The sequence below is a fragment of the Copidosoma floridanum genome, unplaced genomic scaffold (genome assembly GCF_036245765.1).
Source record: "Copidosoma floridanum isolate Cflo_tuat_1 unplaced genomic scaffold, Cflo_Japanese_pri ptg000020l, whole genome shotgun sequence".
Lineage (NCBI taxonomy): Eukaryota > Metazoa > Arthropoda > Insecta > Hymenoptera > Encyrtidae > Copidosoma > Copidosoma floridanum.
The window spans coordinates 18,893,051-19,413,280 of NW_028321897.1; the positions used below are offsets into that span (position 1 = coordinate 18,893,051).

Here is a 520,230-nt window from a genome sequence, read left to right on the forward strand (position 1 = left end):
ATAACTTTGAGGTACTGTGTCTTTCACAATTTTATTTTGTTGGAAAAAAAATGTATCAGCTATTTTTCAAAACTACAAGACGTACCAACTAGGATAAAAAATTTTTTTTCATGCACAATCTCAATTGCCGAACATTGTAATTTAACAATACTTACGTCAACTACGACCCATTTAATATATTAACTTCGTTACCAGTAAACTTTAAACGTACGGAGTTTTTGCGTGCGTACAATACGTATAATGCATACCTTTATATATAATAAACCTAAGCACCTGTGTATACACATGTGAAATACATATAAAACCACATACGTTCAAGGCTTACTGGGTATAAATCAGATGTTAATGTATTATAACAATTACTTTAAATAATTGATTATTATAAAACCTTCTAACTAGAAATAAAATTATCTTAAAAAAATTATTAAGTTCAGTGCAGTAGCTACAATAGGTACTTTGAAAAATATAATTATTAAAAGATAATGAATACTATTACTCAGAATAAAGGTACTTTCATAAAAAATAAATAAAATTTTCGCATTCTTACACATACACTGCGACTAGTCTTATATCTACACATATTATGTGAGCTGCGTGTCTTATGCTGAAATTACATGGGGCAGAATAGAACGAGCAGCATTGCGCTGTTTTCTATTTCGCTGCGTCAGGGGACTTATGTTCACATGGAGCGCAATAAAGCGAGCAGGATACATAAGCCGCCGTGAAAGTGAAAGAGAGGTGCGCAGATAACACCTCTCTCTCACTCTCAGTGGCTTATGTATCCTGCTCGCTCTATTAAGCACCGTGTGAACATAAGCCTCCTGACCCAGTGAAATAGTCTGCAGTGACAGTTTCTTCGTCTGCTGGAAGTAGTTTGGTAGTGAAACTTTTCCCAGGATGATTCATGTAAATAATGTTATTTACGTTACTTATTATACATGCAATCGTATTTTTATTGTATTTTCTACGAAAAACATGTGGTTAAAGAATCGAAAACTATTCAAAATCGACTCTGGTGGTGTTGCAGCAGATCCACTCCGGATGTGAGCTGATATTTTTTTTCGCTCTATTATAAGAATCCCATAAATTCTTCCAACGTTTTTAAATAACTTTAACTTCAAATTAATCTGCAACATGCCAGGTTATTCATTTTTTTGAATACATTCAATGTTTACTACCATACTACCTTCAAGATCTCTCTTTACCACCAACCAAACTTCTTTAACTATTATAGCACTTCGCTCTTTGACAGGGATTAAGTAATTTCACAAACACGGTTCGCCACACACAGAATCAATCAGTAGTTCATCATAATTGGCCCAGATCTTGTCTTCTTTATTTCTTTGCTAGCGTTTATTGAGATCTTGATCTTCTGTATCGAATTCAGACAAACAGCTTCTCAACATCTTTGTCCAAGTCAGCAAAACAAGAATAATTTTTGTAATAATAATCGTTTTTAGGCAATATAGAAAAGCAGTTCTTACATTGATAATGCTATAAAAATGTACACTATTTCTCATTCATTTGCAATTAATATAATAATTATAAATTGATAAACGTTTTGTATAAAAATACTTACAGAGCTCGTATCGGTTATACTTTTAACTTTACTCATCTTGATGCGTTTTTTTTACTTTTTCTGTTACGCGGCACTCTTGGCAACAGCATACAGAAACACAAACAGTGGGGAGCAGTGCAACAGCTCTCGTTGGCTGTTTCTATGCTGCTGGTTCTATTGCATCGGTCTGTTATGCCCCATGCGATTTCAGCCTTAATAAGATTTTATATTACCACTGTTTACATTTCTAATAGACTTGATAATTTCTTGTTTGTGTACGTTTTACGTTTCAAAGTTATCGAGCTACCCACTCGCTCGTCTGTATCTTTTATCTTTTATACTAGCACTCGTATCACATATTTTCATGTAGAAGTTAAACTGAAAATTAAATTTAATTTGTATATTTTATGTTTTTATATTTATATATGTTACTGTCTGTATCAGAATATCATGACGTACTAAATCCATCGTGTCACCATCTTGTCTGCTATTCTTTTTCAAAGTATTGTAGTGTTTCTATACAGAATTTAGTATGTTGAGTCAATGCGCTGAATATTTACGTACGATCGTGAATTTGAAGTGGCATGCTCGTTATGCAATAATGTTTCCCATAAAAGCTGTATCGTGGGGTATGCTTCCACGTGAGCCAATACATTTTCATGCTGCTCGCGTATTTTTCGTTGTGGATTTGTTAAGCTGACTTCAGTCCCACTGGGGCCCCTTGAGCGTCTTTCGACGCTGCCGTCTTTTGTTGACACTCTGCGTGGTGTTACTTCTGTTACGCATAGTCCTAATGCGAATTTTGTTATGGATTTATCGGAATCCATGGGTTGTGTCGCAGGAGGTGGGTCTTCAGTCATGCATGGCAATCATTCTTGGAGGATCCGCACTATGAACCGCTCTGTCGCTTAGCATATGGTGTATCAAGTCAGGTTGCAGGTCTGGGCGCTCGCCTGAATGCTGTTGAGTTCCGTATTGAGGAGGTGGCGGCGGAGACTTCACCTCTACTCTGAGGGGAGAGGTTGACGAATTTAGAGGCCATGATCCTCTCAACCCACCCACACCCACTGCTGAGCTAAGAGTAACTGGTTTTCTTCTTCTGCTGATCAGTCTTTCTAGCATGTTTATATAAAAATATTAACGATTTTAGGTCTCCTGAAATTCAATGACGACGTAATTGAGTTCCGTGATTTCCCGTCGAAAGCTAAAATTGTCCACTCTGTTTGGAAATAGTGGTAATGACATTCAGGTTCGTCTATATGAGTACCTCCCACAGGTTGTGCATAATCTACTTCTACTAGCCAACGATAGTGGCCGTAAGTGTGTTTATAAGAATGTTTGGTCTGCGTATCGCCCTCGCATTATTTTCATGTATGTGGGCCTCATGAGCTTCGAAGTTTTCTTCCTGTCGCACACCTGAATGCAAATTCGATTGGAGGACATTCCAATGATCTTATCTGGCCTGGATAAATATAATATTAATATTCTTTCGATTGCAGAATTCTGGCTCACCCCCGATTATGACTCAGGTGTCCATAACATCCCATCATACAGTTTTTTCGAAATTATTGAGCACTTAGGGCCACTGCTAGAGGACGCAAATACACGCCTGTTATGTACGGGACTCCCTCGAGAGTCGGGTCCCCAAGACGCCCTGGATAGTGTAGTTCGGGGAGACTAAGATGATGTTTTTGGAGGTGATTTCCAGCTCTGGTGGAAAGTTGCTTTTTGCTTCTGTTTATCGTCACTCGAAGGGTGAATCTCTGACTCGTTTTTTGAATCTCTTTGTTATTACGTGCCTCTTTATTAAGGCTCCATTATTGCAGGAGACCTTAATTCTAATCTTTTAGCCGATGCTCAAATATGAACCTTCATGTTTCTTAGTGCCCTTCAGCCCTATGTATCACATAGATAATATCGATACCTGATTGAATGTGATTCTGGTTGACTCCAGGGATAAAGTTCTATTTTCCGAGCAATAGCTGGTCCCTTTTATAGGTGGGCATGATTACTTAATACAAGACTTTAAATTCGAAGTCCCTGCTGTGCTATTGCTCACCGGCTCGTGACTTTAGTCAATTCTCTCCTGAAATTTTCTCATCGAAATATTGTGACGCGATAGCTAATGATTCCGACATGTTCGGTGATGGCGTCAACATCTCACTTGGAAGCTTTAAAAGCATTGCTTTACGGATACTGGACGAGTGTGTTCTCTTTGTGGCTTGGAAGCCCTGGAGAATTATGGCACCTTGATTCACAGAGAAACTGAAAAGAAGCTGCAAACAATGGGATCAACTTTATAAGAAATCGAAGCAGAACGGTGATTTGCAGCTGTTGATAGTTTTTAGAGGAACGCGTGTTGAGATTAAGCACAATGTTTGGTCTGCTCGAGACACATATACTTTGCGCTCATTAGAAGGAGTGACTGATTGCTTAAAATTCTGGCACGTGCTGCGTAAGTATCACCTTGTTTCTTCTGGCTTGAAGTCACGCCTACATTGACTTGAATACTGGAATTCTATCGAGGTAGATAAAAGTTTGCACTTTTAGACGTATTTTTCAACTTCTACACATGCGCAGGAGTTAAAAATACGTCTAAAAGTGCAAACTTTCATGTACCTCAATAGAACCCCTGCAAACAGGCACTATATCAGTGATAACTCCTTAGTGCCTCTGCACGATCAATGGCTCATGGTTAGGATCCATCCTGGTGCTAGGTTTTATGTTAAACACGTAACACCAGCTGACATAACGGAGGCAGCTTTATTAACTTGCTCTAATGCGACAGGCTCAGATAAAATTCTTTTGAATTACTTTAAGAACTTCATTGACTTGTTAATGCTTGCTCTATTAAATATTTTTGGTATGTCTTTACAGTCATGAAAATTTTCTGAGCCCTGGAAAAGTGCTGTAGTAAGGCCACTTCCAAAGGAGTCTGCTGTTAAGGAGCTCAAGTATCTTCATCCTATTAATGTAATGTCTACCCTTGAGAAAATAATTGAGTACATGAACTACAAAAAATTCGTTGAATTTATTAACAAACGCAATCTTTTGTCTAAATATCAATCTGGCTTCAGAATGGATCATAGTACTTCATCGGCTCTTGTTGGTATTGTTGATGAGATTTGAGCACATGCTAATAAAAAAGAGATCACTCATCTAGTTTCAATTGATATGGTCAGGATATTTGATAGTGTCAATATCAATTTTCTCTCCAAATAGCTTGCTACACTTAGACTCTTGGACTCAGCCTGCACAAGGATACGATCTTACTTAACTGATATCAGATAGTTGTAAATAGACACCAAACTTCATGCCCATTAAGAAGAACAAGTGGTATCCTTCAGGGCTCTATTCTGAAGCCATTGCTTACTTCTTTGTTTATTAATGACCTATCTAACATTAGCTATTGGCTTCACCACTTATACGCAGATAAATATTGCTTTTACATTCGTGATCCCATCCATGATTTACCATACATCATCAGTACTGCAAATTCTATTCTTTGCAAAATCAAAGAATGGGCAATAAAAAACGGCCTAGCTATTTATGATGCACAGACTATGGCAATCTAGTTTGACACTTGAGGCTTTCAGGCAAAGCTTGAAGAACTAAATGTGCCTAATATCGTGCTTAATGACACCGTCATTATGCTTCTAAGTCCCTTAATCGGCTTAGTATAATACTCGATTCGAATTTAACGTTTGGACGTCAGACTACTGAAGTAGAAAAAAATGTTTTAAGAGTCTGGCTTGCATGCGCAATAACGCACACTTTCTATAAAAAAAGCAATAAACCAATGTAAGAGAAAGCTCTTGTATTATCTTATCTGGATTATTGTGCTTCTCTTCACCTGGAAATTTTTCATGAGCCTTTTATTGCACCTGGGTCGATGCAGAAATGCTGCATTAACATTTGTTAATGATCCGAGGAAGTTTTAACACTTATCACCTACATATTACAGATACAAACTCAAGCCGTTTAAGCCAAGGTATGTACATTCGACCTTTGGAGGTTGTTACGTTCTGTATTCTAATACTTTTACTTGACTAGAATGACTGGCCGTGGTAAGGGAGGAAAGGGATTGGGAAAATGAGGTACCAAGCACCGTGGCAAAGTTCTTCGCGATAACATCAAGGTTATTACTAAGTCTGCCATCCGCCGTTTAGCTCGTCGTGGAGGTGTCAAGCGTATTTCTGATTTAATCTACGAAGAGACTCGTGGTGTCCCAAGGTATTTCTTGAGAACGTCATCCGTGACGCCGTCACTTATACTGAACACGCTAAAAGAAAGAACGTCACTGCCATTGAACGCATTGAAGAGACAAGGATCTCTATGATTTCAGAGGTTAATCAGGCTTAAAAAGTCAAAAAATTTACTGTTAGGTATCTTCCAGTGCGTTTTCTGGTATCTATTCTGAAATCGAATATGCCTTAATACTTAGCTAGCTTTTCGTCATTTATTGAACCTACTAATCGAGCAGCAAAATGGTGTACTCTTGACTTAATTCTGAAACCAACAAGACTAGATTTTATGTCTGTGTATTTAGAATAGAAGCAGCGAAGATCTGGAACTAAATTCTGGCCACTATTCAAGCTTATTTCTAAAACTCATCCTTCAAAAATCCTCTTTACAAAGACCTCTTTGAGTGCCCAGAAATAGTGGATTAGTTTATATATACTACTTTTTGTTGGTAAAGTGCAATACTTGCATCATTTGACTAATTTATTTACATACTTTATTATAACTTTAAACTAGTTATTAATGCATTCAAAACTTAATTTTATTCATACCACTCGAATTGTTATCTAAAAAGTTGGTTATTAGAAGGCTAACCTTGGATAAAATTCCTTACAGTATCTCACATGGTTTATTCGACGTATTTGGTAATAAGAAACATATCTTCGAAAAAGCGCCTATTTAAAATGCGAGCACAATTTTTTTATTAACAATTTTATCGATTTTATGAAAAAAAGTGTTAAAAAAACAATTTTGCAACTAGAACTATTCAACTGATTTATGATTGTTTGAAATAATCGTTTTCCAAAAACCGTTACGAAAAAAAAATTCCAGCTTCTACTAGAATACACCAATGTTATGCCAAGATGTCAATTTGTTAATGAGATATCCCCAAAAAACAATCAGCAAGAGAGTCGCTTCGATAAAAGACCATTTTTTTGATAATAAATTGCAAATATCGATATGCTGTCAATCAATTCATAAACTAATTTTACAATGAAAAAATTAGCTTCCGCTGAGCCCTCTCAGACGACGGCTGCCAGATTAGATTAAATAGAACATTTGATACCTTCTTAATGAATAAGTGTATTTTCTCAAAAAGTTAAAAATTTTTTGGTACGTAAGATTTTGGGTAGATTCATGCCTATGTAAGACACATTTTTACTAAGTTTTAGAGCTGTTACATGTTTTTGACAATGTTAAAGCACAATAAAATTTTTTAATTTATTAAGTGTTATACAACAATTATTTTAAACAATTAAAAATCGATTTTCTGAAAATTGTTTGGTTTGATAACATCTATAAACAGCATATCGCAAAATATAACTTTTGTTGATAGGCTTAAGGATATGATAAAATAACACAATTTTTGAACATTTTTCGCATAAAATCAATAATAAAAACAAGGTATGGGTCTCGGAACCCCGGACGGATGTAAAACATTAAAAAATATGTTATTAAACGCAGTATGTAATTATCTATGATAAATATAGTAGTCTTCGTCAGATAGGTGCCATCGTCTCCAAGACTATTTTGCGGCCCGAGGGACCTGCGAAACAAGGCCCAAGGGACATAAGGCAGCCACAAAGCAATGGTGCTACTGTGGAGAATCCTAGTTTTTCAACCAAGTGTTCACCAGCCTCTCAAAAACACGCAAGGTAGTAAAAGTATTCATTTCTTTGACTCTAAATAATCTTTATTTCATATTTTTATATTAAAAAGACAGTTTATTTATGAACATGTGTTTTTACTGGTGAATATGATAGATTAGGAAAAAGCAAATATTTAACTATGTTCATATTTCTTTTGTTTATTAACACACAAATAATGACAACGAGAAAAAACAATAATACAAGGTAAAAAGTATTTATACTACCTACGTACACATAGGTACATACATTAGCTTAACAAACGTGAATGTATATTACTTTCTGTATCTCTTTTCAGATACCTGTTTACTATGCATATAGTTGGGCACGTGCGTGAACTTCGTTGGGCTGGCTCATTACTAGGAACGAATTTAGATGGAGTTTGACTAAACACAATTAAAAGATTCCGGCAAAACTTTACGTAATGGTCAAATATTAATATTTTTAATTAATCCTGTTTACACAGAAGAAATTTTTGTAGACTGACGAAAAAATGATACTAATTCTAAAATACATTCATCATTCTATACAAGAGTAAAAAATTTTAAAAAAGCAATCAAAAGGCCTATCTGTATGAGTACAATAAAGAAAGAGAGAGCACGATAGCCGACGAACAATGGCTTTCTCTTTCTCACTTCCTTTTAATGCAGGTACTTTCAAAATGCCTTTTTCATTTTTTTTCTCAACATTTTGCACTAGTTAAAACAAAATTAAGAATGCTCATTAATAGACAATTTTTTGCCCTTCACGGTAAGTAATAATTAATAACAGAAAAAATTAAAATAAACACACACTCCCTATATTCCCGGTGCATTACAATTTCACCATAGACACAGTAAAAATACAATTAATAATTACAATAATCACAACAAATCGACAACCCAACTATTTTCCCGCCAACCTACAGATTTACACTAAAATGTACACGTAATATACCTGCGCACACAGTATTAACGTTAACACCGCTTATAGTCATTCCGTTACACATTTCTTCTTATTATTCTCGCTTTTCCCGCTCGTGCTTCTCTTTGATAGTCTCACTGGCTATATGTCTCTGTCGTCCTCTCCTCTTTCCTCGCATGAAACATAACGAAACACAAACACACGTACACAGGGCATTAAAACGAGCCTAAAACATTAAATTTCAGTTTTGACGTTTTTCAGCTCAAAATGATAAATGACCCCGTCATAAAATTTAATTAGCATGCGGCGTAGCAAAACTAATTGAGTCCCTGACTACCAATCCAAATAATGTGGGTTCGATTCTTGGAGTCAATAAAATGTGTGTATACTATATATACAATACACACACAGACACACGCATGCACGTGCGCTCAAACACACGCACGCGCACACACACACGCGCGCACACACACACACGCACACGCACACACACACACACACACACACACACACACACACACACACATATATATATATATATATATATATATATATATATATATATATATATACTAGTGCGGCACCACCCCAAGCGCGCTCCACAAGCCAACCCCCCCACCCTTGTTCTGTTATAAGTCTAATTTTGTCAAAATAAGCTTTGTATTAATATTTTATAAGGCTTTAAAAAATGATAAAAATAATTGTTAGTATGAATAAAAATTTGTTAAAGTATATTTGACAGAATTCTAAAGACTACGGCATTTTTCGAAAATACTCGGGAATACATATTCTACGCTGGGGAATGATTACTCGACTGCTTTTGAGGAAATATGAAGAACAAGCTGCTAATTTTAAATAAAAGTGGTAAAGTTTATATAGAAAGAGAGATGTGCCTATACAAATTTATAAATGAAAAAATGTATATTAATCATAATTAATTACATAAATTTTTAACAATCATTTCTTATTTTCCCTGACTAATGTCTAATTTTTATACATTTGAAACGACAATGTATTGAAAGATTTCAAACATCGTCAAAAATTAAAAATTACGATATAGTTAAAATCACAAATTGATTTAGTTTTAACAGTATCGTTAGTTCATTGTTATTTTCCTTTTAATTTTCTACAACGAAAGTTTTTGCCCATCGGTGTTTTTTTCTTCATTTACTTTTACTTCGTCAAATTCATTTTAAAAAGTTACAAAATGTCTAAACAAAAATGTGACAGTGAATAAGACTCCCAAACTGCAACGAAAAAAATTTTTTTTCTTTTACATCTACATAGAACTTGACGTCTTATTTTAAAGTTAGAGATAGATCTGTGTAAGAAAATGATTACTATTACTACTATTTTAAAAAAAAAATGAAATTAAAAAAAAAAATTTTTTGCATCAATGGTCCTGGTGGATCTAAAAAAACGTTTCTATATAAAACATTAATTTACTATTTCATATCAATTAATAAAAAAAATTTTTACAATGGCTTGAACAGGTATTGCTTCTATTCTGCTTTAAAAAGAAACGACCACTCATATAACTTTCAGACTTCCTTTAGACTTAAGTACTATAGAAAGTGCGTTCTTCAAGTTTGAGCCAAATAAACAAACATCACGCAATGTAGAAGTAACTATTTGCGATAAAGCTTCTATGATACCGAAAAAAGCGTTAAAAATCGTTGATTGGTCCTAAAAAGATTTATCTGGTAGTAATAAACCTTGTCGGAAAAAAAAAATTTTAGGTGAGCACTTTCGTCAAATAATCCCAGTGGTAAAAAATGTAAGAAAAATTACTATTGTTCAAGAAACCATAAAATTTTCTTTTTTTTGGCCTTTGTTTGATATTTTTTATTTAAAAAATAATATACATTCCATTGAAAAAAACTTTTCTTCATTGCTACAGGTTATAGGAGAAGGCAAAATTAAAACTTTTTGAATTCCTCTGACATGGAAAATGAATGATACATGTTCTAAAATTTTTAATAATGATGATGATTCTTTTAGAAGTAAAGCTATATTAACGTCTCACAATGAATACACAAATTTTTTGAACAAAAAAATTTTAAACAATAGGGTAGGAACATTTGTAACGTATTAATGTATTAATAAAGCAACTCACAAAGAAGTAATTAAATCAGACGATAATAATTATATTTATTTCCCTACAGAATATTTAAATAGTATAAAAGAAGGTCTTCCTCCACAGAAATTACATTAAAAAATGAATGCTATTGTTCTGTTAATACGAAACTTAAACGTATCTGAAGGACTTTGCAATGGTACAAGATTGCGAATTACAAAATTATTTGAATAAAACATTGAAGCTGAAATAATCACAGGTAAAAAGAAAGAAATGAAGTCTTTATTCCAAGAATAACACTAAATACAAACAATTCTTCTTCGCTACCATTTATATTGTACAGAAAACAATTTCCATTTACTTTAGATTCTTCTATGACTATCAATAAATCTCAAGGTCAAAGCTTTGATGCCTTAGGATTATACCTCGGAAAACCATTATTTCTCATCGGCAATTGCATGTTGCATTGTCTAGATGTAGAAACCCGAAAAAAGTTTTTACCCAAATTAAATCAGAAAACAAATTTAAAATTAAAAATATTGTTCAAAATGAAATTTTAGAGTGACAGAAAAACTATTCCATAGTTCATTACTATTTTTATACTTTCTTGCAAATTTCTTCTTTCATCAAAACAGCAAATTTCAGTACCGTCTAGTACCCAGATTTATAAAATTATAAACAATCCGTTTTATGTAATATGTTTTCAGATACACCATCATGGATGCAAAATTTTATCAGTGTGACAAATGTAACTCAAAATTTTCAAATCAAGAGTGTCTATCATCGCACGAAAAAATTCACAAAAAAAATTTTTTTGTATGTGATCTATGTAGTATCATGATATTAAAGAAGAAAAACTATTTTCGTCCCACAAAGGAATGCCAAAACATTGAGAAAAATTTGAAGTGTATTAATTGTGGGAAATGTATCAAAAGAAATTATTATTTAAAGAGACATTTAAAAAATTATGAAAAAAACGTTTAAAAAAATTATTTGTCAAAATTGTGAAAACGGTTATAAAAGAGCGGAGCACCTTAGAAGACATTTTAGAGTATGAAATCAAAACAAACATCGTAAGTAAGTTAATTGTGACAAAATTTTTTATTGTTGTCAAATAAAGTTATATGTAAAAATTAGACCATTTCTAACAGTTAATATATAAGGCTTTATAAATTTATTCACATTACGTATCGGGAAGCTGAGGAGAAGTATGGGGGGAGCTGGAGGGGCGTGGAGGGGTGGTGGGAGGACCGGGGGAGCTAGAAAAACAGTAGGATTACTCGAAAAATTCAAGAAAATGAAAAAAAAACTACCTTATTTTCGGGGGGAGCGGGGGGAGGTGGGAGAGAGTAAAAACTTGCTTTTCTACGACTATACAATATAGTAAGATACATATTTATATATAAGCACGTATGCCCTCATAAGTCACCTTACATAAAGATATATATATATATATATGGGTCGCGGTGGCACAATGGTAGGGTTGCAATTCCGTCGATCTTCAAGGTTCAGCTGCGTTTGGCGCGGTTAGTACTTGGATGGGTGACCGCCTGGTCACCATTTAGGTCTCGCCGTTTTGCCTGTGCTCTTGATTTTTGAAGGTCGATTAACTGTTTCTCTGACACTTCGTCTACGTGATCATAGGTGTGACTGAGGGGGTCCAAAAGTTTATATACATATATAAACATCTGGTCATAACTCAGGTGCACTGATGGCTAATTAACACTATGCTTGAATAAAAGAATGCCATGTCTGAGCCTACGGGCGATGATGAATAAAAAAAAATATATATATATCTATATGTTTTTTTATGTAAGGTGACTTATATAACTTATTTAATCTTTTTTACATTATAATGTCCGCATAACCCAACCGAAAAAAAATGTCGGAATTCTATGTAAAATTACTTCTGTAATATTTTCAGGAAAGCCACATGTCATTACACATAGTTTTACGTATAGCATTACATAAAGGGTTTTAGCTTGGTGATGCCATATGTACTTTCATATGGAAAAACACATGAAATTACTAATTGGAAAAAAAGAAATGTCTATCATCTAGAAATAACTGCAGAATATTGTAATGCGTCATTTACTGTGAACAGTGAGTGTTACCATCAGGATGATAACTCCAAAACAAGGGGGTTCAGCTGATTTTACTTCTATATAAAAAAATTTAATTTTTCAATTTTTTTTTTCATTCCTGAAATATAACTTGATTCCCCTTGTTTTGGAGTTATCATCCTGATGGTAACACTTATTGTTCACAGTAAATGACGCATTAAAATATTCTGCAGTTATTTCTAGATGACAAAATTTTTTTCCTTCTTCCAATTTGTAATTCTATGTGTTTTTTTTAAATGGAATTACATATGGCATTACCAAGCTAAGACTCTTTATGTAATGCCATACGTAAGACCATATGTAATGCCACAAGGCTTTCCTGAAGGTACTACAGAAGTAATCACACATGGAATTTCGTCTTTCTTTTTCAGGTGGAAAGTCACCATTAAAAATAAAAAAAAATATATATGTGTATATATATACACATCTTCCTATGTTGAATAGCTGTTTTTAGAAGATTTAGCCTCTAACCCATCCCATCCCCCTCAAATTACCATACATATATATCATTTATATTGGTAGTTAAAAAATGATTCATTCATTCATATTTTACACAAAATCATTTAATGGAAATATAATTAAATACATCATGGGAACAAAATGTCATATATATATTTTTGTACTGCAATGATGTTTGTAAGTAAACAGGGGGTATTAATGGGTCGTGGGACCCATGGTAAGAACGAAGTTCTTTAAACATGAGATGAGTATAAACACAATTTTTCAGGTAACAAGGAGGTCGCCAGATCCATAAGAAGAACGAAGCTCTGTAAACGTTAGTTCTGCATTCATGTTGTTTACTAAAACAAAAACTTGAAAAACGAATAAAATAAAAAAAAACAATAGTTTAGTACTCACGCTGGTTGAACTTCGTGAAAACGTCGTGCATAAAAAACAGTGCTCACGAAGTTCAACAATCGTGAGTACTAAACTATTGTTTTTTTTTTTGCTTGTTTTTTAAGTTTTTGTTTTAGTAAACAACATAAAAGCAGTGCTAACGTTTCCAGAGCTTTGTTCTTCCTGTGGGTCTGGCAACCCCCTTGTTACCTGAGAAATTGTGTCTATACTCATCTCATGTTAAAAGAACTTCTTTCTTACCGTGGGTCCCATGACCCATTAATACCCCCTGGTTTGTTGTTTTAATTTCCTATATAATTTTTTCATTTTTTTTTTTTTTTTTATTTCTTGATTTATTTTTTTCTTTATTTCTTGTTTTTTTTTTTTTAACTTCTTATTTTTTTTTTTTCATGATTCATTTTATTACATTTTTTGTTTTTTTGTATTTCCTTTATTTAATTTTTTATTTTATTTTCATATTTAATCTTGTTTTTTCATTGCCTTTTTTATTTCATTTTTTATATTCCATTGTATTTATTCATGTCCTTTGTAATTTTATTTCATTTTATTTTTATATTTTATTTCAGTAATTTAAAAAAAAAATTTTTTTCACTTATTTTTTTGCGATTTTATAGCCCATTAATACAATTTTTGCTTAATTTTTATAGATTTACTTAATGATATTGTGCCATTATTTGTTTATCAAATTCAAAATAAGTGCCCTTAAAAACGATTAGAATGATATGAAACTCGAAATATATTTATATAATGATCTTACATAATTCATTTATAATTGATTTAATAAATTACTTTATTTAAGTAATTATGTAATATTGTAACATAGTTTGTTTTTCGAATTCAAAATGAACGCCTTTAAAAACCATTGATACGCTCTTCAACTCTATTCTCTATTTTTTTTTTTTTTTTTTTTTTTTTTTTTTTTTTTTTTTTCTTTTTTAGATGTCTTATTTAGAAAACAAATACACAATTTATTATTAATTGAATGTATTATCAGTGAATGCATATAAAAATGGAATATTATAGTTACGAACCACACGATAAGTACAAGAAACCAAGTTTCTATAGACGGCAGCGCTCGTAGCAGAGTGGGTAAGGTACCCGACTTACATGCATGAGGTCGAGAGGTCAAAATCCTCTGAAGTGAAAAGTTTTTTTTTTTTGTTTTTAGAATTGTAAAAGAAAAAAATTCAAAGTCAAATAAAAATTATTGTGGGAAAATAAAATTAAAATTTGTTTAAAAATTAATTGCTTTGGGGTGTGAGGGGGAATGGTGGGCAAAGGTGTGCAGAAGAGTAACACGGCACAGTTGGCAGATATACATATATAGTGGGGAGAAGGGAAGTGTGTAGAGAACAGTAGGTGAGGGGGGCGGGGTAAGGGGGGAAACTTGAGAGGAAGAAACTCCGGGTAAACCACCTTCGTTTCAAAAAAAAAATCTGTTGGTTTTAAAATTCCAGCTTCCCGAGTACGCGACATAAAGAACTTCGTTTTAAAAATGTTAACTAATAAAAACTTGTTTTTTTTACTGTAAACTTGTTTTTATTTATTTTTCTACGCCTTAAATGGCAAATAGATGGACTGTATACATAGAAATAATTATTAACCATGTCATTCATAGAACTAAGAGTACAATTAAAAACGAATTAATATCAATTGCATTCCAATCAATTTGTAAGTATACATTTCTTAGTACGATAAACTTTTTTTTTTAGCATTTATGATAAACTATGTGTAAAATATTAATTTTAATGTGTATGCATTAAATTATTTTATATTATTTTGTATATGTGTTAATAAAGTCAATACATACATAAATTTAAATAACATTTGTTATATTATTGAAACAAACCGTGGATGTTTTTCATTGAGATGACTTATTCTGTAAGTCAATTTATGGAGATTCATTAAATCACGAAGACTTAGGTCTATTCCTGTTCTGTTTCAAATTAACGTTGAATTTGTTACATTGGATAAACACAATATACATTCATGTAATGTTTTATGAGGTAATAAAGTTTGTTTATACACATAAAAATATTTAAATTATGTTATTATTAGATACATTGTAACATATAATCAAAAATTTTTTTCCAAACTATATTTTCAATATCTTTAATACATTCTTTCTTAATTTTAACAAAAATTTTATTTTTATTTTTGCATTTCGATAAAGCCACGTACAATTGACCATGAGAAAATCAAGGTTTTTTTAAGAATAATCCCACATTATCAAAACTATAACCTTGAGACTTGTTTATAGTCATAGCAAAAGCTTCAACTAATTAGAATTGTTTTGCGGTATAAAATAAAAGCCAACGATGAATTATTTTTTGTATTTATTGCAATTTTTGGACTAAAAAAATATTACCAATTTTCCTTCCATAACGATTTTGCCTTTTACGCTATACTTCACCAATGTAGTAATTCGCAGTCGTGTACCGTTACATAAGCCGTCTGTTATACAAAAATAAACAAACGCTACTTTTGTGCATATTTTAAATTTATGTTTATGAGGTGGCAAGTCTTCATAAATATTGTTTAAAATTTCTACGTGAAAATTTATATAAATACTATTATCTAATTCATTAACCTCGTTATAGGTTGCATAATTAATGCTGTATGCTGAACATAGCATGTCGATCCAATGGTATTTCCTTACTTTTTCCAGTAGGAGATGTGAAATCATAAATTTTTTTCGCAATTACCAAAAAATTCTAAGGATTGAATGTTATCAAGGATTAATAGATCACATAATACTGAGTGCCTCAAATAACTCTAAAAATATTGAAAACAATAAAATTAAAAATATTTTAATTTTACCTTCAACCATAGTACATCGGCAGTACTAGGCTCATGCAGAAACACTATTAAGATGCAATGGCAATAATGCAAAAGTTTGGACGATCTGATATTTTTATCACCGTAACATTTAACCCTAAATAAAAATGAACAGCAAATTTTAAGAAACTTTTCCAAAGGTACCACTCCGAATCATATACTGAATATATCTGTTAGATTATTTGATATAAAATTAAAATTAATTTTAGATGATATAGCTAAACACAATATTTTTAGAAAAGTTATTAATTACGTTTATACTCTTAAATTAAAAAAAAAAGATTACCTCATTCTCATATTATTGTAATATTACATCCAAACAGTACATTATTTTTTACTATAGACATAGATAAATATATTTCAGCGGAAACTCCACTTGATTTACAAATACAAAAATGAGTTATTAAACACATGCTTCATGGACCTCATGGTAAAGACAGTCAATGTCTTACCAGTCATCAAAAAATTTTTACAAAAAAGTTTCTGAAAAAGATGACTAATCATGCAGTTTTTACAAAAAATTAATACCTAAATTACAAGAAAAGTGACAGTAGAAAAAATTTCAGTTGATAATTGAATGGTAGTACCGTACAATTCCTTTTTACTAACGATATATAATTGCCACATAAATGTTGAGTATTGTACATCTATTCGAAGTATAAAGTATATTTTTGATTATTTTTACAAAGGAGGAGATAGTGCATAACGTAAAATAACAAAAACAGATACGAGTAATAAGGAAGACGATGCAGAAATTTTTTATGAAATTTTAGAGTATGTAGATGGACACTATTTCAGCCTCATGGAAGCAGCATACTGATTGCAAGAGTTTTGTCTGTGTGGACGTGGTCATTCTGTATTTAATTTATTAGTACATATTAAGAATATACAAAAAAAAGTTTTTAAAAAAAATTTGTTTAAAGAAATAGAAAACTCTGAAACAGCATAAACAGATGGTTTAAATTGAATAAAGTAGACAGTTTCACAAAAAAATTAGGTACGTGAATATTCTAAAATATTACTGTTTCAATTCGACCGTAAAAACTTGCACAAGCAGACTACATTGCTGAAAAACTAGAGGGTGATGCAATATAATGCGTCCTTGAACTGCTTAACCAAACTCCCATACCAGCTAACCTCTACAAGTTAGTAATAAAGCGAATTTGAGATGTGTTTGGTGGTTCGTTGGAGGAGCATCTCCAACAACTCTTGCGTAATCAGGTCTCGCTAGAAGGTAAACCTTCCTTAATGTTAAATCGGATGCATGCTGTACAGACTGGTTGTGGTGATGAGATCCTTTGGGTTATCTTTTTAGAACAATTAGCCCCTGCATGTCGCGTGGCTCTCTCTATTCACAGAATTAAAGCTCTCTCTGAGTTGGCCGATGCTGCAGACCACTTTTATGATTTCTTACCGGCCAATATTTCTCACGTCTTTTCTGTTAACTCGAATACATCTCCTGTTGACCCCCCTTCCCCCCCCCCGTGTCTCGGCTATTCAGGCTAAGATCTCTTTAGTCAAAGTTCAGATCTCGTACATGGACGATAGAGCCTTCGGGACGCTTGAACAGCTTTCGTTTAACGTGAAGAAGACTCTAGACAAAATGATGGGTAAAAATGCACCTCTTCTTAACCACTATCGTCCTCGTTCACGCAGTTGTAACAACTACAACCGTAACCGTAGCAAAAGTAAAAGCTCCAAAAACAATAACAATCAACTTTGTTACCTGCATGCGAAGTATGATGACAAAGCATACCGCTGCAGGGGCAACTGCTCATGGACGGCCTCTTCACAGAATTCTCAAGAAAACTAACCTCTTCCCCTCGAGCGCAAGCTTCGAGAGCGGGAAGCAAGTCTAAACGCCTTCATATCCGTGACTAACAGTCTAGTCTGACCTTTCTAGTCGACACTGTAGCTGAAATTTCGTTACTCTTTTGCAACACAAACTCTGTTGCTGAGCCGATCAACTTCAAACTCTTTGCGGCCAATAACTCGGTCATCAAGACATTCAGTGAGGAACGTCTGAGTTTTAATCTTCGCCTTAAATGTATATCCCCTTGGACGTTTCTTCGTGCTAAAGTCCCAAGCCCCATCTTGGGTGCGGACTTCCTTCACTTCTTCGAGCTCATAGTCGACGTCTCACGTCGCTGAATCATAGACCCTCATTCGAACACATTCACTGTTGGCTCCCTTAGATGCGTCAACTCACCTGCCATCAGTCTCTTTGAATCGGAATCTAATTTCTGTAAAATTCTTAATGACTTCCCTGAAGTTACTGGTGAAAAGCCCTCCATTCCAATAACTGCTAAAGATGTCTTTCATCGTATAGCGACCAATGCTCCTCTTATTACGGAACGCACGAGACGCCTCGATCCTAAAAAGTAAAAGGCAGCTCAGGATGAGTTCGAAAAATTGGTCAGTCAAGACACCTGCAGATACTCCAAGAGCCCCTGGGCCAGCCCAATACATATGGTCCGGAAGAAAGATGGCTCTTGGAGAGTATGTGGTGATTACCGTCGTCTTAACGCGTGCACCGTGCCGGATAAATTTCCAATTCCTTATTTGCACGATTATGCCCTAAGACTTATTGGTAAAAAGATCTTCTCTAAATTAGACTTCTATCGTGCCTACTCCCAAATCCCAGTGGCTTCGACTGACGTTGTCAAGACTGCAGTTACCACACCCGTCAGGCTTTTTGAATATGTCTTCATGCTTTTTGGCCTTAGAAATACTTCCCAATTTTTTCAACGTTATATAACTCATGCTCTCAGTGATCTGGACTTCGTCTTCGTCTACATTCTTGTTTTCTCTTCCACCTCGACAACATTCTTGTTTTCTCTTCCACTTCTAAGGAGCATGAAAGTCATTTTCATATTGTTCTTGACCGCCTCAAGCATTTTGGTCTTGACTCAATGTCTTAAAATGCGAGTTTGGGCAGTCTGAAATTGTTTTTCTTGGTCACCTCATCGATCAGTATGGCTCTAGGCCTTGTCCTGCGAATGTCAAAGCCATTGCCAATTTTCCCAAACCTGCGACAGTAGCTCAACTCTGCAGATTTCTGGGACTAGCAAACTTCTACAGGCGCAGCCTTCCTTATGCGGCTGCAGAATAGTCTCCTCTCTATGCTTACATTCGTGGCACCAAGAAAAACAACCAGACTCCGATCTCTTGGTCTCCTCGAGCCGAACAGGCCTTTGAGAAGACCAAGACCAATATCAGCAATGCCGCACTCTTAATTCATCCAGCTGTCGATGATCCAAGTCGTCTCATCACTGACGCTTCTGAATTCGCTATGAGCGCCGCGCTCGAACAATTCCTCGACGACTCCTGGCAGCCAATAGCCTTTTCCTCTAAAAAATTTTCCAAGGTTCACTTCAACTATGCTGTTTACGACAAGGAGCTTACAGCAATCTTTGAGGCAATCAAACACTTCAAGTATTTTTTGGAAGGCAGAACTTTCAAAATCGTTACTGATCACAAGCCCTTGATCTTTGCTTTCAACCAAAAAGCAGACAAGGCTTCTCCTCATCAGTGACGACAACTCTGCTTTATCTCTCAGCTTACGACTTTCATCGAACATCTCTCCGGCACTCTCAATGTAGTGGCAGACACTCTTTCTCGCATTGATATGATTTGACTTCGTACTGATCTCGAAATGTTGGAGCTTGCTCAACATCAGCAAAATGACGCAGAGCTTGAATCGATTCTTAAATCGTCAAACTGCTCACTTAATCTCAAGAGTGTCGAGCTTGGTTACAACAAAATAAGCCTCTTCTGCGATCTTACTGGTAAAATGCTAAGACGATTCATTCCAAAATCATTGCGCAAACGTATCTTTGACTTAGTTCACTCCTTGTCGCATCCTGGACCCAAAGTTACTGACCAGTTGACACGTCAAAAATACGTGTGGCCTAATATGCACCATGGCATTAAGTCTTGGTGCCAGGGTTGCCTAGACTGTCAGCAATCTAAAATATCTCGTGACGTCAAAAATGAACTCAGCCATTTCGTTGCACCTGATGACAAGTTCCGCCACATCCACATAGATATAGTTGGCCCTCTGAAAACCTGTGAAGGTTTCTCTTATTTGTTAGCAATCATTGATCATTTCTCCCGATGGGCTGAGCCTGTTCCTCTTAGGAATATTCAAGCCTCCACCGTACTTCGTGCGTTTCAAGAGGACTGGATCGCTCAATACGGTGCTCCTAGATTCATCGCGACAGACCAAGGCTCCCAATTCAAGTCCTCTCTCTTTAACGCATATCTCTCGTTTATCGGTTGTCAGAGAAAACGATCCGTGGCGTATCACCCAGCTGCCAACGGCCCGGTAGAACGATGGCACCGCAATTTCAAAGCTGCCTTGATGTGTCATAACAGTCCCAACTGGGTTAAGCTTCTACCCTCGGTTCTTTTAGGCCTTCGCACAGCTGATCACAATGACACTGAAGCTTCTCCTGCTGAATTCCTCTACGGCCCAACCCTACGAATTCCAGGGGAATTCTTCATCCCTGACAACTTTATGGCCAATCCTCAAATATTCATTGAAGACTATAGAGAGAATATGAGACAGCTTAAGCCGGTTCCTGTGGAACATTGTCACAAACCCCGATCGTTCTTCTTCAAGAATATCAGCTCTTGTTCTCACGTTTTTCGTCGCTCTCCAGAAGCCAAAACTCTGGAAAGACCTTACAATGGCCCATTTTAAGTCATTGAACGAATTTCAGACCTTGATTACAAGATCGACGTCAATAGTACTCCCAAAGTAGTTTCCACTGAGCAGCTCAAGCCAGCTCACTTTGTTCCGGAAGACCTTAGTACTCCGATCCTGAACTACTCATCTCTCGTCACCCGGCCTCCAGAGCCACCATCTAGTTTAAAAACGTACCAAAATAAAAACAGAGTTTATTTCAGGGCTCTTCTAATTACTTCTAAATAATTTTTACTCTCATTTTCCTTTATTTTTTTGTTCCCTTCTGGCGAGACCTACTTAGTATGTTCAATCAACTTTACTAGTCTCAGTCTAGTTAATGAGAAAACTATTATTGTTATATTTGTGTAACTAGTTTTATAAACTGTAGCCAAATCCTTTTTTTCTAATTGTGAACCTATATGGTATCTTTAATATCATTAAGACTGAATTTTAATTGCTAAGCCAACATATTACTCTTATAAACGCTAACTTTATTCTAAGTTTATGTATTAAATAAATCTTGCGACCAAAGGCAATTTTGTAACAAGACTCCACATTTTTATATTTTGTAACTATATGTTTATGTCTTCCTTTGTAAATTTTGATAAATTTTTGTATTAAGTAACTATTAAGCTGCGTTTAACAATGGTTTAATACTGACATATTTTCAATAATCGGCGTACGAGCATTTACCTGAAACTCCTTAGCGTTACAATTATATCGAAACGCCTCTAAATTATTGTTCAACGGTTTTTGCGTTCTTTAGGGGAGGAGTGTGTGGGGGTTTCTCTCTTCTATACCACGTCTTCTCTCTTTCTCCCTCTTCTTGGCCGTTGCACCGCACGCACGTTAGCTTGCACAGCCACGCAGTTCCTTGTCGTCTACCAACGCTTCTAGACGTTGTGCCCTGCGAGCCACCTTGTAATTTGCTTTAACCGACAATAAAACCTTGTTATTTTTCTGAAGCAAGATTTCGTCCTTTCAAATCCTCGAACTCTACATGAACACGGCAGCAGTGGGGCTGCCCAGCAACCAGCTTCAACGACGTCTCAAACTTTCCACACGTGAAATGTCCCATGCACAAATTTGTTTGTAAGTGTGCCTGTGTACGTGTATGTGTGTATGTAATTACATAAATATAAAGTATTTCAAAAAGTAATAATCTAATTTAATATTGATGTAAAAAAGTCTTTGTCTTAATCGACTGTTGCGCAACACATTTTTATTGGGAGGGATACTAATGGACGAATTAAGTTGTACCGTGTGACACTTCAGTAGAATAATAATCGTATTTACTTGATAATCGTTTGTTATTGATACTCAAGTACCAGTGATTTCAAGGAAAATATGGTCAACTGAATTTTAGAATGTAAGTGGTGGACTAGTTCATTACGATAGTTTAAGTTTTATGCTAGTATTTTTTATTTTTAACTAGAAAAAATGGTTTTTACAATACTACAGTGTTTTGCGTTGTCGTTTACTTGGCGCCCCTGCCTTTCTGGTGCCCTGGGAAAGGGCCCAGCTCGCCTCACCTTTAAGCCATTCCTGAGGTCTATAAGAACTGAAGAGTACCATAAAGTACTAGAGAGGACTGAATCGGAATAAAGAGGACGAGAGAGGATTAAATCGTTAAACACATAAAAACGTTGCAAAGAAGCTCACGTAAATACAATGAATGTCAGTTTTATACATAAATTGGTGCGTTGCACGTTAACAATAAGATGGTATCGCATTTGGTTTTGGATCTAATGGAATGAACTTCAAGACGAGCATTCTTATTTTTTTATAGTTTTCGTAATTCTCCATTTGAATACACTAAAACTCACTTTCATTAGTTTTTTGTCGTTTGTTTTTTTATCACTAATTTTTTAGATGGGTCCTTCATGTTGATTATGTGAATTGGTTGCACGCGCTTCAAATGTGCAATTTCTAATAGGACACTGATAAGATTTATGTACTTTCCTTCTTTTGAAAAATTATAGGAAACGCATAGTGTTACGTCGCGACACGTATTTTTAGGTCAAGGCTTTCGCCTTATAGCCTGGGATCGATAGCGCGGGGACAGGGGATCACTTACGACTGAGACCAAATCCGTCGGCTCGCGTTTGGTCTTAACTGAGACTTACGGGGGCTACGGAGTTCATCGTTGTCCCGATGGCCACGATCTCTGAATGTCTGGAAGATACGTTAAAATTTCGTTCGTGCCAGCTAACGCAGCGTTAGCGATATTGCCCGGACCGGTGGCGGTTTGTCCAGCTGCGCGCGAGAGTCTAAATCACACACTGAAACCTCGTGCGCAACGATTCGGGGTAAAAGAAAAATTAAATATATAATTTAGACGACTTTACTTTCTATTGATTTGAATTAGGTGCAACTTGTGCACTGGGAGCAGGGCTCTTGTTCTCTAGGATAAACACTAGAGGTAGGAACCCGATGGAGAACTGAACTTCGTGCCTGTACGGGCCGCTTTTATACACAATTTCTACTCGCTAAAGAGGGTTCAGCGTGAGAAGATTAGAGGTTCCTAATGATTCATGGTCAAATAGGATTGGGCTGAGTGTTTATGAGCCAATTGTATGGCACAAATGTAGGCTGCCTCTCCCGTGTCCAGTTCTTATCGCGTCAGAAAGAGGGAAAGAAGTTTTGGTATTACTTAACTCTTTCCGTCTTTCTTTCCATAGGTAAAAAATTGTTATACTCGCGTATTATCCTATTTTGCTCAATCTATTGGTTTGATATCACTGCCGTTATAATTATCTCGGCAAATAAAGCTAGTGACAATTTGAATGGTGAAAATCGGCCTATCCAGTGAAAGATTGCCGGAGGGCATTTAACGGCTCTGGCTTTATTCCTCGATTTTATTGTTAAACCTTATTGATAATGTATTAAGCGCATCGTTACCAGGGTATGAAGTATCATTGAAGAGCGTGCACCGTTTTCATGTAAGGTTACTGGATTGCACAATATGTTGCTGCTTTGTTTGGTTGTTATTTCTGTGGCTATACTTGAATGCTGTGGTGCGCGTGTGTAATGAATGTTGAATGATGTTTGCGCGTGTCAACTGCCTTAAATATATAATAAACTAGTTATTTTGAAAATTGATATCTTGCACTGCTGTTCGACGTTACAATAGTTTCAATCAAAATTTTACATTCTATGTTTTACAAAACTCATGTACTCTGCAAGTTAATACTTGCGACAAATTATAAAGTTGCAAAACAAAAAAATAATTTTAATAAGAAACGATTTCTTTAAAATGTCTTTTAATTTATTAGCATTTTGAGCTAAGCTATTTTTCTAATTATTTTATTTCATTACAAAATTGTATACTATTTTAAGATGAGACGTTTTTCGGTGAGTAAGATTTCGAGATTTAACGTTTATTAAAATTATTGCGAGATTAGACAACTCTTAAAACTATTTCAAGGTAGAGCATTTGTCAAATAAGCAACAAATAAATCGTGCTTGCATTCATAAGCACTTTTTTTTTTGTTGTAAATTTGAATCATGTTAGTTTTCGTTAGGGCTTTCGCAGATTATTGTTACATTTGGTTTTTGTTCGTGTGCACTATCAGTGTGAAATCATTATTTTTTTTATAATATGCAACCTTTCAACTATTCATGATTGCATACCCGTTAGAATAAAATTAAAAATAAATGTACGGTAAATATGGAGCGTAAGATTTTTATTGAAACTATGCCTTTTTTATAATTTTATAACAGGAGTAAGGATTAAAAATTTCATAAGAGTGCTATTAGAAATCGAACATTAAAAGCGCATGCAACCAATTAGTAAAGTTAACATAAAGGACACGTCTGAAGAATTAATTATAAAATAACAAACGCCAAAAAACTAGTGGAAGAGTTCATTTATTGCTAAGATTACTAACACGTCGTACTGAAGAGTTAAGCTAGTGGTCGAGAACGGAACAAGTTTGTTTCCACTCTTTTTTGCCTATGATTCCTTCTCTTTCTTTAAACAAACAGTATAAATTTAACGCTTGTAGCAAAATTATACTTGTGCCATAGTACGCATAGTGTGCGTATTTAGTGATGATTTCGTAAAAAATCTTACCCTGTTATTGCGGTCCAATAAAAACCAAAAAAATTTTACAATAGGATTTTTCTATTGGTTTGTTATCAATATTTGTACATGTAAATTTAGATAAAACCTGTAATGGTCAAAAATGGATTTTTAATGTAACCAGGACGTTATTAAACAAAAATAATCACACAAATGTATGTCCTACCTATGAGGATTAAGGTATTTGACATGTAAATTGAAAGAAAAGTTATTAATTTTGATTAGAATTTTGTAAGAAATTCTTTAGTGCCCCCGTTTTGATGTTGCTATCTGGATGGTAGGACATAAATTTGTCAATTTATTTTTGTTTAATCATGTCCTAGTTACAATAAATGATATAGAAAAACTCCATTTTATGTTTTATTTGGATTTTGCGGGTGTAAATACCGATAAGAAACCAATAGCAAAATCCTATTGGAAAATTTTATTGGTTTTTATTGGACCGCAACAAGAGGGATAGTGGACTTTGTATTACCATGTAAGGCAAAGCTTAGTCAGTATTACATTTTCCACCTACATTAGTATATGTAGTATTAATATTAACTGGTATATTATATACAGACATGCACGCCCATATATACACTTACATAGTAGAAAAAGAAAGAACACACACACTCATACATGCACACCTTCGTAGTTTCATTATTCTATAGTGCTCTAGAATGTGGCAGAAAGTAAAATTTGACCGATGGGTGACCGTCTCTGACAGTGACGCCCAGTGACACCTCCCATTGGTATTTAAGAGCACGGAATCAGAAAATAAATAACATGAGTCTGATTAACTGTACAACCTTCGATTGGTTTAATACATTTTTTAAATATCACTGGAAAATCTGTAGTAGATAGTTGAAGAATAATATTTTCTAAGTATGGCATTCAATTGTTTTACTTTTTTTTATAAATTTATTAATTTTCTCATGCATATTTATACGTTTAAAAAGAACATTAAACGCATTACGATATCAAGCTACATATACAGAATGACTTGTTTTACGTTAAAAAATTAGGTTGAGTGTTAAGAGGATCGTCTGCAGCATCCAGTTGCATTTATTGTAAGCAGATAAGTTTTTAATAGTTTTTTTTAATTCTGAATCTTAATGAAAAATATTGAGTATCAAAAAATATAACGTTGGTAAAGTACATTTCAAGAGATTGAAGTTCATCTAACTGTATGCTGACATAACCTGCAAACTTAGATAAGTATCAACATAAAAGTATTTACCTGAGTTTCAACAAAAACATATGTGAATAAGTCTTGTTATTGATGTGAGTAATTAAATTTATTGACATTTCCCATCCATTACGAGATTGCCAAGGCAACTCGACTTTTTCAGTGAAAACTACGATTTGTAGGAAAATTGTCATACGTAGCAATTAAAAGAAAGTGACACCTCGACCAGGACTTGAACCTGGAACTTTTTTCTTGCCAGGAAAGTGCGTTACCAATTTTGCCATCAAGGTCTCGGTGACTTCTCTTCTCAATTGCTACATTTTGTATTTTCAGCGATATTTCAGTCCATGCCTGCTTATATGGTATATAAGATAATCAGAAATAAATCTAATTTCAGCGATGGGTGAGTATTAATGCGAGTGATTGAATTCATTGACATTTCTCATTCATTACAAGATTGCCAAGGAAACTCGATTTTTTCAGTTAAAATACGATTTGTCAAAAAATCGTGTCAGGCATGGACTGAAAAATCGCCAAAAATGTAAAACGTAGCAACTGAGAAGAGGAGTCGCCGAGACCTCGAGGGCGAAGTTGGTAACGCAATTTCCCAAAAAGAAAAGAGTTCCAGGTTCAAGTCCTGGTAGAGGTGGCACTTATTTTTCAATTGCTATGTATGACAATTATTCTACAAATCATAGTCTTAACTGAAAAAATAAAGTCGCCTTGGCGACCTCGTAACGGATGGGAAATGTCGCTAAATTTAATTACTCGCATTAATACTTACCCATCTATAAAACTAGTTTAATTTCTAATATTCTGATGTACAATAAGTCTTGTTATTGCTTTTGTTAAAAAAGTTTGTACTTCCTACTATCATGATTCAATCATACGTTTTTCTCATGTTAGTTTTGATGTTTCTCGCCTTCCAAATTAATATGATGTAACAACTCTCAGTTGATCTTTTGGGGAAAACTTCGAAAAGATCAACCAAGAAGTATTAAATTATCTTTTATGTTACATCTGATACATTTTCACCCTACTAAAAATATTCAGGTGACTTGTCATATTATTTGTCAGGTGACATGTCAGATCACAAGTCGTGCCAATTTACCATATAAAAGTGTCATGTAGAATTTTATGTAGAAAAGTTTCATGTAGATTCTTATAAGATAGATTTTCGGCGATTCAAAAATGAAAAAGTGAAATTTGTACTTCTAACTGCTTAAAAGCTGTTAAAATAGCTAATATAAATAGAAAAAAAAGCATCCTGTAATGGGATTTGAACCTGGGCCGGAATACTGGCAGTCGAGTATCTTTACCACTTGGCCAGAATGGATTACACACTTGATATATAATGAACGTCCTTATCAGGTACATCTAAAACTAATATTTATCTTATGATTTCGTGAATAACATTTACCGCCTTAGTTTTCTAATTAATAATTAACTTTTTGTAAATGTACATTTTACATTGTTTCGTGTCTCTTGATACGTTCGTCAACAGTAAATCTAATAATTTATTTTACAACTTCTTTTCGTTCACAGATTTTACTTAAACTTTATGGATACTTCACTTTCCACGGGAAAAAAGTCTATTTTAAAAAATGTTATAAATTTGTTTTAACTGCTACAAAAAGGTTGTGTATTATGTTTTCCTCTTCAATACTTTAATGTGCGTATCGAATACCAACAGAAATGTCTTTAAGATAATGCTTTTAACAATTTCCAATTCTAGTTGAGATAACTATTTCTTAATTTTTGTGTGAATATAATAGTTTTTGAAAAAAATGTAAAATGTACATTTACAAAAAGTTAATTATCAATTAGGAAACTAAGGCGGTTAATGTTATTAACGAAATCATAAAATAAATATTAGTTTTAGATGTACCTAATAAGGTCGTAAATTATATCTCAAGTGTATAATCCATTCTGACCAAGTAGTAAAGATACTCGACTGCCAGTATTCCGGCCCAGGTTCAAATCCCATTACAGGATGCTTTTTTTTCTATTTATATTAGCTATTTTAACAGCTTTTAAGCAGTTAGAAGTACAAATTTCACTTTTTCATTTTTGAATCGCCGAAAATCTAGCTTATAAAAATCTACATGAAAATTCTACATGACACTTTTATATGGTAAATTGGCACGACTTGTGATCTGACATGTCACCTGACAAAGGAGATGACAAGTCACCTGAATATTTTCAGTAGGGCAGTCTTCAATTTAACAGCTGCAATTTGAAGATCTAGTGGAGAAGGCAACTACCAATTTATCCAATGCCTCTTCACTTAATTTAACATTGAACTTCAATGTAAAAATAATGTAATAATCGTAAGCCAAAATAAAAAAATAGACCCAGTAATTATCATTCACTTTTTCTCACTCTTTAAACAAATCTTTAAATTTTCAAATGTCTTATCTAATGAAATCATGATTACTGTAGTGACTTGAATTGTTATCACAGATAAATTCCCATGGCATTTCAATAATAGTACTTTACTATTATACGAGTACTCCGAGAGAAAATGTAAAGACACGTAAAAAATTCACTCAGCAGTTCTTACTTGTGTTATTAAATTGTTAGTTTATTCTTATGTTAACATAAAAGTCTCCTTGGTACAGATTTATTCGGAAAGGGACTGTTGGAGTATAAGTAAATTTATATAAGATGCGTAAGTAGTGACATCCGTTATGCGGCATAGGCACTGTAAGTGCGAGATGATATGTGTGTATGTGTATGTGTGTGTGTGTGCTCTGTTGTTCGTACAGTAATGCATTGATATAGACAGAACATGGCCGTCACCGTGCATGCACGCTCTCGGAGAGTCTCTCTCAGTATCAAGAGAGGAGATCTTGTAATCTTGATTAATCTTTATTTCTACTGTTAAATATATTAATTTGACTGTTAACAAGTGTTATATCATTGATCCACTACCTCACAGAATATTTATTTAACATAGTAGCTGAGTCCGTGGTTAGTATTTCTCTTTTCTGATTTTCACGTGTTGCTTCGGCGGCTCGTGATAATCAACTACTACGGGTTTAAGTAAAAGTGTCAATCCAACACTTACGAAATTAAAAGACAATGTCAATATATCACTTGTCAAGAATTCAAAAAAAGTTTTGTGAAAATAACAAGAAAAGTACTTAGAGTAAAGAAAATTCTAAAAGATTGAGACTGAGGAGAAGAAACCAAAATGATGGATAAAATGAAAATTACGGTGTTTGATGGGAAGGATTTTAAATGTTAAAAGAGGAGAATCATGATAATTCTAAAACTGAAAAAATGAAATTTAGTAGCAACGAAAGCCATGACAAGGATAAATAAGGAATAAGAGTGGATCGAAAAGGACTTGACAGTGATCAATGTAATGTATAGTGAAATTCCAAATAATTAGTTACAGTTCGTAAAGGACAAAAAAACAGCGTACAAAATTATAAAGAAATTTAATGAAATACATGTATAAAGGAGTGTACTGCACTTGGAGGGCAAAAAAATGCCTTTAATTTTTTTTTTTTTTTATAGCGTAAAACTATGTCTAAGGGCTTAAAATAAAGGGTCCACCAGGTCGTAGGTTTTAAAAAACATCGTAGGGCCTGACAACATCGTTTTTCACATTTTACCTTTTATCTCGCGTTTAGATCATACTATATAAATTTATAAAAGCTTATGAGAATCCAGTTTTACATTACTTTTTAAATAATATTTTTTTTTAATTATTGAAGTTGAACATAACCTTAAAAAAAACTATTTTATCTATAAAGCGCTATTTAGGCTGGGTTCTATTATACCTGCACAAAATTTTGTTTATTTATCTTGTAAAGAGTCCAAAATTATGTCGAAAACATCATTTTTAAGATTTTTTTTAGTGGTGCACCATGCTAAAATTGCAAAAAACCATTATTTGGACTCCAACAGACTTAGAACATAGCACTTTTTCACGTCCTATTCTTTTTTTGCTTTCTAACTATCAAAAAAATCTGAAAAAATTTGTGAGTGTACAGTTTTCAACATAACTATTCAAAAAAATTTTATTTTAATTGCTAAAGTAGAACATAACCTCAAAAAAAATCATTTCAAGTTTAAAACGCTATTTTGGCCAAGTTTTGTTACACTGGCATAAGATTTTATTCTTCCTTCTTGTAGAGCGTTAAAAAATAAGTCGAAAATAGGTTTTTTGAGATTTTTTCCTGTAGTGCGCCATGTTCAAGAATTTAAAAACCCGTTATTTACTTAATTTTGTTTTTTTACCCACATCCTATCTTAAATAATATAAACATATCTTTTTTATACAAAAGTAAATAACTTGAGGTTTCGCAAGAAATAACAATAAACAACTATACGGAAGTATACAAACTCTGTCAAGATCTTGTTGAAAAAATCTAGATTAATGTTTTGATTTTTTTTAATAGTGACGTGGTTAACTGTTTGTCTCTGATATTTATAGCACCTCCCACTACTTTTCATCAATTCACATTGACCGTTCTATCACTTTGTAGAAACCATAAAGGCATGGTACAAGTATACAAGATAGGTCCGTGCGCATGTTTACCTGAATGGTCCAATCAAACAAGGAGCTCGTATAACGTCATATCCAATTAAATGTCGAGCCTGTTTGACGAGATCCAAGATTCCAATGTGATGTCAATGGCATTTTGTCGTCTTGTACAGTGGATATAGGTATCGAAATAAGAGAACTGTATGTGGTGGGAGGTTCTATAAATGGCGGAGAAATTCAGCACTAATGACTCTATCCACCACACTGTCCCTCAACCCACTGTATTACTGGCAAGTGTTCCGCAAACCCCGCCAGCAGTTAATGGCGGGTGTTTGTTGTCTACTGACTACCTGTTGACCGAAAGAAAGGCTATTTTCGTCTTACATCGTCTGTTTACTGCTGGCGTGGTTTGAAGAACACTCGCCAGTGAACTACATCTACGCCTTCATCGTGCCTTTACGCCATGTAGCATATGGCAAGTTACTGATTCAGAAGGAATTAAATGTTGCATATGAGAAGGATCACGTCAACTGTCCCAGCGCCGCGGTGGACGGCCCACGCGGGCGTCAAACACGACGTTTTCAACTCGTCGTTTCGGTGTCAAAACTTTGATAAAAAAATTATCTAAAAACATATTCTTACGTACTTTTTCCTCAGCTTTCGAGTGGTGGCATCAGTTTTTTGAAAACTGATTTGCTTCCATAACCTTGAAAAATGCACTTGTTTGAAAAACACGTTTTATCTTTATGATCTTCAACTTTTGGAATTTTTTTGATAGTCTAGATCGAAAGATGAGAAATTTTTCGTAAATATAGAAAATAAAAAAAGAAGGGTTTTTCGTTTTTATAACGTATTTAAACGACGAACGAGACGATGTGAGCCGTGACGAAAGGAGAAATTTGCATCATCTAACGATAAGCGAGAGAGAATCATGTTGCTCACCCTCGCCCCGAAATTTTGGAACTGAAGAGAGCTTATGAAAGAATTTGGTTGCACAGATAGAGAAGCTAGGCAAGCTTTAAATTTAGTTGCAGAACGTGGCATACTCTGATGGCCCGATAAAAAAAAGGAAAAGTTTTATCTGCTGATGTTGAGGTCTGCGTAAAAAATTTTTACGAGCGTGACAGTGTCAGCTGCTTGATGCCTGGATTTAAAGATTATGTTTCTGTGAAACAGGATAATGGTCAACGTGTTCATGTACAAAAACGATTATTACTTTAAAATTTTAACGGACTATTCATTTTATTTAAAAAATAGCATGAAAATGTCAAAGTGGATCTCACGAAATTTGTACAGCTCAGACCTCCTTACTGTATCTTAGCCGGAAGTAGTGGCACGCATAACGTTAGCGTATGCGTGCATCACCAAAACGTAAAACTGATGCTAGATGCACTAAATTTAGAAGAATTAACGAAACCCACGGCAACACCTCTTAAAAATTCCACGGACTGTTTGAACGCCATTGTTTGCGACAATCCTTTCAAAAATTGTTTTTTAGGAAAATGTTTAGATTGTCCCAATTTCGGAAAACTTCGAAGATTATTATTAGATTATCTAGAAGTTGAAGGAATTTTTATATTTAATCAATACTAATCATTATTTATTTCTTTATTATAAAATTGTTGTATATATGAATAAATGTTATCAAAACATTTATTATTTCTCTATTGTAAGCCCTGATTAACTAATTGTTGTTAAAATCGCCACTACTACATTATATATTATATAGCCAAACAGACTCACCGTAGCAGACGACACACGGCGGATGCGCTGCTGGCGCGCGTGACCCGGCCGCCACGGCTCGCATCGTCTCGTTTGTCGTTAAAATACGTTATAAAAACGACAAACCCCTCTTTTGTTATTGTCGATATAAACGTAAAAATGTCTCATCTTTCGATCTAGACCATCAAAAAAATTCCAAAAGTTAAAGATCATGGAGATAAAACGTGTTTTTCAAACAAGTGCATTTTTCAAGGTTATGGGAGCAAATTTTCGAAAAACGTTGGCTGCTGTGAACCGATCCTCATAATTTTTTATTAAATTGTAGTTACATGCACAAGAAATCCCAGAAAAATGATCCCAACCCAAAAAAAAGGTGTGAAGGTGGTTGAAACTACCCTCAAAAATTAAAAAAAAAGTAGAATTGATACATAGTTTCGTGTTACTTATTTAATTAAGACTTAACAATAATTAAATATAAACATTTTCACGTATGATAACAAGATCTTAGCAAATTGCATTATAATGGGTTATTATAGGTCTCATGGGGGTTGAAATAGTACGAAACCACCCCTTAAATCTGAATTTTCGTACTGTTAATAAAATTATTAACATTTCTGTAATTTCCTATATAATTTATTTTATACTTCGAAAATTTACCAGTTATGTTGTGAGCAAGTGCTGGAACAAGTACCACTGGGTTAAAAATTTTAAAACTTACCCCAAAATTGCAATTTTTAGTGACATTTGTGTCAAATAAATAATATTTTTTCGACTTTGTAAAAAATTATTTAGACTTTACTAAGAAAAAATAAACCCTAAATTCGGTATAAAAAAAAATGATTGAATGACATTAAGGTTTAAAGGGTGAGAAATTTCACAACACAACCCCTACAAGAGTTAATGTACATGTTTTTAAGGTCAAGTGAAGTATGTTTTTTAACGCTTGCAATATGTTACTTCTAATAACTCATTGACCTATTTTTTGTAACAAAAAGTGCGATAACACCACTGCAAGGATTCACAGGGGTCGAATGAACCAAAAACTACCTCCACAATTGATATACATGCATAAGGTTTTTTTTCGCACTACTATACTTCTGCTCAGATCGTCATTATTTGTTTGTAAGATGATTAAAATTGAATTTACCACTACCATTGTCATGCAATTCATTATACAGTAAATATTAAGCTGTGCAAGGGTTGAAATAATACAAAACTAACCCTAATATTGGAATTTTCGTGCTGTCAAAAGTAAATCAATGATAATTCTGTGATTTAGTCTATAATTTATGTTATATTTCATGAATTCACCAGTTATATTGTGACCAAGTGCTGGAAATAGTACTGTTCAGCGTTACAGGAGTTAAAAAATTTTGAAACTTACCCCGAAATTGCAATTTTTAGTTTTTTTTTCGTCAAATGGATGATATTTTATTGGCTTTGTATAAAATTATTATAGACTTTACTGAGAAGGAATGAACCACCAATTCAATATAACAAAAAACGATCGGGTAATATTATGGTGCAGTGGGTTAAAATTCAACAAAACAATCTCTAAATGGCTATTAAACGCATTATAGAGATAAAATAAATAATGCTCCTCTAAGCTTTCATTACGTTTCTGTTGAAAACGATTTGACGTGCAGTTTATAACATAAATTCTAAGAAAATTTCTATAATGCTATACATACGTTGACACGATACACAGTTACCCATACGATTCATGTTTTCTCATAATATATGTTGCACCTTATATACCTTCAAGTTTGTATGTATTTGCTCTTATGATTACCGAAAATCAATCCATAAGTAATGCAAATATATAATACATATGCAAATATTTATATTAAGCTATCTCGGCTTTTTTACATCACAAAACTACTCCCTCCTAAATTGAAATATTTTCGTATAACTTGAATCGAAAGAATAGCGTTTTTATAAGTTGGTCTAAAAATATTTTTAATTACGCTTAGGACAAATCAGTTAATGATTTGTGATTGAATACTGCAGAAAAGTATCATTAAGCTTAGTACAGGGTAAAGTAAGCTATATACGTAACCCTTATATAGAAATGATTTTTGTTTTGTAAGAAAAAATATAACATTAAAACATAGAAGTTTCGCAAATAACACAAATTAAAAGTTTTTTGACGTTGCTAAAAACAGATTATCTAGTTATTGGGTCGAATGTACATAACAAATATTTTTAAATTTGATCTCATTGCGCCCTCGGGTCACACTTTACGCCCTTGTAATCACTTTGGGCGCACGGGCAGAAAAGTTTTTTGCACCCTTCAGGCCCAAAGTGATTTACTGGGCGCAAAGTGTGCCCACGGGCGCAAAATTGCACTTTGCGCCCTCGGTAAGAAAAACGTTATACGAGACTCGGGCACTAACCTACAACAAGAGTAACAATATTTTAAAAAATAATATAAAAAGAGTTTGATTTAATTCTATAAGTTTTTACTTAACCTCTCTATAGTATAATGATACACATTCTCATTCTTTTTGTGACAAAATCCCTGATGTATTCGTCTTCATTAACGTTGAAAATAGTTATAGACATACTTGAAAGAATATAATCAATGCAACAAGAATATTGCATAAAAAATGTTTATGCTGATTTTCGTTTGGTATTTTTTGTCCCCTGTAGCACTTACTAATAATTAAAGTGACCTGCTCCTCACAAAGTCACTTATTAATCTGTTCTTAAAAACAACGTGATGCAATCTTAGAAAATATTGATCTTCCAATAAGAATGTCAAAAATAATTTAAATTACAGAAGTAATTTTGTTGTCCTTTAACTTCTTTGTAGCTCCGCATTAATTTTCTTTTAGTATGTCGTCGAGAAATTACTAGTGAATTTGTCTTCAGTGACCTCATGAATATGTATAAACTAACTTAAAGATAAATCGCAAATTTATTTTGAATAATCTCTAAAATTGCAATGTTAAGGATAATTTTAGTATACTTCAACTTTCTTTTGTTGAAAGCATTACGAAAACTCTTCAGTTCAGGGGTAGTTTTGTCATATTACGAAGCCTGTATAGCTTAATATAAGCATTCGACAACGTATTATACATTTGCTTTACAGTTATATGGATCTTCAATAATCTTTAGAGCAATTACATACGAGCTTGCACGAATATCAAGTGCCACATACTTTATGACAAATATTACTGATTATGGTGGTTTTTCTACGAGTTTGAAAAGTCTTTGTTTGCGAACCGAGAGGTTTGCGGCCCGAGCCGAAGGCGAGGTCCGTAACGAGGGTCGTAAAGGAGACTTTTCGAACGAGTTTCGGAAAACTGCTTTTTCGCCCGAGGAAGTACCAGCCTCCCCAAACCACCCGAGGGCGGAAATAGTAGTTTTCCTACGAGTTTGAAAAGTCTTTGTTTGCGAACCGAGAGGTTTGCGGCCCGAGCCGAAGACGAGGTCCGTAACGAGGTTCGTAAAGGAGACTTTTTGAACGAGTATCGGAAAACTGCTTTTTTGCCCGAGGAAGTACCAGCCTCCCAAAACCACCCGAGGGCGGAAATGGTACATTACGTCACTAGGGCACAAAGTACAAAAATGAGCGCCAGAAGGGCACGCTTGTTGTAGGTGGGTGCCCGAGTCTCGTATAATGTTTTTCTTACCGAGGGCGCAAAGTGCAATTTTGCGCCCAGTAAATCACTTTGGGCCCGAAAGGCGCAAAAAACTTTTCTGCCTGTGGGCCCAAAGTGATTACAAGGGCGCAAAGTGTGACCCGAGGGCGCAAAGCGGCAGTTGCACTTTGGGCCCATTGTAAGAAAAGTATAATTTCGCTTTTTATCACACCTAATTCCTGGTCAATTTGTTATAAGTGTACTCTCTTAAAAAAAATACAGATAAACAAAGAAAAATAGACGTAATGTGCTTAAAATTGTTCTAACAATATTTAATATAGGGGAAGTTTTGTATTCAGTTCACAGCTGAACAATTACTTTATGATAAACTATACTACAATAGTATTAATAGATTCGTTTTTAGTTATCTTTCAAACAATTAATGACGATCTAAGCAGAAGTATGATAGTGCGAAAAAAACATATGCATGTATATCAATTGTGGGGGTAGTTTTTGGTTAATTCAAAACCTGTGTATCCTTGCAGTGGTGTTATCGCACTTTTTGCTACCAATAATAGGTCAATTGGTTATTAGAAGTAATACATTGCAAACTTAAAAAAACGTACTTTACTTGATCTTAAAAACACGTAAATTAACTCTAGTAGCGGTTGTTTTGTAAAATTTCTCACCCTTTACACGATAATATCACCCAATAATTTTTTACTACATAAAATTTGTAGTTTATTCCTTCTTAGTAAAGTCTATAGTAATTTTATACAAAGTCGAAAAAATGTAATTTATTTAACGAAACAAAAAACTAAAAATTGCAATTTCAGGGTAAGTTTCAAAATTTTTTAACCCTTCTAACGCTAAGTGGTACTTTTTCAGCACTTGCTCACAACATAACTGGTAAATTCTTAAGGTAAAATAAATTATATACGAAATTACAGAAATATTATTTATTTATTTTTGACACTACAAAAATTCAAATTTAAAGGGTGGTTTTGTACTATTTCAACCCCCATGAGACCTATAATAACCCATTTTAACGTTATTTGCTAAAATCTTGCTATCGTATGTAAAAATGTTTATATTAAATCATTGTTAAGTCTGAATTAAATAAGTTAGACGAAACTATGTATTAATTCTACCTTTTTTTCAATTTTTAAGGATAGTTTCAACCCCCATCGCACCTTTTTTTGGGTCGGGACGGTTTTTCTAAGATTTCTTGTGCCTATACCTACAATTTCTAAAAAAAAAACATGTCGATCGGTTCACAGCAGCCAGCGCTATTTTATTTATGTACAAAAAAGTCCGTTTCGCCGCACTGTGCGTCATGTTGTCGTGCATTAGACTTAAAGTGAAAGTGATTATTTACTATTGCAATTTACCTTGATTGATTTTTATTTTATCGAAGCAAAAATATACATTTTTTGTGAACGCTTTTACCGGTATTACTTCTATATTTTTATAGCATAATTTCGTTGTATGCATGATTATATAAGGAAAAAACTTATTTTAGAATGAAGGAAGTTATTTTCATTTTATTTCATGTTAATATTTTGTACTTTTAAAATTAGTTTGCATAAAAGCTTATCATTTTTTTGTACATCGTTAACTATTTGATGAAGATAATCTTTTTGTACAAAACCGTCGATAAGAAAGTTGTGAAGTCTATCAATTCATCGGCAAGATTTTGCTATTGATAAATGTAATATTTCATTGATTGGCGCGATTCTTATTTCTGTGGTACCATGAATCTTGTAGTATCATAAAATATAAAAACTTTTTACTGTAGGCACTATACGTCTATCTTGCTTAGTATTTGAGATATCGCGTCTCGAAAGTTGAATTTTTAGCCTGCGATTTAATGACTCACTTTTTAAATACTACGAACAAGTCGTTTTTACTACGAGTTTTTTTGCAAGCTGATCAAAAATTCCATGGTCAAGAAAATTAGCGCAAACATTGTTAAGTGTTTGATGGTTACTATTATGGCAACTTAAAGACGTATAAGACACTAAATGATATTTTTAATCTGGTTAAACATAAATGTTAATGAACCTGTCTCTTTGATTGCTTTTTTATTAGAATCCCATTTACCTTAATATATCATACATATACTTTACTAAATAATGATAATTATGCGCGTAAAAGTAGACAGGTAGAAATTATTAATCGTTTTTCCCGTTTTTTCAGCACAAGTATCTATAAAAAACGACACTCAGATCGTGGCACCATAGAAATTGGAATCTCCTTCATTGATTGACTACCACACAATATGTATTTTTAAAAAAAATAAACAACTATTTATTAAAAAATTTTTCGTTGCATGGTGATCGATTGATTGTCCGTGTCGAATTCTTTATGACTCAATTGAAATTCGAGCCATGAATTGAATTTTGATTCGTTTATGCCGACAAATTATTGTTTGTTAAGTTTTTCTGTGGAATTGTAAAAAACTTATGTGGATTTTTTTTGCCGATTTAGAGGACTGATTTTCTAGGTGGAATAATTAAATCAACGATTTCAAGACCTTACGTTTAATGTTCTTTTGTTTTTTTTACTAACAATAACAGTAGAGTAAACAAAATTTAAAAAATGAAACCATCTAATGGTAAAATAAATATCTGCTTACAAAGAAAAGTTATGTAAACAAAAAAAATATCAGTATGTTAGTAAATCCAGTTTAATTGATGTACGCCGTATTTTTCAAAATATTTCTCTAACTAATAGCGAAAAAATTTTTTCAATGTTAATTTGAAATAAGGTAAAAAGACACAAAAAAAACTATTGGTCTTTAACGAAGTAACATAAAGAGAAACAAGCAAAATTTTGACTTACAAGTCGTTCAGCAGAAGAGGTGATTCAGCAAAAAAATCAAAAGCCAAAATAAGGAACTATGCAGGGAGTCCTTTGCAATACAACGAAAGAAACAATCCACGTGCGTGCAATTAAGTAGCTATGAAGAAGCGGCTACTTGCTATCTACGAGACAACAAAGCGAGGAGTAGACCGATCGGCTCGAGTCGCGAAGACAGGTAGCCCCGCGTAGGCGTAAGGCAGACGAGCGGGAGCGACGCACACATAAGTGAAATAAAGTACTCAAGTAAATACAATTTAATTCGATGGTTAAAATCATGCGTGTGCCTCTCCCCACCAGTCAGTAGCCGACCGGACCTCCTCAAAGGTAAAAAATAAGTATTATCCCTGAAAGGCCTCTTCTAATCCGTACAGTGATAAAAAAATTAATGAAATACTAATTAAAAATCCGATATATTATTAAATTAGTGTACACGCTGCTAGGAATTCAGTTTATTTGTGTACCTTCATGTCATATTCCACCATCATAAAATATATTTAATAGGAATGTGTACGAACCTTTTGAAATATATCACATGGTAGTGATGGTAGTGAAAAATATAATAATCATGAAATTCTTATATTTTTCAGTAGGGTAAATTGAAGATCAAACATCAAACCTTTGCACGTAAAGTTCATTGAGGAGAAAGCTGTAATAGCAGTTGCTTAGTTAAGAAATATTTTAGCCTTTGCAAAACTGATTTGCACGACAGAAAACAAGTGAACTAACAGCATAAGAAACTATAAGCATTCATGATTATGATCAATAAAGAATAATTTTTTTGGTAGAAGTCTTAGAATAGTTGTAATAAAATAAAATGTATAATAATTTTCTATTAAACATTTGAATATTTAAAATATTGTTAGTGATACTTTTTCATTGATGTGTATAGAATGCTTTCATGAATATCTTACCAAAATATTAAGTGAATATACACATTTGTAAGTTACAAAACAAGTAATAGTATTTATTTATTATCTGCAATCATTCTACTCATAGTAGTATTTATGTAGGTGAATACACTCATATATCCGTATATGTATTCGTAATGTTTTTGAAAGCTCTTTATCAGATAAAAAAAAATATTATTTTCAATATAATACTTATCTAAATCACAAAGCATTTTCATCTTGAGGCTATTTTAATTTTTTTTTTTTTTTTTCCAACACCACTGCTTTTCCCCTGTTTTAAGGTATAAAGTAGTGGTATTTATTTCTATTTCAGGTGCAGTATCAATGGATTAATAGCCAATGGCTTTATTTCCTTATAGAAGTCTTGGATTACAAAATAATTGTTTTCAGCAGGTTTACAAAAAAAGTAAATCCTACAAAATAGATATTTATGTCTATGTAAGGTATAAGTCCCTATTATAAAATTTATTATAGCATTTTCAGTTACAATTTATTTTAAGTTTAATAAAGTATTCTTCGACTTTGATTTTTAACTTGAAATAATAATTTTATGAATAAATGTACATCATTTCGTGAAAAGTTATCATAAATAAGTTGAGCGGTTTGACCTTGAGAGCGTGACAGTCAGTACCCATCGCAATAGTGATGCTCTGGTGAATAAGCAACCACAGAGAGCGGGCTACTGCCTGCACCATACTTACTTATTTGCTACCTAAGCTACCGTAAGCATTGTGCAGAAGTGCTTTTCTTAAGAGTTACTGTTTTTTTGAATTTTACCTTTAATTCAGCAGTGATTGTTGGAAAATTTGTTTTTAATTCCTTAATTATTCATTTACAACCGCGGTAAGTATATTGAATTCACTTCATTCAAGCTCTTATGATGAATTGCTGAGTTTTCAAAGTAGAGAGTGTTTCATGAATAGGGACTGTCACCGTATAGATACTTCACGTGTTAGCCAAAATACAAAGTAAAAAAAAAGTTTTATTCCATAGATTATTGCTAATGAATTATAGAAACTATTTAACCTCTTATTATTTTCATAAAATATTAATAACGTTTTGTCATTATTCAAACATTGTAAAAAAAACCAACATGAAGCTAAAATATTTTCTTCAATGCCAAAGCGTCATTTTTTTATGTAGTACTAACAAATACTCATAAAAATTTTATTTACAGAAGATGAAATGATTTCTATAAATGAAGAGCTTCCAAACAAAATACGTAAATAGAATGATACTAAATGTTGTGAGTATCAAGTCTTCGTGCGCAAGAAAAAAAATAAGTATTTGAAAATAATTTAAACAGAGGAACAGGCTGAAGAGTTTTTTACGACTTATAACTATTATTTCCAACCAAATGACACTTTTTGTCAAACAAGATTCTTGAAACTAAGGTATGAAAAGAGTCAACTTTGTAAAAATCTTATAACAGAAGACACTGATCGAAACTCAGAAACTGTGCCAGAACAGACAATTTTAACCGAGTTACAAAGTGATGGTATGAAACTATCACAAGCCTTATCTGAAGCTTCGATCGATTAACACGAGATAAAAACATCTAACGAACAATCATCACAAGAATCAACTCAGTTTTGACAAAAATCTAACCAAACGTTATCAAACCAGGAATAAAGTGAACACCCAATGTATTTCCCAACGGATGAATCTGAAGGTGAAGAGATTAAACGTATCATCATGCCTTTTAAAAGAACGGTTGTTTTTAAAAGCATATTGTTTTTTATGTGGAGAGACAAACAGCATTATCGAAGTTCTTACGAAAAGACGTTTGTTAATTCCCAACTGAAATTGAGACTGTCTTAGCCATCTGATTAAAAAAAAAGTTTTATGAAAACTTGATATTCGCAATGTCTGTTTATTCTACAGATACTATGATTGAAGCTGGGAAGGCTAAAACATTTATCGAAAAGCTGTCTAACCAAGCTAATGTAAAACTACATGATGAAATTGGTCAATTCTTATTATCAGAAGAACGTATGAAAGATTTCGCCGGATATTCGTGGAATACAATTTTACAGCTTAAAGAAATGCTAACAACAATAAAAAATTCTGTTAATAGCAATATAACCCAAACTTTTGTGATATTTTTATTCAAACTAGGTCCAGGAGATTCAAATGCATTGATAGCTGCTATTTTAGAAGTTACTGAAAAGGTTGTTAAAAATTCTATAAATTCTATTTTAAAGTGCTTTTAAGATCAGATACTTCCAAAGAACTTTGAAATTAGTGCTTATAACCGAAACTTTCTTTTGAAGGAACAAAGCAAAGGCTGTGAAACTTTTGTACAATTTTGATGATGCTTTGTTTGTTATTTGTGATGGCACTTACTTATGACACGAGAAAAGTGAAAATTATGCTTATCAGTGAAAATCTTATTCTGGACAAAAAACCATTATGCAAGCATTTTACCATCTGTACCATGAATGGATATATTATTGATCTTGCTGGGTCTAGACCAATATATTTTACAAGATTCAAATGGACTTATAAGTATTTTAAAAGAAAGAGATGTTTTTATTCTGGACCGTAGATTCAGAGATATCACTACTCATTTAAAAGAAAAAGGTTTAAAAGTACCGAAGGCTGCCTTGAAAAAAAAAGAAGTTAACTTACAACTAAAGAATCGAATGAATCGAGGTATCTTACGAGACTTCCTTGGGGTGTCGAAGCTATACATGTAATTCTTGCACGAAAGTATAAACTGTTACATCATCAATTCAGAAATCAAGCCCTTCCAGATGCTGAAACATACTGCCAAGTTGCTTGTTTCATTCAAAAGATCACTAGACCATGAACTAATTCAGAAAATAATAAATTAGGAGTAATTGTCAAAAGAATATATTAGAATATAAGAAATTACTCTAACTTAGTTACTATAATTTACTCTAATTATTATTTACCCATCGAGGAATTATAATATACTCTAATTTAATTACTAGAACTCTCCCTAATTAATACTTACCCACTGATAAACGAAAGTAAATTCTAACATTCTTACATACCATTTTAGCAAGGCATTGGACTGAAAAATTGCCAAAAAAGTATAAAATATAGCGATTGAGAAAAGGAGTTGCCAAGACCTCGATGGCAGAATTGGTAACGCACTTTCCCGGTAAGAAAAAAGTTCCAAGTTCAAGTCCTGGTCAAAATGGCACTTTTTTCAATTGCTACGTATGTCAATTTTCTACAAATGGTAGTTCTAATGGAAAAAGTCGAGTTGCCTTGGCAATATCATATTGGATGGGAAATGTCGATAAATTCAATTACTCGCATTAATACTTACCCATCGATAAATTATAGTAAATTCTAATATTCTTACATACCAAATAGTGTAACATTCAATTGAATAAAAATGTAAATACCTTTCTACATTACAAATTATTCAGAATTCCAATTTTTATCACTGTCCTCGTTGATCACGGGATACACTTTTTTGATGTTAAAAAGATTAGTCAGTGCTTTAGCAGGTCAAATCACGTTTGGCAAGTGATCTGCCATGTGATAAACGAAATAGAAGCGCAGAAACCTGAGAGCAACATCCAATTGTTCGTAGGCCATTAGGACAGCTGCAGCAGTATCCTTTTATTGCACTTATATTGTCTTCATTCGGATCGTAATGAATGTAACATTTGTAAGTTCTGCTATTAATATGCCTAGATCTTACTTCAAATCTTATAATACCTGAATCAGCTTTTAAGAAACTTATATGAAGAGTATTATCGTCGTCAAGCATTTTTCTTAAATAGAAAATACCTTGCTGTCATTAATAGAATCCCATGAAGAAAAGTTCTAGTTCTCCCAATGTCAGTTCTGGGAGGTCGAGTAAAGCAGAAGAAATTTTTTTAAATGGTACTGGCTTCTGGTTGTAGTGTTAATCCTCTATTTTTTCAGCTAAATAATTTACGGCATTATTTCGCGTTTTTATTCTTTTGACAATTACATCTAATTTATCATTTTCTGAATTAATTCATGGTCTAGTAATATTTTGAATGAAACAAGCAACTTGGCAGTATGTTCCAGCATCTGGAAGGGCTTGATTTCTGAATTGATGATGTAACAGTTTATACTTTTGTGCAAGAGTTACATGTATAGCTTCGATAACTCAACGAAGTTTCGTCACATACCTTGATTCATTCAATTCCTTAGTTGTAAGTTAACTTCTTTTTCTTTTTAAGGCTGGCATCAGTACTTCAAAACCTTTTTCTTCTAAATGATTAGTGATTTCTCTGAATCCACATTTCAGAATAAAAAGAGAATAATTCAATTACCTGCGTTGTACTGTTTGATTCGGCAAAGCTACTATAAAGCATTTTTTTGCAGCACAGATGAAAGTTACTTTAGAAAAATTCAAGGATATCTGTTAAATATTTCAGATGTGCATGTGTAGTATAAAACACCTTCAGACTCAAAATATCTTCAGACTTATAATGTAACTCAAGGCAAAGATTCGCAACAAAACCTAACGTGCTATTTACAATACCTCAACGATGGTGTGAAAATTCATGAATGATATAAGGATTCTGTAAGATACAACTAGTAAACATTGCTTATGCTTCATCAGTAAGTACGTTATTTTTTTCGTTTTTTCGAAGAAATGAACTTTCGAGGGAAAATAATAGCTTGAAATGTTAGTATTATTATTATTTACCTGCGAAAAAGGTATGGCTAATGAATCGTAGGGTATATAAATATACTATATTGGTAGAAATATATAAGACATTTTTTAATTAATTAAATGTGATTAAAATCTAATTTTATGGTCCCTAGGCGTCAAAATAACAGTTTTTTGCACTTTTGAACATGGCGCACTACTAAAAGAAATCTAAGAAAGTACATCTTAAACTTATTATTTGACACTGTTTAAGATAAAAAAATAAAATTATATGCAGGTATAATAGAAGCTGGCCAAAATAGCATTTCAAAGTAAGAATAATTTTTTTGAGGTTATGATCAACTCCAATAAATTAAAAAAAAATTGTATTTAAAAGTAAAGTAAAACTGTATACTCAAAACATTTTCTAAATTAATTTTATAATTAGAAGCGAAAAAAAAATGTTAAAAAGTGTTTTATTCAAGGTCCTGTGGATTCAAAATAACGGATTTTTGGACTTTTGAGCATAGCGCACCACTGAAAAAAATCTCAAAAAATACGTTTTCGACTTAGTTTTGAAAGTCTTACAAGATGGGCAGTGGAAATGTTATGCAGGTATTATTAAACATAGCCAAAGTTGCGCTTTAAGGTTTAAATAACTTTTTTCGAGGTTATGTTCCATTCCATTTATTTAAAAAAAACTCAACTAAAGAGTAATATGAAATTCTATACTCTTAAATTTTTTTCGGTTTTGTCAGTAATTAGAACGCGAAAAAAATAATAAGACGCGAGAAAGTGTTACGTTTAAGGCCTCTTGGAGTCAAAATAACAGTTTTTTTGCATTTCTTAACATGGCACACCACTAATAACCACTAATAAAAAACTTCAAATATACGTTTCTGACTTAATTTTCAACGTTTTACAATATGAAGAAAAAAAATTTTCTGTAAGTATAACAGAACCTGGCCAAAATAGCGTTTTAAAGACAAATAATTTTTTTCGAGGTTATGTTCAACTCCAATAATTTTTAAGAAAATTTTATTTAAAAGCTATATAAAACTGTATACTCACGAATTTTTCCAGATTCATTTTGTGATTAGAACGTGAGAAAAAAATTAAAACGAAATAAAAGATATTTTTGGGCCCTATGAGGATCATTGACTATTTTACCTCATTGCTAAAGCACTGACTAATCTTTTTAACATCAAAAAAGTGTATCCCGTGATCAACGAGGACAGTGATAAAAATTGGAATTCTAAATAATTTGTAATGTAGAAAGGTATTTACATTTTTATTCAATTGAATGTTACACTATTTGGTATGTAAAAATATTAGAATTTACTATAATTTATCGATGGGTAAGTATTAATGCGAGTAATTAAATTTATCGACATTTCCCATGATCCCAAAAAGTTTTGTAGCATTTGAAGCCCCAAAACAATCTTTTATGCTATAAAAAAAAAAAAAAAAAAAAAAAAAAAATTGAGGGCATTTCACCCGCCCATACGGATAATATTCTTTGTATAAGAAATAAGTTAGGAAAAGTAAGGTTGAAAGACTTTTAAAATTCAAGTGCGTTTTTCCCGGACCTCAAAGCATTAATTAATAAGTTAAAAATGGCTGGTGCAAATGTAACTGAAAAAGAAATATTATGCAACTTGATAAAAATGCTTCCAAGTTCGTTAAGTTAAATTGGTGATTTAATTGATATGTGAAAAGAATCTGATCAAACAGTTGAATACGTAAAAAGTAAAATAAAAAAGTTTGAATTAAAAGAAGAAGAAGATGAAAGCAAAAACAGTCCAAGTGCGTTTAAAACTGAAAGAAAAAAGATGGAGCATGTTTCAAGAGCGGAAAATACGGATAATTCAAGGCACAATGTACGAGAACGAGACCTAGCAATAATTCATAAAAGCAAAGTGGTGCGCAGCAGCAACGAGACGGGTGACAAAAACAACAGCAGTGGCAACATCACGGCGGCCAAGGCCGGGATCGTAGAGCTGAAAGAGGCTCTAGTCAACATCGTCAAGGAGGTGGTTGGCAGAAAAACAATCCAGGACATCGAAATAAAGGCTGTAATGTGAGTATTTTTAATGCAGAATTTGAGAAAAGACTTAATGAGTCGCGTGTTGAAGTAAACAGCTGTGCTAGTAAGGTTGAATGGTTACTCGATAGTGGTTGCTTAGATCATTTTGTAAATGATGATCGGTATTTTTATGAATCTGTTGAAATAAAAGAGCCTATAAATGTACGAATAGGTGATGGTCGTTTTTCAAAAGCAACACAAATTAATAAGATGAGGCATAAGTTAAATGTTCATGGTCAAAGTAAAATGAATATAATGAAATATGTTTTTTTTGTTTAAGATATAAATAGAAATTTAATAAGTTACAGTAAAGTAACAAAAGGTAATAAGATTGCATCAGTAGGAAATATGTCAAAGATTTTTTATAAAAATGGTAATTTAATTGCGTTGACTGTTAAAAATAATGATATTTATTATATAACAAGTGAAATTATGTATAGCGAGTCAAACTCAATGACAAAGAATAAGTTGATAGAAAAGAAAAGATTGCGTACAACACTAGGTTACGTAAATCCTAATTAATTAAAAACAAAGTGTGATAAACAAATGCTTGATAGTTTACCAAGGGAAGTAGAAACTGATAATTCATAATGTTGGATTTGTTTGAAAAATAAAATGTATAATGTACCATTTAATTATGACAGATTAAAGGCCAAAGATATTGTAGAAATTGTGCATACCAATTTAAAAAGACCTCATGGTACTACTTGTTAAAATAGCAAGAAATATTTTTTAAGTTTTATCGATGATTACCGTAAAGTAGCTGAAGTGTATTGTATGAAATCGAAAGATCAAGTATATAATTGTTTTTTAACTCTGTGAATTTATTTGAAAGTAAGACAGAAAAAAATTATAAGGACTAAGATGTGAAAATGAAAAGAAATATATAAATAAGAATGTAAGTCATTTTGTAAGCGAGAACGGTATATCTATTGCACGGTGTCCACCTTATGTATATGAATTAAATGGAACGTCAGAAGAATATAACAGAGATATTGTGGATATGTCTCGATGCTTATTAAAACAAGCAAAGGTTCATCATAAATTTTGGCTAGAAAAAGTTAAAATAGCAGCTTATTTAAAGGATAAAATTATCACTAATACTGTTGGAAAGAATAAAACAACTTTCGAAATTATGTTTGGGAAAAAGCCGAGTATAAAAAATTGATAAATTGATGGAAGTAAAATTTTTCTGAAAATACCAGAGAAAAAAAGGAATTCAAAATGGGACAAAAAAGCAGATTTGGAAATTTTGTTACGTTATGAAAATGTCGTTTGTAGAGTTCTGATAAATAATAAAATATTCGTGGCAAGACACGTTAATTTTATCAAGAACGGCACAAGTTGTATTGGTTTAGTATCAGAAAATGACATAGTAAAAATTAGTTTGAATAAAAACAACGTTAAAAACAAAAATGGTGATTTAAACATAAACGGCAAGGATGAAAACAAAAATTTTAATTTAAGACGGTCAACTAGGCAAAAAAAGAGCCTAATAGGTACAGAGAGAGAAATTTTGTACATAGTTATATTATTTGTGTAAATTATACAAATGCTGAGACACCTGTTTCTTATAATGACGCGATGAAGAGAAATGAGTCTGAAAATTGGAAAAAGGCGATAAATGATGAAAGAGATTGTTTAAACAAAAATAAAACTTGGATTTCTGTAAATGAACCAAATGATAAAAAAACCTTAGAATTAAAATGGGTTTATACTAAAAAGGCTAACGGAGCTTTTTAACCTAGGTCAGTAGTAAGAGAATAACAGCAAAATGAATTAATTAATAAAATTTATTTATCCGTTGCAAAAATGCAAACTTTCAAAATGTTACTTTTTTATTGTTGTCAAAATATTTTAATTATTAAACAAATGGATGTTAAAACAACGTTTTTGAACGGTGAAGTCAAATCTGAAGTATACGTTGAACAGCCACAAGGCTATGATGATAGCTGTAACAAGGTTGTAAAGTTGTATGAAGCGTTGTATGGATTAAGAGAAAGCCCAAGAGCTTGGTATCAGTATTTTAATACTTATTTAAAAATTTTAAATCTTAAGAGAAGCAAAAATGATTGTTGTTTATACATTTTAAATGACAAAAATGATGATGTACATTTGATTTTTTTTTGTGAATCACTTATTAATTTGTTAATTTGCTATAATAATAAAGAAGAATTAAATTTTGTTTAACGATTATAATGTAAGCAGTTTTAAGTAAAAGGTTTAGGTAGAATTAGTACTTATTTAGGTGTAAGCATCAGTGATGACTATAAACATGGAAAAATGACCCTTGGTCAGAAGAAACTACATTGAAACATTAGCAAAGAAGTATGATGTTGAAAATTCAAAATTTTATGCGGTTCCTTTGAAAAATAATTTGAAATTAGAAGCAGCGCAATCAGTGTGTGATGATATTAAGTTTAGAAACTTAATTTGGGCTCTTATGTATGTAAGTGAGGGAACTAGACCTGACATTGGATTCAGTGTAAATTTTTTAAGTATATTTCAAAATAGTTATGATTAAACACATTTAAAATATGCTTTGGGAACTTTAAAATATTTATTTTGAACAAAAGATTTAAAATTCTCCATCAATAATAATATTGTTGATTACTTTGATTGCTTTGTCGATACTGATTGGGATGGTGATATAATTGATAGAAAATCGGCGACCATCTATGTAATAAGAATGTATAGAAATGTAAATGGTTGGAAATTCAGAAAACAGCATGGTGTTAAAAAATTATCAACAGAAGTCGAGTTTGTAGCGTTGTCTGAGTGTGTAAGTAAAATAAAAGTTATAAAAGATTTATTTCTTGATTTGAAAATTTCAGTTTACAATCCAATTAAGATGTATAAAGATGATTCTGGTGTGATAAGCATAGCTAGATTTAGAAATTTTACTCAAAAATCCAAATTCATAGAAACTCATGATCACTTTGTAAACAAAAGTTATGCAAAACACGGAATTGATGTTGTAAAAATTGATTCAGAAGAAATTATAGTAGATATTTTTACCAAAGCTCTCGGCAGAAATAAGTTCAAAAGATATAGTAATACGTTTTATCTTAAGTAGTTTGAGATACTGAAATTGAGATTGTTACACAAATTTAAGGAGGCGTGTTAGATTATAAGTAAATTTCTAGTGGATGCGTAAGTAGAGACTTCTGCAAGATGATGTGCGTATGCGCTCTGTAGTTTGTACAGTAATGCAGTTGACATAGACATAACATGGCCGTTGCCGCACACGCACGCTCTCATGTAGTCTCAGTATCAAGACAGAAGATCTTGTAATCCTGATTAATCTTTATTTCTATTGTTAAATATAATAATTTAAGTATTAACAAGTGTTATGTTGTTCATCCACTACCTTATAGTATATTTAGTCAACCAAGACAAGTTAAACCGTATCTAGGAACATAGCTCCGCTGAAACCAATCAGTCACCTAGCTTCATTATATATACTTAAAATTCAAGTAAGTAACGGATCTCATCAAATAAAATATTATTTAAGTATCTGCAGTATTTACATTCAGACGTCGAATGTTACTCTACTTTATACTTTGGCAATACAGTTCTTATGATAACAAACTTTTTATAGTTTTTTCAACATTTTTTATACATTTACGCAATACATTAAATGATAATTGCATATCATTTTTTTTCTCTTTTCAGCGTATGTTACTAGTTCGGGAAAACGAGACAGATTTATTTATACTATCGTTGAGTGTAATAAACAAAGTTTATTTAGATTCTTATTATGAACAGAAAAAAAAGTTTCCTATGACAAAGTGTTATTGACATGTTTAAATGCTACAAAGTGACTTAGATATTATGTTAAGTTTGAAGCTGCTTTTTTTATAACATTGACCTAAGGAATATAAGTTGACCATCTCTTCAGGTGGCTGAAAAATATCATCCTCGGTACAAAATTTAACTTCTTTACGGGCTCTTAGAATTCCATTAATACTATTGCTGTTCAAGCAATAACGTTTAGCTATCTTAATATCCCTTTGTTCACAAAACTTTCTTTCCGGAGTAGCATTTGCACGAGGGATAGCCATAACAGTTAAGGTTACCGATCCTATTTCTCCAAAAATTAGGTGACCATTGCTGTCACTGGCTTTATCGACAAATTTCTAAAAATCATCGACTCTTATTTTATTAATATCAAAAAGAGTTCAGTATTTAACTGATGATATACTTATCCATTTATTATTCGTATAGACTTTCTTCGGGTATGTCACTTACCACCTCGTAAAAAACATTCAAGAGCATTTAAAACTGCTAGGCGCACACATAAATGAGTTCACTTATCTTTATCGACCAATTAGGACTCTTTGTAAAATGATCCGTTTTACTTCAATCTATATGTATCGAAGCTTTAATCGATAAATAATTATTTGCTGTCCATTACGAATAGACTTCTTTAAGGTGGATTTCTAGATACTTTAGAAAACCAGCATATAGAGCCCCTAGTCATCTTAAGATCCAAAAATAACTTGGCTTACAAGAATCGACTATTAATTTTGATCTTAATAAATACATACATGTACCGTAAACTTAGACCTTAGAAAAAACAAGCATAAAATTTAGATCTCCAAGCTATCAGATTTTGCAACTGCAGAAAAATTGACACGAATTCACATGTGAGAACTATTGGCCTTAACTGCAATCCTAAAACAGCGCACTTCAGTCATGCAATTTAAAAGCTATAGGTCAGACTCGGAATGCATATGCTTTCAACCCCATTCCCCAGATGGCATAGCCTCAAATGCGCTTCTCCAAAAGTGCAAGAAGAATTATCTATACTACTGTCCTTTTCTTGTCTGACTAATAATTCCCAAGTTGCTTACGTAGGTGGTGATGTTCCAAAACTGCCATCGATGTCAATCCTTTTTTTTGCAATAACTTGTAAGAAATCAACGGGAATATCAACAGAAATCCTTTTGAAACAATATGTATTCCATTTTTTTCGATTCGGATAGTTACTTACAAATTCGTACTGTTACGTACGATAGCATATAGCTATGCGTGCCTGCGCCTCTGCTGGCTTGGGCCTAAAAGGTAGGAGAAAAGAGAAGAGAAGTTATAGAAAAGGGAGAGAAAAGGACCAGGGAGGTCAGTAGAGATGCAAGAGCGTAAGGACAAAGTCCGCGAGACAAGACTACACGCACAACTTCTCTCAAATATAAGTAATTCTAATAAAGCATAAGTTAACAACAAGCCACGCTTCTATTTATTTCCGCACTGAGAATCCCACATAACAGCTGGTGTCAGAAGTGGGATACAGATAAAAAATTTTTACGGTCTGTCGCGTGCGCGGAAATCATTTAGTCTCGTGGAACAAAAAAAAAAAAATTTTTTAATTATTTTTTTCTCGACCTAATTGACGTAATAAAATAAAGAAATAAAAAAAATATACCACTCGTCGCAAAAAAAAAAAAAATGTCAAAAGTGCCAGACGCCAAATTCAGCGTGTCAAGTGCCACAATATAAGGGAAATTGAAAAAGTGGAGGAGAACAGGAAGATATATTCGGAAAAATCTTCGATACTGCAAGGATATCAGACAAGGAAAAACTGCATATCAAGCCAGTGGACCAATATACAAGGACTCTAGACGCAGCAACCATTCACTAAACTCAGGAAAATACAGATAAAGAAAACAAAGCACAGTACGCCAAGCCCGGACTACAGCCACAGAGGGAACACGGGATACACGGCACAGGAGAAGGGAACAATGAGCGAAAGTAGAAGCTGAGCAACTCCTGGAAGGATCAAAGAAGAGACTTATAAGTGTGCACGGGATTATCGTTATGCTGACCACCGTCACGGCGATCTGGTAAGTAAATTTTTATTACTCGTATATAATATACTCATAACCCTCGAGGAAAATACGCACCTAAAAGGAGAAAACGTATATATCGTTATTATTTCTAAATCGCAATATCCAAAAACCTCAGTGGCAGCTCATAATTGCATGCACAAGCATATAACTGATATACAAACGACAAACACCCCATACAAAATTTTTTTAATTAATTAATAAAAACAAGGAGTAGCTAACCGAAAACAAAGACGAAAAAAAAGACTATTGACTAACATTCAATAGAGTGCTCGTATCTATCAGGCCAATACAAAACACACAGAAACAACAGCGTCTTACGATTAGAAAAATATATATATATACAAACTAGAAAATCACAAGACGAACTCCAAAAAAAGAGACTAAAGAGCAACACTATGAGTGACGTAGAAACAAATGATACACTGGGAAAAGGAGTACAGGAAGTCGTGAGGTGAACAGATATATATGAAACAGGACCAATTGACATAGATGACGAAGTAATACAAATTAACCTATAAGATGATCCGGAATCATGGACAGAGTGGCAGAAGGCTAGAAAAAAACAAAAGCTTTTTATGATGAAAATGTTAAGGAAATTAACGCCAAGCATAAAACGTGAACAGTTATCTCATAGACAAGACATAACCAGTAATGAAACTGATGTGCCATCCCACACAAAAACCCATAGACCCCCCTTATTTGAAAAAGAAACTCCCTACACCAAACGTGAAAATGCAACAACTAACATAAATCGACGAGTCACTAATCCACCTAGCGATAAAACACAAGCCAAACACGACAGAAATCTACACGATATAATAAGAAAAGCAGTGGCACAAGTGGTGCAACAATATACAAATCAAACACCTACACTTACACAACCAAAACATCCATTATTAGAACAGACGTACGGAGAAGTTACATGGCGTCAAACACAAATGCGAACCCCAGTAGCTCAAGGCAAGCAAGAAATTGGGAACGATGGCGTCACTCACAATACAAACCACGACAATAACTATTATAGACAAAACACAGCGGCACCACTTCATTCTGCAGGAGAAGACAAGTCAGGTTGGGCAAATAGAAATTACTTAAACGCCCAAGACCGATTTACAGAACCCCCACATTACACAGGAAATTTTAATTACGAATGCCCAATTCAGAACACGCTGTCGTCACTAAGTCACCTCGCAGTAAACATACCGATATTTGACGGCAATTCCGTTAAAATACCCCTCTTTGAACAACTAGTAAGATTGTTATCTTGGACGGTAAGCCCCGTATATGAAAAATTGTTTATAGGCTCACTAGCAAATGAGCTAAAAACAACAGCAGCCAAATCGATACCGCGCCTGGCAATATTTTCATCTGTAGATAAATTCTTGTTACAATTGAATAATAGATATAGCAGCATCGGAAGCGTTGACGCGTTATTGGCAAAATTAAAAGTAGTGAAATAATACAGAGGAGAATTGGTAGAGGAATACAGCTGGCACGTTCAAAAATTATACGATAAGATAACAATTCTATACGATTCGGACACGATACTATCGCCCGGGCAAAGATACGCATTAAAGGAGAGCGCTGAAAAAGAAGCCATAAAGCAATGTACGTACGGGATACAATCGCCTTACAACTACAGGGTAACATGCCTTAACCCGAAAACGTTAGGCGAAGCTATAGTAGCTGCACTGGAAATGGAAAGCGACTTAAGCCTACGAGAATTAATGTTGGCACGAATCGAGGCTTAAGTATACCAAGCGAGAGCAAAAACAAGAGATACGGACGATCGTGCGCGCAGCCATGAGCAGGCAGAAGTGCGTGACACGACAGATAAAAATAATCCACCAGAGCAGGTATCACAAGATAAGCAAAAGGGAAGAAATAAAAATTGCGCTTACTGCAAACGCAGGGGGCACTATACAAGCGAATGCCACACACTAGTAAGAGACACAGAGAATGGAAGAATAAATCGGAGCGACGGACGCGGACAATTCAACAATCATAGCAAGGAAAATACGGAAGGAAATTTTATCCACCGGAATAATTATAATTACCCTCCGAATACGTATAACCAGAACTATAACGATTATAGAAGGAACCCCTATAACAATGCAAGCTATAACAAATGTACTAACAACAACAGAAACGCTAATTACGCAAGAAATAATAATAACAATTACAACAACCAGTACAGTAACTATAATTATTATAGAGGAAATTATAATTATATCAGAAATTCTAATAGGTATGAAAATTAAAACGACAGAGAACCTCCTAATAGAAAAAATGATGCACCTGATGGAAAAATATCCACGCGTAGCGCGAAACATTTAAACTCGCAGGACGCTCGTCGTGCTTTCTAAGCACCGAGCGGGCCCCGAGGATACAGAAGGAGATAGAGCATAAAAACGAAACGGAGTCAGCTGAAGGAGAGAAGCAAGCGGAGTCAAATGAAATACGCATCGGAGGTAAAGCTAGCAAGACATCACGCAAAGAAAAGTATACGAAAAAAGAAACAATTAAAGCATTGCTAGAAACAGACTCCGAACAGTCTTCTCAAACGGCTAAAAATGCTCACAAAGAAGAAAGAATTGAAACGGAATATATAACTAGTATCCCTTCAACTGGTGGGGAAAAATCCATGAAAGCATGAACCTACCTCTCCACAATATAAATATATCGTATACTAGAAGCACACCACCATCATTAATATTAAACAGCAATCAGCGGCAATCTTATAGCGCAAAATTGTACGTGGATACTGGTGCCGAAGTATCAATCATAAAAGAATTCTGTCTCACTACAGACACGCATATAGAGGGCAGAGAAAAAGTCCTAATAACTGGCGTCACACACGTAGCACGCTACACGTTAGGGACGACTAAAATACCTCTTAACGGTATAATAATGGATCTGCACGTAGTCCCCGACTCCTTTCCGATAGAAATGAAAGGCATTATTGGCTGGGACGCTCTTAAGTTGTATAATGGCCTTATAAGCACCAAAGAAAATTATTTAGAATTGAAAGGCATCAGAATCCCATAACTAAAACCAGAATATTTTAAAATCGAGGAAAATAATATTTGCGCGTATAAAACATGACAGCAGCCACGTACAAGTCGGCTGGGTCCCTCTACAAAATATAAAAAAGGGAATCTTGTTTGGAAGTTTTATAGGAAAAAATTTAAACTCAAAAATATATGCGGAAATTATAAACATAACAGACAAACCAATTAACGTGCCAGTACCAGAAGTAAATGTTTTCAAATGTGAAACCAGACCAGGGACGGAACCATTTAGCATCGCTGGGGACGATGCAGAAGGGTTAAACAAAGCCATGATTGGGCTTTTTAACACTAAAAATTCCGACGGAAAGGTGAAAAATAATAAAATTATAAAAGAAAGAAATGCCGTAAGCGGTAAAAATAATGATAATATAAAGAGCAACATTTAAAATTTTAAAGACATTAAGAAATCGGATGTAGTGGCTCGAGTAAGCAAAATAATGGAAATCGTCAATACATCTGGCTGAAACATGGAAGAATTAAACCACATCCGGGATCTCACAGAGTACAATCCGTTCGTATTTGGCTTCGACAGTGAGCTACTAAAGGCTACAAACTTACTTAAGCATCGAATAACAACGGAAACAAAGAAGCCAATAGTTGTCGAAAGGGTACGCTATCCAATGAAACGAAAGAAATAGATGCAAGTAGGAATAGATAAACTACTGCAGCTACAAATAATTGAGCCATCGGCATCCCTATATAACTCAAGTATGTGGATTGTCTCAAAAAACGTGGGACGTGGGGTTACGCTAGAGGATCGTAACAGATTTCCGGCTATTAAACGAAATAACAGTCGGTACGTGCTATCCACTGCCATTCCAGAATGAAATTTTTGAAAATTTAACAGCTGCAAAATATATAACCGTGGTATATCTGAAGAGCAGATTTTTCCAAGTAGAGATTTACGAGGAGGATGCTCATAAAACTGCGTTCTCAGGACCAAACGGACATTACCAATATAAACGAATGCCGAACGGATGCATAGACTCGCCAAGTACATTAATGCGAGTGATAACTCTGGCACCAGCAGGCTTACAGGGACGCGAGATAGAGGTATATATGGATGACATCATGGTATTCGCAGAAAACTTGAAACAACACGAGATAAGATTCAAAAGGCTCTTTAAACGGCTAGCCGATGCAAACCTCACAATAGAACTAAGAAAATGCATATTACTTAGAAAGTAAGCGGAAGTGTCCTGTCATATTGTAGGCAACGGCCAGATAAATGCGGAAAAAATTGAAGCAGTAAAAAGTTTTCCTAAACCAACAAATGCGGGGAAAATGAAACAGATCCTTGGGTTAGTGGGTTACTATCGACGCTTCATCAAGGATTAAGCAAGAATAGCCCTATCTCTCTCAAAGCTTACAAGAAAAACAGCCAAATTTAAATGGAAAGAAGAGCAAGAACATGCATTTATAAAACTTAAAAACGCTCTGTGCAGTGAGCCAGTGCTGAGAGCTCCAGATATAAACCAACCCTTCATCGTAACAACCGACGCATCCAACTACGCCATCGGAGCAATTTTAAGCCAGGGAGAGATAGGCAAAGATCACCCTTGCGAATATGCATCCAGATGCTTTAAGGGCAGTGAATTACGATATCTAACATACGATAAGGAATTATTGGCGATAGTGTACGCCAAGGAGCAGTTCAGGTCATATTTGTTCGGTCGTAAATTTACAATCATAACTGACCATGAACCACTCAAACATTTCCACACATCGAAGAAACCAAACTTAAGATTCACAAGATTGAAAGCAGAACTCCGTAGATATAAGTTCGACGTTGTCTATAGACCTGGGCAAAAAATAAAGCACTGGATGCTCTTTCTCGCAATCCAGTACTCAAAGAAGGGGAAGAAAACCCAGAACTACCATACCGGGAGCTGTATGAGCTTCCGGAAAAACAGGAAAGAGACAATGACGAAGACATAAATGCACCACCAGCACGAATATATATATATATATAATGCATACAAGGAGACAGAGAAATCTAATACGAAAGTACAGGAAAGTTTAAATAGAAACGTCTGACAAAATAAAAAGCCAGATAAGAAGGCAATTAAAAAGAAGCCCAGAAAACTTAGAAGAAGCGAACAGGTAATAAATACCCGCAGCTGCAGTAGTAGAGACACAGGATCAGAACGGGAAATCACGGAAAAACTAAAAGATAAGACGGATAAGAACACCCTTGCAGTGTTAATCGTCAAAGAATAAATTTTGTCGCAAGGACCAGCGGACGATAAACTGGCGTACATGTGCAAAGAGAAAAATATGGAAAAAGGGGTAAGAACGACAAGCACACCATTTATCAACAAGGGTGTAACAGAGAACACAACACAGAACCCGTAAACGACAGTTAGATACTCTACATAAGAAAATCGCAGATTTTTCTAACACCACCGAGCAACCGCACAACTCAAAGGAAATTATTATCGTGCATTGTGATACACTGGCAGCAACGCAGAGGGAAACCGAGCAAGAAAAACATTGGGGTTATTGGGGTTACCAACTAGCGCGGAATAGCGAGGCAGCAGAAAGAGTGGAAAAAGAGAGAGAGCAGAAAACTAGGAAGGCAATAGGGGAAACGGCTGCAGCAAAAACATCTGACAGAGACAAAGGAACTGAAGAAAAATTGGAAAATAAAGGAGGGGTACATGACCAGAGAGAGAGTAGAGCCAAAGGTAGACAGCAAGTAGACGAGCGGGGGATGGAAATGACCGAACAAAGCCGAACGACCAAACGAACATGAGAGCCAACAACCGCCAGATACACAAGACTCTAACGGTGGAAACAATAAGTATAATAATAACAAAGGCCAAATTACCAATTTAAGGTCAATATTTAATGAATCAACCAATCGATTTCAAGCAAAGGTCTCAATCGACGTTAAGAAGAAAAACATCAAAGAGGGCATAAGAATCGATTTATGGGAAAGCGATAACACACCAATCGCAATGAACGAAGAAGAGGATACAAAGATTCGAGTATCGGGGACCCAATGCGCAAAACCTCACAGACAGCTTATATTCATCTCGATTTCTCTAGAGACGGAAGTTGTCTGTTCTATTGCCTAAAACTTCTGTACGGATTGACAGAATTAACAGACGAGCTCAAAGAAATTCTAAGCGTGTCAGAATGGATAAATAAATGTAAGGACCCAAAAGGAGCCAAAAAAATATTGAATAACAGCCATGAATTTGGCGACGGCGAACGTCCTTTAATATTTTCACAAGAAAATGAAGCGAGCATATTATACACCTACAAGTATAATCTGATAAAATAGTATACCAACAATTCATGGGGGGCAATGGCGTAGAATATAAACACATGCATCTCGGCTACCAACACTATCAAGCCCTCGTTGAAGGAGCTAGCGGCGATTACTTAACCAAATATAATAATAAGAATCAAAACGACGATTCCGATACCCAGGAACCTCGAGATAACACAGAATAATATTTCGAAGGAGATAGCTACGACCAAGCCGTAAAAAAACAAGACGAAGAGAACGATGAAAAGGACGCATGGGATACGGAGAGCAAGGAAAAGAGTGAGAGAGAGAAAGAAGGAGAGTGGGCCGATGAAGAACGTAGCATGCCCCCGCCTACACCTACACCACCACTGAACACTAACACTAAACGAGACTCTCTCTTACTAGATAGCTACCAGGGCGAAACACAAACTGAAGAAAAATGAGCAGCATAAATCCAAGAGACACAAGCAAGAAAAATAAGTAAACAAAAGTGGGAGAATAGCACACCAAGGACATTAGTACCAGTCTCATCGAAAGTACATGGACACAGAGAATATGACTGCATGGGCTATATATATATATATATATATATATATATATATATATATATATATATCAACCCGACACACACGTAACGAATATATCGGAACAAAACGGAAAGACGACATCAATAAACAAGAACAACAACAACCGAATCACGTGAAAAAAAAGTACCACAGCCGCAACTCAGGGCTAGCTCGCCGAGCACCCAAGAGGAGAGAGACATAAGCAAAACGCATTGATATAAAATTATGGGTGTATATAGAATCACAACATAAAAGTAGAGGAGCATACGAGACGGTAACTAGCTCTTTCTCTCCTCTGATTACCTCTCCCTAACGGAAGACCCTTGCGGAACTCCAGGGAAGATCGAGACAATACTAGTGGAAATTAAGACGGAAGACACGAATGAATGACGTGGTCGGTGATATGTAACACAGAACACTGAAACGAAATGAATGCAGGAAAAATTAAAATACGCGCACGCGGGCATAGACGGAAAATAAAAAAAAAAACACTAACCAAGAAAAAAAAAGAAAAAAGAAACCTCCGTACATAAGAAAAATTGCCATTTGTGTTTCAGGGCGGCCTCAGAAAAAGATCAACCAGGAGAAATAGAAAAAATTAAAAGGAACCCTGAAATTCTGGTGGAAAACTAAGGCTCAAACCAACCGGTTGCAACAACATGGAGGGTGATATGGTACGTAGACTGGGCCCAGTTACCGGAAGAGACACATACATTCTTAAAAGCAAGCAGGCAGATGAGATGGAAATGCAGGGTAACCATAAGATACAGGAGGAGTGAGAACAAACAGTAAACAAGGTATCGATAGCATTACAAAGAATGGATATAGCATACCACATTTTCAGCTTCATAAAAAAAATAATTGATTTGGTGCATAACTAATTCCAACTTATTTTACATCCCACCTAATTTCACACATGATTTCTCAGATGAGATCTCACCTGAGACTTTGGAATAAAAAAACCCGTGAGATTTCACCTCATAATGCAAATAAAGAAGCAGATGAGAGCACAGGTAAGGCTTATTAGCAGGAATGATTAGAATTCCAAGTGTTTTTTCATTTGATTTGGTAATGAAAGGCAAGCATTTATCGTCAATAAGTCATTTATCGTCAATTCATCTAAGGCAAGCATTTATCGTCAATAAGTCAACCAACTAATTTTTTAACACGCTTTTATTAGGTTGTTCTGTATGTGACCAACTATGCAATGGAATCTAAGGTAACTAATTAAGCCATCTTCCAAGGGTCGTAGCATATGAAAATTGGCATCCGTTTGTAGTTCTGATGACAACACAATAATATGGTACTGTGGAACTGATTTAATGATGTAGCCAGAAGATATGAACTGAAACTTTATGATCGTATCATAGCAATTTGGATTTCTAAGAAAAGTCTTGTAATGAACTTTGACCACCATAAGGTTTCAAGGTCTGATGATTAAATAGGATGATAGACATTGGTCAGCAAGTATAGCTTCAGTGCGGTGGAAAGGTGCATGCTTCCAGTGATTTTAAGTTGGGCATCTACCGTGCGCAATATGCAAGTCTGTACGGTAGATCACGCAGTGGTGTACCTAGGGTACACTACTTTTGTGGCTAGACAGGTGTATGTGGCCGTAAGTAGAGTAAAATCACTTTGTAATCTCCAGATTGAAGAGCTATATTGGTCTAAGATGATAGAACACCATGCAATTTAGACGCACTGGCTGAGATGAAGAGGATGTGGGCTCATTTGCCTACTTAAAATAAATGTATAAATGTTAAAAATATTTCATCATCAAAGACCGATATGTATAAAATAAGTTAATAGTTTCAAAAAACTAGAAAAACACGCTTTTATACATGCACGTAAAAACAACAAACAAATTATGGATCGTTCTAGTTATCTCTATTTCTGGGTTGAAGTGTAAACTGTGTGCTTTTAATTAAAATATTTAATTTGAAAAGCATGGGTACTGGACCAGGAAAGACTTTTTGTATAACTTGCTGAGAAATCAAGTTAAGCGATGTAACGGTAAGCAGGACACACATATTGGCGCTCTAACTGGAGATGCAGCACAACTCGTAGATAGCTTTTGTGCGACTTTCTGAAACTTCCACCAGAAATTTAGAATTAGTACTTAGAAAAAAAGTCTTTCCTGTTCTACTGCCCCACGCTTTAAACAAATATTATAATTAAAAGCACATAGTTTATACTTCAGCCCAGAAATAGAGACAACTTGAACGATCCATACTTGATTTTTGTTTTTACGTGCATTAATAAAAGCAATTTTTTCTAGTGTTTCTAAACTATTAATTTTACAGCATAGTGAATTCTCAAAATATTTTCGGTGGGGAGAAAGTTTCAGCAATAAAAAACTCGCAAATTTTTTGGTGAAGTTAAAAAAATACATCTACGGGCAAGCAAGCATTATCAATCAGAAATTCAACTGTTTTTGGTACAATTACTGCTAATATTATTACCCCTCTTACGAGCAAGGGTCAGTTACAAACAAGCTAATTGTTTCTTGGAATGATAAATTAACAAAATATATATTCAGGCTACGTAGCATCGGTAACCATACACTCATTTAATTATTTGTTTTACAAATCTTTCCTTAGGAAAGCAAGCATCGGCGATTAGTAACCTAACAGCTTATTGACAAAGTCAATAGGCAAAATACATTTTTGAAGGAATATGTATTGGTAACTATCAATCTAATACTTAATCAGTTCTTAATACTGTTTATCATTAAAATGTTTTCTTAGCTGTTAAAAGCCGTACGGTTTTTCAATATTATTTGGTTATCAAATGTGCTTTTAAGTGGGCATGCATCGACAACTAGAAACCCCACTGTGCTCGGATCTCTAAAGTTATTTATCAAAACTATAATCAGGAGAATAAATATGAGTCATTACCATCCTAACGGACTTTTAGTATAATTTGATAAAATAATCTATTATGAGGTGAGCAAGCATCGACTATCAGCACCCTTGATTTTTTTTAAGTTATTAATTTCCAAATCATCCCTAAGGCAAACTAGCAGTTGTATGATTCAAAATGGTTTGATCATTTATTACACATAATGCTAATAATGACTTGTACAAATAATAAGTATAACAAAAAGTAGTTGTTTTTGTGAGAAACAGTAATTGTGCGAAAAATGACAAGTTTTATATAAAAGCACAATGTCTACATTGCCAAGGCTATTCACTGGTACATTTGACGATAAACACACGGCAATTACCATTATTAACAACCTATACTGATAAAAACATGTTTAAGCACTGGCGATACCCTTATATATACAACATGTCAACAAGTTGAGTGAAAGTGGTGTAGTTTAGTGCAGTGACATAATACCGTTTTACTATGTACCGTTTTACAGCGGTGTATAATACCGTTTTACTATGTACAGCAAATAAATAGTACAGTTTGACATGCTACACGAAGGATGTACTCTTTTAAGTTAATGCATAAACTTATGAAAATGACAATACTCTGTGGCTTCAGTTGCTTGTTGTTGTTTATCATGATAAGGATTGACATTAATGATCCTGCCTAAATATGCTTCTTTCATCACTATCTAATTTTCAAGAGCAATCATTATTATTATTATTGTTACGTGTTATAAGAATGATCTCTACGGCCAAAATACATAGGCAGTTAACAACTCAACTGCTTTATAGTAAAGTTTTCTATTTAATTTTCCCTACGGCACACAAGTATCACTGATAAGCACTTCAACTGATTTGGAGGCTGCGTTTACAATGAAAAAATTTTCTGGTAGCAGAGAATACTGGTACCCTTGAACGCCGAATGACCCTAGTGCCATCTGGCATGATTTTGTGTTTCAAAAAAATGCCTAGGACTCTAGGATAGCTGAGCATATCCAAGATCAGTGATTATTTGCAGCCTCGACTATCCTTGACTAGCATCAGATCCTATCATGAAAGCCGTTGCATCGGTATACCTTAGCTTTGCCTGGCAAACCACTGTTGAGTAGACAAAGCACATTTTTAAACTTTCTAGACAATTTAGGATTTTTACTAGCTCGTCATGGAATACAGCACATACGATACCGATCACCCCCTGGACTAAACACATACAACCAAGCAGGGCATGCCAACGTAGCTCGTGTAAACCCCGAATATGGCACGCATATAACATGGAAGCCTTGGGCGATAGCTTACTTAACTTACGTACACACTTGTAAGCGACCTAATTCCTAGTAAGCATAGTTTAATCTGACGAAATTTAACCTATAACTACGCCACCGTAGCTACCTTGAATTTAAATCTTATAATTATGCATATTGAACTGAATAGTTTTTTATTGGCTTTGAACGTTACATCAGGTGTGTTTTGGTGTTATCTAACGTGCCCCTGTGTATTATAGGCTACGCGTACCGAGACTACCAATCACCACTTATCGTCTTGATCTATAACCAGTGATTCCAGCCCCACCTAGCTATATTTGGTATTTATGCACTTATCAGACATTTTCCAGTCTAACATGCCCCATGCGTGGCCCCGCGTATCAGACGTACCTCAGCACAATCGATAATATTCTCCAGCTATTTCGCACGGGTGCAATGTTTGAGGGAGTAACAACTGATCAATTTTTTTTTACATACGACCGTCTTCACGTTAGACAAGCCCTAGTGATACCTGACACGTCCGTGCGTCTTTGGCATATCACAACATCACCTAAAATTGTCTCTACACGTCCATGAACCTTAACTGTGCTCGAGGGCAACAGTGTTTATCCCTTGTAGAAGAATGCGAGTGTTAGACAGAATCTTGTAACAGTGTTTTCCACTATAAGACTTTACGTGCTCTGGCACCAGCCAGACAACTATTGGGTGTCTCTTACACCCCTGCGAATGCGTCCGATGAATACTAGTTTACACAAACGGTTAAGAGGGTATGCAAGCATAGGCAAAAACATATTCTATGACGAGCTAGTAAGAATCCTAAATTGTCTAGAAAATTTGACAATGTGCTTTGTCTACTCAACAGTGGTTAGCCGGGCAAAGCTAAGGTATACCGATGCAACGGCTTTCACGATACGATCCGATGCTAGTTAAGGATAGTTGAGGCTGCAAATAATCACTGATCTCGGATATGCTTAGCTATCTTAGAGTCCTAGGCATTTTCTTGAAACACGAAATCATGCTAGATGGCGCTAGAGTCATTCGGCGTTTGAGAGTACCAGTATTCTCTGGTGCCAGAAAATTTTCTCACTGTGAACGCAGCCAGAGTATTATTTATGAGTGAAAGAGGTCCTTAGGCAAGTCAGCGTGTGCAATGAAACTTCATTTAGAAATAAAACTAATTTTTCGCATACTTAATTAACAGTAAGTATTCTCAGGTGAGAGAGAATCGATGATTACAAACTAAACCATTGTATGATATGGTTGATCTATAAAATGTGTCACCATGCAAGCAAGCATCAGCGATTAAGAACGGAACTGGTTTTTAATATAATTTAATTATAAAATTTATACTTAGCCGAGCAGGGATGCATCGGTACTAAGCAGCATAACTGTTTCTTGATATAGTTTATTAACAAAATAAATTTCAAAACGACCAAGCATTGGTAATAATAAGCTGGTCTGTTCTTTTGTTTCGTTTATTATTAAATTTTGTGATTTGGTGAGAGTATCAATGATTCGAAACTAAACTAATTTTGAGTGTTATTTATTTAGAAAATTTTTCCTTGAAAAAGCAAGCATCAACGATTAGTAATCCAACAGTTTTTTAGCATAGTCGACCACCAAAACATATGTTTGAACGAGCAAGCATCGGCGACTGTCAACCTAAGACCTTACCATTTCTTAGTACTATTTATTAATCAAACTTTTCCTTAGCCTAGCAAGTATTATCTATCGAAAATCGTACTCGTTTTTAGTATCATTGATTTATAAAACGTGCTCTTAAGCGAGCAGCATTGGCAATAAGAAACCTAACGTTTTTACGTTTTTTTTTCTCATAAGATGTGGCTTACGGCGAGAAAGTATTAGCGACAAGCAGCCTAACTGTGTTTTATTATAGTAAACTAACATCATATATACTGAGGCAAGTAAGTATCGGTAAAAACCAACTCAACTATTTTTCACTGTTATATATGACAAAATGTGTCCTAAGTTAAGTAGGCTACATTGGTAATTAAAAACCCAAGGAATCATTACAATTATTTATTAGGCAAGTCAATTTTAGGCAATGTAATTTTGGGTAAGTAAGCATCAATGATAATCGACTGAACTGTTTCTCAGTATTTTTTTTAATAAAATGGCCTTTTAAGCGAGCAAGCATCAGCAATCGGAAATTATACTGTATATTACTATCGATTCTTAATATAATGTGCCTTCAGAAGAGAAGCATCGGTGGTTAGCACCCTAACTGGATTTTAATCAGTAAAGATATAGACAGTAGCTCACCGTTCTCTTAGTATTATTAATTCTTAAATTACTCACTCTTGCAAGTTAGCATTTACGATTATCAATACAACTGTGATCAAACCAGTTTCAATATAATTGTTTGTATTTATTTTTGGGCAAGCAAGTATCAACAAATAGTAACCTAACTGTTTTTTAACATTATTCATTATTTATCTGTTTCATTAGGCAAACTAGCATCGATAATAAGCAATCTATTTGATATTCACTATTATTCATTTTATGTATGGGCTACTGATCGCTAATTTTTGCTCGCCGAAGAAAACATTTATTTATAAATATTATAGAAGAACGATAAGTGCCTGATATTTTAGATTGTATTGAATAACTCTTGGAACAAAATAATCAGTTAGATAAGGGCACTTTAATTGAGAAGGCACCATTGTGGAATCCAGGCAACAGTCGTTAAGGTCATCACCAGATTTTACAAAACCAATTTTTAAAAAATAAGTAACATAAGTGGAATCGGGATCATACTATCTCGTAGGCCTTCTGATTTTAATTGACATATCAAACATTTTGAGAAACTATTGCTTACTTTTTCAGAAATGTTAATGCGATTATGCTCAAGTGGAGTCTTTACTACTAAACAATATTTCAATATTGGCAATGCAAAGGATTTATTCAGTATACCAGCGTTCCAGGGTTTTTAAACTCAAACGCATTTCTAATTAATAAGTCAAGCACTGTTACGGAAGAAAAAAAATTAAGATTGTAAGAAGAAAGTACGTTAAAAATAATTTTTAAATTTTTTTTTCCCCAAAAATGTTTTATGCCTGCTTTTGAAAGAATGAGCTTTCAGAGGGCTTTTAAGCCTCATGGGTCAACGGACCTTTACGTTGGTCATGTAGGCTCGAATACGTGCACGAAGATCTTTTTAGACTTCAGGGTCGTTTGGCAAGTATTTTAGGGTGATAAGTTGTATTTTTATTAAAATTGCAATAGTGCATGTTCGAAATGTACTTTAGCTCGTATTTTGTTTTTGTTAAAAAAAAAATGCGACCACGTTATGAAACATTATAGTAGTTGCCATAGTTACCAAGTTTTGTTTTTGTAAAAAATAATAAGGACCCTTGTTAGTTCGATTTACGACTGTTGATCGAAAAGGTACACTTTAATTTAATTTCAAGTTTTTGTTCTTAAAATAAATAAAGTTAGTTTATCCATATTTCATTTGCCTTCCCAAATCTTTTTTATGTCCTGGCTTTTACAATTTGGTGCCGAAACGCAAGACTTTTTTTCGGGAAATCGAAAAAACAAAGAAGAAGGTTAGAAGCAGTTTCTACTGATCAGCTTCCGCAAAGCATGGCTCCTCCAAAGGTTTACAAGGGAGCAAAGAAAAGGGTTGGAGTCATGAGTAACGAGGCCGAGTCAAACGATCTAAAGTGGCAAAGAATTGATGTATTCGCGTCATCAACGCCGAGAGAGAAGTCAAACAGTAGGCGACGCCCATCATCGGTCCCTTCGTCCTCAGAGTGCGCAAATGATCGAGTCAATGGAGCTTCTTATCAGGAATTCGATGACGTTTTTTGAACAAAAGGTAGGAACGATCAACGTGAAGCTTAAAGGCATGTGCACGGCATATTCGAAGAAGAGTTATTATCGAATTGGCGGAATGGTAATTTTCGTAATAACCTGCAGGGAGGTGAAAGGCAGTTTTTTCCGCAAGACGGAAATATGTCAAGGGGTGTGACTGGGCGCGTGCAAAGTAATGAAAGTGATCGCGACAGTGCATCTTCTCGACTAGCTAGCGTATTAGAAGCAACTTTGTTAGCAGCGTGAAACCCTTCTAATCGAGGAAATGATACGAATCTGTCAAACAGATTAGCTTCGGTGAAAGATTTGCCAACATTTTCAGGTGATGCTTTAGAATGGTTGCATTTTAAGCAAATTTACGACGTATCAACAGATCTAGAGGGTTACACCGATCAGGAAAATGTTGCGCGGCTTTTTGGTGCTTTGAGAGGAAAAGCTCGTGAAACGGTCGGAACTTTGCTAGCGAGTGGATGTAATGCAGCAGCGGTAATTAAAACGTTGGAATTACATTACGGTAATAAACAAGTTCTAGCTAGAAGCCTCGTAAAAGAACTGGATGATCTTCTAAGTTTAGCCTTAAATTAAATTAGAATCACCGAGTTCGCTTCTAAGGTTAGGAATGCTGTCTCTGCTTTTCGCTCCTTGAATTTAGTGTGTTATTTGCATAGTATTGAACTAGTGTAGAATATCGGTCGAAAAATGCCATCAGATTTAAAGATTTTGTTCAATAAATACGCTTTTAAATGCAAAGAGGAAAAAACAGAGCTAGAAAAACTGACGGATTTTTTATATCGGGAAGTGGAACAGGCGATGGCGGGCAGGCTGCTTGATTTGGATTGTGAATCAAGAATTTTACAAGTGGAGCCAGGAAAAAAGCAATGTAAGCCTATAAAGTCACAAAAAGCTTTTGTAAACTCGTGCAGCGATGATGAAGGATTGGATTTTTGTGGTACTGTGTTAAAAAACGAATGTGCCGTATGTCTTCGTGGAAATCATAGGCCAGCCGACTGTGTGTCTTTTATGCGTGAAACATTATCGCGTCGTTGGTTTTTGGCAAAAAAGTTGGGTTTATGCTATAGATGTTTGAATATGGGACATGCACAATCAGAGTGTAAAGCGAATAATTGCTCGGAATGTCAGAAATCTCATCATAGCTTGCTACACAGTTTCTCTGAAAAAAGAAATTTTCATAAGAATTTAAAAGGAAAAGCACAAACTACGGAACTAAAACCTGAAAATTAAAAAAATAAAGCCTTAAAATCACCAATCGTAGATTCAGAGCAGCACGATGAGGTTTTGTGACTGGAAGGGGTGTATACTTAAATTAAAGATTGCACCAGTCAAAGTGCTAGGTCCACGCGGTTATATTCAAACTTACGCTTTATTGGACGACAGATCTACGCTCACTTTCATTAATGCAGAGCTTGCAAGTGAATTAAATTTACAAGGCACTGATATTGATATACATATACAGGGGGTTGTAAACACGGCTTCTGCTACCATGCGTTGTAAAAAGGTAAATTTTCATATCGACGCTAATGATAATAAGTTCGAGATTAAAAATGCAATTTCCGCATCGGGCTTATCACTCCCTTGTCAGTCAATTACGAAAGAAATTGTCCGATACATAGCAAAAACGCAAAGTGTTTTTATTCAAACATACAAAAACGCGCAAGCTAAGATTTTGATTGGGCAGGATAATTGGCAGCTATTAGTAAACAAAGAATTTCGTGCAATTTTTGAGCGTAATTGTGCTATTTCTTTGACACCTTTGATGTGGGTTGTGCATGGATATGCTAGTGTTGGAAAAAATGAAGAGAAAATTATCAAAGAAGAAAAATTTTCGATTATTTGTGCATGTTTTGACTTTGTAAATGCAAAAGGAAAAAATTTGATGAATTAATTGAACAATATTTTAAGATCGAAAGTATGGGTGTGAGTGAGATAAAAAAAGATAAGTGCAAACAGTAAAAGAGATTATCAAATATTAGAAAAAACAAGTAGATGTTTGGGGTCTATCTGGGAAACTGGGTAATTGCGGAAAACTGATCTGCCCCCAAACTCTGATAGTCAAGTTACAGCTTTAAAGCGTTTGTACTCACTTAAAAAAAAGATGGATAAAAATAAAAACTTCTCCAACTTATACTGTAAAGAAATGCAAAGATTTCTTGATGCTGGATATGCGCGAAAAATCGATGAATATTTACCACGACCACGAATTTGGTATTTACCACACTTCGGGGTAACAAATATAAACAAGCCAAGAAGGGTGAGACTTGTTTTTGACGCGGCTGCCAAATCAGCAGGAGTAAGCTTAAATGATCAACTTCTCACGGAGCCAGACTTGCTTCAAAATTTATTTGGAGTTTTGATTCGATTCAGACAGTACGAAGTTGAGTTTTCGGCTGATATTAAAGATATGTATCTGCGCGTGAAAATAAGGGAGGAAAATCGTGGTGCTTTACGATTTCTTTAGAGGGGGATCGATCGTAAGTCATATCCTGTAGTTTACGAAATGTCAAGTTTAATTTTTGGGGCTAACTCTTCTCAATGTATTGCTCTTTACGTGAAAGATACTAATGCGGCTCACTTTTAAGGGGAAATGCCAGAGGCCTCTATAAGTATGGTCAGAAATTTGTATGTAGATGATTACTTATCAAGTCAGCGAATGGTAGAGTTAGCACGAAATTTAATTCAAAGTGTGATCAAAATAAACTCACGTGCGAATTTTGAAATGCACAGCTGGACAAGTTATCATGCACATGCCATCAAAGAAGTCTCTTAAATTTCACAACCTAAAAATAATAAAAAACAATTGTGTGATCAAGGAGGAGAACGCGTTTTGGGTCTTGTATGGGATAATAAAGCTGATACGCTCGGTTTCAATGTAGGTTTGCATCGTATCGCAGTCGACTTATTGTCAGGGGAGAGAAAGCCAACTAAACGCGAATTTTCAAAAGTCATAATGGCGGTATATGATCCGCTTGGTCTGATTTGCCCTTTCTTGTTGAAGTCCAAAATAATAATGCAAAACGTATGGCGTAGTGGGGTTGGTTGGGATGATATAATTCGTGATGAGGAGTATAAGGATTGGTTTATATGGTTGCAAAGTTTGCAAGAGTTGAGTAATTGTCGTGCTCCTCGTTGCCTAACACCAAAAGGTAAAGCTTTTAAAAACCCTCAACCACATGCTTTTTGCGACGCAAGCTTGTAGGCTTATGCAGCATGCGTTTATATTCGTTTTGAGATGGAAGGCGAATTGTTTCATACAGCTTTAATAATGGCCAAATCAAGGGTGGCTCCAGTAAAACCGATGTCAGTTCCGCGACTTGAATGAAAGGCAAGCTTAACTGCGGCGCAATTATTAAATGCGGCAGAAAAAGAGTTGGATATAAAGTGTACAAAACGTGTTATTTGGTCAGATTCTCAAACTGTTTTACATTGGATAAAAGGTGAGCCACGATCACATCAAATTTTTGTTGCTCATCGTTTGGGAGAAATAGAAGAACTTACTTCAATTAACGAATGGCGGTGGGTCCCGACGATTTTGAACCCAGCAGATTGTGCAACGCAAAGTAATTACAATAAAGAAAATGTAAATAATTTCTGGATTAATGGTCCTGAATTTTTTAAATCGGCAGAAATACATTGGCCACAGCAAAAAACTTTAGTAACTAAAGAAAAAAGCCCTTTAGACGACGTTAAGGTACATAAATGTTTTGCAACTAATTTTGTCGTTAAAAAAGAGAGCTTACAAAAATTAATAAGATTTTTTGGGTGGCGAGGGTTTTTACTTTTAGCTGTGCAGATAAAAAGATTTTTTGTTCACTGGTATTTGAAAACTAAAACTAAAACAAGGGGATCGAATTTTAATCAAAAAGGGTTAGATTTGAATATGGAAGAGAAGCAAATGAGCAAGATTGAGGTAGATGATTTAAAACTGGCAGAAAACTTTGCGTTACTAATCATGCAAAAGGAAAATTTTGATCATGAAATAAAGTGTATCAAGAAAAACAAAGAAGTTAATAAAAACAGTAGGATAGCCAATATTGTGCCTTATTTGGACGAAATAAATTTACTTAGAGCAAGAGGGCGAATATTGAATTTTAAAGGGGCTATTTTCAATCACAATCCAATCGTTTTTGATGGAAAGCAAACAGTGGTAAGGCTTTTAATTTTTGAGTTTCACCGGCGCTATTGGCATGCAAGCAATGAAACAGTGTTGAATGAGATTCGACAAAAATTTTATATCATCGATTTAAGGAATGCTTTAAAAAGTTTAATCAAGAGCTCTACAATTTGTAAGTTGAGACGTGCTAAATCACAAAATCCGATAATGGCTCCGCTTCCTGAAGGACGATTAGCTTTTAAGCAAAGGCCATTCACGCATTGTGGAATATATTATTTTGGGCCGATTTTTGTAAAAGTTAAGCGCAGTAGGGTAAAGCGTTAGGGTGTGCTTTTTACTTGCTTAACCACAAGAGCTATACATTTAGAAATTGCACTTAGTTTAACGGCTAGTTCGGCTATAATGGCTCTACAGCGATTGTCTAGTAGACGTGGCTCTCCCAAAGTAATGTATAGCGATAATGGAACAAATTTTAAGGGTGCGTGTGCCGAATTGAAAGACGAATGTACAAAGGTAGATAAACGAAGTTTACACAATTACGCGTTACAAAATGGTATGCGATGGATATTTAATCCACCCGACGCGCCACATATGGGCGGAGCGTGGGAAAGGTTGATAAGGTGGTTAAAATCGCTATGAATAATACGCTTACGAGAAAAATAATGTGCGATAAGGTTTTTTATTTAGTGTTAGTTGAAATCGAACACTTAATTAATTCACGACCGTTGACGCATGTTTCTGTAGATCCACGTGATGAGGAGGCATTGACGCCAAATCATTTTTTGATCGGGGCTTCGTCGGGTGAATTAAAAATCAACAGTTGTGAAATAAGGAAAACAGGATTAAGTAATGAATGGCTTTTAGCGCAAGAGTTGGCAAATGTTTTTTGAAAATGTCGGTTACTCGAGTACTTGCCGACGCTTATTGCTCGTAAGAAATGGCTTAAAAATGTAGAAAACATTTGTGTAAATAATTACGTTTTGTTCGTTGATATGCAGGCTTCACGAAATAATTGGAGAAGCGGGCAAGTAATAAAGGTATTTCCTGGAAAACACGGAGTTGTAAGAGCGGCGAATGTAAGAACGAAGAGTGGTGAATTATTCCGACCGGCGCATAAACTAATAAATATTGTTAGCGAAAGTAAGGTACAATTTAAATGAATTTGTACGAGGGGGAGAATTGTTACGGAAGAAAAGAAATTAAGATTGTAAGGTGGAAGTACGTTTAAAATTTCAATTCACAAATTTTTCAATTTGTTTTTTCCCCAAAAATGTTTTATGCCTGCCTTTGAAAGAATGAGCTTTCAAAGGGCTTTTGAGCCTCACGGGTCAATGGACCTTAATGTTTGTCATGTAGGCTTGAATACGTGCACGAAGATCTTTTTAGACTTCAGGGTCGTTTGGCAAGTATTTTAGGGTGATAAGTTTTATTTTTATTAAAATTGCAATAGTGCATGTTCGAAATGTACTTTTGCTCGTATTTTGTTTTTGTTAAAAAAAAAATGCGACCGCGTTATAAAACATTATAGTAGTTGCCATGGTTACCAAGTTTTGTTTTTGTAAAAAATAATAATGGACCCTTGTTAGTTCAATTTACGACTGTTGATCGAATAGGCACACTTTAATTTAATTTCAAGTTTTTGTTCCTAAAATAAATAAAGTTAGTTTATCCATATTTCATTTGTCTTTCCGAATCTTTTTTATGTCCTGGCTTTTACAAGCACTATAAGCTTTTGATGTCACCCAGACTGAGTGGTCTTCAAATTGAGTCTGCGACTAAGAGTAACACTAATATTATTTATAGAGTCAACTTTTTTTACAATTGTTTTGTTAAAATTATAATCGAAAACAAACAGAATTTTTTCTCTGAAAAAATGAAAACGTTATATTTGTTGATATTTAATGGTAGGTGATTAATGAGGGTCCCATTAAAAAATAATTTTAAGTGTGGTTGTAATTTAAAAGCATCAAAAGGACCTTTAATTGTGCTGTAAAATTTTAAGTCATCTGCATACACCAAAATTCTAGAAAATTTAATTCCATCAGTTGAAAAAGAAGCAGTCCAGGCATGCAATTTACCCCTTTTTCTAATATTTCAGAGCTTACTGAGTAACATATCGTGATTCACATAGTAGAAAGCCTTTGAAAAGTTAGTAAAGGCTACATCAACTTGATACGAATCCTCAAACGATCTATAAACAAAATGTATAAAAGTCAATAAGTTAGTATCTGTTGATCTAGCTTCAACAAAACCATGTTACTTCTTAATAATTCCATAGTTAAAGCAGTCACAGATCGTACCTACAACTATCACGTCAAGAATCTTAGGGACTGCGCTGATCAACAAAACAGGCCAACAGTTGGTAATGTCACTTTTATTCCCACATTTGTGAATAAGTTAAATAAATGATATCTTCCAATAGCCAGTAAAGATCCTTGTACCAACAGAATAATTAAATAACAAAACCAATGGCTTATGCAAAGCACTCCATTAACTGTGCCAAAGGAACATCATTCAAACCAGAATGTACATTCTATTTCATCAATAAGGCCACCCTCAAGATGTTTTTACTCGTCCAATGAATTTTATCAATATTTACAGTATTATAAAAAATGTAATAACAGGTAATTTGCGATTTAGAATAAACAGAACCAAAGTATTGCGCGAAAGCATTTAAGATAACATGAGAATCACTGCAACAGCCTCCGTTAAATAACATAGTTTTAGTGACAAAATCTTATGTTACTGTAATATTTCATTCGTTGTAAAATTACTCATTTATGAAGGTGATTTTAAACAAATACTTTCAGTGTAGAAGCCTGGATATAAAACTTTTATAATAAATAAAAGTATAAAGTATTCATTTTTATGGAAACACTTTGAAATTATAAAGTTGAAAAATAATGTTCGGTGTACAGATTTACAATTTTAATTATTGTTAATGGACATTTAATACCAAATCATTAAGTCTTTTAAAATTTCTCAAGGATCAGAAGCTGATAACGTTTGTAAACAAATGTATAAGGATGGTATAAATAGTTGCCAAAACAAAGTAATTTTAACAATTGATAACTAATTTGTGTATATTTTAAACGATGAAATTTTGAATTTTATTAAAGATAAAGAACATACTAATTGCAGCATAAATTACGCAAAAGATAAAAATTGTGATCGCACATACAAAGATATAAACATAAATTTTTTTATAGAAACTTTAAATAATGAAGATGAAAGATTACCAGCCGATGTTTTTAATGTAAAAAGAGGTGCTATTTTTATGTTGGTAAAGAACTCGAGTATATTTGATGACTTGTGCAATTGCAAAAGACTACGGAAAAAAATGTTAAAGTATAATTAAAAAGTTAAAATAGTTATTGGTAAGAAATCTGGTAATAATGTTTTTATTTTTAGAATCACGTTCAACACTAGTAATAATTCATCTTAACCATTTATTATAGACAAAAAACAGTTATTATTAGTTCTAGCTTTTCCCATGACAATCAATAAATGACAAGGTCAAAATTTTAATAAATCTTAATTTTACTACGAAAGACATTTATTATCTTATAGCAAATTGTACGAATTAGTATCAAGATGTAAAAATCCTTATACTATATTTAAACTGAATGATTCGAAGAACTTTACAATTATGAATAAACGTTATTAAATCTTAAGATGTAAAATAATTTTTCAGGGGTTGGTGGGTTAAGCTTCACTTGTATATATATATCTTCCTATATTATATAGTTAACTCAGTTAGGCATTCCACACAAACCCCCCACCACCCCCGCACCGACCCCCAACAAAATATTATATGAATAGTAAAGAAGTATGGTATAAGTCTTTATTCAAGCCAGGGGGCTCAACCACGTATGGCTTCATGAGATAATAACAATGTATGTTTTAATATTTAATCAAATAGTTACAGATTACTGCACAATACTATAATCAGCTAAACTTAAATAGAATCAATTGTATTTCGATTTACTGGATCCCTTGGTTTCTTTTTAAGCATAAAGTTTTTGGTGGGCTGACTTTTTTGTTAGCATTTTGTAACGTTGCATTTTGCCAGCCCTGTCAATGTGTTAAAGTCTATTACCACATTCCCACCAAATCACATAAAAATATTGTATAGTATTTTTTCTCAAAACATCTCACATTCCCCCACCTACCCCCTATGGCCCTCCCACTGACCCCCACGAATTTTTTCATGGCCCCCACCGCCTCCCCACACCACTTTTTTGAAACCTGACCGTTATCATACCGTCTTTACCTATCTTTAGACAAAACTGTCTCATTGCCATGATTTATTTCATCGTCAAGAAGAAATTTAAAAACATAAATTGATTCATAGGGGGTTGTTGCGCAAAACATCATTATTTATACAACTAAGTACGTTTAAAAACCAATTTATGTGGAGTTAACAATATTTTGAAACAAAATAATATATACACATATATTGGTGCGCATAATTATTATATCATCATCACTTTTATAGTCCTTTATTACACAAATTTTTTTTTTACGTACATAAATTTAAGTTAAATTTAGAGTATCATTAATATAAACAATGAAAGTTTCGCATCACTTTATGAGTCATCTTATAAAGCCTGATTAAACCACGAAGACTTACGTCCATTTCTATTTTGTTTTAAATTAATGCTGAAATCAGTACAACAGATAAACACGATATACATTCATGATATGTATTATTTTTTAATAAATTTTACCTATACATCAAATAATAATAATTAAATTATGTTATGAATATTAGATACATAATAATATTTCAAAATTTCTTTCCAAACTATATTTTCAATCTCTAAACTGTTTTTTCTATCGACTTGAACAAAAATTCCATTTTTATTTTTGCATCTTGATAAAGCCACGTATAATTAACCATGAGAAAATGAAGGATTTTTTAAGTATAATTCCACATTATCAAAACTTGGACCTTGAGACTTATTTGTAGTCATAGCAAATGCTACAACTAATGAAAATTGTTTTCTATATAGAATAAAAGGAAATAATGAAGTATTTCCAGTATTTAATGTAATTCTTGGAATGAAAACTCTATTACCAATTTTTTTTCCCGTTACTATTTCGCCTTCTACGTTATACTTCAGTAATTTAGTAATTTGCAATCGTGTACCGTTACATAATCCGTCTGATATACTCAAATTTCGAATTAACATTACTATTGTACCTATTTTTAATTTAAGTTCATGAGGTGGCAAGCCTTTACGAATGTTGTTTAACATTTCTACGGAAAAATTTATATGAATATTATCATCTGATTTATCAACACCTTTATATGATGCAGTATTGATGCTGTAATAAGTTTTAGTTTCCTTATGTTATTTACTTAAAATCTTATTGTTTAAAAGAAAAGTATATTCAATATGTAAAGTTAGTATGACGTTATTGTCAAAAAAGTTGCTGTAAGTACCAAATATGTTGGTACAGACATCATCTGTTATCCAGGATTTAGGAATATTAAATGTTTCTATGTCCCCTTCTCCAATTCTTAACAATAATTTTAGAAATTCGTTATTACTACAATGGATATTATTTTGTAATCTTAAAATTTTGAAGAAGTTCCATAAAAATGATAATTTAATAGTTTCTTCTATTATTATAGTTCTACTACCATTTTTTATAACTGGAAGGATTTGTCGAAAATCTCCTCCTAATACTATTAATTTATCACCAAAGCAAAGTTTTGTATTACACAAGTCTCTCAACGTTCTATTAACGATTTCTAAAGCTTTTTTCGGAATCATAGAATCCTCGTCTCGTATTATTAAATCAACTTCCTTTAATTTTTTTTTTTTCAGTTTTAAATTCTAAAAATACACTTTCAATATTATCTAAGTCTAGAGGTAAACGAAAAGTTCTATGACTGGTTATACCTTCTGGTAGCAATACAAATGCAATTCCTGTCCAAGCCATTGACAAAATATTTTTACCTCTAGAAATAAAGTAATAAATGAGTGTCTTATATAAGTAGGTTTTTTTGGATCCACCAAGACTATCTATAAAATGTACTCTTTCATCTTGTTCACAAATAGTTTTAAAAAATTTTCTTTTATCTTCATTTGACTTTGTGTACATTACATCAAACATTTTTTCACTGAAAGATATTTCCTTAATATTGCAATTATTTATATAGTTTCTAATGATTGGTGTCGGTAAACTAAAAGACTTACATGATTTACCTTCTGTTACCAAAATTTGATTAATATGTAGAAGAGCACAATTATTGTTATCATTATCGAAGTCTTTCGTAAAATATTTTTTATATTCATTCCATATTTTATCTCCTTAAATGTTTTCTAAAATCAAAAACCAACCAAGAAATTGTCTTAACTGGTATGAAAAAATAATTGTTATGGCTTCTTTAAAAATATTGTCGATTTCAGAATCATGTTCTATTAAACCTATTGCAATTGCAGTATCCCTGAAAGTTTTATATGTTATTCCATTATGTTTTTTAACATCTTTAAACGATGTAGCCCCATGTACTTTATTTAAAATAAGTTTTAAAAAAAAGCGTTCATGATTTTTTGGAGATACTATGTTTAATCTACCTATAGCAATATTTTTCAGTGTAAGTTTCCTTTTTTTCCAAATTTTAAGTTTATTGTAAAAAATGTAATTTTCTGAAATGTTAACATATTTTAGTGATTTTGCAAAATTATCTACTTTATTTAATTCAAACCAAGCTGTAAGGGGTGTTTGATAATTTTTTATTACATTTTTGATATTATTTTCTTCAAATATGAGTTTTTGTTTATTTTTAAGATGAACAGCTAGATTTACAACTGTATGACTTCTACCACAAATTGGATATTCTTGAAGTCTCCAAGCTGCTTCCATTGGACTTACATATCTAGCATCTATACAACTACTAATTTCATCTACTATTTCTTCGTTTAGTTCGTTTGATTTTCCTATTTTAATGTATGTTTAATATCACTAATTAACATGAATAGAATATTGGATTTGATTAAAGAGCTTACGTATTTTTTTATTTCAGATAATAACTTGAATGTTTCAAGATAACTTGATGTATCAGGAATCACAAATTCCTACTAAAAATTTGACGCAGTGACGTCAAATTTATCGTATTCCAATGTATATCATTTTCCAACAATCACTTTACTGTGTAACTAAAAAAGTTAAGAATAAATAAGAATAAATACACAAAAATTGTAAAAATGTATTTCTTATAAAATATTCGGAAGTTGGGGGGTTGGCGCGCAGTGCGCGCAGGGGGGCGTTAGCCCCACTAGTGTATATATAAATATATATATGTATATATATATATGTATATATATATATATAAAGTAATTGTGAAGAATTATTTGATTCACACCTATTCTACTCCTCGTTTTTAAGTTCCACCCCTCAGAGTACCTTTATATAATGTAAAATTTTTTCTGTTTTTACGTTATTTTTGTTAGTTCAAGCTTATGTTTACTCTCTTTACCCTATTTAAAGGGTTCCATCTTTGTCTCTCTTCGCAACCATAAAAAATCCCCCCTCAGCCCCCCGTTTTAAATAACGAGAAATTCTATTGGTTTTCAGGTCTTTTTATCCAATTAAATTTTCGTACGCACCCCTCTTTGACCATCTTACGCACTTTGGGAAATCCCTCTTATCCCCCATACAATTCCTAAACATATTTCTTTAGCAGCACCTTAACCCCCTTTCAAAATTTATTAGTTCCTTCTTTCAGCCCTTCTCAGTACCGTAATAGCCACTTTTTGTACGCGGCTAAATTGCTTAAAGTTTCTTATTACTTCTTTTTCATTAAATATTTGCTCTAGCTCTCATCAGCAACTTTCCACCATGCCCTTAATTTATGTTTTATTTGTTTGTTCGAAAGTGATAATTATCATATCGTTTGAATTTTTTGGTACATTTCCACACTATTATTAATTATTAATTAGATTAATAAATATGTAAAAAAAAATAATATGATACTTTTTTACACTTATACATCAAAAAACAACTAATAAGCATATAGAATTTTTAAACTATAGACCTTACTCGTAGTCCTACTAACCACGAGGAGACAGAAATCTACTCTTTATCTTTATACAAATATTTCAAGTTTAACCTTCTGTCTTAAATTTAGACTATGCACAACGTACAGTAAATTTTTAATTCTGAAAGTTATTTTTGGTGCAATAAAACTCATTCAAATTTTTTTCTAGTTTTAATTTTTTTACGATGTTGTATTGAAGTAATTTTGTCATTAGTAATCTTATACCAAATTTATCAATAACCTTGTAAGAAGAATAATCTATGCTGTATTATGTTCTTTTTTTCCCCTAAATACTTTAAATTTCATCATTCGAAAAGTAAGCGTATTTGATATAAGAAGTTGGTATAACGTTATTTATTGAAAAGTTAATATTCTCGCCAAAAATTTTGGAACAAACATCAGTTATTTTTCAAAATAATCAACGTAATGTTTTCTATGACTAGTCATCCCATTTAGAAGAAGTATTGAATGTATGTTATACTAATGTGACATCCTATCTTACTAATATATAAAGCAAAGTCGCTAAAACCGTTAAAATCGCTAACCGAGAAAACTACTGAATCGATTTTGCTGAAATTTCGCATACCGATTCTTGACGCTTCCTAGATAGTTTTAATATAGTTTTTATCTTAAAAAATTTAATAACAATATCAATAAATAAGCTTAAAGTTTGGCAAAAATACGCCACTTTTTCACTTTAGCTCAGTAGGATCCACTAGATGGCATCGACATAAAATCAAGGCTACCTGCAATAGAATTAAATAAGTGTGGTTATAATAGGCCTCAGCGTCTCAACAATTTTTGTAGTAGTCTGTTGACAGTTCATCAAGTTGCATCGAGAATGTAGATAATAGTCGTGCAGCTGGGTATCCCGGTTACCGACGACACTCTTCTCTAATGGACAAGTGATCTAGGTCTACTTGCATCCTGAACCTCCAGGATTGACCAGTGCCACCAATAAAAAATTATTCTAACTGATAACGTCTCAATCAGAAGACCAGGAGACGTATCTAGCTAGAGCACAATATGCTCCAATACTTCACAGTTAAGTGGCCGTTCCACCATCCTGCCTGGTGCCGTCAAAGAATTTTTGGCAACAAATGTAAGCCAGCAAAGACAGCCCTGAGGGGCACCGGCAGCCAAAACGGCTTTCTTCTCAGTGGTCGTGTCCCCAACGACATACCCACATTTTCCCGACTAACGATGAGCAGTTGGTTATCCGGGGAACCACCCGAAAACGATACATTCTTTGGTCAGCGGTGTACCTCCCTCCATCACGATAGTCTCCGTACATGGAGACTTCAAGGGTAAGAGTCAAGCTACCTGCAGCCAGCTCTTCATCCTTAAGAATAATACTATAGAATAGCTAGAAGTTTTACGACCGGCCCTTTTCAGGGCCATTATAAGTATTTACGTTCCCTACTTAACCATCAATCTCATCGGTTCCTTTAACGGCCGCCTAAGTTAAGGCTACCTTTCCAACAAATATATTTTTACTACATATTTTGGAAGCGATTCATCGACTAAAAAATTATGACTGAAGACGGCCACTATTAAACCAAGTCAGACATTCACTAGCAATCGTCACAAGCGGAGTTGTCCTTCGTAAGGCTGAAAACTCTAGTGACTGACGACCCTGTATAATCTTCTCGACTCTAAGCACTCAACCAGGAATCACCCATCCTCTTCAATGTCTGTGCTGGGCGAACCTAACAGCTATGAAGAGAAAAAAAACTTGAGCCATCGGGACAGCCGCCAACGGGCAAGCATCATGAACCAATCTTCCCATCTTAGATTACCAAAACAACTGAATCTGCAAATAAAAAAGTGCTTTAGACACCAAAGTCTTCGACTCTATGCCAGGAGACGTTGAGAAAGATCCCTACAACTAGCTTCAAAGCTTCGAACTTTGTAATTTTTCTCCCGATCAGTCTCAGGCTTCAATAGCAGGCCAGAGAAGATTACCCTGAGGTATCCAGGCAGTCACGATTGCTGTAAACTTTAGTCAAGAAAGAGTTTACTTAAAAAGCTGGCCAGTCTTTTTTAGGGCCATCATACGTCGAACTACTTTGCCAAAAAATATATTAGAACTTAACAAAGTTGACAGAAATTTAGGGGTCACAAAAGTCTTAAGTATACCAAAAGTCACAAGAGGGTTAATTGGAAGGAAAACTTCAAACGTATCTAATAAATACAATGCCAGGCGTCAAAAAACTGACGCAGAAAACTTATCGAGATTGAAACATCAGCGTCAAAATCGACAAAGAAAAAATCCATACGTGAGGGATCAGCTTTCAATTGTACCCTCGCAGTAATCTCTAAAATCTTTCAGTTTTTTAAATAAGTAGAAAATGTATTTGTATTTTTGTGGCGATAAAAAATGTAGAGATTTAGCTTCAGCTGTGGTAATGAAGTTGTAAGATAAGAGAAAAAAAATTTTTTTAGTACATATTTTTTAGGTATTTTAAATCTTAACAGCTTAAAAAAATAGCTCTTTTCGTAAATTATATGAGAGAAACTGCAAATCAACGGCTCCTTATAGCCAAAGATTATTTTATGGCATGAAGAACTCACGGTACATTTCAGCATAGTTAAATAGTTTTTTAATTTTTACAGCTTATTATTCGACCAAATAAACTGTATGGATTGCAAACAAATATGTTTTTAATAAGAAGATTTTTGTTCGGAGAAGTGTCAGGAATATAAATATGTAACATTTCCAACTAAAAACGTTTCACGTTACATGTCAAAACACTACGGTGTTTCATTTAGTAAGTCTCGGGCGAAGCCGAGATGGGGGGCCGCTAGTGTCATATATTTAATATTCATTATTTGGAAATGCACAGCTCCGTTAAGAACTTATAAAAAGTGAATGCTCAGCGATTGTTAAACATTAAGCTGTAAAGCTGCTTCTGCAATCTCGTGACATATAACTTACTTCCTTCGAAAAGAGCTGCTGTCGCAAAACTCGAACTACGCGTGCAATCTCTAAGTAATCTTAATAGCGCTCATCTTACAAAATTATTTGGAAATACACAGCTCCGTTAAAAACTTATAAAAAGTGAATGCTCAGCGGTTGTTAAACATTGAGCTGTAAAGCTGCTCCTGCAATCTCGTGACATATAACTTACTTCCTTTGAAAAGAGCTGCTGTTGCAAAACTCGAACTACGCGAGCAATCTCTAAATAATCTTATGTAGCGCTCATCTTACAAAATTAATTTGCACTAAATGTTTGCAAGAATTGAAACAATCAACAGTTTTCACATTTATTACTGAAAATGATCCTCAGCGAATGTCGTGCACAGTTTTAACATCAACTGTACCAAATGCAAAATCCGAGAGATCAGCGATTTTTACCATTGTTCGCGGTATGGTTTTTGCACCACGTTTATGCTTGTGTAAATTGAGAGTAATTGGGTTAAGCTCTAATTGGTCGTTCGGATCCCCAACTTGACGTGTCCTCTTTAAATGCAAGAGTATAAAAACTTCTTACACATACTAATAATTGCCTTTTCTCTTTTATCAAGTGCTCCATAGTAACTATCAAGGTTGGAGAGTGAGTTCTGTTGCGTCTTTGAAGTAGATGTAAGACTTAATTCGGTGATTAAGCTACGTGTTGGAAGCGTGCATTTCAAGCAAATATAAGACTCAGTTCGGTGACTAAGCTGTGTGAGAAAAGCTCAAGCAACCCAGACCACTGTAGACTCACCTCAAAAGTGAATCAAGGAGGAACAAGAAAGAGAGGACCATCGACAAGGGTTCTGACGTTAAAATCAGCAGCCTAATTATTTTCATCGCCACGAGTATTCTCGTGTAGGATTAAAATTATCCTTGCGGTCAGCCTTGTAAGATCTTGCGACTGCGTGCGCGCAAGCAGCGGCTAACCAACAATTAATAGAAGTAAGTTAAGTTAAGACACATTAAAAATTGTTAAAAACATTGTAAATGCGAACTCGAAAATTTGTAATTAATATTCTGGAAATTTCGAATATTTCCTGCTTTACTGAATTTAATAAATTATCAGATAAGACATAATTTAGTTGTTGATTAAATTTCCTTAAATAAAATAATTCAATTGTTAAATATATTTTCTAAACTCAAATAATTCCAAATCCAAAATTTCAGTTGATTAGAACAAAATTTTAGTTTTAATGAATAAATTGAACATTATACAAAAATAAACAGACTAACGTATGACATAGACCTTCACAAGGACGTAAGATAAAAAGATGAAATAAATACGCAGCTACTACATTTTATCAGACAGAAACTTATACAGTAGGTCAACGTCAGTTCGGCGTAGGAAATACTAACACCACTCCATTCATATCACACGGTGAAACCTAACACCACAACGCCGAGTCAACAATTTAAAAGGAAAGCATATTGTAAGTAAGAACTAATAAGGCCTTTGGGCCAATGGTTGCTTCCTGACGAACAAAAAAATTTAATGTATTTGTTTGTTGAACGAATCTACGAGTTCCGCCCTTCACTTAAAAGTACGGACGAAACACTAATCCATGCCATCGGTAGAAAAAAATATTTTTATTTATCTCAATATAATTTTAAAAACTGAGGTTTAATCTTTACTTCACTTTCCATAAATCAAGTGAACTGTTGGAGTATAACAACAATTTGTGATAACTATTATTTTCTCTTTTATAAATTTTTCTTAGGGTAGATACATAAAAATTTCAGCACTATTTATCTTTTTATTCCAGACGTTATTTTGACTTCCATTTGCTTTAAAAAGATTTTTGTTTTTTTTAAACTTTTTAAGGCATACAAAAAAAATTAAGTACTCAACTAAATTTAAAAATTGGAGGGTTTGCGGGCAGAGCATATTATATGGTTATTTATGAGTGTCATTACTGACACCCATCTCAACCCCTTTCTAAATAAGGTAAAATTCGATCGGTTTTTACCCTAATTTCAATGGGTTAATCTTTTTGTTATGCTTATTATTTTAATTATTAATTTTAGCTTCTATAGTGAATATTTTTTCATTATTGAATTGTAAAAAACATTAAATATAAAAACACTTGTGTTAATTAGTATTGCATGCTGTAAATATTTATTTCTAACCCATAACTGATTAGAATAAGACATTGTAAGAAAAGAATTTGTATGTTGGATAGCTGTTTTTACCTATTTTTTATTTAAAATTAGTAGAAAGTCAAGTGTATTCTGAAGTCAAGAAAAGTAAGAAATGTTTACAATGGGGAATAAAAGTAAAATTAAATAGTAAAATTAAATAGTACTTTCTAAGATAATTATACATGTATATAATATAAATTGCTTATAAATTTTTCATAGAGTATTACTTTTTTTAGATCCACTTATCTGTTTCAATAAAAATGCTCATTAAAAAATTATGGAGGTAGGAATTTATTTAATATTGATGGAAATATTTATAATAATAAAAATGTTTAATGTAATGAATGTCGGATAGTAATAAAACTTATAAAATATCACATTCATTAACAAAAATAACATCAGAAGATTATCATGAGTGAATGTGCTAGTTGTCAAAAAAATTTTCAAAGACAAACAAATTTGAATTGTCATTTGATTTCTTATTAGCAAAATGGAAATTTTATTTGTGAATGCGGAAAATCATTTTGTAAGACAGCTTACAAAGACATAAAAGAAATTAATTAAAAAATATTTATTGTTACTTTATATTGTAAAAAAAATAAATTGATTGTTAATAAAAGCACAATATAACCTATTTAAAAAAGATTTTTTTTTTGTTATTACATTTGAAAATTGCCATAGCTTTTGGTTCTAGTTATAAATTATTATTAAAAACCAATTAAAAACATTGAGGCTGGTATTGCTTTTGTGTGGGGGTACACTTCTCTAAAGGCCAGTGCTTCAATAGAGGATCAGTTTTAATCTTGCCACAAATTTCGCTTTTCTGTCACATCTTTTCATTATTTGTATGTTTGTCGAGGTTGCGGTTGGTACATGAAATTGACCAACTAGCACATTTTCCACACCTATATCTTCAGGAAAGTGTAATACAACAAAAATATGTTGCATCTTCGTGAATAATAAAGTTTCTTAATTCTGGCGTACTTTACGACTGGTTTTGTTTTCCAACCACCTTCGTGAATCTGCTTTTGGTCTAATAGCAATCGTAGATTATGGTGATGCTACATGGTCGGGTGGCACTACGGTCCACATGTACTAATTTTTGCAAGTATTTTACGATCAGCAAGTACAACTACAATTTTTTGATTTTTGTTACTTTTTGAATATTCTCATCTGTATTTAATACTAGAGATGATTAGGATCTTATACTGAGATGATAAAGTGAAGAAGAAAAAATATTTTGGACCTTTCTATTCGGATACAGTATATAATGAATAAAATAATTTTAAAAGTTTACCAAATTTTATCTCCTTGGATATTTTCTGAGATTAGGAACCAAGCACAAAAAGTCTCAAATTTGTAAAGAAGTATTCATTAAATTTACACTACTTTTGTTTCAAGTATTAAACTACTTTACTAAGTTTTTTGGATTTTTTTTTAATTTTAAAAAGCAAACTAAAAAATGAGATACTCGACTGATATTCAAAAAAAAAGGGGTTGGAGCGAAGAGCGTGCAGGGGGCGGAGCCCTACTAATATATATATTTGAATCTATAATCGAGATCTCTAAGAATTCGTTCATAGTAACTGGAGAACGGTTTTTGGTCATCTCGGCAATTTTAAGAAGTATGATAAATTACATAATTAAGTGTGAATATCGTTTTTGTATAATATACACGTAATTTGTACATAAGAAGTTTTAATAAATAAGTACGATAAAAAATTAAAACATACTTTTTTTTGTTAATGAAAGTTTCAAGTCATACAAATCTGCACAAATAGTTTCAAACAGAAATTTTAAAGAAGAACGAAAATTTTTAATGAACATTTTAATGGACACCCTACAACTCTAAGATATGTTTAATTCACCTCTAAGCTCAAAGCTATTGATACAGTAACTGAATTATATTTCTATAAACCGAACTTTTAGTAAGGCCCAAAAAGCCACATAAAATCGAAAAACGGATGAAGTGGGCTACGTAAAGGAGGGCAAGGAGAGGCAAAGTATGGCAAAGAAAAGTTAAAGAACTTTTAAAATGAGCAAAAATATGCATAAAATAATTAATTACTTTTTAATTTTCAATAAGGGGAACCGATAAGGGGTAACGGAAGGGAGTCTTGATGGCCCTTTTGTAACGATGTATGTATACATGTATGTACACACACGAGTGCACGCACGCGCATATGTGTGTGTGTGTATGTGTGTACATCAATATGGCTTAACCCACCTGCGCGATCTGCACTATCTCCCTTTTAATAAATTATGACTATAACTTTTTTTTATACAATAAAAAAAATCTGTTTGCTGAAAGTTACAAAAACTAACATTTGGAACGCAGAAAAACTTTACAAGTACAAAATAATTTTCTCACGTAAAAACGATCAACAAAAACAAAGGTAAATTAAATCACTAACATCGAAGTGCAGTGCTTAGACTTCCAAAAGGAATGACCAGTAGTAAGATTATTCATTTCCGATTAAACTTAAACAATGTTAAAAGTATTTTTTTAGAATTGGAGTCAGAAAAAAGAAAATTAAGAGAAGTAGATTTAATAATTCATGATGAGGCCTCCACTACTAAAAAAAAGGCTTCAGAAAAAAAAGATAGATTTTCAAGAGACATATGCAACTGGGAAATTAATTTTAAAAAAATAACAATAATCACAGGTGGAAACTTTTGTCAATTTTTATCAATCATACAAAATACTAATAAAAAAATGATTATCATAGAAACTATTAAAGCATCGTTTCTTTGGTCTCACTTTCAGATACTAAAATTTATCACTTACGTTTGATTAAAAGGTGAAGAATTTTCAAAACTATCATTGAAAGTTGGAAAAGAAGAAATCAAGACACTTAACGTTTATGTAAAATAGAAGAAAAAAAATTTTAATGAAAAAATTTTCATTGGAAGTAATAAGAGTTATTATTAAGAAATCCTTAGAAATCGTCAAATTTTAAGTTAGATGTTGCATAAATTATGATGTAAACAAAGATTAATTGAATGCTGTAAATAAATCTTGTGACGATCCTAACGGATAACGAACAGTGGGTTGCTTTTCTCATGTAGCGGCTCTTGTTTATTATCTACTTTGTGGGACGTATTTATCTTAAATTGTCAGACCTGCGAGAATTCTATTAAATCTGTTTTACAAAGACAATGTTTGTCCACTGATTGATAAAGAGAGGAATGACGATTACAGACATTCCTAGATTTAGCTCACTGTACTGTTATTATTTAAATAAATTAATGTGTATTATTTCAATTCTGCCTCTTATTGTGATAAATACTTTAAAAGACTTAAGTTTTGTTCAAATAGTTTTCTAGGCGAATGAACTGAAAAAAAAAATTTTTATTTTATCATGAATAAATGAGGTAAAATGCATTAATTATTTTCTTATGATATTAAATATCCATATCCATATATCTTTGAGTTTACTTGTTATAATTATAATTTTATTATGGAATTTGGATATTCCCCTCATCTTAAATAATCTCAAGTTAAGAATTCAAAAACTAAATACGAACAAAAGTAACAATAAATTTAAGAATTTTCAAGTATTGCACTTTAATAAAAAGTCAAAAAATTTTTAAAACATCGATTTTGACATGAATAATACGAAACAATATGATAAAAACTACGTATAAAAGCTGAAATCGTGTTAAAGTTTCAAAAAGGATAATATTGATTGTAAAATAATCAAAAACAACCCGAGGCAAAAATCGTAATAATACCAGTATTTTTCAAAAAATGGGAATGGGGATACTCGTCATTTTATGGATGCGTAGGGCCACTGGTGATGACTACAATGATTCTTATTATTTTGTTGTAATAACTTGACATTTTAAAGAGAAAGCTCACTTGTCTTGTAGTTATATTTATTTATTCAATAATTCCACATTATACCATACATAATACTTACAAAAAAACGGTCGACGTGCTTTAGCTGTATACTTACGAAAATTATGGAAAAAAGTCCTTATATGATTGGTTTAAAAATTTATAATAAAAACAATACATTAATTTCTTTTAAATTCATGAGTATAAAAATAGTAAATGCGTTTAGGATGGCATGGAAAAATAGATAAAATTCATACTGTAATACAACTAAAAGAAGTTATTTTACAATTGAAAGTAAACCCTGACCTATTTGCTTCAAGCTGATGCAAAGATTGCGTTCTCTACAACTGATTGCGTCCTCTACAATGTGATAAACTTGAAACACTTAGATTTTTAAGTCAAGTAGTAGAATATAATCGTTCGGTATGGCATAGTTAATATGGCAGTTCAAAGTAGTAAGCACAATTAAAAAACAGCACTTTCACTTTATTCACATGTTTACAATGTAACTGATAGCACCCACCCATGGTTCTGAAGAGAGTGAAAAACAGTTTATTGAAGATAATTGTTAATTAAGCATGCTGGCTAAAAAAATTGTAGATACTTTTTTTTAATTCCCTCGGCTTGGATTTAAAACGAAAAAGCAAAATAGCATAATGAGTAGAAATTAATAAACTATTTTAGGTTATACGGAATTCAAAAAAGCAGATAAAACAAATCAGGAAATGACATTTTTTTGACAACCTCCTCAACATGGGTTTAAGATTAGGGAGCACGAAGAGTAGAAAACAATAAGCCATGTAACATCATTAAAAATTAACAGTATTTCTTCTAAACAACATTTGCTTTTCAAAATAACGAGGTACTCAAAATTATAGGTGTAATAAAAAAAAAGGAAGTTAAAATGTACTATTTATTATAAAAATAAGATTCTACACATATTTCCGCAATATCTCACTTACACCCTTAGGAACAGTTGACTGTGCAAGGACTCAATCATTGTAACAACAATATCATTAGAAAAAGAAATTGAAAGTAAAGAAAATAATGTAACAATAATGGCAATATCTTACTATGTATAAACATATACACAGGATAATCAGATGTACCGCATCCATTATAAAGGAATAAGACGACCCACAGTGGGAGATTCGTGTTTTTTTTAATATACAGAGTTTGTCTAGAAAGTAATAGGACTGATTTTTTTCCACCATGGCTGTACTTTACAGCGTGCGCCCACCGTCTGTATTCGGTAAAAGGGCGTTCCTAGCTAACTAACTAGGGCTGGTCAGTTATCTCCAAGCACCTGGAAAATCAGGACAGGCATTTTACTGCGACGTGTTTCTGTGAGTGATACAAGCCAAAAATGCAGCGTTCGTTAAAGCAGAGGCACGCAATTAAATTCTGTGTGAAACTCGATAAATCTGCGACAGAGACGTTTGATATGATGAAGCAGGTTAACTTAGATGTTGCTTTAGCAAAAAGTAGTGGTACCGGGCCTTTTTGAAGGGCCGAAAAGAGGTCACCGATAAAGACCGTGCTGGGAGACCTTCGACTTTGACAAACACCAGCAATGTGTATCATGTGCGCAAAGTTTTGAACTTGGACCGTCGACTGAGTATTTGTTTAATAGCCCAGATGTTGAATTTACCAACATCTGTGGTTAATAACATTGTCACGGAGCATTTGTGACTAAAAGTTGCACCACGACAACGCCCCAGCTCACTCCGCTTTCCTTGTAAATAGCTACGTGACTAAGACCGGTATCCCAACGCTTTTGCAGCTGACCTTCAGCCCAGATATGATCCCTGGATTTTTTTTGTTTCCTCGCTTGAAAAAGGCGATAAAAGACAAAGATTTTGAGACGACAGAGGGGATTAAAGCAACATGCACAACGGCTCTAAAATCTGTTTCAAAAAATGCCTTCCATGACGCCTTCAATGCTTCGAAATCACGCTGGCAGCAGTGCAACGATGCAAAAGGAGCTTATTTTGAAAGTTTTTAAATAATTATAACGATTGGCTCAATACATTTTTTTAAATCGGCTCAGTCCTATTATCTTCCAGACAAACCCTGTATAGTTCCGAAACAAAAAAAGGTATGAAAAAATTGTGTAATTTTTATTAAAAAATAAATTTTTTGTAAAAAATTCCTTAGAGTTTACTTTTAAACTATTTTAAATAATAAAAAATAATGAAAAAACGCTTTTCAAGGTATATTTGTAGTTTGGAGAACAATAGTTGTACCTAAAGAAATGAAAAAAATTAAAACTTTATCCAACGACAAAAAATAAGTTACTTTAGGAGTATTTTTTTTTTGTTAACACTTTAAAAATGTGCAAATTGAGTGAAAGTCTTTTTTTCAATTTAGTTGACTACTTTAAAACACCATATTAGCCTCGCTGTATAAGAAGATCATTCTCTGCCCCTGGCAATTAAAACTAGATGTTCTAAGCTAAATTTTACGATCTCAAATCATTAAAAAACCTCAACAAATTTTGGACTGCATAGGATTTTATATCCACAAAGAATGCCCCACACATATTGTTGGGTACACGGTTTAAAAAATTTAGTGAAACGTACGAGATGTTGCTCGATAAAAAATGTTGCTGTGCGTTGCTTTAATTTAAAAAAAAGGAGTTTAGTCGAGATTGTAATTTCGAGCTAATTACTTCTGGTCACTTTTCCTAATAAAGCTTAGTTTTGTTTAGTAAAGTAACGTGTTTTAATTGTTATTGATAAGCATAACAATTAGTAATGAGGGCTTGTCAGGAATACGAATGTCAAAAGTTTCGAGGTTGAAGAAGTCCTGCATCAGATACACGCCTAATGGAAGAGACTAAAGTAACAGCTGAAAGAATCTAAACAGTGGTGTCTGAAATCAAAACACCAGCTTAAAAATACAAGGTCAGTAGTAAAAAATCTAGATAAAATGATAGTGAAATTCTAAATTGAATTAGTTGAGCTGCAGAAAAAGCGTGAAGATTTGCAGGTTTAGCTTGACGACGTGCGGCAGAAAATGAAGGACACACAACGCAAACAACAGGAGATTTCTGAGAGGACACTCTAGTGGTTGAAGTCAAGTCTTTCTGATGCTCGCGAGATGATTGTGGGTGTACAGACTCAGCAGAATACACTTTTAGCCGAATGTGACTCCCTCTCAAACGACAGATAGTTACGACAGAGGAAAAATACGACTTTTCAATGTCAACAAATCTATAGCATAAGCCAGATGAGTACTGCAAAAATATTATGCTACAACCACCACAATCGTCACAACCTTTACAGACATCACAGTCAACACAACCCTTATCGACTTGCATCTTTTCGGCAATCTCTTTTAAATGGTTTGGTGACAGGCTTACTATCACCTTTTAATGCTTAGGGGGAAATTTATGTCGCTAGTTTTTTTTTTTTTTTTTTTTTTTTTTTTACCGGGTTACCCCAACAGCGTACTAGCCTAGTCGCTGGGGTCACCCCCTCACCACCTATGTGAAGGGGTATATTGCTGCACCCATTGACAACCCTTTTATTGATGTTATATCTAACCTATGGGCACAGTACGAGTATCTCCAGTAAAACACCTTGATAGTTCAGCTGACACTCTCTGCACCAATCGTGCATCGAGTCCACTCGCCACTATGTAGTCCTTCCCCGGAGAGGACTTCATATTTCAGGACGTCCACTCCTCGCCAGTTAAGCCAGCGCTCTCTGTTGAAGCATCGGATCCAGGCTTATTAGCATCCCCGGAGGGACCCCATGTTTCAGGGAGCACTCCTCGCCAGTAAGGCCGGCGATCCCTGCCTGGCGCATCGGATCCACTAACTCCTACCTATAGTCCTAACACTGTTTCGAATTCACCCAGGCCCGAAGACCTGTGGGAAAAGGAAAAAATCCTGGAATTACTCTGAAGGAAAATTTCACGGAAAAACCCGCCTCAAAACAGCCGGGGTTGCATAGGAACTTTTTCTGATGAAAACAGTTTTTGAAAAAATCTGCATTCACAGGGAATCGAACGCACGACCCCTACAACAGCGTTGAATTAGTAACAAGCACGCTTACTACTGAGCCAATGTCGCTCTTTTAACTATGACGATAGTTATCCGTTTAAAGATTTCTACAGTCAGTTTAGTCTGATCACCGAGTTAAATGGTTAGAATAACAGAAAAATGGGTGCTCCGATTTCTTGTTCACGTGTGTAGGCGAGATTGGTGCTTGATAATTTGTCAGAGTCAGAGGGACATTTAAGTTCAACTTCCAAACGTAAGGTTTGTTTTGGGGAAAAATATTTGACAGCGACGAACTACAGAGTAGAAAACACAAGTTTTATGAAAATTTTTTAAGTTCAGCTGCTGATTTACAAAAGCTTGTTTCAGTAGTTTACTCTAGGCATCCGTTTACTACTCAAAATAAAATTGGTTTTTCACGATTTATAATTTTACTTGTAGACAACTCTGTTAGGGAAGTGCTTTAATAAGAAAGAATTTAATCTTCAAGAGTTGCACTTTAACGGGCAACTGAGATTGAGGCAATTTTTGAAAAATATAGGAAACTTCAAGGATCTAATGTTGTTGCAGTATCATACGGATGCAGTGCAGTCGAATTACGATTCAGGCATAAGTCAGGAAAGGAAAGCCTTGAATGTCACCAATGTTCAGTGCTAAAATTGCGGAAAGAAAGGCTATGTGAAGTACAATTGTCCTTAACTGCATGCGTTCAATCAGCAGGAATACCAAGTATTGTTGAGCTTCCAGGGGCGAAATTAATAGTAAGCAAGCCAGCTCCTTGAAATTTAGACTTGGATAACAGACGGATTATTGGCAATCCAGTAAATTAATGTTCAAATGTATATTAAATAACAAAATTTGTAATTTTATACTATATTCTGGTTATAAAGTAACTATTTTTTAGATTCTGGTATAACGTAACTATTTTTAATATAAAATTTGTACATTCAGTGGATATTTAAATTACAATTAGTTCTGCTACACTGAAGTACCCAACAGGTGAGAATGTTCCAGTAAAGTTAACGGTTGAAGCATTTGTAGTTCTAGGAGAACACAAAGTTGAAATGTTTGTGTATATAGTGGATATAGTTGATGATTGTATCCTCGGAAGTGATTTCTATTATAAGATAAATTTAACAGAAAAAATTAATAGTCTGATACCTGAGAAAATAGATTTGCATAATAAGGATGATGCCCTTGTTGGACGGATTATAAATCCATAAGACATCGTTTTAGTCAATTTATAGGGTATTTTTTAGCAAAGTTCTGAAAAACTGGATTATCACCGGAAATCAAGTGTGAGGATTTACTAATTGAATACACAAAAAGTTTAAAAAATGACAATGTCGTAGGAAAATGTAATTTGTTTGAGCATGAGATACACTTGAAGAAAGGAACAAGACCAATTAGACAGCCATTGAAAAGAGTAAGAGTAAAAAAAAAAAAAATGATACACTGATAAAAGAAATGAAGGAACAAAGAGATATTGAGAAAATCATCAAGTTCCTGGTGTTTTCCAGTCATCTTCAAGAAAAAGAGAGATGGTTCTACAAGATTTTGTGTTGACTTCAAAAAAGTAAATGTAACAACGATTAAAGATTCGTATCCTTTACCACGATCTAATGTTATATTAGATAAATTGTTAGGAAAATCGTGGTTCTCTATATTTGATTTGAAGAGCGGCTACTGGCAAGTCAAAATTGAGAATGAAGATAGAGAAATTACAGCTTTCTCTGTTGGACAGGGATTGTAACAATTTAAAGTCATGCTATTTGGATTATGTAATGCACCAGTGACTTCCAAACGACTTATAAAAAAAGTACTTCTACATCTTCAGAGATTGTTGTACAAAATCTGTTTAGTTTATTTGGATAGCATCATAGTTTTAGCAGATTTGTTTAAATAAATGTAAGTAAATTTGGGAAAGGTATTTTTTCGATTTAAGAAGCTAATCTTTGAATAAGTAAAAAGAATAACTTCTTCAAAAGAGATATTTAATTTCTTAATCATATCGTATCAAAAGAAAGAAATAAGACATATCCAAAAAAAATAAAGAATGTTTTGGAATGGCCGATTCTAAGAACAAAAAAAAAATGTTCGTCGGTTTTTAGGATTTTGCTCATACTGTAGATGATTTATCAAAGGCTTTGCAAATAATGCTAGACCTATTCATAGTTTGACATTAATAATTGAGAGGTTAAAATAATCTTTAAAAAGTCAGAGAGCAATTTTAAAATTAGGGCGCTCTCATATCTCTTCCTATTTTAGCTTTTCCTAGGTTAGATTGTGCATTTACCGCAGATACTGACGTATCAGATCATGGCATTGGTTCAGTTTTATCTCAGATTTAAAAAGGTAAGGAAAGGGTTGTAAAGAGCTTGATGGCTAGCTAGCTAGATGGGTTGAATAAGGAGGTCAGTACAAGTTCAAGATTTTTTAAAGGAGAGGAAAAATGCACCGTAATGCAGATGGATTATCCAGACGACCATGTGACGATAAATCCTGTAAGTACTGCTATCGGATTTAAAAAAGTTTGAATCAGAGAATGAGACAATAGGTTGAATCGTTTATGTTGAAGAAACAGAATAAGACTGGCAAAAGCATTAGATAGAAGACAAGGCAATAAAAATAATTACTTACAATAAAAAGACTAACTCTCAACCCGATTGGTAATAAATTGCATCGAAAGACAAATCCACAAAAGTAAACTGTAGTCAATCGAACTCTTATTAAGGATAAAGTTTTATATTAGGAATGGCTTTTGCCAAACTGAAAGACCAAGGCCTTACAATTAGTCGTTCTAAGAAAGAAGATAGATAAAGTTCTACGAGAAGCCCCCGATTCACTGATAGGAGGACCTTTTGGAATTAACACAACACTGGATAAGATTAGGAAGATGTTCTTCTGGGGTACTTGCAAGAAGGATATTAAGAATTGGTGTCGTGTGTGTATGACTTTTATTGCAAAGAGGGGTCCGTTGGATAACGGAAAAGTCGATTTTTCGGAAGGACAAAAAGTTTGGTTCTGTAATCCACAAAGAACCAAAGGAATGAGTCCAAAAGTAGAGTAACTGTAACGCTCCATTTGAAGTTATCAAGAAGATCAATGACATTGTCTATGCCATTAAAATGTCACTAAAACACAAGACTAAGATAATACATGCGAACAGAATTGCGATTTTCTACCAAAGAAAATCATCCTTACTACTCTGCTTTGGTTTTATTTTGTATTGTTTCCGAAGATGTTGGGCAAATGCCAGAGTGCACATGTAAAATCGGATCTATGGAATGAGATTTCTCATTTCATGTCCGATTATTAAACCGTGTTCGTACCTCTCACATTACCCCAAAAAATGTGGCGTAATAGAATGAAACAGATACTAGAGGATTGAAGATGTTTGATGAAATGGCGGTGGAGTCAAGGTAGATATTTCAAGTCCTGAAGCTTGTGACGAGGTAAAACTGGTGCTGCTAGTTTTCCCTGCGACCCTGCGACGCCTCCTTTCTCAGCTCAAATTCAAGCATGCTTAGCTGTCTTTGTCTAATTAATTGTTGTTTTGGGGGCCCGTGCGAGCCGGACGTGACGACGAAGACGCCAAGCCGGATTGGTGGAAACGACGGCGGCTGCAGCGGAAGAAGGAGAGAAAGGCGCGAAAAGTCAGCAGAGTGCAGTGGAAGTCAGGGAGAGGACCGTCCCGAGAGCTTGGGAGGGGGGCCAGTCTTGCTCGAACCTTGCAGCGACGTAGTCGAAGCGAGAGCGTGTCGCGAGCTTTTCCTTTTTTTTTGAGTAGAGAGCACGTTCGATATCGTGAAGTGGAGAGAACGACGGTACGAAAGTGTGGAGAATCGAGGTGCGAGAGTTTTAACGCGAGCCGAAGACAGAGGCCAGGGTCAGCATCGAGAGGAATCAGCTAGGGGAGGTCGAGCGAACCAGCCAAGGAAGTCAAGAAAGGGAGCCGGACGGTGGACGAGGGCCGACCCGAGAGAGAGAGAGAGAGAGAGAGAGGAGAGATCCATCTTGAGGCCGAGGGTCAAGGAGCCACTCGAGAGACCGCAACAACGTCGGGACGAGGTAGGGTGTTAGAGCGTTTGGAAGCAGGTGAGAAATAGGAAACTGAGTGTGCCCGGACCGGAACTGGTCGAGAATCGTGCAGGAGAGTGAGAGTGTGTGAGAGTTGAGAGAAAGGGATAGAGAAAGGAAAGTGCAAAGCTGGGAACGAGCTGGGGAGGGCATAGAGAGAAAGACTGTTGACCTAAGGGCAGAGTGCGATGGTGGTGGGACTAAAGGCGTGTGGACTCATACTGTAGGACGCGGGTGTCAGTCCGGTGAAAAAGTGTACGTGCTCGCGCGATCGCGGTCGACGTCGGTGCCGTGGCCGCTGAATCGCCGGCACCCTCGATTGGTGTATTGTAACAAAGAAAAAGGAGAATATAGTGCTTGATTAAACCTTGATCCCGCGTTAAATCTATTAATCCTAATTGTTTTTCCCCCTTCCTCCCGGAGCCGGGGGAGCTCGGCGTGAACCTCCTTTTGGTTAAGAGACGGCGGTAAGGAGAGTTATAACCGCGAGAGAGCAGGAGAGAAAACTTAGTCACCTGTTTCCGGGCCGTGTAACTCCTTCACGGAAAGCAGTTCGCGACAAGCTGTAAAAAGAAAATTTGGATAAAGTTGGATTTATAGTTGCATGCAATGTACTTGGTAATTTAGAAAAGAGGTGAAGTACTTATCCTATATCCTGGAGCTCTATTGATATCATGTAGCTACAACGAAAGAAGATAAAAGTGATATTTTGGAGTACTGTATGGTGTTTAATTTTATGATTGTCAGAACGACAATATAAAAGAGGAGGGATAAAGTTGGGTACACAGTTCAAAAAAGTTGTGAAACGTATGAGTTGCCACGCCATAAAAAATGTTATTATAAGTTACTAGGTGTTGTTGTTGATTAAAAAATATTAGTAAGATCAAGATTGTAATCTCAAGCTTATTGCTTTCGTTTATTTTTACTAATGAAGCTTACTTTCGTTTTGTAAAGTAACGTTTTTTAATTGGTACTAGTAAGCGTAGTAACAGTATATACATATTTATGTGTGTGTGTGTCTCTGTGTGCATATACATAATCCTATATTAGGTAGTTCTGTTGGTGGGGCTGTTCACACCGCCCATCAAATTTTTTCGGCCTGTCTATTTCCACCCCGCAAAATACGAAAAATTTTTTCGTTTTCACCCTTATTTGTGTAGAATTAATTTGTTTTTAAGATCTACCAATATCCTTCCACGGCCTCGTCAACGCTTTCTGACAACCTCTGTCATGACAAATCCTTCCACCCCTCAAACTAGTTACAAAATTTATTGATTTTTAAAGACTGGGCAGTTCCGAATATGGCGGCAACGCTAGGACTAGTTACTATGAACAAAAAAAGGACCACTAATGTATGAAGGCCAGGATTAAGTGAGTCCATACCAAACATCATGTTGGCCTCGGAGAGTCTCGCACCAAGAATAAAAGAATTACAGGTGATAGAAGACTGAAATGGCAGGAACAACTAGTACATCATTTTTAACATAACTAATAGATTAGAGAGAGGATGCATCGCCTGTAACACAGGGCAGATTGTGAAGAAGATAGATACAGAACGGCTTGCAGAAGCAGTCATACAAGGTCTTGCTGCAGTTTATAGGGACAAGCCAGACTATAAAACCATAGGAGTGCAGAATATCACATAAGAAATCGTAAAAATTATTCAAAATACTTGTAAGGTTTCCATGTCCAGAAAATTAAACATGGAACGGTAACTGCTCTACCGGCTGGTGGAATGAGAAAATTACTGAACTAAGGCACCAATGTCTTAAACTCAGACACTTCTAAGCCAAAAATAGACAAAAGACTGAACAAAGGTACTCTGAGTACTAGTTTGCAAAAACAACAATGTGAGCTAACATTAAGAGCAGCAAAAATAGTGCTGTCAGACCCTGTGCCAGGGACTAAAGAGAGATCCCTGGGGTAAAGCATACTTAATAATGATGGGAGGGTAGGAAGATTAAAACCACATGCAAAAAAGACAAGGAAGCCATGAGGCATATTATAGATTTGCTGTTTCCAACGCATCCAGAGCTTAAGGATCAAGCAGACTAAGAGCTCGCAGAAGATGTTTCTATATTTACCTAGAAAAATCAAGAGATAGCAGTAGGATTGCTTAAAAACAGAGACGCTCCCAGGCTACATGACATACCGGCAGAAGTTATTAAGATAGTGGTGGCCATACACCCACAACTGCTTCTGCGTTTGCATAACGCATGCCCCCTTCTATCATTAGTAAAAGCATTTTGGATGACAATGTTGACAACTAATGGCAATGAGAGTGACCGAAGAAGTAATGTCAGAAAAAAGAGGAGACAATTCTTGTCAAGAGCATAAAGAGGCAGAGCTTTTCTTAGGTTCTATAAAAGATGAGGTTAGGTTTTAAGCTAGAAGAGGCTGAAATTACAGTCATAAGAGTCTCCAAAACTAACAAAGGTAATCTTTTTCTCAAAGTTAGAGGAGCAAGGGATTGATAAGCCCTTGTTACCAATTCATGAAATATCGTGGAACAGTTTAGATCAGTGAAAAATATTGAAAAAAGGGTGATGCTTAAAATACAGGATTTAGATTCGATGACGAAAAAAGACGTTGAACTTGAGCTGAGAAAAATTTCTGGGTGATAATTACAGAGAAGATTTTTAATGCTGCTAAGAGCAAACACAAGTTAGCAAAAACTAGCTCTAGTCAATACTGGAGAAATTAACGTCCAAAAACAAAAGAAATAATGAGGTTACTAATAGGTTTCACTAGCTGCCGAGTAAAAAGACTTGGCAAAGTCCTGAGATACTACAGATGTCTAAGGTATAAATACATAGCTTATAATCATAACAAGGAGTACCAGACAGAGCTATAATTTCGATGCGACAATTGCAATTAACACAAGAAATATTGCAAGGAGAAACCTCAATGTTTCGCTCGCGAAACAGAAGGAAAAGAAGCAGGCAGCAATAGTTTTTCAGCATATTGAAAGGCCCTAGAGAAGGCAAAAAACAAAGTGTCTACAAGTCACACATAGTCTTAGAGAACTTATACCTATTGCAGAACTAAGCTACACTTACTTATCTAAGTCATCAGCAAGGGAAAGCAACGGGAAACAATGCACTTAAAAAACAGAGTATGATCAAAAAAAGAGAAGGTAACATTACGACGGTGACAACACTAAAATGAAAGACCTTGTGAATGGTCTCGTTCTGCGGCCCCAGCTTAAGGTTTTAATATGAAAGTAGGTCCCAGGTGTTCCAGAAAACAGGTCTTTCTAGTTTTGTGTGTGTTCGGTCTGTAATAATAATAATAATAATAATAATAATAATAATAATAATAATAATAATAATAATAATAATAATAACAATAGTGATAATAATAACAAAAATGAATTATTTAAGTAAAGTTCAACAATAGTTATACATGGTAAGCGACTGCTTAGTCTGAAATTAAAGCTAAAAATTAAAATAAAAAGAAAAATACTTTCTGAAGTGGCCTACTAAAGAGTCAATATGTTGACTTCTCCCCCCCCCCTTTTTTCTAATCGATTAGTAAAAAGTAATTAAAAGTAAATGTTACGAATTGTCTGTCATCATAAATTAAATTAAATTTTCTAAACAACCACACGTTGATACAAATGCAGAACCCTGCATATCACCTAATAATTACAAATTATCAGCTATAAACACGTACAAACTTGTATGTAGCTTTAATATCATATTTGTTGATATTTCAAAGCTCATATCGCTCTCATCTGCATTCGTTGCTCGAACAAAACTGTAAAAAATTACGGAGTGTAGTAGACTGGCACATAGTGGTCCAGATCGTCCAAAAATGATAAAAAGTCTGCTTTCACATTTTAAGAACATTCAAGTTTTTTTTTTTTTTAAGGAAATTTGTTCTACAGTAATCCTACAGTGAGGATCTGAGTTCCTATGGTTTAAATAAGTGGGTAAATCAGAGGGTAGCGTTGGATCGGTAGTAAGCGTGTTTGTTACTGAAACAACGCCGTTCTAAGGGTCGTGGGTTCAATTTCCTGGGATCACCAGCCTCACCGGTGAGGAGTGGTCTCTGAAACATGAGACTCTTTCGGGAATGCCAATGAGCCTGAATCCGATGCTTTGTCAGAGAGCGCTGGCTTGACCAGCGAAGAGTGAAATCCCTGAAATACAAAGTATTCTCCAGCGAAAAGCTACACAATGGCGAGTAGAACTAATGCACCAGTAGTGCAGAGAGTGGCAGCCTAACTGGCAAGGTGTTTCACTGAAGAGTTACTGTGCCCGTGGTATGATATGGTATGAGATCAATTAAGAGTTTGGAAGTGGATGCAGAGATACACCCACATACAGTCACGGTATCTCGGTAAAAAAAGAAAGTGATTTGATTACCTTTCTTGCTTATAATCTTATTGAAATCGTGAAATGTATACAACCTGGAGTAACAAACATAAGAATTTTTTTTATTGATAACAAAAGGCTCTCAATTGAAACTTACTCTAAATTTATGAAAATACTTGTACATATATACTAGTAATATCCCAACCCTCTGCGAACTTCGCACCCCAACTTCCCAGAAATTAGTTTTCGTAAAAAAAATTCAACAATAGCAGAATAAATAAAATATCTCCCAAAAATAATAAACAATTTTTATGAAAAATATTATTTAACATCAAGCATTGATAAATGAAAAACATCATCCAAAGACTTATAATCATGTCACGATATTGAATATTAATCACTTAAAGATAGTGCAGTCACTATGAGTTCAATTAAAAATAATATTCAAGTCCATACAACTTTTAATAGAGCTAGCATAGTTATGCTTCCTATGCAATCAATACAATTTTTTGCGTGGATTTAAATTTAGAAAAACATGGGTGGCGATATTTTACAGAAAAAATATAGAAGTTACTTTGAAAAAATTCTTGTGTATAGTAAAAAATAACCACGTTCTTCTACACGTGAATAAAATTTTATGAATCTGGAGATAAATCATGCTTATCGTTACATCAACCCATCCGGAAAAAAAAAATACTAATACGATCACACTTAAGAATTTTTATTCTGTAAGCATACTATAAATTTGATGTAACTTCAGTTAAATAATAGTCAGGAAAACCAAAAAATATCCTCTTGTACAAGACATTAACGAATTGATTAATTTTTTGAGGTACGAAATTTTTATTAATGGCTTGAACTAGTATCGTATTGATATTGTTTTAAAATGAAATGACCAGTCGTAGGGATTTATAAATTTTTTCACTATAGTTTTATTTAGTATTTATGAAGGTCTCTTACCTTATGAACTTCATTCAAAAGTTGAAGTAATTCTTACGTCAATAAGAAATTTAGTATATGTAACGGTTCGTGCAATGGTACACGATTGAAAGTCATAAAATTATTTCAGTATGATATAAAAGCGAAAACAATAACTGAATGATAACTGGAAAATAAATTTTTAGTACTAAAAACAACTTTGTTTACACGTAATTTATCATCCTTTAATTTAATACCGTACATAAAGCGTTTTCTTTGAGTTTTAGCGTTAGCTATGAAAATCATAAAACCACAAAAACAAAGTTTAAAAAACATTTTTATTTGTTTATAGACAATTCTATGTGTCTTCATTATGATGCAAAAATAAACTGATATGTGTACATTAATTGAACGTGATAATAGTTATGAATTTAAAACTGTTGTATAAAAACAAAAATTTCATTAAAATTTGCGTAAAAAACAATAACTGTTAGTTAATATTTTATATCCAAGCCGTTAAACAAATTTATTTACATAAAACATTAGCTAAAGCATTATCTTATTGAAACATTATTTAAAAGACTAATGAAACTAATAGAAAAATAGTGTATTCATTTATTTTAAATACATAAGTATGAAGTAAACCTATTTGCCTAAGAGGCGGGAAAAAAAATAGATAAAATTTATGTTGTTATACAAAAAAAAAAAAAAAGTACTGAAGTAATCCAAATAAAAATTGAAAAACACCATATATAAGGTGGAGGAGGTAGTGGAAATTTTTAAAACTGTTATTATAAGTATTGATTGCATATTATAATAATCTTTTCAGTTGTACATATCTTATAAGAAATAAAATGAAGTCAATTTCTTTTCAAACTTTGTGCAACAAAAAAAAAATTATACATTTATAAATATCATACGGCTATTCTAAATTTTAAAGTAATACAGGTTTCTTTTAAGAAAATGTAAGCGAGAGGAACAAAGAGCTTCAGAAGAATGTTAACACTTCAGTTCAAATGAAGAAAGTTACTTATGAGGACAGCTGAAGTACACACATGTTAGGAAAAAAATGAAAGAATTTTTCCTTACTTTGCGAAAGGGCTAAAAAAATGGTAAGAACCGTGTGAAAAGCCCTATAAAAGAAATAATTCATGTATGAGTATATAAAGAAACAAATATAAGACTTAATAATACACAGTTTACAAAACTACTTGCTTTTAACTTTACAACCAAATAGTGTTTCTGGTCCCTAACGGTTTTTACATATTTTACATTATTTTACGTTGATGTATTTGTTATAACTTTTACATTTTAAGTTTTTTTGTACAAAAACTTTTAAAACCTTTTCGATATATTTTCGTAAGATAAATAATGTTCCGAGAATTTTGAATAATGAGAAAAAAGATTTGAAGTGTATGGTTTTGAGCGATAGCGGAAACTAAGATATTTAGACCTACAGGTATCCATGATTTCGAAAATAATAAATTTTTTTTTTAATATGCACGTTTTTCCAACGTAAAAAGAAATTTAAGTACCGTCAAAAACGATTTACTGTTGGTTAGACAAAGCTATTTAGATAAAAACGAAGCTGATACTTCTTATATTAGCGTTCTGAAGTCTGCATCATCAGTTATAAGGTCCTGAAATCATCTTCTTAATGTAAGCAAATGGTCATATTGGAAAGAAATAATTTTGAGATTTTCGAGGCTTTTAAGATGCGATACATACTAAAATAATTCTTCATAAAGAAAGAAATACTAAACCTAGTTCCTTAAAATGTAAAAATATTAAATTTTAAAATGCAACTTTTAAATTATTATGTAAGGTACTACAAAAAATTAGAACTTTTTCTCCTTAAAATAAAAGTAGTGAAACTTAACACTTCTAATTTTTGAATATAGCATAAAGTTACAAAGTGATTTTTACTGAGTACATTAAACTCATAAAAATTGAAAGAGTAAGTATTTTTGAGAGGTTTAAATCTGAAATGAAAACCAAGAAACCAAAAACAGCAAAAAATTTCAAAATAAAGAAGGAAGGGGGTTAAAAAGACATTCAAAATTTAGGAATCTTGTACTTATGAACGACAGTTGCAATAAGTTAGCAAGAGAAATAACTAATACAATTAAAAATGGCAGAGTTTCCTAATAAGTCAAAAAAGATTTGGACTAGCTGTAAGACAAGAGGAGCAGTAAGGGACAACATTTTCAGTTTCAATTCTAAATTAAGAGTGTACAGAAATTTTACGCAACGAGAGTAGCTGCCGAAACAGTTTAAATGCTGTATGTAGTAAAATGCAATGAAGAAGAATTAAGAGAATAATTGGGGAATTGGTCGAAGCGCTAAAAAAACCATAAATGTATGAAAAATTCAGCCATTACAGGTAGGGATTAGAAAGAAATACTTTGAAAACCTAAAAAGTATAAAGAGAAAGTATTCATTTAGGATAATGACAAGATTGCGTAGTGTTATGAGAAGAGTTTCTGCAGGACATAATAAATGGTCAGTTATTCTTACTGCTGCACGAAAAGTTACTTGAAAGGGAATAACAATCAAGTAGGTTGAGATACAGAAAAGTAAGAAGAACAGTAAATGGTTTTAAAGTTAAAAACTGTAAGTTTGTTAATGAAGGTATTACAAGTTTATAGAAAATCTCTACGAGAAGGTAGATAAAAAGAAAAGTTTATATATGTATATATATGAGCGCGCGGTGGCTCAGTCGGCTAGGTCGTGGATTGGCACGTGGGAGACCGTGGTTCAATTCCCGGCCACCCGGCCAGTGCGAATTTTTCGGGCAAGTACCTCTGTGATTCTTCACATGTGCTTTTTCACCACGCAATGCTCCTCGAGGAGGGTTTTAGGCGACCTCCTCGCAGCATAATTGCCTAATTTCCCCCTACCCCCCTCCCACTGATGGGAGGCCTCCCATCCCTCTTCCCCTCCTTCTCCCAAGTGCTAAGTGCCCATAGTAGTGCCCTTATCAAAGGAGCCGAACGTGGAGCACTCTAATATAAAAAAAAAAAAAAATATATGTATATATATCTAGACAATAAGGAAAATATGTAGGGGTCAGTTTTTAAAAAGCCGAACAGTTTTATGACTACCACCATTTTACTTTGGAACAGGTTTTTTTGAGATTTGTATATAAAAAAAAGATATACACATGTATATGGATTTTTCATACGTAATCTGCAAAATTTTCTCGTAAAATTTTTTGTGTGATTGATGTAAAAATCATTACTAATGTTAGAAAAAATTTATTTATGCAGCGTGACACATCTTATCAGCACGTTGATTCGATTGTATGCCTCATCTCTGCTGTAATTGTCCCATCTGCGTAATTTTAACGATTACTTATATGCAGTCGTTTTAAATCAATTTTAATAACGTGACAGTTTTACTAAGAATTATAAACAAATAAATATGTTTGTGAGCAATTCAAACCTTTCAGACCGGTTTTTAAAAATTGCCTATACGTTATAGTGGGCAAGAGATGGAAAAGAGATAGGTAGGAGGTGCATCGCGAGAATGACCAACAATTTATTATATCAAGAGCTTTATTCAAATCACCGAAATTAAAGGCAAAGTAGCGCGTGTATTTCCCTCAAAGGCTCGTCATGTATCCTTAATTCCCAAATGCGCGAATGCCTGACTGCTCGACTCCTTGACTCTTGACTCCCTGACCGGTTGACTACCCGAGTGCCACCTGAGTGCCCGAATGCCCAAGTGTCGCGATTTGAGGCTCGCTGGGCCTTATATTAGCTTGTTCCCCACCTATTGATGCCTTCTTGATAAAGAAGCCTCGCTGTTACTAGGGAGAGTCAGTATGATATGCCTTGCATATCGTACGTTACACGTCCGAGGCCGCGATGTCGTCGCCCTCGACGACGCTGATCTTTTAATTTATTCAGAGTTGAGCCTGTAGACTTGCTTATGATTGTTTGTGTGTATGTGCCGTGCTGTATTCTGTTGTCTGTGTTGTTTATGTAATTTAGTATTTCACACTCATCCTTACATTTCATTGTAGAGAACCGCTGTTCCCTTTACATTAATACTTTTGCTTTTCTAATCATTCAGTCTTCTCTCATTGTGTGTTAAGTGCATAACAATATTGATTTTGTATGCACTTTGCCTTATATTACAATTATATTTGAATTTGCCGCGAATTGGGCATCTGCTTAAGACTACTTTACATTAATAGTTGTTTCACATACGAAATAATAAATTTTGAATAATACATTACAGTATTTTACATGGAGTTTCTATTTTATCATTTCCCATGCACTTATTTATCGTTTGGTGATTTTGCAAAAAAAAATTCCCCTATAAATTTCTTACTATTGATTTAAATGAGAAAAGAAAATTCTTTTTTGTCTTTGTCCTATGGACTGCGACCCCCGATACAGTCAAGCGACTCCCGGTGCTCGCTTTCGTCTGCTGAGTCTTATAATTATAATAGCTACAATTACCATGTATTGTGATCAACGATAGGTAGTTCTTCCTTTTTTTTTTTTTTTTTTTTTTACTTAAAACAAATTTCCGGATGCTTATTATTTTTGGAAAAAGAAAAATTCTTTCTAAGTATCGTCCTAGGGACTGCACCCCCTTATACAGTCGAGCGACTCCTGGCGCTCATTCTCGTTTTTTCTCAATAATATCATTGTCATAATTACTCTTATGATATTATTACCTTTTTTCCTTTTATATTATCACTACAGAATTGTTGTTAAAACATAGTTATTATTGCCATTACAATAAACTCGTTATTTTACTTATGTATTACTTATTATTCTATATCTTAATTTTGTTTATTTTTCCGTCTGTAATGAAAATCGCTGTACTACGTCGCGTGTTTTATGTGGACTCGCGACCCTTGAAGGATGTTCCCATGGTGATTACTAGGATGTTAACTAGGCGTCTAGGAGTCTTCTGCATTTTGATGGACGTTGGCTGCGGTACTGACGAGTTTACTGCCGTGGTCCCATCCCCTCCAAAGTTGCTTTCACGCTGACTACCTGCGAACATTCTAAAACATGTAAGTAGTAGGGCCCCCCGATAGAGAAGGCACTTATCCATAAGAAAAAGAAGCCCCATTCCCGTGATTATCAGTCCTGCCATTAGGTAAACAAGCCACCTGAAATTTGTAACTTCTCTTCGTGTTTGTTGAATTTCCGCGAGCCCGCGAGCCTTTTTAACAATCTCCCCTAAGGGTGTCCCATTGGCTTGAGGGTTGGTCCTAGAGTGCCCCTGTTTATTAAATACCTTAAGTTCCCCTTGTGCTAATAGAGTGTTGAAACCATCTGAAACCCCCTTATTTTTCAATGTTCCGTCTAGTTCTTCTAATATTCCATTGATGTTCACATTTGCCATCCCAAAGTAGGTGGTATTTAGCCTTTCCTCTATATTTAATGGAGCTGATACACGCACATTCGTGTTGTGAGCAGCACAGCCTTTATTAAGTCGTAAAATGCCCGTGCCTTTAAGTGAAATTGTCCCATGGTTTGAGCCATAGCACTCTAAAAAAAGTGGCTCCTCTTGTACTGTTGTAAAAGCCCAAAGGTTTGGTGCATGGAATCGGGCCTGTATCTTGTATCATGTTGCCTTATCTCTCTTATTGGTTCCGTATGGTCGCAGATAAATAACTCGCGCAATTTCGTACAGCTGAAGACTTCGAGAGCCGTTATTGCCAGGTATATGTTGATTCTTTTATTTATGGCCATGTATTCGTGCTCTGGCCATATACAGGCATAAGTATTTGAACTGACTAGGCTTTCCTGCTTTATTGGTAGGAGCAAAATTCTGTATAAATCGGCGTAGTCTTGATCTAACAGCGGGATGCTTATGTGGTATATTAACTGATTATTTTGAATCAAAATTGTTAACCTAGATATATCTATTATTTCAAGCAGACTTATCTGAGATCCTGCTCCCGGAAAAATTATTTCAGGTCTAGATAGTTTTGCCTGTATTCTGGAGTTATGAAAAATCGCAGGTGATATGAGCCTCAGATGTACTAGTCCTTTTGCTGCAAAGAGAACTGCGTTTATTATAGAGTCGCAGTCTGCCATGTATTGCTTCACGCTTCCATCCAGTGTATTTATAGCTGCAATTGTTAAACTGTCTATTTTCTGCAAGTTGTTTATGTTTTCCAACTTCTTTATATCTGCTTCTATTTCTTGCACTCTGTCCCTTACATCGCTTACTCTGTTAGACATTAGTTCTGTCTGTGCGGCCAAAAGTTTTACTATATTATGTGTACTGTTTTTATTCATTTCGAGCGCATCTGTTAACGCTTCATGATCACTACTGTCTAACGTTCCGATTAGAAAGTTTAGAATACTTCCCCCCCAGGGCATCATTGCTCTTTTACGGCGATTGTTTATTCCCTGTAGCAGATTTGTTAATCGCTTGTAGGACTCCATTGCTTGCGTTATTTAATCTCCTATTGTTTGTAGTCTGGATTTCTGAGGAGATTTAGGTGCTAGCTGTTTATTTTTTTTCCACAATTGACTGCATATCAATTTTAATTTGGGTCCTAGTGAGAGGTGGAATGATAAGTCTATTTTTTGTACGATTTTCTAATTCATGATGGTTGTAGCCAACGGAAAAATCTTTTTCACCATTAATTCTGGATTATTTTGTATTTGTGTAAGCGACAACTGTAGCTGTTCTGGTACCTCCAATTGTGCCCTGCAATACATAAAGCTGTTAGCTATAAATTGCGCACTACCGGCCCGCACTTTAGTTTCTGTGGTAAATACATATCTGAACACTATTTGTACCCCATCAATATTTGTTTATTTAAGTGTATTTTCGTATGTCCCTTGTCTGTTCTCTCATATTTCCCCTTTATTCGGTCAGCGTAAAGTTGCGAGTGTGGCACTCTCCATACATAGAAGGTATACGATAGCAAACGTAGTTTTTTTTTATGTGTTATCCTTTTGTTCTAATATAGTTACCCATTTACTATTTTTGTTCATGTAAGTATTCATGTAATTTTCCCGTTCATGTAAGTATTCATGTAATTTTCCCCTGCGGCTTTCACCCTAAAACTTACAACAACAAAAAAAGATACTTCCCATTATGATTCTTACGTTCCGCCTCTTTGCAAACTATTTCATAAACCATTTAGAGATACAGGAGGTCTATCAAAGCAACAAACACGCGCGTGAATAAGCAGTGAGCGCGTGAGCAAGCCCATAGGAGGGAGCAAGTGCACAGCAGCGATGAATTATAGTTCCGGCGAAATTTGGAAATTCTCTAGGACCCGACCTTTCTCACGTAAATAATCACAAAGAGTGGCCAGTAAGCGCATGGGTCATTGGGTGATAGGTGCTTGTGTTATTTATAATTAATTATTTATTCGACAGAGTGACCAGTAAGCGCCATAGGTTAATTCGTAATAGCCGTTTGTGTTATTTATTATCAATAATTTATTTATTAGGACGGCTAGTGAGCGCCCTGGGTTATTGGGTGATAGCCGCTTGTGTTACTTATCATAAATTATTTATTTAATAGGTTGGCCAGTAAAAGCTCTGGGTTCTTGGCTGATAGGCGCTTGTGTTATTTATTAATATCAAATAATTTTACAGAGTGGCCAGTAATCGCCCTGTGTCATCAGGTGATAGGCGCTTGCGTTTTTTACTAATAATTATTCAATTAAAAGAGTGATCAGTAAGCGCAGTGGGTTATTGGCCGACAGGCAATCGTGTCACTTATTATTGATTATTTATTCAATAGGTTGGCCAGTGAGCACCCCGGAATATTGTGTGATAGGTGCTTGTGTTATTTATTAAAATTAATTAATTTTACAGAGTGGCCAGTAATTGCCCTGGGTCATCAGGTGATAGGCGCTTGCGTTTTTTATTAATAATTATTTATTTAAAAAAGAAGCCAGTAAATGCCCCAGATCATTAGGTGATAGGCGCTTGTGTTATTTATTTATAATTATTTATTTACAAGAGTGTTTAGTAAATGCCCTGGGTCATCAGGTGATAAAAGCTTGTGTTTTATATTAATAATTATTTATTTAAAAGAGTGGCAAGTAAGCGCCCTGGATTATTGAGTAATAGGCGCTAGTGTGATTTATTATTTATTATTTATTTAACAGGTCGGCCAGTAAGCGCCCCGGGTTATTGGGCAATAGGTGCTTGTGTTCTTTATCAATAATTATTCATTTAAAAAAGTGGCCAGTAAGGGCTCCGGGTCATTAGGTGATAGAAGCCTGTGTTTTTAATCATAATTATCCATTAAAAAAAGAGGTTAGTAGGCACTGTTAGTAATCAGGTGATAAGCGCTTGTGTTTTTCATTAATAATTATTCATTTAAAAAAGTGGCCAGTAAGGGCCCCGGGTCATCAGGTGATAGGCGCTTGTGTTATTTATTTATAATTATTTATTTAACAGAGTGACTAGTTAGTGCCCTGGGTCATCAGGTGATAGGAGCTTGTGTTTTTTATTAATGATTATTTATTCAAAAAATTGGCCAGTAACCGCTCTAGATCTTTGGGTGATAGGCGCAAGTTCGATTTATTATTTATTGTTTATTTAACAGGTCAACCAGTAAGCGCCCTGAGTTTTTGGGTAATAGGCGCTTGTCTCATTTATCAATAATTATTTATTTAACAAGGTAGCCAGAAAGCACCCTGGGTTATTTGGTAATAGGCATTTGTTTTATTTATTATGAATTATTTATTCAAAAGGTCTGCCAGTAAGCACCCCAGGTTCTTGGGTGATAGGCGCTTGTGTTACTTATTATGATTCATTTATTCAATAGGTTGGCCAGAAAGCGCCCCGAGTTCTTGGGTGATAGGCGCTTGTGTTATTAAAAATTATTTGTTCGAAACAGCAGCCAGTAAGCGCCCAGGGTCATTAGATGATAGGTCTTGTGTTATTTATTATTCATTATTTATTTAAACGAGTAGCCAGTAAGCGCCCTGAGTTATTTGGAGATTGGCGTTTCTGTTGTTTATTATCAATTATTTCCTTAACAGGTCGGCTAGTAATCGCCTCGGGTTATTGGGTGATAGGCGCTTGTGTAATAAACAATTATTTCTTTAACAGAGCAGCCAGTAAGCGCCTCTGGTCACCAGGTGATGACCGCTTGTGTTTTTTATTAATTATAATTATTTATTTCAAAAAATCAAAAAAAAAGAATAGTACCGGAAGTGACACTCGAGATTAAAATAAGCTCCAATAAAAACAAGCATCTCTCAACCAATGACCCAATGCACTTACTGACCACTTTGTTAATTGAAAAATTTTAAAAAACACAAGCGCCTATCACCCAATGACCCGACGCACTTCCTGACCACTCTTTTAAATAAATAATTATTAATAAATAACACAAGCGCCTATCAACTAATGACCCGGGGCGCTTACTAGCTACTCTATTAAATAAATAAATTTGAATAACACAAACGCCTTTCACCCAATAACCCAGAGCGCTTAATGGCCGACCTATTAAATAAATAATAAATAATAAATAACACAAGCGCCTATCGCCTGGTGACCCAAAAGGCTTACTGGCTGATCAATTAATAAAATAATTTTAAATAATATAAGCGCCTATCACCTAAAAATATAAAGCGCTTACTAGCTGACCTGTTGAATAGAAAATAGAGAATAAATAATACAAACCCCTATTACCAAACGACTGAGGCGCTTACTGGTCGCTATGTTAAATACATAATTATTTATGAATAACACAAGAACCTATCAGCTCATGACCAGAGGCGCTTACTGGCCAATCTTTTAAATAAATATTTATTGATAAATAACACAACCACCTATTACCCTAAAACCCAGGGCGCTTACTGGCCGACTTGTTAAATAAATAATAAATAATAAATCACACTAGCTTCTATCACGCAATAATCCAGGGCGCTTACTTGCCACTCTTTCAAATAAATAATTATTAATAAAAATCACAAGCTTTTATCTCCTAAAGACCCAGGGCATTTACTGAACACTCTTTTAAATAAATATTTATGTATAAATAACACAAGCGCCCATCACCTGATGACCTGGGGCATTTACTAGCTACTTTTTTAAATAAATTATTATTAATAAATAAAACAAGCGCCTATTACCTGATGACCTTAAACGCTTACTGGCCGACCTCTTAAATAAATAATTAATAATAAATGAAACAAACACCTATCACAGAATGACCCAGGGTGCTTACTGGCTACTCTTCTAAATAAATAATTATTAAAAAATAACACAATCGCTTATCACCTAGTGACTTGTAAAGCTTACTGGCTGCTCAATTAAAAAAATAATTTTTAATAACACAATCGCGTATCACCTACAAATCCAAAGCGCTTACGAGCTGACCTGTTGAATAGAAAATTAATAATGAATAACACAAACCCCTATCACCAAACGACTGAGGCGCTTACTGGTCACTGTGATAAATACATAATTATTAATGAATAACACAAAAATCTATCACCCCATGGCCTGAGGCGCTTACTGGCTCATCTTTTAAATGATTATTTATTGAAAAATAACGCAACCACCTATTATTTTAAAACTCAGGGCGCTTACTGGCCAACCTAATAAATAAATAATTAATAATGAATAACACAAACACCTATCAACGAATGACCTTGGGCGGTTACTAAACACTCTTTTAAATAAATAATAAATAATAAATAACACAAGCACCTATCACCTAATGACCCGGGGCTCTTACTGGACACTTTTGAATATAAATAATTATTAATAAATAACACAAGCGCCTATTGCTCAATAACTCTAAACGCTTACTGGTGAACCTGTTGAATAAATAAAAAAAAAATAAATCACACTAGCGCCTATCACCTAATAATCCAGGGCGCTTTCTTGCCACTCTTTTAAATGAATAATTATTGATAAAAAAAAAAAGCTTCTATCACCTGATGACCCAGGGCATTTACTTAACACTCTTTTAAATAAATAATCATAAATAAATAACATAAGCGCCTATCACCTGATAAACCGAGGCATTTACTGGCCACTTTATTAAATAAATAATTATTAATAAATAAAACAATCGCCTATCACCTGGTAACCTTTGAGGCTTACTGGCTGCTCAATTAAGAAAATAATTTTAAATAACACAAGCGCCTATCACCTAAAAATCCGAGGCGCTTACTAGCCGACCTGTTGAATAGAAAATTAATAATAAATAACACAAACGGCTATCACCCAAAAACCAGGGGCGCGTACTTATTAACCTGATGAATAAATAATAAATAATAAATATTCTTACTACCTTTTAACAAATGACCAAGATCGGTAACTGGCATTTCTGTAAAATAAATAATTATTGATAATTAACACAAGCACCAATCACCTGATGACCCGGGGCGCTGACTGGCCATTTTTTTAAATTAATAATTGTTGATGAAAAACACAAGCGCCTATCACCTGATTACCCAGAGTCCTTACTGGCCACTCTTTTAAATAAATAATAAATAATAAATAACACGAGCGCCAATCACCTTGTGACCCAGGGCGCTTACTGGCTACTTTATTAAATAAATTTATATGAATAAATAACACAATCGCCTCTCACCTATTGACCTAGGAGGCTTACTAGCTGCCTAATTCAGAAAATAATTTTTAATAACACAAGCGCCTATCACCTAAAAATCCAAAGCGCTTACTAGCCGACCTGTTGAATAGAAAATTAATAATAAATAACACAAACGCCTATCACCAAATGACCCAGGGTGCTTTCTGGCTGCTCTGTTGAACAATTAATTTCTGATAACACGAGCAAAAATCACCTAATGACCCGGGGCGCGTACTGGTTAACCTATTAAATAAATAATTAATAATAAATATTCTCAACACCTATTAACAAAAGACCCAGATTGGTAACTGGCCACTTTGTAAAATCAATAATTATAGATAATTAACACAAGCACCAATCACCTGTTGACCCAGGGCGCTGACTGGCCACTCTTTTGAATAAATAATTTTAAATAAATAACACGAGCGCCTATCACCCGATCACCCAGGGTCCTTACCGGCCCTTTTTTTAAATAAATAATTGTTGATGAAAAACACAAGCGCCTATTACCTGATAACCCAGAGTCCTTACTAGCCTTTCTTTTAAACAAATAATAAATAATAAATAATACAAGCACCTATCACCTTAGGACCTGGGGTGCTAACTGGCTGCTCTGTTAAAGAAATAATTTGTAATAACACAAGCGCCTATCACCCGATAACCCAGGGCCCTTACTGGCCATTTTTTTTAATTAATAATAGTTGATAAAAAACACAAGCGCCTTTCACCTGATTACCTAGAGTCCTTACTGGACACTCTTTGAAATAAATAATAAATAATAAATAACACAAGCGCTAATCACCTTGTGACCCAGGGCGCTTACTGGCTACTTTATTAAATAAATTTATATGAATAAATAACACAATCGCCTCTCACCTATTGACCTAGGAGGCTTACTAGCTGCCTAATTCAGAAAATAATTTTTAATAACACAAGCGCCTATCACCTAAAAATCCAAAGCGCTTACAAGCCGACCTGTTGAATAGAAAATTAATAATAAATAAGTCAAACGCCTATCACCGAATGACTGAGGGTGCTTTCTGGCTGCTTTGTTGAACAATTAATTTCTGATAACACGAGCAAAAATCACCCAATGACCCGGGGCGCGTACTGGTTAACCTATTAAATAGATAATTAATAATAAATATTCTCAACACCTATTAACAAAAGACCCAGATTGGTAACTGGCCACTTTGTAAAATCAATGATTATAGATAATTAACACAAGCACCAATCACCTGTTGACCCAGGGCGCTGACTGGCCACTCTTTTGAATAAATAATTTTAAATAAATAACACGAGCGCCTTTCACCCGATCACCCAGGGTCCTTACCGGCCCTTTTTTTAAATAAATAATTGTTGATGAAAAACACAAGCGCCTATTACCTGATAACCCAGAGTCCTTACTAGCCTTTCTTTTAAACAAATAATAAATAATAAATAATACAAGCGCCTATCACCTTAGGACCTGGGGTGCTAACTGGCTGCTCTGTTAAAGAAATAATTTGTAATAACACAAGCGCCTATCACCCGGTAACCCAGGGCCCTTACTGGCCATTTTTTTAAATAAATAATAGTTGATAAAAAACACAAGCGCCTATCACCTGATTACCTAGAGTCCTTACTGGACACTCTTTGAAATAAATAATAAATAATAAATAACACAAGCGCTAACCACCTTGTGACCCAGGGCGCTTACTGGCTACTCTGTTAAATGAATGATTATTGATAAATAACACAAGCACGTATTACCTGATGACCCAGGTCACTTACTGACTGCTCTATTATTTAAATAATTTTCAATAACTTAAGCAGCTATCTTCTAATAACCCTAAGCGCTTACTGGCCAACCTGTTAAATAAATAAATAATGATAAATAACCCAAACGCCTATGACCAATTGACCCAGGGCACTTACTAGTCACTCTGTTAAATAAATAATTATAAATAAATAAGACAAGCGCCTATTATCTGATGACCAGAAGCATTTACTAGACACTCTTTTAAATAAATAATGAATAATAAATAACACAAGCACCTATCAACTGATGACCCGGGTCACTTACTTGCCACTTTTTTTAATAAATAATTATTAAAAAATAACACATGCGCCTATTGCCCAATAACCCGGGGCGCTTACTGGCCGACCAGCTAAATAAATAATAAATAATAAATCACAACAGCACCTTTCACCCAATAATCCTTGGCGCTTACTTGCCAATCTTTTAAATGAAAAATATTTATAATAAACACAAGCTTCTATCTCCTAATGACCCAGGGCATTTACTAAACACTTTTTAAAATAAATAATCAAAAAAAATGACACAAGCGCCTATTAATTGATGACTTGGGGCATTTACTTGCTACTTTTTTAAATAAATAATTATTAATAATTAACACAAGCGCCTTTTACCTAATGACCTGTAACGATTACTGGCCGACCCCTTAAATAAATAATCAATAATACATAAAAAAAATGCCTATCTTCCAATGACCCAAGGTGCTTACTAGCCACTCTACTAAATAAATAATTATTTATAAAGAACACAATTGCTTATCACCTGGTAACCCAGAAGGCTTACTGGCTGTTCAATTAAAAAAATAATTTCTAATAACACAAGCGCCTATCACCCAAAAATCTGGGGCGCTTACAAGCTAACCTGTTAAATAGAAAATTAATAATTAATAACACAAACGCCTATCACGATATAACCAAGGGCACTTACTGGTCACTATGTTTAATACACAATTATTAAAAAATAACACAAGCACCTATCACCCCATGACCTGAGGCGCTAACTGGCCAATTTTTTAAATAAATATTTATTGATAAATAACACAACCACCTATTCCCTAAAGACCCGGGTTGCTCACAGGCTGCTCTATCATATCAATAGTTTTTGAAAACACAATAGCCTATTACCCAATAACCCAGGTCGCTTACAGGCCAACCTATTAAATAAACAATTACTAATGGATATTACAAATACCTATCAACGAATAACCCAGAGCGGTTTCTAGCCACTCTGTAAAATGAATAATCATTAATAAATAACACAAGCACCTGTCACCTGATAACCCGGGCGCTCACTGGCCACTCTTTTAAATAAATAATTATTGATAAAAAACACAGGCGCCTATTACCCAATAACCCGGGGCGCTTACTGGCCAACCGGTTAAATAAATAATTAATAATAAATCACACTAGTGCCTAATAATTAAAATCTAGGGCACTTACTGGCCACTCTTTTAAATAAATAATTATTAATAAAAAACACAAGCTCCTATTACCTAATGACCCAGGGCAATTACTAGCCACTCCTATGGATAAATAATTTTAAATAAATACACAAGCGCCTGTTACCTGATGACTCAGGGCCCTTACTGGCCACTTTTTTAAATGAATAGTTATTGATAAAAAACACAAGCGCCTATCACCTAGTAACCCGAGTCGCTAACTGGCTGCTCTGTTTAAGAAATAATTCTCAATAACACAAGTGCCTATTACCGAAGAATCAGGGGCGCTTACTAACCAACCTTTTTAATAAATAATTAATAATAAATAAAACGAACGCCTATCACCAAATGACCCAGGGCGCTTACTGGCAACTCTGTTGGATAAATAATTATAAATAAATAAAACAAGCGCGTATCACCTGATGACCCAGGTCGCTTACTGGCTGCTCTATTATTTAAATAATTTTAAATAACACAAGCGGCTATCACCTAATTACCCAGGGCGCTTACTAGCCAACCTGTTAGATAAAAAATTAATAATAAATAACACAAACGCCTATCACCAAATAACCAAGGAAGCTTACTTGTCACTTCTTTACATAAATAATTTTTAATAACACAAAAGCCTATCACCCAAGAACCCGGGGCGCTTACTAAACGACATGTTGAATAAAAAAATTAACAATAAATAACACGAACGCCTATCACCAAATAACCAAGAAAGCTTACTTGTCACTTCTTTACATAAATAATTTTTAATAACACAAAAGCCTATCACCCAAGAACCCGGGGCGCTTACTAACCACTCTGTTAAATAAATAATTAGTAATAAATAACACAAGCGCCTATCAACCAATGACTCGTAAAGCTCACTAGCCAACCTGTTAAATAAATAATTGACAATAAAGAACAGGAACACCTATCACCGAATGACTCAAGGCGCTTACTGGCCACTCTTTTAAATAAATAATAAATAATAAATAACACAAGACCTATTATCTTATGACCTAGGGCGCTTACTGGCTAACCTAGTAAATAAAAAATTAATAATAAGTAACACAAGTGCCTATCACCTAGTAACCAGGGGCGCTTACTAGCCGTCCTGTTAAATTAATAATAAATAATAAATAACACAACATCTATCATAAATTGACCTAGGGCGCTTACTGGTCACTCTGTTAAACAAATAATTAATTATAAATAACACAAGCAACTATTACACAATGACATATGCGCTTACTGGCCACTTTTTTAAATAAATTATTATTATTAAATAACACAAGCGTCTTTCACCTCATAACCCAAAGCGGTTACTGACCAAGCTTTTAAATAAATAATGAATAATAAATAACACAAACTCCTATCACCGAATGAAACAGGGCAATTACTGGCCACTCTGTTAAATAAATAAGTATAACTAAATAAAACAAGCACCTATCATCTAATGACCCGGCGCAGTTACTGGCCACTTTGTTAAATAAATTATTATTAATAAATAACACAAGCACCTATCACCTGACGACCCGACGCAGTTACTAGCCACTATGTAAAATGAATTAATATTACTAAAAAACACAAGCACCTATCACACAATACTCCGGGGCACTTACTTGCCAACCTATTGAATAAATAATTAATAATAAGTAACACAATTGCCTTTCACCCAATAACCCGCTGCGCTAACTAGTCACTCTTTTAAATAAATAAATATTAATAAATATCACATGCGCCTCTTACCGAATGATCCAAGGCAGTTACTGGCCATTCTGTTAAATAAATTATTATTATTAAATAACAAACGCGCCTATTGCTTAGCAACCTAGGGCACTTACTGGCCGACCTGATGAGAAAATAAAAAATAATAAATTACACTAGCGCCTATCACCTAAAGATCTAGGGCGCTTACTGGCCACTCTTTTGAATAAATAATTATTAATAAAAAACACAAGCTCCTATTACCTGATGGTCCAAAGCACTTACTATTCATTCTGTTGAATAAATAATTATAAAAAAATAACACAAGCGCCTATCACCTGATGACCCGATGCCCTTACTGGCCACTTCTTTAAATGAATAATTATGAATAAAAAACACAAACGCCTCTCACCTAATTACCAACAGTGCTTACTGGCCACTTATCTAATGAAATAATTATGATTCAAAAACACGAGCGCCTATCACCTAATGACGCAGGGTGCTTACATGCTGCTATGTTAAAGAAATAATTTCTAATAACACAAGCGCCTATAACTCATAAACCTGGGGCGCTTACTGGCCAACCTATTAAATAAATAATAAGTAATGAATAACACAAACACCTATCAACGAATGACCTTAAGCGCTTACTGGCTACTCTGTTAAATCAATAATTATTGATAAATTACACAAGCGCGTATCGACTGATGACCCAGGTCAATTACAAGCTGCTCTTTTATATAAAAATCTTTTAATAACACAAGCAGCTATCACCTAATAACCCGGGGCGCTTACTAGCCGACGTGTAAAATAAATAATTGATAATAAATACCACAAACGCCTATCACTGAATGACCCAGGGCGCTTACTGGCCACTCTGTTTAATGAATAATTATTAATAAATAATATAAGCGCCCATCAACTAATGACTCGAAGAGCTTACTGGCTACTCTTTTAAATACATAATTATTAATAAATAACACAAGCACCTATAACCTGATTACTCGAGGAGCTTACAAACTGCTCTTTGAAAATACAATTCTTTATAACACAAGTGCTTATCACCCAAGAACCCGAGGCTCTTACTAAACGACATGTTGAATAGAAAATTAACAATAAATAACACGAACGCCTATCACCAAATAACCAAGGAAGCTTACTTGTCGACTCTTTACATAAATAATTTTTAATAACACAAAAGCCTATCACCTAAGAACCCGGGGCGCTTACTAACCACTCTGTTACATAAATAATTAGTAATAAATAACACAAGCACCTATCAACCAATGACCCGAAAAGCTCACTAGCCGACCTGTTGAATAAATAATTGACAATAAAGAACAGGAACACCTATGACCGAATGACTCAAGGCGCTTACTGGCAACTCTTTTAAATAAATAATAAATAATGATTAACACAAGACCTATTATCTTATGACCTAGGGCGCTTACTGGCTAACCCAGTGAATAAAAAATTTATAATAAGTAACACAAGCGCCTATCACCTAGTAACCAGGGGCGCTTACTAGCCGTCCTGTTAAATAAATAGTTAATAATAAATAACACAACGTCTATCACAAATTAACCTAAGGCGCTTACTGGTCACTCTATTAAATAAAATATTAATTATAAATAACACAAGCAACTATCACACAATGACATATGCGCTCACTGGCTACTTTCTTAAATAAATTATTATTAATAACTAACACAAGCACCTATCACCTGACGACCCGTCGCAGTTACTAGCCACTATGTAAAATAAATTATCATTACTAAATAACACAAGCACCTATCACACAATATTCCAGGGCTCTTACTTGCCAACCTATTGAATAAATAATTACTAATAAATAACACAATTTCCTTTCACCCAATAACCCATTGCGCTAACTAGTCACTCTTTTAAATAAATAAGTATTAATAAATAACACATGCGCCTCTTACTGAATGATCCAAGGCATTTACTGGCCACTCTGTTGAATAAATTATTATTATTAAATAACACAAGCGCCTATTGCCCAGAAACCTAGGGCGCTTACTGGCCGACCTGATGAATAAATAGTAAATAAAAAATTACACTAGCGCCTATCACCTAAAGATTTAGGGTGCTCACTGGCCACTCTTTTGAATAAATAATTATTAATGTAAAACACAAGCTCCTATTACCTGATGGTCCAAGGCACTTACTATTCATTCTGTTGAATAAATAATTAAAAAAAAATATCACAAGCGCCTATCACCTGATGACCCGATGCCCTTACTGGCCACATTTTTAAATGAATAATTATTAATAAAAAACGCAAGCGCCTATCACCTAATTACCAACAGTGCTTACTGGCCACTTATCTAATGGAATAATCATGATTCAAAAACACAAGCGCCTATCACCTAATGACGCAGGGTGCTTACTGGCTGCTATGTTAAAGAAATAATTTCTAATAACAGAAGCGCCTATTGCCTTAAAACCAAGGGCGCTTACTGGCTGTTCTGTTAAATAAATAATTTATAATAAATAACACAAGCGCCTATCATTTAATAACCTGGGGTGTTTACTGGCCACACTTTGAAATACATTATTATTCATAAATAACACTAGCGCGTATCACCTAATGACCCGGGAGGCTTACTGGCTGCTTTATCAAAAAAATAAATTTCAATAACATAAGCGTCTGTCACACAATAATTCGGGTCGCTTACTGGCCAACCTGTTGAGTAATAAATTAATAATGAATAACACAAGCGCCTATCGCCTAATAACATGGAGGAACTTACTGGCCGACCTGTTAAATAATTAATTAATAATAAATAACACAAAAATGTATAACCGAATAAGCCAGGGCACTTACTGGTTACTCTGTCAAATAAATAATTATTATTAAATAACACAAGCGCGTATCATCTGATGACCCGGAAGGCTTACTGGCTGCTCTCTTAAGTAAATAAATCTTAATATTATAAGCATCTATTACACAATAACTCGGTATGCTTACGGGCCGACCTGTTAAATAAATCATTAATAATAAATAACACAAGCGCCTATTATCCAATGACCCGGGGCGTTTACTAACCACTTTGTAATATAAATAATTATTAATTAATAACACAAGCACCTTTTACCTGATGAACTTGGGCACTTTCTGGCTGCTCTATTAAATAAAGAATTTTTTTATAACACAAGCATCTATGACCGAATGACCTAGGGTGCTTTCTGGCTACACTGTTAAATGAATAATTATTTGTAAATAACACAAGTGCCTATTACCTCATGACCCGGGAAGCTTACTGGCTGCTCTGTTAAATAAATAATTTTTAATAACACGAGCAAATATCACTCAATAACCCGGGGCTTTCATGGCCGACCTGTTAAATAAATAATTAATAATAAATTACACTAGTGCCTATCACCTAAAGATCTAGGGCGCTTACTGGCCACTCTTTTGAATAAATAATTATTAATGTAAAACACAAGCTCCTAATACCTGATGACCAAGGGCGATTGCTAGCAATTCTTTTAAATAAATGATTTTAAATAAATAACCCAAGTGCCTATTACCCGATAACTCAGGGCCCTTACTTGCCATTTCTTTTGATTAATAATTGTTAATGAAAAACACAAGCGCCTATCACCTGATTGCCCAAAGTCCTTACTGGCCACTCTTTTAAATAAATAATAAATAATAAATAACACAAGCGCCTATCATTTTGTGACCCAGGGTGCTAACTGGCTGCTCTATTAAAAAAATTATTTGTAATAACACAAGTGCCTACCACCCAAAAACTTAGGGCGCTTACTGGTCGACCTCTTTAATAAATAATTAATGATAAATAAAACAAACGCCAATTACCAAATGACCCAGGGCGCTTACTGGCTACTCTGTTAAATAAATAATTATTGGTAAATAACACAAGCGCGTATTACCTAATGACCTAGGTCGCTTACTGACTGCTTTATTGTTTAAATAATTTTTAATAACACAAGCGGCTATCACCTAACAACCCAGAGTGCTTACTTGCCGACGTGTAAAATTAATAACTAATAATAAATAACACAAACGCCTATCACTAATGTATCTGGGGTATTTACTACTTACTCTGTTATATAGATAATTATAAATAATTAACACAAACGCCTATCACCAATTGAACCAGGGCACTTACTTGTCACTTTGTTAAATAAATAATTATAAAAAAATAACATAAGCCCCTTTCACCTGATGACCAAGGGCATTCGATGGCAACGTTTTAAAATAAATAATTATTATAAAATAACACAAGCGCCTATCACCTGATGATCCGGGGCACTTACTGTCTACTTTTTTAAATGAATAATAGTAAATGAAAACACAAGCGCCTATCACCTGATGAACCGGGGAACTTACTTGCGAACCTATTAAATAAATGATTAATGATGAGTAACACAAGCGCCTATTGTCCAATAACCCGGGGCGCTTTCTGGTAGCCCTTTTGAATAAATAATCAAGAATAAATAAAACAAACGACTATTACCGAATTACTTAGGGTGCTTTCTGGCTACTCCTTTAAATAAATAATTAATAATAAATAAAACAAACGCCTATCACCAAATTACCCAGGACGCTTACTGGCTACTCTGTTCAGTAAATAATTATTGATAAATAACACAAGCGCGTATTACCTGAAAACCCAAGTAACTTACTGGCTGCTCTATTGTTTGAATAATTCAAAATAACACAAGCGGCTATCACCTAACAACCCGAGGCCCCTACTATCCGACCTGTTGAATAAACAATTGATAATAAATGACAAAAACGCCTTTCACCAATTGATCCAGGGCACTTACTACTCACTCTGTTAATTAAATAATTATAAATAAATAACACAAGCGCCTATCACCTAATGACCCGGGGCATTTACTGGCCACTCTTTAAAATGAATAATTATAAATAAATAACACAAGCGCCTATCGACTAGTGACCCGGGGCTCTTACTAGCCAACCTGTTGAATAAAAAATTGATAATAAATAAATAACACAAACGCCTATCACTGAATGACCTAGGGCGCTTACTGGCCACTTTGTTTGACAAATAATTATTAATAAATGATTAAAGCGCCCATTAACTAATGACTCGGAAAGCTTACTGGCTACTCTTTTAAATACATAATGAATAATAAATAACACAAGCACCTATCACTTGATTACTCGAGGAGCTTACTGGCTGTTTTTTTAAATACATAATTTTTAATAACACAAGCGCCTATCATTCAATAACCTGGAGGCACTTACTAGCCGACCTGTTAAATAAATAATCAATATAACATTAGATTATTTATTTATTCAATGGGTTGGCGTTTAGATAAATAAAATATTATTAATAAATGACACAAGCACCCATCACCTGATGACCTGACGCAGTTACTAGCCACTATGTAAAATAAATTATTATAAATAAATCACACAAGCAACTATCACACAATATTCTGGGGTGCTTACTGGCCAACCTATTAAATAAATAATTAATAATAAGCAAAACGATTGCCTATCACCCAATAACCCACTGCGATAACTGGTCACTCTTTTGAATAAATGAATATTAATAAATAACACAAGCATCTTTCACCGAATTACCTAAGGCGGTTACTGGCCACTCTGTTGAATTAATTATTATTAATTGATAACACAAGACCTATTATCCGATGACCCAGGGCGCTTACTGGCTGCTGTTTTAAATTAATAATTCTCAATAACACAAGCGCCTATCACCCAAGAACCTGGGGCGCTTACTTAGTGACATGTTGAATAGGAAATTAACAATAAATAACACAAACGCCTATCACCAAACGACTCAGGGCGCTTACTGGCGACTTTGTTTGACAAATAATTATTAATAAATAATTAAAGTGCCCATTAACTAATGACTCGGGAAGCTTACTGGCTACTCTTTTAAATACATAATGATTAATAAATAACACAAGCACCTATCACTTGATTACTCGAGGAGCTTACTGGCTGCTCTTTTAAATACATAATTTTTAAAAACACAAGTGCCTATCACCCAAGAACCTAAGGCGCTTACTGGCCGAACTCCTTAATAAATAATCAATAATAAATAAAACAAACGCCTATTACCGAATGACCCAGGGTGCTAACTTGCCACACTTCTAAATAAATAATTATTAATAAATAACACAATCGCCTATCACCTGGTGTCCCGGGAGGCTTACTGGCTGCTTAATTAGGAAAATAATTTCTAATAACTCAAGCGCCTATAACCAAAAAATCCGGGGCGCTTACTTAGCGACATGTTAAATAGAAAATTAACAATAAATAACACAAAAGCCTATCACCAAATAACCAAGGGCGCTTACTGGTCACTTCTTTAAATATATAATTCATAATAACTCAAGTGCCTATCACTCAAGAACTCCTTGCACTTACTGGCCAACCTCTTTAATAAATAATAAATAATAAATAAAACAAACGCCTATCACCAAATGACCCAGGGCGCTTACTAGCTACTCTGTTAAGTAAATAATTATTGATAAATAACACAAGCGCGTATCACCTGATGACCCAGGTCACTTACTGGCTGCTCTATTGTTTAAATAATTCAAAATAACACAAGCGGCTATCACCTAACAACCTGAGGCGCTTACTAGCCGACCTGTTAAATAAATAATTGATAATAAATAACAAAAACGCCTATCACAAATTGATCCAGGGCACTCACTCATCACTGTGTTAAATAAATATTTATAAATAAATAACACAAGCACCTATCACCTAATGACCCGTGGCATTTACTGGCGACTCTTTAAAATGAAAAATTATAAATAAATAACACAAGCTCTTATCACCTAGTGACCCGGGGCTCTTACTAGCCAACCTGTTAGATAAAAAATTGATGATAAATAAATAACACAAACGCGTATCACTGAATGACCCAGGGCGCTTACTGGCCTTTTTGTTTGACGAATAATTATTAATAAATAATTAAAGCGCCCATTAACTAATGATTCGGGAAGCTTACTGGCTACTCTTTTATATACATGATAAATAATAAATAACACAAGCACCTATCACCTGATTAATCGAGGAGCTTACTGGCTGCTCTTTTAAATCCATTATTTTTAATAACACAAGTGCCTATCACCCAAGAACCCGGGGCGATTACTGGCCGACCTCTTAAATAAATAATTAATAATAAATAAAACAAACGCTTATTACCGGAAGACCCAGGGTGCTTACTTGCCACTCTTCTAAACAAATAATCATTAATAAATAGCACAATCGCCATTCACCTGGTGACCTGGGAGGCTTACTGGCTGCTTTATTAAGAAAATAATTTTTAATAACACAAGCGCCTATCAACTTGAAATCCGGGCCGCTTACTTAGCGACATGTTGAATACAAAACTAACAATAAATCACACAAACGCCTATCACCAAATGACCCGGGGAGCTTACTAGCCACCTTTTTATGTAAAAAATTAATGATAAATAACACAAGTGTCTATCACCCAAAAACCTGGGGCACTTACTAGCCGACCTCTTAAATAAATACTTAAAAATAAATATTACAAGCACCTATCACCTGATGACACGAGGCGCTTACTGGCTCCTTTTTTAAATAAATAATTTCTAACAACACAAGCGCTTATCACCTTAGAACCCGTGGCGCTTACTGGCTGTTCTGTTAAATAAATAATTTATAATAAATAACACCAGCGCCTATTATTTAATAACCTAAGTTGTTTACTGGCCACTCTTTTAAATAAATTATTATTAATAAATATTACAAGCGCTTATCACCTGATGACCCAGGAGGCTCACTAGCTGCTTTAATAAGTAATTATGTTTTAATAACATAAGCGTCTATCACACAATAACCCGGGTTGCTTACTGGCCGACCTGTTGAGTAATGAATTAATAACAAATAACACAAGCGCCTATCACTCAATAACCTGGAGGCACTTACTAGCCGACCTGTTAAATAAATAATCAATATAACATTAACTTATTTATTTATTCAATGGGTTAGCGTTTAGATAAATAAATTATTATTAATAAATAACACAAGCACCCATCACCTGATGACCTGACGCAGTTACTAGCCACTATGTAAAATAAATAATTATTAATAAATCACTCAAGCAACTATCACACAATATTCTGGGGCGCTTACTGGCCAACCTATTAAATGAATAATTAATAATGAGCAACACGATTGCCTATCACCCAATAACCCACTGCGATAACTGGTCACTCTTCTGAATAAATAAATATTAATAAATAACACAAGCGCCTTTTACCAAATGACCTAAGGCGGTTACTGGCCACACTGTTGAATTAATTATTATTAATTAATAACACAAGACCTATCATCCGATGACCCAGGGCGCTTACTGGCTGCTGTTTTGAATAAATGATTCTCAATAACACAAGCGCCTATCACCCAAAAACCTGGGGCGCTTACTTAGTGACAGGTTAAATAGGAAATTAACAATAAATAACACAAACGCCTATCACCAAACGACCCAGGGCGCTTACTGGCGACTTTGTTTGACAAATAATTATTGATAAATAATTAAAGCGCCCATTAACTAATGACTCGGGAAGCTTACTGGCTACTCTTTTAAATATATAATGATTAATAAATAACACAAGCACCTATCACTTGATTACTCGAGGAGCTTACTGGCTGCTCTTTTAAATACATAATTTTAAATAACACAAGTGCCTATCACCCAAAAACCTGGGGCGCTTACTGGCCGAACTCCTTAATAAATAATTAATAATAAATAAAACAAACGCCTATTACCGAATGACCCAGGGTGCTAACTTGCCACTCTTCTAAATAAATAATAATAATAATTAACACAATCGCCATTCACCTGGTGACCTGGAAGGCTTACTGGCTGCTTAATTAAGAAAATGATTTTTAATAACACAAGCGCCTATCACCTTAAAATCCGGGGCGCTTACTTAGCGACATGTTGAATACAAAATTAACAATAAATAACCCAAACGCCTATCACCAAATGACCGAGGCGCTTACTTGTCACTGTGTTGAATACATAATTATTAATAATTAACACAAGAACTTATCACCCTATGACCTGAGGCGCTTACTGGCCAATCTTTAAAATGAATATTTATTGATAAATAACACAACCACCTATTACCTGATGACCTGGAGTGCTTACTGGCCGCGCTATTTAATAATTAATTTCTAAAAACACAAGCGCCTATCACTAAAGAACCCGGGGCGCTTTATGGTAGACCTTTTGAATAAATAATCAATAATAAATAAAACAAACGACTATTACCGAATTACTAAGGGTGCTTTCTGGCTACTCCTTTAAATAAATAATTATTGATAAATATCACAAGTGCCTATCACCCAAGAACTCCTTGCACTTACTGGCCGACCTCTTTAATAAATAATTAATAATATATAAAACAAACGCCTATCATTAAATGACCCAGGGCGCTTACTGGCTATTCTGTTAAATAAATAATTATTGATAAATAACACAAGCGCGTATTACCTGATGACCCAGGTCACTTACTGGCTGCTCTATTGTTTAAATAATTTAAAATAACACAAGCGGCTATCACCTAACAACCCGAGGCGCTTACTAGCCGACCTGTTAAAAAAATAATTGATAATAAATAACAAAAACGCCTATCACAAATTGATCCAGGGCACTTACTAGTCACTCTGTTAAACAAATATTTATAAATAAATAACACAAGCGCCTATCACCTAATGACCCCGGGCATTTACTGGCCACTCTTTAACATGAATAATTATGAATAGATAACACGAGCGCCTATCACCTAGTAACCCGGGGCTCTTACTAGCCAAGCTGTTAGATAAAAAATTGATAATAAATAAATAACACAAACGCCTATCACTGAATGACCCAGGGCGCTTACTGGCCACTTTTCTAAATAAATAATAATAATAAATAACACAATCGCCATTCACCTGGTGACCTGGGAGGCTTACTGGCTGCTTAATTAGGAAAATAATTTTTAATAACACAAGCGCCTATCACTTTAAAATCCAGGGCGCTTATTTAGCGACATGTTGAATACAAAATTAACAATAAATAACCCAAACGCCTATCACCAAATGACCCGGGAAGCTTACTAGCCACCTTTTGATATAAAAAATTAATGATAAATAACACAAGTGTCTATCACCCAAAAACCTGGGGCACTTACTAGCCGACCTCTTAAATAAATACTTAATAATAAATATTACAAGCACCTATCACCTGATGACACGGGGCGCTTACTGGCTCCTTTTTTAAATAAATAATTTCTAACAACACAAGCGCTTATCACCTTAGAACTCGGGTCGCTTACTGGCTGTTCTGTTCAATAAATAATTTATGATAAATAACACAAGCGCCTATCACTCAATAACCTGAAGGCACTTACTAGCCGACCTGTTAAATAAATAATCAATATAACATTAACTTATTTATTTATTAAATGGTTTAGCGTTTAGATAAATGAATTATTATTAATAAATAACACAACCACCCATTACCTGATGACCTGACGCAGTTACTAGCCACTATGTAAAATAAATAATTATTAATAAATCACACAAGCAACTATCACACAATATTCTGGGGCGCTTACTGGCAAACCTATTAAATAAATCATTAATAATTAGCAACACGATTGCCTATCACCCAATAACCCAAGGCGATCACTGGTCACTCTTTTGAATAAATGGATATTAATAAATAACACAAGCGCCTTTTACCGAATGACCTAAGGCGGTTACTGGCCACTCTGTTGAATTAATTATTATTAATTAATAACACAAGACCTATCATCCGATGACCCAGGGCGCTTACTGCCTGCTGTTTTAAATAAATGATTTTCAATAACACAAGCGCCTATCACCCAAGAACCTGGGGCGCTTACTTAGTGACATGTTGAATAGAAAATTAACAATAACTAACACAAACGCCTATCACCAAACGACAAAGGGCGCTTACTGGCGACTTTGTTTGACAAATAATTATTAATAAATAATTAAAGCGCCCATTAACTAATGATTTGGAAAGCTTACTGGCTACTCTTTTCAATACATAATGATTAATAAATAACACAAGCACCTATCACTTGATTACTCGAGGAGCTTACTGGCTGCTCTTTTAAATACATAATTTTTAGTAACACAAGTGCCTATCACCCAAGAACCTGGGGCGCTTACTGGCTAAACTCCTTAATAAATAATTAATAATAAATAAAACAAACGCCTATTACCAAATGACCCAGGGTGCTAACTTGCCACTCTTCTAAATAAATAATAATAATAAATAACACAATCGCCATTCACCTGGTGACCCGGGAGGCTTACTGGCGGCTTAATTAGAAAAATAATTTCTAATAACTCAAGCGCCTATCACCAAAAAATCCGGGAAGCTTACTTAGCGACATGTTGAATAGAAAATTAACAATAAATAACACAAAAGCCTATCACCAAATTACCAAGGGCGCTTACTGGTCACTTCTTTGAATATATAATTCTTAATAACACAAGTGCCTATCACCCAAGAACTCCTTGCACTTACTGGCCGACCTCTTTAATAAATAATTAATAATAAATAAAACAAACGCCTATCACCAAATGACCCAGGTAACTTACTGGCTGCTCTATGGTTTAAATAATCTAAAATAACACAAGCGGCTATCACCTAACAACCCGAGGCGCTTACTAGCCGACCTGTTAAATAAACAATTGATAATAAATAACAAAAACGCCCATCACAAATTGATCCAGGGCACTTACTCGTCACTCTGTTAAATAAATATTTATAAACAAATAACACAAGCGCCTATCACCTAATGACCTGGGGCATTTACTGGATACTCTTTAAAATGAATAATTATAAATAAATAACACAAGCGCCTTTCACCTAGTGACCCGGGGCTCTTACTAGCCATTCTGTTAGATAAAAAATTGATAATAAATAAATAACACAAACGCCTATCACTGAATGACCCAGGGCGCTTACTGGCCTTTTGGTTGACGAATAATTATTAATAAATAAATAAAGCGCCCATTAACTAATGACTCGGGAAGCTTACTGGCTACTCTTTTAAATACATTATTTTTAATAACACAAGTGCCTATCACTTAAGAACCCGGGGCGCTTACTGGCCGACCTTTTAAATAAATAATTAATAATAAATAAAACAAACGCTTATTACCGGAAGACTTCGGGTGCTTACTTGCCACTCTTCTAAATAAATAATCATTAATAAATAACACAATTGCCAATCACCTGTTGACCTGGGAGGCTTACTGGCTGCTTAATTAAGAAAATAATTTTTAATAACACAAGCGCCTTTTACCTTAAAATCCGATGCGCTTACTAAGCGACATGTTGAATACAAAATTAACAATAAATAACACAAACGCCTATCACCAAATGACCCGGGGAGATTACTAGCCACCTTTTTATATAAAAATTCATGATAAATAACACAAGTGTCTATCACCCAAAAACCTGGGGCACTTACTAGCCGACCTCTTAAATAAATACTTAATAATAAATATTACGAGCACCTATCACCTGATGACACGGGGCGCTTACTGGCTCCTTTTTTAAATAAATAATTTCTAACAACACAAGCGCTTATCACCTCAGAACCCGGGGCGCTTACTGGCTGTTCTGTTAAATAAATATTTTATAATAAATAACACAAGCGCCTATCATTTAATAACCTAAGTTGTTTACTGGCTACTCTTTTAAATAAATTATTATTAATAAATAACACAAGCACCCATCACCTGATGACCTAACGCCGTTACTAGCCACTATGTAAAATAAATAATTATTAATAAATCACACAAGCAACTATCACACAATATTCTGGGGCGCTTACTGGCCAACCTATTAAATAAATAATTAATAATAAGCAACACGATTCCCTATCACCCAATAACCCACTGTGATAACTGGTCACTCTTTTGAATAAATAAATATTAATAAATAACACAAGCGCCTTTTACCGAATGACCTAAGGCGGTTACTAGCCACTCTGTTGAATTAATTATTATTAATTAATAACACAAGACCTCTCATCCGATGACCCAGGGCGCTTACTGGCTTCTGTTTTAAATAAATGATTCTCAATAACACAAGCGCCTATCACCCAAGAACCTGGGGCGCTTACTTAGTGACATGTTGATTAGAAAATTAACAATAAATAACACAAACGCCTATCACCAAACGACCCAGGGCGCTTACTGGCGACTTTGTTTGACAAATAATTATTAATAAATAATTAAAGCGCCCATTAACTAATGACTCGGGAAGCTTACTGGCTACTCTTTTAAATACATAGTGATTAATAAATAACACAAGCACCTATCACTTGATTACTCGAGGAGCTTACTGGCTGCTCTTTTAAATACATAATTTTTAATAACACAAGTGTTTATCACCCAAGAACCTGGGGCGCTTACTGGCCGAACTCCTTAATAAATAATTAATAATAAATAAAACAAACGCTTATTACCGAATGACCCAGGGTGCTAACTTGCCACTTTTCTAAATAAATAATTATTAATAATTAACACAATCGCCTATCACCTGGTAACCCGGGAAGCTTACTGGCTGCTTAATTAGAAAAATAATTTCTAATAACTCAAGCGCCTATCACCAAATTACCAAGGGCGCTTACTGGTCACTTCTTTGAATATATAATTCTTAATAACACAAGTGCCTATCACCCAAGAGCTCCTTGCACTTACTGGCCGACCCCTTTAATAAATAATTAATAATAAATAAAACAAACGCCTATCACCAAATGACCCAGGGCGCTTACTGGCTACTCTGTTAAGTAAATAATTATTAATAAATAACACAAGCGCGTATTACCTGATGACCGAGGTCACTTACTGGCTGCTCTATTGTTTAAATAATTTAAAATAACACAAGCGGCTATCACCTAACAACCCGAGGCGCTTACTAGCTGACCTGTTGAATAAATAATTGATAATAAATAAATGACACAAACGCCTATCACTGAATGACCCAAGGCGCTTACTGGCCTTTTTGTTTGACAAATAATTATTAATAAATAATTAAAGCGACCATTAACTAATGACTCGGGAAGCTCACTGGCTACTCTTTTATATACATAATAAATAATAAATGACACAAGCACCTATCACCTGATTAATCGAGGAGCTTACTGGCTGCTCTTTTAAATACATTATTTTTAATAACACAAGTGCCTATCACCCAAAAACCTGGGGCACTTACTAGCCGACCTCTTAAATAAATACTTAATAATAAATATTACAAGCACCTATCACCTGATGACACGGGGCGCTTACTGGCTCCTTTTTTAAATAAATATTTTCTTACAACACAAGCGCTCATCACCTTAGAACCCGGGGCGCTTACTGGCTGTTCTGTTAAATAAATAATTTATAATAAATAACACAAGCGCCTATCATTTAATAACCTAAGGTGTTTACTGGCCACTCCTTTAAATAAATTATTATTAATAAATATTACAAGCGCGTATCACCTGACGACCCGGGGCTCTCACTGGCCACTCTGTTATATAAGTAATTATCAATAAATCACACAAGCGCCTATCACCCAATGACCCGGGGAGCTTACTAACCACCTTTTGATATAAAAAATTAATGATAAATAACACAAGCGCCTATCACTCAATAACCTGGAGGCACTTACTAGCCGACCTGTTAAATAAATAATCAATATCACGATAAATTATTTATTTATTCAATGGGTTAGCGTTTAAATGAATAAATTATTATTAATAAATAACACAAGTACCCATCACCTGATGACCTGACGTAGTTACTAGCCACTATGTAAAATAAATAATTATTAATAAATTACACAAGCACCTATTACACAATATTCTGGGGCACTTAGTGGCCAACCTATTAAATAAATAATTAATAATAAGCAACACGATTGCCTATCACCCAATAACCCACTGCGATAACTGGTCAATCTTTTGAATAAATGAATATTAATAAATAACACAAGCGCCTTTAACGAATGACCTAAGGCGGTTACTGGCCAGTCTGTTGAATAAATTATTAATAATAAATAACACAATTCCTATCATCCGATGACCCAGGGCGCTTACTGGCTGCTGTTTTAAATAAATGATTCTCAATAACACAAGCGCCTATCACTTAATAATTTGAAGCGCTTACTAACCATCACGTTAAATCAATAATTGATAATGGATAACACAAACGGCTATTACCAATCGACCCATGGCGCTTACTGGTCACTCTAAAAAATAAATAATTATTTATCAATAACATAAGCACCCATCACCCAATGACCAAAGCGCTTACTGGCCGCTCTTTGAAATACATAATTATAAACAAAAAACACAAGCGCCCATCACCTGGTAACCAGAGGCGCTTACTAGCTGCTTTGTTAAAGAAATAATTGTTTATAACACAAGCGCCTATCACCCAATAACCTTGAGCGATTACTAGCCGACCTGTGGAGAAAATAATTGATAGTAAATAACAGAAACGCCGATCATCGAATGACTTAGGGCGCTTACTGGCCACTTTTGTAAATAAATAATAAATAATAAATAACACAAAACCTATCATTTGATGACCCGGGGCGATTACTGGCTGCTGTTTTAAATAAAGAATTTACTAATAAATGACACAAGCGCCTATTACCCAGAAACCAAGGGAGTTTGCTGGCCGAACTGTTAAATAAATAGTAAATGATAAATTACACTAGCGCCTATTACCAAATGACCCAGGTCACTTACTGGCTGCTCTATTATTCAGAAAAATTTTAATAACACAAGCGGCTATCACTTAACAACCCGGGGCGGTAACTAGTCATTGTTAAAATAAATAATTAATAATAAATAACACAAACGCCTTTTACTAATGTACCCTGGGTACTTACTTCTTACTGTGTTAAATAAATAATTATAAACAAATAACACAAACGCCTATCACCAATTGACCCAGGGCACTTACTGAGTACTTTGTTAAATGAATAATTAATAATAAATAACACAAGCGCCTATCACCTGATGACCCGTGGCATTTATTGGAAACATTTTTAAATAAATAATTATTATAAAATAACACAAGCGCCTATGACCTGCTGTCCCGGGGCACTTACTGGCAACTTTTCCAAATAAATAATAGTAAATGAAAACACAAGCGCCTATCACCTTAAGACCCGGGGCACTAACTGGCCACTTTTTCAAATAAATAATTATTAATAAATAACACAAGCGCCTATTGCCCAATTACCGAGGGCACTTACTGGCTGACCTGTTAAATAAATAAAAAATAATAAATTACACTAGCGCCTATCTCTTAATAATCCAGAACGCTAACTTGCCACTCTTTAAAATAAATAATTATTGAAAAATAACACAATCGCCTATTACCTGGTGACCTGGAAGGCTTACTGACTGCTTAATTAAAAAAATGATTTTTAATAACACAAGCACCTATCACCTAAAAATCCGGGGCGCTTACTAGCCGACCTGTTGAATAGAAAAGTAATAACAAATAACACAAACCCCTATCACCAAATGACCGAGGCGCTTACTGGTCACTGTGTTGAATACATAATTATTAATAAATAACACAAGAACCTATCACCCTATGACCTGAGGCGCTTACTGGCCAATCTTTAAAATAAATCTTTATTGATAAATAACACAACCACCTATTACCTAATGACCCGGAGTGCTTACTGGCCGCTCTTTTTAATAAATAATTTCTAAAAACACAAGCGGCTATCACCTAACAACCTGAGGCGCTTACTAGCCGACCTGTTGAATAAATAATTGATAATAAATAACAAAAACGCCTATTACCAAATGATCCAGGGCACTTACTAGTCACTCTGTTAAATAAATAATTATAAATAAATAACACAAGCGCCTATCACCTAATGACCCGGGGCATTTACTGGCCACTCTTTAAAATGAATAATTATGAATAAATAACACAAGCGCCTATCACCTAGTGACCCGGAGCTCTTAATAGCCAACCTGTTGAATAGAAAATTGATAATAAATAAATAACACAAACGCCTATCACTGAATGACCTAGGGCGCTTACTGGCCACTTTGTTTAACAAATAATTATTAATAAATAATTGAAGCGCCCATTACCTAATCACTCGGGAAGCTTACTAGCTACTTTTTTAAATACATAATGATTAATTAATAACACACCTATCACTTGATTACTTGAGGAGCTTACTGGCTGCTCTTTCAAAAACATAATTTTTAATAACACGAGTGCCTATCACTTAAGAACCTAGGGCACTTACTGGCCGAACTCTTAAATAAATAATTAATAATAAATGAAACAAACGCCTATTACCAAATGACCCAGGGTGCTAACTTGCCACTCTTCTAAATAAATAATCATTAATAAATAACACAATCGCCTATCACCTGGTGACCCGGGAAGCTTACTGGCTGCTTAATGAGAGAATTAATTTCTAATAACTCAAGCGCTTATCACCAAAAAATCCGGGGCGCTTACTTAGCGACATGTTGAATGGAAAATTAACAATAAATAACACAAACGCCTATCACTAAATGACCAAGGGCGCTTTCTGGTCACTTCTTTGAATATATAATTCTTAATAACACAAGTGCCTATCACCTAAGAACCCGGGGCGCTTACTGGTCACTCTGTTAAATAATTAATTTTTCATAAATAACACAAGCGCCTATCACCCAATGTCCCGGAGAGCTTACTAGCTACTCTTTGATATGAAAAATTAATGATAAATAACACAAGCGCCTATCACCCAAAAACCTGGGGCACTTACTAGCCGACCTCTTACACGAAAAATTAATAATAAATATTACAAGCACCTATCACCTGATGAAACGGGGCGCTTACTGGCCACTTTTTCAAATAAATAATTATTAATAATTAACACAAGCGCTCATTACCTAAAAACCCGGGGCGCTTACTGGCCGACCTGTTAAATAAATAATGAATAATGAATCACACTAGTGCCTATTACCTAAGGAACTGAGGCACTTACTGGCCACTCTTCTGAATAAATAATTATTTACGAAAAACACAAGCGCCTATCACCTGATGACCCGGGGCACTAACTGGCGACTTATTTAAATGAATAATTATTGATAAATAACACAAGCGCCTATTGCCTAATTACCTGGGGCGCTTACTGGCTGACCTGTTAAATAAATAAAAAATAATAAATCACACTAGCGCCTAACCCTTAATAATCCAGGACGCTAACTTGCCACTCTTTTAAATAAATAATTATTGAAAAATAAGACAATCGCCTATTACCTGGTGACCTGGGAGGCTTACTGGCTGCTCAATTGAAAAAATAATTTTTAATTACACAAGCACCTATCACCTAAAAATCCGGGGCGCTTACTAGCCGACGTGTTGAATAGAAAAGTAATAATAAATAACACAAACCCCTATCACCAAATGACCGAGGCGCCTACTGGTCACTGTGTTAAATACATAATTATTAATAAATAACACAAGAACCTATCTCCCTATGACCTAAGACGCTTACTGGCCAATCTTTAAAATAAATATTTATTGATAAATAACACAACCACCTATTACTTAATGACCCAAAGTGCTTACTGGCTGCTCTTTTTAATAAATAATTTCTAAAAACACAAGCGCCTATCACTAAAGAACCCGGGGCGCTTTCTGGTAGCCCTTTTGAATAAATAATCAAGAATAAATAAAACAAACGACTATTACTGAATTACTTAGGGTGCTTTCTGGCTACTCCTTTGAATAAATAATTAATAATAAATAAAACAAACGCCTATCACCAAATGACCCAGGGCGCTTACTGGCTACTCTGTTCAGTAAATAATTATTGATAAATAACACAAGCGCGTATTACCTAAAAACCCAAGTAACTTACTGGCTGCTCTATTGTTTCAATAATTCAAAATAACACAAGCGGCTATCACCTAACAACCCGAGGCCCTTACTATCCGACCTGTTGAATAAACAATTGATAATAAATGACAAAAACGCCTTTCACCAATTGATTCAGGGCACTTACTACTCACTCTGTTAAATAAATAATTATAAATAAATAACACAAGCGCCTATCACCTAATGACCCGGGGCATTTACTGGCCACTCTTTAAAATGAATAATTATAAATAAATAACACAAGCGCCTATCACCTAGTGACCCGGGGCTCTTACTAGCCAACCTGTTGAATAAAAAATTGATAATAAATAAATAACACAAACGCCTATCACTGAATGACCTAGGGCGCTTACTGGCCACTTTGTTTGACAAAATATTATTAATAAATAATTAAAGCGCCCATTAACTAATGACTCGGAAAGCTTACTGGCTACTCTTTTAAATACATAATGAATAATAAATAAAACAAGCACCTATCACTTGATTACTCGAGGAGCTTACTGGCTGCTCTTTTAAATACATAATTTTTAATAACACAAGTGCCTATCACCCAAGAACCTAGGGCGATTACTGGCCGAACTCTTGAAAAAATAATTAATAATAAATAGAACAAACGCCTATTACCGAATGACCCGGGGGGCTAACTTGCCACTCTTCTAAATAAATAATCATTAATAAATAACACAATCGCCTATCACCTGGTGACCCGGGAGGCTTACTGGCTGCTTAATTAGAAAAATAATTTCTAATAACTCAAGCGCCTATCACCAAAAAATCTGGGGCACTTACTTAGTGACATGTTAAATAGAAAATTAACAATAAATAACACAAACGCCTATCACCAAATGACCAAGGGCGCTTACTGGTCACTTCTTTGAATATATAATTCTTAATAACACAAGTGCCTATCACCTAAGAACCCGGGAAGCTTACTAGCTACTCTTTGATATGAAAAATTAATGATAAATAACACAAGCGCCTATCACCCAAAAACCTGGGGCACTTACTAGCCGACCTCTTACACGAAAAATTAATAATAAATATTACAAGCACCTATCACCTGATGAAACGGGGCGCTTACTGGCCACTTTTTCAAATAAATAATTATTAATAATTAACACAAGCGCTCATTACCTAAAAACCCGGGGCGCTTACTGGCCGACCTGTTAAATAAATAATGAATAATGAATCACACTAGTGCCTATTACCTAAGGAACTGAGGCACTTACTGGCCACTCTTCTGAATAAATAATTATTTACGAAAAACACAAGCGCCTATCACCTGATGACCCGGGGCACTAACTGGCGACTTATTTAAATGAATAATTATTGATAAATAACACAAGCGCCTATTGCCTAATTACCTGGGGCGCTTACTGGCTGACCTGTTAAATAAATAAAAAATAATAAATCACACTAGCGCCTAACCCTTAATAATCCAGGACGCTAACTTGCCACTCTTTTAAATAAATAATTATTGAAAAATAAGACAATCGCCTATTACCTGGTGACCTGGGAGGCTTACTGGCTGCTCAATTGAAAAAATAATTTTTAATTACACAAGCACCTATCACCTAAAAATCCGGGGCGCTTACTAGCCGACGTGTTGAATAGAAAAGTAATAATAAAAAACACAAACCCCTATCACCAAATGACCGAGGCGCCTACTGGTCACTGTGTTAAATACATAATTATTAATAAATAACACAAGAACTTATCTCCCTATGACCTAAGACGCTTACTGGCCAATCTTTAAAATAAATATTTATTGATAAATAACACAACCACCTATTACTTAATGACCCAAAGTGCTTACTGGCTGCTCTTTTTGATAAATAATTTCTAAAAACACAAGCGCCTATCACTAAAGAACCCGGGGCGCTTTCTGGTAGCCCTTTTGAATAAATAATCAAGAATAAATAAAACAAACGACTATTACTGAATTACTTAGGGTGCTTTCTGGCTACTCCTTTAAATAAATAATTAATAATAAATAAAACAAACGCCTATCACCGAATGACCCAGGGCGCTTACTGGCTACTCTGTTCAGTAAATAATTATTGATAAATAACACAAGCGCGTATTACCTGAAAACCCAAGTAACTTACTGGCTGCTCTATTGTTTCAATAATTCAAAATAACACAAGCGGCTATCACCTAACAACCCGAGGCCCTTACTATCCGACCTGTTGAATAAACAATTGTTAATAAATGACAAAAACGCCTTTCACCAATTGATCCAGGGCACTTACTACTCACTCTGTTAAATAAATAATTATAAATAAATAACACAAGCGCCTATCACCTTATGACCCGGGGCATTTACTGGCCACTCTTTAAAATGAATAATTATAAATAAATAACACAAGCGCCTATCACCTAGTGACCCGGGGCTCTTACTAGCCAACCTGTTGAATAAAAAATTGATAATAAATAAATAACACAAACTCCTATCACTGAATGACCTAGGGCGCTTACTGGCCACTTTGTTTGACAAAATATTATTAATAAATAATTAAAGCGCCCATTAACTAATGACTCGGAAAGCTTACTGGCTACTCTTTTAAATACATAATGAATAATAAATAAAACAAGCACCTATCACTTGATTACTCGAGGAGCTTACTGGCTGCTCTTTAAAATACATAATTTTTAATAACACAAGTGCCTATCACCCAAGAACCTAGGGCGATTACTGGCCGAACTCTTGAAAAAATAATTAATAATAAATAGAACAAACGCCTATTACCGAATGACCCGGGGGGCTAACTTGCCACTCTTCTAAATAAATAATCATTAATAAATAACACAATCGCTTATCACCTGGTGACCCGGGAGGCTTACTGGCTGCTTAATTAGAAAAATAATTTCTAATAACTCAAGCGCCTATCACCAAAAAATCTGGGGCACTTACTTAGTGACATGTTAAATAGAAAATTAACAATAAATAACACAAACGCCTATCACCAAATGACCAAGGGCGCTTACTGGTCACTTCTTTGAATATATAATTCTTAATAACACGAGTGCCTATCACCTAAGAACCCGGGGCGCTTACTGTCCACTCTGTTAAATAATTAATTTTTGATTAATAACACAAGCGCCTATTACCCAATGTCCCGGGGAGCTTACTAGCCACTCTTTAATATGAAAAATTAATGATAAATAACACAAGCGCCTATCACCCAAAAACCTGGGGCACTTACTAGCCGACCTTTTACATGAAAAATTAATAATAAATATTACAAGCACCTATCACCTGATGACACGGGGCGCTTACTGGCCACTCTTTCAAATAAATAATTATTAATAAATAACACAAGCGCTCATTACCTAAGAACCCGGGGCGCTTACTGGCTGACCTGTTAAATAAATAATTAATAATGAATCACACTAGTGCTTATAACCTAAAGAACTAGGGCACTTACCGGCCACTCTTCTGAATAAATAATTATTAATGAAAAACACAAGCGCCTATCACCTGATGACCCGGGGCACTAACTGGCGACTTTTTTAAATAAATAATTATTAATAAATAACACAAGCGCCTATTGCCTAATTACCTGGAGCGCTTACTGGCTGACCTGTAAGATAAATAAAAAATAATAAATCACACTAGTGCCTATCCCTTAATAATCCAGGACGCTAACTTGCCACTCTTTTAAATAAATAATTATTGAAAAATAAGACAATCGCCTATTACCTGGTGACCTGGGAGGCTTACTGGCTGCTCAATTGAAAAAATAATTTTTAATTACACAAGCACCTATCACCTAAAAATCCGGGGCGCTTACTAGCCGAAGTGATGAATAGAAAAGTAATAATAAGTAACACAAATTCCTATCACCAAATGACCAAGGCGCTTACTGGTCACTGTGTTAAATACATAATTATTAATTAAGAACCCAAGAACCTATCACCCTATGACCTGAGACGCTTACTGGCCAATCTTTAAAATAAATATTTATTGATAAATAACACAACCACCTATTATTTAATGACCCGGAGTGCTTACTGGCTGCTCTATTTAATAAATGATTTCTAAAAACACAAGCGCCTATCACTATAGAACTCGGGGCGCTTTCTGGGAGACCTTTTGAATAAATAATCAAGAATAAATAAAACAAACGACTATTACCGAATTACTTATGGAGCTTTCTGGCTACTCCTTTAAATAAATAATTATTGATAAATAACACAAGTGCCTATCACCCAAGAACTCCTGGCACTTACTGGCCGACCTCTTTAATAAATAATTAATAATAAATAAAACAAACGCCTATCACCAAATGACCCAAAGCGCTTACTGGCTACTCTGTTAAGTGAATAATTATTGATAAATAACACAAGCGCGTATTACCTGATGACCCAGGTAACTTACTGGCTGCTCTATTGTTTAAATAATTTAAAATAACACAAGCGGCTATCATTTAACAACCCGAGGCGCTTACTAGCCGACCTGTTGAATAAATAATTGATAATAAATAACAAAAACGCCTATCACCAATTGATCCAGGGCACTTACTAGTCACTCTGTTAAATAAATATTTATAAATAAATAACACAAGCGCCTATCACCTAATGACCCGGGGCATTTACTGGCCACTCTTTAAAATGAATAATTATAAATAAATAACACAAGCGCCTATCACCTAGTGATCCGGGGCTCTTACTAGCCAAGCTGTTAGATAAAAAATTGATAATAAATAAATAACACATACGCCTATCACTGAATGACCTAAGGCGCTTACTGGCCTTTTTGTTTGACAAATAATTATTAATAAATAATTAAAGCCCCCATTAACTAATGACTCAGGAAGCTTACTTGCTACTCTTTTAAATACATAATAAATAATTAATAACACAAGCACCTATCACCTGATTACTCGAGGAGCTTACTGGCTGCTCTTTTAAATACATTATTTTTAATAACACAAGTGCCTATCACCCAAGAACTCGGGGCGCTTACTGGCCGACCTCTTAAATAAATAATTAATAATAGATAAAACAAACGCCTATTACCGGAAGACCCAGGGTGCTTACTTGCCACTCTTCTAAATAAATAATCATTAATAAATAACACAATCGCCTTTCACCTGGTGACCTGGGAGGCTTACTGGCTGCTTAATTAAGAAAATAATTTTTAATAACACAAGCGCCTATCACCTTAAAATCCGAAGCGCTTACTTAGCGACATGTTGAATACAAAATTAACAATAAATAACACAAACGCCTATCACCAAATGACCAAGGGCGCGTACTGGTCACTTTTTTAAATAATTAATTTTTAATAACACAAGTGCTTATCACCTGAGAACCTGGGGCGCTCACTAGCCACTCTGTTATATAAGTAATTATCAATAAATAACACAAGCGCCTATCACCCAATGACCCGGGGAGCTTACTAGCCACCTTTTGATATCAAAAATTAATGATAAATAACACAAGTGTCTATCACTCAAAAACCTGGGGCACTTACTAGCCGACCTCTTAAATAAATACTTAATAATAAATATTACAAGCACCTATCACCTGATGACACGGGGCGCTTACTGGCTCCTATTTTAAATAAATAATTTCTAATAACACAAGCGCTTATCACCTTAGAACCCGGGGCGCTTACTGGCTGTTCTGTTAAATAAATAACTTATAATAAATAACACAAGCGCCTATCATTTAATAACCTGAGGTGTTTACTGGCCACTCTTTGAAATAAATTATTATTAATAAATATTACAAGCGCGTATCACCTGATGACCCGGGAGGCTTACTGGCTGCTTTATTAAGTGATTAAGTTTTAATAACATAAGCGTCTATCACACAATAACCCGGGTCACTTACTGGCCGACCTGTTTAGTAATGAATTAATAATAAATAACACAAGCGCCTATCACTCAATAACCTGGAGGCACTTACTGGCCGACCTGTTAAATAAATATTTAATAATAAATAACACAAGCATCTATAACTGATTGAGCCAGGGCGCTTACTGGCCACTCTGTCAAATAAATAATTATTATTTAATAACACAATAGCGTATCACCTGATGACCCGGAAGGCTTACTGGCTGCTTTATTAAGTAATTAAGTTTTAATAACATAAGCGTCTATCACACAATAACCCGGGTCACTTACTGGCCGACCTGTTAAGTAATGGATTAATGATTAATAACACAAGCGCCTATCACTCAATAACCTAGAGGCACTTACTGGCCGACCTGTTAAATAAATAATTAATAATAAATAACACAAGCATCTATAACTGATTGAGCTAGGGCGCTTACTGGCCACTCTGTCGAATAAATAATTATTATTTAATAACACAATAGCGTATCACCTGATGACCCGGAAGGCTTACTGGCTGCTATACTAAGTAAATAATTTTTAATAACATAAGCGTCTATCACACAATAACCTAGGTTGCTTACTGGCCGACCTGTCAAATAAATAATTGATGATAAATAACACAAGCGCCTATCACCCAATGACCAGGGGCGTTTACTGACTACTTTGTAACATAAATAATTATTAATTAATAACACAAGCACCTTTTACCTGATAAACTTGGGCGCTTTCTGGCTGCTCTATTAAATAAATAATTTTTTATAACACAAGCATCTATGACCGAATGACCTAGGGCGCTCACTAGCTACTCTGTAAAATAAATAATTATTAATAAATAACACAAGCACCTTTAACCTGATGACACGGGGCGCTTACTGGCAGCTCTGTTAAATAAACAATTTTAATAACACAATCACCTATCATCTAATAACCCGGGGCGCTTACTGGCTAACCTGTTAAATAAATACACAATATTAAATAACACAAGCACCTATCGCCTAATGCCTTGGGGCACTTACTGGCCAGTTTGTTAATCAAATAATTATTAATAACACAAGCGCCTATTACCTGATGACACGGGGCGCTTACTGGCCACTCTTTTAAATAAAAAATTATTCATAAATAACACTAGCGCCTATTACCTAATAACTTATGGTACTTACTGGCCGACCTGTGAAATAAATAATCAATAATAAATAACACAAGCACCTATCATTCAATGACTTAGAGCGCTTACTTACCACTTTTTTATATAAATACTGATTAATAAATAACACAAGCGCCTATTACCGTATTACCTGGGGCGCTAATTCTAAATCTAGTTAATAAATAATTATGAATAAATATGTCAACCACTTTTTTCCTGATGATTCAGGACACTTATTTGCAATAATATTAAATAATGAAAAGTTGATTGATAACATCAGTTAACATATCACAATTTTGATTGCTTATCTAGTAGGAAAAAGATCTTTTTAATTGGCGCTCTTGATATTACTTGATAATTTATTATTTAATAGTAGCCAGTAAGTATTCTGGGTCGTTCGGTGATAGGCGCTTGTGTTATTAATATTTATTTATCGAACAGAGTTGCCAGTAAGCGCCCCATGTCACTGAGTGATGGGTGCTTGTGTTATTTAATTATTATTATTTATCGAACAGGTCAGCCAGTGAGCACCCCGGGTTATTGGGTGATAGGCGCTTGTGTTATTTTTTAATGATTAATTTTTTAACAGAGTGGCCAGTAAGCGCCCTGGGTCGTTAGGTGATAGGCGCTTGTTTTATTAACAATTATTTTTTCAAAAGAGTGGGCCGTAAGCGCCTTGGGTCATTAGGTGATACGCGCTTGTGTTATTTATTGATAATTATTTATTTAACAGCGTGGCCAGTAAGCGCCCCGGGTTATTACGTGATAGGCGCTTGTGTTATTAATAATTATGTATTTAAAAGAGTGGTCAGTTAGCGCCCGGTAGCATTAGGTGATAGGCGCTTGTGTTATTAATAATTATTTATTTAACAAAGTGGCCAGTAAGTGCCCCAGGTCATTGGGTGGTAGATGCTTGTTTTATTGGAGCTTATTTGAATCTCGCTCGTCACCTTTGGTACTGTTTTTTTTTTGTTCTAGTGATTGCCCACGTCAGAGAGGTTGGGTCCTAGAGAATCCCTAAATCCGGCTGGAACTATATCCCATTGCTGCTGTGCGCTTGCTTCCCCCACGGGCTTGCTCACGCGCGCTCACTTGCTTACTTATGCGCGCGTTTGTGGCTTCGATAGGCTCCTAGAAAGGAGAGAAAAAAAATTTCACCCGTGAGCGCGCCCTATGCGCAGCTCCTAATAACCCTATTGAAGACTTATATTTCGTACAGGCAATGACAATAGCAGAAGCACTATTTTTGCTACACGAAAAGGTTGTATATCGCATGTCAAGTCGGGAGTATAGCTCTACCTTTACACATCGTGGTGCTTATGCGCTACTTACAAGCTGTATGCTATTTGATGAAATATTTATTACATTATCGTAGTGCTGAAAACAAAGAACAAAGTGCTAGTTGATAACGATCATACAGAGCTGCCCGCATTTGACATTTTTATAAAGCTTTTCTGAAGGAGGAAGAAAAAAGAGAAGAGAAAGAAAATTTTTTTTCTTCCTGTTTTTCCGAGAAAACGTATTGAATACTACTTTTTCCTTAAATAGCAACAGCTCGTAGTAATCACATAAAATACTAGCCTGGTTGTAATTCTCTTATGCGCGCTGTTCAACATTCATGCAAACGTGTTTGGAGTAAGTGTACGCGTGTGTTGACATTTATGGGTAAGACGAGCAGATTGTTGAATCTACTCTACTCTGTCGTATCCTATGACGCTGTGTGTCATTTATTACAGAAAGGCGCATGTTTCGCTGCGGAATTTTTTGTCCACTCTCCTTTCCTTCTAAGTTTCTTTATCTTTTTTCGCCCTGGACCTGTCGAGTTGCATTTTCTGGATTTCTCTCCAGTGCTTTTTGGTTCTTTCACTTGTCAAGTATTCGGTGTCTGCTGATTTCAGCCCTTGCTCATTCTGTTCGACACACTTTTTTCCCTTAAATGTTACTTCTCTTTTATTGTTTCTCTCTTTCGTATAATATCATGTCATCTTTTTTTTCAAACGCGTCCGGTTTTGTGAGCCCCCTCCGAGACTTCGTGAGCTTGCCTTACGATAGTACAGGCAATTTCGGGTTCGTGGTTGGAGATGGCAGCGTGTGCACTGTCTTGGACAGCGCAGTGATGGAGGAGGCGTTGCTGTGCCGCGAATGCTCCCATGTAAGTACTGCTGAACGTTCTTTGTGTTAAATTGTTCCTACGTGTGACCGTCTGTAGATCCTACGCCTTTCTTCTTAAATCCATTGTGCTGTATATCTGCCAGCGGGTTCCATCCGTCGGTCGTCCTCGAGGTGCCCAATTTGTGGTCCTCGAGGGGCAGACGCCGATGGCACCAATTATCTTCCCAACTCACGGAGCGGTAGGTGTCCTGATAAATACATCTACTTATTTATTTATCACTTTCTTTCCTTATGAGTGCATCTCGTGATCTTCCTGGTTTTCGTATTACAGTTAGGGACGCGGTTGATCGTCAATTCTTATGAGTTTTTCGGCCTCCCTCATCCCCTTCGTCAGCTTGGATGGCCGTCCGATGCCCTGCCTCTACCGGTGCAGAGGTATAAGTACCATGGAGGCGTCGCGTGCTGCGACGTCTACTGCCCGTCCAGGCAGTCGTTTGTGGTGGTATTCCAGGACTGCCCCCAGGGTCCCCTTCTACCTTCTTCGGGCCGGGTCGTCTGAATCCGGTTTGATGTTCTGGAGTTGGGGACGTCCCAGGCCGTCACGTTGGGCTGAGTATGCCATGGCACCTTTCTAGCCCTAGTGGTCGATGTGGTGGCAGAAGATCCAGGCGGATTCCCCTTGGAAGGGCGGCCCTGCATCCGCGTGAGTACTGGTTTTCTTCTTTTTTATTTATTTTTTTTTTTTTGCTCACGTTGATTTTACTGTTTATTCTTGGATTTCACCATTTTTTTGTCAATCCCGGGGGCGGGGACGAAAACGGGAGGATGCTTGAATGGGCAAATATAAAAAAGAGAGAAGAAAAAAAATTTTTAAAATAAAGTGAAAAAAAAAAAATTTCAACGATAGAACTTGCGTGTGTATGTAAAACGAAAAAAATAAATACACCCCCTTTTTTTTAAATAAATAGAAAATTTTTTTTTTAAATTAACCGAAACCAACGGGTCTCAAGTTTTATTGTACTGCCCCTCCACTTTTACTTTGTGCGCCATTCTGTTACATAACTTTTCTTTTCGGTTTCAAGAAAAAAACACTTAGTTCTATATAAATTATGATAACTGATAGACTAATTTTAATACGACGCTCGCATTAGTTTGTTAGTATCTTTTTACTTCCACGCTGCACTTGTCTTAATATGTATATAATACCGCGCTATAGTGCGTGTCCAGAAAAAAAGAGCTGTTAAAAAAGATTTTCTTTTTCCCTGTACGTGGATGAAAAATGATGTTCTATGTAGATTACTCTTTAAGTATATCAGGGGATACGCTTTTTTTGTTTTATCTATTTTTCTATTTTTTTTTTTTTTTTATTATTATTTTCATTTTGTTTTTTTTTTTAATCTTCTTATTTATTATTTTTTTCACTACTTACTGTATTTCTTATCCTAAGGACTGCTTTCCCCTTTTTGATTAACAAATTACTTGAATGAGGTAGCGCTATATACGCCCCACTCTTGTGTAGCTTAAGTAATTTGATATATTGAAGTCCTATTTTATTCGTTTACCATTTTCTCGAAAAGATTGCTCTCATCATTGCCTGTACTATTTGCTGATCTAACCCCTGTCTCTCCTTTCCTATGGTTCTTTTTATTTTTTACTTGTATTTTCGCGCGCGTCCGGAAGCCGCGAAAATTTTTATCGTAACCCTAATTGATTCCTATATTCTGATATATTTTCGCGGTGCGTCCGGGGGCCACGAAAATTTTAAGCGAAGTCGAATGTTTGAGTCTATCTCTTCGTGTCCCTTACCCTGTTCGCATTCTCTGATTGTGCCTTTACCATACATGCTTTTTTGATTTTGTCTACGTGAGATACTCTTATTTTGTCACCTCTCTGTAGTTTTACATTTATGTTGAAATAATCAATTCCTGTTATTTTATATGGGCCTTCGTATTGCGAATAATATTTCCCCTCTAATAGCTCTATCAGCATATAAACCATTTCTCCCTCTAAGAAATATCTTGTATTCAGTTGGCGGTCATAGTAATACTTTGATCGGTATTTAGCCTGAACTTGGTTGATTGCTGCGATAGTTCTCATTTCTGTCAGGGTCTCAACTAACTCTTTGAAATTTTCATCCGACGTTTGGCCCTTAGGTGGCAGTTTGATACTAGATGGTGTTCTAGCTCTTTGTCCAAAACTAGTTCTGATGGTCCATGGTATTGTATGAGTGCATGCACATAGATAAATGTCCGTCCCAGTGATCATTTTGTTATACATAGGCCTTGATGTACTCAGTGAGAGTATGATGAATACGTTCGATGGCGCCATTCGTTTGTGGGTGGAATACTGTGCTGCCCATTTTGTCTACTTTAAAAAGCCTTGCAAGTTTATCCATACTTTCGTTCATAAAGTAAGTGCCTCGGTCCGATAATAAATGTTCCGGCGGCCCGAAGTACGCTATAAACTTATCTGTTATCGCTCTTACCGTTTCTTCGGCTGTTGCTCTCTTCACAGGTGCGAGAACTATAAATTTTGTTAGCCAGTCTTGTATAGATAAAATATGTGTATACTGATTTGCTAAGGGTTTACTGATGGGCCCGTAGAAGTCCATAGAAATTTTTTCAAACGGTCTACTCGGTGTGTCGGTGACAAGCATGGCTTGTTTCGTTTTAATTCGGACGAGTTTTTTCTTTTGGCAGGAAGTACATCCGAGGATAACTTGTCTTACATCTGGGCGCATGTTTCTCCAGTAGTAGTCTTTGGCGATCCTGTTATATGTCTTATTCATTCCCCAATGTCCACCTATTGCCGCTTTGTGGTATTTTCTAATGATTTTAAATCTTTGATCTGCTGGTGGGGTTACTAGAGTGTTCGTGTAGAGTACTGCTGCTAGTCTAATATCTTTGAATATTTCCTGAAAGGTATCGACAAAGTATCCCCACTGGGTCTGATTTAGGATCGCTAGGTCCCTAACGATACCAATCGTTTTTATTTCATTTGCTACTATTACCTCTTTAAGAGCCTTAATACATTTTTCAATGTTTGATTTAAGCACCGTTTCTTCAAAATGTTGCTTCACATAAATATGCATAATTTTTGTTCTCCTTGAATTTATTATTTTGGTTTCTCCGACGCTTTTTCCTTCGTTATTCATGCGTGTTGGATTAATGTATCCCCTCTCGTGCAGCGCATCTATTACCTCGGTATTGATCCTGTTGAGTTTTTGTAATAGGGATGGATCTTCCCCCTCTTTGGGTGCCCATGGTGGCGTTGCCGTTGGTAGACGTGTTCGGCACACTCTATATTTTTCCATCGATGGTGAGTGTATGCCTGTGTTGGCTTCGTCGTCGCTCTCTGTTTCGCATAGCGCGTAATTCAACTTGTTGGCTTGCTCTCCTTCTTCTTCTACTGTACTTTTATTGCTGTCATCGTCACTGCTTGTTTGCTCTCCCCGTTTTTCCGTATGCTTACTTGTATCCACTGCCCTTTCGGAAGTGTCTTGCTCCTTTTCTGAATTACTTTTGTCCTTCTTCCCTCGCTTGCCTCTGTCCACTCTTTTGTCTAGTACGGATCCATGCTTAGGCTTCTCACTTTCCTCGGTACTACTACGGTCTCTTTGTGAGGTCTCTACCCCTGACTCAAGTTCTGTATTTATCGCGCTAGAAACTTGTATAAGAGGCGTATAATGTGAATTTTCACCTACGCCTTCTAAATGTGAATGTCCAAATTCACCATCTGTCGTAGCAATGTAATGAGTGTAAATATAATTTCCATTGGTTAGTGCAAAATGTACAAAAAGAATTTTCTTGAATTCTTGAGAGTACAGATAAGTACAATCGCTGTTCTCATACGCTGTTTGTGACTCTAAAATTTCCTTTGTTTCTTCCGGCTCTCGGCATTATTGTAATAAATTAGAATTGCGCAGAATCGTTCGTAACTGAGTAGTTGAGATATCGAGTTCGTACAACCATATAAGGCTGTGAAACAAACAGTTTCCGGGTAAGTCGACTGGTATTTCCGATATTTTTGTCAGAGTACTACCAGGTTGTGTGCATTCACAAGTTTCCCTTCGCGTTTCGTCTTTTAAATATTCTAGCCATTTATCTGGGGGTGAAACTTTTTGTAGCTGTTCATCGCGTTCGTTTTGTGCCGTGTTCTAATTTTTCTCTGACTGAGCCGTACTCCCCCCATTATGTGTGTTTTCGTTTACTTTGTCTCTTGTGCGTAGCACTTTGTGTGTCGTTACTATCTCGCTAGGCTCCCACGTATCTATCCTTATTCCTGGTCTGTCTTCTACATCTTGCTTTTAAATGTCGATCATAACTAGAGCCCGCAATTCATCAGACCTTCCCTCCAACAAGTCATGTATAGTCGGCTTTTCTTGTTTGTCTGTTGAAAATTTCTTCACTTGTTTCGTGCTTCCTTTTTTTTCTCCTATATCAGTTCTTTGCTCTCCTGTATTTAACTCATAATTTATAGTTGCAACGCTGGGTAATGGTGTGTCACAATTCGCTATTATTATTTCTTTTGACGGGTTCGTCGTCAGTTGCGTGGCTGAAAAACGTGGTTTTTGTCTGTACAAAGTTTCAACTTGTCGTTTACGTGCTTTCCGTAATTTTTCTTTTTGTTTTAATATTGCTGGCATGCTTGTAGTAGTAATCCCCTTTCAAAAGCCTGGCTCTTTTTCAATGTAGCCTAAGTTTCCGTCTGCTAGCCCCTGTGAAATAAGTCCTCCTTCATCTGCAACTTTTCGCACTTCCCACTCGTTTCGATCCTTTATTGCTTGTGGCGGCGGCGAATTCTTTTCGTTAGGCTCCTCTGATTTAGAGTCCGCATCGCCGTTTTCTTGACCTTCTGTTCTCATATTTGAACCTTATTCGCTATTTTCACTGTGATATCGTGTCTTTTTTCATGTTATAACGTTCGACTTTCTGAGTCGGTGCCATGTATTTTTATTTTCTTTGAATTACCTTCAATTCTTTTCTTACGAGTTTCCCGTACTTTAAATATGCGCGCCAGTGGTCCGTCGCTATCAGCCAGATCTTCATTCTCTTGTTCGTCCGCCAGCTGATATAACTCTTGGCGAGGCCGTTCAGGATTCACTTTCCCCTCTTGTAGTGCTGGGTTTCGTGATAATGCATCAGGTAGTCTGTTGCTTACGCCCAGGCGGTATACAACTTCGAACTCATACCCCCTCAGTTCCGCTTTAAGCCTGTTATAACGAATATCTGGTTTTTTAGATGAATGAAAATGCTTAAGTGGCTCATGGTCTGTTACCACTGAAAACTTGCGTCCGTATAAATATGGTCTAAATTGCTCTTTTGCAAATGCAATTGCCAACAGTTCCTTGTCGTAGGTCGGGTAGCAGAGTTCGCTCCCTTTAAGACAGCGAGACGCGTATTCGCACGGTCTATCTTTTCCATTCTCTCCCTGACTAAGAATTGCTCTAATCTAGTAATCTGATGCGTCCGTCGTAACGATAAAGGGTTTTTCCAAATCTGGGGCGATGAGTACAGGTCCTCTCCACAGTGTATCTACGAGAGTTTTAAATGCCTTCTCTTTTTGGACACCCCATTTAAATGCAGTGCCTGCTTTTAGGAGACTCGATGTAGGCTGGGCAATTCGTGCATAATTTTTGACAAATCGCTTGTCGTAACCTACGAATCCTAAGAATTGTTTTACTCTCCTTACGTTTGTCGGTCGACGATAATTTCTAGCCGCTTCAAATTTTTTTGGGTCAGTCATTATTTATCCATTGCCTACAATGTGACCGAGCACTTTCCCTTCTTTTTCCAAGAATGGACACTTTTATGGTTCAATCGTAAGGTTTGCAGCTGCCAGCCGTTTTAATAGTTTCGTGAATCGTCTCTCATGTTTTTCAAGGTCAGGGGCAAAGACCATTATGTCATCAAGACACACTTCTATTTCATGGCCTTGTAATACTGCGAGTGCTAGTGCCATAGCCCTTAGAAATGTGTTTGGCGAGTCTTTGCACCCCATTCAAATTCTCTTGTATTGGTAGTGCCCGTATGGGCCTGAAAATGCTATCTTATGTGACTAGTCTTACCCTTTTTACATTGTTTGGCCCCGGTTGTTTTGCCACTATCCAGGTGTTCGAGCTATATCGCGAGGTGGAGGGCTTAATTATCCCTTGTTCAAGCATTTTCTTTATTTCGATTTTCATCTGATCCCTTATCGCCAGTGGATATCTAAATCTTTTCGCCACGATGGGTTTATCCAACGTCGTTATAATTCGATGTTTTAATAGGTGTGTTGCCTTGAGAGGTTCTCTATCAAGGCCAAATACGTAAGGGTTTGACTCGATCAGTCTTCTCACATGTTCTATTTCTTCATCGTTGCAACCGGCTGTGTCTACAAGTTGCATTATCTTGTCCACCTGATTCTGTTTCTCTACCTCCTTTTCGTTTCTCGAAAAATTTTCCGTTTCTTCTTTATCAGAATTTCTTCCCTCATTAAATAACCTTATTACTGCTTCCCCCAAGCTTTCAACATTGTCCCCTTCAGCGTCTTTTATGTGATCCCGGTTAATTTCTTCGTAATCTAGCAGCTCTACTTCCAGAACAGGCAAGTATTTTATTTCTTCACTCATATTAATACATTCAGCAACTATTTTCCAGTTAATATTTCTCGCTATAAAGTTCCTAAATAATATTCCTTCCTCCATCTCTTGGAGGGGTATCCAGCCATATTCTGCTTCATTCTTGCTTTTTATTATTCGCGCATAAATTATTTGTCTTGATTTCGCAGGTATTTTAAAGCACTCCGGCTTTAACAGTGGTATCTCTACATCATCTAATCTAATCATATTCTCGGCGACGCTTATCTGGCCCCGATATCGCTTAAAAGTATCCTACCCTATGATTCCTTCCGCGTCAATAGGGAAGTCATGGGAGACAACATGTAATGTGCACTCCAGCCCCTGTAACTGAGCCTGTACTGTGCCCAAAGTTTTGCGTGCTTTGTGAATCACGCCGATAATAGCTACTTGATACCTACTGTCTATTAGCATGTCTGTGCTAAGAAAATTTTCTTTTATAATCGAAATCTCTGCGCCTGTATCCGCATAAAAAGTCGCCTTTCCATTATTTAACTGTGGTCCCTGTAACTGGACTGATGGTGGCATATGCCCTGTTCTCGAGAGTTTTATAGTTATTTTGGAAAGCTGCTCTGTTTCTTCGTCACCCTCTGAAAACTTGGGTTCGTCATTCTCTATATATGTGTCCGGCGCCTTTATCCGATTACTCTTTCTGCGGGCCCTTCTACCTTTCCTCGTTCGTCTGCCCCCCTGTTTTGTAGGAGTGTCTTCGCACTCTGTAGTATTGCATTCTATACTTCCCAGCACCGTTTAAGTACTCAGGCTGTTGGTGCGCGATTCCGCCTCCACTATTTTTTGCTCCGTCTCTTGCGGGCTCTCTCTCGCACCTTCTCTCTCGCCAGACACGCTTCTTTCCGTTTCTTTCTCGAATTCACGTTTGACGTTTGAGGAGCACGCTAAACATCTTGCAAGTTTAAAGCTGCGGGTGCGTCTCTCCTATTGTCAGGACCGTATGCGCGGTTTTCTCGCTGCTGTAGGCCCCCATCCTGTGGTGTCCCGTTCCTAACTGGGTCCCTGTTATAGCCGTTCCTGCTGTCTTGATTCTTATTGTTGTTTCCATAACGATTGAATGTTTCCCCGTTGTTATTATTATAAGGGTGACCGTAGCCGCAGTTAAAGTGATAATTACTGCCCGTGGGATTGTAGTTATTGTACCTGTTATTGTAATCATTCCTATTATTATGATTGGTATTTCTATCATTAAAATTGCTGTTTCCGTTATTTCCAGCATTGTAACTGTTGTTTTTGTTGTTGTAGTTGTTGTTCCTGTTGTAGCAGTTATTATTCTTGTTATAAAGCTCCATTGGGCCATTGTTATAGCCCCTGTTATAACTATTATCGTAATAATTGTAAGCATTATCATTTCCATTCCCGTAATTATAGGCGTTTCTGTTAGTATTGTCATTATCTACGGGTTGGTTATGCCCCTGGTTTCACTGTCTCTCCTCCTCCTTTCTGTCCTGCTTACGTGAGCGGCAGTCTCTCACATAGTGCCCCGGTTTCTGACAATAATTGCAGTTTCCTTTTGGTTCTCTCCCATTATCTCTTAGCGTTTTTCTATCGTTCATCACCGCTAGCAGTTTTTGGCATTCCTCGACTGAATGCCCGGTTTGGCCATCGCAGTATATACAGCGTTTTACGTTTGCTGCTGCTGCAGCTTCTTGTGCCCCATTGGTGGTTCCTGTTGTTCTTTCTCCTATATTTGGTAGATTTATTATTGGCCCTCATTCGGTTGTTGCTTTATTGTGTGTGGGCAGTGTACGTACTGGTATCGCATGCCGTAAGCTAAGATCGCTCTCTATTTTCAGCGCCTCTATAATTGCTTCGCAGAGGGTCCTTGGGTTTGAACATGTAATTTTACATCCATATGTTGGGTGCAAGCCATATGTAAATTGCTTTATCGCCTCTGCCTCTACGCTTTCTTTCAGAACCTGCTTCTGAATGGGGAGTAGGCTTGGGTTAGAATCATGCAGCATCGTCAGCCTATTATACAGTCCTTGTACTCTTCCGCCGTAATCCTCTATCGATTCCCGATTTTGCTGTCTAATTATATCTTTAGCTGTGCTATCAGCGTGTCCGAATTATTTATGCTACCATATCTCCTCGAAAGTTCCCGAAGAAATTTCTGAACTGTTGCGAATTGAGCCAGTCTGGGAGCGAAATGTTCAGCCACTTTTCCCTTTAGTCTGCTCGCTAGAAAAAATAATTTATTTTCTGGCCCCCCCTTTTCGCAGTCATCCTTACCATCCTTTCGAACAGTGGCAGGTTGATTGGGTCCCCATCAAAGAACGGAATGTTGCTTGCCATATGACTGAGCGTGGGCAGAATGTTTAGTTGTGCGTTCTGCGGTCTGCGTGGGTGAGTGTGATTGTGTGTAGCATACGTATCTTCTGTAAATTGGGGCGCAGTAGGTGCTATATTACTCCATAGTCTATCCCTATTCGTATCCGAGTCAGCCCAATTTGTGTAGTTATTAGTTAGTGGCGGTACCGTTACCCTAAACGCGGCTTCTTTTATTTTTTCCAGTTCCTCTTTCATATCTTTTATTCTGTCTCATAGCTGTTGATTATGTACGTCTCCTACCCTGGGGTTTCTTGAACCTTTATATTCGTAACAGGATGCAACGGAAGTTGGCCACTCCGGTTTCCCTGGCATGCCCCATTGCGTTAGTAGTAAGTTTGTTTTGTCCGTTCGAGCTCCACATATCTCTTTGGCCCTCCTCGCATTTCGCTCGCTGACTCCTTCACCAGAAAAAAGACCCGCTTCTTTGTTCATGCGTCCTATGTTTATGTCTGTGTGACCAGATATTTTTTTTTGATCCCTAACTGTCGGTGGCAAATTTCGAATGGTCTCTGTGTTTACCTTATGAGGGACATTCACCTCCTCTGCTTTTTTTAACTTCGCTCTGATTCTTGAAAATAAGTCCATCACTATTGCTTTAGTCTTTTCGTCTAGGGCATCTAGTTTTTCACACCCTTCTGGTTCGAGCTCTAATTCTAACATTTGTTCTGTCATATTTTCTCTTTGTTGCTCTTTACTAGGACCTGCCCTGCTCATTTCGGTTATCATATTATCATCCAGGCCCTCGTTATCGCTTTCCAACTCATAAGTCATATCACTATAATAAATCATTTGTCTTTCCTACTTTTTTTTTATATACGTATATCGTGAGTCGTATCTTCCATTTTGATTTTACTAGTTCTTATGTCTTCTTCTACAGTTGCGGGGCTGCGTTCAATTACCTATGTCGCAGCTTAATAATAATCGGACGAGAGGAAAAACAAAATTGTAGAAGGCGAGGTAAGAGAGTACAAGCGGTATTCGTCTCTCACTTTGTTTTTTTGATTTTACCCTGTATTCTCGTTTATTGGTAAATAAGAAGAAAAAAATTTTGGAAAATCTATCGTCTAGTGTCGTTAAAAAAAATGATAATAAATTTTTTAGCCGATATGGATGTGAGTAGTAATTTCCGGATGCTTCCTGTGTCTTACCAAGCCTACTAATAAAATCTCTCTGATTCACGTTCGTTGTGCAAATATTTTCCTAGTCCACTGCTTATTTAAATCTGTTATTTCGCGTGATTTTTGTTTCGGGTTCTTTTTTTTTTTTTAAAAAAAGAAAGCACTAAATAAAACGAAGGAGATAATAAATGTATATATATATATATCAATAATAAAAATTTCCCACGACCTAATCTTCACCTAGTGAGTGCCCTCCCCATCTTGCCTTGGGGGTAAGGAATAAAATTAATTTTATTATAAAAGTACTCACGTGCTCGTAGATATGCACGCCAATAAGAATAAAATTTTGGCAACCATTTCCCTTCAGCGCTCGCTGCTTATTTCCTTTATCCTGGAATAATCTGTAATTGGTATCCTGGTCCTGTTGGCTTCCAGGCTGCTGTTACCACTGCTTGTCGACTGTCACCGGAACTGTCATCTTTGATCGGCTCCTCGGCTTCCCAATTTTCAATCGTCGTATTCTCGTGGCACTGAACTATGTGTGCTTCTCGGCGGAATTTTTTCTTTAAATGCGTGCAATGAAAGAAAAAAAAAATTCCGACCCTTACCGGACCCCACACCTAGCACCAAAACTGTTACGTGGGAAAGAGATAGGTAGGAGGTGCGTCACAAGAATGACCAACAATTGAATATATCAAGAGCTTTATTCAAATCACCAAAATTAAAGGCAAAGTAGCGCGTGTATTTCCCTCAAAGGCTCGTCGTGTACCCTTAATTCCCAAATGCGCGAATGCCTGACTGCTCGACTCCTTGACTCTTGACTTCCTGACCGGTTGACTACCCGAGTGCCGCCTGAGTGCCCGAATGCCACGATTTTAGGCTCGCTGGGCCTAATATTATTAGTTTGTTCTCCACCTGTCGATGCATTCTTGATAAAGAAGCCTCGCTGTTACTAGGAAGAGTCAGTATGATATGCCTTGCATGTCGTACGTTACGGAGCATTCAGTAAACTTATCATATTTTACGTTGAATTTCTTATCGTAAAAGTTCTTTTTAGTGATACGTGAATTATTATGACTAGATTAAAAGAAAATTAGTGTATTACGTTAGACACATCATATCAGCACACAAATTTTCTTGCTCTGTATCGTTTTATTCTGTCACATAAATTGTTAATACTTTTAATTACAGAATTTTTGTCATCAAGGAGAAACTAAGTAAAACATTGAGCTTTGTCACTGTGCAGGTGAGGGCTCTTTATATATTTATCTAGATATTGGTTAATTGTAACTTTTTCCACAATTTTTGAATGTCTTTAAATCAGTTTTAATAACTATGGAGATATTACAAAAAAATTTTGATACCTGTCATCAGTGCATCAAAAAAAAGAACGATCTACGAATAGTATTAATATAATAATAGCAATTAAGTTAGAACGGTACATAACCATGTCATTAATACGACTTAATCTTTAGTCAGTAAACTTTTTGACCAGTATTAAATCTATTTAGTAAATAATTATTAAATATTTTGACGGTTCGTTTCATGCAGCAATTGAAAACAGTGCCACCTTCAGAGGAAAATGTGTTGACACTAACAAGAATACACATAAATTATGGACTCTTATGGATAAAAATACACAGCCTCTTATGAACAGTGATCTGTTACGAGCTTTTGATTCTATAGCAATATATCTTTAACTTCTGACGTGATTTCTTTGGGTATTGAGCATACTTTCAAGCTGAAAATACCTATTCAACAGTGCATCAAGAACAAAAAATTTTTTTTCTCCTTATATGCTTGTACTTCGTAAGTGACCTATTGACGTTTTTCTCGAATATCAACTCATTTCATGGAGTACTTGTAAGTCATCACATTAAAAAGTAATATTTACCATGCTCACTCATGCATTACATGTATATTATACGAAAAATTTACTTTTTTTCCATGTCATTTAAAAAAAAAAATTTATTTTGTTATTGAACTGATACTTGGTAATGTAGAAACATATTTATGTGGTTTCAGATACATTATTATTGAAAAATAAACTTGTAACAGATCATTGCGTACAGGGATTTGTATTCTTGTTAGTTAGTATCAACAGCTTTTTCCCTGTAGGTGGCATTGCTTTAAATATCTGCAAGAAGCAAATATCACTACTGAACTTTTTTTTTATTATAGTCAAAAAATAATCCAAGAGCATCAAATGAAGAATGGGATTCTAAAATCGTTATTGAAAAGACTTCCAGGCCTTCTAGAGAAAGCGTAAAATTAAAAATTAATGCACGAAATATTTATGTTATGGATTGAAGTAATTACGATCTTCGCTATTAAAATAAATAAAAATTAATCGAAAAATTACAGAATTAACTACACAGAAAGTTGTTAAATTTGATTGACGACAATCAATCGTTTCGATTATGATAATTTTTAGACATTAGTCTCGAATAACAATTCAGCTTATTTTATCTACAGCTACTTACTACACGATATCTGTGGTAAAAAATAACAACAATGATGAGAATCAAAGATGAGAACACGCTGGATCCTAATCCTAAAAACTACTTATGTTTATGAGACGATATCACTGATGGTTTGACTATTAGTCTGACAATAATACTCTGTTAATTCAAAGCCAAACAGATCATCTCTCCGTTACAGTGCATAGAATAAAAGTCCTATTCCATCGGCACAACGAATTATTCGAGTCTAACCTTGCGCTTTAAAACTCGGAACTTAAACTGGACGCATAGGTAGGACGCAGGGCTACATAATAGCTGAGATACGTGGTAGAGTATTTGAAAAGGGAGTATGAATGTTTCCGAGTGAAGGAAATCAAGTTGCAATGCCTCGGAGCGGTTATTGTAATACATCCCGATGCACTCACTCTCAGCACTCCTAGGGGTCGTCAATATTACCCGAAGTGGTTTATCGAAGGCGTCTCGTTCGCCATCTAGAAGCTACCAATACCCTCACGAGTAACAGTATTGTTCTATAGTTTACGTACGGGGCAAATTTGTGATTTAATAAGTGACTGGTCTAGACGCCACTAATACTGTCACGAGCAATGGTGTTTGTTCTATATTTTACGTATAAAACAATCGATTATTTATTCCCACGCTTCAGAGGATCTCAATACCACAACGAATAACGATATAAACGCTCAAAATTATGTCCACATCAGAACAAAAGAACGAAAAGAAAGGTTTTTAAAAGCTTAATAATTTTTAACAACTTACTTTTATTTTTCTGAGTCAAAACTAGAATACACTCGGTGAACCAGCATTAAGTGCTCGATGCCAAGGTTAAACCACACTCGTGGAGGCCCGTAGGATATCGGAGGCGGACTCTAGCTACCCAGTCGACCGTTGGAGGGTAAAAATAAACTGTATCCTCACCTCGTTATATACTGGGAGGTAGCCGAGGTGGACTCTAACTACTTAGTCTACCGTTCGAGGGGTGACTAGTAAGTGTCTGTTTTTAGAGCCTTCGAGCTCTTTTATCAGGAGTAGCAAAGGTGATTTACTTACTCATGCCCTTCTTTTCTCTTTTACATCCAATTTTAACAGATTTTTCATTGTAACTGAATATTAACATTAAGATAAAATATTATTAATATTAGTAATGCTAAACACAATCCATTTATGCAATCGAACTTGCTGCAAAATAGCGGTAAAAATCGATTAACATTTCAACTGAATGCCTGGGTGAATAAGCGGTCGGTGTGTTACGTATATCAATTAGCATTAACAAATAATTAAACAGTAGTCACAGTGGCCGTTGCTATAATACTTGTAATTATATTGTTGCTGTAATGCTTATATCGGTAATAATAATAAAACTACTACTAGCCATTGAAAAGAAAGTTGGCTCGTGGTGCCCTGGAGAATCGGAGATTCCGTTACCCGTGTTGGAGGCAGGAGTACAGAGTCTCTTGACATATCTAAATCAGGAAAAGGAGAAAGGGCTATGTCTTTCCCGTTCTTCTTCAAACTTAAAAAAGTAACAAAATTCAATTAAATTACAAATTAGGCTATTGCAGATGGTTTAAAAAATCGTTAGGGTAATAAAAAGAGGGTAACTCGGTAAATCATGTGTCTGCGAAAATGAATGGTAAAAATCGAATAATGTCTTGACTGTTAATAAAGTTGCTCTTCGAGGTTTACTGTAGTTAAACTTCTGCATCTTATTTTATGCTGTTGCTTGCTACAGGTGTCACATGTATGGGTTGTTTTGTGTCTTAACTATGTATAATAATTCTAGCATTTTATTTTATTTTCGATTGATCTTAATCCATATGTTATAACTCCAAGTTGTTCTATTATTATATCTCAGTGCAGCTGTTCCCAGTGAAGCTTTTGCGTTTATTCGCTGTTTCTGAAAATTTTATTTTATTTATTTGCGTATGGAAAAATGTTATTTTCCCATTTCTTGTCAGCATAGGCCAGCTTGTATGTGCATGAATCGTAGTTGGCCATTGTGCTGCAGCTAAGAGAAAACTTGTAGGTGATACACATTTTTTTAACGCACGTTCGTCCTTGCTTGAAATGCTTTTGACTCAACATGGGAAATTCTGAAGAAATGAGGGAAAAAATGAACTATTATTATCAAAATTTGTTTTTTCATCCATCGATAAAAGGATTAATAAATTAAGGTTTAAGCTGAAATAATAACAGCAGTTTCGCATTTTTCAAATAAAGTCTCCAACCAAAAATCGTCGCATTGTTTTATTTTCGATTACGATTATCTCTATTTTTTTAATATGTAAGATAATTAATTCTCATAAAATAAACTATAAAAATATAAGACTATTGAAAAACTTTTAGCGAAATGAAAAAATACATTAGTTAACTTTTGTCCAAATCTGTCCAGTTTTTAAAAGCACGTCCTATTGGTAAAAAAAAGGATCTTGCAAAATTACTAGATGGAAAACCGTTAGATAATCTTTGTTAACATCTTAAAGTTCTTTGCGAGAAATGTTAAAGATTAGTAAGAAGTCACTTGTTCATAGTTAAGAATTACTAGCATGGTAAATAGCAAATAACCACCAACTCAACACCACAGTCCTAATTTGAACAGTTATTGAATGCTATTTATCTCTTTGTTACCTTCCTATTTAAATTGAATATTTATTATATAGAATTATTTAAAAGCACAACCAAAGTTACTAATTACAATAAACCTTATGACCTTGTTTAATCACTTTGATTTTAGTAGGCAAGATCTAACGGTAAAAAAATTTTTGGTGACTTTTAAGTTATTGACGTATATTCAAAAGTTAGTTCAGTAGATTTTTTGAAGATATCTTACAAACGTTCCATGTACTTACTAATATTATTTACAAATTAGTTAACGTAGAGATTCCGTTACAACTGTTTTCAACTTAATTAAAAATATTCATCAGGTTTTCGCATGTAAAATCTCTTTAACTTCTTTTGCAAGCAAAATTTAATTGAGCGTAGTAAAACGTTTATGTAATTATTTTGTTAGAAGATTTCACTGCAAGACTAATCATACTTAGATATTTTGAATACCTTGTGGTATTTTCAAATGCGCAAAATGAGCTAAACAATTTTCATGTAACATAGAAATTTACAAAAACAGTTATAGTGACATTAACAAGAAAAAATCGAAAAAAAACGTGTGGTTGTTTCATTTCATTTGTGAAATTCATGAGCGCAACATACGTATGATTTAAGCAGCAGGAAAATACAAATAACACTGCATAATTAATACAGCGAATAACAAGTTTTAGAGAATAAAAACATGTAAACTGCAAACATCGATTGAATGAGACTTTCAATTGTATACGAAGTTGCAGATCTGAAAATACAGCAGTGGCTACACTGATATTTGGTCAAGATAGCAGAATCGTTGTCCTTTGTTAAGGGCCACACAAAAAAATTAATTTTGTGGCAAAAAATCACAAATAATTAGAAAAAAAAATGGTTTTAGTAACATCATGACATTACGACTTTACAACGCTAGCTCCATAGACACTTTTTTTCGTCGATTACAACGCTTTCTCTATGAAGATGCAAACAGAAATCTAGCGTCCAAACTTGCATGTTTGAATAATAATGGAGCAATCCGTTTGGTAACACTAATCAAGATTCAATTTTGTTAAATGATTATCACAATAACGAATTGTTATTTCAATAGAATACACTATGTATGCATAAAGTTGTTTCGATCACCACACAAGATCATAATAATTATCTCGATAACGAGATAATGAGAATTTCTCAGTACGTACATTACAAACTAACAAAATTTTAAACTCTTCTACGCATTTTAAATGTTTATTTTACATTTATTATTTCTCTATTACTTATTTGACAAAGAAAATCGAAGTTAATATTAAGATGAGCTTTCCAAAATCGACTCTTAGACCACTCGATAGCAGGATAATTGGGACTTGGTATTCCATGAAAAATTCGAGCTATAGCTCGACTACTGAAATTAGTATCTTTATAACTATGAATGAGATTACGTATATTTTTGGTGACTTCCTTCTCCTCATCCCATGAAATCTATAAAGAGAGAAAAACTGTTTTTACATTTTGTTAACAGAATAAACATAAACTAAATAACACATAAAAAGAATGTATCAATTAAAACAGTTAAGACAAAAAGCCATTACTGCTTTAGAATTTTCTTTAACTTAACATCTAGTTAAAAATGTACATCACACGATGTAATAGCTATTTCGTTGTAAAACCCCTCTCAAAATGTTGAGATTAGAATGAATAATTGAAAAATTATAATTCTATATCTGTTTGTATGGCAGTAACTTCAACTAATGAGCTTTTTAGAAAATAACACATACATATTTTGTACTTGGAGAAGTATCAGAACTACAAAGAGTACATGAATATTATAAATCTTTGATTATCATATTCTTTGTGAAAACTTAATGCAACACTTTGGGTACAAACGTATCATAATACAAAAGAAATGTTTTAAAATGAAGTTTATAGTTTGATTTTATCTTAATATTATATTACGAAGTCTACATAATATTATATTATATACTACATAATATTATATTACAGAGTCAAAACAAAGAAAAATTCATAAGTATACTAGAAACATTTTTTAAAAAGGTTTAATATGTACTTGACGAAGTTTACAAATACAATAGTTAAACTGTTGTAAGGTTGTAGAAAAAATATGTTTGATCATTACATTTGCACGTATTGTATTTAATTAAGCCCAGAATTGGCAGTACACTGCCATTCATGTTGTTTACAGTCTACAGTATGATGTGTTAAGAGACCGTTCGACTAAAACGTAGCTATGATAAATAAAGATCATTTTTCGTAAGCTGAAGTATACTGTTAATTTTTAAAGTTAAGTATTCTCAAATATTAAATAGATCCTGAAACAGAGAAAAACCAAGCAGCAACTTTACTATCATTCAAACAATTTTTTTTAAAGAATAGTATTAAATAATGTTTAATTACATAACTTCATTTTGCCTTTTACAATCTTTTTTAATGTATATGATTTAGTTGTTATGTTTTTGGTTGTATTAGAACGTCCACATAAGAGAAGAGCCGTACTAAATTTTCAAAAAACTTGTAATAACTACTGTTTCATAATATTTATTTCCTTCACTGAGAAAAGTGTTGTTATAGGATGCACTATTATTTGCAAGCATTAATTTTTAACTCGTATGAATCAAATATATGCTTCTCGTAATGATTACTTTAGTATAACTACAAATTGAAAATTCAATAGTCGTGTATACCTATAGACATCGTATAAAACTATCTTCTAACATAGTAATTTTTACTATAATGAATAGCAATGCCATGGGATTAGAGATTTTACTATGACACATAGTAAATTCTTATTTGGAATGTAAGGAATTTTAAAATGATGACAATAAAATTTACTATGTTGTATAGCGAAAGTTGTAGCATCGCAATTTTTAGTATGGAAGGCATAGTAATTTTAACAATTCTGTAAAATAGTTTTTGTAGGGCTACTACATAATAATAATAATTATTTAAAATATACTACAAATTATTTTAAACGCAATAATTTCAGTCATTAGGTAAGAATATCTCAGCTTTTCTGAAAAATGTATAAATTTTTAGTACAGTTATAATACGTTTTTAACACCACTTTTCTCAGTGTATGACTGATTCAAATTCAGATCATGTAAGGACTCATTGCTTGTGCCTGCAACCAAGGCACCTCCACGTAGTGAAAACATGATTCACATGTGTAGACCTATTTTGCTTTATTTTATATCCATGATATTCATACTCGACATTTGTTACTCCTATTTTGGTCGTTTTTTCATATCATTTTTCGACGTACAAGAAGAACATATTTTTAAAAGATTTGCAAAAAACTTTTTTTAGTTTTTTAACACTCACAAAAGAAATTTCCTTTTGTTTATAGTATTTCCACGGAATTTTGAAAGTTTCGGAGCTAAACGAATCTCTAATCTCAACTCAGTAAAAATGAAACATGAGAATTGGACAAAATCAGCATGAAATTTTTTTTAATACTCAGCTAGAGCATAAAAATTCGATTTTTTACGATTTACTGTAATTTTCTGCTACTTTTTGAGGTTTTTCTGCTGTTTTTTGCATATTCATTGAAATTTTGAGGGTGTGCGCGTCAAGTGGACGTCACATTCGGACTCAGCACGTCAAAATATATAAGAATGAACCTCGACACAGGTTTACTAATATGTTTTCGAATGTTTTAAGAGCTAATAATATGATTTTTTACGATTTCCGGCTATTTTTCGCAGTTTTTTGCAATTTACTCGAAATTTTGAGGGTGTACGGGTGAAACGGACCTTGGATTCGGATTCAGCGCGTCAACATTCATAAAGATAAGTGGGTCTGGTTAAAAGTACAGTCCACTTATTTTTTTGTGTGACGGTGTTATTAGATGGTTCAAGTTTTATTGATTTATTATTGTTATGAAGTAAAAAATCGTTAAATGTTGTGATAATACATTTTGCCCATACATTACTGATGCAGCCTTTAATGGTTAATACTTGTAGTCACTTTCCTGTTGCGTATAATAATTGGTTTTCACTCGCAAAGAACAATTTACATATTGAGCCAAAATAACAATGACAATCCCATGCATGTATGCAAGTATGCATATATATATACATACATATCTCCACTATATATAAGCGCACGTACTATGCGCGGTACAGTAGAAAGCCATGCGCAGTATACAAATTTAATAGACTATTCATGGTACAGAAAAATCCTGTACCAAAGCTATTCAAAAACTTGTACTAGTATAGTTATAAAACCGACTAGTCACAGGTTTTTCGGTGATCCAGATAAGTATGTAAAAATGTGAGACTGGTTGCAGAAATCTCAAGACCAATACGTTATTTTTTTATGCTCATCACTTTTGGTATAGCTTATTCTGGTAACAACAATCTTCCGTGCACCTTCAGTGTATTAAAAATAAGGTTGTGTTGTAAGTCGTGCAGCTGGATATCCCGGCTACCAATGACACTCTTCTCCAATGATAATATCCAAAAACAATGATAAAAGTTAGCTGGCAGTATCACCAGGGCTCGATTCAGGGTCATCATAAGTATTTACGTTTCCTTATTCACCATCAATCTCATCAGTTCTTTTTAGGGCCATCCAACGTTGAACTACCATGCCAACAAATACTACCATTTCCGGCAACGATCCGTCCACTAAAAGACTAAATAAAGCCAGCCACCATTAAACCACGTCAGTTACTCACTGGCAGACGTCACGAGTGAACCTAACAGGAAGTCTCTTACAGACAAGAATGACGAACCAACCTTCCTATCTCAAATCACCAAAACGACTTAGCTATGAAAAAAAAGGTGCTTCAATGTCGGCCAATAACTCCAACACTTCAGACGTTTTATTTTTTCTCCTTCAGTTTGATGCCATAATAACAGACCAGAGAAGATCACCCTGAGGCATCCAGGCAGTCACGTTTGCTGAAAACTTCAGACAAAAAAGAATTGAGTTCATCGGTTTTTTTTGGGCCATCGGATGTCGAACTACCTTGCCAAGAAATATATTATAACTTAACAAAATTGACAAAAAAACAGCTTTCAGGGATCACAACAGTTTTAACCATGCGTATAGTCGCGAGAGGGCAAATTGGAAGGAAAACTTCAAATGCTTGAAATATATACAATTTTAGACATCAAAAAACTGACGCATAACATTTATCAAGATTGAAACCGCAACGTCAAAATCGACAAATAAAGAATGTATTAAATGACAGATGAGCTTTCAATCAGAACCCTGACAGTAAATACTTAACTCTTTCAGATTTCCAAATAGGTAGAATAATATGTATTCGTATTTATTATGGCGATAAAAAATGTGGAAATTAGGCTTTAAGACTTTGTTACTCTGGTTATTAAGTAGTGAGATTGAAAAAAACAATTTTTTAATTATACATTTTTTTTCAGTTTTAAATATTTGAAGTTTTAACCAATAGCTCTTCCACTTATTATAACGTGAGAAAGTGCAAATCAATGGCTCTTTAGAGCCGACAATTATTTGTGGCCTAAAGAACGAATGGTACTTTTCAGCGTTATTACATTTTTTTTATTTTTTACAGCTTATTATTTGACTAAATAAACTGCATGGATTCCAAACAAAAATGTTTTTAATATGAAGTTATTTGTTCCGAGAAGTGTTACATAAAGATGTAAAATTTTTCGCTGTAAACGTCATACGTTACGTATTAACAAACTACGGTGTTTCAGTCAATGAGTCTTGCGCGAGGGGGGGGGGTTGGTACACTGACACACACACATTCCAGATAATTTTCATTCAAAATTTTAATGAATTTCTTAGGAACTGTTGACTTCGACCTAAAGCTTTTGATTTGTGCTTACTGCTATTATTATTTAATAATATAAGCATCATAACTGATCACTTCGTTATGGTCGTCGAAGAGCTAATGCTGAGCAGACTTGAAACTTGGTAGAGTTAATACGGATGAACCTATAATATAATGTAAGATAAGCAAAACATTTCTTTATATAAGAAACATTATTCCCTTGTGCAATAAGTCATCTTTGCATTTTGAAATAAAATTACTTTGTTAAAAATGACAATTTTAGGTGTAATCTCAACAGTAATATCCAATAAACCTGCATTTTTCGAATTTTCCTTAAAAAAGTGCTAAAGCACGGCTACTTACAGCTTCTAGATTCATCTTGATTAATCAAGAAATAAATGAAGAAAAAGCAACATTATTCATGGCAATTGTGACATTTTTTTCTCCACAACCATGTATCCCAGTATTTTCAAGGAAAAAGAATTTTCAATTCTTTTTGTTTAAGCAAAAGTGTAATAAGTTATCATATGTTCAATTAATTGAACTAACTTTTATACTTAATATTATTTAAATCTAAAAACTAAACCCGAATTTTAAATAGTACATAATCAAATATAAATCATTGTCACACATTTTTATCATTAAATAAGCAATAAAAGAAACTTAAATATCACAAAAGATTCCTACAAAATAGCAAAAAGAATGAATTACATCCTTTTCACGAAATATTACTATACAAGCATCCACACAGTGCCTCCACACAGTGCATCGAAAAACTAAAACTTGGGTGCTAAAATATGCAGACGACAGACGACAGCTGTAAAGAAAAACTTGCAGATCAGACCGTTTTTGAGTGACTTGGAAAGTATATGTATATACACACGTTGATAGAATCGTCTGCAAGGTTCGGCACCCCAGTTGCACTAAATGTTTACCATGGGCGCTTAGACTGTTTCACCTATACCCTTTTTTTAGAGATTGAACAATATGAAAATATTGCTTTAGTTGACGTCACATCTTGTCACATTATGAAAGTATATTTTAATAATTACTGCTCTTTAATTATGTGTGTTGTTATAATGATTCTTTAATAAAAAGAAAAAGCTGCAACTTCAGTTTTAATATAAATTATTGTAAAAAACGATTAGCAAAGATGCGGCTGGTATTATTTTTGTGCGGAGAATCCATATTTTAGAGGTAAATTTTTGGATACTAAATAAATCCTCACACAGCTGCAAATAGTGCTTCTTCATGAAAACTTTTTATTCTCTTTCCATTGGTTTAGCTTGCAACTGATATATAATATTGACGACATGGCACTTCTTAAATACCAACCAAACTCTACTAGAATATAACAGGAGAAAAATAGTTTAGATCTTTACAAATTATGAGGTTTATTAATTTCTCTGAGGGTTGCGGGTTGTATTATTTTTTGACCACCCATGAACCTTAGCTCTTGGTCTACAAGTTTTTTGACAGTCCTTTCATTCAAAAAGATCTTAGAGTCCTGAATGTTATAATAGCAAGTGTTCTGACAAGTGACATCTTTTATTTTGAGGTGTTCAGCAGTGTCTTTTACCCTTCTTGCTCCAATGAAATTAATACTTCAAATAAATAAAATCCAGGCTTTCCGATGAAAGTAAAAGTTATAAATTAGGTTTCACATTAAATTTGTGGAAAAATCCAAGCATCACTTGATTCATTATTAGAGATTAATCGGTTGACAAATGAAAATAAATTTTCATTTAGAAAAGGCTCAAATATTTGTTTAGCTTGTCTGCTTGCTTATTTCTTTTATTGCTTATTTAATGATAAAAATGTGTGACAATGATTTATATTTGATTTTAAAGTACAAAAAGTGCAGAATATTTGCATAAACAAGATACATAAGACCATATGTCAAATAGTCACCAATTACTTTTTAAACTATTCGGAGTTGAGTATGGATATGTACTACTTCGCCAAGTTATGGTAATGTAATTTGCGAATCATGAGATGTATACATATACTGTGTATGACACTTTTTATTCTGAAAACAAGTCTATGATTTCAGTTTTCATCATATCCCTCTTCTTAGAGTCCTGCAAACTGTCACAGTGACTAAATTCAGTTCATCGCTGGTAGTAATGACAGTAGTTCAGTCCGTGTGGATGTACTATGTAACAGACAAGCTGACAAAGAATTTTAAAATGCCTAAATTAACTTGGGGTACCCAGACAATAATTTACAATGGATTTTAAAAGCTGCAAATACATCTTGTCTAAAACATTCACAACCTCACAAATCACCGTATAGGCAAGTTTTAGTCACTGTGAAAGTTTGCAGGACTCTAAAGGTAAGGACGTCATAAGAACTAAAATCATAGACTTGGTTTAATAATACAAAGTATTATACATTATACACATATATTTAACAATTATGAAAGTGCGTTGTCACAACTTGGCAAAGTAGTACACACCTATAATTAACTGTGAATACTTAAGACGAGATTGGTGACTATCTAACATATGATCACTATTACATTGCGTTTGTGCACATATGCTGCACTTTGAAACTAAATAACGTTTTCATCACTGAATGTACAATAAAAAAAGCTCTCCATACATTGAAAAAAAATTCTTAAATACGTTGTAAAGAATCAATTAAATAGTTTTTTTTAAACCCACTGTACAAGTAAATGCTTAGAACAACTTGCATATAAAATACTCGCTCTTTCTCTCTCTCTCTTACACACACATAGATACATAAAAATTCACACTCACAAATGACTTACTTGTATAGTGTGTTATTCCAGGTTTTTCAGGATTATGAAGTTCCACCAGCAATCACTTCCAAACATATAATAGATGAAAAATCTCGTCAGCAAAATTATGAAAATTGATCAAACTCTCAAAATCTTGAACACTACGTCATGAGGTTTTGAGGTTATGTGCAGCTATAAAACCATTATTTTGAATAATAGAGATAAATGTAACTAACTTTCTGAGTTACCATGTACTTGGCACTGTCTTTTTGTCATTGGGACTTTTATAATATCTTGTATGGGTCATTCTATGAAAACCAGTACATTTGAAAGGCCAGAATGGATAAGGACTTAAAATAAGTCTTTTTTTTTTTAATATCGTTGAGAGTTCTGAACAAAAAAGAAAGCGTTACGGGTTCTTTCTTTATCCTCTTTCAAGTGTTAAAAAAACGCTAAAATCACGACATTACTTTGTGAATCTTTAATTTCAATTCGTGATATTTTTTCACTTAGATGTATTAATAAGGATACATATTTTATAACTTAATTATTTTTAGTAGATAATAACTCTTCAATATGTCAACAAACTTGACAATTTATATAATTTTTCTCATTACTTTGTATATCTTTAATTAGGTTTCATAAAAGTTGTTATCGATAAAGTATTATAATAAAGACATTGATTCCGTTTTTTAATTATATATGTAGCTAAGTAAAAGCTTTTTGATGTAGCAAGTATCTTTATTTTTTTTGTTGATCTTGTTATTTTTTAAATATTTTATTTCGGTATGTACTTTAAAATAAGAAGTATTAAGAATATGATACACATTTAAAAAAAAACATTTGGAATTGTTCTAGTTTCTGCAATTAAAATATCTACTATAGTATTTACCACTGTATTAGGATGTTAGCTTTGTAGCTATAATTTTTTACGGACGGATGTATAAAACATGTCAAACACACCTAACTTTTTTCTTTTAGATTAGAGTTAGTATTTGATGAACTAAAACTACAGAAATAATGCTTTTTTGTATGATTTTTTCACAAGATTCAGACAAAAAATTATCACAGTGTTAAATCCCATGTCATATACTTAATATTTATTGCTTTAAAACATAGAGTTTCATTTTTAAATTATCAAAAGCGAAAGCTCAGCGATCTCAAACCATCGAGCGGTATACCTGCTTTTGGAACCGCGTGACATATAACTTACTTCTTTTGAAACAAGCTACCATCGCAAAACCCGAACTACGCGTGTAACCTTAAACAATCTTATGAAACGCTCACCTTACCACATCAGTTCGTAATAGTACATCCAGGAATGTAAATACTCGAGGGGCAGGGCGAAGGGCGAGGGTCAAGCAAATTGACTTCCATCACACTTTTTCTGAAGGTTAAAATCTGAAATCGTTGATGTACCTCTGCCCATAATGCGCCTATAGAAGTATAAATTCAAAAGCTCGAGCAAACCAGGCCACTATGAACTTGCCTAAAAAGTGAATCGAGGAGGAACAAGAAAGAAAGAACCATCGACTTGGGTTTCAACGTTAAAAGCAGAAGCCTAATTATTATTGTCAACGCCACGAGTGCTCTCGTGTAGGAATAGGAACATCGTTGCGGTCAACCTTGTAAAATCTTGCGACTGTGTAAGCGCAAGCAGCGGCTAACCCACGATTATATAAGTAAGTTAAGTTAAGGAGACTATAAATTGTATAACATTGTAAATAGGAATCTGAAACTTTATTTTTCATACTATTTGGAAAATTAACTATTTCTGGCTTTTCTCAATTTATGAAATCATCAGCTAAGACATAACTTAGTTGTTGATTAAATTAATTTTTTTAACTCAAAAACACTTTAATTGCCAAATTATATGAAACATTTTAAGATCTAATAATTCTAATTGATTGAAATAATTCTTACCTTAATGAAGAAACTGAATATCGCGGAAAAATAAAATAGACACTGTATAAGAACGAACTTTACAAGGAGGTGAGATAAAAAGACGAATAAGATACGCTAATACCGTATGACATAAAACATAAACTCTAACAATTAAAATAACGTCCAATGGTTGTACTGTCACATTTTGTATTTATTTAAAAACAAAACGACGTTTCGGCCGTTTGGACAATGTCCCGGCCCTCATCAGGTACAAAAATCTATGAGTAATAAAAAATTCTTTACAATACAAATTTTGATAAATACAATAAACGCAAATTAAGTTAAGTATATAACATACCTCTGACTCTTACGAAGGAGATGTATAATCGTAATGTAATCAGAGTTTCAAGTTGTGTTGCTTTTATACTCTGCACTTATACAAATGACACAATATATGCGCTCAATACAATTAAATGAGAATCGCAAGCAGTTCCTTGTGAGACATACGTAATACGGCCTTTAAATCATGTACACAGAGTTAGCCTCCTTACTTAATTGATTTAACGAAAGACTTATAACAATCATTCAATTTTTCTGTATCTTAATGTCAATTAATATTATTATTAAAATAATGTATATTTAACATTTCAAAAAACAGGCGCTTTTCATAATTTTGTTATAAGTCTAAAATTTTTATTTTATCAAAATCGAAGTAAAGTGTAAATTGTAAAGTGTGTATGTGGTAAACGACGTTATTTTTATCGAGTGGCTCTGTTACATATTTTCCAAGTGAAAAGATCGAATTCCATTTTCTTGTTTAAACTGTATACAAGACCAATGTGAAGCGTCTTACAAAAATATTTAATAGGACCGTGCAAGTGGGGAATATACGGTAACGATTAGATTACTTTATAATTATCATTGTTTCTATTGCAAATGTCAATCATGTTCATGTTTTTTAAGGTATTTAATTTTTCGTTTGAAAATTTTCTCTCCTACCATCCAATACAACATAAAATAGGTATTATTTATACATTAGTAGACTTTTCCATTAAGTTAGCAGACACTCAATTTCATAACGATAATTTCAAATTAATCAATAAATTTTTACTAGCTAACAACTATCCTCAAAAATTCATTGATAAATTTTTAAACAAAAGAACAAATACCTTAAAAAACATGAACATGATTGACATTTTTGATAGAAACAATAATAATTATAAAGTAATCTTATCGTTATCATGTATTCCCTACTTGCACGGTCCTATTAATTATTTTTGTAGGAAGCTTTACTTTGGTCTTGTATACAGTTTAAACTATAAATTAAATTCGATCTTTTTACTTGGAAAATATGTAACAGAGCCACTCGATAAGAATAATGTCGTTTACCACACACCATGTGCGAATTGCAACTGCTGTTATGTCGGTCAAACATCCAGAGCTTAAAAATTAAGAATGGCAGAACATAAAAGAGACATAGAGAAAAAAAGGATACATCTGTACTATCACAACACAGCATTGAATTTACACTTTACTTCGATTTTGATAAAATAAAAATTTAGACTTATAACAAAATTATGAAAAGCGCCTGTTTTTTGAAATGTTAAATATACATTATTTCAATAATAATATTAATTGACATCAAGATACAGAAAAATTGAAAGATCGTTACAAGTCTTTCGTTAAATCAATTAAGAAAGGAGGCTAACTCTATGTACACGATTTAAGGGCCCCTTTCATTTATGGTATTAGGAAAACATGATCTGTTTACGTACGTCTCACAAGGAACTGCTTGCGATTCTTATTTAATTGTATTGAGTGCGTATATTGTGTCATTTGTATATGTGCAGAGTATAAAATTAACAAAACTTGGAACTCTGACTACATTACGATTTTACATCCCCTTCGTAAGAGTCAGAGGTATATTATACACTTTACTAAATTTGCGTTTATTGTATGTATCAATATTTGTATGGTCAAGAATTTTTTGTTACTCATGGATTTTTGTACCTGATGAGGGCTGGGACATTGTTAAAACGACCGAAACGTCGTTTTGTTTTTTAATAAATACAAAATTTGACAGTACCACCATTGGACGTTATTTCAATTATCAACCAACTGTCATTGGACGTCTTATATTATAAACTCTAACAGTAAGTCAACGCCAGCTCAGCGTACACCACTCGATACATATCGCTCGGTGAAATCTAACATCACAACGACGAGTCAACGATTTCAAAGAAAATTATACTGTAAGTAAAAGCAAATAAGGCATTTGGGCCGATGGCTGGTTCCTGACAAACAAAAATTAAATTTTTTTGTTCGTAGAACGAATCTACGAGTTCTACCCTTTACTTATAGAAGTTCAGACGTAACAAATTGGTATAAGTTTTGATTTTTAAGTATTTGCTTTGGATGCCACATTTAGTCCCTTATATCTAATGGTTACTGTTTTTTCAAGAGTTCTAGAGAAATAAAAAGGAGCACACCATTTTGGATTGACGGTAGTACAAAAATATCGATTTTTGTGATTTTCTTAGTTTAAAAAATGAGATTTTTAATTTAAGCTGTTTGTATCATTTCCTTCATATTTTAGTTTTGTAAATGCTTGGATGCTAATATTTTCTCAGGTATTAAAAGTAAACAGTTTTAACTTAAAACATTCGTTATGTTAAATATTAATCAGTTACTGGACTTGATTTGACCTAAAAACCGAATAACAACTCTTTAAGTTTTTATTAATCAGTAAAAGATTGAATTTTGTTATACATGAAAAGTTATACGAATTTAAGAAATGAAACAATCTAAGTATATAAAATACAACACCAAAATTGAAAACAGTTTTTATGTTAAATACTCTTGAATAACAGATATTAGATGCCTTATATCACCGTACGATGGATGAATTTCTATCAAAATTTTTCTATAAAGCTCAAGGAAAAGTTATCACACCTGTAAGTTTTCACTTGGAAATCCTTATTTGGAGTCCTATGTTTATCACCAATTTTTGAAATGTATGTAAAGAAAATATGTCTCCTTTCATTGAAACTTAGGCCGCGCTACTACCGCCTTTATGGTAGCAAACGCAATGTCACCCGCATTTATTTTATCGGTGGCTGTAAGATGGCCGTGTTAGCGTGTTAGAACAATTGTGAAAACTATTACTCGTCAGTTAAGAAATAAAAATTGATATTGTAATTATAAGCATTAAATGTCGTTTCTTTTATTACAGGTGAGGTTTATAAAGTTAATTATAATTCATGCTGGTTTAAAACAAAAGACAATAAAGAAAATGAGAAGAAACAAATCAAACTCGTTAATAATTCTAAATTGGAATGTGAACTGCAGTGTGAAGACTCAAAAAACTAATAGAGCCACCATTTATTAAAGTAAGGTTAGTATTGAATAAAACTTTTGAAGTATTTGGAATCTATGATTCAGGCTCAAATGTATCATTAATAAATTCAAGATCACTGAAACACAAGAATAAAATATTAAGCAATTACAACAATACTAATTTAAAAACAATTAATGGCGTTAAAAAAGCAAGTGGAATAATAACACATGATATAAACATTTTCAATGTAGAAAAAAAAACCGATGTCTTTGTAATAGACCAAGATAATTTTGATTACGATTTTCTAATTGGGCTTGACTGTATAAAAAAATTCTATTTAATTTAAAATGAGAATTTAGAAATCAGTCAAAAAATTCCAATACAAGAAAATAAAATTAAAAAATTAGAGACAATCAACATTTCTAAGGAAATTAAAAATAAAGTCTCAAAATAAAAAATGAAACTATTACAAATGAAATAAAATCTATTGATTCTCAAAACGACAATAGAAACCTTATAAAATTTAACGAAAACATAAACAAAGATAATTTCAATACTTGGATACACCATTTAGATTATGACAAACAAGCAATAATTGATCACTTAATAATAAACAATAACTCTGCTTTTGAAAAAGATAAATACGATATTGGCACAGTAAAGAATTATGAAGCACACATTGATCTTATAGTAGAAAAATATTGCAGTAAAAGGCCCTATGGTTGCACAATAGAAGATAAAATGGAAATTGAACAACAGATTGCACAGTTATTAAAAAAAAATTGATAGAAGAATCGTATAGCCCATTTGCAGCTCCAGTAACATTAGCTTACAAAAAAGATAAAAACACAAGATCAAGGTTGTGCATAGATTTTCGTGACCTAAACAAAATTGTTGTGCCACAATCACAACCGTTTCCTCTTATTGAGGATCTAATGATCAAAACAAGGGATTGTAAATACTTCTCTACACTGGACATAAACTCGGCATTTTGGTCGATACCTCTACGTATCACGGATAGGCACAAAACTGCATTTATCACACAAGAAGGTCATTTCCAGTGGACTTGTTTGCCATTTGGTCTGAAAACCTCGCCAGCAATATTTCAGAGAATAATGTGTAACATAATAAGAAAACACAAACTTGCAGAGTTCACAGTAAATTACATAGATGACATTTTAATATTCTCCAAAACTTTTTCTGATCATGTCAAGCATTTAACACAGCTGTTTCAAGCAATTAAAAGTGAAGGATTAAGACTTAAATTTTCAAAATGCAGTTTTGCAGCTGACTCGGTTAAATATCTGGGTCACATAATACAAAATAATTCAGTTAGTCCTCTTAAAGACAACCTGATATCAATTAAGAATTTTCCAACACCAAAAACACAAAAAAATGTGAGACAATTTTTAGGAAAAATCAATTTTTATCATAAATATGTACCAAAAATAGCAATAAAATTGAATCCATTGCATAACCTTTTGAGGAAAGGACAAACCTTTGAGTGGACCAAAGCGTGCCAAGAATCATTTGATGAAATGAAAAAAATATTATGTTCGCAACCAATATTAACTATTTTCGATCCAAAATTGCCTAAACACATATACACAGATGCTAGTATACTAGGAGTGGGAGCCGTCCTAAAACAGCTGCAAGAAAACAAGGATAAAAAACCTGTAGCATACTTCTCGAAAAAATTAAATGAAGTGCAAAAAAGAAAGAAAGCTATATATCTAGAATGCCTAGCAATAAGAATGTGTAAAGTATTGGCAACATCTGTTGATAGGTAGAAAATTCATTGTTTTCTCAGATCACAAACCGCTGGAGAATATGAACATAAAATCAAGAACTGACGAAGAACTAGGAGATTTAACATACTACCTATCACAGTATGATTTCGAAATAAAATATTCTCCTGGACGATACAACTTTGAAGCTGATTGCTTGAGCAGGAATCCAGTTTTAGAGGCCAATGAAAATTTGGAGGAACAATTAAAAGTGGTAAACTTAATAAAACTAAAAGATATCTTAGAAGATCAAGAACAAAATGAATATATACAATGTAGAAAAGAAAAACTAAAATCAGATCACAATGTTTATTACAAAAAATTCAAGAAAAAAGATAAGATAATCCTCTCAGAACAATTTAGCATAGAATTCATTAAAAAAATACGTACAGACCAAGGTCATTTAGGAATAAATCAAATGCAAAAAACAATAAGTTCATTGTATACAGCAGAAAACTTAACAAATAATATAAAAAAGATCTGTAAAAATTGCACAGTATGTTTAAAAAACAAATCAAGAAAACAAAACAAATTTGGAATTATGTCACACTTGGGCCCGGCTTCGAAACCTTTTGAGACATGATCTATAGATACGATTGGAGGTTTTGGAGGTTCCCGATCCACAAAAAAGTACTTGCACCTGCTATCGGATCATTTCACGAGGTACGCATTTATTTTGACATCCAAAACATAAAATTCAAATGATTTCATAAAATTAGTTAAGAACACCGCAGAAACTGATAAAATTGGCCTGATTCTCTCAGATCAATACCCAGGTATTAATTCTACGGAATTCAAAAAATGTTTGGAAGATAATAATATTCCACTCGTTTTTACTGCAGTGAACTTACCCTTTTCGAATGGTTTAAATGAGCGATTAAATCAAACACTAGTAAATAAAATTAGATGCAAAATTAACAAACAGGATACCAAAGTAGCATGGACAACCATAGCACAAAATTGTGTAAAAAAATATGATGAAACGGAGCATACTGTCACTGGATACGCTCCTACGTATCTACTAAATGGTACCGATGTTACGATTTTGCCAAATGAGCTAAAATCAAAGAAGTCAGAGACCGATTGGATTCAAGATAGACAAAAAGCTCTAGCAAATACACGTCAGTCACACAATTACAACAAGAGACTTTATGATAAAAATCGTAAACAGGCCGACTTCAAAGTGGGAGATATGGTTTTTGTAGACAACGGCAACAAGCTAAATAGAAAAAAGCTGGACGAATTAAGAATCGGACCTTACAAAGTCGTGGAAAAATTGTCAAATACCATTTACAGGATCAACACTGGCCATAAAAAACCAGAGTCAAACTTTTTCCACATCTCGAAATTGGCTCCAGCACCAACACTTGACGAAGAAGTATAGAAAAGTACAACATATTTTTACTACATAATGGACTTTTATAATATTTAGTTGGTACTAGCTTTCCCAGTGGGGGTGATGTAAAGAAAATATATTTCCTTTAATTGGAATTCAGGCCACGCTACTACCGCCTTTATGGTAGCAAACGCAATGTCACCTGCATTTATTTTATCGGTGGCTGTAAGATGGCCGTGTTAGCGTGTTAGAACAATTGTGAAAACTATTACTTGTCAGTTAGGAAATAGAAATTGATTTTGTAATTATAAGCATTAAATGTCGTTTCTTTTGTTACAGGTAAGGTTTATAAAGTTAATTTAATGTTATATTTTGGAATTGGTGTTGAACAAACATGTAAATATCAAATGTAAACTTTTATTACAGAGAAACTCAATTGTGTTTTGATTGACGGTATCATTTCACCTTACTGCCGAACAAATAACATTATATGTGAATTGTACTTTAAGCTTTTCAGATACATCAAGGAGTCAGCATATTGATAAAAATCACTACTAAACACCCAAGGTTAGAGAAGGATTAAAATGAAGCCATCGCATAAAGCGTATAATAAGGAAAAAAACATAAGAGAAAATCATGCAAAAGATCTTATCATTAAAAAATTACTTTTACACAATCTTGTAAAATACAAATAAGTAAATTGTAACTCAATACATTAAATCGCAAAAAAATAGATGTTGGTTAATTTTTTTATTATCACTTCACCGTAAGTAAATATTCACTTTACATTCCTACATTTATGTGTATAAGTCACATAGCTAAAACTGTTTATTGTTTGGTACAATATCTTAACTGAGTGGTAGTAGTTTTATCGTAAAGATTTAAACCTACATCCAAAGCACTCGTTACAAAGTTGTACTCACTCTTCTGAAATAAGTCGTACTAGAGCTTATTAATATTATACTTCCGTGTTTGTAATCTCATGATTCAGTAGCTCAATATTCTAACAAGATTCATACTAGTTAAGTAAGCATTTTTTTCATATTATTAACGTGATCAAGCAGCATGGGTGCACTACACTGCCAAGTAGAAGGCGATGCCAAAGCTGCACCCACTTCGTTATGTCTTATTCACTATGGGCTTCTACAGTGATGCTCTCATTGTCATTAATTTTCTGTGTTTAATCTTATGTAGCAAAACAATTAAAGCAGCCATCGTTGACAAAAGTTCTTTAAATTCTCATAAGAATACGTGTTAAGGTGGCAAGTAGTGTCAAATGACAGGCACATAGGGAATATCACGCAAATTTTGCACGTACAAATTTCAAAAACTATGACATTTATTTACTAATGCGAATGCATGGTTGAATTTAAAAATTTAGACTGTTCTCAACCTAATGGTTGAAATTTAAAAAAAAATTCCGTTAGAAAAGTCACGTTTCCATAACTATTCAAGAGAATAAAATACTATTTATCTGCAGATGAACAAAGATAGAATTCAGTAAAGAAATTCTCTATTAGACTTGAGAAGAGAGAGACAGACTTATTGAGTTACGTGAAAGCAAGTGAGAAGTAAGAGGGGATAATAAAAAGACAAAACTATATGATCCCTCTTTCTTACTCATAATAATCTAATGTTACATTTAAGTATGCCAAAGAGACAGAGAAAAAGAGGGAGATAAAATTTAAATAATGATAGGTGACAAAAAGACGGAGAAAACAATCCACTCGTTCAGATCAGTCAGACTATCAGCCTGATGTTTTCAAAAAGTAGAGTACATTAATACATTATTCTGCTTATTTTGCTTATTCTATTAATTTCCATTATTTTCTAATTACTTGCTCTTATCGTATTTGCGTTTAGAGGCCGTTTGGTCTAGTGGCACAGTCAGTCAGATTAAAAGTGGCACAGTCAATGTAAAATAACGCGCATGAGCAAAACTAGAAAGCAATAAATCTTACTAATATATAAAGCAAAGTCGCTAAAACCGTTGTAATCGCTAACCACGAAAACTACTGACCCGATTTAACTGAAATCTTGCATACTGATTCTTGACACTTCCTAGATAGTTTGAGTATAGTTTTTATCTTAAAAAATTTAATAACAATTGCAATAAATAAGCTTAAAGTTTTGCAAAAATACGCCAGTTTTTCACGTTAGTTCAGTAGGATCCACTCGGTGACGTCGACATAAAATCGAAGCTATCTGTAACATAATTAAATAAGTGTGGTTATAATAGGCCGGAGCGTCTCGCAATTTTCTGCCATCGTCTACTGGCAAGTCATCGAACTGCATCGATAATGTAGGTGATAGTCGTGCAGCTGGGAATCCCGGTTACCAACAATGCTTTTCTTGAACGGTCAAGTGACCTAGGTGTACTTTAACCTTGAACCTCAAGAATTGACGAGTGCCACTAATGAAAAATTTATTCTAACCAATAACGTATCCGGTGGAATACCAGGAGACGTGTTAAGCCAGAGCACAACCTGCTCCAACACTTCAGAGTTATGTGGCCGTTCCACCATCCGGCCTGGTGCCATCAGAGAATTTTTTACTACAAATGTAAGCCAGGGAAGACAGCCCTGCAGAGTACGGTCAGCCACAACGGTCAACTTCTTAGCGGTTATTCCAACGGCATCCCTACAGAGAAGGTATTCTCCAGGCCCACTTTCTTAACTGACAACGTTGAGCGGTTGGTTATCCTGGGAACAACTTCAAGACAAAATATTCTTCAGTCTCCGGCATATCTTCTTCATTTACGGTCTTCGTCTACAAAAACTCCGAGGGTAAGAGTCAAGCTACCCGCAGCTGGCTTTCTATCATCAAAAATAATAATAAGAAATAACTGGATATTTCACCACTAGCCCTTTTCAGGGCTAATATAAGTATTTAAGTTTCCTACTTCACCATGAATCTCATAAGTTCTTTTAAGGGCCACCTAAGTTTAAACTATTATGCCAACAAATACATTTTTACTTGGATTTCTGGAGACGATTCGTCAACTATAAAAGACTATGTAAAGCCGGCCACTGTTAAACAAACTCAGTCATTCACTGGAAGACGTCACGAGCAGAGTTGTTCTTCGCAAGGCTGGAAACCCCGGTGACCGATGACCCTATATTACCCTCTCGACTCTAAGCATTTAACCAGGAATCACCGATCCTCTCCAAGGTCTGCGCCGGAAAAACCTAACAGCAGTGAAGAAAAAAAAAACTTGAGGTAACGGGACAGTCTCCAACGAGCAAGCATCACGAACCAATTTTCCCACCTTAGTCACCAAAACAACTGAGTCTGAAAAAAAGGTGCTTTAGATACCAACGTCTTTGACGTTAAACCAGGAGACTTTGGGAAAGAGCACTACAACTAGCTCCAAAGCTTTGGACTTTGCAATTTTTCTTCCGATCAGTCTGAGGCTTCAACAGCAGGGCAGAGAAGATCACCCTGAGGTATCCAGGCAGTCACAATTGCTGTTAACTGCAGTCAAGAAAGAGTTAACTTAAGAAGCTCACCGATCTTCTTTAGGGCCATCGGACGTCGAACTACCTTGCCAACAAATACATAAAAACTTAACAAAGTTGACAGAAAACAGCTTTTAGTGGTCACAAAAATTTTAAGCAAGCCAAAAGTCGCAAGAGGGTGAATTGGAAGAAAAACTTCAAATGTATCTAATAATTTCAGGCGTCAAGAAACTGACGCGGAAAATTTATCGAGATTGGAACAGCAGCTTCAAAATCGACAAATAAAGAATCCATTACGTGAGAGATCAGCTTTTCATTGTACGCTCACAGTAATCTCTTAAATCTTTGAAGATCTAAATTCAAATTTTTAAATAAGTAGAAAATGTATTTGTATTTTTGTGGCAATAAAAAATATAAAGATTAAGCTCCAGGACTCTGTTGCTCTGGTAATAAAGTTTTGGGATAAGAGAAAAAAATTTTTTTTTTAATATATGTTTTTTGGAAGTTTAAAATCTTAACAGCTTTAAAAAATAACTCTTTTCGTAAATTATATGAGAGAAACTGCAAATGAACGGCTCCTTATATCAAAGATTATTTTATGGCATAAAGAACTCACGGTACATTTCAGCATAACAATATTTTTTTTTTAATTTTTACAGCTTATTATTTGACCAAATAAACTGTATTGATTGCGAACAAATATGTTTTTAATGAGAAGATTTTTGTTGTGAGAAGTGTCAGAAATAGATGTAAAATTTCTAACTGAAAATGTTTCATATTGCATGTCAACACATTACGGTGTTCCATTCAGTAAGTCTCGGGCGAAGCCGAGACGGGGAGCCGCTAGTTGTACATAAGGATTACTTCTATTCTTTTAAGAACTAACTCCTAAGGCTCCACGCGCTTGTTTAAATTAATCTCATCTTTTTTTTTATTTCTCTTTAATAGTTATCTTTTTAAATCAAAAAGAAGCGAAATAGTAAACTAAACTTAGGATGTAAAGTTTGAAGAGTTCGTTAGTGGTGATTCAACTGCATAAGTATTCATCTGTAGCTGGTATTTTTATAGGTTAAGCTATAGTTTTACTTTTTTTTTTACTGTTTAATTTTTTCTATTAGGCAATTTGTGAGTATGTCAATACAACCTCTGACTCTGTTAGACGTTTGGGAATAGAAACTTAATAATAAAGTTGTAGCTAAAGTGACGTCAAACAGAATATTCATATTTTTGTATACTTATAATTTCTATATCTACAATTTATATACTTATAGTTACATTCACAATGTATATTAACAATTTATCTACCATACATATTAACAATTAATTTTTAGAATGGAACGAAAGTCTCGCGACCAGTCGACCCAAACAGTAGGGGAAATGAGCCCGACGAGGGGATGTTGAATGTGTGAGCGCGAAGATTGAAAAGGGACGATCGACAGGTGCTTGATTCCTGTGTGCGAGATCCCATCATGATGCGTCAATATAAAATAAAAAGGCAAGCTAGCGAATATAATAAAAATGTAAATAAGTAGCTGATCATACGCGCGTTATCGGTAAAAAGGGCACGGTGACAGTTTCCAGTTATCAGGGCGAGAGGTAATTGACCTCGCTTGCTGTCACGCCACTTTAAACTCATGATACCCCAAGCCTAAGTGGCTGTTAATGGGGTTTGTATACCGGGTGGGTCGTTCATAGGGAAAACCACGCCGCCAGGCGAAAGGGAATTATCACCGGAGGCTATAAAGTTCGAATATAAAAACCAACAATCGTCCTAACGCGCGTGGACACAGCTGCTTATCTAAATAGTATTCGTATGCACTAATACATCCGCGCACTGTCGTACCAAAAATGCAGAACACACACAAAAACCAGAGAAGGGGGGGGGTGGCAGGATGATTCGTCGCGCGGGTCCAACTACAGGCTGCACCGGTCTATATATAGGTAACCCGACACCCCTTCGGGGCACCGCCCCCCGCGCTCGCTTTTACGGGCACCACCGCATCCACGATAATACAGTCACAACGACGTGTCGGTATATGGACACTTGCGTCGTCCACCAACGGTCCTCGAAATCGCATCTCCCGATTAAAACGAATTAGTCACGCGACCTATAAAGATAAAGTGGTGCGTGGCATTGTGCCCTTTACTCGTGGGTTGCGTCACGAGATATATGCATGAGTCGCTCTTTTTTTTATGGGAAAGGAGATGCCGTGGCGATTCGTATCTCGATTAATTAGAAAAATCAATCCAGCTTCGTTTCCTCGGAGGGTGAGATAGCTTCGAAGTAGACGGTAGGTAGGGGCTCCTGGCTCTGAGTTTTATTTTTTCAAAAAAATAATAAAATCTGAGTGTGTATATGAAAAAATGACTTTTGACTTCTTTATTCTTGATTGATTCCCGATCTCTATCCCTTACAATTAAAATATTTTTGTTAATTTAGACTAAATGCATAAATAGAGCTCTGCGCTTAGGAATACGTACAAATAAAACAAGGGCAGAATCTGGTGCTATTCGAGTTTGTCTACAAAGAAAACACAGAAGTTTTTTTCAATGGTTTTTTTTTTGAGTTTCATAAATTACAATCCAACGAAAAAAACACTATTAAAACTGTCACCTTCGACAAAGCAGCTAAAAGTTTAGGACATATGTGGGTATCCTTCAATTTACTTTATTTGATAGTTTCTTTAAAAATGTTTTTATTATTCATTTATGCCTTAAATTTTTTAAAATAATTTTTGTAAACTCTTTGAAGAGATCCATAGTTATATCTGCCTATATACACACTCGTCCTAGTAGAGTTCCGGACGGCTTTGGTGCAATCTGTAATGGGGAGAAAAAAAAATCAATGTGCAGATCCAACAACTTTCTTTGGACTCTTTTTAACTTGGAGTGAATGTGACTTTTGTCGGAGAAGTAAAGATTACAAAGGTATGTACAAATTTTTACTATTTACTAATAAAGTATTTATCCCTTCGTACGTAAATTGCAGTTAACGTATGCTCAGTATTTATGAAAGGGATATTCCTACTTGTCATAACACAAAATACGAAATATCCTACGATACGTATACGTTACGATGATTTCGACTCGACAAATTAATTATCACTCTTCACACAAGTGAAATTTTCAGAAACAATGAAATCACTCACAACTTAGAAATCAAACCAACTTCCTTAAAAGATATTATAAAAAGTAATAGGACTATGAAGTGTTGCAGAGTGTACAATTCCTTTATAGTTCACAAGAATGTCATGAAGTTAACATGGCTTTTTATACTTCACTGAGTCAAGACTTATTACTCGTGAAATTATGTTATTGTAATAAAAAATATAAGTTTACACAGAAAATTTAGTGTCGGTTGCATACGTTAAGGTCCTGATAAAAATCGTGAGAACTTTTTTTATCACATTCACTAAATAATCCTCACGTTTTTCTCATAATCTCTTTATTCACAATTTCTTGTGATGCACTGAGTTTTCTTTGTATCTAGCAAGAAAATCTAGTGTGATACATTTTTGTTGTAACATATAAATTATACACAGCTTTTTTCTTCAAGCTTTCAGTTCGGACGATTTTCGTTCAAGATGAAATATGTGCAGGGTAATACACAGACCCATTGAAGATATCGGACTTCAATTATAAAAAATTTGCACTTTCATTATTAAACCATAGGCTGGTCATTCGTTACAGGATGTTAAATTTTAACACCAATTATTTTACATTAAATAAAATAATTAAAGTAATCAAACTAAAGCATAATTGTAAGAAGAGACGTACGTTAAGATATAAGGACCACCTTAGACTGACAAATAGTTAAAAATTTTGTTCAAAATTCTGTGTATAAATAAGTTAAGTTTGACAAAATCTGTTAGTATAAGAATCTGAAGAGTAACAAAGAATTTATTAAAAAACAAGAAAATTTGCTCGTTTATTTTTTGTTTACAATAATTTCATACAGTACATGCAATGTAATACATGTATATGCTCTAAAAATAATCTTAGTTCAACCACTGACTTCATCAAAATGGCTTTGAAACTTAAATATTAAAACTTGGCTCTGCAGAGAATTAAAAAAGTATTTAAAAGTGTAAATAAATTTTTTTTTAAATGTATACGAAAACAAAAATTATGTGATGATTTCTGAACAACAATAAATGAATAAATAAATTAACAAGTACGTAAAATGAGTTTTGAATTGAATCATCTTATCCTTCCAGAGATAAAATTTTTGGGAAACCTTTAAATTCTAAAAAAATTAAAAACAATAATAAATTTAATGATAAAAAGTTTTTGGAATTACGTACGTTTATATTTTAGATGCATTGTTTTCTATAGAATGTTAAAGGCAAGCTTGTAAACTGTTAGATTTGTATGGATTAACCGAAGATGAAAGAAAAAAATTCGTTAAAAATTCCATAGTAGACTCATTTCCATCCAAAGCTATATTGAAAGATTTTTGAAAAAGTACCTGGTTGGTAGTAATAGCATTATAAAATTCCTAAGGACTTAAAAATATTGATAGATAATTGACAAAAAAACTCTAACTGTATTAATAATAGTTAACGAATATTTAACCTTGTTTATTTCTGTTCACTTAATTTCTCAAATTAAGTATTTAATTTTAACGAAAAGTGCAAATTTTTTTTGTCTAATTACAGAACTACAGCTAAAAGAACGTAAGCATTGGCAAAGAACTAATAAAAGTTCAAGAAGAGTAGCATTGTATTCAAGACCTGCTTAACAGAAGTAAATTAATTGTTTACTTTGTTTACTACTTGAAATACAAATTTTAGTTTCAAACATTGCAACAGCACAGTCCCTGATTCTCTCTGGTCACTAGTCTACGATTATGTTTTTGACTGCATTAACGAGAGTCTGATGAACTTTAGATGCTAATCAAGCTTAGAGTTTGCATACACTTCTTATTCACACTGTTAACGCCACGTATGACGACCATTAGAGGACGTCAGGTTGGAGAGGTAAGTTTAAAAAAGTTCTTATAAATACTAATTATGAAAATGTGAAAAAAAAAAAAATAAATAAAATGAAAAAAAAACAGTAAAATCCTAATTTTGTAGAAATTTCCCAAAAAACCCGTATGATTTTAAGAATTAGCGCATGTTACTGTGACCTACACAATATGCATTTATTCGATTAGTAGGAAATTGATAGGAGTAGAAATTTCCAACGTCCCCGATGTGGGATTTATGCTACAGTTAGCTAAGAAGACTTCGTATGGCTATGGGACATCACGTATTACTGATCTTCCATGTTTTAAAAATAACCTTATTCAAACCTACCATTAAAGATACTAAAACATACATAATTCAAGTATATTTAACGATTAAACATATTAATTTTTAACATACCTTCTTTACTCATCATCATTTACACATCATTTAAACATAATTTTTAACTATTTGTCAGTCTTAAAGTGTTTCTTACATGTTAACGTATGTCTCTTCTTACAATTATTCTATTCATTGATTACTAAAATTACTTTTTTTGATGTGAAATATAAATTCCTGTAGCAAATGACCCATCGATGGTCTATTAATGGAAGTTTAAATTCTAATCCGATATCTTCCATACTCCTGTATATAATTATGCATAAATTTTATCTCTAACGACAATCGTCTGAATTCAACGCTTAAAGAAAAAAGAAATTTGTACAAATTATATATCTTACATTTTATTTGGAATGTCAAGATTGAACAATTGAATGAATGGGAAGAAGGAAGTTAATAAAAGATGTATTGGGTTATTGAGGATTTAGTACCGCGCTATTATATGACTTTCTAATAATTGACTGGGTTAACTTTAGTACTTGGTTTCGTTAGTTACTGCTCGATACGATGATCTAGGCACCAGGAATGGAATGTTAGGAAGCAGGCCTACCGTGTTAATGCTAGTGTACAGACAAGCTGTTGCAGTTGAGATGGGCACCAGGAGATCCGATGAATAGTAATTAGCACTTGGATGCAGTAGCTGTAGGTGGTGAACGCGTGCAGGCTGTTGCAGCAGCCACAGATGTTAAAAGGCGGTCGCTCTTGCACCGTCTGATGTCGCTCTATTCGTACACACTGTACTGGCGTTCACTCATGCAAAACGCACACCAACGATACTATTCTCTTAAAAGGGCATGTCATAACAGTAAGCAGACAAGAGCAAGAGTGTCTCTAGCCAGCTTAACTATACGTGCTGCTCCAATGCCCCGTTTATGTATTAGTGTTAGTGCACACACGTACTAGCTGTTGCGCACGGTTGCGAATTATCTATACTGTAAATAACAGGAATGGATGTGGGTGCGCAGGCATAGGTCAAGGAAAGACTGTAGTGATCGCTGTATGGCCTTTCCTTTTTGTGCTAGACCTTCGTTATTTTTGTGACTTTTTCTCAAAATTAAAAAGTTTCTGACTGCTTAGTTCAATTCTAATGATTCCTTTTTTTTATTTTTAAGGTTTTGGATGGTAAAATAATAGAAAAGTGGTCTGAAGTGATTCCTTAGCTCTAATGGGGGGGGGGGTAAAACCCCTAAAATTTCTCCCAAAATGACTAAAAACACTAAATTTTTCACAGACATTGTTGGTATTCGTACGAAACACAAGAAATAAGCATCTTTAGTGTTATCAAGGTTGCAATTCCTTATAGTAAGGACGATTCGTAATAATCTAATATGGTGGTGGCAATATGGCGGCCGAAATAAAAAAATTATGAATAATTTTTATCATTTTTGTCGCAAATTCAATCTTGTCCATTACAATTTATGTAAAAAAATGATTGAACAAGTAGTAAATATGCATTTAATGTAATAAAGTGTCAGGTGCCATCTTAGATTAAAAATGTCAACAAACACAAAATGGTGGATTATTTGTAATACTACAATCCCGGCAATATAGGTATCAAATGAAAGGGTTTGGTCAGTAGAATACATTTAAATGTATTGCATTAATTTCCATTCAAAATGGTGACTGAAATAAAATAACGGATTATCCGTTACACTACAAACCCTGCAGTATGGATACTTAATAAAAGGGTACGATGAGATCGTGGTTCGATTCGCAGCCAGTGCGACACCTCCGAGCAAGTACCTCTGTGAATTTGCACATGTTCTTTTTAAACACGCAATGCTACTCGTAAGGGGATGGGCAACCTTCTAGCAGCGTAAAATTGCGACACGGGCAGACTACGCGGGCTGACAAGGGCCATTGCCCCTTACAAACAAACGGTCAACAATCGATCGGTACTCACAGTGTCACGAATGTCCCTCCTCGACGATGCCTCTGACAGGCCAAGACCACTAGCAGCAATGGAGCGGGTACGCTGAGTCCAGTAGGTGTCCCTAGTGGCAGCGATCGCAGGCCGAGGTCGTCGGTATTGGCCTTGGTGTCCCTGAGTCTGGCACCACCTTCTATTCCAGCAGGACCAGGAAAACTTAGCACCAAGCACTGCACCGGAGAAAACTCAAGCGCAGTGGCAATAACAACAATCGCAGAAAAAAAACGCTTCGCACGGAAAAGTACTGGCCGCTCGCAAGAATGCTCAAGCTAATCTGAGCTCCCCTTGCTTTTTCTTCGCTCTCCTCTTTTCCTTTATGCCCTGGTCTAAATATGCCCTGTACCCCTTTTTCTTTTCCCTTTTTCCTCTTCCCCTACCTAACCTAGCCTACCTATGTGACCTAACGGTGGGGCACCGTTATAACTTACATCAATGGAAAATCTATTACAGGAGATCTGTTAATACAAATAGAAGTAATAAAAGTAAAATTATCAAGTCTGTGTTTAGAGAAAAAACATCTTAAATGTTTTTGTTGAGAAAAAGTAAACAATATAACGAGTGTCGATTTAAAAATTTTGGGTGCAATAAATAGGAAAAAAAAGCATTTAGCAGTTAGTAGAAAACCGGGTTTAGGAGATCGTTGAATCTAAGCCAGTAAAAATTTGCTGATCATGTATTGGAAAAACAGAAACTTTAGCGAAGAGCAAGACGTATCACATTGAGAAGAACTTGCTAGTTTAAGAGACAAATACCCAAATTTTAGCACACACTCTAACAAAATTATTTGTTTAAATGCAACTCAACAAAAAAAAACTTACTTCAATTTATTAATTTCAACTCATAATTTTAAAAGGTTTAAGGTGTTACGTAAACTCAGCATTAAAAGTAATTTTGCTAAGAAATTTAAAGATGCATAACGTATATTTATACATATGATTTGTAATGGAATAAAATTTTTAATTGAGATGGATACTTACTGATAGTGAGCGGTGAGGTTGATGATAGCACGAACGATCTTCGTCGTATTGCTTGCTCTGGAGCGGCAGAGAAAATTCCTAGGCTCTGGTAAGGAAAGCGATTGCAACAGATAAAAGGAAACGTTAACGATGCGACAACAGGAGTATGATAAGGCTAGTGTGGATAGGTGGATAGACTGGCCGATACTAAGCATGTGACTTTAGGTGGGAATAGGGCACAGAAATGTCAATTACCATCCCACCCCGTTCCTATCCAGATATGGCTAATTTAACGTATATTCTTATGCTACACATAAATGCCGTTTTATAGAGACCCTTGGTCCTTTTCAGGACTCAAGAGGATTGGCACCTCTAGCAACTAGTGGCAAGCATGCTTGCTAATGCTGTAAGATGCAATGATCTCCCTGGTGGCTCTGCCCTTAAACATTACTAACGCAGCTTAGAATGCATCTAAAGCCACGTGGCATAGGGGCGGAGGTTTTAGTGGGTATTAGTGCTTTTAATGAATATACCAGGGAGTCTTACCATATAATGAGTATATCTTTTCTAGGACCAATAATCAGTTTCAAAGGCTCATTATTGGTGCCCAAGATTGTACCTCTACTGAATGCAAACTGGTAGATTTGTAGTTAGTTGGTTTGAATCTAAGAACTGTAGGTTTCTCAGTGCTGTTTTTATTCTATAAGATCAAATTGTACCTACTCTACGGTCTGATGCATGGAAAGCCAATATCGCTTTCTCTTTTGGGTCAAAATTGCTTAATATTTAGAACAAAGTAAATCCAAGTACTTTAATTTTTTCTTGTTACAAGCCATAAACTTGTGACCAACTACATACCTTTCCTAAGTATTTATTACACTCCAGTTTCTATTTCCCTTAAGACGTCTGCTAGTGAAGGAAAAACATCTTTCGGAACTTTTATGCCCTGGAACAAATAATGATCGATTACTATAGATCAATGAACAAAACAAGTCAAAAGCCGTATATAGAGTGTCCGTCTTCATAAGATAGCCTTCTTAAGACACTTTAATAGTCCTGCTCGAGCAGGTGCCTCAAACACTCCCCATAGTTTGCAACCAGCATCGTAACTTCAACCTATATATTAAACCAATATATGTTCCAGGTGCACTAAATAGACATATCGCTTAAGAATAACCACTTCAAATGATTTTATCCTCATTTTAACTCAGTAACTTATTTTACTCAATTCTACTTACCATAACATTTTATTTGCTATCCATATTGTAGGAGTTATGGTGAAATGAATGATTTTTCGTTTTGTATTCCTTCTCATCTTTTGCTTTTTTTTGGCAAAATGAATGCCTACTTACGCAGTGTATTCATTATTGGCTTTATTGTGAACAAGTACATGTACCTTTGGTACAGTAAAGCACATTTTACATTAATATTTGTTACATATTACATTATTGGTTACTTGTAACATTGGTTACACAGTTTTACATTACTAGATACAGTGATTTCAATTCGTTAGTACGGTGATGATGTCACTTAGACCACCTCAAGAGCGAAGGATCTAAGTGGTAGGCCATTTTGCTGCAAGAAGGTTGCCCATCCCCTTACGAGAAGCATTGCGTGTTTAAAAAGAACATGTGCAAATTCACAAAGGTACTTGCTCGGAGGTGTCGCACTGGCTGGGAATCGAACCACGATCTCATCGTACCCTTTTATTAAGTATCCATACTGCAGGGTTAGTAGTGTAACGGATAATCCGTTATTTTATTTTAGTCACCATTTTAGATGGAAAATAATGCAATACATTTGAATGTATTCTACTGACCAAACCCTTTCATTTGATACCCATATTGCCGGGGTTGTAGTATTACAAATAATTCAACATTTTGTGTTTGTCGACATTTTTAATCTTAGATGGCACCTGACACTTTATTACATTAAATGCATGTTTACTACTTGTTCAATCATTTTTTTAAATAAATTAAAATGAACAAGATTGAATTTACGACAAAAATGATGAATATTATTCATAATTTTATCATTTCAGCCGCCATATTGCAACCACCATATTAGATCATTACGAATCGTCTTTACTATTAAGAAGTGCAACCTTGATAACACTAAAAATGCTTTTTTCTTGTGTTTCGTACGAATACTAACAATGTCTGTGAAAAATTTAGTGTTTTTAGTCATTTTGGGAGAAGTTTTAGGGGTTTTACCCTCCCCTCCCCCATCAGAGCTAAGGAATCACTTCAGACCACTTTTCTATTATTTTACCATCCAAAACCTTAAAAATAAAAAAAAGGAATCATTAGAATTGAACTAAGCAGTCAGAAACTTTTTAATTTTGAGAAAAAGTCACAAAAATAACGAAGGTCTAGCATAAAAAGGAAAGGCCATACAGCGATCAATACAGTCTTTCCTTGACCTATGCCTGCGCACTAATACATAAACGGGGCATTGGAGCAGCACGTATAGTTAAGCTGGCTAGAGACACTCTTGCTCTTGTCTGCTTACTGTTATGACATGCCCTTTTGAGAGAATAGTATCGTTGGTGTGCGTTTTGCATGAGTGAACGCCAGTACAGTGTGTACGAATAGAGCGACATCAGACGGTGCAAGAGCGACCGCCTTTTAACGTCTGTGGCTGCTGCAACAGCCTGCACGCGTTCACCACCTACAGCTACTGCATCCAAGTGCTAACTACTATCCATCGGATCTCCTGGTGCCCATCTCAACTGCAACAGCTGGTCTGTACACTAGCATTAACACGGTAGGCCTGCTTCCTAACATTCCATTCCTGGTGCCTAGATCATCATATCGAGCAGTAACTAACGAAACCAAGTACTAAAGTTAACCCAGTCAAATATTAGAAAGTCATATAATAGCGCGGTACTAAATCCTGTACCACTTAATTTTCACTTATAGGAATATAAGTGGCATTAATGTACAAAAATATTAGTGTCTGTTATTCATGCATGCTACTGCAGTTATTACCCACGTCATCTCTTTAATCTCTTGCTAATTAAAATTGGTATACCGCGTTCTGATACTTATAACTAGGCGAGTAAGGCTAGCCTTATTCCATGGCATTTGTTAGGAAACGGTTTTAGTGGGAAATAAAAGGATTTAAAGTGTATATGTATCTTATTAATACATAACAATATACAAGCAGTGTGAACATTGAAAAAAAACATTTTTAGCATTCCATACAGTAGCAGGCTGACTTTCATGTCCCGTTTTCTTTCTTCAATCGGCTTTTTCAAACTAAGTACTGTTAATAAACATAAAGGTCTCATAAAGGACTCAGAGTTTTCTTTTGAAGTGAGTGTAACAGAGGCGGGTGGGAGCACGAAACGAGAACGAGAGTAATCGCATAAGTGGTTAACCAATATAACCAATCTTTTAATACTCAATATTACTGGGACTTAGGAGACTTTGATCTCATAATTGCAAAGGTTTTTAAATAGAAAATGAAGGAAAGAAAGTCAGATGATGTTTTTAATTCTTTATTTCTCTTAAAGAACGCCTTACTTATGAAGATTGAAAAGCTTCCCGCTTAAATCAGAATAAAAGACTGACGGTCAGATAATATTAATGTAGGGCAGCGGAGACAAATACTAAGGGAGATCTTTCTGTCTTTCCTTCCACTCTTTCTTCGCACATGTGCACGAGATTCTTCGTTCTTCATCGTCCCGTTTTTCTCACCACTGAAATCTTGCATCAATCAGACGACCAGGAAATTCAAACCAACAGAAAATGTATCGGACCAACAGCCAGTACATGGAATAAGGAAGTCAATGAGGTAACGCAAGTATGGAATAATGTTGGAACGCTGTTGAAACGCAGCGAAACCAGATTTTTGCATAATGAAAGGAAATCCCTAAAAGCAAATACTAATGATTAAAGAGTAGATAAAGGGTTAATACCTCATCATCTGCACCTTAACAGTTCCTCAAGGTTGTAAGCAGTCAAGTGTGTAGAGATCCAGAAAGCTTAAAAATTCAAAATAACCACATCAAAATGCTATCAATAGTGCACGATGCACAAGACATGCTAGCGTACTCGTATTAGCAAACTTCACAAGTCCATAGAAGGATATATGAGTTACCGATACAAGAGATGATTCAGTATCCCCCTGAAAGACCATCCAATGTATTAGCGGCAGGTGCAGTGCTAAGCCCTGAGAAAAATGGGGACAAGTTGGGCGTCCGGAGAAAACATAGGGAATGTGCATGGAGAACACGGGGGTGGTTGAGGCTAAACGAAGAAGCAAATCTAGTCTCCTCTATAATAGCAATTAGGTAAATTCCACCCAGGGATAGGGAACATAATGCTGCAGACTGATGCCACGTAATATAGTCAGACGGAAGTCCTACCGATCACTGGCAAGAAGTCTCGGTACCTGGTATACACCATTCTGGAACACAGCCAGGATACCGTGGGACAATACTTAAGACATAACTAATGGTTCCAACGGAAAAAACCTACGGCATCCAAGAATGTGGTTGCAATAACAAACTGGTCGAGGAGTCTAAAACAGTAGGGCAGAACAAAAGTATATAACAGCAATGAGAGGAGATGCTCGTTCAGCTAAAAGATATGATGCTAGCAAAACAGAAAGTCATGGAGCGGCACCAAAGTCTGCAAACAGCAGCTTCTAAGAAAATAGAATCAATCAAGCAAATTACCAGGCAACAACTCGAAAATACTACGAAAAACAAGGATCATTCGTGCTTTACTTGCCGCAATGTTGGACACAGGTGTAATGACTGCCCCAGAAGTACCGTACCAAGTGCAAAAAGATGGGGGACAAACGCTACAAGTATCCTAAATGTACCACAGAGAAACCAGGAAACGCCAAAGGAGAGGAGCAGTAAGAGTTGTTGCTACCTTATCAGAACAAGACGCAACTTGAAATTGCACAGAAGCGACAGTAAACAGCTCGAAAGGACCGGCAGGTATAAAAAAAAAATTTTCTTAGCGATAGGACTTGCAATAATGACATTTTGGACCTGACTGGTAGGAAGACTAGGCGATGTATGAAGATGTAGAAGATGGCAGGTATATCGGCAGGAAGAATTTTACAAGTAACCCTGTCAATTATCTCAAGATGTTGATTAAATACTACCATCACTATGGCACACTGGACAAACAAAGCGATGAGAACAATCAGTTCCACAGTTAATTGCAATATGAAAGTGCAATATCGTGTGGATAGCAGCACAGTGGACTGTTATCTGGACAAAGAAATTGCCAAACAATTAAAACATTTCTTACTTAATCGCACTATAATTTCTGGTACCAATGGAAAGAAGCTAGCAGTTTTGAGCATCGTAAGTATTCCATTAACCATTGGGCAAACGACAAAGACGTTGATTTTAGGATGAGCGAATAAATTTTAGTACGAAACCATTTTTGAGATAGATTTTCTGAAAACTGTCCATGTTATCGTAGACTACAGCAAGGATGTATGGAGTATTCCAATTAGTCGTTTCTACTCAAGGATTAATAACGATGACCCCTTTCAAAGAGCAAAAGCTGGTGACAATTCTCGACGACCTAACAGTTCCCCGACCAGAGAATCTCGGTGTCACTATCGTAGCTAAACACAGTACAGATGTTTAAGGCCACCCTCCAATAACAAAACGTTCCCGACGGTTATAGCCCAAAGTTCTGTAGATCGCAAATAATAAGAGAGACCATATGTTGAAAGAAACATCATCGAGGAATCCAAAAGTGCGTGGTGTAGCTGTCCGCTTCTTCCATCAAAGGCAAATGAAAAATTTTGTTTTTGTATAGGTTATCCGAAATTAAACGAAGTCACGTAAAAATGCTTATTCCATGCGACTTGACTTGAACAACATTGATCTTAAAAAGCTTAGTATCAAATCTTCTTCAGATGCGGATACTAGCGCAGAGATTTTGATTATAAAGGTTAAGTTTCTAAGTACTGACATGCTAATAGACAGTAGGTATCGAGTAGCTATTATCGGCGTGACTCACGGAGCACGCAAAACATTGGGCACAGTACAGGCTCAGTTTCACGGATTAGAGTGCACATTACATGTCCTCCCCCATGACTTCCCAATTGACGCGGAAGGAATCGTAGGGTAAGATATTTTTAAGCGATACCGGGGCCAGATAAGCGCCGCCAAAAATATTTTTAAATTGAATAACGTAGAGATACCGCTGTTAAAGCCACAGTGTTTCAAAGTACCTTAAAAATCGAGACAAATAAATTACGCGCGAATAAAGGAAAGCATGAATGAAGTAGAAAGTGGCTGGATACTCCTCCAAAAGACGGAGGAAGGAATAGTCTTCAGAAATTTTATAGACAAAAAAATAATGGAAAAATAGTCGCAGAATGCATTAATACAAGTGACGAGATAAAATACGTGCCTGTTCCGGAAGTAGAGCTGCTAGATTTCGAAGAAATTTATCAGAAGCACTCAGAAGTTGTTGAAGAGGACAATGCCGAAAGCTTGGGAGAAGCGGTAATAAGCTTATTTAATGAAGAAATAGGAAGTGATGAAGAAAAAACAGAAAATTTTACAAAAGACGAAGAAGAGTTAGAGAAACAAAAACGGGTAGATAAGATAATGCAACTCGTAGACACAGCCGGTTGCAACTATGAAGAAAAAGAACATGTAAGGAATCTAATCGAGTCAAATAAACAGGAAGAGCCGAACCTACATGATTTATTAGAGGGAAGGTCCAATGAATTACGGGCTCTAGTAACGATTGACATTAAAATGCGAGATGTAGAAGGAAGGCCGGGAATGAAGATTGACGTGTGGGAGCCCAACGAAAAGCGCATAAGGCCCCCATCTAAACCACCACCCCCACCAGACCTTTAAGGCAACGGTAAGCTATTGACTGAATAGAGTACAACGACGATAGTTATATCAATATAAATAATAGTAATAATAATAATAGTAATATTAATAATAATAACAATAATAATAATAATAAAAATAATAATAATGACAGAAGAAATACAGAATATAAGAAAAATAAAGCTAGTATACTGCCATAGTATATTGTATAGGAAGACAGGATAAACAGAAACATACGTGAATAATATATATAGGTAAGATCGTTAGTTTTCATTAATTCGCAGCCCTCGGACGAGCCGCGAGTGAGCAACAAATCATACGATAAGAAAATATGAAATAAGTGATTACTGCGCAACCAACAGATATTCTGACAATTAACCCACCCCCTACACCCCCTTGTAGAGAAAGACTATTGATAAAATACGTACAAAAATTAAATTTTCTAAAATTTTCACGGCTTCTGGACGCAGCGCGAAAATATGACAAGAAGAGAGGGATTAATTAGGTTTACGATAAAACTTTTTTTTGCGGCCCCTGGACGCGCCGCGAACTAGATATTCACATACGTTAGAATCAACTTTACAAAAAAAAACAATAACTGTAATGGAGAGGTACGCATGAACAAAGCATTAATAACATTAATTAATAGTAATTTGACATAACGTGAATGAAAAAAGAAGCAAAGCGAATGAGGGGTGCGTGTGGCACTCTCTAGTGAGAAGACGTACTCAATAGGTGTAGAAGTAACTCACAGGCCAAATATACAAATTATAGATGGTAAAGACAAATAAAAAAGAAAAAACATACGTATAGGCTGACATACACTTGTAAATTGAAATCATTTTATGCGAGAAGTACACAAAGAAAAGATAATGTGAAATTAGCAGACGAAAATAAGCATGAACAAATAACAACTTTCTTTAATACCCGATTGACTTTATCATTGAAAAAAAAAAATTCAGCAATTATTGTTAGGTAGAGAAGAGCATGGAGAAATGATGAAAATTAAATAAAGCAATTACAGGAAAAATTAAACTATTTTTTGAAAAAGCCCACGAGCCCACGTCAAGTATGAGAGATTGAACCTTCTCTTCTTCCTTCCTTCTGTCGTTCTCCATCAGAAACAATCCCACTCCTACCAACATGATATACTGATAACCACAACACCTGAAATGTCACACATAATCGTCACGAGATATAGAATGGACTGCCATGTGTAAAATAACGAACAGTTTGTTCGTTGGACCGACCACCTCACAAGGAATAATCCACTCCACCCAGCGCGTGGCAGTGTTTTTTCAGGACTTGGCCGTTGAAAGACAGCTGAAAAGCCCTCGTGGAATCCTGGAACACCTCCTGGACAACAATACTACGTTACCAGCTCACCCTCGTTCAAACAGTAGCGTCAATACTGGAAAGAAGGCATTGAGATCTACAACAATCAGCAAATGCGTCTACGGCGTGGCGTACAGAGTAAAAGCAAACGAGAAATATCCATGTAATCCCTATCCTAAACCTCATCATGTTAGAGAAGAGAGAGGGGGAGTAGCAGAAAAAATATAGTATCAGAAAATGTAAAGATAAAAAAAACACTAGAAAAATGTACGACACAGGTCTAAACGTAAATGCGGAATGCACGGCCGTAAAATGATTCTTTTTAATTCATACCTCCAAGCTCGTCACTACCAAAATACAAGTCAAACGTAAGATACCCGATAGTCAAATCATCTGACTATACAGTCTTCTCGAATATGTTATATGACTCCGTAGGCAAGATTGGGGCGCACAATATTATAACCGACCATTTACATACTCAGTAACCGACTCATACGCACACGTAAAGCTGATGTGAAATAAGTAATGACAGCAGAAAAAAACATATTTTCGATAGAAAATTTTGAAACGTACAAAAAGTACTAACATTAATAAAAATAATAAATAGGCAATAATATCTGGACAAGAAGAAAAGCAAGATAGTTAAAAAAAAAATACGTTTATTATTATAAACTTTATATGTGAGGAGAGAGCCACACTCGCAGCTCAACGCTAACCGAATAAAGGGGAAATATAAGAGAAAGGGTAAGGTACATACAGTAATATACTTAAATAAATAGCTATCGATGGAATGTAAAAGTAGTGTTAGGACAAGTATTTACCACAGAGACTAAAGCGCGGGCTCATAGGCAGAAATCAGGATTGGCAACTAATAGCTAACAGCTTTATATATTACAGGGTTAATAAATTTGGCATGGGGCTTCTTTTTCTTATGTATAAGTGCCTTCTCCATCGGGGGGCCCTACTGCTAACATGTTATAGAATATTCATAGGCAAACAAAGAGCTCAAGAGAAAGCACGAGAATTAGCAGTAATCCAAACCGCCCCAACAGTAGAATTCGGAGCAGAAAGGTGACTGCAACCCTCTATACGAATACTAGAATTCCCGTTGGCCGTGACACAAAATTAAAATTCGCGAGACAACGAGTATGAGCGTCGGGAGTCGCTCAACTATATCGGAGGGCGCAGTCAGTAGGACGACACTCAGAAAGAATTTTTTTTTTCCAAAATATGTAACATCGGGAAATTTGTTTAAAATTAAAAAAAAAAAAAAAAAAAAAAAAACGTACATGAGGATTTTAGCTATAACTATAATAATGATAAGGATGATAATAACAATAATAATGGTAATAAGGAAAAGAGGATGAGCGCCGGGAGTCACTTGACTGTATCAGGGGGCGCAGTTCGTAGGACGATACTTAGAAAGAATTTTTTTTCTCTTCCCAAAATATGTAACAGCGAGAGAGTTATGTAAAGGTTTGTTGAAAAAAAAATTAAATAAAATAAAGTAAAACAAAATATGGTAATTTTAGCTATAATATTAATAATAATAATAATAATGATAAGAATGTGGACGAAAGTGAGCGCCGGGAGTCACTCGACTGTATCAGGGGGCGCAGTCTGTAGGACGAGATCCAAAAAGATTTTTTTTTTTGTTTACTTGCATACTATAGTAAAAATTTTGTACGAAATTTTTTTTTGTAAATAAACACGTGCGCAAGTTAAAATTAAAACTACATTGTAAAACAACATTTAATGTAAAGTAGTACTAAGCAAATGCCCACCTCACGGCAATTTCGTATATAATTATAATATAAGGCAAAGCGCATAGCCAAATCATATTGTTATACACTCGACACGAGATGAGAGAAACTGAATGATTAGAAGAGCGAAGATATTCATGTAAAAAGAACGGCGGTTCTTTACAATTGAATGGAAGGATGAGTGTGAAAGATTAAGCTACATAAACACAAACAACATGGACAACAGAGTACAATACACACACACACATACACACACATAAAGTTGTAAACAAGTATACAGACTCAACACTATATAAATTGAAAAGTCAGCGTCATCGAGGACAATAACGTCGCGGCCTCAGACGTGTAACGTACGATAGTATAGGTGAGACTCTACGCTCCCTCTCCTCAAATCTCGTAATGAGGGGCCCTAGGGCCAAGGGAAGGGAAGCGCGAGCAAGGAGAGAGTCTATTGGGCAAGTACATGACGAGCCTTTGAAGGAAACACACGCGCTATCTTGCCTATGATTACGGTATCTTGAATAAAGGTCCTTGAAATAATAAGTGTTGATCATTCTCGCGAAGCACCTCCTTACTAATATCTTCCCTACTTGACAACAGTTTTTTAGATACAAGACGACACAGACACAATCTTTTAAAATTTTCAGTAACAGTATTTATCTATATGTACCATTTCTTTTTTTTTAGACTCATAATCTAACCTCATATGGTAAAAATCAAGTTTGTGCGAACAGTTAGACTATTTAATAATATAAAAGTTGAAAATAATTATTATCAACAGTTACAACTATACAAACATACTGTGCTCAATATTTGAAAACGGAATAAATTATTTTATATTCTGTACTTTTCAAGATTCTCTACTTTTTTTATTATTAAAAACCTACTACAGCCCACATTTCTACACTGATTTTTAATTTTTTTTTCTACGTTTTCTTAAAAAGATTACCAATAACGTATCGAGGCCTTTTTTTGTTCTTTTTTTTTAATTTATAATTTAACATAAAATGTTAAAAAACTGGAGTTTGCCCTCATAACTTAACGATTTTAGACTCAAAATAGTTAATCAAATAATTCAATCATACTGAAACTCATCAAAATGTATGTGTATTTAGGTATTTATGTAAAAAAAAAGTTATTCGAAATTTTTTGGTTATTAAAAAAAAAAAAAAAAAAAACTGAAGTTTTCATGAAATTATCTACGTAACACATTTTTGCAAATCCAAAAGGACACAGACATAATTTTTATAAATTTCCAGTAATAATATTTACCAATATGTTCTATTTCTTCTTTTAGAGGCTCATAACCTTACCTCATATGGTAAAAATCAAAGTTTGTGCAAACAGTTAGTCCATTTAGTAATATAAAAATTAAAAAAAATTATTATTAACAGTTACAATTACATAAACATATTTATCTTCATGTCTGTGAACGGAAATAAATATTTTACATTCTGTAGGTTATGTTATTAGAATAAATCAAAGATTTTGTTTCTTTTTCTGATATTTAAAACTGGCTGCGGCCCACGTTTCTGCACCGATCTTATGTTTTTTTTTTCTTTATAATCCGGAGAAGATTTTTAACATCTTATTCAGGCCCTTTTTCAATTTTTTTTTTTTTTTTTTAATTAATACCTTAACCTTAAATGTTAGAAAACTACAGTTTACTCTCATAATTGAACGATTTTAGCCCTTAAATAACTATTTGGATTATTTAATTACTCTGAAAGTTATGAAAAAAAAATATATATATATGCATATACATTTAGGCATTTATATAGTAAAGAGGTTACTCCAACATTTTGAGGTTGCATGAAGAAAAAAATCAGAAATTTTTGAAAAATTATTTACGTAATACGGTTTTGTAGATCTAAAATGACACAGACATAATTATGTTAAATTTCCAGCAACAATATTTACCTATATGTACTACTTCTTCTTTCAGAGACTCAGAACCTAACCTCAAATGGTAAAAATTAAAGTTTTTTAATGAAACAACCAACCAATATTAAAAATGGTGAGTACGGGACAATATTACTGGTTTTTTTTAAATTTGTGTCTTATTTGTTTTTCATCTGCAAAGTCGTAAGAAGAATTAATTTTACTAGAACTGATTTTTTTATGACATACCCGTAAATTATAAAAATAAACTTTTTATGACATAGATATCTAAAAAAATACATTTTGACAACTTCAAGTAAGATTCTTGGTTAGACCATGTGGAATTCATGATGAATCTACGTAGAGTCTATGTTGATTCCACGCTGAATTTCGAAGAGGAATCTGACATAGAAATTTGCAGCGTATAAGGCAAACAGCGATAATTGAAATTCTTAAGCTATTATACACTCATATATTTAGTCTCCAAAATCAAGAAAATAATAAGTTTCTATAATAAATATTGACTAAATGGATAACGAAACTTATTCAAGAATAATTTCGTGTAGTAATAAGTAATTCTGATAAAAATTAGTTATGCTTTTTGTCAATATTTCATTAAGGACACAATAGTGTTATTTTATAATTTAATTTTCTACTTTTAAGTCACTTTAAAAAAAAAAAAAATTATACATACAGTAAGAAATATCATACTGTAAAGAATACGTAGCTACCCTTTTTCAAGATTCTTAGAAATTGTTGAAGTAATTGTTATACTCAAATGTGCCAGTTTAACCATCTAAAAATCTCTTCTCTTGCCATTTTGAGGTTGAGTTATAAGAGTACCTAATGAAATATTGGTAAACATAAAAAAAATTATTATCATGAATCATCGAAAGTAGTTTTAATTTCGTTTAAGAATTACGATACCAAATTAAGTTGTCTATACTGCTAAATTTTTTAATTTTTCGAGTAACATAACCTAAGATATATTAAAAAAAACCTCTCATACATGGATTTTAAATCCAATTAGTAGTTTAACTCTACATAATGTTAAAAATTTAATTTCGATTTAAAATAAAATAATGATCATACTATGAAATCTTATTTTAGAGTATTTGAAGTTTAGTTATGGCCATATAATACAATAATTGATACTATGATTTAATAAAATTAATTAAATCATCAAAAATAGTGCTGTTCCATTTTTAATTCATGAAAATCGTATCTAGTCGTTATTATTACGAAATATTTGATGTATTAAAATAACATAACCTACAGAATATGAAATAATTGTTTCTGTTCACAGAAATTCAGTTAAAATGTTTATGTAATTCTCTTGATGATAAATTTTTTCAATTTTTGTATTCTTAAATGGTCTAACTATTTGTGTAAACTTGATTTTTACCATTTAAGGTTAGGTTAGGAGTCTCTGAAAGAAAAAATAGTACATATAGGTAAATGATGTTACTGGAAATTTAAAAAGATTGCAAAGAAGATATATATGTATATTCTAATGACTTTTATCATGATTAAATAACTCAAACAATTATTTTAAGTCTAAAATCGTTGAATTATGAGAGCAAACTGCAGTTTTTTAATGTTCTTGATTATGTCATAAATTAAAAAAAATCTTTATAAAGAAAGAGCCCAGATAAGTTGTTGGAAATTCTCTTAAGTTTACGTCGAAGAACAAATTTTAAATCGAATGATAAATGTGGGCTGTAGCCCGTTTTAAACATAAAAAAAAAATTGGAACCACTGTGCACCATACTAAAATGATGGGTTGGAGAGCACGGCTCCGTAGCAACCAACCCAGCGACTCCAAAATTAATCGGACTTGAAAACTCATTAAAATCTTGGCTTCTCTTCTACCTGAAAAAAAAATGACTACGTACACAATACGAGGTTGTTTCAGTGGATAGAACTAAGTATCATAATTGTTTAGATGGATAAAAGAGTTTATTATTTGAATATAATGTTATAATAATTGCTAATTTTTCGGCTACTTTCAAACAAAAAATAATTATATCTATTGTAAAGATTAAAACTAATTTTGTTTAAAAACATTCTATGGTTAACAGAGTATGAAGAAAAAAATCAATGAAGTGTAAAACTTATTAGAAAAAAGTAAATATATTCGAATAAAAACTATTTTTTTTTCAAAGATCCGATTTCAAACTATTACACAATGGCTTGACGTTAGAAGTATCAAAAAATGTAAAATAACAATCTCATGGTGAAATTCCTTGAAAAAACTTTAATACAAACAGATGTTTTATCTGCTACTCTATGCTTTACTTTTTAATTAATAATATTGTGTATTAATATAAATTTTTCAGTCTAATAATGTTTTTTGAATATATTTCTTAACCTTATGATGTTTTCGAAAAAGTCTAGTATGAATGTTAATTATTAATCAACATGATTCCTTAGTATACAAAAGCAGCAAAAAAATCAACAGTTATTTGCGTGCCATATTTCAACGATAATTTTTTTTTTCGTTTGAATAATTGTCATAATTTGTTTTATCTCGTCGAGCTTCTCCAAATTCTGTTTGAAATAAATTTTTTAGATAAAAGAAAAGCCAAAATATTCATAAGTTTACAAGTCCGATTGATTTTGAAGTCACTAGTTTGGTTGCTATGAAGCCACGCTCTCCGGGCCATTGCACTAGTCAACTGCTCTTCCCACTCTGGCGCTGATTCTAGTTCCAGCGTACTAAGCCGGAATACTTTAAATTAACTATACTTAAACAAGAGTCAAAGGCCAGCAGATAATGCCACATTGTTTTTAATTGAAACTTACCAATCCTAACTAGCACAGGAGTAAAATACAGCTTAATCAGTTGATAAACAAGCGCACACATATTTTTGAAAGAAAAAAAGTTATCTCCGATTTTGAGCGTGCTACGATAATTTTTTTTTCAATCTGTTAGAAATAGTTTTTTTTTAGTTATGAATAAGGGAAAGTTCTATTTTCGAAAATAAAAAACATTAGAGTTTTATGCGTTAACAGAAAACTATGCTTCTTAAACAAATTGTTTTAAATTTGGTTGAAATAAATTTTTTTTTTTAATTCTAAGGAAATGTTTAAGTTAAACAGTTTTTGTATTTGCTTAGACAAGTTGGATCTAAATAAGACGACTACAGAATTTCTCATGGGTTCTGCAATCAAGCTTAGAAAAAATTTTAAAGCTAAAAACTCAAAAAGTTAACTAACAATGGTCTTGAAATTTGGTACATTTGTTCATATTAGTAACAGCAACATTTTATTAAAATTTTAAGCCTACAGATGGTTGTATTATTGAGTAATTAAATTTAAAAAATACGCTTTTTAACTATGAACGCTGAACAAGTATTTGCAAGTAAGCAACGACAAAGTGTTGCTACACATCTTATTTAATAGATAATTTAATCTTCTCCTGACCTACTATTGACTGTATTACTGATTGACGCATCGGAAAGGAGATATCATAAACAAACTAAAAAAAACCTCATTTTTTCGATTTTATTCTTGATAAAAAAGATGAAGCAGAGGATTAATTTTTTTAGCAAACTTGGAACATTGTTATATGCACGTAAAGAAACCAATTTCTGCAGAAAAACTGGATCAAAGCGAAACATTTTCATCTGGCGTCTAGGCTGTACTACCTGCACTGGATTGCAGAAGTTCTTATCATGCTCATTCCGCTAGTTAATAGAAGTACTAACAGCCACAGATATTATAGTTAGAAAACATTTACATAAAGTGTCCATATGTCCAAATACATAGGGTCGAGGAAGAGCGGTATATAGAATGACAATATAATAATTTCTACAATAATAATTCCACTAGTTACTTGAGTACTGGCAGTAATAAATGTCAGAGTAAGAAAAGTCGTTACAAATTTCAAAAAATACATTAATTAAAAATGATTTTTTCCCTTTGCAGTTTTGTTTCAGTAATTCTGCCTTTTGGTAAGTTAGTACGAGTGAATAGATAGTTTTATTTGACAACAATACAGTTTGTATTGGGAGAAAAAATCATTTATAGGGTTGAACGCACTGGCTCGCGAAAGTATAAAAGTTATTCAATAGACGTATTTAAGTGGCTGCAAGCATTTTGTACCGTCAATTGAATTACCTATATTTAATATTTTTCCACATGATTTATGCATCTTAAATTATTTTAAGGTTAAAAACATCAAAAAGAAAAAATTTAGTGAAACAAAGATTTTGATTAATATGTACTTGCAAATGAGAATATTTATTAAAATATTTTTACCATAGTTATTAACGACATTGTAAGTTAATTTATAAAAATACTATTTTCTGCATAATTTTATATATACTAAATTGCAAAAGTACAAAGCGCACTGGTTTGTAAAAATATACGTAGGATCGAGTTCACTGGATCGCGAAATTACCATCTGTACTGAGTCACAAAAGTTTTTATCATGCTAGTTACACTAGGTAACGGAAGTGCCAGAAGCAATAACTGTAATAATACGTTTTAAAAATGAAAATTGAATAAATAAGCAACACGTATTAAGTTATTAGCATTTTTTGTTTTTTGTTTTCTCAATTACAACATTTGGCGATCAAGTAAGTCTAATTTGATACTTCTATATCTATGGTGGAACCCATAAGAAGTTTAGAAAAAAAACCTAAAAAAGTATCTGATTTATTAAATTAATCTAATTTTAGATAATCTGATATAATCTAACTTCTCTAATGTAGCTATCTAGTACACTACGACTGTTTTATTAATATTAAAATATTTTAGAAATACTGGCTTACAAATTAAACTTATGGTGTTTCATTAGGTGTTAAACGCAATGGGGCGTTACTATATCACGCCGTGAAACAAATGAGTAATTGTTGAAGTGCACGACTACATCGATAGGCTGTAGGCATGCGCGTCTGCGCGAGCGTATGTGTGAAAAAATACAGGTCACGGCTGGTAATTCAAGGATTCAAAGACAAAAATGAATACGATTTGACTGAAACTTACGCTCTGGTGTCAAGACTGACTTTGATCAGAACGGTTCTAGCTCTGGTAAATAAATTAAATCTGAATTCATGTCAGCTAGAACTAAAAACAGCTTTCTTGAATGGTACTCTTGATGATGAAATATGTATGGAGACACCAGAAGGTTTGAACTGCACAGACCAAGAACGTCAGAATAAAGTCTGTCAGCTGCAAAGAGCCTTGTATGCGCTAAAGGTCAGTCCCAAAAAATGGCATGAAAGATTTTCGGAAGCAGCTGTTAAAATAGGTTTGAAGTCACACATTTTGGAACTATACCTGTTTACTTGGCACGAGGCAGACAAAATTCTAATTTTAGTTCTATATGTTGATGATATGATTATTGCAAGTAATGATCCAAATCGGTTAAAGTCTGTTAAAGAAAGTCTGCTAAGCGAATTTGAGATGACGGATCTCGGTGAAGTAGAATCTTTTCTAGGTATCGAAGTCAAAAGAGACAGGGAGAGGCAGGTCTGAACCTTGACTCAGACTGATTATATAGATAAAATTTTGGCTAAATTTGGATTCGAAAATTCAAAACCTATGAAAACTCCCATGGTCACTGGACATGTGTTGAATCAGCAAAGAAAACAAAGAGAACAATCTGAAAGGCTGGATGATTCAAAGGAGACAAAATCGACAGAAAGTGTTCCTTACCAAGAGGCTGTGGGCTGTCTATTATACGTAGCCAACACTGTACGTCCAGACATCAATTATGCTGTAAATGTACTCAGTCGACATCAAATAAATCCAACTGATGAAGATTGGAACATGGTCAAAAGAGTGTTCCGGTACTTGGCAGGTACTAAGTCTCTTGGTCTAAAGTTCTTAGGAAGGCAGGACAACTTAGAAGCCTTTTCGGATACCAGTTTTAGTGATTGCAAGGGCTCTCTGACTACGAGCGGGTATGTCATCAAACTCTTCGGGGATTCTGTAGCCTTGAGAACTCACAAGCAGACTTACGTAGCATTGTCAACATGTCAGGCTGAATACGTGGCACTAAGTGAAGCATTTAGAGAATTGATGGCAGTAGACAATTCCCTTAAAATCATCTTAAACAAGACTTGTTGTCCAGCTGATCTTTGGTGTGATAATAAGGCAGCGGAATTAAATTCTAAAATAAGTGGGAGTGGGAAATTGAGACATATGACAGAAATTCACGAATATTATGTCAAAGAATGTGTGACTTATGGCAGAGTAAATGTAAAGTGGTTAAGTACCAAAGAACAAACGGCAGACATTTTTACAAAACCCTTGCCTATCGAGCTCCACGAAAAATTCAGAAATCATATCTTTCATGAAGTCTGTAACTGAAACAAATGATTAATACGACACACTTTGTTTCAGACAAGAAGTAAGGTGCTCATCGGACGACCATGATCCCTGGCCTGTTTGACCCTTGTTACCAGCGCCATGGAAAATCGATAGTAAAACATTAATACTGCGTGACTTAAATTTATATCTTTTTTTGTATTTTTATAACTCTTTAGCTATTTTTAGTCGGGAGGGAGTGTTGAAGTGCACGACTGTATCGATAGGCTGTAGGCATGCGTGTCTTCGCGAGCGTATGTGTGTTTGTGTTAGAGGAGAGGCACGTGCAGCGCCAGTCAGGTGTGCGTTCAGTTCTGATTTGACCGTAGTCAAGTGCACACGTAACATTTAGCTCTTCTTTGTATTTTATAAGTCTGTGCATATAAAAAGTCAGTTATAGTCAGTCGTCAGTTAGTTTTTGTCAAGTCAATTAAATAAATCATTTATAAAATAAATCAATAAAGTCGTCTCTTCATTTTCCAAACCCAAAGCCCTTTAGTAATATTGAAAGGGTACTTGTAACAAGCATGTAACACATAACCTGCTTAAATTAGTTGCAATAATTATAAATCGACGTATCAAAATATACATCTTTGAAGTACCTATTTTCAACAATACAACTTTTTAATTTTTTAAAACTACTGTTAGGCCAATGATTTTTCACGCTGGACTACAGAAGTATAGACTACATTGGGTTGCAAAATTTTTCATGAGCCAAACACGCTGAGTCGCAAAAGCATTGTCTCTACTAGTCGCAAAAGTTCTTAACGCAACAATCACACTTTGTGACGTTAGAACTGATAGTAATATATGTAAATATTAGTATACATCCTAAAACTATTTGTTTTGAATACAAACAACGTAAAAATGTACATGTTTTTAAAGTCTTTTCTATTACTAACTACTGCTTTTGATAACGGAGTAAGAATAATATAGGTATTTTTTTTACCCACAACAAAGTTGCTAAATAACCTTTTTCGTAACACACTGAAAACATTGAAATTAAAGTTTTTAAACAGACGTGAAACTTAACACACAGTAAGAATATCGTACCATTAGATAAATAACTAATTTTTAAAGGTTATTTTAATTGTTTTAAACGTATTATATTGTACTTGAAAAGTACTTTTTGAGTTTGTAGTCTTATTATAGAACTATTTACTCATTTTTATTGTTATGATAAAATATGTTTTTAAATTCGCTACACTTCTCTATTATTCATCTCCAAAGGTTGCAACAGTATAGGTATGGAAACAGAATCCATCAACACAGTTAAAGTGTATGTTGAAAAATTATTTGATTTTTAGTTGTGCGTACAAGATATTTTATATGCTATTGATATTATTTTAATCCTTAGTCAATCGAGTGTATCATTTTCGAATATTAAGATTATGAAGCCGTAATAATTCTATAACATTACCACTGATTATTCGATGAAAAAAAATAATTTAGTTTTTTTCTACTTTTTGATTAACGATTACACTAAATCTTTGGATTTTTAACAGTTTCACTAAACTGTTTGGAAAAAAAAGTTTTTAACTTGTCAATTGTACTCAATTCTGCAATGTATATATTTTAGTTAAATAAAAGTGATCAACTACTCATCATTTATTTTATATTAAACTACCATTGAATGCAAAAGCTTTACAAAAAAAAAAAAAAGAAATAGTGTTCGAGGCGTATGCGTTAGCACACACTAGGCTCGGATAGGGTGATTGGGGAGACACAATAAAACACAAAAAAATTAAACAGCATAAAATAACAACTTTTAATGGCACTCAAAGGCCAAGAAAAATCACAGTTAATATTCACAAAATAGTAAAAGTCAAAATAATACAGGAGAAAATAAATACTGTCTATAGTCTTAAAGCAATGAACTATTGAAATATATAAAAGCGAAGAATGTAGAAAGAAAAGAGTCAAGTTGAATAACACAATATGTAAACACGCACTGGCCTTGAGCTCGCAAGAGAGTTTGAAAGTTACACGAATAAATGTGAAAATGAAAGCACTGATATAATATAACTGATAGAAATCTTGATTAACTAAAAACGATTGTCTGTAGAAATGCACAATTACTGTCTGTAGAAGTACACAAGAGTTTCACTGAGTCTTGCTGTTGATAATCACTGGTAGTTCGATGAGATTAACTATTTGAGCTGGTCTGCAAATTATGCAGTGAGCAACTTAAACAAAGCACTAAGTGCACTGCAGTGCACAACTGAGTTTTGTCCACTGTATTGCGAGAGTTAATCAGAAGATTTACACTAGCATTTAAGGTGATGTATGCACCTTTGAATGCTAGAGTTTGGCAACGTAAATTAAGAGTCTTCCTTCGACGAGAGCTGAGTATAATCTGGCGCTTACAGTATAAAAGCTTGCCACGTGAATACGCACACACACACCTGCAGCGCGCCAAGTCAACGAAGCGCACACGCACAGAGCATTGGGCCGACAGAGACTACAAGTGTACACAATGTACACAAAAGCCGGGCCTACTGTCGGTCGCTCTCATTTCAAACAAATAGCATAACATAACTCGATTAGGACCTTTTTATTAGGAAGGGAAAACAACTTTTTATGTAAATATCAGGTTATACATTATATATATGAACAGAGATATTACAGTGTATTAAAAAGATTCAGACTTGTAAACTATTTTTCTGTTTGAATAAAAGCCATTTAAAAAAATTTCATTTTATTTAATGTTTAAATATTAATCATGCAATAAATCTGTCCGTAAATCTTTTGTTTTTCTTGATTAATGTGTTAATTGTTGATTGGTTTTTATAGGATTTAAATCAAATTTACCTGTAAAGCACTCACTTTACTAAACTATTATTATTAATATGAACACATATCTATTTAGTATATATGATCGCGGAAATGTCATACCTAGTAACAACTAAACACAAGATTTTTAGAAATTAAATCGGTTGGTGCAGTACCTATTCCAAACCAAAACATTTCCCCAAACAGAAGAGTGCTCATCGCTCAGTGGTTAAGCTAGATCATTTTTCAGTTAAATCGAAAGAATGTTTTTTTTAATGAAAAACTTAAGTAAGTCATTTTAAGCGAAGAGACATGAAAGTTTCTTAATATTTCAAAAACCTTTCTAATACTATCCTGTTTAACATTGAAAATTATTAAATGAAAACTATTACACAATTGAATACATTCTTATTAATAAAAAATCAAGTTATTTAATTTACCATAGAACAATAAGCGCAGCGTTTCTGGCTGTATGGGTCGTAAAATAGCTCCTTCTACATAACTTATATTATTTAATTATTTGTTGAAAAGTATTATGTTTATCTTTCTTTTATATTGAAAGATTGGCAAAAATATAAATTTTTTTCAGATTTTGATTTGACACATTGTTTTTAGTATACTACTATTTATAATTTAGTAACATTATAAAGCACTTTTTTTTTAAATAAGCTTTTATTAGATCTGTTTGCATATTCCATACAATTCTTGATTATTTTTCAACGTATTATGTTTTTAACGGATTATAATAAGATTCAAACATGATGATACTGTTTTATTAGCCATTAAAAAGTCATTCCTGAATATGTTTAACTACTACTGCATTAAAAAATAGATTAGGTCTTTTTTTTAAATTAATTATTTACAAAAGTATATATATTTCTCAGGCTTCTTATTGTGCTCAACATTACATTTTACTAACTCGAGTTATATTACTAAATTTATTCCAAATGGAATTATAAAATTTCAATAATATTTGATTTCAAAGTGCTTGCTTTACTAAGCTATTATGAGTAGTAAGAGATTTCGAGTTCAAACACACATATACGAGATTAATTGACATCATTAAGACAGCTATGAAAGAAATATTAAAAATTTATTTGCACTTTAATGATGTTTAATGTAGCTAGATATTGAGTTTTGATTTAAATGATAACATTTTAGTTTGCGAAATAGTAGAATTATGTAAATTATTACTCATTATTAGTTAAATGACAATTAACACTTTTTTTTTTAAATCAAATTCTAGAACATATTTGACTGTTAAATGAAAATTGTCAGTTTATTAATAGTATTAAATTTTGTAATCTATTTAAAATTGTAAAAAAAAAAAAAAAAAAAAAAAAGAAGAAGAATAATAATCGTTAAATTTAAGTTATATTTGCTTAGAGTGCAGTTTTCATAATTATTATGTAAGATATGAGGTAAAACTTTAGAGGCTTATGCATTAATACAAAACAAACCTCTCCTTCATACTTTTTAGTTACTAAGTAGGAAAATTTGCGAAAAAAATTTACTTACAAATTTATTTTTATACGGGACTCTATAAAATAAAGTTTGACTTGGATAAAATGTAATACGATATCAGCGTATATGAACTCTCAATTTCAAGTGAAAAACTGGTTTGAATTAAAAAAAATTCTAGTACATGAGAGAAAATTGCAAGATATTTTTTAGAAGTTTTTCTTTCACCTACAAAATAAATTTTGCGTTACTGCAAAAGCCAGCTGTTAGCATTGAATAAAATAAAATATTAAAAAATGTGAAATGTAGAGGAGTATAGGATCACTGAGTTGAAAAGAACGTCAAATCCTATAAAACTCAGAAATATTTAGGAGAAAATATATTCTCAATTGACATCACCTTAAAATTTTCTTTATAATGACCTTGTTTAGATTAACATTTTTCAAATAAATTGACTATTTTAATCAGTAGCACAAGAAAGCTTTCAAATGTGCTTTGCTGTCACTTGACACTGACAGTTGCAATTAAAAAATCACCAGTAATACTTTTCTTAACAGGTACTTTTATAAAAACGTAGATAATTTGCAAATAGTTTAGATAACAGTAAAATCCAACTTTATTGATAAGATTTTAATTTTTGCTAAATCACTAATTACAGCCACATATACATAAAATTGAGGCTCCACTCTCTTGTATGTATCTCGCCTCTTCCTTCCTCACAATAATTTGCTGTTTTATGCTTAATTAAGTAATAACAAATACATTAAGATAAAAATTCATGTGTGCACTACGGGACAGTTCTTGCTCAGAATATGTGCAAAAAACTGCTTGCATGTGTCTTGTATTTTTGTAACTTTTCCAGATCCTGATTTTCCATTTATGATAGTATAAGAAACATTCTTCGATTCCTATTTCCTCTCACATTAAACGATATCCTTGGTATGAAAAGTTCTCTCAATCTTCGTAAAATTTCAATGGGGATGAGTGAACAGTTTCCAAATAAACCTACTACTTCATGCTTTATATACATATTTTTATTATTTTTTTTTTATTTAGAATACATAACACTATTTTTATTTCATCATATTCTACTTAAAATACGAATAATTACGAGCTTTTTTTATGAACATGCATACATCTAACTGCACAATAAATATTCATCACGTTACATGTCTGGTTTTGTAAGTTTACTCATAACTAACAATGAGTCTCCTTAATAAGGCAATACTTCCACGGTCAATGTCTCTTCATGACAATTTTTGTTTGTATGAAAAATGACTTTTAAATAAGCCTAGAAAATTTTTTATGTAGACCTGCAGTTTTTCTTTAATAACACAGTAAGGAAAGTGTCAAGTATGCGTGGAAGTGTTAATGAAAATTAATACATTCATGTTTGGAAAATAATTGACATCTTTGGTGCATATATTTGAGTTCTTCTTACCTCTTCTACCTCTACTAACAATAAGATAAACGTCCTGAGGTCGAAAAATCACCTTAATTACGAATGGAAGAATTGTAAAAAAATAAATCGCAATGAAAATATATTACAGTTTTCATGTACCTAAAAAGCTTTTTTTCTAATTTTTTGCGATTTAAAAAAAAAAATTAAAAAATTCTAAAAACAATTATGTATTTATTGCAAAAGTAATAAAATAGGCATAAACAGATGATTATTAGATAATTCATAGAAAGTCTGCTCTGTTTTATATGCTTATTTCTGAGATTCGAAAGACAATACGTACGTGCGCCCCCTCTTTTTGGGGCATACTACAGATGATTAGAGTGAGACAGAGCAAAGGGACAAGCAGATAAGATGCTGAAGGAGGCTCTCTGGCTGAAGCCGGCAAGGACAAAGATTGTACACATGCAACAAACTCTTCCCTCGTTTTTGCATAAATAAAGACGTTAATACTAGTTCCTCGACTATTTACTTCGTGCGCATCCCAAGACCAGAGAACCTTTCGCAACAGTTTTGGTGTCAGAAGTGGGATGGTCATCGCGATTAAATAAAAATAACTTTTTTCGGTTTTTGTCGACGGTAAAGTATCGACTCTCGCGATTTTTTGAAAACACACATAGTGTCGTGCCACGAAGTGAGCAAGGAAATGCTACGAGAGAGATCAGCAAGATAAGGAGTAGTCAGAGTACGAAAAAAAGAAACTTCAAACCAAGGACCAAGGGGAAGAATACCCGGGACTACGACAGAGGATCAAGCAAACAAGGATGATACAGATCTTGGTTGCCATCATTCTAGCCGGGAGCATATGGTAAGTATCCAAAATTTATAAATGAACAAATATATATTTAACTGTTTTAGGGGTTCTGCTAAAAATTTTAGTGCGTTAGAAATTTTTTTTTTTTTTTTTGGTTTTGCGTTAATTATCCTCCTCATAGTATCGGTGGTGCGTCACTAGGGTAATTTATCGTGTGTTAGAAGAATTTCGGATCGTAAAAATGAATTGGTCAGGTTGAAGGTGAAGAAATAATAAATAAATATCCAGAGATGCTCGAAACTCTTGCCAGGTCAAGGAAAGTTATATACGCCCGCGTCGGGATAAATAGCGAAAAAATAAAAGTAGGGTGGGTTCCTTTGTAAAGAATGAAAGAAGGAGTTTTATTCGAAATTTTTATAGCCACAATAATGGTGAAAAAGCTTATGCTGAGTGTGTAAACACACTAAATTAAACAATAAGCATACCTGTACCGGAAATTAAGTTATTAGAATGCGAGGTGATGCGAGAGGCCGATCCATTTAGCATCAAAGGAGACGACGCTCAGGACATTAATAAGGCAATAATAAGGCTTTTTAAGGCAAATGGCCAAAAAAAAAGAAAAATAAAGAAAGTTTAATATAGCGTTACAAATAATCATACAAGTGGCGGAAACAATGGTGATTTCAAGAACACTGACAATTTGGGTAGTTTGTCGGATAAAGGAAAAATAGCCAGAATCGATAAAATAATGCAGCTTATTGATGTTTCAAGCTGCAACAAGGAAGAAAAAGCACACATCTGGAAACTCATAGAGTATAATCCATTTCTATTTGGCCTAGATGGAGAACCACTGAAAGCAACTCATATATTGAAACACTGCATCATAACTACGACGGACAAGCCCGTGACGGCGAAGCGCTATAGGTACTCACCAGCGCTCAGGGAACAGATGAACAAAGAGATAGAAAAATTGCTCAAGCTAGGAATCGTCGAGCCTTCGAAATCGCCGTACAATTCTAACATGTGGATTGTACCCAAGCATACGGGGCCGGACGGGAAAAAGCGTTGGTGCGTAGTAACTGATTTTAGGCAGCTCAACGAAATTACTGTAGGAAGCTACCATTCCTTACCATTCCAAAGCGATATACTCGAGCATTTAGCTTCAGCTCGATACATAACAGTAGTCGATTTGAAACAGGGATTTTTTCAAACAGAAATTCACGAGGATGACGCCCACGAAACAGCATTTTCTGGGCCAGACGGTCATAGTCAGTATAAGAGAATGCCAATGGGGTGTACGGACTCGCCCAATACATTTTTAAGAGCGATGTCACTCGCATTGGCGGGTCTGCAAGGGCATGAAATCGGAAGTGTATGACATCATGGTGTTTTCTCCGAACCTCGAAGAGCACGAGAGGCGTTTTATTAGACTTTTTAAGCGGCTTTTGGAAGCAAACTTAACAATTGACAAATAAAAACAGATTGCAAAAAAATCGTAGCAGCGAAGAAGTACCCAAGACCTACAAATGCGAAAAAAATCAAATAATTCCTTGGATTTGTCGGATATTATAGACGATTTATCCAGAATTATGCAAAAATTGCTCAACCGCTTTTTAAGCTCGTGAGAAAAGAAAGAGTTCAAATGAGAAGTGCAGCAGGAGCAAGTTTTCAGAACACAAGTTGACGCATTATGTAGTGAGCCGGTACTCATTGCACCTAATCTGGAAAAGCCCTTTATAGTTACAACGGATGCCTCAGACTAAGCAATAGAAGCATATTAGGTCAAGGCGAATTGGGAAGAGATAGAACGTGTGAATATGCTCCACGATGCCGTTGAGGGAGCGAATTACGCTACCCGACGTATGATAAGGAACTTTTGGCGACCGTGTTCGCAAAAGAACAGTTTCGGCCGTACTTGTTTGGGCGCAAATTTTCAGTGGTCACAGATCATGAGCCACTAAAACATTATCATACGTCAAAGAAGCCCGACATAAGATTTAATAGGCTGAAAGCGGAACTACGAGGCTACGAGTTTGACGTAGTATATTGGCCAGGCAGTTCAAACAAAACACCTGACGCACTCTCTTGAAATCCAGTAATAGGAAAGGGAGAAATAAACACTGAGCGGCCACGCCAAGAACTGTATCAGCTGGTGGACGAACAGGAGAAAGAAGGAATAGCCGATAGCGATGGGCCTCCAGCGCGCATTTTTAAAATACGAGCGACCCGTAAACAGCGTATTCAGGAAAATACTAAGAAAGGGAAAGTTATTTACTCTGATTCAGAGAATTAGGATAAGAAACTACAGGAGAAAAAACAAAATTTTGATGGACGGAAAGGAAATAAATGTGAAATGAAAATAGATGGTCAAGCTGATGGTGAGGGAGATTTCGAATCGTGAGTGAACCGTGTTCCACTAAACCTTAAAGAATAGCAGCACCTGTAAATTTACTATAAAGTATTTTGTCAACTTTTTTAAACAATTCGGAAGTTTCTGCTCCATTAATGCGATTGATAATTAATATAAAGAAAAACATATTGAGTCCTAAGGGAATACTGTTAAGTAAAGTCAACCTGTTGTTAAGTCATTTAAAACTCTTTTCTGTTATATCCAAGTTCTTGTTACTAAGTAAAAACAGCAGTATTCTGGATTATTAACATAGCACACTTTTGTAGCAAAATTTTTTTATTTAATTTGAACCAAGCCGTCAAAGTTGTTTCTGAGTTTCTATAGCTTTGAATATGTAACTTCCTCCGAATACTATTTTTTATTTACTTGCAACATGAACTGGTAAGTTCAGCCACGAATGACTTCGTTCACAAAGAGAAAATTTCTGCAACTTCCATGCTGCTTCCTTTATAAGTATAATCGAAAATATACTTTATACTTTAAATAAATACACAGTATATAACATTTATATGACAATTACATTTGTACATCAAAATTTCATTACCAGGTACTACCATTAAATTGTTAACTGAAACGTTTTTCTTACTATTTTTTATATTATACATGTAAGTTTTACATCTATTATTATTTCTCATGTACTCTGAATAACAATTGTTTTAAAATACAGTGCATTCAGTAAACTTCTTTAGAAATTTTTTGTATCAACAATATCATAGCTGGTACAACAAGCATATGTTTAATAACTAGATTTTTTATGAATAAATAAAGTGTAATTACTGCAAAAATATAGCGGGGAAAAATTTATTGTTAAGATGCAATGTCACAATAATGTGAGCATCGAGCAGTTTTCTTTTCTCAAGTGTAAGCGTAAGAAATAACTTTTACTGGCTCACATCATGAGCATGGTGACGTCCTCTTTTTTGAAAATGTATACATACGAAATAACATTTTAAATGAAGTTTTACTTTCTTACAGTATCTAATTTGGGTTTAAGTTTTGTATGAAATAATTTGACAATACTATTCAGTATGTGATTAGGAGTGGGACCTATTTAAGAAATTTTAAAAACTTGCTTTATTTCTCTCATTTTAAGTAATATGTAACAGTTATGTATAAACCAAGTTTTCGAATTCTTGTATTATTACCATTGCATCTTGATAATGTTTTGGCATATACCTTGGACACCTAATGTATGTAAAAAGTGAAATAACAACGTTACAACAAAATACATTACTTTTTAAAGTATTAAATCACATGACTCATAATTTAACACTAAAAGTAAAATAGTTATATCAAATCACGCAACTCTTATTTAGAGATAGAGTACTGGGGGATTGGCGTACGAAGTGCGGAGGAACGCGAAGCCCCACTTGTCTTATATAATATACTTGTAAGACCAAATTCAGTCACTAACCCATCCCTCGTCCCCCCAAGGGCCCTCTGGAAATTTCTAATTTTTTCCTTAGCCTTGTCTCAAAATAATTTTAAAGTCTAAATATGTTTCCCGTATTTTAACCCACTGAAAAATATTCTATTTATTCCAGACCCCCTCGCTCTGCCTCTAATCCTTATAATATTGAGGTTCACTTTCGGGCCCATCTTTCAGCTTCCCGCTAAAATTTAATTGTATTTAGTATATCTAATAAATCTCACTACGTTTATTTATTTTTATTCATTTACATATACTTATTTTTAATTTAAGTAGTAACAATAGATCTGATAATTAGATGTACACAGTAAAAAAAAGTAAAGAAAAAATTTTAATGGTAATTTAATGGTAGTACCATACAAAACATCGGTCATTTATCTTGAGGAAGACTTATAAGAGGAATACTTCCAGTAATAGAGCATGAGAGTAAAAGTTCCATAATAAGTGAAACTGTAAAGTATTTATTTTTATGAAAGCATTTCAAAATTTTGAAACTGAAAAATAATATGCAGTATACAGATAAACAATTATCATGATTGTTCATGCGTATTAAAAACGGAACCATAAAGTCTTTTAAAATTTCTTAGGGATGGTTAAATGATATCATTTGTCATCAATTTTAAAAGAGAAGAAACAAATAGCAGCCTAAACAAAGTATTTTTAACAACTTATAACTTACTTTTGCATATTTAAAACAATAAAACTTTGTATTTTGGTGATGGAACAGAAAATACTTTTTACAGTATATATTATGCAAAATTTAAAGGAAGTAATCACTTTGATAATGTAAAGATAAATTTTCAAATTAAAACTCTAAATAATATACACGAATTATTTTTAATTTAAAAGTAGGTGCTGTTATTATGTTAAAAGAAACTTAAGATGGCTTTTGCAATGGAACAAAATTACGTATGACAAAATTATTAAAATGTAATTAAAGAGCAACAATGATAACTAGTGAAAAATCTAGAGATGAGGTTTTGATACCAGTAATCACTTTAAAAACTAGTAATAATTAATCCTCACCACTTATTATATACAAAACATAGTTTCCATATGGCTGTTATGAAATTTTTTTATCTTTGTAAAAATAACTTGAGACCAGGTCATTTGTGTAGAAAGTATGATTTTTAATCTATGGTATAAGTAAAACTCATTTTTTTCTTTGAATATTTTAATTTATATTCTTATACACGTAAGTACATTTTACTATTACAAAAAAAAATCTTTCACAATCAAATCTCAATCTCTGAACGCTGTAACTTGAAGTGTGTGTTGTATTGAATGTATAATAAAATAATATTTAACGAGACAATATGTTGCATGTATATCTCAAGTCAATTGAAAGATTAAAAACATTATCAGTAGTTTAGTACATTAGTAGATATTAAGTTATTAGGTTTCTTAGATACAAATAAATCTTGGGGTATAAGCGCGCAAAGTACGCAGAGGGAGACACCTTATTAGTATACATACCTTAAATTTATAGTTATTTAAATGGGTCTGTTCACATGTCTCCTCAACATTTCTCATAATCTCCACACATATCCCCTACCAAAAAAATGAACCCTCCTAAGCCCAACGGCCCCCTAAGCCAAATTAGTGACCCCTCTACATGCTCCCTACTACCTCCATAGAAACATAGAATGTTTCTCAAAATGTAATATCCTGTTTTCTGACACCCCCTGTACAGCGTCTTACAAAATAAGAAGAATTCACCACCTTTCTCCCCAAGTGATTTTAACCTAAAAACAAATGTGTGAAGCCCCCCACACCCCTCCTTCATACATCATTCCACATTTTAGGTAACTCTGTAACAGACTCCTTACAAAAACATGAAATTAAAAAAAATGAAAAAAAAAGAATAGAACAAGAAATTAAGAAAAAAATAAAACAAGAAATTAAAAGAAAAAAAAAAAAAAACATGCACGACGTTCTCACGAAGTTCAACCATCGTGAGTACTAAACTATTGTTTTTTTTTATTTTATTCGTTTTTCAAGTTTTTGTTTCAGTAAACAACATGAATACAGTCCTAACGTTTACAGAGCTTCGTTCTTCCTGTGGGTCTAGCGACCCCCTTGTTACCTGAGAAATTATGTCTATACTCATCTCATATTTAAAGAACTTCGTTCTTACCGTGAGTCCCATGACCCATTAATACCCCCTGGTTTGTTATTTTAATTTCCTTTATAATTTTTTCATTTGTTTTTTTTTTCTTTTACTTTCTTGTTTTATTTTTTTCTTAATTTCTTGCTGTATTCTTTTTTTTTCATTTCTTGTTTTATTTTTTTTCATGTTTAATTTTATTACATTTTTTTCATTGTTTTGTATTTCCTTTATTTGATTTCTTTATTAATTTTCATATTTAATTTTTTTTTTTCATTCCCTTTTTTATTTCATTTTTTTTCATTCCATTGTATTTATTCATGTCTTTTGTAATTTTATTTCATTTTATTTTCATATTTCATTTCATTCATTGAAAAAAAAAATTTTTTTTTTCACTCATTTTTTTGCGATTTTATAGCCCATTAATACAATTTTTGTTTTATTTTTATGTAATTACTCAATGACATTGTGTCATTATTTGTTTATCAAATTCAAAATAAGTGCCCTTAAAAACCATTAAAATGATATGAAACTCGAAATATATTTATATAATGATCTTACATAATTCATTTATAAATGAATTACTTTATTTATAAAATTATGTGATATTGTAACATAATTTGTTTATCAAATTCGAAATAAGCGCCTTTAAAAACCATTGATACGTTCTTTAACTCTATTCCACATGTTTATTTATTTTTCTATTTGAATTTTTTTTTTTTTTTTGTATTATTTAGAAAACAAATACAAATGTAATCTATCATGAATCGAATGTATTATCAGTGAATGCGTATAAAAATGGAATATTTCAGTGACGAACCACACCATAAGTACAAGAAACCGAATTTCTATAGCCGGCACCGCTCGTAGCAGAGTGGGTAAGGTAATGGACTCACATGCGGGAGGTCGAGGGTTCAAATCTCGTTATTGGAAATTTTTTTTTTTTTTTTTTTTTTTTTTTTTTTTTTTTTTTTTTCTGAATTGTTAAAGAAAAAAATTCAAAGTGAAATAAAAAATTATTGTGGGAAAATGAAATAAAAATTTGTTTAAAAATTAATTGCTTGGGAGTGTGAGGGGGAATGGTGGGTAAAGGTGTGCAGAAGAGTAACACGGCACGGTTGGCAGAAATACATATATAGTGGGGAGAGGGGAAGTGTATAGAGAACAGTAGGTGAGGGGGACGGGGTAAGGAGGGAAACTTGAGAGGAAGAGTAAACCACTTTTGTTTCAAAAAAAAAAAAAATCTGTCGGTTTTAAAATTCCAGCCCCCCGAGTAACGCGACATAAAGAACTTTGTTTTAAAAAAAAATTTGTTATAAACAGGTACATTGGAGTAATTTGTCTACCTCACAACCCCCTTACATCTCCTGTACAAAAACTTAGAATATATGGTCAAAATATTTTACCACAGGGTTAATGTAGCTTACTTACATCAGCAGGAACCCCCTTCCTTACTTTATCTTAAAATTTTTAATAAGTTAACTTCATAATATAGTCAAGATAGGCTAATCTCCCACTCTTCTTTATTAAAGAAGTAAGACTTCTATGAGAGACCTGTTATTTTTAAATTTTTCTACAACTTACTACCACTGTTTAATCACTTGTGTTCGTGTATTTTTTGTTTCATAAGTTACTGTCTCAATTACAATAAATTTGATTAAAAATAAAAACTTTTTGAACAGAGGGAGTTTATGAGGTGGACCATCTCGATGGGATATTGAATCACATAACGCTTATATCTTCGTGTACAATATACTTGTTTTAGTGAGTACGTCTACACTTCCCTACCCTTTTCTAAAAATGTCTTATTTTACTGTATTTAAATGCATACCATAAAAAAGTAAAAAAATACAACTTTTCGTTGGGTTCATTACTTTGTAAATTGGAGAATACCCTACTTCATTTCACTAAAAGTATGCTTATATTTTTGATGTAGCCAGACTTTCGAAATTGTTCAGTCTTATGTATACTGTTACTTGGAAAAACATATCGTTATTAATCATTACAGAATTAAAAAAAAAAAAAAGATAAAGAACTAATGAACTTTTTAATCTATTTATTTCTTACCCCCTAAGAGGTAAGAGAACGGGCTCGTTAATTTTTTTTTTTTTATGTCATTATTTATACATCGGTATATAGATTTTTCTATTCAATACAAATAAGTATGTGATATGTTATACACATATTTTTAATGATTTAAAATCTGTTTAGTTATAAATAACAACCGTGAAAGTTATCGCTGATGAGTGTGGTGCACAATCTTAAGCCCGCGCGTTTGAAAAAAAAAAACATGAAAACATATGGCGTTTACGTCCTTCTATTTATAGTATCTTTTCATTTACTACGCTTGTACGTAAGTACATAAAACTAATATTAGTATACTCCATTATTTTATCTAGGCCTCAGCCTCAAGACTTCCTTTTTCGTTCTATCACACAATTCACGGCGTCACTCACTGAGCGTTAAGCACTTCAAAACTTTATGAGCCACCCACACAATAATTCAAAACTTTTTTCAGCTACCCTTCAGCTGTATTTCTCAATGAGATAAAATTATGTAGTCATCGTGTCAATTTTAGTTAAATTACTTGTTTTCCTTACACTTTTTTAGAAACGTACCTTAGCCTCTTACAATTCCTTAACACATTGTCTGAGCAACGCTCTAATATTTGTTTTAGTCCTATTTAGCAACTTATATCACTTCCTTAAAAATTATTTTATCGATATAATTCATAAACGCAAATCTTACACCACCCTTGAGGTAGTGCCATGGTGCAGTGGTTTTTTATCATCAATTCTTAACGAGTTAATTGCATCATATCGTATCAATATAATAACTGTTCCAATCAAGTTCATGGGGGGGATAAGCCTCCAAAAATATTAATTAGAAATTAAGTTGGTGGTTTCAGTGAATGTCGGTATCAGATTTATCAACACCCATGTAAGTAGCATTATCTATGATATAACATGCTTTCATTTCTCCTTTTACATGATTTAGAATTTTGTTATTTGAAAAAAAGTGTAGTTGTTATGAGAAGTAAGTATAACGTTACCTACTGGAAAGTTTATATCTTCACAAAAAATATCGGAACAAACGTCAGTGTTTTTCATTGATTTGGCAGATCCAGTGATTCAATTTTTTCTTTGACAACATCTAATAATTATTTTAGAAATATTTTGTCAATCAAAAGAATACTAACATTTAATAATAAAATACGAAGCCATGACCGAAAATATAATAATTTAGTACTTGTTCGATACTTTCTAGTATAATCATGCTTCTATAACTATTTTTTAAAACATAAAGAATCCATCAAAAATCTTCTTTTAAAACAACAAATTTATTACCTAAATAAAAATTTGTATCCCATAAATCACGTAATGATTTTTTAATAATTTGTAAGGCTCTTTTAGGAATTTTTTTGAATTTTCTTTAAATTTAAAAGTTCAATTTAGCTGTCACAAATCATGATTTTATTGATAAATTTTAAAAATTTTTGATCGAAACTAGTTAAAGTTATTCTCATAAATTATCACCAGAAATGTTTTCAGACATCGAAATTAACGCAAAAAATTTTTTCAATCGGCATGGCAGCACGACGTAAAACGCTTTTTAAAATATATTATGAATTTTGGAATCGTAATTTACTAATCTTAAGGCAAAAGTAGCACCTTTAAATATACTGTATAGTTTTTCATCAACTTTTTTAAGCATTTTAAAAAATTCTGTTTCATTAATGCGATTTGGAATTAGTTTTAAAAAAACATTCCGAGTACTTAGGGAAGACTATATTAAGTCGACCTATTGTTCAACTATTTGGAACTCTTTTCTGTTCCACTTAAGTTTGTGATACTGAATCAAAACAGTAGTATTTAATATTATCAACATAGCGAATTTTGTAGTGCAAAATTTTGGCAGACTGAAACACAAAAATATAATTGTTGTAAGTGTGAAAAAACAATTTTAATTCTATAATAATTAAACTACTTTAATTCTGTATAACTTTAAATTAAAGCAAGTATTAAAACGATTTTAATTCTAAATATTTTATTCACTATGACACTAATGTTTTTCTCTCTTGCATTATTTAGTGCTAATGTCGTAAGTAAAGAAAAAGGCTATTTACAATAAAAAAATTTAAGGTTAATATAGTTACATGACATCAAAATATCTTTTAAACAATTTCGATAATCCTTTTTACAGTTAATTAAATATGTAATGACTTTACCTCTACAGAAAAGCGTTTACCAAAATAATTTTTTCTTATAAATTTTTGTTCATAGTGTTAAACATTTTTTTTACATTTGTACTGTTTTAAGACACATTTCTTTGCCAAACTAATATTTTTTCAACTTATTTCACTATTTGTGACACTGCAAACTTTTTATTTTTTATTAGGAATCGTAATGTTAAGATTATCTTCCAATTTTTTTTTTTAATAAACAAATTTTTCTATATAAACTTCTTAGTTCTTTTTTCATTTTGATATTATTCTGTAAGAATATGTTATAATGCCCACCGTCATCATTACCAGAAGAAAGTGTGAAATTCAAATTACTAGAATTAATTCAAACATTATGAGTGAAACTTAAGTATTCTTACTTAATTGTTACAGAAATATCATAAATTTGAACGAAACTTTTAAATATAACTTCTGTTCCAAAAATTTTATTTTTTGTCATGAAAATAATAAGATGCAATATACGTTACTTTTTAAAGTATAAAATTACACGAATTATAGTGTAAGACTATTAAAAAAGTATTTACTTTAAATCACACAACTATAATTTTTTAATAGAGTATTGGGGCGAAGTCCCACTAATATATATTGATGGTGGTCGCGGTGGCGCAACGGCAGAGTTGCAGTTCCGTCGATCTTCAAGGTTGAGCTGCATTTGGCGCGGTTAGTGCTTGGATGGGTGACCACCTGGTCACCATTCAGGACTCGCCATTTCGCCTGTGCTCTTGATTCTCGAAGGTCAATTAACTGTTTCTCTGACGCTCCGTCTACGTGATCATAGGTGTGACTGAGTTGGTCAAGGTGTTTATATACATATGTAAACATCTGGTCATAACTCAGGTGCACCGAATAAAAAAAATATATATATATATATATATATATATATATATATATATATTGATAGGGCTCCGACCCCCTGCACGTTTCACTTGCTAACCACTCAAGAATATTTAAAACTTGAAAGCTTAATAATAACATATAATAGAAAATTAATGTCTACAAAACGATGGACTTGTAAGATGAATAATCAATTGTTTCTCAGTTTGTTTACTTTTCTTCATGATGTTTCTTATATTCCAATATACTTAAAATATACATACAACATTTAGTTTCGTATCACAACTTTTTATTATACGATAAATACAACTTATACTTGGAGTTAAAGTATTTAGGGATAAATGTTTTATTAGAAAGGCTTTTTTGTAAAAGAAAAATGTACATATGTGTACAATCGTATGAATTAAAATATTCATTAATTAGTATTTAACATTATTAAAACATAGCAGCAATATGGTATTTGGCACTAAAAATAAAAGTAAAGAATTTTTATAATTATAACATCGGAGTTTGAAGATATACGACTATAGAATTTCTAGTACGAAACTAAAGGCTGTCCTATTCTTTTATTCCGTAAATTTAATTTTTAACCAAATTCAAAATTTTTAAAATAAATGTCAAAGTTATAATATACATAAAAAATTTAGAATGTTAGCATTTCTTTTTTCTAATGTAAGAATTTTTAAATACAGTATCTTACACATCAGTTTTTTTTCATGTTTTCACTTGTTAAAGCTCTAACTTTTAAGATGCATTCTATATATTTGTAAGACCTCATTTCTTAGACAAGAATAAAAAATTATAACGAATAAACTTTGACAAACAAATAATAAAACTATTAACAATAGAAATTTCTTGCCATACAATGTTTTTCATGTTTGCTTGGTTCACCGAATCATTTTTTATAATTATAATCTTAGGAGTTTTACATCTTGATACCAATACGTACGGTTGACCATAAGAAAACAAAGGTTTTTTGTAGTAAAATCCTAATTTACCAAAACTTTGACCTTGAGGTTTATTGATTGTCATAGAAAAAGCTAGAACTTTCGGAAATTATTTTTTATATTTAATAAACCGTAAAAATGAATTATTACCGGTATTAACCGTGATTCTTGAAATAAAAGCTTTCGCACAGTTCATCAAGCATACTCAAGTTTATTATTGAGATAACAATAGCATCTACTTTGAAATATAAAACATGTGACTGTCATTTGTCATGTATATTATTTAGTTTTTCTATAGAAAAATTTTTGTTTGTATTTTCATCAAAGCGATCAGAAAATTCTTATTTTGCATAATCCATGCTGTAATAAGTTTGTTCTTTTCTTTTAATAAAACTTAATATTTCATTATTTGAAATGTACGAAAATTTGTTATGAGTTGTTAGAATTACTTTGTTTAGGCAGCTATTTCCACCATCTCTATAAATTTTTTTAGACACATCATCAGTTTTCCATCTCTGTGGAATTTTGAAAGACTTTATTGTTCCATATCTAATGTCCATTAACATTAATGAAAATTTTTAATCTGTACGCCGCATTTTACTTTTTCATTTTATGATCTTATGGTGTTTCCAGAAAAATGAATCCCTTATAGTTTCACTAATTATAGAACTTTTACACTTATACTTCATCACTTTGTCTTTAATCACTTTCTCCCATAAATAATTTTTCACCAAATGGAATATTATAACTACTACTTATTACCACTATTTCCAAAGCTTTTTAGGGATCACTCAAGCTTTCTCTTAAGTAATGACATCAATTTTTCGTTATTTTTCTTAATCAGCTTTGTATTCTAAGAAAAAACTTGCAATGTTATTTACAACTAATGGTAATAGAAATGTTCTATGACTTGTCGTTTCTATAGGTAATAAAATTGAGTTAATTCTTGTTTAAACAATAAAAAAATTAATGTTTTGTACAAAAATGTTTTTCCAAAACCTCTTGGACCATAAATGAAATATAATTTTTTATCATTGTTAATATTTCCACTAAAAATTTTTTTTCGATTACTATTCATCTTAGCAAATAAATCTTGAAAATTTGTTTCTAAATCAATTACAGTTTTATTGTTCTCAATATTTTCAAATTTTACTGTTTTATTTGGTGCTGATTATTTATAATCTTTACAGGAATTTCTCTCAAATTGGAAGATTTCCTTTAAACGTAATAAAGCATTGTTTTGTTAATCGTCTTTTAATTCTTTAATAAACAATTTTTAAAGTGATTCCCAAATATACTTACCACAAACGTCTTTAGATATTACAAACCATGCGAATAGTTTTTTCAGTTGATATGGCAGCATGACGTTACAAGCTTCTTTAAATATTTTATGCATTTTAGAGTCGTGTTTAACTTAACCTGAAGCAGAAGCAGTACATCTTAACGTACTGTAATGTATGTTATTAACTGCTTTCAATTTTTTTTAAGTTTTAGCTCCACTCACCCAATTTACAATTAATTTGAAAAGAAACACCCATAGTTCATAGGTGACACTATATTTAGTCACCCTATTGTTAAATTACATCCAACTCTTTGTTTTCTAACCAAAGTTTTTACTGTCAGATTGAAACAGTAATATTCTGAAATATTAACGTATTTAATGTTTTTGCGAAACTGTATATTTTATTTAATTTAAACCAAGCCGTTAATGCTATTTCAGAGTTTCCTCTTGCTTCAAACATATTATTTTCTTGAAATACTACTTTTTGTACATTTTAAATATGTAATGATAAATTAAATACAGAATGACTACGTCCACACAGACGGAACTCTTGCAATCGCCATGCTGCTTTCATGGGGCAGAAATAGTGGCCACGTACATACTCTTGTATTTCATCAAAAATTTTTACATCGTCTTTTTTATCATTTGTATCTGTTTTCGTTATTTTACGTTATGTACTATCTTCTCCTTGATAAACATATTTAAAAATGTACTTCATACATTGAATAGATTCACAATACTTAGCATTTATGTGGCAATTATATTTCGTTAGTAAAAATGGATTGTATGGTACTACTATTGAATTATTAACTGAAATTTTTTATATTGTTGCTTCTTTTGTAATTTGGGTATTCATTTTTTGTAAAAAAAACTGTGTGATTAGTGAACTTTTTCAGAAACTTCTTTGTAAAAATTTTTTGATGACTTGGAAGACATGGACTATCTTTACCGTGGAGTCCATGAAGCATGTGTTTAATAACTAATTTTTATAATTTGTGAATCAAGTGGAATTTCCGCTGAAATATATTTATCTACGTCTGTAGTAGTAAAAAATTTATTGTTTGGGTGCGATGTTACAATAATATGAAAATAAGGTAATCCTGTCTTTTCAAATTCAATGGTGTGAACGTAAGTAACAACTTTTCCAAAAATACTGTGTTTAGTTATATCGTCTAACATTAATTTCAATTTTTTATGAAATGATCTAACATTAATATTCGATACATTATTTGGAGTGGTACCTTTAGGGAAGTTTTTTAAAATTTGCTTCATTTTTTTTTTCATTGAAAGTGAAATGTTACGGTGATAAAAGAAACAAAACGCTCAGTGCAAAAATTATGATTTTTTATTTTCATAAAAATTTTAATGTATATAATTTGAACAAAACTTCGATAAAAATTAGATTCAAGGAATTTTTCAGATATAATTTGAGAGAAAGTGAGTAAAAAAAGTACCAAGTTATTGATAATATAATAGTATGTGTTAATTGACTTAAATAATTTTTATGATAAGCCTAAGAATGTAAGAACTGAAATCGTGGAACTCGTGATCTACATATAAAAAGCAGAAATATTTGAACTGGAATAAAAATTATAGTAATTTTAGAAGTTTGAAAAAAAACTTTGAAGTTTTGTCTAATTTTGATGTTTGCAATATATTCTCAAAAATCTCAAAAACCCACTATGCTGATCAATGTATAACTTTAAATTAAAAAAATAGATAACAAGAAAAAGAAAATTTTATTTTCCAAGAAAAAAATAAGAATACTTTCTTTAATTTCTGTAAGTAATAACTTCAGTGTAAATCGAGAATTTGAAAGTACAACGTACAATTGTCTATAGAAAAATTCAGATTTTTCAAAGGTTAACTCTACGGAATCGAAGCTTAGAAGTTTTACTAATAGTCATACAGAAAGCTCAATTTAATCGAGATCGTTTTGTATATTAAACGAAAGGTAATGGTGATACATTGCCTGTAGTTCATATAATTCGTGAGATAAAAATTTTGTTTCCTGATTTTCTACTGGCAAGAATTTCTGCTTTAATCATGTTCTTTAATAATTCAGCCAATTTTGAACGCAAATGATTGCGATGACCTTGATCTATTTTTACAATTTCTTGATAGAAAATTGAGTTAGTTTTAGAATGTTATTTATGTGGCCAAAGAACTTTTTTAATATTATTTTAAAATTTTTGTTTGAAAGTAAATTTCTTACCTAAAAATTTATGAAAGTTTACGAAACTTTATGCAGATACTTAGGAAGGATTAAAAAATAGACTAAATTATGATTTTTCTAAAAAAACTCTGTGTTGTTTGTACAATGTTGATTTTAATTTGAAAATTGAAATAACTTCTGATTGTTTAAAAAAAACTTGTTTATGTTTCATGCTGTTTTTATTTACGTTTTCAGAGGTTTGAACGTTGCCGTACATACGCGAAGCTACGGCTAGGCCACAGTGCAGCGGTAATCAACTGCTCGCACATGCCTACTTGTTAACTTGCGTTTTTAAAAACATATCTTGTAAAATAATAATAAAATTTTTGAATAAAACATACGTCTTGTGATTATTATTTAAAACAACCATGTTCTGTTATTTATTAATCTATAAATCTGATAATGCTAAATGGCTTAAGAAAATTTTTCATTCCAATAATTCTGAATCAAATAATTTAGAGCAATGGAACTTACGTGTTTTATTAATGGTTTTCACAGTATTGAATCATTTTAATAACTTTTTCTAATGTTTTCCTTATACATTTAGTATACAAATATCATAATTTGACGAAAGATTTTTTTGAAGAAACCATGCACCTATTCAAATAATTTTCAGGTTGAAACAATAGTTCTTTCCTGCAAACAAGCGCGATACTTAATTGTTTTAACACAACCACCGACACTGTGGCTATTCTGCTGCTACTTTGAAGTTTTTTGTGGTATAATAAATTTAATAAACTAAATTCTTTTTCATATTGAGAGTTCGCACCGTCAGAGAAAATGAAAAGTTTTTTCTCATTTCTTGTGCAAAATTCTATTTGTGAGAGAAAAATTATTTTTGAATTATACAGATGTACTTTTATAGCATGGTGATTCTCGTAATCGAAAAAAATAACGTTGTTGAGATGCTGCAGAGCAGTTTCTTTTTTGTAATAAATAACGTTAACGTGCAACGAAGTCTGATCCTCATTTTAATGTTGAGACTGTGTCACGTTTTGTACGTGAAACGAGTAATTTTTGGAGGAATTTAAAGTGGTCAAAAGTTCTATATGCCCAAGTGAGTTTTTCAATTTATTAAAAAACTACACATGTACTTAGTAAACGAGGATTTGTAGTACCTCGCCACATATGTATATATTCTTGTAATCGCCGCGCCACGAATATGTACTAAAAGTATCGTCGTCTATTGTTGTAAGCAGCGCCGCATCGGAGTGTATGTGTATGAGCGGAAGTATATGTGTAGGAGCAAGAGTAGCTAGCATGACTATCAATATACCTATGTACAGAGTTACAGTGCGACAGTGCGCGAGGCTGCACTAATTGGTGGACCTAACGCCTCACTTTTGTAGTAGCATTCGAGCAAACCAGAGCTCCCAAGTTTTTTCGCGATTTCGGTAGTTGAGAGAGAGAGAATCAAGAGAGAAGGAGAGAAGGACAAGGAGAGCCAGCGACCACGATTAGCCAGCCATACCCGACCTTGCGCCCGACGACCAAGGAGCCATCACCACCGTCATCAGTTGTCAACTGCATGTTTAAAGTCATTAGCCGATTCAGTCGCTAAAGAAGGGAGTAAGATGGTTAACCCCGAGGTAAAGTAGCGTGTAGCGTTGTCGCGAAAAGTAGTGTGAGGGAGCGTGTGTGTGTATCGGCCGCATGTAGTCAGGGTGAGCCGCAGGAGCCGGCTCCTGGGATTGTGCCTCGAAGAAATCATTAGAGCGAGAGCGGGTGATAGAGAGCATGATTGTTGGAATTCGTGCCGTGGCGTAGCACCTGATCACGACGAGATTTTGCGGGCCTAGACGCCCACGTAAGTGTAATAACGAATAAAGTGAACTTAATAATCCAAGAAATCCGCATTTCGTATTGTTATTTGTAGGCCATTGCCAGACAGCGTTTTCTTTCAGGTCATGGGACTCGTTTCTCCCTAGGAGAGTAGCTTGCTTCTCGACAGGCTACCCCCGGCGGGACTTCCTCTGGTGGTCCTAGGTGAGAGTCTCCAGGAGCCGAGCTGACTTTGGCCGAGCCACGAGCGTTGTTAAGCGGTGGTATTTTGCGCATTTCAGGGGCAGTGCCTTTCGCATCGTTTTGAGTGCAGCCATCGGTGATAATTTCAGTGTCTTTGAGCGTTGCTTCAGGACCGCCATGGCCGGGACACTCTACATGTAACACGGCAAGAAAATGCAACGTTACCAGCGTTACGCCCTCCAAGACATGTGTAACGTTGTCAAAGACCGTACTGCCTACCATCCTTTTGTACACTACTCTAAAATACTTTGTCCTTAAACATAAATAGTAAAACACTCTCACACATCGACACTGACATACTTCTATGCTGATAACAGGTCACGATGGTAGTTGAGGCTGGATACACCCACCCACGATCCTACGCCGCACAGTAAGAGATTTTCTATTTTTTTGTGAAACAATTAACTGCGATCGAACGAAAAATGTAGAATCATAATTCTTCAGTAAAGATAACTGAAATGTGTTGTAGGATAGAGGGCAATCATTGAAAAAGCATAAAAAGGATTTTATAAAGTTAGGAAATTTGAATAGCATATTCATTTTCTAAGAAATCAATACTAATTAGAGTGATTTCGTTAAAAATAATACATTAGTCTTCACTTTTCTAATCTATCAAAATTTTTAGTAAAAAAAAGAAGGAAGTACATACGGTACAATTTTTACTAAGTTTAATGATACATAAGCTAAAAAAACTTTGATAAACCTTATTTGGATTTTATTTCAGATCTTCGATAAAAAAAAACACCTAAAAAACTAAATAAATGAAGAAGAATAAAAAAGATGACGAAATACTTCGAATAATTACATTTGTAATTAATTTCCATCATTGCAACTTAAAAAAAATTTAAAAAGTATTATTATCTTAATTATATATATTTTTTTAATAATATAATGAAGCAACACTAGAGTATCAAACTATTTTTCTTTAATATACAGATTTATGGATGGCCGAAAGCCAGAATATTTACTAGAAAATCAGTCTTGCTCAAGCGCTCATACCAAACGCACGCTTTCTGCGCAGGCCCGTTATGCATCTTTGTTACTCAGACTTGACTTTCCTTTATACGGCCTTTTTCAGGGCTCCCTCTTTTCTTTTTCGGTAACTGCGACTCAGTCGCGACTCCGGACTGTGTTTCCATTAATCCCTGCACCCACGTACACACCATACTCAAGGGTGACCCGCTTGTCTGGCCCTTTGCAAGGGCTCAGCCAAACGAATATAACAGTGGCTAGTTGTCATTATGACAAATTCTTTTGACTTGTTGTTAGAAGAAATAGACTTGTCATATTCCAAGATGTCCCTGTTTAATAGTGCAAGTGTCAGTGCTAGTAAAATTGTCTATGGTGTTACACAGTTTTCCTTCTTGTCAAGCATAACAGGCAGCCAGCCAGTCGTCCAGCAATTCCTTGAGAAGAACAGCCGAGATCTCCACGTTTTCCGCCACAAATCACAGCGTGATCGCAACCAAATCTGTCAGGACACAATAGTACCACCCACGATTGCCAAGGAACTCGACAACCAGCAAAGACGGATCGAGTACTTGGAAAAAATAGTGAGTGAGTAGTTAGTTTAGCTGGAAAACTTCATCTAGTAAATTAACGCACTAAACCACTTCAGCGAGGAGAAAAACGCGTCTATTGCAGCACTCTCTGCAAATTCCCCCCTCACCGCACAGATTCCGCTCCTAAAAGGCTCGGGACTCGTTGAACCGTCACCCGAAAAGTGTGACTCCCTAAATCTTTCTAATTCTTCCACTCTGCAAGTTTAGCAATTCCCTTCGCTACCAAAAATAGCTTGTGACACCTCTGCAAAATCCAAAGTTATAAAGCCAGCCCCGAAAAGAAGGTGCACACATAACTTTGATGCGGAAAACTCCGCAGCAAAACCCCCTAACATAAAGAAAGAAAAATCTTCAATCGCACCTTCACCACTACACTCTTTCTAAGCGGGGAAAACGCATTCGACGGTCACCTTGAGGACCCAAAGCAGCGCGAGTTATAAAGTACCCTCTGCCCGTCATGTCTATCGCATGACTAAGGATGATCGAACGTGGTCCCGGGTCACAGTGTACCTCGATGCGTCGGACCCTAACTTCCAGGCCATTTATGACCTTACGTCACTTGGGGGCACTTCTGTCAAAACCGAGCAGAAGCAAAAATCCAACGTCATTTCCGGGAGCCACCGCTGCCAAAAGTTTAACCATACGGCAGCCTACTGTCACGCCGCATTCTCCTGCAGTTTCTGTGGACAAAATCACGCCACAGCAACCTGTATTGAAAAGGACTCTGCTCAAGCAACTCCGCACAGTGTGAACTGCAAAGGTGAGCACTACACTTTCCACCGGGGATGCCCAAAAATTCCCCAAAAAGGAGCTCCTGTGATTAAAAAAGGCTCCGTTCTTCTACCTCCTTTTGTAAAACCCACCCACCGTACTACAGCCCAAGGCTCATCCACCACCAACCCAGGGATGTCATATGCGAACGTAGAATCTTCACAACAAAAACAAAATCAACTAAAGAGTATCCAGTCTCGAGGACTTTTTCCATTAGAATCATCTCCCTCTATTCTCCTCCCAAGGACAATCGTAACCTCGAATGCATAACCTCGCTGTTTGACTGGAACATCCCTACGATCGTGGCTGGCGACTTAAATGCCAAGTACAAATCATGATTTCTGATAAAAGACGAATGACACAAGTAAATTAAAAATTTTTAATTAATATAAAGATTACGAGTTGTTTAGCATAGAACTATTAACAGCACACTTTATTGTTACCTTGACAGTTGCATATCTGAATAGTATGCATAGTAAGCACATGTAGACCCGAATACACAATGCTTTAAGGACAGGAATGGGTAAGGAAAAAGCTAACTGTCAAAAAGGTCAGTTCTTTACTCATACAAAACTACGTCAACCACCGTATAGATCTGAGAGGCTTGTCTACGTATAGTTTACAAATTTTTAGAACGAAGTTTTTTTATGTCACGTGCTTGGGAGGCTGGAATTTTGAAAACGACAGATTTCGCTTACTAGAAGTCTGTTCCTCCTAATTTATTTCATTTCCCCCCTACACACTTGCCCTCACCCTGTCTCTTTCAACCATGCTGCACTAGTCTCCTGCACACCTCCTCTTATCACTCCCCGTTTTGCCTCGCCCCGCCATTCCCCTTCACACTATTAATTCATCATTTTCTATATGCGCAAAATATTAAAAAAAAGCCATGAAAAAGGCCTACCTGGATGAGTACAATAGAGATAGATAGATAGATAGATAGATAGATAGATAGATAGATAGATGTCTTTATTTATACTCAGATACAAAAGATAATTACCACGCTTGTTTTGTGTGGCAAGTGTAACAACAATATAATATATAACAATATAATAATGTAAACGTAAAACAATACAAATGGTCACAAATTTTTCTGGCGAAATATCACAGTCAGGTTTCTTCGCTTATCACAGCGTGTCAACTTAATTCTAATTACATGGAATACTGGTGCGGTATGCAATCTGTAGTGATATCTCGCAATGCAACGGCGTATGTTTTAATACAAAGATAATAATAATAATAATAATATAATACTTGTGCGCTAGACTTATCTTTCAGTCAAGTTATAAAATACAATAAAAATTAAATAGTTAAGTCAAGAAAGTAAAGATAAGTAAACATATAACAAAATCATAGCAATACACGGAGCCTGGACTCATTTGACACTCAGAGGTACACGCATATACACAATTTTCACGTCACGATTACAACAATAAAATAGGGACGAATGCAAATAAATAGACAAATGTATATGGTACATGTGTATAGGGGACGGCACAACAACTGGAGTCAATAAAATAAAATAAATGATATGATATTAAGACAAACATAAGTAAAAACAAAACAAAAATAAAATGTAAAACAAAAATACAATGCATATTAATCAGTCCAAGCGTGTGAGGTGCTGCTTGACTGCATGCATGAACCTTGTTAAGCTGGGGAGGCTTCGGATCTCGAGCGGAATTGAATTCCAGAGCTTGGCTCCAGCTACGCCAAATGACTTTCGTCCTCACTCAGTTCTCGCGTATGGTACGGACAGTTCCCGCTTTTCCTCGCCCCTCACAGGTCTCCGATGGGTGTAATTCTCGAAAAGAGGTAATAGGTAGTCCGGGGCTCGCAGTCGCAGGATCTTGTACAGGACGATGCTCATGAAGTAGTCCCTGCGTGTGTCGACCCAGAGCCAGCCCAGCGCTCTCCTGTGAGGGGTGATGAGAGAGAGAGAGAGAGAGAGAGAGAGAGAGAGAGAGCAAGCGCGACAGCAGACGATCAATGGCTCCCTCTATCTCAGTTACTTTTACAGGTATTGCCAAAATGCCTTTTTTATTTTTTTCTCAACATTTTGCGGTAGTCAAAACAAAATTAAAGGTGCTTATTAATAGAAAATTTTTCACCCTACACGCTGATATTTTTGTTTTTTCTGTACATCGAACCATTAAAAGATATAATCAAAACGAACCTTAAAACGCAATTTTACCCAATTTTAGTATTATTAGACCATTCGAAAATAATAATTTCTATTTCTTTTAAAATAGGCAAGCTCAATAATATAAAATATAAAAACGCCCTATTATGGATCAACTGTTTAATTCAGAATTTTTTTTGGTTGGAATCCATAAGTAACAAGAACAGAGATCAGATCGGCATGCTGCGTAGCACAATCAATAAGGTCCCTGACTACCAGTCCACACGATTTGGGTTTGATTCTCAGAGTCCGTAAAATTTGAAAAATTTTTTACACATATATAATACATAATATATGTGTGTACGCATGTATATGGTATATGTACAATGCATGTATGATTTTTACTTATTATATACTCTTCTATATAGCTATAATATACGGGTAGTACCCGTTACAAACGAGAGAGGGGCAGAAGTAAACGTGTGGAGAAAGAGATAGAGAGCCAAACTGGGCCGAGCCGAGCCGAGTTCAACCGGAGATCGTGCCATCGCACGGGTCGCTTCACCGTGTCGGTCGAACCCCCAAGCACGCCAATAGACGTTTCACATCAAAATTATTTAGAGGTTATGATTAGCAAAATTAATTACATTAAAAATACTTAGGCATATTTTTAATACCATTGCTCTGCTTCTGTACTTGCTTTGTTTCGTGGTAGAGCGTGTTATATCCCAGAGTTACGTACCCAGTCCGGGGGCGTCTTCTACAGACATGTGTTGGAGAGGCCACATCAGCTGCCTCCATAGACGGATGTATCTAGATAATTCGGTGCGAATCTCGGAGTGAAATTTATTTCTTTCAGGAATGGAACCTCAAGCAACAATCACAGAAAGAGAGAACAGGGAAGACAAGCTAGAGCGGGTGGACTCCGATATGGAATCACTGGTTTCTGGCTCCATTGGAGTTGGCAAGCCTGATTGGAAGGCCCAACTTATAGAGAGCGCAGAATTTTCGTTTACTATTCTCGTCAAAGCAGTGTCGCAGCTGAAGGTGCTTTTTGCAAAATACATCAGCACGGCAAAGACGATTGAGGACAACCTCGGGCTGGCAACAGCTGCTGTAAGCTTCATTCAGCGCCTTTAGACAAACCTCAAAAGAAAACATGATTCGCCTTTGCACTCTACAACAGCAAAGGTTAGAGAAAAACACAAAGAGGAAATGGGGGCAGGGGAAAGAAACTTCAAGTTCAAAGGAGACCCCTAAAAAATCCTCAAAAAAGGCAAGAGATCCTGGTCTAATAAATGGATGAAGTCAAAAAAAAGGAAAAGAGAATAAAGGCTAAGAAGATTAAGTCCCCAAGGAAAAAGTACATCCTTCAAATATCAGGGGTGGTGCCGAGCTTGTGTAGATCAGGTGAGGACGTGTAACCTATATTAGTTAGTTATTTTCATAGGCCATCGCTTGAAGGGTGAGCCATAAAATAGTTTTAGGAAACGGGCGGTTCTGAAGATATCCACAACGCTAGATTTTATCGTCATGGACTCTGGAACTTTAGCAACGTTCAGGCGGCCCATAAACCAAGGCGTGATCATCAACCTTATGCTGGCGAAGCTCATTCAAGACTCACTGCATGAGCCTATGGCAGCTGCACCTCCTCCTGCTGACTTAAGCAAGATAACAAGTGCAGTGGAGGTAGAGGCTCCCGTAAGTGGCACTATGAGACGTGCCAAGGAATAGTGTGACGAGTGTATGTCTAGCAGGACCGCTGTACGGGACCAACGTTCATTCAGGCTTGGGCTATCGAATCACGCTAAAAAGATACAGGGGTACTTTCAAAGCCTTTCTTCTTAGATAGAGTGGTCTTGTTTTGCTAGACATGATCAATAAATATCCCTCGCGTTGAATTGTTGAGCGAGCGCTAGAAGATCTAAAAGCTCGTCTTTTTGGACACGGGTCAACCACCTTCCCTGTTTCTGTCATCACTTCCTTGAGTCAGTGAATAAGCCAAATGGCCCGATATAACGAGAGCTTTGAGACAACAAAATGTGCCAGACTATCTTCGAAAGACACTGGAAATTTATTTCTAAGATCAAGTACTTCGGTACGTCACGAAGGACAGACAAAGAAAGTGGACGGCTATATTAGGTCAGTGGTCTTTCATAAGAAGAAAAAGTAGAGAGCCACCGCACAGGACACTAGCATTGCTGAGTAGGTTATCTAAGGCAACAAGTTTTTAAAGACGAGTTAAGTCTAATGCGGACTCATACTGAACTGAGTACATAAACTTATCATCTAGGAAACACATCAACCAAAAATGCAGCGATCGAAGAAAGAATAGACACGGGTGTCGATCCTTAGGAACCATAAGTCCTTTTCAGGACTTGAGAGGATTGGCACCTCTAGCAACTGTTGGCGAGCTTGCTTGTAAGTGCTGTGAGAAGCAATGATCTCTCTAATGGCTCTCTTCTAGAGTCATGTTAACGAGGTTCTAGGGCAGATCATAATTCACACAGCATCGGGAAAGGAGTTTAGTAAAGATTGTATGTCTAACAAACCAAATTTATAGAATCCCACACTACCATAGTCTCCATGATTTTCAGAAACGCATATACTCTCCCTTTAAAGTCATTTTTATTATGAAAAAACGAACATCGGTGATTGACTGGCTTGGTGTGACGCAAAAAAGTTCACGAGGGTAAGATATTTGAAAAAATATTATAGCCTGTGATCTAATTTTAAGCTAGAGGTGTGCTAAATTGGTCCCCCTTCAATTGCACTTTCCTACTTTTGGCTTACATTCTTTCCATGTATTAGAGGAAGGAAAAGATATTTATTATCTTTGCGATTTTCAAAAAATATTTTTTACAACTACATGCCAATAATAATAAAATATTATCACTACTACAAAAAACGGTAATAGTTAACGATGATTAACTGATAGTTATCAGATTGTCTTGTGATGATATTCGGCGGTTTCATCTCAAAATTACGCTTAGAAATTATAGTCACGATGATTATGGTTGCTGTGCTAACAATGGAAGTACTAGCAGTAATTATTGTAATAAAAAACAGTAAAAGTAAATAAAACTAATAAGTAGGAAATGGTGATAGTATTGTGCCCAGTGATCGTATGTAGAAGTTCAATCTTAAGTCTACGCTTACAATTTGTAGCTTTGCTGATAAAGATTTTTATGCCAACAGTAGCAGTATTAATACTATTAATAATGATTTTAATACTTAGACAATAATTATAGCAATAACAATTATGATGATTATGATAATAAATTAATGGTAACTGAATTATTGAGAAAGGAAATAAAGAACGAGGGCTCATCTCTGGGTATTAATTGTTGTGAGCTATGGTGTTTTGGAACCATCTGTTTGAGCCTGGGAGAGTGTCTTGAAATGAAAGCACTGAAAAAAATTTTGACGCCTCCATTCACTTGCCTTCCCGGCTAGATAGAAAAATGGATAAAAATGCATATATACGATAAATAGCGTCACCTTATTTTAAAAATATTAGGAATATTATAAGGATACAGTGAAAGATTATGGGGCATCATTTTTCTTAAAGCAGTAAGAGGTTCTAGATTTTAAGTAATTGCAAAAAAATTTTTCAGTATTAATGTATTAACATCTTATTAACTGTAATGTTTGCAAAAAAAGTTATGAAATATTTTAAGGCTTGCAATTTGTGGAATGCAGGATCGAAAAATTATTTATAAGAAGCTAGTGAGTTGTAAATCTTCCATATTGGGAGCTCTGGGGGCCCAACTAGCAACTTGAGTTATACGAATTTGTAAACTAGGGTTAGTTGATTTTAAGATTTTAATAGTTTATCTTTTTACTGAAGAAAATGCATAAAAATAATGGGTGTTAAGAGCTCAATGCTTCAAAATATTCATATATTAATAATAATAATATAAGGATATTTAATATTGATTTTAATCTAGTGGTATTGAACAACTTAGAAATCCTGTCCGTGGAAAATAAATACTTCAGTGAGTTTTTTGTTGCAAATTAATTGAGGAAAGAATTAGTAATGGTTTTTTTTAAATGCTGGTCCAACTGATTTTTTGTAATAACATTGCTATTATCAAATTTAAGTGATATAGTCGCGTGTGCGTTTATCCAGACAATAAACAAGCTACAAGTTTTATTACTAATAATATATATGACAGCAATATTCAAATAAAATCATAATTCAGAGGGACGTTAAAATCTTAGTATTATATATTGTCTCTTTTCCACTTAAAATCAAATTTGTATAAGTAAACCAGGTTTAAAATAATTTTTATTTAGTTTTAGGAAAATTGCATACCTTTTCAGGAGATGATGTGGAATCCCATGTAACACCAGATGGTTCAAAGTACTTTTTTACATTGTACTTAAAAAGTTCTGATTGCACTTGAATTCTATTATCCCATGTCAAACATTCATTTACTGAGCTGGAACTGAATTCTCGACATAATTTAGAGAAATATTGAAGTTGACGATGACATAGCAGTAAGTGTGATAAATTTTTTTGATATAACGATTCTAGAGCTTCATCCAATTCAGTTTCATCAAAATTACCAGGAGCTCGAACTCGAAAGCATAACGTACGATATGCGACTGAAATGTTTGCAAGAACTGTTTGACAGTCAACTGAAAAATAAAACATACTCATAATTATTATCAATACAACAGGTAAAACATAGTTTTCAAAAGTACTATTATGTATATCCATTAATAGGTTATTGCTTCTAATCCTCATGATAAAAGTATTACAAAAAAAAAGAAAGTTAGAATATTTATACAACAATAAAGTTTACGAGAAAAAAATTAGCAATGCTCTGTTTACCTGATTGTATGCTTATAAGTACGTAAGCATTTTAGTAATCAACTTATTATATCCAATATGTACAAAAACATAAAAAAAGCTTAAACTGCCGCACAATAGCATAAACGATTTTTTTTCCTTAAAAACTTTTTAGTTAAAGCTTCAATAGTATCAGAACGACCTGTATTTTTTTTTTTTTTTAAGTATTTTATTCACCACAGATTTCTCTGTCCTAATCTGCTATTTAAATTTTTTTATTATATGCCTATGTAATTTAAAAATACATACTTTATCGTCCACACGTTTCTCTAATAATTGATTACACCTAAAACTTTTTAATCTTAGCATTTCTTTTAGCGATGATTATGCTCAGATGGTCGTAAGCTCGGCATTTATGGTCAAATAAACAAATAAATAAAGCAACAATTACTAGAACTGTAGTATGATAGATGCCAATAATTAGACAAGGTATAACAGAAGTTCTGAAATTTTAGAAAATATAGTACATAGAAATTTATTTGGCTGCTAATTGTAAGTGTACTGATCAACATTAATAATTTAACATGAGAATTCATACACACAAACAAAATTTTTTATTGTATTTTTTCAAGAAAATCAGGGGGCAAGTATGTAAATTAGTTAGCTAGAACTAACGAAAACTGTTGAAAAAAAATATTATTAATTAACTGCATACTAACAGCAATTATCGTTATTACGCATGACTTTACTAGCGTGTAGATAACACGACAAAAAACCATTGAGTGTCGATGTATGCTTACGGCTCTTATAACCCCAAAACACAGAAAGTCTTACGCTTAAGGTATTTATAACTTTAAAACACTTCCAATTCCATAACGGCCCTAAACTTTCTAGGGCTTATCATTATATTTGAAATTATAATGATTGTTAAAAATAATTAACACTGGATTTTAAAGTTTTAAAAGCTTGAAACTAAAACTTTGGTAGCTCTGAAATTCTAGGAGCTTTGATTATTAAACTTAGTTATTAAGGGATAGAAAACTAAGGTTATGAGAGCTCATTGCATATAATTTAGAACATTTTAAAACAACAAGAGCTTTACACTGTTTACTAGAGTTTGAATCACGTAATGAACATTCACTCTTTCTCTGTGTTAGTATAAAATCGAAAATAGCTGATTGTTTGTTAAGTTACGTTCCTGCAACTAAACCTTTTTAATAAAATAGCATGCAGAAGCAAAGTTTTCTGGAATAATAATTAGATATTACTTTATAAAAAAAAAAAAAAAAAAAACCAAGTAGAATGTATAAGTATGAAAAACGTAAAAGCAATCATAAAAAAATTATGAATAACAATACTCCAAACGATAATTACTTTAAAATTAATATTTAAAGATTTACTAGAAACACCGTATTTTATTATACAACCAAAAGATCCTGGTTTTATTGCAGAAAGACAGACAGACAAAAGAAAGTACAGACCCCTAGGAACCAAGTAGTTCAATCAATAATCTTATAAGTTCACGTAAAAAAACCTACGTAAATTATTAATCAGCGAATAACAAGATTGTTATATTCTTGTAAAATTGAAGTAAAAAAATAAATTTGGATGGTAAAAATAATAAGTTCTAATTATTTCTAACATCAAAGAATCAAAATTATCAAGGGTACTTTTTATAACTTTTTGTAATTTTTAACAGTGTAAGACCAATTCTTATGCTTTAAAGAAAATAGGCTAAAGTTATATCTTATACGATATTTAAATGTAATCGGAATTTTTTTTCGCAATGCTTGAAAAGAATTCAAGTTTTCTTTAATGTTTTTTTTAATTACGCTAAACCTGATAAAAATCAACCAGTTTTTTTCGGTTTAGTAGTCACTTTCTGGTAAGCATAAATTTTGCACTTTCATTTACAGTTAATTATGATCCACAAATATTTTACTGTAAAAATAACATAGAAAAAACCATTTTATTTAAGACAAGGTGAAAAGTTTTAATATAATAACAAAGATATAAAAAATCGATATCTAACTAATAAATTCTAAATATCATAGCTATACTTATTATAATGCTTTTAAGTAAAGACAAACATATAAGATGATATGATTCACATGATATACTTACGCTCAACAAGCAGGTCACAGCGGGACAAATCGAAGTTTTTGAGGAGAAAAATATGAATAAGTCTCTAGCCTCGAAATTTGTGCAACAAAGGCTGAATAATAGCTCTCACCTTAAAGAGCAATGTTAAGTCATGCAATTCCGAATTTTTTTCTTAAAAATTCGGACGATAAAAAATAATTTAAAAATTCGTTTCGACTTCCAGCATGTTTAAGTATAACATGTATTTTTTTCACTGAGTGAATAAATCTCCTTAAAAAGAACTGAACATTTTTTAAGAATTTTGGAAAACGTTAGGCTCTTCAGCTTTAAGTCAATTACGGAGAGGCAATTTTTTTTCGACGTTATGCATACTCTTATCTCTACTACCCATGAACATATGAAGCATGGATATTTTGTGTTACCTGACTGTAGTCCAAAAAACATAGATGAAATCTTTAAATCCCCACAGGCTTTCTACTTCTGCTGCTTGTAATTAATTGCATTAAGGATAGTTTTTAGATTTTCAAATGATTCTTTCAAGTATAGAGAATAAGCGATGAATAAAGTAGTGCAGTAAAACTGCTTTCAAACTCCTCTTAGATGAGTCAATAAATAATGTCCAATTTTTAAGATCGTACATTAATCCTAATTTTTACATTAAGCCATTTATATGACTGCAATAAACGTAATTATCTACTTAAAAAAAGTATTCAACTAATAATTTTTCCTGATACTTAAACCATGAGAAAGTAGTTCCAGTGGCAAGAAGATTTATTTCCTTTAGTCGTGAAAAAATCTCTAACCTGAGTATTTAGTGCAGCTCAATCGAAAAGAATTGGCTCGGAGTCAATTTTATCATTGTTTGAATAACAATCATCATCTTAAGCTGTATCATCTTTAACTTTTTGCTGCAAAATAGGAGAAGTCGGAGGTTTATTGTGAGAATAATAAGGCATTTTTTTTGTTACACTTGTAACTTTTTTATATTGTATTTTATAGCATTTTTACTACTAAAATCAAACGTTTTGATTAAGCAAAAATGACAGTCATCATGACTAAAAGGTTCATGCCAAATCATAGGTGTTTGGAAAGGCACTGGCGGCACTGTAGTTGCAGCATCATTCCAACGATTTAATGCCACAACTCATGAAGCATAAGCAACACGTGAGACCCCTGCCTTATCTTGGTAAGAAATTGGTACATTGAAGTAGATCTTGTAAGAGCTCTTAATTTTTTAATTAATATTAACCTTTTGCTTGTCAAATGTGAAACGGCCATAAATGTAGCTAAATTTATTAGGGTCATTCAAACATATACGAGATCCCATACTGAAATGAAAAAGATGTTGGGATACGGCTAAACGTAAAACCAACTAATTTTTTACAGAAGAAGAAAATACACTACAATCAGAGTAGTGAAAATAAATGACAAGGACTGATGAAGACGTGCTTACTGAAAAAATGTTCACCAGAGAGCTGGCTGTGAGAACGACTGATTCATACAGATGCAAAAAATTAAGTATCCAAGCTGTTCCTGGGTTCTAGTAGTCTAGGTTACAGGATTATAGCTTTATGAACCGTAAGATTAATACTGACACGTCAAAGTTACGAATTTGAAGTAAGTTTTAAGTCACTTTGTGTCAATAAACGTTATTTGATTAAGAAAGACACGTTCTGGAAATTAAAAAAATGTGGTTCAAACAGAAAGAATGTTAAAGTGGAATGGCATAACGCCTTTGGAAAAAAACCATTTACAATGTAACATTAATCTTTATTCAACTAAATATTTTTTTTGCCCTTTTTAGTTAGTATTTTTCAAAAACCTTACATAATAAAGCCATTATAATTATTGGCTAGTTTCTTCTCACTAGGCTTCTTTTATATGGCGGGTAGGGAATCACGTCTCAGATTGGAGGGGCACGAAGCATATATACCCAAAGCGGGCCAAGAAGAATTAGCACCAGTAATATATAGAAGTAAGTGACAATTATAATATTCTTCTTAGATACAGGCATTACACTAAAAATAAACTAACACAGGTAAATTTACAAACCATTCCTGCTCTAGCGGTGGTGTTTCTAGCTGGTATAGGAGCTATGGTAGTGGGTTAATTTAAACCATGATGCCTAGGTAATGCAAAATAACTGTATCTGTTATGGCTGTACGTCTTGTAAATAAAGAAAACATGGTAGGCTGACTAATCTAGGTTATCGTTTGGTTTCTTTACAGAAATTCAAGTTTTATTCTTATTTAAACAATCTGTTTCCTTATGCATCGCCTTTTTCCAATTTTTAGACTCATTATTCACCGCATTAATATGAGTAACAGGTTTCTCAGAATTAGTGTGATTTTCATAAATAATATTACTATATATAAAAATGTTACCTCAATATTTATCAGGCTCTTTTCTTAATTCTTAATTCTAGTTGACCGTATTAAATTAAAATTTTTAATTTCATTATTGCCGTTTGTATTTAAAATCGCCATTTGTGTTTTTAATTTTGTTTACAGTTGCATTTATTTTTACTATGTCATTTTCTGATTTTAAACCAATACAATGTGCGCCATCTATGATGATATCAACGTGTCTTGTAACTACTATTTTAATATTTACCAGAACTTTAGAAACAACATTCTCATACCTTAAAGAAATTTTATGTCTCCTCTCATATCCCATTTTAAATTTCTTTTTTCCTGTGGTAATTGTAGAAAAACTCCACTTCTATGAATTTTTATATTTTTAAATTTTTTATACTAGGCTTTTTCCCAAACATAATTTTAGAAGGTGTTTTATTCTTTTCAACAGTATTAGTGATAATCCTATTTTTCAAATAATATGTTATTTTAATTATTTCTCGCCAAAATTTATCATGAACCCTAATTTGTTTAATTAACATCAAGGCATATCCATAGTATCCCTGCTATATTTTTCTGCCATTCCAATCAATTCTTGTACATAAGGTGGATACGGTTCCATAGGTATACATTTTTTGCTTGCAAAATTACTTACATCCTTCTTTAAATATTCCTTTTGATAACCACATCTTAGTCTTTTTATTTTTTTTCTGTCTTACTTCCAAATAAATTTACATAGTTAACAGAACAGTTATGTACTTGATCTTTCGCCTTAATACAATACACTTTAGCTACTTTACTGTCATTATCGATTAAACTCAAAAAATATTTCTCGCTATTTAAACAAGTAGTAGCATGAGGTCCAATTAAATCGGTATGCATAATTCCTAAAATATCTTTGGCCCTTGATCTGTCATTATTAAATGGTAAATTATGTATGTTATTTTGCAAACAAATCCAACATTTTAAATTATCAGTTTTTTAATCCCCGAGAAAACCATCAAGCATTTGTTTATCACACTTTGTTTTCAAAATAATAAGGATTTACGTGACCTAGTGTTGTATGTAATCTTATGTTTTTTTTTTTTTGTTAATTTATTCTTTGTCATTGAGTTTGACTTGCTGTACATAATTTTACTTGTCATGTATATATATATATATATATATATATATATATATATATATATGATAGATATCATTATTTTTAAATAGCCAACAAAATTAAATTTCTATTTTGATAAAAAATTTTTGACATACTTCCTTTTGATAAAAACAAAAAACACTATTAAAAATTAAAAAATACTAACCATGGACTTAGCTACTATGTTAAATGAACGCACTACGAAGTAGTGGATTAATAATATTGTACTTGTTAACACTTAAATGAATATATTTCAAAACTGAAATAAAGATTAATTAAAATTACAAGTTCTCTTCTCTCATTGTACCGAGAGACTCTACAAGAGCGTGCGTGCACGGCAACGGCCAAGTTCTGTCTACCTTCTCTGTATTACTGTACTAAGTACATATACATATCATCTTGCACTCATTGTGTTTATGCCACATAATAGATATTACTAGTTACATACTTAATATAAATTTTTTCATATTCTACCTGAATTAGTTAAAAAGTAGCTAGAGATTTGATCAAGACCATAGCCTACGGTTTAGTAACATGGCCACAGTTATAAGAGATGGTTTTAAAGCTGTCTTAAAATCACCTGATGGCAGCCAAACACTTTGGCGTGAAACAGAAAGATGTCCTTCAACACTAAGACAGGCATACTAGATACTATAAGAAAACTTTTAACTCACTGCTGTACAGAGAGAAAACAAGAGACAAATTCTGTCAATATATTCCAAGGGTAACTGTGAACTTTGTCCTAAAGAAAATAGATCAAGTTGAAAGAAATAAATGTCAATCAGATAACCCCAAAAAAAGCAACGGGATACATCTACTAAAAATAATCCCGGCGATGGTAAGCATTAAGAAAGTCTTACCAACACAAGAAGAATAATAAGAAAATTTCCAACACGATGGCAAAGGTCCTGGTAGAGGTAGGTGAAGAAAAACCCTTGGCTGGAGAACTAAAGTCCATTAAGTCTGGCTTTAACCTAGAGGATACGGGAGCGGTTGTAGAAAGTGTTGTCACCCCTTAAAAAAAAATTTTCTCGTAAAACCTTGAAGAGTGAAGAATACTGCAGAATTCGCAAAACATGTGGAAAAGTCAGTAGCTGGCCAAAAAAATGTACTACTGTACAAAAAACGACGCTTGAGGTACGAGATCTAGATAGTACAGTTGAAGAAGGAGAAATTAAGAAATCATTTAAAAAGGTCATCAGAAACTATAATAAAGACTTAAATATTTAATTTCTAAGAGGATATGCTTAAGGACAAAGAATAGTGCTATTAATACGGTATGGAAACGCCGCAAAGCACGTAGAGCACGTATGTGGGATCAAAGTTGAGTTTGTTTCCTGCACACAAAGATTCTTTCCCTTTACAAACATGGTGTACGTTCGGCCTTCACTCACGTGGTGGCGTGACATCACTCGCTTAGCCGAGTGAACTTCGAGGGTTCATCGAAAATTCGGGGGAAGGAACTACGTTCACTGGGATTTTCTAGTGAACGCACTCGTAGAGCCGAGTGAACTTCGAGCAATCATCTAGAATTAGGAGGAATGAATTGCGTTCACTAAGATTTCCAGTGAACGCACTTGTAGAGCCGAGTGATACCTAATTAGATATTGGTATGTGTGTATTTATATGGGTATAAAAGTAAGAATGTTGAATTTGCATGGTATAAATATTTTAAGGTTAACAGCTACTTAACAATATACTAGTTATGAAAAAGTTTTATCTCGTATATATAATAATTATTACTATTCTACTAATGAAGAGAGTACTAATACAATATTATTAGGTAAAATGTGAATGAATGAAATAATCATGGTACTAAATAATAAGTAGTTTATTAAAGATTGGATCAGCTTAATACAAATACATTTATTATTTCAGAACAATAAGCTCTATTTAATAATACTTATAAATTAACGTAATATGTAAAAGAAGTAAGTAATGTAACCCAACATTTGTATCAAATCTTACAAGCTTATTCTAAAAATACAATTTTGGGTCAGCAGTAAAACAAGTATATTTATAAAAAATTTTAAAACTTTGTTTGACTAACTGCATTATTGCTATCACAAGGCGAAGAGAACTTGAGTGTAAACATTCATGACATTTAAAATTTTTTTCAAGTCCTTGGCCTAAGAGCAAAATATTACAGTGACCAAATACAGGTACTCGATGGGAGTGATTACAACTACTACAGTCAGTGTGGCTGAAATTTTGTGCAGGTAAGTTGACAAAAAGTTTTTAAGTGCTCAATTAACTTGTGGTACCCGGACAAGAGTGCACAAAAGAATTTTAGAGCTGTCAACATTGGTTTGTGGGACTATCCACAACCTCACTAATCACCGTATAAGCCAGTTGTAGGTATCTGAATGTGCATACTCATCTAGACCCTAGAATACAAAACCAAACTGAATACAGCAACTATTTAATTAACTTTACTGGTCCAAAAGCTACATTGTTATTAATTAAAAATGCATTTACACTGCTTTCCTAAAGATAATGCTAGAAAAAATTGCAGTAACCAGTTTAGTGTGATGCATGGGTATAAATATTCAGATGCCTACAACTGGCTAATACAGTGATGAGGGAGGTTGTGGGTGGTCTTACAAACCGATGTTGGCAGCTCTAAAATCATTTTGTGTACTCTTATCTGGGTACCACAAGTTAATTAAGCACTTTAAAACTTTTTGTCAACTTGCCTGCACAAAATTTTAGCTGCACTGGATGTAGCTGTTAAGATCACTCCCATGGAATACATGTATTTGGTCACTGTGATATTTTGCAGGACTCTCAGACCAAGGACTTGAAAAAAATTAAAATTTTATGACTTAATTGTTACACTCAAATTCTCTTTACCTTATCCCAACTATCGAAATAGTATGACAGTTACTGTCATCATAAGAAAGGACATAAAATTTTACTTCCTAGCTAGAAATTCTAATCTCCCTTGATCGCTATAGCTACACAACAATGAAGTCGTGAGTGAGCTATAATAATACAAACATCGATGATTTCAGTGAAGGTTAGGCTGTCACTTGGCTCTACGAGTGCGTTCACTGGAAATCTTAGTGAAAGCAATTCATTCCTCCTAATTCTAGATGAACGCTCGAAGTTCACTCGGCTCTACGAGTGCGTTCACTAGAAAATCCCAGTGAACGTAGTTCCTTCCCCCGAATTTTCGATGAACGCTCGAAGTTCACTCGGCTAAGCGAGTGATGTCACGCCACCACACGAGTGAAGGCCGAACGTACACCATGTTTGTAAAGAGAAAGAATCTTTGTGTGTGTCGTGTGAACAGGAAACTGATCGTAATTTCATGCTTTCGATGCCTAGTGTACAGACATGTCTCCCAAGAATGTAAAGAAGTAGATAGGTTGAAGCTGTTTATCTGGCGTAGCAACTCCAACTACCGAAAAAAGATTGTTTGACACCCGTACAGATTTTTCTCTGTAAGATGGGTGACTTGAGTCACGAAGCCGGCAGTAGGAGATACCCAACGTTTAGAAGAGCGATAGATAAGTCGAAGAAAAATCTCTAAGTACAGCGAAAGTAAAGACTTCTCAGAGGAGTGTGGCAAATGTAAACCCACGCTGCTCTGAGTACTCTTCTTAATAAACAATGAGAAGTTTATGTAGGAGAACTAGAAAGAATGCCGATTCTTAGCCGACCTGAATTCTTTTTAGCAGTTTTGGGGTGGAACTAAAGCAACGCTACATGGCGGAGGGGGGGTTAGGTAGGTATTGGTGATCTAATAAAAAAAAACCCACTGAGTTCTACACTTTTATAGTTGCTCTGGTATGCATTAATGAATTTTTCTCCCTTCACAAAAAAAACCTTTCTACTTAGCTGTTCCATTGTCTGCAGCTATCCATGTTATCTAAGATGCTAGTCTCAGGCTTACATGGAATGTAATATTGCAGAAAAATAATGTCTCATTCAGAATGCCATATTTTCGGTAATTTTGGCATAACATACTGTAAGTCTGACGTTTATTAGAGTAACGTTCTTGAAGCGACTCAGAGAGTCTAAAGATATGCTGAAAACAAAATACACATAAGTTTTCATCCAAAATTTCCTACAGTCTAAGAGTTTCTGCATCCATCCAGTTAAACAAACCGATCATAACTCTCAAGAGTCAATAAATTCGACTGCTGGAGAACCACTTGATCCATCTTAAGCCTTTGAAATAGCTTCAAGCACCCTGCAGCGTAATCTCGATTACCTAATATTATCCACCAATCTTCGCAGGCACCTTCACCACCATGGGTACTTTAGGGTGATTAGAACTGGCTTCTCTGCTTCAGTGAATCCTTCTAGCGGCACTTACGTGACTTTGAAAACATCTCACAAATCTAGCAGCCCTTGCACACACTACTGTGCACTTGCATAGAATATATATAATTATACCTACTCACGTAGTATATTAATATACAGTTTTTATTGTAGTCTAGTACACACATCCTTATATGTATGGGATAACTTACATTACAGATAGTTAAATTCCTTATATGTTGAGTATAAATCAATAAAAATTTACTATATAAAAATGGATAGTTTATATATCGCCATCAATCCGTACTCACCGTGTATGCATTATCTCTTATTTCTGCGGTGTTTGATATGGGGCGTAAATCAGAGATTGTTAACAAACTGGATAATTTGAATATATATATATATATGTATGTATTAAATAATTATTGCATTCACACTTTTCTAATTTTAATGTAAAATTGTTTGCCAGTAATTTTTTGAAAATTATAGTTAAAACTTGTTTATGGTTTTTAAAGGATTCTGTGCCTACTACTGTGTCGTCAATGTAGTTTGATAGGAATTTAAAAATATCTATTGATTTGTTGTTTTGGCCCTCCTCGCACTCGTCCCGAGTATCAAGCACGTCTTTTTCCGTAAACATTGTATCTACGTTTGTCTAGAGAGCGAGAGTGAACGCTCGAATGAACGCACTACCCGCTGTTTTTAAACCGAAAGGGACACGAGTAAATTGGTACATCGTTGTGCCGAACATAAAAGCAGTAAGAGGACGCGACTCTTCGTGCAATGGGATTTGCCAGTACCCCGAAGTCAAATCCATTTTTGAAAATATTTTGGCTTTGAAATATTTTTGCATTAAATCTTCTATGAGTGGTGGGGATTCATGGTCGTCCTCTACAACCTTGTTTAACGCTCTGGCATCTAGACATATGCGAATCGCGCCATCCGTTTTCCTCACTATTCTCAACGGGTTGCAATACGGACTCGATGCTCTCTCAGTCACCCCCTGTTCCAACATTTGTTTTATACATTCCCCGACCGACTCACGCAATGCAAACGGAACCGGGTACTTTTGGTTAATTTTGGGATTGGCAACTTTTAATTTTATTTTGTGAGTATATCCCTTAGAACATCCCGGTTTTGGCGAAAATACATCCTTTAAATTATCAAGTAACTTAAAAAATATAATTTTTTCATCCTCGCATAACCCTGCTATACCCTCCACGACCATGCGAAGCCGAGCAGAGAGATCACCACTGTCCCCCATGCTATTACTAGTCGAGTCTGCTAATTTATTTGTTTCCCCTATTTTGTTATCAGTATTAATTTTTAAAATTTCTACATTGATATCATTTGTAAAATCACTATTATTTATAACTTTGTTTCCTATTAAATTATCACTATTATGGTCTCTCTTTGTATTCATTTTCATCATTGAAAAGTCATCGTCGTCACGAAATACCCCCCAGCTGTTTACCTTCAACAAGTATATATGTATACCATCGTCATGCCGAGACAATAATAATCTCTCCGCCCGGTCTCTACCGAATAAGACAGACGATGCGGGAACCCTACTATCTTTCAACTTAATTTGGTTTTGCCAATAATCTATCACAATTCCGTTTCCTGCGTTAAAGTCATTTCCAAGTATAATACCGCTTGTCAAAAATAGAATAATTAAGAAAAAATGTGAAATTTTAAAACTGCCTATCACTAAATCGATTATTACTTGTTTTTTTATAGGTGTTTTTCTCTTGCCTATTGCTGTTGAGACCGTCACATTTGAAACCGGCAAAGTTAAAATTTTGTGTGTTTTTTCTAGTTTTTTAAAGAAGTCTTCTGATACTCCGCTAATTTGACTTGCCGTGTTTAATATAGACCATACTTGAATGCCGTTAATTTTACATAGGATTTGCGGGGAGGCTGCTCTCTAAATATCATTCCTAGCTTTCTGCGGGCATTTATTCTCTATTATATCAATTTGCATATCATTTATATAATCATCGTGCCAACGCGTCAACATCCCACTTTTCAACGCGCCTGCTATTAGTTTAAATTACCGGTCTGCGTTTGTATATGGCCATTAGAATTGGTGTTATTATTATACATGGGAGGTGGGAAACGCGTATCGGGCATATTGATAGTATACGCGTTCGGGTTTATGTTTGACTGTTGTGAAAAAGATTTGTTTTGATTTCTATTATATGAGTTATCTCTTTGTCGCCTATTCCTAGTATTAAAATTTCTAAAGTTACTTTCTTGTGAATATACCCCGTGATTTAGGTCTATTTGTCTTATTTGTTGAGTATTCTGATTATTTTCGCTATTATTATTATTATTTCTTGTATATTGAGGTCTGTTCACATTTTTGTTTTTTTCCAAATATATTAAATCTAAATTAATTAAGGTTTGTTTTACTACATCTGACTCATTTAAATTAATCGTGACCATAGCTGCACGAACGCTTTGAGGAAGCTGCTGTACGATGATATAGTTTTTTTCGTACTCAGTCATTTGTGGTCTTAAAAAGGAAGCTTCTTTGACTTGTCTATAATAAAATTCCTGCAGGTTGTGCGCCTGATCGACACGTGACCAGATATCTCTCAATCTCACTTGTACCGCTACAGGATAAAATTCGTTCGTAAAAGCATAGCGAAATACTTCAAAGCCGACAAATGGATTTTGTGATTCATACCAATGCTTTGCCTTACCGATTAAAACATTATTTATCATATTGATTTCATCTTTACCCATGATACTGCGAGCTGTACAAAACCTGTCGAACTCAGATAAAAATTCTAGTGGATTTTGCAAGTTTTCATCTTGGAATTCGGGTATTTTACGTTCATTATTCAACGCCTGTACGCTTCCTATTAACGCGCATAAATTTACTGCTTGAGCGTTGTGATTTTGGTTACGATTATTTTGAACATTTACTTGCAATGCTGTTATATCGTTTCGCAATCTTTCCACTACCGGCAATAGTGGATTATTTATATTATTCATATTATTTGCTAGGGCAACTCTTGCTTGTTCAAATTGTGCGAGTTGTGTTGTTGAGTTTTGTTGCATGTTTTGTATTTCTCCGCGCAGTCTTTGTATCTCTTGGCGTTCGGCTGCCAAGCTTTGCCGTTCTCGCGCGATTTCGTCTATGTTTTGCTGCGTCGCCATTTTAATTTTTCGCGTTTTCTTATCTATCGAGTGACCTTCTTGTTTGATATTTTGAGTTATCCTAGTATTCACTTGCCGTTTTCTAGAAATTCTCTCTGATTTTCGCACCGATGCGAGTACGGATACTGGCTTCATAGGCTAAAATATTTGTAGCACAACAATTATAACATGTGGATACATTAAACCTTTATTCGGGCGCCATTGTAAAATTTCTTATATGTTGAGTATTAATCAAAAAAAATTTACTGTATAAAAATGGATAATTTATATATCGCCATCAATCCGTACTCACCGTGTATGCATTATCTCTCATTTCTGCGGTGTTTGATATGGGGCGAAAATCAGAGATTGTTAACAAACTGTATAATTTGAATATATATATATATATATATATGTATGTATTAAATAATTATTGCATTACAAAATATTCGCTATAACGAGAGCAAAGTTGCACATAGGGTTAAACGCTACACGTAATGTCCTTTTGTCCATATATTTATCTGTCTTTTATTAACACTAATTTTAAACGAAACTTATCTGCCATGAGTGGTGTTGATAATTCTTGGTCTCTTTCACGTCCCTAAGTTAATCTCTTCGGGTCCCTGCTGGTTTCGATGGTGAGTGTACACCCAACGTCCACTGGTACTCCAAACGGTTCAGACCTCGGTCGAGCGTCCCCGACCGGGCACTTTCATTGAGGCCCCTCATCCTCCCGGTAGTCTCACCATCGACGGGCCTATTTGAATCCGTACCGTTATTCCGTACCGTATACTTATTTATTTTTACATTTGGTCTACCTTAGCGATCGACCGTCGTTCGATTTTCACCTTGCACGGCCCGAAAGGGAAAAGAGAGCGAGGGCCTTCTCCTGCCCCCTTTTATACCTTCGGCTGAGCGCTACTATTTAATACGGCAACACTCGAAACTTCGCTATCAATTTATTTCAACTGCCCACTATCCTTTATTGCGGGATAGTCAGGGATAGCGTGATTAACACATCTTACGTTACAACATTGACAGTATCATTTCACGTAATGAGTGTTCCTCGTGTTATGTGTATAAATAATCACTCTTTGTATACAGTATTATAATCATGTCAATTTTTGCACCGTTGTTATTTACTGGTATGGTAAGGTATCTTTATAAACAGTTCATGTTCGAAGTTAATTTTTTTTGTCAAGTTACAATATGATAAAAAGTAATTTAAAAATTGGAATTGTTTCTGTCATACGTTATATTATTTTTAGTTATTCTTGTTAGATGAATGTCATGAAAGCAAAAGTTTTTTAGTTCGGTTGCTGGTGGATATGTAGTTGAGCTGCCACTGAAATTAGATCCAAGGACGATGCTAGCGCTTAGGTACATACAAGGGTAATACGAACGTCAAAGAGCACGTAAGGGTTGTAAGAAAGATTTGGGCCCACAAACAGACACAGTGTACAAAATCTCACGAAAAGTTTGCTAGATTTTTAAGATGGTTTAAGAGTTTGCAAGTGTAGACAGAAGAGATAGTTAGAGTAGGTGACCTAGCTCTAGTCACTCTAAAATATTTATAGCAGTGAAGGCATAAGACGACTCTAAGATACACACGAGACTTTGCCAAGGACTCGATACTGAACAAGTCATTTTCAAGCAGTCGAATATCTTGTTTCACCAAATTAATTATGAGTTCGTTCAACTTGACTATCAGAAAATAAGAGACACTGTAAACGATTGCGTGAAATAACTAGAATCAATTTTTTTTTCAGGGTCCATCCAGATCAGTGCTTCAATATAGCACTGAGAACTAGCGCCCAATCTGCACAAAAAGCTTTTAATTTTCTGAGAACTTCACCCAGAGGAATCCAAAGGGTTAAAATGCTTTTATAACAGTATTTACCTGCAATCATTAGAAAGCAGTGTAAGTAATCTCCAGTAACCCAAACGGCTTAGTAGGTGGTGCATTTATTTTATGAGTAAATATTTTGAACTCCAACTATTGATCACGAGTAACCCAATCCTCATGCTTGTTAGCGTATTCATTAAAATTATAAATTGGGGTAATTTCGAGCTCTTTCTCCCCAGAAACCCAACGCACTTGCTTGCCAACACAACTATTTGAAAGGAAAGTAAATGAAGCACCAATCTGCTAATCCTCAAAAACACAATGAGCTTTCATGAAAGCGCATTAAACTAAATAACAATCAAAATCTCAAGCTGCTTATCCCCAGTTACTTGACACGCTTGCTTGACAGCGTATTTTCTCAAATAATTAATAAATAAAATCCTAAGCCACTAATTCCCAGGAACCTGACGCTGTTGTTTGTTAGCTTATTTTATCAAATTAATAATATATGCACGAGTAAGCAAACACGTAAAATAAATGGAAATAAACCGATCATGACTTTATTGGTTTACAATTTAAATAAATGTTTCAGCATGCAAGCAGAGCAGGTAACTGATGACTCGCAGCTCAGGAATTTATTTATTTATTAACAAAATGAACGCATCAAGAAACGAGTGTGACGAATTACTAAGGATAAGCAACCCAATGTTTTAGTTCCTTATAATCTAATTTTTTTTTCGTCTTTACTGGATTACCACGACAGCCTATAGGCCCAGTCACTGGGGCCACCCACTCACCACATACGTGTAAGGGTGGATTGCTGCACCCATTTTACCATTCCCTTCATTGATATCCAATTTATTTCATACCATGAGCACAGTGGGGTATCTCCAGTAAAACACCGAGCCAGTTAAGCTGACATTCTCTGTACCAATGATGCATCGAATCCACTCACTACTCAGTAGCCTTTCCTCAGAGAAGACTCCGTATTTAAGGACATTTTTGACTCGCCAGATAAGTCAGTGCTCTTTGCCAAAGCATCGGTTCCAGGCCAATTAGCATCCCTAGAGAAGCCTCATTTTTCAGAGACCACTCCTCGCCTGTAAGGCCAGCGATCCTTGCCTGGCACCTGGCATCGGATCCGCTAATCCCTACCTATAGCCTTAACACTATTTCGCATTTACCCAGGCCTGAACACTTGTGGAACAAGGAAAAAACCCAGGAATTGCTCTGAAGGAAAATTAAACGGGAAAACCCGTTCCGAAAGAGCCAGGATAGCATAGGAACTTTTTCTGGTGATAACAGTTTTTTTAAAAATTTGCACTCACCAGGAATCGAACCCACGACCCCTAGAACGACGTTGTATCAGTAAAAAGTACGCTTACCACCGAACCAATGCCGCTTTACTTATTATCAAATTTAATGCGCAAAAAAAGTTAGCACGTGGGATTCTGAGAATCGGCGGGTTGGGATTCCGTTAATTTTTTAAACAACAAAATACGCTGGCAAGCAAGTGAGTCTGATTGCTAAACATAAGTAACTCAGAAGCCTATTTATTTATTAATTTTATCAATGTACAGGTAAACGAGACCATCAACATGCTGGCAATTAGCAACTCAGAATTTACTTTACTTATAACTCGACTGGAGTAACTGGCAGTTAGATACGTTAAATTTTGAGGGACAAACAGCTCACAAGTTTATTTTTTTTAATGTTTAAAGTAAGGTTTTAAAAACCGTTGTAATCACTAACCACCAAAATTATGCAACTGATTGTGATAAAATTTTGCATACTAACTTTTGACACTACTTACATAATTCTAGCATAATTTTTTTCTCAAAAAAGCTGAAAATAATGGTAAAATTTAAGCTACCTGCAGCCCAAGTCAGTGAGTTTGGTTATAATAATCACGAAAAAAAATGTGAACTGCCATAGTCGCTTACTGATAGTATGTAAAGAACGTGGATTTTTGTCGAGCAGCTAGGTATCCCAGCTATCGACGACACTTGACTGTTTGGAATGGGCTGGCGACCTACGCTAATTCCTAACCTGAATCACAGGTGACCAAGTGCCATGAAAACATAAGCATTGTAAACACCATACCAGGAGACGTCGCGCTAAAGCATACCTAGCTCTAATGCTTAAGAGCGTTGTGGCCGTTTTTCTGACCAACCTGGTGCTGCCAAAGCACTTTTTAACACAGATGGCCAACCTTGAGAAATTTAAGCAATCACATTTGCTCAAAATGTTATCAACCTCTGAATGAAAGATATTTAGAGCTACAAAAAAGCGAAGTGGAAGGAGCAAATACTTAAAATACTTACAATTCTAGGCGTCAAGAAACTGACTCAAAACATTCATCGAGATTTGAGCAGCAGCGTCAAAATCAACGTATAAAAAAATCATTAAGTAATAGATCAGCTTTTCATTACAACCTTGGCATTGATTGTTCAAATCTTTTAGCTATTCCAATGATTATATAATTAAGATTGACAGACTGCGGGACCAGCAGACAGCCTAACAATGTATTTGCTTACAGGAAAGAAAAGAGAGGAAGTTTTATTAAATCTCATTTTCTTCGACTTGTTTAAAATTGATTTATTTCGAATTACTCTTACTTAAAGACTTCAGAAAGAAAATAACAATAAATTACTCTTTACCAAGTTACTTTAGTAATTAGGTACTGCACTCGGTGAGCGGCAACGGGCTACTAACTCAAACACTACGCAATGAAATGCACTTTGCGCAAAATTTTAGTTAAAACTTTTTTGTCTTACATACTCTGGGGCTGGCACATGCTTACTTTATGTATTAAGGCTTGGCAGCCTACTTTAATTGTCACTTAACACTTCCAAGACCTACGAAGTACCCAGTCAGCTTTATTAGGGGAAGACTTCTGACCATCCAACCACCAATTTGTTATGACCAGACTTGTTTAAATTATGGTCTTGACCGTTTTATTTTAGTGTTATTCGTGGGTCTCTTAGGATTCAGCTCGTGAGCTTTATTTGTTTTTTTTTAGTCAAGTAAAAATAATTATTTAAATAATACGAATAATTTTAATTAATGTTGAATTTTGTAATTCTTTTATTAAAACAATTCAAAACAGTTGTTCTCTTAGGTAGAGTCCATTCAGATAACTTAAACAAGATTTTGATGTTAATTATATTACTGATAAATAACTTACATCCATCACTGATTGCTGTTACTGCTGCTTCAGAATTTCCTAATGTTTCGTGCAGTAATTTCCAGTGATTACTTAAACTACACGAATGAGTTTGTGGCCTGTAAGATGTTGCGATTTCTGATTTCTCTGATATCGCATGAACCACTTTCAGCGGGCCTCCTTCGTTGTACCTCACTCCTTAGCGTAGTCCAATATTATTGATACTCTCCAACTGCACCTAAGTTGATTCAGCCAACACGTTATGCCTAACGTGTACCAGGTAGTCACGAGCCACGGGACTAAAAAGTAGACTAAAACTTTAGAGGACAGGTGACAGACGTTAAAAGAGTGATTTTTTCTCTTGATGGTAAGTTTTTATAGCGTCAGAGCGAGTAAAGAGGCCTTTGGTTGAATTAGGTCAACCAATGAGCGATGTTTTTGCGGACTGCGTTGACATCAACACAGTAGGCTTGCACGATGATGTTATATGTTATGATTTCATGTGTTAGGAAGTAACAATGCAAGAGTACCAATCGAATTTTCTAACAAGTGCGATTAAGTTTTTTGGATCAGTGATGATGAAAGCTCACATCAGCAATAAAAGAACGCCAAATACAAGTTCAAGTGTGACAAATAAGTTTACAAATTTCGCAATTAATCCTTTTGGGGATTTTACAATCAATTTTGAATATAGTGAAACAATGTGTTAATTACGAATTTTGAAATCGGTATACGTTATTAGAAGTGGACCATAAATGCGCAAGTAAATAATTCATTCATTCATACAAGAAGGTTTATGCATTCATACATACAACGTACAATTTCAATACATATGTGCATTCTTACTAAGAGGCTGGCTGTATTATATGTCAGCATATTATGAAACATTCGACTTAAAGCTATTACGCACACGCATATAAGTGACGTATAAGCTCCTCTTGTCATATGAGCTTGCTGTTTGTTTACAATACGTCTTGTCTGAATTTGACGAACGGATAACATTTTTAGTTATAATATGATTCGTCTGTATCAACTCGAGATGTGACACCGTTAAGGGTAACTTTTTTATGAGCCTTAAAATTTTATCGTTGAGAAAGAGAAAAATTATCATGCAAGTAAGTCATCTCTTAACAAGCTGAAAGCACAAATCGATTTCGGCTCTTTGTTTATTAAGACATACCCAGTATAATAATACCATTTACAGTAAAATGAATAAAGTAAACTATTTAAAACACATATAAGCAAATTTTTTTCGAATTAAAATTATTCGCACTACATAGATTGACTTTTATTTATACTGGATCAAACATTAAGAGTCACAGTATAGAGATAAGTTAAGAAAGTATAACGTATGAAATCGAAATATCTATGGATATTAAGTAAAAGATACCATTTTTTGATTTTACGGTTATTACAGTTCTAAGAAATTAAATTACAAATTTTATACAATTGTGCAGAAAGAAAGTAGAAATAAAGATATGACGTTAAAAGTTTACGAATGGCGTGAATTAAAATTGTTTGCATACCTATCTGAATCATTATTTTATTTTTAAATCATTAGCAGGCAATAATATAATGTCTATTGCGTCAAAATAAATTAATCTATGGGTCAAAAAACGGATCTGTTTAGAATGAGATTTATCTGACAGAAAATTGCTGTATCAAAAAGCACAGATCCTTTGGTTTATACCTCTTGCATTAGACAAAATCTTATATAAAATCCAAACACATCTTCGTTTGCACACCAGACGGTACTGAAAACTTTAATGGGCGAATCACTATAACTTAAGAAGATTAAAGGAGACGATCTTAAAAACGAATGAGGCATATCATTCAAATTGCCAGGATCATTTAAAGATCATATTTCAAGTGGGAAGCCACTTCAGAACATGACATTTTAGAGCTGATTTCTTTTTCCACTTGCCACGCTTATACTGTATGCTTAAGATATTATATAATCCATGTAGATTTCTTTCATCAACACAGCGTGAGCTATTCAAAATTATTATCGGTAATTACAAGCTAACTGTTAAATAACTCTGCAAGCCAAATGAGGGGAGCAGGCTCATCCTTTAGTTACAGCTTTTTATCGATAAGCCTGCATTAACTTTGAATTGGAAGGATGCCAAAAAAATGCTCTGATACTTCTGGTCAGTCTCATCCACCCTGATTTAATAAAACATCTTTTCTATGTCTGACGAGAATATGGACTCACACAATCTCTGAGTAGAAATAAGATCAAACAGACTTGTCAATAAGTTGGGTTCTACATTGATGAAGTCATTAAGTGTTAAACCAGTTTTACATTTAGTGCTAATTTATTCTATTGTTCTCCGTAATGATGTCAATTAATAAACTAGCGCTATCAACAACATGACCCAGAATGCGCGTGTGAATTGGTAACAACTAATCTATTACATTAACTTATAAACAAGCATCTTTAACCCCAAAAATAAATGTACTAGTTTTACTGTTTTCAATAAACAATAGCGTTAATTAGCTGTAGTATTTTTATCTTAAATAAATTAAATTTTCAACTATTGAACAAGCGCCTTTAAAGTAATATTTTGGTACACCTGAGTCTTGTCGATATACATTTACTATAATGTTAATAATTAAACAAGCGCTTATAACAAACTGACCCAGTAGCCTCAGTCTTTTCATTTTAAATAAACTAAAATATCAATCAAGAAACAATCATTTTTAACGTTATAATCTTGTGCAGTCTCAACTTCTTATCTTGAATTGATTAATTTTTCAAATAATAAATAAGTAGCTGTAACCGGAAAACCAAGTCTGGTTTAATATTTTTATCTTCCACAAATTGAAACGTCAATTAACAATCGTCCGACCGAATCATACTTCTAAGTTATCTCGATTTAAATTTGTTATTATGTTAATTGACAAACACTCGCTAATAACAAAAATGATCTACTATAATTTTGTCTTTATATATCTTGGATAAACAAAAATTTCTAAGAATGATCATGTATTTTTTATCTTACATTAATTAAATTATCTGAATAAATAAGCACCTTTGACGGAACAACCTAGGCTTTCCAAGTGTTCTCTTTATTAATTTATTGTGCTGTTACTGATGACATAATGATCTAGTACACTCGAGTCTTCTTATCTTTAACAAACTAAACGTTATATAATAAATAATCGAACACCTTGAACAGAATAATCAAGTACGTTCTAGTCTTTCTTTTTTTAACAAAATGTAATATCAATTGATAATTAAACAGCTTAAACGGAATAATCGTATGCGCTGTAGTCTCCTCCATTTAATTTATCACGGTATTAGCTAATAAGCAAATGCTTGTAACCAAATCACCTGGTACGCTCTAGTCCTGTAATCTTTAATATAATTAAAAGTAAAATTATAATTAAACTTAAAGGAATAATCCAATGCCCTCTAGTCTTTTTGTTTATTTTAAATAGTGCTACTTATTGTTAAGGGATTTTAAATCAACACTGTATTGTTATCATGTTTTTTGGTCAATATACAATTTTTTTATGTCGCATAGATGTATTGTTACATAAATCCTGTGATTTATTTACATCTTCATGTTTTAAAGACTTATAGTAATGTTTATCAATGAACCAATGGATTTCTTTCAATAATTGATTCTAAGCATGCAATTATTTTCGTTGATAATAAATGCAATTAATAACTAGTAAACAAATGAATATAGAAGTAAAGGATTTGTGTGCACCGCCTTAAGTTGTTTAGAACACTTTATTAATTATAAATAACAGTTCTAATTATCTAACAGTAAAAACTTAGGGGCAGAGTGATAAGTAGTCTAACACACTTATTAAACATTAAATTTATAAATAATAATTAGTATTAAAGTTCATAACAAAAATAAAATTAAATAAACGGCATTATTCGACAAATTTTGCTTGATAGTTACAAAATATCAGTTATAAACTGTTAATTAGTCAAGGCACCTCTATAATAATCTGTATTATAATTTACTTACAACGGAAAGACAAGCACATTTCGTTATTAGATAAAAGTGCTTTATTCTTATTCTTCGACTTAATATATTTCTTCAATAGTAATTAATTGCAATTTTTATTAACAAACATAAGCATGTGTTCAGCATTATTAAAGAAAGGCATTTGGTTATTGATAAACATTACTAACTCTTTAGAACATTAAGATAATAATAAATTACAGTATTTATGTCACAAGTGATAATACACACAATACATAGCATAAAAATATACAACATAAGAATTTATACAAATTAATATATGACAGCAATGCATAGTTGAAATGAAATTATTTATTTGACAATGAGAATCATTATTTATAATAAACAAAAAAACACTCCAGCGCACATGATTATTCTGTTAATAGGCTTGATTATCAATAAACATTCAATTTATTACAAATGAGAAGACTAAAGCGTACAAGGTCAATTAGTTATAATCACTTATTTACTAGCTAATACCATAATAAATTAAAATGAAGAAGACTAGAGTGAATTGGATTATTCCGTTCAAGGCGCTCGATTATTATTTGACATTTTTATATTTATTAAAGATATAAAAAGACAAGATTATAGTGGTTTATTTTTGTTATTAGAAGGTGTTAGTTTACCAACACTACAATAAACGAAGATGGGGAAGACTTAAGCGTATGGGATTATTACGTTAAAGGTGTTTGTTTATAGATTGATATTTTAGTTTATTTAAGATGCAATGACTACAATCTACTGGGTCAGTTTGTCACTAGCGCTTGTTCATTTATTAACATTATAGGAGATCTAGGAAAACCAGGGGGTTCAGGATGAGACTCGATAAAAAATACAGGTCATTCCATACAGGTTTGCTTTTTATTTATAATCTAAACCACAAAACTCAAGGCCTGCATTTCAGCCAAGAGCGTGTTCTCTCTCGCACGCTTTTCAATAGATGTACCTGCCACAAGTGCCAGCCACCGCTAGAAGCACTAGTGGTGGGAATGAGAGGTGACTCGCTTGCAGAGCAACGGAGGTACATATATACATATATATGGCTGACATGTAGCACATGCATAGTAAATACATAAGGAACCATAAGATCGGGAAAGACTACGCCTAGATGAGGCATCTGAGTAATTTGGAAGCCCTCGATGTCACTGACTACGTAACGATGGTGATCCAATACTTCCTTGACATCGTTTGATCCTTTACGTTCGGGTACCAATTTTTGAAATCCCGCAGACATATCAACATTCTTTATTATCATATAGTCACCAACACCGTATACATGGGATCTCTTTAGTCGCCAATTGTAACGCTTTTCGTTGTATGGCTGTCCCTCTTCTATTTATCTGTAGCTCTCTCACAAAAAGCTTCTAAATCTCTCTCAGATTCATATAATCGCTCTAACGCAAGTCACATACAATCATTAGGTTCAACCGCTTGATCCACCCCAAACAAAAAACGGCTAGGTGTCTGGTCAGTGAAACGGCGAATTGTATAATTAATCGCGAACTCGACGTTATATAAGACAGTGTCACATTTTTACTGTTTTAGTTTTTCAGTTAACTCTTTAGATTTCGTTGATTTACACGCAGAGTGATTTACAAATTTCATTAATCCATTTATAATAACCAAAATATACGCATGCCTCAGACTTGTCTTTTCCAACAGACTGAGATGATCAATATAAATGGTAGAAAAGGGTACTTCGCCCTTTGGGATGCTGTTAAAAAATCTCTCTTGTTTTCCGTTAGGAGTCAATAATTTAATACACCTCAGACAGTTCAAAATTTGTTTTTTTACTTTTTCACGCACACGGGAAAACCAATAAAGTTTATTTAAGTGAGTTATTACCTTCCTGAAGTCCACGTGACCAAGATTATCATGACAAGTTCAGATTTCATTAGACTCCATTGAGCTTGGTACATACAATAAAAACTTCTTGGAATAAAGTAAATCTTTATTTTTGAGTTCCTCTCAAATCATTTGGATTTCTCTGTTGATGTTTTGACAAAGACGCAATGACTCGATGCGTTGATGTGGCTCATGCGTTTTTCCGGTCGATGTTGAATTTCGTAGTCAAAGTTCTGATAAACATTATCCATCTCTAAATACATAAATTTATTTTCTGCTTGCTCAGTGTCAAACGGAAACCGTTACAGTCTATGATTATTTTAAATTTTAATCTGAGTAAATATATCTTATATTTTTTCAGTACATACACAACGGCTAAACCTCGAGGTCAAAACTGTGATACTTAACTTAACTGACTCTACTCAAGTCGTTCGCTAAATAAAATAAAAAACAGGTTTAAAAAAAACTATTCTCCTGTTTATGGAGTATAATTGCGATAAACCTTGACACGCTAGCGTCACAGTGTAGTTAAGTTTCTACTTTCAGGGAATAAATGGCCAGAATTGGTCTACTTCTCAACCGTTCCTTTAATGTTTTAAATGCCTTAAGCTCTTGAGCTCCAAAAGTGAAAATCACGTTCTTTTTTAACAAGTCATACAAAGGTTTTGCTATTGTCGAAGAGTCAAGTAAAAACTTCTGGAAGTATCTGGCAAGCGAAACAGAACGTAGCACGCTTCGTTCGTCGCAAGGCACCAGGTATGACAGAACAGTGGCAATGTTCTAGACGCTTGGCCGGATGCTATCGCAGTTTTTCTCAGTATACTTAAATACTCTTAAATGGTTTCCATCGCGATAAGAATGTTGTCGTAAAACAATAGCACCGTACCTAGCCATGTCAAAGTATCAAACACCCCTTTAAAAAATTAACTCAACGCTCTTGGTGCAGTCCTCAATCTCAACAGGCATCGTAAATAATCAAATTGTTCTAAAGGCGTTACAAAAGAAGTAAATATAACAGATTAGTTAGCTTTTTTTAAGTAAAAAATGCGTCTTTTTAATTTAATGTGAAAAAATGATTTTTTTTCTTAATTAGTCAATAGTGTTGTCAAAATGATCAGTAGAAGAATTATCGTGAATTGAGAATTTTTTTAACTCTTCAAAATTGATGCACATTTAAACTTCACTTGTTTTTTTCCAGCGTAAAAGAATCAGATTGAAATGCGGTGAATCGATCGATCGAATAATTTCTCTATTAAACAAATCATCGAGTAAAACAAGCAGCTCTTCTTTATCTGCGTATAGAAGTCGTCGAGGTCAAAAAACAATCGGTTGCTAATGTGTAAGCAAATGTGTCATTTCAGAATCCAGCTTAATTTCATCGTGCTTCAAGTTTTCCTAGAACACATTATTGTATAAGTTAACAATTTCGACACAAACCGTATGAGAAATGTTATTATTTATATTAATTCTAATTTATATAAATTTTAAAAAGGTCTAGAACATAAGTTTAGTTAGGTTAAAATTAATTCTTTTTTTTTTTTCACAAAATGGAAAAAGGGCTGAAAATTAAAATTTTTTCAATACCGTTTAAAATAAACAAGTTTTCTTCCAAGCCGCTTCCAGCCCTCTCCTAAATCTAGGGAAGTTTCCACTGCCAGCTTCGCGAATTATGTCCCGTGTTTCGCAAACAAAACATTGTGCTAGGGTCAAACAATCTTTCTTCAAGGTGCTATCACAGTGAAGGTTAAAATAAAGGCAAATACGAAGTACACTACAGCTCCAATGTTCTGCCAGCGTCGGGGATCAAATTACGTACCTTTTTCTACGATAGTAATCCAGCAAAAGGACATCTTCAAAGCATCTTACGACACAAATTGGATAACTTTAAGGTATAGAAAAAGTTACGTACTATGAGATTTGTTCCTCTTACAATCCAGGGATGGTCAGGGACAGTCTGGGCGTGTCGGAGACGAAAGTGAACAAGTGCTCTTCTCCGATCGTCCCCGATCGTCCCTGACCGTACACCTGAGCAACCTATAATGGTTAATGTTGATAGTAATCCGAAGGATTTTAAAATTAGCCTAGATTATAGTAAGGCGGGAAAAACATTGCTACTGAATTAGGAGGGTGAATCGTAGGAACAATAAAATCGATGTGATAATGAATAAAACTTTGTAGCGTCAGGTACACTGTAAAGATTTTTAAACATAAATACCTGAAGGAAGAAAACGATAATGTCAAATGAAACTATGCTCAAGAAATTAATTGTAAAAATACCAGTAATCATAATGCCGTGTAAGTGGACTTAGTCTATGATGACTTTTGAAAAAAAGAGATGATAGTATTTGCCAATTATTTAAATGTAGAAGTAATAAAATAAGCAATAACTTGAATAAAGTAGTACGTAGTCCTACACTCCGAAGAAAGTGATGATGGTTTATATAAGAGGTAAAAAATAAATTGCATTCATTTTTTACATTTTCACTATTTGATGTCTTTAATTTAGTTATCGTAGTACTCAAAACACTTGTAATCTTTTTTTCTTTTTTCCTTCTGTGTACATTGTTTTTACAAACAATATAATTTATGTACAATATACATAAATAATACAAAACATATGCGGTTTGGACTTTTGAATTTGACCATACATTTGCTTTTTACATACAAGTGTTTTGAGTACTAAGATAACTAAATTAAAGACATCAAATAGTAAAAATGAATAAAATGAATGCAATTAATTTTTTACCTCTTATATAAACAAGCAAGTTTTTACTTTAAAATGTAATTAATTAATGAAAAAAAGATTAAATATGAAAATAAGAAAGAAATTAAATAAAGGAAATACAAAAAAATGAAAAAAAATGTAATAAAATGAAATATGAAAAAAAATGAAACAAGAAATGAAAAAAAAATAAATAAAATAAGAAATAAAGAAAAAAAAAAAAAAAACAACAAACCAGGGGGGATGAATGGGTCATGGGACCCACGGTAAGAACGAAGTTCTTTAAACATGACATGAGTGTAAAGCACAATTTCTCAGGTAACAAGGGGGTCGCCAGACCCGTAGAAAGAACGAAGCTCTATAAACGTTAGTACTGCATTCATGTAATTCACTAAACAAAAACTTGAAAAACGAATAAAAAAAAAAATAAAAAAATAGTTCAGTACTCACGATGGTTGAACTTCGTGAGAACGTCGTGCATAAATACAGTACTCACGAAGTTCAACCATCGTGAGTACTGAACTATTTTTTTTATTTTTTTTTTTCATTCGTTTTTCAAGTTTTTGTTTAGTGAATTACATGAATGCAGTACTAACGTTTATAGAGCTTCGTTCTTTCTACGGGTCTGGCGACCCCCTTGTTACCTGAGAAATTGTGCTTTACACTCATGTCATGTTTAAAGAACTTCGTTCTTACCGTGGGTCCCATGACCCATTCATCCCCCCTGGTTTGTTGTTTTTTTTTTTTTTTCTTTATTTCTTGTTTTATTTTTTTTTTTTTCATTTCTTGTTTCATTTTTTTTCATATTTCATTTTATTACATTTTTTTTCATTTTTTTGTATTTCCTTTATTTAATTTCTTTCTTATTTTCGTATTTAATCTTTTTTTTTTCATTCCCTTTTTTTTCATATATCATTCTTTTTTTTTTATATTTAATTTCATTATTTTTTTTTAATTCTTTTGTATTTCCTTTATTTCTTTTTTTTATATTTTTCTATTTATATTCATTCTTTTGTTTTTTCTTTTTTTTCATTTCTTTTTTCATATTTCATTTCATTATTTTTTAATTTTAATGCGTAATAACGCGCCTTATTATATTTAATCTACATAACCTTTTTACTTACTTAATTTTTTTAATTACTTAATTTTTTTTTTTTTTTTTTTTTTTTTTTTTTTTTTTTTTTTTTTTTTTAGATGTATTATTTAGAAAAAAAATACACAATTTATAAAACAAATTCATAATTGAATGTATTCAATCAGTGAATACATTTAAAAATGGAATGTTATAGTTACGAATTACACGATAAGTACAAGAAACCGACTTCTATAGTCGGCAGCACTCGTAGCAGAGTGGGTAAGGTACAGGACTCACGTGCAGAAGGTCGGGGGTTCAAATCTCTTTATTGGAAAATGTTTTTTTTTTTTTTTTTTTTTTTTTTTTAGAATTGTAAAAGGAAAAAAAATTCAAAGTGAAAGAAAAATTACTGTGGGGAAATAAAATTAAAATTTGTTAAAAAATTAATTGCTTGGGAGTGTGAGGGGGAATGGTGGGTAAAGGTGTGGTGCAGAAGAGTAACACGGCACGGTTGACAGATATACATATGTAGTGAGGAGAGGGGAAGTATGTAGAGAACACCTGGTGAGGGGGGCCGGGGTGAGGGGAAAAACTTGAGAGGAAGAGATTTCTGATTAAAAAAAAAAAAAATCTGTCGGTTTTAAAATTCCAGCCCCCCGAGTAACGCGACATAAAGAACTTCGTTCTAAAATATATTACCAAAACTTTTTAAAATGTGTATTAAGTATTAGTCGATACGAGAAAGGGCATCTTTAAATCACACCTATAGTCCGAAATTTATTACATCGATTTTGAAAATAACAGCCCCTTATCTGCTTTTCAGAGATTTCAAGAATATTAATAACACCTGCTACTTGGGTTGTACTACGTTATTAAAATACTGCTATCATGGCGGAGCTTGTGGAGGGATCACTTTTGTATTTTGGGAAAAAAATTTTGAACAAGTAATAGTTGAAGGAAGGTAGGGAACAGTAACAGTTGATGATAAAGAATAATGTGATGATATTCCTCGTAATTGATCGGCAAAGAGAGAGTTAGGAAGCTCAGCAAATGATGTCTGGGGAAAATGAGAAAAAGTTGAGCTCGCCTGAGGTACTTGAAACCAGCAGCGCCGAGAAATGTGAGCGAAACCAGCAGCACAAAGAAATTTAAACGAAGCTAGCTGAGCCAAGAAATCCAAACGAAGCCAGCAGCAGCGCCGAGAAATCCAAACGAAGCTAGCTGAGCCAGCAGTGCTAAGCGTGAACCAGCAACGCCGCAAAATTCTCAACGCTGCAAGACTAGCGATACTATACCAGCCTATAGCGATAAGATGAGGATAAAGAAGCGCGCTATTATACCAACTCAACTCTTTATGAGGGCTTTGATATTTATCGATTGAGAGCTGTAACCGTAGTACGTAACTTTTCCTATACCTTAAAGTTATCCAATTTGTTTCTTAAGATGCTTTGAAGATGTCAATTTGCTGGATTACTATCGTAGAAAAAGGTACGTAATTTGATCCCCGACGCTGGCAGAACATTGGAGCTGTAGTGTACTTCGTATTTGTCTTTATTTTAACCTTCACTGTGGAAGCACCTTGAAGAAAGATTGTTTGACCCTAGCACAATGTTTTGTCTGCGAAACACGGGACATAATTCGCGAAGCTGGCAGTGAAAACTTCCCTAGATTTAGGAGAGGGCTGGAAGCGGCTTGGAAGAAAACTTGTTTATTTTAAACGGTATTGAAAAAATTTTAATTTTCAGCCCTTTTTCCATTTTGTGAAAAAAAAAAAGAATTAATCTTAACCTAACTAGTCTTATGTTCTAGACCTTTTAAAAATTTAGAATTTATTCTTTAAACGTTTTTTTCTAAGTAGTGAAGAAAAAGTTCTGATTGCGAAAAACTACGTTTTTGCAACTTTACCAGCGAGTGAAAAAAAACCTTTATTCTTAAGCATTCGCTTTAAGGAGTAGTATCTTCAAGTCTTTCTTAAAGTTTTCGTTGACTCTTACAAATAATTATTTGATGTATTTTATTTCAATGATACTATTTAGGTTCAGGGCCTTGACTGTCGTTTTCTTTGAAGTATTAACTATTTTGCCTTGACAAGCTTTTGACTTTTTAACATACTTAGAGAATTCTGCAGCATTCTGGAGCCCTCTAGCTTTTAAGAGCAGATTATCTTTTTCATAGTAGAGACCAGACTCTGCAGAATAGGTCTTGTCAGGGTTAAAGCAAGCTTTTAGAGTTTTTAGTACCTTAGCCAGGTTTTTCCTACCTATGCCTTTAGCACGACTAATGTTAGTATTAAAAATTTTTTCATTATCTCTGTTATTGCTGAAAAGGCCTTTTTCCTGCTTACCATTGTTGATTCTCTCTATCTCAAAGAGTGCAGCCTTTTAGCTCTCCTTAGGGCCATATATTGGACTTTTATTTCTTTTTTTTTTCTTTTTATTTTAATAATAAATTGACAAATGCAGGGCACCAAACCAGGCCAGGGTCGCAGACACTTGTAGTTAGAAGTGTATCGTATACACCTTTGCGGTTACATTCTTCGTGTGAGAAAAGGGCATCGAACTTTTTTTTTAACTTATACCGATATTCGCGATAAATGCTATTCAATTTTAATTTGTAATAATCAATAAATAAATTTATCATATAAGATTTACAGCCATAACTTAATATTTTTTCTTCAATTAATTTAGTTTAATTTTTTTTTAAACTAGTCTACTATCCTCAAAAATTTATTGATAAATTGGTAAACAAAAGAATAAATACCTTAAAAAACATGAACATGATTGACATTTGCAATAGAAACAAAAATAATTATAAACTAATCTTATCATTACCGTATATTCCCCACTTGCACGGTCCTATTAAATATTTTTGTAAGAAGTTTCACATTGGTCTTGTATACAGTTTTAACAACAAATTGAATTCGGTCTTTTCACTTGGAAAAGATGTAACCGAGCCACTCGATAAAAATAATGTCGTTTACCACACACCGTGTGCAAATTGCAACTGCTGTTATGTCGGTCAAACATCGAGAGCTTTAAAATTAAGAATGTCAGAACATGAAACAGTCATAGAGAAAAAAAAGGATACATCTGTACTATTACAACGTAGCATTGAATTTATACACAATTTCAATTTTGATAAAATAAAAATTTTAGACTTAGAACAAAATCATAAAAAGCGTCTATTTTCCGAAATGTTAAATATACATTATTTCAATAATAATATTGATAGACAACAAGATACAGAAAAATTGAAAAATTGTTACAAGTCTCTCGTTAAGTCAATTAAGAAAGGAGGCTAACTTGATGTACATGATTTAAGGGCCTCTTTAATTTATGGTATTAGGAAAACATGACCTGTTTACGTATGTCTCACAAGAAACTGCTTGCGATTCTTATTTGATTGTATTGTGTGCGTATATTGTGTCATTTGTATATGTGCTGGGTATAAAAGCAAGAAATCTTGAAACTCTGACTACATTAAACTAAATATATAATATTTTTTTAAACTCTACGTAATTAATGTGTATGTATTACAAATTATAAAAATTATTTACATTATTTATGCTCTAATTTACTTTGACATAACACATTTCTTAAATGGAAAATAATATGGTTGAATTTATTTATGCGCTTATAATTTATTACTCTTTATTACACTGTGAAGGAGATAAAAAAGTTTATAACTAAAATTTGTTTATAAGTCTTAATTGACCAATTTAAATTTTATAAGAACCAAAATTTAAAGTAAAACTCATTTCTATAAAATTATCGCATTAATATAAAAAAAAAATTAGTTATATCTGTTGGTATCATAAAAGTATACTATTTAAATTTCTTTTAATTATTATGTTAATGATAATGAACAAGTAAACTCAAATTATAAAGACATACCTAACAGTCATTCTTAATATTTTATGCAAATATGTCTTTGCCAAAAATTTGGCTAGAGTCTTAAACAAAATCGCCTTTGTACTAGCAGTAACACTTTTTGACGCTTCAGACAGACTTGTAGAAAAAAATTCACACAATAACAAATTATCTTGTCCTAACGCTAAATGATTATCAAACTATCACTTCATTGCGTTAATTACTTTAATTAAATAAAAAAATATTTTAATGGACAAACTCCCTTACCCCCCAAAATCCCCTTCGTAAGAGTCAGAGGTATATTATACACTTTATTTTGATGTACTTTAATAAATACAAAATTTAACAGCACCACTATTGGCATTATTTTAATCAAATTTAAATACTTGTCAAGTTGCCATGTATGCCATATCTTTCATACCATGTTTCCTAATGGCAATATCTCCAGTAAAACACATTGCTAGTTAAGTTGGCACTCTGTACCAATGGTGTATCGAGTCCATTCGTCATTGAGTAACTTTTCCCAGTAAAAAACTCTGTATCTCAGGACCGTCCTTTCCTCACTAGTTAAACCAGCGCTTCCTGCTAATGTGTTGGATTCAGGCTAATTAGCATTCTCAGAGAAGCTCCATGTTTAAGGGGTCCTTCCTCGCCAGTAAGGCTGGTGCCCAGCCTGCATAAATCACGCCATGTAACCCGTACCTAAAGCTCTAACACTGTTTCGTATTTACCAAGCATGCTTACCACTTAGCCAATACCACTCCTGCAAATATAATTCATTTGGGGTGTCATGTATGAGTATGTATCATATTGTGTAATATCGTATGTATGTCAGTAGTATGTGTTTAGTTTATGCCATAAGTATTTTACAAGAATGTTAATAAACTAGAGGCATGCTTATTTGTACTGATGGTACATACTCTTATACATAATAATGGTACATAGTGATAACTTATTGATAGTTTACTTATGTCTATAAGTATTTTAACTCAATTCTAATCTCAGCTATTTATTGTACACGTAATATATATGTTTTGATTAGGTATATACACGATTTGATGTTTGGTACATTATTGAGTCTCTTTCTTTATTTTTTTCTCTTTCTTATTTAAGGTATACTTAGAATATTTCTTATAATATCTAACTCTAAATTGTTTCATAAGAGTTAATTTTTATTTATATAGTAAAAATTACTCTTTATTTATGTACTGAAGACTAGAGACTATTAAAAGTTTGATTTTTTTTTACTATTGAAGATAGACAACATGTTTTTTTTTTTTTTCTGTACATCCATCGGATGTCTGGACTTAAGGGTAAAATTGAATAATGTCTTAAGCTGTTTTTATCTTCAGATTAATGCATATTGGCGAAAAGTATTATGTGCCACTTGTAGTTGACAGAGTGAAAGTCTTTTTTTCTGGTTTGTGGTTCATCGCATATTCTTATGAAGGTTTGGCGTATTTTATTTAATATTTAGGACCACTATTCTGCAATACCTGAATAGCACGCTTAGGATCCAAATTTTAAATGTACTCTTAGAATAGTCATCCTTGTTATCTTCAATGGCATAGCAATATTTCAGGATTTTAAATAAAGCAAAATTATTGGAAAAACTTTGTTTTTTTCGTTTTCTTTTATATCTTTGAATAGAAGGCAAATAAGTATTTTAAGGTCAATATTCGCAATTTCGAATTCATTGTTTTTTAATAGTTATGGTGAAACATACTTTTCTGGGTGATCTCTGGTAGATTTTATTTTGGGTTTAAAAATTATTTTATTTTGTTTTTCTTTAGAATATGCTTATTGTGATTCACAAATAAATGAATCAGTAGAATAAATTGCAGACATGGTTCTCTGTGTCTGGTCGTGAAAATTTAAAACAATATGAACTTCTTAGATACTTACATTACGTTCTAATCTTTAAATAACTCTATCCAAAGCGTAATCTACGCTTACTTTTATTTTTAGCGTTATTAAGGTCTCAGAACTACAACTTATTATTGAGCCTAAAGTGGAGATACAAATAATTATCGATATATAGGTCGACTTTTTATTTCTGTGGCGTGTGTCTTGAAAATGTTGAACTGTGTGTTTTCTTGATAGAACGAGACTTAGGTGTACTAGTTTTTTTTTCTGCCTCCATACAAATATTTTTTCAACTAGTTTTAGCTGCAAACGTCTTTTTTCTATAGTCACTCAGAGTTTGGTGTGAACTAAGTTCTTAACTTGTTTAGAAAATTGTTTTGTTTTTTTTTTGAATAGTTTTTTTCATGCGATAATCCTTTACTTTTCAAATAGTCATTATTTATTATTATAAGTACAGTTAAAGAGATTGCCGCAGAAGTTCCAATAAGTGTGAAAAAAAGATTTTCCTTTTCTTCTAAGCAACAATTATATGTTATCTACATTCGACCCATAATACCGCGTATTCTCATTTCCCTATCTTTTCACAAATAATCATTCCATTCCTAAATTCCTTTAATAGAATCATGTAATGTATAAAGGTTTCTTATTGGTTCATGTAGTTCAGACGGACTGATAACAATGGCTGCCTGGTAAGTAAGTTGCATTCGATTTATTAGTTCGTGTTTACCAGTCGAGGTTTATTTCAATGTATAAATTGGTTATTTTGAAAAGCCCAATTTCTTTAATTTTTTTATTGACAACCATGAGTTATTAGCTGGTTAATAAAGCTATGAAGTTTCTTGTCTTTGTGTATACGATATTTCACAATATTTAAATATTGTGACCCCTGGTGGTGTGAGCATCAGGATTTCACATTAATTATTAAAAAAATTTCTTTCAAAGATTTCATAGCATAGCAGAGATAATGGTATCGAATCTTTTTACATTAGTCGTAATTGAAATCATTTAATCATAAATATGAGTTAGGGTCCACAGCTACTGATTAATATCTGTATTGAAGCTGGAACTTTCATAACTTAACGAAATCTGTATCAATTGTAAGAAGTACTATTTACGAGTAGTGAATGTATAATTAATTTTTTTTTATTATCTAGATAAACAGCATTTAATTTACTTAAACGAATGATTTCTCCTACAGCTGAGTTTTCTATGAGTGCAACAAATTTCAACCTTACTGCATTTCAACAATTTAATTGAGCATTTTGGAGGACAATAGCATATGGTGAACTCGTCCTCTTTCCAATTTATGTAGCATTTCAGTAAAATTTTTATGTAATGAAGTTGTGTGGTCAAAACTAGTATTGATTCTCTTAACATACATACTAAAATATTAATTACAAGTATTTCATTCAACATTATAACTTGAGAAAGGTGCATAATACAAGAATTTTACCGCCTTCACACATACATAATCTCTAGTTCTCACACCTGAAGTTTTTAATTTTTTGTCATACCTATTTTTAGCTTGTGTTTTCATTCTTATTTGTCCATTCCATGCTGCAATGTACATTTTGTGTGTTCTCTTTATAAAATCTTACAAGTATAGAGGATGAGATCCCAATCTTTTCGCTTTAGTTATTTTTACAGGTTATCTCGCTAATTTACCAAATGCAAGTTAATTAGGTGTAAAGATTGTTGCAGCATGAACGCTTGTATTATAAGTAAAAGCTGCAAATTACATTAAGTTATTCTAATGATCACAAATTTTGGAAAACTTTTTTATGGTATCAGCTAACACATTCTAAGCATGACTTCCTTCTAAGGATCCATTTGTTTGGAGGTGATATGCTAAAGCAGTAAGACAGTTCGTCTTCAAAATTCTTAGCATTGTGCCATCACATTGAACATAAATATGGCGTATCCATCTGATGAGATTGCTTGCAGCGCGCTAAATACCATAATAAGATTTTATTCTAACGTATTAGCAATGGTGCTTGACCTTAAATCAGGTGTTCAAATTAATATAATACACTTAGTTAAATGATATTTTATTATTAACAAATACCATTTGCTGTTATTCTTAACTTGTAAACAGTGTCTACTAATACTCCATGGTTTTCTTATTTTTATGCGTTTAATTTTTTTTCTTGGCATCCAGCACATTTACGGACATAATTAAGGATATAGTTCTACATTCCTGACCAATAGAATTCTTCCTTTATTCTCTGTTAAGTCCAGTTTATTTCTTTATGTCCTCTTACAGGGCTGTTAAAAAGAGTTCGTATTGATTAGGTTTTTTTTTTCGATTAGGACACTCTTTAAAAAAAGGGTACCTTGAGCGATAATACAACTTTTATTAACAATAGCAAATTCTTTATTTATGCAATGCATATTATTTTTCAATTTTAAAGTTTTCAAGTTCTTCTATTTTAATGAGCATTATATTATAGTACCGTCAATTACGAAGGTTGTACACTCGTAGAGAACGACTGAAAGCATTTAACTAAAATCACCTTTTGATTAGATAATTAACCAGCAAATGGCTAATCAATAGTACTGAAATATTTCAATGTTTTGTCGAAAATTTTTAAAACTTTTTTAAAATTCGTTAAAGCTATTTTCCAAATAAATACATCAACTTTGTGTTATTTTTTTTACATCAGTTTCATATTTAAAAAAAAAACTATCAATGTTAATTATATCTGAATGGTAATCAAAATATTCTATCACAGGTCATTATTTGGGTAATACAATTAAAGCTATTTCACTTGAAGCCCTCAAAACAACTTTTATTCATCAACAAAACATGATAAATAAATGTTTTATACAAAAAAGTTTTTCTATAAATTTCTTGATTATAAATAGAATATAATTTTGTTTCACTTTCAAGTATTCTATAAAAAAAATTTTTTTAATCACTTTTGAGTGTATTATTGCGGCAGGTTGTAGGTTTAGAAGTAAGCGTGGAAAAGGTGAATAGGGAGAAAAGTAGTGTAAGTGCAGAATCAAAAAGCATGAGGGCAGGGTTTGAGGGGGGGGGGGTTTAATGAGCGAGAAATGTTGATAGAAGACATTGCATGGCTGAAAAAGCAGAGAAAAATAGAGGGGAGTATGATGAGTAACCTGAGATGCGAGGTGGAGCTTCTAAAGAAAGAGATCGCTTATCTTAATGATAAGCAGAAGGCTAACCTGAAAGTCGTAGAAGAGGCACAAGGGAGAACAAAGAGGGAGGTGAAAAAAAGGAGGAACGATAAAGAAAATGAGACAGGTGTCAAGCAGACGAGCGTACCGAGTGTTTTGAGCACACCAAAAGCTAGCAACAATGAACAGATATGCGAGCGCGGCAAAATTATCAGAAGATCAGGGACCCAACATTTCGGATGCACTAACGCGAGGCGAACTGAAGTATGAGTTAAAAGAGAGACAAAAAATGAAACATAGTACAGTGATAAGGGAATTAGAACAGTCAGTAAAGGTATAGAAGGTGAAATAAAAAATATAGTGTGGAGCAATTTGAATATTGGAGCGAAAAACCAGGAGAATTAGGGCAATAGAAGGGGCACTAGTAATTAAATTAGGATCGATGAGAAATAAAACACTGATTATGAAGAATAAGCGTAGACAATACGAGAGTGATATATGGATTGAGGACGATTATACGGAGAGAGAGAAGTAAGTGCAGGGATGGATTAGGGAAGTGGCCAGACAGAAGAGGGAAAAAGGGAGAGAAATGCAAGTAGGGTATTTAAAAATAAAAATAAAAATTCAAGGGATTTGATGAGATTGAAATAAGGCGAAGGGGTCGCTAGTAAAAAGCGAGAGGAAAAAAATGCAGCTATTCGTCAATAAGGGGAGAGGTAAGGACGAGTGGGATCTTTCACTGTTATCTTGGAACGTAGCGGGTATAAAGAAAATTATTTCAATTAAAAAGTACTTGTACAAGTTTGATATAATAGCGCTTCAAGAAACATGGATAGAAAAATGCAACGAGTCAGGGTGGTTGGATAAATTAGATAATATAAGTAGAAAGCGTGCACAGCCATACGGGATCATAGAAAAGGGAGAGCAAAAGGAGGAGTCCTGGTCGAAATTAAAAAGTCTACTAGAAAGACAAACATCAGAAAATAGGAGTATGGAGTGGTGATTTCGGGTATAGTTATGAGAAGCGATAAAAAAACTTTTTAATTTTTGTTTACTGTAACCTTTATATTGATGTATTAATAGCTTAATTAAAAGGAGTAGCGGAAGAGAGAATTGCAAGGGGCAAGCAAATAATAATAGTAGAGGACTTGAATACGCGTATAGGGAAGTGATAAATAAACCACGAGGGGGAAATAAAGGAAAGCAGGAATTCTTGCGACAGATTGATGAACAGAAAAAAAAAACTATTGGATGTGTGTGAGGAAATGGGATTGACGATAAGAAATGGAGCAACTGAAGGGAACTGGGGGGGGGGGAGAAATAACGTTTGTGGGGGATGGAGGTAGTTCAGTGCTTGACTTAGTACTGGAGCTTGAAAGTGAACAAGGTAGCATGATAAAAAAATTGAAAGTGGGCATAAACATGAAATCGGATCCCCTCCCAATAGAGGTTAAATGGAAAGGAGGAGGAAAGAAGAGGAAGGAGATGGGTAAAGAAAAGGGGGACGATATAAAAAGGTTAAAATGGGATAATAGAAAAAAGTAGCATTATGAACAAGAAATGTTTAATAGGAGGGAGGACTTTAAGATTGGGAGTAAAAGTGCGCAAGAAGTATGGGACGAGTTAATCAATGGGAAACAGGAGGAAAGTAAGGGATCGTGAAAAAGGGCATTAGTGAAAATTATGGTTGGTCAGTAGAGTGAGATTAAGAGATTAAGAATTAGAAAAGAAAGGTCTGGGGAGGTTTAAAAAAGTAGGTAAAATCTAAGGAAGGTAAAGATAAGGAGGATATAAAAACAGAGAGAAGATTGTTGAAGGAGTTTAGAAAGAGAAAGGGGAAGAGGAGAAGCAAAGTAATGGAAATTAGTGGAAGAGTGTGAGAAGATGACAGAGTTTTGGGAAGCAATAGCCCGATTCAGGCCAAGGAGCAAAAATAGAGGGGGAGACATAAGAAATAAAGAGTGGGTCGCAAATTTTAAAGAGATCTTAAAAGCAAATAAACAGAGCAAAACAAGAGAGGAGGGACTAAAAAGGGAAACGACCCGGAGGAATGGGAAGAATGTAACACAGAGATACGCGAACAGGAGATGACTAAGGCGTTAAGAAAAATGAAAAATAAGAAAGCAGCGGAAGATGATAGGATGTATACAGAACTTTTAGAAGAATTGCCGAAATCGTGGTTGAAGAAATTAATATGGGTATTGAATATGGTTTCTGAAGAAGCAGTAATGATTAAAGGGTGGGAGACAGCAAGAATTTACCCAATTTACAAGGCAGGGAGTAAAACGGAGGCTAAAAATTACAGGGGGGTATCGCTATTGGATATGGGGTATAAAATATTGACAAATACCATGGCGAGTAGATTGAGGGAAAGTCTAGAAGCACGGGATATTATTAATGAGAGTCAAGCAGGATTCAGAGTAGGGAGAAGTACAAGGGACCACGTATTTGTATTAAATAGCATCATAAACAATAATTGAAAAATGTAAAAGGGCAAGGTGTTTGTGTGCTTTATAGATTTTGAAACGGCTTTCGATAGGATAGATAGAGAAATATTGTTTGAAAAAATGAGACAATTGGGTATTAAGAGGAAGTTCTTGGAGATGGTTAAAAGCATTTACAGTAAAACGAAGAATGAAGTTATTACACGTCGAGGGATGTCGGAAACATTCAAGACAAACATAGGCGTAAGGCAAGGGTGTCCCTTGAGCCCAATTCTGTTTAACATCTACATTAAAGATATTAAGAATAAGTGAAAGGAAAAAAATAAGGGAGGAGTCGTTATCGAGGGGGAAAAAATTTCCAGTTTGAAATTTGCAGATGACGTGGCTGCTTTTAAGTACATCTTCAGAAAGCATGACTAATAGACCCATTAGCTGCATCATAAAAAAAAATATATTTATTCAACATCGTAAAAATCTTGCTCTTACAAAAGTACGTGAACCCATGCAATAAGTAAAGAAATGCTTTAAAAAAAATTTTTGCAATACCTTATCTTTTGGGATAGTCTCTCCTAAAAATACTATTTACCTCCCTCATCCACGTAGTAAATTTCAGTGCCCAAAAATAAAGCATGACATGCTTCCACATACATAGGTTAGCTTCCTGTAAAACTTGGTTGTAGCAGCTCACTAGGGACTTGTTCCCCGTCAACGTATACCAACAAAAAATTTATAGAATAATTTTAAAAGTTGAAAGGATTTATCTTTTAATTCCCATTGAAGGCTTTGTTGTCAGCAAAACCTATGATTCTTTTCGGAAGTTGTCTACGGATAACATTATCTAAACAGTCGCACTATGTAGGGTAAAAGATTTGACTTCAACGCGCGTAATTGGATACTTTGCAGTAGCATTTGCCAGAGTTATTGTGTGTGTGATCAAAACTGTAGGGCTAACTTCTGCTCGCCAAGCGAGAAGCAAAACCTCGGCAATGCTGACAAAATGAATTCCGCTGAAGCATCCATGAAGACAAAAAGCATTTTTCGAGCGTACTAGACGTAAACAAACTTCAACGCCATTTAATAATAATTTATCCTGATTGAATACGTCACAGTGTAAATGACACATTAAGTCTATGGTCTTTCCGTCTTTTAAATATTCTTGACACTTAATAAATGCTAATTTTTTTTTTGGAGATAGGTAATTCAGGAAGGGTGCACATGTATCACCAATATAACGTGATTCACTTGATTTTCTATTGATTTCCTCGCATAAACTATGAACAGAGTCGTAGGTACTATGCTAAATACAACACTTTTTTTCTTTGCCTGGTTCACTTACCACTGTCTCTTCTCGTAAAACATGTTAAAAAATGAATGGTATGTGAATCTCGGAAAAACCAACCTCCCATTTTCCGCTTAGCTCGATTTCTTTCGATAACTAAGTAGAAAAATTTGTTGTAGTTTTGTTTGTTTTTTCTTTTTCCTCTTGTTTTCAAGATCTTATAAATTTGATGCTCCTGCTCTAAGACACGTTCTTTGTAAACAGGATTAAGTACTTGAGAGTAAAAAAATCACTCAATATTTTCACCATCTAAATCACTGAGCTCATACACACGTAAATTTTGTCTTCTCGAAATTCAAGTAATTTGGAATATCTCTTCACTCCACGTTCTTACTACACCTTTCTTAAACACATTTTTATTGCGGCTCATGCGTACATAATCACCTACTTTATATTCATATTTACTTTGACTGTGACGGTGTTTTGTGCGAGGTTGTCTCGAATTGACTAAATTGTGTCTAGCTACAGATGCATTATATATTATTACAATGCTTAGTACTAACTTACTTGTAGAGTGGGGGGTATTATTGTATCCAATAATTAAATTTTGTAAAACATTTTCGTAGCGGTACGCATTTTTGTATGTAAATTATCTGTACGTACGTTCTTTTAACGTTCGAATGACACGCTCTACAACGGCAGCTTTTACATCAGAATTTTTGGCAACTCGAAATTTCATGACATTGTCTTTTAAAAAGCGTTAAAATTCATTGCCTGAAAATTCGATCCCTCGGTCCGTTTGTACAATAAAGGGAAAACGAGATATACTACTTTCAAGAATTTTTTTAAAACCTTCTTTTACACTACGACAGCTTGTATCTTATCCATCCAAACTTGCTTAATTCATCGATTACAATTAAAATAAGAGACGCTCCATCGTTACATTTTTTTAATAAAGTGCGTTCAATAAATTCGGCATCATACAATTTATCTCTAAGAGAAAACATCGTAAAACAACCGTGGAAATTTTCGTCAAATGGTTTTATGTAAAGTGTAAGCATCATGTTTTTACAGCTACTCTTTGATTTTCTCGGAAGAGATTTAATTTTTATTCACTTTTATTAAATTGCGTGCACCAGAAAATGATGTTTTGTGCTGTGGTTTGAAATACTGTTTTTCCAGCGTATTCATTATTTATTAATAGCGTAGCTAATTTTTAACACCGCTTGATTTTGTAGTAGAAATTGTATCATATGCTTATTATCATTAGACTCGTTATTGTGTACATTTTTTACCAAAGGTGATGAAAACTCTTGTTTTCAAACGTCTCTTCGTCTTCATCGAGCAACTTTATATTACTGGTCCCATGCAACAGCAAACTTGAGCAGTTGCGGTTCACGATTTTCAAGAAGTCAGTGTTTCCCCTAAGTTCTTGAGGAGTGTTTTTCTTAAAGTACTCTAGCAAATGTTTTTCTACCTACTGATTTAATATTTTTCCTTCGCCTTGCTGCATCATTAATTAGGTTGATAATACTCGATCCTACGATTTTTTTACCTATATAAATTACTGTACCTGTATCATTCCACTTGATACTGTTTATCTATCCTTTTCAATGTTTAAAAAGCAACTTTTTTGTAGGTACAGTACTGACGATCACTTCACCACTTATTCTATAATCATCTGTACTAGTAATATTTTTAAATTTGTTAGCTGCAATCCGTATTGGCTTACGCTTTTCATGAAAAGAGTATAAATATCTCTGTAATACTTTTAAGTATTACTTTAGTTGATTGTATTCTTTACTATACGAATTTTAATCAAGAATTTTTTCATTGAGTCGTCTAACCGACTCAAGTTATCTCCAACTGTCGGCGTGGTTTGTAAAATGGGTTGCGTAAAAAAATTATTTGCGGTTGTTAGATTGACTAGGGTTAGTGCTTATACTAGTGCTTTCTCTTTGTATTCTTTCAAGCTGGTCTTTAGAGAGTGAAATTTTTTTTCTTACTCTTTCCATTTTATTATTTTTTTCAATATTCTTGATAGTACTTTTCTAAGACAAGATTGCAATATTAACAGTAAAAAATCGTTGCACTTTTAACAGTAATTTTCTTCTTTTTTTTCCAAATGTTTACCTTTACTTTTAAAAATGAATTGTCTTAAAATACTTTAAAACTTTTGTGAGCCTTTTTTTTACTCTTTTTTAGAGAAACAACACCTTTGAGAAGGTTGAGAACACACTCGCACAAGATGTCGATTTGTTTTTTGTCTCCTTTTTTTAACAGTGCAGTTATCCGTTCTACGTTTAAAAAAGTGAGAGCTTCTAAAAATTGTAGTGTACCTTCTTTCGAACAGAGCTTAGCAAGATTCGTCCACGCGATGAGGTGCTTGTTTAAAACGCCCGTTTTTCAATGTTAGTGGCCTTATAGTCAGAAGAAACCTGAGAGCTGGGCGTTGCAGCTAACTATTTTATCTGTTAATTTAACCCAGATTCATAAAGTACATTTTTTCATACAATTGTCCGTAGGCAGACATTTGCTTTTTATTTTTTAATTCTATCAATGTATAAAATAATGAAGGCCACGACTAGCCTTGCAACGTCCGGCGAAAAGTTGAAAACCGTACTTATTCGGTAAATCTACAAACTTTTTTAACAATAAGAACATTTTGATAAAAAGCAGTATATTTTAATCGTGCTCTAGAAATCAAAAAAAAAAATTTAGGTATTCAATTAGTTTAATTGAGTATTTTTCATATACATAAAAACAAAGCTTCATTTTTTTTTTTAAACCCTAACACTCTTACATATTTTAAGGACATCTCAATAAAATAATGCTTAAATAGATTTTCATACATTTTATGATACGCCTTAACTTTACCATCTCCTTTGAGTTTAACAAGCGTATGTGAAAGAGGGTGCCATACTAATCTTTTTAAAGAGGATCTATAAGGTGGATAATACTTGAACGTTGGCACACAACAACAGTACCGATGGCAATCATAACTTCTGTCAGTGCAGACTTTTTTGATTGCGCGTACTATATCTACAACAAAAATAATTCATTTATTTTTATTTATTTTTTGTAACTGAAAGCATATGATAAGATTTTCCAGATAAACCACCGCTTTTTAAAACTATCAAGTATAGTTTTTCTTCATAACGCGTTACTACTTTATGTATGTCAGACTTTCTCATCATCGTATTTTTAATTTTTATTGTCTTATCTAATTCTAAATTATTTTTGTTTGATTGTTCAACCATAGTTACAATAGAATCAAAATTTATTTTGAATAAAATTTCGTAATTTAATTTAATACCTTTAACTTTGTATACATTATAAAACCCCCCAGTAGTGTATGCACACGGTATGAATAAAATTTAGGACCTCCTGAAAAAAAGGTCTTTATATACGATCTTTCACCATTTACTTTTAATTTATCTGTTAACTGTCCTAATAACAAACCGGTAGGTGGTTGATATTCACTGACATTTTTATTACTACTTGTAAATATTACTGAGTCTGTATCATCGTACAAAACTCTTCTATCGAATTTTTCCAAGTATGAGCGTAGTTTTAAATGCACTTGAGCTGTCGTGTATGCAGCTACAGCAACGTTTATACATGGGGGAGAAAGTACTACTTCCTCGTTATATCTCCACGTTACATACATAACGCTATCATTTGCTGGTTAACAATTGTTTACGTACTTCTCATCACTGCATAATACTTTCAGTAACTCTTTATAATTAACTGAACTAGTTTGAGGTCAATTTTCTCTTTGACCGAATTTTCCTTAAAACAAATGTAAACATAATTTTTCTACAGAACGTAGATCCACATTTTTTTTAAGTGTTGCTGATATCTAACTTAATACCTTCTTTATGCTTGCAACTATTAATGTATTCTAATTTATCTTCTTCCATCTTAACCTTATCAGGCCATCCACTCACTTCTTGTTTATTTAAAGAAAAAGTATTTATGCGCTTTGTAAATAAACCATTACTTTGAGAAATAGGATCGTATTTTACAACTTTATATTGCCAAATGACATCAATTTTTGATAATTTATACCCTAGATCTAGAGCTTTCTTAATTTCGACAAATACTCAAATACCTAATAAAGCCGTATCTAACACTAATTCGTAAATACATTCTTTCAGAGAGGATGTTACCATACACATGCAGCACAACCCATAAAGTATACGACAATTCAGTTTGGTTAGAAGAATGCGGTGAAATAAATTTCGATGCGGTAAAATTGTGTATTTCACTAAGCCCTCAACTTTTTTTTTAAAACTTTAAAGTTTTTCCCTGATAATTTTAAACAGCCATTACAGCTATAATTTTTTGGATATTCAAGTGGAAACGTACCTGTTTTACAAATATAAGGGAATAGTGAGCAAACGTCCAAATATTTTATCCTTTCTTTATATTTAATTGCATTATGTGTAATAAAATTCCCCATACGGCCAGCATAAAAAACATTTCAAGGGATTAGAGTACAGATTTCAGCAATTGAATATTTTATATAGTCTAAATACTCGTAATTATTTTTGGTTAAATTTTCGTATCGTTCCGTGAAAGGTTAATTATTATTTCATTTTTGATACCGATCATTGGGAAAACAACGAATACAATCATGAAATTAACACCCATAAAACTGAAACACGGTTCCTTTCGAATTTCTTGTTTTTATTTGAGGTTTTAAATAACCACCAACGAGAGGACCTACTATTAAACGATATTCTCGCGATCTACCTGCCTGGACAATCTCTACATTCTTTACTTTTTCTTCCCACAAAAGCCAGTCGAAGAATTTTTTTAGAATACAATACAAAGCTTTTTTGAGAATTATAAATACATAGAATTTATTAGTTACCTATGTTGGTGTCACGCGTCATAGTTACTCCCAACGGGGTGAGTGTCGGTTCGGATACCTCTTCCAGCGGGCAGTCAGGCTGATTTTTTACGCAATATTTTTAAATAAATATAATTCAAAAGTTAAAATTATTCATAGAAAAAAGACATGTCCATAAAAATTTTAATTTACCTGGAGATATTTTTTTCTTCTTGTAAGAAAGTTTCTTCCCTGACGGCCCAGGCATACAATTACCCAAGAGATCCTCCTTCTGTTTTCTTTTAAGTATACCGTCGACATTTGGAGGATTTTCAACATCTTCGAAACATATTTTGGCCACTAAAAAAGTATTTCACTCAATTTTTTCCATCATGCATCATTTTGTAAGTATAGAAAATTTTGTTGAACTATAATATATCACTTACCAATTTTATCGTACGCCTTGTACATTTCCTTCAACGGCCGGTTGTTCCTAGCGTTAGGCGGTAGACACTATACCACCGCTTCAATGGCTGTAGGACTACAAGCTAGATATACAGAATACAAGGCGACCGCGTGCACCCCCATCAGGTAAATGATAAGGAGCTCTAGCAGTACTTCTATTAATTCGTTAATCGAGTATGCAGGTAGCACATCACTAAACCACTTGTCGGTGTACCCTTTACACGCATCTTCCGACACGATTGCACCGGGAGATTGCACCAGACATGAAAATATTGAGAGGGACAGGGCAACAGCTAAATTTTCAAACTTAAGGGTTTCACTTTTGTATGGACCTTTTAATCTTCCTTACAACTTAGATGACGACCGACATAGATAATTTTCGCAGAGCCTGCAAAATTTTGTCGGTAAAGTGATTTTTAACTTAAATTAACTGTGTCGTACTAATCTATAAAACATGTATCATGTTAAATCAAGTAAAATGCATTTTTTATCGCACGATAGTACTAAACATCCAGCAGATTTTATTAATCTAACAGAAAATCAAAAAGATAACAAAAGCGATATAATATCTACTGCAAAGGTATTACTGCATTCGTATCCACTCAACAAGATGGCTACGAAAAAAATCGTCGTAGGGCTTCACTATAATGTAAATCATCAGTATTTCAAGCCTTTATTGCAGTTTTCCAAATATCAGTTTACAGGTGGTGTAATAATAAATGCACATGTATGGAGCGAGCTTCGCTTTTGTTATTTTGCTTGTATAACTGATAACTTTACTAATAAAAACATTCGTAAAATAAAACGCATACAAGTGGGCAATATCGAGTTGATATTCACATCATCTTACACAATGAAATCAGTAATTTGTGATAAAAATAAGATTAGCGGAGGGCAAGATGGAAACAAAATAGAAAAAATAAAAAAAAAAACCAACCATTGTCATGCAACACTGTCCCTTTTAAGGACTCATTCAAGCTGTCATTTGTGTGGATGAAAGAGTACTCCACATGGAATGTGCAGCAACGTTAGTTGATAAGTACAAGGAATCGATAGTGAATGAGTTAACTGTTTTATTAGAAAGTATAACTCTAATGAATAAGACCAGTGTATCGAATTTGAAAAAGCTTATTGAAGATTATTACTCAACTGTACGGAAAAATGTTAAAGGAAATCTTTACTCTCCAATTGATAATTTTTTTTAGAGCGAAATTTTGACATGGTATTATTAGAGTTAACAACGTACTGTTTATAAATACTTTTAAATGACATGCATTTTAAATTAAATAGAATTCATAATATTGTAGGATATTAAAAAATGATGTTTGACGTTTTATTTCAAAATATTGTTTGTTGTACGATATGGTTTTGCAAACTATTTTCAAAATTTTCATATCACCTCCAAAACTTACGAGTATCGTTAGGTAGTGTGAGTTATACGACTCCTTAACTTTCACATGCATTTATAACTTCGTGGTTAATCCACCTTTATAACCATAGAGCCTTACTGTTTCCCAAAATATGGACACATTCAAAAATCAAATTTTGTTTTCTTCAACACTGCTTCTTCGACACTCAGATTCAGTCTAATTTCGATCTTTGTCAGTGTTCAGTTGTAGAAAAAATTCATTCCGATAAATATTCTGTGCATTTATATTTTACAAATTTTAAAATCAAAATAATAAAATTATGTAATTGTCAATTAGACAAATATTTTATACTTAAAGACGTAGAGAACGTCGTGTTACGTAAGCACATGCTTGCAGTTTATATTTATAAAACAGTTTATATATATATATGTGTGTGTGTGTATTAGGATTATTAAACGATATTGGACGTACAGTTTGGGAGGCTACTTTGAAGTTTTGGAGCCACCACTTTTGTCTCCATTACAGAAATATACTGGAAGTGAATTAAGAAACAAAGGGGTGTGAAAAAAGTGTCACGAGACTCAAGAATATTTCACCACAAATGAAGAACTTATTATGTTTTCAAAAAATGTTTTTTTAAGTGTTACTTTTTTTATTAAAATAATTCAGCTAAGAAGTAGATATAGAATAGCACATTTTTTAATTTGTATGCGCTAGTGTAAATTTTAAATTTTTTTTATGGAAAAACTATTTATAGGCATTTTTTATTCATTTTTTAAATTTATATGCGCTCATATGTAAGCTTACAGTGTATGGTTTTATGCAATGTAAGTTCTAAATAAATTTTTAGTTGTTTTTATTCAAAAATTTTCGCTCAACATACACTTCTGTTACCTTAAGTACTATTAAAAAAAAAAAAGAAAGAAAAGAAAAAAAACTATTGTTACCGGCCAAGCAACGTTGTCAGTTATATTTAAATTACGCGCGAAACCTGCCGCCATGATTTACAAATCCTCGGGATGATTAGTTTGAATCCCTCACCACTTCGGCCACGTGACATCTGCAAAAACAGGTCCCCTAGCCTCGCCTCCGGCGCCAGCCGTATAACATATATCTATGAAGGTGTCTGGAAAAAGCTTTCCCTCACCACTTAAGAATTATCCAATAATTTTTAGTTTATCCTAGGGCAAACTTCCAAATAAAAAACACATCACGTTTTTTGAATCATGCACGTGAATCGTGAATAAAAAAAAACATCAATTACAATGACTGATATAAAAGCTTCAGGAACATTTTTAATAAATACAAATGACAGCGAATAACCGTATGGTTTCACGGTGAAAAAATTTATTGCAAGCGTTGAGAAAACAACTCTCATGCAAGTCATTTTGGCAAAGTCCTCGTCAGAACACTGTGCTCTCCTTTTATGATTGTGCGTGCACGATTCAAAATATTGTGAGAAAGGTACAACAACCTGCCTCGATAAATAGGTATATGTGTATTGGTGCCTGTGCCTATGAGACTAGAAACGTACCGATTTTAAAAATCTTTTATTCGTACGACGTAAATTATACAAATGTCTTTTATTATTAATACTGTGACTATTGGAAATGATATACTACATTTCGGAAACTAAACGTTTATTGTAGTCGGATTCTTTGTCTAATATTTTTATGTTATCCCATTGGAACGTGTGTTTATTAGATGTTTCATGCAACCATAGTACTAAATCAGGATCACTATTGTTCATATGCTCTCTTTTTCGTTTCCTTAATGTCTTTTCTGTTGTTCCTGCTTTTTTTCCAACCGTACACTACTCAAGTTAGTTTTTACGGGCGCCCTCTACCACTGTAGTATAGAGGGTGTTAATCCTAAGTCCCTAACTCACAGAACCCAACTATGCCGTAACTGTTACTCTCCCCTTCTTTCCATTTAACCTCTTTTACCCCTCTTCTCCACCCGTAGTCACTGCAATTTTTTCTGAGGTCCACACTTACTCAAGACACCCATAGAGCCTATCTTAGGGTCACCTTGTGGTAGCGTCCCTCTCTCTTTCCACCTCTATGACTCCTCACTTCTCCAACTAGTCCCGCACTTACCAAGGGCGTCCGTGAGGTTTGACCCCTGCTTCGCCCTCTGGCATAGGACTAGCCACGAGGCTTGGGAACGAGTATTGGACAGAAACAACTATTAAAAAACTTTCCCAAAAATTCCACTGACCAAGATTCAAACCCACGCCCCACTTTAGCAGCCATAACCCCGCAGACCAAGATTTTCGCCTTTATTAACTGAGCGATTGACCACTCTTTGTTCTTGTATATTTAGCGGGGCAATTACTACGTCAAATTTTATATGCTATGTTTGTGTTATCCAAAGTTTGAGATCCGCCTTTTCTGAGTTGAATAATGTTATTCAACTTCTAATGAATTTTTGAAAGTGTTTTTCTATTAAACTTTTTAAATATTGTTTTACTATATAAAAAATTGTGGGAAAATATGGTAGAATTAATATTAAATTATTGTAAGTAACTCTTTTCGTACTATTTGAGGTGTACTTGTTGAAAAGTGTGGAAATTATTTTTTTATCATATTTTTTAGTGAAATTCTTAGTATAACCATTCTCATGTAGCATCTATTTAACAACTCAAACATTTTCGCTGTGAAATAGCTGGTCTGATAATTGTGTTGCTCTGTCTATTAACTTTGTAAATATATTGATTTTCTGTTGTTTTATGTGATATATTTCCTGTACCAATTTGTTTAAACTTTATTGTTTTTATGAATCAGTGTTATATCTACAAAATCAATACGGTGATCCATTTATGCTTCATATGTGAATTTTCAATGGATGCTACAGCTGTTTAATACTTATAAAATGGTTTCTATATTATCTTTATAGACACATGAAATTGAGTCATCAACATACTTAAAATAAAAAAGCGGTTCGATGTTATGTTCATTTTTTAAAAATGCTTCAACAGTCCCTGACATAACCTTCAAGAGTCACGTCAGCAAAAAAAGGAGAAATTGGTGACTCGATGGAGGTACCAAATGTCTGACGGTAGCCAGTTCGCACGGTATATTTGTAAATAAAGATACCACGTTGAGCGACACCATTACATAATTATCTGGTATTTAAATCAATGTAAAAGTTTAGATGAATTTTTGCACTAGTGTCTAAAGAATTAAAAAAAAAAATATATTAAAAAAAAATTTCTATACTTTACAACAAGAACACTTTAAATGGTGCGAAAAGAGTAACTTACAATAATTTTATTTTAACTATATTATATTGTCCTACAATTTTTGATAAAATCGAACAATATTTAAGACAGTTTCATAGAAAAACAGTTCCAAAAATTCAGACGAAATTAATTAATATTATTCAACTTGGAAAAGACAGAACACAAACTTTGGATAACAGAAAAAATTAGACAAAGAACCCAACTATAATAAACTATTACAAAAGGAGAGCACAGTGTCCTGACAAAGTCTTTGCCAATTTGACTCGCATGAGAGTCGTTCACTCAATACGGAAAAAAATTTCTTCACGGTTTATCCATAAGGTAAACCGCTGTCATTTACATTAAAAAAAAAAAAGTTCCTGAAGCTTTCGTATCAGTCATTGCAATTAAAGTTTTTTTTGTTAATAAAAGCCTGAAGAGGTCGACACACTAGTCGACAAAACGTTGTATGAAAACAAGTGTTTTTATTTCAAAAGCCATTTGCCTCAGAAGATCGATATGATAATATGCACACTCAGTGGTTAATTTTGTTAGTAAAAAATACTCACTTTATTTTAGAGAAGATTTTTTTACGGCATCACAGACAATCTCTACAAATATTTTACACTTCTCGCATAAAAAAAAATGTTTTCATAATTTTAATTGATATTGAGAGTAACAAAGGAATCTTGCTATGTATCACCATACGTCACTAAGAGGGTCAAGCAGTTGCTAAAAAAGCCTTAAGTTATTTAAAAACAACCCACTCTGAATCAGTTAAGTAATTTTGTTGTAAGCAAAATTGTTTTTTAAAAGTGTAAATGCACTGCACTGGTCTTTGTTTTTTTCCTCGTAAAAATAAAAAATTTGATCACATTTAAAATTTTAGCTAGATTAGATTAGTGATTTTCAACCTATTGAGGTCCCACCCACCTGATTGATCTGTTTTTATTTAAGTTTGTAGATAACAGGTTTTAAGTTTTTAAGTCTAATACAATTTAAACTAATGTGGCTTATCTTACTATAATACAAAGATAAAATGTTTTTGCAAAGATCTTTAAAACTACTACACCACTTTATCCTAAATTCTTACAGAAATTTAATTATAAGTTCTAATATATTATAGGCCACTTAATTAGCCAAACCTACAATACCATACATTTTGCCTCTGGTTTTCTTGTAAGTTGGGATGAATTTTAAAAAAATGTTCACATTATGATATTATATTATATGAAGGGAAAAAGTTTTTATGTTCAGTCGCAAAAATCTTAATACCAGTTTTTTTCTAAATTTAGACAGAAGTATTAAAAGTTTGAATATCTCATGGACCAATAATCGCTAAGTATCCCCTTCCTCTCAAGCGCATGGTGAGATTTCTTATTTGGTCAAACCTCAGGTAAACATGGGTAATGAGATAATCCCCAACTTGTATTTCCGCCAAACCAATGTTCAACTTAAGTTTAGACGATAAGTGTCCAAACATTGTCACACAAATAGCCAAATCTCCGATTAAATAATGATTAATAAGAAATAATCAAAAATTTATTTTTTTAAATATTTTCACAATCATAATCAAGATAATACACAAGTAATAAACTGTAAATTCACTTTATGAAAATAGCCCTACTTTTAAAGGTCTCCATCCATAGCCACCGAGATTCTGAACGCAACACAAGCACGCTAAACCATCCGGATACCACGGTATCTCAATAATGATTGTAATAACATTTTTAAACATAAGATTTTGATTATTTTTCATTACTTATTAGTTAAGAAAAAATTCGGCTTTTTGTGTCGTAAAGTTTAGCCAAATATCAGCTAACCTTGAGTCAAACATTCGTTGAGTAAAAACTTAAGTTAAGTACTTTCTCATTGCTCATGTTTAGCTTTTGCTATGGTGCAGCAAACTTAAAAATTTTTTCGCTGGTGAACTAAAAGCCAATGCTTTCAAATTAAAACGTTTTCAAACATTAAAATATGTTATAGGCAGTGGTTTATACAAATGTTTACCGAGAACAAGTATTTTTCAGCAGACGCTGAAAATTAAGTGCCATTTATAAAATAATTAAAAATGAGAAGTCAGTTGACATAGTTACAGTATTACTACGCACATTCACTGTTGGTGAAGTCGATTACAGTACAAAACACACTTTGCTTACTTTGAACGTCACTGTACTTTGATCAAAGAGAAATCACAAGTTTTTAACAGTAATTAAGCTTCCAAATTTATTAATTTATGTCATATTCGAAAACTAAATTTTAAATACTGCATTGTATGATCGTATCTTTTTTTTTGGTGTAGCATCCGTAAGACATTAACGAACTAAGTGGACTAGGTTACAAAGTCTCACTAGAACAATGGTGCAATGCTTTTTATGTTACACACAGACTGGAATCTTATCGTGTTTTTTAATACCTCCATAATTTGAATTTTTTGATGAACGCTGATAATAGCCTATTGTGTTTGTAAAAGAATAGTATAGTAGTATGTTGTAAAAAAAATGATATTTCAACATAAACAAAATCAAAAACCTCAAACATTTATACACAGAAAGTGGGTGAAGTACTAGGAGATACTTTGTTTTACATTCCAAAATCATTTAAAATGGATTAAAGTGTAATAAAAAAGTATTATATTTAAATACGCACAAGAGAAAATGTTTTAAGCATTAATATATAAAGAGTTGGTAAAACTTAGGGGTTACGAGTTGATTATATTACTGTACAATGTAAATCGAAGAAAAAGCATTAAATCGTACATAAAGTCTCTTCTGTAGGCAAACAAGAGTTTTTTATCGGCCCAAGTCCAAGGCTTCATTGGAAACGTTAGCCATCTATCCTGCTAAAAAGCAACTGCAGACGTATTAAGCGTCTAAAACACACTTCACAGGTTTTAGATTGGAAAAAAAATCTCCATTAATAATTCATCCTGTTACTCACTAAATAAACCAAACATTTTGTCTGCTCAGACTGCTGTTTATAGGCTAAATATTGTGTAACCTTTTACTATCTGCTAAAATGTATAAACCGTCCAATAAATTACTGACACATTGACGTGCACACGTGCATGCATAGTTAGAGACAGTTAATCCATACAGAAGATTTATAGTAACAAAGATGGTAATTAGATTACTAATTCAGAAGTTTAAATCTACTTCTTTCAATGATGGATAGTAATAGATCTCACATATCTATCTAGATAGAAAATTGCCGAATAGATCATAGATAACAGAAAAATTAATGATAAATCAAGTATCAACAATTTTAAGGTGCAAAAACTGTAAGCTATTATAGAAGGAGACTTACCAGGTGTATTTTCTAGTTTCTTTAAATGGATAAGGGCATCTTCAATGCTCATTACCATCTTCTGGGCAAGAGCAGGTATTGATACTGTAACAGTTGAACTTGTTTTATAAAATGTATTATTTTCTTTCGATAAAGTAATTGCTGCTGATAAAAAAGGTGACTGAAAATGTTTCAAGTTACTATTTTAAATGAATTTTTAGTACTACACAAAAGGTTCTCTTTATCTGTTTACTTACAAATTCAGCAGCCTCTTCCAAAGTATGGATATTATTACTAGATATTTCAGCAATCGCATAAGTACAAGGAAAAACATTAATAAATTTTTTTGGATGAAGTTCAAGATAATAGAGAAGAGTAGTTATCATTTCTTCTGAGAGATCTAAGGTTTTTACAGCTCCATGTACAGAGAAAAATATATCATGTCCCAAACATTGAGATTTTGAATTATTGTCATCTTGCTGAACACAATCACATCTGATAAATATTTTTTTTATCAAATCTCTTAAGGTTTGTCTATCTATACCCTTTGCATTGATATGGCGTTGTATTTCATACAAATCTGAATTTTCCTAAAAAATAAAATCGAATCATACTTAGCTATCGAACTTTTTTTACATTAACAACAAATAAAGTGAATCGTATCAATATTTCAAGTTTCTGTTTATTTTTATTTCTAAAGTAATTTAACCTTATTGTACAAAAGAAACTATTCTGAGTAGACAACAGATTTATAACAACTGTGAAGGTTAAGACAATTATAAAAAAAATAAAAGGTACTATCTGCTGACATCAGCATAACATTTTTTCAACTTATAAATGTATGTAAGACTCACTGATATTAGCACAACTTTCAACATAAGCAAAATAATATTTCTATTGACTAGTAAGGATAAGTCATATTTTGTATTTCAAATACATACATGGATGACTCTAAGAAAAACAAACCTTCTCTGGCTGAAAGGGTAACTAAAATCATCAGTAGATATTTCTAAAAAAAAATAAGTTGTGATAATCATTGTTTTAATTTTTGTTGAGATTTTTTCTCGGTCTTTTCCGATGGGATGAATATCCAGGATTTCAAAACACCACTTTTTCGAATTTTAAGACAAATAGTGGTTTTTTCTGGAAATATCTAAACCTCCAGGGGCTTCATTTGCGAAGGAAAGCCAACACCTGGCCAGCTCATCGGGTAAAGTCACTATTCCTTATAAAAAAGGTCGGTACAGCGAGTTAGATGGTTTATTGGAAAAATATCTTTCCATTAAACCTGATAATAGCTGGGGTGTGCTTGAGATAATCTCTGCGCCCTGTCAATAGTACCCAGTAGGATGGATGACCGAGTCATCTGAGGAAAAATTTGCAAAGGGCCCGCACGAAAGATTCGCATACTTGGAAAAATTAATGGTATTTACGGAAAAAAGAGCATAGGAGGTAAAAATGAGGTACAAATAAGATAAGTAAGAACCTTGGAATAGGAAAATGTTGGAATCTTAATACTACATCAATTAAATGACTTTTTCTACACACATTGTTTGATGAAATTCAGAACCATCCCAGGGATGTTGAGTCTGATTCAACAAAGTAAATACAAGATTTGATACGATTTGATAAAAAATTATTTAGCTATCTTTAGGAAAATAAGAGAACATCGTTACACTAACAACACATTAATACTACGTATAAACTTACGATGAGATTTTAGTTAATTATATCGCATTATGCATGATAGTATACACACCAAATGATTGAATGCATAAAAAAACGTACTTAAGAAAGTACAAACAATAAAAAAAATGTGATGTAAAATTACGTGTAAACGAAAAATGGTAATAATGATTTACCAGAAAAATACTAACATTGCTTGTCAAAACAAAATTATATTTTAATAATGAGCTTTTCATGCTGCTATCTTATAAGCCTACCAATAATTATAGTAAATCTCAAACCTGAAAATAATGCAAAAAAAATTGAATATCACCACACTTATTTTTATGCAAGTAACATTATGACAGAACTTACAACTTTAGAAGCAGTGCTTGAAAAGTTTAGAAATAAGAAAAAATTACATATTCAATTTAATTTGCTCCAGACCTTTCTATGCACTTTGTCTTTTATAATAAATAAACTGTTATCAAGCATGACGATTTTGTGAATAGTAGATGAAATTCGAAGTAATTGCTATGATTAATATAAATATTTCACATTCTATTACATCAAGTGCAATTGAACAATAGTGATATAATTGAACTCGTGTGTGTGTGTGTGTTATATAGGCTGATAGAATTAGCTAATCCGCAGGATTAAATTACTTACAGTACTCACACAGTTTATTCGACGTATTTTGTCGTGAGAAGCAAACCTTAAAAAAGCGCTTATTCAAAATGCAGACATCATTTACATAAAAACGATTTTATGTAAACAAATGCTAAAAAAACCGTATTTTTTTAATTATATCTTGAAGTCTGTCAACAAAACCAACATTGTGTGATATGCCATTTGTAGGTATTAGTAAAACTAACAATTTGCGGCTGGAATTATTAAAATCAATTTATATTATTTTTGAATAACGCTAAAAATTCAAACACTTCTTTATTTTTTTACGCCGTCAAAACATTTTCAACAGCTCTGAAACGTAGTAAAAATATGTCTTCTGTACGCATAAAACTACTTAAATTTTTTCAGACAAAAATATTTTCAACTTTTTGAGAAAATGCATTTATTTATTCAAAAGATGTCAAATGTTAAATTCAATTGGATCTGGTTGACGTCATCTGACAGGGCCCAGCGGGAGCTAATTTATTTTGTTGTAACGTCTAGTTTATGACTTCGCAAACGGCATAACGATATTTGCAATTTTTCATCAGCAAAATGATCTCTATAAAAGTGCAACTTTTTTACAAATGGTTTATCTAAAATATCTCACTGAAAAATTAGCATTTGGGCATAAAACTAGTATTTTCTAAAAGCTGGAATTTTTTTACGAATCAAGAAAAAAATTTCTGTTATAAGATGTTTAAAAGCTGAGATAATTTTTTAAATTGGGTTTTACGCTATTTGTTTATTTAACAAAACAGACATTTAAAACTTGGACTGTAAGAAGTTTAATACTTGAAATTTTTTATGCTGTATTTTTTTTTTTTTTACTACGTTTTTACGGGCTTGTTCCAATGTTTATTGAAAAGCGCAAGATTAAGTTACAAAGACACGCTTGTCATATTTAACTAAAATTTTTTAGATAGAACAAGTTTAAATTGACACTTCCATGAAAAAAGCTTGTATCTAATCCATTTGTGATACGATTTTAACCTTTTTTTATTTGCGGTAGAGTGCTGAAATATTAACAACTACAGTTTTGCTATTGTTGACAATTTTTTAACTAGTTTATTATCAACAAATGATTTTTTTTTAAAGATGGCCCTTCAAATAAAGGTTCGGATATCAAAAAAATCGTTGACAATTGCTTAAATAGAAGCACTCTAACAACAAAATGCACAAGAGTAAGCTGAAGAGCCGCAGAAAAAAAAAATTACACCATTTGTACATTGTGTAAAAATTATGCTGTGGTACACACTACTTTGTTTTTTTTTAAATTGTTTTGGTGTACATTTAAGTACTCAAATTACCCCTGCAATCATGAAAACGGGATTGAGAAAAGAGGAAGGAAAGACGAAAAGGAGATAAAGAAGAATAAGAAAGGGCACGCATTTTGCGGGATTAACACATCTTTACTTTCATGTATTTTCTAATCTCTATGCCTAAAAAAAAACAATTATTTGTTTGTAATGAATTAAAAAATTATCAAAACTAGCAATACGGTAGTTGTTAATATTTTGTCACGCTACCCTTAATGAAAAAAAAAGTCAAAATCAGATAAAAATTACCAAGATACAACCTTTTTTCCTCAAGGCAAAAATTTGAAATTGTTCTATCCAAAAACTGTAGTTAAAAATGACAAGCGTCTTTTTATAACTTGATAAGGCGGTTGTCAATAAACATTGTAACAAGCCCTTGAGAACATAACATTTAAAAAAAATACAGGGTATAAGAATTAAAGTATTGAAATATCTACAGTCCAAGTTTTAAACGTTTGCTTTGTTAAATAAAAAAATGGCGTAAGATACAATTGAAAAAATATCATCTCGGATTGTAAAAATTTGACAAAAATTTTTTTTTTAATTCGTAAACAAATTTCAGCTTTTACCAGAATATACTAGTGTAATGCCAATATATTAATTTGTTAATGAAATATCCCAAAAAAATCTTTTTACTTTTGTAAAGACCATTTTGTTAATAAGAAATTGGAAATATCGTTATGTCATTAGTGAATTCATAAATTAGACGTTACAACGAAAAAAATGAGCTACTGCTAGGTCCTGTCAGATGACGTCAATGAGATCAGATTAAATCAAACATTCGACATTTTTTTAGTAAATAAATTTATTTTCTCAAAAAAATAAAAATATTTATTTATATTCCGGTTGCAAATTGTTCGTTTTAATAATACCTACAAATGACATACCACAAAATATGACGTTCGTGGGTTGGCTTAAAGATATAATAAAAAAACACGATGTTTTTGCATTTTTTTACGTACAATTTTTAATAAACAAATGATGCCCACGTTTTGAACGGGCGCTTTTTTTAAAGATATGTTTTTTACCACCAATTACATCGAATAAATTATGTAAGATACTGTAAGGAATTTCATCTAAGATCAGCCTTCTCATGAGCTAATTCTGTCAGCCTAATATACATATGCACGGGCATTAGAAATTTTCATGGTAAGCAACTTCAACAATTCGCTGAGATTTGAGCTTATTTAAATTATTAGATCAAACAAGAAAGGAGCTGAGAGAAAACGGATGGATTCGTAATGATGCAAGCAACATTAATTTAGTTACTAAATTATCCTTTGCTTTAACTATTTTTTTATTGAAACGGCACAACATCCATAACAGGGACCAACTAGCATCTTCTTATTAATTTTGCTTGAACTTTTAAAATAGATAAGCACGTAAAAACACAAATGCAAATATAAGCTTTATTTGTCGATGTCTACAATCAATAGTATTTTTCACCGTAATGTTGATTTATCCAGCAGGAATGATATGAATTAATTTTTTTTCTTTTAACTCTTTTCTTATTTCATTGCATTCTTAGAACAAGATTAAAAATCGAAAAATTTTTGAACTACCCAAGTAGTATGATAGTTTTCATCACAAAAGTGCCATCGCCTCGAGGGCTACACTGCAGCTCAAAAGAAAGTAAGGTAGCCCCAGATGAATAGCACTTATGTACTGAACACTGTTTTTCTTACGGAGGGTATACCAGATCTTAAAAAACGCTCAAGGTAGGAAATGAAACTTTACGTTACTATGGCACAAAGCATAAATATGGGCTCCCGAAGGGCGTGGTTTTTGTGTGTTTGTACTCGAGTCACGTATACTATTTTTTTCCTGAGGACACAAAATGCAATTTAGCGCCCGTTGGCACACTTTGCACCCTGTTAATTACTTTGGGCCTTAAGTCAAAAAAATACTTTGTGCCTGGAGAGAGCGAAAAAACTTTTCTGCCCGTGAGCTCAAAGTTATTACAAGGGTACAAAACTGTGGCCCAAGGGCGCAAAGTGGCAGTTGCACTTGGGGCCCATAGGAAAAAAAAAGTATGGAATGCACATGCAGACACTTTAAGAGGGTAGAAACCGTTGGACAGTGGGTACTTGGGTATCCAAGTATAAAGTTATATTTATATCGATATAATGCGTGCTATAGAATGTAAAATATATTTATATTGATGTATTGCGTGCTATAGAATGTTATAGAAGTATATTTTACATAAAAAAATTGTGTACGAAAGTGGTGCAATTATTCTTGGAATAAGTATGTGTACATTGATTAAATGTGAATTTAATAAACATTTTATTATTTTATAAATTAAAAATTCTAAGCAATACATTACGTAGATCAAAAAAGTTTGAACTTAAACCATGACACGACGTACTGTTATGATCGCCAGAATAAGACTGTGCACTTTCATCGAATCTTTTGATGATTTCAAAACAACTACCTGCTCTGATAACATTTCTAACACCACGCTTGCATCTGTCACATACGCTGACTCACTGAATCCTAGTCTATATTTAATAGTAGTAGGATATTCTTTTTAAAAATATATAATGTATCACTGTAACAGTAAACTATTTCAGCAAATTTCGTATACAATCCAAACTAATATACCAGGCATTTAATAGTTTTAGCTTCGAACCTATTATAAAAGTACAAAAAACAATGAGACAACCTATGAATTTTAATTTTTGTTCAACTGTTATCAATATAAAAATTAAAATGATCTAAATATTAAGGTATTTTCATTTGGAATAAAGTGCCTTCTAACATTACTAGTAGCCCCTCGTCTTGACTTTGCCCAAGACTCACTAAATGGAACACCGTAGTGTGTTAACATGTAATGTGAAAGCTTTCCAGTAGAAAATTTTAGATCTATTCCTGACACTTTTCAAAACAAAAATTTTCTAATTAAAAACATATTTGTTTGAAATGCATACAGTTTATTTGGTTAAATAATAAGCTGTAAGAAGTGAAAAAACTATAATTATGCTGAAAAGTACCCTGCGTTTTTTATGCCATGAAATAATCGATGGCCCTATAGGGCTGCTGATTTGCAAATTCTCCCGTATAATCGATGACGAAGGCTATTTTTTAAAGCTGTAAAGATTTAAAACTCTCAAAAAATGTATAATTACAAATTTTTTTTCTCTTATATCACAACTTTAGTACTACAGCAACAAAGTCCATCTCTACATTTTTTATCGCCACAAAAATACAAATACATATTCTACCTATTTAAAAATCTGGAAGATTCAAGAGATTACTATGAGCGTTACAGTGAAACGCTTATCTCTCACTTAATAAATTCTTTATTTATCAATTTGTATGCTGTTTCAATCTCGATAAATGTTCAGCGTCATTTTTTTGAGGCCTAAAATTGTACTCATTAGATATATTTGAAGTTTTAGTTCCAATTCGACTTCTTGCGACTTTTGGCTTAGTTAAGACTTTTGTGAGCCCAAAAATGTATTTTTTTTTTAATTTCATAAGGTTGTTATATATTTGTTGGTAAGGTAGTTTGACGTCCAATGACCCTTAAAAGGACCAGTGAGCTTATAAAGTAAACTCTTTCTCGACTGAGGTTTCCAGCAAACGTGATTGCCTCCATACCTGAGGGTGATCTTCTTTGGCCTGTTATTGTAGCACCACACTGATCGGGAGGAAAACTACAACGTTTAAAGCTTTGGAGGTAGTTGTAAAGCTCTTTCCCGACATCTCTTGATATAATGTCAAAGATGTTGGAGTCGAAAGCACCTTCTTTTTTTTGCAGACTAAGTTGTTTTGGTGATTTAAGGTGGAGGGATTGATTTGTGAAGCTTGCCCGTTGGAGACTGTCCCATTGGCTCAAGTTTATTTTTTCTTCATAGTTGTTAGCTTATCCCAGCGGAGACCTTGGAGAAGATCGGTGATTCCTAGTTAAATGCTCAGAGTCAAGAGGGTAAAATAGGGTCGTCGATCACCGAGATTCCTAGCCTTGCGATGAACAACTTTGATCGTGATGTCTGCCAGTAAATGACTGACTTGGTTTAATAGCAGCCAGCTCTATATCTTTTAGTCGACAAATTGTTGCCAAAAATGGTAGTAAAAATATATTTGTTGGCAAAGTAGATTAACCTTGGGTGACCATTATAAGAACTGATGAAATTGATTGTTAAGTAAGAATAGTATTTACTTATAATGACCCTGAAGAAAGCCAGTGGTGAGACTTCCAGCCATTCTTTACTATTATTCTTAATGATAGAGAGCTGGCTGCGGGTAGCTTGACTCTTATCTTCAAAGTCCCTGCGTACGAAGACCGTGGCGGAGGGAGGTTTGCCACTGACCAAACAATATCTCGTCCTTGAGTCCTACCCCAGATAACCAACCGCTCATCGTTAGTCGACAAAGTGGGCCTGGGAGAATGGACATGAAACCCAAACATGCTAGAGCAGACTGTGCTATGGCTAGAAACGTCTCCTGATATTTCATCCGAGACGTTAGCGGTTAGATCTCCTTTTTGGTCGTGGCACTCGTCAAACCTGGTGGTTCGGGATGAAGTTCGGCGTAAGACGCTTATCCAATAGATAACAGCGTTGTCGGGATACCTAGCTGCACGACTTCTAGCTCTGTCCTTCATGCACTGCCGATGATCGACTGTAGTAGCTGGTACTTTGCTCTGGAATATAACAACCAGACTTACTTAATGCTATTGCAGGTAGCTTCGATTTTATTTTTATGCCACCTTGCAGATCCTACTGAACTTAAGTGAAAAACTAGCATATTTTTACAAATTTTTAAGCCCACTGATTTCTTCAGTTATTAATTTTTCCAAGGACTAAACTATACTTAAACCATTTACGAAGTGTAAAGAATCAGTATGTAAAATTTCAGCAATATCGGTTGAATAGTTTTCGCAGATAGCGATTACAACGGTTTTAACGACTTTGCTTTGTATATTAGTAAGATAACAGACTAAAATAATTACGCAGGATTTGTCTGATTAAGCAGTATTTTTCAGTTTCTTCAAAAATGTAAAAAAGCGATTTAATACTAATTGGTTTGACAGTTAAAAATTTTTTATAATGAAGAAACAATTCACCTTCTCTTACTGTTAGCCTAGTTTTTAAAAGTGTAGTTAGTTTTATGAATACCATTAAGACTACTTCTGCATTAAAATTTTTTCTCCACAACATGCTGAAATCAACATAAAATATTTATAATAATTATTGTTTTATTCTGAGCAATACAAAAAAAATGGAAAACACACCTGACAAATATCATCGTTTATTATACTAAATCCAGTTTTTCCCAATCTGTGTACACAATTTTATTAATTACGTTATTAGAGCTTTCATTTTAAATCTCTTTATCGGTTTCCGTCACAGATTGAATATCCATAGAAATGTCGGAAATACACTCAAGCCTTTATCACTTGCATACGTTATACGGTCAAGTCTTTTAACACTACTAGTTTTTGCTCAACTTTTTACTGCTACTTTTGGCTCATAACTACTAGCAAACAATAATATTTAAATTATCTTGTTATGCCTTAAATGTCTTTATTTCAAATTGCTCTTGACAGAGCTCAAATCTAGTTTTTCGTATACATTATCAATGTAGGTGTGTACTACGATTTTTTAGCAAACGGCTGCTGCAACTTAAAAGTATAAGGTTTCAGATCTAAGAAATACTTTGCTTCTGAATGTTTCAAGGCAACTAGATGATGAAATCACTTGTTCGATTGAATTCAGGCTGTTGGAGCTAGTTTTTGTACACTATCAATAAAGCGAGCCATCAAGTCATTAACAGCTGTCTTCAGCTTACTGGTCTCTAGAGACATTTTTTCTAGCAGTCTTTGGTACTTATAATTTTGTTAAACCTCATGAAAGGTGTAAAGAGTGTGGTCACCGGAAACATGCGGAATTAAAGCTTTTAAACTAGTTTTAAGAGTAACCAAAAACCCTGTACTTTCTGCAATCATACCACTGAGGGTCCTTCAAAGTACTCCAGAGAAGATGTTAGTAATAACAGACCGTACAAAGAGTTAGCAAAAGCAAAACAAAAAAAATTTGTTTTTTCAAAGATATTCACGTACATTGACGATGCAAATACCATGAACAATATTGTGAGCTCCACCAATTTCTTTTTTCTGCCATCTAACATCTAAGCTGCAAGTGCAATCAGTTATACTGTGTTCTATCCTAAAAGTGATACGTCACTTAGTTTTACATGATGTAACAGAATATGTTGCTTACAAATTGTAACAGAATACGAAAAGTGGATTTGTGCCGATCGTTCGAAGCGGAAAAATAATCTGTTGATGCCGGATGATCCTCCGCGTCAATTCCAAAACGCAAAATTCGTACAGATACAGTGATACTTTGTTTTTGGTAGAATTTAAAGGGAATTTTGACCACATCCAGTGGAATTATTGCATGATAATGCTAGACTATAGATTACAAAATCTGTCCGTCAAAATTTAATGTCTCTTGGCTAGAAAAGTTTTGCAGCATACTCTCCAGTCCTTGCAACAACTGTTTATCGTATTTTCAGATTCATGAATAACGCGCTTCAAGGTGTGCACTTTTTTTTAAACATTTTATATTGTAAATAGTTAATAACCCTCTCTGGATCTTTTTCTGAGTAAATTAAGAAGAAAGAGAAATCTGATAATATAATCGTAACACCACATTTGTTCTTTCAGCACCCTAGGTTTAAATAATTATCTGCCATCCCGAAAATCTCTATTCAATTCTTCACAAATCATCTTAGTTAAAATAATATTACTAATATTTTAGCCCTACTGCGCACTCCTTATATTTTATAATAAGTTTGTAATAGTACACAATAATATTTACTTACACATAACCTCTTTGAGATGTAGGTTTTTTCTCTTTTTCGCATGGGCTTTTTTAATAATTTTATATTTAATTTCTTTCTGCGTTTCTCCATTTTTCTCTTTGACGCTAAGTAGTGTTTGGCGTGTCTTGTGTGCCCTCCGCAATTATTTGGGTTTTTGAAAGCATAGTTCTGCTCCTGTAAAATTTATTTGTTACTGGGAGATAGAAGTCCCGCTGGCTCACGCTTATCATTCAATTTGAGTCAGGGATATTATTTTTTCCTCTGCCATCCAGAGAGGTAAGATTCCTCAATTCGTCCAACTATAGTGAGTATCTGGTCATCGGTGAACAGTTGTCCTCAAGTATGTTAGTGCACATAAACCTACTGCTAGCGTCTACTGCTCGCTGGGAATCATGCTTACCTACAGTAACCAATCATAGTTTAATTTACACTTACAAATGTTTTAAGACTTAATTAGGCTTGATACTTTTTTAAGCTAAAGTTTTTTCTGTTTAAGCTAAGTGCAGTGATCAAGACGGCGCAGGATCGGCGTGTCTTAGAGGTGTCACTAGGAAACAAGAAATTTGGTGTAAATTGTGATACTCAAATGTACTTCCACCCGTTCTGGCCGAAGAATATAAATGTGTTTTAGAGGAAAGGAAGATGGATCTCAAAAAATCTAAATTATGCCTCTCCAACAGGGGCTCGTGGTTTACATGCATCTTACTGCCAGATCTGCGATCGTACAAATCCGTGTGCCTGGTGATTTTAAGCAACTACCATCCGGTAGTGCTGCATAGCTGGTTTCACCTCATCTAATCCCTGTGTTGCAACAGACTTATGATATAACTGCATACACATTCAGAGTTCTACATTCAAATGGTTCGAACATAAAACTTTCTTTGGACCAGAGAATTTAGACACGATAATTGGACAACAGTGTTACAGTTTCTACAGACTTGATGGACTGGATAAACTTGGAGAAGGTGCGGTACTTATAAAAAAATAATTTTGTGAAGAACATGATTGCTCAATTGGATCCCGCCTTTAATAATAATCCAGATTATCTAATTCTGTCAAATGAGTGTCAACAATCAGTCATCTTGTTCTTGGTAGTGTACTGACGCCTAAAATCAGCTTTTCCTTTGTCATTTTTCAGTGTTCTGGCTGATATTGCACCAAGTTATGACCATTTGACAATTACAGGAGACTTTAACATTAACTTAGGCTTCAATGATAATGCAACAAAATTTTCTCATGATAACCTGGCTGAACTGATTTTAGCATGACCCACAATCGCACATCTGGATCGATGTTGTTGTCAGTGACTAACCCTAATAGTATTACCTTGGCACATCCAATGTTCCCTGCATTGCATTTCCAACATACAAAGGAAAACGACGTTTTTTTCTCACTGACATGCTGTAGCTCGGTATCCTTAGACATCAATGGTATTTTTCCAATGATGGAAAAAATGGTAGCACAATTACTGAAACTTATCTTGGTACGTTTATTCAACGTATTTCTTGTTCATAACTATTTTCCTGTCTGATGGAGAACTAAACTGTTGATACCGATATGGTAACACCTAGTGACAACCAGCCGATAGCACTGCTTCCATCATTGTCAAAGCCATTTGAAAGGATCCTTCACCAGCAGGTAGTGCAGAACATTGAGAAGCATAAATGATTTGATCCATTCCAAACTGGATTTTGCCGTGAGCATAGTACCAAAACAACGCCCCTTAAATTTTTGTGGCCACTCGACTGGTCATAGACAAAAAAATGGTTATCATTCTTAAGCTCTACAATTTTTCTAAAGTATTCGATATAGTGTCACATGTCAAATTATTGCAAAAGCTACGTGCTTTGGGGATTGGTGACAGCGCACTACATATATACCACGACGACAGGGAGCAAGCAGTTAAAAGAAATGAGGACGTAATCGTCAAGTTTGTAACGATCACTATATGTGTACTACAAGAAATTTTACTCAGCCCATTGCTACTTTCACTCCATATAAACGACTTCTACCTCTCACTACGGTATAGTAGACGTGTTAGTTACGTTGATAACGCCCAAATCTAACTGTATTGCTTTTTACGAGACTTAACATTAGGCACCAGAGAGCTATGCAAGATGCATCGGCAGGTGTCTACATGAGCTATCAACACTGGATACAAACTGAACGTGCTAAAGACAAAAGACATGATAATTGGCATCCAGCCCCTCATGGGACTTTGTACATTAATGCTATATTATTAAAATCTCTTATTTCAAAAATTCATAGCATACTTTGATCAAAAGAAGATCAGATTGATTATGCCATTTACTCCTCATTTTTTATCTCCAATAAAAAAGTATCTATGCTATTCGATTCATACCATAAGAAATTTGAAGAATATAATATTGTGTAATTTTTTTAAAACGTATTATTAATACACTTATGACTACTGGCAAGTTTAACATAAAGGCATTTTTCATAACCAAGAGAGCAGACATTTTTGGCTTAGGTTAGTACAACAGGCTTTATCACGGCACCTTACGTATATACACGTGATCCCCTTCATACCTCTCTCGCGGGAACGACCCAACTCCCTTGATAAATTGTTCGGTGCAAAGCACCGTAAATCAATGGATTAAAAGTTTTTGACCCTAATTTTTTGGATCAAGCAGTGCCTTAAAATTATAAAAAATATTTGCGTATTTGATGAAAGCTTTGACAGCACACAACACAACAAATTTTACGAGGTGTAATAAAAAAATAAGGTGACTTTTCATTTTTATAAAAAAATATTTATTATTCATCTAAAACTGTGTTATCTTCTTCAAAATAATATCCCTCAGATACAATGCACTTGTGCCAACGCTTTTTCCAGTCGTCAAAACACTTCTGAAATGCCATTTTAAATATTGCTTTGAGCTCCTCCAGCGATGTAGCCTTAATCTCCTAAATCGTGGCAAATCTTCGTCCTTTCACGGGCTTTTTGAATTTTGGGAAGAGGAAAAAGTCGCTGGGGGCCAAGTCTGGTGAACATGGTGGCTGAGGCATGATGGAAGTACTGTTTTTGGCCAAAAAACTACTCACTAATAACGACTTGTGCGCAGGTGCATTATCATGGTGTTCGCGGATACACGTCATATACCCAAAACATCCGTCAAAATTGATTGGCATGAGCCAAACGATACGTCAAGATCATCAGCTATTTCTCTAATCGTGATTCGACGATCTTTTGACACCATTTCTTTCACTTTCTGAACATTTTCGTCGGTGTTTGACGTGCTGGGTCGCCCAGAGCGAGGTTCATCATTAACATTTTCTCGGCCCTCTTGGAATAACTTATACCATTTGTAAACATTTTTTTGCTCATAGTCGACTCACCGTAGGCCACTATTAACATTTCAAGAGTGTTTGAGCACTTAATACCATTTTTTACACAAAAATTAATACAAACTCTTTGCTCCATTATTTTCAACAAAAAGAAATCGCCGAGTACGCAAACACGAGTCTAACCTTTAAGTCTCTCACATAAAAACAACACATGCTATATAGTCAAAACTATGAACATATGATCGTGACTAGTGTACCAACATAATAGAAAAAAAAATTTTTAACTTAAAGTGTAAAGAGGGCACGCAATTCAAAAAGTCACCTTACTTTTCGATCACACCTCGTACAACTGCTGTTTCAAAAAAACCTCTAAAAAACATTTTTGACATCAAAATAAGAAAGAAGATAGGAACTCAGTCATAATTATTAATGCTGGTGAACGCAGGGATAATTCCCAAGATTCTTACAGTGGATAATAAATTAAATAGTATTAGCGATCAAAGAGTGTTATAAGAAATTAGCTTTACACCTGTCGGTAACAAAACTAGCCCAAAGGAAATTTATGTAAAGAGTACAACACAAACTTTTGGTTTCGTAAAAATTTCTATGTAAGTAATAATCCAGTACAATGAAGAATTGATAATACTTTACTAAAGCATTCTGAGAAATCTTTGAAATCTCCTAAAAGATACTAAGTAAGTTATAATCGACATTCCTTTTTTGTTAAGAAATAGTTGTCGTCCATATTGTTAAAGCGCGCATCTGGTGTAACATAAATGTTCTGTCGTGATTGGCACTTAAGAGGCTCTTTTAAGTACTCAGCGAATCAAATCTAATCAAAAAATAAAATCGCAGTTACCAACGTTTTGATGCATGATAAATCATAAAATAATTTTTATGGTATATTTGTAAACAGAGAATCTATGTTTCTTTTGTAGTTTCATATTATTAAGAATTAATTTGTCAATTCAATCTTTTTTGATGAGTCAATAACATGAAAGCTTTAGAATTGCTGTATGCAAACAACATTCATGCCTGCTTTTATGATTATTATTGCTGTCAGTGTTAATTTTTGCTGTGTTTATTTCATATAGCCTACTACGTCAGGCGTAATGTACATGCATATGATTTTACAACAGCAGGAGACGAACAGTGTCTTTCTCGACATATTTATAAAAAACAGGAATGTTTTTGTCGCAGTAGTTTCATATTATTATACACAGCTTTTATCAGTGTTTGAATATGTAAAATATTATATATGTACTTAACTAGCCAAAAGATAAGCTAGCAGAGATCCGGGTATTAATCTATTGGGTCAGCCTCACAAAGATCATAATATAGCTGATACTCAAGATCAAGAAAAGATTGCAGCAAAAAAAAATTAACAAAATTTTCGCTGAAAAAACTTGGCAAAGATTTAGAGTCAAAGACGCTAGTTTAGGGAAAAAGTTGGAGCCTTTACTATCACCAACGGCATGAAATAAGAAGTACTCTTTCTCTCTCTCTCTCTTTCTCTCTCTCTCTCTCTCTCTCTCTCTCTCTCTCTCTCTCTCTCTCTCTCTCTCTCTCTCCTTACCTCGATGTATAGCAGAACACTCAAATTTCTTAGTGATCCTATATTTTCTGCCTTTTACGTAAATGCATACCTCCATTGGAGTTTTTGTCTTTAGACACACCTTCCTCTTAAGCACGTACAGGCTCTCACCTTGTGTGTTGGTACACTTGGCCTCCTGGAGTTCCGAGACATAGTTCTTGGTGCAGCCTTACGCTGATTCCAACCTCAAAGGGCGGCTGGCAATTATTGGTGCTGTTCACTCGGTTATTATTTCCTTCCGATTGCTGCCAGTAGCCGATGACAGCTGTGTAACAAGGTATGCCTTTGGTGGTTGGTAAGCGCATTTGTGGTGGCATTGTCCAGGAGGCGGCATCCTCTGGCACTGATGATTACCAAAAATCTTCTTAATTATAGACCATCATTTGCCCGTTCCTCCAGCGACGAGTATAAGTGGCCAAGTGAGAGACCCATATTACCATCCGTTGACGTCACAACTTATTTACTGGCTACATTTCTCACCTGTATTGCTGCTAGCCCGCATTTCACAGTTTTATACATATGTATTGTTTTGTTTACATTACAAGCCTGACATTTTAGTTGTAAGCGCGTTTGTGTTTTGTAAAACAATGGAGAGGACTAAGCCAACCATTGACCGTAAGGTGACAGATGTGCCATGTGGATCCAGTCGTTCCTTTGCCGAGATTATGAATACTGTGTTGGTTATATTGGGTTTGCAACATTTACAAAATGACATTTTAAATACTAGGCCTATGCAGCCTAAAAGTTTTCAGAGCTCGGTGGAAGTGGTGGATCTGCAAAAGCGCCTGCGTGTGAATCTTTTGTTGTATCGTTTAAGTCGACCGGTACGAGTGACTTTGTCCTGTCAAAAAAAAAGCGTTTGGCGAACTTAAATGTTCTTCTATATGTCCAGGCATTGTTACTAACTCTGCCATAGGACTTTACGAAATGCTTTCCTATCCGGTTCACAAGCTTTACTTGCGAGCTAAGTATGTCACACAAAAAGCGGCTATAAATATGTTTGAGCGCGTGGCAGTGAGATCTCTTGTGAAGAGAGACGAAAAAACAGATTTAATTGTTATTGTTATAGATTCGGATCCAGGGTTATTAAATTGACTGGCAGATGGATTTACCTCAGCTTCCCACGGCGCACGGAGGGGTTTTCAGCGCATTACGCATATAAATGCTAATTCTATGGGGCACACTTGGAAGGAATCGAATAGCTGCTCGATAAACTTGATCTCGACATATTAGCAAAATCACATGCATGGCTCACTCTGGCACATGATTCTTCATTATACTCGATCTCATCTTATCGCCTTATGCGTAATGACCGTTCTTTAAAGTCAGCCACCGGTGAGAGGAAGTACGTTCAGGGCAGCGGCGTGGCTCAAGATCTATTTAAAAATATTTATTTGGGCCAGGTCTGGGTTTTCACCAAAAAGTGGTAATTTTCATCTAGTTTGCTCACACTACCAAACTCTTACTAGAAGTAGTATATAGAAGGCAAAAATTCCGTTTTTTTGTGTCGAAATCAAATAGCGGCCGCTGTGAAAGGCCGATCAAGATGATTCTTTTTTGAGCTTGAAGCTCAAACACCCCAAAATATAGAAAGAGTAGTCTAAAAAGAAAAAAAATAAATTTAAAGGTTAAAAACTACCCCTAAACGAACCCCTAATCACTAAATCTTTATAATATAACAATCATTCAATCAGACACACATTTTTTACAAAAAAACTATATACCTACAGATTTCTTGGGTCACTGATCACGAACATGACTTCAGAATTTTAAAATTCAAAATGGCGGATCCAATGTGGCGTGAAAAAAAGTCAAAATGCCTTAAAAATTTAAGAAAATTTGGCCACAGGGGTTTTTTAGGTCGCTAAACACGAATCTGGTATCAAAATGTCAAAATTCAAAATGGTGGATCCAATATGGCAGCCAAAAAAGTCGAAATGCTTTAAAAATTTAAGACAATTCGGCCATAGGGGTTTTTTAAAATTACATAATTCAAAATGGCACAATTTTATACTTGTTAAAACTAACAAGTTCTCAGCTATAGGAGTTTTTTAGGTCGCTGAACACGTATCTAGCATTAGAACTGTATTATAATCATAAAATTTAAAATGGTGGATTTAACATGGCATCCGAAGAAGTTGACACCGTTTAAAACCAACAGAATATCAGCCCTGGTGATTTCCACCTAGGCTTATCTTAGGTTGCTTAACACAAATTTGACATCAGAACTGCATCATAATCACAAAATTTGAAATGGTGGATCCAGTATGGCAGCCAAAACAGTTTAAACTTATTAAAAAGTAAGAATATCTAGCCTTACAGTTTCTTGTAGATTCTACAACACAAATCTAGTATCATAATTACTAAATTTTAATTAGCCGATTCAAGATAGCGGTAAAAAAAGTTAAAACAAAGATTTTTTTTGTCACTGACCACAAATCTGATATTACAATATGATATATAGCATATGTAATTCAAAACATCTGAGTCCAACAATTTAAAAAAATTTTAAAATAAAGAAGAATTTCCAAATTCGAATTAGATAGCTACCATCTTGCGATCAAAATAAAATGTATGTATATATGAAAGTGATCGAAAATCCAACATAACTGTGACTATGAGAGAAATAAACTCTGCTTTATCGAAATTTTGCGAAATCCATTCAAAAATATGACTCTAAAATTACTTTAAGTCATACATCACAAATTAAAGATGTACATGGATTTACTTTCAGTCACGTTTGTTTTATTTTAATGACAATAATAACTTATAGTTTTGTTTTTGAAATCCATAAGAAAATTCACTTTATTTATCTTAGTGTTAAATTCAGAAATTGCAAAAAAAACTTCTTAAATAAAACGTTTTGAGCAAATAAATTATATATTTCACTTTATCACATCTATTACCTAATATGGCTTTACTATTTGGCTGTAGAGAGAATTCCAATACCATGAGGTAGGAGACGAGCTGGTAGAAGCTAAGAAGAACTACGAGGAAATTAAATAAACGAAAATCAGTCTTTCATCATTAATCAAAGCTTGTGACTGTTATTTAGTTAAAGGAAAAAAATACTATCCATTGAAGCCAACTTTGTGAGAAATGTATATTATGACGTAGCTGTGAATAATTAGAACTTATTACTTGATATGAAAATTTTTAAATGTTATGTAAAAAGTTACATATAAATTTCAGTGAAAATTTTACAAGTTTTTGACACAAATCTGCTAAATATCTATGCTTTTACATTCTAAGCTTGTAGAGTTACTTAGGTAATCCGTAATCTAGGTTTAACAACCAGTACTTGTTAGAATACAAATACATAGATAAGTAAGTAATTGTTTTTATTTAAGAGTAGAATATGTTTTTCCGGTAAACAATGTTATTCTTTTATAATGTCTTGATCTAGTCTTAGGCTTACAAGCATCGAGCAACAATAATTGCTATGATTTATTCTGCAGTCTTTCTGTATTGTTTAAAAACGTAATGGACTCTATATAAATTTTAATTCATATATTGATAATCATATGAAATCCTCTATTATTTCATTAAACATTAAAATTCTAGATTCGTGTTCGTCAGCAACCTGAAAAATTTTTATTGACAGATTTTTAACATTTTAACCTCTTTTTTTTTAACCACGATATAGTATCCACCATTTTCAATCTAAATATTATTCCAGATTCGTTTTCAGCAACCTAAGAAGCCAACAAGGCTGATATTCTGTTGGTTTCGAACAGGTGTCAACTTTTTTGGACGCCATTTTGGATTCACCATCTTTAACTTTATCATTATAATACAATTCTAATGCCAAATGCGTATTCAGCGACCTAAAGAACTCCTATAGATGAGAACTTGTTGGTTTTTAACAAGTATCAGTGTGTTGGCCACCATATTGAATCTACCATTTTGAATTTCGTCATTTTGATACCGAATCGTGTTTAGCAACCTAAACCAAACTTTGGCGTTAATAAAATAGTTTCATCATCATCATCATCATCTCTTTCTATCTGGTCTACTCGAAGAAGCTACTCTCTCTTTCTCTCCCTCTCGCTCAACTCTGCTATCTATTCCCACACCCCCGCCAAACGGGCGAGTAATAGCAGCACTCCCGAGCGTGCACCTCGGGGTCTCTCGTACACGTCATCTCATCAACCCACACACAACTTCTCTCTCTCAATGTCTACGCTACTCTCTCTCTCTCTCTCTCTCTCTAGCCTTACCTATCGGTCAAACGTCCGCGAGTCAAACTCAGTACGATGTCGTCGGGGGTCCTTGGGCGTGTCGTTTGTCCTACGGCTTCACTCTTTCTCTTCTCTATCTCTCTTACCCTCTTCTTCTTGTCTTAGCGGCTTCCATAGTCCTCGACCTGGAGATCTCATCGTCCTGGGAGAACACAGCAGCAGCTAGACTTCCACTCACACCTCTCTCTATTCTGTCAATACTCTACGCACCTTCTCGAAAACTCTCTTATCTCTCTCTCACACTCTTCTCTTGCCATAAAAATCCACAAACCTCTCTAAGCTCGCAGAGCTTTCGCTGCTCGCACTTAAACGTACAGCTCGAGACTCTCCTCCAGACTAACTCACGATCTCTCGCTGCCATTGCTGCCACCACTGCTGCTGCCACGTATCTCCCCTCGCAGTCACTCTCGACATAGCAGCTGCTATGTGTCCCGGTAGTCGCGTTCGTATTTTTCTTGTCCTTTTTTGCAGGCGCTGCTGCGTCTCTGCAACTCAGCTGTTTGTCCGTTGGTGTCCTCTCCTCCTCGTAGCACATATACAGTTCCCGAAAAACAAAGAATTCAAAGAAGTTTCAAATTAATACTCTTTGTATATACGTTGCATCAGCAAAAGCATTTTGGAACATGGAGGTCACTTTTGCATCATTACAAATCAAAGTTGTCAAAGCTATCAATGATGCTAAAGTTGTTCGAAACAACTAGAGAAGAGTAAGATGCATAACAAAGAAACGCAAGAGCTCTTACATGGAATATTGCTATTCTAAAAACTATGTAGAATGACGTTTATAGTTAAAGCCTTAAAAAGGCCTAAAACATAGAAAAAAAACTCTTACTATGGGCACAAAGTGCAACTGCCGCTTTACACCTTCAGGCAACAATTAACCCCTTTGTTGTCACTTTGGGTCTATGGACCCAAAATTACACCTTTCCTAATCGGTAAGAGAATCAATATACGTAACTCAGGCACAAACATATAACAAGTTAGCCCTTTAGGCTCTCATGTTTATACATTGTATAACCTCAACAAGTATGCAAAAAAATTTTAAATACTACATTTCTGTAGAGTTTTCATAAGAAATGCTTTGTCAGTCTACATTTTTTCAAATCATTAATAGTCCCCTTCCGATTATAAGGATGGTACCGGTACTGATTGAGTTGCCTATAGGAATGGAGGCAAAAACGTAACATCATTTGGCAGTTTTCGGGATCTACAGCCACCAATAAAACTAATAATGTATCTTGGAATTAATTACGTCAAACATAACATAACTATAAAAAGTTCTGGACAATCTTGATAATGACATTGGTCATTGACAAACTATCATGGAAGAATTATTGACATTAAGTTTATCAATAACATATTGAGTAGCCATTAGCAGATAACTATCAAATTGAATTGAATTCCAAGTATCAACGAAGGTAATAATAAATTTTTAGTAGGCGATAAAGTGGTCGTTTTTTCAACCAGCAGCTATGAAATTTAAGGTATAAAGGTATTTCTGATCGACAGATTACAACCCGACGATATAGCTAGTAGCATCGTATCAAACAATAATACTCTTCTCAGTGTGACATAGTGTAGTCATACTATTGGCATTAAACCAAAAGATTCTATAGGCCATCTTTTTGGCTTTACTGAACAAATTATACAAAATACAAGTACGTACAAGTCAGATTTACCTGTTGCTATTCTCGAAGGTAACACATTGAGAGTTGAGTGTAATATTACTAGTGGGGACTATATAAACAGAGAAAAAGTTTATACCATCCACGAATTTTTTTACATTGTACTACAACGATACAAGATTGTTGAAGTTCCATTGCAAATAATTTATTCACCCGTTGCTGTTTAAACTATACATCATCTTTAAGCGCGCATTATTGATCGAGAAGGTAACTTGATTAATTTTCATAGAAAAGTTGTAAGTATAAGACTGCTCTTAAAACAACTGAACTAAAATGGCAATGCAACCAAACTAGACAAACGTATGAGAATAAGCCAAAGTGGATGAGACGGATTAGTCGTCGACGAACGCTTAAAGCATTAATACATCAAAACGCGCAGTTCTTGAAAAACTTACACCTCAAAGTAAAAGCTCTTAGTGGCAAATGACCTATGCTTCCTTTTGCTACCTGCGAGCGAGAAAAAGTCGTACTGGAAAAGACTCCTGGGATTTAGTCTGATGTTGAATTCAACGAATTTGTTGCGCACTACGAAATTCATGCATATCGATTACATATTGCATCAGCGTTTAATAGCAGTAATGAAATTTGTATCTTCATTCAACATGAAGATTTATGCATCGCAGCCTCTCAAGGTCTCTTATGTATTTTTAGACGTATTACAACTAAAGATGCTGGTTCTCTTAAAGGAAAAAACTAATGCCACTTTCCATTTATTCAAAAAAATACGGTTTTTCCTTCTAGGAGCAATTTAGTATTCAAAATTGTTGGTTTTATAGACATTAAAGAAAAAAAATAAATTATTAATGGCCATTTTTTATTAAAGTGTCAATACCTTTAAGTATGATATTCAGATTCGCTGAGGACTATCATGAAACATGAATTAATTTTCATAAAATCAAGAGATAATATAAACGCCGTTATGCAAGTATTTGAAAATTAAATTTTTTAAAAGTTTAAGCTGTTAGTCAGTTGTAATAGGTACGTGATCTACTTTACGTAACGAAAGAGAATATAATTTTTCTCTGACAACTGGATACGTCCGCTCTTCAGAGGAAGATTATACCATCTTACCAGATTATTCATAGAGCTTTTTTCATCTTGTTATATCCGTAGTGATTCGTCAAATCATGTATTAAAAATATATTATCACTGATATTTGTCTATATTATTATAATTTTAATTTAGAAGTGCTGAATTTTGATATCAGTATTATTTCATTATTATTTTGTAACAATGATGTGTGGTCTGAATTTCTACTGTAATGAACCTTCTGACTCAACTTACCGACATGTGATAGTTGCGCGACTGAAATGATATAAATGTACTATAAAAATACATGTCATAAATGTTGACTGTATCACTGTGAGAGCTGACTGTTGAATTTGTGTATTCTAATTTACTGAGTTACAATCATTGGGCATCCTTTTCAAAATTGCTCGTTTGTTGTACACGTGTCCTTACAGTTGTTGTTTTATGATATCTAGAAATAAATTTAAAGTGGTTGACCCATACGTTGAAAGAGCTTGTACATTGTTGTTTATTAAAATAACTATGACCTAAGGTTGTTACTGTAGATGGTATTTTTCCCCGTACGACCAGCAACAATACATCCACTGAAAAACTCGTTGTTGAAGAATGATGTATTAAGTATAATACTTTTATTTATTTAAAAAGTATAAGATGTTTTAATATACGATGTGACGGTACGGTACCATCAAGCCATCATCAGTAGACTAGGGCAGGTTGGGAAAGAGAGAAAAGAGGGGTATAGGGGATAGGTAGGCCAGAGACGGAGGAGAGCCAGAAAAAAAAGGCAGAGAAAGGCAGATAAGCTTGGGCTTTTGAGCGCGTGAAGCAAGGCTTTTTTTAAACGAGAAGCGTTTTCTTGAATTTTATTATTCTTTGGCGGTCCTCGACGTTTTCCCCTGACGCGACATCCTGGTTTAGTGCTGGTGCTGTGACACTGTTTTCGTGAGCGTGCTAAGGAAGAATGTGACGACGGGCTAGAGGTCGACGAGACGACATGCCACGAACGGCATCTCTTAGTCAATAGGGACGCCTGCATTCGCGCTCGACGTGCATGAACAGACATATACACGCATACATACACACATACTGGTGAGTAAACTTATTGTATTTTATTATATTTTATTTAATACATTCCTTTTATTACAAAATACTACTCGCGAGTGTTCATTTCATCGTGTGTCCGATTTCCCGTGTACCGTGTTTACGATAGTCGCGAGAGGCGATGACAACCAAGGTCGCCGCGATATTTGGTCCCAGCGGAGTCTCGGAGGACGAGACCCACGTATAACATACAGGGAGTGTCTTTAAGGGTGTCCGAGAACACAGGCCCGGTCGAGGTCGAATATTCCACCTCACAAATCCGCATCGCACGCACCTCGTAACATAAAATTCAGACTCTTTCCATTGGTACTTCTGTTATTACTTAATTTCTAAAACTAAGTTCAGTAATACACAATTTTTTGATTTTACTTTCGCTGAGGATCCTAAACTTTAGGTTTTTTGGTTGTTCTGAATACAAGTTCGTGTTTTGTACGTTGCAAAATTCTGCTCTGATGAAAGATTGATTGAAGTACATCATTATAATAAATTGTTTAAATAATCCTAGTTCACTTACGTACGTACAAACATATATTATTTTTTACCATAATACTAAACATTATGAGAAGCGAAGTACTATTATTGGAGGACTGTTGACACGACAAACAGTTACAAGTATAAAAGAAACCATTACTAATAAATAATTATAATATTGTACAGACATATTGGTACACATACGTATTAGAACGAGGGATCATCATCACATCACCAGAGTAAAAGTCAGGTGTTCTCTTGGAAAAGTTTTTTCAAGCCTGGATTTCTTAACTATAAACAAAATTACAATCCCACAGTTTCTAAAATTGTCATTGAAATGAAATATTTCATTGATCAAAGCTTTACTACATTTTCGTAAGCGACTGAAACTTATTTATAAGCCACCCTTATGCATCCAAAAACATTATTGTTAGTATTATATGGTAGTTTTAATTAGTATTATCAATATTATTATTATTATTATTATTATTATTATTATTACTATTACTATTAGTAAAAAATTGCAGGTAGTTTTTATTATTATTATTAAAACAATAATGTTATACCTTTGAATTAAGAAAAAGATGACAAGTAGCTCGAAGACCATCCCGGCCAGCTCTTCCGATTTCTTGAACATAGTGTTCCAGGCTTGCTGGCATATTATAGTGTATAACAGATCGTATGTCAGATTTATTAATGCCCATGCCAAAAGCTACAGTGGACACAATAATCTTCGTTTTTGATTGCATAAATGATTTCTGAACTATTTTACGTCTAGAAGCTGATAATCCTGCATGATATACTTCGACAGTATCAAAAGTCTTAGCACTTAATACTTCAGAATTACTATAAGTGTGGTTACTTAATTTATCATTATGAAATAAAGTACGAAGAAATGTCGCTAACTTGGTACAATCTTCTCGACGTGTGCAATAAATAATAATAGAACTATTTTTATCAAACCTTTCACAATTTAGAAGCTTTATCAAAGCTTCATTTTTGTTCTCGTCTTTTGAAATTGTCAAAACTAAATTAGAAGGTAAAGAATTATACATTAACACGCCTTGTAGTTCATCTTTAATATCTAAAGCACTTATTATACTTTTAGTAGTAAAAGAATTTGCTGTTGCTGTGAGACCCAAGAATGTGTTCACGCCTAATGATTTTCTCAATACTTTACAAATCATTAAATATGATGGTCGAAAACTATGAGACCATTGAGAGATACAGTGTACTTCGTCAATGCAAGCGAAGGCTATGGGAGGCATCTCACGAAACATAATTCCAAGATTATTCGATCTATCTTCTGCAACTATTGTTTCGGGAGACAATAGTAACATATTTAACTTGCCATCTTTCAAATTTTGTAAAATACGTTGATGTATCTTAACACTTTGATTACTGTGTAGACAAGCGGCACTCAAAAATTCTGGAATTTCAGACACTTGATCATCCATTAAAGATACGAGAGGGGATATAACTAAAGTGATACATTTCATCTTGTTTGCAAAAATATAGGCTGGTAATTGATAACACAGAGATTTCCCAGAACCAGTAGCTGAAATGAAAAGAGTTGACTGACCTGAGAGAATACGCATTATAGCTTGCTCTTGACCTTCTCTAAAAGTTTTGTACCCAAATTTATTTAAAGCAGTCCAAACTTCAAGAGGTGTATCTAAATGAAAAAAAAAAATTTTATTAATAAATACTAATTTTTGGCGTTAGTTACGAAAAAACATAATTATTACACGTAAGTCCTTCTATAAATTTGAAGTATAACAAAGCGCCTCAATGAAAAATAAATTAATAAGAAATAATCTTACTTAATAATAAAGAAGAAAATATTTTTTACAAACAACATATGTGCCACCTATGGGTGCAAGTTGTAACATGTCTTGTTATCTGTGGCGCAATGCTTGATGGATGAATACCACGAGTCGATAAATGAAAAAGGATTGAAAGGAGAAATAGTTTAAGTTTCCTCCGTTTCCTGAAAAGTAGCGCGGAGCCGACGTATAAAGGGCCGGACGCTGACGCTCTCGCAGCTACTCGGTTTTGGGCCCGTAAAAGTTGAAATTAAATAGGTACCTGGGAAGCTAGTGGCAAGAGTCCCACGCTCACAAGGTCACGGCTTTTAATATCACGCTGGTTCACATCAACGGTGAAGGTTATCCCGACGTGGCCAGAGCCAGCGGCGTCCTACCCCCGGGGTCATTCCAGTCGAGAGATCTATGCTGAGGCAGGACGAGTCTCTAGCGCCAAAGCTTCCCGTGAAAAGGAAGCCACTCGAAGAACAACACTATCCACGATCTAGATAAGTGACTGTCTATTTTGAATATTTAACAAGCTATTGCAAATCGACCAGAAAAGCTCGTACTGTTGTCGACCATTTATATAAATTCGTACCACGTGGATTGACTCCGACTGCGTCGCGATTCGTTCTGTACAGCCACACGGAGGATTATTGTCCTAATAAAAGTCGATTCTTAAAATAGCGTCCTCGTTAATTAATGAGTTGTAACCAAAAAGTACGATGTATGACACAAACATTTCAAGTGCATGCAGCATCATAAAATTAAGGTGTATGTAAACGGTTATATTGCGTGCATACACTGCTAATCTCGATGTCACAATACATACACCAAAGTTTTCAGTGAACGCTCTTGCATTCACTGAAATTTCCAGTGTACGTTGAAGCGTTCACTGAAATTTCCAGTGTACGTTGAAGCGTTCACTAAAATTTCCAGTGTACGTTGAAGCGGTCACCCAAGTTGAGATTTTGTATCCATATACCATGATACAATGATACGTTAATAAAGTTATTGATACACGGGAAGTTTTTAGAAAGGGTTTGACTTTTCAATAAGTTGCAAGGTACAAAGTTTTAATGATGCGTTTGTGTAACCAGGAACGTTTGATACTCACAACCATATGATACGAGCCACATAACCTGTAAAGTGTCAACTTATAAATATCCTACACGGCACCTTAAGTTTCACCGAGATTTTGGATGCATCCTGCGTCGTACATCGAAAATCTCGGTGTACGCTGTGTTGTACATCGAAAATCTCGGTGTACGCTGTGTCGTACATCGAGAATTTCGATGTACGATATATTTACACGCAAAGTGACCGTGCACACGCACCTTAATTTTTTGTTATCAGTGTACCTTAAAAATAACGTGTCATACATCATACTTTATTGTTCATACATGCTTATTGACGATGCTCTTTTATTGTTCATCGAAGTTTTCAGTGCTTGCATGTGAGAACAGTGATTATTTAGGACAATAATCCTCCGTGCAGATGTCAATGTAAACCATTTGTTATGAGAACCTTGATGTAAACCTTTTATTATATAAAACAGCTACAATATATCAGTTGGTTAAAAATACAAGCGCCACTCTCTGATTTTCCGAAATTTCTTCAAATCCTATTGCCTATGAATTTTAATGTTTGTTTGTTAGATTATTTGCTGAGACGATGTCGTATATGACTAAAAGGGGTTTCATAAGACAGCTATCAGTTTTCAGTTAGTTAATCTTTATGCGTGTCACCTCAAGTCAAACGTTTTACTTGCATTCAGAGTTTATAATTATTCTTGCTAGAAGATTTATTTTTAGATAAAGTGTAATTTTATGAATTCTCCTTTTGTTAATTTATTGTATAAAGTTTATAGCAAGAAACTTTACAACATCCTTGAAAGCCGTTTTTACTATTTAAATCAGCATACAAGCTTAATTGGCTGTGTTTATGTTCATCAGAGAAAAATTTTCAAAGAAAAAACGAAATATTGTTTAAAGGTGGATTTTGAACAGTTATAATGCAATAACTAATAATAAACACACTTAAAAAATTAGTTTCCCAGAAGTGCGAACCAAGTAAGTAAAAGCCAAGTCTAGAACTAGAGAGAATATGCTACCAAGCTTCCAAGCTACAAGAACCGCAGCCTAAAGCACTGCGCTAATATGGCCTCATAGCAATAAAAATAACGTTGGTTACAAAAAAAAACCTATTATAGCAATGAATCTAGCATACTTCTTAATTTCTCGTTTTGTTGTTTTGAATTTTAAATTGACAAGAATGAGACTTCGAAAAACTGAATCTAAAAATAATTAGACACGAAAACTGTGTATTATAATAGCCCTACTAATTAAAATACACTAAGTAAAAGTAATTCAAATTTTCAGGCTTCATTATACAACGTGAGAAGTAACAGTAGTAGTGTTGGTTTTTCTTCTAAAGTAATAAGCAATATACAAATAACTGTTTTACTCATTATATGGTTGTAGTTTAGAGGTCAGTTTTTTCTGCAGCTTACGAACGTAAGACACTTTCTGCTTTTTTCTCACAAGGCAGAAAATAAAAATTAAGTAATAGTTGGATATAATTTCGTTAACAAAAACATACAATTATTTTTAACTACCATTTTAAATTCCCGTACAGGTCCAATTAAGCTTTATTACATAATTTACCTGATTTACTAAATACAATTATATTTTTTATTCAATAATCATTATACAAAATAGCAGTGGCAAGTTTTTAAAATTATTTTAACAAAAATTTTCAGTATTTTTGTTTTGATATTTTTAATATATAAAACCAAAATTATATAATCTACATGCTTCATTTCAAATACAATATTTTAGATGAAGTATTTTAAATACAAAGAATTTTAACAATCATAATTGGCAAATGTGTTTTAAATAATGTCTACGGGTAAGTAAGTGCTACTTGAATCAACAAGATTTATTATTTAGCGTAAGTGGTTTTAGTGGATTTTTATTTATATATTTCTTTATTTTTACAGTACCAAACAATGTACAACTAGCTGTACGACTCATCCTACAGTATTGTTATAGGTGTTAGTTTTATCTACAACTTATTGACGTTAAACATTTTTGGCTCATTCTACAGCAATTATAGTTGGAGTACTAGTTGCAGTAGCAGGAGTCACAGTAAAAGCAGTAGGAGAGGTACACTGAGAGAGATTCGTGGTGGAAATTATCCAGAAGGTGGCACTGCTACACTACTGCGGCTTTAGTGCAAGACTACGGACGCCGAAGGAGGCGGACGTATGTTGTCTGATCGTGCCTATTGATTAACTGATTATTATTGACTTTGATTACCGTGATATTGTGAAATTTCTTTTTTGGCTGTGTGGTAACTGGTAAGTCGTTGGGACTTAGTGACTATTCCTCTGCAGATAGTGGATTGGTCTTGGGGTGATTCGCCCCCGCGTGCGGGTGGCAAGGGTCGGCATGCCAACTAATAAAGGTGATGATGATAGTGGTATGGAAGTTGACCTAGGCGATAAAAAAAAAAAGTGAATATTTGAAAGCAGATGCTCAGATCAAAGGCTTTAATGATCGGGGAAATGAGTAAAAAAGAAATCAAGAGGCGAAAGAAGCAATAACAAGAAAGACAACGTGCTCAAGAAAAAATGGCGGCAACCAGTACAAACAGTCAGCCTTAAGAGCGCCAAGATCAGTAGGACAGAAAAAAGTTTTAATGAATATGGAGAAAAAAATACTCATCTTTATACATATATCTATGGCACTGACAACAAAGGTCCATTACTGTATGGATGACTAAGCTTAAGCAAGACGGTTAAAAAATAAATAAAATTAGTGTTGGAGTAGTTTTAAAATATGTTTATGGTGGTCAAGCAAAGAGGATATAAAAATGTTGAGGTAGTGTGTAAGAATCAGCAGGAGGCCAACAAGATCATTCAGGATACCACGCTAGCTCAACATAACCTCTAAGTGTTTATTCCTTCTTTTCGCCGAATAAGCAGAGGTATAATTAAACATATTCTTACTGACTAGTCAGAAGAAAGGCTCTATAATGAGTTTAAATCAAAAGTTAAAATTAATAGTGTGAAAAGACTTCATATGCGTCATAAATTTGCTAACAATGGTAATAACAAGTGGATTATAGAAAGCGGATACATGAGCGGAAATAAGAAACATAAGAGCTTGCCTTGTGAAACATATCCAAGGTGAAAAAACTGCCAGGGAGACCACAAGAGTATAGACTCTAAATGTCCAGTCTACCAATGCCATTACAAGGTTGATGTCTTTGTTGCGTATGATGGCAAGTCTCTGACAGAAGCTAGAAAGAAGGTTTTTGGAGAAGCAGCTCCTCTAAGGAACAAAGAGAATTTCTCGAAACTTTGTGAGGCTGAGAGAAATTACTTATTTGAAAATATTAAAAGAAAATTCAGTCAAGTGTAAAAGAAAGGAACAACAGGTATAGTCAACATGGAACGTAGCAAAGATAATAAAGCCAAAGAATCCAATCAAATAGCCAAAATACCAAACTTGTAAACACAAGACAGTCAAGGAAAGATCAAACCAGTAGTCCAAGGAGAAGTCGATCAAAAAGTAAATTGTCAAGAAAATACACCGTAGAAGAGGAAACTGCCGCAGTAGCAATAAGGCAACTTATTTGCCCACCGCTTAGTGAAGAAAGAAACCATCTGATTCAAGACTTTTACAATGATGAAGTCTGCAATAGTAAAAGTATCAGTAATAATTTAGTAAAATTAGTATGGTAAAAATAAGCTTTTATGTTTAAGTACTTTTAATTTTGAAAAATTTATAATTATATATTGAGAGTAAACATATAGGGGTACCTTGTGTGTGTGTGTGTGTGTGTGCACTAGAGCGTTGGGGGTAAAATTAGAATGGGACTGCGCGAGAATGGAATTTGTAAGGGACGCGCACCAGGACGGCAGCACTTGACGGGGTCCAAGAGTAGGGTTTCGTTGGAGAGGAGTTCGGAAAAGAGAGCTCGTGAGGGCAGTTAGATCGGCTCGCCTCTGAGGGGACGACGTTGGCAGCAGTACCAAGGGGACCTGTGGAATGCAGTCGTGCGTCTAGTTGTCGCTGGGAATCGTTTAGCTACTTTGACATTATTACAGATTGCTGCACAGTAAAAGGAGTAAGTGTTCCCTTTGATTTTCGATATCGTTTTCTCATCAACTCTAGTTGATGAGTTCAGACCAAAAAAGGCGGAAATCCCTGCTTGCTTAATTGATCAACCAAGTGGTGGCCTTAGGTCAGCGATCGGATACGAAGGAGATTTTTTTGTGCATGTTGAGTCTCCCGGTGAGCGTGATTAAGTTTGGAGGTCTTTTAACGGAGTATTTATTGTGTTTGGGGAAGAATCCGATTTGTTTTTTTTTTTTTAAGCTTGATGACAAGTGTTGATCTCACTTCGTGGGATCATTTAGTTAGTCGGTAGAAATCCCCGGTTGTTCAGTCAACCGAGAGGTGACCTTCTGACCGCTTTGTGTGTCATCCTTCAGGGTTTTTATTCATTTTTTATTATAAGTTTTTGATTGAATCAGCGACGCTCTCGTGTAACGATCTGCACAGTAGTATTGACTGTATGTGTGCTTGAATTCTGTGCCCTTCTCTTGGTTAATTTTTGATTTTTGATTTTTGCATATTACATTCATAAAGAATTTGAGGTATGCAACCGTGGTACGTTTTGATTTTACTCGCGATGCTTTTCTTCTAATATATAGCGATCTTATACATATGCGTCTTACTATTATTATTCGAACTTTGAAACTCTCCTGTTGAAGAGTCGTATTTTGAATTATCATAACATAGTTTTCACGCCTAGACTTAAGGTAAACAAATCTGATGTACAAAGGTGAAATATTTGTGACGGGGAGATATAAGGGAGATTCTACAAAAACGAGTCTTCTGCGATGATGTAAATTTTTTATGTTACCAGGTGATTTGATAGAATCTCGTCAATATTTTGTTATTTAATTTCTCTTAATTTTGTAAAAAATCACGTTATGTAATTAAGTCAGATTTCGCAGAAGCAAAAATAATTATATATAAAATTCTTTTTTTTTTGTTTGTTTTCAATCATAAAAAATGATTCATTGTGTAAGATAATCGATTTCAGTTCTTTAATTTCTTATGATTTTATTTGATTGATATTAAAGACCCTTTTTTCTGTCAATTGAGAAATTTGAATAAATACCAAGAATTAAATAAGATTAATTTTTGAGTTCGTTTCTTTTTGGTTGCGTGTCTCCTCAGCTCCTGTGTCTGCCGTTATACCACGATCCACTTTCCTTCACGAATTACCCTTCACAAAGTGGACCGTTTCAATATACAATTAACAAGGTTACCTGTACCTGGCTAACTTCTATTAATAATTTATAAGAGTTTAAGTTTATAATTTTCTAAAATTTAAAATGCATAATTTAAGCAATAATCAAAGTCAATTAAAAATCTTGCAGTGTAATGCAAGAGGAATTAAGAACAAACTAGACACACATAATTTTAGTCAGGAGTATGATATTTTGGTAATTGTTGAGTCTTCTAAAACCCAAAGACAGATATAGGGTACAAGGAAACGATGCAGTTTGAGTTGATAGAGAATCGGGAGAAAGAAGAGGTACTGTAAGATTCGTTAAAAATAATATAGTTTTTGAAGTTTTGGATTGGAATCTTAATCTTGATAATAATTGGATTGGAATCTTAAGCTTGGAAATTCGAGTAATTTCTTTTCGTGCTAATGGGGGGAAATGTGTATAGTAGCCTGCTATAGAACTCCTATAGCAGGTAGCAACTTAAATCAGAGAGAACTGACGTTATTGTCAGGTAAGATTAGTAATTATGGTAAATTTATTCTGCTTGGAGATTTCAGTAGTCATAACTTTCTACGGGGAACTACCAGGACTTGTCTAAATGGTAGAGTATTGGCTGAAAGTCTGGACTTTGATTAATACTTCCTTCTAAATACCAATGATCCAACACATTTTTAATGACTGCAATGATAATTCTTCAATTAAATATTCAAATATAGATTTCACTTTTGCATCTATGAATATAGCATTTAATTCTAGTTGGCAAGTGGGTGAAGATTCTTGGGGAAGTAACCACTTCCCTATTACTATAGAAATAAATGTAACTATTGAGAAAATAAACGAAGAAGTATAAAAATATAAAAATAAGAAAACAAATTGGGAGAGGTTAAAAGAGTCTCTCATAAGTCAAGATAGTGATTTTAATAAAATTAAATTTACAAATCTAGGTGTACTTGACAGATACGAAATTCTTTTGCAATTTTCAGATGAAAAAAATATGGTGGAATGATAACTGTTCAAAAGCAGTTAGATTAAGAAAAGCTACCTTCAAATCCCTTAAGTATAGAGTAACAATAGAAAACTTGATTCATTTCTAAAAAGTAGCTGCAGAAACAACACGTAACTTAAAAAAAAAAAAAAAAAAAAAAAAGTGTCTCAATCATTTGTTGAAACAATTGGTTCAAATACTCCAACTAACTAAGTATGGAAAACTATAAAAAATTTCAAAAGAGCTGGTCAAAGATTGATTTCTTATATTGGTAAAGCAAAGTTTTTTGACAAACAGGCAACTACTGGATGACATTTGCGAACCTAAAAATGGTAAGCTCAATTTGTGGGATGTAAATTGATTTAAATACTTGAAGGTGTATGATAAGTTTTTTGATAGCCCTTTTTCATATCAGAAGTTTGAGGCTGCTCTTAAATCTGGGAGAGATCTCGGCTCCAGGGTATGACAAGATGGATTATAGAATCCTTAAGTTTCTTCCAGAATTCTATAAGTGCGTACTTCTAGATATATTTAATGAACTTATAAATAAAGAGCTATTCCCTAAAAATTGGAAAAAAAATCTATTAGTTTTTTTTCTCTCAGAGTAGTGATAAAGCTTGGCCAATAGCTATGGCATCATGTATATTGAAACTTTTAGAAAAAATGGTAGTAGGCAGAGTCACTTAGTTTGTAGAGCATAATGGTCTGATTACAGGTATACAAACTGGATTTCGTAAAGGTAAATCGTGTATGAATAAACTTACTGAAATAGCTAGTGAAATTCAGAAGGCTTTTTATAAAAAAAAAGTGTAGTAGCTGCCTTTTGGGACATTAAGGTCGCCTACAATAGTGTAGTACCAGATATAATGCTAAACGATTCGACGGATTTAGGTTTATCAAAAAAATACATTCAGTTTTTTCAAAATCTAATTTATAGTAGGACAATTATCCCTGTTAATATCAAAATAGAAAATGACCAGCAATTAACGACGAAGGTGGGTCTTCCTCAAGGGGGTGGATCTAGTCCCATCCTTTTCTCGATATACACTAGGTTTCTCGATAGTCTTGTAGAAAATGGAGTAAAAAATATAATATTTGCTGATGATGTTGCTGCATGTGTAGCTCATAAGGATATCCAACAAGCTGCCATCGTTCTAGAAAGAGAAATAAGTAAATTGTATAGAGCTTTGTATAAAAAAAACTTAATTTTGGCCCCTAATAAATGTAATTTGATAATTTTTAGTACAAAGTTAAAACAAGTAACATATTTATTAAGATAAATGTTACTACTATAGACCCAAGTAAATCAGTCAAATTCCTAGAAACGTGGCTGGATTCCAAGCTTAATTGGCTACAGCACATAAATTATACAAAAAATAAGTGCCAATTCCCTCTGTCTATCAATAGAAGCTCAAGAGGAGTGTGGTGGGGTGCTGATCCTAACACGCTTCTGACCTTGTATAAGTAATTAGTAAGATCTAGACTTGAATATGGAGGATTTCCGATATCACCGTATAGAGATAGTCATTTTTCTATATTGCAAAAGGTACACAATGCAGGAATTAGAATAACCTTGGGATACAGAGGATCAACCCCTATCAATACCATCGTAGCAGAATCAGGAATATAGTACCTAGAGGGTAGGTTTGATTACCTTGGGTATAGATTTTTATTGAAAAATTTGTGCATTTTTTAAACAGAGTATTATGATCAATTGAAGGGGTCAATGAAATATTAGATCATCCAATTTACAGTCATAATCATGTTAGACTTAGAATTGTAAAATGTTATGAAAATGTCTGGTATAGGGAGGGATTAATTTTCAGACCAGAAATGTTTTATAAATACAAAATTGCATATAATTCCTTATTCTACAAGCCATTGGTTAATTCGAGAGATGGTTTGGAAATGAAAAAGCTCCACATCCATGCTCAGTATTTAGACAAGTCTTTTGAGAATAGTTCACACGTGGCAGTATATGCGGATGGGTCTAAGGCAGAGAATAAAGATGAGTTTGGAACGGGGTATGCAGTGTGGTCTAAAAACCCAAAATTTGTTGAAACTAAAAAATTGCCAGAATTGACGTCAGTTTTCTCTGCTGAGTGCGTGGCCATATTGGTAGCTATTACTAAGATAATCAAATATGCAGAATCAAATATTTGTTAAATAAATTAGTTTACAATTTACACTGATTGCAGAGTATTGTCACATCTCTATAAAAAACTGAAGGGAGTGGAGTCTCATTTAATGATTCAAATAAGACATGCATTATTTAAACTTAATAATAAAAATATTTCTGTAGAAATCTGTTGGATCCCTGCTCATGTAGGTATCCATGGAAATGAGATGGCCAACAAAATGGCTAAAGAGGTAGCGAAGATGGGTAGTATAACCAATATTGAAATCCCTTGTACAGATATATATCTGGCTTACAACAGAATATGTAAAGATCAAAATAAAGAAAAGATAAAAAAAGTTATTATTGACGAATAAAAAAGGAAATTCTACTTTTATAACTTTTATGATGATAGATGTAAGCCATGCTTTAAAAGTCTTTGTTTATCAAAGAAAACTATTAGTAGTATAAATCGACTAAGAAGATAAGAAGACTAAAAAGACCAAGAAGAATTCCCTCAAAAGTTCGCTGCATAAAATAAAAGCTGTTAACTCTGAAATGTGCCTATGTGGTAAAGGACCAGAGACTGGTCAACATGTATTCTTTGAATGCGAGCTGTAGAAAGAACAAAGAGAGAAAATAATTAAAAATTTAAATAAATTAGAACTTATGGGACCATATTATATTTATGTATTAATTGATAAAATTAATCCGCAAATCATGAATGTAATAAATAGATTTATAGGCGATACAGGATTAAAGATTTAACTACACAATATAGAAAACTTAATGTTAACAACTAATAGTACAAGTAGGTTATAAAAAAAAAAACATAGTTGTATCGAATTAATGTTATTACAATTTAAATTATTATTTTGTTAAAGTAGTGAAACCTTGTAAGTTACTGTACTGTTAATTACTCTATATGTATTATTCATGACTATATGTATTTTATACGAATGTCAATAAACACAATAACACTTAAACTTAGTGCGAGACAAGCCCTGAACTGGGAGACCTACTCTTCCAGTCCAACAGCGCATGTGTTGTTTTGTCAGTACAGTGTAACTGCTGTGCTCGGACCGGATGTATGGTGACACAAAATTTTATGTCAGATCTAACTTAAAAGCAGGCGTATATATAGTGCATATTTACGCTACATTGAAATTTTCAATAATGTATTTTATATTTGTTTAAATATTTAGCGTTGGTATCCACATAAAAATATGATTTATAAAAAACGTGCTTTAAATTTAATTCCACTAACATGCACATAAAAAAATTCACAACGTATCTGCCTGTCACATGAGTAGTGTAAGAAAATGAATAAAATTATAAATTTAAATGAAACAGCTTCGTGCTAAGAAATTGGCAGCTTTTTTTACTCATACATTTTTATTTTTAATTAAATTGAAAATCTAAATAGCTTTTAACAGAAACATATTAAAAGTTATAGTTAAAATAAATAATAAACATTTATACTACTTACTAATTAACTTCAAATCATAATATTTTTAGTATTTTTTTGTAATGGTAAAAAGATGATGTTGACTCACAACATTTATGGAGTTTTGCTCTTATTACAATGATTCATAACTATATTAATAAGTTATGATAGTACAAAATTATTTTAAGCAGTAAAATAGCTACTAGTAATGCAGCTGCTTCACTCTTTAGCAGTGATTACTAAGGCTGTCGGATAAATTTTATACGGCCTTACAACTAAAGTTACGTGGTAATGAGTATCAGAGACTAGTTAACTTGATTATAGACTGTCTTATCAGTATAAAAAAGTATGGACAATTATGAATGTTCTTTTTTCAAAATCAATTGAAATTATTTAATAAATTATGACTTAGTACATTCAAATAACATAAGTGGAATGCATCATTATGTACGCTTGTCTAATAAGTATACAAACAGTACAACCAGTTGCAATGCAAATGACATACTTTATACAGAATTAGTGCATACGCAGAAGCAAATATAATATATTGCAATCAAAGAACGGTTGTGACATACCTTCTGTGACTAAAACTAAAGCCAGTTTTTTAAAGAAAACAAATAGGACGTGCAACCTTGTTAGAATTTTTCTGTTCATTATTTTTTTTAGGTTCGGGTTCATCATGTTTTTCACGTGTAACTTACATATTAATTTTGTAACCACTTCTTCTGAATAATCTAATGAATACTTCTTGAAAGAATCATCAATTATTATAGAAGAATATTATGCAGCACAACATTCATGAAGCACACCTTAGATATATATACATATATATATATATATATATATATATATATATACATATACACAAGAAAATTGTATCATAGTGAGCATATTAGTATGGTATACTCATTATACCTCATGGTTGACTGTCTGCTATCTCAGAAATACGAACAGCTGTAATACTATATGCCTGAGGTCGTTACTGTACGACTGTGGAGCTCCCACAGCTTGGACTGGGATACCTGCCATCCCAGTAGTCTGAGACAGCAGACTAGTAGTGATTTGGTGAAGCTGCTGTTGGAGGAGAGACAACTACAGCACTAAATCTTTCTCAGTGTAGTTGATAATAGTAAGACTATAATTTATCATGGATGTAGTAAAAATACTGTAGAAATAAGCACCTGTTACATCAAGTACGAGCACCATCCGCTGGTACGCATGCTTGTATTTATTTTTTAGTGATAAGTTTAAATAAACATAATGCATAGGTTTATTTCTCTCTCTCTATCTGCTCATGATGATTTGGTGACGAAGTGGTCCTCTCTCCACTGCAGCCAGTGACGCTGCTATCTGCTCTCGACGACAACGTAGTGCTCTCTCTGTTGCCTATAGTGGTGACGTATTACTGTCAGTGATGATGCTACTCTTTGCTTTCAACGATGACGCTACTATCTGCTGTCAATGATGAATTGGCGCTTTCTCTATTGCTAGCGATAATGAGGTATTTTACAGCAGCAGGTCTCGTTAATTGGCGGTTCATACTTTTACCATTTTGCTGCATATATTTCAGAAAATGTTGGTTAGGAACTATTTATTATTGGCTTATAACATCACTATTTTTGCTGCTTTTATTATTAACAAATCCAGAATGTCCATCATTCAAAACTTTTTGGATAAGATCTGCCGGTCTATACAAGACGTGTAAAGTATTACAAAATATAAAGATACAGCCATGACACCATTAGAGGATTATGAAAAATTTCTAGAAAAATGGATTATCTTGAATAAGTTTTTATGTTGATTTGATCAAACAGGTAGGGTAAAATATTTTTTTTATTCAAAACTTTTCATAACATGTTTCGTTGTATTATTCTGCAGATTCACCTTCAAGTTCTTGTTCAAGTGTTTCTTTAAGTTCCTCTACAAGTTACACATCTTCAACTTCTTCTCCATCACATGTCTTTCCTGATTTATTATCAGAAGAGAATATTAGAGATTGGTATTTTACACATTTCTTTTAATTATAAGCTAATCAACATCAAGTATATTGTACATAGCTATATATAAAGTATTACCTGTATTGCAGCTCATTATTTATCACTACTAACACCGTCACAGCAACTACACATCTCAAAAATGTATCCAACTCCTCCTTTCTTGCAAGAGATTGTCAGGTGTATATCATTACAGGAAAGTAATAAATCTAAAAATATTAGATTGTAACATGAATTACCTTCCTGTAATGACGAGGATACTGAAATAGCTTTCTTTGGTGGAAGGATTGTGCTGTAAGATAGAAAAACCGCAAATGCAAAAGGGGCATGGGAAGGACAGCCTTCTCTGCCTAACCAAGTTCTTCCACCAGTGAAACAAAAAAAAAAGAAAATATAAAATAAATAAGTTTTATGTTCCTTACTGTGTATGATATTTTTTACAATTTTGTAATTTCAATAAAGAAGCTTAATGAAAAAGAAGTTAAGGGGAAGATAAATGAGTAGTTGTTTTTTACGAGTAAGGGCGTAGGCCAGAGCCCTTACTACTTCTTTATCTTGAAATAAATATCTTGGAAAATTTTTTTATTCACTACCCACTACAATAATTAAGAAAAAAAGATAACATTAAATAGACATGATAGATAGTTAGATAAAAATAATATTAAAGTAGAAATGATAGATGGTTTAATGAAATGGTATTATAGAGAACTTAATGTACATGTATTTATTGTAAAATTATTGAAAAGAAAGAGAAGCAGTAAGGCTCTATCCAACACTCGTACTCGTGAGAAACAACCTTGTATTATTTTCTCCCCATATCTTCTCTTTTTTTATTAAATTATTAATTTATTCAAAATAAATTATAAAATCATTCATAAAAATCGGTGGTATCTTTTCTTTCCCTTTAAGCAAACGGTAGTAATAGGTAGTTCACAAGCCAGTTTTGCAGTGTGTATACATTTTTTTTCACACGCACTGGATTTTTTTTTAATAAATAATTTAAATAAAAAATTCTTTTATCATCGTTCAAGCTCTTTATTAAAGAATATCCCACCTTATCTATAATGTAGATTACTCTAAAATATTAAATGTTATGTGAATTCGGTTATAAGAATCATAAAACTATTACACTAACTTATCATACAAAATTTTTTCAAGCTACTTTTTGTTCTCCAACCCTTTCAAAAATATCTTTCTAAGGTTTTTCATTAAGTTTTGTAGGGTAGAGATTACTTTATTATAAGGTATAGAATCGGATTCCCATGTGATCCCATGATAATGGGATTTGAACCAATAAACCTTTCAGATAGAGATATTGGAACACCTTTTGAAGTCCTGCAGGTCAATAACGGAGTCCATCTAGCTCAGATTGTTGTGTTTAGCGCTTAAGCTGCTCTTCATCCAGGAAACTCTTTCAACTCAACGACTTGCCAACGAATCACTTCTCTGAAGCATGCAACCTCCTCCTTGTATAGAGGTTCTGGGTAATACCGACCTCTCTTACTTATATGCGCATGCGCACATTACTTCCACTCCAACCATATGAGGATACAAGGTAGTGCTGAGCATCGGAGTAATCATTATTCGTTTGGAGTCAGTCGGAAGCACATCGGCAGCAGCAGATACTACGAGCTTCAATACGCCTACGCTGAGAGTCTCCGTGATTTCCCCACTCCAACTAGACAGGTATACAAGGCAGCGTCGAGCTCGAAGCAGTCATTCTTCGCTTGGTGTTCGTCAGACGTACATGGGCAGCAGCAGAGAGAACGAGATTCAATACGCATGCACAGTGGGTCTTTCTGGTCTCCCACTTTCACGAGAGCAGATATCTACGGCTTATTCACTCTAGCGAGACCGATACAAGGTGTGATTGAGCAAAAGAGCAATCATTCTTCGCTTGGTGAATCATTTCACCCTATTGTAAATTAATGCGTCGTTATGTTACGTGTTTGTAGTACGTAACGAAAATACGTATGTTTAATACGTGAGAAAGATACGTGTCCGTTTCGGACCTTTTGTTATGTAATTAATTGACGGTAGTAGGTTACGTAATAAAAATACGTATCGAATTTGTGTGACAGAGTTACATTTCGTCAACGGTTAGAAGAATCGTCGTATTTAAGTCACGTATTTAAATTACGTGGCGTTGAATGAGCTGCGGACACCCGACGTAATACGTGACCTTTCCACGTAGGTACGTAATAAAAATACGTATTATTTCTGTCAATTATTTTAGTTTAATGAATAGAGACGATTGCAAATAAACAGTAGGCTGGAAATTTCTCTTAATTATCGAACTTTTATTTTCAGAATCACAAACAGAATTAAATATAGCATCTTCACAGGTATACATTATAATGAACTATATATTTCTAAACTTATTCTATACAGGGTAAAAATTCGTACAATTAATAAATATATAAACATTATAACGTTTGAAATTTTTAAAAGAAGCTCGCATTACAAGTCAAATTTAAAAACAGAAAGTATAAAAAGTATACAACATAAAATTTTCTTAGAACAAATGCTTCGATGACCGTTAACAATGAATTCGGTACTGGGCAAATGTAACCACCAACGTAATCACTCTTCGTGCTGATTGGTACACATACAGAATGTATTGTACTTGTTCCAATAGCGGTACTATCTTTGCTAATACAGACGATTTTTTTCATTTTTGATTTGACGTTCTCATTGAAGATTTCCCGTGTTTGTATCACGTGACAAATCGTGCATTCTTTTGCAAGCTGTGGATCAACTATAAAATGTATTAATTGTATGAATGTACCTTCATTAGTCATTGCAAATGAATTATTCGAAGGAATCTCGGTTACTCCCATTGATGTAAGCAATGACTTTTCTTTTACCATTCTTCTATACATTCTGCTTTCATCGGATAAGCGTAGTTGTTCTATCAAGGTGGAACTTACGGGAAAATCTGGTCCAAAATATGTCAAATCTGAGATCTTAAAAGCTGAAGTATTGTCTCTTTTATCAAGGTATCTAACAAACGTCATTATTTAAGAATCAGCATTTATACCAACGTGCTTTCTTAAAATAATTTCATTTTTATGCATAGCTATTGATCTGCAAATTTGACTGAGCACTCCTCTAGCTGCATGAATTTTCTTAACTATCTTCCCATTTCCATTTTCAAAGAAATAACCAGAATGTGCCCACAAAGCTCCCCAATCAGCCACGCTTTGAGTTAAGTGCAACAATTGGTGAATATTTTAAGTCATGGCACTTCTCGTATATAAAAGTTCTGTTAAAACAACAAATTTATTCAAATCAGCAAAAGTATCACGTAATTCTTGTTTGCTTATGTTTTCTTTTTGCAAAATAAAGTAAGACTGTACAAGAAGATTCCAATGTTCAACATACTGTCTTAAACGTGGAATTGCCAATAAAATAGGCACGCTGTAATATAGCACCCAGTTTTGCCATTCTGCAGCTTTCCAAAAACTTCTATCTCTATTGGAACGAGAGAATCTGAGTATTTTTTTTGGAACTTTGAATTTTTGTATCATGTTGTCAATTTCATCTATTTCTGCTGTTGTTGATGAATACGATTTTCCAGTAGTTCCAACCAGTATTTCATTAATTGAGGGGCTACACCTAAGTCAATGCAGTGCATGTTATCTTGTACGAAACCAGATACCAAATTAAAAATCGTTCAAATTTTCCAAAACTGTAAGACGATTCACTCCGTAAGCCGCATTCCCATGGTCAATGCACTCGTTAGCGTGCCTAAGAAATCCAAGTTGTTTTCTTTGTTCTACTGGCCGATCTAAGAGTATGTACTTAACACAGACACCTCGTCCATCAGTTACGTAGTAGCCAGGGTGCAGGCACCAACTGCATCCATAATATGCATTGCATCGCTTTAAGCCTTGCATAATGCATCGAGCCTCCGAATCAACACAACAACAAATGTTGAACACAAAAAAACGCAGAATCCGATCACGAATGTTACATAAAGTACTTTCATTGGCTAGCTTATTCCTTTTACTAACAAACGGTTCCAAGAAAATGTCCATATTTGGCTTTTTTTTCCAAACCAGAGGCCAACAACTATAGAACGTTCTCGTCTCACTTCGATTGGTAGTTCATTTACAAGTAACTGTATGGGCCAAATTGAAAAAGCTGAACTTTCGAAAACTGGTGAACCGTCACTATTAAAGGTAGAAGTAATAAAATTATCCTGCTTATGTTGTGGCAACTTATTTATAAATTGTTTATACGATTGGCCACTACTTATGTCGTTAAATCCATTTCTTAAATCATTTTTTACATTTTGCATATATTCATAATTTTGTTCTATAAGGTGCGAAATTTCGAAACTCGGATCCATCATAGCAAAGAAATGTGTATATGTTGGATCTCGTACATTAATTGTAGTGTCACATACATTACAGCAAATTAATTTATCTGTACCTTTATCAAATTTTTTTACTTATTGATTACATTTTGGACATACGCAGTGATACTCAACATAACTTTTACAAGAAAATAACTTATCAATATGATAACGAGTATGATTAACAATCGGGCGTAGAAAAAAGCTATTTATCATTTTAAAGCAGACAGCAATTGCTGATTGGGGCAAGTTTTAAGCTATTGAAAATTTTAATACCGCTAAAAGAACATCCGCTCTACTCACATTTATCGGCACTTCGATGCGGTCGTTCATGTTTTCATTTTGCAACAGCCTTTGCAGGTTGCTCACTGGAAGTCCTTCTTGCAAAATGAGACCTTGATGTGGTTCATCGTAGGGCTCCCAAAACTCTTCGTCTTCTTCATCGATACAGTCACGTATATTATCACGTCCCCACTCGTCCTGAATATAATGAGTATTTCATGTATTATGTGCATGAGACGTACTATTGAAAAAAAAGACGGTAAGGTTAGCTTGGCTGTGCTGCCGCTCTGGCTGTGGCAGCCTAAGCTAGAGCAGCATGCAGCACAGCCAAACTAACCTTGCCGTCTTTTTTTCAGTCTACATGTGGTTACTATAACTGGCAACTGTTGAAAGACATTGTTGCAAAACATTTTTTGTTTTATTAGCTTTGTTCGGCTTAGCATCCGGAAGTGCCCCGGGAGCGCTCCAAGTACTTGGAGCTCTCTGGTTTTTCCATAACTAAACACCCGTTTTGGCTCCAAGCAAACCCGAGTTGCCGGAGAGCGCCCCGGGACACTCTCGGACTCTAAACAGTACAAAGATATGGCATACTTCTTGTTCAGCAAAGGTGGAATTCAAAGATCCGATAGGAGTAATTACTATGCGAACCCCACTGTGCATCGACTCATCATGTATCGATTGATTGAAGCATGGTACTGGATCGTTGTCGAGATTACCAAAAGAGGAAGTAGGAATCTAAAACAAGATCATAATATGATAATATAACTTAATGGTGCCTTAGAGCAAGACAAATTAGTATGCATAATTCCTCTTTATTACGAATTAGTATAGTTCCTGAAGTACCTCTTGCACATTTGAAATATTTTGTGATTGCTGGTGCTCCAACACACGTGACTCTTCTTCATCCTGTTGACACTCATGAAGCAAATCCTGAATAAAAAACGTACATTTAAAAAATTAATATTATTACTTAGACAACAAGAGAAAAGAACCTACATTGCGCCACCTTTCGTCTTCGCTACTATTATCGATGTCAACTGTTGTAGACTTAAGTCGTCTATCGTATACTGAGGAATTAGGTACGTTTTTGAGTGGATTCTCAAGAAAATCCTTATATCTCTTCATTACGTTGATGTATGTATAAGAATCGAAAAATAACTTATTGATAAAAAAAAGCAGTAGCAAATTTACGTGACAGCAAAAGAGTTTTCACAATAAAGAATGTACAAACATAACCTTTTTAAAATAAAAACGTCTTTCCGACTGACGACGAGTTTACTGCAACACCTTTTACCGCCAAATGAACAGATATTGACTATTTCACTTCCAATGTGCCTATTTATAATAAGGGGCAGGATAATTAAAGGTTTTCAAACAGCATTTCACACTGAGCACTGTTCCACTCTGCCCCAGCAAACACAGATTTCTTTTTACCTTTTTAAAGGTATCTTATAGAAATTTTTCAGTGCTTATCTATCTATCTATTATATCTATCTATTCTAACATATCTTTAAGATGGTATCAAGAAGTTTGTGTTTGGCGGAGCTCTACCAAAGTAAACAATGCATCGCCAGTTCACACATTTTAGATAAATTTGTACGAATTTGCGATAAGTATATTGTTTACTTTGGTAGAGCCCCTGAGGCCTTTCTATGCGTTACTGGAACACACCCATTATTCTGCTTAGCTTGGTTGTAATGTGACATATTTTGATGACATCAAAATATAACGCAATTGATGCTCTATGTTTACATCTTACAGAGCCACGTACATCAGCACTGTTGACAACACCATGAATGCTTACAAGTATATAAAATGGATGAGTTTGATGATTTGGTATTTTAAGACAAAACAATCTTTCATTATACACATAGAAGTGAAAAGCAATGCAGGTTACGTAAATAATTCAAGTTATTTATTTATACATACTTATCTTACAACTTAGACTTAAATATTGTAATCACTAAAATTAGGTATCTGCAACACTGGTTCTTTCAAGTTCATTCGGTGACTTTCCAAATGTTTTTTTATGTTATTCAAACGTGTTTACTTTTCTGCACATGAATTAGTTTGTGCGTTGACAAGTTGCTTTTACCCAGAAATGATTTATTGCAGAATTCACATGTGAAGATTTTCTTCTGCAAATGTATCAAAGCATGTGCTTGTAATTGACTGTTTAAACGAAAATTCTTATCGCAGACGTCACAACAGTATTCATATGTAGTCGAATGAACTGTTGAATGTTGTCGTAATTGAGATTTTGTAATAAAACTCTTGCTACATATCGCACAAATGAAACTTTTAGCACTCTTATGTGATTTAAGGTGAACGTTGAGATTGCCAATTTGTAAAAAACCTTTTTTACACACTAGACAAATATGAGGTTTTTCTTTTGTATGAGAATGGAGATGAATTTTGTAAGTACTTTTTTTCTGAAAAGTAGTACTACACTGTGAGCACTTTATTCTATCCCCGTTTATGAGTACGTCTATTTTTTATACATAAATTAGATTCTTTTCCTCTGAAACAAACAATAAAATAAGTTTCACAACGCAATGATGTTAATATTATGAAAAATAAATGATCACACTTACAATATTCGATTGTAAAATATAGTCACTAAGTACTGTAAAAATTGGAATAATAACAGATCCAGACTGAATGATGCTAGGGCGCTTGTACAATGCTGCAGTAAAAGCAACTTCCGTGTACAGCCTTTAAGATATTGACTATTTCAGTTTTAACTTGCGTAACGATTAACGCAAGTGAAAACTGAAATAGTCAATACCCTCAGTTATGCGCACTAGCGTATAAGTAATACGGATGTACCTCATATATTATAGTTTTTTGTCCATGTGTATTGTAGTTGTGCAATGGTACTATCCTCCTAATGTGATCTCATTTTCATTAAAGTTGTAAGGTAAATAATTTGTTAGTAATTAAATTGATTAATGATACTACACAGTGACAGTGACGCTTATTACTCGAAAGTCACAAACCAAAATTCGCAATAAAATTTCATAAATATAATAATAGAATTAATAAGTACCGCATGACATAACCTATTATACATATACAAGTCAATAGATATGTCATACGCGTTGTAGTATACGTTTCTGAGGATTCGGACCTAAGGTAGCAATTGTTTTCGTTTTTCAAAATTCATTTTTACATAATTTTTTTTTTGGTTACATTGTAGATGTCGAAATCGGACATGCCAGAGTTTGGGGGCGAGAGCCCTGAAACAGCATCAAGAGATTTGTATGCTGCTATAAAGTTCATCGCTGATGAAAGCAAAAAAATTTGTTATGTCCCCGTAACGGATATACTGAATTTTACCCCACTGGACTTCACAAAGCCCAAACAAGTGAGAAGCGGTGAGGATGCCCTTGGAGATTCAGCGTATGAGCCAGCCCAGGTTCTGGATGTTGCTGGTATGTTTGTATATTCTGTTGATAATGACATTTTTGTGTAAGTGTGCATTATTTTTAATATATTTTCATCTTTTTCAGAAAACATTGATGATTTGAAGAAAAATGCAAAACGATACAAATTTTGGAGGATGAGGAAGAGTGATGCTCTTGAAATATTGGCAAACACTGATAATCTCTCTGATGAAGAAGACAATTTAAAAATAAGTAAAAGTACAAAAGGAAGTAAGAAAGCAGCTCAAAAAGAGGTATGCATAAAATAGTATGATCTTGTCAATTTTAAAAATACATTAAACACCCTACGCAAAATGTTTCATTCATATTGCAGAAGACTGCATGTTCAATGACCCGACGTAGTAACACACAACAAAGATTAGACATCTTAAATCAACAAGAGTTACGCCTAGATTTCAACGAGAAAGTTAACGAGGACATTGACAAAGATGAACTCATACGTCAATTACAAATGAAAATTCAATCATTGGAATCTCAGGGTAATGTAAGGCATGAAGTCGAAAATACACCTAGTCCTGTCATTTGTGTGACAAGAACTCCAACTATGAGATTACACAGAGTAGATGAGCTGATTCAGACAATACCAGTATCTTTAATACTAGTTTTTACAAAAAGAAAGTGCTCTAAAGAGTCTCATAGTACGTATTAATTTTTTTTTCGTAACAGTACATATTTCTTGTAAGCATAAATTATTTTTAATTATTACCATTTCTGACAGTAAAAGCTGAGCCAGGAACTCCTAAGGGAAGATATACAAGCATTAATTTTCCGCGTGAGTTTCAATCCACATATTTTTTAATACAATTCACCTGTGATTCACATATACTTAAAATGTACTTTCACACACAGCTCGAAAAAAGTTAGCAATGGCTTCGACATCTTCAAAGGAATTTAATCAAGAATCAGAGGATGAAGAAGCTTTGACAAATAGTGATAACCATAACTTTTCTACGCCTCAAGCAAAAAAGCAGCATAAAGAATTATCAATGGAGTCATCTGGTGCACCAGCATCACCCATTAGTCCAGCAGATGTTTTGCCGTCAACACAAAAAAAAAAGAAAAAATCAAAGCAATAAAAAAAAGTAATAAACAAAATAAAAAAATTGTTGATGATGAAACGGAATATGAAAACTCAAATGATAAAAAGGAGGCAATGACTAGTTGGTTGCAGGAGTTTGAAAGTCACAAACTGGTAAGTCACAATAAAAGTTAATGCAATAACTTATTGTGTAGTACAGTAAACGAATTATTTATATATATTCAGGTAAAGATGATGCATCTATACTACGGGATCTCAGTATCAATCACATGTTGGAAGGAGGCTAGAGAGGAAAAAACACCGTCACTCTTCGTAAGAACATTGTCAACGGGCATTTGGGGAAAAAAAAACTTAATGAGTAAGACTCTGGAACATGGAAAAGCTAAGAGTGATTTACCAGGAAAAACTGTTCGAGAACCCCTAACGCCACGTAAAGAGGCGGTGCTTAGGCGTAAGTATTTGTTTCATACAGGTGTTGAAAAAATTTTAAATAATTATACAATGTCATAACACAACATTTCGTTTTAGGGTGTTATGGAGATTACTTGAAAAAACAAGGGTACTTGTCTGCTATTACTGACGAAATTAAGAAAAATCTCGCTCTAACAGAGGAATTAGAAATCAAGAATGATACTAAATTAAAAGAGTACCGTAGCCACATGCGCTGTTACATAAATGCGCTCAGAACAAGTGCGAAAAAAAAAATTGCTGAGGCAGCTAACAAAATCAAGACCCAGTCGGGGGAAGACAGTGATGAGTCAAGTGCAGAGTCCGATAATTGAATTAAGCTAAAAAAAATTTTTTAGGTTAAATTTTACTTATTTATTTTTTTAAACATTAAACGTTTTAAATAACTTATTATCAAAGACAAAAATATTAAAAAGAGAAATATTTACATATATAATATGATTCGGCTTTCAGTCTGTTGCAGTACTTAAGTACTAACATCTGATTTTTCCGGACCTATAGTAAACGGTTATTATTGTTAAAAATAAGCAATATTATGTATAACGTGCTAATTACACGATTTGTTATGCAACATATTAAGGTACACATAATTATAATACAAAAGTTCCATGGTATCTCTAATAAAATTTTGTAATTTTAAATTAAAAATGTGAATAAAGACTTTTACATACACTTATAACAGATCTTTCAATGAAAAATTTCTAATTTATCAAACAAGTTAATAGGTAACTAAATAAAGTATCTAACATACGTATTTTTATCACGTACCTACGTGGAAAGGTCACGTATCAGCGTTACGTCGGGTGTCCGCAGCTCATTCAACGCCACGTAATTTAAATACGTGACTTAAATACGACGATTCTTCTAACCGTTGACGAAATGTAACTCTGTCACACAAATTCGATACGTATTTTTATTACGTAACCTACTACCGTCAATTAATTACATAACAAAAGGTCCGAAACGGACACGTATTTTTCTCACGTATTAAACATACGTATTTTCGTTACGTACTACACACACGTAACATAACGACGCATTAATTTACAATAGCTGCAGCTGAATTAAGGATCAAATATAACATGGCAGACACACAATACTTCAAACTAACAGTAAAAATGTTGCTGCAGTCATTGGATTATGCAGCTGGTATGGATTGAGATGATTCAGACTTACATAGTTGGCTGCAATTATCTTCAAAGGCGATTGCTACACTAAAAAAGTTCCTTCCTACGTCAAAATTAACTAGAGGAAAAAGGCAATCGTGTATAGCACTAACAATTAATTTCGTAAGCATTAAGAATAAGCTTACAACAGTTTTATGTAAAACTGGAGAAGAGTTGAAAGCACAATCAGATGTATCAGCAATACCTAGAAATACTGTGTAGTGGAATGATGTTGTATCAGCTTTTGATAAACGTAGAAGATCAGATTTTATTACAAATCTTGCACACCTAGACACTGAATCATTTTTAGATGATGCAAAATTTTTATTTAAAGAAAATATTATGACATCTCTGCAAGAATACAATGCTTTGAAGATGAATCTGAGCCCTCAAGTGAATATGTGCTACATACAAATGACTCCAAAAGTAGTGAAATTAAATACTTTACTACTAAAAATGCTTCAATTTATAAATCAACAAATCTTAGTCAGTGATTTGATTACCATGTGAATGAGCCATTGAAACAACAGATAGAAAAGTTCAAAGAAAGAGATTCAGGCTAGTCACTGCAACAGATTTTACATTTCATGATAAGTATTAATAAGTTAAATCCGATAAAAGAAAGTTCGTACATTGAATTACAGCATGTCATTCAGAATAAGATAGCTTGTGTTAATGTAAAGAACAATGATGATAAGTGTTTTATGTGGACAGTATTGTCTGCTATTCACCCAGCAGAAGTGCACAACAAACGTATCAACCAGAACATGCAGTATCAAAATGAATTCAACTTTAGTGGTATAAGGTTTCCAGTATCAGTGAAGGATATTGTAAAATTTGAAAAACAAAATCCTGTATTTATGAACCTAAACATCCTCCAAAAACTTTAAAATAATTACAACGTTGCTCCATGCCATATAACTTCGGTGAAGAAAGAAAATTGTACCAATTTATCACTCGTCCAGAATTACTATACTGATGAAAATGAGGAAGAAATAGAAAAACATGATAAAGCTGCTAGTGAAATGAGTGTTCCAGAACTAAAGATCGACTATGTGTGGATTGAAAATTTATTATGTTAAGTTAGAAGTCAATTAAAAAGTAATAAATAAAAGTGCTTTATTTGTAAGAGATGTTTGAATTTTTTTGAAACTGAATATAAACTTCAAAAACACTGTCTAGTGGTTAATAAGTGTAAAGTAAAACTTCCAACTTAGGATCAAAGTGTGCTCCAGTTCAATAATTTTAATTATAAAGGAGAAGTTCCTTATATTACATATGCTGACTTAGAGTGCCTTTTAAAATTAGTTGAAAATGATGATCGAAAATTTCAAAAGCATTAAGCTTAGTGTACTAGATACATCGAAAACACTAATATGCGACTTTCATTATTCATACATGAAGCAGCGTTCTGCAGGTATGTGCAAGTTATTACACACAGACACTGATACTTTAATTTATAAAATTTAAGATAAAGACATTTAAAAAATAATAGGTGAAAATATCGATAAGCTCGATACATCAGATTACGCAGACGATAATCGTTTCACTTTATCTCGAAAAAACAGCAAAGTGATTGGGCTCATGAAGGATAAGTGTTGTGATAAAATTATTCTCAAATTTAGTGGTTTTTGTAGTAAAATGTAAGATGATAAGTTGATTAAAAAAGCAAAAGGTGTTAAAACATCTGTTGTCAAGACAAAAATAAGATTTAAAGACTATGAAGATTGTTTATTTAACAAATCTGAAATTACATGCGTGCAACATCTCATTCGTTCTAAGCACTACAACAATAGCACTGAAATACAGAAAAAAATAGCTCTGAGTCCAAAAGATGATAAACATGATCTGCTACTAAACTCTACAGATACAATGCCTTGGGGGAATAAGTTCATAATGGAAAAGAAAGATAAAGTATTCCTACAAATCCTACTGCAGGAAGACGAGAAAGTAGAAGAAAAAGACAGAGAACAACAACCAATGGAGGATGGAGTGATAGAAGCTTCTGGAGATATTCCTATATCAGGAGATATACCAGATCGTCGTCGTCGTCGTCCTCGTCGTCGTCGTTTATCTTGACAAAATAGAGCTAGAACATTAACGTTATCTCTCACAAGGTGATTCGGTACTTGTGCATGTGACTGACAGAGATAAAAGCAATCGATATTTTTATGTCTGTCCATGGAGTAGAAAGCTATTTCATTATCCTGTTTTTTGCATGCGGTATCATCAAAAATTATAATGGAGTTTTGTAGAGCATCGTCTGAGATACTTATGTTTCATGGTCACAAAAACAAAAGTATTGCACGCCATGTATGGGCTCCAAAAGCTCTTTCAACAACTTATATTTCAGTTAGTAAAGCGACTTTAAACACAGATAAATATTCTCAAATCTTAGTCCATTAGGGTATACAATGAGCGCTAATAAACTGTTTGTCTTACCACAATTAAATAAACCGCAGAAAACCGCTTGAATACTGTCAGGTAGTAAGCCACCATGTTGACTGGAGCACTTTTGCTGTTTTACAACAGCATCCAAGTTAGGAACGTGCAATTTTACGGATCGCTCTTTAAATTTCATGTCTGCACTGTACAATTGTTGGACTAAGACTGACGACTAGTCACATTTTCAGACCTGCAGACTACAAATACGATGATTTATTTCTTTAGAGCTCAGACGTGATCCAACTTCTGTAGACTAATGATCATACATAAGAGAGAACGTGGTCTTCTAAATAAGATTGTAAACTTTTTACCTGCTGAACTTCACATACCAAGCTATCAGTACTGCGAACCAGGCACTAAACTTGTGAAAGGTTTTGACAGAAGTGATTTAGGTATAAAACTAATAGACGAAGCGTGCAAGGAGCCCAATATAGCTTATTCTCAGAATCGTGAAAATATCAAAGCTAGAGACTCAGCAGATAGTCTTAGCTGAGAAAGCTTGGCAAAGAGTCAAAGCTGAAGATTCAAGTATTGGAGAAAAATCAGCCGCTCTGGCTATTGCGAGTACTATGAGGATTAAAATTAAATTGGATTTGGGTGTGAAAAGTGAGAAGAGACCGTGCACTGCTTTACGTACAGTCATTAAGGCTGCTTCGCGGAAAATCAATAGCAAGAGCAAAGATGCACACAAAGTTATTACTGCGGCTTTGAAGGGACACGTAGTGCAGTTAAGAAAGGAGATGGTAAGAAAGGTATAAAAATACCACGTATTTTACCTCTCTCTGCTTAAACTGGCAGTACTACCTCTAATACCCTTATTTGCTGGTTTGAGTGCAACCGGTGCACTAACAAATGGTGTAGCTGGAATATTGAAAAGTATAAATGCTAGTAAGGCTGCTAAACAGCAGCTGCAAGAAAGCCAAAGACAAAATAAAAATATGAAGGCTACTAATTATATTATATATTGCACTTGGGAAAGGTCTCAAACTTTGACTACGTGAAACTGGATTAGGTGTCTACTTAGAGCTATATGCTGGAAGTGGTTCAAAAAAATAAATAAATGAAATAAAAATTCCTGACCGAGCTTTATTCATCATTGATTTACTTAAAAATGCTAAGAAACTGAAAATTCTCAACTTTCGTGGAGTATTTACGCGAAATAACCGACCTTTAAATGGGCCACAATATCGTGAAACTTTTATTGTAAATCTTGACGATAAGGATGGACCTGGAACTTATTGATAACATACTTTGACAGATTTGGCGATCTGCAGCCACCTTCAGATTTAATGGTGTAATTGCGAGTTGACAAAGTTAAGTATAACTATCGATAAGATCAAGACTTCGATTCTTTTAACTGTGGTCATTGGTGCTTGCTATTCTTGTCGAGGAGATTGTCAAAAAGTATATGAAGGAGTGTCATAATCAAAAATCATTAATTCACTCTTTAGCACTCATGGAAGAAACATTGACACTTTCCAATATCTGGTACTTCTTTTGTATTAGAAGCGCAGTTTTCTCCACCTATCGAATTATCCCTAAAACATGACTACGTTCTTGGCTTAGTAGAACTCCTTACACTTAATTTAGTTTTAAAAATTTTACGTAGGTAATAGAGTAGTTGTTTTTTCTAATAGGTAGCTACGAAATTCAAGATATCGAGTCATTTTTAGTGGACGTATTACAGCCTAACGATATAACTATTGATATCTAACCCAACAATAACACAATTCGTAGTGTAATTGTTAGTAGCCGTATGATTAATTTTAGACCGAAAGATTTTATAGGCCATCTCTTGGGATTCACTAAACGAGTTTTATAAGATAACATCACCCATAACTTAGACTAACCTGTGGCTATTCTTTAAGTAAACGCATAACGAGTTCAGATCAACATCACTACTGGAACCTATTAAAACGGAACCTAGTAAAAAGGTTTATACAATTCACGAATTTTTTCCAGCCGTCCAGCCAGGATACAAAATTATTCAAGTTCTTTCACAAATATCTTATTTACCGATCGTTTGGCACATTATTATTCAAATACAAATAGGCATAATTGACTAGGATGAAGAATTAGTCAATTTTCGTGAAAAAGTCATAACGATAAGGTTGTACATAAAACCCTCACAATAATGGAAATCGTGTACAATCGTAAAAGGTACATAAGCAGCTCGACATGCACTCTTGCGCTCAATCGACAACGAGCATCTGAACCGTGAACACGTTGCATTGAGACACCTGTCACCTTTGACGATTCTATTGCACATTATGAGATCCATGCTTATCAACCATACGCATCTTAAACTTATAATAATAGTGATGAAATCCGCATATCAATTCAACATCAAGACCTATGTATGCTACTATCTCGCAGTTCCCTTCACATTTATCGAAGGTTAGTAAAATCAGATGGTAATACGACAATAGCAAGTACTCAATTGGTATACAACACTATCTGCCATCTGTTCGAAGTAATCAGACTTTTTTTTTTTATTTGATGGAGCGGGGAGGAGAAAATTTTCATAGACAACCCAGCTAATCCGGTGGTAGTGTCGGATTCACCCAGTGTATCTACCAACTAAAAACTAACCTCCCCACATGGTACAGGTCCATGAGGACCACTCCCCTAGAAGACAAAAGGGCATAAGAGGAGAAAGGTGAAAGAAAATAACGGAGAATTTTGGAGGCTGGTTCGCTCTCAGGGCAATGAGAGGAGGGGGACTTACGCATCTGGGCGAAGCTCGAATCTTGGCTTGCATCGGAATAGAGTTAGAGAAACTTAGATTTAGTGTTATTATATGTGTGTGTGTGGATGTGTGAGTCCGTTGGGCATTGTGTATTTGGAAGCGAACTTGTGATTAGTGCAAGTATTGTATAGGGTTGAGGCCGTAAGGGATGCGAAATCAGACACGAAATGAACGCTGTAGAGATACATAAAAGTAAGAATGTGGGTCTAACAACCCTTATGAAAAATTGGCTCACTCTCAGTCCTAATCAGGATCTAATGACTAAAAATGCCAGTTAGTTTAGAATTTCAGATGAAACAATCATCACTAATATTAACGGCTACTTTGGTGTCTTAGTTACTCTGAATATGATATTAGGTTTCGCTGAACACTATCGCAAAATTGTTGTTACAGTGAAACATGTACTCATACTCACGAGATCAAAAACTGATTTAAATGCAGTCATGCAATCACAGATAGTGGATAATGGTGACGCTAACGCAGTACGAGTCTGGGAAGAGTTAAAATAGAAATATTGAAACTCGAATAGCATACACCCTATTTAGTGATGTCAGATTCTCATGAAATTAGACTGCTTAATTATTTACAAAAAGATAAGTTCATATCTATCAGTTTCAAAACTTTGGGACTGTATAAATATCCACTCTTGCCGAAAATATCAAAACACATTTGAACAGTCGAAACGTCCAAACAGTTGGAAAAACTGCGTAATGTAATTTTAGCTTTCCAGACGAACCATAAAAATCCTTATGTTGAATCATTGCAACATAAGGAATGTCAAACTCTATTCAAATTCATAATATTATTCTTTCGGTGATCTTAATCTCGATATAGCAAAAATCAGTGTGCATTGTTTTATATGTATGCTTATTTTCAGGATTCGTATTATAGTGAAGATCATGCCCCACTGCTGAGCAAAGTCTAATTGCTATCCCATGTATCTCTTATCGTCATTGATTACTTCAAGAAAAATGAGTAGCTGAAAAATGCTTCAATTGATGTACATTTAAATCTCACGATAATTTTCCCGCCAACACATCAGCCTATTGCTTAATTCTGCACGATTGCATTGTTCAATACCATCCAATGAGTAGAGATATCAAGAAACTCATATAAAATAGTGGTAGGAGTAGACGGTGGTAGTCGGGGTAAAACTATAAAGGCTCGTACTTAACTCTCTTAACATAACTCACCTTCTAACCATCATGAAGAAAGGTCACAGCAGCAGCAGAAGCAGCAGCAGCAGCAGCTGGAGCAGAGAAAAAAAAGAGTACAAGTGAAGACAAAAAGAGGGGGAAAATTTTGAGAAGAGACGCGAGGAGAGGGAATCAGCTTTGAAAAGGTCCAAAAACAGATATTAATACATAAAAAAGGGTATATTTAAAAAGCTATTCATAAATCACACAAGCCGACTATCATAAGATAAGATCCAGTAGGGAGGAGAACATCAAGTATCAAAAAAAGGTAAGAAACACTTGAGACTAATGGATTACATAGTTAATGTGCAAGGTTTTAAACAGCCTATCGGCAATTTAGTTCTCAAGGAGTTAGCTATACTACCACTTTATTCTGATGGTAAACCTATAGTATTTCCCTTCAAAGAGCCGTTTTCATGGCAACGACTCTCAGACAAATACAGAAGATGAAACTTACGTTTGGAACGCTGTTTTCATGATATATTGTGTAAGTCGGAAAACATTCGAACAATACTATAGGAATAATTCTTTGAGAACATATACACAATGCAAGAAAAGTGCATGTATTTGGCTCATTGAGGAAACAGTGGTTAGGAAGATTCGAATTCATTGTTCATGATATTACTGATTTGGGCTATCCTCCCACTGATAAAATAAAACTATCCACTGTATGGCCACATCGTAATGGGATGTACTAGGCCAACTGGGCGCATCATTACGTTAGACTGTGAAGAAAGTTTCTCCTAGGTTTGCCTGAATCTATGGAATAGATATAAATGATATTTATAACACAAAATAATTTACTTTTATTTTTTAAAGCATTATGTTTAATGAATAATTTTTAATATAGTTTTAATTTTCTTATAAATTTTTTTCCCATTCAATTATATGTATCAATCTACTAAGACCGGTATATTGAAAGGGCTGGAATGGGCAAACGCTTAAAATTAATTTTGAACTGTTAAAGTAATTTTTTCGTATTGTCCGTGACCATAAGAAGCTAAAATTATTCTAGCCTTGCTAGATCTGCACGAGAACAATTTTTACAATGACTTTTTAATTTTATTTTTGAAAAACAAGAGCGCTCTTACGGACTCATATAAAATTTCATTATAATCGAGATGAAGGCGCTGTCAATGATACTGTGACTTTATTCTCACATTAATATCATGTACATACCATTAACATTCGTACAAGTCACTATTTGAGCCAATAATCCAACATTAAACGAAGATACAATACGTTGTTTATCGTTACGGGATAACGTTACGGGCTCTAAGCAAAAAAACAAGCTTTACGGGCTCTCATAAATTCATTCAAAAATTAAAATTGTGATGCACCAGATAGAAATTAATCTTCAACACTGCACTCATATTATGTACAAAATAGCTATATTTTAACCCACCATCTCCCGAGTCGATAACCAAACGCTTCAAGAGATACACAACAATTCTTAAGCGTTACGCGTTTTGAAATAGGAGTATTACGGGCTTTTAAAAGTCGGTCGAAAAACCAAGATTGTAAAATACCAAACGAAATTTAAACTCTGCCACTGCACTTATATCATATATGAAACAGCTGAATTTTAACCCACCATCTTACGAGTGGATGATCCAATCTCTCTCAAAGTTACATGACATTCCTTAGCGTTACGGGCTCTTGGTTTTCATTTTGGGGAGACAGAATTTTCAAATTCGCGAGCTCGTAGCACTGGCTTATCAGAATAGAAAAATCGGAAAAATTTCCTGCAACATCGTCAACCCCCATAGAATATAAAAAGTTTTAATTGGAATGCCCAAATTCAATACCGTACATTTGTGAGAGCATTTTCCGTTCAAACGTTAAATTTATAAGATTTTGGTCCCGCAATTTCAACACCATCCAAGTCTTCAATAAATTTTGTTATGATTTTTTAAAATAGGTGAAAATGTTGTTTGCATCAGTAAGTTTAAGATCCTATGCCGTAAAAAAAGTAAAAACTCCGTATTTTGCTTTCACATATCGTCAAAACTGCAAATTTTCTAATGAGACATGAGCCATTAACGCTAATTTAGCCCCTTTTTTGTATCTCAAACTAAGGGCATACTTTTTTATGGTCAGAACTCTATTGTGCCTTCAGCAGTTAACATCCCTTGAATGATTAAAGAAGTTTTCAGATCGATATCTCTGTAAACGACGTTGTAATCGACTGGGACATAAAGTATGCCGTTTTTGGTAGAATGACCCATTTGCATTATTTTGTTTTTTTTATTTTTTTCAACCTCGACGCCCGAGAGTAGCAAGTCAACAGCGGAACTGCTGTGCGACAACAGCACCTATGTGCTATCCTAGTACTAGGATAATGGAACTCAACGCAGTAGCACTCTTAACGAAGTAGCATTGCGGCCCCCAGGCCGAAAACCCCTGTGGGGATTCTTATCCAGTGGGGAAGGTAATCCAGTGAGGAGGATAATTCTTATCCAGCGTAAGTGATCGTAGTAATTACAAATTTTCTTTCTGATATAATATAACACGATGTAAGAAAATTTTACAACTTGTCATGCGGTAATATTTAAGGTGTCGATTCCTTCTGCAACTTACTAGTGCAACACTTTTTCCGCACATATGTTAGCATATACGTATTGAGGACTAGTTACAATAACAGCCGTAGTACTAGTAGTAATCAGCAATAGAAGTAGAAGTAGGCTTAAACACAGCTTTATTTGTTATTTCAAAAATTAAAAGTAAGACCTTATAAAAAAAAGTTATTGGAGTTATTTTTATTAATAAAACTTGTTTTTCAGGGTAAATAAGTGATCGTAAGAGTAGTAAATTTTCTTTTTTTTTGTTAGTAGTATTAAATGAAATACAAATGTCTGAAGTACTAATCATGGGATTATATTTAAGCTGGTTACGGGCGTTTAACACTTTTTACTCATTCAGCAGCAAACATTATTTGATTACTCGTTACAGATACAACAGTAGTAGAGTTAGTAGTAATAAAAGTAGTAGTGCACATATTAGTTATTGTAAAATTAGTTCAAGTATGGAAAAAGAAAACCCTCAGCAAATAGCTGTGATTCTTATGCCGCAGTTACGAAAAAAATGCCAGTTATTTTCTGCAGCTTATCAGCTTAACATACTTTGTACTTACACAGAAGCAAATAAAGTTTAAATAAGTAGATAGAATTTTTTTTTCATGAATAATTAGGATAATCAATTCTTAAGCAAGCAAGTGCTGACGGTGAGTAGCCTAACTATGGATTAGTTACATACAGAAAATAAATTAGATCAAAGCAAGCTAGTAAAGGTGATAAGTATATTAAGGAGGTACCACAGCAAAAGCAATCAACAAGTACAGGAGCTAATGAATAGAGTACGATTAAAGTTCAAGACCTCTGATCAGTTTCGTCAATTTTTTGAATTTTTATAGAAGCTCTTAAGGGAAATCGTAAAAATTTCTTTGGCATTATAAAATACTGATAGAATTAACGGGTACATCGCGATGAAATTGAAACTATGAGTGTTGTAAAATCTGTTCAAGATGTCTCTCAAAGAGAAATGCCTCCTGGTTACTTAAAAAAAAAAAAAAAAAAAAAAAAGTTAAAATATGCCAACAAAACTTTAATGTAAAGACAGAATATATACGCAGGCTTCTAACCTTAAACGTGACTCACTATAGATTAAGCGCATAAAGGAAGCACATTCAGTTTCAGTAAAGCAAGTGCTGGTGATGAGTAATTTAACAGTGTGATACTTTTGTAGAATATTAATTATTTTTTAGACGCACAAAATTGAAAACTAGTAGTTCTGTTTTCACTAGCACCTATTCGCCTAAAGATAAATTTGTTTTGTATAAAACCTCATATGCAGGTAAAATCGAATCTACTTTTGATAAAAATCTTACAGTTCTGCTACTAATTACTAGCACTTGCTTGCTTAAAAATAAATTTGTTTTTCATTAAAAATGAATCTGTAATTGTGCTACTCATTGCAAGCACTTGCTTGCACGGAATCTAGTTTATTTTCTATAAAAAACTAATCTTTAGTTTGGCTACTTATCACCGGCACTTGCTCGCCTTAAAAGAAAATTATTTTTTATAAAAACTTATGTATACGTAGGCTACTCATCACCATCGATTACTCGATCAAGAATTGATTTGACTATTATGCAAAACTAAATGGCATTGGAGCTATTCTTCACCAGCACTTGCTATCCTAAAAGTAATTTATTTTGTATAAATAACTAATATATAGTTCAGCTACTTATTACCAGCACTAGCTTGTCCAAAATCTAATTTGAATTATTGATTTTCTATATTAATCTAATCCATAGTTAAGCTACTCATCGACATCACTTATTTGCTTAAGGATTGATTTTTATTAAAAATGAAAAAAAAGTGGGCCATTAATTTAAACTGCATTTGCTCCTGTATGAGCAGAAAGTATGTTGAGCCAACAAGCTGCAGAAAAATCTGACATTTATATCAAAACGCCAGCACGAGAATCACAGTTATTTGCAGAGGGTTTAATTCTATTATATTTCAACTATTTTACAATAAAACGTATTTTGACACCTACTTTTACTACTACTAACTACTTATACTGCTGTATCAGTAACTCGTCCTTAAATAATATTTGCTGCTGAAAAAGTAGAAAGTGCTAAGCCCGATAACCTGCAGAAGAAAACCTACGCTGAAATAAAACCACATGATAAGTAATACATGCATATGTTTGTCATTAAATGCTACTATTAGGATTAGTTGTTTACCGTAAAACAAATTTCATCGATTCAAACAACAGTTACTTACTTGTAGACATTATTAAAAACATATTGTATGACATCAAATGCTTGATGTCATTTGTGTGCGTGTATGTGTGGCAAAAGTGTTTTCAGCCGAGTGCTCCACGCGTGTGCTCTGAGTGAAAAGCGCATGCGCCGCGCTAGAAAGAGACGGTATGACTGAGCTCCGTGCTCTTCCCGGCTTAACATCGCTCCACCAAGTCAGTCTGCAACTGCTCTGCCTCACAAAAGGGAGTAAGAGCCAGTCACGCTGCACTGCGTCTCTTCTCCCTCCTATGTAAGAAAGTCTATGTACGCGAGTGTTAAGTTCCGAACGAAAATTAAAGCTGACTCAATAGAAGGAAGTAGCCTTTTTATTTACCTACGTTCACTACAATCCCAAAAGTTCTCATCATCTCTTGTCCGTCCTTCCGATCCGGCGCAACAACAGTGCAGGAGCACTGCCTCCCGGGCCCAATCCTGTACACATATTAAGGCACTGTAATCAGCTTAATAAGATTTTGTTCTGCATAACGTTTTAAGAAGAATACTACAAACAATTTTATGAATAATTTTAACCATTTATAGCGATAATTTCACATAATTCTTATTTTATATGTTTTTTTTTTTTTATAAAGCTGTATTTTATTTTTTTAAACAACAAATACAGCTGTGTTTAAGTTTACTGCTACTTTTACTGCTACTTATGACTAGTACTATAGCTGTTACTGTAACTATTACATAAAATGTATTTGCTAAAGTATGAGTGAAAAAAGTGTTACGTACTTGAGCTGCGAAAAAAATCGACACCTAAAATAGAACTGCGAGAAGATTACTACACTAAGTAATTAATCTTATTAGTCTAAATAAAAGATATTTACCTGTAAACATTATGTGAAGTATATTGACTTACGGGGGTTATTATCATATTTCATTTTCTGTAGAATTTTCCAAAAAAAACTTATGAGATCCTTACTTAATCGCTACACATAATATATTTAAATTTCAGAGGAACTAGCTTCGTAGTTATTGAGAAGTTTTTCAGTTACACACGGGCTCTTATGGAGAGGTCGTTACAATCATACTGACTAAGATACGTATTTGCATACCACTCGATCAATTTTTTATAGATTTTCATAAAAACGTCATCTGTTGAATCTGACAGCATTGAGAAGCACTGGACCAAATTTCAGAAGTCCTTGATTCATAGTTTACTAGATATTGTAATGTAAAGTAGCACGCTTAGTCAAAAATTTGACGAAAACGAAGCGAACAGATGACTAGACCTAAGCTACGCATGCGCGAGTGGAGTAACTATTGAAAATTTATCGTTACGGGAAAAGAGGGGTGTAGAAAAGACTCAATTTCAAATAGTTTATTCTAATTTACTTTAAATTATAAATTATACTCCTACTGTTACCAATTTCCCCTAAAGCTTTTACTGTGACTCCTGCAACTAATACTGCAACCATGATTGCTGAGCAAAAAATGTGAAACGTCAGTAGGCTGCAAAAAAAAACTAACACCTACAATAATACAGGAGTAGTACAGCTATTTTTACGTCGTTTAAAATAAAAAAATAGATAAATACAAATTTACTAAGATCCCTTACGCTGAATAATAAATAACTTGAAGTAAAAATCTCCCAAACACTTGCTTCTTTATCGAAAAATAAATAAACACTACTTCTAATTTGGAAATAGACCGTGACTGTATTTCAATAAAAAACTAAAAATGCTAATATTTTGACATCCTTCAGATGTCTTCTTTAGGGCTACATGAAACAGAAGTGGGAGGATAACACGCAATCACGATGCAAGAAGTGCGCAAACAAAAAATTATTCATACATGGCTAATAGCTGATAAAACGCTGAACAATAGAACTGCATAATTTGTCATTTGACTCAAGTACTCTCTACTCAACTCTACCAACCTGTGGGTCACTCATCACCGCATCACCTGCATCCATCGGTAGAAGAGTAATTTTAACAGCGTCTTTTTGTTTCCATAGCGTTATTATGTAAGATTTGAAGCGAAAAATTTGAGTCAGATCCTTTCGCTTACCATCTGCATCTATGAGGTCATAGTTATCTTCTCCTGAGGATCTTCGTTATTACGTACTTAAGGATATATTGGTAATAGTTCGGCCAATAGCATAGACAAGAGACTCTAGCGAAGGGCTCCTGGCCCAAGTAATTGGCCATTAATTCGTCAGGGCACTCTTTAAAGGTTAATTTTTGGTGCCTCCTTAGTATGATCAGTTTCTATGCCTCCTGATTACCAAAAGTGATTGTGGGGACATAAAATTTTCAGCCTTTAACCTCAAATTGTAACCACTACTTTTGATGAAAGGCCTTTTCCTGATGACACACAAGACAGTGAGGATTTAGTTGTAGGAGGCGGCACAACACCCTCATTTACGCCCACCTTACCCTGTTTTCTTTCGTTTTGGGGCATCCATTAGCTCGATCGCCTACTTTGTCATAAGCGTGCCCCGGGCCACTACAGGATTGTGTGGACCTACTTTTTTTCCAGATTTTTCTGTTTTGTTTAAGGGCTCAAAGTGTGACAAGTCTGACAATGAGGAGAAGCGATGTCCAACACTCTTTTTGGATAATCGGATGAGTTTTGTGTTGTCCTTTGTTCGTCGAGAATTCTGCCAACCTGTTATTACTTTGTTTGAAAATGAGCCACGCTTCTTAATATGAGTCCTTTCGGTGTATATAATACCGATCAAAAGCTTACACATGCCCTTAGTGGTGTGCGGTTGCTCCTTCTTTTTAAAAAACTTTTCCAACGGTTTTCTTTTCGTTTGGTTCCTGGGGGCAAGACTGGCTAGTTTTGGGTCGGTTACACCAACCACTGGTTTTATCTTAGGACTAAAGGATAATAATTTTTCGAGTTATCTCTCTTGTCCGTTTACAATTGGGGTGAGTAGAAAGGTTGTTTGGTCTTCTGACCTCGTTGTGCCGACTCCAGCAATCTTGGGTAGTTTTTTTTTTTTTTTTAACCTTAGCTAACTTCGTCACTTTATAGCTGTTTGCGGGAAGAGGAAGCTCTTGAGTGAAGATTGTACGTAGAACGTGAACGGTAACTGTATCATCCACTCGGCTTCCGTAGCTTTGTATAAAAGATCTCTCGTATGCAAAAGATCACTTTGCCTGGCCATGGCTTGAACTTCCAGCCTCATACTACGATAGTATAAGTCAAGTTATTTTTGTTCTGATTACAGAGGTTTAATTCTTCTTACGATGGACTAGATTTGTACCAAGTAATCTCATATGGGCTTACCAGCATATCGAGTCCGTAACTGAGCAACTACAGCAAAGTGATATTGTAGTTTATCACTTACTCCAAACCAGGATCTCCCATCCATTAAAAAATTCTCAAAACACAACCAAGTATCCTTCTCGTTACGGAACCAGATAATTGCAACGCCCGTGAGGATTTTCTCCAGTATGAGGTTAGTAGATAGTCTACACTCCTTTACACGAGTAAGGAATGTATGTCTTGTAATTTGGCCGTATAATTCTTGTAACTTTTGTAGTTCATATTAGGAGCATTAATCCCTCTAAGACTAGAATGCCAGAAACAGTCAAGAAGTGCGACACTGTAACGATCGTTTTAACGATATGGACTGAGCCTGATGAGGGTTACGTTAAGACCAACGAAACGTTGCTCAAACTAACACCTGATTTTTTGAAGTTTTTATTTGTACTACCAAATTAGCTCTTACTGATCGTGTGCTTAGGCACTGACGCTTACATCGCTTAGAAAGCATACCTATTAAACTTTTTAGACCATTGCCATGCTGGTGGGAAAAATGCATTTTTTTTTTTTTTTTTTTTTTTTTTTTTTTTTTTTTTTTTTTTTTTTTTTTTTAGTTCAATTGCGGCTGTTAAAGTTAAACGATCGAAATAATTTTTTCGTAGATAAAAGACTTATTATTGAATGTAAGATATCTAAGATAAGCAAAAAATAACTGGTCCAAATAAAAAAAATAAAAAATTTAGGGGGTAAAAACTTTCCCTAAAAGCACTATTCTTAACTGGAAAACAACTAAATCGTTGTCTAGCAAGCTAAAAAATTATGATATTCTTTTAAAATTTAGTGTACTGATGTTTTTTAAGTCACGAAATGACGATCCAACAAAAAATTTTTAATTTAAATAGGCAGATCTGATTTAGCACCCAAAAAAAGGAAAAATGTTCACAAGTCTATAAAAATACGTATACAGGAATTTATTAGGAGAAAGTATTACAAATCTTATATAAAAATTTTAATATTCAATATGGTTAATCTAATATGAAGGCCAAAAAAAATGAAAAATGTGTAAGTATATAGTATTATGTATATATAGTTTTGTTTTTGTTACTCGTTACGAATCTTCTATCAGCATATTAAAATTTTAAGTGGACAATACATAATGGCTGCCAAAAAAAGAAATCACCAAAAAATCCGTAAAAATACAAATTATACAAATTAAACTTTTGAAGCTTTCCATTTTTTCTTCTGTTCGACGCACCGTAACTTTTTTTTGCCACTTGTTAAGTGACGACTTGCATATATAAATAAATTTTCTATTTTTATTCTATTTTACATACACATATGTATATATATTACCTCCATGATCAAATTGTAAGACTCTTAAAAGATCGTACTTAAAGAAAGTCGTCACCTAAGAAAGCTGACTGTGTACTTCGTGGCTCTCGGAAGTGTCAAGTGACAACCGAAGCGAGCCACGAAGACTAAATACATGAAGTTAGCAAGTACCAGCCCCATAGCAAGTAACACAAAGAAATTTAATTAAAACTTCGTGCAAGGTGCACTTCTTTGCGGGGCGTTTTAGTTAGTAGCTTTCTACCGCTCATTGAGTGTGGTTCCTAACTATTAATTCAATATTTCAATCTAACTTGTTATGATTGCTCAATAAATTTATAGTTATATTGCTCGATAAGTTCATAGTTATATTGCTCGATAAGTTCATAGTTATATTGCTTGATAAATTCATAGTTACTATTGTAATTTATTGTGAAACTAAATAAATAACAAAGGAGAAGCATACCAGACTGTGCGGAAGATTTTATAATGGATTAGCTGATTTGAAATAAAAATTTTAATAGATAATATGTAATGTACACCCCAAAAAAGTCCCTGTATACGTATTTTCAGACTTTTCAGAATTTTTAAATTTTTGCCACCAAATTGAATCTGCTATTTCTAATTTTAAAATTATAATTAAGTTTTTATTACAAACGTCTCAGAAAAACGCCATATACGTATTTTTATTCACTTTGGAAAATTTTTCATTTTTTTGGCCACTATATGGGATCCGCCATTTTTAATTTTTAATTTTTGATGTCAGTGACACAAAAAATACGAGTATACTAAAGTTATAATATACAATAATTTGCTGGCGTAAAAGTGTGGGGATTTCCGTTTTCAGCATCTTCTTTCTGGCTCCATCCTCTTAACCATTACGCTGCACACACGTTAGCTCGCATAGCCGCTCAGTACCTTTCTGTCTACCGACGTTGCCCTGCAAGAGACCTTTTAACTTGCGTTTACCGAAAATAAAAAAATTGTTATTATTTACAAGTAAGACTCTGTCTTATTGAGTTCCTGCCCTCCTCTTGAATATGGCAGCAGTGGGGCTTCCCAGCAACCGGCTTTGATGAAAAGCAATTCAAGCACTGAACGACCACATTGGTGACCTCGATATTTACGTCTTTTTGGACTTTCATGGCACATAGGCGACTGAAAGGTACTCCTCGACCGACACGATAACAGCAGCGATCACCAGGCAACAGCTCTCAAGGGCACTCTAAGAGGCAAGTACACTTCGTACTCCCCTCTCCTCGGCCTGGTCCATCGCACTCTCGGCGTTTTTTTTCTACACGAGCAGGCTCTCCACTCATCGACCTCACCTGTCGCAACACGTGCGCCCACCTTCAGTTTAACGACGACACGCTTAACGACCCAGACATTCACCTTGCCACAGCCTCATCGTCGACTTTCAGTAGCAGCTCGTGCCTGTCCACCTGGAAGTCATCACTTATAAGCGTCCTGTAGGGGTAGGCTGCTTATAACTGAGAGGGGAAGTTGAAGAGGACTGATATCCCTGTCTAGAGCTTCTATCCACTCCTTCAATCCAAATAGCAATGGTGGTATCGCCCTTGAAGCTGTGGGTGTGGTTGGTGTGCTGGCCTCGTCGTAGTCTGGATCGTCATGGGTGTGTGGTGATTGGGCCGTTACCCGTAAGGCTTTCGATGGTCTGGTCATCAAGGTTATGGTTTTGTACTTTTTTTTTTACGTACACTGATGTTTATTGAATATGTACGATTTCTCTACCACTGCTTTAAGAACTTTGATCAATTGAAAGAGTTGAGATGCATACAATACACGTATGTGTATAATCTAGGCCATCTCGTTTGGTCGTTGCTCAGCCCGTCTTATGTACTCTTAGCTTCTTTCTTACTTGCGACTAACAGTGGCCATCTAGTAAGCGATAGGTAGTACTACTAAGTACAAAGTTTGAAGTTGGAGCGGCGCGCGAGAATTTAAAATTCAAATTTATGTAAGTGATTAAATTTAAAGAAATTGATTATTTAAACAAAAATTATAATTAATAATAAAATAATACCCTGGATGGTAACAACTTGGATCTTATTGATTTGTACTTTAGTGTACACGTTTGTGTGTTCAAATGGCAATTTATGCGCCTACATACTGTATAGAATTTTTTTCGCGTGAACGCATTATTTACTTGTAAACTCGAACAACGCGCACTACTTTACCTATACAGTGTATAGGACACCTCAATTTCTAACAACTATTTGTGACGCTTTTGTTTTAAATGTTTTGCCGTTTCTCGATTACAAATGACTCTAGGGAACTCTTAATTGCACGTGGCTCTTATTGCCAACTTTTGTTATTCTTTTGCATACCTCTTTTTCAGTTTCAGTTTATTATTTTGTTTTGTTACCTTGAAAACTTGTCAAAACTTTTATTATGCTTTCTTACACTTAAAATACTTTTTAAAACTTAACTACAGTTTCTATCCAGCGTTTTTAATTTCTGTACATATTTCTTCAAGTAACTTGCACACTACCTCTTTTTTTCTCACCAAGCCTGTGAAAACCAAACCCCTTTTATGCTTAATTTACCTTACAGTGTTAGTTTTCTTGCAGCGCTTTCAAAAGTGCACTCTTTGAAATTGTTAATCTTAATACCTAGACATGTCTCCTATCTATGTATACATTCATGACACTAAAAACAATAACCAAACATAAATTTCTTGGTATCTTCAGGCCAAACAGGCTTTTAAGAAGACCAAAACCAATCTTATCAATACTTGTCTCTTAACTCATCCAGTAGTCAATACTCCAACTCGTATTACCACTGACGCCTCTGAATTCACTTTAGGTGCCCCGCTCAAACAGCTTTTCGACAACTCCTGGTGGCCAATAGCTTTCTTCTCCAAAAAAAAAAAAATACAATGGGTCGCAGGACCCATGGAAAAAACGAAGCTTCGATGAAGTTTACGTAAAAAAACTATTTCTATATTATATAATCTTTGGCAACTCAATATTATTTTAATTAACAAAAAAAAATTTATTAATCCTCATTCATTAATTTATATTTATAAAAATTTATCGCACGTACTTTTGTCATCTCATTTTAAACATTTTTATATTCATACCTTCAGATTTTTGCGCCGTTTGGTAACGTCACATTGACACATATTCCCGATCAGAAATATTAACTAGGCAACCCACTTAAAAAATAGATGACAGAATTCCATGTGTAAATGCTTCAGGAAAGTCGTACGGCATCCCATGTAGTTTTACATATGGCCTTACAACGGGGCTTTTGGATTCGTGATGCCATATGCAATGCCGTACAGAAAAGTACATAGAATAACAAAGTAAAAAAAAAAAAATTTGTCATCTAGAAATAATTGCAGAATACTCTTCCACCATACTTTCCAGTTCCAAGCAGTTTTATTATTATTTGCATAATCATGGCAACATCCTTAAGAATGTTACCTAGTTAATATGTTTTTTGGTAGGTAACTGAATTACCGATACCTTATATAAAATGTATAAGCTTTGCAGAATACTTACCTACTGAGAGAATTTTTAAGCGATGACTATAATTTTGATGTTCAGATCTGTAAAAAGTATAGTAACATGCGTAGAGACTTTGCACGATTACTCCTTCAATAGTTTTTCATCAGTCCTGTAAGTTTTGTTGACATGTATCATTTCTATCATAGTTTTTATGCTGATAGTCTGGCCTCAACGATACTGTAGTTCTCATCAGGAGTAAAGCGAATTTATCATCACCATTTCTTGTGGGCTGGAGAGCTTAGAGCCAAAGGATGTTTGAATAAGAAAGTAAAATTAAGGCAGAAATCTATCTGGCAGAATCTAACGCAGACCACTTCAAACTTTCTTGCAGTAAGTAGAGTCAGTGTATTTTACAATGTGCATTTAAAAGGCGTACTTATTATGAGGCCTAAAATGTTAGTGGTCAAGGATGACATCAGATAGCTCCTTGCTCAGTGGAACCATTATCTTTTCAACACGGTTATAAGCACTTCTACTAAGTGCGTTTATGAAAATGGACAAAGCATCTAGGTCGTGCTTTTAAAAGTGGTCAATTGCTTGTGCAATTACCGTAGAGTACCTAGGATTTTCAACTGGTCCAAGATCAACAGAGAAGATGACAACTGGCTTAAGTATACCTTCCTTATTCGCCATTCAAGTCTAGAAAAATAACACACCAAGGAGCATTCAAAAATCTGCAGCATGTGTCGAGACTGTCAAAAAGTCATGTTTTTCACTTCTTATGGCAATGTTTGTTGGACCAAGATAAGAAACCGAGTTTAGCTGGCTAACGGAACCCGGCTTGATGGTGATAGAAACGTATACAGAAGGTACCAGCTTGTGTCACCCTGCTGCCACCCAGTCGTGTTATTGGGTAGTTGAATCTATCAAAGTTAAAAGTTGAATATTACTAGAAATTATAAAACTACGTAGAAGCTGCTAATTTTAACACATTTTGAAATACCTGATAGTCTAGGTGCATCAAAATTCTCGCTTGCTTGTTTACAGCTGTAATATTTAACGGCACTCTAGCACTTGTCGTCTTGTGATATAAAATTAACTTGATCTGGGGCCAGCATAGAAACTAGCGTTTCGATACTTCGGATGGTTGCCATGCAAGAATTCTGATCAATATGGCCTTTGTGAAGATCTGCCTGAGTAGGAAGAAATCACACAAGTACCGTTGTGACATATCTCTTACCCACGTTCATGTTCCATTTTTTTAGAAGAAGACGAAGATACGTTGCAGATCGTAATATGATGTGACCTATTTTTTCTAACTCCTTGTAAAGATCAGACAGGGCAACTGTAAAGTAAGTCACTATGATGCCTATCTTCTGCACTATCTCCAACAGGCACAAGTTCAACAATTGTTTTTAGCAACTTAGGCTGATCTTTTTCTAGCCTAGGATTTCCAGATTTTTTTCACACTCTTAAACGTACACCCACATCACTTTTTCCAACCATAGCTTCTGCAAGATCTTCTCTTTCCTAATTTCATTGAAATTATGCTGCTCAATGGTCATAGGAATACTTGATCAACATTCTTTGTACGCCTTAAAGGCTTTTTGATGCAAGTCATTTAGATTTGACACCATGGCTTGTTTGTTAATGTTTATTGGAAAATACAATAGCCATATAAATAAACACACGTCTATTAAGCAGGCAAATCTAGTTTGCCCTTTTTTTAACGCACTCGATCAAGAAAATCTACTTGATTAATCAAACTGTGCCTTTTAATATTTGTCAAAAAACTTAAGCTTAGTAACAAACTTGAACATTTTCGCCAAATTTTATCATCAGTACTTAATCCCACCTGCGGTTCTTTTGTGTATCTAAAAATATTTATGTATATAATGTATATGCACATATATCAGGCCGGTGACTCAAAGCTGACAACTTTCTCCAGTAAGTAGAGCGCCAGTTTTTAGTAAAAACTTAAACATCGATCGATTTTGCTATTTCTTGTGATTTTATAATCGATACGTAACACCAACTTTGAACACCCCCCCCCCTTCAACGTAACTGTACCGTAACGTCATGCTTAAACTTCTCCCCTTAAATTTGCGTTACGTAATTTATGGATGGCCTCTGGTGTTGCCAAATAACTAAACTTGCGTACTTCTATATACGCCAGTCAACGTCCTTAAGGCAGCGTATACATATCGACCCGCAGCGCTCTCTGTGTTGCTCATAAACTGAATTTGGGTACCCCTGGACATGTCAGTTTATGTCCTTGAAGCAACACATGCACATTTACTAACAGCGTCTCCTGTTATGCTTAAGAACTAAACTCAGCGTTGGTGTCGATACTCCCAAGTTTGATTGTTTGCTACCTAACGCTAGCGTCAGGGCTCATTTCGGCAGATCACAGTACCACCGCCAACCGGGTTGTACACTAATCCTCACATATATTTTTCCCATATATATATATATATATATATATATATAAAATCAATTGTCTGCAGTTAACTATGAATGTAAAAATTAGTACACAGCTCGGTTAGTGATGGTGCTGTGATCACACTCCACCGAAATACACCAGCACATTAGCGTTAGGCAGAAAACAATCAAACTTTAACTTTGGATCATCACAGCCAACGTTGACCAAACTGGGTACTTCTGGACACGTTATCAATGTCCTTGAGGCAGCGTACACTTACCTACCAACAGCTTTTGTAGTCTCAGCGAGTCTTTACAAAAGTTTTAGATGCTCGAGGAAATTCCTGGTGACCGTCTAAGGTTGAGACCAGGAGACGAAAGGAGTGAGGAACAATTCAAGAGGGACCATTATGAGACTGCAGACGGTTGGTACCACGTTCATCTAGCGTTAATGCCGGGTATTCCCTCACTTGGTATTGAAATCCATCGTTCAGTCCTCATATTGTTCATCTAGTACCGGAAATTCATGAGATGCTATGAAGAATTAAGTTATATAGTGCACCTTCCAGCCTCGTTAACCTCCACTTCTAAACTCCGAGACTTGCCTCACTATCCTGTAGTAACAAGCGGTAACGGAAAACGTAAGGTAAGAGGGGTCTTCGATGCTTTTCGTGAAACCAGAAACCACTACCTTAGCGATCAACTCTTTAAAGGTTTAACATTATAAAACGACTTTTTATTGGTTTTGTTGGGTTGGCGAGGTTATCGTATCACATTTACAGCGGACATAGTCAAGATGTTTAGGCAAATTGACGTAGAGCCCAGCAATCAAGATTTTTAACGAATAGTGTGGGCTTCTGATCCCTCACTCCCACCTGCGAGGGCCCCAAGGGACAGTATCTCTCTCTTTTCCATGCATTCTCCGTGCCAGTAGGAGGAGAGGGGAGGCATATGGGGCTTGCGCGTGGTACGAGTCGGTCGAGAAAAAAAGAAAGATCAGCAGCAGAGGAAGGGAGGTTGTAAAAAAATAAGATAGAGACAAAACCGTCAATTTATACATTGAGACGAAATAAAACTTGTTCATACAAATATTGTATTTTCACTACAAATCAGAGGTGGGATATTATAATATCATGGAAGTGTACGGTGTGATAAGCATGAATCTATCAAGAAATCACGTGAAAGGAGACAGCTGAAGTCAGTCGTCGTGAAGGCGACATAGAGATGTTTTACGTGGCTCAGATAAAGCGTTGTTGAAAGAGCACTCTCTGATCTTAGTGGGTCGCACCATCATCACAATCGACAAGGACATTGGTCCGAAGAAGATGAGTTGAGACATCACCATCGGTCGAGAAATCCCTATGAAGAAGCGTAGCAACAAGAGATCAGAGGCTCAGCAGTACCACCATTCGTCTACCCGCGAGGCGAGTTTCAACAAGTTAGCCAAAGCTTCATCAGGTATGATAGTAGGCTCACGAAAAATGCACTTCACGGATAAAAAGGTTTTGCCCGAATTTGACCAAGTGGAGAAAAACATTAATGCCGCAGAATGGGTACAGAGAATTGAGACGTGCGGAATCATGTATAACTAGGACAACCGAACCAAACTTTATCTCGCAACGTTTAAACTTAAGAAAAATGCTCTGTTATGGTATAATGGGCTGCAGGGGTCCACGCTGACGTGTGAAGGTTTCTCGACGTTGTTAGTCAGACAGTTCCCAGGCAAAGAAAATTTCGGAAAATTGATCGAGGAAGCAATGCTCTACAATAGCAACAGTGATACTAACCTACAAACTTATTTTTTTATCAAACTGGGAAAAATCAACAAGTTAAAATTAGAACTATCTGAGAAAGAAAAGGTTGACATGAGTTTTCGAGGCATCTGTGAAGATGCTACTCGCACCATCCTGCTAGCTGAAAATGAAAACAGTAACTGATTTGAGTAAACGCTTGGGTATTTTTGCTTCCAGGCAAACCCTTAAGACAGTCTGATCGGCGTTTTGAAAAACTCGAACATGCAAAAAAACAACTAATGGGGTAACAAAAACATGTGCTTCAGCTGTGGAAGACTCGGTCATCTGAAGCGTGTATGCCCTGAACAGCGGGGGCTTGCACCAGAGTCTGATTCGCAAAAAAAAATCGAAAGCCTGATACCCTTAAAAAGCCAAAGGGGCCACCTAAGAAATAGTTTACGTACTGTAGTAAGCTTGGGCATCTCGAGGACGATTGTTTTCAATAGCAAAGGGAAAATCAACCGTTGTCTTGGGCTGTTTGTGCAGTAGAGTAGCCCGCAAATAAACTCTCAAAGTGATGTAGCATAAATGATGTCGAAAGGAAATGTTCCATAGATTTAGGCAGTTACTGCTCCCTAATCAAAGAAATAAGAGGCCGTAGAACTAGGCCTCCAACTCGAAGGGACCAATAAAGTTTTATCAGGATTTAATAATGCTCTAGTGAACCCAGTGGCGAGAGCGACAACGAGCATTATTATTGACGATATAGCTCTATAGTTAGTTATGTTAGTTGTGGTCGATGAGCAGTTAGTGAAAAAGATTCTGCTAGGTCGCGATTTGTTACAAGCTGGGGTTCGAGCGCAGGTGAACGCTGGGGGAGTTTGTTTTTTATGGCAAGTGACTCAGAGCCGGTGCAGAAGAGAGCGAAGGTCCTGGTAATAGAACATATAGAGCCTAAGGAGCCCATAATGAAAAACTAGTTGAATACCGGGAAGCTGGACTCTGAGGCACTTGCTCAATTGGATAAGGTATGGAATAAATATCGTGAAACCATAACGTTTATCTTCAAAAACCTTGGAAAAGCTACGACGGGTAGTATAAAAATAGAACTCCTTTCAGAAGAGCCACCAAGCCAGACGCTTTATTGCATGTCACAGAGTGAGTAAGCAGAGATTTCCAAACACATAGCAGAACTCGAGAAGGCCGGTCTTGTGCGATTCAGCAAATTCCCTTATGCTAGTCCCGCGTTTTTAATACCTAAGAGGGAGGGGCGACAAATGATTGTTGACTTTCGAGCCTTGAACAAAATCACCAAGTACGTTTAATATTTCCTATCCCTCATCGATGACATCATCTACAAGTTAGGTGGGAAACAGTACTTTATTTCCCTGGACATCATTATCAGGGTTTTATCAAGTCTCAATGCACTCTAAATCCATTGAGCTTACCACTTTTTATAACACCCGATGAACTGTGGGAATATTTAAGAATGCCTACGGGCCTTGCTAATGCTCCAATATAGTTTCAAAAACTTATCTCTCTTTTGTTGAAAGGCAGCACAGCGGTGAGCTACATAAATGACGTATTTTTACAAGTAGATAGTGTAGAAGAGGGATTCTCCAAGTTAAAAAACTGTTGTAAGCTTTAGAAAAGTACAACTTAACTATGACCTTACAGAAGTGTCAGTTTTTTTTTACGGTTATTGAATATTTATGTCAAGTGAGGGAGTCTGTTCAGGAAAAGAAAAAGTACAAGCAATACTTGCGGCACGCGACCTGACTAATGTGAAACAGGTGTAGTAGTTTTTAGGCCTAGCGGGTTATTTTATAAAATTCACACAAGGCATTGCAAATTAAGTAGCGCCAATGACTGATTTTATACGAAAGGACGCGTAGTGGATGTGGGGCTCGATACAGTCCAGCGTAGTTGGAGAAATACAGAAAATCCTGTCATCACGTCCCGACTTAGCTATTTTTAATCCTACTCTAGAAACCAAGATCCACCCGGCTGCTAGCTTTTGCGGTCATAAAGCAATACTTGTACAATCAAAGAAGAGGGAAAATGTTGCAGTTACGTATTACAGTTGTAAGACAAGCCCCGAAGAAGAAAAAATCCCACTCGTATGACCTTGAAACATTAGCTGTATTTAACACCTTTAAGGGCTTTCGTAACTATTTATTGGGCATTTAATTCAAGATAATGACCGATTTCAATGCTATCAGGGTAACAGTGAATAAAAAAGAAATCTAACAGCGCATGGACCGATGGTGGATATACTTTCAGGACTTTAACTTTGATATTGAATATCAACCGAGGGCCAGGTTAGCTGACGTTGATCATCCAAGCCGAAACCCTGTCAAATGTCTAGCAGTAGACATCACGGAAGGGGAATGGACGAGAGCAGCCCAACTACAGACACTGACTTTGAAAACATTTGCAAAATACTTGAGTCTGGAGATAGGCCGCCTGAGGTAGAGCAATACTTGAGACTCTACGATTTGAAAAAGGGAACAGTATTTCGAAAAACGGATGATGGTACTAAATGGATGGTGCCTAAAAGGTCGCGGTTTTATATAGTTAAGTTATATTATAATGACAGTGGACACTGCTACGAAGAAAGCTGTAAAGATTATTCAGCAAAATTATTGGTTTAAGGGGGTGAAACGTTTCGTAAAAAAATATAGTAATGCATGCTTGAACTGTCTGTACTATAAAAATAGAAGAGGGCGTCAGCCAGGTTACTTGCACTTCATTGAGAAAGTCGCAGTTCCCTTCCATACCTTACATTTAGACCATGTGGGTACCTTCGTTCATTCTGAAGCAAAAAATATTCAAATACTAGCTATTATCGATGAAATTATAAATTTATGTATCCTTGAGCCTGTTTACGACACCAAGACAAAGCATGTTGTAAACGTATTGTATCATCTGTTTGTGATCTCATAGTGCCAACTCGACTGCTGGCTGACAATGGTACAGCGTTTACGTCTCACATGTTCGCCACTTTCTGTAAAGAGCATGGTATTAAGCTCGTGGTAAACGCGGTAGCAACGCCTTGGGCCGATGGCCAGTGTAAGACATTGAATTGTACTCTACTAAACTCGCTGGCGGCAACTACACGGAGGATTATTGTCCAAATAAAAGTCGGTTCTCAAAATAGCGTCCTTGTTAATTAATGTGTTGTAACCAAAAAGTACGATGTATGACACAAACATTTCAAGTGCATGCAGCATCATAAAATTAAGGTGTATGTACACGGTTATATTGCGTGCATACACTGCTAATCTCGATGTCACAATACATACACCAAAGTTTTCAGTGAACGCTCTTGCATTCACTGAAATTTCCAGTGTACGTTGAAGCGTTCACTGAAATTTCCAGTGTACGTTGAAGCGGTCACCCAAGTTGAGATTTTGTATCCATATACCATGATACAATGTTACGTTAATAAAGTTATAGATACACGGGAAGTTTTTAGAAAGGGTTTGACTTTTTAATAAGTTGCAAGGTACAAAGTTTTAATGATGCGTTTGTGTAACCAGGAACGTTTGATACTCACAACCATATGATACGAGCCACATAACCTGTAAAGTGTCAACTTATAAATATCCTACACGGCACCTTAAGTTTCACCGAGATTTTGGATGCATCCTGCGTCGTACATCGAAAATCTCGGTGTACGCTGTGTCGTACATCGAAAATCTCGGTGTACGCTGTGTCGTACATCGAGAATTTCGATGTACGATATATTTACACGCAAAGTGACCGTGCACACGCACCTTAATTTTTTGTTATCAGTGTACCTTAAAAATAACGTGTCATACATCATACTTTATTGTTCATACATGCTTATTGACGATGCTCTTTTATTGTTCATCGAAGTTTTCAGTGCTTGCATGTGAGAACAGTGATTATTTAGGACAATAATCCTCCGTGTAGTGCAGATAGTGAGGAAAACGAGTAGGACAAGCATATAAAATCCGTCCAGAATGCTATAAACTGTGCCCCCATTAGGACTGCTAAGCGCAGTACCGCCCACTTACTGTTGGGGTATGAACTGGGGAGAGTTGCAGGATCTGCTTTGTCAGCGGAAGTGCAAGCAACTTTGGATCATTTTAGTTTAGAGGATATGAGACGAAGAGCTAAGGAAGCGACCGACGCTGAGCAAGTAGACCAGAACAAGCACTTCAACAAAGGGTGATTCTAAGCACCGCTCTACAAGAAGGGTGACGTAGTGATGGTAAGGGTTGCTCCGCACGCTACAGGCTCAAGTCGAGCAAGAGACTTGCGGCTACAGCTAAGGGTCCGTTCAACATAACAACAATACTGCTTAATGACCGGTATGAGGTTCAGGATCTTCGAGATCTTAAACAGGCTCCCAATCACCGAAGCATAGTTGCGGTAATCAGCATTCAAAGATGAATTGTCCACGATGCCTTGGAATAAAGGTAAGTGAGATACACTAAAATATTTTTTTACGATAGTCCAGAGTCAGGAGTGTGGTTGTTCCCCAGTAGCTCACGGGAGAACTGGTGCCCACTCTTGATGGAAGCCAGGACCACTAAGCAAAGTCGGAGGTACTCAATCATAGCGTGGTCGGCTATGTCAGTGCAAGTCCAAAGGCGGAGGCTGGAACCAAGCAGACGGAGTCAAAAGCACCTGGTGCTAAGATCGTTCCTGATTACAACCTCAGCGGGCTAGGGCGTTGGCGAGGCTAGGAATCAGGGGTGGAAAAACAGGAAGGAGAAAAAAAAGTCACGAAAGGTAGAAACGAAATAGAATTTTTGTGTTTTTTTATCTGCTTACAGATTTCACCGAGAAAAGATATGAAAACGATCCAATTGCCGTAAAAGCTAAATAAAGGGAAAAATCTTACAGCAAGAGCATGTGAGGGTACCAGGACCCTTTTTGTGTCATTTCAGCTTTCCGCACCAGATGTCACAATGGGAAACGAGCACCTGAAGCCAGTAAGCACTTTGAAATGAAGAAATAAAAATAATTAATGTAATTGTAACATTATATCAGAAATTGTATTGATTTATTTCAATATAAATATATAAAAATGGGCAAGAAACTTTGTGTAAAGAACTTTAAAAGTTGATCATCATTATTTATTTTGCTTAACAACCACATCCTGCTCACTAGGTGGTTGCTACTGGTTTCTGAGAAACATCGCAAGTAATAAGTAGCTTCTAGTTTACTAGAAGGGCTATAGGACTTCTCGTAAGCATCCACCCAGATCACCTGAACTAAGCCTATGCTAGGATCTCGCTCAACGAGACTTACACTACGGCAGTGGCAAGGGTAGTCAATATACTCCTTGTTATAAAATATTTAAATATTCATTTGTTTAGGAAAAAGCGAATAGATAAAGCTTTGGCAACTTTTTTCTTCGGTTGCAATACTCCATTCGTCAATGTAGAGTCTGATTATTTTATAAATTTTTTACAACAGCTCAATGCAGATTATTCTCCTCCAACAAGAAAAACTCTTTTGACTTCCATTTTGAACAGAATGCACAATGCGTACTATGATAGTATAAAAACAGATGAGATAAAAAATGGAATTTTAATGATAGATGGATGGAAAAATAAATTTGCAAATACGAAAAATGTTGTAGCTATTGTTCGCACTTCATCAGGACAAAATTCATTTTTAGACTCTTGGAATTTCAGCGATTCAAGAGAAACTGGCGAAGCTCTTAGTATTGTCGTTAATCAGTGTATTAACATTGCACTCAATGAACTAAATATTAACATATATGCAGTGATTTCGGACAATGCATCTAACATGATAAATATGGGACAGCTTGTAAATATATGGCACTTTACATGCAATAGCCATAGTGGCAATCTACTTTTCACGTCTCTAACTGATGATGAATTTGATCAGAAAGTATCTGATGTCGTGAAAAACTTTAGATCACCTAGTTTAGAGGCTCAGCTATTAAATTTAAGGGGTCGAAAAATAATATTAGCTGGAGAAACTCGTTGGTGCAGCAAAAGAAATAGTTATAGACATTGCCTTGAAAATTTAAACTACATGCGTAACATTATTAAAACGAATCAACTAAGAGAGCTAAAAAATCAGTTTAATTTTAGAAATGAGGTCATAGAAACTGTTTTAGATGACCAATTTGGGATGCAATTGACTAGAGCATTATTAAAATATGACCCTGTATGTGAATTGGTCAACACATGTCAAAAAAGTGACTGCAACATTTCATATGCAGTTGAGAAATGGTTGAGCTCAGAACTTCCATTTTTAGGAGACAATAGGCAGTTTGACAGGGTTTTACGTGAACGTCTAAGAAAAGTAATAAATAAGTATGGGTTAGCTGCAAATTACATTGATCCAAATTATAAAGGTCGCCGATTTTCTGATAATGCACAGTACGTTGCACTAAAGAATGAGTTTTTTAGGGAGAATTTGAGTCGAGAAGGCTTCGCACAATTGAATGAATATACCAACCAAACTGGAACTTTCCAACAATTATTTGCAAGAGAATACAACTCTTGGAAAGTTTTTTGGAGAGCTGATCGTCATTATTACCCAGAGTTATTCATTTTAGCAACAAAATTACTAAGCATACCATCATCTACTGGCGATCTGGAAAGGTTGGTTAGCGAATGGACATATGTTCATAATAAACTGCGAAATCGCTTAAAAGAAGATAGATCGAAAAAATTGATAGCCTTGTACTACAAATTAAGATTGAAATATGCAGACGCCATGGCAGATTTAGAAGAACAGGAAGATAATGATGATTAATAAAATTATTTTCTTATTTGATTTTATTTCGCTGCATGAATATGCAAGTTCGTAAATTTTTTCAATTCATTTTTTATACCACTCAATTAGTCCACGCTCTCATCTATTAATTAAATGAATTTATTAGCCCATTTACTCATTCGATATTTATTGGATGAATTAAAAGTGAGAAACGTGATTGATATAAATAATATATTTCATTTTTAATCAATTTCACAAAAGCACGTATTCGTACAATTTTTCGTTTTTATAATATGATAATATTAAGCAGGAAAAAAAATTATAAATTAACACATCGATAGTCAGATAAATTACAATAACATTATTCACATGTATCACCTAAAAACTCTACCTGAGTACTCATATTTGATATTATTTAAACTGATAACTATATAGTTAATCATAAACTTAAAAGTAACTTTATATAAACAAATGATCTAGTAGATACAAAAATAGTTACGTAATACTTACATCACATATGTTTTAATAACACACACACACACACACACACACACACACACACACACACACACACACACACACACACACTAAATAAAAAATGGTCACGTATTTTTTTATAGTCTATTATAATAAAGAAATAATCTCACAGTAGCTGTGTACTAATGTGCTCTTTCATTTATTTTTAAACAAAAATGTAATTTTTTTAATTTATCATTATTGCTTGACTCACACTGCAAATTACAATCAAGATCTTTTAAGTGTGTAAATGCGGGGATCCTCTGACACTTGTCACAAAATTTGGCAAAAGTTTGGTGTGTTTTTTCTACATAACGCCAAAAAATATCAATCGATTGAAAAATTTTTTTCGAATGATTTAGTGAACACCCCTTTACTATCTTTAAAATCAGCTAGAGCCTTCATGTCGTCCTCTTCAAATTTGTCGATAAAAAAATCATATATTTTAAGAATAAGTGAATTATCAATTAAATTATTGTTTTGCCCTTTATAAATTGGGTGTAAGTAGTACGCAACGAAAACTAAATCATTAAAAATAAATTTTGATTCTTCTTTAATAAATTTCAAGAAATCATTGTTTTCACATTTAATGATTAAGTTAATCCAATCATTGGCTGCATCAGCTATGTTATACTGTAATAACGATTTTCGCAACGGAAACTAAATCATTAAAAATAAATTTTGATTCTTCTTTCATAAATTTCAAGAAATCACTGTTTTTACATTTAATGATTAAGTTAATCCAATCATTGGCTGCATCAGCTATGTTATAGTGTAATAACGATTTTTTTTCTAAAATTCTTTAAAGTAAACTTAAAATCTCTACCTTGCTCTACAGTTCATTTTCAAAATCAGAATTAAATGCTACTTTAATAATTCTTTGGTCAAAACAAGACTGATTTTCTGCTACTAATATTTTAATTGTTTTATGATTCTTAAATAATGGTAAAAAAACGTTTGACACGTTGTGTTCAAAATCTGAGCTGAAATCATACATTTTTTCACCTCCTCGGTTTAACAGATTTTTTTTATTTTCATCCTGAGAAAATTCTCTTAAAATAGTTGTTACTTGACTGACAAAATCATAACTGAGAATATTGTCAACTAGTGACTTTATTCTTACTGATAAACAAGAGAAGTACCAATATGAGGTATCCTTGCCTTCAAATATATGAGGTACAGTCTCCTTAATGTTAGATACAATAGCAAAAATTTTTGCTTTAGAATTTTCATGTACTACCTCAAGAGATTCAGAAATAAAATCTTTTTAATAAAACACAATTATTTTTACATTTGAGCTCGCCAACATCTAAACTTATGTATAAATCATTCAGGATTTTTTCAGATAATTCTGTTAAAGTAGGTGGTGTGTATGCCGGTCTGAGTTGTTTGACAAAATCGACGAAATATTGTAATTCTGTACTAGTCAGTTCAATGTTATGACTTAATAAAAATTTCAACAAATTTCTGTTAATTTGCGAATAAGTGAGCCTGTCAATAGTATCAACAAACGATGTGATGCTTTTGTCTTTTTTTAATTTGTTTTTTTTTTGTTAGCAGAGGTGCACTCAGATGAAGGTTCTATTTTTTTTTCACTAGTTAAAGATGAATTATTGCTTATCTTAATCACAAAATAGCACACTATACGTTTCATGGACTTTAATGTAAATTAAAAATATTAAAAATAGCTGTTTACCTGAGGAACTTTCATCTAACTCATGCTTTTTGATGTAACGAATACTTCGACATCATTTTTCTCAGACATGCCATTACCAATGCACTTCAACTTCTGTGTTGTCTGTCTAAATTTTTCATATCAGATTCATCTGACGACGAATCAGTTTCGTTTTTTAATGGGCAGTAGTTTCTGTGTATGTTAAATATAATTTTAACTTACGTATGTACAAAACTCATGACAAGACTTACTTATGTGCCAATGTGTGTAAAAGTATGAAATGTAGATAAAGTTAAGACAAATAATTAACACTACTCTGACTGTGAGTTACCTATATTAAATACTTATTTATATATAATTTCTGGAGTAAAAATAACTTTAAAAAAAACATAAATAACCTATGAGCCCTCAACCTTGATTCAGCCGTATTTTGCAACGTTTTTTTACAAGACGGGCAAAAAGCTGTTAGTTTTCCTTCGATGAAGACTTCTTCGAATTTTCCTTCTTTCCAATAGGCATTTTTCGGTCTTCCTGTGCGTTCCATTATTTATTGCTTTCTAAACAACTTTTGTTTTTATAACTTTTATAAGTGTGCAATGCTACGATCACTATTTTAAAAAAGAGAACGACAGAGTTAAGTTAGGAGTTTATCACAATTTCAACCAACAAAAAGAATTTCTCAAAATTTTTTGATATTTTTAGTAGATGTCTTGAAAATATCTCATACGCACCTTAAAACATCCTGAAGAATTTTTTTTTCATAAAGATGTCTTAAAATAAACATTCGAAGCTTACAAGACATCTTACAAGAAACCCTGAAGAGCCTTAAGAAATTATATTGGATATGTCGTAAACTGTATGAAAGTCAAAAGTTTTCTACAGTGTGAAACATACTTTTATACACGTATGAAACTAACCTTTCAGACATTGACTTTTCTACCTACCCACCCCTGCCAATACTCAAGGAATCACTAACTCTGATTGACTTGTTCTATTGTACGGACTCTGTTCTATTTCACAGCTCTATAATGCGCTGTAAAACCACTCTAACATAGAAAAGTAGGACAAGACTTGAGGGGCAGTGCGGCGGATAGTCGAGCGCACAGTGTAAGATACATTAGCTGGTCCCATTGTCTGTATTACCTACAGTAAATTTTTGTGAACATTTTGGGTCTTTTCTACTTTCTCGCACCAGATATCGCATAGAAGTCAAGGAACTGAAGCCAGTCAACACTTTAAAAGGAAGAAATAAAAATAATAAATGTAATTTTAAAATTTTATTAAAATTTGTATTGATTCATTTGAATACACATATAATGTTGTTTTTTAGATGTAAATAATTCAAGAAGCGTTTCTCTGTAAATAACAAAGATCTTTATTATTTTATTTTACATAAAGTAAATCACTTAATCTATTAATCAATCCTACCTGTAAATCACAAAGTAATAACATTCAGTGTTATCATTCACGGTATACCTCTTTTAATTTTTTCAACATATAATTCATAGTTAATTCAGTACAGCCTAATCACTCATTCTGCATGATACGTATTTTCCATGTACATGAGGTTTTAATTGTCTCAATTTAAACGGTTAACTAAGGGATCTATCTTACCAATCTAATAACGCGTGTAGTTCAAACGAACTAAGGATATTTTCCTTACATACATCAATTAAAATGAGCAAAAAAATTTGTGTAAAAAACTGTGAAAGTGGCTCAACATTGTTTAGTGCACCAAAAAATAGCGCGAGTCTGTATGCATCATGAGACGAGGTAACTCAAGTGACTTGTACAGACATTCTTGAAAGAAATAATAATATTTGTAATAAACATTTCACTGAGGATGAAATTGGTGATAAAAATGTCATTAAAGATAAATCTGGCAAAAGTATTTTCTAGGTAAAGTAAGTACTTAATTGTTTATGCTACATTAACTTGTACACAATATATTGTGTATCAAAAACACATTTTTACTGCTAAATTTATAGAATTGTCAATTGATGATGGCAGAACTGGTAAATAGGAGAAACCATCGAGGACTTATATATACATATCAAGAGTGATTTTTATAATTTACTGCAAAACACGAAAAAGTATTTTGTTGAACAAATAAAAATAATAAAGATAATATGTATGAAGAAACTATTTAGAGCATCATACAAAATTACAGTTTCAAGTTCCGTTTTAATGAACATAGAAAGAAAATAATTGCGGAAATTTTGCATTATTACGTTTTTAAGAGATTAAGGAAATGTGCAAAAATATTAAACAACATTGTAAAACAAAGTAGAAAACACAAAAAATTAAAATTAACAAAAGTTAAGTTACTAGTAACTATTTATATATTTTATTTGAATTATTTTGTTATACAGCATATTATAATATATTATTTGAAGTAAATATATGGAGACACTGCCAGACCACCTGACGACATCCAACAGTCGCAAGCAGAGGCTGATTCCTTGATAGGTTTACTGAGCGAGAAACGCGCACGCATTGTCGACACACTCCATCTTACGTTGACCAAGAGGGCAAGAACTCCTTCAGCTGTGGGAGCTGCAAACAGAAGACGAGGGAGAGAAATGCTAGGTGGCACCGGGCCAGAAGGCAGCTCATGGTCTCTCGGTAGAATCAAGCATGGCCGTATTAGTTGCAAATTCTTTTATTTCGTACAAGAGCAAAAAGTTGTACATCAAGTCATCAATAACTAAGTTATCATTATGAGGTGTTGTCATTTATTCAGCCGTGTACTAACTCTCCACTCCTGCAAGAATGGGCAAGTTCAAGCACGCCAAAATGGTGAGCCCAAAAATATATGAGAAATAGTTTTTTCTTCGAAATTGGTGTGCAACGGAGGAGTTCAGTGCAGTTCAACGCGACAACAAACGTGTAACCTTTTTTTTATTGTGCTCAGTGTGTGAGTAAAGGAAGCTCCATACGCGCACTAACGCATTACAGTGATATTATTAGCTTCGTGGTGTACACATGCACACACGTCATTATGTTTTCTGCATGAGCAGCAGAGGTCGAGACAACAATCCTCCTGGCGCAGGGGGCAAGGTCACCCGACGGATTTCTGAGTAGCAAGCAGACTTATCTACACCATCCCTGTAGGAGTCGGCAGCAGCCCTTGCAGCTGCGGAATGGTTGTCGTTCTTTCAGCCTCACACCAATTACTTTACGCACTAGGGAGAGAACAAGCTTAGGGTTCAGTACGGCCAGAATGTTTCTTAACAAGAAATATACCATTTCTTGAAGTAAATGACGCACTATTATTTTCGGTAGTATAACTATATATATGGTTCTTAACTCTTATTTGCCATTCTATATCTTACACCGGGATGATGCAGTGCTGATTGGCTCCACCTTTTTCAGCACCTTCTACCAATGTTTTTAACTATCCAAGACATTCCGCACACACTTATGCGCATGTTTACTCTCTATCTCTATCCCTGAGCAGGAGAAGGGGAGCGCCCTCTCCTTAACTATAACTTAAGCCCCGCCCACTTCTCACAGCTTAAATATCACATTCAACTGTAGCTAAATAGAGTTCTCGATGGGTCAGTTGGATAAACCTTTTACTCGTACGAGACCCTGCATGGCAAGTCTTCAATTCCTGATCGTTGCAACTTTTTTTTTTTGGAAAATATACATGGATGATAAAATGAAGGCTTTTTTTCAGGAGAAATTTTCTGCAAATTATTTAGTGACATGCTAGACAAATTTCAGCTTTATCTAATAAGAAAAATGACTTTTTTAAAAATTACGTTAATTATTAAATCAAAAGCACCTGCTAAAAATAATAAATAAGCAAAATACGCTACGTGAAATTTTTCGATTTTCATAAATTAATACGTATATTTCAAAAATTTGAAAAGTGTACTTGCATTTCGTACGTAACATGCGTACATTTAAAAAATCTTAATCTACATAAGTTTAATATGAATTAACATAATATGGAATAACACATAAATTAACAAAAGATGCAATGCGCTCTTTTTTCTATTAATAAGTAAACTATCTATAAGGACAAAATTATACAGTAAATTATATGGAGTAAGTGGCAAGGCGCGACAAGTCGGTTAGCGGACGCTAATTCGCTGTTGGCGCAGAGATGTTTGTTTTGATTCTGCGACTTTTGAGGAAGACGCGCACTCGTGCATGCAGACGGTTAGTGTTTGTTTTCATTATGTCAGTTCGTCAGTTGACTTGTAGCTATCGAGAAAGCATGTTTTCTTGGTTTAGATTGCTTGTGTAGTGTAACGGTTTTTTAAATGTTCATATCTTGGTATTTGGAATAGAATTGTAGTTGCTTCGATCTGAAAAAACAGCAGTACATGATTTGATAGTGGAAGTGTTGTGTTAGCTGCAATACTGGAGGTGATAATTGGTGCATGGTGGTTTTGTTACTTGTGGCGTTCAATCAAAATGTTTTATTGAGATTGTTAATGCAGCACAATCCGTGTATAGTGTAGTGCATGTACTTTTGATGTATAACGTAATTATCGTTATTTACAGCTACCTACGTGCATGTGCGTTACACATAACGTGTGTTTTTATGCTTGCTGCATATTACTAAGAAGTAAAATTATAATACAGTAAGAAGTAGTGATTGAATCAACTGAATTTTTAAATAAGGTGTGTTTTTATAGTTTGTGAACGTTTTTTTGCATGTAATAAAACATATAAGGTAATGTTTGAATACCTTTAAAATAGTATTTAGTGCATTCAAGGATTCTGGGGTGTGTTTGTGTGGAGTGGAGTTGATTTCTGGTAAATTTTCTTTCTTTCATCATTTCAAAAAAGTTTTTTAAATTTTACATTTATCTTGAGCGCGCATCGTGTGATCTTGTTACCTGTTATGATACTGAGTCTGTTTTATTAGTGACCATTTTTATTTTCTCTTATTGCATGTACGAAAACTATTTTCTATGTAATTGAATGACCCTTGAAGTAGTAAATTTTTTGAACAATTATGCAATTAGACCTTTTTTGTAGACATGAATATAAAGTAATTAATATAAGTTTGTGTTAATAAGCCTTTCTATGATATAAGTGATATTAAATTCCGTAAAGAATGGTTCTGTCCTAACGTTTTGTAATTGAATAATTAATAATTACTCTTATTTTATCTATAGTATGTCATATAATGCAAATAATTTTCTGAAAATTTTCCAGAAAAATGACGTTATTTAATTTGATCATGTACCATTCTTTTTTAATAGTTCGCTCGTTTTTCATGCTTTTATAGTTTTGGTTGAAGCTCAAGAGTTTTAGTATAGCTTTCTTTTGATTTGTTTAAATAAAAATTTGTACAGCATACATTTTATTGACTTTTAAACTGATTCCTTTTTTACATACTTTTTTCTTAAAATATTTAAATATAAATTGTTTAGCTACCGTTAATAAGACTATATAAAAATAGAAACAAACAATGTCTTCTGATAAAAAAAAAAACTTCAAAGCGAAAACCCCAAATTTCAAGTAATGATAACACAGCGAAAAAACTAAAAAAAAATTTGTCTTTTTGTAGATGCATGGTTACAAGAAAATCAATTTAATCATTGGCTTAGCAAAGATCCGTCAAACATTGAGAAAACTGCTCGTTGTTTTTTTTGTTGTCTTAACACTACCTGTTACAACCGACAAGACTTATTTAGGCACGCTGGGACTCAAACTCACAGAGATAACGTTAATGTTGCAAGGGAAAATGGAACCCTTATAGATAGAGAATCTGAAGATATCGACACACAAGTCAAAGAGTTTGAGTTGATGACTGCTCTTTTTTAGCAGAACACAACGTATCTATTCAACTTGTTGACCATTTGATTACCCTCATCCAAAAAATGTGCAAAAAACCTCACAAAGTGGAAAAAATAAGAATGAAAAAAGATAAATGTGCAAGCCCAATCAAAAATGTTTTGAGTGCACTCGAGCTTACAAAAATTCTCGATATATTGAAAAAACAACGGTTCTCGGTTTTAATTGATGAATCTACAGAAATTTCTTTCAAAAAAAATTTTATGTGTTTAGTAAATTACGTAAGTCATGACAACGGTAAATTTATGTCACATCTCTTAACTTTCATTGAATTAGATGCAAAAGAGTGCGGTTTAAAGGAAGTTTTTAATTCGTTTGAAAAATTTTTTAATGACAATGAAGTTCCTTTTAGTAGTATTACTAGCTTAGCCTGCGACAATGCAAGTATAATGACCGGTTCTAAGAATTCTTTTTATACTTTGCTTAAACAAAAATATCTAAACTTAATTTTACTACCGTGTATTTGTCACAGTTCTGCTCTAGTTGCCAGGAACTGAAACACCTGGCGTTAATCGGAAAGTCCGTTGGGATCCTGGACAGACCTTTTCTCAAGGTGTCCTCCGTCTCTGATAGTGTAAATACCGATTGGAGACCCCGTTTCAGAAACTCACAGATGCTGCAGGAGAAAAAATATTATCATGTAGAATAAATTTAGACTTTAAAATAACCGTCTTCAGGAACAGCTAAATTTTTTTGAAACATAGTTTAAAAAATTTCTTAAGTAAAAAAAATTGTTTTTTATTTAAATAGCATAAAAAATATAAACTGTACGAAAAATTAGTCCATATGTCAAATATAGCTTTTAAAAATATCTACAAAATAATAAAAAAATTAATTGCAATAGGCCATTACGTTCATCCGCAAAGTTAAAACACCACTTAAACTAGCATATTTTTCAATTGTTAATAACACACAACAGCTTCAATTAAATACTTCCAAAACAAATGAGAATTGTGTGTCTTGATGGCGTTAATCAACGTTCAAAATTTCAAATCGATATAATTAATAGTTATTGTGAAAAGTCATTTATTTATAACAAAGATGCTTCCGTAAAATCGCTGTCATTTTTTTGTTTTTACATGTTACACTAATGATCTTGATTAAATTCTCTTTATAAAGAGTAACTTTATCAACCATAATTCTTATTTTATTATTTATTGCAAAATAAATTGCTTCAAAAACATATTGAAAGAACAGCTACGTTTTAATATTATAAATAAGGGGAATAACTTTTATGTTTTCAGTCGTACAATGTTAGGAGTAAATGCATATTGTAGGCGCAGATATCTTTCAGTCCGCTTCAAAAACGCACCAGCCGTAAAAAATAGTATTATTTCGGAAACCAGAGGTCGTAGAGCGACGTTTTTTGAAAGATTTGGGGTAGCTTGTTAAAATAATGATATTTACCACAGTTTCAACTTTCTAAAAATAAGATCAGAATATTTATTTAACAATTAATATTTTTGAATGAACGCAGACATCGTTTTTCTCGCTTGAAACTGATCGAACTATTAAAGTTATTTAAAAAATTACGTTTTTCGTTTCATATAATACGCAACATTATATCATTATTATATGAAACTTGGTGTACTGTGACAATAATTTGTATAAAATGTTACTTCAGGCGTACAAAATATGTAAATCTTCATATACTTATAACTTCATTAAGTGACATTGACATTACTCTTATTAGTTGTAAAAAAGTGTTGTTTTATAAATAATTAGTTATCTATTTCTTCCTCTTCCTCAGCATCTATAGCTATTTCCAATTGGTTTTATGATTCTTTTATTTCAGCTTTACTACTTGCGAGTATTTCATCGTAATGCATGAAATCATTTTCAACCTTTGCTGTAATTATGTCCTTGTTTGTGCATGATTCTTCATGATAGTCAGAACACAGTATAGTGCATTTCAATCCATGTTTTTTACAGCTGCATACATTTGACTTGAATTTTCAAGCGAAATTGCATGTTATTTTTTAAAAATGCTCTAAGGAATCAGTTCAGAGCTGGAATAAACAGGCTTGAAACCATTTAGTGTTTGCTTCAAGCCCCACTACAAAGCCGATAGTCATCGCAAGCAGCACAGCTAAAATTGAAGAATCAGAAAAACAATTGGAAATAGCTATAGATGCCGAGGAAGAGGAAGAAATAGATAACTAATTATTTATAAAACAACACTTTTTTACAACTAATAAGAGAAATGTCTACATCACTTAATGAAGTTATGAGTATATTTAGATTTACATATTTTGTACGCCTAAAGTAACATTTTATACAAATTGTTGTCACAGTACACCAAGTTTCATATAATAATGATATAATGTTGCGTATTAAATGAAACAAAAAACAAAATTTTTTAAATAACTTTAATAGTTCGATCAGTTTCAAGCGAGAAAAACGATGTCTGCGTTCATTCAAAAATATTAATTGTTATATAAATATTCTGATCTTATTTTTAGAAAGTTAAAACTGTGGTAAATATCATTATTCTAACAAGCTACCCCAAATCTTTCAAAAAACGTAGCTCTACGACCTATTGTTTCCGAAATAATACTATTTTTTACGGCTGGTGCGTTTTTGAAGCGGACTAAAAGAGATCTGCGCACCTCTGTATAGTGGTAGTGACGACATCACTTTTGAATGCTCCATTATCAATGAAAAAATCATTACTTTTCCTAATGCCATTGTGCAATAACGGCCAGCAACTTTTATATGATATTTATTTATTAGGCAGATAAGCAATCGACGTGTGCACTGTAAAAATTTCGAAGAAAAATACTTATTTTTCAAAGGGATACAATCAAACTAAAAAAAAAGTTAACTCAACTCCTAGTTAGTAAAAGCTTTTTTTTTTTCTTCACATTTGTAGAAATATAGCACCTACAATATGCATTTACTCCCAATATTGTACGACTGAAAACATAAAAGTTATTCCCCTTATTTCTAATGTTAAAACGTACCTGTCCTTTAAATATGTTTTTAAAGCAATTTATTTTGCAATAAATAATAAAATAAGAATTATGGTTGATAAAGTTACTCTTTATAAAGAGAATTTAATCAAAATCATTAGTGTAACATGTAAAAACAAAAAAATGACAGCGATTTTGCGGAAGCATCTTTGTTATAAATAAATGACTTTTCTCAATAACTATTAATTATATCGATTTCAAATTTTGAGCGTTGATTAACGCCATCAAGACACACAACTTTTATTTGTTTTGGAAGTATTTAATTAAAGCTGTTGTGTGTTATTAACAATTGAAAACTATGCTAGTTTAAGTGGTGTTTTAACTTTGCGGATGAACGTAATGGCCTATTGCAATTAATTTTTTTATTATTTTGTAGATATTTTTAAAAGCTATATTTTACATGTGGACCAATTTTCGTACAGTTTATATTTTTTATGCTATTTAAATAAAAAACAATTTTTCTATGTTTTCAAACTATGTTTCAAAAAAATTTAGCTGTTCCTGAAGACGGTTATTTTAAAGTCTAAATTTATTCTACATAATAATATTTTTTCTCCTGCAGTATCTGTGAGTTTCTGAAACGGGGTCTCCAATAGGTATTTACACTATCAGAGACGGAGGACACCTCGAGGAAAGGTCTGTCCAGGATCCTAGCGGACTTTCCGATCAACGCCAGGCGTTTCAGTTCCTTACCAGGTAACGAATCCATCAGCCCAGCCGATCGACCGTTGATGAGAGCGCCATTTGCAGTCGGTGTTTGACAGCCACAGCGTTGGCCGCGATAGTCAAAAGTTTGCTGCCAACCGCAACTTTCAGAGCGCTTCTTTATCAGCACCACCGACGGGCAAGCTGTGAACTATCGCTGTGAACTGTATATAGATATATACGAATGTGTAAATCAGCGACAGTTCACAGCTGGGCCGGTGGTGGCGCTGATAAAGAAGCGCTCTGAAGGTTGCGGTTGGCAGCAAACTTTTGACCATCGCGGCCAACGCTGGACAGCCAACGGCCAGGTCATAACAACTGGATGAGGTCCCTACGATCAGCAAACTCAGCATAGATGGCGTATTGCAGCTAAGAGAAAAATAGTGTCACTGACACACTGTCACTACAAGCGACGACAATATACGATAATGTGGACAATATATCCGTCACGCTGACGTCAGGAGATCACGGATAGTCAATGTAACGCCATTATTCTCTTAGCTTCAGTACGTCATTTATGCTGAGTTTGCGGACCGTAAAGATCTCATACCATATACGATACTACGCTCTTAGCCTGACGCGGAAAATGAAACTATTTGAAATAATTTAGATCAAGAGCATTCAAATAATAAGAAAAGACTCATTTCAGCTGTAAAGAAGCTTCTTGAAAATTTGAAAACCGATTTTCTTCTATTTTAGAAATCTTGAGTCATGAATAACCTTGGCCTTTAATAATAATGGACTTAGAGAATAAACAAGGGATAAATAAAACGAAAACCAGATTGCCTTTAGGTTAACAGCCATCCATATCTCTGAAAGAATTTCTGAGAGTACAAAACAATTTCGTTCAGGAAAATTTAAGGACAAATTAGGACAAACAAGTGGCCTACTCATTTGCACAATTCAAGGCTACAAAAGGAGTTCGGACTACACGCAAGCAAGAAAGTTTGAATCAAGATTCCATTTTAAGCGGAGATCGCGACACTTTATTTTGGAGTCCCCTCCAAAACCTATGGCGAGTTTTTCATCGGTAGTTGTTTGGCAGTCGACTAGGGTAGTTTTGAGTGAGTAACTACGTTCCTTGGTGTGATTCAAGATATCCGGATAACATCTCCTGAAATATATTCACCAGACATCTCATAGAAGCTTAACTCATCAATTTAACCCAATGACCAAGGCATCTAGGAAATTAATTTCCCAGTGCTCAATCAAACAGGCACTTTAGTGTTTTTATGGACCAAGAGGACTGAGGGTTGTCGAAAATTAAAACCAGCCACAACTATTACCAGACTTAAGAAACTTTGTGTATCATAGAAATTCAAAAATTTTTTGTCATATCTCATTCTAGAGAGGAGTTAGGCAGGTATTTAAGTTATTCAAGTAGTACCATGTGGTCATCTCTACAAACCAGCCACAAACTAGACCAATGGACACAAAATTACAGGGTTATACACAGAGGTCTCACTTGAGGCAAAATAAAAATGCATCGACTACCCGAAAATTGACCTCCAAAAATGGACGCTCCAATCATATCTAAAATGTTATTGTTGAAAGTATAATAACATTTATACTCAAGACTATGTATAATTTGTACTGATTTAGGAATTAAATAAACGTTTGTTGGCTTTTCAACCTGAAGTTACATAGCTATTTCGAATGAAATGGAGTAGCATACAATTATTTTACATTTGAAAGTTACAAACGCAAAGTGATACAAAGATTTAAAAAATTATACTACACGTAACAATAAGATATGATTTTTAGTTTCATTAATGGTGTAAATCGACTGTTAGATGTTAACAATTCATGATGACTTATCATTATGCTCAATGTATCTAGCTATAATGTGAATTGTTATCTTGTCTAAGTTACCGATTAAATTTATGATTGAAAATGGACTATATTTATAAATCTTACACAGCACTTTAAGCATTACAAATCGTTTGTTCTTAAAACTACTACATTGCGAAAAAATATGCTCACCACATTTGCATAACTTCGATTCTACTATTGTAAATCTGCGTAAGGCACAATTTAGTGATATGCGACCACTTTTAACTATGTTTATTGACACAACTGATTTATGTGATAAGTTAAAAAAGTCAGAGAACCAAGGTTTGCTTCGAGTTCTGTGGAAGAATTTATAATAGTTCATACCATGGTTTCTAAACATAGACACCAAACTCGATTCATTAGCTTTGAGGTATTTTGTGCAAAAACTGCTTTTGAGATCAGTAACGGGGGTCGCCAAGTTCCGAGGAGAGCCCTCAAATGCTGCCTGTTTATCTAAACTGTCTACCTCTTCGTTGCCTATAATTCCTACTTGCAAAGGTATCCATATCATCTGGAACTTTCGCTTAAACATTGAAAATGTTTTTCTTTAATTGCAAAATCATTTAGGATTCGTATTTAAAGCTCTGTATTTTACTAAGTGCAGACAGTACAGTGAATGAGTCTGTGAAGATAATAGAAGAGTGGTATTTTCCAGCCAAGACGAATTCAAGGGTTTTGATCAGTGCAGAACACTCTGCTGTAAACATGGATGCATCTCCGGGTAGACTATGAAAGCTTAAGCTTATTATGTCTTTGTCATGTGACCAAGTTCAAAAGCCAACCTTGCAAGACCCCTCACTACATATTTTGAGCAATTAGTGAAAATAAGAGGCAGTACTCATCTTGGCCAAATATTTCATTGAATTTTTAATTGGGATGTGTTGCTGAGCAAATTGCTCGGCCGGAGGAAAGATCGGAATTGTAAGTGAAATAATTAATGGGAAGTGGTGTATAGAATTTTGGTAGAAGTCGATCTGCATTATAGGATCTTCCGAGTGCTATATATCTTTATAACATCCCACGATCAGAGACTTTCGATAGTTGTGGAAATAAATGTTATGTTCTGCAATGAAAGATAAACTTTCTGTGTTTAAGGATTGTACTGATGTCTTACAGTTCTTTAAAAATGTTTATTGGCTTACGTAATATATAGATCTCGCGTGATACTCGTATTTAATTACATTAAGTATAATCTAAAATAAAATTTTAAGTATTTACATGATGTGTTGCACACTTTGTCTAATTATAAGTGTATATCTAGCCTGTGAATATAGGCAGATTTATGTATCAATTATATCTATATAACCATCGTGTACATGTGTGTATGAATATGCGAATACACGTACGCTCGCTTACATACCAAAGGGTATAAATGCTATTGTACTTACTCTCAATTATTTAAATCGTTAATTTAGATACATACGATGACTACAATATATGATAATAATCATTACTGAACTATAAGAAAATAAAAAAAAATTTGTTTTAAATAAAAAAAAAAAAAGGAAAGAAAACATGTTTTAGTGTATCAATTATAAAAATGAAATTGAATAAATCATACTATTATATATTCAGTTAGGTAGCTTGTAAGAAATCGCCTATAATACCCAATACATTGGCATCTGGTTTAAGGATAAGGGAAAAGATGAAGTAAGGACCGAACAGCTTGAGTCCGTTCAATTTAGATATTATTACTTTCCTTTTTTTGGAGTAATTGTCACAAGCCCAAAAGACGAGATCAGCCGTTTCGTCGTCTTTACCATCTGTACAAATTAGTGTGTTAACTATTTTTTGTCTGTTTAGAGAGCTTTTCAATAATGTGTGATTGCTTCTGAGTCTGTTTATTGAGGTGATGATTTTTTTTGACAATAACATGTTGTAGAACCATGGTTCATTATTACTATTATTATAGTAGTTCTAAAAGTAAAAGATACCCTTAGTTTCCTTCACTTTCAAGATTAATTTTCTATTGTTATAAATAGCTATTTGTTTATAATGACGGATCAGATCGGTGTATGGAATTGCCACTTTGGCCACTGCGCCGTTGATAGCAGCGCTCTTAGCAGCCATGTCTGCTCTTTCGTTTCTGTACGTGCCAACGTGAGCTGGGATCCAAAGCACGGCAACCTCCACCCCCCAATAGTCAAGAGAGTAGAGAGCGTGCCTGATTCGCACCAGCAAAAGGAGACTCACCAGCCAGTCCGTGACTCAAACCCAGCGACCTCACCACCCCCTGCGAGTCCGTGAATAGGCATATCACCCCACCACCGACAAACCCCAGGCGATCCCCCTGGTTATCCAGAATATCTCCAAGGTCGACAAAATGGCCAGGCACTCTGCAAAGAAGATAGAAGTCATGTTCAGCAAGTCATATGAGCAGCGAAACAATTCGTTCTCCGACCAGCAGAATCCTACGAGAGACCGACCATCTCGCTAAATCCTGGAGCCGTCAGTATATACATCTAAATAATTATTACCCATAATTAAACTTTTAAACGTGCTATTCGGGTCCGCAGACCCGAGTACCTCCAGTCCCAGGTTGCAGAGCCAGATTATGCTTTTCGTCGCCCCTACGCCAACATAATATTGCCGCCCATTCAAGGAGAAAAAATTAAAAGTAGCCCGAAAAAAGATTTACCTGAATCTAATCACGTGTAATTGATTGAAAATAAAATATGTTAAGCTCAAAATTCTTTTAAATCATTACTAAAAAAATTTATTATTTTTGATAATATTCAAAGGAGTAGTATATATTCATTTATTATTTATTTATTTATATATAATTATCATGTTCCTTTTTATAGTTTTACAAATATTATACAATTAAGTGTAAAAATGACACTATTTTTAAAGATTTGAATTTTTTACAGACTTATATGGTTATTTGCACAAGTGTAGGTATTATAAGATGTGTCCAATTCATTAAGCTTTCACAGTTTTTATCATACTCATGAGGTCTTTTCAAGATGTAGGCTGTCTCTATTATTCAACTTTTTGGTAATTTTATTTAGGTCTTATTATAAAATGGAAGTATTATTTAGGTGGTAAGCACCAAGTACTTTTAGACTAATAATCAAGTTTCCCGAAAATTTATTTTATTTTTAAATATTTCAAAACCGCGGTAAAAATCTGGACTGTTGGAAAAATTCAGCGCAATTTGGACCGTCCAGTGGTCCTGTTCAAGGCTGGACCAGTGTTGGATGTTGGGGAACAGGACTTATTACAATACCGAATGCAGAAGAACGGAACGTATAGCTTCTATTCTATTTAAACAAAACCTATACTTTGTTCGTGCTGCAGAGAGTTCAGAGGTTAGGATTTAGTGGCAGTATTGTGTATGAGCTGATTATAATCTTCGATTTAATTTCACAGGTATATGGTAGTACATTTTAATCACAAGCTTATTCATAACTTTATGATTGTAAACTACTTTTACGTATGTAGGTTCTTATTTGTGATGAGTGATCAGCGGATAAAATTAAGTGGAGCTCAATACAGACAGCTCGCGAAAGAAAAACAGCAGCGAGAAAAAGAAATCATTGCTTTCATTCCAAAACTAGATTTTTTTTTTAAAAGAAAGGTATGTATTAGTATCGTAAGTTTAAAGTGAATAAAAAATGCTAACTGCACATTATCAAAAAAAAAAGAAACACAACGTGCTTGGATTCATACCTGAATTTTAAATCATTTTTACTCTGTGGTCTGAGGCACACACTTTACATGAGCTCGTATTGTACCTCTCCTGACTGTCTCGCGATTTTCAATAGGTATTTTCATTTATTCACTTCGGAGCGGTCGCAGAAGTTAGATCAAACCGACCGATGATAGGACTTATTCAAGTAATTATGAGTTCGGGTCGACTCGAAGCAAACCTGAGCGAATAGAAACTTATATTTATATTTTATATTAGACCACAGATACACTGTATATACAGATTTACACTTCTATTTGCACGAGTTCGCTCGGAGTCGATCCGAACTCATAAGTACTTGAATAAATCTATGATTAAACACGCGATCGGTCGGAGCCGTTTGTACATTATATATTTTTAGGCATAGTAACTGTATACAGTGACTATACCAGAGCCCTATACACGCCTTCGACCGACCCAATCGAACGCGTGTTTAATAGTTCAACAATTCTATTATCAATGTATATTAAAAAAAGTCTTTTATTAATAAATTAATAAACTTTTGCTAGATTCCACGGTACTTATATTACATAGCTGACAGCTGTTTAATATAGGACTGTGAAACTGAAACCTAGCAAAAGTTCATTGATTTATTAATAAAAGACTTGTGTTAACATCTTTCGATTTAAAATGTTTCACAAACGTCTAATCAAGAATTCTATTAGTATTAATTTAATTATAATCTGTCAGATCGATCTGACCGCTCGGAACGCTCAGAGTAGAACCAAGGCAAGTTTCTCGAGCTCTAATTCACACCTAAATTAAAATGATCTTTACCCTGTGGCCTGAGGCACGCACTTTACATGAGCTTGTATTATACCTCTCCTGATTCTTTCGCGACTTTTCATAGGTATGTTCTTTTATCCGTCTTGGAGCGGTCTTAGCGGTTAGTTAAAATATAGGGGGGAGGTGTCGGGACTTACATTTTCTTTTTTTTTTTTTTTTTAATTTTATAGGGGCTTGAAAATAATAATGTGATTTTGTACTCTATAAAGGTTTTTTCATACGAATTTTCGATTTTAAAAATATGCGAAGGTTTTATGCATGTCTCCTAGTATTTACTTTCTAAATTATTTTATTTTTGTATTTGTATTGATAGGGATGTGGACTTATATTATATATAATTGTATGATTATATGTTAAAATTTTTATTTTTAAATACATGTTTAATAGGGCTACTTTATTTACGAAATTACATTTTCAGACGATATTCAAATTAACGCTTCCAGTACTGACAAGAATCCTATAATTCCTTCAAGTTCCGCTAACCCTACTTCATCATCAATTAACAATGGATTGCCTGATATTAGAATCTCAGATGTTCAAGAACTCTCGAGTGCGCATACTGAGACGATAAATTTACCTTTTACTCCTGTCACAACTGCTAACGAATCTATATTCACTACAAGCGATGATCCTGCTCAGTGGGTCATTAATGAAAAAACAATTAATTCGATCTTAAAGCGAGGATTCAAATAAAATATTGATTTTGATTTTTCATTGTCCAAGTTATTAATATACGATAGATATCGGTACATGTCGAAAAATCTCTTTCATCGAACCCTTGCCAACGGTGAAAAACAACTTCGGTCATGGTTGATATACTCTACAAGAGTAAATGCAATATTTTGTGGTCCATGCAAACTATTTGGAGAAGAACAGCCACTGACAACAGGATTTCAAGATTGGAGTAATGTTTACAATAGAATAAAAGAACTTGAAGAATCTTTTACGCATAAATTAAACGTAATTATTCATATTCAAAGATCTAAAACAGCTTAAAATATTGATGTCAACTTGAAAAAGCAAGCAAATTGGGAAACAAAATATTGGAAAAAAGTTTTAAGGCATGTAGTGGCAGTAATTAAAGCATCAGCCTCCCGTGGATCGGCGTTTCGAGGAAGTGATGAACGTTTTGGTTCTCTTTACAATGGTAACTTTATAATGCTTTTAGAACTTTTAGCTGAATTTGACCCTTTTTTAGCTGAGCATATTAAGTTGTATGGGAATGCAGGTAGAAGTTTAGATAAGACTGGGACTCCACAAGAAAGATTCATTAAATTTATCCCTCATTGTGGACATAAGTCCAAAGATTTAGCAGAAGCGGTTTTTTGTGTATTAAATGAACTTGATTTGGACATAAAAGATTGTTGAGGGCAATCATATGATAATGCCAGTAATATAAGTGATCATTACGCAGGCTTTCAGGCACTCATAAAGGAGAAAAATCCTCTGGCTGAGTACGTTCCATGTTCAGCGCATTCACTCAATCTCGTGGGTAATTACGCTGCAGAATCCTGTCCAATGGCTGCAGATTTTTTCTCCTATGTTCAAAAAGTGTATATTTTTTTTCCGATTCAACACGCAGGTGGGAAATTTTAATGTCAGCATTGAAATCAAAGTGCACTGTTGAAAATCTGTCTCAACCAAGATGGTCGGCCAGACATGATACTTGCAAAAGTTTGGGCGAGTCCTTGCCAGAAATTTTGGATGTCTTGAAACGTTTTTCTGAAGATAAAAATGAGAAGTACTTGTACGTTCGGAAACGTTAAGGATGTATACATTTTTTGATTCACTTGAAAGCTCCTTTATGGCGGTTTTTTTTTGAGTAATATATTAAATCGATTTGATTGCGTAAGTAAATCCCTACAAAATCCGTCAGCTGCCTTAGCAAAGGTCGTTGAATTATATGAATCTCTGATAAGTTTCGTTTCGGAAATGCGCAATTTAACGATGTTTGAGTCATACGGAGGTAAAGCAATTGAAAAAAGTGGATATGATTGTTACAAGCTTGATGCGAAAAGGAAACGTAAGCGAAAACAGCAATATGATGAAAAAAATACTGATAATAATGATATGACATTTTCTGGAAAGAATAATATGAGAATCAATGTTTATTATGTTATTTTGGACTCTTTAGCATCTAATCTACAAAAAAGAAGTCAAGTTTACGTAAAGTTAAATAGTAATTTCAGGTTTTTAATGCAATTGCATACTTCATCCACAGCAGACATTGTAGCTAATGCGAATAAGCTCATTGAATTATATCCTGATGATATAGATTATAATTTAGTAATTGAATGTCAACACTTTGGAACTTATTTGAAAACTGTCAATATTGAACGATCGAACGCACTGGTTTTGTGCAAATTCATTTGTGAAAACGATTTTATTAGTATTTACCTGAACGTCTATACTGCGTTATGTATATTTTTATGTATGTTTATAGCTAACACTTCAGGAGAGAGATCTTTTTCAGCGTTGAAACGCGTAAAAAACTATTTACGGTCATCACAAGGAGATGAAAGGTTAAATTCATTAGCACTTTTGTGTATTGAAGAAGAAATGACTAGAGGTATTGACTTTGAGTCATTAATAGATGACTTTGCTAAAAAAAAAAGCCAGAAAAGTACTAGTAAAAATGTAATTTTTTCAATGAAACTTGTAAAAAAGATTGTAAAAAAGAAAATCCTACGATCCACGAAATGATCACGTATCCTGATCTACGAAATAAGTCCCTCAATATATTGACATGGTAGCAGCTCGGTGGTTTCATGTGATAAAAGTGTAAATCGAACACTGGAAAACGAGAAAACGGTCTGGTAGCAGTATACCGTTATTATTCACGTATATTGCCCAAGTTTTAGAATTTAAGAGATTATATGCAAGTAATCACAAACAAAATAATTGTTAATCCAACACTGAGAAGTTTAAGAAAAATTTTGGCAAACGTGATCAAAGATGTATTGGTGTTACAGGAGTATATTTACAAAGAAAAAGGAAAATCGAAAAATCTTGAAGATTCGAGAACTGACACAAGTAATATCAAGATGTCAGAAATTTATATACCTGTATTTGATGGCCAAGACTATGTACACTGGAAAAAAGAATAACGATATTTTTGAAATTCAAGTAATGCGCAGTAGTGATAGAAAGAGAGAGAATATCAACGGACATGAAAGACGAATGAGCTGAAATAAACTTGAAAGCCATTAATTATATATACAGTGCTATTTCAAATAAGTAACTAGAATTTGCCAGTAATTTGGACACGATTTGAAGATAGTTAAAAAGTTTGATAGAATGTACTTAATGAAATCGACAGCACTGCAGATAATATGTCGAAACAAATTGGAAAAAATCACATTAAAAGATTACCAGGAGTTATCAGTCTTTATAAGTAAATTTTAAAAAGCAGTGAACGAGTTGAAAGCTGCAGGCGCTACAATGTCAGAAAAAGAAAAAGTTAATTATTTATTGAGGACATTACCATAATCGCGTAATTCTATTAGGAATTTGATAGACACGTTAGAAGAAGATCAGATTGTTAGTTGTGAGATCAATAAAATAAAAATGTTTGAAATTAAAAATAAAAGTAAAAATACTAGTGCTGAATTTATAAAAAACTTGGTATTTGAAAATAGTTAAATACACAATTAAATGTATTGTAACTAGAAAATGCTAAATTATATGTAATACACTAATAAAAATTAATTAAAAGCTAGAACAAGCAAAAGAAGTTAGAAATAATTTGAAGGATAAAAATATGATTGGTGAACTTTTGTATATTAGTTCAGAAACGAAACCTAATATAAGTTATAGCGTAAATTATTTAAGCAGATATCAAAACTGTTATACTGTAACACATTTCAAGTATACGATGAGAGTTTTAAATTATGTATACTATATATGTATGTATACTATTTACTAGAGATTTGGAAGCAATGTACAAGAGAAACGAAAATATAAATATTTTGGACTGATTAGTAAATTCAGATTATGCGGGTCATAATGTAACATTGAGTAGCAGTGCATCATGTACATTTTTAGAATTACTAACTCATTAAATATTTATGGAAGTTGACGCAAACATCATTAAATATTTATTGCACACGCGCACCACACCATTTGAGTGCAGCCACAAATAATCGAACAAAAGCAGCAGTATATTGCACAATCCAGTTATTTTGTGCAAAAACGGTGCACGCTACTCTATGACACTTCGTACCTTCGAAGCGGTGCCTCCAGTATATTAGCAGTAAGGAGTGGCAATAAAATTAAAGAATAAAGCCAGAACTGTCAAATGTCCTTTAACGATCTTTCACCAGATAGGCCAAAACTGAATAAAGGAAATCAGTATAAATGTAAGGAGGCGTATTGAGAATTTAATACATTTATACTGGAGACCATGTATATATTGTACTGATGTTGTAGGGGCTATTCCCACCCCTTGTACTAGTCGAGCGGTGTAACCGCTTACTGACGAAGTCATTCCTTGTAGAGCTCTAGACCGAGCCACACTTGTTTACCAATAAAGTACACACACACTTATATACAAGTCTCTCTGCTCATCCCAGAACCTTCTCCAACGACGTATATACACAGTAGGGCTCTAGTCCCTACATTGGTGACCCCGACGTAATCAACCGACACTTTGGAGTCTCAAAGCGAAGCAGCATCAGAGAAACACCAACATGGACGTGGCAACAAAACGCTTTCTACTGGCCCCAGCAGTACATTCACCACCGTCGATACACCGAGGTGACCGTCTTTGTTTCAAAGCAGCTATAAGCCGGTCCACAATCCTCGCCGTGGTAACTAGCTACCCTCGCTACTGCGTGAGTACCAAGCCACAAAATTTAAGAGCGTTTTTTTTATAAAGGCGAGAAAAACAAACAGTACCGCCTCACTACCGCTTGTTTTTGCGCCATGACCTGCATTGCTGACCATGATGTGTGTTGCTTCACGTGTAGGCCCACTTCAAGCCTGCGCATCGGTCAAATGCTCCACTTTCGTCATTCCCCAGGTGAGACTTCGCCAGGAGTGCCATTGCGCTGTGCTCGTCTTCAAGGTTTTTGTCTTCGCCTATCTGCACATGTTAGGCAGAGTCATCGACACCTAGGCAGCCGTTTAGCCTCATTTTGTGCTTGGCTTCGTACTGCGTGCCAAAGGACTGGACGTTTTTGAAGCCACGTGCTGGCCGCCACAACACCAGCCATTTTGGAAACCACGTGCTGTGCTGTAATATCGGGCATGTTGCCGCCGTGCTTTCCTCACCACCCTGGGATTTTAAAATCTTGATAAGCGTGTTGCGTTACATATTTATTGTCTTAAGATAAAGCCAAGCGTGTCTAATTAATTAATATAATTAAGTGGCGTCACAAGGACCCTAGGTTGATTTACAGTATTATTTTGTGTTGTCTTTTAAACTCTATTTAAATTCCGTGGAGCACTGTGTCTAGTTTGATATAATTTATTATCATTTGAAATATTTAGTGACTGTTTTGCAATTTTCATAAATTGACAACTTTATATTTGTTTTATTTTATATGTAAATGACTTATTATAGTACAACCTAATGGCCTAAAAGCCTATATGGCTTAGGATTATTGTTATTGTTTAAATTTGCTGTAATTGTACGATTGATACGCACGAGACTCAACGGTGGAACTTGTAACTGGAGTTCAATTATTTTAAGCATTGTTACAAAAGCTCGACATTTTACTCCCATAAGGGAGGCGCTGTTGCTCATTATTTGAATTTTTTTTCTAATGTTTATATGTATATTTTTGAAGGAAAAAAAAGGGTGCTCAATAATTTTTGTATTCTTAAATTGACATTGTTCTGTTACCAATGTTCGTGCTGGACTTTAGCTCTAGCTGATAAGAATTTAAAAAAAATGTTGTGAATTAATAACACATTTACGATATGTTTAAAAAGTCACCGAAAAATGTAAAAATAATCGACTACATAATTTACTCTCTCCTTTAAGAGATATTTTGTAAGCAGTTATAAAAATTTTAAATATTTTTATGAGTTTTAACTGTGTTCAAACTTGAAAGGAGTACTGTAGGGGCTATCCCCACCCTTTAAGCTAGTCAGGCGGTATTACCGCTTACTGACGACTTCAGTTCTTGCTGAGCTCTAGACCGAGCCACACTTATAATATCTAATAAAGCACACACACACATACAAGTCTCTCTGCTCATTCCAGTACCTTTTCCCACGACGATATATATATATATATATATATATATATATATATATATATATATATATATATATATATATATATATATATACAGTAGGGCTCTAGTCCCTACAATGTAAGAACTAGCGGCGCCATCTTTAGACAAATGCAAGCAAACAGCTTTGCGTACGCCTGATGAAGCACGCAGGCTGATAGATTTTGTCTGTCTGTCAAAGCATGCGGTCATGCATGCAAGCAGCTGTTTGTTGTTGGCTGTATTGTGTGTTGCTATTATAATTATATTCTCTTTTTATGACATTTTATGAACTATTACAAGGTGTGTTAACTCATTTCCTACGATCCATAAAATAATCCTCGCATATTAACCGTTATCTACAATTCCTTATCTCTATAATCCTAGCTAAGTATCTAAAGATGAAATTCGCGTCAGATAAGCTGTGCAGTTCTTAAGTTCTGACGAAAGAAAGGTCATTTTCGCAGAAGCCCGGTCACGACATCCACATGTGGGCTGGAGAATGTGCAAGCGGTCTTCAATTCGCGCATGAAAACGAACAAGAAAGAAAGCAGCAAGCAAAGTAAACCATCAGAGCTATACAAACTTAAGAAATAGTTATTATGGTAAAAAAAAAAAAAAAAAATCAATTACACCTTGAGGTAAATATTGATCCAAACTGTTGAACTTAGTTAAAGTTAGGTTATATTTTTTAATTGTTGCGGGTGTATAAGTATTTGCAACTCGCTCTCTTGCACGATTTTAATCACGCTTGCTCGTTTTCATGCGCGAATTTAGAACCGCTCTCACGTTCTCTAGCTCGCATACACATGCCGTGACCAGGCTTCTGAATATTTTCCCTCTTTTATTCAATCTGAAAATTGCCGCAACTTTGATTCCGATAAAATAACATTTCACGAAAGCTCAAGTTGCGATCACACGTCAACTTTGATTCCGATAAGATAACATTTTGTGAGAGCTAAAGTTGCGATCACACGTCTGCAGAAAAGAGCTGCGGATTGCAAATTGTATCAAAGAAAGTTCTGCCATCATTTTCCAAATTCATTCGAGCAAAAAAAGTTACATCAAAGAAATTCAACATATGCCGCAAAAACATCGAATCTATAGCACTCACATGTAACCGAATAGATTCTGTTAAGCACTCGCCAAACAAAAAACGGCAAATTTTATTTTTTGAAAAAATCATGTTTTAGTATGATCGCTCGATTTTTCTACGCTTATCACTATGTTTTAAACAAAATCTCATCGGTTTTACTGAGAGAATTTCAATCATCAAATAACTTTCAACTTTAGGTACCAAACCCTGTCACTATTGTCAACAGTTTCCACTCAACGCTCTTGCGGAACACAAGTAGAACAGTGATAGTAATGGAGCTTTCTTCGACGTTATCCGCAATCTGCAGTTTTTTCTGTAGACGTGTGACCAGAGAATATAGAATATATCTCTTCAAGTATAGAAGGCCAGGGCAGGCCTTTTCTCGTTTCCAACTTTTGAGGCACATAAATTTAGTTAGATACTCCATAAGGCAGGTAGGGTTAGCGTTAGGGAAGTGTACCGAAGCAGAAACTGTCGTTACCATGTGAGTCGGTGTTGTAGGAAACAGTTACCATATGTTACAGACCAGCTGAATCCGTTACCATATGCTTCGACGTAGTAGGTAAACCTACTAAAACGTCAAAAAAAGCTCCTATTGAACGTCTTCAATTTTTCATTACCACACTTGGTTTACCTAAATAATAATTATGATTCTTCTACGTATGGATGCAGATGTTACGTATTATGTTTATGTGCATGTAAATTATAGTATGATATACAATGTATAATGCGTTGCAGATCAAAACTGGTGTAAATTCGATTAATTAAAAACTTTCTTTGCGATAAAACAAATTTTTTTTTCTTCTTTTGTAATTTTTCATTAAGGCTACACAATATTTTTATGTCAAACTATTTTAAATATAGCCTGTATGCATCTATATGCGTTTGTAGATAGCAGACCGCTTATTATAAGATATATATGCATAATTGCATTTGTTTTTAAAGTCATAACTGGATGATAATCAGGATTAACGAGAGTAAGACTTTGATTTCAGAGTATCAGATGCATCAATTATCTTCTTGATTATTTTTAGTGTAAAAAAAATCGCCAATAGTTATTTTTCATTATTAAAAATTTATTATTTGATGTTGAATATCATCAATTACTGGTCGGATTAAAAAAAACATCGTCAAAATGCCTAGAGTGAGTTATTCGTACAGGGGGTGTGGCAACAGCACCATGAAAACGCCAGACCGGACATGTCATTGCTTTCCAATCAAAAATGAGATTCTATAAGTGAAAAATAGTTGTGTACGTTACAAACAGGTTTTTTTTCGTTTTTTAGCATATACTAGTATAGTTTTTGACACTACGTGTCACCACGGTGTTAGCCAATTGTCATACAAATTTATGCTGTTTACGAGGTTCTTATATAATGACATGACAGAAATTTTTTTGTTTTTATCACTGTGCATGGTTATATACCTTAGATGTTTATATTGACTACATTACTTACTCACTTAGCCCATATACGTTTGACAGCTATATTATGGTATACATGGGTTATTCCACAAAAAAGAAAAAATTTCAAGAGCTGGAATAAACGAACCACTATTCAATTGTAAAAACATTGTTTATTTAGCTGCAACCAAAAGAAGTCAAATTTTCTGGGGCCCTGCTGGATCTGCACTGAAAAAATAATTTTAACGACTTTTTTATTTTATTTAAAAATAATAGTAGTGTTATTGACTTGTGTGGAATCTTATTATTATTGAAATGACGGCGCTCTCAATAAAAATTTGAGTTAGTCCTTGTATTTGTATAATGTACTTACCTTTAACATTTATACGAGTTACTATCCAAGTCAATCATTCGTAGAAGGAGATGCAAAGCATTACCGGTCAACGTTACAGACTTAAAAAAAAAACAAAAGCTTACGTGCCCTTTCATATTCGTTAAAAAATCTCACTAAAATTTTTGCAAAAATTTATGAGAAACAAGGTAGGGACAGTGATTAGTGATACAATTTTAAGTTTTTAAAAAAAGAGTTGCTATGTTTTTTCGAAGGATTCTTTTCTCTATACGTGTATATTGTACTTTATATCTTTCTTTCCCACTAGCGCTGTCCTATTGGTTGGGAGTAAAACGCATATAGCCGAATGAAAACGGTCAGGATTCTTTCTAAATCACTCCCCATATTATCTCTGCAGGCGAATGGTTCTTTGCTCGTGAACGATTAAATTAAAAAAACTGGTGGGTCCTCAACACTCTTATTCGACCTTTTTTGAAAACAATAGAGAGAATTGAGATGGCTGATAACTGATATGAGGACATAGAATGCTATTAAGAGCGCCTCCAGGTGATTAACATCTTCATTAACACATACAATTTAAGATAAGTCCCGCCTACTTTTTGGAAGGTGAATACTAAAAATTCTCTTGTAGTAAATTTAAGTACGGCGTAATAGTATAAATAATGTTATTCCTATGACATAAAGTATTTAAAACTCTTGAGTATGCAGAAACTCCCCTCATTTTTATTAGAAAATACAGAGAAGGAAATATATTGAACAAAAATCTTTTTTTATTAAAAAAACCTCAATAAATACAAAATAGTTTCTTAAATGACCCTTATACACTTGATTCTTTAAGTTTTTATGTAAACATTGTACTGGGGTGTTTGTATTCATTTATGTAAACCAAAGAAAATATTTCAAACTGTCGTAGGGTGACTTCTTATTTATAAAGAAAGTCTATTGAAATATAGGGTGATCCATTAAAATGTAATATGTAATCTACAAAATCTGAAAATTACAGAAAAAAAAGTTTTAAGTATTATTCTAAAATGCAAGAATTATTAGCATAAGAAGTTTGTAGACGGAATATATCAGGCAATAGACTTTTTAGTTCAACTTATCTTATTATTAAATTTTTTTTTTTAATTTGAGTTACATTTTAAATATTTATTTAGAAAATTGAAAATATGAACTGCATGGTATTTGGGAGGTGATCCATGTGCTGGATGGTTTTGTCTTTAATTTAGCTGTGTTTAGATACACTGTTGTAGTTAGAAAACTATTTTGGTAAGAAAACATGAACATGTGTATTTCTTTACAACTCGAAAAACTTTCAATTAGATATAAAAAAATTGACTCTGTGTGTGTGTGTGTATGTATGTGTGTGTGTGTGCAGTAAAACTTCTACACCTTTTATTTACGAAACGCATGGACCTTCTTAATTGTAACGTGGAGCAGATTTATGATTTTGTATTTAGAATTTGAGATCGTTTTAACTTAAAAAAGTTTTAATTTATAAATATCTCCTGTTTTTAAAAACTAAGAAGCATGAAAGAATGGGTTTGACTATCTGGAAATAAAAGCTTTAGCGAGATGGATGAGATGACTTTGGAAAATAAACGCCTCTGCTCCGACCACTTTGAGCCAGCTGATTTGTGTATCTATGGAGTCGGTAAAAAGATTTTAAAAAATAATTCCGTACCGATTGGCATCAATACTGTTGATTGATGAAAGAGTGGTTACCGATGTTGGTGCACTTGAACTTCAACAAAATATAATAAGAAACAATGATTTGGGTGTAACTCTTTCACAATGTCATGTTGATGTCAATTTTGGAGGTGTTGGTAGCTGTAGTGAAGCGCTTGATAATTTTGAAGGTGTTGGTAGCTGTAGTGAAGCACTTGATAATTTCGGAAATGGGAATATTGCTAATGGCAATATACTTGTACAGAACGGCACAAATGATAACGAGAAGGAATGTCCGAAAAATTTTACCCGTAAAAGGAAATCTCGTGCTAATGTTCGGGTAAGTATAGATTACTTACAAAAACAAAAAACTTATTATTAACAAAATTAAAGCAAATGCGATTGAAAATGAAAGGTCTTCAAGTAAAATTAAACAGATTAACGTCAAAACCAGTGAAACCGTTAACTAAAGACGAAATCGTTACGCGGGCGTCTAATTATTTGAACGAAAACTCTTTGACTGCATTAAAAATGCAGTTGTATCATAGTAATCAGGTTTGCAAATGGGACGAGGACGAGAAAAAGTTTTCTCGGGGATTGTATTTTAAGTCACCAAAAGCTTACAAATATCTTCGCCAAGAAAAAGAGATCGCGTTGCCTTGTATATCGTTAATGAAAGAGTGGGCGAATGAGCTAAGTTTTAGTCCGGGTATAAACAGCGATGTGTTTCGATTATTAAAAGTAAAAGCCGAGATAATGTCAGAACTTAAACGGGAGTATGTCCTTATGTGGGATGAGGTAACTATTCAACCGTGTTTAGAGTACAATCGAAAAGAAGATTATATCGAAGATTTCGCTGACTTAGGAAATTGTGGGCGTAGCGATAAAATGGCTAATATTGCGTTAGTTGTTATGGTATCGGGTTTATCGTATTCTTGGAAGCAAGCAATTTATTTTTCGTATTCTGCGGGTCCTGTATCTGGGGAATTTTTGAAGTTAATCATTCCGGATATAATTGGTGCAGTTGAAAAACCGGGTTTGAGAATTCGAGCGATGGTTTGCGATCAGGGATCTTCGAATCAAAAAGCAATCGGTCTTTGAAGTATTACACATGAGAAACCGTATATAGAATATAATGGGCGAAAAATATTTTTTCATACGATCCTCCACACGCGATGAAATACTTTAGAAATGATTAGTCATAATTACATAATAAATTGCCAAAATATTTCATGGAGTTTTTTCGCGAATTGCATGATCTCGAGCGTAATAAAAAATGCAGAGCCGCTCCTAAATTAACTGACAGGCATTTGAATCCAACGAAATTCGAAAGAATGAATATTATATCAACTGTTCTAGTTCTTAGCGCCTCAGTAAGCAATGTTAACAGGATGGAGTACGGGAGAATTAAAAGATTCTTCATGCGTTGCAACTGCCAATTTTTTACTGATCGTGAATAATTTATTTGATTGTTTAAATGCCCGGCATCCATAAAATAATAATCTTTTGAGACGTGACTTGTGTAAACATAATCCTAAAACTGAGGAGACTTTGCGTGATGCTCTTCCTTATATTGCTAAAATTGTAATGTTTACTGGCAAATCTTTTAAAGTCTTGGATTGTTTTGTAAATTCAATACTAACCATTAATACTGTATTATTATTGTAGGAAGAGCTAAAAGCGCAACGTAGAAGCTATTTACTTACCGGAAAGTTGAACCAAGATGCATTAGAAAACTTTTTTGCCATAATAAGATCTTTATTTGGAAAGAATACCCATCCTACAGCATTGCAATTCAGAAAAATTTTTCAACATGCGATTGTAACGACTTTTCTGTTTCCTCCTAAGGGAGCTAATTGTGAACATAATAGGATGATAAATTTATTGGATGATTGCTCTGAAGTTATTAATAAGAATAACAAACAGGAAGTAACACTAAATGAAGTTGAATCGAATATCGATACCTGGGCTAGCCAGGAGTATTTTGATGTTGAAGAGAATAATGATGATGACCAAAAAGAAAATTTTGATTCACAGGTCACTTCTTAACAAAAAGTTACGTTGGAGAAATTTGCTATGAAGTATGTTGCTGGTTATCTTGTTTATAAGAGCAGAAATAAATCTAATTGCGAATCTTGTTTGAACGTGTTTTCCAGAGATGAGAAAAGTTTTTGTGTTAAAAGTGATCTTTTAATTATTTTTAAAGCATATTCTATACCAGACAATGAGCTTAAAAAATTAATTGTGCAATCTGATGAATTTTTTCCCTTATTCAACTTGCTTATGACATTTTTGATACTGAATTTCGAAATCACATTACAGAAAAATTTAATGCTAAAAATTTAAAGTGTTGTATTGAAAAGAAAGTTTAGCAGAGGTTCAGTAGTATTTGGTCGGAAGAAACGTGTAAAGAGCATCGGGATTACGTTATCGAACTCTTTGTAAGAATGCATATTTATCATTATTTGAAATGAATGTGCAGAGATGCACGAGATAACGTAAAAAAAAGAGCAACAACTTCATCAGCGTATAAACCTTGCGCCAAATTACAAAAATTGCAGCGATAACTTTAAACATTTTAGAACTAGTATTTAATCCAAAGAAATTAATTCTTACGTAGTAAAAATATTTCGAAGATGTCCTTTATGATGTAAACTAAGCGAGTAATTACTATTAATAAATAACAGTGATGATTTCTTATTCTGAGGTTCCTTCTCACTAATCGGTTATTTCAGCGTAGAGATTGTTTATCTAAATTTTTCACTAGAACACTATTGAATTGGTATTTATTGTTCATTGTACTTATTAATAATTTATGGACCAAAACATTCAGTGGATTGGCTCATTGCTGTAATTTTAGTCAAGATATATTAGATCATATCAATAGCTTTTTCGTTATCATTTACATACTGCAATTTTACTTTATTTTATTAATATATTTTTGCATGCTTTATAGTGCACACTGATTTAATATTTGCATGCAATTAATATTGTATAGTTTGATAATAGTTGGCATGTTTAGCAAATTGTAATTTTTGTTTCTAGAAAATATGTATTTGTGTTAACCATGTATATAGTAATATTTGTAGTTTATGATAATTTTCGTTCCTAGAAAATATTAATTTGTGTAAAATATGTATAAAGTAATATGCAGATAGTAGTTACAGTTTACAGTACATACATTGGAGTTGATTGTATTGTAACATCGGTGTATCCACATTAATTTTTTTTTTCCCTCTTGCTTCAAAACTTTCCGCGCCGATTTTAGAGTACTAAATGCAGAAGCCAATGTGCATCTGCAAAGAGGTGAATCACCTGCAAGAATGCTCCTAGCTAAGGTACTACGACCATGCATGACTCACATACATGCATGCTGGCCTATGCTGACCGGAAACAACGAGCAAAGTAAAAATGAAATGATTATGAAAATCAATCGATGCAATAATCCAACTGGGAATAGCTGCGCTGAGGTTTAATATTAGATATTAGTATGATGTTAAAAACTAGAATAAATTAGAGTTAAAACCCATAGGCTAAGCTAAGATAGTAGCAAATGGTAAAATTATTGTATATTGCTAATACAACCTGTACACGCTGCACCATTAAACCTGCATACCATTAACCAGCAACAATTTTACATAAGCCCACGAAAATAATCTTATCGACTTTCAAAGAATTATCCGATTTTTACCATTCATGTTCGCAGGCTTGGTCTACTGTACAACCCTTTTGTATCACGTCAACAATTTTATAAACATACTGCAATAGCCTAAATTGTAATCTTGTTAAAAACTGTCACTGTTTCAAATGTAAAGGACAACGGGAAAGTCATGGCACTTCCCCCTTTTCCTGACGCAGAGATGTCGAGAGAGTCCGCACTCTTGCCCCAACACGGGTAACGGAATTCCCGATTCCCCAGGGCACCCTGAGCCGACTTCCTCTCCTACGACAAACAGAAAAACCCATAGTTGACGAAATGTTACTAACATGTTGAAATACATTCACAACTAACAATGAATGGAAACTACTGGTAAATTCAAGTAAATTAACAATATAATAATTCGCAACGAACCCCTACTACTGGTTCTATAGATGTCCGTGTTTTAACCAAAGAAACCGCTACTGTTAAATAATTATTCATGATAATTTACCAGTCCGATCAATGCTCACGTGTACAGCGGAAAAACTAGCAATTATTACAATTATTTACTACTACTAAAACTATTATTAATATTTTAAAGTACCGAACACTTATTCAATCAAACCTGAATATTAAGCGATTTTCACCGCTCTTTTTGCATTGGGTTCGATTAAATGGGCGAACAACGGCTACTATTAGCTAATACTTGTTAATATTACACCTTAACATTAATATTAAGTTATGATAAAATTCTGTCAACTTTTGATGTAAAAGAGAAAGGAAGGGCATGAGTAAGTGAATCACCTTCCCTTCTCTTGACGCACAGAGGAGAACAAGCCGGATGTGGGATGTGCCAATTTCTGAGTGGCTAAACTAGAGCAGTTCTAGCCAATTAGATTTTCGGCTATTGTCTTTTCTCCAAAATTTTCCCCCGGCAAGTTTTCCTGCGTTTTTCGAGCCAGCGCGTGACCGAGGTCCGCTTCTCGCAATAAAAAGGCCCGTAGGCCCAGAGAGAAGCCAAATTCAGTTCGGCACGCGAAATTCGACGATACCCTTCGAAGTAGATTGAGTAGTGAGAGCCCGACTCTGCTACATCCCAGTCTTCTGCGAAGCGAGGACACAGTCGAATTTCGCTACCACCCTCGAACGATCAACTGGTTGCCAGAGTCCGTCTCTACTGCCACTTGATCTTCTTCGAGAGCGACTTACATTCACGCTGGTTCAACGTCTGTATAGCAACTTTCACGTTTAAATAAAAGTAAGTGACAACATATCATATTCTTTCTTTTGACCAAGTGTTTCCTTTTGCGCGAATACCATTACTCGCCCTAGTATTGGTACCCGTGGATCACCGGGAAGTGTAAAGTGTTTTCGTTTGCGCGAACGCCATATTAATACCCGCGGATCACCGGGAAGTATAAAGTGTTTTTGTTTGCGCGAACGCCATTACTCGCCATAGTATTGGCACCCATGGATCACCGGGAAGTATAAAGTGTTTTGTTTGCGTGAATACTATATTAATACCCGTGGATCACCGGGAAGTATAAAGTGTTTTGTTTGCGCGAATACCATATTAATACCCGTGGATCACCGGGAAGTATAAAGTGTTTTGTTTGCGCGAATACCATATTAATACCCGTGGATCACCGGGAAGTATAAAGTGTTTGTTTGCGCGAATGCCATATTAACACCCGTGGATCACCGGGAAGTATAAAGTGTTTTTCCGCGAACGCCACTACTCGCCACAGTATTGGCACCCTTCGGTCACCGGTAATAACAAATTAATCTCCAGTATAAAGTGTTCTTCGCGAACGCCATTACTCGCCACAGTATTGGCATCCTTCGGTCACCGGTAATAGCAAATTAGCCACGGACAATCCGTTGCCCTCCGTGGTAATAATGCTATTAGAAAAACAACGAACGATCGGGTTAAGGCAAATGCTTACCGTGATATTAGTATGTCAAGGTCAAATTACATACGATATCCTTACTCGTGACGGTGTTAACGGTTTTTAGATCGTGAACGAGGTATACACCGCTCTTGACAAAAGAAAACCGCGAGCAAGTGCATCGGAATATTGCACAGCAGTCAATCTTAGTCGCATGAAAGCAATTGTACCCCTTTTTGAGTAACGCGTCTTTAAGCTGAATTACCCTTTTAACCCCGCGTCCCACCTACGCGCCCAGTGTGAATCCCGAGCTATTGAGCGAAAGCTTAAGCTCAAATAATACGTTGCGCCGACGTAACAGTATTAAAGAAAAAATTTATTCCATTTTTCGACTGTGCATAATGATAATTGCTTTTTGTTCTTAATCAATTGTTCCCTCTTATCTTATTGCCACAGAAAGTATCTTAATATCTTTAACTAATAGGACAGTCATGTAATATATGGGCTTGTCCACAGAGAGCGGGCCAACTTGCGCGCACGGGGCTTCTTTCGCTCAAGCACGTTGTGTTCAACTCGCTCGTAATGGTTAGGACATAGCTGAAAAAATTATTAAAAAATACAAACTGATAGATTTTGATCTGCTCTTTCTAATAGTGCTATTCGTTTTTCCTCAAAAATTTTTATTCGTTTAGAAAAATGAGTCAGAAGTTCAGGACGTTTCTTTGAAATTCGCCATGGTTTAAAAAAATAAAATTTACAGGAATCGAAAGAGCAATGCTAAAATATTAACTCCACAAATTTTCAGAGCGGGAGACCAAAGAATGCGTGAATTAGAAGCAAATAAAGACGTTGGAATGAGCAAATCGCATGGCGGCGAGGTGTGCAGTTGGCGCCTGCGCCGTGCCGCCACGCGGCGACGCACTGTTACTAACGTACCAACGGTGTTGATAAGGCACTTCTTATAGTCTGTTTATTATGTTATGTTGTTTACAACTTGCACTCTTAAAAGAAACCTGCTGTCAAGACATCTTATATGATCGTATGGGCACATTCGATGTTTTTTATACACAAGAGTAATTATCGTTTGATGATTCCATTATTAAGTTATGTGTACTGTTCTCCAGGTTATCAAAAGTTTTTCTTTATGACTCCCCTTTGATACAAAGTTTTGTAGTTAAATAATAGTGAGCTTGTAAAAATAAAAGTGAACCAAAACGTGATTAGCCCTTTGGGTGGAATCACAGGTTAAAACGTGTCATACTAAAGTGAATAAGTGTTGATAAGTAGCTCAGGTAAAGCTATGCCTTCAAAGCGTTGTTTTGATACATTTGAGGGTGCCGTTAAGCATTCAAAAAATTTAAGGGGTGTTTCTAAAAATATAAAAAAAGTTTTCCCAAATGTTACTAACAGAGACATTATTTGTGATATTTGAAGAACAAAAGATGATTAATTATCTATGAATGATTATTTTTACACAACAAAAAATTTAAAAACAAAACTACAAGATGTAAAGTGTCAAAAAATGAGAAAATTTTATTCTTTCAGCTATTAAAAAAGATGACAGCTGAGTTCAAAAACGATTAGTCTTTTATAATTTGAAAGAATTATACCTAAAATTTAAAGACGAGAATCCAGAAGTAAAAATTGGATTTAGTAAATTTGTTGACTTGCGACCAGAATATTACGTTTATGCTGGTGCAAGTGGTACACATACTGTGTGTGTATGTGTACATCACCAAAATGTGAAATTGATGCTTCCTGGGTTGAATATTTGTATTTTAACTGAAGGAAAAATTAATGATTACGAAGACTGCATTTCAAAAATTATTTGCGAAAAACCTACGTCTGAATGTTATTTAAATAAGTGCGAAGTTTGTCCTGGGGTGGATACCTTAAAAACAAATTTACTAACGTTGTTACACAATTCTGTTAAAACTGACATTAAGTATCAAACTTGGCACACTACAGAGCGATCAGCGCTGCAAACTAGAAACGAACCAGCAGAGAATTTCATGGAAGGTTTCTGCTCCAAATTATTTAAGCTAAAATCACATTCTTTCGTCGCAAAAGAGCAATTTACTTTCTATAATCATGTGAAAGATTCATTAAAAAGTAATGAACTTCTGATTTCAATGGACTTTTCAGAGAACTTTGCGTTCACTGTACAAGATGCAGCTCAGTCGTTTTATCACAATAATAATCAGTGTAGTTTGGCAACAGTAGTTATTTATTATAGAGAATCGGATTTAATAATTAGTCACAAAAGTATTGCTATTTTTTCAGACAATTTAACGCATGATACAGTCACTGTGTATTGTATTCAAACAATAATTATTGATTATATTAAAATGACATTTAGCTCTGTTGACCACGTGATATATTTTACTAATGGCACTGCACAGCATTTTAAGAATAATTTAATTTTCACAATTTACTATACCATTTTGAAGATTATTCTATTGATGCAGAGTGGCACTTCCATGTCACAGCACATGGAAAAAATGCGTGCGATGGTATAAGAGCTTGTATAAAAAGTAACGCGAGGCGTGCAAATTTGGGAATGGATTCAAGTAGTAGCATTTCAACTCCCATCACTTTTTATGAATGGTCGAAGAAGAATTTGAAAAATATAACGTGTTTTTATACATCAAAAGATTATTACAAAACTGCAAAGAAAAAGTTAAAAAACAGGTTTGAAAAAAACATCACAATTCCTGGCTCTTTATCTTTCCATTGTATGAAACCATTACATGGGACAGAACGACTGGAGCTAAAGGAATTCTCAAGATCCGAATCTTCATACCTATTTCCATCTATTAAAAAAATTGCAAAGATAAATACACCATACGAAAATCCTCCTAAATTAGCTAATCTTGATAAAAAGATTTTAACACATGATTCCTATAAGAAAAAAATACTGAAAATAAAAAAAATGCAAATACAACCGAAAAAGGTGGAAAATAATAAATTTTTGTAAAATACTAAAAATGTTGTCCAAAGCGCTAATTAAGAGTAACTTGTGCATAACTAGGTACGTATAAAACTTTAAAATTAAATCCACTCTTAACACTTTTTTAACTTTAAATGAATTTGTTTATTTCATTTATTTGCTTCCTCTCTGGTAAAAAATTTGTTTGTGCTTTAAAAAAAAACCATTCGCTAATGTTCTAAAATAAGCTGATGATAGAAAAGTTAATACAGCAACTCATTAGTAATAGTGTGTCACCGCGTGGCGGCAGGCGCAGGCGCCAACTGCACACCTCGCCGCCATGCGACTTGCTCATTCCAACGTCTTTATTTGCTTGTAATTCACGCATACTTTGCTCCCCCACTCTGAAAATTTGTGGAGTTCATATTTTAGCATTGCTCTTTTGATTACTGCAAATTTTATTTTTTTAAAACATGGCAAATTTCAGAGAAACGTCCTGAACTTCTGACTGATTTCTCTCAACGAAAACAAATTTTTGAGAAAAAACGAATAGCACCATTAGAAAGAGCAGATCAAAATCCATCGGTTTATATTTTTTAATAATTTTTTCAGCTATCTCCTAACCATTACGAGCGCGTTGAACACAGCGTGCTCGAGCGAAAAAGTCCTGCGCGCGCAAGGTGGCCCGCTCTCAGTAAGCAAGCCCATGTACACATAATCACAAAACCATGTAAAAATATAAATTCAAAGTTTTCAAATTCCATGTAAACTTGTGGCAATAAGACAACTAATGCACCTCTTCCCATCCCATTCTGATAAAAGAAATTGCCACCTTTACGTTGGCTTCCATTGAGTAATTCCAGTAATTCAGTCGAACAATAATCGTAGTTCTACATTTTCATAATTAAAATCGTCAAACACTTTGTTTTACTACATTTATTACTGGAATTAGCTGAAAGCAGACAAACATTGCCGTAGCATAAAATAATACATATAAATATTATACGTAACATCAGCATCCATGGGTAAGAGAATCATAATTATCATTTAGGCAAATCAAGTGTGATAATAAGACATTTCAGTTAGTTTATCTACTACGTCAAAGCATATGGTAACATATTCATCTGGTCTGTAACACAAGGTAAGAACTACCAATCAGCACATAACCCGGGACGCTTACTATTCATTTTAATTATTTATAATAAATATAATAATAAGACATGCGCCAATCCCCATACAACCCGGGGCGCTTACTGGTCGCTTACTAATTTTACAATAAATAAAGAAATAAGGCAAGCGACAATCACCTGGCAACTCGGGGCGCTTACTGGTCGCTTCAATTATTTATGATAAATGTAATAATGAGACAAGGGACAATCACCAGGCAACTCGGGGCGCTTACTGGTCGCTTACTTATTTTACAATACATAAAGAAATAAGGCAAGCGCCAATCACCTGGCACTCGGGGCGCTTACTGGTCGCTTTAATGATTTATGATAAATATAATAATATTACAAGCGCCAATTCCCCGCACAACCTGGGGCACTTACTGGTCGCTTACTAATTTTACAATAAACAAAGTAATAAGGCAAGCAACAATTACCTGGCAACTTGGGGCACTTACTGGTCGCTTTAAGGTGGTTCTTCACTATGGTGCCGTATCAAAGCGACACGGAACCCTGTGGTTTTCTAATTTTCGATTAACGTATTATTTGGAACATAAAATATGTTGTACTGGCACTTGACTGTAATATCATTGCATTAACATACAAATAAACATGCTAATAAAGTCAGAGTAAGAGTTACAAAAAAATTTTTTTTTGACGCAAGGTTCTGAAAATGGCATGTACGCTCCTACTCAAGCAGACGTTGCCGCAGTTTACACGGCAGACATTTCGTTTACGATTAAATATCGTATACTATTTCCCTGATTAGCCCAAACTTTTGTTATATTATTAGAAAGCTGAAAAGTTCTTCTTTCACTACAAACTTTTTCTATTACGATCTTAAGTCTACTTTATGAGATATTACATGATATCGTAGTATGGAAAAATAACCTACATAAGAATACATGTTAAAAGTGCATTTTTTGACTGACTTGTTTTCAAAAATTTGCCTGATAAAGGGACTTGAAATTTTAAGAGAAGATGCCTTATAACTTTAATAACAATCCCTCCAAGTTTCCCTGTAAGTTTAAGTAAATGGGTTAGGTGAAGAACCACCTTAATTACACGAGTAGAAAAAAAAAAGTGAACTGTACTTTCGACCAGACCCACTTATCTTTATGTATTTTGACGCACTGAATCCGAATCCAAGGTCTGATTAACCCGTACACCCTCAAAATTTCGAGTAAATTGCGAAAAACTGCGAAAAATAGCCAAAAATCGTAAAAAATCACATTTTCAGCTCTTCCATCATTCAAAAAAAATTTAGTAGACATGTGACGAGGTTGGTTCATATGTATTTTGATGCGTTGAATTCAAATCCGAGGTTCGTTTCATCTGTACACCCTAAAAATTTCCAGTATATCGCAAAAAACTGCAGAAAATAGCCAAAAACCGTAAGAAATCATATTTTTAGCTCTTAAAACATTCAAAAACATTTTTGTAAACACGTGTCGAGGTTCATTCTTATACATTTTGACGTGCTCAATCCGAATTTGATGTCCGCTTGACCCGTACACCCTTAAAATTTCAATAAATTTGCAAAAAACAGCAGAAACCCCGCAAAAAGTAAGGTAAATGTACGTATTATGAATACAAATTTTGTTACTATTATTGTAATAGCTCTTTTTTTTTTAATAATTAAGCGTGGAGAAATAAAATGAGTACCATTTGACGGGGAAACTTTCGATTTAGTAAATGCTTAAAATTAGAATTTAACTGAATAATTCTATTGACTATAATTAAATAATTTCAACAATGCCTTTATGTACATAGTATGGAACACTTATTTTATTGTTGTCCAGGTGTTTCATAATGAAAGTCCATATTATGAAACAATGATAAAATGTGTAGTAAAATGTCAAAAAAACATAAATACGCATGAAATAATGAAGTGAAAATGCTACAGGAATAAAAATAAAGTGTGAAATACGAAATTAAAAAATTTTATTGATAAAATATTGATACAACGAAGAATATCTTTAAAGAATACCCATTGGAAAACACGAAAATTATTGTTTTTGTCATGTAAAATGCGATTTAAATGTACTATTAACAAAAAGTAAAGTTGAAAAAGAAATTTTTAAACCATATTTATTTAAGGTTTCTCTTTTTTAATACATCGTATTTTACTTTTCAAGTTTTTCATTTGCTCAGCAAGCTGTTTTTTTTCTTCTTGTAATTTTTTTTTTCTGCTGCTTGTTCTTCTTTTTTAGGTTGCTTTTTTTCCTTTTCTAAATGTGATATAAGCCACTGGTCTGACGTTCCCGCAGCCGGAAGTTTCTCCTTACCTTTTGTTGCAATTTTTGCTTTTTTGTTTTTAGGTAAATATTTTTCCGGGAGTGTAAAGGCTTGTTCGAAACTTTTCTGGTGAATATCTTGGCTCTGTTGAGAGTGCAAAGTATTCTCTCCGCGACTTTTAGCGACGTTTTCGAAATTAAAGACTATATTTCCAATTGGCTGAGTGGACTCTAAAATTTAATGTTTATTAGAAATATTTAAATTAATAACATTAATTTAAAAAATAACCAAAAATTTTTTTTTACAAATATTAACCTGCCGAGGATAACTGTAGTCCGGCTCAATCTTTATCCATCTGAATAGCTTGCTCGCTAGAAAACACACCATCTGCCAGAATATGAATGGGCATGTCTATGATATTGAAAGCTTCTTTAGAAAGTTGCGGGGTATCAGACCTACTTGGTTCAGGAATACATGAACCTGCTTCAACGACAACGTCTGATAATGTGCAGTAATACTCAGATTGTTCGTGTCCATCCTCTTCGGAGTGGGATACAATCTGTTCCTGAGTAGCCGGATGCAAGTGTATCTTGTCAGTGGAATGTTGACATTGCTCAGGTGGAGGTTCTCTTACAACTTTAATATGGGTATTAAGGGATTCAATAGATTTAATAACAGGCTTGGATTTTAAATCTAAAAAAAAAAATGACAAAGTTTATCCATTTGTCACGTACAGAATCCTACGCTACGGATTTTTTAAAAGTAATGCTTAAAAAATAAAATGTAATTAAAATCTTACATTACTAACTACGTTAAATATTTAAAAAAATTTTATAAAACGAATTTCAAGTAATTCATCATAACTTTTTATAATAGATGCAAAAAGATTTAAATTTGATTTAAATAAATTAACAAATGTATTTAAAAAATGAGAAAAAAAATTTAAGTAAATTGAAAAATGTAATAAAAAAATGAAAAAATAATTTAATAACCTAATCTTCTCTGCAACCAATACTTGAATAAACTTTCGTGTTCCAACTCTCCATCCCAATGTCTACTGTTGAAACAAGCTTCAAATCTATGCAAAAGGCCTTTGTCGATACCATTTTCAAATTCCACCATAAAATTACTACCATGAAATGCGTCCCCTGATACGTCAGAAGTTGAAGTGGTTTCTGTTTGATCAGAATTTTTTCTTTTCTTTTTCATCATGTTAAAATTAACATTTTTTGCGTTAAATGGAAAGAGCCCAGCTGACTTGAAACCATTTATAATAATGTTTTTTTCTTGATCCATTGAATCCAAAGCTAATTTAACAGTAGGAGCAAAATTGTCTTTTGTAAGTTTAATAACATCCTCTTGAGCTAGATGCTGGGTAACTGTTTGTTTCCACGCATTTTTAAAGGGATGAAAAAACGCGATATCAAGTGGTTGCAAAATATGAGTGTCGTTTGGAAATAGAGAAATTAACTCGATACTCCTTTCTCTGCAGAACTGTATGAGCAGAATGGTCATGTGCGAGGAGTGGCCATCAAAATACAGAGTTATAGGAAATATTACTTTCGTACTTAACAGCCAAGGGTAAAACACATTTGTCATGTACTCAAAAAATATCTCGGTTGTCATCCAACCCGAGTCCCAGATTCCGATCCCCCAGCCGGTGGGACACTTTTCTGCCACTGCTTTGGGCACATGCTCTTTATATTTATATACAATCATGGGAGGACATCGTGTCCCGTCTGCGCTGTACATAAATAGAGTTGTAAGAGCTTCCTTTTCTTCATTTGTGATAACTTTATACACTCTGTGAGCTCCCTTTTCAGTCAATACTTTTTGTGACTGAGGGGACAATTGAATACTGCTTTCGTCGCAGTTGAAAATCCGAGAACTTCCAATATTGTCTAATGCTTTACTTCTCAGATAACTTTCAACCTCAGCAAACAACTGTAAAACATTTTCTTGCATCACCGAATACCTGCTGAGTGTCAGATTTTGCGGCACTCGAATTGCCAACTCAGGATTCCTGTGTAAAAACCTTTCGTACCAGTGTCGCCCAGGTACACCGTTCTTAAAAGGCACTTTCAAATTCAAATGCTCAACATACGTTTTGACACCCTCTAATAACTGGTCTTTTGTCACTGGCCATCCTCTCTCAGCACGGTACTTAATCCAAGTTGCGATTTCTGTTTCTACTTTGCTAGATAAAACGGTTGGCGGTCCACTTTTTGCATGCAGGGTCCCTGGATGTTTTTTTTCCTGTAGATACTTGTTACTGGTACCTGAAAATTTTTTGAGACTTCTCTGAAGCTTTTCCCACTTTTTAATGCTTCCAATGCCTTCTCCATGGTCTCGGGCGTGTACTGCTTTCGTTTCAATTTTATCTTTTGCTTGACACCTTTCTTTGCCTTCGATTCTTTTTTACGCATGGAATTTCCAGCCCCTGAAGATTTCTTTTTTTCCTTTGTTTTTTTCACTCGAGCCATTTCTGACTGATCTCTCTGTTAAACGTTAAGTATATTCAAATGTACGTTTATTTTATTAAACTTTTGTTGTCAAAGTACATGACACTTAACGCTACAATTGAGGTTAGAATTTTATCACAGGAATACTTACGTTGATACAATCAAGAAAAGTATACGTATGCCTCCAACAAAACGAAAAACGAAAACTTCATATTTTTATCTTGCAGTCAAACAGCACCTTTTACGTAAATCGCACGAAATCCATTCGTAAATAGTAAAAAAACAGACTGACAGGAACAGTGACTTAACGAAATCAACTGTAAACAAAACGTTTATAGATACGTACATGAGCATATATATCTCATGATCATAATATGAAACGCATAGAAGCGGTCGTTTCAAGATGTGGCACACACTAAAAATATGGTACACAATTTGAAACACGGTTGTAATTAACATTACTATTCGTTTATTAAAGGAATTTCGGGAAATAAATACTTTAGGAACACTATTTTATACTTAAAAATAAATTTTATCACCCTTAGCGACTTTTAAATACGAATACAACAATAATAAAAACTGCCTTGTTCCTGCCATCTTCATTCGTGATTTTCGTCGATTTCGAGTGATTTTGGTAAGGGACAGAAGGATTGTATTATTTTTAATATTAATATGCATGCAATGATTTTTATTCTCATTTTTCCGAAAAGTGCGTATTTTAGTTATTTTAAGGGTATTTTTATTTAACGTTATCTAGTGATTATGTACAAAAAAAGGCATATTTACATACTTGTTTCATATTATGGACAGCTTTTGCATTTGTTTCATAATACGTACATTTACCTTAGCAGAAAATCACTGTAAATCGTAAAAAATCGAATTTCTATGCTCTAGCTGAGTATGAAAAAAAATTTCATGCAGATTTTGTCCAATTCTCATGTTTCATTTCTCACTGCTCACGAGATTAAAGATTTGTTTAGCTCCAAAACTTTCTAAATTTGAGGACCATCGAAAATACCCTCTTTCAGTTTTGCATCACTTATCGCGGGAAACTTCTCACCTAAATATTGAAAGTAATCACCATCTTTGTTCAGAGCTTTGACGAATTGCTTCATGAGACCCAGATTGATATGAAAAAGTGGTAGCAAAAATTTAAACGGTTCAATCAATCGTTCACGTACGATGTTCCTCGATCCTGTGAATTCGTGCTCTATTTCATCATGAAAATTTTATTACAAAGATGAATAATATAGAAAAAGCAGCGTGGCAAAGTTTTAATAGCATATCTCAGAACTCTTTAACTAATTTCTGGTAATTCTCACTCTTCTCATTCCCTAAGAGTTGTTAGACAATTTCAAACAATCGGGTTGTTTGATGAGTCTCAAATTACTTTCTTTACATTCTCACCTTGACTATTTTCCAGAACACCTTGGAGATTACAGCGAAGAGCAAGGAGAAAGATTCCATCAAGATATAAGTGAAATGGAAAAATGATGTCAAGGAAGATGAGATATCAACATGATGGCTGATTTCTGTTGGACATTGAAGAGAGAAACAACTCAAGAAAGGAATAAGAGAATGAGAAACCCGCTACATAGGTCGTTCGAAGAGAAAAAAGTTCGTTACAAGAGGAAGAAAGTGTGAGAGCAATATAAACAAAAACATGATTCACATGTGTAGATCTATTTTGCATTATTTTACATCCATAATATTTGTACTCAACACTTGTTACTCCTTATATTAGCCGTTTTTTCACATCATTTTTCGACGTACAAAAAAAACATACATCGAAAAGATTTGAAAAAAACTTTTTTTAGTTCCTTAACGCTCACAAACGCAATTTCCTTCTGTTTATACGATTTCCTTGGAATTTGGAAAGTTTTGGAGCTAAACAAATCTTTAACCACGTGAGCAGTGAGTATCCTGGATAGTCAGGTGATGAGCCCTCGCGTAGTTACTTAATAAATCTTATGAATTATTAGAGCGACCAGTAAGCACCCCGAGTTGCCAGGTGATTGTCGCTTGCCTTATTACTTTATTCATTGTACAATAAGTAAGCGACCAGTAAGCGCCCCGAGTTGCCTGGTGATTTTCACTTGTCTCATTATTATATTTATCATAAATAATTAAAGCGACCAGTAATCGCCCCGAGCTCCCAGGTAATTGTCGCTTGCCTTATTACTTTATTTATTGTAAAATAAGTAAGCAACCAGTAAGTGCCTTGGGTTGTGTGGGGATTGGCGCATGTCTTATTATTATATTTATAATAAATAATTGAAGCGACCAGTAAGCGTCCCAGGTTATGTGGTGCTTGACGCTTGTGTTATTTCTCACATGTTTGCCAGTCACATTTGAGAGCACCGGTGAGAACCTCAGGAATGCCCCCTCTTTCCCTGCCTATTCGCCTCTCCAACACTCTATAGATTGGTATGTTAGTGACAGAAGGACTAGCGATGCACGAAGTAGTGCACAGTGATGTTCTCCGGGGTAGCCGGCTGGCGTTGCTCCCTTTTTCCAGCTGGTTGCCTCCAATTGGGGTTCACAGCCTCTTGAGAGGTACTCAGGGAATCTGGAAATTACCCATCCGCGGTCGGGCGATACCCGCCTTAGGTCCAACTTGGAAAAATCTATACGCCCATTTGTCGTACTGATTAAATCCCCAAGGTGACCCAAAGTTAAATTTTATTGGGTCTCTATGATCGATATCATCGGAATCTGGGACAGGCACTTTCGTTACGACCATCAGCTGCCTCGACTCTTAGTTCGTCGTTCCAGATCTATGTGATTGACAGTAACTTTCATGTTACTGACCGTAATTTTCACTGCGGGAATCCTCTTCACCCAACGCTGTTCGGTACACTTCCCCCAACGCTAACGCCACCTGCCTTATGCGGCACCTAACTAAATTTATGTGCCTCAAAAGTTGAAAACAAGAAAAGGTCTGCCCTGGCCTTCTATACTTAAAGAGAGATATTTTATATTCTCCGGTGTGACCACCATAGAGATATAAGAATAGAGAGCACCAAACCTACACACAACCCTGTCCAGTGATGTTTTTATTGGTGCGAGAAAGAACGCTGCAGTTACCACAGAGTCCTTATGGTAATTATGCAGCGGTCTGGCGATCTCTCTCGCACCGTGGGACATAGCTTAGTACAGGGTTATGTGGGTTTGGTGCACTCTATTATTATATCTCTATACATCGTGACCACAGCCTATGCCTGAAAAAATCTTGAATTGAGCATTTTGAGATTCATAGGTCTCATTTTTTTTTACTCTAACGATTATTTGGCACGTATTTTCCGGTAAAGCTGTTAAATACGATAAAAACGACTAAATTGAACCAAAATGTATAAGGCATACTAGCTCATTACAATTGTAGAAATAACGTTTTTAATACCTTTAATAGTTCCATCAGCTTCTATCGCATAAACAGGGTCAATTTTTTGTAGCTGAAATAATTAATTCTGATGTTATTAAATATATGTAGAAGTAAAAAGGTATATAAACATTGATTCAACTATTTTTTCACCTTTGATTTTTGTATAGTGTTACAGCCTTCATGTAAATCTGTTGGTTTTAAATTTACTTCAGAAAGTAATGATCCATACTGAGATTTAGCTTCTAAAGATAATTGTTTTCTAAATTCACGTGACCTTACTCGAGGATTGTTTTCTAACTCCAACGGAGTATTTAAATAAATAAATCAGAAATTAAAGAAATGAATTTTAATTTTTTAGAACTTTTCGGAATGGAAATCTCAGTAAGTTATTACCTCTGCATTGCCCCTCTTCAATTTTATTGAGGGAAGCATAGCACTCTGACTTGTTTTCAATCGTTTTGAGGCTTGGCATTTTTTTTTTCGTTTGCCAATACTTTGTTCTTTTGTACTTAGAAAAATTAAATGATCTTACTCCATGGGTGAACGATTTTTTTTTAATGTTTATTTTAACGAAATTTTTTTTTGTTTTATAGCAATAATTTTTTGTATTACTTGCACTGTCACTTATCTGAACATGTACATTGAATGTTTGATTTGCTTGACTGCATTTGGAGACATCGACATTGTTTTTAAAATCATTGTTTCCTATGTAATTTTTACTGTACCGTGTTGATAAGAGATCTTTCAAAGATGTTTCAGATGTGCATGTATGTGTTCCATTAATTTCAATCTGACTTATTTTACAACCCAATAAAATTTCACTTTCAGTTTTTTTGTTTATGCAACTATTAATGGAATCCTCTGTACTTTGACCACAACAAACATTATTACTTGAAGATTCAACTAAATCCTGACCACATTCTTCTTTTTTTTTTTTAGTATCACAATTACTGCTAACTTTGGTACATGAAGATGAACAATTCTTGAACCTATTGGTACAATTACGTGCAGTTTCCTTTTTTTTTTTTTCATTACAGTCTTTTACTACATCCTTTTCACTATTAAACTGATTCATGTCAAGTAAGCTAGAGGTTTCACTCTTTCCATCTTCTACACAACTACTAAAATTATTGAATTTATTTAAATTATTTACATAACTTTGTTTGCAATAAGTTTGAGGGATACGTTCCATAATTTGCTGAAAAGTATTCTTAGGTTTGCAAATTACTTTTTGTGGTGTTGCATATGGAATAGAGCTATTTTTAATCTGCTCATTCTGTAATAACTCACCAAAAATATTATTCAGTTGATTTTGAGAGCTATTATCATGTTTGGGATTACTTTTTGTGGGATAACGACCACAGAAATTTTCAAATTTGTTTTGAGACAGATGAAATGTTGATTTATGTGTTACAGAATTGTCATTTTTTTTGCAGTGCTCATAATAAAAATTTGATGTGAATGTTTGACGTAGTCGATTTTGTTCACTTGTATTAATATCATCAACTAAATTTTTACATAAACATGTATCAGTCGAATTCTGGATTTTGTTATGGTAAATATCGTCATCTTCTGTGCAATCTTCAGAGTCGTTCTTAGAGCCAACATGAAAATTTTCTACAGGAATACTGCACATAGCATCTGCAACAGTATTTTCTAGAAGTTTAGTTTTTAACGTCCTATAATTTTTGTAAGCATCTCGAATTGTTGAGCTAGCTTCATTTATGTCAGTCTAAAACAAAAGTAAGGGAAATTTTAAAAATTTTATCAAATATTTTATTTTATTTAATAAAAAAATATATATTACCTTATTGGGTTTACGCCTATTTTTCTTCATAAAATTCGTTTCCCATATCTTCACACAAGTTTTAAATTTTGTATACTGTTTCTCAAGATCAACCATGTTAGTTGAACTCATACTTTCCTCAAATTTTGTTGATGAAAAAAAACTTCCAAAATATTTTTCTTCTAAAACAAAACTTTGAAAGAAAACTACTAATACAAATTTAAACTGACTACAGAGTTGAGCTTAAAAGTCTGATTTCTACAAAATCTTCCAAAACAAAGAGAATGTATAAAATAGTTATACAAAATACGTAATTTTACTGGGATTCAACGGATTCAACCTCTGAGGCACTGACTGCCAATATTACGCTGTGAACACGGTTGCTGTGGATAGCGGATAGGGCCTAAGGGCCTTTGCACGCCAAAGTAGTGGGATCGAATTAAGTTTTTGGCAACGGAAATTCAGACTGGCTCGAAAAAAATATATTGTACAGAATTGAACAATACCAATCGGTCGTAATAAAATACAAATAAAAATATTTTCCGCTAAGGCTTAAAAAAAATGGCAAATACGGTAAAACACGGTCTTAAGCATTGGAAATGAACAATAAGCCTCAGAATAAAAAATAAAAAATATAGGAGTATGCATGACAAGAAGACAAACAAAATTGATCCAGTGGTTTCCCCGCAAAATACAAAAAACCTTGTCCTCGTTTTTCTAGCCAATAGTAAAAATTCATAACTCTTTTTCGCATAAGCATTAAGAACTTAAATTTGGCAGAGTTTTAGCTTTAATAATCTTCAACGAGCACACCAAATTTCAGCAAGATCGGATAGATAGTTTTTGCAAGCCGCAGCTAAATGCAAAAAAAGGTACTTTGGCAAAAGGGCCAAAAAATAGTTGTTTACAACGTAAGATACAATTTTTTTTCCGGATCATATTCTTGAATACTTACTCTACAATTTACAAAAGTATCAAATTTTTTTTCTATGTGGAAGTTGCTTAAAAAATGATAAACCTAATGGATATTTTTTGCGCACGGAGCGGCGATACGGCGCGTGAGGGGCGATGAGCCGGGGTTCAATCAGGGGATTCGATATATCGAGAGTAAAATGAAACGTGACGTAACCATAACCTATTTTGAATGCAGTTTAAGGTGATTGACGTCTTGATACCACAACACTTTTTCGATGTATTGCGATGTATCGCTTGCCCCGTTTGAACCCCGGGGGTAGCCACCGCCGTAGCCACCGATGCATAAACCACGTCCACTTTCTAAAGCTCGACTCCGGTCCTCCGGTGTCATCGACCGGTTAACCTGCAAGTACATGTTTGTTTGCGAATTATAAAAGCTTTTAAATTTTAAAGCGTATGAACATCAAGAAACTTGTGGAACAATATATATTTTTTATTTGTTCAACATTTTCATTCCCCAATGGAACAAATTAACGTTAGAAAACGTAACAAACCGTAACTTTCTGTGATGTAATGTAAGGTTTGGTTGGATTTCAGACCGCAGTAACAGTTTGTTACGTTTTGCTACATTTACTTATAGTCGACTACCTCAGTTAAAAATTTATAGCTATAATTATACCTATAAATTATAGCTATAACTACCTATAAAACAGCTATAATAATGTAAAGAATTCAGCTATAAATATAGCTATAAATTACAGCTGTAATCTTTTCACAAATTTTGAATAAAAATTAGTTTAAAATAAGATTTTTTCAACATGTTAGACGTTATCATCCGTATGATAACAGTAAAACTGAGGGCCTAAAGTATTTTTAAACAGTTTTTAAAAAACTCGAATATGATTTCTTGTTTTTTTTCTACTTATTCAAAAATACTTCAGGCCCCCAGTTTTACTGTTATCATACGGATGATACTATCTGTACTGATCGATATGTGTTGAAAAAATCTGATTTTAAACTAATTTTTATTCATTATTTGTGAAAAATTTACAGTTGTAGTTTATAATATAGCTATATTTATAGAGCTGAATTTTATACATTATTTTGGCTGTTTTATAGGTAGTTATAGCTATAATTATAGTTATAAATTAAAGGCATATTAATAGCTATAAATTTTTGACTGAGACAACTCAATACATTATCTTACGACTCGTTACGTTTTATTATGATTCTTAAAAGGCACTTGAATCTCGTGAAAAAGCAACTGTAATAAACTCTATTAATCCGCAAGAAAATGTTGTCATGTGTAATATTTTATAACAGCTTACAGTTTTTGGCAGTTTATTACACTTTCTTATATTTTGTTATAATTAAGAACTTTTCGACACATTTTCTTACATTTTCGAATAAAATTTACTTTTAATGAAAAAAAATTGAGTAATTATTATGAAAAATCATTACTGTAACAGTATGTTGTAAATTATAATAAAACGTAACGAAAATGTAAGGAAACGTAACACGACATAATAAAATGTAAGAAATGTCTGAAATCCATGAGAATATTACAGTTCCTTACATTTACTTACGTTTTCTTGCGAGTCACGGCATATTATTACACATGTTTACTTTTTCTTACATTTTTTGTTACGATTTCGAATTTCCGCTGGGATTCCAGTTGTTTCAGTGATCAAACGCACAATTCGTAAATATTAACACAGAAAAACTGACTAAATATATAAACAATGATCAATTGACGTAATGTATATTTTTGGAAGTCTTGGGTTGAGACTCAATAACTTGAGAGTTTCGCGCGAGCACGTGGGCAAGGAATCGAGTAATAAGGGTGTGTACGCACAAGTATGTTTAATACCACTTTAATGCTACAACGTTGAGCTAATTGTACATAACTTAATAAAGGAGAAACCTAATGTAAATGTTACTTGGAATAATGTTAATAATTATACATGGCTTTTCTTGAGCACGCACTCTTGGCCAGAGAGCACGTACAGGCCGTCGGGCTTGGCGGCGTCCCGCGTGCAAACCGACCTTGGTCCCTTTTCTTCTCGACTCATTTTCCGGCTTTTTCCCTCGCCTCAGCTGTAATGGTAAGAGAGCGCCTAAGAGCAAGCAGGAAGGTCGTGGTACGACGGTATGATCAAGCGCGGCATCGCTTGCCGTACGCCAGCGCGTGCGAGAGAGAAAGAGCTTGACTGAACTAGTCAAAGTCCTCCCTCAGCACCAACGCTTGCTTGCGACGATGGCATGTCGTCGGCGGGCTGGGCTGAGACGCTACAACCACTCCCCCTCCAGTGACCTTCACAAGAAGCGGAGGGAATGTAACATGTTTATGTGCGTCTTTATGTGCACTGAAGACTCCGGGCTGGTGGCTTCTGGTGATGGATCCGTAACTGGAGGCTGTTGTTGTGCATGTTGTTGATGTTGGTTTTGTTGAGGTGATTCTGTTGCTGGAGGCTACTGTTGGGTAGTCGGGTTCGCATAGCCAGGCTCCGTGGGTTCCAGATATGCAGGCTTCAGCTGGTCGACCGACATTACCCTCTCCGCTCCATTAATTTCGATTACATACGTCCTGTTTTGTGTACGCTTGATGACTCGGTGTGGACCTGTGTATGGCAGTTCAAGCGGCTTTTAAATACTGTCCACTCTTTTAAACACATGCAAGCACTTCTCCAAGTCTTTGTGCACGAAAGGGTGTGCTGTTGAGTGTCTTGACGATGGTACAGGACGGATAGCCCTGAAAAGTCTGCTGGTGAAGCCTCGAGGTCCGCCTTGAAAGCCGTTCTTAATCCCAGCATGACTGTGGCAAGGCAATCTAACCAGGACTGTGGGCAGCACCTGAGGGCAGCCTTCAAGGTGCGATGGAGCCTCTCCACCATGCCGTTCGACTGTGGGTGGTACGAGGTCGTACGTATGAGTTGTGCGCCTATGGCTTTGGCGACGAGAGGCAGTTCGATTAAATTCACATGGACATGCTCGAACCGATTATCAGGCTCTGTAAATCGTCCGAGCGCTGCTCGATTGTGACGGCCAACTTTAGAGCGTTGGCAGGCTTCGCAGGAGCGAGCCCAAGCGATGGCGTCCTTGTGTAGGCCAGGCCAGACGAACTTGCGTGCCAGAGTCCTTGTCATCGCTCTGCCACCTGGGTGTGCGAGGCCGTGGACGACATCGAAAGCCTGTTGGCGTAAAGGGGCTGGAAGGTACGGCCGAACGACGCTTTCCTAAACGTCACAGAAAATCTCTTGTCCATCCATTCTCAGCTAGCTGTATCAGCTGCAGCGCTAAATTTTTGAGCGTTTCCAACTCTGCATCAGCGGCCTAGGCTTCAGCAATGGTAGTTGCGTCCAGGGAGCTCGGCATAGAAATTGTTGCCCTCCTGACAAATCTCACCTGAGATCTCAGGTGAGACTTTGAAAAGAAAGATAAATTAAAAAATTTTGTGCAACAATTATAATTCATACATCAATAGAATGATTACCTAAAATATCAACAGTTATACGGAAAAAAAAAAAAATTCGGCTTACATGGGACACGAACTCAAGCCCCCAGGAGCCGTACCATATAACTTTTTTTCACTTCGCGGGCCTATGTTATAACATAGACCGATGTACAGAAAAATAGTTATATGGTACGGCCCCAGTGAAAGAGGCAAGCATCTTACCGCTTGGCCAGAGAGGATGAGATACTAGTCCGACAATTTACGTCTATATAAAGTGTAAGTACCATGTGTTATTGTTTTTCTTATTCACAACTGAATCATTCAATTATTAATAGATATAATTTTTTCCAATCTTAATTCCGATATTTAACCAACTAGATAATATTCAGGAACATTTTCTTCACAAAAAATATTTTCTCTCTTAAAGTTACTCTTAAGGAAGTTTTATATTCAAGTAGGGCATAAGTTTTTAATAATAATTATAAATGTTTATTTAAATGTAATAATAAAGAAAAACTACAATAAAAAGCAGGGGGACTTGATGTGTTATGAATAAATTATTTTTAAAAAATCCAAATTGCTTGCGTGTATATTATTTTATTTTGAAAAAAAACTTATAAAAGTTGGAAATCCTTAAAGCTATTAATGTTATTCCAACTTTTCAAAGCTTATTATACTCCGTGAATAATTACAGATAAAGTCATCACTGGAAATTTGTTGATACAATTCATGTTTAGTGAGTTAAATGTAATTGTTTTCCGAAACCGCAAAAAAGGAGTGAAAACCTATAGTTTGATATAAACAATGGTACCTAACTCATTACACATGTATTGTATCATAAAATTTACAGTAATTACTCTATATGAAATTCTTTAAGGAGTATAATAAGTTTGAAAAGTTGAAATAACATGAAAAGCTTTAAGGATTTCCAACTGCTATAAGTGTTTTTTCAAAATAAGAAAATATACACGCAAGTAATTTGGATTTTTTTAAAATAATTTATTCACAACACATCAAGTCCCCCTGTTTTATATTGTAGTTATTCTTTATAATTACATTTAAATAAGCATTTACAATAATTATTAAAAACATATGCCTTACTTGGATGTAAAGCCCCCTCCAGAGTAACTTTAAGAGAGAAAAATATTGTTTGTAAAGAAAATAATGTTTCTGAATATTATCTAGTTGGTTAACTATCAGAATTAAGATTGGAAAAAATTATATCTATTATTAATTGTATGATTCAGTTGTGAATAAGAAAAACAGAAACACATGGTACTTACACTTTATATGGACGTAAATTGTCGGACTGGTATCTCATCCTCTCTGGCCCAGCGGTAAGATGCTTGCCTGATAAATGCGAGCTCGAGTTCGTGTCCCATATAAGCCGAAATTTTTTTTTTTTTCCTATAACTGTTGATATTTTAGGTAATCATTCTATTGTTGTATAAATTATAATTGTTGCACAAAATTTTTTTATTTATTTTTCTTTCCAATATCTCACCTGAGATCTCAGATGAGAATTTGGCATGAGATCTCAGGTGAGAAATCACATGAGATATCAGATGAAATCTCAGGTGAGATTTGTCAGGAGGGTATCTTGGGAGCCGTGTCTTCTTTCTTGCTGCTTGTTGTGTCCGGGCTGGCTGGAAGTGTGGTGGCGCATATTCTGGAGAAAGCATCGGCGACTACGTTGTCCTTACCCCGGGCATGACGCAGAGTGGCGTTGAATCTGAGTATATACTCTAGATGTCGAGCCTCCCGAGGTGATGCCTTGTCGGAGCGCTGCTGTGGGGCATGGATCAACGGTCGGTGATCTGTGTGGATGGTGAAGGGGCGGCCCTCCAAGATTCTCTCGAAGTACTTGCCAGCCTCGTAGATCGCCAACAGTTCCCTGTCATACGTGCTGTATCGGCGTTGTGTGTCCGTCAGCTTCAGAGAGAAAAATCCCAGAGGACGCCAGATGCCATTCCGCTGTTGCTACTCCGGTGCCGCCCCAACCGCAGTATCCGACGCATCCATTCTGAGCGCCAGCGGCGCTTTTGGGCGATAAAACGTCGTACACGCGGCATTTGCTATGCTGTCCTTGCATTTTTGAAAGGCCGCATCAGCTTCCTGTGTCCAAGACAGCTTGGCCTTGTTAGGAAGACCTTTGAGAAGGTCGTGGAGCGGCGCTTGTAACTCGGCAGCATGTGGCGTACAACGCTTGTAGTAATTGATGACGCCGAGGAAACGGCGCAACTTGAATGTCGTGTCCGGCTTGGAAAAAGCCTCAATGGCTTCTACTTTTGTAGCCGGCGGCTCGAAACCTTCCCTGGAGACTTCATAGCCGAGGTAGACGAGCTGCGGTTGCCCTCTGGAGCATTTTTTTGGATTCACGTGTAGTTTAGCTTCCCGCAGGGTTTCCATCAGCTGTCGCAAGTGGTCCAGGTGTTGCTTGTGGTCCTTGGATACAATACCCTACTGAAAAATATTTTGTAATTACACTTGTCAAGCCATTTGTAGTGCTACTTGGAATTCCACTTGGAATTACACATAGGGTTTTGGAATATAAATTCCCAGTGGAATGCCAAGTGTTATTCCAAGTAGAATTACAAGTAACAATTAGAGATGAATTTTTTTTCTTTTTTAAATAGTTTAAAATAGAATCGTACGCAGCATAATGACCATAATTGTTGTGACCATCCGTATAGTAACACCAAAACAGGGGGATTCAGTTCATTTTGAGAAAACTTGAAAAAAAATAGAAAATTCTATTTTCTCTAAGTTCGTAAAAAATACTTTAATCGCCCTGTTTTAGTGTTACTATACGGATGATAACTACTGTAATGGGCATAACGTTGTGCACGATTCTATTATAAACTATTTAAAAAAGAAAAAAAAATGAATCTCCAATCGTTATTTGTAATTCCACTTGGAATTACACTTAGCATTCCACTTGGAATTTCCATTCTAAAACCCTATGTGTAATTCCAAGTGGAATTACAAATGGCTTGACAAGTATAATTACAAATGTAATTACAAATGTAACTACAAAATGCTTTTCAGTAGGGTAAAAATATCGTCGACGTACCCTTTTGCGAAGGGCAGCTTGCGCAAAACATGGTCCATCGTTCCCTGCATCTATTGTGCAGCATTTCTGAGGCCCAGAGAAGTACCTAAAAATTCGAACAAACCAAATGGTGTGGTCACTGCTGTTTTCTCAACATCCTCTTTAGCTATTGGAATTTGATAAAATGCTTTGAGCAAATCGATCGTGGAAAAAATTTCGCCTTCACTTTCTTGCAGCAAATCTTCAATTACTGGCAGCGGGTACCGATCCGGAATGGTGATAGCGTTCAGACGGCGATAGTCGCCGGTAACGCGCTACGTGCCATCCTTCTTGGGCACCATGTGAAGCGGGCTAGCCCACTGGCCTGAAGACGGCTGAATTATGCTCTTATCTAGCAGCTCAGCAAATGTCTTTTTAGCCGCGGCCAGTCTATCGCCGATCAACCTGCGGGGGCGCTCGAAGATGGGTGGCCCGGTGGTAGAGATGGTGTGTTTGACTGGCAGACCGTGTATTTGTATTGGGCTGGTGTTGGGGCTGAAAACGTCGGCGAATTCCTTAAACAGGGTGGCATACTCACGTGCCAACATGCTGTCGTTGGTTGGTAGAATGGGCGCTATGGTGAACACGGAGTGCAGCTGTGCCGGTGCGAATGTTCCATGAGTCATCAGTCCTGTTGTTGAGTCTATGAGACCGCCGCTCTCTAAGTCCACCAAGAGGCCGTACTTCAAAATAAAGTCCGCGCCTAATGGCATGCGGAACATCTGCAATGATGGTGTCGCAGATATAGTCTCGCCTCATGCCAAGGTTCAGCGAGATCTGTTTGCGGCCGAAGGTGCTGATGGGCGTTGTGTTGGCTTCATGCAAAACAAAACTCTGCTGTTGGAGGCTCTCCTTGACCGAGTGTAGTGGCAGGACTGAAACAACAGAGCCGGTGTCCACGAGGAAGGTGATGTTGCTTCGCCTATCGCGGATGTGCAGACAAGTATGTGCAGGACTGCTCGCAGTTACGCGCGTTGGCTCCAAACTTCCTGTGATACCAACACCACTCCTGGTTTGGAGCGGCTGACCAGCTGCAGCCACGGTTCCTGAGCTGTGATCGTGCACGCGAGCGGCTGCGCCCCTGACGTCCGGCTTGTTGCCTTGTTGGATGTTGCTTGGGCGGACTCTAAGGGCCAGCTGAGACAAGGCGGCCTCCACCGCTCTAAGGCGCTCGACAAGCCCGCTCCCAGAGGGCGATCTGCTCATTGCCATGACGCCTCCGATGCTGTTGGCCACGATTTCAACCACCGCTGAAAGAAGCTCGTCCGTGTTATTTGACCTGAAAATCTTTTTGAGGTCAAACAGGTTTTGAGCATTTAACGGGAGCAGTGATTTCCATTTGACCAGCAGGGCGTCGTCCTGCATGCGAGAGCCCGCAAGGGACTTCATCTTGCGCCAGAGCTGTGACGGCTTCATGTCCCCCACCCAAATGAAAATATTTTGCATGCTCTTTTGCTCTTACGCTTGTGCTTACATAAGACTAAACGTAAGTTCTTACGTATGAACTTACGTCAGAGCTTACGTTTTATAATTAACCATATTCCTACGTAAGAACTTTCGTCAGAAATTGTAAGAAATCTTAAATTTAATGAAACTACGATTTTTTATTCTATTTTATTCGTGTTACATAGCATTGACTTTTTTTTTTTTTTTTTTTTTATAATGACTCAGAGTACATGGTATATACACAAACTGATAAATCATTCAAGTTTTGTTTAAAAACTTGACATTTATAACTGCATAACTCTGCTACAATTTAATAAAAACGACCCCTATTTTCTGTATCCATTATAGTTAAATAAAACTAGGTGAAATTCTGTCATCTCAATCCGATGGATGCGAAAGAAATAAAAGAATAATTTTACCTTTATAACTATGATTTTAAACTTATTGGTATGTATATAAAAAGAAACTTTTTTCATAAATAAGAGTGTGGAATAGACATAACCAATTGATTTTTTTATCTTTACATTATTTTTTCTAGCTTGTTCACAAGCCTTCAATTTTTCAGTTATGTGACATACGAAAATTCTACTTTAATAATCTGTATACAAAAATATTTTTATTTTTACTTATGATTAAAAAATAAATCTTTTTCTTATGACTGTTATTATAATAAACAAGTTACATTTATTCAGTAATACTCATTAATTTGTAATAAGTAGGAAATATTTAAAAGTAACATTTTTTTGATTGCGAACCAAGCTGTATATATCAACAAGTTATTCACGAAAATTTCTATGTGCATTTGTATATCTAAAATTATACTCTAACTATAATAGAGTGACAAAATTAAGTTTTTGGTGTTTCAATGTAAAGTTTGATGAGAAATTTCTTTAAAGCAAATAATTACAATAAAAATTGAAAAAAATAAAATCGAACACCTTACAGTTTCTGGTAATGGTAAAAATACCAGATTTTTGTGCATCAGATTGAGTTAAGCAAAAAAACGCTTTAAATAAGCTTATACGCCATAAAAGGACAATAAAAGCAGCTGTACACATACCAGATTAGTATAGCGGTGACCCCTAAATGGCCCATACCCATTGATTGTGCTCGAAGTTTAAAGAATTAATAATTCTTGTTCTTTTTAAAGGATAAAAAGCTGAAATTGACATGTAATATGGCTTTGTGTCTACCGACTACGACACAAAATTTTTACAAGAGCAGATATTCACAGTCTGCAAAATGCAGCTATAATTCAAAAAAAAGTACTATCGTAAAATGTCCATAAAAACGTTGTGGTGTATTAACGACCTATTTTTTTTATGGGATCATTTTCTTAATAAGCTAATTAATAACTTACCAAAGTTTCAATTTTGTCCCGTAACTAAAAGTTGCTAAAGCTATGATGATTATTCATTATACCAATTATAAGACTCAATTATTTCATGCACTTGGCTGTGCAGCTCGTATAGAAGGGCGAGCCATTGGATTCCAGCTGCAGAAAGTATCAGGTGTAACGCTGTACCTTAAAATCAATGTTTTAGCTACTTTTGCGTAAGAAAAAAAGTTGAAATTTTGGTAAGTTATTAATTAACTGTGAAAAAGATGATCCAGACAAAATTATACTACGATACTGCACTTGAACTTTTTTACGACTATTTTTCGAACGTGTTTTTTTTTCATTAAGCTGCCCTTTTGCCAAAAAGTATACATTTGATTTTGCTAAAATTTAGTGTCGTAGTTGCGGGACACAAAGCTACAACGCATGCAAATTTTAGATTTTAATCCTTCAAGGGACAAGAGTTGTGAATTTTTGAAGTTTTAAGCATAATCGATGGTAATTTGCCTTTTACGGAGTCATTGCTGGACCAATCTAGGGCATGTACAGCTTATTTTTTTGTATTTTAATAGTGCAGAAGCTTAATACAAGCTTTTTTTTATTTATACTATCGCACTCTAAAAACAAACATAATTAACTTGTTTTTTCTTAACACAAATCTATCTTAATTTTGATCAGTTTCTGTGTACTTCCCAATTATTCTTTTATCTAGTAACCACTCAGGATCAGCATTTTCTAAGTTCACCCGTTGTTTGATAAAATGACTTCTAAGGTCTTGAATTTTTTGTCGCAAAATATCATTCATGGTATTTAGGTATAACCTCCTTTTTTCAGGGTGGTCGACTCCAGACTTATCGAACCCAATTCTTTTGTTGATTAAATTTTCATCGTACAATTCTGAAAGTAAGCAATTGATTTTTTAAAATATATAGTTATTTAGTGTACAGGTTGATTATAATAAGAACTCATGTTATTTGAAGTTCGTAAAAACCCGGTTGATAGTGACTTATAAAAACTTTTAAAATCTGATAAAAGTTAGATTGGTTGTAACAGAAAAAAAATTTGTCTCATAAAATTTTTACCAGATTCTATTTTTATTTTTCTGCACCAAATATTTTTATTTGTCTGTAAGAGGACTTTCTTGCATAAAATGTTTTATTACGTGAGTGCATAATTTTAATGAGAATTGATAAGACTATAAACTATATAAAAATACTTAAGATACTATCAGATAATTTTTTTATTAGTTTATATCAGGTTTAACTAACACAAATTGTGTTCTTTTCAAATAGTATGATAACTGGTATATGACTACCGAACTTTGTCAGAATAAACAAGGAATTGCCAGTAAAATTTTTATGATATCCAAACTGCTTTATTTGAAAGAGTTTTTTATACACATAAATAAGTAAATACGCGTAAAAGATTTTATTAGGTTTTATTAGAGATCGTATTCATCTTAATTTTTTTAAGAAAGCTGTTTTCTTCAGTAATTCCTGGTGCAAAATCCTGGTAAATGTTAAGGTTTTTAAAAGACTTTATGAAACGTATCACTTCTGTTTCAATGTCATAAAAATTGTTACTCTTCAAAAAATTTATAATCACGTAAAAAAGTCTATTATTTTTGAGTTCTTACGAGAGTTAATTATTCCAAAAAAATCAAATATACACTTTTATAGTCTACAGTATACAGTGCCACTCAAAGTTCTGTTGTTTTAATGAAAGAACTTTATCCCTTTCTTTGTATTTGTAAATAAATACGCATACACAGAGACAGAAGATTGGACAGAAATATCGTAACTTCAGGTAAATATTTAATAATCCGTCCGATGTCTTAGATAAATGCAGATTCACATACTCTTCTGACTCCAACATAGGAGTGGTTCTGTATACTTATTATATACACATTAATACACACATTACCAGCTGAACAGTATCCCTCTACATAAGGTGAATTTCCCTATTCGTGGAATATGTCCCTATTCATGGAATATGAAAATTAATGTATTTGTTATGCAACTTGATAAAAAAATTGTGGAAGTTGTATATTTTATTTATCTTTATGAATTCATAAGACAAATTTCATTATACGTACAATAAATGACCAATTTTCAAGATTATTCCATAAATAGGGACAAAGTCGAACATAGCCTAACTTTTGAACTGTACATATTATGGTACCAAACTTCAACGAGTAACTTATATAATTCTAGTGAATAAATAAACGTTATAATTATTTCTGTTAAATACGATAGTGCTATGCCCGTAAAAAAAACTTGAATTGCCTAAAACTTATATTATCTTGTAAGTTACAACTGAGTAAATATCATAAAATCGATTTAATTTAAATTGATCAATAAATTCTAGTTCAACAAAATCGTTCTGGAAGGTTCTTATAAAATAATATTCATGCCAGTAATTTTTTTAATGTAAATGAAACAGATCTGATAAAGACTTATAAATTCTTTCTAGTTTGCGCATGTAATTAAATCCAAAACATGTTATAAACAATGTGAGAAAATGCGGGTATAACCTGTTATCACGATCTCAATCAAATATTTTTAAATAAGTACTCAATTCTTATTTAATTTTATATTTGAGAAGAAGATACAAAACACCCATACAATCTCGTAAGTAACAATTAAGTAAAACTCATACAATTGTTAAATTGAAGTAGACCAATACATTCTCATTGAACAAACTCACTCTAAATCGTTCTTATAAAATTATAATTTTACCAGAAATTATTTTAATTCAAAAGGAAAGGATCTCATAAAATTTCATAAATTCCTTTTAGTTTACCTCCCTTAGGTGCTTTTCAGGATTAATTAATTTCTGGTATATCGTAAGAGATTTTATGAGATATATCTGGTGCAAATTCATAGTTAAATATAGTTAAATATTTTTTTTATCTGATTATAACAGACATTTTCAATCGGAAAATTTCTAATCGTGTCTTTCGTCAATAAAATAAATGCTCGGAAAAGTAAACAATATTAAACCAAATTCATGAAAGAAAAGTCTACTAATATAATTTTTATATGCTGTTACTTAATAGTTAGCATAGCAGGCTAATTAAAATTAGTTTCTGACTATAATTTTTGTAAACAAAGCACTAATTTCTATCAATATGAGAGAAAAAAAGTTAACTTAAAAGAAGCAGATTTACTGTGGAAAAGTGGCTACATTGAAACAATTTCTTTTCCATAAATTTTGTCACAGTAATACTGTACTTTTAATTTTTCTACCGTGAGCGGTATAAATACAGAAGCCCATTGCGCTCGTTACTTCAACTTTGCACCCATAAATCATTTTGCACCCACGAGTAAAAAGTAAATTCCGGCCCTCTGAGCCTAAAGTACTTTTCCCCTTAAAGCGTAAAGATATTTGCATGCACAAAGTGGGCCCGTGATCCTTACATAGCACTTTGCGCCCTCAAAAGGAAAAGTTTGCTCGCAACTTGGCATAAGTCATCATTCCAAGTGGCATTCCAAGGGGAATTACAAATGACCACCGAAGATACATTTTTTCCTTTTTTAAAATAGTTAAAATTGAAATTTCAAGCAGTATAATGGCCATGTCAGGTGTTATCATCCATATAGTAACACCAAATCAGAGGGGTTCAAGTATTTGTTCTCAGATTTCGAAAAAATAGATTTTTTTATTTTTCGTTCAAATTTTCTTGAAATGACTTGAACCCCTCCACTTTGGTGTTACTACATGGATGATAACATCTAATCAAGTCATTAAACCGCTTGAAATTTCAATTTTAACTACTTTAAAAAAGGAAAAAATGTACCTTTAGTGGTCGTTTGTAATTCCACTTGGAATGCCACTTGGAATGACACTTGGAGTTTCCAATCCAAAATCCCATGTGAAATTCCAAGTAGAATTCCAAGTGACTTTACAAGTGTAAATACAGATGGAATTACATATGTGATTACAAAATATCAATCAGTAGGAATACCACTGTCATTTGTTTTCCTCGGAAATGCCACTTTCCGCCCGTGGGCGATGGGCGCACACTTTGCGTTTAAGGGAATCGAGATAACGATATACGCAACTCTGGCACAATTATACAACAACCGCATACATCAGGTGCTCATATTTACGCTTTGTGACTTAGTGGCGCGTAATGTACCATTATTTACGAAAAAAGTTTACTCCAGGGGAATAAACTTTTTCATGATAAAAGTGCATCTTTAAAAAAGTGCAAGTATCGCGTTATTATAAAATACATTATAAGTATGCATGTTTATTTAAAACTTAATTATTCCACAAATGAAATAGGAGTACCGCTACTTCAAAATTTAGGGGAGTTTTACCGGTTGTAGAAATAACGATGAGAATCAGACGGTAACTTTTTTAACTTGTTAATAAAACATTTTAAAAAATACTGTTAAAATTCGGAGCCATAAAGATTTCCAAAAGTCAATCAATTATAAGTATATTTATAATCAGTGAGGTGTCAGTGGCACCCTAACATTAATCAAACGTAGAAATTAGATGATAAAAAATTCTAATATTTTGGTTACCGGTCACTTTCACGAATCGAATTTCACGACAAAAAAATTTCATCCCAAGCAAAAATTAATTTGTCAAATGAAAAATAATAACTAATAGTAATATTTTATTAAGTCTAGATTTGAAACTATAATAAGGTTTAATCAGTTTTATTATTGGTTGTTATTTTTTATTATTTTTTTTCATTTGATATAAAATATAAAACAATAAAAATAATCTATTATTATTCATTATTAATAGCTATTAGTTTTGGGTAGATCTTAAATGTCAAGTAATAAACAGTGACCATTAATTATAAAAGTTGTTTCTAGTCACTACTTTTTTCGATGTTTCTATAATGATATTCATGACAGAAAAAAAAAAAAAATTAAAAATAGTAAAAATATTATTAATAATAGATTATTTTTATTGTTTTATATTTTACATCAGATGAAAAAAAATTATAAAAAATAATAAAAGATAATAATTTTTATGGGCACAATTGTACCGTTCGATCTCGCGAACAAAAAAAAATAATAACTAACAATATGTATCAAAAAATTTTAATAATAATTTGTAACAAATAATAATTATTAATAATAATTCTTATTACTTGTCTCAAATCTTGATATTAAAAACTGTTATTATTTTTTTTAATTTTCTTCAAATTTTTAAAAATAGTTATTACGCACTAATCAAACAAAATTATTTTTGGCCTCTTCCCCCTCGTGCGTGTTGTTCGCTAGCACCTCCTGCGGCGTGCCAAATTTGTACGGAACGGTCTTAGTTCCAAAGCCGTGGAGGGGCCCTCCGGGCGCCGGAGAAAACAGTAGCAGGTCGAAACCGGCAAGGTCTTCCTCGTCCCGATAAATGTCGGGGTGCCGCACTGTGATGTTGGTTGGCAGTGGAGGCACTCGGGGCGTATGGTGGACCTAAGAAGGCAATGCCGCCACGAGTGCTTTATCTGACTCGACCGGAGGGGACTGCTTACTTCTAGGCTGAGTTGATCCGCGGCGGTGAAGCCGCGTGAACGCCCTAACCCTAGACTTCGGGTTTCCACTGGCATGTGCTGGCTCCAACTCACACATGGAAAAGAGAGCCTTTTATTTAAAGTTATGTCGCTCACCACGCTACGCACTGACTCACTCTCGAGAGAAATTCACGCTCGTAGAGGATAAGGTCACATCTACACGAGAAAAAGTCACTGTCCGGGTCCGTATGGTGCATCACTGTTCACTGTTCGCTAATCATGGTCACCACTTTGGGAGTCTTGGGTTAAGACTCAATAACTTAAGAGTTTCGCGCGAGCACGTGGGCAAGGATTCGAGTAATAAGGGTGTGTACGCACAAGTATGTTTGATACCACTTTCATGCTACATCGTTGAGCTAATTGTACGTAACTCAATAAAGAGAAACCTAATGTAAATATTACTTGGAATAATGTTAATAATTATACATGGCTTTTCTTGAGCACGCACTCTTGGCCAGAGAGCACGTACAGGCCGTCGGGCTTGGCAGCGTCCCGCGCGCAGACCGACCTTGGTCCTTTTTCTTCTCGACTCCTTTTCTGGCTTTTTCCCTCGCCTCAGCTATGGTGGTAAGAGAGCGCCTAAGAGCAAGCAGGACAGTCGTGGTACCACGATGATCAAGCGCGGCATCGCTTCCCGTACGCTAGCGCGTGCGAGAGAGAAAGAGCTTGACTGAACTAGTCAAAGTCCTCTCTCGGCACCAGCGCTTGCTTGCGATGATGGCATTTTGTCGGCAGGCTGGGCTGAGACGCTACATATTTAATATATGTAAATATCTCACTTCGAGGTAAGATATGCGTGAGATAGGTTTTAGTTCAACTTTTAGCCACTTCGTTTAGTTATACAAGCTCTCTTGCGATGTATTAGTCACATTACCCACGTAAATTCTTATAGAAAAACATTGTTTTGGTGGCCACCACGGGGGAACTCGGGTGCCCGTTTTTATAAAACTGCGTGTTAAAATAACTAGTGGCATCAGCCCTCCCCTCCAACGACTTGCACCCCGCTAATAGGAACGAGTACGAGTCAGTCGTGAACTTCGAGGAAGTGAGGAGACAATGTCTACCATTAAGGCTCATGGAGAAAGGCGTGAGCTTAAAAACGCATATTTATTATAGTATATTTAGCATATATATACTAAACGATGCGCTTTCAAGCTCATGCCTTTCCCCATAAGCCTCAAAAGGCGGACATTGTCTCCTTCCTTCCTCGAAGCTCACTCCTGACTTATACTCGTACTCATCTATTATATATATAAATCTTCCTGTATTATATAGTCGTAAGACTTAGAGCGAGGTTTCCCCCCCCCCTCCGCTCCCCCGCTCCCCACCAGCTCCACCTCAGCTACCCCAAAATAAGGTAGTTATTCTTTCATTTTCTTGCATTTTTCGAGTAATCCTACTCTTTTGCTAGCTCCCACCGTTCCCCCCCACTCCTCCCCAGCTCCCCTCCCCACTCCTTCTCAGCTTCTCCATACATAATGTAAATATATTTGTAAGCTTATATATTAACTGTTACGAGTGGTCTAATTTCCACATATAATTTTATTTGACCATAACAAAAAATTTTGTTACAATTATCTTACTTACGATGTTTATTTTGTTTACACACTCTAAAATGTCTTTTTAGGTGCTCTACTCTTACATAACCTTTTCCACAATTGTGACAAATTTTTTTTGAACTTTTTTTCCATAACTTGTCAAATTTCTCTGTAAGTGATAATTTCTTTTGAAACTTTTTTCGCATTTAATACACTTAAAATCTTTTTTAATGTTTTGGCATTCCTTTGTGACGCAAATAGTTTTTCTTGTCTAAAATTGTAATGCTACACAGATCACATACAAAATTTTTTTCAATGTTTTGGCATTTCTTTGTGTGACGCAAATAAATTTTCTTGTCTAATATTATAATGCTACACAGATCACATGAAACAAATTTTTTTTGTGAATTTTTTTCGTGCGATGATAGACACTCTTGAATTGAAAATTTTGAGTTACATTTATCACACTAATAAAATTTTGCATCCATGATGGTGTATCTAAAAACATATGACAAAAAACGAATTGTTTATGATTACGTAAATCTGAGTACTAGACGGTACTGAAATTTGCTTTTTTGATAGAAGAGAGAATTTGCAAATTTGCAAGAAAGTATAAAAATAATAATGAACTATACAAAAGTTCTTTTGTTACCCTAAAATTTCATTCAGAACAATATTTTAAATTTCAAATTTGTTTTCTGATTCAATTTGGATAAAAATTTTTTTTGGGTTTCTACATCTAGACATTGCTTTGAATAATTTTAATTATTTGACAATAATTTTCTTACACAGATCTATCTCCAACTTAAAATTAAGACTTCAAGTTCTCTGTAGATGTGAAAGGAAGATTCTTTTTTTTCGTTGCAATTTGAGAGTCTAATTCGCTGTCAAATTTTCGTTTAGACATTTTGTAACTTTCTGGAACGAAAATACGAAGTAAAAGTAAACAAAAAAAAAAAATACCAATGGGCCAAAATTTTATTTGTATAAATTGAACAATGGGCCAAAATTTTGTTTACAAAATATTAAAAAAAAAAATAAAATCAACTAACGATACTGTTCAAACAAAATCAATTTGTGATTCTAACAATATCGTAATTTTGTAATTTTTGACGATACTTGAAATCTTTCAATACGTTGTCGTTTTAAATATATAAAAATTAGGCATAAGTCAGGGAAAATGAAAAGTAATTGTTAAAAATTCATGTAAATAATTATAATCAATATACATTTATTACATACATCAATTTTAAGTATCAATTATTATAATTCGGGTTTTTTGCATTCTTCGTAAATCTAATTTGCAATTACGGGGGTTGGTGCGCAGAGTGCGCAGGGGGCATATGTAGTTATAAGAGTTTAGAAATATCTATTGACGCATACAGGAGAGACATCTCATTTAAAAAAGGGAACCACTAGAAGAAATGATAAAGCTTACCAACAAAAAGTCAAGGGCACATCTCTCTGTCTATATAAACTTCACCACTTTTATTTGAAATTAGCAGCTTGTTTTTCATACTTCCTCAAAAGCAGATCAGTAATCATTTCCCAGCGTAGAAAATTTATTCCCGAGTTATTTCGAAAAGTCACATAGTCTTCCGAATTCTATAAAATATACATCAACATGTTATTTTCATACTAACAATTAATTTTATCATTTTTAAGGCTGTAAAAAATATTAATACAAACCTTATTTTGAAAAAGTACACTAATAACACAGTAAAAGGGGGGGGTCGGCGTGTAAGGCGCTTAAAGGGGCGAAGCCCCACTAATGTATATATATATATATATATATATATATATATATATATATCCAAAATTATAAATATTATATATATATATATATATATCTTCCTATATTATATAGTCACAAGACTTGGAACGAGGTCTTGCTCCCCTTTCTCCCCCCCTCACCACCACTGCTCCCACCAGCTCCCCCTCAGCTCCGCCCCAAATAAGGTAGTTATACTTTAATTTTCTTGCATTTTTTAAGAAATCCTACTTATTTGCTAGCTCCCCCTGGCTCCCCCTAGCTCCCCTCCCAACTCCTCCAGCACTTCCCATCATCCCCATATATAATGTAAATATATTCGTAAAGCCTTATATATTATCGGTTACAAGTGGTCTTATTTTCACATATAATTTTATATGACCTTAACAAAAAATTTTGTTACAATTATCTTACTTACAATGTTTATTTTGATTACATACTCTAAAATGTCTTTTTAGATGCTCTGCTCTTACATAACCTTTCCCAAAATTTTGACAAATATTTTTTTTAACGTTTTTTTCATCACTTTTCAAATATCTCTGTAAGTGATTATTGCTCTTAGGACTTTTTTCGCATTTAATACACTTAAAATCTTCTTTAATGTTTTGGTATTCCTTTGTGTGACGCAAAGAGTTTTTCTTGTCTAAAGTTATAATGCTACACAGATCACATACAAAAAATTTTTTTTGTGAATTGTTTCCTGCGATGATAGACACTCTTTATTTGAAAATTTTGAGTTACATTTGTCATACTGATAAAATTTTGCATCCATGATGGTGTATCTGAAAACATATTACAAAAAAACGGATTGTTTATGATTACATAAATCTGGGTACTAGACGGTATGAAATTTGCTTTTTTGATGAAAGATAAAATTTGCAAGAAAGTATAAAAATAGTAATGAACTATACAATAGTTTTTTTGTTACTCTAAAATTTCATTCCGAACAATATTTTTAATTTTAAATTTGTTTTCTGATTCATTGGGATGAAAATTTTGTTTGGGTTTCTACATCTAGACAATGCAATATATAATTGCCCATGAGAAAATAATGGTTTTCGAAGGTATACTCCTAAGGCATCAAAACTTTGACCTCGAGATTTATTGATAGTCATAAAAAAAGCTAAGGTAAATGGAAATTGTTTTCTGTATATACAACATAAAAGGTAGCGAAAAAGAATTGCTTGTTTGTAGTGTTATTCTTGGAATTAGGACTTTATTTTCTTTTTTTTCACCCGTGATTATTTCAGCTTCGATGTTGTGTTTAAATAATTTTGTAATTCGTAATCTTGTACCATTGCAAAGTCCTTCAGATATGTTTAAGTTTCGTATCAACATAACAATAGCGTTAATTTTTAAATTCAATTCATGTGAAGGAAGACCTTCTTTAATACTATTTAAATATTCTGTAGGAAAATTAATATAAATATAATCGTTTGATTTATCTACTTCTTTGTGAGTTGCTTTATCAATACTATGGTACTAATGTTCCTACCATATTATTCCCATGACAAACTAAAAGTCAAGGGCACTTCTCTCTGTCTGTATTAACTTTACCACTTTTATTTGAAATTAGCAGCTTGTTCTTAATATTTTCTTAAAAGCAGATTAGTAATCTTTACCCAGCGTAGAAAATTTATTCCCGAGTAGTTTTAAAAAATGCCATAGTTTTCCGAATTTTGTAAAATTTACTTCAACATGTTATTTTCATACTAACAATTAATTTTATTATTTTTTAAGGCTTTAAAAAATAATAATACAAACCTTGAGCACGCAGGGGGGGCGAAGACCTACTAGTGTATATATATATACATAATACACACATATATACAAGTCTATGACTAAAGCCCCGTGAGCCTCAAATGGCGGTGGACTAATCACAAGCGATCTTTAGGTGGTCTACTTAAGCCGCGGTTAGATGGCTGCGGAAGTAGCCAACGGGACGTTACTGTGTCAGAAAAAAAGGTTCCCCCACCATCGATTTAGCAAGTGACGCTTCTGTTTCTGTTAGACAGAAAGTGCATCGTGCACGTGGACGCAGAAAAGTACGTTGCGTCAGAGTTGCAGCCAATGGTCATGAACAGTTTAAGCGGGAATAGTTTGCAGATATTGTGTATTTAATAAAAATTATCGGATGACTGTCATTTTTTGAAATTTCGTGACAGCTAACACTGCTATAAGTACAATTACACGTAGAAGCATAAAAAAAGTATGGCAATTATTAAGTTAAATTAATATTTTGTTGACTTATTCCGTCGATACGTTACATCGAGTTCCGTATTAACGTGCACGTTGCACTTTTTGTCTAATGAAAACGGAAAAGCCATGTAACTGTGGCCTTACTGCCTCGAAGCTCATTACGAGTCAGTGGGTACGTTTTTTTTGTAGTACGTCGGTCGATCGCTCGGTATAATTCCTTAATAAAGTATACCTATACATGTATACTATCTATACAAATATGCATTCTAGATGAATTGGACGAACGATCGACTACAAAAAAAACATACCCAGTGCGAGACTACGAGCACGAGCAGACTATTTTTTTATAAGGCTTTGGTCAAAATGTCAATTCCTGCCCTGTCCTAATTTCCAATAGAACAAGGGCTGATGCCCAAGGGTGGTAGAAAATTTAAGTTAAAGAGTCTGATGATTCGAGGGAATTTGGAATAATTATTTTGTCATATTTCATTCTGGTGATCAGTTGTGTTGACTGAATCCTGCTGCATGCAAGTTTTCTATTGAAGTAGTTTTGAGTTGTCAGTTTTGTAAACCAGTCGCAACTTAGACCAATCTATGGAATAATAAAAGGTATTGCAAAATTGCAATAAGTTTTATTTGCGGTAAGATTAAAATTAATCTCTTACTTAAAAATTAACTTTCAAATTGTGTCCAACATTTAATTTTTAAGTGAAAGATAAATTTTTGTCTTGCCACAAATAGCAGTTACGTTTTTAAATCAGTCTTATCTATCCGTTGATTTTTATTGCGGCTAGTTTTCAAAATTGTCTACATAGTACCACTTTAATTATCTATAGCAAAATAAAATATATCCCGATGATATTCTATAGCTCTAAGAATAGTTATGAAGAGTGTCAGGTTCAGTCAGATTTGCGGCTGGTTTGGAATTTTGATTATCCTCAGACCTTAGGTCACTTGGATGAAGCGTAGCCCTTAGGCTGTAGTCATATAGAGCGCAATAGAGCATGCAGGAAATTGCGCCGTGCAATAGACTGGTAACACCAAAACAGGGGGGTTCAGTTATTTGATGTTAAACTGTATTGAATACGCATTACATTTTTCTTTTACTAAATTAACGTTTATATCAACGCTGATTCAACGCTGATTCAACGTCAAATCAGTGTTCATTCAACGTTGAATCATTGTTGAATCAACAATGTAAATTACGACTAATTTCAGTGTTCCGTCATTCATGGAATCAACGTTGATTCAACATTGATTCAGTATTGATTTATTGCTAAAATCAACGTTGATTCAGCATTGATTCAGCATTGAAGTTTTTGATTGGGAATACTGTCGCTTACGGGGACAATTCTTTCCCGAATAGAAATGTGCTGTAGCTTGCCTTAATACTTGTGCAGGTCCTGCACAGGCAAGATATAGGCATTTTCTGCATATATTATGTGAGTTCAAGCTGTGCACAGTTTCTGTACAGGTCCGGTGCTCTTGCCTGAACTGACATCAACTGTCTGCTACTACAGTATAGTCTTAACTTTTTTTTCAATTAATCTAAAATGGAGCAAAACCATTATTCTCGACGAAAGACGCGAAATAAATATAGAATGCAAATTAAAGTGAGTCAGAGCCGTCAAAGAAATGACATGAGGATTAATTGAATAACATAGAGGTGTAATTTTTTTACTGGACAAAATAGTTTTTATAAACTTAACTAAATAGTGTTAATAAATGATTTCACACATGATCTACTAGTCATTTTTTAAATATTTATCGTTTTCTCTGTTCAAAAACATTTTTTAATGTTACATAACTTATTTAATTGTGTAAAAGTCAGTAAAGGACTAGATTATATTTGTCCAGGTTGCCTGAGCTGAGGCTTTCTGTGCAGGAGCCTGAGCAGGTCCTGTGCACATGGTTGAATAAAATTCCATGAAAGCCTGAGCAGGTCCAACGAATCAGCGATGGGATATAGTTCCGGCCAGATTTGGGAATTCTCTAGGACCCAACCTCTCTGACGTGGGAAATCACTAGATCAAAAAAAAATTAGTACCAAAGGTGACGCGCGAGATTCAAATAAGGTCCAATAACACAAGCATCCATCACCTGATGACCCGGGGCGCTTACTGACCACTCTTTTAAATAAATAATTATTAATAACACAAGCACCTATCATCTAATGACCCGGGGCGCTTACTGGCCACTCTTTTAAATAAACAATCATTAATAAATAACACAAGCGCCTATCACCGTATTACCTGGGGCGCTAATTGCAAATCTAGTAAATAAATAATTATTCATAAGTATGTCAAGCACCTTCTTCCTGAGGATACAGGACACTTGTTTGCAACACTATTAAATGATAAAAAGTTGATCGATAACACATTAATTATACCACAATTTTGATTGCCTATCTAGTACGACAAAGATCTTTTTAATTGGCGCTCTTGTAATTACTTGATAATTTATTATTCAACAGAAGCTAGTAAGCGCCCCGGGTCATCAGGTGATAGGCGCTGGTGTTATTAATAATTATTTATTTAAAAGAGTGGCTAGTAGGCGCCCTGGGTCAATAGGTGATAGGCGCTTGTGTTATTCATTAATAATTATTTATTTAAAAGAGTGGCCAGTAAGCGCCCCGGGTCATCAGGTGATAGGCGCTTGTGTTACTAATAATTATTTATTTAAAAGAGTGGCCAGTAAGCGCCTCGGGTTATTAGGTGATAGGCGCTTGTGTTATTAATAATTATTTATTTAAAAGAGTGGCTAGTAAGCGCCGTGGGTCATCAGGTGACAGGCGCTTGTGTTATTTACTAATAATAATTTATTTAACAGAGTGGCCAGTGAGCGCCCCGGGTCATCAGGTGATAGGCGCTTGTGTTATTAATAATTATTTATTTAAAAGAGTGGCTAGTAAGCGCCGTGGGTCATCAGGTGACAGGCGCTTGTGTTATTTACTAATAATAATTTATTTAACAGAGTGGCCAGTGAGCGCCCCGGGTCATCAGGTGATGGATGCTTGTGTTATTGGACCTTATTTGAATCTCGCGCGTCACCTTCGGTACTAATTTTTTTTTGATCTAGTGATTTCCCACGTCAGAGAGGTTGGGTCCTAGAGAATTCCCAAATCTGGCCGGAACTATATCCCATCGCTGCAACGAATATAGACGCTTATAAAAGCCCACTCAACATAGGACTGGTGGCGAAAAAAAAATCTCATTAAAAGTAGACAGTAGATGGCGCTTCTATGTACTATTTGGGAACAGGTAATAGTGTCAATAGTGAGTGATTCGTTATTATAGTACGAGAACGTGCTGAAATACTAAATTGTTGCGCTTATGACGTTATTTATTTGGTATAGTAGGGCCCCAATCTCTCGAAATACGCGTTGATGTAATAGCTTAATATAAAGCCAGCACATCTCATTAAGCTGAGCAGATAAACAGATGACGGAAATACCTGGATATTTTTTAGCTAATTTGTTGCTCTGAGATGCATTAAAGGGGAACAATCGAATAATCATGCCTAATACAAGATGGAATTAACTGTCAGACAAGCTGTGGCGCTTTACGATAATATGTAACTATTAATCGTTTAAGACGAAATGTGTAGTTAGCTTAGTTGGCTAGTGCGGGCTCCGTTTGTTTCCTATCGGCAGTCGGAGGTTCAAATCTCGCTCGCTGCATTTTTTTTTTTCTACGAAAATTGCAGTTTTTTTTTTATCGCTCGCAGTACTTATTATAATTCCAGAAAACAACCACAAACAGAGGCCCGTAAGATATTGAATTCTATTCAAAATGGTGAGTTTGTATGCATCAAGTTAATCTCATTGATGAACTAATGAACTCTATTCCCTGTCCTTTTTGAGCAATAAAAATGTTTGTTATTCTGAAATATTAACAATTTTGTAACTTGAATCATATGAACAAGTATTAATTAAACTACATCGAGTTAATAACTACAAAGTTACACTTTACATCAATAATTTATTGAGCCTGGTTTTGTTATTTTTTGTCAAATTTTAATACAACAAGAAATACTTAAAAAATCTAAAACTTTATAAAAAAATACAAATAATGATATGGACGTATAAATACTTTTTAGAAATAATATCTAAAAATCGCAAAGAAACAACTTTCGGGAATCAACAAAAAAGTGCGCAATAAAGTTCAAATTATTATGCTAAAGGGAAAAAAAACAATAAAGTTCAAATTATTATGCTAAAGGGAAAAAAAACAATCTTAATTCACAATATCTTAAGTTTTTTCGACTCACAATTTTCCTTATTATTTTATTACTTTTCACGAATCACACATTTTTTTTTTTTAACAAACAGAACACGCACTGACTTGCTAATAGGATTATTCATGTCTTAATTTTTTCAGTTTGGCATTCGGTTTTTTTTCAACATTTTTTTTTCTTGGCATCTAGGAAATCACGATTCATCCATTTTAACTTATAAAAATGTGAACTGCAACAAAATATGCAATGACTTCGTAGCAATGACGTAGGTAGTAATAGGCCTTGGGTAATTTATAAAATAAATTTATAGCAAATTCTCTTTCATTATTTGCCCACCTCTTTTGCTTTACGTGATCAACTTGCATTTTAAAAAATTCTACAACATTTTTGTTCAACTTTTCGATATTATCTTATATTTTTTTTTTATCTTGTTGTTTTTTTACTGAATTTGTAAAATTAATATGCTTTTATTTTTTTTATATAAAATTTTTTGCATGTTAGCTGTCTTAGTTTTCAATAAAACATTATTTGCGGTCAACTTATTTACAACATACTGTACTTTTTTAGCATTTTTTTTTTTTCAACCAATTGATTTTTTAAAGCAAGTATTTCATTTTTTAATTCTCCAATCGTTTTTTTGCGTGTGTGAGCATCTGATGCAGGGAACAATGTTAATTTGTTGATACTAGAATGAATGGAAACTGATTGAGACACGGGTGTTTAATTTTCCGCACAATACAAGTTCGATGTTCTGCTGCTGTCTGCATGTACGGTTTCGCGAGTAGATAAACTATTTAAATTCAAATTTGTTACGTCACATTGTTGTGAAGTACTACTTAGGATCGTGTCTTCAAGATAATTTCGCGGCAGTGCCGAATTTTTTAGTTTTTTTATTCCATTGCTGGAATAATAGTTGTCTTCCTCGAAATGATCACTGCACACTCGTCTGTTGTCAAACTGTCGTTTTTTCCAGTCCCACAAGATGTATGTTTCCGATGTTTTTAATCCACTGATCGCGCCTGTGTTAAAATCGATTATACCGTTTTTATTAAAAACGAATATCCCTGTCTCGATATTTTAAAAAATTTTAAAATTTTAAAATTCCTATTTCTCATAAGGAAATATGTGCGCAAAAGTTATTAGTATCATCATGTACATGATGAAACAATCACAACGTTGCACTTTCATCAGAAATATTTATTATACCACTGGTAGAAACAATAAAGAAAAAACGTATCGGGAGTCATCCGTGGGAAATCTGTGAAACGATTTTGAAGGTGATTTTTGTTTCGAATTACAACAGTCTATAAAGGAACACTGGATACGGGGTGAAGGCATTTTTCGTTCTCATAAACATAAAAAAAACTGTTAATTTATCCGTCACTGGACAAAATATTTTACAACACCGGATTAAAACACTATTACTGCGTTCATCAGCCAATTTCAAAATCTCTTGACTGCGTCCGCCCTGATAGTGACACACGAGCAATTTTTTTTTACAAACAAGGATCCTGCATAAACTTGTCAAAACAATAATAAAACGAGATTAAGCAGAGTGTGCTCCCGGCTATTGGTCGAAATATGCGCGCGGGATTTAAGCGAACCAGTAGTAGGCAATAATTCAAAATTATTTTGGACCCAATGAGAGCTTTACTTCGGTAACACAAATAATATTAAAAGGTACAATTGTTTAAAAAAATTTTTTTTATTATACTGTACGTACAATAATTGTAAATAAATATGAATAAATTATAAATAGATAAAAATCCTTAAACAAACATTAAAATTTTTGGAAACATTAAAAACAATTTCAACTTTGATAAAACCAGCTTCAAACGGTCCGAATGATGTTTACGAATTTCGAGCGGATGCATTTGTTGTATGTAAAATTTATAGAAATATGAGAATTATCATTGATAATGCTACCTACATTTTCGAAAAAATAGACTACCTATTGTTCTCACCAGTACTATGTTGTCATCACAATGAATAATAAAAAATTATAATATGTACTAATAGATAGCCAATGTCGGGATCGTTATTGTAAATACAATTTAAAAATATAATTGGTATTCTCTTTACCGTGCTACCTTCACGATAATGTATAATAGTATACTTATGAATATGTACATGTACACGTCGGATGGACCATTGACCAATTAATAATCAGGAAAACACACATTGGTACTAAAAAATTAAATCATGTACAAACTTAATATGTACATACTATATATTTCACATAACTAGGAATAATATGCGCAGAATTTCTCATTATACCATTTGAAATTTGAAATTCCCGCATGATTCTCATTTATTCAGAGCGCTCAGCCACCAGCGCCTCTACGTGGCTGGGTACCAGAACTACTATCTTGGTACCCAACGAACTCTTCGCCACTTTTTAACACAGAAGTGGGCTTCTACAAGCGTCTATTTTCGTTCGCAGGTCCTACGCAGGCAGCTCAGGCACCTGTCCAGGACCTACTTAGAGATTAAACTCAATTTCTGTTCGGGATCCTGCACGCTCCATAGATATATAAGAAAAATTGACTGCTCGTTCTTGTGTACGGCGCTAAAGCACAGGTAGAAGGAGACACAACATTGAACGTGGCTCTCTGTCTCTCTTGCACGCTCTCACTGTCGGCAATGTGCGACAGAGATAGATATCCACGTTCATTGTTGTGTCTTCTTCTACTTGCGCTTGAGCGCGGTGCATAAGAACGAGTACTCTATTTCTCTTAGATGTCTATCGCACGCTCTATTGCGCTCGATGTGACTGCAACCTTATACGGATAATTCTATCCTGCACGATTTATTGTGACTGCAGCCTTAGTCTATAAATGTAGCAGTAAAAGTGTTTCGCTGATTCTGCTTCTCATTCTTTTCGAATGTACGCAGCTCTTGATAATGAGAATTTTAAACAATTGTTATGGTTGTATTAAAAAAATCGTAGGTTAGTAATTGTATAATTTTTCCATGAAGTTACAAATTTTATTTTTATTCTCAATTTATTTCATTAATTATAACAGTTCTCTAGTCATAAGAGCCAATGGTTATTGAAGGCATATGTTCCACTTAAAACATTGTTTTCAGTTAAATAGATTATACTTACAATTGGATTAAGCATATTATTGGTGATGCACTAATTGAAAAATTTTATTGGAACTCAATTAATACTAAGGTTTCTGTGCTTAATAAGTTTAGTTAAATACGTACCATTCGTTAGTAATAGTTATTTTGCTGTTGCTTTTCAGCATGCCTTTTTTTAAAGCTATAAGTGTTGCTGTCATTTGTTCGAGTAATATGAATAGAAGTATGGAGGCTCACGCTTACCTTAGGTGACACTTTAAACCTCATAGTATGAGAACTTTCACACATTTCAACATTAAACTGAATGTTATTATTTTTCACACTACTTGCAGCAAAGAAGGTTTTAATGTTAAATCCTTCGGAACCGGTGATAAAGTAAAATTACCCGGTAATGCTCCTGATCGTCCTAATATTTATGACTTTGACACAACATATGAAGAAATTTATAATGATTTACTGAACAAAGATAAACAGTAGTATCCTATTTTATAATTCTTATCTGGTTACAAGTCCCTAATACATCAATATTTTCGATTGTTCCTTGACATTATTAATTAGTTATACACAAAATGGTCTTCTACATATGTTAGACCGTAACCGCAGAATAAAATTAAAACCTGAAAGATTTCAAGAATCAAAAGACAAATTTGATATATTGATAACCTGTGAAGAGCGAGTGTATGATCAAGTAATAGAATCCATGGAATCTAAGGTTCAAAAAGATAACCGACCTGCTCATTTGATAAATATTGACATTCAAGATAATCATGAAGAAGCTACTGTAGGGTCTTTTCTTATTTGCGAATTAGTTACAGTGGTAAGAGAGATTGTATTTTGTAATCTTATTATGAACTGTTGTGTGATATTAAATAAATTTCATTTCAGCTATCCAAAAGTGACGATCTTGATAATGATATTGACGAACTACTTCATGAATTTGAGTCCAAATTCGATAAATCGATGTTACATACAGTTCTTTTTTATTAAAGTATATAGTTTTTATTAATAATTCGTTATGCAATGGAGAACATATTTACCTACAGTCATAGAGCCTTAGAACAACTTAGTTTTTTTTTCATTATTTACATTTTTTAACAACAATTACATTTATGAGAATTCTGTTTCATCGCAAGTGATTGAGCCAATAAAAAGAATATAATCATCGCATGTATGAGGTTAAACGTTATATTCCATCAGTGATCCAGAAAAAGTGATCAAAATATACTTTGATATAACCTTAGAGCATATACTACTGGAGTCAGCATGCAAGCAGCTGAGAGCGTATGACACGGCGACCGAGTGTATAAGTACAGAGATGAGAAGAGAGATTGCTAACGCCAATGCTACGCAGCGTTGGGTTAGGCGGATTCAATATCGGAACTTTTTCCCTAGATCGTATATATAGCTGTACGATCTAGGGAGAATGTTCCGTCGAGCAGACAGCACAGCAGTGAAGGGGCATTGCCAAAGACACGCGGAAATTCAAAATTGTAATATTAATAACACAAGTGCCTATCACCCAATGACCCGGGGCGCTTACTGGCCACTCTGTTAAATAAATAACTTTTAATAACACAAGCGCCTATCACCCAATGACCCGGGGCGCTAACTGGCAACTCAGTTAAATGAATAATTATTAATAAATAACACAAGCGCCTATCACCCAATGACCCGGGGCGCTTACTGGCCACTCTGTTAAATAAATAATTATTAATAACACAAGCGCTTATCACCTCATGACCCGGGGCGCTTACTGGCAACTCTGTTGAATTAATAATTTTTAATAAATAACACAAGTGCCTATCACTCAGTAACTTGGAGCGCTTTCTGGCCACTCTGTTAAATAAATAATTATTAATAACACAAGCGCCTATCACCTAATGACCCGGGGCGCTTACTGGCCACTCTTTTAAATAAATAATTATTAAAATAACACAAGCGCCTATCGCCCAATGACCCGGGGCGCTTACTGGCCGCTCGTTTACAAAGTAACGAAATGCGTACGAGACAGTGATGCGTTGTTAATTGCAATAAGAAAGAAAAGCAGGGGGTACACTTACACTTTTGGCTCTGATTAGCTACACATTCGCAGCTCACGTCGGAGATACAGCGGTCTTCGGTAATCTAATAAATAAATTACACATTTATGTATATGTTACCACAACCTACATTTGTCAAGCATAGGCAATAATGTACTTACAGATAATTCTACTTTGTATGGATTTAAGCTGACAGATGTTTGTCTCATAACACAGCAATTGATCAGATGACCGACTCCTTTATTTACATATTCCTGCACGTAGGCAACGTGCCCACTCTCTACTGATTTTTTAGCTTTTTTCAGCGTTTCATTATTTAAAACTATGTTGCAACTTATACTTTTAAAGCCTGTTTGGATAATCATATCCATTTTTAGGGTACTGATGTTTACGCGATAGCAGTATGTACGTCTTATTCAATAAATAATACTTTCTCCTATAAGCGACAGTGCTACGATTTAATCATAGTGGGGTACGGTATTGCGTGATTCTGACACCGAGGGCGGCGCTGCGTGTCATGCACGGAGCAAATAGCTATATATCTGAGCGCACAGCCAAAGCAAGTGACGACATGAGTTTTTCTCTTTTGACTGCAACCGAGTATATGCTATATATATTTAACTTAGTCTTGCTCTCTCGCTCTTGCTTGAATGTTATCTATCAATCTTACATTCGATTAAATCGTGAAACTAAATGCTCATAATTGTATGCACGGAATTTGATATCAAAACATTTTTTTTATTTTTTCCGTACGTTAATATTTAATTTGAAATCTAGTATTATTTTGAAAAAATGTTCAGCTAATTTTTTAAGGATGGCAGTTCAGCTATATAACCACTGGTTAATTATTTTTCCTCATCATAATTGTTATGAACTGTAGGACAAGCCCCGGAGGTTATCGATGAACATATGTGACTTTAAGATCTGCTTCCCTCGAAGTTCTGATAGCTAAGGTAGCAAGGGCTTATGCCACCACTAGTCTTGTTTTGCTATCTGAGGATCAATTCCAACTGTCGGCAAATTTTTTTTTTAACGTGATTTATCATTCTAGTTTATTTCCTTTTTATTTATGTTTTATTGAAATTTATAAATAATATTAAAAAACCCTTTTCTCCCTATACATCGAAATACATTTTTTTAATACTTATTATATTAAATAATTTCATAAACTGATACTTATCGTCAGCATGGCCATTTCGGAATTTTATAATAATAAAATAATTTCTTAGGATATGAGTATAATTCTTACATTTAAAACTCCCAAGAAATTATTAACACAACTTATAATATAAATCATTAACACTTATACATAATTTTCACTAATTTTTAGGTTTTTTTTTTTCTAAGAAATGATTAAGCTGTTCTGATCGATATTTTTATCTATCTATACAATAATCATAATCTTCGAAGGCACAAAAAAACTTACATAAAACTCCCTAAAAATTTATTTTCCGTCTTTTGTTGTAAAAAAATTTTACGTATAGCAGCTATACTTATTGTGTTGATTAAATATGTAATTTCAATGTCAATTACATAATGTTGGTTCCAGACCAAACTTGTAATTAGCGTATGTAAATATCAAAACTTAATACCTTCGAAAATTATGCAACAAAAATCTGAACAGTAATGAAAAACAGATCTTATATATTAAGTTAACTGTTACGTTACTTAAAATTTTTACCTGGTAGTTACAACCACTTGTCACTTACATTATGAATTTCAAAAAAGTAAAAGTTTAAGGCTTGAACATAATTTTCGATAATTTATAAGATCTGTTTTTAAATTGTTAAAATTTATAAGTGTTAATAATTTATACTATAAGTTGTGGTTATAATTTTTTGGGAGTTTTAAATGTAAGAATTATACTCATATCCTAAGGAATTATTTTATTATTATGAAATTCCGAAATGGCCATGCTAACGATAAGTATCAGCTTATAAAATTATTTAATATAATAAGTATTAGAAAAATGTATTTGGATGTATAGGGAGCAAAGGGTTTTTTAATATTATTTATAAATTTCAATAAAACATAAATAAAAAGGAAATAAACTAGAATGATGAATCACGTTATAAAAAAAAATTTGCCGACAGTTGGAATCGATCCTCCGATAGCAAAACAAGACTAGTGGTGGCATAAGCCCTTGCTACCTTAGCTATCGGAACTTCGAGGGAAGCAGATCTTAAAGTCACATATGTTTTTTTTTTTTTTTTTTTTATATCGGGTTACCGCGACAGCCTATTGGCCCAGTCGCCAAGGCCACCCACTCACCACCTATGTGTGGGGGTGTATTGCCACACCCATTAAATCCTCTCTTTTTAATTTATACCATACAAATCATACCATGGGCACAGTGGAAGTATCTCCGGTGTAACACACCTTGTCAGTTAAGCTGACACTCTCTGCACCGGGGGGAAGTGCATCGGGTCAACTCGCCACTGTGTAGCCTGGGTCCGAAGCATCGGATCCAGGCTAATTAGCATCCCCGGAGAAGCCCCATGTTTCAGGGGCCACTCCTCGCCGGTAAGGCCGGCGATCCCTGCCTGGCATCGGGCCGGCTAATCCCTACCTATTAGGCCCTAACACTGTTTCGCATTCACCCAGGCCCGAAGACCTGTGGAGCAAGGAAAAAACCCTGGAATTACTCTGAAGGAAAATTCTACGGAAAAACCCGCCCCGAAACAGCCGGGGTTACATAGGAACTTTTTCCGGTGAAAACAGTTTTTTGAAAAAAATCTGCACTCACCGGGAATCGAACCCACGACCCCTAGAACAGCGTTGTATTAGTAGCAAGCACGCTTACCACTGAGCCAACGCCGCTCCCAAAGTCACATATGTTCATCGATAACCTCCGGGGCTTGTCCTACAGTTCGTAACAATTATGATGAGGAAAAATAATTAACCAGTGGTTATACAGCTGAACTGCCATCCTTACAAAAATTAGCTGAACATTTTTTCAAAATAATACTAGTTTTCAAATCAAGTATTGTCGTATGGAAAAAAAAATGTTTTGATTCAAATTCTGTGCATATAGTTATGAGCATTTAGTTTCACGATTTGATTGAATGTAAGATTTATAGATAACATTCAAGCAAGAGCGAGAGAGCAAGAGTAAGTAAAATATATATAGCATATACTCGGTAGCAGTCAAAAACTCATGTCGTCGCTTGCTTTGGCTGTGCGCTCAGATATACAGCTACAGTCAACATTTCCACTCCTTTCCTCGTAGGCACACATTCGGTATACCCCTTCTACGTGTCGCCAAAATGTGCGCCTATATGCTCATTTCCACGCGAATCCACTTCTCTTCTTGTAGGCGCACGCTCTTCGATACGAGTCTCGCACTCTCGAAAAATGTGCGCCTTAGTTCGACGGCTGGCCGCGGCGGGTCGCCCCGATCAGTGGATAAAAGTTGTCTCACGCCGCAGCATTGGCGTTAGCAATCTCTCTACTCATCTCTGATAGGTACGGTTTCTGATTAGGTACTACCTTTCTCTCTCTTTCTTTCTCTCTCTCTCTCTCTCTCTCTCTCTCTCTGTAGCCGAGCTATGATAGGTTGGCCCTGGCAAATTTCTCTCTATAACCGAATTATGATTAGTCGATCGAGTTCTCGACTTGTAAGGGCCAACCAATCATAGCTCGGCTAGAGAGAGAGGTACTACCCATGATATAAGGTGTGGCGTTGCGCGCCCATTTTGATTTACCAATCAGGAATGCTTTCATCGCGCCGCCATGTCTGTCTGCAAATTTCAAAAGCTTTATAAAGCATATTAACATCAAGAAACTCGTGAAACAATATAAATTTTTTATTTCAAAATTTTCATTCCAGTTGTTTCAGTGACAATACGTATGATTCGTGAATATTTTCACAGAAAAACTGACTAGATAGGTAATCATTCATCAATTGACGTTCAAGTATATTCATACGTATGTCTATATCTATATATGGGTAATTCTTTTACAAACCGAACACCTTTCTGACCGACCCATTTTTTATTTGGCTGAAACTTTTTTTACATGTTCTACATTGAAACAAAGAAGATACCTGTTCGAGGATTTTTTTTTTTCATTTTTTTTTTACGAGTTACAGAGGGTTGAAAATTGAAGATTTTCGTGATTTTCGCCTTGGAGATACATTTTCAAAAATTCATAACTCCGGTTCTTTTAAAGCTACGGAAATTTTTTTTTTTTTATTTTGAAGGTAATAAAGTGAATTTTAAGAATAAAATCAATCCGAAAAAATTTATAAAAAATTTCATATTGTTATAAACAATTTAAATGTTTAAACCAATTTTTAACAACAAAACCCACCACTTAGGGTTTTTTAAATATAACCATCGTATTCTACGTCAAATTTTACATCGAAAATGATTTTTTAATTGATGGAGAAACGATTATTACTATTGCAAAAAAATTAAATAAACTATCGCGATACTTGATGTCATCTTCCCAAGTTGCAAAATACCCGTTTTCGTTTCGATTATTATCTAATATATATTATATGTGGTGTTTAGAAATTGTATATATAATGTAATTATTATTTAATAATTATTTAAATATTATTCAAAACTCAGTTCAAGGTATACATTGGAATAATGATCAAGTTACAATCCATCCATTTTCTATTTACTACAAAGATGACCAAGATGAATTAAAAAATAAAAGTTTTGTTTCCATGTCTGAATGCTTACGTCACGACACTGTTGCTGTACATTTATTTCAAAGACAACTTATAAAATTTATCGAAACAAATTTAAAATGTATAAATAAAATTATATACTTTTCGGACGGGGCGAGTGGACAATATAAAAACAAAAAAAATTTTATTAATTTGACACATCATTTAAAAGATTTCGAAATGGCAGCTGAGTGGCACTTTTTCCCGACATCACACGGTAAAGGACCATGTGACGGATTAGGTGGAACTCTAAAGCGACTTGCTGCTAGAGCAAGTCTTCAAAGAGTTAATAATCCGATACGTACACCAAAAGAATTATTTGACTGGGCTACAGAAGCTTTACCTAGTATAACGTGTTGCTATTCAACCAATGACGAGTACAAAGAAGAGGAAAAACGATAAATTACACGTTTTGAAAAAGCCGTTATGATCAAAGGAACATTAAAGTATCATTGTATGATTCCCATTTCACTTCAAGAATTGGAAGCAAAGCAGTTCTCTTTGAGTGAAAAAAAAAATATCGTAAAAATTTTTAAATGAAAAATTAATTTTACATTTATAGTAAATATTTACACTATTATGATATTAGAATAAAAAAATGTTGACATAGAATGAAACTAATTTGAAATATCAAATACATCTCTTTTGTATGAAATAATATAATTGTTTATTTATTTTTTCCCGATTGCTTATGAAACTTTATTTATTAATAAACAATATTGTTTATTTGAAAATTTTAAACATAATATATATATAAAACATCATATATACCATTGTTTGTGAAATGATTCAGAGAACAACGGTATACAATGAGAATATCATATGTAATTTGCAACTTGGGAAGATGACATCAAGTATCGCGATAGTTTATTTAATTTTTTTGCAATAGTAATAATCGTTTCTCCATCAATTAAAAAATCATTTTCGATGTAAAATTTGACGTAGAATACGATGGTTATATTTAAAAAACCCTAAGTGGTGGGTTTTGTTGTTAAAAATTGGTTTAAACATTTAAATTGTTTATAACAATATGAAATTTTTTATAAATTTTTTCGGATTGATTTTATTCTTAAAATTCACTTTATTACCTTCAAAATAAAAAAAAAAAAATTTCCGTAGCTTTAAAAGAACCGGAGTTATGAATTTTTGAAAATGTATCTCCAAGGCGAAAATCACGAAAATCTTCAATTTTCAACCCTCTGTAACTCGTAAAAAAAAAATAAAAAAAAAAAATCCTCGAACAGGTATCTTCTTTGTTTCAATGTAGAACATGTAAAAAAAGTTTCAGCCAAATCAAAAATGGGTCGGTCATTTTTTGCTCGATTTCGTACGGTTTGTAAAAGAATTACCCATATATGTCTCACTTCGAGGTGGATGCGGGGGATAGATTTTAGTTTCAACTTTGGCCACTTCTTTTCATTGCACAGGCTCTTCGGCGGTGTAAGTCACATCTCCCTCAAATATGGCGTCGTGATAGAAGGCGCAGAACGGCACAAAAATGAGACCTCGGAACGCCACACCTTATATTCTTGCATCATGGTAGCACCTAAACTCGGTTACCTAAAGTCGTTATATAGGATCCGCTATGTTCACACTAACCTCAGCGCCGCAAGTGGCCAAGAGACGAAACGCTATTGGCAGGAGAAACACACAGCTAATCACTGTGTAGAATGCATTGTGATAGTAGTATTTTTATTATTTATATTAAAAGTAATTAACATTGCGCAATAATGAATCCAGAAAATGATTATGTCGAATTCGATTAAATAGTGAAATATGTTGACGATGGTGTTAGGCCGTATGAAGAAGGTCAGCAAGTGTATAAAGCAGGGCATATAATTTACTGCGGTATCAGTAAAGAAGCTCCTGATGGTTTGATTAAGTTTTTTGCGTTATGCTTACAAACATCTGCACTTCACGATACTTACTCCACTCGAATAACAAATTAAAGTGGTCATTTTGTATAAATGCTCATGCACTTTAAGAAAATGCAAACACTGTGTGGCTGTATTAATCATCATCATACTGAAGTTCGAAACGTTCCGAGAACAAAATTTGAGAATTTAATTAATCACTTTAAAACGTAGCAAAAATGCTTCAGAACAACTAAAAGTAGCATTAGAGACTACTAATCATATGTATAAGTCGTAAAAAGGATAATTTTCCATAATTTTATCCGAACCCAGAATTATCATGTATGTGCCTATGCTAGCTTTACTACTCCTTCAAACTTCTGGCTTTCGTAACTATAAAACCAAATCAAAAGTTGCGCTCACAATGATACAAATTCTTTATTATTATCTAAACAATAAAAAAAAATTAAAATAACCGGGAAAAATCGACAGGGCGGGTGATTTTCACTTGATTTTCCACTACACGCGTAGTGTAAAATAAACCAAGTTCGCAATTCTTGCCCACGTAACTAAAATTCTAGATCAAAGGCCCCGCTAAAAATAATACAAGTTGCTTGTTATCATATAAACAATTAAAAAAAATTAAAATATTCGGGAAATATCGACAGAGCGGAGGATTTTCACTCGATTTTCCACTACACGCGTAGTGCAAAATCAATTACGTTCGCACTTCTGGCCCTCATAACTTAAAAATCTAAATCAAAGGCCCCGCTAAAAATGATACAAGTTGTTTATTATTATGCAAACAATATATCAAAATTGAAATATCCAGGAAAAATCGACAAGGCGGGTAATTTTCACTCGATTTTCCACTACACGCGTAGTGCAAAATCAACCAAGTTCGCACTTCTGGCTGCCATAACTTTTAATCTAGACCGAAGGCCCTGCTAAAAATTATACAAATTGTTTATTGTTATACAAACAATAAAAGAAAATTAAAATGTCCAGGAAAAATCGACAGGGCGGGTGATTTCCACTCGATTTTTCACTACGCGCGTAGTGCAAAATCAACCAAGTTCGCACTTCAGGCTGCCATAACTCGAAATCTAGATTGAAGGCCCCGCTAAAAATAATACAAATAGTATATTGTTATATAATCAATAAAAGAAACTTAAAATCTCGTTTGATTTCGACCTTAGCGTGTACTGGAAAATCGAGTGAAAATCACCCGCCCTGTCAATTTTTCCCAAATATTAAAATTTGTATGCGAGTGTATACCTATATATTTTCACTACACGCATGAGCCACTAAATGTATATATATATATATATATATATATATATATATATATATATATACACACACACACACATATATATATATATATATATATATATATATATATATATATATATATATATATATATATATATATATACACACACATATATATATATATATATATATATATATATATATATATATATATATATATATATATATATATATATATAGTTATATATATATATATATATATATATATATATATATATATATATATATATATATATATATATATATATATATATAGTTATACACTCACTGTGAGTGCGCGCTAAAACGCCCTGAACATTTATTGCAAAAAACAATGTTACCACTCAACTTCTCGATATTTTCTTTTTTGGAAATTGTAGAGGAAGGTTTACAGTTTATGATTATGTATTGTAACATATGGAAATGAGTTTATTTAACACTTTCGTAAAGCCCTGAAAACCGAAAAAATGCATTTTTTGAACCTTAAGGAATTTTTTACTCGAAAACTGTGAGGTTCAGGTATATACATTCCGATTGATTTTTTGTTCTAAATGGGCCAAAGAATCTGAGAAAATTTTTTTTGGGTGGAAAAAACATCATTGACGAAATTGTTTGCCAAAAAGATTGTTTAAACAACAACTTACCACATTCTTGAGAGGCAAGACAAACTTTCAGGTACATTACTACATTGTGAACAAGAAAGCACAAAAAAATTGGGTACCAATAATTTTTCCCGGTTCATCACTGTTTGAGCCTGGTCTATAAGGCTGCCAGTCACAATAGAGTAATAGTAACAAGCGACTGTGTTAAGTGTATTGCGCTGCAGGATAGACCTATTGCGCGGTGCAATAGACTTAACACAGTCACTTGTAGGGAGAATGCTATCCTGGATACTTTATTGCGCTCCATGTGACTGCAGATTGCGCTCCATGTGACTGCAGCCTAAGGCTATAACTAATAAATAAAGCGCACTATATTTATACTAGCGGCCCCACCGGCTCGGCTTCGCCCAAGACTCACTGAATTAAACACCCTAGTGTGTTGACATGTTATGTAAAACGTTTTGAGGTAAAAATTTTTTACGCCAAATTGCTTGAGCTAAACGTATGTTCCAGTATTGCTTTCTGACAAATTACCGGAAACTATCATGTTTTATAATATCGTATGTCATGTTTAAGTTGCCGAAAAGTTGCCGGAAAACAATATTGATACATATGTGTATGTATATCCCAAGTCAAGCCGTCAACATTGGCGCTCTGCCGCTCTGGTCAACGCGCGACTTGGCTCTGGCGTTGGCGTGGCCATAATTGGCTTGACCAGTGCTAAGCCACGGCCGAATTTCGTTTGCCAATGATATTTAATAGGTATATATGCAATATAATTCATTCAACACACATATTACATAGATGTATATATTGTAAAGGGAAGGGCTTTAAAGCCTGTGTTATTGTATTTTTGTATGAAATTCTTAAATGTTGGTTTACACAACTTCATAATGGTGACTCCATTAGGTATTAAGCGTAAAAATATTTATAGCTTTTTTTTAAGAGTAAAAAAAGTTAATCGGTTTGTTTACATTATGTTATAGGGGTATGTTTTGAAAAATCGATCATAAATTATAAATGATTATATCTAGATGTTGTTCAAAGCGTCATTTTGGGGTGGGCATCTTTGAATTGTGAGGGTATGTTGGGTACGAGAGGGGTCGCTTTCCAGTGAGTCAAGAAGATCCTTCCAGCCGAATAACGATGATGATATATCGCACCCGATGCTGTGGGAGTGGTAGGATCGTCGTTTCCTCCAATGTACGGATCGCCGTAAATGTGTGCGAGCTGTGCAGTGATTCTTAGAGACCAGGAAGGTCTAGTCGCCAGGTTGGTTGTGATATGTATATATATATATATGTATAGTTATGATAATTTTGTAAATATATTACAGAAGTAATACCTACCACATAGAATTCTGTCATCTTTTTTTCAGGTGGGAGGTAACGTGACAGTGTTATTAATTCTGATTTAGCGTTAAATTAGCGTTTATTCATCATAAACTGCACAGTATTGAAGTTTTTTGAAGCTATAAAAAATAAATGAGAATATTATTTGAAGTTCTTATATAATAAAAGCATTATATTAAAATCATTTACTAATGTTGACTTGAATGAATGCTTTTTTAATGCTCAATCACTACATAGGTTGCGTTCAAATAAATTATATTCGCATCCCAATCGCACCCGAATCGTAGCCACATGATGCCTCTGTCGGTAGCGTGTCTGCCTACAGATCTTGATGGCCGGGGTTCAAATCCCACTCTGGACCAGAATTTTCATTAGTAAATGAGATTTTTTTCTGGATAGGATTTCAGCTTTCCAATAAACCTACCATTCTTATTTACCATTACTCACCTACTGTAAATTAATCAACGTATGACTAAGTACACTTTATAGTGTAAAAATAGCCATGTCTGAGCCCCTTAGATGCTGAATTAGAAAAAAAAGTATCCGAATCGTTTTTTCGACTCTTACGCTGGCATATGATTGTAATATATAGAGCAACGATTTAATATATGACTCGTTCTAGCATTGATATTTTCGGTGGAGTACGGGTCACGCAAGGCATATTGTTGGATGATTTTTCTCTATTGGCTGTAAGGATGAAGGTCAGCAGTGCTCCAGCGAAATTTTTCCAAGACCTGAACGTGTCGTTAGCAGATTGCCCAGACAAAAATTTATAGCTGTAAATATAGCTATTACAAACAGCTGTTTTGACAACTGTACATACAGCTATAACTACCTATATTATAACTATAATCAGTTGTATGAAGAAGGTCTACGTAAACGTTTATTTACAGGTATAATTTTAGGTTTAAATTATAGTTACTAACTACTAGTGCTATCATCCGTGGAGATAGAAAAAAAAAACAAAAATCTTTAACAATATTCTGAGCTTCTTAAAAACTGTCCAAAAATACTTCAGTTTTTATGTTATCATACGGATGATAGCACTAGTAATGTCTGATAAACCTTAAAAAAATCCGATTTTAAACCAACTTTTATGTAAAATCTGAGCAAAATTTAAGTACACTCGAGGCACTTTATATTTATTGGAATGATGAAAAATTGCCTGTAAAGTGACAGTACGTCTCTTGTATTATAGGTTATAGGACATCATTGACCGTATTTAGACCAATCGTTCTGCCAAATATAAAGTGCCTCAAGTGTACACCTTATTCATACACCTGGTTATAGCTATAATATAGGTAGTTATCCCACACGGCAAAAACTATACAAAATGAATTCATTTAGAGCTAAGGTAAATTTAATGAATTCATCTGAATTCCGTAATGTGAACGGAAAATAAATTGATTATAAATTTATAAACTCAACTAGTTATGTCCTAATAGTAAAGTTCTTAAAGAATGCAGAAAGTATTTTCTAAATTAAAGAAAAATATTAAAATATGTGGGAAAAAATTCAGTGATTGAGTTTCGAATTCTGGCTTACCGAGTAACAGCTTTTAGCTCTACCATTAAGCTACACATAACTTCGACTGTAGAAGCAATCCTGTCGTACTTAACATGGAGTTGAATTAATTTTATCTTGTTTCGCGTAATACTTAATAACAAACCATATTTTCTTCATTATAATCTAGATTTTTTCAAAGTAATATTTGAATAGATAATTTGGATAATCTCTATAATGAACTGTAATTGAATTCAGTGCACTTTTAACTTGATATTTCGAGATTTTACACTTTAAAGTTTTATTTTAGATTTATTTCTATCTGTGGTCTTTTACAATATTCATTTCACATGAAACATTTTAATTATTATTCTTTTTTGTAGGATTTTGACTTTTTTTCAATTATCATGTTTAACTGGAGATTTATGAAACGTGTCAATTGAAGTTGTTCCATTTTTTTTTAATATTTAAGTTGTTTTATCTATTTTAATTATAATTTTTATTTAAATGGTTTTTACAATTTTTTGTTTTGAAATTATTATACATATTGTAATTTTAAATGCAATGATGAGGTTTAAAGACTTTTTCAGTTTAAAAACTGAGTTCTGTGAATGCATGGTGTTAGTAATAGGAGCATGTTGACTATTCCCAAAAATATTCATTACTTAATTGTTATTTATATTTATATTATTTACAAACCCTACTAGGGTTGGTAAGGAAGAACGGGTTTACAAATCGACTACCTGTACTTTTTTTACAATTCTTTTGACTTCAACTTACTCTAATTACTTCTATTATCAAGTTATTTTATTTTTATTTTAATTTTTGGTTTCGTAGACCATGTCTAACCTTAATCTATCTTTTGACTGTCACTAGTCACAAATTGTTCTCTTTACCTATACTTGTACTTTACTTTACTTTATTTTATCTATTCTCACTTTAATTTACTCTAATCTCGTCTTAACACCGATACAAAAACTCAGATGTTCCAAAATTAAAATTCACAAACAAAATTAAAAGAAATTTCAAAAATTCAGAAATTCAGAAAATCGTAACGATTTCAAATACTTAAAATATTCAAAATTAAATAATTCAAAACTTACAGCTAAATTACTGTTAATTATCACAAAAATTCCAAGCTTACATAGCACTTATTTAGGCACTTATTAAAATGATCAAAAAATTTTCTCTCAGTCCATTATATCCTAACTAAATTCTGTTAACACTTTTTCACTAGCCTCTGCATGGCTGATCACTGACTTAAACACTACTGACTACCACTTCTTCCTCACGTCCTTAGCCACTTCCCACCACTTCAGACTTCACTTCCACTCTCCTCTGTCGTGTATGTCTCTGCTCCCTTTAGGACACCTCTCATCACTGGCCCTATATTGTCCTGTTCAGCCTGTTGCCACTGCCCTCATTTCTGTCCTCTCTTTTCGCTCCTTGCCTTCCCTGCTCCTCTCTCCTTGGGCGAGCCTCTTCCGTTTGACTCCCAGTTATACCTTCGAGCTTTCCTTTTGCACTTCTCGCTTCTTGCTTCTTCACTATCTCCTTGATATCTCTCTCCACATCCCATGCCCAGGTCTCCCAGAGTTTCTCTCCCTCCTCGAGCCGTTCTAACCTTTCTTTAATTCCTGACAGCTTCTTGTTTATTTCCACTACATCCGTCTCTCTCTTTTTCTCCAATCTCTGCAGCCTTTCCTCGACGATCTTCCTCTCCCTTTTTCTCTCTTTTCCTATGTTCGCAGCAAATGTTGACTCGAAACAGCTCTCTTTCTACCTCTCTCATCCACTCGCCTAGATCGCATTTCTCATCTATCTCCAGCATCTCCTTCTTTCTTTCTCTTTCCCAGCTTGCTTGCCCGTCCATCCTTTCTTGTCTACTTTACTCTCGTTCTGCACACTTGCTTGACCTGTTACTCTGAGGTTCTCTTACCACGTGCTTATGCTGGTCGGCCTGTGACTTCTTCCCGCTCTCTTTTCCTTTCTACATAGGTCTGTTCCGCTCTGCTTCTTGCTGTACTGAATCACTGCTCTTTTCTTCACCCCTGTGGTTGGAATCGCCCTCCTTACTTTCCTCACTGGGCTAAACTTTCTTATCCTGCGTAGTATTCCCTAGCGCCTGTCTTCTCCTCCTCTCTATCTCTTTAAGAATCAGAAGGCCTCTTCCCTTCTCATCTAGTGCTTCTTTGGCTGTATAGCTAGACTTGTATTTTTCACAATACTGTACTACGTACTGTATTGACTCTGCCTCCTTGTTACATAGCCTGCATTGTTATTCTCTCTCTCCCATCCAGTGCTGTCTGTTTTTTACCTCATTACCACATCGAAACCTTGCAATCATTATTTTATCCTTTGCCTCTAGGTGCGACCTTGCATACTCGGGCATGTCTTTTGATTTTGATTAGTAACTCTTTATAGAATGTATTGTATCTCGACTCCTCTATCTTTTTCCTCCTCTGTATCTTTTCTTCAGCTTCGAGGTTTCTTTCTACCTGTATGCACAGTCTGCCTTCTCTTCTAAGCTCTTCTACATCTTCGTTGCCTTTTAGAGTCCTCTCCAGCGTTTCTCTCCTCAGTTTTGCCCAGTATCCTGCTTGCGTGTGTGACCCTACTCTCTCCTTCTCTTTGATGCACTCTTTTACTAGTTGTTTTTCTGAATTTCTCGCTTTCTCTACGCACCTTACTGCTCTCACTGTTGCTTTGCCTCTACAGCTCCTTTATTTTGTCTCCTCCTGTAATTTGTAATTGGGCGTGTTCCTATCCAACCTTGAAATCCACTTTGCATATTTCCTTCTGGGCCCCTCCATACCGTCTTCCTCTTTGTAGCCCCATATCTCTGCTCCAAATAGTTCTATACTCTCTACCAATGCATCATACATCCTGTATCTTCTTCCTAGGTCTTCTCTGAAGATTCTCTCTCCAATGCTCCAGGTCTTTTTTATAGCTACCATTGCCTTTTTCTTTCTCTCTCTCAGATGTTTGACTGCCTTGACATTCTTTTGTAAGACATAGCCTAAGTATTTAAATTCTCCCACTTCCTCTATCCGTTCATCATTCCACTTCCATATTCTACTTGCTTTTCTCTTGGATTTCTCAAACACCATTATTTTTGTCTTTTCAACGCTTACTGTTAGGGCCTTATTCATTGTATATATTCTGAACTGCTTTAGCATATCTCTCATGCTCTCCTCGTCTTCTGCCAGTAGCACTATGTCATCTGCGTATATTATTGTTCTAACCTTTTTCTTACCTATGACTATACCTCCTACTCAGCGTTGGGCTCATTGGGCATCCTTGTCTAACACCCTTTACTGTCCAGAACTCTTCTGAGATCTCGTTTCCCACTTTAACTTTGCAGCATGTTTCTTTATATATTTCCAGAACTCTCTTGTTCAGCACCTTGTTGTTGCTTAATCTTTCTAGACTTTCTTTTAATTTGCTCCTGTTTAGGCTATCAGACGCTTCTTTTAAGTCTGCAAAGCAGGCGTACATCTTGCTTCCTTTCTTGCTTAGTCTCACGTCTGCTGCGTGGTTGAGTATGTAAGTCGAATCTGTCACTCCTCTTCCTTTCCTAAAGCCAAACTGGCTCTCTTGCAGCTTATGATCTACTTCTTTTATCGACCTGTCATTAAGCAGCCCTGCGTATATTTTGTAGGCTGTTTCTAGCAGCGTGATCCCTCTGTAGCTTTCTACTCTCTCTTTCTCCCCTTTCTTAAATATCGGGAATATGAGACCTGTCTTCCATCGTGTCGGTATTTTTCCTTCCTTCCATATGTTTTGTAACAACTCAAAGAAAGCCTCCCCTATTGACACTGGCATCTTGCTCCACACCTCATTTTCTGTCTCGTCTTCCCCTGGTGCCTTTCTATTCTTCAAGTTCCTTATCGTCTTAATTACTTCTTCCCTCGTAAATGGTTCCTCTGTCGCAGGCCCTCCAATTCCTGTTTCTCCCTCATATGCTAGTTTCTCTGTCGTTCTTCTCTCTTTGCCTCCCAACCTTCTGGCAAAGTGTACCTTCCAAGTATTTAAATCGATCTCTCTGCATACCTCCTGTCTCTCTCTTCTGTATTTGTTTATGTACTGCCATGCCTCCTTTTCTGTCTTTATCTATCTGATCTTGTTCAACTCTTCGGCCTTATATATTTATTTCTTTTCTGCGCACCAACTCCTATATTCTCTCTTTGATGTCCTGTATTCTTTTTGGTTCAGCTCACCTTTTCTCAAGTCCCTCAAGGTTTTTCTCAGCATTCTTTTCTGTTGGTCCCACTCTTTGCCACGTCATGGCCTTTTCCCTAATGCCACCTGTTTCACCACCCTCTCTACTTTGGGTATGGCTTGTTCAACCTTGTCCAATATTTCTTGCATCCTTTTGTCATTGTTACTTTCTTGTGCCTTCCAGTTTTCACACTTACCACCAAACTTATTTTCCTTACCTCGTATAACATGCCACCGCTCGCTCTCCCTTTCTTATGCTCTCTGACTGCTTCTGTATGCCACCATTCAAAGTTCCTGCTTAGCTTGCTCTTCAGTTTGCTCCACTCTTTTGCTTCCGTCCAAGTTTCTGTTAGCCCCACCATGTGAAACTCCTCTATATATCTCCAAAAATCATTGTCTTTATTTGCTAAGCCAGCCACATTCCAGAAATACACCCTGACCCTTCTCCCTTCTCCTCCCTCTCCCCCTATTTCCTATGTTCTCTTCTCTGACTCTCTTTCTTCTACTCTCAGACAACTGGCTCCTTCATCCCATCTGAACCATTTGTCTCCTAAACAGCACTTCATGAAATCGACCTTTGTCTTGAGACCTTCGTCTCTCTTCTCTCTTGCTACATCTCTTATGTGTTTCTGGATCTCTCTCTCTCTCTCTTTCTGTTAGATCATCGTCTATGTATACTCCTTTGTCTAGATTCCTCTTGCTCTTCATGATTTCTATTTTGTCTTCCATGCTGTTCAGTTTCACTAGGACTCTGTCTCCTGTCTTCTGACCTTTTCTACGCCTGAGTATAAACGCTGTTTGGACTACCATCTTGCGCCTCACCGTGCGATCTAAGAAGTCACCCACTTCTTCTGTCAAATTCTCCTCCTCAAACTGCTGTCCCTTAATGATGACATTCAACTTCTTCTTCTCTCTCTCTCTCTCTCTCTCTCTCTCTTTCTTGTCGCTCTCTATCTCTAATGTCCTAATTCTTTTCACCAACTCTCCTTTCTCTGCCCTCCACTCTTTTTCTCTTTCTCCCATGCTTCTTCCTTCTCCCTCCATTCTACTCTGATCCCTTCTAGTGTGTCATCTAATTTCTGCGTCATCGTCCTTTCTAACTTTTCCAATCTTTCTCCAATGCTCCTCTCTAGTCTCTCCACCTAGCGTGGTTGTGACTCCTCCTCCAGACTTTTCTCATGCTCCTTCTCTTTGTCTTTCTTTGTCTTGCTGAAACCTGCCTCGAGAATCGTCTGTTGCGCCGCTGGTGTTTTAACAATCGTCGCGGTCTTGCTGAGCACGTTGCCTGCACGTGTGTTAGTCGTGCTCCTTGTGTTCTTCTCGTCGTCTTTCATGTCTGCTGTGGAGAAACCTAACCTCTTTATTGTAGGTTAACTCGTTCTGTGACTTCGAGTCTCTTCATTCTGATATCTTTCCTGTTGTTGTGCCTCCTGCTTCTCTCTTACTCGTATTTTATGTTGGTCCTTTTTCCCTTATGTCCTAGACCTTTTGTTCTGCGGTTCTTGTTATTATCTTGTGTACAATTGCTCCGCAGCTTGTACTCACGTGCGTCTCCTACCAGTGCTAAACCCGAACTCAAAAATATTTGTTATTAATAATATGATTTTATTTATGTCCATATAAAAAATCATTTATTGTTTTTTATTAAATAAAGTTAATAATAAAAAAAAAAATGTATTAGATTGATACATTTTTCTTTTCCATATCGTACATCAAAGTAGCCTAAGTCAAAAAGTGCCAGTAATACCCACATTTACTCTAATGTCAGGACCCAGACGGCAAAAACTATCCGAAATAAATTAATTTAGTACTAAGGTAAATTTAATGAATATATCTAAATTCCTTTATATGAACAGAAAATAAATTTATTATGAATTCAAACTCAACAAGTTATGTCCTAATAATAGAGTTCGTAAAGAACTCATAAACTATTCTCTAAATTAAAGAAAAATATTAAAATATGTGGAAAAAAATGCAGTGATTGAGTCTGGAACTTTTTTTTTTTTTTAAATGTTTCTTTATTAGCCTGAAAACTGATACAATATAAGGTACATCTTAGTTGGCGCAAATGAAACTACTAACAAAAGCCAAACAATATTACACAGTGGGGAATCAAATACATGTTCAATGAAAAGAAAAGCTTGTATTTGGAATTTAACTTATAAATGTTTTACAAACAATTATCAGCAAAAGGTCGCTTTTACTTTACAATTGACAATGACATATCGTCGGGTGAGTCATGAAATAGCTGTGTTACAGTAGGTTAAAAAAGTAATTTTAGAAAAAAAAAACCTGTAAAAAGAGCAAAATCAATTGCAATGAATTTGGGAGTATTTGTACAAGGGAGGCGGAAGTATGTGAGGAGGAGGATGCAATAGATTATAGATAAATTGTTTTATAATGACTGTAATTTGGTAAAATAGTCCCAACAGCGAGGGTATGTAGCAGCGATAGGTAAGTTTACTTTTTCTAATTTCGTCAATGAATTTTCTATCCTCGGCGAGCCACCAGTATTTTATTTTTAATCTGTGGAAGTTGTTTAGTTCTCTACTCGGGATTGTTGTAGAGTACTTAAGTTTGAGATCTTTTGGACTAGCTATGACGCTGACAGTAAGCTCAATCCACATTAATGTGGAAATACATATACGTGGTATACCCTACTGAAGAAGATAATGTAATTTCTCCTGGAAAACTAAATAGAAAAACACGTCTAATGCCATGTGAAAAATCATGTGTAATGTCATGTGGAATACCATGTAGGTTTTTGGTATGTAAATAATTTGTGTCATGCCACATTGCATTCCACATTAGTTTACATGAGGCATTCCACATCTCTTTACACATGGTATTATAGAAAAAATTGGAAAAAAAATAAAGTAAATGTGGTATTATTTATTTACTCGATGATTGGTTACGTTAAGGATGAAATTGGTGTGGGTAAAGCATATTTATGCGTAATTACCATAAGTTTGGATTGTAAAAAAGCTGTCATCTTATTAGCGCTTACAAGTACAAATATGTGTAATAAAGTATCATTAAATCTTAAATAGAATAAAACATTACAAGTGATACGTATTAGGGATAAGACAAATGTATCTTTTGCCGTTTAATTCTACATAAACACAAATTTGATGTAAGCTTGTTTCAACTGCTATAAATTCTTCACCGATTTATCGAATTAAATAGATAGAGCCGGTTGTCATACTTGATGTATTAACTATTTTGCACATAGTTATTTCTTTGTTCGATTGTTTATCAATCAAAAAGTTAAATATTCTCATACAATTTATTTTAGAAGAAAACATTGAACCTGAAGATAATGGTAAAATCCAAGCAAGGAAAAAAGCAGCTGGAAAATTTTATGAATAGTCGAAGACGGTTAAATCTATCTCTTGAAATTTATGTAAGTGATGAAAGCGAAAGTGATCGTGAAGCAAACGTGACGAAATCATGCATTAGAGGCGTTCAGAGAATAGAATCAAGTAGCGAAGAAAATAATGGTAAAAAATAAATAGGTTTTTAACCCAAAATGTTAATAATAACTAGATTTATTAATAAAACAACAAATCAGGGGGGATAAGTGGGTCATGGGACCCACGGTAAGAACGAAGTTCTTTAAACATGACATGAGTATAAAAACACAATTTCTCAGGTAATAAGGGGGTCGCCAGACCCGTAGGACAAACGAAGCTCTATAAACATTAGTACTGCATTCATGTAGTTCACTAAACAAAAACTTGAAAAACGAATTAAAAAAAACTAAAAAAAATAGTTCAGTACTCACGATGGTTGAACTTCGTGAGAACAATGTGCATAGATACAGTACTCACGAAGTTCAACCATCGTGAGTACTGAACTATTTTTTTTATTATTTTTTTTATTTTTATTTGTTTTTCAAATTTTTGTTTAGTGAACTACATGAATGCAGTACTAACGTTTATAGAGCTTCGTTCGTCTTACGGGTCTGGCGACCCCCTTATTACCTGAGAAATTGTGTTTTTATACTCATGTCATCTTTAAAGAACTTCGTTCTTACCGTGGGTCCCATGACCCACTTATCCCCCCTGGTTTGTTGTTTTAATTCCCTTTATATTTAATTCTTTTATTCATTTTTTTGTTTTTATTTCTTGTTTAATTTTATTTTATTTAATTTTTTTTTTTTCATTTCTTTTTGTTTCATATTTAATTTCATTACTTGTTTTTTTTTCATTCTTTAGTATTTCCTTTATTTTATTTATTTGTTTATTTTTCTATTTAATCTTATATTTTTCATACCCTTCTTTTGTTTTTGTCGTTTCTCGTTTTTTTCATATTTCATTTCATTTCATTTTATTATTTTTTAATATTACATTTCTTAATTTATTAATTTATTTATTTTTTTTTTTTTGAGATGTATTATTTAGAAAACAAATATATAATTTATCGCGAATTAAATGTATTATCAGTGAATGCATATAAAAATGGAATATTATAGTTACGAACCACACGATAAGTACAAGAAACCGAGTTTCTATAGTCGGCAGCGCTTGTAGCAGAGTGGGTAAGGTACTGGACTCATTTGCAGGAGGTCGAGGGTTCAAATCTCTTTATTGGAAAGTGTTTTGGAAGAGAAGAGTAACACGGTACGGTTGGCAGAAATACATATATAGTGGGGGGAGGGGAAGTGTGTAGAGAACAGTAGGTGAGGGGTAAGGGGTAAGGGGGGAAACTTGAGAGGAAGAGACTTCCGTTTCAAAAAAAAAAATCTGTAGGTTTTAAAATTCCAGCCCCCCGAGTACGCGACATAAAGAACTTCGTTCTAATATTTAAAAACTTTTATCGGTGGCCCACATAATAATAACATAGATAATGTTGAAAATGGTGACCAAGATATACCAACTAGAAGCTCTCACAATTCTTGAGTAGTGCGTCGTAACACTGACGAAAGTAGCCTAAACCAACATATACTGCAAAGCCCATCTCATAATCATAGGAGATATGATGATTCCCCATTTGTTATGAAAAATATAGCTGAAAACGAGCAGCAAAGACAGCCGTCTCCAAATAACGAATGTATTCGACATAACAACAACAGTAATAATGAGCAGTCACTTTAAGTTGGCCATCATACTAGATCTGAGGCAAACGGTAGTAGGCTCAATCATCAGCGTTTGAACCGGACGTCAAACAATAATAATATTTATGGAATACGTAATATGGAAGAGAATAGTAATGACAACCATGTTGGATAAAATAGTACGTGTGCAAAGATTGATATTCGTAGCACATGTAAATTATGAATTTCACATTTTGCCTCTAGCTGTAAACATACATTTACTTAGTATAAACATATGTTATTAAGCAAATACCTTACTAATATTGTAGTAACCTAACAATTGCAGATAATGGAAATCGATATTTACACACTAGTGGTAAAAAAAAAGAACATACAAATTTTTCAGAAAGAGAACAAATAATGTAGACAATATTGACAGTTCTGAAAATGACTATAATATTGATGACGAACGAGTTTTTAACATAAAACCTAAGCCAGAAACGAGGGAAGTTAATGGTCAAGATATGGTTATTGGTTCTACTATAGAGTACGAGGTAATATCTTTGCACAATCTTGTTAACTAATATTAAAATGTATGTTACAGTTACAGTAGCAATACTAATAAAAGTAATGATAATAATAATAGTAATAATAATAATAGTAGTAGTATAGTAGTAGTAGTAGTAGTAGTAGTAGTAGTAGTAGTAGTAGTAGTAGTAGTAGTAGTAGTAGTAGTTTTTTTTTTTTTTTTTTTTTTTTTCGTAAAGGGAGGTGAAATGCATTAAGGCACACCGCAGGGACACCGGTAGTGTGGGACTAAAACCCCCCCCCCCATGCCGCGTGGCTTTTGATCCACCCTGGAACCGCGTTAGCATTACTTTAGGGTGGAGACACCAAGGAGACCATCACGTCTCACAGCATAAGCGAGCAAGCTCGCCACCAGTTGCTAGAGGTGCCAATCCTCTCGAGTCCTGAAAAGGACTCGGGGTCCCTGAAGACCAGCACCCGTATTCTAGCGCTTACTTAATGCTTTCCCTCGCTGATCAGTGTAAATACTAAGCTTGGGTCCACAATTACCTACTTAGGGGCCCCCGTTACCTGCATGGCGGCCCTCTCCTCTTCTTTTTTCTGCCGGAGGAGAGACCCAACGAAGCCATCCACCGCCGACCACCCCTCTTCGCTGCTGAGCATCTTAGAGATAATGTTTTCGGGGGTGGGCGCCACGCCGACCTCGTTCGCCAGCTGCTGGCGCTCACAGTGCCGTCTCTCACACACGAAAAACGTATGTTCGACAGTATCATCTTACGCAGGGCAGTAAGAACACCTAGGTGATGCCCTCACCGCCATGCGATGAAGATAGGCATTGAACTGGCCATGCCCGGAGAGAAACTGGGTGAGGTGGTAGTTTACCTCCCCATGCCCTCTCCCCACCCATGGGCGTAGGTGCGGAATCAGGCGGTGCGTCCATCTACCCACTACAGCCCGACCCCACTCCTGTTGCCACGTCGTCAACGTTTCCTCCCGTCTGTCGCTATCACTTTCGTCGCCAGAGCCCAGGAATTTCCTTCGCCGCTCCTGCGCAAGCAACATGAAGGGTATCGTTCGTGCTATCACCATAGCAGCAGCGGAGGAGACCGTGCGGTAGGCACACGCGATTCGGAGGGATCCGATGCGCTGCACCGAAGTTAAGCGCTCTTGGACTTCCTTCCTCGCGAGTGCGTCCGCCCATACCTCCGCGCCGTACAGCAGGATCGAGTTGGAGACCGACGCAAGGAGCCGTCTTTTGGCATCCCGCGGGCCCCCAACGTTCGGCATTAACCGTGAAAGCGCCCCAGAGATCCCAGCGGCTTTATCGGCTTCTCTTCTGATGTGCTCCCCGAAGGTGAGTCGTGAATCGATCCACACTCCGACGTAGCGCACCACCGGATTTGCGCAGATTACCTCACTCGCAACGCTCAGGCGAAAGTCACCCCCGAACCACCTCTGCCTGGTTAGGACGACCATCTCCGTTTTTCCTACAGCTAGCTTAAAACCGTGATCCCGGAGTTACTCCGACACTATCGCGACCGCCCACCGTATTTTGCGCTCGGTCTCTTCTCGCGATCTCGCTGTGACGTGCAATGCTATGTCGTCAGCAAAGCCCGTCAGCTTGACCCCCGGAGGCATTTCAAGGTGCAAAAGTTCGTCGTGGACCAGGTTCCAGAGATCGGGGCCAAGGGCAGATCCCTGAGCGACTCCCGACGTCAGACGCCTCTCTTTTAGTCCATCCTTTGTGTCGTACCGGAGTACTCGATCCTGGAGGTAACTGTCCAGGATCTTTCTCGAGAACCTCAGCCACAGTCATAACCGTCGATCGCCCCTTTCGGAGCCCGTACTGGTTTTCTGAGAGGCTGACTTCCCTTCTCAAGCGGGTTCTTATCAGCCTCTCTAGCATCTTTTCAGCATTGTTCAACATACCTAAGGGTCGGAATGACAACGGGATCAGGGAGGGTGGCTTGCCCTTGTCCAGAAGAACAAGCCTTTGGATCTTCCAACGCTTGCTGAACAGTCCAACGCGCAGGCACGCATTGAACATGTCCAACATAACGTGTGGCTTCTCCGCAGCTATGATCTTGAGGACTTCGGACGGCACCCCGTCCGGACCGGGGGCCTTATGCCCCGGCGTCTCCGATGCCACCGACCTGAATTCCTCGAGAGTAAAGAGACGTACCTGTCCTACACTTATGTCCTCCTGTCTCCTAGAGGAAAGAGGCAAGAGACCACTCTCTCCAAGAAGGAAGGTTCCATATGCGGCGTCGGGTCCGAACCGCGAAGTCTTTTTAACGCGATCCGGTAGCCCAGGCCCCACGTGTCCTTATCCACCTCGGCGATGAGCTCGCGCCAGCATCGGTTCTTGCTCACCTTGATCGCCCTCACCAGCGCTCTTTTCGCTTCCTTGTACGCGGCAGCAGCTGCCCCGGCGCCTTCGCAAGTTCTGTGTCGCTGTGCAAGACGCCGTAGATGCTGCGCCTCTCTGCGCAAGTTAGCAATGTCCTCAGTCCACCAGTAGCACGAACGTCGACCCCTCCCTGCAGTCCTTTTGGGCATACACGCGTCGCACCATTCCTTGACCCGTCTCGTAGAGCCACTCACGAGTGCCTCAGCCTCCGCTTGATTATTGATCTTGTTTAAATCGGCTGGAGGTGGGCGCACCAACCATGGCTTCCAGTAGCAAATCTCGGTTGAGTTTTGCAACGTTCCACCCGTTAACGCGCCTTCGGATTACATCTCGTGAAGTTGCACTGTGATCCTCGTGTATCACGAAGCTGACGTACTGGTGATAACTGGCCGTGTAGTCCTCCAGGACTTGCCAGTCGGAGACCCGTGCCGCCATTTCTGACGACACCAGCGTGAGATCAATGATCGATCCCCGGTTACCAGGTCCAGCCTTGATGAGATCCAGCCTTGCAGCCATCTCTAACACCGCCCGTCCTCTGGAGTCGGTTCTCGGCTCCCCCCAAGCGATGGCCTTGGAGTTAAAAACGCCGGCCAGGACTACATCACCACTTTCCCTGCACACTTGAACGGTATCCTCTCTGAAGACACCAATCGAAATGTTAGGGGATATGTAGCAACTCACATAAAAAACACTACCACACCTGATCCACACGAACCCGTCTCCACCTCCGGTATCAGATACGGAGAACTTGTCGCTGCGAATCAGGATGGCTGCGCTTCTTGTCCTGTCGCAGAACCAGCCTCGGCCCGGTAACGTGCGGGATGGCTCACTTATGAAAAGCATATCCACACCCCGGGCACGGGAAAACTAGTCCAGCAGATCGTGCGTGAGCACGGTCCCATCTAGGTTTACCTGCAGAATCACTGCCATTTCCGCCGAGTCGTCACTGCAGGCGCCCGAGGCACCCTACACCCGGCAGTCCCAGCAACATGTCTGGTGTCCGGTTTCGGGACTACGTTTTCGCACAGGAAACAGCTCACTTCTTTTTTGGAGCAGTTTCGTGCCACGTGACCCTTTTCACGCACCTCCAGCATGCCCCGGTCCTGTCAGGTCCGACACACTGCCTCGCAATGTGCCCGAACCCCAGGCACCTGAAGCAACGCTCAACCGTGAACTTTTGGCGCATTCTGCAATTCACCCAGCCCAGCCTAAAGTAGTCCCTTTTTTTAAGAATTGGGGCCGCCTTCGCAGGTACCTCGACGTAGGCTATGCAGTTTCCTCTGTTTTTTCCAGAAGATAACCGCACAGCCATATTGGGGGACGCGCCTTCATCAAAGCAGCCTTTCACTGCTGCCTCGACGTCCTCCTTTGTCACCGTTGGGTCGACGTCACTGATCTCCCAGGTCGAACGCGGGGCCAGTGTCCTCACACCACCCGCGTCCGCCACGGCACTTTTAATTGCCTTGGAGAACGCATCTCGGTGCTCGGACACAGTATTTTTTAGTTCAACGAGGACACCTCCTGTCCTCGTCTCCCTGACAGATCCCACGCTCGCTCCGAGCCCGGCAACGTCGACCTTCTTCATCAGGGCCAGCACCTCAGCATACGTTTTGATTTCTGCTGGCACAACCAATATTGCCTCAGGCCTGACCCTGGGACGTCTCTCCTTAACAGCTTCAGGGGTTTTTTTATACCCCCTTAGGGCTTGTTTCCCTTAGCCTTTTCCTTCTACTTTTTTTTCTTACTTTGGACCTCTGTCCATTCGGCTTGTTTGGCTGGATCTTTTGCCGCAACACCTTCTGGTTGCAGCTGGGGTCCAGCCCCTTTTGCCTTTTTTATGGCCTTGCCTGGCGTAAGCTAAGGGCTAGGGGTCTCTTCCCCGCGACCTCGCTTTCTCTTCCCTGCTGGGTGCTGCTGGGTGCTCCTTGAGGACGGCTCTTCAGCTTGCCTGTCTTGCTCCTGATAGCGCTTCAGGACACCCATGGCAGTCACCGCCAACACGACTCTGGCCTTTATGGTGCCCGCCGAGTTAGGGTGCTATACCATGAGCGCCCTGAGCTCATCTACCGCCCTGGCAAGGTTGTCGAACGCCGCATTGGCAGCAACGTCCAACTCCCTCCCCTGGTCAGGCTTATCTGCAATAACCTTGCAATAACCTCCGTTTATTCCCTCCTTGGTTGTAAATGAAAGCGCCATATCTGTAACACACAAATTTCATCCCAAGGTCCCCACCGACCCACCTGGATCCCTCACCAGTGGAGGCCACCGTCCGCCCCCAACATATGCCTGAAGGGCGGTTTCGGTCCAGGTGGGTAACCTCGAGATATAGCACTTCCTGCCACGCTAGCCCACCTCTACTCCCTCGAGCATTACGCCCCAACCAAGAAGCGATCCACTCTCTGGAGAGTTTCCAGCAGACATCACGTGGCAGAACGCACTCACCACAATAAGGAAGCCACGAAGAAGGGCAGGCCAGCAACGCCACGACAGCAATCCCACCAGCCCAACAAGGAACCGCAAAGCCGGAAAGGAGTAGAAGCCAAGCAGAAACTGCCACGCCCCCACCTCCACCCAGGCCAAACGGCCCCCGCCAAGCCAATAAGACCGCAGCAGCAGCACGACCAGCCTGCCCCCGCCCGCGACCGCCCCAGAGTTAGCCGATTGACCGGACCTGGTTAGAAATCCAGCCTCCCATTTTGCAATCAGCAGGAGCCAAAAACAGCTCGGGTCACTTCGGCACGCAGCCTAGGCATCGCCTTACTGCCTAGGATCTCCCTTCGGCCGCTCATGGGTCGCACCGCACGGCAAACACGGCGAGCCTTTTACCCTCGACTAGGGACTATTTTTTAGGAGTTCCTAGAAATAGTAAGCTAGGTGATAGGCTATTGTTAAAGTGTAGGGTGTGGTTCTATTGTCTCATGCCAGCTCCAGCCCACGAAACGAGGCAAATACAACCACCACATTATTAACATCGGCTGAGCGAGAGAGTACCAGCTGGTATGCACTAAAAGTGCCCTCCATATAGTCCTTTAATGGCCAGATTCCTTAGTTAAAAGGATCGCCACATCTTTTTTTTTTCGGACGTCCAACTTTATCAGCGGTAGAGATACCCGGGCTTCCCCAGTCATCGCATCAAGTCTCACTTTTCACTCCCGACCGACACAGTGCTACGGGCGGCAGCAAGCCTCCGCCCACAAATTAAAGCGTCCATGCTGCAAGAGTATGTCAGTGTCGATGAATGTCAGTGTACATAGGATTATGTCAGACGATGGGGGAGTTAAGATGCGTGTAAGAAAGGAGGTATGCCGTCAGTTTAAAGCCCCCTCACTCGACCAAGACTGCAAGCAGTACGGTCTTCGACAAGGTTACGCATACCGTGGAGGGGGAGTAGTAGTAGTAGTAGTAGTAGTTTTTTTTTTTTTTTTTTTTTTTTTTTTTTCGTGGAGGGAGGTGAAATGCATTAAGGCACACCACAGGGACAGCGGTAGTGTGGGACTCGGTGGATTTTTTTTATTAGACCACCCATACCCACTAAAACCCCCTCCCCCATGCCGCGTGGCTTTTGATCCACCCCGTAACCGCGTTAGCATTACTTCAGGGTAGAGCCACCAGGGACCACCATCGCGTCTCACAGCATCAACAAGCTAACTCGCCACCATTTGCTAGAGGTGCTGATGCTCTCAAGTCCTGAAAAAGACTCGGGGTCCCTGAGGACCAGCACCTTGTCTAGCGCTCCATAGTAGGCCGCCTACTCAGCCAGCACCACTATAAGCTTAATGTTTTCCCTTGCTGATAGGTAAAAAGTACCCAGCGCAGCATGGGTCCACATAAGCCTGTCTTTCAACTCAAGGCCTTTTTACCTTATTCTGATCCTGCTTAGGCCTTCTCCCTGGCCTCTTTCAGGGCTTTTCTGAATAAAGGGCAGCTCCCGCTGCCTGCTTCGTGCTTGTTGTCCGTTGTTGGGCAAAGGAAGCACTGTGCTTGGCGTGGACACTCTTTTATCCAGTGGTTTGAGCTTTCACACCGGAAGCACAGCTTGGATCTGTTTTCGTTCTCACAGTTACCCGAGACGTATCCATATCCCAGGCGTTTGTAACATCTTGTTACTTCGATTCTTCTTCGAATTCAGCAGTTTACAGAGCCAACTCGTAACCTGCCTTCCTTTTCTACTTGTCTTGCAGATGCTTCGTCCACCTTTATTAAAGCCAGCCTCTGTCCTTTGGCATTTGGCTTTAAGAGAGCAACTTCTGGCTACTGGCTCTGATATCTAAAAGTCCTAGCGAAGGCCTCTTTGACCTCATCTTCCTCTACAATGGCATCCAGGTCTCGGACCTCTAATGTCACTTTTCTGTCGCTCATTTTGACAGTACCCTGTCCGGCTACCGACTTTTCAATTTGCTGTGAGAATGCAGTAGCATTCTCTACACCTTTGGCTTTACTAAGTATGTCTCCTTTTTTTGTAGTGACAACACTTTAAACTGCCACTTTAGCCTTATCGGGGTCAAAGTTCGCCTTCATAGTCTTCAGCACCGTTGCAAAGGTCTGTCCTTCAGCCATCTTCACTACTACTGTTGTTGTGGCGTCCACTCTTTTCTTCCGGCTTGTTTTGTCATTCAGTGGAATTTCTTCTTGTTTGCCACTGCCTGTTTTCTTTTTCTTTGAAGACATAGCCTGCTGGCGTTTCTCAGGGCTGTCCGATGGGCTTCTGTTTCTCTTACTTCGTTCTATTTCCTTTAAGGCAGTGTTCAGAGTTCGTTTTTCTACATGCCGTCAGAAATTATCTCGCCTTTTTTCCCTTCACTGCAGGGATTTAAATGACGACTTATAAGCGTTAGTATACGAATCTTCTTTAATAAGGCAGCCTTTTTTTAGCACCTCTGCCTCTTGAGGATGCTTAAGCGCCGCTTTGAGCCCATTTTTAACAGCGTTCGCTGTGTTGCCGTACTTATCAATAATCAGTTGTAGCGTCTCTGTAATGTCATTCGTTGCTGATTGGACTTTATCAGCAACTTGCTGTCGCTTTACTCCGAGCCAAGTGACACTTTCTTCTAAAAAGGCAAGCTCTTCCTGGGTCTGGTGGCTAAATACCGACACGTTGCTAACCTCGGTGTCGTTAGTGCCTATACTCGACAGGCTTCCTCTTCGTCCTTTGTCTGTAAGGAAAGGCCATGGAACATTTAGCAGTCCCTGTTGGCCATGAGATACGTCTTTGTGGCCTCCCCCCCCCAGAATTCGTGGGGCCTGCGTCAGTCACCCGGGTTTTCACCGGATTGGAATTGCCGCGGATTCCCTCAGAGAGGTTACCGCCTGGGGTACTTGTTTTGCATCGACGTTTTTCATATTGGCATCTTTTTTAATATCGTACTGACCCGCGAGGGCCAGCACTACCCTTTTTTTTCTAGAAATAAGTATTCGGAAAGGGTTAAAACCAGGGCAGCAGCCCTCTCTGTTACCAGAGAAAACCGCTACTTGCTCGGGCCAGCCGGGAGTCGCCACTCTCCCTCAGTCCCACCCGCGGAGACTGCCCTGGCATTGAGTAACAAGTGTAAGAATGGTGTTCGTGTGTAATGTATGTATTTGTTGGTACACAACAGTCATCCCAGCGAGAATTTTCGTGTGGATTTTTATAAGCTAGACTTTTGGTGATTCAAAAATGAAAAAGTAAAACTCGTACTTCTAACTGCTTGAAAGCTGTTAAAATAGCTAATATAAATTTAAAAAAAGCATCCTGTAATGGGATTAGAACCTGGGCCGAAATACTGGCAGTCGAGTATCTGTACCACTTGGCCAGAATGGTTTACACACTTGAGATAGAATTTACGTCCTTTTCAGGTACATCTAAAACTAATATTTATTTTATGATTCCGTGAATAACATTTACCGCCTTAGTTTCCTAATTGATAATTAACTTTCTGTAAATGTACATTTTACATTGTTTCGTGTCTCTTAATACGTTCGTCAACAGTAATATTAGTAATTGATCTTACGTACAACTACTTTTCGTTCACGGATTTTACTTAAACTTTACATATACTTTTGATTTCAAAGGAAAATAGTCTATTTATAAAAGTGTAATAAAATTTGTTGTAATTGCTACAACAAAGATGAGGATTACCTGTTCCTTTTTAATACTTTAATGTCCGTATCGAATGCAAGCAGAGAAAATAATTTTTGACTTATTTGTATATAACTATAGTACTGAGATTAATTATATAAATTCCTGCAACGTAAGCTTATACATAAAATAGGGTTTTTTCGAAAACTATTATATTCACACAAAAATTTAGAAATTTTTATCTCAACTAGAATTGGAAATTGTTAAAAGCATTATCTCAAAGACATTTCTGTTGATATCCGATACGCACATTAAAGTATTGAAGAAGAAAAGGTAATACACAACTTTTTTGTAGCAGTTAAAACAAATTTATAACATTTTTTGAAATAGACTTTTTTCCCTTGAAAAGTGAAGTATTCATAATGTTTAAGTAAAATCTGTGAACGAAAAGAAGTTGTAAAATAAATTATTAGATTTACTGTTGACAAACATATTAAGAGACACGAAACAATGTAAAATGTACATTCACAAAAAGTGAACAATCAATTAGGAAACGAAGGCGGTAAATGTTATTCACGAAATCATAAAATAAATATTAGTTTTAGATGTACCAGATAAGGACGTCAATTTTATCTCAAGTGTGTAATCCATTCTGGCCAAGTGGGAAAGATACTCGACTGCCAGTATCCCGGCCCAGGTTCAAATCCCATTACAAAATGCTTTTTTTTTTCTATTTATATTAGCTATTTTAAAAGCTTTTAAGCAGTTAGCATAAACTCTTTTACAGAGACCGTGGTAATAGGTATGCCAGGAGACAAGGTTACCGACTGCAGAGATTTGATCAGTTACCATACCAGCGCAAAATTCAAATAGCAAGGCCATAGTATTTTAACCAGAGATCTGATTTTTGAGCAATAATAACGCACGTCCACCACGCTTATCAGTTCATATTTTTTTCTCAGTAAATTTCACAGAGAAACAATTCGATTCGAATTTTTTTGAACATGCATCACCTGATAAAAAAAACCAGAATGTGAGAGGGTCTCATGCATTGAGCTCGAATACTCAGTAAAACTCTTGATCTTTTAACGTTGATTTACTTGGAGATAAAATTTCAATTTTTTGTATACTGTAAAATAAGCTCTTTCACGCATTTACTTGGTCAAATTTTTTTATATCATCAAACTTTTTAGTCTGATTTACAAAAATAGAAGTAATAAGAAATAATAAATAAAATTACGATGAAGCAAGACATATGCGTTTATGGGGCACACCTCTCTAACGTATAAGATTTTACTAAAAAAGGATCAGCATTTAATCCATACGAAGTTCTATCGTCTAAAAAATTACAAGTAAATTTAAAAACGCAAGAAAATCTCAGGCGGCAAGCGCGATAGCTCAGCGCAAATGATTATGCTTGTTTTTCAATCAGCGTGTCCATAGGTCTTGAACCTCTTGGTCACTGGACTACCACATGACGAATGAATAAAAAAAAGCTTCAAAAACCGTACATCGAGCTAGTTCATTTATCAAAAATGTTCTAAATCTAGAGCTTTGATTATCTAATTTTAAAAAATAACTATTCTTATGCCCTTCAACGTTCTAAGCACTAAAAGTTTAAGTAGGCGGAAAGGTCCAACATAATGAGAGTAATTGACTGGCAGAAGCCCCAATTTTTGTTTTTGTTTACTTTAATTTTTAATCTATGAAGCAACATCTACTAAATTTTAGAACTACTTTGAGATAAAAATAAAATTTTTGAAAAAGAAAAGCGCATCTTATGCATTTACTCGGTCTCATTTATTTATTTTCTCAAACCTTGTAGTTTTTTTACGTCAATTGAAAAAAAATTATTAAATAAAAACACGATTAAACGCGTCAAGTGCGCTTATGCGGCACACCTCTCTAACGTGTAAGATTTTACTAAAAAAGGATCAGCATTTAACCCATACGAAGCTCTATCGTCTTAAAAAATTACAAGTAAACTTAGAAATGCAAGAAAATCTCACGCGTTAAGTGCGATTGCTCAGCGCGAATGATTATGCTTGTTTTTCAATCTGCGTGTCGATAGGTCTTGAACCTCTTTGTCACTGGAGTATCACATGACGAATAAATAAAAAAAAGCTTAAAAATACCGTGCATCGAGGTAGTTTATTTATTACAAAGCTTTTACGTTAATTGCATTTTATTATCTAAGATGACAACGTAATTATTCTTAATCTCTCTAATACCCTCAGCATTAAAAGTTAAAGTAGGCGGTAAGGTTCAGCATGGTAAGCGTGTTAGATAAGCAGAAGCCCCAATTTTTATTTATGTTTACTTTTTTTTTTAATTTATGAAGCAACATCTACTTAATTTTAAAGCTAGTTTGAGATGAAAATAAAATTTTTAAATAAGAAAAGCACATCTAATGCATTTACTTGGTCTAATTTATTTGCTTCTTCAAACTTAACAGTTTTATTTACGTCAATTAAAAAAAAATTAAAGAATAAATTAAGATTAAACGCGTCAAGTGCGTTTATGCGGCACACCTCTCTAACGTGTAAGATTTCACGCAAAAAGGGTCAGCTTTCAATCCATACAAAGCTTTATCGTCAAAAAAATTACAAGTCAATTAAAAAACTCAAGTAAATCTCACGCGTTAAGTGCGATTGCTCAGCGCGAATGATTATGCTTGTTTTTTAATCTGCGTGTCGATAGGTCTTGAACCTCTTGGTAACTGTTATTCTTACAAGATTTTTCTCCCATCACACTTTCCTTAGGCTTTTGTCTGGCAGTATATTATTTATTATATCTGGCGTGTTTAAAAAAAAAATTTATTCCATTGCTGGACCTACAAGACTTGTTGACTGCCTTATTCTTTATCCACTCTAAAAGATGCATTAGGTTGTAAAAAATCATATTAATGGACTGCAAAATAGTTACAATAACATTTCGAATTTTGTTATACCTTTACAACAACTGTTCGATGTGTCCTCCGTTGTTTTCGATAGCTAAATTAGCTCTTCGAACAATATTGTTGACGGATCTTTGGGCAATTCCTCTCTCTCGAACCTCATCGAATGCCTGGACAATTCTCTGTCTGCAATCCTCAGCGTCTACAGGTTCAGTTTTGTACACTCATTCCTTGATGCAGCCATGCAGAAAATAGTCTAGTTGGTTCAGGTCGGGGGAACGGGCTGGCCACGCTATTGGACCTCCTAGACCTATCCACCTCTCCGGGAAGGTGTCGTTCAGGTACCTTGTGACATTGCATGTAAAATGGGCTAGGGCTCCATCATGCTGGTAGATGAGTCTCAGTCGTGTCGCAAGTGGGACGTCCTCCAGAAGCCCAGGCAACTGATTTTGTAAGAAATCGAGATACGCTGCACTGTTCAGCCGAGGAGGCAAAAATACGGGACCAATCTACAAATCAAGTGAATCGAAGAGTCAATATCAAAACATAAATTAATCCTGATCAGATTTCTTATTTCTAAAAAAAATAATGAAGTAAAACGGTTTTAATGGTATTTTTAATTTGTTAATATAACAATACCACGAAATCATGAAAAATTAGCTTTAAAATAGTTTAAGTTGCAATTAAAAAAACACCAATCTGCAGAATTAAAATTTTTTTTACGCTCTACCAACAAATTTTTCACGGAAACACTGCAAAAAAAATATTCAAGTACTTACGACGATATTTCCTATGATTCCACCTGAAAAATTTATGCTCCATCGATACTGAAAACTCGTCGCCCGCGTGAGGTGAGGATTTTCATGAGCCCAGCAATGATAGTTATGTTGATTGAGCATGCCGTTCCTAGTGAATGTACACTCATCAGTCCACAAGATCGTATTAACAAAATAAGCATCAGCACGTGCTTGGGCCCAAAAACCGCCACAAAAATTGACATGGCTCTGGTGATCACGAAGCAGCAACTCTTGCACGCGCCAAAAGTGGTACGGGTGCTTCCCGGTATCCGCGATTACAGCGTAGACTCTGCTAGGAGTAACATTCAGCTGGCGTCCGACAGCACGAACTGATATTCGAGGGTCATATTCAAACATGCAAGTCCTCAATCAACTCTTCCATTTCTGGCACTAAAACCTCACGTAGGCGACCAGCACCCCCGAAATGGTAAAACTTTACCCGTTTCCATGAAACGACAGTGACAAGCACCAATCGTTTCTGGATTCGGATGACGACGGAGAGGCCAATGAGCTCAGTATTGGCGAGCAGCTTCTACAAAATTTCCTCCGGCAAGATAAAAAAAATGAACCATCTGCGTGTAGTCCTCGATTGCGTAGTTTTGCACGGCACTATTCATCACGACACTCACAAACGGACACAACAGACCAAGGCAACCTTCTTGCGCGAAATGATAAATAAGAGGACGATCGATTTTTCACGGAAAACAATGTCCTAATAAGCCTAGCGGATTCTTGAAAAAGTTATTTTTTGTAAGCAATTCAGTCTGAACTGCACGAACATAAACGCCCGCTTAAAGGCGAATTCAAATACAGGCACTTCGTGTACCGTATAAAAAAAATTGACATCCGACGGATTTGACCATAAGATATGAAAATCCAGAGTTTTCATTTTACCAATGTAGCTAAACCATGGTCTTCATTCGATTCCACAAAATACAAGCAAAACTAACTTCTTAATAACGTATTTGATGTAATAATTAATTGAAAACCTGCTTTTCCATAGAAAATTAAAGATCTTTTTTTTTTTTTCAAAGTAAAAAGTAAAAAAAATGGAGGTTTTTGCTTATCTAATACGCTTGCCAGGCTGAACCTTACAACCTACTTTAACTTTTAATGCTGAATACGTAGGAGAGAAAAGGAATAATTACGTCATCATCTTAGATAATAATGCGATTAACGTAAGAGCTATGCGATAAATGAACTACCTCGATGCACAGTATTTTTAAGCTTTAATTCACTTATTCGTCATGTGGTACTTTGGTGACCAAGAGGTTCAAGACCTATCGACACGCAGATTGAAAAACAAGCATAATTATTCGCGCCAAGCTATCGCGCTTAACGCGTGGAATTTTCTTGCGTTTCTAAATTTACTTGTAATTTTTCAGACGATACAGCTTGGTATGGCTTAAATGCTGATCCTTTTTTAGTAAATCTTGCACTTTAAAGAGGTGTGTCGCATAAACGCACTTGAAGACTTTAATCTTGTTTCCATTTATTAATTTTTTTTTAATGGAGTAAATAAAACTATGAAGTTTGAGAAAATAACTAAATTAGAACAAGTAAATGCATGAGATGCACTTTTATTTTTTTTAAAATCTCATTTTTATCTCAAAGTAGATTTAAAATTTAGTGGATGTTGTTTCATAGATTAAAGAAAAAAAGTAAACAAGAATAAAAATTGGGGCTTCTGCTTATCTTACATGCTTACCATGCTAAACCTTACCGCCTACTTTGACTTTTAATGCTGAGGATGTTGGAGAGATTAAGAAAAATTACGTTGTCATCTTAGATAATAAAATGCAATTAACGTAAGAGCTTTGCCATAAATAAACAAGCTAAATGGACGGTATTTTTACGCTTTCTCCATTTATTCGTCATGTGGTACACTAGTGACCAAGAGATTCAAGACCTATTGACACGAAGATTAAAAAACAAGCATAATCCTTCGCTCTAAGCCATCGCACTTAACACGTGCGATTTTTTTGCGTTTCTGAGTTTACTTGTAATTTTTTAAGACAATAGAGCTTCGTATGGATTGAATGCTAATCCTTTTTCAGGGAAATCTTACACGTTAGAGAGGTGTGCCGCATAAACGCACTTGACGCGTTTATTCGTGTTTTTGTTTAATAATTTTTTTTCAATTGACGTAAATAAAACTATAAGGTTTGAGGAAATCAATAAATTAGACCGAGTAAATAAATAAGATGCGCTTTTCTTTTTTAAAAGTTTCATTTTTATCTCAAAGTAGTTCTAAAATTTAGTAGATATTGCTTTATAGATTAAAAAAAAAGTAAACAAAAATAAAAATTGGGGCTTCTGCCAGTCAATTACTCTCATAATGTTGGACCTTTCCGCCTACTTCAACTTTTAGTGCTAAGGATATTGGAGAGATGAAGTATAATTACGTTGTTATCTTAGATAATAAAATGCAATTAACGTAAGAGCTTTGCAATAAGCGAACTATCTTGATGAACGGTTTTTGAAGCTTTTTCTCATTTATTTGTCACGTAGTAATTCAGTAACCAAGAGGTTCAAGATCTATTGACACGCTGATTGAAAAACAAGCATGATCATTTGCGCTAAACTATCGCCCTTGACGCCTGAGATTTTCTTGCGTTTTTCAATTTACTGGTAATTTTTCGACGATAGAGCTTTGTATGGATCAAATGCTGATCCTTTTTTCGTAAAATCTTACACATTAGAGAGGTGTGCCGCATAAACGCACTTGACGCGTTTAATCTTGTTTTTATTCATTAATGTTTTTCAATTTACGTAAATAAAACTATAAGGTTCGAGGAAAAAATAAATTAGACCAAGTAAATGCATGAGATGCGCTTTTTATATTTAAAAGTTTCATTTTTATCTCAAAGTGGTTTTAAAATTTAGTAGATGTTGCTTCATAGATTAAAAAAAAAAAGTAAAGAAAATTAAAAATTCGGGCTTTTGCTTATCTAACACGCTTACCATGCTGAACTTTACTGCCTATGTTTAGTCGAACATGACTAAATCGAGTGCCGCCACGTGAGCGGAGGAGCATCAAAACTCACAGCACGCTCGTCCTCATCAATACATTGAACTACACTTTAATCATTTTACTTTTATACACATTCGTTGCGCGCGTTTATTATTTTGCTCTAGTTTCTCGTTCTCTCTCTCCCTTCAAAGCCGACTTTTTAGTATATATCGTTTATCTTCGGCATTGTTCGCGTCCTGACGCCCGAATTGACACTCGAGAAGAATAACACCTCCGCTAATTGGCGCACATCATTAGTAAGGGGAGGGGGGTCGAGGGAGAGAGAAAGGGCGTCTCTTCTGGGAAATTTCGGTAGGCCTCGTCCAGTCCGATACTTGCCTCTGTACAGAGCGGTCTCCTTTTTTTTTCTGAGAATTCGTGTACGTAGCTTGTCTAGGATAAATTTTGCTCGTTTGAGTTTTTCGAGAAGTTTTTCGTTGCACCGCGACGCATTAACGTGTTTCTGGCATTATTTCTTCTTGTTCGTCCCAATTTAAATCACATCCGCGTACCGCGTCAACTTTCACCACGTGCTGTAAGTACCTACGGCGAACATCCGCACTCGCGGAACCGTGGTACGAAGACGAGGAAGAGAACAGTGCGGACACGCACTTACTTCCACACTCTCACACATTTACACCTCCACATCTACGCATCAATTCAAACCAGGTTGTAATTCTTGTTGTGTTCAATTTTGTATCGGTCGTTTTTTTCTCTAAGGGGGTTTTCTCGCAAGAGTTTCCTCCTTTGAGCCACAAATTACATCTTCACCAGCGGCTCATAAGTAGTGTTTTTTTATTTAGTTTAACCCCACCTATTCTATCCTTCGTTTATTAACGTAAGTGCTTTTATAATTAATTTCTTTTCATTTATAGTAAAGGTAGTTTAATAATTTAGCTGTTAAATTGTTGCCCTTAAATTCAGAAACTTGTTCGTATCATAGTGTTGCTTGTCTCGCGTTTTTATTTTGTATTTTGTATTTGCTTCGCGTATTCCCTCTTTTGTAGTTTGTTAATGAATTAGATGGCTTCGTCACTTAGACGCAGTCATTAGGGTAGCATAAGACCCCTGTGCTACAATTCATGGTGACCCCGACGTGATTTCAAAAACGTTTTTTTTCCTGGTGCTGTCACGTGTAGTCTCGAATTTTTGGTCGTTTCGTTTCGTTTACGTTGAGAGATTTTAGCACATTATTTGGTTGTCATCGAATTTCGAAGAAGAGCAAACAGCGACGACGACAATTATCGAGAGAGTTGCCGGAAGATCATCGTGGTTTCTGCCATCGGCGCCAACGAACGAGATCTTGCTTCCAGCCGCCACGTGCACCATCAAAAAAGCTAAGTGCCCCACATTTTTATTGAACGCTCTTTACTATAAACTTCAACTCATCTTTTTATTTCGCCTTCTTTCTCTTCAACTGAATTTCTTTTCCTCTTACCTACGCTCGATTCCCAAATTTTACGATTACTCTAGCTTACATCTCTACTCGCTCTCTCTCCCCGTATTAATATTAATTCTCTTTTCCTCTCTCTCGCGCGTGTTCATCCTTTCTTTTCCTCGCTCATTTGTATAAATCCTTATCTCTTTGTCTGTACTATTATTATTACTATTTTCTTCCTTTGCATTGCACTCTACCTTTATTTACTCTTGCTTATTTTATTTTTTCCTTCTTTAAGTTTGTCTACTTCATACTCGAGTTGAGCCCTTACCTTTCGTAACACTAATTTCCTCAGAGCGTTCAATTTAACATAACAAACAATTTTATTTATCATATATTGTAAAGTGCGCAAAAAATCAGAAAGAGAAACATATCGATAAGTGCGGGAAATTCGGCGCATTGTTTTTCTTACGAGCGAGAGTGTTAGTGCGTGTAAGTGAATTTTTGCCAACCACGCCAAAAAAGGCTAGTGGGGGAGGTAGCGCGTGTTCAGGATCACGCGTCTAACGAGCGCAGGCTAGGACGAGAAAAACGGGGGGAGGTAAGACGCGCTCGAGCCAGCTAGCGTCAACGGTCGCATTCTCGGTGTTGTTTGTTTCCGATCGAACGTTTTTACACGATTAGACTAATTTTTTCAGTTATTTAGTATTTTCGAACGGCGTCGCAATAATATCCAACGTCTCATCGTGTAGTGTCTTTATTATTTGGGTTTAATTTCATTATAATTATCCGTGTCAAATTTGCGGGGCCTTAAACTTAGTACAAATACTACGGGAATTATTTAATTCGTTTTTTATTGTTGATCGTAAATTAGTAAGTTAGATTTTACAACATCAGAATAACAGTTTTTCTTATTAGCCTTTGAGTTTTGGGTTTTATTATTTTTAGTGAGGCCTTTTGATCTCTTTTTTAATTTTGTCATATAATTCGGGTTTTTAAATTAATCTGCGGGTGTTTCCGTACGGAAGTATTACGAGTTTCGTTCGTTTTACCATTGTATGGGGTTTATTGTGCGTTATCGATCATCGGTTAAACAAAAATGTCGCGAGCGAAGGTTCTCATGCAAAAAAGCTCCACGCTAAAGGGACAACTCACGGCGCTCGAGACGTTGACGGCAGAGGAATCGTTTGATACAGTGAAGGCTCGGCTGAGATTCGATCGCGTGAAGGAGTTATTTAGCGCGTACGAGGAGCTGAATGACGAGCTCGAGGTGATCGACCCCAATGATGCGCACGTGACCGAGATGACGAACATCACTGACCGGTATTACACGGTAGCAGCAAAACTTGAGCCGATATTTGCGGCAGCTGATGCTCAGTCAGACCCGAGTCCCAGCAGCGATACCTTAGCAACGTCATCCTTTATCGAGAAGCAAAAGCTTCTGAAGCTACCCGTCGCCGAGCTTCCAAATTTCAATGGGCAGTTCGATAGGTGGATAACGTTCAAAAACGCATTCAGAACGATGGTTAACGCACGCACGGACATCGACGACCTCGTTAAATTCTTTTACTTGAAGGACGCGTTACAGGGAGAAGCGCTCAATAAAATCTCGATTTTCGACGCAACTGCAGCCAATTACAAAAGCGCGTGGCAGTTACTTTTCGATGCGTACGATCGAAAAAGAATTCTGGTGGCAAAACATTTAGACGCGCTTATGAATATTAAACCGTTAGAGGCTGCAAATGCACAAGGGCTGTCGAAATTGGTGGACGACACTCGCCAGCATCTAAATGTTTTGTCTTCTTTAGGCGTAGTTTTGGATGATACAATCATAGTGCGATTGCTGGAGCGGGCTTTACCGATTAGTATTCGTCAGAAATAGGAAGAGTCATTGGATTTGGACGCGCTCCCGAAACTCACACAATTTTGTAAATTTGTCAATGCGACGACGTTTCGACTTTCGACGATGGAAATGGAGATTTCGCGTGTGAAAGGAGAAAGAGGTGGTAACAAGCGTCAGGGAGAGCGAGAATCGGAGACTGCGAAAAAGGGTAAATTTAATTCGTCTGGGCGCGCGTTAGTTACTAATACAGTGGCGGTAACGTGTGCACGGTGCGGCGAGGCCCATCGTATTTATTCGTGCTCGGAGTATAGCGGGTTGAGTGTAGAGGATCGATGGAAATTCGTTCAATTAAAGGGCCTGTGTAAGAATTGTCTAGGTCATCATTCGGGGGCGTGTAAATCGGGTACGTGTAGGAAATGCAATGACCAACACCACAATTCTCTACATCGCGAGAAAAAAGTCGAAAAGTCCAGCGTTTGACTGGGAGCAAGCGCGCTAGAGACGAGTACCCGAGCGCCACAGCCGCAATTAATGATGAGCGCAATGATTAGAGTCAAAAACGCTCGGGGCAACTTTGTCGAGGCGCGCGCGCTTTTGGACACATGTGCGACAGCTCATTTCGTAACGGAAAAATTTGCTCGTGAATTAAATTTACCGTTGAACGCATGCTCAATCCCCGTAGGCGCGATTAATTCTTTAAATACCAATACGAAGTACAGCGTAGAGATCAATATCAGGTCACACACTACCGATTTTTCCAAAACGTTAACGTTTCTAACGATTTCGCGAATTGCCGATTTTGTACCGGACGAACCATTTCCGCGTGCGTCAATTTTCATACCGCCAAATGTAAAACTTGCTGATCCGCGATATCACGTTCCGCGTCCGGTAGATTTGCTGATTGGTTGAGGGGCTACATTGTCATTTTTATCGGTCGGTCAGATAAACCTTTTGCGTAATCACGGAGATTTAATTTTACAAAAAACACAATTAGGTTGGGTGATTGCGGGCGGTATTTCGAACGACTTAAAAAAATTGGCAGTGACATGTAATTTAAGTGCGTTAACTGAACAGCTAGCGAAATTTTGGGAAATCGAAGAAGTAAAAAACGTAGTGAACGTATCAAATCAGGAATCTCCATGCGAGAGGCATTACTTAAAAAATACGACACGCGATCAAACCGGGCGATATATTTTGCGTCTTCCATTCAATGATAAACTACCAGATTTAGGAAACTCTCACGCGCAAGCTTTTCGTCGGTTTCATGCGATGCGCCGAAAATTACAAGCGGACAGTGAACTTAATCGCGAATATACGAAGGTACTCGACGAATATATAGCACTAGGACACATGACGTTGTTGCAGAACGAAATATTAGACGGGTATTACATGCCACATCATGCGGTCATAAAATCGTCGAGCAATACGACAAAAGTTCGAGTAGTATTCGACGCGTCCGCAAAGACCAACCAAGGCGTCTCGTTAAATCAAAAACTACTGGTAGGCCCCACCATTCAACCTAAACTTTTTGAACACTTGATGCGATTTCGATCCTATGCGTTCGTGTTAACGGCAGACATAGAAAAAATGTATCGACAAGTTTTAGTGCATCCCGACGACAGGCGATATCAGCGTATTTTTTGGTACCACGGGAAGGAAATCGCGGTGTATGAGCTCAACACAGTCACGTTCGGAGTCGCGTCCACTCCCTACCTTGCAATACGCACACTTCACCAGCTAGCTGACGATGAAGGAGCCAATTTTCTGCGAGCGGCTAAAATCTTGAAACGTGATTTATATGTTGACGATCTTTTGACGGGCGCACAGTCTATCGAAGAGCTGTCAAAGATACGTGATGAAATTATTGGTATTTTGAGGCGCGGTAAATTTAACATTCGACAGTGGGCATCTAATCATCAACACGCGTTTAATACTTTAGATCGGAAAATTTTCGAGAGTGAATGCGCGGTAAAAACGAAATCAGTTTCAAAAACCCTCGGGGTAGTATGGAATTCGCGCTCAGATACATTTATGTACACAGTTAAAGAGATTAAATTTCCTAGTACGATCACAAAACGACATATACTTTCGGAAGTCGCAAAAATTTTCGATCCACCGGGTTTTTTGGGACCAATCGTATTATACGCAAAAATCATGAAACAAGACTGTTGGAGGGCAAAGAGCGATTGGGATAAATCGGTACCGCAGGAGCTTTACACTCGGTGGATTGAATTTGTGCGTCAGATTTCTCTTGTTCAAAATTTTGCCATAAATCGGAAACTTTTAATCGATAGCGCAGTGACGATAGAGTTGCACGGATTTTGTGACGCAAGTCAAGCAGGTTACGGTGCGTGTATATATGTGCGTTCTACAGATCGGTATGAGAATTGCGTTGTGCGTCTTGCGTGTGCGAAATCTCAAGTAGCACCGGTAAAAATAAAAACGATTCCTCAGCTAGTATTATGCGGCGCGCTGCTGCTTGTACGCTTGTTTAACGAAATGCGTCCAGCGCTTGATTTCAATGTTAATAAAATAATTTTTTGGTCGGATTCAACGATCGTTTTACATTGGCTTAAATAATCACCGGAAGCTCTTAAAGTTTTCGAGGCAAATCGAGTTAGTGAAATTCAGGCAATGGATGCAGTTCACGAATGGATGCATGTGCGAACAAAAGACAATCCTGCGGATGCACTTTCGCGGGGTCAAGTACCGATCGAATTTTTAAAAAACGAAACTTGGCTTAGTGGTCCCGCATGGCTCAAGCGACCAGAAAACGAATGGCCCAAAACAAATTTTAACATCACCGAGCAAATTACCGGGATTAAAACGTAAAACGTGTTTAATAATAAATTCAGGAAAAGACATTTTTTCGCGATTTTCTTGTTATTCAAAACTAGTTAATGTAATTGCTTTTTGTCTGCGGTTCAGACGGGTCAACAAATTTAAGGAAAAGAGTATTAGCGTGAAAGAGAGGAGGGAAGCCGAGCGAGTAATATTACGTAATATACAAAACGATCAATTTTCCGACAAGATCGAGCGTTTGTCTTCGTCAAAATCGGTAAAAAATACTCGTCTATCAGCCTTCGATCCCTTTGTTGATGAGCATGGTCTTTTGCGAGTAGGTGGGCGATTGAAACACGCAAAAATTTCTTTTGATCAAAAATATCCGATTTTGTTACCATCGCGCCATCACGTCACGGATTTAATTATTTGCGATGCTCATTGACATACATTGCATGCAGGGATTCAAACTACCCTACACACAACTAGACTTCGTTTTTGGCTTTTAGACGGAAAACAGCAAGTCAGACATGTAGTGCGAAAATGCGTGGAGTGCGTGCGAAATCGACCGATACCTATTCACAGTAAGATGGGAGACTTGCCGTCAGTTCGTGTAACAGAAGCAGCCGCGTTTTCTCATGTAGGGGTGGATTTTTTCGGACCGTTATACATTAAAGAGAAAAAATTACGAAATCGGAATCGAGTAAAAGTTTACGGATGTGTGTTTGTGTGCATGGCGTCCGAGGCCGTACATCTCGAAATCGTAAGCGACTTGACGACTGAAGGTTTTTTAGGAGCTTTTGAGCGGTTTTGTGGCCGACGAGGCATCCCGAGTCACGTTTTTTCTGACAACGGCACGAATTTCGTGGGAGCCAATAATCAACTACAAGAGATGTACAATCTGTTTAACTCCGACCAATTCCGTGACGATGTTAATCATTTTTCTGTCCAAAGAAATATCGTTTGGCATTTTAATCCCCCACTGTCACCGCACCATGGTGGATTGTGGGAATCAGCCGTCAAGTCGTTTAAGCATCATTTTAATCGGGTAATCGGCGAACAGTTACTTACTTTCGAAGTACTCAACACCCTTAAGATAGAAATCGAAGCAATCTTGAACTCGAGACCACTTTATAGTTTATCTAACGATCCTAATGATTTAACAGCTATGACGCCGGCGCATTTATTAATTGGACGACCTGTGAATTTTTTGCCGGAAGCTGATCTGTCTTCTGTTCCAGGTAACCGGCTGTTAGTTTGGCGCTTCATCACCTGGGCACGGCAGAACTTCTGGAAACGGTGGTATTTGGAGTACCTTCACGAGCTGCAACGTCGACAAAAATGGAGCGAGTCTAATCACGAAATTCAAGTAGATACGATCGTTTTACTCATCGACAAAAATCAACCGTGCATGCACTGTTGAGTTTCATACTTATTTCATGTATTTCATGTATTTGTATCTATACACACACACGCACACCCACACACCTATACAATCGAACTAATCGAAGGAGGTAGATCGACTACATTATCAAACGAGGAACGCTTACGACTTACGTTTTTGCTCGCTACCCTCGCAACGGGGGAAGCATGTTTAGTCGATCACGACTAAATCGAGTACCGCCACGTGAGCGGAGGAGCATCGAAGCTCACAGAACGCTCGTCCTTATCAATACATTGAACTACACTTTAATCATTTTACTTTTACACACATTCGTTGCGCGCGTTTATTATTATGCTCTAGTACTTCGACTTTTAATGCTAAGGATGTTGGAGAAATTAAGAATAATTACGTTGTCATCTTAGATAATAAAATACAATTAACGTAAGAGCTTTGCGATGAATAAACAAGCTAAATGGACGGTATTTTTACGCTTTCTTCATTTATTTGTGATGTGGTACACCAGTGACCAAGAGGTTCGAGACTTATTGACACGCAGATTAAAAAACAAGCATAATCGTTCGCGCTAAGCCATCGCACTCAACACGTGAGATTTACTTGCGTTTCTAAATTTACTTGTAATTCTTCGATAGAGCTTCGTATGGATTAAATGCTGATCCTTTTTTTCTTTAAATCTTACACGTTAGAGAGGTGTGCCGCATAAACGCACTTGACGCATTTACTCTTGTGTTTATATATTTATTTTTTTTCAATTGACGTAAATAAAACTATAAAGTTTGAAGAAATACATAAATTAGACCAAGTAAATGCATAAGATGCGCTTTTTTTTTTTTTAAATTTTATTTTTATCTTAAAGTAAATTTAAAATTTAGTGGATGTTGTTCCATAGATTAAAAAAAAGTAAACAAAAATAAAAATTAGGGCTTCTGCTTATCTAAAACGCTCACCATGCTAAACCTTACCGCCTACTTTAACTTTTAATGCTGAGGATGTTGTAAAGATTAAGAATAATTACGTTGTCATCTTAGATAATAAAATGCAATTAACGTAAGAGCTTTGCGATAAATGAACTACCTCGATGCACGGTATTTTTAAGCTTTTTTTTATTTATTCGTCATGTGATACTTCAGTGACAAAGAAGTTCAAGACCTATCGACACGCAGATTGAAAAACAAGCATAATCATTCGCGCTGAGCAATCGCACTTAACGCATGAGATTTTCTTGCACTTCTAAGTTTACTTGTAATTTTTTAAGACGATAGAGCTTCGTATGGATTAAATGCTGATCCTTTTTTAGTAAAATCTTACACGTTAGAGAGGTGTGCCGCATAAACGCACTTGACGCGTTTAATCGTGTTTTTATTTAATAATTTTTTTTTAATTGACGTAAATAAAACTATAAGGTTTGAGGAAATAAATAAATTAGACTGAGTAAATGCAGAAGATGCGCTTTTTTTTTTTTTAAAATTTTATTTTTAACTCAAAGTAGTTCTAAAATTTAGTAGATGTTGCTTCATAGATTAAAAATTAAAGTAAACAAAAATAAAAATTGGGGCTTCTGCCAGTCAATTACTCTCATTATGTTGGACCTTTCCGCCTACTTAAACTTTTAGTGCTTAGAACGTTGGAGGGCATAAGAATAGTTATTTTTTAAAATTAGATAATCAAAGCTCTAGATTTAAAACATTTTTGATAAATGAACTAGCTCGATGTACGGTTTTTGAAGCTTTTTTTTATTCATTCGTCATGTGGTAGTCCAGTGACCAAGAGGTTCAAGACCTATGGACACGCTGATTGAAAAACAAGCATAATCATTTGCGCTGAGCTATCGCGCTTGCCGCCTGAGATTTTCTTGCGTTTTTAAATTTACTTGTAATTTTTTAGACGATAGAACTTTGTATGGATTAAATGCTGATCCTTTTTTAGTAAAATCTCATACGTTAGAGAGGTGTGCCCCATAAACGCATATGTCTTGCTTAATCGTAATTTTATTTATTATTTCTTATTACTTTTATTTTTGTAAATCAGACTAAAAAGTCTGATGATATAAAAAAATTTGACCAAGTAAATGCGTGAAAGAGCTTATTTTACAGTATACAAAAAATTGAAATTTTATCTCTAAGTAAATCAACGTTAAAAGATCAAGAGTTTTACTGAGTATTTGAGCTCAATGCATGAGACCCTCTCACATTCTGGTTTTTTTTATCAGGCAATGCATGTTTAAAAAAATTTGTTTTGAATTGTTTCTCTGTGAAATTTACTGAGAAAAAAATATGCACTGAATAAGTGTAGTGGACGTGCGTAATCATTTCTCAAAAGTCAGATGTCTGGTTAAAATACTTCGGCTTTGCTATTTGAATTTTGCGCTGGTACAGTAACTGATAAAATCTCTGCAGTCGGTAATCTTGTCTTCTGGCATACCTATTACCACCTTCTCCGTAAAAGAGTTTAGCTATGCGTTGTCAACCCTCCACAATGCTCAGGCCCTGCCTCCTGAGGCTAAGTGCTCTGCGATTGGAGGAATTGATTGATTATTAAATCAACAATTTCTCGTTAATTATCTATCGAATCCAAATTTCGTAAAGATTTTTTCGAGAGCTTTTGAAGAGCTTTATCTCGTGATATAGTTTTCCGGGCTCAAAATCAGAGCGCCCTGTATGTATAATTTTTACAGCCAAAAACTTCAATCACTATTGATAGTAATTGCGCACTTACGCATTTTTGTCCGGGACTTACAATTTGGCAATTATGTTAACCACAAATTCTCAAATTGAGTTGACACATTTCGTAAACTTATTAAATGAAAAAGCAATGATGGTGAAAGTGGCAATATGTGACAAATGTAAAACAATATTCCAAATTTTTAACAGACGAATATTTCATGATCGTAGGTATCGCAATTTTGTAGACATAATGAAAAAAAAAAATACATGCTCCTTTTATACACCTAGTACTTTTAGAAAGTCTTGTTCTCTAATGGATGTTAATGATCGTGGTGGAAATTCTAGAAGTACAACTGCATGTAAATCTACAAAAAAAAAGAAAATATTCGGATGTAGAGCAAGTATAAAAATCATTTTAATCACACTACTGCTATTTTAATTAATATTTTATTTATTATGGCCCTAAATCCACTTTCTTCAACAAATAAATGAATATTTAAATTGAAGCATCTACTCCCAATTAAGTCTTTGCATGAAAAATTCTATTTGGTCCGTCTTGCATGATTTTGAAAGATTGAAGAATTGACACGTGTTTTTAGTTTTTTTTTTTTTTTTTTTTTGTTTCGATTAAAAACTTTACAAGATGTATCCTTTAAAGATGCTCTATTTTTTATAGATATAGATATACTCCTTGTGTATTTGACGTCATAATAATACATGCGAAAAAGTCATTTTGATTTTTTACTATAACTTGAGTAAAAATAAATATATTTTCTTGAAACTTTCAGGAATACTTGATTATGGTATTATTTAGACAAGGTTAGGTTTTGAGGTTGAATTTAATTTAACCATTTATACGTTATTTAAGGTTATACGTATGTTTAATAATTTTTTCGAAACACTGTATATTTTAAAATTTTAAATGGTTTTTTCTGTTACAATTTTCTATTACAAAGTTTCTGGGCACATTTTTTCGTACCTAATTGTAGAATATTTACGTGTAATATGTACATGAAGACATAACATATGGTATTTTTTGTAACTTCTGAAATACTATAATTTTCAGGTACTATATATCTTTTTCAATTTTTATTTTTTAGAAAAAAGAAAAAAATACGTTTCAATTATTTTTCAAAAGTATACAAGACGGACCAAATAGAATTTTTTATACAAAGACCATATTGGGATAATATAATTATAAGCAACCCTATACGCTACACTGTTTTTAGTTGAATAAAACGACAGAAATTCTCATCATAGCATCCAATGAAAAAAAAATTTCAAAAATTTTTTTAGAATCGATCTAACATATGTCAAGGTATCTACCCTCACGAGTTTTCAGCCTGCTAGCCACAAAGCCTGGATGGCTATGGGGCTAAAAGGATTAATAAAAGAAATTGAGGAGGTTTGTCGAATCATGCCAAAAAAAATGTATGCTATATTTGAGCATATCAGGACTGCATATGAATTTTTTTAGATTCTTCACCAAGGGAAATTTTCGAGAAAATTATTAAATATTGACAGTTTAACACGGTCTCTTATGATATAACAAGGTTAAGTTGCCTTTTAATTATAAATTAGGGTACATTATAAAGATTTGAAAACATAAAATTTTTGATACTTTAGTACAAAAGGAAGATGCTCAACAAAAAAAAACACAACTCGCCAGGCATTTTTTAAAAATATAATCAATTACAGTCATACAGTTTGAAGTTTGTGGAGTTCAAGAGGAGGTGTGCGGTAAAGGGGGTACATCTGCGTGAGCAGGGGGACTCGATCCCCATCCCTCACCTCTCTGAATGATACTCCCAAACCTCCTTAATGAAAGAGAAAAAAAATATTAACTTACAGTTACTTTACAGTACTCTGAACAATATAGACAAGATACTTGTACTTGTGACGAGGATTTTTCTAGCCAATAAACTGCCGTCCCGGATCCCCTCACAAAACTCTCACTCAATTTCTTACCATGTCCCTACACTCTGTATATCTCTTCTCCGGGAGGTCTGCCACAGGTGTCTGGCTCGAGAACACCAAACACTCCTGAAAACAAAATACAAGGGGGCAAATGGGGGCACTACTTCTTAATAAACACTCGCGGATATAAATTTTCACGGCGCTCTCGCGCTATTTATTCGCCTTAATGCACATTCTCCACAACGTCGCGTCTCTCTCTCTCTCTCTCTCCCCCTACATATATATTTATATTGGCACACTATTCTCAAGGTAGATATCTTCGTGCTGTCACCTCCGGTCGACCTCTTCGCCGAACTTCTCCCTGGCTCGACTGTTGGTGGCCGGCACCTAGGCTACACACACACACACACACACACACACACACAACCTCAAGCATACCTTCCGCTCAATTCAATCTTTCCTATCCCTATATAAATCCTACACTCATTTATCCTGACTCACTCGGATCGCCCCCAAACCTTTACCTCGAAATAACACCCAGTGCACCGTCTTCCGTGAAGTGACCTCCTCTCTGTCCTCGCCGTCACCCGGTGCTACCTGAAGTTTGTCTCAATCGTCGCATAGACTCAACGGCACGGTTAACTCTCGGGCAGTATTGTTCGGTGTTCTCCTATGCTCTCTCTTTTTGGATCCCTTTCCTCACGCTCTGCTCTACCTGTCAGCCTGTCACTTTTTCCTATCCAATTACTCTCTCTTTCCTATCTGCTCTCTATGCCGCTCCACGCGATACTGACTGCTTTATGGCAGTACACTTCAGCAGATGCGCGCGCTCCTCCCGTGTATCAGAAAAATCTCCAACACGCCTAAAAACCGGTAAAATATTGGAGGTTTCCAAAAACTCGGGAATCGACGCGACTGCCCGGCGCTCCCTCCTCTCGGAACGCGTCGCGAGCCCTTCCATCTCTCCTTCTCTATCTCACACACACCTGCTCATCCAATCCTGCCTCACACACATTCAATCTCTTTCCTGGTCTTTGGTCCTCCTCTCTCCTCTGGCTCGTAGTCCGTGGCACCGAGAAAACACATTAAGTCATGTGTTATAGATATACATATAGAAAATATATATAACTCGGTAGCCGACAATGACTTGCCCCGAAATATAGGCATACAGTGACGTCACGTACGTGATAGTTTAAGCTACCACGTCACATACTTCTTAGTAAATGTAAATTTATTTTTATGACCCGAAAACATTTACACAGTTTCTTAAAGAAATCTTGTTAAAGATATCTTAGAAGATGTCTTTTTAAAAGATGACTTAAGAAATAAATATTATTGCCAATAAGAAATCTTTCAGACGGCTTAACAAAGTTTCTGAAAGAAATCTTGTAAAAGACATCGTAAAAGATGTCTTTAAGAACTTTGTGTTTGCTGGGAGAGTACCAGTATTCTCGGCTGCCAGAAAATTTTCTCACTGTGAACGCAGCCTAAATATTGCGTCAATTTATAAACGTCAACTCTTTGGTATCATTAAATAAAAGATACGACTTTTATCATTTCCTTACTAAAAACAATGAAATAAATTACTATATTGCCACCTTAGAAAACACTATAAAAATTGCAATAAATGAAACAGTCCCAAAATACAGGCCTAAAGATAACATACTAACTTATACTAATTACAAAATAAAAAAATTTCACTGATTTAAATCGTTTCTCGATCACCACTACCCCAAATAAGGCATACAGAAATCCAAACCATCAAATTAATAATGAATTTTACCAATCGCACTTTACTCATGTAGTTAACACATCCCTCAAAAACGAGTACCAAGTAGCATACAATAAATATTGGGAATCCCAATTCAAGACCATAGATTACACGAACTCACAAAAATTTTTCCCTCTAATAAACAGATTTTTTAGACAGAAAAAGCCCCTTCAATACACCCTCTAGCCATAGATACTATCAGTGCAAGCCTCCTTGACAGCGTTAGGTTAGGCGGATTCAATATCGGAACTTTTTCCCTAGATCGTATATATAGCTATACGATCTAGGGAGAATGTTCCGTCGAGCAGACAGCACAGCAGTGAAGGGGCATTGCCAAAGACACGTGGAAATTAAAAATTGTAATATTAATAACACAAGTGCCTATCACCCAATGACCCGGGGCGCTAACTGGCTTCTCTATTAAATAATAAAGTATTAATTATTGACACAAGCGCCTAACATCCGATGACCCGGGGTGCTTACTGGCCCCTCTATTGAATAATAAAATATTAATTATTAACACAAACGCCTATCATCTAGTGACCCAGGGCGCTTACTGGCCTCTCCATTAAATAATAAAGTATTAATTATTAACACAAACGCCCATTACCTGATAACCCAGGGTGCTTACTGGCCACTCTGTGAAATGATAAAATAATACTTAATAGCACGAGCGCCTATCACCCGATGACCCAGCGTGCTCACTGGCCACTCTGTGAAATAATAAAATATTAATTAATAGCACAAGCGCCTATTACCCAATGACCCAGGGCGCTAACTGGCTACACTATTATATGATAAAAAATTAATTATTAACACAAGCGCCCATCACCCGATGACCTGGGGCACTTACTGGTTGCTTTATTAAATAATAAAGTATTAACTAATAGCACAAGCGCCTATCACTCGATGACCCAGGGTGCTAACTGGCCACTCTGTGAAATAATAAAACATTAATTAATAGTACAAGCGCCTATTACCCAATGATCCAGGGCGCTAACTTGCTACGATATTATATGATAAAATATTAATTATTAACACAAGCGCCTATCACCCGATGACCTGGAGCGCTCACTAGTACGTCGGTTTATTAAACGATATATATTAATTTATAAAACAAGCGCCTGTCACCCGATGACCCAGGGCGCCTACTGGCCTCTCTATTAAATAATAAAATGTTAATTTACAGCACAAGCACCTATCACCTGATGACCGTTGAGCTATTAATTAATAACATATATCGTTTAATAAAGCGACCAGTAAGCGCCCCGGGTCATTGGGTAAGAAGCGCTTGTGTTAATAATTATTACTTTATTATTATATAGAGGCCAGTTAGCGCCCCGGGTCATTGGGTGATAGGAACTTGTGTTATTAATATTACAATTTTCAATTTCCACGTGTCTTTGGCAATGCCCCTTCACTGCTGTGCTGTCTGCTCGACGGAACATTCTCCCTAGATCGTATAGCTATATATACGATCTAGGAAAAAAGTTCCGATATTGAATTCGTCTAACCCAACGCTGACTTATATTAAGATACTACAACGCCGAATGACCCTAGTGCCATCGAGCATAATTTCGTGTTTCAAGAATATCCCTAAGACTCTAGGTTAGCTGAGCATATCCAAGTTTAGTTTATTTGCAGCTTCAACTATCCTTGACTAGAATCGGATCCTATCGTGAAAGCCGTTGCATCGGTATACCTTAGCTTTGCCCGGCGAAACACTGTTGAGTAAACAAAAGCACATTGTTAAACTTTCTAGACAATTAAGGATTTTTACTAGCTCGTTATGGAATACAGCACATACGATATCGATCACCCCCTGGACTATACACATACAACCAAGCAGGGCATGCCAACGTAGCTCGTGTAAACCCCGAATATATGGCACGCATATAACATGAAAGCCTTGGGCGGTGCCTTACTTACCTTGCGTACACACTTGCAAGCCACCCAATTCCTAGTTAGCATAGTATAATCTGAAGAAATTAAACCTATGACTACGCCACCATTGCTACCTTGAATTTCAATCTTATGATTGTGCATATTGAATTGAATAGTTTTTTATCGGCTTTGAACGTTACATCAGGTATGTTTTGGTGCTATCCTTAGAGAATAATATATATACATGGAGGAAGCATTCTATGCTCCAACTGCGAGACGAGATGAGAGACACAAAAGACAAATAGTAGTACAACCTTTCTCTCTCTTAAACGCCTCTGATCGGTTGGCCCCCTTCTGTACATATAGGTATAGTTGTGTCCACGAGTGGTGGTCGTGGGGGAACAGAGCAGATATATGTAACCTAAGCTCTGATGAAAAAGAACTTATATATTACCAGAGAATATAGGATATATCCTCTTTAAGTATAGAAGACCAAAGCGGAGTTCCGAGCAATACACACTAAAACAATAATCTTCCATTACAAAATAATTAAAACAACAAAATTTTAATAAAAATTTCCAGTTTTAATTAAAGCTCTCATACCTGGTTAAACACTTCATGTATGGCTAATGACTCGATTAGAATATTTGTCTTCGATAGCTGAGCGGTCAAGAATGCTCGATTAGCTTTTGCGCTCTGGGCTTGGAATCTGACCTATGCTATTTTTTTTTTTTTTTTTTTTTACGGTTATATATTTTTATAATACTTATTTTATTACGTTCTGTTTGTTTATAATTTTTATGTATTTTAAAAAAAACATTTATTTTATAAGATTTCACACTGTCATAATAAGATTTAAAAAACTACTCTTGGCTCATGCCAATAAAATACTAATGCGAGCGTAAATTCAATATTATACTGTTACAACACGTATAATTTATTTTTCATTGGCATTACTCAATCGAAACCGACGGGAAGGTGGCAGTATTTTTAATCAGGATAGGATACATGCAGGATAAAGGGCATAATAGATATTAGAACCGTAATAAATCCGCACTGATTAATGCAGTAAATAATTAAATAAATAATATTTACACTTGTAATAATAATAATATACAAAAAGTATTAACACATTTTTGCATTAGCATTTCATTGGCATAAGCCAAGAGAAGTTTTTTATATCTTATTATTACAGTGTGAAATCTTATAGAATAAATGTATTTATAAAAATGTATAAAAATTATTAACAAACGAAACGTAATAAAATAAGTATTATGAAAATATATAACCGAAAAAAAAAAAAAAAAAAAATAGCATAGGTCAGATTCCAAGCCCAGAGCGCAAAAGCTAATCGAGCATTCTTGACCGCTCAGCTATTGAAAACAAATATTCTAATCGAGTCATTAGCCATACATGAAGTGTTTAACCAGGTATGAGAGCTCTAATTGAAATTGGAAATTTTTATTAAAATTTTGTTGGTTTAATTATTTTGTAATGGAAGATTATTGTTTTAGTGTGTATTGCTCGGAATTCCGCTTTGGTCTTCTATACTTAAAGAGGATATATTCTATATTCTCTGGTAATGTATAAGTTCTTTTTCATCAGAGCTTAGGTTACATATATCTGCTCTGTTCCCCCACGACCACCACTCGTGGACACAACTATACCTATATGTACGGAAGGGGGCCAACCCATCAGAGGCGTTTAAGAGAGAGAAAGGTTGTACTGCTATTTGTCTTTTTTCTCTCTCATCTCGTCTCGCGGTTGGAGCATACAATGCTTCCTCCATGAATATATTATCTAAGGTGCTATCTAACGTGCCCCTGTGTATTATAGGCTATGCATGCCGAGACTACCTATCACGTCTTATCGTCTTGATCTATGACCAGTGGGCAGTGGTTCCAGCCCCACCTGGCTATATTTGGTGTTTATGCACTTATCAGACATTCTCCAGTGGCATCTAACATGTCCTATGCGTGGCCCCGTGTATCAGACGTACCTCAGCACAACCGACAATATTTTCCAGCTATTCCGCAAGCGTGCAATGTTCGAGGGAGTACCAATTTTTTTTTACTTGCGACCGTCTTCACGTTAGACAAGCCCTAGTGCTACCTGACACGTCCGTGCAACTTTGGCATATCACAGCATCACCTGAAATTGTCCCCACACGTCCGTGAGCCTTTACTATGCTCGAGTGCAACCTTGTTTGTCTTTCGCAGAGGTATGCGAGTGTCAGGCAGAACCTACACTGAAAAAAAAATCAAGCAGCTGTAGCATGATAATCTATACTGCGTTAATATGACTATCGATTCACGTGTGCAATGCTTGGATTTCAAGTTTAGATCGTATGAGATGCGCTTAAAGTAATATAGTATGGTCTGCTAGCGTATACACTATGACACACATGGTCGTAGCTCCACGCGCAAAGTGTTTTGCGTGTACGCACGCTGAATTCGAGTGGGAGCTATAGGCAATATAGGCATACCCTATACATAACATACGCGGTCTGCAATACGCATTCATTACAGCTGATATACTGATGTGATGTGTGTGATGCTCGTGTGATTTTATGTGTATAATGATGAATAACCAAGGTAATAGTTATTTCTTTAATGAGTACTAAATTAATGTGGCGATTGTTCATCATTAATTACTAATATTTTGTTCAAGTGTACTACATGTGAATTGTGTTCAACTTTATTTGTCAACACCCTGCGCTGAGTGCATTATATATATATATATATATATATATATATATAGAGAGAGAGAGAGAGAGAGAGCGGAGACAATCACCGAAACAACATCAGTATACGTTACAATTTTAAAGGTTATACGGCGAAAGGTAAATTAATAAACACCTGTGCCAGCGCGAAAATATTAAACAGTATGACAATGCTAATAGAAATATTCCTTATAGTTTTTGTAAAATTTTTAAAAATTACTTTATGTCATTACAAAAATCATTTTTTGTTACCACTATGTGTTAAAATGATGGATTTAACTAATTGTGTACTATGATGTCAATCACATCGGTTAATATCAGTAGAAGTTGGAACTACGTATTTATATCCAACGAATTGTCTATTATTGAGTCTTGATTATATCAAATTATTAGGATTTTTCTGCCATATAAATATATTTTTTTTAAATATATTATAGTGCTTTACGTCCGGCTCCTATAAAAAGCACTACCGAGGGCACTTAGCACTTTGGAGAAGGAAGGAAAGAGGGATGGGAGGCCTCCCATTACTGGGAGAGGGGTAGGGGGAAATTAGGCAATTATGCTGCGAGAAGGTCGCCCAAACCCTCCTTGAGGAGCATTGCGTGGTGAAAAAGCACATGTGAAAAATCACAGAGGTACTTGCCCGAAAAAAGTCGCACTGGCCGGGAATTGAACCACGGTCTCCCGCGTGCCAATCCACGACCTAGCTGACTGAGCCACCGCGCGCTCCATATAAATATATAAAAAGTTTTTTTTTCGTAATATTCTATCATAGGACAGCCCTTGAATTTACAGTAATTTGTATTCTAATAGATTAAGTATACCTTAGTAAGCACAGTGAAAAAGACCAACCCCATGATAGGCACGTAGAATACCTGAGATGCCTGTGCATCTCATGCATGTCTCTCATTCAAAATCAGTATGAGTACACACGAAACACTTTGCGCGTGGGCTCCACGCGCTACGACCGTGTGTGTCACAGTGTATACGCTAGCAGACCATACTACATTCGTTTGAGCTCATCTTATACCGTCTATACCTGTATCGCACAGTGTTGCTATGTGAACCGATGCGTTTAACCCAATACTTCTCTCACACTGTCGATATATGGATGGTATTCATGCTACAGATGCTTGATTTTTTTTTCCGTGTAGTGATAGTGTCTTCCACTGTAAGACCTTACGTTCTCTGGCTCCAGCCAGACAACTATTGGGTGTCTCTTACACCCCCGCGAATGCGTCCGATGAATACTATAGTGTATACACACACACGAGCGTGGTCGAGAAATACTAGCGTATGCAAGAATACGTGAACACAGCTGAGAAATAACAGCATATGCAAGTGCATGCGAACACATACAAGGAATACTGGCTTACATTAGCGCATACGAGGAATACTGTATTTTATACAAGCACGTCTCAGAAATACGAGCTTATACGAATGCATCCAAGGAATACTAGCTTCTACAAGTACTTCCCAGGAATACTAGCGTACACGAGCACATCTGAGAAACACTAGAATATACGAGCGTACGCTAATGCATCCGAGAAATACTAGCGTACACAAGCTTGCCCGAATGTACTGTAGCGTATCTTGGGGTGCGCTAGCACAACCGAGAGAGCGCTGGTACCACTGGCATGTCTGAGCGAGCACTGGCGCATCCGAGGGCGCGCTAGCACAATAGAGCGGGTGCTGGTGCATTCAAGGGCGCGCTAGCACAATCAAGCGGGGGCTGGGGCATTCGAGGGCGCGCTAGTACAATCGAGCGAGCGCTGGCGCACACCACATATTTTAAATATTATGAATTTCCAAGACCTTATCCACTGTGCTATGTAAGATCCATGTATTAGGAATTCGATTAGTACATCTTATCTTAAGGATTAAAACTTATTTTTTATGTTTATTTTTACTTACTGCCACCAATAACCCAATAACCCTAAGGGTGCAGTCCCATGGTAGAAAATAGAGCTCCGCAATAGACTGTCCGCAATAGAAACAGCCAATCAGAGCTATAGCGGACGTTTCTATTTTGGAGAGGCTAAGTTCGCTATGGTCCCATGTGCAGAAAAGACCGATGCGTAGCCCATGTAGGCGCGCGAGTGCAAGTTGAGAGGTTAGAAGTATCTCTTTCTCACTCGCACTCACGGGCGTAAGTGAGTTACGCATCGGTCGTTCTTGCACTTATGACCATAGCGAACTTTGTCTCTCTGGAATAAAATAACATAACCAACTGATCAACGGTGATTGTTTGTTTTTGTTGGTATATGTTTTGGAGCTTAGTGTGAGATGTCTAACATAAAAATAAGTATCCTACAGAAGACCATACTAACTTTGGCAACCATTTATGTAAAAAAATCCATCTCCTTTCAAAAAATAAAAATCCATCAAAACATACTGAAGCTGGTTTTAATATATAACTTTTGGTTTGGTCCCGTTCTCTTAGCAAAGTAATATCTTACATAACCTCACATCTTTCTGACAGTTGCATGCTAAAATATAAAAACGTTCGCAACCCGCAACAGCTCGATCGTCCGCAATAGCTTGAACGTCCGCAATAGCTTTGATTGGTTGTTTCTATTGCGGACAGTCTATTGCGGAGCTCTATTCCGTACAATGGGAATGCACCCTAATTGATGATATGGTATGGGTAGGTATATTTTTATTCGCCATTCTTGAAATTGGAGCTTAAGCCTATAATCTTTTGTATAAGAAATTAATCCTCAAAGTATTATCATCAATAGAGTTTTGTATATTTTTAAGTTTGGTGTTTGGAGTAGATTCGATTTGGTTTTTAATTTCAGATAGGAACATTCTAAAATCAAAGTTATTGTTGTCATTAGTATTAATTTTATTTGAAAAAAGGTGAGCGCTTGGATAAATATTAGTGTTCCATGCATTAGCTCTCCTACTAAAGAAGGGTAGAATTTAGTAAGGGTTTTTAGTATTTGAAATGTGCGCGGGACCTTGAGGATCAATTTATGCATTGCTTACAATGTAAGAGCTACTCTTGGCTAGTTTTGCAGCTCTGCTCGCTTGGATAGGGATGGTGTGATTTGTTTTGATTTGTGATGCAAACTTAAAGAAAGGGCAGCCTCAATAGGAGGCAGAGTGGCCATAGGAGCCACAATTAATGCAATCTAAAAGATTTTTATCTACTGAGTCTTTAAGGATAGTGCAGAGGCCGGGTTCATGGTTCTTACCTCATTTTACACACCTGAATCCAAGCGCGCAGTTCACACTCGAGTGGCCAATTCGTTGGTACTTTGTGCATTGAAAGAGAGCCTTGCACCTGAGAGGCTCCCAATGTGTCTTTTGATAAGCTTATACTGTTGCTTTTGTCAAGTTTTGAGTTATACTATCACTCGAAAGTAATATCAGGAAACAGTGTTTATTATGTAAAATCTTATTAAGTTAAATTTTTTGAATTTTATGGATTTTTATTTGAAGGATTTGTAACTGGATAATTTCGTTTTTAATGTCTTCTTCTGAGAAGTTTCCTGATATGACTTTCAGAAAGATAGTTTTGAGTTTTTGATTCTTAGGTGTATGTAAAGTATTTAATGTCATTTTTCTCGAAAAAATCAATAAGTGTATTGTATGTATCAAGAGTATCGGTATGTACTGTACAATCAGATGGGTCCGTAAGTTTAAGAGAAAAAGCATTTTCATTGACGCCAGCGTTTTTAAGTAAATTAATTAATGATTCAAAATTGTTATCACATATAAATGTCAGTGGTAGGCGCACGCGCTTGGTTTGAGTATTAGGTATATTGTCGTTGCTATTGTTGGTATCAATTTTTTCAGTTCGAAGCGATACCTATTGAGACTAAAGGTCAGCGTGATGATGAGTAGGCGAGCGACGTTGCTGCTGTTGTTGGTGCTGTGTGTGCTGCTGTTGCTTTTTGCTGTATGTCTATTGGGTGTAATCCGCAATCGCCACCAGCAGTTACATATGTAAGACGTGACAACGTTGCGTGGTTGGGGGCGCTACTGTCGATTTACTGGTGATGTGATCCGCAATCCCGCCAGCAGTAAAGCAGACAACATCGGTCTACTTACTCTTTTTCGTGACATTTTTGCTGTGATCCCGCGCAATCCCGCTAGCAGTAAAGCTGTTATTTCCATTTTTCTTTTTGGCACTTGAAACTATTTTTTTTGGTCTGCGTGTTTGTTTACATCTAGCACAATATACTTTGTTTACAATCAGAAAATGTCACGAAAAAGAGCAAGTAAACTGACGTCGTCTGCTTTACTGCTGGCGGGAGTGCGGATCATATCACCAGTAAATCGACAGTAGCGCCCCCAACCACGCAACGTTGTCACGTCTTACATATGTAACTGCTGGCGGCGATTGCGGATTACACCCATTGTCTGGCAGTCTGGCTGAATTAATTTGTTGACGAAAATGGTAAGAGAGCCATCTCGTGGCGTCTGGAAAGATTGGTTAGCAGAAGTGTTGCCGATAATAGTCCTGAGAGAAGTTGAGTTGGCGGGAAGGCGAAATGGCTTTGATGAGGTAGACAATCGAGTCGACCGATAATGCACTGGGAGGCTGTTAAAATCCTCATTCTTGAGGTCGTTGAGGGGCTCAAAGCTTTTATCCATTAAGAGCTCGAATGTGTTCTGGGTGGAAGCAGTAAGATTCCATTTAGTAACTTTCTTAGGGTGTTTTCATTCTTCAAGCGTGAGTGGTCCTATATTGCTTGTTGGAGCGATGGGCGTTGTAATCGATGTTGAGGTTACGAAAGGCATTTTTTTGCAGTTGTAAAGTTAGGGGCAACTGTTGATTTTATCTTGGTGGGTTGATCAAATTCTTTGCAGATCTGCTTGTAGAGCTTCTCCAAAGAGGTCGAGTTGGGAAGCCGTTTGTAGGTATGACCATAGAGATATAAAAGAATAGAGTAGCAGAACCCCACCTAACCCAATGCAGTGTCATGTCCGGCGGTGCAAGAGAGAAAGCTGCATAATGTCCCTCTGGGGTGGGGGGTTGCCGTGGCGGGGAGGAAAGTAAGGAGATGCACAGCTGCAGGGGAATATTTGTTTGCTATAAAAAATATGAGACGGATTTTTGTATTGTAATAATTGGAGTGTATACAATTAATTATCGAATTTCTTTATTAATACACAAATGTATATCAATTACAAGTGCAGCGGTAAATATGAAACGATGTTCATTGAACAACAATTATAAATAGTTATTTATTTATTTATAAGCCGAGTCTTAATAACTTATGAGAGGCACTTATGCAATTATTATTTATTGACACTGAAATATAGTTAATTTATTGTTCATCATTCTAACTCTTCTGGTTGCATCGTTTTGCATATCACACTCGTTTTTTAATCGTAGATCGATGTATTTTTGTATTATTAGTAAAATTAATTGACTACGATGATCACACACAGGCTCTTATTCTACAAAATGATCTCTATCATCTAAAATGGATGGCGGTAAAGATTTTAATGTTGCGTGAAATAAAAGCGTATTGACATTTTTTTGAAATAAATTAGAACATTGCCTAATTGCTTTTTCTGTGTTTTTGCAAATGCAAACAACATCCTCTGATGCAAAATGTAAACCTCCACGATTTTTTATCAAAGTTAATTTTGATTTATTGCCCGAGTCGTTTTTAATAGTACCTAAATCAGTTTTTAAACTACCAGTGTTTGAGCCATCTAAAATATCACAGCACTTTGTACAATGTATCTTATTTTTTATAATTTTGACTACGCAACCTGCTACGTGCTTAATTATTTCTTCAGCATATTCTGAAGCAAACGATGTGCATGATTGACTATAATCATGTTCCTAAATAAGAATGTAATTTGTACCAATCAAGACTTCTATTTGAGGTGCACGAATACTCTCTGGTTTATCATCACAATTTTTATTAATTCTGTTTTCATTACTGCTACTATTAGTATCATCTTCTATCGTGCAATCTTGACTCATAAGTGTTGTATCATCTAAAGGGGTACAATTAGCAGAATGAGATACATTGACACTTAATTTGTTACTAAGTAATTTTTTATATGCAGATAAGTACTGTGTCGAAGTCGGATTATTACAAAATCCATTCATGCTTCTGATAATGGAAAAAAACATCTCCAAGTGATCTTGTGAGATCTTGTAACTTAAAAAATAACTAACATAATTATTCTCTATTAAATATTTTGACAAATTGTACAAATTAGTCAAGCATATCACAAATCCAAGGAATCCCGTATTAACAGACGTGCTTTCTAGAACGGGTTTTCGAACTTTACTTGGAAAATTGTTGTTTTCTTTGAAAGCACGAACAGGTACATCGATTTGAAGCGTTTCAATGTATTCTATAAAGTTGTTAATTTTTAGCTTAATATTCTCAATACTGGTTTCGTTAATGTTTACACATTCTGGCGTTTTGGAATATTTATTTCGTACGTTCAAGAGATCAAAAATGTCGTTAAAATTCTTGCAAAATTTTGCTGTGTGCGAAGCACCAATAAAGTCATTGTCTTTTAAATCGAACTTCAGAAAATTTAAAGCACATACGGTGCTGTTACTTAAGACTTGCGCAGCTAAAAAAACCTTCATTTTTTCCCTGTGAATGTCTACGTGTCTGTTTTTGATTTTACACGCGCAGTGCAGTTTTTCATTCAATTGCTTTTCATTTAATAACTTGACGTATTTCCATTCAATGTAAGAAGTACCGTTGTATATAATTGGCCCTTTAGTACCAAAATAATTTCTGATGAGTTTCAAACAATGACACGGGTCGTAAAAAATGTACACGGGATGGTAATCTCTTGGGTGATCGAAAAAAGGTTTGAACGTATTTTGTTTTGTACAATTCAGTTGTGCGCCTAAAGCTTCGCATGCAGTTTTGTGAGCTTTATCGCCATCAAAAGTTAAGCTAACAACATTTATCTTGTTTTCATGTAATTGTATCAGCAGGTCTTTAATAAGGATAGATTTTTCCACGCCACTCAAAGAATGTATGAGATAGTGTGCTACGAAAGCTTTAAACCCAACGTTTATGCCTACCAGCATAAAAACTAAAACCTTCGTAGCAACTTTTAATTCACCATTATCTTCACATTCTTGTAATTGACCCCCCAAATCAACTAAACCCTTCCACGAGTGGGTATTTTTATCCCACTCTCGATGTTTTTTGATGTGCATCTCATCAAACGTCAGATTAAAAACAAGATTCTTACCCTTTTTTGATTCTTGTTCAACGATAGTAGAAATATGAGTAATGATATCGGCAGAAATTCCAGGTTTATACTGTTTTGTACATATCCAGCTGTTAAGAGTTCGAGGAGCAGGCAAACAATTTAAAAAACTTTGTCGAAGTACCTTGTATGCACCTGGTGAGTGAAAATGAAGAGTGCGAGCAAAGTTTTTCAAGTGTATGGGAAATTCTTGCGTCGACCTCCGATGCTTGATTCGTAATATCAAATCTTTTAAGTGTTGAGGTAAATCCTGAAATAAGGGAAAAATAAAAATAAAACCAAACGATCCAGTCAGTGGTAATATTTATTTATTAACACATTGTTTCAAGTTGGCCAGAGTAAAAATAATAAGGATGAATGCATAAGTCGGTTTTGTACAATGTTTGCAGTTATAGACAATAGCGCTGATATTCACTGATTAGAAAAAAAAAAAAATAAAACAAAATAAATCAAAAATATAATAAATCAATCGTTCTTATAAAAAAATACAAAAATTTGCATTCTTAGCATTATAAAAATAGATCAGAAAGTGTGCATGATATTCGTTGTTTGTAAAAAAATAATGTGCTTTAAAATACAGAATTTTATCCATTAGAATAATATGTAAAAATCTTATTTTATCATTTGTTTGAATTGGCTTAAAACTAATTTGTTTTTGGAATTCCGGCAACATGCATTAAAAAAAAAATTTTAAAGGTACCCCTGACACTTATGCTTATTACACAACTTTAATAGACACCTGTAAATATTGAGCAGCACTAAATTCGTCTTGTTTTTGAAGATTATCGACAGCATCTTTCAAAGTATTCAATTTCTTCTTTTTTTTACCAATATTCTTTTGGGCTGTTTCTTTTTCACGCCTGTTTTTTGAAACATACCACATAAACTTATCCCACGCAAAATCAGAGGAGAAGTCCTGCCTAGAAAAAAATTCTGTTCTCTTTCCATCACTGACGCGTAGTCTTTTACTTGCATTTTCATCCTCGAATTGTCCTTTTCTACAATGTATTACACGAGTTGTTGAAGACAAAAATAAATATGTTTTATAGACTCAATATTGAGAAGTAATGTACATACCTCTTACGATTAATTGATTTCTGATTAGTACCCTCACTTGGACCATTAATGTGAGAGCTGCTCATCAATGGTCAATTGACAGGAACACTTTTTGGCGCTACAGCAGGTGAATCACCATCGTTTACAAGATATACTTCTTTTTGTACATCGTTGAATACAACTTGGTTGCTAACATTTGACTCTACGATATCTGTTTCACTAAAACATTATAAATATTATATAGTTAAAGTACACAAAACTCTTATTTATTCTTGAGATGTTTCGATTATATTCTGCTTTTATTTTACCCATTTACACTTGACCCGATCTCATCATTCTGCATGCATTCATATTTGTTGTTCACCAAAAGTACAACTGGGGGAGTATCACATAAGGTGTTCGGTATGATAGAAACAATTCGGGTCCCCCCAGAACTTTCGCAGCATGGAATAGCTTCTGACAGCAGTCGTCTTCTTTGCCTCTGCTCATCGGTATAAAAAAATTCCTGCTTTTTAAAATGATCACTACATACATATGAGGTATTGAAATTTGGGGGTTTTGTTAAACGCAAGGCTGAGATCCACTTTTTAACTTTTTCCTCATCGTTCTTTGGAAATCTGTTCAAATCACGAACATTAAGAAGATGCATAAGGTAAATGTCCCTATCAAGGAATATTGTCCCTATGGCGGAACGATTTCTTATTTTTTGTACCAAAATTTTTATTGCTTATTTATAAGTTTACAAAATTTACAATAAATAGCTTAAAATATCTTTAAAACTTTTTTTAAAATTTTATCTGAATTCACCGATATGAGAAGTAAATAAAAAATAATTTAAGAACGTGCACTTTCTGCATCTAAAATTTATGAGGACAAGTGACACTTACTATGAAGAGAGAGGATTTTTTTACCCATGCTGTAATAATTATAAAGCATTATATGAGCTCGGAGTTAAATTTTTTTGCATGTATTGAAGCTATACTTTCGATTTATATGTATAGTTTGATGAAAAACTGAATATTTTTATTAATTTTCGCATGTTCCGTTCCATGTTCATTGTAAGTCAAAATGTACATTAAAAGGAACAGCCAAAATAACGCGTTCCTCATTACCTGCGTAAACAAGACATCTTGTCCCCATCGTGAAGCACACTTTACTGGTCGTTATTATAACGTATTGAACAATTTCGCAGTGTTGAAAGTACTATTTTTTTGTTTAATAAGATCAGATTTGTCATTGCTCATCTTAAATTAATTGGTAAGTAATGTTAAATCACAATAACTTGAAAACATGAAACTTAACCTTAAAACTCTATTCAACATAAAGTATCACTTATTTATTTTAGATTTAAGTATACAAAAATGGCAAACATGGGTGCCAAAAAAACAAAAAAAAAATAAGCAGAGCCTTTAAATTTAAACTCTCCTGAGATACAGTTGCATTTCGACGCCTCGTACGAAGACCAGCACAGTTTAGATTTTGCAATGTTATTTTAAACGGAAAAATCTGAACAGTACTGATCTTCGTGCGAGGCGTCAATATAATATTGCACCTTAACTTGGTATTTTAGACACCTACAAATTTATTTGAATAATCACACAAGAATTTCAAAAAATATCTTTCTCTCTGTTTCTCTTACTTTGTTTCAAACACTTCAAAATAATCCAACATACACGAAAGCAATGAATCTTTGGAAATGCTTAACAACATTTTTACACTGCCTGAAAAGTGTTTGCCAAAAAAAAAAGGAAAAAATTAAAGGAAAAGTAAAATTTGTCGCTGCATGCAAATCTGATCCGTGGTATAACATCCATAAACAAAAGGAAGTTAAGGAAGGTGAATAAAAAAGATGCAAGAAAAGAAGAATGATTTAGTTGTTAAAAAAAACAGATATAGAAATCAAGGAGATCGAAATCAAAATATTACAAAAAACAGGTGATGGGAAAAAAAATTGCAAGAAGAAAAAAAGTCTTAGAATGGTACAAAGAAAGAGTTAGACTTGCAAATTAAAGCTATTTTATTAAATATCAAACAAGAAAAACCGTAGATAGTTTATTATAATTTATTTGAATCTAAGATTTTATATTGAAATGTACTCAAACTGGAAATATTTTGATAAAAAAAAATTTAACTAATGTAAAAAGGAAATAAGAATAAACAATAACTTTAAGTAATAAAAAGAAATAAATGCGAAATTTATAAAATAAAAAGTAAATCATATATATTTTACCTTGTCTTACCCCCTCTCATTTATTATTACCTTTAAATTACTCATAAATAATTTGAAAGTTCTATGTATATTGATTTCAAGTCATGTTCCGCGATAGGAACAATGACTGCGGAACAGTGCTGCCTAACTACTGCAGACGTTTCGTTTAATGTACATTTTGATCACCTTCTTATTTATCACATAAATTTTTTAATTCTGCTTAAATTTTGATATAAAACAGCAACTTACGTTCAGAAACAGATGACCTACCATTAATAATCGAAATTTTACGATGAAACATAAAAAAAAATTTTTTATCTGTAATAAATGTAAATCGGCACCAAAATTCGTTCCGTGGTAGGGACATTTACCTAATATTATGAAATTTCTAGTTAATAATTAGGTTCATCACTTCAGTAAACACAAAAATAAGCTTACGTGTGAAAACTTCGGTTGACGCTTGAACTAGGTACTTTTTTACAATACATACACTTTCTTGTCATCATACTAATACTCTTTATCACATTTATCAACAACAATCATTTACTGATATCATTCATCGTCGTTTCTCCATGCAATGCATTTTTGTTGACATCAGTAATGTATACAGTTATACCTACTACTACACCTAAGTACACACGTCACCAACGATCATTGCGCATGCGCTGCCAGAGAGAGATGCACAGAGGGACATTATGCAGCATTCTCTCTCGCACCATCGGACAGTCCGCGGTTTCTCTCTGCTACTCTATTCTTTCATATCTCTATGGGTATGACTGAGTGATGGCAAGGCTAGACCACTATGCGTCGAAAGTTGGGCTTGATTGGAGTTGCTTGACCTGTTGTCCGTTGTTTTTATAGGTGACGAGAAATTTTGAGTGACGGGCCTTGTCTCGTCTGATGGATCGTCTTAGAACAATTCTGTGAGGCTTTCCTCTTGTTCCATGTCGCTCTTGAATTGGTCTCCATCGTCCATTGTGTGCAGAGAGTTAGCGACCATCTGGGCAAAGGGCCTGGAGGTTAGAGTTTGCGAACTAGAAGAGCCAATCGCGATGAAACACTTATCACTTGCCACTGGTGAATTTTACTTCGTAAGTGGGTACAAAAAAGAAAAAAAAACAATGTTTTTATTACAAGCGATTGCTCATAAATGACACTTTGCACCAGCGTGCACAAAGGTTAAAGAGGGCACCGCGCGATACGTCTGCTCTCAACGAGTGATCCACCGGAAGTGATTGAGTCTCGAACTTGAGCTTTCTGGTTGACAGTTTACAGCTCTACCATTGATTTACAGAGAACTTCGACTGTAGAAACAATCCTGTTCTACTTAACATGGAGTTGAATTGATTTTATCTTATTTCGCGTAATAATTACTAACAAACCATATTTTCTTCATCATAGTATAGATTTTTTCAAAGTAATATTTAAATAGATAATTTGGATAATCTCTATAATGAACTGTAATTGAAATAAGTGCACTATCAACTTGTTATTCTGAGATCTTACACTTTGAAGTTTTATTTTAGATTTATTTCCATCTGTGGTCCAATACAATATTCATTTCACATGAAACATTTTAATTATTATTTTTGTTTGTAGAATTTTGACTTTTTTTTCAATGATCATTTTTAATTTGAGATTTATACAACATGTTATTTAAAGTTGTTCCATTTTTTTTTAATATTTAAATTGTTTTATCTATTTCAATTAAAATTTTTATATAACTGATTTTTACATTTTTTTGTTTTGAAATTATTATTCTTATTGTAATTTTAAATGCAATGATAAGGTTTAAAGACATTTTCAATTTGAAAACTAAGTTGTGTGAATGCATGGTGTTAGTAATAGGAGCATGTTGGCTTTTCACAAAAATATTTATTAATAATAACATGATCTTATTTATGTCTATTAAAAAAATCATTTATTGTTTTTTATTAAATAAAGTTAATAATAAGAAAGAATGTATTAGATTGATACATTTTTCCTTCAAATATCGTACATCAAAGTAGCCTACGTCAAAAAAGTGCCAATAATATTCACAGTTACCCTAATATCAGGACCCAGACGGCAAAAACTATCCCGAATGAATTAATTTAGTACTAAGGTAAATTTCATGAATTCATATAAATTCCGTTATATGAACGGAAAATGAATTTATAAAC

The 520,230-nt window shown here is 34.6% G+C and overlaps 4 protein-coding genes across 10 annotated transcripts; 3 read left to right on the forward strand and 1 right to left on the reverse strand.

Moving 5' to 3' along the window:
- Positions 1-162,107: 162,107 nt before the first annotated feature.
- RecQ4 (RecQ4 helicase) lies at positions 162,108-437,814 on the reverse strand. Of its 2 annotated transcripts, XM_089593849.1 has the most exons (9): positions 422,341-422,645; positions 420,927-422,265; positions 420,684-420,826; positions 420,552-420,603; positions 319,126-320,234; positions 294,900-295,232; positions 294,664-294,823; positions 240,727-241,052; positions 162,108-162,807 (listed from the first exon to the last, which is right to left on the reverse strand). In XM_089593849.1, exons 1-9 carry the CDS (start codon positions 422,449-422,451, stop codon positions 162,577-162,579), a joined length of 3,804 nt encoding a protein of 1,267 aa, XP_089449975.1. In that variant the 5' UTR covers positions 422,452-422,645; the 3' UTR covers positions 162,108-162,576. The 2 variants fall into 2 exon arrangements, with proteins under 2 accessions (XP_089449975.1, XP_089449976.1); XM_089593850.1 differs by lacking the exons at positions 420,552-420,603; positions 420,684-420,826; positions 420,927-422,265; positions 422,341-422,645 and adding an exon at positions 437,760-437,814.
- A 12,857-nt stretch (positions 437,815-450,671) lies between these two features.
- Positions 450,672-451,934, forward strand: Ssu72 (Ssu72 CTD phosphatase). Of its 6 annotated transcripts, none has more exons than XM_014356222.2 (6): positions 450,672-450,791; positions 450,868-451,019; positions 451,093-451,176; positions 451,261-451,404; positions 451,487-451,745; positions 451,814-451,934. In XM_014356222.2, exons 3-6 carry the CDS (start codon positions 451,094-451,096, stop codon positions 451,913-451,915), a joined length of 588 nt encoding a protein of 195 aa, XP_014211708.2. In that variant the 5' UTR covers positions 450,672-450,791; positions 450,868-451,019; position 451,093; the 3' UTR covers positions 451,916-451,934. The 6 variants fall into 6 exon arrangements, with proteins under 6 accessions (XP_014211708.2, XP_089449903.1, XP_089449904.1 ...); XM_089593777.1 differs by having other exon boundaries at positions 450,876-451,019; XM_089593778.1 differs by having other exon boundaries at positions 450,932-451,019.
- Positions 451,935-492,568: 40,634 nt separating this feature from the next.
- Positions 492,569-495,671, forward strand: LOC149374402 (uncharacterized). The gene is made up of 4 exons (XM_089593693.1): positions 492,569-492,653; positions 493,440-494,792; positions 495,120-495,273; positions 495,374-495,671. Exons 1-4 carry the CDS (start codon positions 492,569-492,571, stop codon positions 495,669-495,671), a joined length of 1,890 nt encoding a protein of 629 aa, XP_089449819.1.
- A 144-nt stretch (positions 495,672-495,815) lies between these two features.
- LOC149374403 (uncharacterized) lies at positions 495,816-496,649 on the forward strand. The gene has a single exon (XM_089593694.1). The coding sequence runs from the start codon at positions 495,816-495,818 to the stop codon at positions 496,647-496,649; it is 834 nt and encodes a 277-aa protein (XP_089449820.1).
- Positions 496,650-520,230: the final 23,581 nt, after the last annotated feature.

Excerpts from the sequence above, each read along its gene's own strand:
- RecQ4 (XM_089593849.1), bottom strand. The coding sequence starts at position 422,451 with ATGAGTTCAACTAACATGGTTGATCTTGAGAAACAGTATACAAAATTT. Across the intron at positions 420,827-420,926 it reads TGAAGAGGGGCAATGCAGAG|AAAACAATCCTCGAGTAAGG; the intron begins GTAATAACTTAC and ends CGTTGGAGTTAG. Across the intron at positions 241,053-294,663 it reads GAAACTAGAAAATACACCTG|TTGACTGTCAAACAGTTCTT; the intron begins GTAAGTCTCCTT and ends TTTATTTTTCAG.
- Ssu72 (XM_014356222.2), top strand. The coding sequence starts at position 451,094 with ATGCCTTTTTTTAAAGCTATAAGTGTTGCTGTCATTTGTTCGAGTAAT. Across the intron at positions 451,177-451,260 it reads GAGGCTCACGCTTACCTTAG|CAAAGAAGGTTTTAATGTTA; the intron begins GTGACACTTTAA and ends CACTACTTGCAG. Across the intron at positions 451,746-451,813 it reads TTTGCGAATTAGTTACAGTG|CTATCCAAAAGTGACGATCT; the intron begins GTAAGAGAGATT and ends ATTTCATTTCAG.
- LOC149374402 (XM_089593693.1), top strand. The coding sequence starts at position 492,569 with ATGGAAATGGAGATTTCGCGTGTGAAAGGAGAAAGAGGTGGTAACAAG. Across the intron at positions 492,654-493,439 it reads ATCGGAGACTGCGAAAAAGG|GTTGGGTGATTGCGGGCGGT; the intron begins GTAAATTTAATT and ends AAACACAATTAG. Across the intron at positions 494,793-495,119 it reads CGCAAGTCAAGCAGGTTACG|ACAATCCTGCGGATGCACTT; the intron begins GTGCGTGTATAT and ends TGCGAACAAAAG.
- LOC149374403 (XM_089593694.1), top strand. The coding sequence starts at position 495,816 with ATGGGAGACTTGCCGTCAGTTCGTGTAACAGAAGCAGCCGCGTTTTCT.